Below are 485380 nucleotides of genomic sequence, written 5' to 3' on the forward strand. Positions count from 1 at the left end.
TTACCATGAGTTTTCAAAACATCCCACAATTGTACGTTACGTTTACTCAATCCATTATTCTGTTACGTTTGCTTCAGTAAACTGAGTAAACGTAACAATAAGTGACGACGAACTTTTTGTCTAACTCACATGTTCTCAAAAAAGAGAGACAAAACATAAAGCGCCATTTTGTCAATTTAGACATTTAATTTTACGTTACTGACACTATAGTTCTGATACAATCCGCTAGGGACGCTGATTGGAATTTGTATGGGTAAATACGTAAACAAATACCAAAACAGTCATATTTGTCAAAACGTAAAAACTCATGGTAAGGGTACAGTTCGGCACAACCGGGAATTCTGTGTAGCGTAGATCGATTTTCTAAATAATTGGCAATAAATTCGAACTCACACATAGTGCGTTCTGTACTACTTAGTTACTTACGTTTTTTTTAGCTTTTGTTTTAGCTATCTCGTTCTTTTTAGTATTTGTTATAGTAGCTAAGGAAGTATATATATTTTCAAAAAGATAATTATGTCATATTAAGTAGTCTTTAAGTAAAGACAGGGTTCAAAACATAAATCGAAAACCTGTGAACATGGTTCCGTTTTTATTCCTTGTATATGGAACCTGTAATTAAAACGAAGATAAAATCGCGGACATACAAATATACCTACATTCGTACATACATGGCGATCGAACATAGAACCTCATTTTTTAAAGAAAACATAAGTACCTAACTTCTAAATGGATGTAATGTAATGTAATGGATGGATGGATGTAAAAGCTACGATTTGTTTTAATGTATGCTTATACAAAGATATGAAGCTTTTATAATTAAGTTCTATAATAATTTACTTCTATTGAACAACAACGCAACTAAAATCGACCTCAAGTAGGAATCTAGAACTATGTTGTTAGCGAAAGTGACTTAATCACACAGATTTAATACTAGCTAGTTTGTAACTTATCCAAAAACGTGGTATTAAATCTAGCGAGCTGTTATTAGTGTTGCAAATCATCGTTAAGTCGCATAATTTAGTTGGCCATGAAAGATATCTAAAGGCTTCATAATTATAAACGCCTTTTGCCAGTTATTCACAAGGCCGACAAAAAGCTATATACATAATAATAACAAACATTTTTTTAATACTTAAACTAAGTGTCAAGGCAGATCTGCCTGTTGTTAAGTGTTAACATGACTAAGTGTTAAGAAGGCTACCTGATGGAATGTAGTTTTCTTTCTGTAATATTGCAATACATCTGTTGGTAATTGGACCTTCTGTCGCCCATGGACATCTGTAATCTCGAAACAAGATTAGATTCCCAACTGAAGTTTGCAACCAATGCATTGCTATCCTTGAAGACTATTGAAAGCCTCGGATAAGTATGTCTACCTTACCACACCCTTCAAACCGGAATACAGAAGCGCTTAACACTGCCGATTTTTGGCAGAGATGGGTGTGGACGTTGTGCTTTCTGAGTTAAAACACAGAGTGCTCTAACTTCGATTTCATACTTCCACCTAGCGGTAAAGCACACGGGCAACCAGCTGGAAAGTAATGATCGGCTATGGACATTTACAATCCCAGATTGGTCGCCAATGGACCTTCGGCTTTAGATGAAAGCTCTTTTGCAGCTTTTTGAAGAGTCTCATGTCATAGCGCTCCGAAAATACCTCAGGAGGAATTAACTTCCTCACAATGAACACGTTATCGGCAAAAACAAGCATGCAAACGGAAACACTTATAATTAAAAATCATAAAAACAAGCCAGTATATAGCACTATTATCATACCTCATACCTTTCGTATAAGGGCTATTTTATGGCTTATCGACGTTTTAATTTAATGTTTTTATATGGAATAAACACAAGCCTTTAAAATAAATGCTACTACAGCATTAAAGATTTCCTAAACGATCATAATTATTCAATTAATTTATTCAATGGCACATCTATACAAATAAATTAGTGTCTATTTTTAATGTCATAATAACGGCTTTTTTAGAAGAAAGTAGGAGTGTAATCTAAATTGGTCCTGTAGTAATAATATTTTACGATTTGAGCATTTGGTCATCCACGTTCACTTAAAAAAAATACTTAATTCGTGGTTGAAAAATCTACAAAGAGGAAATATTGTTTTATGTACATATATTTGAGCAGCTACCTGCAGCAGTGTCTGTGGCAGCAGTGTCTGTGGTGTGTCTAGTGTTTGTAATAGAGATGCGCCGAATAGTGGTTTCACCGAATAACCGAATACCGAATAATATTCGGTTTAACCTTTACCGAACCGAATATTCGGCCGAATTATTCGGTTTACTTATTTATCTATTAAAACTACTAAACGTATTATTTAAACGTACCATTTCTTTATTGTGAATTTGCCAGTTATGTGTGTTCATTAACACTTTAAATGTTGATTTGAGATTTAAAAATAAATACTTATTTAAGGTTTAAAATAAATGTTGACTATTCAGTAATAAATATGTAGACTTCAGGTTTCAAAATAAACGTTGATTTGAAGTTTAATTGCTTTATTTTATTAGCTATATTCAACACATTCTTCATAGGAGTTGAGTTTGACTAATAATATAACATAAATCTTACATAAGAAGTTTTGTGTTGTAGTCCTGTACCATGTCAGGTACACAAGAAAATAAAAATACTCAAACCGAATAATTCGGCCGAATACAAATAGCAAAAAAGATGCCGAATACGCCGAATACCGAATACCAAACGAATATTCGGCGCATCTCTAGTTTGTAATATAAACAGCTCCTAATGTCTATTTCCCACAAATCGCCCGATCGGAACATGTTGCAATAATTGCGATCTGTCTAGTCGTGCATAGTTGCATGCACCTTTATTCTAATTGATCGCTAAAAATACATTGCAAAATATGATATTGCTATTCAACTTTCAACACACGTATCCGACCTTCAGACCACGTGTATTACAACTATCGCTGCTAGAAAAAAAGTTAAATCCCAATGTGTAACGCCGACCGACAAAAATTGTGTCTTGCCTTAAACGCATTGCGACACAAATTGGAGCAAAACGTTTTGATATTATCCCACGGATACAGGCACATTGGATATAATTATTGATTTATATTGCATTGTAGTTTTGTAAGTTTATATATATTTCAGTGTGGTGGTAAATGTGATTGCTTTTAATGCGCACCAGCTCCACACCGCGGTTTTTCTTCCATTAGAACTAAAATGCGTCCGTTGCCGGAATTTGGTGGACTTACTGCCGTGCGTCTAGATAATTACTGCTAGCATCGTAGGAACTATATCTATACAAATGCAAAACCTAAATAAATAACCGTCAGACCACATTAAATTTAAAACAGGTTTCAACTTTTCACGGACAGATATTCAGACCGAAAGACATGTTTTACAATATGTAAGGAAATGAGTATTATCATATCGTCAATGTTAAAGTAACACTTGCGATTCATTTCAATTGATTGTTTTAACGCGGAAGTCGTAACTGTTCTTATATGTCAAGAGATGCGCTTAACATAAAACATTATGTTCCATACGAGCAATACACCAAACAATCAATTAAGTATCATAAATCGAGCAATCAAGGTTCAAGGTATCAAAAACCTGATTATAGAATGACTGTTTCTTTTAAAACCGTATAAACTTGGTGGATTATAAAAATAGTGTGTAAGCTTTTAATTGTTTGACTTACATTTTAAGGAAAGTAGAGTACCTTTTTAGCAATCGACATTCTCAAAACGTCGTTGCAACATTAAGTGGTGCGTACTATTACTTAAGTGAAATAATTAATTTAAATAAAATTAATTATATTCATGTATAAATAGTTAGTAAAACTGGTGAATGAAATAAAAGTAACTGGCCATAATGTTATCATAAACCTAATATAAAATGATGGATTACACATATGTTGTAGTCAAAACTCTTAACCAGTCAAAAGTAGTTTTGCCTAAAAATCATTGATTAATAGTTTGCCGAATTCGCAGTTAAAATTTGTTTTAAGCGCCCGGAGAGTGTGTGTGTTCAATTTAAGTGCAATAAAATTATTTTAATAGGTATTATCACATTGCACTACCTAACTGGTCTTTAGAGTTTATCTGATATAACCAGTCAAAACTACTTTTAACCAATAACAGTTATTTCAATGAAAAGTACTTATGACTGATTAGGCGCTTTAACTGTAACACGCATAATTTTTGAATTTATATTCTTGGACACCATATGAGCGAAGACCATGGTATTGACACACCTAAGTGTTTTACTTGGAAAAGCTTTTGAGCTATCTGCCTGACTGAGCATTCTGTCCGCTCGATAGTAAGTGTTCACCGCCATCCAATGCAGTTGAAATTGGCATCCTCTGTCATGTCAGCCAGAAATCCATTGCCACCTTCCCTTCTTCTTCTAATTTGTTTCCCGTTCTTATAATATTAAGTTTAAACGTCTCGTGAAAGTGCGTTTGCATCACCACACCCTTTAAACCATAACACCATAGCATTTAATCCAGTAGACAGAGTCCACACAAGTGGGTGCATAGAGTAAATAAATAAATGTATTGATTCATATGCTGAAATATAGAGTAGGCATTAGCGTCGCGCCTAGGACGATAGAACTGATAAGAGTTAAGCAACGTTTAACGCGATCAGCAGTTGGATGGGTGAGTGCGAGTGGCTAATAAGTTGTACTTATCGAGCCAACTGTAAATAAATAGGGCTGCAACCTCGCTTATAAATAAGTGTAGCGTAGGTGCCATATGACTCAAACTATGAAGAATTCCACTATAGGTACCTAGATTTCTGGAATAAAATCTGATAGACACACATCTAGTAAGAACCTGCAGTGCGACCCTGACCTACTTTTACCACTTTTTTTCATAATCTTCGCAAACTCGTTAACGATATTTATATGCAAATAACGAGTAATAAAGGCTAATTTGTTATAATGAAATCTGGATCTATAAAAATAATACAGTTTCTGTTACATACCGTACGAGCAGTATGAGTAACTAAACTGCACTATTGTTCGGGCAGCGTGGTGTGGAATCTAAGACTTTGTTATCCACTTATTACAACTGTAATGTATATACTGAAGGTGGTAGAACCCTTTGTGGTTCCGGTGTGACTCCGGCGGCACCACCGCCACACCTATTTCTACCTAATAACAGCAGTGTTAGGAACTGCTGTGTTCCAGTTTGAAGGGTGTGGTAAGGGAGACAGACTTTTCCGAGGCGTTCCAGCTTAGTCCTCAGGGGTAGCGGCGCATCTGTGGCCGACCTCAGGTAGGAATATCTTATCCTATCTGGGGTTGATTACAGGTGGACTGCATGCTCGTCTGCTACTATTATATTATAAAAAATATGTATATATATATACAACTCGTTACAAGTTCATTTACTTGTTAATTAAATAACATGGAAACGAAAGTGCTCAAACCCTTTGGGGTTCAACTTTGGAGGCACCACCATTATATTTCCGCTTAATAAAAGACAGAATCTTCTAGACGTGTAGGAAGAAGTAATCCTCTGGAGTTGCAACGCACCTGTAGCTGACTTCAGGTAGGAATTTAATTTCAGTGGCCACTGACCATCAATTGGACTGTATGCTCGTTTGTTACTTCTATTTTTCTAGCTGACCCGGCAAACGTTGTGTTGCCATATAAATAAAAAATGCTTAGGGTAAATGGTGAACAACCCTTATAACTTAAGGGTATGAAAAATAGATAATAGCCGATTCTCAGACTTACTGAATATGCATATAAAATTTGGTTTAAATCTGTAAAGCCGTTTCGAAGGAGTACTTGTGACACGAGAATTTCATATATAAGATAAAAAAAAAACTTTTATAAGTTGGTTGGCAATAGGTAGTAAGTTTTTAAGGTCTTTCTGATTACCATTATGGGTTACATACTCATTAACTAGGTACTTCTTTCCATCACAAAATAATTCACCAATTAGTTCGAAAACTGCAAAACACCTTCGTTTAGAGTTCCAAAAACGATTTTATTCAACATCTCAAGATATAACCTTCGTTGTAATTATAAAAAAGTGATTTTAAATTAAAATCAGTTCAAAATCATAATGGCCTATATTATTGACATTGATTATGGGTGTCTCTACATATATCAACGCGAGATCGGCTAGAAATACTCAGAAAATAGCGAAATACATTGCTTTACACAATATTGTAATGACGTCATTCGTATCTCTGCGAAGCGACCCGATGCGAATGACGTCATCTTCACCCGTAGTTAACATTCATGTCGTAACAAACACAATACACATATAAACTGTTACGATAAAGATTTTAATCCAAAATAGCGGGTTTGGATCTTAATATTTTCATACGATAACTTGAAGGTGGTAGAACCCTTTGTGGTTCGACTCCGGCGGCACCACCGCCACACCTATTTCTACCTAATAACAGCAGTGTTAAGCGCTGCTGTGTTCCGGTTTGAAGGGTGTGGTAAGGGAGACAGACTTTTCCGAGGCGTTCCAGCGTAGTCCTCAGGGGTAGCGGCGCATCTGTAGCCGACCTCAGGTAGGAATATCTAATCCTATCTGGGGTTGATTACAGATGTCCATGGGCGGCAGTAGCCACTTACCATCAGGTGGACTGCATGCTCGTCTGCTACTCTTAGATTATAAAAAAAAAACTTATATCTTTCCCGCTCTCATAATATAGAGTTCAAAGAAGCGGAACAATAAAGTCATAACTTTACAACTTTTATTGTAAACTTATATATGTATATGCACATATGATTTCCTTTAAAATAAACGTAGCTAACGAGCATGTAGTCCATCTGATAGTAACCCACAACCACCAAGTAATAAGTACCGTGATCAAGCTCAAATGAAATTGGACTCCTACCTAAAATCGTTCGCAAATACGTTGCTATATCTGAAGCCTAAGTTAGTATTCTTCATATAAATATATCGTCTTACCCCAAAACACATCAGCGTACTCACCAATTAACTGTCATCAGGCCGAAATTGATGTGGCATGGGCTTTTCCATTATCGAACCGCGAAGGCTCTACCACACATAAAAACATAAATCTTTCTGTCCGTTTCCACCCGATTTCATTTCGATGTATATAGATCCTCAATCGGTCAGCCAGTCCGTCCTTGACCGAATACGAGGAAAGAATGCGGTCACTCCAAATTAACCTACATTCAAACTCGTTGTTTTACCGTGAAGTTTACAGGTTTAGAGGTTTTCATTAAATCAATAAGTGTATCCAAATTAAGGGCCGTTTACATGTTAAGAAGTTGAACTTCAATATAAAGGGCCATGGCCCTGTACCTATTTCTGAAATATTAAATGTAATTTATATTAGTATTATTCTCTAGAATTTCTTAATCCTGACGTAACCTACATAAAAAATATAACTTGTGATGGGAAGTCGCACTCTCAATAGAGACGTCCGAAGTTCAATCCTCCAGAACCTCTGAATTTGGAATCCATGTGTGTATAACCAATTACCCGTTTTATCAATTATTTCGTTATTAAATATTCTAACTTGCCTTAGAGAAAATCATGGTGAGACTACATACCAGAGAGTTCGTAAAGAAGTTCTTAAGGTGTGTGAAGCCTTGGCCAGCACCGTGGATTGTGTCCCAAACTCTTCTCGATCTGAGAGGAAGCTCGTGCGCAGCAGTGGAACAGAATTAAGCTATCGAGAATTTCATTGAATAATATAATGGAACCCATAATATAATCATTTTTTAAAGAGTTCATATCAGTAATTACCATAGCACCTTACTGTATTATCGTTGCATGCATTCAAATTGAACTAAAATATAACACATATATACAAAAATCAACATAATACAATACTTAAATACACTAAAACTCTTCTGCTAATACGTGGTTCAAAATGGTGTATAAATTCTCAACATTGGCTTTTTATCAAAAAGACTACGAACATCTACCGCAAATGCAATTAAATGATGTAGTTCCCTCTCTCAGTATCGAGCGACCGCGGATATATCGCTGGTCTGGCACATAACTAACAGGCGTTCGGGCTAGAAAATGTATACCTAATCTGGTTAAATGGAGCCCGCGTGGCGGAGTAAGCACCTAGAGGGTTCCGGGTTTGATTCCTGAGTAGCTACACATGTAAATGATGAATGAGGTGTTCCAGCTTAGTCCTCAGGTGTAGAGCGGTGCATTTTGAGCGTTTTGGCGCGTGAGCGACCTCAAGTTGAAATCTAATCTTATCTGAGGTTTGTATATAGATTTCCATAGGCGGTAGTAGCCACTTACCATAAAGTGGACTGCATGCTCGTCTGCCACTCTTATTTATTAAAAAAATATTTCTATTCTGTGTCAGAAAGACAACACTGATTGTCTTGTCTGTTTGTGTTGTTTTTAAGGCACCCACGTAATTTAAACGAAAGAAGTTGAACTGAAACTCTTTATGTTGTACTCCTAAGAACCGATCTGTTCACAACTGGGGATTGGTTGGAACCTACTGCACCTTGCTGACTAAGTACGAATACGTGAAGTATGGTACGGATTAGTGGCCAAACCCCTGTGTAAGGCGCAATAGATATCAAGCGAAACATGGCCGCCAAGTGTATTACGCAATAGAAATAACAAACAACACTTCACTGCACCTTTCGAAGTACAACTGCAGCTACCCGACAGCGTATAAGTAACGGAATTCAAAGATAACATCAATATTAGTTTAGTTTTTTTTAGGTTTAAACCTTTTGGAACGAGACCTTAAATATAAATAAAAAGAAATAAATACACGACACAAAAACTGCTAAACAAGGGCTGAATTTATATTTCAATCCTAATTGCTAATTGAAGTTTACTAGTCTATAAAAGCACTTAAAATACTTATAACACGTTATACACAGCTACAAACCAGACTCCAGCGTTTCCCTGGCATAATAATGCATAAATAGGTTAATTAATAATTAATTCGCTACACTTAATACTAAGCTTACGTGTTCATAGCCAAAATATCGTACATCCGCTACGGAAATAGAGCGGCACGTGAGGCGCTGCACGTCGAAGCTACGGCGGATTTCCCGCAACCGACGTACCTGTAAAGCACGTTTAAATCAATTTCCTTTACATATACATAAATAATCTTGTTCATAAGCAAACAGCAGTGACGGTGCTTGCAGTCCACTTGATGGTAAACAAGTTAATGAAATAGCTTGTAAAAAAGGACCAACTCAATATGGTACAGGGGTCAACCTAACCTCACCTAAAGAAGATTATAGATGCGTTGCTACTTCAAAGGCTTAAGATGTAAATCAACCGACAATATCAATATCATATTTCCAAGCAAGAGCTGCTTCACGCTAGAAATAGGTTATACTACCTTTCAAACTACGCTCCTTGAAAGAACAAAGCAGACAGTTAATGTCATCATTAAATGTAATCAAATCTATCCTAATAGTATAGAACAAGACCTTTATTTACTTGCATACTATTTCAGGTAACATGAAACCGACATCCTTTCACATCTTTATTAATGAGAAAATATTGTTTTCCTAAACTTAAAACTATGTAGGTACATATTTATAGTCAAAATATCACACATTCTTTACGGAAACAAAGCGTTTCGTAAGGCCTATCGAAGCTACGGCGGATTTCCCTTAACCTACAACGTTACGTATAACTTGTAAACCAGGGTTGAAATAATTTATATAATTTAAACATGATAAATAAGCGTTTCTTTAATTGTTGTACCTTCTTTAAATATACTTATAATTGTATTCAGAATTAAAAGACACAGGTTCGATTTTGCTATATATAAAAAATTTATGTACTTAAGAAAATCAGGCAAAAATTATAATCAACTTAGAACATAGGAGTTATGCTAAACACAAATTCTTTATTTTTATATACTTAGAAATGTTGGAAATCTTCTTGACTCCCTGGCACTCAGCGTATTGTAAATACAAGCTATAAGCAAGGATCGTTCTGTTCGGAAATGAAGCAGCTCTAACCGCTACTCTCCTCGCAATTTGCGTATAATATCGTTCAATACATCGAGTGGAAGTATCTGCGGATTTCCGTAGCTCAGCCGGATATAATATACCCCAAACCTATAAGTGTTATACCAACATACGTATGAAGCTGCAAAACAATTTGAAGATTACATTTTTAGGTAACAATGTTTAATCGGTTTAAGGTACGAATGTTTAGAAATCCATATACTACGTGTACGGTCGAGTATTCTGTCCTCTTCAGACTTGAGTTTTTTCTATATTTTGGACATATTGGCATGGGACCATCCACCAAGAAGTTAGGCAGTACTTAAACAATTATTATTATTATTGCGGTTAATCTTGTAATGTGTACCTTGTAACTTTAGTCTCTTACTTCACATAGATTCTGCAAGAGGCAATTAAGAAGATGAGAAAGACCCTATTGGGTCTTATTGAAAACTTATCCGTCTCTTATCTAAGATAAATTATGAACAAAGAATACTATAAAACCAACTTTTTAAAGAAGATCTGTGTATAGAAGCTGGATAGAACGGGTTTTCCAAAGATTGATGGATGGACTTGCTTATTTTATAAATAGCTATCTCTATTTTCTTAATCTAAGTTAATTCATCAGCTATCACTATGACCTTATACTTACAACCGATACTCAGTTACGAGTTTTGTAAAACCAGTTCATATTTGCATTTAATAAACAAAATTACGTTATAATTAATGTCGTAAGCTTTACAGATATGTCATATTTAGAAATGCACAAAATCCAAAGTACACAAACCTTGACCTAGATTTAAGTATCTGCAGAATAAAGGTTACGAGTCTGATCGGGTGTTACTACTGGATGCATGCCTTGCAAACACGAACAATATCGCTCTTAATACTGAAGCGGCTGCGGATTTCCGAAACTGCCGGATATGACGTGCGCTTCACTACGCTTCACTGCGCTATATTATTTTATAAGCTTACGAATATCCTTTTGCAGTACATTGGTGGTTGAATAAGAGATTGAATAAAGTCCTACTTAATAACTCTTACGATGTACTAAGTCTAGGTTCGAATTTAAATTCATTTGATTTTCCAAAGCAAGCCTACATATAATTTTTATTGAGCATTATTACTTATTATTACCAGATTTAATTGTAATAGTTAATATGGAACGGAAAGTACACATCAGAATTCCACGTAATGTCTTGGGCAACGTCATCTTAATCCTAAAAGGAAACTTGTAGGACTAGTTAGAAGTCCTGAAGATATTATATTTTATAAAGGCAAAATAAGTATAAAATTTATAACCAAAGAAAAAACCAGAAAAAAATTCCAAAACATACAAATCTATATGCGGAGTTAATCTGAACTTGGAAGGTCACAACTTATGTTCGTCTAATTTAATTAATATGTTTCACTTAAGTTAACATAGCAAAGATTTAGCTTCCCGAAAGTTTGGTCCCAAAACTTCCTACCAAAACATTTGATACTAAGCACTTACTGGCCACTGAGATGTGTAACTTGTATTTATATAGGCTTCTTTACTACACGCATATACAAATTGGTTTACATGCAAAAATATATTAATATGTAAAAAGGTCTGTAAACAAGCTTAGAAATAAAATAGCTTTCCAGCTTATATGATTTATTTTGAAAAATATCTAATAATACAATTGCTTGCATACTATTAAATTTTCGTTGTTTCCCTGCTCACTTTATCTTACTGTCTACTAATTGGGGTAGACTTTAACAACAGACTATAATCAAAACCGAAGAATATTTTTGGTCCTTAGTTTCATGATAATGTAAATTTTTACTCAATATTTAATTGTCTTTTTAGAGTCTTTTATAAAAGTATTAAAACTTATTGGGTAAAAAATTAGTTGCTTCTAAAACTTCTTAGCAATAACGAGTTAATTTCACTGCTGTTCACCTTACAAATATCCTCAGAATAACTAACACTGTCGAAAGAAAATTTTCTTCACTTGATAATTAGATTTCACACTTCTGCCTAATAGTAGCATTGTAAAGCTAATATGCTCAGGTTTGTACGGTATTATAAAGCGTAGGGTACACATGAGGCGTTGTAACTTTATCCTGAGACATTTATAATCAACATCAGATAGAATTCCCGTCCTATTTGGGGTCTCACAAATGACCGTGGGCAGCAGTGACCACCACACACTGGGATGCATACTCGTTAATTACATTGAATGCTTAAGTACATAATCCACTTAACATTCTAACGAAAAGCATTTCGCCACTGATTGTTGCTGAAGGTTAAACAGTATTAAGACCTTTTACTAATTATGTGAACCTACAGTTATTCAGCTAAGTCCCCTCTATCAAGGACTAGCGATTTGCAGACGTGATAAAAAGTATTAAAAGATTATTGTCTCACTATCAACGATGAACGAGAAGCGATGAAAATTATATACTTTTACGGAAATGGAACTTAAAAAAATGTAGCATACAGACAGTATTGATCTTCAGTCGTCTCTTCATAATTACACACACCATTTTATATATATATATATATAAGTAGATGACGTGCATATAGTCCACTTGATGGTAAGTGGCTACTGCCGCTAATGGATATCGATAATCAACCCCAGATTTGATTAAACAGTACGGGTAGGAGACCCGAGGCCGGCCACAGATGCCCTGAGGACTAAGAAGAAACGCCTCGGGAAAATACACATGCCTTACCACACCCTTCAAACCAAAACATAGCAACTCTGCTGTTATGAGGCAGAAATAGGTATGGCGGTGGTTCCACCGGAGCTGAACCAGAAAGGGTTCTGCCACCTTCACATTTCTTCACCTTCACCTTCAATATTATAACCATACTCATGTATGTATTTACTGTATTAAAACATGAGAATATAAGCACGAAATCCTTATCGTCATTGTAAGTTTCAGTAATTTTCTATTCCAGCGATCTGGTAACGAGCGATTATCGATATTTAAAACATATGCTTTGAGTATAGTTTCCCATTCTCGACTTTTTAGGTCGGTAAATTCTGAAGCCCCCGCCCTGACACTCTCAGGGAGAAGGAGATTCAGTTTTCCCAATAAATATATTAAGTATTCCCTAATTTTCCTGATAATATAGTGTTGAATAACGGCTTGTTTAATGTGTATGTTTATATTTGAGTCTAGTCTATTGCAATATTTATGTAAACTTTTGGCTATTATTCCAGTGGTTCCTATTATTATTGGTATGACGGTGGTGGGTATTTTCCAAAGTCTAGTTATTTCATTTTTAAGTGGGTGATATTAACTTAATTTTACTATTTCTTTGGCTCCGATGTTATAATCTGATGGAATTGAGACATCTATTAAATAAGCATGATTTTCTACTTTATTAATGTAAGTGTAAATGTCTGGTCTATTGTGTGAAATTGTTTTGTCAGTTTGTACCGGCATCTCCCACATCAGCTTAGCTGTTTCATTTTCTATTACTTGGAGTTGTGTTAGTGTTTCTTTCCACCACAACGGATTGACGTTAAACTTATGTTTTTTAGCTATTGCCCAGTTATACAATACTATATTATACTATACTATTTTCTCTCGTATATTGCTGCTGCTCGCTTCTTGTTATAAGTGAAACACACGCCGAAAACAAGCCCGTTAGGCCTGAAACCTTGAACGCACTGCCTTTCTTTGTAAGTTGGGGTCTCAAAGCCTGTATTAGTAAGATAACATTATTCTAGCCTATTCTGATTAGATCTAGGTAAAATGCGAGCCTATCTAGTCGGCAAAACTAACATGAATTAAAACGATACCATCTACAATATTAAATGTATTTAAAAACATTAAATTAATATTTGAAGATCACTTATACCCAAACGTCAGAGGTCACTTATACCCAAATACTCGTAGTTCCTGCTTTGATATAATTTTGATTTGTTCGTATTGGTACCTGGCTATATATTATGTACCTGTTATATATGCGCCTAGGTTTCCCTTTCTAATTGACCTACCTTGGCACTAGCTTAGTAAATATATAATATCGCTATATAAGGCAAACAATTAAAATTATTCCTATATTCGTCACATCCTTATGTGGTGCATACTTTGGACACACAAATAAGAAGTATATAAATACTCTGACCCAAATCTGAAATCTAATTCCATCACTCTGATATGTGCTTGAAGGTGGTGGAACCCTTTGTGGTTCGACTCCGGCGACACCACCGCCATACCTATTTCTACCTAATAATAGCAGTGTTAGGCGCTGCTGTGTTCCGTTTTGATGGGTGTGGTAAGGGAGACAGACTTTTCCGAGGCGTTCTAGCTTAGTCCTCAGGGGTAGCGGGGCATCTGTGGCCGACCTCAGGTAGGAATATCTAATCCTATCTGGGGTAGATTACAGATGTCTATGGGCGGCGGTAGACACTTACCATCAGGTGGACTGCATGCTCGTCTGCTACTCCTATATTATAAAAAAATTGTGCTTGATCGGGGATCGAACGTGGAACCATACGTATATCAGCCCAATACTTATTAAGAACGCTGCGAATCGTCAAGATGTTTACCTATGTTACGCATGTTAAAACATTTAGCTTATGTTGGGTGCAGAAAGGTTATAGAGAAAATGTTTTTCTATGCAAAACAATGCAATTATGTAATTATAATACTTTAACATGCTTTGTTCATCGCACACGTAAGTACAGTGAAAATCTTGACAGAGCTCATTGATTATGCGTGAACTCATTACCATACTCATCGAGACTACTGAGTATCGGGTACTTGTAATGAGATCTAGGCAATGTAGGGGTGCGATGAGATGTTATAGGCAACCTAGCAATACCCCGCGACTTCGTATGTGTTGAAAATTTTGCTGAACCTTTTGTATTACGAATGTGACGACACTTTTTTTTGCATAAAGTGATATAAAGCGCCTACCGTCTGCTTTAAAGAGGTGTTGAAAGGTTATAATGACAATACATTTTATATTTAAAGTTGTACAATGAAGATAGTAGAGCCTCTTGTATTTCTGACTAATAAGAGCGCTGCTGCCGCTGAGGTATACCTATTTAAAGGGTGTGGAAAGAATGACACAGGCAGCAACGGGCCTGTGGGCTTCCTCAAGTTGGGCACTAATCTTATCTGGGATTGATTACTGATGTTCACGGGCAACTACCAATAGGTGTGTACTAAGTAAGTAAATTATTAATGAATAATACTCGTAATTAAAGTCGTCAACATTAAAAGCTTTATTTCAAGCATAGATTAGTAAAGATTACTCACTCCTAACAAGAAAATGTGCCCAGTTTTGAGAATTGAGATAGTTGCGTAAAAAAGTTTTGCCACGTCTCCGTGCTCAAATGTCCCTAACATATTTGAAATTATTATTATAAATTATTTGTTTATTATGTAAATTACGCAGTATTAGTTATTTATTTGTAAATTTTCTCTAAAAATGTTTTTACTTGTCAAGAATTCAAAAAAAGAACTTACTATAATAAGCCATTTCCAGCTTCATTCAATTTCAAGGCACCGAAGTATCTTTAATTATCTATGATTTCAAGCATCTAATATTCTAAGCTTACTTAAATACGAGTACTCAATTACTTCTAGGTACGAGATATTTGTTACCACACCTCCTAAAACATAATTTCGAATATAACTCAAGTGCGCCCATCGTCAATTAACAAGGTTTCATTTTAAATTAACCTTTAGGTTAACTCGATCCATCAAATTCCCTGAAAATCACATTAATGGCAATTTCGTCAGCGATTCGACAAGCTTGTTACAATCGCTTATGAGCTGTGATTTCATTCCAATTACTGTTTTGATAAATGGCGTGCATCTTCGTCGCCCCTTTTTTCGAAGATGTTGAAAGTTGGTACGGAATTATACGCCGAAATACGAATAAGATTCTTTGATTGAGTCCGACGTTAAGTCCAAATACATAATATATGTTATCGTACAGTTTTTTCGACGTGTACCTATATTAGATACCTACTCATCATCGTCATCATCAACCCATTATTGTCTCACTGCTGCCCGTGCCCAGCAGTGCGTATTGGTAGACTTTTGAGATATTTTTTTAAATCTCTCAGGTATGCAAGTTTCCTCACAATGTTTTCCTTCACCGTTTCAGCAAGATAATTAATTTCTAATACGCACATAATTTCGAAAAATCAGAGGTGCATTTGAACCTCAAACCCCTCGATCGAGAGGTCGAATTTCTTAACCACTAATCTTTTTTTTATAATATAAGAGTAGCAGACGAGCATGCAGTCTACCTGATGGTAAGTGGCTACTGCCGCCCATGGACATCTGTAATCAGCCCCAGATAGGATTAGATATTCCTACCTGAGGTCGGCAAGAGATGCGCCGCTACTCCTGAGGCCTAAGCTGGACCGCCTCGGAACAATCTGTCTCCCTTACCACACCCTTCTAACCGGAACACAGCAGCGCCTAACACTGCTGTTATGAGGTAGAAATAGGTGTGGCGGTGGTGCCGCCGGAGTCGAATCACAAAGGCTTCTACCACCTTCTGATGCTATCACTGCTCTTTCTTTTTATTAAGTACGCCCGCTATTATATTTCAAGAAAGAATAGTTATCGGCGTTGTAGTATATAATACAAATATATATAATATATGATTATGATGCTTCGAGTGATTCTATTACTGCCATATCATCACACTAGTTTCCCTGGATAGTAGATGCTTAAGAAAAACGCTTTCTACACTTTCTACACTCACAGCCCCACACTAGGATTCCCTGTATCGTGGGTGCTATGGACACACACAGAGACAAATACACAAACACCCAGACCCAGAAACATAAATCTAAATTTATCATTTAGAAATCTGTCTGGCCGGGGATCGAACCCGGGTCCCTCTGCGCGTCAGACCGGCATGGTGACCGCTCCGCCACGCGGGTCGTCAACACTATACACTCATACATGGATCAGCACACAAACAAATATCCAAATTCGACATTTAGACCTCTGCCTTTTGGTGAACCTTTCCGCCTTGCGGGCTATCAAATCCATACAAATAATCTTTAGATACTTGTATTTTAGCGAAGCAATGGAGGAAAAGCAGGAAAGCAGTAAATGTATTGTTAAGCCAGCTAATGTTTTTCACCATACATAAATTTAAAGTTGTGGCAGTAATGTTCATAATTTTAATATTTTCACGGTACTAATTCTCTTTACGACTGTTCCTGGTTATGTTAAGCGGTATCTTGGTTCCATACGGTGAAAATCTTAGGGTATTAAATAATGAACATAACACTTATATTAAAGATTCTAATCCTCCGACGCTCAAGAAAACAATAAAACTCAGAAACGCTCACAATACGAATACGTTCACAGAATACAGAATACTCTCAAAAAGATTCATACCAGTGGTCGTCAACCCATTAATGTTCACGCTTCTCCTCTCAGAGTGGGAGGGGTTCAGGCCATAGTCCACCGCAACGGCCAAGTGCGACAGGTTTGACTCACCCTTAAAATCTTTTTAAGAAATCTCAGACATACAGGTCCTCACGATGCTTTCGTTCATACATTTTTTGCACCAGGAATTTAAAATACGACGCTTAAAGATAAATAGTATACCTAATAGGTATCATTAAAACATAAATGAGCAATACATTATAAGATTAATGATGCTGTGTTATATTATAACATGGAAAATTATCACTTTTCATTTAGGTATAAGTATATTTATTTATACACGAAAATCATGATCGTAGTTCATTAACCCTGTTGTTTTTGTGTTATGGATTTCTTCATCATTTAACATATCAACACACAATCCTTACAATATGTCACGCCACGAGTTCTTCAGTAAAACATCAAATTGATCATAATTATAATTATCTGTTACATAAAGAGATGGCACAATAAACGGAGAATTTAATGCAAACCCATCCTGGTATTATATAATATAATGAGTTACACTTCTGCTTGTTAAGTAAAAAAGGGATTGAATCCGTGATTTATGGCACAAATGCAATAAATCACTTACGTGTGCTAAGTGTTATGATGTTATTAAGTCATATATTTCCATGTAGTGAAACCGTACACTATTTTTTCACTTTTAGCCGACTGTGAAAGGATATGTTTCCCAAGCGTCTGTGTAGGTATGTCTTATTCTTTGATACGCCTTGCAGCCCAAAGACTTTAGGATTTTAACGTACAAGGCGTCGAAGGATTGATTCGACGTTAGTTAGAACGTTACCATGAACAATCACAAAATCTAAAATACTTATAAACAGACGCAGAAATGAAATTTAAATTAAATAATTAGACGTTTGACGGAACGTGGATCGAATCCGAAACCCGCTGTGTGTGAAACCAATAAACGAACCACGCCACCAGGCAGATCGTCACACAAACACAATAAAGCTTAGCTGAAACAAAAGATTGACAAAATTCATGAACCCCAAAAGGAAATTTCGTTTAAAATAACCATTTAATCCCAACTACGTTTCTTACTATTTTTTCTTAAATTCCTACTTATAAGACTGATTACTATTAAGCATGAATTATAATTATTTGTTGAACAGCTAACATGCTGTTTTGAAAGCCCTTCGTAACTGTACTTTCAGTTTATTTTTTGACGTATGCAACGAAGATTCTTTTTTGCTACTGGCCCAGCTGATGTCTGCCCTTTCCAGTAAGTGGCACAAGACCTTAACTTAATTACATTTTAGGGTCTTGATTGATATTGGACGTATGAACTAATAAGTGGTTTACATCGATTTACATAATAAACATGGATATAAACATAGTGGTTTTAGTAATAAAACATAAGTAGCTAGAATAGCTGTAAACCATTCTTTAGTCTCTCAAATTCGTCTCGTTAACTTCTTCATAATTGTTAAATTTTGATCTTTAGTAAGGAAAAATTGAGCAGATTAATTATTTGTAACGGACGTACGTAAAATAAACTGGGTGAATATGTATTTTAGGGTCAAGTCATTCAGAAGTTTGTCTATCGATTATAACAACGGTGTATCTGCTGCGTACCTAATTTGACGGGTATGTGTATATTAACTACTTCGAGTTATCTTGTTAATCTGGGTTTTCCCATGTAAAAAGGACTACACAGCCTTGTCCATTTTAATTTCCACAAAATATAAATATTTCTGTCCTTCATTTAACCTTTAAACGTATAAAATGCATAAATAAATGCATTACAACGCTAATATTCTATTATTACAAGTTAAACAGGAAACCAAGCAGCTCTAATCATACAAAGTCTGAGATTCATCTGATATTTTTGTATGCAAATGTAAAGTAGCGTGGAAGATTCATCTCAATAAACATCTCACGTTTTTCAAGAGATTACGTCTGAGGAATTTAAGACTTATTATTATATCATCATAGCCATTATTTTATTTTTGTCCTTGAAATAATAATAATTTAAAGGCGGTGAAACCCTCTGTAGTTCGACTCCGGCGACACCACCGCTACACGTATTTCTGCCTAATAACAGCAGTGTTAAGCGCTGCTGTTCTGGTTTTGAAGGGTGTAGTAGGTAATCCCAGAAAGTTCTATCAAAATTGGTGCATCTGTTTATCCAGTCATAAAAAAATAATAAAAATGACTTTGTTATCCTGCCGATAGGCTTAACAATTATTATAAAAATTCTACAAACACTAAAATTCTGATTTTATTGCAACTATTTTATATTAGGCCTAATCCTTCTTATTATGAGAGGAGACCCGTGCCCAGCAGTGGGACAGTAATGGGTTGTTGATGATTTTATATTTAATCCTACAAGGCACCAGTCATTAGTTAATTATTTTTGAAGTAATTAATTAATTTAGTTACAAATCGATTTTAGTCGATTTTATAGTAATTAGTGTCTTAATTAAATCACTATTTAATTACATATTCATAATCTTTTCCTTTTGAATAAGTGCGCTAATACTTAACCGACTAACAATATATCCATAATTACCTGCATTTAATAATTAAATATCGATTTAAAGGTCAATTAGTCATGTCGCATACACGTGACAGGATAGAGAAATACAAATTGTTTCACAGCCATTAACTTATACAAACAGTAATTAAAAGTATGTACAATAAAGTACATACTAACTCATTACCATTGGCCGCAGGCATACAAACGCCAACTCTTCTTTTCTATAACAACATAATGTTCTTACTTGAAGCATTAACAGATACAATTTTTTTTATATTATCATGTGAACATACTGCCCACTCAATGTTAAGTCATCATTGCCGCCTTTAGATAAAACTTCGTATAAAACAGCAGATCTACCAAAATTTTGACTTAGTTCAAAAGCCTTAAAAAGATAAAATGGCAGTTTTGCCGGTATCGGCTAGTTTTAGTCTCCCTGGCTGAGAATGGAATTTATTTTTCCGTGGGAGAATCATATTATAGGTACCTACTATATAGTTACATATATCATTTTTGTGATTTAATACGAGTATATCTTAGGTATATAGGTACTCGTATAAAATTCTCGTGTCACAATGTTAGTTACCGTACTCCTCCGAAACGGCTTTACCGATTTTCATCAAATTTTATATGCATGTTCACTACTACCTATTTTTTATGCCCCAAAGCGATAAAGGTTGTTCACCCTTAATTTTTTTTTTATTTATATGGCAACACAACGTTTGCCGAGTCAGCTAGTACCTATATAGAAATTCACTTTGATGCATTCCGATGTCTTATCCTAACGACCTTTTGATTCCCTTTTAATTAGAACACGACTTTATTTTTTAAAGATAACTCAGAACAATTAATAATTCTTTGTAACTGACTTCAAATAGTTGAATGATACGCGTCAACCTGTATAGTTCTTAACATGAATATTTGTAAATCCTAAAGATTAAATATACTTTGTTTTATAAAAAAATACTTTTGAAATCCTAAAATAATTGAAATATAAAAAAACGTATTCTGTAATTTTGTAAATCGTAATAAAATGTGCGCGTGTATTCTTATCTAAAGAAATAGAACGTTTTTCGTCGTTGGGATTTGAATATAATTTAGAAATATCAACAAATGGTCCACTGTAACATAATACATTATATCCCTATAAATGTTACATAATATTAATGTATCAACTTAATGCGAATTAGTGTATGAGACCGATTCAAATATCGTGTCAGATTACCCTGACCTGTCATTTGAACCGTACACGTTCAATATTTAAGTATAGAGTAATTATGACACTCGGCTAAACTCGTATTCACGGAGAAGGCTTACAGGTGACAAATACTGTAAGTCCTTAACCAATCCGAAAAAATAAATAGTTACATGTGACCTCTGATTGGTCGAAATCACTTTCACTGGGCATGATACCCTCAGTGCATTTCATTAAGTATTTATTACCAGTCCGTCCTTAACGTACGTCGTATAGCGATACTGAACTGCAGAAAATGTCCGCGGTGTACAAGATAAAAAATAAACGTTAAATGTGTTAAAATTTAAAAAATGATGTGCAAATTAAGACGTGTCGATACGAAGTGGTACGCAGGTAAAATAGTATGAATTTCACAACACCATTGTCCGAAGACGTGCAAGGCAGTGGCATAGGGTTATTGTTCAAGTGCAAGTGAGTTTGCTTCACTGCGGGTCTAGTGAGTTTATACCGGTGGTGCGCGCAGTCGGCATCATTGCGAGTGACAACATGGCGACGCGCGCTTGCGTGCTCCTCTTACTCATCGGCGCCTGCGCAGCCCGCGATTGCATCGAACTCACCCTCTCCGACAAGAGCATCCTAAGTGAGGGTATCTTCAACGGGACCGTTTTGAAAATCGCCGCGAACAATGACAGTTATGTTGAAAGTGAGAAAGTTAGTATACTGGACTTGTGGGATCGCTTCCCCAGGATCGTGGTGCCGACCAACGGGACCAGTGAGCAGTGCCGCCGGGAGACCAGGCTCTTCCTGGACGGCCTGGACCGCCTCGAATTGTGGGCACTGAAAAGTAAATATTTTTCTTTTTTCATAGCATAACATTATAAAATCAGGTCACTCTCATGTCATAATGTTCCTATCCATTTTCTAGTAACAAGCGACTAATTCAAAAAATATATATATTCCAAAAACAATAAAGGAAAAATAAATATTATATTTAAACTAAAACCGGGATATTGCTAAAATTGAGAATTTAATTAATACACAATACTACAAGCAATTAAGAACATATTTATTTTTAACAAACGTGAAAATTTGAAACGAATGGTATTTTTTTTAAATGTAGATAAAAGTAAGCCTAAAGTGTATCTGATAAAACGTTGATAAACAATACTTACAAAAACTATTACTTATAACATATTTTTTAAATCACCAAGTAATTAATTAGAAAACAATTAAATAATTTTCTACTTATCTTATCAACCACTGCATTTTCAAGGGCTTAATTACGTCTACAAGTTAAATAATAACAATGATCTAATTGTAATCTCGCGAGATTCATATAGATACCGCACAAAACGCCGGCCGGTTAGACAAGAAAATAAGCCCGCGCAGCTTATTATAGATACACTGTGAGTTCTGATATTATCTGTGCAGAAATTATATAATATTATTTTAGTTATTGAAAAATACTAGGTATTAATAAGATTTTTTGTCGTAAATAAATAATTTACATAAGTTAAGTCGTAAATTAAAATTTAAAACATTTTAAAAATAGCTACATGGTACTTAAAAAATAATAGTAAAAACGTAACTTTTTTGTAGATAATAAAATATTTAATAATTATAAAATTTATGATGATTCAAAAATAGTTTTAGATAATGACTTAAATTATTGGATTATTCATTAGTTATTAATGTTAATTAACTTCCCTCGAATGCGGCTGTGACTTCTACATTATCCTGCCCTACCACCATGGTGCTTATAAGTAAGTCATACTTGGTCATCCAAAGGTACTATGCGAAATATACTTGGTCTATCGTCACTTGTTGTAAGGTGGATTATAGATGACCATAAAGTATAATAATTACCTTATCTTATTATTAATTAGGTGATGAGTATATTCATTACTTAATTGCACAACATAAAATACATAAATATAAATCGTTCAAAAGTTATCATAAATCTTAAAAGCCGTTATTAATATGACCTTAAGATATATATTTGGAAAGGTTTGTTAACATCTGATATTTCGGGTATTTGATAAACTGCATCAGATTGGGATTACAAAACTGCAACTGTTTACGTTTATGCAAATAAATGTTAGCAAATACATTAAAACTGGCTATTAACTCGCGAGGACAATAGAAAAATATTTTTAGTTATTAAAACAGCATAGATTAGTAAAGATACTTCGCCGCCTTGAAATTGAATGAAGCCACAAACAGCTTATTATAGTACAGGGGTTCCCAAAGTGTGCGCCGCGGCGCCCTGGTGCGCCGTAGAAAGTAAAGAGGGGCGCCGTGAGTTGATCCTCTTAATTATTGTACACCACAAATCAATATTTGAATATAAAATAAAATCAATGTGAATCAAAACGCCAATGCGTTTTAATTCACATTGATTTGACTGATTAATTATCGTATTTAATTTTTGTTTTTTCTCAAGTATTTCTTGTTGTTTTCCGTTTAAACGTAACCGTTGTAACGTAACTACTATTATTGTGGGTACCTATTTCTTTCGACTGTCTTCTTCTAATAGTTAGCTAGAACAGGGCGCCGTGAAAAAATATCGAACTTGTAACTGCGCCGCGGGTTACAAAAGATTGGGAACCCCTGTTATAGTAAGTTCTTTTTTTGAATTCTTGACAAATAAAAACATTTTTAGAGAAAATTTACGAATAAATAATTAATACTGCGTAATTTACACAATAAATAAATAATTTATAATAATAATTTCAAATATTTTAGGGACATTTTAGCACGGAGACGAGGCAAAACTTTGTTACGCAACTACTTCAATTCTCAAAACTGGGTACATTTTCTTGTTAGGAGTGAGTAATCTTTACTAATCTATGTAAAACAGTTGCATTATTTTTTTGAAACTACGCCTTAAATGATATCAACTAAAATCCAGTGGGTTGTAAATGTCAACCATTTTTGGGATTACCAGTTATATATGCATCTTAATGACCATGATGCATTTTTCTTTCCACGTATTTAATAATAAGAAATATGTCATAACAACTAACGACTCATCTAGGATACACAAAATGCTTTGTATAATTCGGCATGATTTACATTTGCATTAAGTATGTGTCCGTTTCGTGTATTTTAATTAGTTAAGTTACTATAGATAAAAGGGGATAGAACCTGTCGTGGTTCGACTCCGGCTGCACCATCGCACTACCTATTTGCCTAATAACAATAACGTTTAAGCACTTTCTGGTTTAAAGGGTGTGATAATGTGGGTTTCCAATTTAATTCTCAGAAGTAGCACTAGCAATGGCTGATATCAGGTAGAACTTCAATCTTATCTGGGGTTGATTGCATAAGGCCATGTGGGTTACCATACCATTTTTTTATAATATAGGAGTAGCAGACGAGCATGCAGTCCACCTGATGGTAAGTGGCTACTGCCGCCCATGGACATCTGTAATTATCCCCAGATAGGATTACCTAAGGTCGGCCACAGATGCGCCGCTACCCCTGAGGACTAAGCTGGAACACCTCGGAAAAGTCTGTCTCCCTTACCACACTCTTAAAACCGGAACACAGCAGCGCCTAATACTGCTGTTATTAGGTAGAAATAGGTGTGGCGGTGGTGCCGCCGGGGTCGAACCACATACGGTTCTACCACCTTTTCTACCGCTTTATTAAAAATCATATACTGTGCCGCCCCATCCTCGTGCGGGTTGATTAACCGAAGGATCAACCTGCTTTTGTTTTGTACATAGCAACACCAAAGGCATAACAAAACTGTCGAGTAAGTCAAATATAATGCCTTCGCTACATTTCCTTATTAGTGACAATAACCTCTGTAATGCGCTGATGTTGTAATTCTCAGAATACGTATACACTTATAATAATATTTAAAACAGTGTCAATAAAAGGAACATTGACTGAGAGACAATCCACATCTTAAACCCGTAGGTAAAATAACAAAATTTCTCAAACGAGTTTTAGGTGACCATTTAGTAAGTTTCCGAAAATTAGTACCCTGGAAACTTAACTAGAAAATTAAATAGAATTAACATAATAAAACTTATGAAATTGATATTTATATAGACTTTAGTGTATTAATTGCAATACAGTTTTTAAGTAAAGCGAACGAGCCTACAGTCTATTGATCCGCACATGTCTATCTGCAATCTACCTCATATAGCACCCAATTTCATATAAAATTAATTTTTACTTTAATAAATCAGCTAACCACAAAGTGTATATACTAATTTCATTAATATAACGTATATCTAGAAAATAATTAAATATTTTTCAGCTAAAACAATAAAATAAGTTTAAAAATACAATATAATTCGAAACATCTTCATTAAACTAGACACTTAATTGTTGCCTACAATTTCATAAAGTCAAAGAGGTCGTAATAAGTATTCACATTTGAAGATGACAATAATTAAGGTCGTTGACTTTATTTAACTGCTGACTGTTTCGCGTGTCGCATTACGCATGAACGCACAAAGTTTAACTGTTGATAAGGTTGCTTTGTTATTACGTATAAAAGCATTAGCATACAAGCTTCACTCGCAGCTCCATCTGTAATTCTTGCCTTAGGTAACATTTTATTAATTATTGTGACTAGTAATGGACAGTGGTGCCAGGGCTAAGGAAAAGGTCGGCAAATAATAAGACATTGCATATATTTGCCACCCCTAAAAGTGCCGCCCGGGCAAAAGTATTCCTCTAAGAAATATAAAATAAGCTAATTAATATATAATTTATGAAATTTTGCCGCCCCCAAAATACTGTGTAGGTTATCTTATCTCTTGCCCTCTGGTTTTTTACAATGGTCTCTCTACACAACTAGCGCAACAGTTAATCAAAATAATCTTAAGATATGTTGTTAAACTCTTGTTAATTATTATGTCACAAATACTGAGACATACCTACTGACTTTTTCTTTAATAGAAGGCCTGCATATCGTCAAGTTAATTTATTAATCCCAATGCGTCACAAAGCTCCGAAAATAGGATTTTGCATTTATAATGTTAGTAAATGTTTAGAGGTGAGCATGATAAGACATAAACCCGACAACGGTTGAAAGAAGTAACATTCTCGAACAACCACGCCTGTGCGAGGCACGTGGAAGCACAGGCCAGCCCCTAACTAAATGACAAGACAGTAAAAAAATTCAGAATCGACCGATTCCAAATCGTTGCAATACGCACACTTTAATACTTGTTCATAGTAATTATAGGCCCAACAAAACTATCACCTAATAAAAACTGTAGTTTGTTGGGCTCTTAAAGACTTAGGACCACTTAAAATCTAATGGGAGCTCCATTAGAGGAGGCCTAGTCTAGCATTGCACCTCCAAAGACTAAATAATAAATGGAAAAGTTATTATGTTTAAAGAAAACATATTGTATTTGCGTTTGGCTTATAAATAGAGGATAACGGAAGAACCTTTCTTATATCAATTATAATTAATAATTATCGAGACTGAGGTCAACTAAAATTACGCAAAAAGTTCAAATTTATCATTAACTTTACCATTTAATATGACGTGTAATTTCATTTGTGTTATTTTTTTAACTTCCTCTTTAGTATGCTAAATAGAAAACTTGGCTGTCCGTTCATACAGTTTTTACCCGACTGTCCTCCCGATTATCCTCCGATAATGCTTTTCGAGCGTAATATTATATATGTACGTATGTATGTTTGTATGTACTCATGTTATATTCTTTGGCACGCCCTACATAAAAATCGGATCGACGGATTTTTATATAGAAGGTGTTGTCGGACTCGTCTTAATTGTGGGAGTGGAATAGGCTATTTTTTTAAACAGTTATTTTCTTTTATATGATATTATTGATGTTTCGTTTAAAATTTGTTATCATAGTAAATCTGTTAGTATGGAATGATGGACAGAAACTCATTACTGTCCTACTCTTGACTCTTTAGGATCACTTAATATATTGTTGTATGCACATACAAAATTGGTTGTTTTTTTTTTTGGGTTATGTTGTGTGTGGTTTGGGTTGGGTTGGGCTGGTTGGTCGTGTTTTTTTTTTTTTGGATAGAAGAGTAGGGCCTCTTGAATCTATGGAATCACTTTATATATTGTTGTATGTCGATTCACATACAAAATTTCTTGTTTTTTTTGTTTTTTATTGAGTTATCCGTTTATACAATGGATGTGGAGACATAGTGCAACCATGAATCTATTAATCACTTTCATTTAAAAAAAACGTTAGTGTGTATTATTACTATTTTCGTAAGAACATTAAATAAAGTATTTTTGAAGTTAGATGACACTTTATTTACAAAATAACTGCATTAGCATAACATTATCATTGACGCATCCGTCATTTGAATTTCCAAATCACTGCCAGTTTCAGTTGTCAGTTTTACTTGCACGTTACCAAAATATAAATTCGTTTTTTAAATTAATACTTATTGGTTTTGCTACCTTTTATTATATTTTTTTAGTTACCCATAGATAATAGATCGAAAATAAAATTGATTACCTAATATACTCCTATTGACCTTAAATCTTTTATCATCCATTATAAGGCATATATTTTCGAATTTTGCCTTTACTGATTATTATTTCTGATAATAATAAAACATATCGTATATACACAGATTAGAACCTATGTAACTAGGCCTAAGGACATATTATTTGGCGTATGTGCCAAATGATCAATGTCATATTGCGCGATGAGGCCTTCTTTAAAAACATCTTAAACACAATCACTGAAAAATCTGTTGACTTACGTACATATTTCTAACTAACACGGATATACGTATTAAGAACCTTAGACTAGTCAGCCCTAGTTTTTCCATTTTGTCCACTATAAATTTTATTTTGAAATAAGCAACCCTTTCTACTGTAGTTTTAATTAAACTAATGTTTGTTTGTACTAATGTGTACTTTTTTTTTAATAAATAAAGTACAATATTTTTATTCTTAAATAAAACTAGAATTTTACGATCTAAGCACTGTAGTTACCAAAAGAGTAGAATATTCCACCGAATGTCACCTATTATCAAAACGTACGATAATCATGCACAGCGAAGTCCCAGTCCATCTCAAAGTGTATTGTGATTCAACGCACAGCGCTGAGCGCTGGATTCCAGTCACGCCAATGTCAACCCCGTACGCGGGCGCATTCGCATTCCCCACTCACTGTCATTTCGCCAGACTTTTGACATAACAAGGTTCAATGGAAGCAAATGACATTAAATCTCGCCGTGAACTAGTACCGAATTTGGCCGTAACCTTTTCATTAAATGTCCAATTGAACGGATATGCCATGAGAAATGTAAAGATCATTTCTTATCTACTTAGTATCTTAAAACCAAAGACGGAAGTTTCCAATCTGATATATGTTTTATTGAACGAAATAAGCGAAAAAAATTGCGGAAACATCCATTTAACGCAGTCGGATAAAATCTTTTTATTCTTTTTCATAGCTATCATTAGCTCTCACGATATGAAAAAAATATCTAACAACTTTAAACCATTTCATTAATAGACCGTTAAGTACATGTAACGAAAATCCCTTTCCCTTAAGACATTTTAGTAAATTAATTTTATGACAGCGCTAAAAATATTATTCATTTTCCGTAAGCTAACTTTTATGTTCTCCATTTGTTCCGTACATAAATCACACCACGGAACTTCGCCGTCGTCTGTAGTTCGTAAACAAGATTGACCTGTAATCTGCTGAAAGCGCTTTTGTTACGTCATTCGGTATTGTACTGCGAGACAATAAAGCAACTTTGGATTAAATTGGTCCAAACTTAGTCATAAACCCAGTTTGTTAGCCACATTGCAAATATTTGTGATGTTTGTTCCAGTGTTCGATGCAACGGCGAAACCACCAGCAGGTATACTCAGCGGTAACGCGAATCAGTACGGTGACTTCGACGAATGTTTGGGAATCGATGGCGCAGTCAGAGGAAAGTACTGCTTGGCATCGCTCCAAATAAATCTTGGCGATGTTGGACACGAACATTTGGACTACTTGATACACAGCGGACACTACATTAGAAGCAATGTCACTGATGTAAGTAGAATCTTAGAATTTATTTTGCAATCCCAGATCTACAATCAGTTTCGTGTGACTTTGAAATACATTTTATTTGCATCAAAGAGTGTTAATGTGCAGTTTTATGTGTTTACCAAGGTTTACTATTACTTCATATTACAAACTTATATTTTCTATCTAAAATCTATCCTTGGTCTAATGAAAATATTAATGAAGACAGTCATTATAAACCGCTCACAATCACATCACAGATATAAGTAACCAAAAAGTTTTTATTTATTTTTTCTTAAGTTGAACTTAGTCTTTAGAGTCTCTAATTAGTAACTTCTACCTTCTATTACTTTTGTAGCACTGCCTTGTTCTATTTAAAAGCATATGAGGGGACGTATTAACATAAGGAATCACAAAGCTAGGCGGAGCAGTCACTGCCACTTACATAATACTTGTATAAACATATATAGTAGAGTATTCCTTATCATAAAGTAATCTGGTTATAAGTATGAGAAAGATTTCCCATTTTTCCTCCTTCCTACAAATATCATTATTGTTTGTTCGTGATTCTTTACGAATTACTTTTTGTTTTCTTCCCAAAATACTTGTTCTTGAACCTTATTCGGGATATAACGTAATTCAATATATTATATTTACTGTTAGGCGAAGATATCTTACAAGTATAACATATGTCTGTAATCAATTTCACTTGGAATAAGGCTTTCTACTCGTAAATTAATATTCGGAGAAAGGAATGGGGTTTACACAAACGTTGGCTAAAAAATCTTCGAATCTTATTTGCCAAATAAAACTGTGCGTTATTAAATACCTCCAGCTCCATATATTCCATTTTGTTTATGTTCCATTTTCTTAACATTCACATTGTATGGACAAGGACTCAATTTTTTCTTTATTACAGATCTTTATTAAAGACGTCGATGGCTATTAGCCACATAAATTTGTGGTCATATCATATATAATCTACACCTATGGCATATGCTTTTCCATTACATTTATTCCATATAACTAAAGAATCTAAAGATGTCCATATAGAAGAAAACAACTTGTCCAAAGCCTTTTTTTCGTGGGGAAACCCTTCATGGGTTCCTCTCAGCTGCGGGGGCAGTCGAGAGGATATGCCGGACTCTTACCGGCTAAAACCCCACGGTGTTCCTCAGAACGCGCTTTGTCGGGACCACGGGTACGCTAATAGCACTCATCCGTACTAACTGTCCAAAGCCTTTTTTTTTTGGTCACGAGGGGAAATCCTTTAAAAGGTACCCGATGCTGTGGGAGCGACACAGGGTTATGTGGGACTCTTACCACACTAAAACCCCACGGTGGCCGTTCTCGGCGCTACGTAGAGGACTCCGAGATCTCCAAAGGAACGCAACCGGAGTCCTCTTAGCGCGTTGCCCCGTCGGGCTCCACCCAGGTGAGCTTAACGCTCGCCGCACCGTCTGGTGCGTACGACGGCATGCGACCACACATACCGCCGTCCTTCCCGGGGCCGTTGGCCGGGCGGTTCGAGCTCCCACTCTTGCCACCCACGACCCCAGAAGCCCCCTTTTAGTCACCTCTTACGACAGGCAGGGGATACCGTAGCCCTATTGTTGTCCCGGAACTACAGGGATAAACTTGTCCAAAGCCTAGTGATCTCTTCATGTTAAAATCCGTGCAATTTTCATGGAATACTGTCTATCTAAATAACTTTAGCTAATGATGTATGAGTAAGGCCCAATATTCTCGATATGACCATGACACTAAATAATAAAATAAAAAAGTATTAATTTCATCTAGTTCACTTCGAAAGATCATTTCGGAATGCATTCTGTGTCGACACGGTGATGCAAGCGTGTATCATGCATTAACGCAGGTCAGGAATCCGGCCATGACCTATGTTTAAGATTTCTGCACTTAATACCTCGGCTACATTACCGTTACGGGGTGTGTAAGTCAGCTGTTGAATAATGTTCATGTAAAAGGCTTCGGAGACACCACCGCCCCTTCTGTTTCTGCCTAAAGTGTTTCTGTGTGCTGGATTCCAGTTGAATTTTTCATTTTGCCCTCAAAAGCGATTCCTTAATTGAAAATGCAATTGTGTACGTCATATAGCTTTGTTTTGGGTGTGACAGTCACATATGTCCTATGCATGTAATAAGGATTCCATTTTTTGTTATTTTTTCGTACCGAACCTTAAAACTTATGCAATCTTATTGATTACAAATCACGTTGTAAACTCAATACAACAGGTTTTAACGACACTTCCAAAAACGTAGACTTGTCTTTTGTGGCTTTGTGAGTACTTACTACATTTCACTACATGACACTGACCTAAACCCGAAACAGACCAAAACTTTAGCAATATTAGCGTCAGATACGTAAACGGTTCCGGGTTTGATCCCCGGCTAGGCGAACATCTAAATAAAGTTTTTTTCTGGATAGCTTGGACACAAATACTATGCTCCCTTGAGAACTAAGTTGGAAAGGCTCATATCTTCCTTACCACACCTTTCAAAGCGAAATACCCTATTATGATGTGTTTTTAATACATTTCATTATATATTTGTGTTTTTTTCCTGAGGTACCTTTATATTATTCTAATTTATATCATCTACATACATAGGTAATACATATGCATATTGTACTGTTATATTTTACGGAAGAATTTATTAAGTCTGTCATTATAGATGATAGTTTTAATTCCTTATATGTACGTTATGTTTTGCATATAATTATGTGATTATATGCTACATTACAATGATTTATAGTATCACTATGATAATAAAAAGATCCATTATTGATGCAAACAGCAACACATATAACAGATATGTAACATGCATACATAATCCTTATAAGAATCTCTGACATATATTGAATATGGTGAGCGAATTTGACTTAACTAATTGACATGATTTTTTGTGAGTTCAGCTTTGGTTTAACAGCAGACCCGTGGTTTAACCAAAGATGCAAATGTTACAATTAAGCAATGAGACTCCGGCGGCACCACTGCCACACCTATTTCTGCCTCATAACAGCCGTGTTAAACGCTGCTATGTTCTGGTTTGAAGGGTGTGGTATGGAGAAATATTTTTCCGAGGCGTTCCAGCTTAGTCCTCAGGAGTAGCGGCGCATCTGTGGCCGACCTCAGGTAGGAATATCAAATCCTATCTGGGGTTGATTACAGATGTCCATGAGTCCTATATTATAAAAAAAATAGATTTTTTAAGTGACGAAAGAATGTTATTAATGATTCGTTAACTATTATCTACTGTTATATCTCTTATATCATAAATAAAGTTCCTATGTCGTTGTTACAATCAAAGGTTTTCAAATTCAGGTAGGTAAAAAAAATTGGAATGATAAGTTTTAATTCATACTTATGGCACAGTAGAAATATGCTTATGGTCTCATACATTAAATAAGGAAAAAATATATTTACAAATAACACTGTTATGTCAAAATTAATTATGAAGTGATGTTGTTAATTTCACTTTTAATGCCAGTTGCAATTTTGGATTTTTATTACAAAAATTACAATTTACGTGAATGCCCATATTAACACGCTCTAAATAATATTAAGAACAAAGTAGGGATGTTACGGGTATGAAATTTTGCACCTGGATACAGGTATATTAAAAGTATTATATCGATTTCAGATTCATTTGTATATGTGTTTTAGTTATCCGCCCCTTTTTATGTTATACGAAATTTATATTAGATTAATTTACGATTCAATATTCGATAGATATTTATTTCGAATTCGCATGCAATCCACCTGTTGGTAAGAGGCTACTGCCGCCCATAAGCATCTGTAATCAACCCCAGATAAGATTGGATTCCTACCTGAGGTCGGCCACAGATGTGAGGCCACCCCCTGAGGACCAAGCTGGAATGCCCCGGAAAAGTATGTCTCCCTTACCAAACCCTTCAAATCAGAACACAGCAGCGCTTGCCACTGCAGCTGCTGTTATTAGGCAGAAATAGTGTGACAATGGTGCCGATGGTGATGATAACAACCGTACAATAAAACTTCCGATTCCAAATAAGTAAGTGTGAACAGTTCCCAAGTCGACCTTGCGACCTCCGCACACAGCAGACAAACGAGTATTGCATCTGGTTGGCCCAGATTATCAGGTTTTAGTATCACAATCGTTTCCAAGCTTTTACTTACGATTTCGTTTATTTGAGATTCGATAAAAATTGTAGAAAAAAAACATAAACATATCTAATTTTAATTTATGTTAATAGTGTTTAATAATTGATTATGATTAATCGGTTTGTATTACATATTTACACACCAACAACCAACAACCAGGTGGGCAGACGACATAATACAGGTGGTTGGTAAGCAGTGGATGAATACAGCAAAGATAAGAATAAGTGGAAATCACTAGAGGAGGCCTTTACCTCCGGATAGCGGGGGGTTCTTACTTAGATTAGTCACAAAAGTTAAATTAAATGCATTATATTTTTTTATATAAAAGTTATGAATAGTTTATATACATTTCCTTGTAAGTAGGTTTAGTAAGAAATAAAAGGTTTTTTTATTTTTATTTATTATTTATTATTACATATTTAAAATTGATACACGGACGGTATTAATGTAGCGTTATCTGATAACTACATATATATTGTTATTTTACTGTGTACGTACTTAAGCATATCGGTCACGTGAACGCGAATTATTATACTTATTATAGTTATCTCCACTTCAAAAATCTTTCGTCTTTATGGAAAAACAAAATAATTTCCATCATAGTTATAATAGCAGTTTCGATGTATTGTTGAAGACGTTGGGTGCAAGTGTGTCAAGTAAACATACATTTTTTGAAAGGCCAAAAGGTCGAATATCGTAAAAATGCCAGTTCACGACTTTTAAACGGAGGTTAATCGTTAAAACCTTACAAATTTAACTACAAATGATTGTGTTAAGCCACCTCGTTACACTAACAATCGTAAATGATCGGTTTATAAAAGTGTTCATTACCTAAAGGATGTGACAGCATGAGAAATTAGTCCGTGATACAATGAAACTAAACAGTCCATGGAAATATTACAATTGTTGATCTTTGGCCATAGATAACTATAGATATCTCACCGCCTTGTAATTGAAGGAAGCCATTAAATGGCTTAAACGCCATATTGAAAAAGGGGTACAAATGATTTTCAGACATACCAATCAAACTATTCGAGGTCGCCGTAGTAAACAACGACCTAAAATTTTCTTACTGTAAGAGAATAAATGATCCCAGCAATAATCCGTTGATGGTGGATTAACATATTATACAAGTGTTACCTATGTGCTTAATATCATGTAATAGGCCCGCCTTTAAGAAAAGATAATAACTTTTCATTGTCTCGTGAATTCACACGCTAAGGCTTAACGCACTTCATAGTACGACGGAAATAAATACAAATGTAACACATTATTATATGCAGCAATTTTTACTATATTGTAAACGAAATCTAAGAACCGTTATTATGTGATAACGTTTTTTTGATTTACGCAAACGCAAAAATTAAATTACATTGTACATATTTTAGGTAGGTAGGTACTCATAATAATTAAAATGTACGTATCATAAACCGCTCATTCATTTAAATATTTCCGTCAGATTATATAATACTGATGAAATTTCATAAAAACAAACTAAAAAATAAACATTAAATGTCAAAAGAATAAACGCGAAATACTTACAATGCAGCAAGAAAATTAAATATGCCAGTTTTTTAAATGCCACTAACATTAAGAGAAAGGATGACTGGTGCATAGCTTATAATTTATTTATTTTTTATGTGTAGAACACTGTTCTTTTGATTTTTAATTCTGATAATCTTCATAAAAATAAATCTAATTTTAAATATTTGTATGTAAAAAAAAATTAAAAACTTATTAACAAACTAAGAATTAAAGTCAATGTCAATGCATTAAATTATTCATGAACGTATGTAACATCGGATATATTAAATAGCAAATGTTATTTTGAAACTAAATGCGTAATTGCCTAAAATAAAACATTTATCAGTCATTATAAATAGTTGAATAAATTAGCACAACAATATTTTGCACATACGTAAAATTAATTAAGACATACAGAATAACAATTACTCAAAAAATTAACACTTTGAAATAATTAAGCATAATAAATGTAAAGTATATTCAAGTTAGAAATATTTAGTGTAAATGAAGCATAATTCTATTTTAACAGAACGTTATTTTACAACTACACAGTTTACATTTTTTTCTCAAGTTTATTGACAATAAAAGATGCCGGTCGTATCTGAACCAATTCCTTTACCCTAAATATTGCCACTCACATTAGATAAAGATTGGTGCGATTGTTTTTATAAATGTTTATTTAATGTATATGTTTGTTTTGAAGGTGGTAGAACCCTTTGTGGTTCGACTCCGGCGGCACCACCGCCACACCTATTTCTACCTAATAACAGCTGTGTTAGGCGCTGCTTTGTTCCGGTTTGAAGGGTGTGGTAAGGGAGACAGACTTTTCCGAGGCGTTCCAGCTTAGTCCTCAGGGGTAGCGGCGCATCTGTTGCCAACCTCGGGTAGGAATATCTAATCCTATCTGAGGTTGATTACAGATGTCCATGGGCGGCAGTAGCCACTTACCATCAGGTGGACTGCATGCTCATCTGCTACTCTTATATTATAAATAAATAAATAAATTTGTAATCATATATTGGATTCATATCTAAGGTTGGCAACAGTTTACCCTTGAGAACTATGTTGGAACGCCTAGAATACCTATGCCTTCCTTACCTTCAAACCAGAATACAAAAGCACTTAACGCTGTTGTTGTAGGCGGACAGAGATCGGAAAGGGTGCTGAAGTAGTCGAACCACAGAAGATTCTACCATCCTGTAATTATTGAATGATTTATTGAATAATGTCTTTGTATCATAGCAACGTCGGTTTATGGCCACGGGTACTAAAAATTGACGTGTCGAAGCCTTCTTTGGATGTCTGAATTTGTTCTAATGTACTATTAATTCAATTGATAGTCCCAACGTGCGTTATAAATGTCATGTCATATTAGGTTTTCGATGACGTCAAGTGTCTTGAATGAATATTGGTGACGGAACTATAAGTTTCAAGGTAACTTATCTTGCATCCGTTATCAATAATCGATCTTTCCATTTTTTTTTTTTTACCAGTAGCCAGAAATAGTCAAATTTCTATGTTTGGTAGACAAAACATTAATAAGTACATTGATTATTAAGAGCTATTAAATAACCTATGGCGAATAAAAAAGAACTTTCTGAAATCAATCAATTTTATACTTTTCCAAGTTCTTGTCAAAAATTCCTATTAGTAATCATATCTGAAAATGTAATTGTATGTTAGGAAAATATACAAATTTTTCCGCAATATGCATTTACTGACTGTTCAAAAGTTTATTCAACTCAATTATCATGCTGTTACAAAAATGCATGTTAGTGCAATGATCGGATTACAATAATATACTCATGATTTTTATTACGTAATTTATTTGACCAATTGGCCTTTTATATTGTTAACTGTTGAATCACATCGAAAATAATTTATCTGCAAATTATATGCATTTAGCCGCAGCCTGACTCGCATATAAATAAAATGAATAAATAGATAGTAACGATTGTATAGTACATTGGTTGCCATAACAATCTAACACATAGGGTTCCGGGATTAAATTTTGATTCTGGGTCTTGGTGTTTGTGTACTCGTGTTAACATGTGAACATCTATAGGCCACACAATACTGAGACAGATATAGAAAGCTTGCTTTAAAAATATTCCTGAAGTTCGCAAAGGCGAATTAAGTCTGACTTATTGTTGTTTACGAGAGGAAACTTTCAAAAAGTACCCTGCACCGTGGGAGCGACACACAGGGTTATCCTCTAATCGTGTTCCCTCGCTGGGATCTGCCAAGGTAGCAAAATCTCGCTACACCGTCTGGTGTGTACGACGGTATGACGTCACAAACACCGCCGCCCTTCCCGGGGTTGCTACAGGCGGTTCGAATCCCTCTCTTGCGACCGCAACCCTAGAAGTCCCCTATTCTGGTCCCTTATCTACACCTACTACAATATAAAGTCTACCTACATGCTCATGACCAGCGTGACGGACGCTTCTCATTTTGAAAGGAAAACAGTATCTCGCAATGATAGAATGATGTATATCAAAAATCATATACCCTGTACACATATAGAAAAAGAAATAAATAGCTTCAACCACTTTATCTTTATTTATGAATACTTGTAACATGATCACTTACAACTAATGCATTCTAACAGAAACCAAATAAACTTGTTAGGGTATTTAATTTCAATACAATGAATGAGTCACTAACCAAATAGTATTTTATATAATAATGCACTTCTGTCAAGGTTTACAAGTTTATTTTACATATTCCTATATTAATAAGCCATTTTATATTCGATAAAATAACAAGAGGAAAATAAGAATAACAATAGGAATTCATATCCTGCTATCCAAATTATACAATAACTTGTAACTATTTTCTCAGCAGCCTTGTTATAGAATTGTTATAGTCACAGTTATATTGTTATAGTCACAGAATTGTTATAGAATGGTTAGCAGTTTGCAAAACTTGGACATACACACAAACTCATAAGTATCAAAAATATGGTTTTTGAGATTTCATTTCGTTCAAGCACAATTTCGTTCAATTTTTCCTATATTGTGTACTATGTACTTAAATCTTATATCTATGCCTTATCATGTAAAATAGTTTAATTATATTAAATCGACAACAATTAAAGTAAACAATTTTAAAGATTACTTTGGATTACGTGCAACTTATGTGACGTATCGCTTACCATTACATATTTGATATATTTTGTATCATCCGCCAGTGTGACACGATTCTTCTCTAAGGTCCCAATCCTGTTGCAAGAACCAATTAATCTTTCCCCGACACTTAAAAGTACTTGTGCAAAGTTGGAGAACAAAACAAGAGTATGTATGCAACAACCATCCTCTTTCAAATGGTTTTCAAAAAAATCCGCTCACATCGCTGACAGAATCAAAATAGGGGTAGATGACCTCACCGCGCGTCCAGCTAAACCAATTCTAACAAACATGCAATCTTAGACCTACGTGAGCTGCTTCTAAATATTCGAGGTAAATTGGACTGTGTGAGCGACATTCGGTGTTAAGAAGACAACTAATTACAAAATAAAGCTAAACAGTGAACTTAATTAAACTACTTACTTTAAGCAATGTTACACAAATGCTCAGTTGAAATAATTCACATAAATACTCTTTTGAAAAAAAAAACAGAAGTATTATAAAAAACAATTAAGCCCCGTTTCAAGAACATAGAATAAACTTTCTACACTCACGGTAGGATTACGTGTGCTTAATCATTCATATGTCTATCTGGCCTGGGTTCGAACCCGGAACCCTTTGCGCGTCAGACCGGTATGATGATCGCCGCCACAAGGGTCGTCATAGGGAATTAAGTAGCGCAATGTCAAACGCAAACGAATGCTACATCAATAAGTTTGACACCTATCTATGTGTTTGTCTGTGACGTCATAACTCCATATTGGCTGATTTAAATGCTACTTTTCATTTGAAACAGATTTAATTGCAGTGAAAATTATTAGTGATAACAATTTATGTGTTAAGCCGCTTGAAAATGTAATGATCAGCTTAATTTCACGATGGTGCAGCGATTTCAATTATATAATGCGAATTATAGTCGTCACAATTTAATAGGCCCATTTTGAAACCAATTATTACGACAAATCGATTACAACCACACATCGTATATTATAAATTACTTAATATTTTGTAAACAGAATATTTATTCTGTATTTTTCTAAATCATCTAAATATTCAATAAAAAGGAGAAAAGAAAATAAATTCTAGTGTGATTTACAAATTTAATCCTTTTTAGAAGATTAAATAAAGCAACGGTCGTAAACTGTATTTTTTTTTTTCGTTTTATCATTCACTAAGAAACAAAGTTTTGATTATTTTATTGTTGTTATAATGAAAAAGGGATAAATAATTAGTTATTGCTAATTATAAGTTTCGATTATTAAAAGTTACTCGATTATGGTTTCTTCCGAATGCTTTGAAGCTGCAAGCTCTAATCGTCACGTGGTCGTAATTTTCCTACTAAAAAGTTAGTTTAAGACATTAATGACATTGGGATAGCATGTGTCAAAACGGGCCTATTAAATTGTGACGACTATAGTGTTTTTTTTATCAATATTTTATCTTTATGTTAAACTAATTATATTAAACACAACCAGCTACGAATGTTACGAAGCAAAGTGGCAAATGAGTTTACATGCTTTGTCCATACTTTTTATATTCTGCGACGTTAGGCCAATTGTCTAGGGTCTCGCTCCGAATTTCTTGGGATGAATGGTCTACAAAATGAATCCAATTTTCCTTTGTAGCAGCAGCGAAAGGTCAAGCTTAGGTAGAATGGTCGAAGAGAAACGTGATCGATGTGTATAAAAACAACGATTTAATTTTCGTTCATGGTTGCTTACAAAACGGACAAAAGAGCTCTTATCTCATTCAGATGAGAATTTTATATATTTGATTATATTATTTTTATATTGGTATGAATTTTATTATACATAAGTTTCAGTGGAGTGGATGCTCGCTGGCTTACACATAAAGCGAGCAATTCAGTCCTCAACGCATATGTAACTGACTTCAGGTAGAACCCATGTCTCATATGAAGATGTCCATGTGCCGTAGTAACCACTTACCATCATATAGACTGCAAGCTCGATTGCTAATTCAATATAAGAAAAATCTAAATACTTTTAGAATTTTAATAACCCTACAGAACTGCCTATTTAAATAAACATAGAAAAACATGTAGTAAATACACAAATACATAGCAATGAAATACGACGGAAACGTCTCATCATTTTCCACGAAAGAACAAAGCAGCACAATGATTAATAACAAGATTAAATAATAAAACGGCATCGTATCATCTAGATCTCGCTCACGCAAAACTCAAGGCTGCTTCCCTATTTAATATTCCGTGAGGAATACTCCGTCAACTTATTTGGTCTCTGAGCTGATTTTGAATCACAATTGTTATTGTGCAATACAATAGCCCTTGACCAAGACGGGCACAATTTACTCGAGCCACAAAGAATTGGTATCGCCGGACATTCGATGACAAGACAATGCTAGCGACTCCTATTCCAGCTTTGTTTCGAAAAAGGATCGGGTAGGGTTGACGAACTTTAGGGACAATCAGGCCAAATTTCTTATTAAAACGAAAATAATAATAACGCTTATTCATAAGCCTATGTAAAACGATCAGAGATATAAATAACCTGTGTATTCTACATATTTTCATTAAATATGACGCAAGTTAATTTATGGTGATTCTTTGGCCGCACCCCTGTATGGGACAATCATTGTGTTGCTCGCTTTTCTTTGAAAATTGTTTAAACACCAAATAAAATGAAAATAACGTAATATTTTGATTATCTTGATAGTCAATTTTGATTCAAAGGAGCGTCCCTGGGACAGTTGACAGCCCTGCGACGTTATCTTTGAAAACAAACACGTGCCTATGTAGATTTCTGGAAGGTTCAATCGCCCGCAACACCTCTGTCGTGATTTTCAAGAATACCCGCTATAATTTAGGTCGACATGTTTTCTTTCAATACAATGCTGAATAGAGTTCGCTGAATTACTGAATTGTAAGGGTCTCTCGAGTACTGCGAGTACGATATCTATATTATTTCTAATAATAGTAATGAAACAATAACTGGCAGTAATGTAATCATTTGCAAGAATATTAAAAATACATCAACACATATAAACGAAAATACATTTTTGCATGAAATTATTTTAATAACACAGGTGCATTCCGCGTCAAACTGCTAGTCCGCTCTGAAGTTGATGCGAGCAGGTGTAGTCATACAATTTGCTGTGGCGACGCGATTCATTTCTTTATTCGGAGCGGACTAGCAGTTTGGCGCGAACTATACGTACTACATAAAAGCGGATCATGGTGGACGGTGGTGAATCAATAATAAAACAGAACACCTATTTTTACAGGTTTTACAGTTAACTTAAAAGTACTTACGACAAAATGAAATATACCTACATCTTATACCATTACCAGTATTTATTAATCAAATCAACCTTTCTAAATAAACCAAAAACGTACTATGAATTTTAAACTTTTTAAAACCAGAACACGTACCGCTTAACACTGCTATTATAAAATAAGGCAGAATAAGGTGTGATGGTGGTGTCTCCAAAATCAAACGAAAAACGAATCTGCCACCTTCAAAAAAATTATATTTCAATTTTATTATATAAAAGCTACTGAACAAATAATATGCAATTTCTACACTTCTAAAGGAAGCCTGGAAAATCATTCTAGATTTTAATTAATGTAGGACAAAAGAGCGAAGTAATTACGTACGGGTACTGGGTACTAGCAACGCTATTATTGCGGGAACTATGGATATTCACTTTTATAACCTGGAAAGAAAAAGGTAGAACAACATTAACCTAGGTAGTTAATGAAGCTGGTGCAAGAGTGCTGTGCCTCGGAACTTCATATTACTTCGTTAAGTTTGAAGCTTAACCTAAACTTCCTTTGTACTGATTCTTAAGCCGAGGTTCAGGATATAAAAAGTTTTAATTATAATTTTCGTACATACCTATAGTCATAGTTTATAAAGGCTTGTAGCACCATCTATTGTGACTATTGCGGCAACGTGCGTTAGATTGATACCTGGAAAAAATAATCTGCAGTATTCTTTCAGAATTTAAGTAACGAGCGAGCATGTAGTCTGTTTATAATCCGAATGTTCATTGATGCGCCTTACGTCTTTTCCTTGTCCTTCAAAGTAACAAAACGTAATACATGTTTTTTGTACCTAAATCTAAAATAGATATGGCGGTAGTGTCGCCACACTTTACACTATTAATATTTCTGGTTTAACCGCTTTATGTGCGAGTTAATCTAAAACAGATGCAAAGATTTTGAATGAACACAAAAAGAAACAGAAGAAGTGGCCTACATTACGTTTTATTCCCAAAACTCGTAACTGCTTACGTACTTTATGAGGCATATACCCTTATTCTCATGAATACAAACGCATCTGTGATTGACTCCAAGAGTTCTACTTAAAGTTTCAGATTTTCATGCGCGACAGTACCCACTTATCAACAGGTGGACTGTTTGATGATTTCAACTTCAATCATATTAAAAACCCGAGACTTGCATAAGATATTAGAACCAATCCAAGGTATTTGTTCCAGATGGGCCACCGCGTCCCCAGGTACTCCAGCTTGCTCTGGGGTGTCTGCATACCAAGCTCTTGCAGCAGCTTCGATCTGGAAGAGGAGCTCTCGCAGAAGTTATCAGGCCTGGGCATTTCTGTACGGGTACAAAATACTATGTGTACTGTGAAGAACTTTAAACGACCCTACTCGTTTGGAAAGACTCTGTCGATGTAAGTATTAAAATTAACATTTTGAGACTGATATTATCGCATTGTGTTATGTAACGACGATAATGGGGTGTTTTGATATATTTATTGCCGTTATTTCAACCTAATTACTTGGACCATAAAAATAATGTGCAGGCCAGCTGTGGCTTAAGAGTCACTGCTACCATATAGAAAAGGGATTCTACGTGAAGCCAATCACAGACGACTTATTTTTCCCATAATTTAATCAAAGGCATAAGATTGGTAACAAAATTCTCGGAATTAGTGGGAAAATATCTCTTTTCTTTCTCGTATAAAAACACGACTTTTCCTTTTAAAATAAATTTAAGAACTCGCTGTATTTTTTGTAGGCTACTTTAATACTTTTTACAATATAAATCCATATAATATTTAAATCTATGGAGAAATAGAGTAGCTAGACTTTAGTAATAGAATATTAATTCAAAGAGAACTTTTCGTAAATTGGGCCTCTATTTAATTTTTTCGTAAAGTTTTTAATGACTACTTTTCTACAAAGATCTTGTAGCCTAAAGGTAGTCATATCTTATTCGTAAGCATCTTAATTCCAAGCTAATTAAATGTAAACAAGTTGGAATAAGTTATAAAATTCTTAACCAAGCAAGTAGGTGAATAGTTTAATGTCTCGAGTTACATTTTACGATTTTATAAACGACTGAATTTAGTAACCTCACGTTGAACGGGTTTGGCATGAAATGGAAATGATAAATTGTAACAGATGATTTTACACTTACAAAATCTCAGTTACGATATAAATGTATTACCTTATTGTGGTCACTTACAAGATCTCAGTTACAATAAATATTTTTAAATTAATATCGGATTAAATCAATCTCAACGGCACAAAGACCAGAATTTACTAAAGTAGTTGACAGATTCATCCAAATCGCATAAATCTAACTAGGGTTCTATCCTTACCAAACTCGTGCATCCAGAACACAGTAGCATCACCACTACTGTACTAAACTTGAATACTAGATCTAAAATGTATTTTACATTTGATGCTTTTTGTATTCATAGCCCTACTCTAGGATTATGGGTGTTATGAACCCACAAGCCAAAACCTGCTCGGGAATCGAACCCGAAAAGCTTTGTGTATCATACTACCAGTATGACACACAAAGTGTTCCGCGTGAGTTTTATACGTGATGTTGGTATCTCATCACTCGCAATGATTTGTATCACGTTTGTTAATATAAGTTACGCTAATGACGATAGGTCCACCAATACTAAAACACGTGCAAAAAGAGTATAATTATCATTTTAAAAACACATTTTATTTCCAGAACGTTTTTCCTAGCGATCATTCTGTTATTGAGTTTGGGAACGATAATGGACGACGGGAAGGAAGGCGCTACGAACTTCGAGAAACTTCTGAATGCTTTCTCGTTAAAACGCAACGTGAGGAAGATCATTGACTTGACCGACTCTCCCTCGAACGTCAAAGGAGTGGATGCCATTAGGGGTGTGAATGCCTTTGCGTTGTTACTCGCTCATAAATCAATGGCGATGGCGCACAGCCCGTACATAAACAAGACGAGTTTTTCAGCGGTTTGTATTTATTTTGTCATTAATTTTTAAAGGTGATAAATCGGTCCTAGTTTGATTCCGATGGCTCTGGTACGCTTATTTATACCTTATAACATAAGTATCAAGCGTGTTAAGCGACTGCATGATTGTTTGATGCTTCAATTAATATGATTAGAAGATATGTTTATATGTTTAGAAGATGTCATTTTGGAATAATTTTGTTTAGAAGATTAGAATTCAGTTAGTTCTAGTTAAGAGTTATAGTTACTATAGTTATAGAAAGTACTCAGATTTTCAATCAAAATTATTTCGTAAACACATTTGTAGTAATTATGTAATGATATATTTTTATTTCTTTCCCTCTTTCAGTGAAGTATATGCCATTATCTTGATTTTAATCTTTATTAACTCGGGTTATACACAAACTTACTTTTTCTCAGTGCTTTCGTACTTTGTTATATATTAGTATAAAAACAATTAATTAATTATGAGTAAGGTATCAGCAAGAACGCCGCATCATTATTGGAAGCGAACTAAGCTCCTGCTATTATAAACTTGTTAATTAATTTAACGCGAAAACATTTTTATTCCCTTAACCCAATTAAAAGGTTTACTTCGCTCAAAGCGTTGGAAGTTTAACAATTAACTATTGATTTATGAAGGAACTTCGTAGTTATGTTATTTATGTCCATAAAATCTAGTTTGGAGCGGCAACTTTAATATAACATGGCCAATTTGAAAAGTTCGAGGGCTTACAACAATGTAGTACATCGAGGCATTGTCTTGAGTTTGTTGGTTTTAAATGATTTATTGAACTGTAATGAAACAATGTTAACTATTTTAATTACCTCTAAAGCACACGATGTTAAAGATTAGTTAACCCTTTTTAGGACAGATTTACCGAGAAACTATATAATGTAAAGATAACTTTAATTTATTTTGATAAACTTAATGCTATCTATTTATATGTCTGCGATTCGAACTTAGTATTCTAGCGAGAACTGATTAAGCTATAATCACTTTAAAGATTATATTGACATTTATGATCTCTATTTTTAATTGAAGTAGCAGTCGAGTCCACGTGATGAAAGTGGTCACTGCCACCCATGAACATTTATATCATCATCAACCCATTACTGTCCCACTGCTGGGCACGGGTCTCCTCTCAGAATGAGAAGGATTAGGCCATAGTCCACCGCGCTGGCCATGTGCATATTGGTAGACTTCACATACCTTTAAGATTTTTTTATATATCTCTCAGGTATGCAGGTTTTCTCACGATGTTTTCCTTCACCGTTGAAGCAAGTGATGATTAATTTCTTATACGCACATAAATTTGAAAATCAGAGGTGCGTGCCTGGGATTTGAACCTCAGACCCCTCGATCGAGAGGCCGCGTTTCTTAACCACTAGGCTATCACTGCTTTTTGAACATTTATAATCAATCCTAAATATGATTGAACCCCTATCGGCTACATGTACATTCCTCTGAGTAAACTCGAATGCCTCGATTTGCATTACATTTATACAAACTGATCACATACACAACTACAATAGGCAACAGTACCGAAGCCGTTTATGCCCATCTTAAGATTATGGAAGATCTTAATCTTAACAACTATATGTACCTACCAATATGTATGTATTAATTTCAACACTAATTAATTTCGTCATATCTTCAGGTCTTCGGCATGCCGTGGGCGGTAGTTGGACGCTCAGCAATAGTATATACCGACAGTTTCCTGTACCTCAGCGGGTTTTTGAACGCGAACAACCTACTCCAGGAGCTAGAACGAAAAGGCACCATCGATCTAAAAAATAAACTCATTGCGAGATGGTTCAGGTTGGTCAAAATATTTATTATAAAGAATAATTGTATTATAGGGTAGAATACGGTTTATCGACGTAAAGCATATTGACTCAAAACACAAGGCTCCGTTTGGTCCTAGTTGTAAAATTATAGATAGGAGCTACCGTTGCATAACTTCCCTAATTATATAACAAACAATAAGTTAGTCTGCAAACACACGCTCCTAATAAAAGACAGTCTTTGGTACTACATCAGTTAAAGAGGTCTTGTATTTTAGCAGACTAGCATGCAGTCCACCTGATGGTAAGTAATCGACCTCAGATAGGATTAGAAATTCCTACCTGAGGTCGGCTACAGCTGCGCCGGTACCCCTGAGGACTAAACTGTAACGCCTCGGAAAAGTTTGTCTCCCTTACCACACCCTTCAAAACGGAACACAGCTGCGCCTAACACTGCTGTTATTAGGTAGAAATAGGTGTGGCGGTGGTGCCGCCGGAGTTGAACCACAAAAGGTTCTACCACCTTCAGAATAATTTGTATAAAGCAACGCCCATGATTTGTTTTATCTTCCATAGCGCGTCCATCTAAATTGCCACTGCCTTAATTAGTAACTGATATAACCTTTTACTTTTTGCTCGATTTTGCTGATATTAGGAAAAGGATGTCCATGCTCCATAGTAACTTTTTCTACATTTATAAATAGTGTTGCAATAAAGATTTCCCTAAATTAATAATCATCTTAATCTAATTCGTTTCTCCATTAATAATTCATTGAACAGATCTTCATTGAGATCGATTTATTTCCGTTATCATAATGAGTCTTAACGCGTTTATTGATTGATTTAATGGGAATTTAACGAGAAATGAATCATTGATGTTACATAGAAAACCCCCTTTACTAATAGCGTTTATGTTAATGCATTCAAATCGAATTCAAAAAACGTAGTACGCATAAACATACATCTTACGGTTAAACTGAATTTTATTTTTTTTATTTTTTTATTTAATTTTGTAACACCTTAAACTAAGGGTAACAAGGGAGGACTTAATGCCTAATGGCATTCTCTGCCAGTCAACCCTGGGCGATGGCGACATTATGTGGTAGGCATTTACACAAAAGTAAAATAAAATGTAATATATTATATATACACATACATATACATATATATATACATACTAGTAACAATAATAAATATATAAAAAACATATAAACAATAATCCTGATATATAAAATATATACAAAATAAGAACAAATTAAAAATATGCTAAGTATAAAAGATCGAAAGACTCAAATGCTAGAAGGTGGTCGTAAGTAATGTTCACGAACCAATCTTTTGAAAGTGCTCCTGCTTGGAGCTTGCCTGATGTTTTCGGGTAGGGCATTCCATAGCAGTATTGCCTGTACTGTGAAAGAATAACGGAAAAAGCCACTGTTATGTGAAGGAATACTGACTTTCAAAATTCTGGAGGAACGTAGTCCACTATCGTGAGACGAGGTGTGGAACTGAAACTTTCCCTTTAGATACAAAGGAGAAGCTGGATCGTATAAAATAGAATACAGAGCCAGGAGAATTCTAGAGTTACGCCTTTGACGAATGGTAAGCCATTTCAGCTGACGTCTATAATTGGATATATGATCATATTTGCGAAGATTAAAAATAAAACGGATACAATTATTAAGAAGGCGCTCTAGCTTGAATTTATAGGAAATACGGACTTTAATTTCAAGTCAAGCTACATAAAAAGCAATTAAGTAGTACTATTATAAACACAAAAAACCCGACTACTTAAAAATGAAACTGAACAGGGAACGAAAAGGAATGTAACGACACCTGATATTTAAATATCTTTTAAGTTTTTTTTTAAATTGTAGGGCATGTCTTACAATGAGAAATTGGAAAGAAAGGGTGTACATTCTAAACTAAATCATGACCTATTTCTAGACTGTTCCCGCTATTCCTGAGCCTCATGCTGTTCTGCACCTACATTCTACCAGACATCAACAATGGACCGCAATGGAACTTAGTTGTGGAGGAGCACAGCAGAGTCTGCGAGAAGAACATGTGGAAGAGCTTCCTTTTTATCCACAACTACTTCGGATTTGAGGAAATGGTAAGACAAAATACCTTTTTTTTATAATATAAGAGTAGCAGACGAGCATGCAGTCCACCTGATGGTAAGTGGCTACTGCCGCCCATGGACATCTGTAATCAACCCCAGATAGGATTAGATATTCCTACCTGAGGTAGGTTACAGAAGCGCCGCTACCCCTGAGGACTAAGCTGGAACGCCTCGGAAAAGTCTGTCTCCCTTACCACACCCTTCAAACCGGAACACAGCAGCGCCTAACACTGCTCTTATTAGGTAGAAATAGGTATGGCGGTGGTGCCGCCGGAGTCGATTCACAAAGGGTTCTACCACCTTCGAAAGCCTATACATTTTTTTAAATTATTTTTACCTGTCTGTATTTACAGGCATGCATAGATTTCAGTTATCGTAGTTGAGCCATATTTGTCTATAATACCATCGCAATCTTCCTTTAGCGCTCTTATGACTCAAGAATGAAATTGAAATCATGGGAAGCAGAGTTATCTTATTAGAGCGAACATATTTATGTATTCTAGTCACTGAATAACTCAACTAACCTATAGAAAACCTTTATATTCAAGGGATGCTTAAATCTGGCGGACTAGGTGATGGCTAAGTCTGGTCAGTTATTCAACTAAAAGCCGAACGATTGATTTTAGACTTGCCTTGACTTTGAATTATATCGAATCCTCATACTTCATGTAGTTGGTTACAACTGCCCATGAATGGTACTGACGCTTTCTAAGTTTCAAATAGAAAATCTTGTGACGTTATTGTTATTGATTTTCCAATTTTTTTAAGCAAACCAGCAGTTGAAGTATATCGGATCGTTAGTAAAATTATGAATGTTTTCGTACATTAAATAAATCCAATTAGGAAATTATATTATCTTATAACGATTCAACATTAATAGGAATGTACTTTGTATCACGTACGTCGTACAATGGTATTAAATCATAAGTGGGTGATACAATATTATATAAGCCCCTTGGGAACCAGAACGCAGACTGCGACTATTGTTTAGTATCGTACGTATCATATAGTACGAGTATATCAATCAATAGTACAAGATTAGTTTCATTTATTGTTTTTACAGATAGCTGTAAAAACAATAAATGAAATATGTAAAATATAGATTTTACATAATTACGGAAGTAAGCACCTATTCGGTTTTTTTTTAATTATTGTATTTAATTGGTGTGTGTAACTTGTTTACAATTGAATAATTAAACTAAAAGTACCTGATTATTATTCCAATACAATTAGTCATATTTTCTATACAAGATTTGTATTTCATATCTACTTGTCAAAGCCCTTTAAAAGAGTTGAAACCCCACAAATAAATTAGATAATGGTAGCCTCTATAACGTTCCATTCCATCACAGCTCATCTGAAACAAAAAAAGATGTGACAACGAAGCCACTGCAGTCGATTAATCTGAGCCATTGTTCTAAAATGCCTTAATAAACTTTAATAGAATATTTATGATATTCTATATCTTAATTGAGTTAAATAACTCAATAATATTGGGCGAGTAAAGTCTCGAAAACTTTAACGCCGAAAATACAAGGTTTCTACTATAAAATACGAAATATAACCTTCATAGCGCCTACGCCCATTTTATGAACTCAAGAACAATTGTAGAAATAATATTTTACATAAACACTACGAGAAGTCAGGGGTCAACAAAGGCGGGCTTCGAACCCAGGCTATTATGAAGGCATTTCACTGGATCGAACGGACCCTAGCTCTTGACCCGTAATATTTCATTTCAATATTATTTTAGGACCGGAGATTATTTATTATTTACGAATACTAGCTCTGCCCTGGCCTGGTGGGTGATGTTTTTTACGATTTCTCAACGCTCCTTGGAATAATTAGTATGGTAAATATTTCTGTAATTAAAGCGTAAACAGTTGTCAAAAACATGAATTACGAATAAAAGTTGTATCTACATCAATCCAATTATTAAATTTAAGATATTATTTATACTTATAAATAGTAAAGTTATACCAGAAGACTGATACGAACGGAGTTATCTGATGATCGTTAACTCATACTGAACTTACTATATTCTTACTTGTAGAAAAGCAATTTTTTTTGGCATATTATGTCAACATAGGCACAATATTATTCTGTGACTTATGTTTCGGAACAGACTTCAAGTGCTTCATCTTTTCGAACGGAAGCGTAGTAGGTAAGAAAACGATTAGTAAAAGAAAATAAAGTTATATATTTCTTAAATGGAAATAGATTTGAAAAACAATTTTCAACGTACAGACAAAACTCTTATAATACATATTAGTTTTATTTAAATCCAGATACCGTTCTCTAGAAAGTAATAGAGGGAAAAGGCAGCTATTGATGAGCGACTAACCTTTGTAAATTGCTAGACAGATACCGAGCAGCGAATTTATTGCTGCTTTATTGAAGTTTTTATTGCAAACTTGCTATTTCTGCGCACAGAAAAACTTAATTGAATTGATCGACTCCATTATTCAAGTACGGAACTAAAGTACATAGAAAATTACCGACTACCTGGGAAGAATCTAACAAGAAATATACGTTGAGCAAACCGACAGTAATTTTGTTAAAAGTTAATAATAAATTCTTTAGTTTCTTGTGTTTACAACTAAGATCCTCTTTTTTATATCCACTCCGGAGGGTGATGTTTATTGAGTGTATGTATGTAGATATGAATTTATATCTTATATATAAAATTTTCGTGTCACATGTTAGTTACCGTACTCCTCCGAAACTGTTTTATCGATTTTCACCAAATTTTATATTCAGATTCAGTAGGTCTGCGAATTGGCTACGATAAGGGTTGTTCACCCTTAACATTTTTTTATTTATAGGGCAACACAACGTTTGCCGGGTCAGCTATGTATATATGTAGGTCTAATTCTTTGGTACATCCTACAGCCCAGATGGCTCGACAGATTTTACAAGTAACATATTAATAAGTAACATATGAGTAATCATGTGATTCGTCTATATCGTGGTAGTGACATAGTTCCATTTTCTAGTTTTTATTCTAGTTATTTTGTTTGATATCTATGGTTCTTCTTTAATGTGATCAATAGCATAGTTCTTCAAATCTATAATGCTTATTGTTATATTTGGACCACTAACCGAATAATACGTTTCTCCTCAGTGCCTCACACACACGCATCAAATTGGCATGGATATGCAGCTCTACGTAGCGACACTGCCCTTGATGATAATTCTATGGAAGTTCCGAAGTCTTGGCTGGACTCTGCTAGCCTCTATAGCCGTCGGTTCCACCTTGTTGCGATACTTGGCCATCCATTGGTACGACATCAGCATGTTCGTGTATTATGGAATCTCGTAAGTATTTTACCTTTCAGCTTATATTTTAGGCAAAGGAATGTATGGTTATTGATTTAAAAGTGATAGTGGTAGAACCCCTTGTGGTTCAACTCTGGCAGCACCAGCGCCACACCTATTTCTGCCCATCAAAAGCAGTGTTAAGCGCTGCTGTGGTCTGGTTTGAAGGGTGTGGTAAGGAAGACATACTTTTCCGGGACGTTTCAGCTTAGACCTCAGGGGTAGCGGCGCATCTGTGGCCGACCTCTGATAGGAATATTTAATCCTATCTGGGGTTGATTACAGATGTCCATGGACGGCCGTAGCCACTTACCATCTGTCTGGTACTGCTACGCTATATTTGAAAAAAGGGATAAGAATTTACGTGACTAGAATTCAGAAGCGGTCATACCTATTATTTTCTCGGTAACACATCTTATTGCTCTAAGAGTACAAATAAGTAACTGAAGAATAACTTGAGCTTGTTTATGTACTGTGGAGTGTGGAATGGATCCCCTAGTGTTTACTCGTCACTACATATCACGTGTTCAAATATTTTACTATGTCCCAAGCGTCATATAAGAGCTCTAAGAATGTGTAAGGAAGCTCTAAAAACATAGTTACAACTGTTTTGAGTATTTGACGAACGATGCATGTATTATATGCATGCATTATGCATGAGGGCTTGAATGGTGCAGCGGTCAATATATCCGTCTGATGCATAAGGGGTTCGAATTCCAGTCCTGAATGCGACGTCCTGGCAGACATCATTGTGAATTTAGATCTGTTCTAAGTCTAGGTGTTTGATGATAGTAATATTCAGGGTTACATACATTGATTTACTTCTACATTATTTCCATGCGAGAACAATTGGAAAGAACGACTTCGATCTTGTCGTTTTTAAGTGATTCCCTAACGTCTACATAATAATAAATACAAAAATAAATTATTGAAAAATGATGTCGCTTTTAATAAAGCAAGGGCACATCACTATGGGGAGTGATCACATAACAAATTGTTTTACTTACACATTGTCCCTGTAGAGAAGGGGTTGAAAGTTCAAAACTGGCTCTCTATGTGTAATTTATAGATAACCCGTTACCACGAATTTCCGAAAACTTCGTTATACAACACACAAACGAAATTGTGAAAGACTAAAGCAGAGAGCGGAGCGACCTCCGGTTATACGAACCAGAATAATTAAACAAGGAGCTCGCCGAAGCATAATTAGGTCAAACAACAATTTTATTATGCTATCGACACAATTCTAGATATTTTTATAATGAGACATCTCATTAACATACTGATAATCGGGTTAGGGGAATGAATCGTTTATACTGATTCGTTCTTTAGTTTCGTTTCGATTGGTATCATCATGTACAAAAGTCCTCCAAAATAGTATTAAGGCGACTGCCATTTTTAAGCGAAATATAATTTGGCATCGTGCTATCATTTACGTATGAGGCGACCATCTTAGACCTCAAGCATAAATTAGTAAAGATTACCCACTCCTAACAAGAAAATGTAACCAGTTTTGACAATGAAATTGTCACTGTCGTCTATTTTAATGTATGAAGAATATTAAAAAATGTCGTTTTTAGATCATTCATGAATGAAACGATATTCTCCGCACTTTTTCTTCGATTTCGTGTTTTTTGCACCACTCAACTGCGCATGTCGGCATTATTGCCCGTAAATTACACCATGACAGCCATTAAATGGCTGACAGAATTGTCAGCCGTTTAAGCCAATGGCTTCCTTCAATTGCAAGGCGGGGAGATATCTATACCTCAAGTGGCAACACTGTGATTGACTTCAACAAGAACCCCAGTTCTATATGGAGTCCATGTCCATGGGGAGAAGTGGCCACTTACGATTAAGAGGAGTGCATGCTCGTTTGCTACGTCAATTTTATTATAACTAAATGAACCCATTATTCTCTAATAAGGTAACATAAGTATGTACCACACCATATAATCACAAATAAGATTGAATTTCTACTTAAGATTGAGATTTAGGACAAAGTTAAATGCCTCGCATTTATCTCTCTTACCACACACTTCGAACCAGAACACAACAACAATAAAGTCTGTTTAAAATAAGATAGATGTAGCTTTCACAACAATATATTCAAGGCTTAATTTATTTTTTGTTTAATTTACCACGTGTTACTTTCAGAGTTCAAAAACTGCTCGATGCGGCGCGGTATTCCTACATACTGCCTACACATCGAGCCACGATATATCTCATCGGCGTCGCTATGGCTTACTTCATGAGAACGAGGAAATCATACGTCAAACTTAACGACGTAAGTACCTCCTAGTGCAGTGTAATAATCCTAAGTGAGTTTTAGTAAGACATTTTGCATAGGAGTTCCTTAAATAACTTAGATGAGAAGTAATAAAGTATAAAAAATCTCCACTAAATGAGTTGAATGGGTATCATCGTCTATCCATCACTATCCCACTGCTGGGCACGGGTCTCCTCTCAGAGTGTAGATTTAGACAATACTCACTAACCTTTGAGAACATTTTTTATGAATTCTCAGGCGTGTGCTAATGATAATATTAAATGAGTATTAGAGCGTTTAATTACTAAAATATTACCTCATTAAAGTTACTGACTGTAGTAATCTGTAAATACTGTAATCTTATTTACATTTTGCCTATCATTAACACTGTTGCTTCAACTCCACGTACATTATTACTATTCCATAACGTATACATCGTATTATCAGACAATTATTATCTATCTATATTTTAATATGTTAACGCATAATTTTGATGATTTTCTAAACTAACTAATATTAATATTAATAAACATTGATCAAACTTGTACCACACCAGGGAATCATTTATGGTCGATATACTTACTATTGAATGCTACATATAGACACTACCACTTCGGGACAAAGCTTCTACGAAACCGTTTTTACCCAAGCGAAACCTCCTTAAACCAAATCCTTTATACCACGAACTATTCTGAAATTATACACTATAATCAAATGATGAATGCCTTCTGTACATCACATACATATCACAATGCCATCGTCATATTATTAAATCATCATCACCATCTCGTTCCCAAAAGGCATACGTGTTGGTGCAAGGTGCAATACGCTCTTCCCTCCTCAGAACCAAGTGCGTCTGCTCTGGGCGACTTGCTGCGGACTGGCGGCCTTCACGATCGTGAGCCCTTACGAGATGGGCCTGGAGGGCTACCGGTACGACCCCTACCCCGCGGCCCTGTTCGCCGCCTTCGCGCCAGTTCTCTGGGGGCTGTTTATGTGCCTCACGCACTGGGCTATCTGCAATGATTATGCAGGTGAGTGTACTAGAGTCCCTTTACTTATTATGATATCACTAGCTAGAAACTATGAATTATTTATTTGCTAAAAAAAAATGGGGCAAGTTTAAAAAACAATGAAAAACTCTGTATGAATAAATTTTACGTACCGAATTTTTGTTTTGACAATAATTTTGAAAATTAAATGTAACCAAATAACCTGCTATACCTGTCTGTAGGAAAAATTACCATTTTTTTATTTTCCTCAATGACTAAAAAGTAGATACCTAAATGACCATAACATATATATAACCTAAAAATATTTGTGATGTATCGTGTCAGCATAAATATATGTAAGTTTTACAATGTTTATTTTCGCACGTCATCTAAAAATGTTAAGATTGAAAAATAATTTATTTACAACATTACCCAAAATTCTTGCTTAACTTAAGCACTTCGTTAAAATAACACCTGGAAGATTCTCGAGCGTAAAACCTAAAGATAATAAAAACTACTTAACGACCGGGAACTTCTAAACGTGGGTACGGCAACACTAAAGTCATAATGTATTCAGACATAGTTTAGATGTTTATAGCTCTCCTCCATTATCGTTTATTTTACGATTCGGCAGCCAGAAGGTGCCGCTTCAATTACGGTTGGTTTTAATATAAAAAACAATATTATATATTTTGATATTTTTATCGTGAACATTCTACGTAACGGTACTTTTGAAATAAACCACTCATTAAAGATGACGTCAGTGCTACAATTATTTCAGCAGAAATCTAAGAATTGGGTTAATGTAAAACAATAACTTTCAGGAATTCAGGAATTTGATAGCACCGTGAAAATCTATAAGTTATGACGTCATGATGAACTTTGGATTGCTCTTTGTACAATTCATTAATGTTACCCTAATGAGAAATATACCGCAAGTAACATAAGTATTAAAAAAGGTGTGTGTGTGTGTGTACTATGCGCATGTTAGAAGCTTTACTTCTAAGTATAGTTAGCGTAAAACTGCTATGCTAACTATACCTATTCATTACCCAGTAGAAAGTATGTATAGTTTCTATAAAAAGTAATAAGTATGCCTAACGCTAGTTTTATATTCCTTGCAGGTATCGGCACACTGTTCGTGGAGTGGAAGGTGATCAAACTGTTCAACAAGGTGGCGTACGCGTTCTACCTCACGCAGTTCCCCATATTCTTCTACAACGTGGGTGTGCAGCGCCATGCTGAGTACTACACGCCATTATTGCTTGTAAGTAAAAATTGTAAAGTAAAATTAAAATATGGTGGTGGTTCGATTCTTTCCCTTTGTGGTTCGACTCCGGCGGCACCTCCACCACACCTATTTCTGCCTCATAACAGTAGCGCTGCTGAGTTCTGGTTTGAAGGGTGTGGTTGAAAGGACACATACTTTTCCGAGGCGTTTCAGCTTAGTCCTCAGGGGTAGCGGCGTATCTATCAGGTAGGAATACCTCCTCTACCTCAGGTAGGAATATCTAATACCTTTTGAGGTTGATTACAGATATCCATGGACGGCAGTAGCCACTTTATCATCAGGTGGACGGCATGCTCGTCTGCTACTCTTATATTATAAAAAAAAGCCTAGAAGAACGTTGGAGTTGTCTATAGAATTCTCAGACATAGCAACGCGTCTGACTAAGCCGCCATACTTGTATCCTATAAACTTAAATCCATTTTATTCCATAACAGCTGTTATTTAGTCTAAACACATTAAACGATTCTTAATATAATAACCCTTAAATATCGTAATGTAGAAATTATAATACATAGTACATTTATATTGTAAATGTCACTGATGCTAATTATTCTTGAAAAATGTATTTCCAGGTGTACATCCCGGAGATGCTGGCCATCCTTGTGATATCGACACTGGCGACACTCGCCATCGAAATGCCATTCAACCAGGTCTACAGGATATACTTCGGTAAGATACCTACTTCGAAAATAGTTTGTATTCAATACTATGGCATTCTACTAATATTTGTACATAAGGTACTTCGAATCGTAATAAAAATCATGTTTTTATAAGTAGGTACGCAACTAATTTCAATAAAAGTCGAAAACGATCTAAAACAAATCAAAGTCATTTCTAGTAACTTCTAATTCTTTCTATAATATTATATGTGGAAAAGCGAGAAAAGCCATTTTAATTATATTCATTATGAAAACAAGTTATGCACATACAATGAATGAAGTTTAAAGTTAAGAGTTTGCTTACTCACGAGGCCCGAGCAAACGAAAAGTTGTAGATAATTTCCACACAAGCTAGATTGAAGCTTGTAAAGGAACAAGAAAGTACAGAGTTAAGCTGTTTACAATATAACAAAACGTTATTAAACTTAGTAGCAGTGAGCTAAAAGACGAGAATTTTAAACCTATTTAACTAAATAATAAAATCGAATACGAAACCGTCGTGAGACATGTTGATGTTTTAAGACAAGTAATTCTTGTACAAATTAAACATAAATATGTAATGAATATCTTTAGCATATACTTGATAGTTAAAATTGTAATATACTTGATACTTAAAATATAGTTAGTGGAAATACAAAGTTAAAATAATAAGAGAGATAATGATGTGCATAGAAAAACAGAAAATAATATTACAGCATATAAAATAAATCAGGAGTTAAACTTTATAAAAATATAGCTTTTAAACTTTCAATGGCAAGAGTAATAATACTTTTTAAAAAAGAATAGAAGTAGAATTTCGAATATCTGATAAAATATCTAAATTCTATTTAACGAAAAAAATATCCCTAAGTAAAAACCTCAAAAAGAAAATTTATATCCATTAATTACCCCATATTCTTAAGGATAATGAGAGCAAACAAACAAGTTGTAGATAATTATCAAGACATACACTTTGCCTGCAGCCTCAACTTGTTAAGACGGAAACTCTGAAGACTGGCTGTTTACAAGAATCTATTAAAACTTGCACTCCACTGCATCGCCGCTAGCTAAAAGACTTAACTACTTTAGAATCAAACAGATTTTTTAAAACGATAATTAAATCAGCGTTCGCGTTATTTTTATCTATTATTGCACATTTTTCAGTGTATTACGTAAATGTAGCAAAAATTTAATAAAGGGCGCAAATATATGGTTGTACGACTAAAATTACCTTGGTCATCTTTCGCCTTGTATAAATTGATTGTAATCATAAATGGCGCCATTTCTCTACTCTTCCCGCTCGAACTCTACAGTGTATAATCGAGAAACGAAAAAAAAAACAAAATAAAGGTACAATTTTTTTGTACTTAATTGCTAGTATTTACTTATCACCATTATTAAAATATACAACCTTCAATATTATAGAAGTAGGTTAAGGCAAGGCACTTTACTGATTGACACAATGCTAATAATTACCTTCTTAAGTATCTTAATACTTTTGAATATAAACTTAAAAAACCGGTATTAGTTTTACTTTTACTGGGCGATATTGCAATTTCGTTATCCGCTCAAATATGCTCGTTAAAACATTATATTTGTGACTTGCATCAACAGTGTTTAGCAATACTGTGTTCTGGTTTGAAAAATGTGGTAAGGGTAGCAACGTACCTATCTGTGGCTGACTTGATATAGGAAAAGTCCTATCCCATGTGGGGTTGATTTAAGCCCGTGGACGGCAGTTACCACCAGGTGACTGCATGCCCGTTAACTATTTCTTTAATATAACGATTGCTCCGACTTCTTTGTATTTTTTATTCAACTTTTCATATCGTCAACCTCAAACGATAAGTACGTCTAGGTCCACGAGTACACGTCCACGAATACACGAGTATATCACTTTTACAAATCAACAAACCATAATAATATGTAAACTATAAACTTCAGCCTCTTAGTAGCAGTATTCAAGAGTACCTACCATTCTAATTAACTTAGACCAGCTGGTCTCCTTCTGTTTTATTTCAATTTGTATTTTTTACTAATTGAAATATAACAGTCACTATAAATTCATTCGCACGGTCATTTTCTGATGTGTGTATCACCTGTAGCACATTAGAACACATATTTACTTGTATTTGGAAAACTTTGCTCATTTATTTATTTTTTTTTTTTATTTCCAGGAAAATCACAGACGAAACTAAAGAACCAGTAGGAGATAGAGCGAAACCAAATGTGTATTATAGTTAGTTTAGACAAACATCACGTAGATTTTAGATATAATCTTTGACTATTTTTGTACCATACCATAGGATAAGAAGTATTACTAAGTTATTAAATAAATGTTTTGTATTGATATTGAAATAAAATGGATTTACATATATTTGATAGTCTTTTAAAAGTTTATTGTATCCCCTTAAATATATTGAGTTATCGAGTAATTGAATTAAACAAAATATATTTTGATTTGATTCGTGTGACGTCATATGCAGTTTATTTCGTGGCATGTTAAACTGTTTCATTTTTATTGCATTAAAAATAATGCATTTCTCGGAAATTTAAGAATATAATATTGTACTTTTCAATCTCATCTTAATATTTATTAGTTCGTGACTCGTGTTTACTATGAGTCATATGTGTTTGCTCTGCAGTTTCACCAGCCTTTTTCCCTCTATCGTTTGTTGTCCTGTGGCCTGCGTAGTGTTTATTTATCATATATTTTGATTTTAGTATATTACCGTCCATAAGTAATGCTGGATAATAATTTGTTTTACTTTACTACAACATATTAGAATGTCTATAAATCAAAAATTTGTAGGTACTCTACACAGAATCTCATTCAGCTTGTAAGGATTTTTGGTTAATTAATCAAATATAACATCACTATTAATTATCAATCCAATTATGAAAAACAAATATCATCACATGGCCATGAACCCATTGCTAGCGTCTTATTGTTATAAGAAGACACGACTCTCCTCTCATATTTTCCATTACCTACCCTTAAAGCAACTGAAAATGAATTTAAATAAATAAAAATATTATACATACTCGAATAAAGAGTTAACGTTATTCCTACACACGAATCAACAACAAGCCGATATTGCTCCAATCGTTGGCTGCAACAAACTAGATCACCTGGCATACACCGTAGCTGACGCAATGGACTAGCATTGATCGCGGCATTCTTTCTTAATTAGCCCAACGGTATCAACAACATCACGTGGGTTTAGTAATGGTTGGGGATCATCAGGTATCTGAACATCAGAAACGATGTCAGATGCGTAGCTATCCCCAATGACATATAAATGATATATCGATTGTAAATTAGTCAGACTTAAATTCAAATAGGAAGTGTTGTCAAACAATTGTCAGAAATGTGATGGTTAATAACAGAGAAACTCTCAGTTGTATAGGTATGTGTTTACACGTATAACTTTTGTGTTTTTTATGCTAATAAATAAACAGTTAATATATACTGGGTGATGGTAATATCAATAAATATTTTCGACACTCAAAGCCAGGGCCGGATTTAGAGGTCTAGAGGCCTTGGGGCAACAAAGAAGTAGAGGCCCCTGGCTCCAAATTATTTTCCGAATAAAATGAACAATTTTTTCAGTTGAGTTTTTCAATAAATATTTTATGGTGAAACGCAAGTAGATTCTTCTAGTATTCATGTTTGTATAAAGTACTGTAAGATAATTTATTTACAATTATAGTTACTATATATATGAAATTGTATGTAATAAAATAAACTATAAACTAAAAAAGGACTTATTTACAAAATATACAAGAAAACTATAAATAAAATAAGCCATCTAAAATTGCCGTGTGAGGCATGGTTCCCTAAACGCTGGCGGCGTTTCCTTGCTGCACGGCAAGACTCAATCTTTGTGCAAAATAGCCGCCAGCTTTTTGGTCACCGGAAGCAGTGACAAGTTTGGTCGACATATCTGACATGAATTTTTTCATGTCAGATGACCATGGACCCATTGTCTCTATAGCAAGCGCCGCAAATAAGTAATTGTCTAATAAATTACTATATTTACGACGCTTGATAGCCTGGGCATGGTCGGCTGCGGCCCCCGCTTTCACTGAAGTATAAGCTAGGTGAGAGGGGGCTAAAGTATCAACGCATGTTGCGTCCCATATCAAGGGTCGTCCGAGACTCCATGGAACTAGAGTGATTCCATCAGGTCTCTTGCCATCGTCTCTAAAAAGACCTGGGGGTTCTAGAGTCGCTGGTATAGAGACGGTAGCAAGAGCCCGACGAATCAAACTGTTCAGAGTCCCGTGACGATATAGCCTGCCGGCACTCCTGATACAGGACAAGCCATGTCGACCCAACGTGTCCACCTCCTGCCCACACGGACAAAAATGAGACTCGCAAATCTTGGCACCGAGCCGGAGACCTATAGAAATGCGCAACGTTATAGGATCCAGCACGGTGCCAATATTGTTGGAAGGGAGCGCGTGTAGCCAATGTCCTGATTCACTTTGGGCAACAGCTAATAAACGGGCCCTATCAGAGTTGTCAGAACATCGTTCCAGAAGACAGGCAAAAACAGATTTAAGAGCTGGTGTGTCCCAAACGGATTGCTTGGTTTTATCTGACATAGATATATCCTCAGCCGGAAAGCAACCACTCCAGGCCTCCTCAGCCTCTGGCATGTACGTCACCCGAACATCATTCAAATTAGAGTTTAATATATCGGAGATGAGGGCGATCGTACTATGACAAGAAGCCAAGAAAGTCGGAAGCGCCAAACTTTCCGTGGTGCGGACACCTATGCCACCAAACCTAACCGGAAGAGTTGCCTGCATCCAGGATCGATCATCAAATTTTAAATTTAGAATTTTGGATAAGCAATTTTGTAAAAGCGTATCTAATACATGAGTGACAGATGGGAATTTCCAAAAAGGACAACAACGTAGTAAATACAAGAATTTTAGTGCGAATAAGCAAAGGCGCAAAATGTACATAGCCATATGTGGTTTTAAATCAAAGAGTCGCTCCGAAATATTTTCAAAATTATGTAATTTAGAATTTACAATGGGTAAAAATGCAACATCAAATATTGGAGCACCTAGAAGTGTCAAATTTTCTTTTTCTAATATAGATATGTTCGGTGATATTGAATTGAGATAAGAATTGAATATATATATATATTGAATATATTGAATTAAGTACTGTAGATAAAGGTTAAACAGCTAAATAAATATCAAAGGAAAAGATATTTTTATTACTAGTGTTTACTAGTCGGAATTAAAAAAAAATCCGACGTCTCTATTGTGGGGGCCCCTTTTGTGGAGGCCCCGGGGCTGCCGCCCCGGTTGCCCTCCCTTAAATCCGGCCCTGCTCAAAGCGACGGTAGATAAGCAACAATGCTTTCTCAGAGTAGAGTAGATTCACTGTAGATAGGTAGGATGTAACCAGATACAGTGAAAATTTTTCGAATCTGCTCCAACGGAAACAGAACGGAGACAAGAGGGTTCTTATCTGACAAGTCATGCGTTTATTTTTAATATTTTTTCAACGTATTCACCCATAGATATCATAGCGAAAAAAATTAGGTGTAATGCTTAAATTGAATTTCAATTTTATTAGCTTTCGCGATTAATTAAAATTATAAATTAATTAAAATTAGAATTAAAGTAGAAGTTAAAGAAATTAAACTAGAAGTTTATGAAATTATATACAGGGTGAATTTTTCAAATAGGCCTTCAGGGCCAAATCCAAAACTATAAGGGTTAGCGAAAAATGCTGAAAGGAGTTACGAGGCCGATTTTGATAAAAACTAAAGCTGCATCATTAGTTTTTTAAAATATCTTTTTTCTTAGCCGGGAACCGAACGAGTTCATTTTGAAAAAAAATACAACCTCTATATTATTTCACCATCTGATAGTGTCGCTTATAAGGATCAAATTCTGGGAAGTAATGTTATGTAACAAATTAAAGGAAAAGGAAAATTTTGAAGAAAATACATATTTTTCCATACATTGCCATACTAATCCTTAAGGATTATACATAACAAATGATTTATGTATAATTCTTTAGAAACATACATAAGTCATACCATTGAAGTTTTTGTCGGTTAATCAACTAATTATTCGATGTTATAACCGTGACATACGGCTTAGTATGAGAAAGTAATACTTTGGCAAATAAAATACCGCCGTTTTTAGGATTTATTTTTTAATAAAAATAGATAAGTGATCAAATAATATTTTTTTATTGTTTAAACAGTAAATATGATTTTCTATATCTCTTTGTTCAGTTATCACTCGGATTTGACTCGAAAAAGACATTCTCGCAAATTGTCAATTTTACATCTGTATTAAACGAAACTCCGCCCATAGCAAGTTAAATCTATTATAATGGTCCTAAAAGTAACCTTACCTAAGTCGGACATAAAAATATGAATTCTTGAAGAACAAAACGTCCATTTCGAATGATTTGAACCATTGAGCCAAAAAAATTGTTAATACGCGAAATGTTTAAATTGATGAATGGCGGGAACTTAACTGCCAAATTAATATGAAAAAAAAATGTATTTTCTTAAAATTGAGGCTTTTCCTTTAGTTTGTCATTTATCATTACTTCTCAGATTTTGATCCTTATAAACAACACTATCAGATAGTGAAATAATATAGAGGGTGTATTTTTTTTTCAAAATGAACTCGTTCGATTCCTGGCTAGGAAAACAGTTATCTTAAAAAAGTAATGATGCAGTTTTAGTTTTTATAAAAATCGGCCTCGTAACTCCTTTCAGCATTTTTCGCTAATCCTTATAGTTTCGGGTTTGGCCCTGAAGGCCCGTTTGAAAAATTCACCCTGTATACCCTTCCCATTCCTCAGTACTTATAATATCACTGAAAGGAGTTTGTTTAGGCAACACAACACGGTGTTAAGATATTTACATTCTTATAAGTTACATAAACTGGTAAACATTTTGGAGTTGGGGAAATCTTTTAAGAAAACACAAGTTCGTAAAATAATTCTGTCATTTCCATAAATATATTTTCTTAAAATAGTATCTCACGAGATCACAATATTCTATGATTTATTTACAAACATTTGTATTTACTTATCCACAAAAACATAGGCCTTTTTTTTTTTTTGTTGACGAGGGGGAAACCTTCAAAAGGTACCCGATGCCGTGGGAGCGACACAGGGTTATGTGGGGCTCTTACCGCACTAAAACCCCCCCGGTGGCCGTCCTCAGCGCTGCGTAGAGGACTCCGGGATCTCCAAGGGAACGCAACCGGAGTCCTCTTAGCGCACTGCCCCGTCGGGCTCCGCCCAGGTGAGCTTATCGCTCACCGCACCGTCTGGTGCGTACGACGGTATGCGACCACACATACCGCCGTCCTTCCCGGGGCCGTTGGCTGGGCGGTTCGAGTTCCCACTCTTGCCACCCACGATCCCAGAAGTCCCATTTTAGTCGCCTCTAACGACAGGCAGGGGATACCGTAGCCCTGATTACAGAAACATAGGCCTAGAACTCACTTAAAAATATATTATAATAATTATTATGAGCACTCACTAGTTTATAGTAATCGTGAATTATTTAAATATATCTTCTGTTTGATAAAACAATCATTGTGTAAAGGTATTCCTTCCTTACTTCCTTATTAATTGTCTTGTAGCAAAATTTCTTTAACCATTACCGAGGACAGGTAATCATTTACCTACATTAAAAACAATATTACCATAACATTGCATTATTGGTGTTTTATATTATGCAAGATCAATTGTAATCTGACTCTCTGGGACTTCTTTATTGTGATACTTTTTTCTTTTCTTGGTTCTTATTCTTGTGTAGTGTTATTTTTCATTTATTTGTCTTGTACTAGTCTAGTATCTCCTACATGAAAAACAAGTCACTAAGTATCAGCGTACACTAGCACATCATGCTAGCAATCTGTATCTTCTTATACTTTTCGTTCTTTAATGAAATAACGGATGGCGTTGTACATATTTAAATTATAGTTCTTTTGGGGTGTTTGGTGATGAGGGCATTTTTTTACAAATCCCTACTAAAATCGACACCACAAAGTTATATAGTAAAATATGATACGATACTATACAATACAATTTTTCTTAGTCGATTCCTCATTACTGAGGGTCGTGACGATCAAGAACTGCCTTGTTCAATACAATACGTATTAATAATTTCGTAGCACTTATTTTATAATATTGTAGTTTCACTTCTTGTACGCACACAAATCGTCTTTTCTATTTTTAATTGCGTACTTAAAAGTAAAGCTTCATACAAGCGTATAGTACACACACACAGACACACTTTTTTATTAGGTTATTTTTATTACTAATGTCAGCTCTCAGCCGTGACGTCACAGGTGGTATCAGGTCGGCACTGGCACGCCACCCGTCCCCGCGCGTCCCGAGCCAGCCAGGCTCCTGGCGCGCAGGGGCCCTGAGTGTGCAGGATGTGGCAGGTCGCGTTGAACGGAGCTGCCCCCTTGCGAGAAGAACATGCTTCCACCTGGAATTTCATGGAAACTAAGTTTAAATAATGTTTTGATACAATCAAATTTTGAATAATGAATACATCGTGAAGTACACGTACGTAATGACTGTTACAAGGAACTGCATGAGAGAGTAGACGTCTCATCTATCTGACAAGTAAAGAATTACGGACATAGTTATTGCCAGAGAGATATTTAGTATCTACATAACATCTGAATTCTTCTTATTCCATAAAGATATCAATTCTTAACATGCGTAATCTATGACCAACTATAGGATTGTCAAAATATAAATGGCTACGGCTACATCCTCCTATCTAAAGGACATTCCTCATATTTTGAACATATTCAGCAAGATCAATCGGATGATAAAACACGGCGATATCTTCTCACCTCTCTTCTAGCACAAACGCCGTTCCCACAAGCACAGACACCGTTATGACTCAACCCGTCTAAAGCAGGACGAGCCTCGAAGTCGAAAGCAACCACTTCTCCAGCAGGACACGGCTCCGCGGTACCTGGTCGATAGCAACGACGGCGCTCTGGGACGTATAGCCTGCCACGAGCGCATGGGACCTGAGGATGAAATCATATTCAAGATTAAACATGGGTTGAGTACAAGATATACGAATTTACGATTTACGAGTAACTTAGTACCAAATTATTACACGATGTCACTTATGTGAAACCGAATTTTCGGCCGGAAAACTCGGTTTAGTCATGAGTGTAATGATGCGAAAACACGTTCTCATTATAAAGGAAACGAAATAGATAGTCTACCTAATGGTAAATAGCTACTGTCGCTCATGGACACCTGTAACCCCAGATACCATTAACATCTTACCTGCGGGACCACAAATTCATTGCTGCCCCAAATGTCTTAACTAGAACACCTACAATAAGTGTATGTCTCTTACCAAAACAGAATTTAGCGTTTTCATGTAGTGGTAAAGCCTCTGGATTTGAACCACAAAGGGTTCAACCACCTGATCTATGATCTGGTGGAGCCTGTTTTTTAGAGCTGGACACTAAAATGGTAAACTAAAATAGTTTAAGATAATGCCTTTCACGACAACAACCCACCTTAGTACACCTGCCACCTCTGGCGATCATTTCATCATGAGCACACGGTCCTCGTGTGTACAGCCGGTAGCAGGCTCCATCAGCGGCCCGCGCGTGGAAGGCCTTGCAGCGGCACTCGGAGCGAGAGCCACGGGAAGACACCTCCGATATCGAGAACAGGTGCCCCTTCGGACACGGACCGATTGAATCTGGGAAGTTGAGGAGTTTTGAGGAAGTGCTGGGAATATGAAGATTTGGCGAAAAGTTATTGTAAGTCGTTACGTTTTTGTTGTGTGGAGAAAATATTTGTTAATACTCTTCAAAATACCTGTACAAAGTAATAATTAGGGCATTTTAGTATCATACTATGTCCTCCAGAGAAGACACGATATGCGCAACTTTCGCACCACGCTTACAAATGCCATTTTATTATTAGCCATTGTTTAATAAGTGTTTAACATGTTTTTTGGTACGATTTATTAATTCTGAGTTTAATCCCCGACCAGATAGATATTTAAATGATGATTTTTAATTTATTTGTGTTTTTATATGTGCGGAAAAAATCTATTATGTGGATACGAGAATGAAAAGCGTTATTTTTAGTATACACTAACTTTTCAGTCTAATAACTTTATCTAAATTATGGATTCGTGATAGTTTTAAGTATGATGTATTTTATATTTTCAACAAAATATCTGCTTGAATCACATTCAAACTTTAACTAACTAACGGTAGTAGGGAAATTTTACCAAGATACCTAATTCATAGCAACCATCCGTTGCATTATGATAGTGTGGTAGATGTGCCTCACAGCCGCACTTGGCGCCGGGCAGGAACAGCTGTCCGCGCTCGCACGGCCCGCGCGAGTAGTGCGCATAGCAGCTGCCATCCGCTGCCCAGTGGTGGGGACTGCCTGGGGTACACTGGAAACAAGGGAAGCGGTACATTAACATAGATAAAATAATCAAATTGGACATTTTTTGCTGATACCAACAATAATTTGTCTAAACAATAGAGGAAGCACACGCTGTAATTTTCAATTGCAAATTTTTGAAGCAATAATTTCAGTGTCATTAGTCAATATTAGCATTCTTTCCACTTGCTCGACAACTAACGTTAACTCAGAATTAATGTAGATACCGGTTTTTCATTCTCCCTTCATTATTGCAGATTTAAACAGGTGCAGACTGTATAATTAATGGTTAACCAAATGATGGGATCTTAAACAACCTTAAGGCTACCCTTTCTTACTAAGTTATAACAATCGTGACCTCTGAAGTTAATAAAAATTAAAAATTAAAATATTCCTAAATATTGTAATTTTTTAAAATTAGCACAAAAACACCTACATACATAGTACATATACCTAGGTCAAAAAAGGACATCCTATTAGTCAATTTATTACACGGACAAAACTTTAATTTTAGCTTTAGATAATCTGCATACTCACACTACAGTTGGCCAATCCATCAGCACCAACATCGAGCAAGGCGCCGGTATAGCAAGGTCCCTGCGTGTGTCGGTAGTAGCAGCGGCCGTCCGGCGGCCAGTACAGCAGGGTCTCGTCTGCGCATTGCTGTGGCCGCACGCACATGCCCTGGCGCTCGCTGGAGAAAACGTTACTCATTAAAGCGTTATAATAGGGCCTGATCGAAGTAACGGTAGCCAAAAAAGGCGTTTCAGTCAAGGTTCGGTTTCGGTAATCGGCCGAACATTTCACCAAAACCTAAACATACGTTCGTCCATTATCAGGTTGCGTGTGGCTGTAGCTACTCGGGCGTTCGACTAAGACGCGGCAAGAATTTACTTCACCTTAAGTCAAATATTTTTTGTTTTATAATGTGGTACTTTATTGAATAAATATAAATATAAATTCATAGAAGTAACTAGTGTAAATGTGTATGTAATTTAAATGTAATTGTGTAATTTTCTTAAATCTAAAAACTTTCAGTTTCGATTTCGATTCCAGCCGAAACTAGAACCGAAACCGAAGGATCGTTTTCAGTTTCGATTTCAACGTTCGTACACTTATTAATAATGGCCTTATTTCTGCCAAACAGTTAGTCATTAGCTCATTACCATTAGAGTCTTGCATTAGATAATGACCTTATTCCAATGAAGACCATATTGTGCAAGATAATAGGAAAATTCGAGCGGAATTTACATGGAATTGATCACGTTGAAGTGTGGTGCAAGTTACATTAGTCACCATGAATCGTGAGTTCGTGACTGACACGATGATTGATGACACGAAAAAAAAATAAGCATCGCTTATAATTTCAAAAAGAGGAATTAACTTTTGAAATTTTCATGGAATCTATGTTCGTTATCAATCTATGCACAAGACTGTATTGATATCTAATATTTTCTTGATTTATAAAAGTTAGCTACAACTAATATCGATTAACTTTATCAGTTAATTAGTACCTACGTTTAAACTAAGTAAGCCTTGTATTAGCTTTAACTCACCAGTATTATTAATAAGTAATTGTATTGGTTTGTTCATTTCTTGCCGTAACGAAGCAAGGGACGTGAATATTGCACGGACATACGTTATACGTCACTCTTGATGCTTACCTACCCTCGCTTGTTGAAGGACTCCTCGACGGGCGCGAAGTACTCGCCAGCTCTGCAGGGACCCTTCTCGAACAGCTTGTGGCAGTTGGTGGTGTGGGGCAGCTGGGCGGTGCCGGGCGGACACTTGCACTCCGCTACCGTCCTGCCGCCCCAACGTCCTGGACTCAGCTCTTGTGTTTCTGGACACGGATGGCCTTTCTGAAACGTGTTAAACGTAAGATTAGTCGTAGCTAGATTCAGAAGGTGGTAGAACCCTTTATGGTTCGACCCTGGCGGCACCACCACCACACCTATTTCTGCCTCATAACAGCAGTGTTAAGTGCTGCTGTGTTCTGGTTGTAAGGGAGAAATACTTTTCCGAGGCGTTCCAGCCTAATCCTCAGAGGTAGCGGCGCAACTGTGGCTGACCTTAGGTAAGAATATCTAATCCTATCTGGGGTTGATTACAGCTGTTCATGGGCGGCAGTAGCCACTTACCATCAAGTGGCCTGCATGCTCGTCTGCTTTTGTACGCTATAAAAATGTAACCCTTAAATATGTACTGAGTCTAAAATAATAATGCATAAGAATAAAATGATTTGTTTGTCCACCAGTAAGATTTCTATGCGTGCGTGTCACTGGTTAAAATTTGCTTTGCTCACTTGCGTAGGCGCATAAAACCAAACGATTTGATATCTGTACCATTGAGTTTAAATACGATACATAAGTCAAATACTTTGATTGATCCCTTATAAATATATAAAAAATAACGAGGTTCAACACACATTAGGTATGTTAATTTTCATAGTTCTTCAAAATCTCATCAAAGGACAGCTAATCCATCAATTGCGTCATACCATTGTTATTATCCAATTAGTGTTATCCTGTAGTAATATTCTATTCCATCAGATAATTAAGACCTTTTGTTTTATCATATGCAAATTTGTCAATCGTTTCAATTGTTAGCGTGGGAACTTAATTTGTCAATAACCTGCTGTAATTAGTAGATGAATTTTTAGCCAATTAAATTTAGCTTCATTAAATTGTGCTACAGTGCTGCATTACATTTGTTGTAGAAATACTTTATGTAAGTTACATAAGTTTTGACGGGCCATATGTACACAAAACTTTCTTTCTAGGACTCTTATCTTTTCCCTAATGCACCAAAGAAATACAACATTAAAAAATAAAAATTTCCAAAAGAAACGTAGAAATAAGTTATCTTATACAGTTCTGACGAACTCTTCTTTTACTATTATATTTTACGTTACGTCACTTTTAATTACCGTTCTTACATTGTAATCGAAAATTCAAAGATTTTACCTAAATAAAAACATTTTTACGTAACAATTGTATAACCGTGGCATCACAGGCTATAATTCCAAAGGGAGATGTCGAAACACGGGCAATGGCCGCGAAGCCTACTAATATTTCTGTAATACGTGTTAAACCGTTTGTATAATATTCCGGAAATCACGTGCGGGGCATAGTTAAAGACGTGTATGGCGTCCAAAATATCATAAACGACAAAGTTACGCCATTTCGGCCCTCAAAACCTGGTAAGAAGAATTAAAATGGCTTACACGAAATCGTCAGCTGATTTAATCAACCTTGCCTTGTTCATGATGAATATCCTAATATCCTTGTAAACGTGCCTCAAATGAGGATTCGGTGCCATCATTCGGCATTTCATTCTTTGGACTGGAACGTCACTGGAATTTTTTATTGGATTTATTTTATTCGTTATATCATAAAATGTGTTTACAGCAAAATTTATTTTGGGCCACATTATACAGAATTTCAATACTTGCAGTATAGTATAGTATAACTTACGTAACATCTCCAATATTTTGCACTAGGTTTATTATAGTAGGTGCACTATGGTAAGGCTTGGTACGTAATTATTAAAATATCGATGGCCCCCTGGAACGAATTTGAACCTCCCATAGCAGAGGTCCAGGTTTCACCTTTGATCCATTCGAAAAGCTTTGCGCGTGGCAGAAAATAATTAACTTGCATTAACATTATAGGAACCAGGAAATCTTAACATAAGCACTATCGATAATATCGAAATAATATTCCCCAATATTCGTAAAGTTCAGGCCGCATTTGGCTATTAGCGGGATTAACTACTAAACTATCTGAATGTGAACCCGTCCTCGGGAGTGGAACAGTAGATATGAAATGTTAGTCTGTACTAAGTAATTTACACAAAAACAACTTAAGGCACTTTAAGTCCTAAGTACTCCTAAGACACTTCTTCGACCAAAAAATGAAAGAAGACCAAACTAATAAAAGTGTGTTAAAAAGACAAGGCAAACAGAGCGAGGAGCGATTAAAGGTCATGTCATTGTGGTGCTAAGATGTCCTAGCAAGATTATTCTTGCAATAATATTTCCTTATATGCAATTACATATACGCAATCATGTTTTCCATTATTTGTACATCATATTATTGTGTATACTTGTATGTAACGATTTTATAATTGTTTATATCGATTGTAAATTACGTAATGTGGCTTTTGAACATGGCAATCGAAGAATAATGTGCTAACTAAACAAAGTCTCTTGGAAGATTTATCTTTGATTTATACGAAAATATAGGAAATAAAATATCTTATTACCGCTTTAAAAACACTTAACAGTCTAAAAACCTACATGTTTGAACGAAGTCATAATCGATTTTATCGCACAAACACGAATATTATGATCAGATCAATATAATGTCCGTTATCTATAAATGACGAACAATTCTTTTAATGTAATATTTGTCTCTATACCTACTAAGTATTATTTAATAGTATTTAGAAGAATCAAACGTATCATGATTGAGTAAGTCTCGTCTATTGCAGGTGCTTCGCTTATATAACCGACCTCTGATCCTGGCATAACACACGGAATAAGAAACTTTACCATAAACTGCATTTAAATTAGTCGAAGAGATCTTTAAATAAATACAACTATATAATTACATTACAATAAATATAACTATATAATAAATACAACTATACTTTAAAGGAAGTACAAAATGTTATTTGAATAATGTCTACCACAAATGTTATCGGATATTATTTAAATTATCTCTCTGATTTATATGCGCGATTAAACAAATTACGGCATAAATGTTAGCATGACTGTATTCCTAATTAAATGTTAAATCCAAAAAATGTGCGTAACTTACAGCTGTACATTCGCTAGATACCGGTGCAATAATTAATTAAAACTCATTACGGACTAATGAGTACTAAATTATTTAGTTGCAGATAACTAGGACGTTATGAAAAATTAAATCAACTAAGATATTTCCGGAATAAAATTCCACCCAATGATCTCAATTATTAAAAAAAAAGATTTTTTATTTGTAATAACGTTATATATATTTTTGATTGATAGAAAGCAACAGTATGGTAAGACATGCCTTAAAGTATGCGACGTCTGTAACACAGAATCCAATAGTGTAAAAAAATAATCGAGTTAAATAATGCAAATCTAAACGAGGTAGCAGTTCCCGTAAATCCGTCCACACCGCACACATAAGTTTCTGTTTCAAGTTTGAACAGTGTTATAAGGTAGAGCTCTTTAAACTTAGTCCTCAGGATCATTAGGTATGATAGCTGCGTAGGTAATTGATTAGATGTCAATTGTCAATCAAATCTTGATCCTGATCCAATGAACTACATGTCATATAGCTACTTCTGTTCCAAAAATGTCAATTCGTGCATTTCAGGAACCTATTACGACATGTAGGTAATCGAACTCTGTGTTCCAAATCAACCTACTTATAATAAAAAATATGACTTACACAAGTAACACATCGTGTCAAGGATCTTTTCGACACATCGAAATAACCAATCAATCAAAACCGGTATCTGAAAGTAATACACGAAAATTACTTTCGGATACCGGTTGGTCCGGTCCGTTGGACCAAGCTTTTGGAGACCGTGACCGTTCATATCAGTGAACTCTAAGAGATTCTAATCGACTCTAATAGATTAGGATGCATGACTTTTTTCAATATCATGGACGGTTTTTGAGTTTTTTAGATTCCGTGATATGTGAGATATTTTCGTCAAGATTTGGTATTAGTAGAGATTAATTAGGTTAGATGAGAGTTATACGATGATCATGAGATTGGTCCCAGAAACGTGGCTTTGCTGAATTTCCCGTTGTCTGCCATGATGAGTACTTATTAAGTTTTAATCTTCGAGTGATATTTCGAAGAAGTGATTCTTCGAAATATCACTTCATTATTAGACTTCGAAAAGGGGTTTGAGTGGGATAATAGTCCAACCTTTAAACGTCGATGCAAAAACTATGACAACTACTAAAATTCCCTCAGGCATACAATCGATAACCCACTTTGAAATGGATTCTAGATTCGAAGCGGACTAACATTTTATTAACTTTATATTTCGGTTTTGGGCGTAGACATAGGTAGGTAAATCAAGTAAGTACATAATGTAGGTAGCTATGTCTCCGCATGGAACCCAAAGAGACACTATTTACTTCCAAGGAACAGAATACAAGGAACACTCAAACAATCAAACGTTACTTTATAACAAATACCGGTTAGTCCGCAGTTTGGAGCGTGCTTTTAAAGACCGTGACCGACAGTTGGGAGACACGCCTACTGACCTACTACCGCATCTCACAATGTTTCATAAGTCTAGGTATCTTTTAAACTTATAGATATGTTTGCAACATCAGTGATGCAGCAATAGCGTGCTATGACAGTCATGATAATATTACACAAGTACACTTATCTTCCTTAAAAATAATGGACGTCCAAGGATCTTTTATGAAACTTAAATAGAAAATAAACATAATGTTTAGTGATTATTGGTTAGGGACTCTGCAATCAGCACCAAATAGACTTCAAGGCTTAACTGACGTTGAATACAGACATTGCTCCGCAGGACAACGTTAATGCCTCGTTTAGTGTATCTGACGTACCACTGCCTTCGGACCAAAACCATAGATTTTTTTCCCTAGTAGAGTACAACAGAGCTTACGTTTTAATGCAGAAATAAGTCTGATAGTAGACTGTCGCAATTAGATCACATTTAAAAACTGATACACCTGGCTAATATTCCAACTAACGTAATGTAATTCAGATAAATGAACTTTTTTACAAATTACTGACAAACTCAATAATTTGAAGATATAAATAAGAATAAGTGTTAATACAATCATACAATAGAGAAGTAAAAAACCCTTGTAAAGTGCCATTGTGAATGTAAATAAAGTATAATCGAATCAGTCGATTGTTCTTATTGAGCAATCGTTGCGAGTTGGATGGGTGCCCGACTAACGGTACGTTGAATTCTAACCAAAGAATTAGCCGTTACGATTGCTTGTGGCATTACACGTAATAGCGATCCAGTTAGGAGATTAAGACGTGTTGTTTGTTTCTAGTTTGAAATTATCTTAAGTGTGTAATTTAAGTACGAAGTGTCATTACTAAGCACGAGTTCCATTTTAGAGAATGAAAATTTTAACCCATTCTTGAGAAAGGGAAGGACACAAACATTTCGGATTTAGTCGATTGTACTCAATCGGTAAACCAATATCGTATCGGTAGTTAACTTGCTTTTTTAAGCTTACTAGCATAGATTAGTACTTACTAGCTATAAATAATAGGATAAATTGTTTTCTATCAAATCAATCATTGTTTGACATTATCATATTTCCTGAATATGTTATGTGTAAATTTAAATATAGTTACTTAAGTTGGAAAACTTTTAATATTATATCTCCTCGTAACGCATTGAAATATTTTTTGATCAATATTTACCTTATGCCTATAAGGAAATTACAGTTTTATAAAAAACTCACCTTATAAATAGTGTAGCATTTTCCATCAGCTGGCCAGTACAACATAAGCCACCCTCGAGGGTGCGCGGCGCAGGGGTTCCGCCTTACATCCGCCCAGGGGGGCGGCAGCACCGCCGCATGGCTGCCGCAAAGCAACGCTGCCAACCACAACCACGCAGCCATTTTCAAAACTTACTTATATCGCACTTTTCATTAACCACATCTTTGTCAAATTTCTTTTATAAATAATCCACTCAATTCATTACACTCCACAGTTTCATAATTCGTATACGTGTTTGATTCAATTCACTTATTCTTCCGGTGTGTGTTCCGTCATTTTCGTTACGGTTTAAATTTTGCTGGTCTATAACAACAACGAATAAATATTTCGTCTTACATGATCACTGTACAACAACGTAATTTGTAATTTAATTCAAAAAGTGCATAAACCGTTTTAATGTTCCTAATTATGTTCGTTCTGCAAACAGTTACACTACAATAAAAAACATCATAAACAGCAAGTATAAGTGTTACGCTGTAATATTTTAATTTGCTTGTTACATTAGCTTTATTTCCCTTATGTTACGCTCGCGGTCGCATTGTCCGGGTAAGTGCGGCAAATTACCGTGATCTAGTGTAACGGTGTCTGCTTACCGTTTGATGTCCCTTTTTTTTTTTTTTTTTTTTTTTTCTTTTCGAGGGGGAAACCTTCAAAAGGTACCCGGTGCCGTGGGAGCGACACGGGGTTATGTGGGACTTTTACCGCACTAAAACCCCCCCGGTGGCCGTCCTCGGCGCTGCGTAGAGGACTCAGGGATCTCCAAAGGAACGCGACCGGAGTCCTCTCAGCGCACTGCCCCGTCGGGCTCCGCCCAGGTGACATTGTGTCACCACACCGACCGTTTGATGTCCCGCCCACCGACCAGGTGTCGAAATAGACTACAATTATTAACCCAGTTACTTCTTGCTTGGATTACGTGCAAACCGCTACGCTTGGCCCGTGTTATAGGTTACAGCGACAAGTGCATTTCTTTTAATAGTGTTCGTTGAAGCGTTAAATTGATTGTTGTATATTGGTCTGTATTTGTCTCTAGCAAGACGGCCGTAAGACAATAACAAGGTTTTCTGGACATTTATATAGTTTGGTTCAAATATTTCCAATGTCTATAGTAAATAGATATAGAATACATAGATTAGGTAAATTATAAAAATCCGAAATTAATTCTCGATAACATTTTAATCAACTCATTATAGTACTTATTTGTAAACAAACGCGAGGACGATCTTTTTGGTCTTAATTAAATCGCTATCTCTTGTACTATTGTAACTGTAAAAGGAAATAAGTAGATTTACCGTAACTTAACAAGAAATATTAAGTCGCTATCGAAAAATGAATCTTTTTTTAACATTACTTGCATTTTTTTATACATCAACTAACGTAATTGTGACAACAAATTCAAAAGTAACCATAAATTGTATAATTAACATTGCCGCCAGCAAATGTTTCTTTTTTTAATTAAATTATTATTATGCAGTTTACTAATTTCCCAAAATCATTATAGGAACACTAGCAATGTACATACATGAAAATGTTATTAAAAATTAAATGACTGTTTAGCTAATGTCAACACAATTACGTTAAGTGACTGAAAAGAAAAAAATCCCCCGAAAATAGTCGTATCTGTAATTAGTGTTAAAAACCACTTTGAGTATAAAATACAACTTTATTCATTGAAAAGACACTTTCCGTGTTGTCATTCAGGTTGTATTAATATAAAGGCTCAGGTACGTGAGCCTTTATATTAATACTAACTGTAACAAAATGATTACGTCAGACCGTGGGACAGATCGCACGCATCGCGCCGTTGTCAGGAAAAATGTGGCAAATTGATCTAGTCTTGCCACACGCACGATCAATCACAATAACTATGTACATCGACAACCGCTAAAGAACGTACACGCTTTTTTGTGAGAATTAGGTACGTATAATTTATTCGCAATAATGGCGGTGCAAGAACTTGTGATAACTATTTAATCTAATTAAAATTAAAGAAACAAATGCAGTCCATCTCATACCTTCATCAGATCTATGATCAACCTTAACTGGAATTGAAGCCCTACATAAGGTCGCTCAAAGATACATTGTTAGTTATTCCCTTCAAAATTAAATTATGAAGGGAATAACTAACAATGTATCTCTCTATAAGTTATCTATTTCTCTCTTACCACATCTTTAAACTAGAACTATAACTATAGGTAACTATAAATAGATGTAGTGATTTTAAAACGGAGTAGGTACCTACTTTGTATAAATTGAACCCAGCTCTACGCATAATACTTAACATTTTTGTTATCGTCGTTAATAAGAAGCTTGGATATTAACGATATCACATTTTTATAACGTTACATTAAAGTAATAAGTGACTCATTTGATACTACAGTTTAAAAACAGATGCGGGTAGGTGAAGTGGGGACGACACCTTGGCGGCGCTCGAATTAACAGAGAGCGACATTCTGGTCGGAGACTTCAGCAAGAGCAGTCGAATAACGGAGATACTTGTGTAGTTATAATACTTCTAATCACTAGTGTGAACTTACTTACGTATAATTGTTATATCGTTACTCTGTACCGTTTATGTGACTATATTATTACATGACTTCAAGACCTTCAAGACGAGTTTGATTTCATCAGAAGTGTACAAGAACCAGCTCACAATCATGGACGGCGATTCGTAAGTACGAACATACTTGACACAGGAATAAAAACCGTGAGTTAAAACATTATTTTGTCATATGTGAATTTATCTTGGTAAAATAAGTAAAAATGGGGGTAGATAAATGTCGTTGATGTAAGGGCAAACTCATTTGAATTAAGAAAATGGATAGATTGAGACTAGTAATTCAATGAAATGTTAATACCCTCTGAAAATGATATACTTAAATTTTGTGAACAAACTTTACTCTTAGCAAATTACTTGTTAACATTGTAAACTGAGGTGTTTACTTCAAAATAAGTGCATTTTCTGTGAAGAAGTGTCTAAAAGTAATTTTGCAAGGCAGTTCTTGTGGTAAATCTGTCCATTTGGTTAAAGTCTGTGGTGTAAAAAGTAAATCCTAATTGTTCTAAAGTTACACCTACTTTGAAATATATAGAAATACACGTACTTATGAAAATATTTTAAGGATCTTTAATCTTAAATGTCAGGCTTTATAGATGTGGGAACCTAATGGTTGTTAATATAGGCTAATGTACGCCAGAAATTGCATACAGGTTAGATTTGAATTTATTTTTGATAACTTTTAATGTTTCAAACTGGGTTTACGTATATGCGTTTGTTATTATTGTATGGAGGGGACTATGCGGTAGCAACAAACGCAGTTACAGAGTACAGTATACCTACTTGATATAAGTGACACGTTTATTAAGTTGCAAAATTTTGATTATTCATAATTGTACAGAAATGTATAATATCTACGTGGTACATATTTAACTGACTGCAAATAAGTATCACGACCACGGTATTCAGTGGCTGAGTGTACCCACGAGGGAAATGGTAAATGAGTTTAAGGTTTATTGTTTTTTTTTTTTTGATATTAATTGACTATATTTAAAAATTCACATCTACATTGTTCACACTTTCATTTTATAAATCAATGAAAGTTTCCTTTTGATTTCATATACTTGATACGTAATTGTTATGAAAGAAGCATACGTACGTTGCCAAATTTAGCATTCCATCAATTCTAGGCGAACTCACGCAGTACTGTGTACTACTGTGTTTTGACTCCCATAAAGTATAAATGCACATTAGTTAATGATCTATGAGAAAACTGAGAAACTTATGCGCAGCGGTCTTTGGAATATTATATATAAAAAAAACAACCTCCCATTTCACTTATACATAATATTAAATGTCTGTTTTAAATTTAGTATGCAACGTTTCGTTTTGTATTAATATTTCTTTACATCTCGTAATTTTAAACCTTTATTGAATTTGAATTTGACACATTACACGTCCTTTTGGTTTGAAAATTGGGCACTATCAAATACTGGTAAATGAAGTTTGTACCTTAAACGTTGAGGCGCTTAGACTATCGATATTATCAATTATGTGAGCCACTTACGAAATGATAAACGGGATCCACTTTGTATGGGATTGAGAATAAATTATTTTAAGTAAAATAATAATAATAATAATAAATTGATGCTTTTATAACTTGAGCTTAGTTCTATTTACAAGTTACAGCAATTAAGTTATTATACGTACATATTTAAAATGAGTCTTGCCTGCGACTTTGTTCATGTGGATTCAGAATATAGTTTGAATTGCATTTTTAAAACGAGTCTTGCCTGCGACTTTGTTCATGTGGATTCAAAATATAATTTGAATTATACAATGCCCTCTGTCAAGATCACGGAGTACATTGGTAATTTGAAATTCTCCATTACCTGGTCATGTAATGTTTTAAAAAAAAAAATGTATATTTTTGACATCAACTTCGTAGTTTTGGTTTTAATGCATTTTCAAACATACAAACCGACAGACAAAAATTTTTCTTTTTCAAATATATTCGATGTAAACACGTGAAGATTTCATTCTTATTATATGTATATCATAGCCGAATGAATAATAATGTTGTTTAATAATGTAATCAAATAAAACCATAGGTACATTTCGATGGGATTTTCTTATACAATAATTTACTTTTCATATAAATTTCATACGGTTCACAACTGCGTCATGTCTAGGTTTTCTCTATAGAAACATCGAGCGTCTCCTTGAGAGTGTTGGTTGTAAATGATACATATTATATTAATATAATCTATACAGATATTACGCACTAATATATTTTTATTACAAACTATATAAAAGTCAGGTGAAGCCGAGGCGTTTGAAATATATATAATGAATATGAATTGTTCGGTAATAAGGTGTATCATAAGATAGTTTGACTAACTGTTTGTTTGGCTGGCTGGTATAAAATCATGATCAACTTTAATAGACCTTTTTCAGGTCATAGAAATTTTAGGTTGTGATTGATAAGGAGCCACATGTTATGTAAAACAGTTATAGTTTTAAATCTGACGATCGTGATGAGACAAAATTAGAATTGGACAAGATTATTAAAATCATGTCATGTCAAAGTATTTCAAAATTTTTAAAGAAATCTGACCGTTCAAAGTAGGTAAAAATCGAATTCAAATATTCCGTTACATACATACAGGTCAAGTTAATAAAAGCGTGGCAAAAATAAAAGCGTGTTTAAAAAAAATCTTTTATCAGTTGTAGACACAAATAAATATAGTTAAATAATGGCCGGTTTCTGAAGTCATTTTTCTTGGTAGGTAGTTTACGAGTATGTATTCAATCTATCGGAAACTATCCGTTTGATAACTACCTACGAAAAAAAAAATCCGCTTCCGAGGAACTCAATGTAAGACAAAGTCTGTTTAAACTCCGTTTAGATTAACGGACCATTTTAATGTGTTTATTCTTTCCATAACATTATTTGATTTTTTAAAAAAACGACGTTTTGCGTAAAGTCTGGCAAATCTTCCTTAGTATAATGCATAACTTTTACAGTAAAATAGCCCAAACTATAACTTCCTTATGGGAATCTTGATTTAAAACTTTTGGTGAAAAAAAAAAAGTTAAGCTTATTACACAATTGACAAGTATGTCGCTGACGTGAACGCATGGGTCCTTCGCTTTATTAATTAAATTTTGAAATTCATGCAATAGTATGTATTATTATAACTGAATATAAATTCAATTTAATGTAATGAAATTTCTTTCGGACTTTCAAAAGTGGGTTATGTGGCCCTACTTTGAAAGAAATAATGTGAATTTGTGATAAATAACGTAAAAAATTGGGTTCATACAACTTATTACGTGTTGTACTTATTGTGTGAAATTCATGCTTTGTTTACCATTATTTAGTCTTTAACTTTGATATCATTCATTTCAAATATTCACGATATATTATTATTTTGATACTGCTTCATCAGTTGATAAAAGACGTACGTTGGAAAGGCAACTATTTGTATAAAATAACATTGTAATAATTAAAAGAAGTACTAAGTAGTAATAAAATAATGTTATAATAGTATTTTGAGTCGCACAGATTCATTTAGTGGCCAACTATAGATCTATCTATCTATCAGTATAACAGTTATTGAACAGGTTGTTGAGCATTCCGAAATGGACTAATAAGATAAACGTCGTTATTCTGATGCGTAACTTTATCGAATCAATAGTTGTTGGAGATTTAACTATTGGACTAAAAATCCAGACATAAGTAAAGTGGGCAGCTAGATGTTGTCATTACTGTAGGTGTAGGAAACTTTGTGGTTTGATTTTTATTTATCTGGAGTTAAGATGGATTAGTGCAGATGCCTCGAGCAGTGTGATGTTCGCGGGTGTCTCTTGGTGATGCATATGGTTGGGTTGACCCAAGGCATTGAGTACCTTGAAGATATTAAGTGAATATTGCATTTTTAGAGTAAATTTGAGTTGAGCACTGGCCGAATGTTATCGTAAGCAAGGTATAAAAACTGCGGTGATACATGACTAGAGTGATCCTATATGAACATCACCTAGTTATAACCGTGTTTTTTATTATTTAACAATGGTCTAATGCATTCGCTTCAATACCTGTCGCGCATATGACATTTATGTAAAGAGTCCTTATGAACTATGCCTGCAACAGAAATCCGTGGTGAACACTGTTGGGGCAGATTTATAACCTAGGTAATACACAACTAGTGTGATTCTATATGAACATCACCTAGTTTAAGCCTTGGTTCGGATCAACAGTTCGGGCCTTTTACATGCGAGTCGGTATTGCAAGAAAATGCGTATAGTTAAAGCCATGTTTTTGATAAACAGTTCGGGCCTCTTACGTGCGAGTCGGTATTACAAGAAAATGTGTAACTCTTCTGGACTTAGGCATTAAACAACTGGTTTTCTTTTGCAGCTCTTGCATCAGACCATACACGATCGAGGACGAACGTGTGAGCAGGACGGCCGAATGTTATCGTCGTTAATAAGAAGCTTGGATATTAACGATATCACATTTTTATAACGTTACATTAAAGTAATAAGTGACTCATTTGATACTACAGTTTAAAAACAGATGCGGGTAGGTGAAGTGGGGACGACACCTTGGCGGCGCTCGAATTAACAGAGAGCGACATTCTGGTCGGAGACTTCAGCAAGAGCAGTCGAATAACGGAGATACTTGTGTAGTTATAATACTTCTAATCACTAGTGTGAACTTACTTACGTATAATTGTTATATCGTTACTCTGTACCGTTTATGTGACTATATTATTACATGACTTCAAGACCTTCAAGACGAGTTTGATTTCATTTTGATACTTTATCTAACAACACTTATCTAACATCAAATAAATTGGTCAATTTATGTGACAAATAACGGCATTTATTCGAGATATAGGAAACATATCTGATCAATAAAAAACGTAAAATGGACCCTTTCCACTTTTAACGCTGCCCCAACTTGTAAGGTTATCGGAATTAATGAAATTCATTTTATACAATTTATATGTTCGCAGAAATATAGATAAAATATTGTTGCTTTGATATTTCTTAGGCAATAAGGAAACCAAATAGGTAAAAACCACTTTTATTACGCAATAAATTTTAGGAGATTAATGTGGGAGTAATATATACATGTGTAGTTTTTAGAGTAGTATACTACGTAAACTGCTTAATATCATGAATTATTTATAAATGTTTTACAGTATTTAGGTATATATATATCATCTTTATACAATAGTCAAGGTTATTTTACATTTTCGTATGGGAAATATTAAGAAATAGATAGAACATATTATGTTAGTAATCCAAAATATGGTAATTGACGGAGTAAAGTGGTTTTTACATCAAATTATCCGGGATACGCAAGCTTTAGTGGCGGGTTCCGGAAACGATAAGTTACCAAAATATTTTTCTATCAGATAACATCGATACCTTTTCTCACGAACGCTATTTACTATGTAGAAAACTCCTGTTTAAATACTAATCTACATTACATCCATTATTGTGTATGATAATTCATGAGTACAATGGATGTACTTGGTTTCATCATACAAAATTACATGCAACTACCATGTAATAAAACCTAAGGCAAATTATGAAACAGTTAAATACCACGACTTGTAAAGATGAGTTTTTTATTTCATCGTCTCAGTGGAATCCGTTACATTTTTAAGTGGCTGAAGTTAAATAATAGCTGGCCAGTTATAAAAGACTGTTGGATAATCCTTTTGTAGTCTTTTCTGATGGTAATGACTTTAAAGTAATTATTTTTGTCTTACTTCTTAATATTCAGAGCACGTTTGAAATACGAAAGTATTGTTCCGTGGTTTTATCACGATTTGGCAATTAGGTATTTGGTATTTATCATCATTAAATGTACTAAAACTGTTTTCAAATTATTTTTACCCATGTGTATCTGTTCTATATACACTTATCTTGGATGTTTACCTATATTTGATATGTAAAAATACACTTATATTTTTATGAATGTTCACACAAAAAGCATAAATCGTAATTTTGTGCCTATTATTCTTTTTCTATAATTGCATTTCTATTAAGTATCGAATTAAGAAAGATCGTAAAGAAAATTACAAAATAAGCTCTATTTTCAGTAGCAGTCATGCGGTAAATGAACTTGACTTACAAGGAACGTTGATTAGTCATTGCGTAACTAGAATTATAATTAGGTAACTCATTAACTGGCACAAGACATAAATAAATAATAGCCAACAAGGAAATGATTTAAAAAATATTGTTTATATTAATTAAATAAGTATAATTTGAAAAATAAAAAAAAATATTTAATTTTATCATCATAAATATCTATAGCACTAATAACTTTTGAAACAAAACGATTTAATTATTGTTACATAAATATTTTTCGAAAATTAAAAAAAAATAATACGAGACTACTACTACGAGACTATATAGGTAGGTATGTAAAAATTAAGTAAGAAAATCCTTCGAACTCGTAAAAAAGATTAAAGAAAACCTAAAAATATTATTGAGACGTTGAGATTTACGAAAACGAGTTTGAATGAAATACTTTATTTAAGAAATATTTAACACAAGTGTAAACTAGGTAATTTATTCTGATTTACCGTATATTCATTTTGTGTATGGTGGATATTTTCATATTTTCACAATTTATCTTCACAATTTTAAAAATTTAGATACACAAAATATTTCGTATATTTTTGAAATACTGTGATAATTTCGATATGAATTGTTTTACGCTGACGTTAAGATTTTTTTAAATATATATGGACAACAATTTACGGTTTATGCAATTTTTAAATTCCACGTATGTGAACCACGTGCGTCCGGCCGACCGGCGCGAGCCTCACGTCAGGCACCGAATCTCGCCCGCGACTGAATTCTATGCCTTCGGAGCTTTTGACTAGACGGGTAAGTCTTAGCGTATTACGTACGCTGATAGCAATTGCAGTAGATACCAACCGCATTTGAAAAACAATGATCACTTGAAGATAAGTGACGAATTCACCGAGTATTTTTTCTGTTTTATCATACAGACATACTGAGCAAAAGTTAATATTTTTGGTTTAATTTATTGTTCTGTATGTACCTTTACCAGGAGTTTTTACGTTTCGACAAATATGACTGTTTTGGTATTTGTTTACGTATGGGCCAATACGATTTTCTAGTTCTGACACAATCCGCTAGGGGCGCTGATTGGAATTTGTATGGGCAAAAAAACAAATACCAAAACAGTCATATTTGTCGAAACGTAAAAACTCCTGGTAAGGGTACTGAACTTGGCGTATGGTTGTTAACTGATGAACTATGGCCTAAAAGATTCTGAGAAGATGAAAAATAAATTGAATGAACTCGAAGCTTTTAAAACGAATACGTAATAAACCCATGTGTGCTCTTAATAAAACAAACAAGCAGAGCTAGGTCGAGGTAACCTTGTTGATTTTGGTTATTAACATACGCGATAACGTTTTTTTTATTTTTACCATCTTTAAATCTCAGACCATGTGTTTGCTTGTTTAATATATGTTTAAACAAGTTTACTGGTAGGTAGTTGGAATACAAGTTTTAACAAGTAATTAATTTAAAAAATCAAAAACCCGACTGCACCAAAAAGGCTGAAGTAGAATTTCCAAAAGCAGTGAAATAGGCATTTCATTATTTTTATCCTAGGTGTAAAAAAATAGATAGTGGCCGATTCTCAGACCTACTGAATATGTATATAAAATTTGGTGAAAATCGGTGAAGCCGTTTCGGAGGAGTACGGTAACTAACACGAGAATTTTATATATAAGATATATTATATAATGTATGTGTAATCTTCTATTAATTTCCTTTATTTTGACACCCTACTCGATAGGTTTGGTTAACTTTTTTAAAACGTGTTACTATTTCGCGAAAAAATTCACCATTTAAGGTCTATAAAATATATAAATTCAGTAAATCAAAGTTTCATTCAAGGTAATTCAAGGTCATTATTTTACCTCGTTAGAAGTAGCATTTCATTATTTTTATCCAACAAGCCTGATACAAAATGTCATAGTGTTTGCTTCAAAATTGACGATTGTTCAAATTAACTTTTAACCCTTATTTTACCCTCTACGGGGTTGATTTTTCGGAGGGGGATAAATAAGTGCGTCCTTGTCCTATCCAGAAAGACAAATACACAATTTTATAGTAGTTGCTTCAAAATTAAAGGATTTCAAAAAAACTGTTTTCCCCTATTTTACCCTCTTAAGGGTAGAATTTCCAAAAGGCCTTTCTTAGTACTTATTCAAGCTATATAGAGAACCTGTGTGCAAAATTTCAGAACTGTAAGGTCCTTAGTTTAGGCTGTACGTTGATTTCTGAAAAATGAAAAAGTCATTTAGTTAGTCAGTCAGTCAGTCACCTTACTGTTTTATATATATACAAATATGTTTTTATAATCTCCGTTTAATTTCCTTCCATTTGATACCCTAATCGATAGGTTCGGTTAACTTTTTTTTTAAATGTGTTACTATTTCGCGCCAAAAATCCACCATTTTGATTTTTTTTTACTAACACCTATCTAAGGACACTCGGGTCATGGAGACAAATATAATGACACTTTAACTGTTGAAATTCATCCAGCCGTTTGTTAGATCGGATCAAATAAAGAAAGACAAACATACAAGATACGCGCGAAAAACATAACCCTTCCTTGGCAGTCGGGTAATAAATAAAAGAAAAATGAAAAAATTGAGACTTTTATTTATATACCTATCAGTCAGTTATTTTTATGTAAGAAGTTATAATAAATATAATTAACGTTATACGAAAGTTAAATAATAATTATGTTTGACGTAAACGTAATATTATTTTACATGTTCTTATTAGTGATCGAAGTTTACATAGCACAAAGTTTTACAAAGCTGTAATCAATGCTTTAGTAAACCTACACAGAGTTGTAAATTCAAAGTAAATCTGTTTGGCGGGGCACACCCCTAACAAACACAGGCATTAGGGGATGCTGGGGGGGAACTACAAGGCAACTTCCGACATCAGCCTCACGATCAACTGTTACATAAAGTTCTACCTCAAATGGGTTGTGTCGTTAAAACTCGCGCACTTTGTGTAGTCTTTTATACAAAAGAAAACAGTACGGTACTAACTTAATTTTAAAGTGTTAAAACACACATTTTAATACCAGAGAAAAATAGTGGGAAATGTACATAAAAGTTTTCGAAAATGATAAATCACAAAATGTAATGTAGGTACCTTGTACCCATTGTACATTTAACTGTACATAACTCAAATTGTCAATGTCATTTAAACTGATATGTACAAAAATAGCTAACTTCACTACGAGTACATGATATGTCATTGTTCAGTTACTTTGGACACTGTAGTGTTCATCTTCTTTTTAAACTTTACGACGTTCATCTAATTATGATGTTTGTTGTGTTTAGCTAGTTATGAACGCTTGGGGATATAGGTATTTTTTAAAAACTTAACATATTCATCTACTATTGGAGGTAACTGTACCTACCTACAATATGATGCAGAATACCTAAAGGTGGAAAATAAAAATAAAAACAGTCTGGATCATGATAATTATTTTGTATTGTTTGTTATGAGGTTTTTGTGTGAAAAACAATTGTGAGTTGATAGAAACTCTCCTAGTTTGATTGTGGCAGCAACACCGGCAATGGGGATATCTATTTTCAAAGAATCAATGTTTACGTAATATTCAGTATTATATTAGTTAGAAGAATGTTTTTGGTTATTCTTGTATGAAAAATGACCTACTCTAAAGTATCAGTTGCCACTTAAGATCGGACTTATATAACCTTAACCAACTTTTTCGACTTCAACAGAGCTGACCCTTTTCTTGTTTTTTCATATAATATAGGAGCAGCAGACGAGCATGCAGTCCACCTGATGGTAAGTGGCTACTGCCGCCGATGGACATCCGTAATCAACCCCAGATAGGATTAGATATTCCTACCTGAGGTCGGCCACAGACACGCCGCTACCCCTGAGGACCAAGCTGTCTCCAAAAGTCTGTCTCCCTTACCACACCCTTCAAACCGGAACACAGCAGCGCTTAACCCTGCTGTTATTAGGTAGAAATAGATGTTGGTGGTGCCGCCGCAGTCGAACCACAAAGGGTTTTACCACCTTTGAAATGTTTAAATAATAATTATTATTTTATTAATGAATCTCTCTTACCATAGACATAATCATAAATTATTCGACAATGTTGTATCGTCCTGCTTACGAACAGCAGTAGAGTCCGCTCGCAAATAACGGAGCTGCTACAATTTGACTTGCGATAAGGCTCAATATGTCAGGATAATTTAGTGCCGACAATTAAAATACCCTTACTGGACGTCTATCACTAGGTAGGAAGGTACGATAAGTCAGTACCGCTAGTCCGGACTATCGAACGCTCCGATGCGTCTATCAGTATCGGTCGAATCTATCTTGATCATGGAGTACGAATAAAAATAGAGTATATGTTTACACGCAAATGGCTTTAAAAATTATCTCAATCTTAGTTATTTACACAAAAGTGGAGATTAGTGAATGTTAAATCATTAAATTATATGCTTCTAAGATATTTTCTCGATAAAAGGTCATGGATAGGTGCTAAACGATTTTAATGAGATCTACACTTCAGTAGTTCCATAACTGTGCAAAATATTTTAAAGTTATTAAATGTAAAATAAATAAGAATCCTATGTAAAAATAAACATTTTGTATAGTGGTGCCTGCGAATCGACCTGCGCTAAGCAACTCGCTTTAAAAATATTTCTTTAGCTATTAGCCACCACTTACTCGTACTAACTGACAATATTACTCAGTTATTTACATTTCTCAAGATGTTACATTACATACACGTTTCCACCTTTCTAGACACAAATTTTATATACATACCTATCTTTCTCTTTTATTAACATACCTGGCATACTAAAATCAAAACGTTAAAACCACTATTATTACCACCATTATTAGGTACTGAAAAGATGGCAGAGCCTTTTCGGGGTTCGATCCCGAAAGCACCATATTTTACGCCTTATATCAGCACTGTTAACAGCAGCAGCCTTACCATGGCCAACTATGGCGACTTACCTGCACAGTAAGCTGTTTGTGTACTGGAAGGAGGCTGGCTACTTCCATAAATAATAAAAAACAAGTGATTTTTTTAATCTAGTGTTTGCCAATACGACAGCTTAGCGCTCTACAACTTTCCTGGGTGGCTGAGACCACCGTTAACGAGGTCTAAAAAACCTTAGCGTCTTACCTGCCACTCGTCAGTTACACGGTGATGCAAGCGATCACCGGGCTCGAATGCGTACCGTTAAACTAGGTTGATCGACCCTGCCCGCCCGCACAAAAACTGCCGTATCGACTGGTGTATCGATGGCACCTACTATTTGTTTTCGATAAACTGGTTCAACTAGTTTTTCTTTTTGTTGCGTCATTTCATAGATCTATGGGCTCATTGATGGGATACAAACAAGTTTTAAACGAAGTAAAAAATGCCCAAATGTAGAGTCGCATATCTATAAGTATTTACGCATACAGATGCCTTTAAAAATAAACTATAAAAATTAAATTAATTATAATCAGTTATAAAGTGATCTACGACAACTAGTTGCGAGTTACTATAATCGCAAATAGGTTCGATTCGATCGCAAATAGGTCGAGATTCCGTAGTATTGAATTAATTTCTGCATTCCCGACCACTAAACTGATTTTATGATACGGGCACTCGCAGGGAGAGCTTCGCTTCTGTTCATCGATATTACATAATTAAATTAAAACATAGTATTGCGAAATCCGTTAATTCGAGTTCAAAATCTAATCACCCTAACAAAACTACTGTTTATTTATACATATTAATTTGATTAAAAATTAATTGTTTACTTACAAACCTATGTTTTTATAATATAGGAGTAGCAGACGAGCACCTACGACGAGCCCACCTGATGGTAACAGTGATGACGATGCCGACTGCCACCCATAGACATCTGTAATCAACCCCAAATAAGATTAAATATTACTAACTGAAGTCGGTCACAGATGCGCCGCTAGCCCTGAGAACTAAGCTAGAACACCTCGGAAAAGTATGTCTTCCCTCAAACCAAAACACAGCAGTTTGAGGCAGAAATAGGTGTGGCAGTGGCGCCGCCGGAGACGAACCACCAAGTGTTCTACCACCTTCACTATTGTATGGCGTCAGATTTACTTATATATATCTCCTTACTAACTTATAGATACCTCCGTTCTTTTTCAACTTTTATACACGGCTAATAAATTATTATAAATTATAAATTCTACCAATTTAGCCTTAGCACACGTGGTAAACTATTGCCAAACTATTTTCTTGTCGATGGTCATAATAAGTTTGACAATGATGATTAGGAAAAACATAATCTTATTTAAATACTTTGACTTATTGTAATTCTATCATCATCAACCCATTACTGTCCCACTGCTGCGCAGGGGTCTCCTCTCATAATGAGAAGGATTAGACCACCGCGCTGCCCAAGTGCGTCTTGGTAGACTTCACATACTTTCGAGTTTTTTTTTTTATAAATCTTTCTTTCCTTCCTTCTTTTCGTTTCGTTTTGTTTTCCGTCACCGTTTAGCAAGTGATAATTAATTTCTAATATGCACATAACTTTAAAAAATCAGAAGTGCGTGCCTAGGATTTGAACCTCGAACCCCTCGATAGAGAGGCCGAGTTTCTTAACCACTAGGCTATCACTGCCTTCGCAGTTGCAATTCTATGTTGACTATATCAAAATAGTATATTATATTAAATAATACCCCTTTCCTCCCACTTTAACACACGCCCCACCACAAAGGTTTGTTAAAGTTCCAACCAACAGATCTTAATTAGCATCTAATAGTAACAACAGAGATACAAATATTCGTGCCCACCGAAGCATGGAAAGTAAATAGTAGACTGAACTTCAGACTCTACGTAACTCAATAAAAACATAACCAAAAACTAAAACCTTGGTACGTCGATGCAAATTTGTATAAAAAATACTTAATTATTTTACTGAACTGCGCAAAATCACAATTAGTTTTATCTTTTGGATTTTAATTCTGTTCTCATACGATAAAATCTTTATTTCTTATATATGTATAAACATCATAATCTTTATATATATATATATATATATATATATATATATATATATATATATATATATATATATATATATATATATTTCTTATGTGCGTGTGTATGTCACTGAACTCCTCCTAAACGACTGGACTGATTTTGATGAAATTTGTTGTGTGTGTTCACGGGGACTTGAGAATGGTTTAGATTCGCCATTTAGTCCGAAGTAAAAGGTTTTTTTAATCCGTAAGAATCGGAAACTATGCATTTGATCAAGTGATGATCTTTAGCAAAGTTGTTGTCCAAGAGCCCACGAGGGTTTGGGAGTTGGTAAGACCAATTTTCGACAGATGGTCACACACCCACCCATGATGACACCACTGTCATTCCAATGCAGGTACAAATTTTCCGTTTTATGTATGTCATATTACTTCTTTAAAATGCGGGCGAAGCCGCGGGCACCACTAGTATCTATGTATATAGTGTCCTAATATAATTACCTACGCAATTAAGAAATAACTTTAACCTAAAAAAATATTAATAATAATAAGCAAGTTAAACTAAAAGCTTTTCAAAAAGGTAGGTATTCTTAGAAATAAAAGTTTTATTAACTTACTTCGTTCATATGCTTGTTCGATTTAAAAATTATAACAACTCTGTTACAGGCATTTAATTATATACTTAATACTTACATTATAATTTTATTTAAAAGTTGATTAAAGAAAGTACTAAAGTGCTGCTCTAATGTTAAACTATTCCAACTCTCAAGAAAGATAGCAATATACTTAAGTAACTTAATAATAGAGATACGACAGTATTTAAATATCATTCCTTTTTTATTTTCGATACTCCACGGGCCTAAACTTACATAATAATTATGACTGTGTTCATATTTATTTCATTGCATCAAACTTTAAGCAAAAATGCAAATTATAATTACTGTATTCCGGCCTCAATAAATATTGTCGTTATAATATGTACTTACCTATGTTATCATTTTAATACATCCTGTCAAAGAGACAAAGGTATCACACTGATCGTAAAGTCCTTTGTCTTTTTATTGTTTAGTACAACATTTTTTTAAATATATTTTGGACGTACCTATTTGCTTACTATGCTACGCCTATGCTTTCTGTCCGCCTGTCCGTTTGTCCATTTGTGACATGGCTCTATCTCAAAAACCGTATAAATAGACAGATGATTTTTATAGAGTATGTATAACGGTAGCCGCCATAACAACAAATACTAAAAATAAAAAAGCTTGAAAATAAATGGAGGTCACCGTACTAGTAACCGCTATTTTATTTTATTATTAGCTTGACCTGTATGTATATATGTAATGGAATCTTTGAACTCGATTTTTACCCACTTTGAATGGTTCGATTAATTCAAAATTTTGAGCACTTGTTAAGAACCGATGACAATACATGATTTTAATAATTTTGTCACATTCTCCTCATCAGGATTGTCAGAATTAACAATTTTCTGTGCGATTTTAGCTGGGTATTAAACTATAATTATTAAGCATAGTAATAGGAAGACAGTTTTTTCCCTCTGTGTGGGAGTTCGAACCGCACTTGGCCAATTTTTATTAACATAATAAAAAGACAGTGACCTACATACATAAATTCATAACATAGGTACTATTTAAAATTACTATACGGTTTTGTGGCCAGTTTTTTTATATATAAGCATATTTTATACCATACCTGTGTATGTAATGATTATGTATCAAAATACATAATATATGTACCATATCTGCTATGAATAAATAATTATTTTTAATTAATTAGTTATTAAAAGTAAATTCATTTTAAGCTTATTGATAAAAAATTGTCTCTTAATCAACAAACAATAGAGCTCATTTTTATAGTAGTCGGTTATCTAATAGCTTTTAAAATAGTAAAATTGCCAATGTGTTATACGAATTTAAAATCGGCCTCGTAATTCCTTTCGGCATGTTTCGCTAAACCTTATAGTTTCGGATTTGGCCCGGAAGGCCCATTTGAAAAAATCACCTTGTATATCTCTCGTTATTTTATATCTACACCAATATGCAGACTTTCTTATAAAAGCACAAGATCCGCATCCGCGTCCGCGAATTTGCAAAAATCTGCATCGCAACATCCGTAATACACATAGTAAACATATTTTCTTACGAAATTAAGCAAACATCTATTACAAATTATGACAAGTTATGTTAACATTTTTGCTAATACTAAAGGATAATAAATGTTACAAAATACGATAAGTAACGTTTACAAACAACAAACGTGCAGACAGATAAATAGATAAACAAATAATGTTGAAGCAGAATTTGGGACAACGAGAAGAGATAGTAAAACTGTTACGTACCTTCATAATACTAAACTTGTTAATGTTAAGAAACTCGGAATCCAAAACTTATTGATTGTATAATTTCATTTTTAAACTTCTTTTTGCTTTTTACATGTTACTAAACAATTATCATTGTTGCGCTTACGGCTCAGAAGGTAAGTAAGAAGATTATTTTATTTCATATTAATTCCATAATAAGTAGTCGGTAGGTAGGTATATGTACCCTAGAGTATCTTCTCTTGGACGACATAGAAGGCAATTAAATAACTAATCTCAGGAGATCAGAAACAACGTCTTCCTACATAGTTACTCATCTGCTACGATCATTGAAAGCTTAGCCATGCGCAATGACTCCGCATAAACCCGATGCGAAGTAATGGACTTCTTGATATATATGATACAAGAATTTAATTAGCAACAATAGAAATGCAATTTTAATTCTATGTTTAAGATTTTTTTCACGTAATATTTCACGTTATACCATACCAAAATAATATTTTCGGAACCGTTATCACGACGATGAAACAAAATATGTGTTTAGCGATAATTCCTATAAGTACAAAAAGTCTGTTATTTTGCCTTAGGAACGTCTGTGCATTGTTAGTAATTCAGTTGTTATCTAAGTTTGTTAGTTTGCTAGATCTAAACGATAATAATTACGTAACTATCAACTAAACTGTTGATTCTTTCAGATTGTAAATCTAGATACACTGGACGCTATTTTATTTCTAGCATTGTAAAACCGAGACTAAATACACAAGAAATGTAACCTTTCACATTGTTAAGTTGGTTACATGAGCTTTTGCGTTATAGGACTTTAAATCCGATTAACGACTCGAAAGCTCGCGAATTCAAACTTCGTCGGCGCAATAAATAAGATAAATGTTCAATCGTTTATAACTTTCGCGCATCATTCAGGGATTTCGCGCGTCTCCACAACTGTTGTGACATTGTATGTAAACAAATTTATAAATAATCGTTTTAAATCATCTAAATACTTTGTCCTTCCATTTTCTCTAAAAACATGAGTAGAATTAACAAACTTGTCTCTTTCAAATTCCAGGTAAAAAGTGAGCAACCAGATCCAGTGCCTTCTTAAGAACTAGCGACCTGCACCTACGAATGTCGATATCTGCTGAATAAAAGAACATGATTTAACGTTTATTTGCCACTTAATCGAAAAACAATAATAGACGACCGTTTCAGATAATCGCCACTTTGTAGAGTCAGTTCTTACCCGGAAGCCTAATCTAGAGTGTTGTCGTTATAGTAGGTAAGTATAATTTTCAAGTCTACCACAATCCAGTAAAATCTCAAAAGATAACGGTTTTAAAATGTTTAAGAATAGTCCAAAACGGATGGAGCCTCAAACTCCCGTTATTTAGATAGACTTAAAAGCGAACCTAAAACCGTGCAGGACACTGCATACTGATAGAAATGTAAATCTTATATAAGAGTTATTCAGACCAAAGTTGAATACAGAATTCGTCGCACTTACGTATTCCTGCGTGTTAGGGACGCATATTGTCCTAAGGCCGGATGCGAGCTAGGAGATATCAAAGCAAGCATTAGCATACAATACTATTCGTCGAATGAAGGTGTAGTAAGTCCTCATTTCGTAAACGGTCGATTGTGGGGCTCGGCTAAGTATTATCGTTATTGAGCCCAAGAACAAGGATATTTTATATAGGTATTGTAATAATGACGCGTTTTAAATTCAGAACACGATATAGACCAAGGAGGTGGTAGAGTGAGGTAAGGCTAGGGCTACCTAACCGACTAGGTATTATTTATCTATTTTTGTCAATTCCCTAGAGGAGGATAACTTTGACGACCCGCGTGGCGGAGCGACCACCATACCGGTCTGACGCGCAAAGGGTCCCGGGTTCGATCCCCGCCAGACAGATATCTAAATGATGAATTTAGATTTCTGTTTCTGTGTCTGGGTGTTTGTGTATTTGTCTATGTGTGTGTCCATGGCACCCACGACACAGGGAATCCTATTGTGGGGCTGTGAGTGTGTGTGTGTGCTGTGAGTAACTTCATTATGTACATTTCCTATATAGGTTACTATACAACTGTTCTGTTTGCAACAGAAAATAAATTACCCAAAAGAGGAGAGAAGGATAGATGTGTTCATAGATAAAAAGAGAAGATTTTTACCTGAATCATTTCAGAAAAACCCTATTACTGCCCAACAATATTTACTGAAATCAGACAGAGCTAAGAGTTCAGATCTATATAGGTTACTATACTCTTTGGTTCAGATCCTACACCTGCCATTTTTAGTTTTGTTTTCCCGCCAAAATTGAAATCGGTTAGCCAACCATTTTTTGTCTATGGTACCATATGTGGCAAGCTCTATCCAAAAACACTTATTCTATGAAATACTACAAACAAACACTAATTTATAATTAAGTAAATTATTATTCCAATTTTTTGTGATATTTTATTTAATAATCATTAAAGTATAAGAATTCTTTATTTATTTTTATGTTGTAAAAGATTACGTCATCGTGTGACAAGATTGATGATATGATTTGACGGTCAGGCTCTTGACACGAAACGTCAGAAAGTTGATGTCATAGAATTGTTTTGATTTGGCAACTTTAAATCGCTTTAGCTCATACTTCAATAAAATAAATAATTTGTTAGTGAAATATATCGTATCTGAAGCCAGACATAATAAGTTTGTTTTTAAATAATGTTTCAAAATAAACTGAAGAATGCGTCCGAAGGAATTGCGGTGAGAATATGAATTTGTCGTTATTCGCCAACTTTTGAATGCATGAAAAACTTATTTATACGTCAAATGAAAGTAATAACGTTAGCTTTCAGTCATTCCTTTACTTACTTTCATCGATACAAGCATGAGTATTCGGTCGTATCGATGAAATTTGTCTAGTAATATTGTTTGTCTAAATTAGGTTACACAGTTAACTCCCATTGTTGTGACTAATAGCAGCTTATTAGAATTCAATAACATGTCTGAATTAAAAGTAAGTTTACCCTTGACTAACATGACTTATCTGTTTTACTGTTTGTATTGTTTTGATATTTAATTGGAAAAGAAAATTATTTTTTTTACTTATTGATGTCTAGTTCTTAGCTATATTGCCTTCCATGTAACTTCAATATAAATGAAAGAATCATTAACATAATTTTCAAAATTATATTTTCCGTTTATTATGTGGCCCCTTATTAATCAATAACTGTTTATAGCCTATGGGCATTACAGCACTAAATGAAACAGTGGATACAAATCAGCCAGAATCCAGGTATGAGTGCCCGGTGTGCCTCAACTGGCTGCGAGACCCTGTCATCACCACCTGCGGTCATAAGTTCTGTAAGAGCTGCATCACTTCATGGTTACAGTACGTAATATAAATCACAAGCATTCACACAAACTATTTATACACATTGCAATTATATGTGTCCTGGACAAACCTTTATTTTTTTATTACTATTTTTTTATTTTAAATGGCCCATATACTTAGTCTTTCAGACATTTGAATTCTTCAAACCCTATACACATAATATTTCAATATTAGACTAATCTAAGTTGTATAACGTTCAGATTAGTTCAGAACATTACTCTGATACATAATTTTCCGAATCTGAATCCACCCACAACGACTATAAAAAATGCTAATGTATCATAATGTATTTAATAATTATTTATTAATTTATGTAGTAGTAGTTATGTAAGTCTATCGCTTTTCTTTTATAGAAATAGTGGTCATTGTCCCATAGACAATATAAACCTGAGTATGAAAGTAGACATATTTCCGGACAACTACACTAAAAGAGAGATTCAAGAACACAGAATGTCTTGTCCATTTGCAGCTAAAGGTATATTACTTGTTATTTTATTACACACACTAACTTTAACTGTAGTTATAAGAAATATTTTTACAAAAATAAATGCAACTGAACTGAAATAATCATTTTCATTATTTTGTTTTTCTGTACATACTAATCTAGAAAATTACTAAATCAGTTGTGTCTATCAATCAGTCTAAACTGTTGATCAGATTTACATTCAATAATAGACTACACTGGACCCATGGTAACATGGCCCCTGTCTAATCCATCACCCTCTGTAATCCGACATGGTCTATTATTTATTACATATGTATTGAACATTTTTTGACAATATTTTTTGTAAGTCCTATAGCATATAGCATTAATAACGTTAATTTCATAATGAAACGTAAGCTCTCTATTGTTTTGTTTAATTGACTTAATTTGGCATAAATAATGAAGTATGATTTGTACTTAAGAGTACATAACATATGTATACAGGGTGAATCTCCATAAAGTGCACATATTGAAACAGGTAAAATTAAACCGCATTTTGTCGACAAAAAAAATATAAAAAAAATAAAAAAAAATTTTTTTTTGGGTTTTACGACCTTTTGAATTTTTTTTTGGGAATTTTGCACCTGAAGTAAATAAATCGCTATAACTTTTAAACTAAGAGGATTATCAGGTTCAAAAAAAAATAACAATGATTGCCAATGATAGGCCGTACTGATCCATGAAAAAAAAAAACAAAAAAAATCATCTTCCCAGGAAAAAAATGACAGATTAGTGCATAAAAGCACTTTTTTTAAGTAAAATTTTCAGTTATCATCAATTTCCTCAAAATAATGTAGGCATTTTATTTTTTTTATTATTGTTTAATGCAATTCTACGTCGTATTAGCTTTCAAACACTAAAAAAACCACGCCTCTAACTCAAGTATAAAGTTTGCTAGGAACGTTTCAAAAAAGATACTCATGACGCGACGCACGTGCGCCCTAATAAAACTGGTATAGTCCGACCCATAATTAGATGTCCAAAATATAAACAAAGAAAACTATCAAAAATATGTTTCAATGGTAAATTCGTGGTAGTTTCTTATTTTTGACGATATTAAAGTGATAAAACAGTAATAAAATAAATCTTTAATCATTAAAAAAAAACACTAGTTTGTATTAAAAATGTTATTTATTACCAACACCCTTAAAAACTGCCTGTGTTTAAGCGCTCGTAGGAAACTTTATACTTAAGTTAGAGGCATGCTTTTTTTAGTGTTTGAAAGCTAATACGACGTAGAATTACATTAAATAATAAAAATAAAATAAAAAGCCTAGATTATTTTGAGGAAATTCACGATTACTGAAATTTAACCTAAAAAATTTGCTTTTTTCACACTAATCTGAACATTTTTTTCTGGGAAGATAAACTTTTTTGTTTTTTTTTCATGGATCAGTATGGCCTATAATTGGCATTCATTGTAATTTTTGTTTGAACATGATAACTCTTTTAGTTCAAAAGTTATAGCGATTTATTTACTTTGGTGCACAATTCCAAAAAAAACACTTCAAAAGGTCGTAAAACCCAAAAAAAAAAATTTTTTATTATTATTTTTTATTTTTTTTGTCGACAAAATGCGGTTTAATTTTACCTGTTTCAATATGTGCACTTTATGGAGATTCACCCTGTATAAAATATAGATTTATATACATACGTTATGGATCTGTATTTTGTCGGATTACAAGTTAGAGTACCTTCATAAAAAAAATTGGACTATAGGGGGTCTTAGGCAGTACTCTATAGTCCAACAAATTTGATAGACCGACACTGCCCTGCAAAATGATTGTCGGATTATCGTGGATCCACTGTATTATTCTTGTCCTCATAATTATATACATATGTCCAATTAGACTTCCATTGTAGATCTGGTCTCATCACATGTCCATGTTCATGGTTATGAGTATAAGGAACACTGTATATTTTCAGGTTGTACAATAAAAGTAACTCCACTAGACCTGGATGCTCACATAGCAGATTGTACGTTCAACCAGCCAGAGGCCTCCACACAGTCTGACATCAGGGTACCATGCTCGTTTCAAGCTGTGGGCTGCAAGGAGACCTTTGAGAGCCAAGAGGACATGAACAACCATTTGCATGCTGATATACAGAGCCATATGAGCGTAAGTTTAATGCTATAATATATAAGATTTGTTCATGAAATTAGGATACCAAACGAGCATACATTTTGCCTGATGATAAGTTGTTCCTAATGGCTATAGACATCTGTCAATCAACCCTAAATAGGTTTGAATTTGGAGCAATTGGTGTTACATACTCCTAGGGACTAAGTTGCAACCCATAATGTGTTTTGGGTTACCACATTTTTCAAAAGAGAATGCAACAACACTTAAACACTTCCATGAAGGTGGTAGAACCCTTTGTGGTTCGACTCCAGCAGCACCACCGCCACACCTATTTCTGACTAATAACAGTAGTGTTAAGAGTTAAGGGAGACATACTTTTCCGAGGCGTTTCAGCTTAGTCCTCAGGGGTAGCGGCGTATCTGTGGCCGACCTCAGATAGAAATATCTAATCCCATCTGGGGTTGATTACAGATGTCCATGGGCGGCAGTAGCCACTTACCATCAGGTGGACTGCATGCTCGTCTGCTACTCCTATATTATAAAAAAAAAAACTTCCGTTATTAAAACTGCTCCATAACAGAAGTGTTCAGTGTAACAGTTACAGTAAACATTTGTTAACATGAGTTACAGTAAACATTTCGAAGTCACAGTCCAATTATCTACTACCTTGATTCTAGTATTGAATTTCACTTCAAAAGCAAAAATTTTTGAGCAAAAGGACCTTTCTAGACAGTTACTCTTAACATATTCCAAACACACATTTCAGTATCTTATGAATGCTTACTCAGAAATAAAGATCGACAATGACCTATCCAACACCAGCATTGATGCGAAGGAACAAGAAGCCATGAATTTGTGGGAGGCACCCGATAAGAATGGTGCCAAGAGTTCTGCTCCACTTAATAATACTAGTGCACTAATAAGGTGAGTAAAATACACTGTATGTTACAATATTACAAAAATGATTTCAATTGTTTATAATAAAAATTGATTTAAAAAACTGTATAAAACTAAGAAATATCTAGCAGCACAGCTATGATAAGATAGAGAATTTTACAACAAAGCAGATAAATTTAATAACATGTTACTACTAAGTCCTGCTAGGTACTATATATATATATTGATATCTTATTTCCCCTTTTTAACGATCTAAAATCCCTCAAAATATTTATTTATTTATTAAATGGATTACCCACATAAGGAACAGTGTTTACAATGAATAAATTTTAAATAAACTCCAAAATAAGCTCCTAATAAGCTGTTGGAGGTCCACTCCTGAAGTCACCGAACGCTCCCCCCAGAGTAAAACATACTCGGAATCCATAAGACAAAAAATACTAGAAAAAAGACGACTGCGTAGAGTATGGCATTCTAGTAGACACTCAAGTGACAAAAAGAAACTAAATAAATCCATCCAAGAACTCAAGACGCTTATTAAGGAAGCAAACAATATTGCTGTAGATTGTAGCTATCTGGAAGGACTAACACCAGCAAAACACACCAATTACTCACTATGGAAAGCCTGTAAAAACCTTGGTCGGCCACTACAACAAACACCACCTTTACGGTCACCAAACGGTCAGTGGATTAGAACTGCCCAAGAAAAAGCAGAGGCATTTGCTAAGCACCTCAGCCCTCATCACCTCAGATGCGGATGAAACAGACATCGACTTCACTCTCAGCCAAGGTCTCCAACTGGACATACCTCTGAAATTAGTGACACCCAGTGAAATATATAGAAACCTCAAGTCACTTAAGAGCAATAAAGCCCCGGGATACGATATGATCGACAAAAAGGTCCTTAACGAATCACCGCGTAAAGTTATGGTGTACTTAACGATGTTATTCAATGCAGTAATGAGAGTTGGATACTTTCCAGACCTATGGAAAGTATCAAATGTTATAATGCTGCAAAAACCTGGAAAACCCATTCATGAGATCACATCGTACAGACCTATCAGCCTCTTGCCGATAATGTCAAAGCTTCTGGAGAAGTCACTACTTCACAGAATATCACACGTCATTGAAGAGAAGACAATCATCCCGGAACACCAGTTTGGCTTTAGGAAAGAACACGCGACTGTAGAACAGGTACACAGAGTCTGCAGAGTGATTAGAAAATCAATGGAAAAAAAAGAATATTGCTCGTCAGTCTTCCTGGATATACAACAAGCCTACGACAGAGTTTGGCATAAGGGTTTGCTATATAAAATAAAAGCAACATTACCACACACATTCTATAATGTCCTCAAATCGTACTTGTCTGATAGATTGTTTCAAGTCAGGGAAAGTGACTGCACCTCATGTTTTCATGAAACATCTGCAGGCGTCCCACAGGGCTCTGTGCTGGGACCGATCTTATACACGTTGTATACGTACGACCTACCCCAAAACGATGATGTTACCATAGCAACCTTCGCTGACGACACAGCTCTACTTTCATCGAACAACTGTCCGATTAAAGCTTCTAAGGTCCTACAGAACAGCCTAAACGAAATTGAAAAATGGCTAGCCAAATGGAGGATTGCAACTAGTGTATCTAAGTCAGTGCACGTAACATTCACACTCCGAAAGGGCGATTGCTCACCAGTCAGCCTAAATGGCGTCCAACTACCACACCAAAAAACTGTAAAGTACCTCGGCATGCACTTGGATCGTAGACTCACTTGGAAAAAACACGTCCAAACAAAAAGGGACGAAATTAATCTAAAATACAAGGGTCTCTACTGGCTACTTGGACGAAACTCAAAACTATCCACTGACAACAAGCTGCTCATATACAAAACAATACTGAAACCCATTTGGACTTATGGTATACAGCTGTGGGGCACGGCAAGTACCTCTAATGTCATGATCATCCAACGAGTACAAAATTACATCTTAAAACAAATATCAAATGCACCTTGGTTTATTAGAACAACAGAGGTCCATGAAATCCTGAACATACCCATGGTAAAAACAGAAATAGAAATTCATGGAGAAAAATATAAAAAACGCCTACATAGGCCCCCAACCGACTGGCGGGGCAGCTGGCAACTGCAGTCACTGAACGTCGCCTAAAAAGGCGGCGGGATATGTTCGATGACGCGTGACTAATAGTCCGAAAATAAAGAAAGGGTCGGCTCCGCTGGGAGCAGTTCCCTACAAGCCTTATAAGTCTCACAACACATCTGTTTATAGTCGCAGACAGACTGATCGCAGATGCTAACACTATTACTTACTATTACTATTGGGTAATCACATCATGCATTATTAGGTACATGTTACACAGTTTTAAAATATTACATTCAATACAAAAAAATATATGTCTTAATTTATTTAAAAAACTGTATTTTATTCATATACTATTAAAACATTATTTTAGTCACATACCTGAATGTTATTCACAGAGCCTTATACGAACGAGTGGTAGTTTTGGAACAACGAAACCGCGAACAAGACATAGTGATAGCCAACATATCGAAGCAGCTGTCGGCCTTCGCGGTGGCCAAGATGAAGCAAAATAACGACATGCTACTACGCTACTGCATGGGCAATTATATCTGGAAGATTGACAACTTTAATGCAAGACTGAATGCCATGCTCAAGGACCACTGCAAAATGTTGTACAGCCCTGGATTTTACACATCACCAAATGGATATAGGTAGGATAAAATATTCTCACTAAATAGTTTTACAGATAAGGACTGTTGGATTTAAAAATAAGTCTAATGTTTCAAGCTGTGCATGTAAATTGAACACACTAATTTCCATATGAAAAATGTGGTGATGACTTAATATTTTTCGTAATACGTTTCAGATTCTGTGTCCGCCTGAACATTTCGCCGCAGAACCCGCTTTGTTTCGCGTTGCACGTGCACTTAATGAAGACCGACTACGACGAATGCCTGGAGTGGCCCTTCAACGGTCGCATCTCCTTCGCGATGATCAACCAGCTGAATCAGGAGCTGACCCAACGAGACACTATGATGTCTAACTCAAATTTAGTGGCATTCAGGAAGCCCACAGCAGAGATATGCCTCAGAGGATTTGGGTACACCGAGTATGCTGTGGTGAGTGATGTGGTCAGGAATGGGTTCATCAAGGAAGATACTTTGGTCATCAAAGTCGCTATCCGATGTGTATGACATGAGGAGTGATTTTTTGTTCTGGTTATTCTTTTTTATTTTATTTCCAGTTACTTATCCTCTCGATTTACTTTTTACCTTTACATTTAAAATGCTCAAATGTATTTTACAATGCAATATTCTGTACAACAGTACCTCAGTTAAAAGATCTGTTATTTATTTTTAAATCTCGTTATGATCAAAATCATGGCCGTTAGCCGTTTAGTTTTGTATAAAGTATTAATCTATTATTGAGAGAACATCTTTAAATTTAAATATAAGCATATTGTTTCTTGTTACCATTTAAAGGTACCATTAAAAAGTTGAAAACTTTACGTACAGAAAATTCTATGGCTTAAGCTTAATATTTTGTAGTGTTAAAATGATTTGAACAAAGATCTACTGTTTAAAAAACAGTGTATAAAATTGCGTCCAATATTCTTCCATTAGATAATAATACTATTTATTATGAAATTATATTTGTTTCACATGAAATTAGAGTTAGTCACTTTAGTCACAGTTAGTTACTTGTAGTCCATTTATTATATAATACTGATATACAGGGTGAATTTTTAAAACGGGCCTTCAGGGCCAAATCCGAAACTATAAGGATTAACGAAAAATGCTGAAAGGAGTTACGAGGCCGATTTTGATAAAAACTAAAACTGCATCATTACTTTTTTAAAATAACTTTTTACCTAGCCGGGAATCGAACGAGTTCATTTTGAAAAAAAATGCACCCTCTATATTATTCCACTATCTGATAGTGTTGCTTATAAGGATCAAAATCTGGAAATTAATGATAAATGACAAACTAAAGGAAAAGCCTCAATTTTAAGAAAATACATATTTTTCCATATTAATTTGGCAGTTAAGTTCCCGCCATTCATGAATTTTAACATTTCGTGTATTGACATTTTTTTTTTGGCTCAATGTTTCTAATCATTCGAAATGGACGTTTTGTTTCCCAATAATTTATATTTTTATGTCCGACTTAGCTATGGGCGGAGTTTCGTTTAATACAGTTGTAAAGTTGACAATTTGCGAGAATTACTTTTAGAGTCGAATCCGAGTGATTACTAAAAAAAGAGATATAGAAAATCATATTTAACGTTGAAACGAAGTTGTAAACAACAAACAATAAGAATTTACTATTTAATCAGTTATCTATTTTCATTAAAAATAAATCCTAAAAACGGCGGTAACTTATTTGCCAAACTATTACTTTCTCATACTAAGCCATATGCCATAGTTATAACATCGAATAATTAGTTGTTTAACCAACAAATTCTTCAATGCTATGACTTATGTATGTTTCTAAAGAATTATACATAAATCATTTGTTATGTATAATCCTTAAGGATTAGTATGCCAATGTATGGAAAAATACGTATTTTCTTCAAAATTTTCCTTTTCCTTTAATTTGTCACATAACATTACTTCCCAGAATTTTATCCTTATAAGCGACACTATCAGACAGCGAAATAATATAGAGGTGTATTTTTTTTCAAAATGAACTCGTTCGATTCCCGGCCAAGGAAAAAAAATATTTTAAAAAACTAATGATGCAGTTTTAGTTTTTATCAAAATCGGCCTCGTAACTCCTTTCAGCATTTGTCGCTAATCCTTATAGTTTCGGATTTGGCCCTGAAGGCCCGTTTTAAAAATTCACCCTGTATACTCCTCGCCAAAATTCCTAGTACGCTCTGAAGTTATTGCGAGCAGGTGTAGTCATACAATTAGCTATGGCGACGCGATTCATTTCTATATTCAGAGCGGACTAGCAGTTTTACGCGGACTATACTTAAATAAATCTGTAAAATGTATAATAATAAGTAGGTTATATCATCGTCACTCTTCTGAGCATTATTGTGTACTTAAGTGTTTGATATTATTGGATAATATGTTATACTTTTTTAATGTAATTTTAATAATTGTTATTTCAAATTAAATCTATACATAAGAACATTCCAATTAAGTAGGATGAAACTATACAGGTGCCTTAATATTTGTATAAGTTGTATTATTATGACGTTATCTTTTTATTTAATAATAAAGTAGTAAGGAATTATACCCTTTGTATTATTACAATAAGACCAAATGATAAATAAAAGCCCAATTAAAGAATCCACATTATATTGGTATGCAAGTCTTACAAACGATGTAAACTTAACTTAGTAAAATATAGGAATATAGCTTACAGTTAGAACTATTTATAGCTAAGCCACATTCGACACTCGATTCCATATCACATCCAACCATCACAATTTTCCTCCTTACAATGTCCTAATTGAAATTTTGTCTTACAAACATTTAGATCAATATTAAAAGTAAAGTGTGGTAAGTAGTTTTTCTTTTATCTTTGTATTTATTATCTTTAGCTATTTTGGCGTCGGGCAAACATATAAATGTTTAATTACAAAATAATACTTTTATTACCATGGTATGTTTATAACAAAAGTTTTGGTACAATTTAATTGATACTCATAATAAAGAGCATCAATCATTGCAAATTTTACGAATATTGAATTTGTGTTATTAACACTTTGAAATATGACGTACTTATTTAAAAGTTTACATTGCCAACAAGACTGAAATGTGAGTAATATTTTTTACATAATGTTAAAACTAAAAGTTAATTTTCTAATGTCCAAATATATTTCTAATTTGTATTACTAGGTACCTGAATATTCTATTATGGCATGTTACCCTGATTAAAATTACCGTGCTATGGTAACTATTTTAATATATAATGTTTTTTTAATTTGATTTAAATTCATTCTACTATGAGAATTAATTTAGCAAGTATTTAATAATGCCGATATAAAGTAAACAAACACAATATTTTCGAAACTGATTACTGACTTACCTATTGTATGCAGATGCATATTAATTTGAAAAATAACAATACGAATCTTCAACGCCTTTTGATTATTACCCACTAACATTATGCAATTCTCGGAAAATTATTATCAGTTAACACTTCTTATTACGTAGATTCAAATTATCCTCCGACCAATATAAAAACTCTAAAATCTTGAATCAAATGGTTTCAGTCGGTTCTCTTACAATTTGAATGTCAGTCTATTCGAAATTTGCCATCACCATTTAACCCTACCGTCTACGCAAATCCTAGATCATAATTTCTGGTTTATTCTCAACTATTTTTGTTTATTGTTTTGATAACTAAGTACGAGCTTTATTTACGAGCATATCACAACTACACTAAGGTAGGTATTTATTTGCTTATTTTACAAACGATTAATATATAAAAATTATCATCTTTTATACCAATATAAAATAACCAAGTAAATGTACTTAATTTTAAGTCTAATAGCCAGAATTCATGTAGATAAAATAAAAGATTAATTTATACTTCCATACGCCCTCATAGTTTATACCTACTTTATAAATAGCAGAACATTGACGACATCAACTTAATTTAAACATAGTTTGAGTTCTATTCACGCGGCTACAACAGACCACATAGCCACTTACATGTTATTTCTATTATCGTATGTAGTTATAAGTTAAAATACATTCAGCCGGCTCTGGTCGACAATTTGCTTCAGACGACAAATCATCATGTGCGGTTCAGGCTCTAAAATATGTAACGATGTAACAATGCATGTGAAATAATCACAAATAAGCATGGGAACTGTTATGTAATGATTTTCTATTTTGGCTATGCGATCTGTGGCAAGTTTCTCTTAAAAATAATATTCGTGGCACAAACGCTCCTTAAAATATAACTTATTGTAAATAATATAAGAAAAGTATGAATTTATAAGTGTTTTGATAAATAGGCAGACGTAAAAAATATGGAATACTATTATTGTCGAATGTAGGTTTTTCATATTACTGAAGATATTTTTTCAGGAATTATCAAAACGAGATCATTTATACACATTTAAGTTCTAGGTTCTAGATATATGTCAATACATTCATAACTTATACTATCAAGCCACAATTGCACATATTATTGATATTCTTAAAAGTGAATGACATCATGTTGCTATTTATAGTATTATATGATTATTGTTCTATGTGGTAATTAGATTTACGGTAAAATTTTAACGATGGTTTGTTTCTTTAGGCCGCATTCCACTCGATAATGGCCTCACTATCCTATCTTAATCAGTTTTTGACATTTAAAATATCCTGGACGATCGCGTTATTCGAGCAAATAAAGAATTTGAATTTGAGAGACGAGTGGAATGCAACCAGGAGAACCAAGAAGAGAAACATCGATACGAAATAGAACAAAAAATAAAACAAAATTAGGTCGCCAAGTTTATCGAAATCAATATAATTAAGTAGGTACGTACATCTTGTAACACTTAAAGGCAAATAAATTACAATAAAGCGATATCAAATTATATAACTACAATTGAGCTAAGGAAGACAACGCAAGCAAACCCCAAAGGGATACTAACTTATTATTTGATAATACAATAAGTTTAATGACAAAATTCAAATATATTTGGCGATAAAATTATCAACATTGCACACTATCGTCGTGTCCAATATTAGTCTATCAAGAAACGATTTATTTTACATTTAAGTGCTGAAAGATAAACAAAAAAAGGTCATTTTTTTATTTTATACACTTGAGCCAATTGCTCTTACATATGCCAGCATTACATAACAAAATAAATACATAGAGCAATTTTCGACTTCTTAAATAACTTATGATTTCGAATGATTTCAAAGTGGAATGTTTGAAAGGATTAGCCAATTCAGGAAAATTTATGACATAAATCGTTCGCTTTTAACCTATTATACGTTTTCTACTTTCTACTATATATCACAGTTACGATAAATAAAATGCATGAATTCCCTATTACAAAGTAATGTTCCCCAAAAAAGATGCACATGGACCTATTAAAATGACAAATAATGTGAAGTAAAGCGGATATAATTATATTTCAATATTGTTAAAAATTATATTACAAAGAAATCGTGAATCAAAATTATAATATAGAGTTTTTCGCATTTATGATAGAATATAATGTAATAATATTTTTATACCATATTTTATATCGTATCAGATATATTTTTTATGTGGTATGTCAGTAATTGAGTCAATAAATCAGTATCATTTAAACGCGTTAAAACAATCAAAAAATCTATAAAGAAAAGTTTCCACGATTTAACGAGGTATTACATAGAAAGACTCTTAGATAAGGAATTTAATATTAAAAAGTTAAATTTTAAAATTTTAACTTTACTCGCTTGGTTAAATTTTTATTTAGCAGTCCACGATAAATGATATTGAAAAACAAAAAAAAACCTCTCGATTTCTACAAATATGTGCGATAATTAAAGAATTTACTATTCCTATTCCTTATTAATTATAGATGTGCTGAAATCTATTTTTATTATTAAACATATGCCATAATCTATATGCAATCTTAAGCTATTATGCGGTTTGTATACTTGTAGGTAAGTGACATTTATTATAGAAAATCGTCTGATTTTTGAAAATGCTTGAATAATAAAAATGCTGCATTATAATGTTCGCAGCCCTGAAGGTTTACTCTGTACCCACGAAATCCGACCAGGAATTTCATACTCTACTATGCTTACGTTTCGTACGATACGAACCGTACGAAAAGTTTATTTGACACATACAAAAGTATTTGACAAATACGAAATATTGATTTTTACAGTTTCATCAGATCGGATTCTAAACTTCTATAACGCAAGTACAGAATAGACCTTCTGAGTTGATAATATAGATATTTATAACGATGGATCTCACGATTGGATTATCACTCAAAAAAACATAAATAAATTTAATTTACATCCACACTCATCCATTGGCGTCGAAATATTTATTTTAACCATATTGTAAGTACCTATACTTAATGCCTTACACTTATCCGGTTATAACTAATTAAAAGCATATTGGCGCGTGTTTCAGCGATCCTAAGAAACATCGATACGAATTGTCATAAGTATAAAAATAGTTCTTATCACATACATCTAAGATCTATAGTCACTATTCCTACGCTCCAATATATAAGCGAACGTATAACACAATATTATTTATGATAACAAGTTACATTCTAATGGTTATAGTAACAGAATGTCACATACATAGAGGATACAACCAAACAGGTTCGTATTAGCTGGTAATCATTATTAGTAACACCTAATTTAAGTAACACAATTATTCTGTAAAAATAGCGTATTGTCGTTACCAGAAATTGTCATAATTATCATAATGATAGAAAGTAGAAAATCAAGGACAGATGTGTCTATAAGTTCCCTCCCAAAATTACCAACTTTGGTTGGTAATACGTTCGCTTACAATAAATTTAAGCTTTGTAGCCAGCTTACTCGTTACGCCCACATTATTTCTCAATAAAGTCGTTTACATTTTACAATCATATCCACACCTTTAAGCTATTTAATTTGCATAAACCGCTGGGATGCGTTCAGTGCCTATATTCTTGTTGCAGGCTTTAATGCCATTTTAAACCTTTCCAGCCCATGATTTAGTCTCGATCGACCAAGACTTTAATGCACGGAACGCAGTTCATCAAACGGGGCATACAATCCACTAGACATTTCCTCGTTGTTAAAAGTTAAGATCAAATCATGGTATTGGAACATGAGGAAATATAAAACTAATAATTTAAAGGCGTGGATTTTTACTTCTGTCGATCTCTTTGCTCCACATTTCCGATCGTGTTCCGCAGAACTAAAGAGCGATATTGTTAACGCGCTGACTACGTAAACGCCGAAAATTGCGGCCTCGTAAATATTAAAATAATTCAGCTTTTTATATAATATAGGAGTAGCAGACGAGCATGCAGGCCACCTGATGGTAAATAGTACTGTCCATGGGCGGACATCTGTAATCAACCCCAGGTAGGATTAGATATTCCTTCCTAAGATCGGCCACAGATGCGCCGCTACCCCTGAGGACTTAGCTGGACCGCCTCGGAAAAGTATGTCTGCAAAGTATGTCTTCGTTTGCTCGGGGGGCGGTTATAAGCTTAACACCCTCTCCGTGTCTTCTCAGCCTGAACGAAGCTCGGTCGATTGTCGCCAGCTCACACCGAGCTGCTGGAGTCGCCGGGGAAGTGCATGAGGTTGTCGCCGCTGCAGCTGGGCGTGGGCGAGGACGGCGCGTCCAGCGACGCGCGCGACGCCGAGCTGAAGCTGCTCGAGCTCAGCTCCTCCGGCTCCGCCTCGAACCGACCGCTCGTTATGGCTACAAACAACCGTACATTTTAATACTCCTCATACCTAGTAGAATCTTGATGCATGGGATATAGAAAAGATTCTTTTCTTTCAAGTATATTTTGTAGGTGTTATATGTGTATATGTGATTATACATACTTGACATACAAACATACTTTTAATGATACCTTCCTTGATGGATTCAACTTGTCTTTTTCGTGTTGTGGACAAAAAACAGACTATTTAGCATTGAGTCCGCCTTTTGTCCCACAACTTTGTTTTGGTGCATGAAGTACAAATAAATAAGATTTAAAGTACATAATAATATGAATAACTTCATTAGATGTGTACAATTTACATAAGTGTACCAACACGTTTCCTTTAGCGCGTGAAGACTGTGAATAATGTCTTGTGGGACCTAACCGGGGATTTAACCGAAATCCTCGCATGGCAGATTGGTATTGTTACTAGTGCCGTGCGACTATGAAATGCAATATGTTGTATATTGACCCATTTATGTTATAATAACAATCATAAAAGTTGTCGTCGCTGCCCACAGGCATAAACCATGTAGATTTCATAAAATACTAAAATAAAATTGCGGTAAACGCTGGGTATCCCACTTGCTATTTGGGATCAGCAAGAAAATACTTGAATTAAATGAAAAAATATAAAATACACACAGAAAATATAAATAAAAACACGTTATTGGTTTTTGAATTCTCATTTTTATTGTTACTATGTGAATTTAAACACTCCATTATATTAACAAAACGGTACAGATGTACAAGGCAGCCAAAATCTACATTTTTAAACACACCAAAATAATGCCTAAATCGCGATTAGATAAACGCCTAAATTTTATCTTACTTATTTAGTATACAGACTTCATCTCTAAAAATTTTAAATTCCTAATATGGAGCGAAAACAGCATTACGAGTACATTTAAATTTCCATTTATTGCGAAAATCTGAATTATTTTGTGCATTTTATTCTCAAATTTTTTAACAATATTCCTAAGTTTAGCTGCCAACAGCTTACACATAAAAAGTCGAAAAGATCAATGTATTATATTTTAATATTGAATTGCAACTAATATTCATTATTGAATTACTCAATGTGCACTGAGAAACTGAAACTCTTTAGCGCTAATGTTTCTGAATATTTAGAACCATTTAGTATTGAAACATGAAATACAAACCGACGGTCCCTACGTATAAAGCGACATGTCGAAAACGCAGGTTTACAGGAGAGCGTAATTAAGGTTCAAACCACTCTAGAAATAATTTTCTATACAATTCTAAGAATATTTTTTTTATAATGTTGCTATAGCTTTCGAAAGTTTGTACTAGTATTTTTAAATATTGTTTTTTTTTTTATATTTACTAGAAAAACTGACAGATGACTGTTTCTACGTGAAAACGCAAATAAAAGCATGCCAGACAAGTCTGAGATACAACTTTATACGTAGGAAACATGAAAACGGTATTGATATCTTATAATAAATGATAACGGTATATAAAAAAAAATTGCAATTTTTGACATGTCGCTTTATACGTAGGGACTGTCGAAACATGTAATAGGTGTTGAGCGTTGATTAACAAATACGATCTTAAATATAAGGAACATAAACATCGTAATTTAAATTTCAAAAAAATATATTCATATATAGAAATATGATCATTAATAACATATGATGCAATTATAACAATTGAAATGTATTTTTATTTAATCAACGCTACAATTTAAATATTGATTACTATATTAAAAAAATACAACAGTATACCAACGGTAATCCAGCCCATGTCTTATTCGGCGACCCCTGTAATCCGGCCAGCCAAATAATCATCAATGCATGATTTAAGAGAGTACAACTGGTTAGGACTGCGTTATATTTAGATTATTCTGATTACAAGGTGCTGGGAGCATTGGAAGTTCAATTATATTCCAATAAATTCGTCGATTCGTCAACGCCGCCAGACAATTGCCAGATTACCTCGGGTCTACTGTATCAGCATTGACTTAGCGAGAAATGGACGTTGGGTGTTATATTATAAATTCACGAAAGTCTAAGAAAAATATAGATCATAATATGAGGTTGCGCAAGCAACTTGATTTGATATCTGCTATAGAAGTTATTGCATATTGTATACTGAATATTTTACACGGAACGTCATTATTAATATTTCGTAGGTTGTTCCATTGACAATGTCATTGTAATACTTTTAATTCGGACGTTTTTGAACACAAACCCGAAGTCCATTAATTCGTAGGTCAATGAATTATTATTAATCACATATTTGCTTGAAATAAATTGATAACGCCGTAGCGTCTGCGCGCCCTTTACGACTTTTAGAAATACGAGTTACATTTTCGTTAGTACCCCCAAAACATAATAATATGACGTTTTAAACATAATAATATGCTTCAGTTCGGTACACAATTGTGACGTCACATGTAACCACATAATGACGCCTCGTTCGTTATGTATTCTACACGGTCTAGAAGAACCAGTGAGAAATATTTCAAATTTTACTAACTATTCTACAATTATTGCCTTATCTACATGTCGGTTTTAATAATCTATATTACATTATGAATTATTATAATATCACCGGCGACATTAATGAGTATAAGCTGTACATTTTTCGTCTCATACTTTATTGTTATCAAACAATGTTATTGATTTTTGATACAACCCAAAGTAATAATAATACATAAAATTCTCATCGGTGATTAAAACTACACATTTAAAAGCAACAATCTCATTTATTACACTTAGCATCGATATTAAAATCCATAAACGACGTAGCCAAATAGACTACTAATGCATACTACTTTTTGACATATCAGTTAAATAGATCTTATATCAGGCCATTGCAATAAAATTTGACTCATTACATGATGTTTATGTGAACCAAAGTCAATTTAAAGTACAATATGATTAGAAGCAATCAATGTGCAGTCCTGTTGTTATACTTTATATAAATTAATTACCTATTGGCAGTCTATTCCATTACTTCGTTTATATTTAAAACATAAAAATTGAACTAAAACAGAATTGACAAATCATGTATGATGCCCCGTGCGATCCACATCATCATTCAATGTTCTGTGACTATACCTAATATCAATATTTCATATATTATGCATAGATAAAAAAATATTATGTCCTGTAATACAAATAAAAATGCTACGACCCACCTTGAGGCAAAGGGCAAAAATACAACACCATTAGCAAATAAACTAAATCAATATTTCTCTAACCAATTTTATATTTTAGTAACCATTCAGTGCAGTATGCGCGTGAGTTCTTGCCTATTATAAATAACCGATGTAATAGAAATAAGATTTTATTAATAATAATAATAATTATTATTAGTTTAACAGATAAATTATAAAGTTATATTAGAAAAAAAACATCAAAACACTTAATATCAATAGAAGTTAAATAAACATTTAAAAAATTTCAGGTCCACAGTAGCAAAAATCAGGTCACTATCTTCATCGTTCCCCATTTTATTAGTCAATAATTAATAAATGGCCTAAAGGGACTCACAAACGGGCTAGATTTATGACAATTTGAGTTAAAAGCACCAAGCAATAATTTCAATAATAATCGATGATAATGAAGTCGTAATTCCATGCAGCAGGTAGCTACAACGCGTATTGTTTAAATTGTAATGTTTAACACAATAATATGCAAGTGAGTATTACTGAGCTAAAGCTCTGAGAAAGATTTTCAATAACATTCAAATTTTATAGGCCTCCTACAAACCTTATATCGATTTAATATTAGTAACATGATTTATTCGAAAATCGTCTAAACTAACAACAGCGAATCAAAAGAGCTGTGTTGTGATGTGGATCAAGATCTCGCGCGCATAGAGCAGATATTTTTCTATAAGCACCCGACGACTAAAGGCAGACAAAAAATTCGACTCCTGCGTTTTTACACTGTGTTTACGCGTTACGTTCTTACGAATGCGTACACGTAAGTACCAATGATCTCCTCACGTTTAATCATCATGTTATTACTGTATTCTTTATTCTGCCAATTCTATGTCCACTTAGATGATAATTAGCACAAAAGCATGCTATGACGAAACCGCCATATTCACAAGACAGCACGTGTTTTATGCACCCATAAATTGCCGATAAGTATAGTAATAAAATTTCCACCAAAAGATTCTTGACAAAAAATAATACAAAAATAAATATTTGTCATGATCCAACACATTAAAACTAAATATACAGAATAAAATAGAAAACACATTAATAAATAATACTTTTTAAAAAATAAATTATATTTGTACATATAGACAGCAGTTGATCATTAATGGTATTATATACCGGTGACTTAGTCGAAGGTGTAATTTGGGTCATCGCGAAATAGCACATAATACTGACGTATTGCTGAATATTCACAAAATATCATTAAATAATACAAAAATATAAGAACTTCTTAAAATCAAACCGAATGTACAAGTTTTTATGTACGTGTATATAATAATTTAAATAAATATCGTTATGTACAAGACATCATCATGGCGTGTCGCTATTGCAGTAGTATGAACAGACAGCCACAATTTGTAAATAAATAATTTACTTTTGGTTACTATTATTCGTTTAGAACGTGTCTATATCACAATTGTCACTTGCAAAGTAACTTGAATCATGCATAAATTCAAGTTTAGATTTTAGAGAGGAATACGATTAATACATAGGTTAGATTATTCTTAGTGGATACTGAAAGTTTACGAGATTCCGAAGCTTAACAACTTAAAAAGCGAAACGTGAATCAATGGTAAAGCGGAGGTAATGAATATTGTACTGGCCTCGATGTTGCGGTAGCGCGGATACTGACGACGGGCACACAGTGTCGTTTAGGTACGCTTACTACTAAATTGTCTAAATAAATTACAAAAAATAAGTACTAAAAGTTTAATAAAATACAATAAAACTGGATTCCCTATAAGGACGTTCGATTCGCTAATATGCATAATTCTATACACACAACATAATACGAACTTTGCTTTCGACCTCACAAGAAATCCGTTTAAAACATTTTTTGTCATTTTCCTACATTTTTTATATTTTTATTTTCATTTTATCGATATGACGATGTTATAATATAGCTAAACCTTGAAAATATTTATATAGCTACCTAAAAGAAGAAGCCTTGCGAACCACATTATAAGTTAAAAAAAGCTATGAGTAATTATTTTTTTTATATTTTATCTGTGCATCATTTTTATTTGCGAGTTGCAAACAATAGCTGCAAATGTTACATTAAAATAACTTTATTCGATTTACCGAAAAACGTAGCCTGTATGTATTCAAAGAACTCAAAATATCTGAACGCATTATTACTTCTTTTTCTTGCGTGATTTCTTTGACTTCGATGCTTGCTTAGAAGGTAAAGCAGTATTAGTGGCACCAATATTTTTCTTGTCCTCCTTGTCGCTATCTGCGGACAGAACCGGCGATGCAGCATCGTCATCCGAAGATTTTTCCATTATTTCAGTTTCCTTATTTTCATCATCAAGTTTCACATCCTGACTTGTAATTTTGTCAGTTTCGACGACACTAAATCCTTTTTCTCGCTTCGAGGGCACTTTTTCAATATCAATCAAGTTGAATGTACTGGATTCGATAACCTTACTTGTGGTTTCTTTGATGGACGAAAGTATATCATCGATATTAATTTTACATATTGGACTGGTCACTTTAGGATCGTTCATGTCTAGAAGACTATCTCTCATGACCTCAAGTTTAAAGTCGTCCAGCCCGAAGTCAAGCGGTTCGAGCGGCGGCAAATCATGAAGCACCGAATGATGTTCGTCAACAAAGTTCAATTCCGAAGGCGCATCACATTCCGCTACCATAATGTCAGTTCGCTTGCATAATTCCATCAACTTTTCTTGCAAAGAAACTTTACACGATTTCGGTTGTTCTTCTGAACAAGCTGCTACGGTAGGTTCGTCTTTATCGATAACTTCAATCGTTTTCTCGACATCTTCGACTTTTTTCACATTCTTAGAAGCTGCAATAGAACTCCACGACTTAACGGGTTTATCAGCAACAACTTCCTTTTCTGGATTCTTTTTTTCGGGCTGCGGTGACTTTCTATGAGGTTTAGTAGCTCTAGTTATTTGAATTTCTGGAAAATCATCATCGGTCGTGTTTATAACATACACTTCCTTTTTCTCAATATCACTTACCTTTTCACACTTTCGGGAGTCACTATTTGGGGAAGGTGATTTGCTCTTATGCTTAGGCGATTCCTTTACTCCGAGAGATGAGCTGGGAGTACAACCCGATGACTGACTGTACTCACTTCTTGATTTATTTTTACCTGAATCCAAGTCAGTTGATTTATTCGTTTTAATTTCACGACGATTGTCGGAATTTACAGTAAAATTTTGTTCGGATAATGTGGCACAGTCATCGGCACCGCCTGCGCTGTCCCTTTTCTTAACTGTTTTCAATTTTACTGTCGAAGTATCTTGTTCTCTTTGGCATACGGTATCTGTAGACTTGACATCACAATCACCTTCTGTTTCAGGAGTATGACTTTTAGATGAACGTGACCTTTTGGTTTTTGAGGAGTACGAAATAGTAGGCTCAATATCTTCAAAAGGAGTAGAAATGGACACCAAATCACCACTAGGGGGCTGTTGTTTTTCCTCGATATTATGTATTTCTACAAAGCTGTCATCGTCAGCTTTAGCTTGCAGTTCGTCTTGTGATTTTTTAGATTTACGACTCTTCTTAGTTTTAAGCTTAGAATCATCAATTTTATCACTAGAAGTTAGAGACAGTTTTTCATTTTGTGGAGTCGCCGATTTTGGGTCAGGGTCGTTTAAGAGCAAGTCCCAGGCTTGTTCCTCAGTTTTAATTTCACTTTCACATTTATTAGAAGCCTTCGTATCAGGGTGCTGGTTACTGGATGACAACTGCTGTGAACGCACGATCGTTTCAGCCTTTTTATTTTTTGTTTCGTTCCCTTGATCCTTTGCCGTCTGCAACTTAGTTTCCTCCGATGCAACTTTGGGCAGATCATCATCTCCAAGTTTTATTCCACTAGTCGAGAAACTTCCATCCTTAACGCTAACGTCACCGGCGGCCCTATCGCTAGCCGACTTCACGGTGGGAGATTTCTTAACCCTAGGTCGACTCGCCGGCTGAATATCATCCGACGGCCGATCACATTTTGGCAGTGTGGCGGGTTCACTATCGCACGCCGCCCCGGCCCGCGCCGAGGCCCAGTCGCACCTCTCTCGCTCGCGTTCATCCCTCTCACACACGAGATCCTCACTTATACTAATATTTTTCTTAACATCTACGTCGATCTTATCTAAATTAACGGGCGCGACTCCGAGCCCGCACTCGAGCCCGAGCGGGGGCGGCGGGCCGAGCGGGGAGTCGTCGTCGAAGGATATCGGCAGCACCGGGCCGGCGTCGTCGTCGTCGTCGTCGAGCGGCCAGTCGGCGGCGGCGAGCGCGGCGGCCATGACGGCGGGGATGACGACGTCGGTGGTGAGCGGGCGCGCGCGGGCGGGCGGCTGCGCGGGCGCGGCGGGCGCGGCGGGCGGCGCGCGCTCGGCGGGGATGGTGGTGGTGCGCGGCAGCGGGCGCACCACGAGCGCGGCGTGCGGCGGCGGCGCGGGCGCGCGCACCACGGGCCGGAAGGTGGCCTCGTCGGCGTTGGAGCGCGTGTGGCGGTCGGGGTCGCGCGGCGCGGGCGCGGCGCGGCCGGCGGGCGGCGCCACCACGGTGCCCAGCGGGTCCACGGCGCGCTCCACCGTGCGCCGCGCGGGCCCGTCCCGCTCGCGCGGCCACCCTACGCGAAACCGAAGGCAACCACGTTAGTTTCGTTAGCTCCGGAGATGATCGGAAGGAAGCACGCGAGAAAGGAGGGCCGAGAGGTTCCGGGCGCCATGGATGCCTTTGGCTTCGGTACGGGGCCGTTTGCGAGTTCGCGGGTACCTTGTTTGGCGTTCGTGCATCGAGGCACGCGGCCGGCCCTTCGCCGTCGATGTCGGCAGTGCGGTCTTGCCACCCCCTTCGCTCGCGAGCTTCATTCTTGTGCACTTCGCGCGTTCGCAGTGAACGTTCGCAACCGACTTCACTCAAATCGCACATTCTTGCACTCAACTTAAGAAAAATCGCGAGACGATATAAAAAATAGGGTTATAAAGCAAAAATATTCCTTTTAAACTTAACTCAACCTTTTAAATTACACACTTAGACTTAGTTGTCGTCTTCATCATTAAAATAAATTCCGCAAACATTCGCAATATTTTGAAGACCCCACAATTAAAAGATTGTCATGGAAACTCTCTCAATTAAAAATGTTAAAGGTTCTTATGAAAATAAAATTTTATATTTGTTTATTGTGTTTAAGAATTAAGAATTACTTAAAGTATAAAAGTGTATAATTTAAGTAGACAAGTCAAAAGAAGTGTATCTATTATCATTTTTAGGTAATTATTACAATCAAAATTACCATTCAAAATAATAAACATTTATTATTGAGTGCATTCAAAGCTCATTCTGTTCTCCAATTGAGTGAAATGAGGACCTTATGTCTTCTTCGCATCCGTTTTGTTTTTTTTCATCAACGGATTTATTATCAATTTTTAGCAGGATTCTTGTTACAGATGACTAGAGCTAGTAACCGCTTAAAGTCAGGTGGGTTTCATGCCCATTTGCTAAGTAAGCAATTCCTTACGGAGAAATGGATATTATAGAAAAAATGTGTGTATGTGTGTATGTGTGTCCGTGTGTCAACATGTGTGTGTGCGCTCGCGTGGAATTGTATATTATAGAAAAAATAGGATGTATGTATGTGCGTGTCAATATGTGTGTGTGCGCTCGCGTGTACTGGAGATTATAGAAAGGAATGTGTGTATGTATGTGCGTGTCAACACCCATGTGTGCGCTCGTGTACTGACCGTGGTCCTCCTTCATGGCCTCGGCGAGGTCCTCGCGCAGCTGCACGTCGCACACGGACGCCGCGCGCCCGCCCTCCGCCAGCAGCGACTTGCGCCGGAAACTGTCCGACGGGGAGTGCTCCAGGGAACCTGGAATGCAAACGGAAGGATTTGTTTAGAACAATATAACTTATAATGGTTATATGTCTAAGATTTCATGAAAACATTTGGTATTTGTGTGTTATCATAATTACTGTGTTGAAATGTCGAAGAGTATAGATTTTTATAATATTTTCACAGCGATTCCTTTTTTTTTAAATTTTCATATTTGGTCACTACTTTGGTCAACGTCCATGGGCGATAGTGATTACCACTTAATACAAACCTGCATAGTTATTTTTTAACTCCAAATAAATAAAAAATACTCACTGGCAGAACCGGAATCAATAAGTACGGGCACTATGGGCCGCACGCCCGGCATGTTGACAGGCGTGGAGCGAGCTGCCCCAGTCGCTTCCACTTCTACGGTTTCTGCTTCCGACAGCGACGAGTTAGACCTGAAAGTTATAATACCAACCCAAAATTTATAAATTGTACACAAACAATGTTATATGGATATTATATAGTGTAATATTAGGGGCCTAAAAGAGTGTATGATCAATTGAATTTGAAATAATCACCGCAACATATTAATATTACATTATATTACCTATCATAAATCAGTAACTAACCCTGAGTAGGGGCGCCCTATCTGAATCTGAGGTCGCTTAAATTTGTTATTCTTGATGATAAAGTTACAATGCCCACTTACTTCTACAAATATTAGTAGTGACCAAATATGAAAATTTTAAATTATATTTAAAAACTAAACAAAAATTAGATGCTATCTAATTTCAAATTTTGCTATGATACATGAGACGATTTTACCACATAACATAACATAACATATAAACATTGTAAAGTTTTACATTTCAACTGTTCCATGTGTCTCTCCGAATTCAAAGACCTTGACTTTTTTTTTAATTCATGTGGACATATGGATGAATACGTCTTCTACTTTGCTACCGACGACAACAAGCTCTTACCCGGTGCAGTTGTAAGTTTTGAAGACAAACTGCGGCCCCATCCAGAGGCGGCGGTGCGGCCCGGCGTGCGTCACGATCTCCACCTGCGACAGCCAGCGCTCCTCCTCGCTCATGCACATGTCCGCGCACCGCTGGAATACATACGGAACAAAATTTACAAACACAATGTAAAAACTAAGATTTTTGTCGTGAACAATTAATTAAATGTTACAACAATCAAAATTACTTGCGTCCATATTTGATAGGCAACCATAATAGTTTATTTTTGAGTTTTGACTTAAATTTTCTTTGACTTATAGAACACCAAATCACCGTCACGCGAAATATTGATCCTAACACATTTAAAAAACTATTGCTTTGCTGAGACTTCCCACAAGTCATCCGGATCCAGATATTGCCACTAGTATTTCTGAACTTTGATATGGAAGTTTTTTCAGTATCTTATTTATATACAAGCTCTAACCGCATAACCCCAGGCTCTTCAGGCATGATCACCTTTTTTTTTGTGTACCCTATGCCGGGGGAGCGACACGGGTTATGTGAGATTCTTACAGCACTAAAACCCCCCCGGTGGCCGTCCTCGGCGCTGCGTAGAGGACTCCGGGATCTCCAAAGGAACGCAACCGGAGTCCTCTCAGCGCGTTGCCCCGTCGGGTTCAGCCCAGGTGAGCATTTTGACGCTCGCCACTCCATCTGGTGTGCACGATGGTATGCCACCACACATACCGCCGTCCTACCCGGGGTCGCTGACCGAGCGATTCGAGCTCCCACTCTTGCCGCCCGCAACCCCGGAAGCCCCCTTTGAGTCGCCTCTTACGACCGGCAGGGGATACCGTAGCCCTATTCTAGTCCCGGGACTACAGGGACATCAGGCATGATCACCTACCCTAGTAGGAAATTTCCCTTCAAAACTAAGTCTTCCTTTAGAATATTTTTTTTGTAAGCAACGTACCCGGCAACTAAGCGGCTGTAGCAGCGGGTTTGAAGGCGGTAGCGGCGCCAGCAGGTCCGCGGCGGCGGGCGGGCGCTGCAGCGGCCACTGCGCCACCGCCTCCACTTCCAACTCGATCGGCGAGTCGTCGCAGATCTTCTCCTTTGGCACATCTGAAAATTAAGTCATGTATAGTTTAGTGACGTCACTTTGGACCATGATTAATGAAGCAAGTATAATCCGGGTAAAACTGCTAGTCCGCTCTGAATACAGAAATGAATCACGTCACCATAGCAAATTGTATGACTACACCAGCTCGCAACAACTTCAAAGGGATTAGCAGTTTGGCGCGAACTATACTATTATAATTTTAAATCATACTTAAGATATATTGTATATTTACAAGGCTAAATATTTACAAAAGGCAATAATAGTAAAAACCCCGTAAATTGGATTGAAATTGGACCTTTCAGGCAGGGGTCTATGTTTTGAATCTCAGGCATGTATGTACCTTTAAAAAAAATGAACATTTTATTTTAACTGAGAAACTGGTTTAAGTCGATCACTAATATTAACGCTTTTTCTACACTCACAGCCCCACACTAAGATTCCTTGTATCGTGGGTGCTATGGACACACAAACACAAATACACAAACACCCAGACCTAGAAACGAAGACCTAAATTCATCATTTAGACATCTGTCTGACCGGGGATCGCACCCGGGACCCTGTGCGCGTCTGACAGTATGGTGATCGGGGGTCGCGAGCCGTCTTTGATTCTCAAATTAATTATCACTTGTTTTCACAGTAACAATAAAATGCTATGTAAACAGACAAGTAACATGATATATTATTATTCGTATTTTTCACTAAAACAAACACAAAATATCTCACTCCTAGCCGGTCGCGGGTGCAGCACGAGGTGCAGCAGCTCGCCGCCGGCCGCCATGAGGTACAGCGCGACCGCCGCGCGCGCGCCCGCCGCGCCCGCGCCGAAGCACGCGCGCGCCAGCAGCGGCGCCGCGTTGCTGTCCTCCGATAGCGACGACAGGCGCTGGCGACCTGGAAAATAGAGAAACACATGTCGTTAGTTTTCTATTCACATAAGATAATGATATCTTGTTAAATAGTAAACGCCAAATTCCAAATAAATATAGTCGTAGGTATATCGAATGATTTTCATAATTTGTTCATTAAAAACGTTTATAAAATTGTAATAGCCCCTCACCCTCTCACATCCGAAAATCGAACTCTGAACCATACATACCCACTTCAACTATTAACTATTAATATCATACCATTAAAATGAACGTACATGACATATATTCTTCAAATTAATTTATTTTTGTTATTAATAATATATTTTAAATAACGAAAATTTGTATTCAGATTTACAAACAAAAACGGACGGACAAATTATATAACCAGATGTAAACTAACAAGAACTGAAATTAGTACATAACATAAACATAATGTGCAAGTGTGTTACCGGAGCTGGTGCGCGTGATGGTGTGCGTGGGCAGGTTGTGCGTGGGCCGCAGCTGCGCCAGCGGCGCCGCCGTGCACGGCAGCGGGAACGGCGGCAGGCGCGGGTTCGGGAACCACCCCTCCACTACCTGCAATGTTAATATGCCTTTGTTTTATTGAATTTGTAACCTGAAGTTACTCTCATAAATTATTCGAATTGGCACTACTTTGAAAACGTAACACAAATGCGTTGAATGCTCCAACTCGCGAGATAGCGTTTGAAAATTTTATATCGATGTATGTTTATAATACACACATATTTGTAGAGGCATTAAATTAAATAACTTTTGTAATTTTGCATATTATGATTTTTTTATATTCTATTCACTAATGTTTAATTTTTTATTTTAAATTGTAGATTTTAAAAAAAAGCTATACATATATTTCCGAAAAAAATATCCCTGTACACTATTTCAGTACAGTTATACAGTATTACATAAATAATAACACTATTTTTATCATACCACAACAACGTTGTGACAACAATGTTGTAACAAATAATGACTTGAATTTAAAAATACATATTTAAAAAAATAACAGATCATTTCGTAATACGTACTGCAATTTATTTATTTATTTATTTATTTATTTATTTATTAATAGAATCGCCAACATACTGTACACTTATACATTAAATATAAAACAAACTCAAGTAGGTATAAATCTAAGTGCCAGGACAATTATAGGCGACGACAACATGCAAATTAACAAATGTCAATTATATAAAAGCTATGAATAAAAAATACAAATATTATTAAATTACATAACAAACATAATATTGTGAAGAAAAATAATAATAAAAGATGTTATTGAATAAATTGTCATTTCAAAAATAATCAAGAATTTTAAAAATATTGCAATTAGATTGAATTGAATTAATTAATAATAAAAAAATGCATGGTGTAATAATTTATAAAACAAAATCTCAATAGTAATCACTTAACAATACATACCGGCGAGTGCGCGTGCGCGTGCGTGTGTCCGTGCGCGTGCGCGTGTATGGGCAGGCCGGCGGAGCGGTGGAAGCGCGACAGGCGGTTGACGACGCGCGGCTGCGTGTGCGTGCGCACGCCGCACGCGCCGCCGTACGGGCTCAGCGCGAACACGTGCGTCGTGCCGCGCAGCGTCGACACCGCCGCCCAGCGCGAGTCGCCCGACACCGCTATGTCCTGCACACATGTTGCTATTTACAACATACAATTATTTTACGTGTTTTCGGGCATTTTTATGCTGAATATGCAAATCCACCTGAGGCCCGTGCCAGACATAGCACAAACATTTGAATACATATTCGAACATATGTTTGAACACAGTTAAGCACAGGCATTGGAGTATTTGTTCAAAGCTTGCTTCAAATATTTGCACTTTGACATTTGGTGTCAGAAACCACTATAATTTAATATCATCAAACTTACCTGCACTTTAGCCGTAGTGTCACCCCTGTGCAGAATATAAAGATGGTGCACAGACGCAAGGTTCGGGCCACAGGGGTGGGGGTTGATCCTGAATACGTGGAAATCGTGCCCCCGCCTGTCCGCCGTGATCAGCAACATGCCGCTGGGATCGAACTTAAGCGCGATGATGGCTTCAGAGTGCGCGATAAAATGAGCCACCACAGGGTCGCATGGCTCTTCGCAATCCTGCCCGTCTTCCTCGTCAATACCTTGCTGTAATAATATAAACCACATACAAAATGTCCGTCATTTTAAATTATAATACCAGTTTTTTCTTTCAAAGTGCAACATAATAATGTACCTTAATATAAAATGTACATGTACATATGTATGATTTAAAGTGGACATACTAAAAACTTTGTTAATTTTATTAATTGTGATTAACATTTTTATGCATTTTAGCTTGTACACAAGATAATATAAAATTAAATGAAATAACCGATTACGACCATCGAAAAGATGTTAGGCCATTAATAGCGCACTCGTATTGAATTTCAACGATCCTGTGTCACTAATAGCCGGTGGACACCAGTGACATAATAAACACTATAATTGCTAGTACGATATCTTTTTTTATAATATAAGTGTAAGTGGCTTCTCCTCGGAACTCCTCGGAAAAGTATGTTTTTACTTACCACACTCTTCAAACCAGAACACAGCAGCGCTTCAGACTGCTGTTGTAAGACAGAAATAGGTGTGGCGTTGGTGCCGCCGGAGTCGAACCACAAAGAGTTCTACCAACTTCGCACCAGCATTACATAGTGACCACCAATTACCTCAATATCGAGCACGGTGACGAGCCCCGCGTGCTGCTGGTCGGCGTGCGGCGGCGACGGCGACTGCGAGGCGGCGCGGCCCGCGAGGCTGTGCGCCACGCTCTCGCCCAGCCCGCGCAGCCCCTTGCTCAGCGACTTGGCCGCGTGCAACACGCTCGCCGTGTAGCTGCTCACGCCTTCGCCTGTACCAAACGTACATTGGTTGGATACACGCGAACAATTCCAACGCGCTCACGAATACAGACGAATAATCTTCTAAATATTTACCGAATACACCCAAGAACATATGGTATTCGTATCTAATCGTTTTTCATATTATACATTCACATTCGAATTTGCTCGTACTCGTCTAACAACCTATATTGAACAGTACAACTTTTGTGTTAAAGGACACAACAGCAACAGAACATTTTTTGAAAAGTGTTAAGTAATTCTAAATTTGAATATTGGATAATAAGAACTGTTATAACAATTTCTTTTATATCACACCCAAAAACCTAAGTGAAGTTAATAACAGCCGCTATCCAAGTTTAATAACTTAGACTACTAGACATTATATCTGTGGCAAAAAATCTACAACAATATTATGTCTAACGACCTTGTGGTTAAATTGTAAAAATATTTAATCTTCACATTCATTCTTAATATATGAACTTATTATGGAGGATAATGCAATAAAATATTGCACAACAATTACAATCTAATGTAACCTTCTTTTCCATACTAAGTTCAGCCTTGGGAAGCCTAATATTTTATTATTATTCCTCTATACGTGACAAATCTATTCCACAATTATTATCATGTATGTAGTATTGATGTGTATATATTATGTAGTAAAATTTTGAAGCTGGCATGATTATGCGCATAATTTTAGATAATTCAACTTTAACACACGCACCACCTTAAAATACATTTTGATACTATCTTTAAAGTATATCCTGTAAGACCAACTACATATATTATACTACATATGTAAAGATTCATGTCCTAGGGTGAGACGTTTTTTTACGCAAAAGCGTTTCTGCAGGGAAAAGTTTGCTTATCTCGAATTGCAAATGGTAAAATTCTTTGCCATTCGATTGTGTAGGCATCAAAACTATGTCTGCCTTATGACAACAGTATTAAGTGCTGTATTTTATTGTCTGAACGATATAATACTCAGTAGACATGCTCAGTACGAGACGGTAATCTTTAAAAGTGTATTATCAACCTCAAGTACTCAATACAACAATCCTATTTACATTTTATAACTGATAGCCATGGACAATTTAGTGCATCAAAATCATTAAATAAAAAATAAAGATCCGGTTGAATGCATCTGAACCCGTAGCTGACTCTAAAATAAACATTCCATTATAGCAAAAACACCCACCATCGCAGGTGAACCAGATGTGGTCTCATAAAAACGCACCATTGTTTTGAATAAAAGAATTTAATGAATAGCACTTACGACACGTTCATAGGCGAAGCACGAAGGTGATTCAATTAGCGCATACGATACACTGCATTGTTTGAAACCGGCGCAAAACAATACAACGCAATGAATTTGCGTCGTGCGTAAGGTCAATAGTGCAGTCATCGACTCTATCAAAAGATAAACTTTTCTATATAATAGATGTGGCAAAGAAGCATAAAGGAACTACCCGATGATATGTTAGTACTGCTACCCTTTGACATCTTTAAGAGATTCAACCCAAATGGCGTTGACGTCCTACCTGATGAGCACAGATTCTTTGCCACCTCTGAGAACTAAGTTAGAAGCCTTGTTTCTTCTTTACCATTTTAAAGGTGTATACCTTGAACACAGTAGGGTTTAACATTGCCGATATAAGACTGAAATAGGCGTGGCGATAATGATTTCGGTATCAAACCAGTGATTGATAGATTCTTAAATACAGAGATATAATTGATAAATCCATAGCGGGTAGTACCCACTATTACGAAGATTAAAGTATATCCAATTCGTAACATAATAACAAAACAGATTTATCACTAAGTTGCAAATTAAAAAGTTAATTTGAGATACATACCAGATTCCCAGAAATAAATGCATTATATCCGTGTTGTGAAGTACTCTTTTTTGCGTGTACAAGTGAAATAAGAATACTGCGTGTTATTGTATTTAAATACAGGCATACTCGCGCGACTCCGCTTCGATATTGTTATTTACTTTTATGGGGGAATCTTAAATATTTTATTTTACCTATCTTATTTTCCAAGTTCATTGTTATTTAATAGATTCCATGATTAGCTTTACACAGAGTTTAAGAGTTACTATATCGTGCATTTTAGAACATGATTATAAAAGTGGCAGTTATTTTGAATTAACGCCCAACTCAATTTCATTTTGTGTAGTTATAATAAAGGAGCATAAAACGGACGTTTATTAGGGATTTACAAACAGACGCTTCAATTTTATTCTTATAGATTGAATACAAACCAGTTTTCCCAGGCGGAGGCGCTGGCGACGCAACGAACTTGAACTTGTTGGAGCAAAACGAGAACGAACCAGTTGCAGCGAACACCAGTAACACCAGTATTGGCCTACTTTACATGTTTCATTGTTTGTTTTATTTAATTGTTTACTCAGAGTCGCTTTATTTTACACGAAATAGCTATGTATGGTTACGATTTTTATTTTTGTAAGTAGGTATATGGTAATATATGTATCGATTATTTTTTGTCATTTTCATTTTTATTATTTGCATTTATAAACCACGATAAAAATGGGATGACCCTACAATATGAAAATTTAGGCGTGTTGCAAAATGCAGTAACCTTTTTAAATTTTGCGCCAAAATATACCCCTTAAGCTGACTCATTATATTTAGATTATGAGTTATAGACACATAGATAACGGGTAAGCCACATGCTTTAAAGTATTGAATAAATATTTGAAGAGGTCACTAATTAGAAATAAAAGAATGCACTTAGCATAAGTACCTACAATGAATTCATGAACGGATATGCAAGCAAAAAATATCTTTACCTTGTAAGTATTAAGTAAACACCTTTGCTATTAATAAAGCGATAATATAAGTTGAAGCAGGCGTCGCTTATCAGTAAGTGATTTATACTTCTTCGTTTCTTAAGAAAATAAAGATGTTTTCTACTACTTATAGACCTAACCTACGATTTTCTACATCGTGGATTTGATGGACACCCACAAAGTCACCACCCAAAAAAAACTAAATTCATAATTTGAACGCCTGACTCATTCTGCGTGTTAGAATAGCAATGTTACCATTGCAATACGTAGATCATAAAAATAAAAAGTTTGGAAAATCCAAAAGTGCACGACTCATAATGCTCATTTAATTATGAAATATAAAAAATAAATAAAACTTAAGTCGTTCAAAATTAATTGCCGAAAAAACAGCTGTAGTAGGAAGAAGGTACTGCACAAGCGCCCCTGGTGGAATAAATGTACATAATATCTATAGATATACAGTCTTGTAGTTTTCGTTTTTTATTAATTGCAATTAAACGACACTGAATTAATTAATCATTCGCATTCAGTGACCTACAATCGTCGATTAGAATTTAAAAAAAAAAAATTAACTCAAATGATGGATTTTTTCACAAGTTACAGTGTTTTCAGGTTTCACACATGACGGACAGGAAATATGCTTCGCATCATGAGTCGTGCAATATTACCTTCACATCCCCCACTGCTGCGCTTCGATGGATTCAACTTCTTATCGGCATACGCCAGCCATCGGTCCCCTAGAGCGATGGGGTTGATCGGGGCGCTGCCGCCCAGCGGGCACGGGCACGGGTAGCACGTGGTCACCGCCAGCCGGTCCTCCAGGGTGCCGGCGTCGAACACGGCGAAACGCTCGGAGAAGGAAACCACCACTGAACGCTTGTTCGCCAAAACGTCCAATATTGGGTTCTTGAATTTAATGCTCTTAACCTATAGCAAAATATTTAATTAATTAATGTGAACGAATATACAATTTTAAGTTTTTTATGTTATATAAAACATGTTTCTCGGTCCATCTGTATTTTTGTGTGATTATGTTATGTTCTCGTTTTTTTATCTAGTTAGGTTTAAGTATACCTTTCATTGTGTCCTTTGTAAACTAAAATTACCGTTGACTATTTTAGTTCAAGTTGGAAGACAAATCGCGCTTCGGCTGTGGTAATTCATAGTAGCATTTAGTGTAACAACTAGATAAAATTTACCCTGTCTTAGAAGTACTAGCAATAAGTAATCCACGCAAGCGAGCACAGTTATCTACATATAATTTACAAATAGAATAACAATGTTTTTTTTTTCACATTACACAGTCATACATTGTACCTAATATGTAAATTCGGGTTGCCAATGAATATTAATTATATTATGAAATAGTACTTCTTTACTATATGTAATGCTATTAGTAACATAGTAACATACTCTGATATAATATTGTTTTTATATTGATAATTGATAATTTATTATCTCTATCAAATAAAATGTAATACATAAAAAATACTTTTTTAAGTTATTAAGATTTAATTCAATAAATTAAATAAAACCTATTATTTGGTCAGAAGGGTTTTCTTGATAATCCACTGAGATTATCCACCAATCAACAATACCAAGGTTGGTATTCTGGATCGAAGCTTATGCTGGACAATCTAACTTATATGTCGAAGGTAAGCCTGGGCTGTTATACAGTTGATTACAGATGTTCCTGGATGGAACTGGCCAATTACTGTCAAAAAAAAAGTATTTTGTAAAACAACTTACCTGCTCTCCACCTCTGATGGATATGAAACTGAGCGAGCAGAAAGCCGGCCCAGGGCTTGCGGAGTCACACAAGGCTATTAGGGGCCTTTTCGACGCGAAGCAGTCGCCGTGCTGCGGAGTTGGCAGTATACGGAGCACCCTGACTGTGCCTTGCCGCCAGGAGAGCACCTCCTGAGCTTCACCGTTGGGCGGGATCAGCCACACTTGCACTCCCGACCCATACCCCAGGATGAGCAGGAGGGGAGATACATCGTTCTCGCCGTCTCCCTCGGGCGTCGGCTCGTTTATGTCAGCTGTTTCGAACCTGCGCAAAGAAACCATATTCAGTCAATTTAAATGACTTGTAATTTATAAACAATGACGATAATAATGATAACTGTTTTTATACCAATATTTCGACCTCTTTGCATGGGTCGCACCAATTATTATCAATTGTTGCAGGTACATTTTTAATAACCACAATGCAGTAAATAAAGCAAAGGAAGGCTTGTGTACTCAACTTTACTTTTGTGTAATCTACTGTACCTTTACATATCTACTATAACTTTACGTATGTTACCGTACATATAATATCCACATACCTCGCCCACTGGATGACGTCCTTGGGGTCGACGGCGGAGGAGGAGGAGAGTGTGACGTCGTTAATGAAGCCAGAGACCGCGTCGATGATGCTGCGGTCGCTGGGCGGCTGCGACGGCACCGTGAGCGGCCCGCCGGAGCGCGCGTGTCGCGGAGACTCCGCTGACATACTGGCTGATTAGCGCCTGACATAACACACACTTTATCATTATGATGAGTGATTATGGTCTACACTGTTGGGTTTAGTAGTATAAAGTTCCCAACACAAGAGCAAAGAAATATAGATAAATATAAAATAGATACATACTTATAACACCTAATTAATGTTAATTTAATGTTAGGGTAATAATTTTTACTTCTCTTAAATGTTCAATTTGATATTGCATAATAATAATTGCACTAAATCATAAAAACAGTAATAATCACATTTTTTGTAGGTATATATTTTTTTCTGATTCTATCATTGGCTGTAAATATTTCTTCCAATAATTATGAGGATTGTAAATTACATTCACAATTTAATATAATACATTAATATATGCTTACAATGATCACTTATATGTTAGGACAATATTTTCACGAAGTCTTAATACATGCTTTGAATCCTCCTCTTTTGAATATTACTATTTATGATATTATTCACACCATTACCTAGATAAGTTAATGGACTAAATGTATGTTTGTATTACTGTTTATACATACATCTATCTTATTATCAAATCATATTACAATTGATTTAACAAGCAACCCATCCTGTCTAAGTAAGCTAATAAAACACCTGTTTCTTTGTATCACCACAAAGCTTAAAAATACTACAGGATAACACACTGTGAAAATACTATAGTAGTAAGTAGTAGTAGTAATACCGAAAAAACTGAATGTTTGACTAGAAATCAGAACACATAAGAATCCAGAATATAAATTTACTTTTATCATAAAGTACAATGTTACTTTTTAATAATTGCAGTACATGAAACAATATTTTTAAAAATAACTCATTTATGCAATATGTGTTCAATTATTATGTTGCGAAGGTGAAATAATCAAAGACATGTATTACATAGTAACACACAATATTAATATCAGGAATTTGGCAAAGATCAAGCACATACATTTTAAAACAATATGCCACCTTGGAAATGGCTTAGGTAAATTATTTCATGAAATAGAAATTATGGTCTCCACAAAGTGTTTATAAAAATGAAAAATGTCCCAAATATGAATGTGGTGAAATATGCATCAGGTACTCCCAATTTTATGGAGTGCCCTGAAGTAGAATATGGCAGAAAGGATATTGTAATCAAATTTGTACCAAATGACTCATTTAATCAAGCTTCAGTTTGTTTTACTATGCTATTTAAGAAAATCACTTTTTTCTAAAGTACTAAAATATATTTTTTCTTACAATATACTCATCGAAATATCTGGGCATATTTTATAAATCCACATCTTTTCATTCAACTTGCTAAAAATATGTACGGATATAAAAAATATATTACACTTAATAACATAATAACAAGAAAATAGTGTCGTTTTTTAACAAAGACATTTGTAAAATAAGTACTAAAACACAATAAAAAAAAATAAAAACAAGAAAGAAAGTTTTTAATTGCTACTTATAAGTTATAACTGACAAACTTAATCAGGATGTCATATTTCTTTAATTAGTTATTTATTAAATGTTTTTTTAAACATAAACAACTGTTATCAGAAAGTGATAAGTTCAGTTTTATCAACATGTTTACATTTCTATAATAGACAAAACATGAAACACATAATAAAACTTCTGTTTATGATCAGCTGAAATTTACAGAAAACCTTGAAGCTTGAAGAGAATATTCATTTACAGAATATAGTGAAATAATCAATTATTAAATATGCATACTCAATTATCCTCATACACAGCCTCTCTTGAATCATATGCATATATGCTGTTTCAAAGTATAAATTAAATATTGTTATCATTGCCAACCCATGATTTTCCCACTGGTGGGCAAGGGTCTTAAGGGGTAAAATAAGTAGGGATCCATAACTTACACTGCAAATCTGTATTAGTTATTGTTTGAAAAACAAAAATACCTGTAGAACATTTTATGTGGCTTTTGAAGTTTCTAAATATATTGATAGATTAAAACATATTGATAATCTGAATAACAAGGATTTTCTACTCTACTACTTATATTTTTGTTTTATCTTACAACAGATGTTTACAATTGAAATCGAAAAGATCAATAAGCATTGTTCTTTATTATATAATTCCAAAACAAAACACTCTCTATTGTTATTGATTACATAATTTCGAAAAATAAACAAAAGCCACTCACATCTAATCAATATTCAGTTTTGATTCGATCGCGGAATTAACAAGGCGTCATTGCAACCAAATGGCAGTGCATTAATAATACGTAGGTGTAGTTGTGGTGTGAGTGACTATTATTATATTTGTTAGCGCTCAGCCTAAGGGACCGAGGACAAAGGAAATCGATGCAAAGAACTGAAACCTTTCCACGAAACTATCGACCCAGCATCGTACATCACAAGTACACAATTTAAATAGAAAATCAATAGACTCACCTGACGTACAAAAATAATTCTCATTTTAATTCCATTTTTAAAATATTACAAGTAATTGCGTCGTTTTACTGGCAGTCGAAAACAATGACGTCACAACAATAACTAAAAAACACAACAGCACTCACTCGAACACTTGACCTGATTAAATTACTTTAACGCGCATAAATAAATTAATCGAGAATAAAATTATAATTAAAAATATAAAACAACAACATACAACAGATGTTTTGAATGACAATGGTCTGACACTCACTTGGTCTTATAAAGTGTATGTGTGAGGTGAGACAGAAAACGAAATATATAAACGTTACGAACACAAAAGAAGTTTTGTATATGTGGTAGTAAACCTGTATATAAAAATTACACACTGATTTCAACAGACAAACATCAGCTGTCTAGTGGCAACTATTACCAGGTGTAAAAATTAATTTTTTAGTTAACTACAATTTTCATTTAAAATTTAATTATCAAGCAAAAAGATTCAAATAAAAATAAAAACTACGAAAATGTGTACGTAAGATTGCAATATTAAATTTTATCAGTAATAAAAAGTAAATTGTTAAAGTGTGTTTTATAATCTGTGTTCTTCATTACAAACACAAATATTTTACATATTCAATAAGCGTAACACTATTTACAATAAAAATGCGTAATAAATTTAAAACAAAATTTTATGTATTTTTGGCCGTGTTTTCTCTTTGTAATGCTAAGTCTAAAAGTTCCGACATAAAAAACCCAAAATACAATGTACTCGCGATATTTGTAGACGATCTGCGACATCTAGCGAACGAAAGTGTTTATTTGCCAAATATTCAAAAATTGGCGGAAAAAGGGATTAATTTCGAAAATGCATTCGCGCAGGTAATAGGTACTTTTATAGATATCATGGTTATGTGAAATAGTTAGGAATACCTTTTAATTATGACGGTATTTTATTTGTGTTTGCAGCAAGCCTTATGCGCTCCGAGCCGTAACTCGCTTTTGACTAGCCGTAGACCCGACACTTTACGTTTATACGATTTCTATAGTTACTGGCGCAAAAAAGTTGGTAACTTCACGACTCTGCCGCAATTGTTTAAAGAACATGGCTACAATACTTATTCTGTGGGTAAAGTGTTTCACCCGGGGGCAAGCTCAAATAATAACGACGATTACCCGTACAGCTGGTCAGAACCTCCTTACCATGCCTCTACTGAAAAGTATAAAGACGCGGCTGTATGTAAAGACGTAAAGTCCAGGAAACTAAAAAAAAATCTCATCTGCCCCGTGGTGGTGGATGATCAACCTGAAAAAACATTGCCCGACTTAGAAATTTTAAATGAAGGTATTAGAATATTAAAAGAGAGGTCTCATGATAACAAACCGTTTTTCCTTGCCGTCGGATTTCATAAACCGCACATTCCTTTAAAATTTCCCATAAGATATCTTGGTAAGTATTTTATTGGTAGCAAATTAATAATATTCTTAATTTTGCAATCATTAAATTTCTACAGATGCATAAGTCTAGCATCCAAAACAGCAGCTTGTTAGGCAAGTAAATTAATTTTAGGTATGTAACTATGTAGTGTAATAATAAATTCAATAACATTCCAGACAAAGTACCTATTACAACGGTACAACCGCCGGCATACCCACAAAAACCGAAGAACATGCCACTGGTAGCTTGGCATCCATGGATGGATGTTCGTAAGAGACATGACATACAAAGACTCCACGTCCTCTTCCCAATGGGAATCATGCCTCGAAACTGGACGCTCAAGATAAGGCAGAGCTACTATGCCGCTGCCTTATACATTGATGACCTTATAGGTACATTGCTTACACACGTCGATAGGAGGAAAACTATCGTCGTGCTAACTAGTGACCACGGTTTGTTTCTTTTCTAATATATTTCGAAATATTAATATTGATGCAAATTAATTTGTAAATCTGAAAATTTGTTTAATTTTTATATTATTAACTTTATATAAATAATTAGGCACGTTTAATAGCTATTGTAATGTTTATATAACTTAATATAACAGCATTTAGTTCTTTGTGCAAACAAGTAGGGATATGGGTCCATAAAATGACAATAAAATTGCAAACATGTATGTTTTATTTATTGATATATATATATGGCAAAATATGTGACATGTGCTGTATCATTTACAGGGTGGTCGCTCGGTGAAAATGGATTGTGGGCAAAATACAGCAACTTCGATGTAGCACTACGAGTTCCTCTGATATTTGATATACCGGGAATGGTGCCAAAATCTATCTACACACCTGTAGAGTTAGTCGACATATTTCCCACGTTAGTTGAGCTAACTGGTTTGAAGCGGAATGTACGGAAATGTAAACGCCACGACAAATCTAAGTTATGTTTTGAAGGGAAAAGTTTGGTGTCGCTAATGCGGAAGAGGTTTTACAGTAATACGGATCAACCTTACGCTTATAGCCAATATCCTCGACCCGGAGTCGATCCTTGGGTGAACAGTGACAAACCAATGCTCAAGGACATCAAAATTATGGGTTACAGTATAAGAACAAGTAGATACAGGTACACAGAATGGATATCGTTTAATAGTACAAAATATAAAAGGAACTGGAACAAAATATATGGAATAGAATTGTATGATCATATGTATGATCCATATGAATCCAATAATGTTTTTTGGGACTTATATTACAAACATATTAAAACTAAACTATCAAATTTGCTAAGATCACATGTAGAACATGTTGTATAGATATATTCTTAAATTTATTAAGCTGAAGATGTATAACGCATAATATACAAAAAGTCACCTTAAAGAAAGAACAGTGACTACCTAGGTAGAATACTACCTAAATGTTACAATGAATTAGGAAGGTACATAGGTACTAAATATTCCGATTTATTTCTTAGCAGTGGTTTAATTGCCTGGAGAACTTGATACAAAAATAGGGTTGACAAGACAAACTTGTATCAGAAAATCTCTTCTAAGACATTTTTATCGCATAGAGATACATAATCATTTACTATGTTATTTAAACAATACCATAATTAATTAACACCAATCTTATCATTTACCACACTTAACAAGTAATTAATTTAAAAATCAAAAACCCGACTGCACCAAAAAGGCTGAAGTAGAATTTCCAAAAGCAGTGAACTAGGCATTTCATTATTTTTATCGAGAAAGCCAAATACAAAGTTTCATAGTAGGTGTCTGCTTCAAAAACAAAAAATGTTCAAACAATATTATCCTATTTTATTTTATCCTCGTAGTGTTCATTTACGCTATATAAAGAACCTATGTGTAAAATTCCAGCACGCTTAATTTCAGCGGTTTCCCTTTGCGTTGATCTATGGCACATCAACTCTCTCATTTAGTCAGACAGTCATCTCGATGTGTATATACGAGTATATATGTACTAGCTGACCCGGCAAACGTTGTGTTGCCATATAAATAAAAAAATGTTAAGGATGAACAACCCTTATCACTTAGGTGTAAAAAAATAGATAGTGGCCGATTCTCAGACCTACTGAATATAAAATTTGGTGAAAATCGGTGAAGCCGTTTCGGAGGAGTACGGTAACTAACATGAGAATTTTATATATAAGATATATTATATAATGTATGTGTAATCTCCTCTTAATTTCCTTTATTTTGACACCCTACTCGATAGGTTTGGTTAAATTTTTTAAAACGTGTTACTATATCGCGAAAAAATTCACCATTTACGGTCTATAAAATATATAACTTCAGTAAATCAAAGTTTCGGTCATTATTTTACCTTGTTAGAGGTAGCATTTCATTATTTTTATCCAACAAGCCTGATACAAAATGTCATAGTGTTTGCTTCAAAATTTACGATAGTTCAAATGAACTTTTAACCCTTATTTTACCCTCTACGGGGTTGATTTTTCGGAGGGGGATAAATAAGTGCGTCCTTGTTCCTATCCAGACATCCAAATACAAAATTTTATAGTAGTTGCTTCAAAATTAAAGGATTTCAAAAAAACTGGTTTCCCCTATTTTACCCTCTTAAGGGTAGAATTTCCAAAAGGCCTTTCTTAGTACTTATTCAAGCTATATAGAGAACCTGTGTGCAAAATTTCAGAACTGTAAAGTCCTTGGTTTAGGCTGTACGTTGATTTCTGAAAAATGAAAAAGTCATTTAGTTAGACAGTCAGTCAGTCACCTTACTGTTTTATATATATACAAATATGTTTTTATAATCTCCGTTTAATTTCCTTTCATTTGATACCCTACTCGATAGGTTCGGTTAACTTTTTTTTTTAAATGTGCTACTATTTCGCGCCAAAAATCCGCCATTTTGATTTTTTTTTACTAACACCTATCTAAGGACACTTGGGTCATTGAGACAAATATAATGACACTTTAACTGTTGAAATTCATCCAGCCGTTTGTTAGATCGGATCAAATAAAGAAAGACAAACATACAAGATACGCGCGAAAAACATAACCCTTCCTTGGCAGTCGGGTAATAAGGAAATTGACAAAACTCGTGTTATCTATGTGTTTCACATGCCACAAAACAATAATACTCCTAGTTTAGTGCTTGGTGATACTGTCACTATCTATCACATTTTAACAATTCTATAAATAATAATAAATATACAATACAGTCATTTAAAACTAAATTCATTATTTACTTATCTTTGGTTCTTAAAAATAATATACAATATTACTATATATAGGAAAAACTGGAAATATTTAAATACTATATATTATTACATACTTAAAAATAACTTATATTTTTATAACACATAAAATATAAGTACAATCATTTGTACATTATTAAAAATACATTATGTTGTTTTTGTATTCAATATTACAAATAATATAATTATGATTTTAACTAAAGATACTGTCATCATAATAATATTAAATAATCATATTTATTACATGTAGTACTTCTACTAGAATTATCTTTACTTATTAATTTATTAAAAATATACATTGCAGTGTAGTGTCTATGACATGACTATTATCCATTTTTTGTATAAATTAAATTTGAGCTCTACTAAATGCCCTAATCAGTAAGTTTTTATAATTTGCCGGCATAACAAATGTTTTTTCCAGACCGCCTACATCCCTCTTTACGCCTGGTCGCCCATAGTGCAACACCGCTCAATTAATGAAGTGATAAATTACGAATCATAACTTTTACTTAATACAAGATCTTTAGGCCTATTAAATGCATTACAGAAAACTCCCAAGATTGCTGATAAGTATTATTTAACACTTCGTGTTGCAGAAGGAAATAGAATTTGTGAACCTGTTATACTCTTCTAAGCAAAGGCAAATCTAACGTAACGTTAATGTTGATTGTTAAATACGTACTGGCCACTTTTTGACAACAAATATGCATAGCAATCAATCAAATTCTCGTCCAAAAACGCATTACAACATCATACTAAACTTTTCCTCTCCTCCGGGATGGGCTTCCGAGCATTCTGTTCCATTTCTAGCTGCTTAAATCTAGCATACAGTGCACTACTCGAGAGCACTATGATATTGGAGGACCACCACAGCATATTTTTTGTCTCATTGTACCACTGAGTCGCAATGACAGTCTGGGCGCAGGCCTTGGCAGTGCCCGATATGTTGTGTGTTAGTGGTGATGTTACCTGGAAAATAATATAAATAGTATGTTATTTCTTGTAGATCAAACTATCTTTCATTTCCACTGACACACTTTTGAATAGAACCAATTATAATATCAATCCTGATACTAATTCTATTTTAAATTTACCTAGATGTGACAATCTGAAGCAATAGCAAACCTACAACTCTCCCTAATCATAACACAAATACTTAATATTAATTGAAGTTTAAATCAATCACAATACCTGTATCTGCAAAGAGGTAAAATATCCAATTGCGAATCCACATATTCCTCCTATTATCATCTGTGCCCAGAATTGTTTACTGTCAAAATTGTTGTAATTTAATAATACACTAACTTCGCCATTCATTACAATTAATGGCAAGAACAATATAATTGAATAAGCATTGTTGTAGTATGACAGTAACCAGACTTCCTGGTTCACGTATGGTAGGACTTTTTTGGTGTAAATGGAGTAAAGTGATAACATCAGAGATCCTATTACTCCATATATTGTTCCCGTTAGCGAAAATGAACCTGAAATATGTAAAACAATATAAACATAAACAGTGTACAAAAAGTTCTAATGGTGCCGTAATATATAATGATGGTTAAATTTTCCAACTCAAAATGTTAGTACTTAACACAGTGTGGGACTAGACCCAGAAAAAAGATTAGAGGTCTATTTTGTTTCCAAGACTATTTGGTTCAAAATTTAGAAGGTAAATATTTAAGGATATTTTGGATCCAAAATTTCATAAGTATACCTTCTTGCATGAACACCACAAAAGAATAAGTTATTTAATAAAATGCAATTACCTAACAACTGTTCCTGGTCTACTCCCAGGTAAAATCCGAAAACTATGCAGGCGCAACACATGATGCATCTAAATGAAGTAGATTGCCTCAGAAGTATCCAACTGAATATGACATTAAACACAGTTGTCAATGACCTGCCTATGTAGTAAAATGGCACTCCAACATACTTCAGGCATAAGTTGTTTGTTGCTATCATCAGTGTGAACATGATTGATAGTGGAATAACCTGTAAATTAAACATAATTAAAGGTGAAAATAAAAAGCATCATAGTCTTATAATTGTCTATCACATAATTATGTTCTTTGCACACTTATTCCTGTCTTGACAATAAGTATCCAATTTTTTTTAATATATAGATTAATATGATAACTAGTAAAATAGGTAAAGGAATACATTTTCCTCATAATGAAGAAAGAATACATTAAATACTCATAAAAATACTAGATATTACTTTATTTAAAACTATAAGTTTTATGATAGTTAAAAAATAGGTATTTTAGATATCCCATTACTTGTTTTAAAATATCAATTTTATCAAAGTATATATATATAAATATATATATATATATATATATATATATATATATACATCCCACAAACATTCCTGCGTCCTTCTATTGCCAACTTATCATTTAATGTTGCGTCCATCGCGTTTCTGCTTCCGTATACGGACGCAGTTTTGCAATCGCCGTGAGTTTTTGGTAACGTACTGTGCTGACATCTATGCTACTAAATTTAAATTTTTGTTCGGACGCACTTTTGTTCTAAGAGTGAAATTTTAATTCGCAACTCAGCCGCACCTCGTTGGAGGCGCTGGATGCGCCTGCGTATATCTTCGCCCCTCTGTACCTCACCCCTTAAACGTATATTTTGAACCATCTGAACGACTGTTCCGCGTCCTAAGGATTTTATGGATAAACTGGTTCTAACCGGTTATTCTCACCTGTGCTCCTTAACGGTGCCTCTTTGCTAGGAATCTATGTCTCGATGGAAAGTATAATCTTCATAACAGAAATAAATTATCAATTAATTTCGTAGGTATTTAGGCACTTCTGCGAAACGTGTATTTGTTTCGCATTTCATAAAAAACAATATTATAATTACTAATTAATAGCAACCTAAACAAACAAAAAAATAAGATGAAGTTCGTTCGCGCAATTTTAGATGTTTGTAGTTTTTTTTATTGTTTTTTTCACAAGTGCAGTAAATATAAACAAAAGAGCCTTTATGAGCTAGAATAAATAATAAATTATATTAAATTTATTCGCAAGTATATTCAGGCACCTAAAGCATTAAAGTCGGTCATGTCCACTTGAAATACCACAAGACCAACCGAACATCAAGATTTTCAGTATATTATGAAATGTCCTTTTATTAAGTACTACGCAACATTAAAATCTTGGTTAGCATGTTTTTTCAATGGTTGCTTTATAATAGGTTCTACGGCGCTGCGTTTGCGCGATAGCATATGATGCTTATATGAGTTTGTGTCTTCATCAGTAGCAGTACTATATTCTGTCTTCCCATGATTCTGATTACTGAAATCTTTGGTTTTACAGTTTTTGTTCTTTCGGTTAAAATTTGAATGGAAATATTTTCTAATCTTGAAACACTTTTCGCAGTAATTATAATTAGGGATGCTGTTATGTCTTCCCCAAAGAGCGCACTTTATAAAATAGTGAAAAATAATTTCTGAGTCACTACTTTCTGAATTCGTCATGTCTGAATCCACCAAGCTGAACTTTCCTGGTGACATCGAATTCTTACCAGTCAAGAGCTCTGACTCGCTATAACTGTCGTTACTCAAAGATGTTTCAGTATCGCTGCATACTCCAGAGACTATCGACAAAAGAGCTACGACCCCGGGATCGCTCTGATCTAGCACTCATCCTTCAATTATCAATAGGGAATATGCACATTTTTAACCGACTTCAAAAAGGAGGTGGTTATCAATTCGGCCGGTATCTTTTTTTTTATGTATGTACACAAATTACTCCGCCGTTAGTGGACCGATTTTAATAATTCTTTTTTTATTGTATAGAGACGAGCTGGAAGTTGGTCCCATTTAAATATGGTTAGGATCCATCGATGGATTCTAGAGAAAATGAGGGGAACTCTTCCACCCATGTAAATATAACAGCCATAACTTCACCGTTTATGAACCTATTTTAATGCCTTTAATTTCCTGTGTGGACAATTGCTAAAGTTGGTCCCATTTAATTATGATGAGGATCAGAGTGGGTTCTGGAGACAAACTATGTAACTCCTTAACGGATGGGTATAATTGAGTTTTGTTTGAAGATATTTGGTGTAGGTTCTAATGAAATTGCAAAGCCAGTTCATCATTGACTATTTAATTAGGTTAGGTTGGAATATACAGTGAAACCTGGTTAAGTGAGACATCAAGGGACCTGCAATGTCGTTTCACTTATAGAGGTATTCCACTTACCCAGTGTCTCAGATATACAGGTATAAATAAATATCTGTCTCATTTACAGAGGGTTCCATTAATAGAGGTGAGAATACAGGTTATTTCAGTTATACTGATTTCTGTAATAAATTTTGAAATTGTTGATGATGCCTTGATCCATTGGCTGCAATTTACTTGTCGTATTCGGAGGCAGATACACGAGTTTAATTTGGCTAAGCTCGGGCATATTATTGTGAGCAGTACAATTGTCCACAAACATTAAAATAAACATCTGTATGATAGTAAAGCGAAACTAAAACTGAAGGTAATTGAAGCTCAAAATTTGTACTTACGTACTTGGAATTACGTGTGGAATTTGTGGGTAGAATAAGAATGAGTAAACAAACAATGTTATCTCAGTTACAGAGGTTTATGCATATAAAATTTACTCGCTGTCTCAGTTATAGAGGTAACTATGATGATAAATCGAAAGAACAAATCCCAGATATAGAGGTTTACCTCGTCCCACTAACAGAGGTAATTCAGTGCCAAAGTGTTGGGACCTCAGCATGAGTTCCAGTTATGGAGGTTTCTCACTTATCCAGGTCCCACTTAACCAAGTTTCACTGTATAAGACAATATAAAACTAAGCGAGCAGGGCGCGGCAGCGCCCTGCGAGCGGGCGGTTCCGATCAATGTAAACTCAGAGGTTACTTTCATGATCACGTTAATACAATTTTATATTGTATTAATATAAATGTTAGAATATAATCACTAAAAAGGGTGAAAAAAAATCTTAACAAAAAAATACAACCGACTTCTATGTCACTAAAAAGTAAAAAATAAATGAAATAAATGTTGGTTTTGTTCATATTTCTGAAGTCGGCGCTCATATTAGACACGCTGTTTACATCATTATCCAACGAAATATATTGAGAGAAAAGATAATTGAAATAATTCAATTATCTTTTACTTTGTAGTGACATAGAAGTCGGTTTTATTTTTTTGTTATTTTTTTTATTTTATTATTTTAAACTTATCACTTCGCCTTAATGTAGTAAAAAATATAAACAATGTTATTAGTGTTTCAAATATATTTTTTTAAATTATTTAATGTATCGGTACAATTTGACAGGTTTGAACGCCGCAATTTTTCCCGCTCTTTGAATGACGTCACGGAACGTGTTTTTTGTTGCTAGCTATATGCACATAATATTATTATTTAAAGTTTTCAGGCTACATCGCTATTTACATCACGAGAAAGGCTAAATAACCACTTTATAGATGTTTCCTAGAGTAATTGTACATAAACACTACTATAAACAAATTACATTGTGTTTTTTTTTTCTGTGTCAAAATATGTGAAAATACGAAAAAGATGGTGTAAGATAGGAAACAGATAAAGTATCTCTAAAATCGCATTAACATTTGCATTTACTGTATTATATTACATTTATAACAAACAATAATTTTAGGTAAATAATTTTAAAATATTGCATTCATCATCTACTTTGTTTGGTACTTATTGACATCTATATGATACACTATCATTTGAAACACACAAAATGCATTAAAATCTATTAGAATATTATAAAGATTAAGATAGGCGAATGTTAACAACATTTAAGTTATGATCAGTTAAATATTTCTGAATTGACCTAAGCATAAAAACTCGTTTATCCATTTTTGCATGTTTTTGGTAAATAGTCCGATTGTGCTTTGACAAAACTAGTTTCAATCATTATTCTTGATTATTTCTTATATAGAAAAATCGCACTAGGTAATAGTAAACACTGCAGGAATCTTAATAAAAACATTTTTTATCTCAAACAGTATGAATATCGACGCCGCCGTGCGTGACGTCATGTTTCGATTCGACCAATGGCAATGCGTTTTGCAAATTTGAATTTCGCTCGCATAATTTACGATTTTTGATTAAAGTTTTAATCAATTTTATACGAAATAAATAAAAAAAAATTGTTGAGATGTCACTTCAGGACCATAAAGTACCGAGGAAAAAAAATAACAAGAAAATCTAAATCACATGCATATTCCCTATTATAAATTAAAACAAAAAACTGAAGATGGAAAGTAAATGTTTAGACATTCCTAATAACAAAGAGGTCGTCTGTTTTTAAGGGATGCCTTTAATGAATAAAGACAATATACAAGTTTTCAAACATCCGTTCCCTAAAAATTTTACCGGAGTTTATTTCGTACGTACTTAGGTAGTTCTTCAAGGACACTTTGGCTGTATACCTACATTTTCGAAGCATTGACCTCTAATGGAGGCAACATTGGCGGCGGAGTATTTGGATGTAATATGGAGGGCGAAATGAAAAATGTGTATAATGTCATTTTTGTCAGTTATGTCTAAGTAATTGTGAGTAATGTCATCTATGTAATGTATTAAAGAATATACACAGCAACTATAAGCAAAAAAGAGAAAATAAATAGATGACGCAGAAATGCTGGTCTTTGGAAGGACGCAGAAATGATACCGGGATTTAAATATATATATATATATATATATATATATATATATATATATGATAATGTATAATATAATTACATTGATACACTGGAAATATGTGATTATAGAGTTCTGTTTCAATACCATTCATTATCAGAGCAAGTATTTTTGTATACAAGAACATTATGTTCTTTAAACACTTCAGGTACATATAAAATTTAAATTAGTATTTTATTCAACATATTCAACAACAACAAGGTTCCAGAGCACAAATCACATTGATATTTGGCCTTTACCTTAACAATAGCTTCACTATTCCATGGTGTTCCTTTTGGGAAGTTGAATACACCAGGTATTCCTCCAGTCCGGCTCATTGTGAAGCATATTGTAAAGGACACAATACATTGGAACCAGGTGATGAACAGGGGTGCTTCCAATGACTGGCCGCTGAATAGAGCTTTATTCACAAATACTGTAGTAATGGACACAATCCTGAAAAAATATGTTCATTGATAAAAATAAGCATATAAATACTGATATACAAAGGAAATGCTAAAATGGAGGAAAAATCTAAGTAGGCTTATAGACCAACAAGCTGGACTGTAGCTATTAGTGGAACTTAACAATAAAGCAGACATGCTACGTGATGGAAAGCAGTCATGTTGTCATCGATGGACATTCACAACACAAGAGGGACTTTTTTGCAAACTGGCAATGCATGTATAAACCCTTCTTATTATAAGAGAAATATCAGCAGTCGGAAAAAGCAAAACTATTTTTAAGATATTTTGTTAATCTCATGTTACTACACAAATGGATACATCCATGGATACTATATTTTTAAGTTATAAAGTATAAATTGAAATATATTAATTATTTCTCCATTTTACTGTTTTATAGAAAATCAAGTGAACGGAAGATAAAATCAAACATTACTTTAATTTGATGTTATCAGATAAGTACATTAATAAAGTATGTAATGTTCGATAGTAAAAGAAGTAGAATTTCGTATTGATTTTAACTATTTTAAAAGTTAAAATCAATAGTTAGCATATCATAAAAAACGATGTTAAGTGTTTCTTGTCTCATTATGCAGTTTAAGTTAACTTACCAATAAGCCGCTACTACAGTAAATATTTTGATGTATCGTGAACACAAATCATTTTGGTCCTTCATTTTGTATTTTGTCATATGGATAATTTGTATAAATATTTTTTACAAGCCTACATGAAATATATCTTTTACTATAAACTGCATGCCGATTGCTGAAATTAGCGATGCGCGATTGTTACTAAAAACAATCGAATTATTCGATTGTTATTGTGTTCGATTGTATTCGAATAACTATCGAAATTCTTCGATTGTATTCGAATAACTATCGAACAATCGAAATTGTTCGATTGTTGGTCGATTGTTCGATTGTTCGTCGATTGTTCGATTGTTCGATTGTTCGTCGATTGTTCGATAGTTCGATTGTTCGTCGATTGTTCGATTGTTCGATAGTTCGATTGTTGGTCGATTGTTCGATTGTTCGTCGATTGTTCGATTGTTGGTCGATTGTTTAGTACACGCAAAACTAGTAACAGCGCAGTCAAGCGATACGCGATTGTTACGTAAAAATGGAACTATCGAAGCTATTTGGTTGTTGGTCAACTATTTAGTATACACAAAGCTACTAGCAGCGAGGAGCCCCTAATTTCTGTGTTTAAGAAATCTGAGTCAGTCTTATATATTTGGTGGGGGAAGCGCACGTGCGTCGTGCACCCTTCCGCTGCTTCGTTGCATTCCGTTATTTAATGGTGCGTCCACACCTTGCTTCTCGCACTGCTCACTGCGCCTCGTGGCCACACACTCTCACGCCCTACTCGCGTTGTTAACATTATTTTTCTTCAAATATATAGTATTTCACCGAGTAATTTTAATGTAACTATGAGTACATAATTTTTTGTGATAACTTTTATCTATAATATACGCTAAAAAGACATATTTTATATTTTCTGATAATCTTTTTCTATAATATGCGCCATGGAGACGTATATTATATTTTTCAGATGACCTTTTTGAAAACGTTGTCATGAAACGAACATAGGGGATGACTACGACATGTGGATTATCGATGATACTCCATAGTATTTGATACAAAATGATTTATGGTATAATTATTTCTCAACAATATATAGTACAATTGACTAAAATGTAATACAATACTTTACATTTTCCAACCAGTGGCAAGTGACGATAACTTTGCAACACGACGCACCTGCACATTGTCCCGAGCACACGCATGTGGCCGCGCGGTATAATTTGTATTCGGTCGTCGATTGTTATTCCAAGGTCGATTTTTATTCGTACGTCGATTGTTATTTCAAGGTCGATTTTTATTCGAACGTCGATTGTTATTCGTACGTCGATTGTTATTCGTACGTCGATTTTTATTCGAACGTCGATTGTTATTCGTACGTCGATTGTTATTCGTACGTCGATTGTTATTCGTACGTCGATTGTTATTCGAACGTCGATTGTTATTCGAACGTCGATTGTTATTCGATTGTTTTTTTGTTACTACGAATAAATCGACAATCGATTGTTGATTCCGTCGATTGTCGATTTATTCGATTGTTTTTTTTAGAACAATCGCCCATCGCTAGCTGAAATCGAATGAATATTATAAAATGCCACCTCTACTTTTATTTTGTTTGACTTTGACAAACAAAATTGAGACTGACAACTGGCAATTGACAAAACAAGATAAATCTACATAGTAACGATATGAGAACGGAACCAGACATGGTGTTCTATATTCATTTAGATTAAAACATTCGTTACATGTGCCATAATATTGAATATAGTCTCTGAATGATACAGTATACAACCGAGCTCATAAAGTATACAATATCCATAGAGCAACACAGGCCACCGGCGGACCGGAGTTGCTCTTTGACAATATCACAAAAATAAGAGTTTCGCAGTTAAATAGTTATAATAATTAAATAAACATAATATTTACTCAGAATAAAATTAAATCAAAGATAAACTTTACGAATAGCAAAATGATGAATAGGCTGAAAGCTGATAAGCTATCTGCTGACTACATACTTGCGCAAATACTATTGCATAAAAATATAGCTCCAAGTCTGGTTCCGATATTACATCTATCTGTCAATACAAGTTTTATTTTGACTGGCAGCATTATCTTCCGACCGCGCCGGAATAAAACGCTGACGTCAGTGACTTGATTATTTTACACACAAGATTACCGATAGACGATCGTAGAAGGTTTGTATAATTTGTAATAAAACAAAATCCCTCTATTTAGAATCATTGTAGTGATAGCCTGGTGTTGAGTCGTAATTAAAATGGCTTCTGCGCCAGATACCACAGCCCCGGAGCAAGAGGGTTCGGGCTTCGCGTCGAGTATTTTGAATGAGATCATATATAGTCCCGTGAACTTGCTTTTAACTGTGATCATAGCGGTGTTGGTGTACAAAATATACAAGAGCAAGTTTGCTAAAGTGCATATGGAAACGCCTACGCCAGATCTTCCGAAAATTCGAAAGGATATGACCGTGGCTGAACTTCGGCAGTATGACGGAACACAGCCGGACGGACGTGTTCTGGTGGCGGTAAACGGGTGGATCTTTGATGTGACGCGGGGTCGCCGCTTCTACGGGCCCGGTGAGTGCATGTTTTTATAAATAGAACGTATTTATGTGACTCGACGCACGATAATATTGTTGATATGCAGGACACATTGGTCGTCTGCACGCGCCGCATTGCGACTCTTAATTATTTATTTTTAGTAGGAGACAAACATGTCTTAAATTACAGTAACATTTTATTTACACTTGTTAATGTTATACAATATACAAATGTAAATATCTTCCAGATTTTACAATTGAAATTATACTTTTAAACGATCAAACATTAATTACCCTAAAATTATCATCAAGTTCACCACCAAAGCTTTTATCTCGTAAAACAAATGTAAAATATAATTGCAAACACTTATATATAATAGAGGTGTAATTGACTGTTCCCAGGTGGTCCATATGCAGCATTTGGAGGCAAAGATGCATCGAGAGGACTGGCCACATTCTCCGTGACATCATCCGACAAGGAGTATGATGACCTCAGTGACCTAAACTCAATGGAGATGGATTCAGTAAAAGAATGGGAAGCACAATTCAGAGGTAAGTGAAATGAAATATATCCATAATAACAACTTAATATTTTATTTAAATTAAAGTCTTTCAAAAACTTAAATAGTTATTAAATAAAATTAATAATCCTCGCAAAACTCGCAGCTTATAGTTTTCAAGGATATCTATTTCATTTCAAATTATAATGATTATTCATTAAGAAATGCTGTGAAATCTAATTTTTTTTTTTACTTAAAACACAATTTTAGTAAGATAAAAGTGTTTTATGATTTATCATACACTTTGTAGAATATATATGTGCAACTCTTTATATATATCATGTTAATAGCCAATTTGGTTATATAATTTTATGTGCTATCTATAGTATAGTCATTAATATGTCTTTTATCACTATTATATGAAAATATTATTGGATATTTTAAATGTTATTAGCTTACATGAGACTGGATAGCTTTCACTGATTTATGAAACATGGTCTTGAACTGTAAAAACCTTTAAAAAGTAATGATAAAGTTTATTAGTAACTAGTAGCTGACGTGGCAAACTTTGTACCGCCTCAGAATCTATTTATGAAATATATTTCATATTTACTCACCTTTTAAACCTTCCCTAGACTTCCACGAATTATTCTAAACTAAAATTAGCCAAATCGGTCCACCTGTTCTCGAGTTTTAGCGTGACTAACGAGCAGCAATTGATTTATATTTATATATATGTATATAGGTAGTAATTTTGTGAAACCCTTTAATGGATCATATATTATTAACACTACAAATGCACTCCTTTATTTTACGTATGTTTAAATATATAAGGAAAATCAATATAAGTACATAACTATTACAGTAATTAGACATAAGTTGCCTATGTCATTAATATATACTTCTCATGAATAATGTAACTAACAAATAACAATGGATTGGTATTGTGTTTCATGAAACACAAACTTGTTCTCAAAATGTTGATATCATGACCTTGCTAATTAGTCTCTGTTACTGAATCATTATTTGCCTTCTTCTGAAAATGTATTATTTTTATTCTAAACACATATCAAGAAACGATAGTTAAATACATACTTAGGTTGTCAAATAACATGGCTTTTGAATTACGAAGTACAGTTAAACAAGTAAATATTAACAGAGTAATGTTTTCTCAAAAGTCAAACTACAGATAAGTGCAACATAAAAATATTTATGTTATCAGAAAGATGTTTAAAATAGTAATGCATATCTCAACACTGAACACACCCATCAAGATTATAACTTATTTATGTGCATACTGCAGATATTAAGACTGATATAATTTTTGCACTAAATACGACTTTTATTAGCATATTATCTTATAAATAAAATTCTCATGTCACAATGTTAGTTACTGTACTCCTCTGAAATGGTTTTACCAATTTTCACGAAATTTTATATGCATATTCAGTAGGTCTGAGAATCGGCTACTATCTGAAATGAAATGAAATGAAATATATTTATTTTGTATAGGCCAACGGCGGCACTTACAAATTGTCAGTTACAATATTTTCTTAAAATACTACCGGATCGGAACGCGACCTCTACTGAGAAGATCCGGTAAGAAACTCAGTGGGTTTGTCTTTTTTTTATTTTAAAAATAATTATTCTTTTTCATTTTTTTTAAATGCCATTATTTTTTACATATAATTAATAAAGCATTAGCTCCAGTATCTTGCTTTACATTTATCTAAAAAAAAGAAGTTTGTTTACTCTAAAAAAAAGAAGTATCTATTTTTCATACCCCTAAGTGATAAGAGTTTTTCACCCTTAACATTTTTTAAATTTATATGGCAACACAACATTTGCTGGGTCAGCTAGTATTTATATATTAAGTATACTTTTGTGACAATTGGATAAGTAGTAAAGGTGTGAAAGTGTAGCAAACATATAAACAAACAAACTCACATTTGCATTTACACAAATTTGTATTAGAGACTCACATTTGTATTAGAGAGGATAAGTTAGAAAAGCTATTTTGCTTATAATATTGCTTGAATTAAAACTATTTATTCATAATTATACTTCATCATCATCATAATTAACCCATCACTTACTGGGCTTGGGGGCCCAAGCATTATATTAGAATGAATGTGATTTAGGTCATACTGCACCATGTTGACAAGTCAGAATTGGTAAACTTTACAAGCCTTTCAGATTTTTTTAAAAAGCTCGTTAGGTTATGTATATACATTATGTAGGTTTTCTACATTAAAGCAAGTTATAATTGATTTCTAATATGCACACAACTTTGGCCAATCTATGCGTGTATGAGCTATGAATTCAAAATTTAGATTCAATATTGTTTAGGTTTTGGAAAATCAGAGTGTCGCTCCATATTGCGAAGCCATTTCTTAACTAGCAAGATCGTTAGTAATATTTAGGGTCCAATTAAGGTCAAGTCGATTATCGTTGAGGTGGCGAGAATGCGTCACCGGCGTCGCACCTGCGTTGCCATCGGATTCGGCAATCACCCACTGATTCTCAAACTATTTATATCAATGCATTGTTACTTATTAATTATTATTTGTGGACATAAAACACGCGTGGAAAATAAAGAAAGAAAAATAGAAAATAACGTAAGGAAAATATAAAAAGAAAGATAAAATTAACGATTATCATAACTACATACTCGTTAAAAATATCTTTTAAACAAGCTCTACCTTGTAATGCCATCAAACTATTTGCATGATCATAATATTTATTTAACTTTCAAATGTCGGCCGAAGGACACGTGATCTAATCACGCTGAAAATATGAAAACATGACGCCATTCAAACGAATGCAATTCGTCTAAATTAAAAATACTCTTCCCACTTGTTAAGATTTGATCGTCTAAATTAGCTAATCAATCATAAAAATTATCTGTTCGCCTTCTAGAATTTTGGGCATATTTCTTTTGACGGAATGTTTATCTGTGGCTCATTTTTAACACGCTTTTATTAGCTTGGGTTGTATGTATGTATGTGCGTAACAGAGTAACGGAATCTGTGAACCCGATTTCTATCTACTTTGAACGTTCAGTTTAATTTAAAATTTTGAAGAATTATCAAAAAACCGATGATAATACACGATTTTAATAATTTTGTACCATTGTCCTTATCAACATCCTCAGGATTAACGATTTTCGAGGCCAGATTGTTTAAGCGACTTAGAGAAAGTTCATCGCAAGTTACTAGATTGCAAATAATTATATTGCTTTTTATTAGTTTCAGTAACTGTTATAGCGTGATTTTTAGTTTAGAAAATAATAATGTTATTTCCATAGGGAAAAAAAATATTCTTGCCGTTCAACAAGGAAACACTGCCAGTGTTTTGGGAACCATGCCTCACGCGGCAATTTTAGATGGTTTATTTTATTTATGATTTTATCTTTTTTACTCTTGATTGTATATATTGTTAATTAGAAATAATTTGTATATATTTTAGCTTTAATAATTTATTGTTGTTCAGTTATAAATTTATTATCCGAATAATCGTATCTGTGATTCTACAAGAGGGCATTATAGATATGTTTCAGAACATTTGAGTTATAGAACTAAAATGTTCTGAAACATATCTATAACGCCCTCTTGTAGAATGATTTTTAGGATTTCGTACTCAAAGGGTAAACCGAAACCCTCCGCTGTCTGTACATGTGTCACTGGGCTTTTTCTCTTAAACCGTAATAGATAGACACTTGATTTTTTTACAAACGATGCATAACGGTGGTTGCTATAACAGCAAATACTAAAAATTAATAAAATAAATATAGTTCAAAAAAACACGCTTTTATGATAAAATCAACTAAAAAGTAGAAAATTATACTGTGTATTATTTACTGTTCCTTAATTGAATCTTAGATTGAAAATTATTTTCTACTTCTTAGTTGATTTTATCATAAAAGCGTGTTTTTTTAGTTTTTCCACTGCAGGGCCACGGGTCTCTCCTTTCAATTGAGATCTTTATGCTCAGTTTCGTATTACGAGTATGTTATACTAAAGTCTTTTGGTTAAAAGTGTCGAAAAAGCATCAAAATAGTATAGTAGAAAAAATAAGATGCTTACTATTTTATGTAATATTTAAATTACCTGAAAATAAGAAAAATAATTAAAGCGAATAGCTAAATTAATTTCCAAAGTTTTTATTTTTAAGTTGTCATTTTGACCAGTTAGAGATAATACGTTTTTCGCATTGAACATTCGTACTATGAGAGTTGTTTTATCTGAATCGAATGTAGATTCTACAGTTCAATGCCGATTAATGGAATGAAACTTTATTTTGGTTGCTTCTCAATGCAAAACTCGACGTCATAGCCGTTAAAATAATACTTATTTTGGACATTGGACATTAAGTGTGGAATTAAGAGATTTTTTACAACACCAAAATCAGGGACAGACCGTTTAATCCAAATGTATTTCTATAATATTTCCAACTGTAGTTAGTAGTATATTAAAGGTTCTTATTCCATATTTTCCTCTGATATTTAATATAAGGCAACATGAATATCAGCTTACTGACTCATAAAACAGTAAGGTAATTAGGTGTTATGTAATTGACACCAGCGTCTGAACGTGTTAATTAATTAACGGCATTGTTATGGTTAATAATAGTTTATACATAGTGGTATAGTTTGATACCTAATATTAATGACGCATAGTTTAATCCGGAAGGTCTAGAAACATAAAAAATACAAAGCAATTTCTTTTGCTAGGTGAGCATTAAGACAGGTTTTTTGGAAATTCATCTGAAATGGTAGTAAATGAATTTTGAATCCAGATGTATTAAAAATAGAAGCATGAAATGAGTGTACTAATCTTAGTAGTTACCTATATTTAACGATAAATTAATTATATATGCGAGGCAAAACGGTTATACGCATTTAATATGTTTAATAAATACACACATTGCCACGTTCTTAGTAGACCTACCTACCTACCTACCTATAACTGGTAAATATGTCGTCTCGTATTCATTATTTTGTACCTGCATAAGTTGTACATGGTTGTACGAAATTCATATGTAAATCACCACATGGACATAAAAGGGTACAGCGAATATTTAAATAATTATTTATTTATAATATAAGATATATCTACTGAGTGTTTAGTTTTGTATGCGACGAGTTGAATTCTAAAAAAAATGTCCACAGCTCCCACACTTCCAAAATTCGTAAACGATTAGGTGACTAACTGGTTAATTTAGTAACAATACAAAAAATGATGCCATTTTAAATGCACGTATAAAAACGGACCCCAAGTTTATAACTATTAACTATACTTTTATGTTTATTTTTGTGTACGTATTTAATGATATAATAACTTATAATATCAGTTTTATTTTAAAATATCTCTTTTATTAGTAGAACCAACTAAAGCCATGTTTTGACATAAACTCATATTTGTTACCTGGACCCTCCTATAATTAATATATATTGGACCAAATCTGTGTACACAGACACATTTTTCACAGGGTAGTATTTAAACGAGTGACTGGAAATAAAAGTTTTGAGTGACAAAAATAATGAATTGTGGTTATAGTATTACTAATTGTAGTCGCACAAGTTATTAAAACAGAATGTCATTATCAGTCGCTAAGTTTTTTTTTATTCGACCGTTTTATAATTTCCCTTTTTCACATATAAAAATAAGTTTGGTATAATTGTAAGTCAGCTAACTTTTTAACGCAACTGCTGTCATATTCTTCCAGAGAAGTACGACCTGGTGGGCAAACTGTTGAAACCTGGCGAGGAGCCAACGAACTACTCGGATGAGGAGTTGGAAGAAACCGACAACTCTACCAGCTGCCCGGAAGACAAGAAGGACCAGTAAGACAGCCGATACCACTACACAAGATACGCTAACCTCCGTCCTGCTTTGAGCGGTAGTACCTCAGAGTAACTATGAAGTATAGAGCGAGACTGCTTGGGTATAAACAGTAGGCACGGGTCAGAACACTATAACACTGTGTGAAATAGAGCGGGCACAATTCTAATTCAAGAGCGAGCTATTTAATATCTTTGTTTTTAAAGTAAATATCATAATTCGCGGAGTATTGTTAAGGGCTATTAACAGATCTGCCTATGTATGTACCAGGTTGACATAAAGGCACTCTATGCTAATTATTACTCTGTGGTTATAATTAAATAATGTAAAGCTAAAAATCCGTTAAGTCGAAAAATGTTTTATTCTTAAAATGGGCAAGTCGCGAAATATCTAAACGGACCCTTAGTTCTCGTGCAATATAATAATATGAAATAATTGCTTATTTGTTAAACTTATTTCTTGAATCAGCATTGAACTCAGAAGTCCGCGGATTGAGACATTGAACGAAATGGGTCTATTTCAGATCTAGTATCTACTTCGCGAATTTGGTATTTCTGATTATAAGCCTAACTGCTTAAAAATAAGCAACAAATTTAAAATTTATTGCTTTTAAATTTCTAGCCTCCGGACCTGAAATTTTGCCCAAAAATTAAGACAAAATATCTAATGACACCTCATACTTGAAAATCCTTGAATTTATCTACGCTACAAGCGTTCTAGCAAATGTATGTAAATGTATAATTATAGACATACCTGAAAAACCTAGTACCTAAATTTTACAGCAGTTGGGTAATTAAATGAGTTTTTTATAAATATCTCTAACCGAAATCTAAAGTCTTTTAGCTTAACGCCTTCATCATATTGGAAAAATGTTACTATTTTCCTACCTATATTAACTAAAAACTAGTCATATTTTTGTTTTAATACTTAATTTTCGATAATAAAAAAAATATCTAACTGGTAGATAAAAGCCTTGCAGGAAAATGATTCACCGTGGAACTTCGATTTTTGGTTTTTGGAGCTAAAACTTTATTTCTACACTATAAGCTAACGAGCATCCAGGTAATTTATAAATAGAATAATTACTAAAGAGTATTAATATGCTGTTTATAAATAACATGAACCTAGTCGTAGCATTTTTGCTAAAAGCAATGTCCAGACTATCTTATGAATTTGTTAGTCTCTCATATCTGAGAAAAATATTAGTATATTTTCCTAAAAGTTTACCACTGATAAACTTCATAACTTTTTGTGCCTCGCATGTACTGAAGAAGCGAGGTAATAGTAATGACGATGATGATGTAAAATACGATATGTATATTTCGTACTGCAGACAATTTATGAGAATATAAAATAAAAAGGTACGATTTGAATTGCAAACACCTTGGATTTACCTCAGGGAAGACAAGCAACCAAATAACATATTTTTTTTACTCTCATATTTTTCGTTTAATATACCGCAAAATACAGGACAATAAGGTTTTAAAAACGGATCTTGTGTAGGAGGTGGTTGCTAAGGTGTCATGTTTGGCTAACACTTACCAATACAAAATAAAATTGTGATATAACTTTTAACACTCGAAAATTTGATATGTACTGTAAGAAATTATGACGATAATCAAATTATGTATATACGAGTATAATGAATATATATACATTTCGACAACCAAATTATTTATAAATATCATATTTCACTGTGTCTGTTTCCTTTTCTTCTAAGGGTTTTGTAAATTCGACAAGTAAAATTATGAAAATGAATTCTGTACTTCATTTTTGGGGTATCTTCGGACATCTAGACAGAGTTGTTGATCAAAGATGTAAATTGTAGAATTTGTATTTGTATCGTTTAATCAAGGACATTGACCTAACGGGCTTAGCTCAATGCTATGTTGTACGGTAAATGTCAAAACATAACAACATCTTGAACCTTTACGAAAAGGAAATGAACACGGTGTTCAAAGTAAAACATATAATCAGTCACTAAATGGTTGGACATGAGGCCTCAGTGACGCGTCACGAGCCCTCTGAGCGAGTTGTCGACGAAACTTGTATGTTGTACGGAACCTATCGTTTTCATCCATCTCTTGCTTATTGCAGATATTTTGATATATGTAATTATATAATATGTATTTACAGTTTTACGAATTGAAAGACTGAGTGATGGCATGTTAAGTTGTAAACATCGGGGGTCTAACTGTATTTTTACTGCACATTCCTAATCTACATCACAAATCAGATTGTGTAGACTACAAACAATCGTTACTCATCGTAATTTGCATTTATCGGTCTACGCATTTGTCTATTGTATGTGTCCAGCTTGAGGCCCGATATTCACTAAATTGAGCGAAAATAGAATATATGTATATAGTTGAGCTTCTCAAAGCCACTTGCGTTAAATTTTTGTACACGTTATCTCGATGAAGAATGCAATTCAAAATGGAAGCTTGGTTTGGTTCTTACTTAAGAAAATAAAAAAATGCTTATATTTTTATTGCTTTCTCTATTGAAGTAATAACAGGTGTTTTTTTTAATTACAATCTTAATCTTTTTTAATTACATACTTAATTTCTATTAACTTCACCATCTTGGTAGTAACGCCATTTACCGGTTCCAAAGGCGTTGGTATCCGTTAAGGGTTGAGTGTAATTTGGAATATTGGCTCCTTTAGGCTGCTCGGTTTAGAGGATATGGCCTATAATTATTGTTAAAGAATGTTCGAAGGCTTTTGTGACTGATGTAACTTCATCTGAATCAACTTCATTCATCTACTATGTGGTACTTAAATTCTAATCTGGTGTTCATGTTAATAGTATCTATGTGTTGCAAAGTGAAAAAATACAAAAATATTAATGTAAGTTAATGTGCATAATACATTGTTTAATATTTTTAACTAATAATATAGTATGGATCTATCTAAATGGAGCCCGTGGTTTACGGTGTGTGAATTTAATGTAGGTGTTGTTCAGTGTCATCGTAGCGATATTTGAGGTGATTTGGTATGTAATGGGTATAAAATCACAATTATTTGCCTTAAGTATCTCTATTTTATATGATTATTTTAAATTTGATTATAAATTATTTTGTTCTTTTGTTGTGATGTCTACTCATGTTTTTTTTATTAAATTTGGTTAGTGTTAAGTTGTGTCGCGTAGATTTTAATAATGCGGCACTTTGGTGAATAGTTATTGTTATTCCTATATATACGATAAGCTTTGCGTTAAGTTCATCAGGAAGTTTTTAACGTTCTTATTATATTAATTGATCATAGCTACTTAAAATCAAGTGGGAAATGAACCTTGATAATAACAATATTATATATTATTGCGTGTCGTTGTCTCCTGTACGTTGAAGGCTTGCCATACAGATCTATATAGAACATAATAAATCTATGTATATTGTAATAAATTTCTTAAATTTTGGTGTCAATTGATGGAATATAATCAGTTTCCAACATGAATTACTTCTGGATATGTACGGCAAGCAGGATATTCGTGGTTTATAAAGAAATAGACGTGCCTAATATAAAATTGTGCCACAGTTTTACTAACAAATTGTCCTGGTTGCGACGTGACAGAGAAATAATATAAAATATAGCACTGCAAGATGTTAACTAATGGAGTATATCTATCTTAAATGTTTATTTTAACATTGTCACATGAATTTAATTATAGTGTTTTACATATTATTTTGTTTTATTTTTATTACATTTATTCTATCCACTACGATTTACTGGCTTCATGAAAATAACTTTTATATCACGGCGTGCGTAAATGGACGTTTTACGCACGCTTCGCGTGCGCATTTTATTATGTTAATATTTTATTTTGGATGTATTTATAAATGTTTTTGCCATTGTGTATATACTAAGCAAAAGCATCACTATAAGACTATCTGTTGGGCTTTATCGAGTTTTATTGTTTGTTTTGACTGTGTATTTTCGCTACACACCATAGTAGGAGATATTTAAATTAGGAATCATTATCAAAATTAGCCATAATACTACTCCAGTAGAATCTCGACTAAGCGACCTATTTGTTGTCGTATTTGTGGCATTCGAATTATCGAAAATTTGGATAATTGTGTTTATGAAGAAAAGCTATTTAAACCGATTTAGGAAGGTAATGTTTTTCGACTAAATGTTTGTTACGTATGTATTTTTCATTCTTTGGCAAACTGAAACGACTTCACTAATTTTGACATATGATGTGTCGTTGGGTTCGTCTAAATTGTGAAGATAACATATATTTATAGCAACCGCTATATTTTTAGCAACCGGGTTTTTGTTTTTTATAGTAACTTTGTAGTTGCGATTTGGCGACTTTCCGGAATTTAAATGCACATGTCACACAAAATTTGGCTGATTTGCAAAGGTTATTACAAAGTTACTTGTTCACATTTGTCAATCCGAATAATCGCGAATATTTATAACTGAGGTCCGGATAATCGATTTTCTACTGTATCACTAGTATTAGTCATGTATTAGTACATTATGTGATTGCTTATCATATGTTTCTTTAATACGTTTAGGTGGAGTTCCCATTATAAGTCATTGGTCTAGACGCCTATATGTAGCCTAAATGGCTTGACAGATTTCGATTTTGTGGTGTTAGATTTGTCTTTATCACAAGAGCAGAATAATTACTAAATTTTCTAAATCAAGACTTCTTTGCATCAAATTTCAATGGTTTTGGTTGTGTCACATTTTTATTGTTTTTTTAGTTCATAATTTTTAGTTTCAAAATAATTATCATATTTTTTCATATGACCTCACAAGTATAAGCGGGTTTATGTCACACGAGCGATAAAATAGTATACGATACTTGTGACATAAGTAGCCTATTATGTGCACGGCCTTTAGCACCCTCGCTGCGCTCGGGCGCTAACTTCACGCCGTGCAATAATTGGCCACGCGTATCGTAATGTACTATTAATATTATGATGTAATATTCATGTTTAAACGAATACCTATCAAATCTATACAAAATTAGATTCTTCCGCTCTCCTGTCACTGACCTTACACCTTACACTCAGTAAATACAAGTAGTCACAGTAAGAAAACAATAATTCTTTGAAATTGTATTACACGATGTTCCTAATACGCCGCTTCCTTGATACTTTATTCTCATTGCTTTTGTGATTTGCGAATTTTTAATGCCAAATTATGGCAAATTAGAAGTGGTGTATATTGTCATAGGTTCGAACTATGCTCAGGTCCTAAGTCTTCTATTCTAAATTTTCTACCTAACTTCAAATCTGTTTGATAAAATAAATGGGAGCTTTTTTCATTTACACTAAAGGATATCGGCAGAGATAGTTGTCGACAGCGTCGTCTCTGCCTATAAACGTGCTTGTACTCTGCTTGACGGTGCGTATTATTATCTTATATATAAAATTCTTGTCACAATGTTAGTTACCGTACTCCTCAGAAACGGCGTTACCGATTTTTCACCAAATTTTATATGCATATTCAGTAGGTCTGAGAATCGGCTACTATGTATTTTTTAGACCCCTAAGTGATAAGGGTTGTTCACTCTTTACATTTTTTTATTTATATGGCAACACAACGTTTGCCGGGTCAGCTAGTTGCTAATATAAACGCTAAGGCTTTTTGTCCACTGCACCGTCACCGAGCCGATACCGAGAACGAGATTATTTCGGGCCGATTTTAATAATGTCGATCGAACGGCGATAGTTTGTCCACTGCGGCGGTTTATTTTGTTCCAGCTGTCACTCGTGTGACAGCAGTGTATGGAACAGTTCCAATGTGTTTTACATTGGCAGCATAGATATATTATCCTACTGACGTAGGGTAGATTGGCAATATGAAACGTCAAGCGAGACTAAAAACTGATTATTTATGTGTGTGTGAAATGCCAAAGTGTGCATCGCTAGTGTTACTGCTAATAATGTATCGATATCGATTAAATAAAGATATCAATAAAACAAATTTGTTTATTAGTTTGTTCAGTCAGTGACTTAAAGAGGATACAATCGCTAAATATTAATTATACTGGTGAAGACCGCCAATAAATAAAATAAATAAAAACATCAATGTGCGCATATATGTAGCTATGAAACAAATTACAGTAGTTACTTGCTACCTGTATAATAAATTGATGCAGTTTATGGAGTTTTCATACCTTTTGGCAGGTGTAAGGGGGTTAAAAAACTATGAACGTTACTCATAATATTTTTGAACTTTTTGTTCAATCATAATAAAATATAGCCTATAGCACTTCTGAATAGTGTAACTTTCTGACTGTGAAAGAATTTTCATGATCGGTTCAGTATTTCCGAAAATTAGCCCTAACAAACAAAAAAAATTACAAACTTAGGTAAGGTCGTATAAGATTTTATATAAGTTGCACGCAACCTATTTAAACTATATACTTAGAAATATTATTGAATTAGAAATATCGATAATTTTTTATCGATATTGTCAATACGCAACACCAAAAATTTAATAAAAAATAGCAACTATTCACGTATTTATTAATTTTTTTATTTGTATTTCTGTGCATTTCTAGTGTTTATGTGATAAAATTCGAAGATTTTTCCTATCTCTTGGTATATAAATGTTATCGTCGTTAATAAGAAGCTTGGATATTAACGATATCACATTTTTATAACGTTACATTAAAGTAATAAGTGACGCATTTGATACTACAGTTTAAAAACAGATGCGGGTAGGTGAAGTGGGGACGACACCTTAAAGGCGCTCGAATTAACAGAGAGCGACATTCTGGTCGGAGACTTCAGCAAGAACAGTCGAATAACAGAGATACTTGTGTAGTTATAATACTTCTAATCACTAGTGTGAACTTACTTACGTATAGTTATTATATCGTTACTCTGTACCTTTTATGTGACTATAAGATTACACGCCTTCAAGACCTTCAAGATGACTATTATTTAATATAACACTTTCGTAATAAGTGTAAAATATTGAATTTAAACAGCTAAACAATTAATGTAGTACTTACATGTGAAATGAGTATTTTTGTGGGTTTTCTTTCTTGGATGTGTTACATCCAGGTACAGCACACGTAACTATGGCCAAACATTCTTACTAAGCACTGTTTTAACTATTTTTAATTAGAAATCTTTAAAAATAAGCGAGTTTATTTTTACGGTAATAAACGTCAGGCTGATACCCTATACGTGAATGGTCTCGCCTGTCTATCTCGCTCTAACACACACATATACTATGCTCTGACTCTTTCGGATTGCCAATCTATTAGTATAATATATCTATGATTGGCAGCATATCGGCCCGTCAAAAGCTCGGTGCCGATCTAACACGGAATATCAGTGGCCGGGATGACGGTGCTCGGGTGACGACGTTCGGTGGACAAGCTGCTATAGTAAATGTATGTACTCTACTTCGGCGCCGTCATTAATTATCGGTATCGGCTCAGTATCGGTGGTCGGTGGATAAACAGCGTAATAACATAAGTTAATACCATCAAAGTTAGTTGATGTTCAGTTCCTCGAGGATATATTTCTTTATAGGGCACTATTAAATAAAGTGAGGTACAAGAAACAAACAACGGATTATAATGATCACATAATTATATTATAAAATGATTTAATTACAATAAACAGAATAAGTATCATAATGTACCTACACTACGAACAACTTACATTACGCAGAAGCGGACAGGATGTACTCTTCTCATATTTACAATTTGTACATTGAGCGCTCGATTCGTTCATCGTAATACTTAATTTACGTCCTTCACGTCGCTAACGATATCATCGACAATAAATAGTGCGGGGGAAGGGGACACGAGCGGCAGGGGACGGAGCGCGCGCCGCCCTTACTTTATATAATACACGACGACGCGCCGCGCCTCGGCTATGTACACTACAACTGCTCCACGAACTTCGTGAGCTGGTCCTGCGGCGTCATTTGCGACAGCTGGTCCTCGGGCGGCGGCAGCGGCGCGGGCGGGGCGGGCGACTGCCGCAGCAGCAGCAGCTCCGAGGGCGTGGGCGGGCGCGGCGACGGCGTGGCGGGCGGCGAGCGCTGCAGCACGCCGCCGCCCTGGAAGTAGCGCGCGCCCAGCCGCGGCCCGCCGCCCGCGCCCGGGTACGGCGCGCGCAGGCCCATCATGCCGCCGCCCACCGCGCCCACGCCCACGCCCGCCGCCGGGCCCGCCTGCTTGAACCAGCCGCCGGCCTGCGCCGCGTGCGCCATGCCGCCCACGCCGCCGCCCGCGCCCACGCCGCCCAGGCCGACGCCCGACACGCCGCCGGGCCCCACTCCTGATACACCTCCCACCTGGAATTAACGATGCGAATAAGTTTTCACATTGAAAAATATCAAGCTATTATAAAATATCAAAGTACTCGCGGCATCTTTGCCCAACTATCGAGAGATGGCTTCACAAATATCCTAAATCGCGTTATATAAGTTTTTAAATGATATTTACACAAGCTCCCAGTTTAATCTGTCAGTGACATGGTTACTGACCAGGTAAGTCAAGCAAAGGCATAGCCTTGCGGTCCCCATTTGCCAAATGCTATTTAAATACGCAATTACATATTTTTTCGTATTATCACCTGTTGTGGTTATACTGCTATATCACGACGAGAATTAGAAATCCTGCTAACTACCTGGCCTAAGTCACAATAGGTCAAAACATTGAAATTTATGAACTTATATACCCACTATTTGTGAATTTGACTGAAATTGGTAACTGACATTCCCGTCATTCTCAAATCAGAGTTCGAACGAGACTACTGAGAAATTATCTTAACCGCTTCTAGTACGAAATCGGCTATACGTTATGTAATTATAAATCAGCCAACATGCGCGACAGACCTGTGACTGTTGGGGCAGCATCTGGTGCATCTGCTGCAACCGCTGCTGCTGCTGCGGCTGCATCATGTGCTGCAGTTGCTGCGGCTGCTGCGGCACGCCGCCGCCGAGCCCGACGCCGCCCACGCCCACGTTGCCCACGTTGCCCACGCCGCCGACCCCGACGTTGCCCACGCCCACGTTCCCCACGGGGCCGACGCCGCCAGCCGCTTGTTGTTGGTTCTGGGCGTTCTGTATACAAATGTTGATGGCTGTCACAAGGTGGTCCATAGTACAACAGTAAATTATCAAGCGTGTACCTAATATGAGCGGAAAAATAAAGGAAGTTTGCTCTTAAGATGTTTGAATTAGGGATCATATTATATTGATAACATCACTGTAATAACCACTATAAAGAAGAATGTAAGTATTATGACTATCAGCCATTAGTTCAGTCTCATCAAAATCATAAGCCAAGTATATTGAAACACAAATATCAAAGCAGTGATAGCCTAGTGGTTAAGAAACGCGGCCTCTCGATCGAGAGGTCCGAGGTTCAAATCCCAGGCACGCACCTCTGATTTTCAAATTTATGTGCGTATTAGAAATTAATTATCACTTGCTTAAACGGTGAAGGAAAACATCGTGAGGAAACCTGCATACCTGAGAGATTTATAAAAAATCTTAAAGGTATGTGAAGTCTACCAATACGCACTTGGCCAGCGCGGTGGACTATGGCCTAATCCTTCTCATTCTGAGAGGAGACCCGTGCCCAGCAGTGGGACAGTAATGGGTTGATGATGATGAATTAACATTTATTCTTAATTTACGCACCTGTGCTCTCTGTTTTATAAATGCTGCCATGAGTGGGGGATTCGATTTGAGTATCTGTAGTATTTCCTGTTGTTGGTTGTGGCTGGTGGGTGACCGTAGCGTCGCCATCAGCTGCTGCAGCGCTTTCTGGTGCATCGGGGGCTGCGCTTGCTGCTGTGGAGGCGCTGGCGGTCGTTGCTGCAAGCGACACAAGCGATTTATTATCATGTTAATCTCTTCTTAATATTAAAACTTGCAACATTTAGGTGCAAGTTGTAATAGTATTTATAATATAGAAAGTAGATGAAACAATCGAGCATACAATTAGCTTAGTGTTAAGATAGCCATGGCTACCTAAGGATATCTGTAATCATTTGCTGGTACAGATGGAAATAATGAAATGAAATGAAATATATTTATTTTGTATAGGTCAGCGACGGCACTTACAAATTGTCAGGTACAATATTTTTCTTAAGCTACTACCGGATCGGAACGCGACCTCTAGTGAGAAGATCCGGTAAGAAACTCAGCGGGTTTGTCCTTTATTCTCTTTTTTTAATGCCATCGTTTTTACATATTATAATTAATAAAGCATTAGCTCCAGTATCTTGCTTTACATTTATCTAAAAAACAAGTTTGTTCAGCAAGATATGCTGCTACACTTTGACATTTTCTTAATTAATTAATAATTTTGTTATTGATCAGTCCCAAGCTGTTTTATCATCAATAAAATCAGCAATTTTATAATAAGCTTTACGAGTAAGTTTGATTTTGATTATGGATTTAAATTTATTAATTGACAAATTTCTGATTTCGGAGGGAAGTTTATTATTAAAACGTATACATTGACCCATAAAAGAATTACTTATTTTGTGGAGACGAGTAATAGGTAGAGTAGAACCCGTGGTGTGGTTTGGTACGGCATATGCTTAGGGATGTTATATAAGATATCGATGCTTTGATGATGTCAATTTTTAAATTATCGATAATTTTATCGCTATTCAAACCTTGCTGATATGATAATATTCAAATTATAATACTAAAGAAAAATACATGGACTAGGTCGGCGGAAAAAATGATCGTCGGATTTGATGAATTTTTTTTTTTGGTAGATTGATATTATTTTAACCTGTCACCAACTATTAATCCCTAGGTGTGGTGTGTTGTTGTCCCTGTAGTTCCGGGATAGGGCTACGATATTCCCGGCCTCTCGTAAGAGGCGACTAAAAGGAGCTTCCGGGGTTGCGGGCGGTAAGAGTGGGAGCTCAAACCGTCTAGCAAGCGACCCCGGGCAGGACAGCGGTTTGTGTGGTCGTATATCGCTGTAAGCACCAGCGGAAGTGAGAGGAGGGTAAATTGCTCCCCCTAAGGCAGAGCCCGATAGAAGGGCATCGCGTTAGGAGGACTCTAATTGTGTTCCATTGGGGATCCCAGAGTCCTCTTAGTAAAGCTGAGGACGGCCAACGGGTGTGTTTTAGTGCGATAAAAATACCATGTGTATCGCTCCCAGTAAAAATTCCATGTAACCCTGAGTCACTCTCAGTGAAAATTCCATGTAACCCTATGTCGCTTCCAGTGAAAATTTCATGTAACCTTGGGTCTATCTCAGTCGCTCCCACGGCACCCGGTACCTTGTGAAGTTTTCCCTCTCGTCAACAAAAAAAAGATGTATTGTGTCGGTAACGCACCTGCACGTGCGCGGGCGCGTGTTGCTGGTGCGGCGCGGGGTGGTGCGCCAGGCGCGGGTGGTGCGGCGGGTGGTGCAGCGGCGGCGGCGTGCGGTACCGCGCGCCCCACTCGCCGCGCGCCACGCCCACGCCCACGCCCACGCCCACCGCGCCCACGCCGCCCGGCGGGCCCATCGCCGCCTGCTTGCCGTACGACGGCGCCTGTTGCCGCGCCGCCTCCTCTTGTACCTGTTACCGACAATCAAAATTGTTACTTATTCAACTGTTTACGACGCTGTATTCTTTTTTTTATAATTATACCTAAATGCTGAGGCAGACGGGCTACCTGATGCAAAACTAGTCACCGTCGCCTATGGACATTTGCAACACCAGAGGAATCGCCAATGCATCGCCGGCTTTGGAGGAGAGCTCTTTTTACACCTTTTTTGAAGAGCCCCAGCAATCATCATCAATCTGAGTAGGCGTATAAGGGTATAACCATCGATTATCCATTGTCATCGATTAACCATGTATTTAAACGATAATGTATAGCACATTATCGTTCGACACATCAAGCTGAAGGTTTCTACATAGATGGACAACTGAATGAAAATAGAATAGGTTTAAATTTGAAAAAATATTAGTTTACTCAAATTTACATTTTTACCTTCACACTATAAAATTGTACGAATTAATGGAGGATGCGTTACCTGCTGGAGTGCCTTCTGCACGTTGTGCGGCAGCGCGTGCGAGGCGGGCTTGGCGGGCGGCGGCGACGCCAGCGCGGGCGCGGGCGGCGGCGACGGCGCGCCCGGCCCGCCGCGCGTGTTCATGGCCGCCATGCGCCGCCGCAGCAGCTGCTGCTGCTGCAGCCGCAGCTGCACCTGCTGCTGCTTCAGCTTCTGCTTGATCTTGCTGCAGAACGGCACCGAACACTTGATCTCCTGGCAGTGCTTCGCGTGGTAGCAGCACAGCGCGATCAGCTGCTTGCAGATCGGGCAGTCGCCCTTCGTCTTGCGCTTGCAGGTCTTCGTGTGGCCGACCACCCGCTTCATCTTCTGGCACGAGGGCAGCCGGCAGTTGGCGTCGCGGCACTGGCACGCGTGCACCAGCGACTGGATGCAGCGCTGGATGGACAGCTTGCGCGCCTCCTGCGGGTTGGCCTGCTTGGTGTCGCCCGGCGACGAGCCCACGTCGAGGTCGAGGCCGAGCTTCTCCATCTTGTGGGGGTGGCCCTGCTTCTCGTGGCAGGGCACGCAGAGGTCGAAGTCGTCGCAGACGGTGCAGTGGTAGCGCGTCTCGACGTGCGACTTGCAGTGGTTGCACGTGTACACGAACTTGTCCTGGCCCTGGTTGTGCAGCTCGTACAGCATGCACAGCGTGGAGAAGCGCGCGCGCCGCGTGGACGAGAACTCGTAGTGGCGGTCGCGCGCCATCGTCAGGAACGCGTCGCGCCCGTCCATCAGGTCGCAGTTCATGAGCGGGTCCGGGTCTTGAATGGGCTGCAAGCACACGAATACACGCCCAGTTATTTAAATGCTATAATTTCAAATATTTCATTTTTTTACCTCATGACTCGATTTGTTTAAAAAGAAAAAAATATAGAGTTTTTAAACATTCAAAAACTACATCCAAATAGTTTTATACAATATTAAGTGTTAACACCTTGGAGGAACCAAATGGAATGACTTGATTAATCAAGTCATTCCATTCCATTTGGTTTTCCTCCAAGGTGAGGATTTATGGATAAATAAATTCCAAACAATAAGTATGAAATAATCCTATTACGTTAATTAAAAATAATTTAAAGATGTTATTCATCTTGAAACATAATTTAACTGTGATTTCTTTTTTAAATGCAGGGTGCATTTAAGATAAAAAAAAACAGTAGATGAGAGCTAGTTATTTTTACTCACCGCTAAGCTAGCGGCAGACTGTGCGGAATGTAGCCTTATGACGAAGAACACCTCCTTGTGCTTCTCCATTGTGGCGAATATCTTAGCGCTGAGATCGCTGCCCTGTTGCTGGTCGCTCTGTTTCTTGCTGTTCTTCCTTTGGGCGGCCTTTGACTTGTTTGATTTCTTCGCCTTCTTTTGGCCTTTCTTCTTACCATCGGGGCCTTGTTCGTTCTCTTCGGAGGACTGGAATATCTAAAAGCATGTTAGAAGCCACGTAGATAGAGCTTTCATTTTGATGATGTTGCAATATAATATGAGAATATTTTCATTTTTTTTAATTGTTTTGAAAGTGACTTATACTGTTGTTGTTGTTTTACTAATTGATTCTAATATAACATACTATGTTAAATGTGTGCCAAAGATATATTTTTGAAGTATAACAGTATTTTTGTTATTTAACAAAAATACTGTTATACTTCAAACAGTTAAGTACAGCTGTTTCTTACAAGAATTTATGAGAAAATTATACGGCAAGTTTTTGTTGCTACACATATAAAACGCGATTGAATTTTTATGAGACAGATATTTTATCATGCAAACCACTAGATTATACAAATGTAGCAGGATAACTGTCTTTCATATAGTAACATTTTTTACACATGTTATTATTACAATGTAATTTATGTATTGTGTATAGAATATAATTCAACAAATTTATTTCTCCCAAATTCAGTTTATACTGTATTTGTTGCTTTTGCTTATGATATTATCAAAATTACAACTTTTCTTTTGCATAACAACCCTTTATTATAAGTAATCAATGAGTCCAAAATGCAAACACTAAGTGAGTCATATAAATTTTAACTTGAACATAATTATGCGAAGGTATACTGACCACTGCCTCGGCTGCTTCGGCCTGCTTCCGCTTCTCCTCCTCCTCCTGGTCCAACTCCTTGATGGATTCCTCCAAGACGTTGGGCCAGAAGTCGCCCTCGAAGTAGGGCAGCTCCGCCGCAGACGAGATATTATCCTCCATTGCTTGCTTTAATATATCTTTATAATCTAATATTATCCTCTCTATAATACCCTTATCTAACATTTTCTTATACCATTCCTGTAACCTCTTAGGTTTTGGTATCTTTTGTTCGGGCGGATGGCAGTGGAAAATGTAGTCGTCGCCCTCGGAGGGCGGGCAAGCCCAGATGTGGGCCATTGTATAGCCCAACTGTTTAGCGTAGTCCAAGTAACCTAATAAAATCTCGTGATAGACGGCAGTCCTGTACTGCCTGGGTTGGAAGAAATGTACAGAATCTAGATATGCTATGTACACGCGCCTAGTGTTAGGTGAGGGACTGTCGCTGCCGTATTCCTAAAACAAACAATTACATTTTGTATATATAAAACGATATATGAGCTAACTACATCTGTACAAACCAGATAAAAATTAAACATTAAAATTTATAAAGCACACAAATAATTATTTATTACACAGGACATGGGCCATTGTGAATATTATTCCTCTATTCTTTAAATGTTAACCTACTCTATTATATTATTTTATTTTCTAAATAAACAAAACCTTTAGTATCCACACTTAACCCTACTATTTTATAGCAATTCAAACATATCACATAAAATAAAAAATAAATAAAAAAAACAGCTATCAGTGTAGCAGTCTAGATACAATACTCACCTGTACATGCATTCCAAAGATACAAATATCAGTCCCGTCAACTTCTTCAAATGCAAACAACGCTTTAGCCCGATACGGGAATTCGGCAGACAATTCACCCGAGTCCACGAACCTCGATCTCATTCCAGGTTTCACTTCCACCATCTAAAAACAATACTTGGTTTATATTATCAGAAATCGAATATATTATATTGTATTGAATACATGAACTGTAGAGTTTATACTAGATGGCGCCACTTTATAAGGAAATAGATTGCAACTTTTATCTTGAAAATAAGTTTGCTTATAAGCCAAAAGCTGTAGTGACTTATCACCATCACTTGACCATCAGTTGACAATAATGGGGATACCTAGCAGCAACAAATAAAATAGCCTATTTTACCTTTTCAGATGACGCGACAACCCTGATATGCACTTCACCAGCGCCAGCCTCTTTTTTCTTAAGGAAATTATTTACTCTTGTCTCAATATAAATGCCAAGCTTAGAAGTGGGCAGCTTCTTAGCACAAAACTTGTTCTCTTTTCGCTTGGCCCCCTTCTTCTTCAAGCAATTATCACAGCAAAAGCCCTGGGGCCATATTTGGTCGTGGTGCAACACGCATATTTGATGTTGTTTCCTGCCACAGTCCATGCACACCACAAATGGTTCCTGTTCCAAGTGATCATTTTTCATCTCTTTGAATTGATCTTTTTTGATCGCTCTGAAAATGATTTGGAATATTAAAGACATTGCATGATTATCATCAGATTATTTATTACTTGCAAAATAGAAATTCAAAATATTACGGCATATGTTTTTATAATGTATGTTAAATTGACTACATTAAAATTTTCTTATATATTATCATAATTTCAATACTTAGAGAACGAATATAAAACTGATTAAAATATAAAACAACGGGAATACATATACTCACGTCTGTGGCTGCAGCGGATCATCTCCGAGCGTGACGGTGTCGCCCTGGATGTCATTGAAGCATTTCTGGCAGAAGGTGTATCTATCGGAGACAACCCCAAGCGCTTTTAGACTTTATTCAATCAGCCGCGTAGCGATGGTAGTGATGTGAAGCGTGACAGGAACGTTTTGTGTGCAGGCAAGGACGTGCGTGGAGAGGGCGAAAAATCATTAGTAAGCCACCCGTACATAAAAGGGTATTAGTTGTTAAGTATTAGATATACCACACGCCAGTAAAGAACAGACTTGAATTGAAATTGTGGTCTTATTACACAATATTGCGATTATATGCATTTTTACGGTTTATACTTTATTTGACATATAGAGGTTGGCCAAGTTCGATGTAAGGTTTGTTACTTCTATGCCTATTATGCGTTACACAATACAATGTCACATATGCAAGAAACAAGTAAAAGACACCACCTGAACAGTTTATAAAAAAATCTTGTATTTTAAAGTAACTGCACATTCACGTAGTTATTTTGGGCTGTAAAAATCAAAACAACAAAACTTTTTAAAGTTGTAAAATTTTGTATACGAAATATTGACAATAACTGCTAAAGCTAAGATATTGGCATACCAAAAATTAGTTACATAACTATATTTAATTAAATAATTAAGTTATTTATTATCAATTACTCTACATCAAATTTGGCCGAAGATAGTATGATATGCATGCTATTTCTGTTATTAGAAAGTTTTATTTTAGAGTTGAGATGAAATTTCAAAGCCACAACCATATCCATGTCTATTATTTATTAACATGTGTTATATTAACAATTTTGTCATATAATTGTTATTATAGAATTTGGCCAAAACATAAGGGAATCAATTTTAGCTTAACAGTAAGCTACAGTACAGGTATGTTAAAGCAATTAACATAGAATATAGAGATATAACTCCAAGTATTATAACTAGACACCCTTTTAAAAATGTAATTTTACTGAATTATTATTCGATTCTAAGATGTGTGGGTTCTAGCCATTACGTTATGAAGGATGGCTACAAAAGCGATAGAAAAGCTTTTTACAAAGGAATTATAGATGGAATGAAGTTTACCTAATAATGGTAACTAAACATTCTTTCTCATCAAGTAATTCCTTCCTCATAATATGTAAAAATATATAATTAAATCAAGAGCAATAAACATCTAGGGTAGGTTAGTTTTTGTAATTCAATAATATAAAAAAATGTCTGGAACAATTAATTATTTCTTGATCAACATAAAATATTGATGAAATTACGCTTTACAACATCATAATTATAAATCATTTTCTATAAGATTTATAATGACGCTATCTTCTACTAAATATTCTTATATAATTTTGTATTGAAAAATAATCTAAATTATTTCTTTAATATAATATCTAAGATCCTTAAATTTTTAGTTGTAAAAAAACACATTATATAATTAATTATAAATTGATTACCTTATGTTTTGAATCAGAAAATTACTTAAGTCAAAAATAACTTTACAAAATCAATAACGTCTATGTATGACGTAGAAAAATCTTTAATACAAAACATCTTATATTGTATATAAAAATTGTTAATAGTATAGTAACATACCTGTTCTTGTAACTGAAGTATTTGGCGTCACGTGGTATGGTGCAGAGCTGCTTGCCGTAGCAGCACAGCACTTGCGGGTTGAACGTGTATTTGCGCCCGCAGCAATAGCCCAATGTTTGCATTACTGGGTCTATGTCCAACTCGAATACTTCCGAAAGCTAAAATATATACAGAATCATTTTTAACGCCATTTATATAACTTAGGAGAAAAATAAAATGTGTATATTTTTTATTTATTAGTTTGTTACCTTAGTACAGTATCTGTAGACGCGCGAGTTCTTGCGATTGTAAAGCCACGCGTTCTCGAACATGAGCCACACATCGTCCACGTACTCCCAGGGGTCCTTGTACATGCCGTCGTCCAGTTTCTTTTTGATAGTGGACAGATCGATCGGCCTCGACACGATGTCGAAGTAGTCCGGGATGCCGAGCGCCTGCGCGTCCACCGGCTGGCGGAAGGGCAGCGACTCCGGGTCCAGGCGGAACAGGTTCTCCAGCGTCGGCATCAGCGCCTGGCGCAGGTCCTCCGGCTTGAACACGAACGTCCGCCGGGGGCCCCGGTCCGACCCGTCCGCGCTCGCCTCGCCCGGCTCCTCCTTCATCTCCTGCTTGATCTCCTGGTTCATCTCCTGCTTCGGCTCCTGCTTGACGTCCGGCTTCTCCTGCTTGATCTCCTTCTTGATGACGAAGTCGAACCGCTCCATCGACTCCTTCTGGTCGGGCTCGTCGCGCATGCCCTTCCCGCCGCAGTCGCTCTCGTCGGGCTCGTCCATGCCGCGCGGCTCCTCCGGCTCGCGCTTTACGCGCACGTCGTCGGGCGGGCTGTCGTCGGCGGAGGCGGCGGCGTTGAGCGCGGCCAGCTGCGCGGACACGGAGGCGGGGCGCGAGGCGGGCCGCGTGTCGGGCGCGGGGCTGGGGTGCGCCAGCGGCGTGGCCGGCGTGCCCGCGCCCGCCGGCGACGCGCCCGCCTCGCCGCGGAACGCCGAGTGGTTCATGAAGGGGCTCGCCACGGGCCCGCCCAGCGGCCGCGACTTCGCGTCCGGCTGGTGGTTGGGCGACGTGAGCGGCGCGGGTCCGTTGCTCTGGATGGACGGGTACTGCGGCACGGGGGAGGTCATCGGTTGCCCGAAAGGGGACATGCCCGGGTTGCCCACGCTGCCCACCCCGACGCTGCCGCCGTTTGGCGTTTGCGGCATCTGTATCGGACACGATGTTTTAAATAAATCGTTGCTCTCGGAAATCTAGCCCTTAATTATCGTGAACGAACATTTTATAGACACCTTAACAACGTCTTTACGTCATATACAGGGTGAATCTTTCAAACGGGCCTTCAGGGCCATATCTGAAACTATGAGGTTTAGCGAAAAATGCTGAAAGGAGTTACGAGGCCGATTTTGATAAAAACTAAAATTGCATCATTACTTTTTTAAAATAACTTTTACCCTAGCCGGGTATCGAACGAGTTCATTACTTCCCAGAATTTGATCCTTATAAGCGACACTATCAGATAGTGGAATAATATAGAGGGCGTTTTTTTTTTTCAAAATGAACTCGTTCGATTCCCGGATAAGGAAAAATATATTTAAAAACTAATGATGCAGTTTTAGTTTTTATCAAAATCGGCCTCGTAACTCCTTTCAGCATTTGTCGCTAATCTATAGTTTCGGATTTGGCCCTGAAGGCCCGTTTGAAAAATTCACCCTGTATAATATAGTGAAACAATTAAATATTATTGAATATAACGTCACTTACAATAACAAGAATACGTTATGTCATAATTTAAAATGAAAACATCCGCAAATGAGATCAATTCTTACCTGATTTGGACTAGGTCCAGGCGGGCCGACCAGGTTGGATTGGTAAGTCATGCGACTGCCGGGCATGGAGAGTGGCATGCCACCGGGAGAGGGGATGCGCATGGCGGGCAGGCCGGGCTGCGCGGGGAGGTTGGGCCTGCCCACGCCCACGTTGCTCACGCCGACGGCGCCCACTCCCACCGCGCCGCCGACGCCCACGCCGGGCGCGCTGGGCCGAACGCCGCCCATCACGCCCCCACCCGACATCACTCCCACGGACTGTTGCTGCAATTGATTCTGCTGCTGCTGTTGCTGTTGTTGTTGCGCTTGCAGCTGCTGTTCCTTCCTTTTTTGTCGTTTTTCTTCCAGTTCCTTCTGTATCTTATAAATCTTTTCAGCCAATAAATGGTAGTACTCCGATCGAGTGCTCGCCATTTCGTACATGTCTCCCTCGACTTTTCTCGCGTAAGCTACTAAGTTATGCATTCTTTTATCTAACATCGCTGAGGGGTCTGGAGTTGGGAAGATAGCTTGCACCCTGTTTGACAATACGATAACGTAAGCATGAGCACGAGTGTAGGTTAATTATAGCAAATATTTCAACAAAAAATATAATAAGCAACTTACAGTTTATGAACAAGGTGGTTTCTGAGATCGGCTGTTATAGACTGGTGCCACTCCTTCGTACCAGAGGCAGGATTAGCGGTGACAGCACCACCGGCCAATTGAAGGGTCCCCGTACCCATCTAAAATCATATGTTATCGTTAAAACCTATATAATTGCATAGACAAATTATTTAAAAATGCGCACTAAGTCAACTTAAAAAAACTAATAGTTTTTAAGTGCTTATATACGAACCAATTGTTGCTGCTGCTGCTGTTGGAGATCAGATTGCGTTTGCTGCGCGAAGAGTTGCATGGGCGTGGACTGCTGCGACTGGACCACATCCGAGAGGCCGGGCGGGCGCGGCGCGGGCATGCGCAGCGGCGCGCGCGCCATGCCGCCGCCGACCATGTTCGCGACCGACGTCGGGCACGCGATGCCCAGCGCCTCGTACGCGCGCTTCATGTCCGCGCCCGTGCCCACGCCCACGCCCACCCCGACCCCGACGCCCGCGCCGGCTATCGACACGCCACCGCCGACACCGACGCCGACCCCCGCGCCCGCACCCGCGTTCGTCGGCGCCACATTCGGTGCTACTCCTAATAAACAAATTATAATTACACTTTTATTTACGTTTATACGGACTTTGTTTTTATATCAATTTTATTAATTTTAGAGGCTTCAAACTACATTGTTCCAAAAACTAATCTATATTTTTTGGAAAAACCTCATCTATGTATCGTTCATTATTATAAAATATCACAGTTTCATATTAAAAATATTTTAAGTATTTTCTAGTATCTTACCAGATAGAGCATTAACGGGCGCAAGACCGCTGGGCGCGGACGCGGTGGGTACGCTAACGCCCACGCCCACGCCCACGCCCGCACCGCCCACGCCCGTCGTCGCGTGTGGCCCTGCAGCTACAATCACACAAAACAATATAAGTTCATACATGTGTATAATATATCAAATATTATACAAACTTTCGTAAATCGCATTGTTATAGAATATAAAACTTGCGATGCATCAGTTGCACCGACATTTCGTGGATAAGAATTTTTTTTTGTTCTTAAGTTTTATAAACTTGAAATACAATGAACATTTAGCGCAAAATTAACTAAACCCTTATTGAACTTATATTTTAGGAAATGTAATACTATTTTACACTCTTTTTTTGAATAATAGTGTTTATTTATTAATTACGGCACTTACCATTCATAGTAGTACTTCTAGTCCGATCTGCCTGCTTCAGTGGCAAACAGACTGGGCAGTCATTCTTGTTACAGTGTTTCCAATGGTTTATAATTTGTCTTGATGACGAGCAATGCGGAACAACGCAATTTTTACCCGCCTGCCAAAAAAAAAAAGAACATGATTTTATTTCTCGAAACATAACCTAATCATTCTGATAAAACTATGGTAGATTTTTTAAAGTACACTCCGAAGCAAGGAAACACACTTAAACTTTTCCCACTAAAGGTCTCTTATCTAACTATGATTACGCTCAACATCATCATATTTTATTATTCGATCTGCTCAAGAATTTGTCTGTAAGAGTATGTAATAAATATTCTCGCACTCCAAAGTTGCCTACCTGACATGACATCATATGATTGAGGACTCCTTTCATAGTTTTACAGTGTGGTAATGTACATTGCCATAGCTCGCCATTCGATTGTGACTCTCTTCTTTGACATTTATGTGCATGTAGCAATAAAACGAGTTGCTGCTGTATTAGTTTCCTCTTCTCTGGATCCGCGATGGAACCAGAATTGGGTTGTTGGGGATTCGGTTGTGCTGAGGCGGACTGTGTCGCGGCTTGAGGTTGTGACTGTTTAATGGATACACATTTGTATATTAATAATTATATAATATAGATATATTTGTTATTAAAGTTTTACTTATTAACATTTATTAGATAAGTAAAATAAAATAAATAAGATGATTAATGCAGAATCGATTTTATACTTGGTACAGACAACCAACATCTTGCGACCGCTGATTTGGCGTAATTAGTAAAGAAATGATAAGGATAGTAATTCATTTATTCGAAATTGAAATATATTATATTACAAATGCAAATCAGTTTCGTTTCAATTCATTATATTATAAATATTAAATTTTGAATATCACACATTTGCAAAACTGCTAGCAATAACGCTGCACCATAAGTAGGCACAGCAATCGTTGTACAAGTATAGTCCGCGCCAAACTGCTGGTTCGCTCTGAGGTTGTTGCGTGGTAGTGGTGGTAATAGTGGTAATAGTGGGGCGTGTAGGTACCTGTCCGCCGGCGGGCGCGCCGGGCGTCTGCGGCGAGGGCGCGGGCGGCACGGCCTGCGCGGCGCCGCCGCCGGCCTCCGCGGGCGGCCCGAAGCGCGCGCCGGGCGGGCGTTGCGCGGGCGGCACGCCGGGGCCCTGCGGCGACTGCCCGTACGCGGGGTGGAAGGGCGCCAGCGGATGCCCGCCGCCGCCCGGCGCCTGCATGCGCGCGTGGTGCTGCAGCGCGCTGCGCATCACCGGCGCCTGCATGCCCACGCCCACCCGCCCGCTCAGGGGACCGTTCTGCATCGCCTGCGAGAACCGCTACGCTTACCGATGTTACAATTACGTCCAACAAAGTTTAATGCAACATAAAGACACTCGCCGACCACAGAGGAATAGGCGTGCCTACGAGTATGTAAATAATCTACTCGGGTGATTTTTAGTGCGATTCAAGGGATTATATATTTGTATTCATGCGTGGCTTTTACATACTAGTAGTTTTCGGCAAATTACTCGGCGGATTGTTCACGAGTATATAAATGTTGCAATCAAAGTGAAAAGTTCTTGCACATAGAGCACATTTTATTTGTAGGATATATTATGAATTCACATTACTAACATGATATTGTAAAAATAATGTTGTATGTAATGTAAGTCCTTATTGTGCTTTTTTAATTCAACTCTTGTATAGCCGATCATAGGTTTTAATTAATAAACTCCAAAAATATAAATGTTTCTCAAAGTATTGACAGATATGAAAACTTAATATGATTATATTAATAAATTAACAATATAAAAATATATAATATAAATCGGCCATAATTCGGCATAATAAAGATCGCATTAAAATTTACATCAAATCTATACGTATAATCTATATCTGGAAAACGACTTAATTTTCATTTAATATGTGGAGAATTTGGGGGCGATAAATCGACGTAGCTAGGCTTCATTTCTTAAAAAAAATCTCTTTAAAAAAAGACCTAGTATGTTCATTTCGGTACTAAACATTTACACTTTCAATCTAAATCACAGCTTGTAGTTATTATGGCAAATTTTCTCACTAACTCTATTTGCGTTCAGTTGCATATCATGCATGATTTGAATAATTATATAATCATAATAATCACCAAAAAATTATGGTACACATATTTATAATTAGTCAGACATTATTATTTCATACATTATTATTATTATCCTTAGTTTTTTTATGCATTTCGGCTTGCTTCCTCTGCTTTGACAAGCAACCTCCAACCTCTAACAATTTTTTTTTACATTTCAACATACCCATGAAAATTTACAGTTTACGATTAGAAATGCCATGGCTTTTGTCAATAACATGGATAACTAGTAAATAATATAAAAAAAATATATAATACAAAGCATGTATTACTCACAGCACAACCTTTTTTTTTTTGAAGGTGGAGCTTATAATACAACTCTTTATAATTTGAACTGGTTGCAACTGCACTAAAAATTAGTTTGACAACCAACAAATTAATAAAAAAATGTTATAGGTGTAAACCGAAATGATTGACAATTATTATAAATTATTTCTAGTATGAATGAGACCTATTGAAATCTCCTGAATTGAAAGAAATATGGAATTTTCTTACCTGTGCGTGCAAATGGTGAGGTGGTCCAGCATGGTGGTTGTTGCCCATGAGTGGAGGCAGCTGCTTGTTGACGTTGCTGATGATACCGCTACCGAGCATCCCAGCACCCGCCATATTGCTGTTTGTTACTATCATGTTTCCCCCGACATTCCCCACATTCATACCACCTGGCAAAAGAGAGGTCAGTTAATTCATATACAAAATATTTCTATATTATTTCAATAAATATAATGTAAAATTTAAAGTAATGAGAGGACTAAGGAAGGTTTTTTCTAAAAATATGCATAGTTTTTAGGAATCTCAGATATTTTTGAGATAGAATCTCGCAACATATTCATAAAGAATAAGTATACATAGTTATTTCCAAAAAATCTGTGTTTCATAAAGAAGTTGTTTATAATTGCTTCATTTATTTTCAACGAAACTGTAATAGAACGAAACAACGAAATTGTAATAGCTTCGCTTAGGAGATAATATCTACCATTTTGATATGAATGCACACTTCAATTACTTTATTTTTATATAAGCTTTATTTTACATATATTTTAATATAAACTCTTTTGTTGAAATCTAGTGCGCTTGCAAATTATTTGTAAAGAGATATTCTTCATTTTAGAATAAACCTAATTGAGATGAAAAATTACAGAATTTAAGTATTAGTGATCATGGATTAGTAGTATACATACCTTGAATAGAACTCATTGGCATTGTTGAATGTAACTGATTTGGATGGCTTGTATTTGGCATTGGTTGTGGATGCATGCCACCCATCAGGTCCTTAGAAACAGACACATTAGGAGGTGACTGCAAATTTGGACTCTTACTTCCTAAACTTCCCAACACTAATGGATTGTTGTGGCCTAAGCTTTTGCCCTGTGAAAAGACCAGCAAACGACATTTACACTATTAGTATTGATCATTCAGGTATAATTCGATATATTATAACATAAGAATAACAGGAAAATAATTGTAATATCAAAAATTAGACAAAATATGTTGCTGATTTATATACTTTTTGCTACAACATCTATAGAGAAACTTGATATTTATGATTAAAATGAAAAAAAAAAAAACATTTCATTTAAAATATTAGTTTTACATTGAATTTTTTAACAAATGATTCAATAATGTTATGAATATAAATAAAGTTTTTGGATACAATGAACTATTTAGTAATGGAAAAAAATAACTGAAAATGTTAAATATAATTTACTATTAAATCTTAGCAAAATATAAATGAATAATTCATAAAATTGCTTGCAAAAAAAAACATTTCATTTAAAATATTAGTTTTACATTGAATTTTTTAACAAATGATTCAATAATGTTATGAACATAAATAAAGATTTTGGATACAATGAACTATTTAGTAATGGAAAAAAATAACTGAAAATGTTAAATATAATTTACTATTAAATCTTAGCAAAATATGAATGAATAATTCATAAAATTGCTTGCAACATAAGATAAATCAAAAGCAACCATTAGATCCAGATACTCACTTGTTGTATAAGATGATTATTTATTTGTCTCTGCATAGCAGCCGTCGGGTCATCCCCATTGAGCTGTTGTTGGGTCATTTGCCCCCCAGGACCTGGCCCCTGTGCAGGGGGCTTAGGACCTGCAACCCCAGGTTGCTCCCCCCACATCAGCTCATCAGGGAGGTCCTTTTCAAGATCGAACATGTCAAGGTTCGAAAACCCATCTGCTGAAACAAATTGTTTGTTAAGATATACGGATTATTATTGATTATAAAAAAAAAAATGAATCTTAAAGCTGCAGCCGTTTTGTCTATTCATTCAATCAAAATTAAATTATTTAACTAATTACAGTCATCTAACCAGATGTAAGATGAATGCTCATTTGATGAATCAAATTTATTACAGTAATAAGTTTCTTCAAATATGCACGACATATTTTGTTAAAAATTGTTATTTAAATAAATTAAAAAAAATATATTGATTTTATATTAAAAAAATATATTGATGTTATACTGGTCAAAATTAAACATAAATCACTTTATAATTTCAGTTCTCAAATTTTAAGCAATACTTGTAATTGAATGTGAAACAGTCAAAAGGGCTTAATTCAAATAGGATATTTTATTAAAATTTTCATTTATACATTTATTAAAATTTTCATTTTCATTTACATATATTACATTCAAAAACATTTGGAACGCCTACATAATATTTAGTATAAATTGTATTTTTAAACAGTGTAAAATGATAATAGCATCATGACATGATAAGAATATAATAAAATATTTGAAAAGCAGTTTTTATTGATCTTAAATTAAATAATAAGTAAATAGTATTAGTCAATAATCAGTGAATTAAAATAAAAACATCAAAGAAATATATTTTGCGTAATAGCCAAATGTTTTGTAAATTTTTCAAGGTTGCACACAAAATTTGTTTTTACATTAGAATGATACTACTTAAAACATCACATGTAATAGCATCATATACTTTCAAGGACATTTATATTTACAAACAGATATGTCAAAGAAAAAATGAACAAAAGCATGTATTTATTGTGTTTATGTGAAACACAAGGAGGAAATGTAATGTTGTGTAATATTTTAAAGAAACTAATAAGAATATAAAAAAATATCCAAGGATATTGCATAAAAAAAAAAGTTTATGAATTGTTACTGTACAACAAACTACAACTGATACATATAGTTTTAAATATTTTTTGCAAAATATTAATATTTTTCTTTTGAAAAATAATATAATTTTTGAGAAATTTGTATAGTCAAATTTAAAATAGGTATAAAATATTTAGATTACTTGGATGGAATAGATTTCAATATTTTTCGAGACGGTTAAAAATATTTTAACTTTTGAATAAAACTATGTACTTAAAGAAGAAATATTACAATTCCAATAATAACTATACATTTTTATTGCCTTAATCATATATTTGATTTACATTTAAGTTATATACTAAAGTGCAAGGTGTTTTAAGCATTCAATTTGCAAAAAAATATGGGTATAAGTTTAACCAAGCAATAGTTTGGAAGATTATAAATGTAGGTCACCCATGAAAGAATGTTTTTATCATGTTTTCTGAATAAAAAATACTTTCTTTTTAAAGGAATATGTATTAACAATTTTTAAACTTGCTTTGAGCTTCATATTAATCAAAAAAAGAAATTATAAACATTTGAACATGTTCAACCTAAGTTTCCTGTGAAAAACATGACCTCTCTATTGGAAAGTAAACCCAAAATATATGATTATTTCATGAAAATATAAAATATTTAATGAGAGTTCTATGATTGTATTATAATGTAGTAGATTTTAGTGATATTTTGATATGTTATGCCCTGCATTAATTTATAAATATCCTATAAGTTTTACATGACAAAATTTTGCCACTAAATAACAGAGAAACTATAGTGACTATAACTTGTACAATAGTAAAATTCATACTCTGGCTAATTTCCTGATTTCTTTAGCGTAAGAAACAATAATACGACGCAAAACTTGCAAGGCGCTAACAAGAGCGACGGCAAAATGTCAAAAATCACAGCATTATTGTAATGACAGACGTGCGTGCAAACCTTTGAAAACTTGTAAAAAGTGAAAAAGTACTCACCTGCCGTGTCCGATGGACCCTGGAAAGGGTCCCGGATCATTTTAGCCCGCTTGTTAGGCGGCTCATCCACATGATGATCGGCCATGGCTCTGTTTACTAAACGTAAGCCGTCGTGAATATTTCGGCCCGCCGATTCAAATAACACATTTATGTCTTATATCTTTATAAAATAACATTTTAGAGCGATTTGTCATCCATCACAACGTAATTCACCCACATCCCGATCGTTCGATGTGCTCCGCACCGTTGAAGGCACATATTATAATTTCTCACTCAAGTATTCGCCATTACAAAGCTCCGAATCGAAGAACTACACAGAGCCTCTCACCATCTTCCGTCGGAACTAGCACAATAAATGAAAACAATATCACCAGATTTTAGCTACTTTACGGAACTTATTTTAACGATCGAGCTACACGATTTCACTTAACACTTTAAAATACACGGAATGGTACAGTTTATGATAAAATGATGTAAGAAAAAACAGAAAATTTACACGACAAATTCCGAAATACTTCTCAGTCTCTCCAGCGCAAAATGGCGGCTGTCGATGAAAACTTTTTCTACGCTTGTCAGAAAATGTCGGCCTATAAAGAGACGACGAGCTCCGATTGGCCCGCGCATACCATGTGACCGCCGGAAGTGCCGACTTGACGCAGGATCGGTCCAATAATTCTGACGTCAACGCGTTCAAATCCGAATGAATCCGAAAATATCCGAAGACTTTATGAAGTAAATTGTAATCATTTATTTCACTGTTTATATGATTTATTTGTTAAAAAAAATTATACATTTATAATAAATATAATCCTAACTAATAAAAGGAGTGTTTCATTCTTTAAAAATTAAATAAATAAAATTTTAAATTAATAAATTTAAACTCTCGCGCTAAATCGGGAGTGGTCGACATCATCAATAAGAGGTATCTGTAGCTTATGGTTGTAGAGCGCCATAGACAAATTGTAGAAAAACTCAATATTATTGTATATTTTTTATGTCGATATAATTAATTGAAATGAAATTCTTGAAAATTACATAGGATATAATATTTTTCTCCAATATTTTTTACGATGCGCAATTCTATCAGTAATATGCATCTGTTATACAAAAATATAGAATATAGAAAAAAATCAGAAGGCGCATATATTTTATATTGGACATAACATAATAATAGTCGCAGACTTAAAAATAGTTGTTATTGCAAGACGTGCTCCCTATTCTACTGCAATATATAAAAATAAATATTGAAAAATTCTTAACAAAGAAAGGTTTGTAAAAAAATCTGGTATGGTATGGGCGCGGCTGCGAGCGAGTGGGTCCAAATCATGTACATTCAGTATGTACTTAAAATTTAAATAAGCGATCAGACATTATAGTGGTCTTTTTTTAAATTATGCATGTCTTTTTATTAATCAATCCCATAGCTGATTTACGTACATCGTGTACAAAGACTGGGTGTAAAAAGTCACGACATGTCTATTTTTTGACATGTGGATCGTTATAAAATTATTATACAAAAAATATAATTATGCTTAAGGACTGAACTAGACAGTTATAATCTTTAGTTATACTCGTTTTATTACTTTATCCAAGTCTTTGAAGATATTATATATAATGGCTGGTTAATGTGATTAATTCTTTTATGTCGAATATTTATCACTTTGACCAAATTTAGTACATATTGGCAAGTATAATATTTGAATTTATCACTATGGCTGTAACATACTTATATACATTAAAAAGTGGTAACATAGGTTGCTATACTCTTTGATGGTAACCCTTTAAATGTCAACACTCAACCTTAACCGGTGTTGCCAACTCTATTATTTAAACAGTAGAGAGAGTTTTTCTAAGCTCTCCCTGTTTTCAGTGTTTTCTTTTGTACTCCCCTTTTACCTTTCATAGTGTAATCTAGAATGCACCATACACATATCGTTTGTCATATTAATGCTTATATTATATATATTATGTGTACTGCTTTTTATTTCGGTAGGACTGGCAACACTGACCTCACATAATTAACCATAGATATATTAGTATAATATATCTATGTAATTAACATAATTTATATTTGAACTTTTGAAGAAAATATAAGAATGCTCATTGATGGGATAATGTTTGTATATTAAAGTAGGGTAGCATATTATTTTATTTTAGTATTTGGGGAATAGTAATTATATCTTATTGTGAGCCTTCATTATATTATTTAAACAATTTTGATCATAATTATTTAAACAATTTTGATCATAATTTGATTACATTTTGTAAATTTTATAAGTTTTGGAAATTTAATAAGTTTAACAAATAACATTAAGAAGATACATGAGAGCTGCTTGGAATGTACAAAATGCGACTTTTTCGTTATCGTTATATATCATAGATACTTCTTTCGGAAAATATCCTGAATTCTTCTACATTATTTTTAGTATACAATTTTGTAGCAATAACTTTCGTAGTTGAAATAATGGATAACCTAGCATATTTTTCTTTTACCAGAAGTTGGGGTTCAAATTCTAGGCATACGTGATCCATTCAAGTTGTGGTTCATGTGTGAAATATGTAGGTATCTAGGTATTGATTAGAAATATAACGTATAAACTACATACATATTTCTTTATATAATATCTTATGTTTCTAGAAGCTCTCTACACTATTTTAGTAAATTATTTAGGTAAATAAATTAGTAAATTAAATGAATTAAACAATTAATTGATTTCAATAGTAACTAAAACAATGTGTTAAATTATTTACATATTTATTATAGTTACATTTCATGTAATGGTTTTATGCCTAAGATTTCTAATCCACATTTTAGAACTAATCTTGCAGAATTAAAGACCAAAATTCGCTGTGAGGCTAAATCTAAATCTACATTTTTTACTTTTAGCTCCTTAAACATTCTATTTACGTGTCTGGAAAGGCGAAAAAGATAATTAACTAATATGCAGGCTTCATTTTCTTCATAGGCTCTTTTTAGTGCATCATCAAAAACAGCTAATTCTGAAACCACAACATTGACTATGTCCTCCTTCAAATATTCAGGATGACAGTCTGAAGGAACCTTTACACCACAGTTTTTCTCTAAGTTCCAAAGCCTGCAATGCAAATATTGCAGTTTGATACCACTGTCTCCTTCACTTTGGAGTGCTCTATCCCAATCAAATTCATAATCTTTTAGCCTTTTTTGTTTCAAGTCATTAATCAGTACGGCTGTTGTTCCTAAAATGTCACAAGTTTCTTCATTCATTGCTGAAGTCCTTGTGTCTGAAATAATATTTATTTATATTTGAATATGAGGTTAAAATTGTTTATATCTCAAATATAAAGTATAAAAAAAAGTATGATAAATAGAGACATACACAGATATTGTACAATTTGAATATTAACAAATTTCCAATATTCGAAAATTATATTTAAGATCAATTAAGGTTGCAAGAAACTCCTGCTACTGCAATGTTACTTACTCTTGGACTGTTTTTGTTTATGATACATCTTATGCTTAGCTTCATCAAGTATATCACTTAAAAATATGACATTCCCACGTCTTGTGCTCATGCCTTTGATTCTTCCAAATTTAATATGTTCACAGCCTTTCACACACTCCTCATCTATCCTCTTGACTATATCAAAGAGTGCCATGAAGTGGTCAGTTTGGGCATTGTCCACTACAAAAAGCATTTTATCATATTTGTATCTCTCATACTTATCTAGCAAAGCTGCTATATCTCTCGCCATATAAAGAGTGGAATTGTCACTTCTTAAGAGAGAAATTTTTCTATCCTTTACTTTTGTGTATTTTTTTCCTGTTTCATCAGTTAGCATAATGTTTTTAGTTTCGAGCAGCTTTATTACATGCTGGATTGCTTTACCATTGTAATCTGATTCCCAGTGATAGTCATCAAATGTAATTCCTAGCCTCTTGTATGTATTCTCCAGTTCCTGTACAGTAAACTCTCTTATTTTCTTCCAATTGTCTAAGCTAGCCTTTCCTTGTTCGATATCGGCAAAGTGTTTCCTTGCTGCAATCTGTACATTCTCATCGGTGGCTGACAACTTGGTACTTTCTACGTAAATGTTGTATAATACATTAATTGGATTTTTTTCAAGAGCATTTACATCAATTTTGTTTGACTCCAAGCCATATTGGAGAATTCCAAACTGTGTACCCCAATCTCCTAAATAATTGATTTTAGTAACTTTATTTTGGAAGTGTTTATGAATATTAGCAATAAAATTCCCTATGATGGTGGATCTTAAGTGGCCAACATGAAAAGGCTTCGCAACATTTGGTGAACTGAAGTCAATTACAATCTTTTTGGGATCTATGTTTACCTTTGTTTCCTTTTTCATAAGAACATTTTTAATAAATGCATTTCTATCACTATTGAAGTGTAATGTAGAATCGTCATCTTGCAATCTGTTCGAAATTTCTTTTACGTTATGAATATATCTACATGATGTTATCACATTTTTATTAAGACTATAAGATGTACAGGCATCTTTTATAATACTGTGATTTCTTAACATTGCTTCGAGCAGCACCTGTAAACATTTATACCAATTAGACCAACATTCTAAGATGCTTCAGCTTTTGAGAAACACCAGTCTCTTTTGAAATGTAATATTATAACACAATTAGTACCGCTGCTTTTGGTATCAAAGGTAGTATAATTTATATATCACCATTTGTTTACTTATTAAATAAATGTATAATAGATTAATAAATAGGTGTAGTTAACAATTTTATTACTTTTATTACAAAAAAAAAATATTAATAACCAGTTGACAGTTCACGACAGTTGACATTGACAGTTTCACATTGACAATTGAAATTCAATACTTTACTAAAGCCTACTCCACATTCTCCCGAAAATCTCGCGAGTACGCGAGAAAAGCACGAGAAACGAGAATGTGGAGAGGTTTCTCGTGTTCTTCACGCATTCTCGTTGTGTTCTCCGATTTTTGTAGCCCGCTCCACATTCTAGCTCCCCATAATTTTATTTTTATAATAAAATATAATTATTGAAATATAAAAATCATATTCAATATTCTACGAATGTCAATTCTAGTTCATATTGATGTTCAATGAAAACCACGCACAACTACTCTAATCGGCGCGCTACTAAGGAACATGGGAATGTAGACTCGTTACAAGTTCTCGCGTCCTTGTCTCGCTCCAAAAACCGACAAAAATCGGAGAACAAGACGACAATGCGAGAAGAACACGAGAATCGTCTCCACATCCTCGTTTCTCGTGATTTTCTCGCGTTCTCTTCTCGCGAGATCTCGCGAGAATGTGGAGCGGGTTTTAAAGTTGTCAACAGTCTGTAAGCATGTTTGACGTTTTTGACTATGTACAATTTAAAAAATAAATATGTCATTCTACCGGTTGCTAAGCAACGGGACCAAAGAGTAAAATAATTGAACGGGACTTTATATTGAAATGCAACTGTTTATATATTGAGAAAAAGATATGAGGTTAACTTTTACAGAACAAAAATGCTGTTCCAAGAATAGATTTATGTGAATTATAAACGAATACAGAAAAATGTCTACACCAAAGGTACGATTTAAACGTATTTCGAAGTTCAAGTGTTTTAATAAAGGGGTTTATAGCATATAGCAAGCTTTGTCGAAGCTTTTGAGTTACAATAAAAGGCTTTTGATCCGATTATATATTATCTGAGTACTACCGATATCACTATTAAAGTGACATATAATCGGAAAAACGTATTATTATTTTATTCAATTTTAATGTACTTTAATTTTTGAATTGAATGTATTGAATTGTATAATTTTATTATAAATACATAAAATCTCATTTTAAATAAAAAAAAAACCAAAATAATTTTGAATAACTTATACCATGTTCCCATTTTGTTTGCTATTACTGCCATTTTGATTAAAGGTAATTTGTGTGTTTTAGCTATTATATACAATAGATCAGCCTCATGGTTTGGGAGAGCTGTATTTCCAGTGGCAGAAAGGTGAGTCTCACTCGCTTCTGGCCACAACTGGTACCGATGCAACAGTGGCTATACATGACCGGTCTGGACAGCTCATGGAAAGGATGAAACTGCAAGGGTAAGTAATATAAATCACAATAACAACAGTATATAATATATGTTGTTTACTTAACACAATGTGTTGGAGGTCTGGACTAAATTGCCCATACTCCTTTTAGTTCAATAACTTAAGTGGTACTTCCACTTAAAAATTTGGTTAAAATATCATTAATGGTCAAAATAGTAAGTTTTTTAATAAAAGGCTTGTATATATATATATAATATAACATAACAAATCTATACTAATATTATAAAGAGGAAAACTTTGTTTGTTTGTTTGTTTGTTTGATTGTAATGAATAGGCTTAAAAACTACTGGACCGATTTTAAAAATTCTTTCACTATTCGAAAGCTACATTATCCACGAGTAACATAGGCTATATTTTATATGAAATATATTTGTAAATAGATTTTGAGGCGGTACAACAAAGTTTGCTGGGTCAGCTAGTATGTTATATAAGAAGTTTTGTTAAAGTATTTTGTGTAATATATTTTCAGACTTTGTGCAGGCATGGAATGGGACAATGATGGAGATTACTTAGCCGTTATAACTCCTAACAGCAACAATGTGTTGTTATGGGAATGCCATGCTAATAAGAAACTAAATATTGAAACTGGGTTGAGGGAACCACCTTCATGTCTATCCTGGGCTTATGGTGAACCACTTTTAGCTGTGGGGACTTCAAAGGGCAACCTAGCTTTGTATAATCATCATACTACTAAGTAAGTTGGATTCCATTTTGTTACATAGATAGGTCAAATGTAGATAATTTTATTCTAGCTGATAAAAAAAATCTTTTAACTAAGTCCCAAATAAATAGGTGCCTCTGAAATTAGTTTTAAATGTGTGATAGCTTTACTTAGATGAATTCTTCAATTCTACAATCTATAACAATGCATTCCTATCCTCAGGGACAGCAATCCATTGTTAATTCTTTGATTGTACTCCACAAGTCTTGGAGATGGTCCCATAAAAACCATGGGCACACTTTTTTAAATTCAGACATAGTTTGCATGTGACTTTGTAATTTTTATTAAATACAAGATCTATGTATAATTTCAGGAGGATACCTATTTTAGGCAAACACACAAAGAAGATAACCTGTGCTGCCTGGAATAGGGATAGCATATTGGTGTTGGCCTCAGAAGATAAAAGTTTATCAATCAACAATTCCGATGGAGATACACTAAGAATGATTACTCTCAGAGATACTCCAAATGATTTGCAGTTTTCCGAGATGAAAACAGATCAGAGAGTTGCTGGGGAGAATACAGTAAGTACTTACTCATGGCATTAATAGTATTCTATATAACTTTTAATTACTGTGTTAAAGTATGTACCAGTATCAAATCTACTGTAATACAACACCATTCCAAATATTTTATAGATTAAATTGAAAGCTAACTACATATATCCAGATTGGAAATAATATAAAAAGAAATAAATAACAGAATATAATTTATTCCTATTATTAGCTTCATAAGTTTATTGGCTGTGGCCAATCTTTATGTCTACAATTAAAATGCACATTTTATCGTCATATTATTGAAACTTTAATTTTTCTTTTTCAGATAAGCTTAATAGTTGGCAAAAGAACCTTATATTTGTACAATCTTCTCAATCCAGAAAATCCAATAGAGCTGGCATTTCAGCAACGGTATGGGTCAATAGTGACTTACAAATGGTATGGAGATGGCTACATCTTGATAGGTTTCAGTGCTGGGTATGTCATAGCTATATCAACCCATATAAAGGAGGTTGGTGAGGAACTGTTCCAAGTGAAGAATCATAAGGATAATCTGACTGATGTGGCTGTACTCAATGGGCAAGCTGTTACTTGTGGTGATGGACAGTAAGTAACACCCTAAATATTTTATCATATTATTATTAAATACTTGTAGTAATTCAGAAGATTTAATTCACAAAACCTTATCAAAGCTACATAATTATTTTCGTTTCAAGATTTTGTACTGTATAATGTTGAATATATGGTTTTGTGAAGGAAATTATTTAGAATTTGGCTCTTTGTATCATATCTAAAAAAGGGTGTGGTGTTGATGTAACATATTTGTTGTTGTTTGTTTTGTTGAAATTGTATTGAACATGTATTTTTTATACGAGTGCACATTTTGAGTTTTTTTTTAAGAAGACTATTTTTTCCTATTCTTTACTAGCTGTGCCTCGCGGTTTCAGCCGCGTTAAAAAGAAATAACATGGGTGAGACCGCGGGACACAGTTAGTTCTAAAATATAAGTAGCCTAGGTTACTCCTTATTACATCAGCTACCTGCCAATAAAAGTCCCGACAAAATCGGTTCAGCCATTTCAGAGATTAGCCAGAACAAACAGACAGACAGACAAAGAAATTAAAAAATGTGATTTTGGTGTATGTACCGTATGTATATTCATATACATGTAGTAAAAAGGGGTTATTTCAATTTTGAAAACAGACACTCCTGATGATTTCTGATGACTACTGATGTTTTCACGCAAACAATGTAGGGATAGACATGAAATTACCCTCTATAATTTTAAATTGTATTTAATTTATTAACGTGAGCAAAGTGCAGGTTGAAGTTGATATCGTTGTGGAACAACGGCGAGGTGTGCGGCACGGCGTCGCCTGCGGGCGGCGCGGCGCGCGCGGTGTGGAGCGCGGACGGGCGGCTGCTGGCGGCGGCGGGCCGCGCGGCGCTCAGCGTGCTGGTGGCGCGCCTGCCGCCGCTGCGCGCCGCGCACGGCACGCGCGCCGCCGCGCTCACCTCGCTCGCCGAGGTCACTGTCTACCAGTGCATCGCGATCGCGGATGACCCGGATGCGCCCGCTAAATGTCAGTGTCAGTGTCCTTACTTTAAGTTCATAATTAACGTCTCTACGTATTTTAGCGTGATTTTTAGTTTCTAAAATATGTATGTATAATTATTTGATACTTGACTAAAATGAACAGAAATGTAAAATTTATTAACTAAGTAATATTTATGTATTGAGAGTCTAATATTACTAATTCTACTTAACGACGTGAATTAATGACTTTTGATTGATTAACATATTTTAACATAAGTCATAACTTCAATAAAATATAGTATGCAATAACTTATTACGACAATTAATGACGATTAATTTTCTGTGCAGCGGAGCCAGTGGCGCTGGCGACGTACGCGCTTCCCACGGAGCCGTCGGCGATAGCGCTGGGCGCGGCGCACGTGTGCTGCGTGCGCGGCGCGCTGGCGTGGTTCCAGCCGCTGGCGGGCGGCCCGCCGCGACGCCGCCAGTACCCCGCCAACGTCGACGCGCTCCGCGTGGCGGGAGACTACGCCGCCGTGCTCTTCCAGGGGAAGGCTATGCTGCATTCGGTATGTAACACAGACTTCTCTCTGGTTATCCCTAGCGGAGGCTGAAGTATAATGCTTCCACTAATTGTGCTAAGTCCCAACGTGGCATCCTTTGCAGGGGTAGAGACCCTGATGCGTAAGTAGTTAATTTGGCTATGCTGTAATGGAAGGTAGCAAATGGAACGCTAAACTATTTGTCTTATATGTTTCATTTCAGATTGAACCTCCTGATCCTTCTCAGCCAGAGAGAGAAGCTATGATGTTTCCGGAACCACACATGCAAGAGGCTAAAATTGTTGATATTCATCTAACCAGTGACTTCTTCATATTCGTAACCGATGTAAGTATTTTAAATATCTATATACAACAATCAATTGCTGATCGTTAGTCTCGCTGAAATTCGAGAACGGCTGGACCGATTTGGCTAATTTTAGTTTAGAATATTTTTTGAAAGTCCAGGGAAGGTTTAAAAGGTGAGTAAATATGAAATATATAGCAGTGATAGCCTAGTGGTTAAGAAACGCAGCCTCTCGATCGAGGGGTCCGAGGTTCAAATCCCAGGCACGCACCTCTGATTTTCAAATTTATGTGCGTATTAGAAATTAATTATCACTTGCTTAAACGGTGAAGGAAAACATCGTGAGGAAACCTGCATACCTGAGAGATTTATAAAAAATCTTAAAGGTATGTGAAGTCTACCAATACGCACTTGGCCAGCGCGGTGGACTATGGCCTAATCCTTCTCATTCTGAGAGGAGACCCGTGCCCAGCAGTGGGACAATAATGGGTTGATGATGATGAAATATGAAATATATTTCATAAATATATTCTGAGGCGGTACAAAGTTTGCCGAGTCAGCTAGTAAAAAAATAAAAGTAAGGCATTGTAAGAGTCCATAGATAATAAAAAATAGCACATTTAATTTTCTTAATTGACATTTTTAATCACAAATGTAAAGTCCATTACCAGGTAGATCAATGATGTTTTCATAACATTGATTTACCTGGTTTATTTTTATTTTTCTTTCTATATTAATTTTTTATTTTTTCTTGAACGTATATACTGTATTATGTATGTATAGTATCGTATAGTTTTACCTATATGGGCTAAGACAAATATGTTTGACGTCCTCATGCGTCAGACCGGTAGTGTAAGTTAGCGTGGTATACAGATGGGTCACATCGAGTACTTCGGCGTGGAGGAGTGGCGCAGCGTGTCGCGCGCGCGGCATTCGTGCGGGCTGCGCGCGCTGCACGCGGACATCGGCGGCGCGCGCGCGCTGCTCGCCGACACGCGCCGCCGCGCGCTCGTGCACGCCGCCGCCGCCGCGCACCTCGCGGACGTCGCCGAGCGCGAGTGAGTAGCTGGCCATGTGGCCGGGCCATTTTGAGCACTTGGACGTTAGCTGCTGTTTGCTGGTCGGGAGTGTGTGCACGCCACATGCGTACCTTTTAAGCCCGCTCCGCATTCTCGCGAGAAACGCCGTGCATTCTACCGTGCAAGCATGTCACGACACGACACACACGCGCATTCGGATCTCAGAGTTAGATAAGTTGGGTCGATACAATTCTGCTACAGCCACCGATACCAGTGAAAATGAGTGTGTGATAGGGATTTAATTCGTTAACATATTCTTCTTTATGTCACTAACAATATAACAGGTCATTTTAGAATATGTATTATATGTTTTTATCGAAATCATTTAATGTCAGTTTTAATTCTTAACACGCGTGACATAAACATTTTTTTAAACTATTACAGCAAATTACACATTGTACAAACCTATACCCTTAGTATGAGTTTTTAAGGTTTAACAAAAATCACTGTTTTTGTATTTCTTTACGTCTTTCCCATACATTTTCTATCTGTTTTGATAAAGGCCGCTAGGGGCGCTGATTGGAAATGTATGGGCAAATATGTAAACAAATACGAAAACAGTAATTTTTGTAAAAAATGTAAAAACTCATACTAAGGGTACTGTTTCCACACGGACAGTTTCGACGGCGTAGTGTGGGACATCTGCCTGTCGGACCGCAACGTGTTCGCGGCGTACACGGCGGAGCGCGCGGACACGTACTACTACGCGGCGAACACGATCCACGGCTCGCACGTGGACTTCGTGGCCTCCACCAACCTGTTGCCCGGACACATACCGCTCATACTCTTCTCCGGGGACGCGTACTGCTACGCACCGGGAGGAAAGTGAGTCATGTCTCAGAGTTAAACTGGTTTTTTTTTTATATTTTTTTACTTATGTTGTTGTTGTTGTTGTTGATTTTTAATACACACCATTTTTGTAGGCATACTAATATGAGGTATTTCAATTTAGTCTCCAGAAGTAGCAACATAATAATTATATATTAATATAATAATTTGATGAACTTTAATTATAACATTTAAGTTTTTTTGAAGTAGGTTTTAGATGCATACTATAATACATGCTACTTGGTTTGTTACATAAAACTATAGTAAATATTACCAGATTAAGAAGAAGCCAGAAGGGAATAATTGTGTGGTACAACGACATTTTCAATTTTTCTAAAAGTAAATATGCCTTAGTGTACTTGTAGATACCATTATGTATTTGTATTAGCTATCTAATAGGTAATACTAAATATTTCCAGCATAGTAAAAGTCCCCCTCGAGTCGCACAACACGAGTGGCTTGGCCGACGCGGACACGGAGAAGCGGCTCGCGAACCAACGTAAGCATATCGAGAAGTTGCTGCTTTTGAGGAGGTTCGGCGAGGCGTGGCTGTTCTGCGACGCTGTGGACGAGGAGGACATGTGGCGGAAGATGGGCGAGGCGGCTATCGCTGATCTCAATGTGGAGTTTGGTGAGTCAAGACCTGCCCTTAGAATTTAAATGAACTTTAACTCCTATTCAGTGGTAATGTGATACAGTTTTTTGTGTGCTGCTGAAGTACGAAAGTGTTCATGAAGTTTAGCGACTAACAGTTATTGATCTTGTTATAAAGTGCAGTGAGAAAAAAATCTAACCAACAAGTTTTTATGTTTGAATGTTAAATAAATATATTTTACAGCGATACGAGTTTACACGCGACTGAGTGATGTGGCTATGGTGTGGGCTTTAGAAGACGCTTCTCATATTGAAGAGCTACCAGTTCTATGGTAAGTTCTAGCATAATTGTAATGTTTGAAGGTTATAATTTTATAGTTCCAAAATATTAAACATGCTATTGTATATTAGAGTGATCTTATACGGAACAATATATGGCGGTGTTGTTTTCATGCATAATGGAGGATTTTGCTACTTTAAATTGATTACAAAATGTATTTGATAATTTTGTGGTAATTTTTTGAGTAATTTTATCTTATAGGCATAAATTAGTAAATATTACTCACTCCGAACAAGAAAATGTTTTGAGAATTGAAATAGTTGCGTAAAAAGTTTTGCCACGTCTCCGTGCTAAAATGACTGTAAAATATTTGAAATACTTATTATTTAATATGTAAATTACGCAGTATTAGTTATTTATTCGTAAATTTTCTTTAATGTGTTTGATTTGTCAAAAATTCAAAAAAATAACTGACCATCAAAATATCTCTACTTATCAAAGTTTATAGGTAATGATATTTTTTTTCGGTATTGTACTACTACTTTCATTTTATAGTTCTTTTAGTTAGCAAGGCGAACATTACTTTTGGTCCATAAAACTGTGTCACAATTCCAGCGGCATGTTGAGCGCGTGCGTGGGCTTGGGCTCGGCGGCGGCGCGCTGGCTGGAGGGCGGGCGCGCGCCGCTGGCCGCGCTGCGCCTGCACGCGGCGCGCGGGCTGTGGGCGCGCGCCGCCGCGCTCGCCGCCGCCGCCTGCCCCGACCGCGCGCCCGCCGTCACCCTCGACTGGGCCACGCATCTCGAGCTCACGTCAGTCCCCACTACTATATTGTGTTCTTAACGGTATGCTAAGTTAGTGCGTGGGCGCGAGCGTTGCATCCGTGCAGTGGCTTTAGGGCAGTCCACGCTGGCCGCCAACATTGCTAACCGGGCGACGTATTTGAAGCTTATATGGAGTATTCATAAATATTTTGTGTTCTTGCCTCCGTTATTAGTAATCTATACAATTTTATCTGCAAAAGAACTATAATGTAATGGGCGTAAGTGACATGTTACGCGGGTACCTAGAAGTAGATCGATATATAGAAAAACAGTCAAATTATTACGACAGCAAAAAAAAAAAAACAAATGAAAGTATAAATGTGAAATAAATAAATAATAAATAGTCGTTTAATAAGAAGAATTTTATCGTTAATACGTCGTTTCACTAGAGTGTACGTAAAATGTATGCTTATCAGTGACCACGATCGAACTAACTGTAAAACTAGATGACCGCTCATCTAGTACTTTATGATCCTACGTCATGATAGACATAAAGGTTAAATATTCGTTAAGAGAGTGAATAAAATGACGTGCCCTATCAATTTCACTGTAATGTTTCCTTTACTATAACAACTAAGCAGAATAGTTTACTGTTTCTTTTATACGCTTTTTAAACTATTCATTTTCACTTTATAGCAACAAAAACTAATTATTTCAGAGCCGATTACCACGAAGCGCTTGCCAACTACGAGAAGAGTATTGTAACTGAAAACACAGACGACATCAAAGTGAAAGAGCACAACGCGAAGTGCGAAGCGGGTATTGCTCGTATGGCCATCCGCTGTGGCGACGTCGTGCGCGGCGTCACCACCGCCATGAAACACGCGCACGATAAGACCTTGCTGAAAGACTGTGCGCATCTGCTCGAAGAAGAGAAACAATACAGTCACGCTGCAGCGTTGTACGACCACGCTGGAAACACCGAAAAGGCAGCTTCATTATACATCAAACTCAAGTCGTGGCTCAAAGTCGAAGCTTTAATCTCAAAAATAAACTCTCCGAGCATTCATCTACAGTACGCCAAAGCAAAGGAAGCTGAAGGGAGGTATACAGACGCTTTGAAGTCATACTTGAAGGCACAGGATTTCGAATCTGCTATTCGACTTAACCTGGAAAAGCTGGACGATATAGATGAAGCAGTGAATTTGGTGCAGGAGTCGAAATCTGTGCAGGGAGCAAAGATGGTAGCGAACTACTTCCAAAACAGTGATGATCCAACATCAGCGATAAAGTTCCTAGTAATGTCTTTATGTTATGACGAGGCATTCCAACTTGCGAGGAAGAATGGAAAACTGCAGCTTTACGGGGAGATATTGATTCAGACCTCGCAGGCAAGGCCAGAGGATTTCAGAAGCTTAGCGCTCCATTTCGAAGGAGAGAAGAATCATTTGCTCGCTGGTAAATTCTACTTCCACGCAGGGGAGTACAGTAAGGCGATGTCGCATCTTCTGAAGACTGGCGGGGAGGAGGGAGAGGGGGAGGATGAAGCCATCAGCATTGCTATAGATGCGGCTGCTGCTAGTGATGACGAAAGACTAACTAGAAGGTAAGACACGACATAATATATTACGACACAGTTCGATAAAAATTGTCATTCAATATGGTGGCATTTCTATTTACTTCTACTTTATTCCTTAAATGTGTACTTTATTCCTTAAAGACAAGAGAAATTACTCCATTTTGGAATTATTAATATGTACTTTAAGAAAAGATTTATTCAAGAGAACTAAATATAAAAATAAAGTGATCAAGTGTTTTGTTACATATAAATTTGAATAGTTTGGCACTATCTGTGGCGTAGGTTGATAGAGTTTCTGCTGGGCGAAGCTGACGGTACGCCGCGGGACCCGCGTCACCTGTTTCGTCTGTACATGGCCAAGAAGCAATTCAATGAAGCTGCCAAGACTGCGGTAAGTATACATTTGAGTGCCACGAATATAATGATTAATTATAATTCGTTTTTGTTTCGTACTTTATGTACTTGTTTTGAATTATTTCGATTTTTTTTGCTTTTGTAATTTTTTTATATAATTTTTATCTTATACAAAACGTCGTTAACAAGATTTACTTTGTTTTTGCAAATTACAACTGGATCGCCATTGTAGCACTTTTTTCAGTACTCAATCTTTGAACGTCTTTGACCGCACTGATGTCGTGACGGCAAAAAGTATGTAGGAATGTTGAAGTTGTTTATAGCGTGACGTAAAGCTGTATCTGTAGTGGTGGTTGCGTATTGTACACAGGTGATAATAGCGGGCGCGGAGTGCGCGGGTGGGCGATACCGCGAGGCGCGCGACGTGGTGCGCGCGCTGTGCGCCGCGCTGCGCGCGCGCCGCCGCCCGCCGCCGCGGGACCTGCGCCGCGCGCTCACGCTGCTGCACTCCTACATACTGGTGGGTCACATGACAACATGACAACAACCACCACCATCACTGCTGTCCGCCATTAGAATCTCTACTGTAACCATCCCCACCACTTAACATCTTCACCACCTTTAACACCATTACAAGCAACATCCACATTACCACCATTTATTTTAAATATAATAATTATATTCCATACATCTGTTCATCACAGGTGCGCACGCATGTGCGACGCGGGCGGCACGACTTGGCAGCGCGGTTGCTTCTACGGACAGCTGAAGACGTTTCGTTCTTCCCCACACAACAACGTAACTTTTTCCTTAAATAGGTATTTATTACATTGAAAGACTGAGCAGATGGGTAGTACCGTCATCTAGCGAAGTTGTTCATCTACTACAGGAAAATTCCTTCCTACAAAAATTTTATTAAATGTCATTTGCATGTTAGAACTAGAGTTTTAGTTATGGCTGATTGGATATCTTTGAATACGCGTAAAAATAAAATATTTATTTTCAGATCAAGTTTCGATTTTGACGTCGACCGTTATCGAGTGCGGTCGCGCGGGCCTCAAGCATGAGGCGTATCACTGGGCTCGAGAGCTCATGCAGCCGCAATATCGCGAACAGGTATTGAGGATTACAGTTAAAATACATAAATGTACAATCAAAATATTTCCAAGTTAAATAAATTATTAAAAACTGCAATATTAAAAGCTACAATAAAGATATTAAAAATCGTGTGAATCGTGAATACCCATAACATTGTATATTGTATTAAAATAGTTCTATCTCTCGGTTATCAGATAGACCCAAAGTACGTGAAGAAGATCGAGTCTGTGGTCCGTCACGCCCCGCGCGGCGCCCCGGCGGGCGAGCACGGCGCGGCGTGCCCGGCGTGCGGCGCCGCGCTGCCCGCCGCCGCGCTGCACTGCGCGCGCTGCCAGGCCGACCTGCCGCTGTGCCTCGCCACCGTGAGTACCGCCCGCTGCCCGCCGCCGCGCTGCACTGCGCGCGCTGCCAGGCCGACCTGCCGCTGTGCCTCGCCACCGTGAGTACCGCCCGCTGCCCGCCGCCGCGCTGCACTGCGCGCGCTGCCAGGCCGACCTGCCGCTGTGCCTCGCCACCGTGAGTACCGCCCGCTGCCCGCCGCCGCGCTGCACTGCGCGCGCTGCCAGGCCGACCTGCCGCTGTGCCTCGCCACCGTGAGTACCGCCCGCTGCCCGCCGCCGCGCTGCACTGCGCGCGCTGCCAGGCCGACCTGCCGCTGTGCCTCGCCACCGTGAGTACCGCCCGCTGCCCGCCGCCGCGCTGCACTGCGCGCGCTGCCAGGCCGACCTGCCGCTGTGCCTCGCCACCGTGAGTACCGCCCGCTGCCCGCCGCCGCGCTGCACTGCGCGCGCTGCCAGGCCGACCTGCCGCTGTGCCTCGCCACCGTGAGTACCGCCCGCCGTCTCGCAGCTAGGCGAGCACGGAGCAGTACCGCACGCCTGCTTAGTATAGTCCGCGCTAAACTTGCAAGTCCGCTCTGAACTTAATGCGCGCAGGTGTTAGTCGGAGAACCAATGGGGTCGAACATAACACAAGCATATATATACTCTGTAGCAATGTAAGGGCACACTAACGCAGTTATGTATCCGTGGGCGAGAGCGGGCAGCGGACGGATGCCGGGGGTGTCCCGCGCTGTCTTCGACCCTCTCATATCTATAATTTGCTATTGCGACGCGACTCGTTTCTATATTCGGAGCGGACTAGCACTTTGGCGCGGACTCTACCTTGGTTAATAGCTAGGCTCATGGTAACTATGATGATGACCCACTGTCAGTGCCGCATACACCAACTTCGTAGCGATGATCTTGATGTCGATAATGACAACCCGCTGTAAATGCTGCTTACACCAGCCTCGTAGCTAGCTCATGATCAGCGTGGCTGAGCAATCACTATGCCCGCCAGCACGCAGTGGCTTCCAGGTTCAATCACCAACCACATAGATTTTTTTATGATGAATTTAGATTTCTGTTTTCTATGTGGGTGTTTGTGTATTCGTTAACTCGTTGTAATACGTGAGTCAGTAATATTCGCTACCCATTAAGTTATGCCTTGGTCGCTCGTCTGGCCTATCTCCACCTTACTTGTTAGATGGTTTGGTTGCTAATTATAGATATATTATGTTTTTAATTTTGTATTTGTTACTTTTGGTTTGGTGCAAAATAAAGAGTTATTGTATTGTTGTATTGTTGCGTATAAGAACGCAACTTTATAAATAGCTGCTGATGGGCTAAAGTTTAGTCACTAAACTATTATTTAATTTCACAGGGTCTGCATATCGTGAAAGATGATCTAACGGCGTGCCCGGAATGCGACTTTCCAGCAATATATTCGGAATTCGTAGAGTAAGTTATCCCTTTTACTTTATTGATGTAATTATATTGTAAACCTAAATTACACTAATACTGATAAAGATGTTGTGATTACAAGTACATATTTATTAAAATAACCTTCGATAACAAGAAAATATTTTTTTAGAATGCTACAAGAAGAGCCGAAATGTCCGATGTGCGGCGAACACGTGGATTACCGTCGGCTCATCAAAATTGACGACGTTTCCTTGTATTTGGATTTTAATCCGTCGGAATAACGCGTACGGTTGTAACGTCCACTTTGTTGTGATTTTTATCCGTCCATAGAGATTATAAAGATAAGTATGTACTTAAGCCTTTTATCTCGTGTTTGTTAATATGTGGCTAGAGCATGTAATGAGGCTGATAAGAAGTTGGTCAGCTACTCGTGGTTTATTATTTATTGCAAGGTCAATGATTGGTATACTATGCTGAAAGTCTATCGTAGAATCTGGCATTTTAAAATTTACCCGGCCCTTACATAATTTGATTCCAATGATAGATATATTTTTCAAAGTGTTCTTAAATCTCTTTTTAATTACTTTATTCCGAAATATAAATGTTTTTTAAGTTATTATAATGAGCCTTTTTTAGGGTTTAACGCATAGGAGGAAACACTTGAACCCTTACACATGTTTCTTCAGTATAAATTCAGTAATTATTTATTTAGGCTCATTTAATTTATTATGAATTTAGACATACTCTCATTTGTCCGATTCTACGAATGACAGACTACAAATATGATTAATTATTGATATAACGCACACGTGTAGTGAAATTATTTACAATAAAATTAAATTGTACATGTCAAATGATTAACACGTGCCTTGATAACATTTTCTGAACGTCCGTAATATTATAAGTACTTTAAATAATCCTTTAAAATGTAAGATAACAAAAAATACAGTATACAGAACTTTTGATTTTTATATTTGAAATATCCAATTATCTTTATAGAAAATTATTTATTGCTTTGTTTTTTTTTGCTTTTTCGCATATGTGATTGCTATAAATAGAAAGAAATATTTAAGAGTACTATAACATTTATAACTCATTTAATATATTAAAAAGAACTGTGAAATAAAAATCAGAAATAGTGATGAAACATTTAATTTTTCATTTGAAAGTATACCAAGTTGTAGTTACACGTTCGATACTGAGATTCAAATGAAATGAAAACACAATTGTATTATACAAAATGAAGCGGGTCCAGACTCAATGCATATCATTTAACACTTTAAATTTGTGTGTAACCAACTTTTTTATTGATTGATCAAATAAAATATATTTTTAAAATCCTGTGTAAAAAATAACAAATATATTTTTCGAATACTACAAAAAATGTATTGAACCTTTATTTGAAATATTTAATCAAATTTATTGTTGTAAAAATGCAAATAAATGTGCTTGTGATAACTGGTAACACAAATTTGAAGGTTACATGATATGCAGTTGGGCAACCCCGCAGCCTGTAGCCACTCAGTCGTTACTCTATGATCATCAAATATTGCCCTAATATAATTACCACTACCTATCTACGCCTTAAGTAGACAATACATTTATACAACTTAAATTAATGACAAGAAGATTATAACTCAATAATACGTCGATGATAATAACGATAATAGAAATTATTTGATTGTGCTAATAATACAATGAAGGCTCTATTCAACCCACTAAATTGTCGACTCGACTCGTGCTATTAATAATTTGCTAGAATTTAGCTAAGAAACTCGGTGTACAAGACAAGGCGCAGAACAACTTTGTAATAAATAATCCGAGAGATATTGGCTATGTCTTTCTATAGTATTTAATAAAATGCCACAAACAGCTCTATATAATTCTGTTTCAAAATACGTTATTTATTTTTAAATTTCCTCCTTGTATTGTACATCCAGCAGATACAGATGTAATTAATTCCCCATTCAAGGAGCCTACGCTACCGAGTCGATACACAAAATAACTTAGCCAAGCCCGCTTAACGTAAAAATACTTAGAAATTATATCTGTAGTGCTTTTTATTATTTGACTGAACAGGACAGATACAAAAGGCATAAAACTTTTACTTTGATGATTCCTGTCTGGTGTATATTGTATGAAACACGTTTGTTAAAAAGGCCTTAGGTGAAAATTTTATGATGAGAAAAATATAGGCATAGAAACTACTGCTTGACTTTAATTTGTAATTGGTATTGTAATAAGACTTATGTCTTTGAATAAACTAAACTGGCTCGCTTTAAGATACATTGTCTGAAATCTCTTTTGTATCTGTGCCGTCCAAATAATTTAATTTTATAATTTAGTGGTTATACTGTATACATTAAGTCAGTTTCATTAGCTCGCTCCTCTATGGCCGATAGGCAGTGTTCGTCCTAATCTAGGAAAGCTCTGCTTCGCTGCGTGACAAATTTAATAATTAGCTAAAGAGGCCCTGATTTTCAATTCCTATTCTGTATAGGAAAACCGCAAAATATATATTAATACTTACACCTTGCAGTTTCAAGCATAATGATATTATATAAAATAAAATCTTTGACAAGTTTTACTAAATTGAGTTCATTCAGTCATTCACTCGTTCATACGTCCTATCTATACAGAGTGGGTAATAGCAATTCCGGTCTCAAGTTGGTACAAAAACATTTACTATACAGCGTTAAGGCCGAATATTACGCAGCGTAAGCATTCGTACAATTGAAAACGACTTTAATGGAATACTATACAAAAGTGTTATTTATATACTGGTATTAAATATTGGGTGTCGCCACATAAAGTACATAATGTAAATCAATGTTTTCAATAATAATAATACACTTTGTGATATAATCTCACTACAACTGTAGCAATCGATGTTAATATGTTACAGCTAAGAGCCGCACTGAGTCTCGAGCAGTAGCCGATGTACCAATTTAATTAAGGCTAACATTAGGCAAATCTATATCTCACTTTCTAACACGGTACGTTGCTTAACATTTGACTTCGAGTTCAGCGCTCGCTTCAGTTGGCGTTATATTTTATTATGCATAAACCTAACTTTAACTATTCAAATGTAGAGAGAGTAAAGTAAATTCAAGTTATTTTTGAGATAAAATGTGGGATATAGGTTAAATATTTTACAGAAACAGCTCTAAAACGTAACATATATTATAATAAAGTTAAAATCAAGTCGAGTTGAAGTGCAGTCGATTCAGTAACACGAAGTTGCGGCGCACAAGCGTGTCAATCTCGTAAAAGGATTACGCGATACAGCTTTGTACGAGCCCCGCTAAGATGCAAGCATCATTAAAATTTATCCTGACATGTTGTCTTTCACTAAGTTACCCAAATACCATACTGTGCATGCTATACGCGACATGGGCGTACAAATCGTGAACAATATGTATTTTTGGACATCGAAATTACAACGATATTAGCTGAAAACTTGTGCCCCAATAGTCGTGAAGCAGGTTGCAGTGAGTTCATATCACGCGCGATTAAGTTTTCTTGTATAAAATTACATAATAATGGAACGGATGAAATATAAAAGCATATGTTAACAGTTTTCTAAGAACACATTCAAACGGCCTCGGCCATTCAAAAGAAATAATCGTGTCACTGTCAAAAGAGTGGACTATTTAACCATATAATATTATTATGGACGAATGAAATAAATTAAATAATATATTCGATTCGTTAAACGTATAATCGTTATTTAATATAAACTATGTTCATAAATAATGTGTTAATTTTATAAATATTATTTTTGCATCTGCTGGCCGGATATATTTTTGTATAGACGCGTTTAGCCCACTCTTTTAACATAAAATAGATCTCGTAAGATATTTACATGTAGATAAATAGATATAACATATTTTAAAATCAAGACATGATGGCACTTGGTTGCGTCGTAAAAGTTTAGAAATTATACAAAATAGACTTTTAGAATTAAATAAAATCGCGGTACGAGAGACGCGATGCGCTTTGACACGTCGGAGAACGTCAGAGATCGTCTCCGAAACCGTTCATTTAATACTAGGTAATAAGGGAATGTATAAAAATTAGTTTCAACTATATCAAAGTTAACTCCTCAACAATAAATACTATAAATCTTTGGTTTCATTTAGTCGTTCGATTACAAAAAGTTACCGCTCACCGGGCAACGCCTGCGACCGCACACTCGAGTCGATTACGGGCGGAGCGCGGGCCTCGCGGTCGCGGCGAGCGGATGCAAAGTTCATAAGATCGCCGAGAGGTCGGGTGCAGGCGTACAATCGAAGGAATTGCCAAAAGGGGGGGACGTCGGGCGTCCCGAAGACGTTCGGGGAGGGTCGCGGAGGGCTACTGCAGGTGCGCCAGCTTGGGCAGTGCGGCCACGACGCGGGCGGGCGCGGGCGCGGCGGCGGGCGCGGGCTCGCGGTCGCTGAACTGCGGCGGCGGCGCCAGCACGGGCGGCGCGGCGTCGCGCGCGGGCGCGGCCGGCTCCTCGGGCGGCGGCGGCAGCGCGGCCAGCAGCGCGGCGGCGCGGCGGCGGCCCGGCGCCTTGTCCACGTCGACGCCGAGGCGCTCGGCGGCGGAGCGGCCGCGCGCGGCGCCGCGCAGCAGCGCGGCCGTGGCGCGCTTGCGCGTCAGCGAGTTGTGCCGCTGCATGGGCGGCGGCGGCGCCAGGCTCTCGCTGGAGCTGTGCACGGGCTCGGTGCTGATGACGTCGTTGCTCGACTTGACGGTGACGCTCGCGCAGAAGGACACCTTGTCGCGGCGCGGCGGCGGGCGCGCCTCCTGGTCGGACGACACGCCGGACGACGAGTTGTCGCCGTCGTCGCGCTCGCCGCCGCCGCCGAGCTCGTCGCCGCACGACTTGGACGACTTCAGCCGCGTGCGGATCTTTTGGATTTCGTCAACCGAGAACGAATGTTGCATCGAACTCGATCCGGAGCTGCTGCCGCTAAAATAAAAAATAACGTATATAATTCGAAACGTTGAAAGTAAATAAGATCCCAACATTAAAATGTAACGTAACATAAACATCTATTTAACGACTAATTAATGATAATGATAGTTCTAAAACTATTTCGGTAAACATTTATCTATCGAAAATAAAATAATAACTATATAAAAATAATTAAACAACACAATGTAAAGCAACATAAAGATGGAAAAAATATGAAAATAAAAATAAATGAACTGAAATAAAATGAAATTAATACTTTTTGGCTATGTATTCGTGTTACAGTCAATTACACATGTGAAATTGATCACAAACTCCAAATTATTTACACATACCACATTTTTAAGTCTTATTTTTAATCTTACAGAGCTCTCATACATTTCTAAAGCCCGCTCCACATTCTCGTGAGAATCCCGCGAGAACGCGAGGAAAGCACAAGAAACGAGAATGTGGAGCCTACACGAAACGGGGTTTTCTCGCGTTCTCGCGAGATTCCCACGAGAATGTGAAGCGGACTTAATAATTTCTAAATGAATAACTAAATTAGTCAGATTTGATGTATGATAAGGAACACATATTTCACAATTTAATCTTCCCTTGACAAACATGAAGCACCCCAACAACACAGTAGTTGAAATGAATAATACCTTCGAAAATAATGTTTAACTAGTTTTATTCGAATTCTCTCTCGTTTTCATATATAGTTGCATATATTGGTATCCTGAAACTGAATTTGTACAATGAAAAAATAAAGCCAATAAATTATTTTTAATTTCAATAGAACATTTGGTTTAGTGAAATCCTATAACAAATCTTATCTAGAGTATTAAAGTGCTTTAATTAAACTTGTTTTCTCTACTATGTGTTACATTATAATTTAATTAGATAATTAATTTATATTCTAGATTTGCATTTACTCTAAAAAAGGATGTACGGTTAGAGTTTATGTTTTCGTAACTTTATTTGGGAACATATTAATTCCCCAATAAAATAATGTGATAGATAATAACCGAAACTTAATTGCTTTGTTCTAAGATACTTTATTATATAGTTTTAAGAGTCTTTATTAATACGATTTAGATCGATTTTATAGTGTTGCCAAGAACAGTTCTGTTGCTGAGTAACGTCATATTTTGACATCTAGGAAAAGTGTTCTTCAGTAATTTACTCCGTTTTTAATCGATAAAAAATGAAGAGGTTTCTTAATTCGACCGGATGTTAATATAATTAAGTATAAGGTGCATTACCTGGCGTTGCTATTGGCGCTGGTCTCCGCGGGTGGCTCCTTACGTTTGTCGTCCTCGTCCGACTCCGACATGCTGTAGTCTGGCTCCGGAATCGGCGGCGCTGGCGTCGAGTTCTGAAAACGTATAGTCGTTGGTTTATATGTTAGCTTTTTATGTTTGGATTGACGTTTGGATGTATGTGTGATAAACAAAATGTACACATGACTCATGGAGGTGTGAGTCTATGGCTGTAGATACGTATGAGTGTACGAGTTTACTTAGACCGGTACATCGGTCCACCGGAGTATTTATACTGGTATACCATCGTAAAATGTAATATTATTTTTACGGTGCCCGCGGGTTTTAATGGTACATGTATAGGTGTACTTTACGAATATTTTGGCGAAAAAATTTGGTAATAAATGTTTAGTGCGGTCTGGAATAAAAATTATATTAAAGCTCTGATTTGTGGGCGCAAAATATAAAAGGTCCTTCAAAGCGATTAGCTACGTGCCTGTCGCAGGAAGGGCTTGTGCAGGTTGAAGGGCTGCGCGTACTGGTGCGCCGCGTCGTCCGCGCGCGCGCCCGCCGCGCCGCCCCACGCGCGCAGCCCTGTCGCGCTGCGGGCCTGCCGTCACACAGTATTCAAAATTAATACTTTTTCACTTTTTCTATTCCTAGTATTTATATTTTTATTGAATATGCTAAAGAAATTAAGGGTAACACGCAAGGTAGCGGGGTCACCGACGCTCCACTGTTTCTGCTCAATAATTACAGCGTTAAGCTGCTGCCGAGGTTCAGTTCGAAGGGTCTGGCAAGGGAAACGTACTTTTTCCAGGTATTATAACAATTCTCAGGGGTAGCTCCGCAGCTCTGGCCAACCTCAGTAGTCATCGGTCCACGGGCAGCACAGTAGCCACTTGTTTCAGGTGGACTGCAGTTGTTATTTTTATATTATAAACTTGTTACTTTGGATGACTCACACAGGAGCTTAACATAATAATAATATAGTTTCGCAACACGAACGTTTCCGTTGGCGTGGTTGGCGTGCGGCGCGGCGGCGGCGCGGAAGGCGACGTGCGCGAGCGCGCGCGGCGAGGCGTACAGCTTGGCGGGCGCGGCGGGCCGGAACGACGACGCGGGCGCCCCCGGCGGCGGCGGCGGCGCGCCCGCCGGCGGCGACGACCGCGTCACCGCTGCAACACAAGGCACATTTACACGATGCTGAAGAGTGATCGAAGCTAATTTTGACAAAAAAGAAAATTGCACTAAATTGAATTATAATTGAAATATATATTTATCTATATATTTTCTGCTTTAAAATTGAAAAAAATACCATTTGTATGGGTTGAGACTTGACCCAATACAATATTTGGATGATGATAGAAATAACTGATTTATTACGAACTTCTATTGCTAAGATGATAGTGAATGATAGAGGAGCATGCAACCGATGTAAATGGAGTTTATCAACGACCTAACTTAACTTAACTTAACGGTCGTGGCCGTACACCATTGTTTTTCATGTATTTCTGCATTTATTTATTTATTTACTTATTAAATCATATTCAATAACACACTACTTATAGTAAATGTGTTAGTATTCATATATTATTCATTACTTTTACCATTCAATATCATCATTTAAAAGTAGATTTTCTAAGCTTACATAAGCCTGGACTTACCAATGACAACACTATAAATACGGATTTTAAATTTTAAATAATTAACTATAAAAATAATATTAAACAAACCATGAACATCTTCAGTGGAGCGCGTTCGCAGCGGTCGCGTTGTCCGCTCGGCTGCCAAGTCGGGGGTGGAGTGAAAGTCGCGTCGCAGCGAGCTGGTCGCGCCCGGTACGCCCCAACCCTAGGGTTTAATCGTGTTATTGTTATTAATACGTGAAAAAAATATGACATTGTCGTTGTCAATGTAATTACTGTACCGTTGCTGGAGACGGATCTCCTCTTAGAATGAGAAGAATTAGCCCGTTGTCCACCCCGCTGACTAAAAACGTGTTGGTAGACTCCACATACCTGTAAGTGTTCCTTTCTGCTGTATACCGGTTAGAATGTGCAGTGTTCCATAGGCGACAGTACCTACTTACGAGCAGATGCACGCATGCAAGTTTACTGCTTCAATATTATACAAATTGAAAGAAACAAAATATCGTCACAATGACAGAGAGAACCACAGGTATAAAATTTTCGATAGGTAACCTTTCCTCCCTTTTTACCGACATGAAACATCCAAAAGTGCACCTTATTCCTGCAGCGCTTCATCTCGGCGACGGAGGCGTAGACCCGCTGCGCGCGCGGCGGCGAGTAGGGCGGGGACAGCGCGCCGCCCTGGAACGCCGAGCGCGTCATCATGCCGCCCGCGCCGCCCCTGGGGATATGGTTGGGAGTTCTATTTGGATGACAATTTTGTTATCGTTACTATTGTATTTAAATTAAAAAGTTGTTTTTGCGACACTATTACCTATTTATCTCTAAATGGAGCTCGGTCTCCAGGAGATCACTCTTGAGAAAGTTTTATATTGAGTAAATTTGAGTACGGCCATACTAATTAAATGTAAAATTGTAAGAAAAATGGATTAATTAGAAATTAAGTAAAATAAGTAATAATATGATTAATTCTTACACAATTAGGTATATTTATTGGGTTTATGCCAAGGCCATAGCGTTTTATATATTTCGATTGATCAACGGCCAATTACTCTACAAGTACAGATTAAGTTGCGAGGATAATAAAAATTATAATGTTATTAATAATAAGTATATTAAATATTGGATAGATTGGTTACGAATAATAGTCGATGTAAGTTTATATGTCGGTATACTGACTGCGCGTCCGCGTCGGTGTCGGGCGGCGCGCCGGCCTGCCGCTGGAACAGCTCCTCGAGCTCGGCGGCGGTGATGCGGCCGGACGCGGGGCGCGCGCGGATGGACGCCGTGCGCGCCGCGCGCTCCGCCCGCTCGCCGCGCTCCAGCCGCGCCGCCACCGGCGTGCCGTCTGCAATGAACACGTGCTGTGCTACACTCGCGAAAATAATACAAGTTTTTACCCAACATCAAAAAAGAGGTTCTGTATTCGACCGCTATACAGGGTGAATTTTTCAAACGGGCCTTCAGGGCCAAATCCCAAACTATAAGGATTAGCGAAAAATGCTGAAAGAAGTAACGAGGCCGATTTTGATAAAAACTAAAACTGCATCATGTGGTCACAGTCAAATTTTACATTTAAGAGTATGTTAAATCTCCAACACAATACTTACTTTATGCAGATTTATTTTAATACCTTGAACTCAAAAATCTAGGCTTTATGCGTAAAAGTAATAACAACATAACTATAAAATAAATATAACTAACTTTATAATTAAAATATATAAAATAACAACAGAATAAATAAACTTAGTAATACATTTTTTTTGTTTTTTTTTTTACCACAGCTCGCAACATAAACTAAAAATATTTTCTAAGAAAAGTTTGCAAAGGTTGCAAAATATATGATGTTACAAATATTTGTAATGGAATATTACTTACTGTTACTACCATGTAACTGTACAGACTCTGCAGATGATGATTTGCCTGCTACACTTAAAGGTTCACAACTTTCTTCTTTTTCACCTCCATTCTCTGGAAATTTTTATTAATTAAATTATTTTAAGAACCTATTATAATGTTGATATTTTATTATAAGTATTAATGATGAGTTTAGGAACTAGTGATTACCATTTTTAATAGGTAAAACAAAACATTAAATAAAATTAATTAATTAAATAAAGTTTTAAAATGTATAATGTTTACTACTGGAAATAATTAAATGACAATTTATATAAGTAAATAATATACGAAGTAAGAAGGAGATTTTTGTAGTATCATTTGAAGTAGAACGAGGTAGATATTATAGTATCTAAGGCCCGTGCCAGACATAAACCAATATTTAAACGAAGACTTTGCTCACACATTTGAAGACTTATTTGTTTACATTTTGTAACTTGTCACTCATGTCTTGGTCTCGTAACTGGACTTTGCGCATGTGTAGCAGGCTCCGCACATATTTGAAGTTTGAACGCTTTGATGTGCGCTCGAAAAACCGACACCAAATGGCAGTGCAAATATTCGAATGAAGCTTTGAACAAATACTCAAATACCCGTGCTTCACTGTGTTCAAATATGTGTTCAAATGTTTGCGCTATGTCTGGCAGGGGCCTAAGATATGTTTTTGCTTGTAAAATCTGTCCTTTAAAATTCAAATTGAAATGGTAGGGGTGATAAAAATAGTAGTAATATGACTATCAGGAATCAGTAGTGTGTGTCTCACCGAGGCCGGCGACCATGGACTTGGCGCGCGCGCGGCCCACGCTCAGCGTCGTGCGCGGGTCGCGCCGCGGCGGCGCCGGCGCCGGGCTGCGGCCTGCACGACAAATCATCATCATCAACACGAATCATCATCTTCACAATCATCATCCATGTATAAATACGGTTGAGACAAAACTTTTGAGGAACATTTCTCTCTCTATTTGTCAACTGATTTTATTTTCTTTTCTTTTGTTTTGTTTGATGCCGAGCTTGAAGAGATTCAGTGTTATCAATAAAAAAAACCAGTTACAATCCTAAAGCTCTTCTGAAGGCAGATTTTGAAATCACCAGGTTATCAATGATTTATGACTTATTCGAGAATTCTTATCGAGAACTAATTGTAACACTAAAGAAAAACGTACCTCCAGCCGCTTTCCTAGGCAAAGTCGCAGCGTACGGTCTTCCCGAATTCGACAATTGGTTTTGGGACTTACTGGTCGGCACTGTACACGTGTTGTTCTCGTTGTTTGCTGAAATTGTATTGAAAATTTCTGTTAAAATTCAATCCTTCTAATAAAATGCACTATCAAGGTTGGATTCTTTTTTAAGATTAAATTTAAAAAGCTTGCAGTCTATTTGGTAAGTGGACACTAAGATTGCAGTTCTATCAGGGGTCCACCGCAAATACCTTGCTGCTGCCCTTACCATATTCTACCATCAAAACCAGTACGCAGTAATGCTTAATTCCCTTAACAGACATTCTTACGTAGACTTAAAGTATCCTTTTCCCCATGCATGTTAAGCTTCTGATACAACCCTTCGTTACCGTACCATTATTGTTGAGCGACACGACGGTCATGGACACGAGCGCGCCCGAGCTGCGGATGAGCTCCACCACGTGCTCGTGCGACGCCGCCGACACGTCCTCGCCGTTTATCTGCAATTTAAAAATAAATATTTTAGTAGATAATAAGATTAGGTTACGAAACGACGCTTGAAAAAACATCGAAATACTTTTTATAGTATGTAAAAATTATTGAAATTCATACTGATGATCGTTAATTATTAGCATTTAGTAATTTTGGGGAGCTTGCATTGACATAATTTGAGACAGTTACTTTTATCAATTGGACATCGAGGGCATAAGTGATTTTTAGGGCCTCCGTTATAACGAGCGGAGTGCGATGGGTTTTCGCACGCGGCGGGATTTCGCTCGCATACTGTTTCTTAAAATCCGTTGAGCGCCGCCAATACATACCGCGTGTTACAGTTTACGGAACACGTACGGAGCGGACATCAGGTTGACCTAAGACAACACTCGCCAAATTTAGCGGACGCCCTTAGGGTCAATACGTTGTGCTTATTATTCGCCCAACGCGCAATTAGTCCTACTAAGCGATTCTAACCGCGATGAGGAAGTCCCCCTTGCGCAGGCCGGCGCGGTCGGCCACGCCGCCCTTGTCCACGTCGTCGAGGTACTGCAGCGCGGGGCAGCGCTCGGACGGCCGCAGCTCCATGAGCGGCGAGGCGGCCTTGGCGCCGCGCAGCACGAAGCCGAAGCCGCGCCGCGCGCGGTGCAGCACCACCGTGCGCGCCTCCATGCACCCGTACCTGACACGCATACGTACACATATTATTATATAAAAAATACACGCTATAATATTATATTATATAAATAGACCCTGCACACTATCACGTGGGATACGAAGGACAGATTGACAGATTCAGGCATCAATTAAATACAAGTACATCTTTTATTTTTGTTATCTATTTCACTCATAAAACACTCACTCATAAAACATTTTAGTATTAATATATGTACGTACAATAAATACAGCTTGCAATTATGATTTGTTTAAAGATTTTTAATTCTTATCATATATCTATACAAAATTGTCACACATTTTAATGCATTTTTTTCACCTCAACAAAATTTCACTTAAATACTAGCTGACCCGGCAAACGTGTAGCCATATAAATAAAAAAAAATTAAGGGTGAACAACCCTTATCACTTAGTGAAAGATAGTAGCCGATTCTCAGACCCACTGAATATGCATACAAAATTTGGTGAAAATCGGTAAAGCCGTTTCGGAGGAGTATGGTAACTAACATTGTGAAACGAAAAATTTATATATTATACGTATATTTTTAATTTTGCAAAACACATTCATTTTTATTTCATACAAAATGATGGTGTGTTTCTAATGGACAATTTGGACTTGAACAAAATTTACAAAATTTCACCTGTTTACAAAAAATCTTTTTAGAATGCTCGCCACACATATTGATTCAAATTTGACCACACTGTTGCTCAAAAATTGGCTAATCAACTCCTTTGACACACACATTAGGACAATGCGACCGACTGAAATCGACACTGAACTTATTATGACTAAAACGGTGGTCCCCTACTACTGTTTCCTTTGTTTACCGTTGTTATTCATTGTTTAATTGACGTTCAATTGATAAACAAACAAATATTCGAACAAAGTTGTTTTGACATCCAACAGCCATTATATTATGTTACCTTATTCACAAATAAACTGATTTGATTTGATTTGAAAGTAGCATTGTATTTAGGTGTTGTGGATACAAAGTACTAAAGGGTAATTTAAAATATTGTCTAGTTGTTTTAATGGTCCTGCTAATGTTATTAAAGATGACCATTTTTTTTAATTCATACCGGAAGCATCGCCATTACACAAATTTCTTTCTTGTAACTTCATAGTTGAAGACTATTAAAAATAAAAATATTTGAAAAAATGTGAACAAAATGTATGACAACATGCACGCTTGACGAATTTTCTTTTCTGTCTAAACAATTCCCATCAAAAGGGTAACAAATGTGCCTAGGTAGGTACTAACGTTTTCTTTATCCTGGGGGCAGTGGCGCTGTACGTCTTGCTGAGCGCCATCTCGCGTCGCCCGGTTACCCGTGAATGATGCATTGGTCCCGACGAAAGCACCTGGAATAAATGTTGCATACATATGACAATGAATATTTTATAACATAGCTTTTGATGAATCATAGGCTGATATTATCATAAATAGTATTCAAAACCTTATGACATATTTAAAGCATGGTAGCTAGTATAACATCAGGGAGGATTTATCATTAGGTTGAGTAGGCTGAAGCTTAGGGCGGCAGATCTTAGGGGCGGCAAAATGTATATAGCTATTGGCTACCCTACATCGTATACATCGTATTATTATAATACTAGTCGTAGTATAACAATATTTGTGGTGATTTACTTAAACATAGATTATTAAAAAAATACAGCGAAAGTGGAGGAAAATTTAATTGTAATATTTAGGTTTTAGGGCTTAATTTTGAATTGTGACTTTCAGCTTGATTTACTTTTGACAGGGCCACATTTGACGTCTATACTTTTAGATTCGTTATCAACATAATATAGCGCGCATTACTTGATTTGTAAGTAATATATGTATATCATATTATTAAGTTATATTATATTATATATTAAGAATTACGGTATACGTTCTAAATATATCGTGACGATATGTGCTATTCGTTATAATTTATAGCACGCTATTCGTTATAAATAACGCGCTATCCGTTATAACGCTATATGTGCGCACCTGGTGCACGTGATGCGCGGACTGTCGCAGGCGCACCTCCTGCACGCAGTGCGCGGGGAACAGCCCCGCCGCGCCCGAGCCGCGCACCGTGCCCTCCAGCAGCCCGTCGTCCGTCGCGCTCGTCACTGGAATGTTATGGGTGGCTGTTAGGTATTAGTTCTAAGGTTGTTTTTTTTAATTACTTCCTGCAAAATGGATTGGCGGCTTATTCTTACTGATGTTTTTACAGCATCTACGAGAGGTTTAACAAGGTTTACCTAACGACTATTATTTATGATAATAAGAAGCGCCAATAACTTGATGTGCCAATCTTTTAGTAGGTACCACATTATTTTATAATTAATAGTAGATCCGTCAAAAAAGTTCATTTCGTTTGTATTTAAGAACTCTCTGGATGCATTTGATTGAATAGGGCTTAAATAATAAATTATTCCGATTTTTTTAATTACCTACTTAATACTATGTAGGTACTGATGTTCCACTAAAATCCTTTGTTAATAACTTGATTGATGCATTTTGTTATAGTGCTTACTGATTTCGGTGTTTTGACAATGACTGAATGGTTTTTAAATTACACTAAGCAATGGCTATGTATATTATAGTGTCGTTCGATGTATCGAGTATGTTGATGTATTAGTAATTCCACATACAATGTATTTTGGTTAGTTGGCGTCGCATTAAGTTGCATCGCAAAGTACCTACTTAATATTAAATTTGTATTTAAATAAAGTAACGATATCCATGAACCTCTATCTTGATTGATAATATAATAATATCATTCCTATAAAGTAAGAGTATTGATGATAATACAATTTCGATTTTTTCGTTTTTGTTGCGATTCTTTTGTTTTCTCGATTTGCGTAGGTGATTATGTATTTATTAGGCATAGTATTTTAATAGGTGTCATATTATTTCCATGAGATTTCCTACCGAATTTTTGTTTAAGTTTTGCTAAGATCATTATAACTATAGCGAATTACATGAAAAGGAATGCAATTTTTAGTTATCATTATAAATTTGTATTAGAAACTTAATAATATCCATAGGGTATTATAAAATTAACTTAGTAACCTGAAAAAAAAGCATACTATTATTATAAAAAGCGATTACAAACATCAGTTGGTTACAAGTTTACCTTCGACGATGTCCCCCTGCGCGAGGCGCACGTGCCCGGGCGCGGCGGGCTCGTAGGGCGCGAGGCACACGGCGGTGGCGGCGGGCTGCAGCGAGCACGTGGTGGTGTCCGACGTGCTCGTGCCCACGCCGCTCGAGTCCGAGATGATGTCGCTGGCGTCGCCCGCGCTCTTATCTGTCGACACGCCGCGCGCGAGGTCAGCGAGCGAGCGGGGCACCGCTCGTGCCGCACCACTTGTCAACGCTTGTGCTTTTTAGCCAAATCGTCAGCGATTTTTTTCGGTAACTTTTTTTCGCTCATTTGAATGTCCAGGCGTTTTTGAACGTAACAGTGTCTTATAATAAGTTATTTACTGTTTTATTAAATTAGAAATATCTTTAAACTTGCTTTGAAAATTATATTCCATTTAAATTATGAATTATATTCAAAATATAATCTAAGCAATAATTATTCAGAAATATCAAATAATACAAATTTATGAAATACCTATTTTCCTTGAAAACATTAAAAATATCATTTATTAATAGATACAATAATAATAACAGTACGATATCGAAATAGACAGACAACGTTAACAATTCATCAAGAAGGTATCAAATAAACTAGAAAGGAGGAAAGGGGGGACCCTAAAACACACACGCCTCGAAAAGAATGAAGCGAAGAAGCGGATCGTGAAAACATCTAGATTAACAAACGGTACATAGAACATGCAACGATGGTCGGTGATGATGTGCATGGTGATGGTTGTCCGCCGCGGTCCGGGGTTTACCTGTGAGGATGCTGGCGTCGTCCTCGTGGCTCGGGTGGCTGGCGTCGCTGATGCTGGACGAGGCGGAGGAGAAGGGGCGCTCGAGGCTGCAGGGCGAGGCGCCGGGCCGCCGCAGCAGCGCGTCCAGCTCGGCGGGGATGCGCGTGGACGACGCCAGCGACGAGCGGTCGCCCGCCGCCCACCACCCCCCCCACGCCGCCGAGCGCCGCTTCGGGTTGTAGCGGGGCGGCCCGCGGAACGGCACTGCAAGCGTTTCGTTACCAACCGAACAAACTAACACTTAAAAAAACGTGCGAAAGACGATCTCTCTCGTCAAAGGAATCAAATCAAACTGGGTCACATATTTTGTTAACTTTAAGGAACTCAACCAAATAATAATCGTGCTTCAACACAAACGAACAAATAAATCTACAAACAATACGGTATAAATTAAATAATAATATTAATAAATAATAAAAAAATATAATACAATAATCAAATATGTCTCATATATAGATTAATAATATCTACCGATTAGTGTTATTGGGCGTGTGAATCGTGTACGTGTTATATGTTATACGGTAATTATGTATGTTCTTCAATATACAACCATCACCATTATGAGAAGCAATGGAATAGAAACAGCTCGATATATAGTAGGTACATAGATAGAAGTGGTGGCATGCATACACGCCTAAGTAGAATAACACTATACTAAAGCCTCATATACTATGTAGTAAAGCTTTATAATAATGCATACATCAATATGTTGTATATGATAAAGCAGAGCGTTAAATTGCTAAAAAATAATTATATTGGTAAAATATACATATAAATATTATATAATATTAAAAAAAGCCTAACGAGACTTATAAGAGCATACTAAAAGCTTAAATAAAATCTTTTGCATGTTTACTAAAAATATTTGTTCAATTAATGCGGGTTATTTTAAATGAATTAAAGTCATTTAAATGAAATGTATGGAATCCGTACTGCAAACATTATAGCTTTTAATAAAATCTTTGTTAAAAAAGATAATGTTCATGTATAAACAAATATTTTAATTATTTCAAACTAGTCTTGAATTGAAAATGACAGCAAGCTGGATAATAAAAAATCTTTAAATAACTTATATCCACGCGACGTAGCGGTCGGAAATATATTGCGAAATAAAAATGGATTTAAGAAATAATTATTAATGCATATATACTACTAATCACTATTTGTGTAGAAATTTCACTATATTTCGTATGCAACAGTGACTAATATAAAAATAAATGAAACCATTTCATTGCAACTATTCAAGTGACTGATTTATTCAAGTATTCGAGAACGTCAGTAACAGCAGCGATCTATAAGGATCCGTCTATACCTAAAATAGTTATAAAGCTGCAGCCAAAACCATGCATAATAAAACACGAAGAGCGTTAGACTCACCGACTTCTTCAGACTTGTAATTTTTTATCACCTCCGCTAGTTCCAAATTTCCGGCTATCACTGCTACCTGAATCATAAGAATAAGTTATGAATACGACATTGAAATATATAATTCGTTTCTGATAAAATATTTAACGTGTGATGTTATGTTTGCTCAAGTGTTCTGTATCAAGGCATATTAATGAAATGATTCATTTCATCATACGTATTTTGTAAACTTAATGTGTGCTTTGTGCATGTGATGTCTTTTACAGTGCTAATATTTTTAGTAGATGAATACATGTTATGTGACTTTATAAGGGAAGTTGAAGTAGTGAATATAGGGATGCTATTTAAGCACATTATAGAATACAAGGGAACTATAAACAATTCATACAAGTGATAAGCGGCATGTACAAATCTTAATAAAGGTAACATTTGCCAAACAATGTAAGTCAATATCGTGTACTAAAAAAATCTACCTAGATTAGTATGTAGTACCTAGTAAGATTATTATCACCTGCAATTTTGCAAAGCATATTTGTATTAAAAGTAATATTTCGTTAGTATTATCGTATGTCATAGGACCATGTGACTAAAATAATAATTAGATTTTTTTATTTAATGTAAGTAGTATAATAAATATGAATGAATTACCTGATACGGGGTCTGGTTAGCGAAGTTTAAGGATTCCTTGTCGCAGCCCCTGAAGAGCAGCTGCCTGGCGCACGAGTCCTGCGCGTTGACGGCGCACACGTGGAGCGGCGTGTTGCCAGACGCATTGCGACCGTTCATGTCGGCTCCGTAAAACAATAGGTGGTCTAGGTGTTGAACGAGACCATTTCGACAAGCCTGGAACAGGTAATAGTAAGAGTTGAGACATAATAAGATATGATTATAGACTTATAGTTATTAAAGAGATTTATAATATAAAGTCATTCAAGTGGAGAAGTGTATGATCCTAGAAATATGTCTCCTTTTTAAGAAATTTAAGAACAACTAACTTTTACATCAATTAGCAATCACATTTTTGCAGCAATCTATAAAAATTGATTAAGATCAATTGTTAAAATGAACAACACCATACCTGATGTACTTCTAGCCATCCCTGTAAATCGGTAGCTCCAATAGTTGCATGATCGTGCAGCAGCGTTTCACACAACAGTGGGTCAGTTTTATTCGTAACGGACAGGTACAGAGGCGTTAAGCCTTTCCCATCTTTGTAATTAGGCGAGGCGCCAAGTTCTAGCAGAGTCTTGACGGCTTCTAAAGAGTTCTTTTCGACAGCTCTGTGCATTGCGGTGCTGCCATCTTTCGTTCGGTAGTCTAGTAGAGCGCCGCCGTTTACTAACGCTATCAGGACCTTTCCCGGGGATTTTAGGCCAGCTGCGACTGTTAAGGGTGTTTCTGAAATAAAATTAAGTTACTGGGTAAAGCATAGGTAGAATAGTCTCATAAAAGTCTTCCGTATTTTTTCAATCTATCTTGTTCCATATTACAATATGATAAACACCGTATGAAAATTATGAATGCATATGAAAAGGAAATTAGTCTCAGTCGTTTTCAAGGCTCCAACGACATTTATCGCAGATTATGTACGGACGAATTGATACGGTTTTCACACAATAGCGCTGACACAATGGGGTTGTAAGCGCCGTTCATATTATACCATACTACACGTATTCACCATGAATTTGAAACAGTATTATCAAAACATACGGCCTATATTAGCTCAAGTTTCTCTGTTCGAAGAACAGGTAGATATTTGCACTATTCGTTGAACAATGGAAGATAAACAATCAGTATATACATAATAATGGGGTTTAGTGTCATGGCTACTGTAGCTTAAAAGCGATCCTGTTACACTTTCAATAAGTGAATGGACAAGAGTCATGGATTTTAATTAATGCTATGTACGATCATAATATTCAAAGATTAAATGTTACAGTTAAGTTCAAGGGTGGTAGGTTAGTAATGGCTAACTTTTACTGTATAATACTTCAACCCGCGTCTTTAATAAGAACCTGAGGTCATCACCATGCCCCATTGCTGTCTCACTGTTGGGAATATATTTCCTCTTGCATCAATAAAATTTAGGTACATAAACCTCCCTGGCCATGTGCTGATTGGTATACTTTACATTCATTTTACTTTTTATTTTTACCCCATACAACCAACCGATATAGAATATACCGATACTAACACCGCTTTTTACCATCAATTATTTTTATTTAATTACGAGTATCTTAATGCTATTAAATTGACATACCGCCAGTTTCATGACAATGGAAGTTGGGGTCGAGTCCTTTCGCGCAGGCCTTAGTGATCTTGTCAATCTGCGCGTGCGCAACGTTCTCCATGAAGCGACGCAGGTTGGCGCGCGAGTGCAGCGTCTTCAGCGTCTTCTCGTCCAGTTTCAGCATCTTGTACACCCGCCGTTTGTACTTCAACTGCAATTATAGTCACACAAATTATAATTTAGAGATAAAAATCTTCTGAAATTGTTTGAAATGTTAATTCGTTCTGGGTAGCTGTGACTTATATTTTTTTACAATTAATTGATTTTTCACTTATTAGTCTGTATTATTTATGCTGCGCTTAGTACAGCGCCAGAACTAACCGTTATTATTTTCTTTATTAAATACACAGTACCTTATTGTTTCGAACTGTTTTATGTCGTAACAAATTAAATTTAATATCTTCACATCACCTTTACTTTGACTCAAGCTTTATTTTTATTAGCCTACTTATACTGCAAGTATAAAAAGTAGATGCCTACTTCATTAAAGAAACACCTAAAGATGTAAAACTAGGGCAAAAGTTGATGTGGCGTACCTATTTAAGAATATATTTAAATATATACCAAACTTACGGGTTAAATTAAACCTGTTAAAAGTTAGGCCTCATTTAAATGTAGAATTCCTAAAACTTTGTTAAATGACTTTACCAAACTAGAATTGAAATGAAACGAACGTAGAGCCGCGGCTGAGATATTAGGGGATTGTGATTTAATCTTAATGTTTTACTTTGAGATACGAGTAAGTAATAATACCTTATAGTGAACTCAATTAAAAGTTAAATTACACAATGTTTAAATTGTTTTTGTGAAAGGACTCTCGTGATTTCAGCGTTATTTTTAATCTTTTAAAATATTCTACCCAAAAACAGCACTGAAACAACTTATCGTCTTTGAATTAAAAATTTCTCAGACTGGTTTTAAGTCATGTTATTCGTGTCTTTAAGTGAAACACATATTTTACAAACATGCTACACATAATGCACCTATACAATGAGCACCAAAAAGGGTTCTAACATCTTTAAGTAAGTGTACGATGTGGCACGCCTGTGGTCTGTAACATTGTAAATGACCGACCTCAAGATAGCCGACCGGTCCGTTGAAGGGGTAGTCGCCGAGGCGCCGCTCCTCGTCCAGAAACTTGCCGGCCTTGCCGTTGACTGGCGGGCAGAACAACCCATAGTTGAAACTCTCTTTCAGCTCCTGAAAATAATATTTAGATATTTGTAACACACTGGATAATTACTCAATCTATATATATAAAAGAGATTTCCACGTATATAGTCACTCATCACGATATCTCTGGAACCATTAGAGCTAAAGACTTGAAATTTGGTAGGAATATTCTTTTCACCGAGTAGAGGTCAGCTAAGAACGGATTTTACGAAATTCCACCGTTAAGGGGGTTAAATCGGGGTTGGAAGTTAATATGAAAGTCCGTCAGTTTTAAAGCAAACTAGATGAAAATTGGTATTTAGCTTTCTGATTTCAAGTAATAAAAATCTAATCTAAGGGTTTTTCCAAAATCAACCCTAAAGGTGGTTAAATAGGGGTTGACAGGTTATTTTAAATTTTGCCATTTTGGAAGCCAGCACTATGAAAGTTAGCCATTGCTTTGCTGGTTAGATATAAAATAACTTTAGTTCTACCGTTTTTGGAAAATCAACCCCTATGTGGGTTAAATAAGGGTTGTAAGTTTGTATAGAATTCCCCCAGTTTTGATGTAAACGCTATCAAAATCGGTATTTAGGTTTTCGATTAAAAATAATTAAATACCTATTTCACCATTTTTGGAAAATCAACCCTTAAGTTGGTAAAATAAGGGTTAACAGCTTATTTTAAAATTTGCCAATTTGAAAGCCAGCACTATGTAAGTTAGCCATTGGCTCACTGGTTAGCTACAGTGGAACTATAATTCTACCGTTTAGAAAATGAACCCTTATTTGGGTTAAATAAGGGTTGTAAGTTTGTATGAGAGTCCCCCAGTTTTGATGTAAACTGTATAAAAATCGGTATCTGGGTTTCGATAGAAAATAATTAATCATCTATTTCATTGTTTTTGGAAAATCATCCCTTAAGTTCGTTAAATGGGGGTTGGAATTTTATTTCAAACTCCGTTAATTCGGAAGCAAGGACTATAAAAACTTGCATTTGGCTTTCCTGTTAGAAATAATAGAACTTTTTAACACCATTTATGGAAAATCTACCCTCAAGAGGGTAAAATAGGGGTTGTAAGTTTGTATGAAAGTCCTCCAGTTTTAATGTAAACTGTATAAAAATCGGTATTTGGGTTTTCGATAGAAAATAATTAAACACCTATACCATTATTTTTGGAAAATCATCCCTTAAGGTCGTTAAATGGGGGTTGGAATTTCATTTCAAACTCCGTTAATTCGGGAGCGACCACTATGAAAAATTATCATTACAATCAATGAAGCATCTGAGTCACGGTTTTTTTTAGATTTTTAGATTAACCCTTAAGACTGCTATAGAAGGGTGTATGCATTATGCCTTTCTGTTTACACATCTGTTTCAGCATTTTAGCAACTCAACAATCAACCACCATTAGGGTACTATTTTTTTTTTATACTAAAGAAGTAGAAGACGAGCATGCAGTCCACCTGATGGTAAGTGGCTACTGCCGCCCATGGACATCTGTAATCAACCCCAGATAGGATTAGATATTCCTACCTGAGGTCAGCCACAGATGCGCCGCTACCCCTGAGGACTAAGTTGGAACGCCTCGGAAAAGTCTGTCTCCCTTACCACACCCTTAAAAACGGAACACAGCAGCGCCTAACACTGCTGTTATTAGGTAGAAATAGGTGTGGCGGTTGTGCCGCCGGAGTCGAACCACAAAGGGTTCTACCACCTTTAGAAACCTATAAGTAAAGGAAGATTCTTTAAAAACCGTTGTTGAAGTTACCTCCTTTGGCGTGTCTGGAAAAAGAACAGAGTGCAGAGAGGTTTAGTGTAGGGTGAAATTCCACGGGCCATCGTAACATAAATTTTTAACATGGGAATGTATTACGCGTGTTGAAGTGCACATCGACGGTTTTTTAGGGTTCCGTACATAAAGGATAAAAACGGAACTCTATTACTAAGACTTCACTGTCTGTCCGTCTGTCCGTGTGTCACAGGGCTCTATCTCTGGAACCATAAAAAAGTTGAAAACAAAAAGGGGTCCCCATACAACAAACTGCTATTCGATATTTTTCCAACTAATTTTTAAACCGGTAGAAGTAGACAGTTGAAACTTTCACAAAATGTGTAAATAAAAATTTTAGTTGTACGGAATGCTCAAGGTGCGGGTTGGACTTGCACTTGGTAAATTATTAGTAACGCGCAGACCCGCGGGCCACAAGGAAAAGTCGCGGGCCATACACCACCCGTGGGTGTCGGCTTGCCGACCGCAGGTGTTGAATTAGCTTTCAGAAATTTGATGATAAAGTATTTATTGATACATATGTACATAGGAATGTTTTTGAAATTCTACTAAGGAGGTAAAAGAAGTGTTATATGTATATATACGGGAATCTTTTAAGTTCGAAGTTAGAAACGTAAAATTTCAGATAACGTCTATTCAGACAAATACACGACAACGTGGACGGGTGCAAATTTCATATATGATAATGCGTAATTTTGGTATACTGATTAGGTCCATCGCAACTACTTTGGACACACTGCGTGCCAACATTTTGTCCTGCCGTGGGGTATGGTTGTGGTTATGCGTGGATTAGTGATGGTTATGTGATAGACACATAGACCTTGGATTAAAATTTTTGTGGAAAGCTGTATTATTTATTATTTTAATTCATATAAATCGATAAGACCCTAAGTAGTTAACGGTGTGTTGATTTCGTAAAATCCGTTCATGATAAATAATTAGGCAGCTAGATAACACAATTTAATATTTCTTTTACTTGGCATGTATTTTATGCCACGCGAAGCGGGCGGGTAACGGCTAGTTAGATATAACTGACTAATGGTTCACGAGAAAGTTGATGTATGCAACACTACTACTTTATTCCCGTGGATATCGTAAAAGATGACTGTTATGTCTCGGGATTTGACCAAAGTGGCTGAAACTCAAAAAAAAAATCTACTTGTAATTCAGGCGTTTGCGACACGTCGGTCACTCGTGGGTACCGAAATAGGACTGATTGGAGTCGACCTGACGGGTTGCAATGTCACATTATTATAGAAATGGTGGATAGTACACCACAGTGATTAAGAGATTTAATCTTCAGAATTGAAGGTCTAACTAACGTCACCAATAAATAACGTCAGCTAAGAGCGATAACTGTCCAGAAGTGGACTTGTAAAGGTTTGGAGTTCACACAATATGTTCCCCATACAAGTACATAATGATATTAGTAGTTATTCCGACGTTATTAGTATTCTACTATAAGAGTATGATTTATCGTGCGGCAAGCAATATAAATCGCCTGTTATCTCATACTGTTATTCTATTAACTAGCAATTTCTATTACATTACAATGGGCAATTAATAAGAGATGCTTTATGGCCAATTATGAGTACAGCGGCGATATTTTAAACGGTGAGCGTATTAATGTAATTTAAAGCTTATAAATCTTTGTAGGTAATCAGAAGCAATTAACGCTCGGAATTGTTAACTATACAGAATCTGTGTTGTATAAATAGCTTGTTGCTAATAATGGTTACCGTTTTGGTGCTATTTATGAGGTCGGAGAAGAATTCTGTATAAGAAATACATCTGTATAAGAATAACATTGCCTACTTAATAATCATATGATAATAGCATTTACAATAAAATGATTATTCAATTTCCTGAGTATTATGGTTTATAATATTGTATAGTCCATGTACCTATGTATTTTCGACAACACAACTTGCATGAAAAAGCGAATTTGAAAGGTAATTTATTGAAATAATTAATTATAAATATTTCCTTATTCTATAAGTTGCCAGTGCAGGCAAATAGTCAAATAGAGACAAAAATAAGTAAAATTATAGCGCAATGCAATATATTACTGTCAGCTTCTTAATTACAGCTTTAATGCCTAACGGAATCCCAAGTATTCTGCGCAGGGGTATTAATGCCCTCATATTTCAATGGTAAAATAAGAGTCTATCTCAGTTGAGGCTCTACATGACTTTACTATAAATAGACAATTTGATTTATCTTTCCGTCGCTTTGAATACCATTTCTCTCTCGACTTAAGTATATTTAGTATTGTTGTATGTATTTTGAAAAGAAGAAATACAGAAGATTTAATGCGTATGTGCTCATCTTAAAAACTTGTATCTACCAAAATATATGTACAAAATAAGATTTAAAAGTTATGAAAAAAAATATACGAAAGGTTTATTGAAATGTAGACTATGGCCTAAATAAAAATAATAAAGTATGTTATTCTGAGAGGAGAGCCATGCCTAGCGCTGGGTACAAAAAATGATAATATTGTAAGAATATCTAGGCTTAACGAACAGTTCATAGACCAAGGATATGACATTAATGTCAGAACTTGCAATATACCATCACGGATGAACATTGCTCTGATACTAGCTCTATACTAGTACTGATAGTAATCAAATTTATAGTGTTATAAATATATGTTTAGACGACCTATCAGTCTATTAATAGAAGACATGGGATAGAATATGTAGTTTTAACGAAGCAAAACTAGTTTGCCATAGCTTACGATCGATGGCGGCAATATACGTCGGAACGATTGTGACAGCGACCGCGGGTCAACATCACTGTGATGCAAGCTTTATGTATTAAATCTAGCTCCATATTAATCTATCCGGAAAATATATAAATAGAAAGTGTCTAGGATAGGTACAATAACAAAATCATGTAAGTTTAACGAAGGAAAATACGTTTGTTACGGCTTACGATCGATTGCGGCAAGAGACGATCGAACTAATTAAAGTCACTATGATGCTATTCTTATGTATAAAATAATAAATTAAGGTTTATTTGAAATAAATTAATTTCATATTATTTTTTAATTACTCTATAAATTGCACTCCAATACACTAGACACAATATGTACAACGGTTTTACCACGTAAACCATTTTGTCGTGGCTTACTATCGATGGCGGCAAGATACGTTCGAACTGATTAACATCACTATGATGCTATTCAATGTATGAAATATCTCTAAGATTGCTTTGTTCTAAATTAATTTCATTTATAAATATAACTCTATTATGCTAGCTACATTATAGGTTTTCCATGCAAAACAGATTTGCCACGGCTTACGATAACACATCACAGGTCAACGTCACTATGGTGCAAGCCCTATATAGTAAATTTAGTTTTATACTGAACTACCTGTCAATCTATTAATAGAACGTGGATTCGTTAGATAGAATATGTAGGTTTAACGAAGCAAAACCGATTAAGCGCCACTCGATGACTAATGGTGTTAGGGTAAGTGCAAAGGGACTGATTGCAGAATGTTGCGATTGGATCGTATACTTGCGAATAACCTATGGTACTTGCAAAAACGTCTTATACTTTTGCTTAAATCTCTTTGTTCAATCGATGTATGTCCATCAAATTGGATATCTTACGTTTTTGTTTCGTAACTAGAAGCGTTATTAAAGTACCACCTTATCTCTATACCGTTACTTGCTTTTACTAAATCATTAAAATAAAATAAACGCAGGTAATGTAGGTTTCAAGAAATCTCCGCTAACGCAGATGCTTAATATTCCTTTAAACCTAGATTTATGTATAATGTTTTATTATTGCTATTTTATCTGCAGATGTAAAATAACAGTAATAAAATCATCATTAGGTACAATTGAAATGTATTACACAAATGTGTGTATAGTCCGATTACTTTTGCAGCTATTTGAGGTCCTTGAGAGGCTGGTGGATCTCGACCTTGCTGATATAAACTTAGACTAATCTTGGGTAAAGACATTCACGAATCTTGTAGTGATAAAAAGTTATGATACAAGTTACTTTTATAGATCTCCACATAATCTACAGAAGTCAGCTTGGCATTAGAGAAAACTTGTGACAACGTCTGTCAATGACGATAAGGGTATAAGGTTCATTCTTCATTTTCTTACACAATTATAGAGTTACAAAAACTATACACCAACTAAGGTAAATACGGCCAGCAAGTACCTAGGTCGTTTTAACTACTTAATTGCTATCACAGAAATGTTTTTAATTGCAAACTATTATGTATACTATACTAACATTAACGCTTGATGGAGTTTCACAGAAAAGCAAAGCAACGGGAAAATTATATACCGTTAAAGGATTTATTAACTTTATTTTAACGATCACTTTTATATTGATGCATGTTATAAAATAAAAACATAAATTGTCGTATAATATTTCCGGGGAATGTGCGAACAACGGTAGCTTTGAGCGCACGAGTGGCTACTGTTTCCTTTATAATGAATCGGACAAGGCAGATTAACAACTATGATATAGTGGTGAGCCAGCTAACAGCTAAGTTATAGCGGAAGCGAGTGTATGATAAAAGGGGTTGCGAGAGAAATTCTGTGCTCAACACAACGTGTCGAAGTGAAAGATATCTTAACGAATGGAGAAGCAAAGTCGTAATCCATTGTGCTACTGACAGTAATGTTACCTACAAGTATTATGTATGTTGAAAATAAAGTACATTAAGATAATATTAGGCGTTTTTGTCCTATTATTAGGTTATTTAGATCTTTGAGAGAAAGATTTTTTTTGGGACCAATTTTAGTATTTTCGGTTAATGATGTGTGTAGGTGGACACATGTTTATGTGAAAAGATCGTGAAGTTACTAAAAATATATCAACTTATTATTGTTTCATATCTCAGTTTGATTTCAACTTGAGTTTGCGGTTTAGGACATAACCTAACATGCTGGCCAAATACGTATTAGTAAAATTCCTTGTTGATACAGTTATCAAGAAATTTCAATATAATATCGCCTTCTTTTAATCGTGATCCAAATTATCATTTAATTTAAAGAAGTACATAGCTTTGAAATATGCGCCTCTTTACCTGATCTTATATAGGTATATGTCCACTTATGTGAGTATCTTGAATTTAAATCCCGTAGCCTAAGCGTGAGAGGTTCTAGTTAATACCACTAAGTGTATCGTAATCTTTATTCGCTGAAATGTGGTTTTCATACCGGGGAAATTGTTCTCAACGAGTAGAGAGAGCAAGCAATTTGTCTACGTTTTTGCCTTAATTCTCTTTATGGGTAGGGCGGACCACACGCCTTGTATGGGGGTAAGGTTTTATCTACACTGCATTGTGAGCAAGATCATGGCTACAGATATAAGACATAAAATGCTTTTAGTTACAAAAACATTTAAACGTGATCGTTGTTGGTCGATGCCCTGTACCCACCCAGTTCGTTACTTGGGCATGCGTGAGACGGTGAGACATAATATTCCGTTAGTCAAGCAAAAATAGCATAAACATAAATTGTATTAAGCAAGGAAATGTCCTAGCAAAAGGAGCATATGTTACACGCCGAAGTTAATCTTGACGATGAAGCGTGAAGCAGATCCGATTTAGATGATCAAGGACAATTATTCCACGAGTTGCAAAGCTTCCAATTGATTAATGAATTGAAAATAGGAATGGACTGAATATGTGAAAATAATTAAGATATTTTGATGCAGCAGAACTCTATGATATTTTCTTTTGAAGAAAATAAAATGAAAAAATAGAACTAATGTGGAACACAGACGCTAGTTGCTTGGCATTTGCTAAGTGTGGTTTTCTAGTGAGATTTTTCTATGATTTTATTTCGGGTCGATGTCAGGTAACTGGATTATTTTTAACTAAATATATTTTAACTTAAAGATAAAGCAGAAAGCGTCTTCATCAACTTTTATGAAAAGCTATATTTTAGGAGGAAGTTCATGCCATATTTTGCTCGTTCGTGATAAACAAGAACGTGTAAAGATAATTTTCCTGTAAATCTTGTTTCAAGCACTACTTAAAACTTGAACTCATAAAACAGTTGAATAAATTCGAACCACATCCACCAGGGAATATTAAAATGTAAAAATGTTATCGCTTCCTTTTCCCATATTGGCGTTCAGGCGCATTCGTGTGTGAAACGGTAATATCGCCCGAAGATATTCAATTTTCACTCGTCGCCAAATACGAGAGATATTGAGGGTACTACGACTTCTAGGTATATTTCCAATACATAAGTAGAAGTTGTAGAAGCCCAGAGTCAATTAATTACATAATAATTAATGATTGTAGTTACGCGGATTTGCCTAAGTATCATTGTGAATTGCTACGATATTTCCTGCGTATGTAGGTTTCTAACACTTTCACTGACAACGAAAAACAAATCCCATTAACTGACAGATTAAAACATTTCATATCTTAACACTTATAAGACACAATCCCTTGAACAATGTCGCTAAGCTTTTGCTTGGGCGGGTTTTCAATCGCACACACCCTAACCGTATTAGTAGGCCTTCGGTTCCTGTTCAGAGATAACAATTAAGCCAGCTTTGCATACAATGGTGTTGTCGACAGTTGACGATCCCGTGTTACTGGGTCACCGGCTGGTTTGATTTCTCGTACTGTTTCCCGCAGCGCGATCAAAGCGTGCGATTGACAATGCCTTTCTGCCTTTTTTTAGGTGTCACAAAGGTTGATGTTGACATTGTGTTGTAGGCTTGCCACTTTATGCATTTTTTTGTTTTATTTTCGCCAGATAAAATAGGTCGGTATACTCGTAGTTCGTGGTTGATAATTAGTCAGATTTTTGAATAAGTTTTATCTGACTCTTATAAATGTCAACGGATGCTATGAAAACGGGAAATAATAACAGATGTTAATAAATGTTAACTTTATATTAGTTACTTAAATCGTTGAGAGTGTATGTGGGATAGCTATGAAATCTGTTCATGTCAGCCTACACGCTCGTAATTAAAAGTTCAATTTAAATATAAATGTCAACTTAAGTGTTTTCAGAATTAGAAATAGCGAAATACAAACGATATGGAAGCCTTTTGTAACGAGCATGAAAAAATATTTTTATCAGTTATTTCTTCAGAGTCAGCCTCATGTTAGTAGGTCACAGAAATAGTTTCTCGTTCTATTTCGCCATGAGTATACAGGGTAGGTTGTTGAAGGTAGGTCGTGATTGAAAGTGTACGAGATTATGTGCTAACGATAGGTAGCGCTTTCGATACGAGTATCTTTTCATTGCAGATTCTGTTCGCTATATATCATTACATCCAACTTTTCTATTCATCAATCTTTTATTATTTTTTCTTTCTTTTCTCTCTTAATCTGTATAGGCAGAGTTTAGCTATTTATATATCATGTCTATGAAAGTTAGGGACGAATTTCGTTTTATGTATTTACTTAATATATTAAAATATATTAAGATAATTTAATAGCTTGTGAAATTTTATTGATCCAGCCGGGCGATGTTTACAATCTATTTACAATATATTGCGTGGGTAGGCGTAATTGTATTTTCAATAACCTAAGTTTTATGTTATATATTTCGTTATGATATTTTTGTTCAAACCGGTAATCCTGTTTCCAAAATTAGCCCATACGCGTTGAGAGGACATTAATTAAATCGTGTTATTACGAGTATTAATTTACTATAATGTTTTACGTTAACTGGTTTGAAAGTGCCGTTATTTTAAAATTTTATTTATTTATATGGATATACTATTTCTGTTCAAATACAAAGTAAACAGTATCAACAGTTGGATAATCTACTCCGATTGATATCGAGTGGATGGGCTTTCCGTGTAAGCCAATGCCGGACAATAGAATGTGTGCCGCGGATGTAAAGAATGAAATAAAGAGAGGTTGAGCCACGTCGAGCTGGAAGCAATCAATTTATAGCGGTCCGAGTGGCGCAGTAATTGATGTGCGGCGCGAACCGACTTGACGGAGAGCGGTGCACGCGCGTTTGAATTGTTCGTCACGCGAGCCGCTCGCGCGAGTACTGGCTTGCTTTATGGTTAACTGAGGTGATACTTAACGCGGCTGGTGTGGATTGCGTTGTGCGAAATTATATGATAACGCTAACATGTAACAACCGTAGGTATGGTTTATAACAACCGCTGTTACATGTTCCTATTATCACGACCTTTTGAAATATAGAAACTTCTCGTTTTTTCATAAAAATCGTGCCAACAATAACAACTGTACCTAAGTCTTGTAGTTATGGACATAGGTCTGTGTCCAGAAGACGAAAAAAATGATTACCAATCGACAACTTTACCAAGGTATAAAATATTTCACATAAAATGTTCACATATTATGTGTTTATTATAATTTAATAAATAATCAAATAACAATGATAGAAGAACTTTATAGTTAGTTATATAGCATTCAAACAAGTGGAAATTCTCATTTTATATTTGAAATGATTTTTGGATGTCAATAACGTTTTGTCATTTGAAGGTGGACCTGGAGGTCCACCTTACAGTACAAACATAAACATGGATTAACCTGGAGGTTAATCCATGTTTATGTTTGTACTAATAATATCTCCTTTTGGAAGTATTCGTCTTATACTTAACTATATAGCTAGATCTTACGTTTAATTGTGCATGATTCTAATGAGGCCGCAGAATATTATTAGCGTCATTAGAAGCAACATTGTACATATAATAATTATTGTAAATTGCTATCATATTCCACCTTCAATACGGTACATTGGTATGCGTTGGCTGCATAAGGAAGTTACTGCCAATTAATAAAATATTAGTATCGTTTTTAATTTCTGAGGGACTTAATTTACTTTAAAACTGCAGTACTACTTTTAAAATAATGCTGACTATAAGTTTTATGTCACGGTACCTCCAGGCACATGCTTTTGATTTATTGAGATCATTTGTGTGGAACTATAGATGTTAAAAAGAAAACAATGAAACGGATGAAAGAAGAATTAAAGTCAACAGTGGGGCAGCAATATTGAAATGAAGATCACTTACGTACATATCTGGCGTTCTAACTTAATTCTTCGTGGTACGTAAATACAAATGTGGTATGTTATTTAAATCATACATAAAAATCCTGTCGGGATTAAGATATAACGGGTAGTAAGTGACAGTTAAGTAGGTGTTCAAGTACTTGCTAGTCAAGTAATGCGAAGGCAGCATCAACCGCAAGTGGATCACCGGTCAAGTGACAGATGTGTTTTGTCACATCGCCGCCGGTCCAGCGTGCGTTGCACAAGCTCCCGATTAGAGATTGTTACAAAATTAAATAATCACCCCGCACCATAGATTAGTAAAGATTACTCACTCCTAACAAGAAAATGTACCCAGTTTTGAGAATTGAAATAGTTGCGTAAAAAAGTTTTGCCATGTCCACGTGCTAAAATGTCCCTAAAATATTTGAAATAATTATTTATTTATTACGTAAATTACGTAATTATTACGTAAATTAGTTATTTATTCGTAAATTTTCTCTAAAAATGTTTTTATTTGTCAAGAATTCAAAAAAAGAACTTACTAAAATAAGCCATTTGTGGCTTCATTCAATTTCAAGGCAGCGAAGTATCTTTACTAATCTATGCCCCGCACTGAGAAACATCTTTCATTGCGTTAAATGGTTAATTCCGTTCTCTCTACTTAAAAGTAGCTTATTGCATTAGCGTGAAAATTCATAATCATAACTGTTGGTAATCGTAGTATACGCAATTGGATTGTAAAATGTACTACATTAAAATAATTACCACTTCCCTTAATGGTGTAAGAAAACTTTGCGAGGACATCTACAAGTGTGAGAGTTCTCTAATATTGCCAAACTCATGTAAAGTCTACTTGTCTTAGTACTTACCCAGGGTGGTGGACTAAGGCCTAAAATCTTTGCATTTTGAGACCAGTGCTAAGCACAGGACATTGATAACATTATTAATCCAGAATGATTCAGCGTCAAAGAATGCTTTAAGAAGTCCAAGTACGCGGTTGGTCCCTACATTGATGTGTGTGTAGAGAAAGTTGTAATGAACATGAATCGATGTGGTACATTGGTACATGTATTGAAAAATGTAGGTACGCGTGACTTGAACAACAGATCCAGTACAATCGTTAAGTGCGAATTGGCCCGTAAATTAAAGGTCCAGTTACGGCGTTTTTAGAACCGTACCGTTAAATATTAAATGCGGCTCGTAAATTCGACTCAACCAATAAAATTGGTTTTGATTGCTAAGAGATATAATTAAGGCGCTAATTTCCGTTATTAATTCTCTATGAGTTATTTTGTGAAATAGAAATTGAGAATGTCTTCATCTGATGTTTAGTGGTATTTAGCGACAGTGTCCTTGTGCAGTCATAGACATTACTTTATTGAACACGAATAGAACACGATTTGTTCTTCATGTTGACAATGGATACGTTATTACTCCTGGACTAAGTTAAATAAATAAGTCTGCCGAATTGTACCTGTTAAACACCCCTATAACGAAAAAATTATGTGGATCCCGTCGACAAAAGAGATCCATCAAAGAGGTACATCTTTTGTCCTTTGGATAAAGCAAATAAATTGAAACAAGAAATTGCATCTGATGAAAATAAATTTGCATCACTAGTCAAAGGACTTTAGATGAATAAAATTAACTTACATTTGAACAAAACGTTTATCATGAATCCAGTTTCAAATAGTTATGGAATGTTTTCTACCTTTGACGAAATTTTATTGCATGTAGTAGCTCCGAAGAATTTTTTACAGCGTGCTTTGTGTTAACTTTACCGTGCATGCACCGAAGTTGTTCATATGAACATAATTTTGAAATATTTGTCTTTGATTGTAAAATATGTGGTATTTTCACAGTCAATAACCTTGTTCGTACGAAACTATATGACAAATATATAGTGAACGGTGATTCCCGAGAAACGTGAGACGATGACTTCATAAAAATGTTTAATGTCTCCCATAAAGCTAAAGAAGGTGATAATTAAGAGCGATGTATTACATAATAATAATTGACTCGACCCTTCAAACGTGGTATAATGTAATTGCATCGGGAAATTAATAAAGCTGCCCCTATATAAGCATAGATGGAGCAAAGAGGAATACCTAAGAATATGAGTAGATTACGTTTGTACATAGGCATGTAATTTTATATAAAAAACAGTATGTTATAACGATCACCAACATACATTAAGGTCACCGCACACGAAACGGTCCTTTATCCGGCACCGTGACAGTAATAGGCAATTGGCTCAGTTTTCGTATAATAACGATAGTTATCGTGATACCCGGCCATACCTGGACGCCGGCCATTTCTCTCGGACCGCAAATAATAACAATAACGGGCCCCGCTCTGCCCTCGATATCGGCTCGCTTATTAGTTAGTGATAAAATTTAATAAAGCAGCATGATCTGTTTGTTTAAGTACAAGTAGTTCTTTGAGGTTTGTTTGAATACCGGCAGTACTTTTAAGGCGGTGAAATTTTTGGACGATTGCCTGCAGCGACGTAATCACCATCAGCCCATTATTGTCCCATAGCTGGACATTTGTTTCGGTCAGGTCACAGTCATCCACGCTGTCGAAGTGTGGATTGGTGGACTACGTTATTTTTACCGTTAAAGCATTTGATATAGTTAATTTCTAATGCAATATAAAGCTAATGCTAATATAAAGATTACATCAGAAACGCGTGCCAGGGAATTGAACCTCGGACCCTAATGTAAGGCGGCGGAATTATATCGCTTCAAGGATCTCATTGCCATATAGTTAATATAATAGTTACTTGTATTAGTCTTGTATCTCGTCCAGTTATATTACCAGACGCGGTTTTATTTGTATTACAAGTTCCGTAAGATGTATCAAAGTAATTCATAGTTGAGTGCAAGTTACAAGATAATCCGAAGCTCCGTATCTAAGTGTGGGTACTAACTGTAGTGTAACACAGTCCGTGCGACGGTCACAGGCGGCAGAGTGCACATCCTTATTTACAGAGCCGCCGAGAGACATCAGACTAATATATCGATGTAGTACCCGTTTTGGTGCAAGTTACAAGCGATTGGGTCAGGATCTTATATCCTGTTAAATATGTCAACATAATTTGAAATGTATAGCTATGAAGCACTATGAAGAACCATTTTATCAACTAAAAGAACTGCTGATTTTAAAAAAGTTTGTAGCCTTCCAGATTTTTAATCGAAAACACTCTCGATCAGGTCCTTTTAAACAAAAAAATACAAAGCTATACAAAAACGACATACATAAGCTATGATGTCACAAACATACACTAAGTAATTTACATTTATACACAGTTGATTTCGTTATGTGTTTAAAAAGCGTAATGATGGAAAGCTATTTTTAACAATAACTGAGAATTTAATTTTTTAGTCATGCCTAAAGTTCTTCGTCATCTAAACACTTCGTGATCCTCGGTCTATTAACTTGTACCATGCCCCAAGCGTGCTGGTGCCTGGTGGACTTGCTAATTAACTCTCCGTCCGCCCGTCGCAGCCGGAAACTTTTAACTGGCTACATATTATTGCACGAGCCATAACGTACACTATTTCCGGAAAGTGGATGCACGACGGACTCCCATTAAACGATCGGGATGCAAATTGGATGAAAAGTGGATTCAACTACTTTTACAAATGGTCTGTCGGATGAAATGACAGGTTTTATTTCCTTTAAGATTTATCTGTGAACTGTACTCTTAGTGTGAGTTTTTACGTTTTTACAAATATGACTGTTTTGTATTTGTTTACGTATTTGCCCATACATTTGAAAATCAGTTCTGATAGAGACCGCTGGGGGCGCTGATTGGAAAAAAACTCATACTAAGGGTACTGTTATCGTAAGAAATGGAATGAAATGAAAAAGTCATTAGAGAAATAATGAAATATTTTATGTTTATGTTAAAATAGATTATAACAATTCTAGTTAATAAGGATCATATGTGTTGTCCATATCAGTGAAGGTTTAAAATAGATTACGGTTAGATTAGGTTTAAAGAAATTTATTCTCATAAAAGACAAATGATTGCATGCATGAGAACACACAGTTCTTATGAATAGCAATCTGAAAAATACGCTATCGCAATACCGAAATAACTTAAATTAAATGAAGAAAGATATTGAGGAAATATTAGAAACGAGAAATATTTCCAATCAGATACAAATAATATACGAGAACTCTCCAGAACCTTCGCTACTATAGTTACCGACAGCACATTGAGTAGGTACCTACACATCGACAAATACATATTTATACACACATACACGCATCTCGCGCCAAATGCGGGTCACTCGCATACAGGCCACGGTACTGCTTGAAAGCAAGAGTATTACGAACGGCTAGGTCATTATAATGTATGGACCGGTCGTCATTACTGCTGGTATTTGGGATTTAATTACTATCGATTTCCATGTCTTTAGGTTTAGCGCTGTGAAGAAAGATGTCCGTTTCGACATGGCAAATGCCTCTAAATGATTTTGACGCTGCATGTTAAATTGATGCCCGATAAACCAGAATACAGGAGAATAGGTGTTTTTCTTAAGTTTAGTTGTTTGGAGAATGATAGTTTTCAGATTTTGGAATAAAATCAGAATCTCTGCAAATCGTTTCACATTAACAACTCATTTAATATTCATATCTGCCATCACAGAGAACAAAAGAAGAAAGATGCCTCAACAGTCCAAATAAGGCATTTTTAGGTGGAGGAAAGTTTTTTATCTTTTTGTAATTTTCTTTTTTCAGTAATCTACCTATAGGTAATGTTTATCAGGATTCTAATTTACTTTACTAGCAACTAATACAATATGTAAATTTAACAAAAAGTTCCTGAGCTAATTACCTAACACTATAGTCAATTATGGTGTTACTTTTTACTTTACTGTTATTTTGATTGTGTTACTCTCTTGAGAATTCTTTGAAACCATCGTCTGCCATTTCTTTATCAATTTACTCGTATATATTTCTATCTGTTCTATGACATTTTATTTTAATTAGAATAAAAGCTGGTAAATTTAATGAAATCGTCATAAGATGCTAGCGTCGCTCTTGGCGAACGGTTTGGGTTCTTTTATTTAATTACACCCGTTTTTACGTCTCGTTAGAGGTCCAAAAGCGGACTGAGGACCGATTTAGAATATGCGGGTTGCGTTTTGATTCGGTGAAATTCTGCTTTTCTGCTACCAAAATAATGGCCCTTTTCCCAAAGTCAGCGATGCCAATATCTTTTGAAGTCGAATCTTTGTTTTGTTTATCAGTATTGTATTTTATTTATGTAATTCTTGTTGGGTTCATTAACAAAAATATATTTCATAGCTTCCTTAGTGTTCATATCTATTACTTATAAATTGATGAAAATACCTATGTTTGTTATTAAGATCAAGACTAAGATCATGTATTTATACCTTAAGTCATCAGATAAATTAATTACAATACCCGATTTATCATCGCCCAATGAAATCGGATCTTCCACGTACTCACGTAGGAAGTCCCTTGCGCAATCTTCGGAGGCTGCCTAAGCGTGTGTGGTCGATATAATAAGCTTGCGTAAATTCCCTTCTCAGCAGAATCACCCGTGATTGATGTGTCTGTGGAATCGGACGTGCCGACTAAATGACTCGTTGGCACTATCGAATTGTCCCGGGAATTGAGTAACTGTGCTTGTGAAACTACTGGTTTTTCATTAGCTACTTTTCGACGTGGTTCGTGTAATGTCTACCACTTTTCGATTGGCTTGCCGATTGTTATTTATTGACATTCGGTTTCCTGCTCGGATTTTCTACATCTATTGAAACTTGTAAAGGTTGTTAGGTTACATAGTGTTAGCGATATTCTTTGTACGATAAGTTTTATTTTAGCTATTGAGAAGGTTTTTGCTTTCGATGAAAGCTTATATGTGGTAAGAACGTAACTACTGCAGTAGTGATTTATTAAACCGCTCTTGTGAATAACCGCCTCACACAATAAGGCATAGTTGATAAATGATCAGTATTGATATAGGGAACATAGTTGTAAAATATTTAAATCCTTTCACGTCAATAATTACACGTACGAGTATAAATGTTATGTAAAGTTATTGTATTTAGTTGGAATATAACGTCCGTAACTTTTTTTATGCATGTCACTGTACTAAAATGTTGTTTGCAAATTAAAATGTACGTGCAAATATAATAAAACATTAATGAACTTTCCGTAATTAGGGACAACAAAAGCGTTCTTCGCAAGTAATGTATACAAATATGCTTTTTGGAGTACAAACTCACTCCCAGGACTATCCAAAGTTCGCGACTGAGTTAGCGCGAGTTTGGAACTTTTGGAACATAATGGTTCGGGAACTCGACGGTAGAGTTAGCAGCTTCGCTTTATGATATATTTATTCACTCAGTGTTTCACACATATTTATGACAAAAATTAAATTGTTATATTTTGTGTTTTATACTAGAATTTTTTGTAGTTTGAGGCATTATCGTCAGAAGTATTTCTGACTAATTCAGAGTTAAAATTCACAGCTATGCGCTACTATGTTTGATTTAAATAGTGAGTTAGGGAGACCTACATATCTGAGGCATTCCAACTTAGTCCTGAAGAGTAGTAATGGACAAAGTCCCCTGGAGGTAATCCCCCTTGAATCAAATTCGAAATCAAAAATATTGTATTCAAAGTAGATATTATATAGAAGTATTTTTAATCGTTTAACTACCACCACATCGTAAGGTATTTCGTTATGTCGTAGCTGCGAAGGAAACTCCATAACACAAATTTTTTAAAAGAATAAATGCTATCTACAATGATAAACTTAACCTCATGGAACATGTGAAGCTGGAGCTACTTCCGACCACATACATTTGTTATTATTTATTAATATTAGGTGTAAGTTGAAATTTCTTATGCAAGTGTCTAAGGGAGAGACTAATCACAACCTTTAAAGTAGAACACAGCAGTGCTTTTGCAATACAGTGTTACTTTTTTTTATTAAACCGTTGGTTATTGACGGTTGCAACAAGAATTTAACCTTGAAATACCCATTGATATTTTGAACGTTTTTCTATTGGTTTGTTTGTACAGATTAATATTGATTGGCGAAATTATGATCCAATTTTTAAGAAAAGGTAGGACCGGTTGTGACACATTACTTTTTCCCATAAATGATTAAGATTTACGGGAAAGAATTTAATTGAATTGAAGTAACAGAAGAGTATGTTGTTCGTTTGGTGGTAAAGGGTCACTGATGCCCATGTACATCTGTGACCAACTTTATATAGAACAATAATTTTATATAACGCTGATCACAGATGTATTGTCTGAGGACTAGACGTCGCCTCGTAAGTCAGGCGTCATCTACAACCTTCCACCGAAACACAAGAACTGCTTGACGTTAGGAATAGCTGTCACTGTGACGGTGTACCACCGTTAAACAACAGTCGTTCTACCGTCCTCAGTCTACTAGGAATTCTATAACATAAACAACCTTTTTAGGCACGCGTAGCCACAGTTCAGGCTTAGTATTGTGCCGTTATTGGTACAATACTAACTCAACTAAAAAGAGAGTAGGTAACTTGACCTCAATTTAGAAAGTGTCGTGCTATATTTGCTCCGTTTCACAATTTCCATTATGTTTTTTTTGGTTGCCTTCAGATACATTTGTTCCACTTGTGATATTTGTACAAATGAATAGAATTAACTGTCTGTTTATGATTTCTAAATAATTGCCAATTTTAAGCTCTTTGTAAGTTTATATTTTGAGATACTGAAAATATTAACTCGTTCTAAGAATGAAATATTTAAGGTCATTACACAAAAAAATACAATTTTATCGTAATAGAATTCTCTCTACCCTTAGTATCAGTTTTTACAAAAATGACTGTTTTTGTATTTGTTTACGTATTTCCCATACATTTCCACTCAGTTCTGATACAATCTGCTAGAGGCGCTGATTGGAAATGTATGGGCAAATACGGAAACAAATAGAAAAACAGTTATTTTTGTAAAAACTTACTAAGGGTACTGTGTGTATGAACCAATGGATTACGATTTTATTGACAAACACTTGATTAAAAAAAAGTAAAAATGAATGATTGAGGTCAAATGTAAATGTTTATTACAATGTTGTATAAGTAATATTATTAATATTGGATCTTCAAGGTTCAATATAATTTTATGAAAGTAAATTTTTGCTTATGAACAATAAAAAATAGTAAATGTAAAGGTAATAATGTAAATTAAACTTATGCTTAGGCAACTTTCTGCTTGACTATATCGGCAAGAATAGGCCACTTCTACGAATAAGAACATTTTTCAAATTACTTGCAACTTCCAATTCAGGTTTTTGATTTTTATCAGAAAAATCATAGCTGAAATTTAATCCAAATTCTATTCAGAATAAGACGAGAACTTGTAGTCAGTGCTCGGGAAATACCAAACGAATACCTATAAAATTACCTCAAAACGAGTAGACTATGGTAAAATAAGAGCAAGCGGTAAAAAACACCCACAGGCGCATCCCCGGGACGGTAATGACGCTTGGCGTGGTGCTGGTAATGACCGGTAATCTGGCCCCGAGGTCCTGATGTTCGGTGAAATGGAGAACATGTCGGCTTCTCTGAATTGTTTCCCTTTATTTCCGATACTGTTGCTATTGGAGTAGTGTCGGGTTGGTTAGTTGCTTAAGTTAAAATAGCAAGGATTTAAACCAATTTAGTTCTATTTCTATACTAATAATCACTCACTAGGATTGCCCTATGTCATGGGTACCAGGGCGACACGAAGAAATGCGGATGAGATTAGTCAATTTCATAAAATCGTTAAATAATTTAGTATAATAAATTGGTTACAGTCATCGATATGCAAGTATTATGTGCCACTATAGTGCTTTTTAAAAAAGACGTAAGACTGATCGATGTGAGCAAGACTTTACCCAGGGTCCAACTTCAGACTCAGGTAGAAAGTTGCACCTATCATGGTAGACAATACCTGTGTTATAAAATTAAGATCATATGAGTAAGCATCAGGAATGTCAAGTTATGCAACTGCACGCACTATGATAGCAGTTACTGTGAGTCACTGATACTTCGATCTTTGTTCGCATGTTACGTGCGTGTCATGATATAGTTATACTGCTTAGTTATTGCGGTTGCGTTTGTAGCTGTAGCGCTGACATCTTAGTGGCGTAGGTGTTGTGCCTTAGTTAGCAAGCCTTAGCAGCTATGATCCTTCTTACCGGATCTTCTCAGCTGAGGTTGTTCTGATCCTGTAGTTGTATGAGAAAAACAGGTATAAAATAAATATATTTCATTTCATTTTGTATTACTAAAAATATACATATAGTATGTATAAGTTGAAGTTCTTAGCGAGACAAACGAAGGATGGATGGCTACTTATTCCGGTATGGACCTAAGGGCATCACGCAAGGAAAACATTCGTGCGTTTCTGAAGCTTCGCTTACGTTACATGCGTAGTGCGATCGCCCAAGAGAATTTTAATATGGGAATTTAGGTCTACCCTAAATCGGTTATTTTACAGAAAATATAACAGAAAAGTTAAGGCTCGGCGCATACACAAGACCAAAACACAATTTTAGAATTTTAATTTTAACGTCCACTTCATTAATTTATTCTTAACAGTTTTAATAAAAAGTATGTAACAGTACACAGTATAAATTAACACGTTTTTACAAATAAATGCCTAAAAGCGACTTGAGGCCAAACTTTAGTGTATTTACGACAAATCTGAATCTAGGGCGAGTGACTAAATTGTTGTTATTTAAATCCTGAAATGAAACTCAAAGCCGAGACCTCGTTAAATCTTTCTATACAAATCTAGGACTTCTGTATTTTAAAATCCTCAGATCGCTTCTGATGAAAACCTGCAAAATAATATCGGTTTTACCTACTAAATAAACAAAGGTAGATAAAATAGGTAATAAAACTTATAAAACTAATAAAACCAAATAAAACTTTATAGAAACTTTATTCACGTCCACGTACAATAATACAAAGATATTCTTATCTTAATGCTTAATTTTTATGGCTATTTTGGAGGCAATTTAGGTTTGGAAGAAAATATTTCCGTAGCATAACAAATCTCTCCCTGAAATATTATACACCCTTGTGGGATTGTTCAGTAAAATTCATTTACTGAACAATCCCACAAGTATCCCACAAGTTTTCTATCGTACGTACTATCGTAAATAGATTTGAATAAACTCAATCAATAACTAAAGTTCTTATTGTGTTTTCCTAGTTAATTAAGTGCCACCCAGAGGTACATTATCTAGCTTTCACGTTCATTTCCGATTAAAATGCCACCCCGACGCGCTTATTGTGAATGGCGTTTGACAAACGAGCGCGTATTATACGAACAAACGGACAAATACGAATGTTGGTCATAACAAGTTGTCTGAACGAATGCTTAATTCACAAGCGATAGCGGGTAATTCGAGCTTATTGTGAATGGCGTTGGAAAAACGAGCGCGTATTATACGAACAAACGGACAAATACGAATGTTGGTCATAACAAGTTGTCTGAACGACTGCTTAATTGACAAGCGGCGGCGGATAACTTGAGCTTATTGTGAATGGTGTTTGACAAGCGAGCGCGTATTATACGAACGGATGGACGGACGAATGTTGGTCATAACAAATTGTCTGGACGAATGCTTAATTGACAAGCGGCAGCGGTTAATTGCGGTTTCGAGTGAGGTTCATAAAGTATTTACAAAAGAAATAATAATACAGGGATGTGTGTCATGATAAATTGTTGGGATGAAAGCTTTATTGACAATCGGCGTCGTGTGTACAGCTTAATTAGATTCCAAAATATTATTTTTTGATTTCTTTGGATGCTATGCGAACCAATGTTGTATTAATTTAATTTTATTGAAGCCATACGCGTACTTTCGCTATCTTTATTTAACTTTTCAGACGGCATTTTTCTGCCGACGACTTTACAGGGAAAATACATAAAGATTTTCTAATAAAAGGTCACCGCGAGGCAAAATAATTATTTGAAAAAATGTGGCGGATTTGTAGACGCTTAGCGGAGACTTATTACGTCAGTCTGAAATGTTATAACTCGGAAACTTGGATTACAATGTCCTGAAGTTAAAAAAATACTAAAGTAACAAATGGGGTTTTGGGGAATGCGATAATTGTCCTAGTTTTTTAAATCAAAGTTGTTTTAATAAATAATGTATTTAAAATGACTTTTGTATATGATTGTCGTTCACATATAATATATAGTGAGAGACAAATAGGTAGATGCCGCTATTTAAAATGATAATATTGATATACTACAAGTTATGCTATTACGGATTAATAGACAAGTATGTAATGATTTTTTGAAAATTGTACCATCACCCAAGTATCAGTTGAACGTTTGCATCTATTTATTGCACCATAGAGAATGTAAGATTGATAGGACTCATGACTCTAAGAGAATAGATGCAATTGCAAAATATTTTTTTGATTTTATTAATGTGTAAAAAATGGACACAGACTAAGTATCATGTAAGGTTTATTTCAGAGAAGCACCAAGTGTATGCAGAAAATATGTTAGATTACATTATTAAAGAAAATATGTTATACTTTAGTTGTTTGATGTTTTCACACAAACGTTGCGAACTAAACGAAACTTTACGAAGATGAAATACGACGCAAAAACTAGAATAAATTGCAAAAATATATCGTTTAAGCTGTCAGCGTCTACAGATTTATCGAGGACGGCCGTAAAGAATGTACAGAGACGTAACTTAAAAATGCGTTTAGTCTTGACGCAAAAGTCCTTATAGGGCGAACTTGTTTAAAGATGATCATTGAAAATCACGTCGGGGGCCTATTACAGTGCTACTCTATTTGGTCATTGCAACTGAGCCGAGAATAGGGATGTTAGATATTTGTATATGATCCGATTTCTAGGATCGTTAATGAATCGTAAAATCGAATGAAAAATACAAAAAGCGAAGTTGGTGAGTGTCAACCATACTATAATTTATTTAAAAACCTACTAGTTCATTGTTTAAAGTATAATGAGATAGTCAGTTATAATTTTGTATTACTTTCGCTGGCTAATTTAATACGTCTTAGTTTTAGTAAGATAAACACCGTTTAGGTTTATAAGATGTTAATAGTTCAGTGGAAATTTGATCGTGGAAATTGAATGCTTTGATTTTGATTTGATTTGAAATTGTTAAGATTCAATTTGAAATCTCGCTTGTTTCTCTTCGCGATCGAAAAAAAAATAGTTCGAATCGGCACATCACTATTCGAGAATAATCGCTATCTTAATGCTGCCTTGTACGGTCCTAGATTTACGACGGTACCCGAAGTATAAATTAATAGACTAATTTCCTTCATCCATTTTAAATTAAGCACACTAAACTCCCCAATCCGTTATCCACTTCGCTAAATTTATTCCAGATAGTGTCTCTGAATATCTTAAGGTTGGGGCTCGTCGCGTGCAAAACGGGGATTATGTAAAGATACGTGAGACTGAAGTTGAAATATTTGCGTGATTTTATGTGACAAAGTAGGGAATTGTTACTGATAAGTAACTAGGAGATATCCTAGCCCTAAATTTCACATATTAGTTAATGGTTTTGTAGATAACACGTGTTATGCCCTACGCACGTATCTTAATAGATCATTAATTGTAAGAAATATCAAACCTATTATTTGAACCTATCTCTACATTGTAAAGTGGTGAAGATAGGTGGTAAGCAAAGGTTGTTGAGAAAAAATCTTTGCCATAAAATGTAATTTTACAATTTAATAACTTAAGCTAATGGAGCATGCGGAGCTGAAGATATTTCAGACTACATTTTTATCGTTTCAGTAATCACGGTCCTTAAACAAAAATTAAACGAGCTTCTTTAAATATTTTTAAAAATAAAAGCATATTTTTTTATAAAAACGTTTTTACGTGAAACTTAAAGCACTTAAAGATAAGCCTGCTCAGACATAAGTAAAAAATAAAAACACCTCCGACTCCGAAAAGTATTCTAAATTAGAGTAGTATATCAATGTAAGTCAGTCATTTAAAATGTCTGTCGTTTCTAGTCGAAGATGAATCTGAAGCTGAAACTACATTTTTGGAAGAAACTAAAATCATATCACATTTGATTCACTCAACTTTCATTTCAGACATCATACATATTATGTCACATTCTTACAACTTGTTGCAATCCCAAAATCGATAACAGCAGTTTAACTTCGCTTATACTTACCCAAAAACGAATGTAACTGTCAACACAAAACAACATAATAATTATTCCTTTACGCAACGTACTCGTGATTTATTTTGTTTGTGGCTCGCAGGTGCGCGTGGGCGAAATGGCTCCTGCTTACCGTTAAATGAAGTGCTTGCTCATTTATATCTTGTTAAAAGTACTGCTTTTACTATTAAACATTCGAGAAAACGACAAACGGATTATTGTTTTTGACATATAGCTAAAGACTTAGTACCTTTGGTACCAAAATACATTTGGAATGTTAGCGTTGTTTTAGAATTTTCATATTATTGGAAGTTTTTCAATGTTAAACAGTTACTTTAACACCACAGTCCAAATAAGACGGAGTTGTTTTAAGGCTATAAATATTCAATATTAGATGCATAATGGTAGAACCAGTATGGTCCGGATTGGTATCATCACCAAATTTATTTCTAGCGTGGAGAAGTTCTTGTGTTTCGGTGGAAGGATATGGATGCTGGTTCGAGTACATAAGGTACGACCATCTTTGTTTTCAGGAGCGCATTCGTAGTCAGCGTCAGGTAGAACCCCTGTTCAATATAGAGTTGTCTACGGATATGACTCAACCTTATAATAAATCTTAAGTAGGGAATATCAAACTAATTAGTCATATTGGTGATACTTCAATAGTGAAACATTATTTAGCCTCCTTATGTATCACAACTTCGTTAATTGTAATCATTCGGTTGTCGATATACGTTCGTTAATTATCATATCGTAGGCACATACAAAGAAAAGTGTTTCTTAGCCCGTTAAAAAGTAGTAAAACAGGACCGATTAGTTACAATCTTACATAAGGATGAAGGTGCAGGGTTACTTATCTACAACATCCATCATAATAAGCTGTTTATACCGACTTAATTATGAAGGAACGATTCTTATATTTCTTGATGATAATAAACTGGTCCATCGAGCTTAAACTCTATCCCATTACCGAGTTTGACGATAGATGAAGATAGTTTTTTCAAAGTGTAATGTAAATAAGTAAATAAATAAATTGTACCTATTCACGTTTAGATAGCGACCAACTTTCGCCAGGGATGGAGGACATCATAATTTATAGACCAAAAGACTTCTATTTCGTATTGATTCAATCCTTGATATGTCCCATTGCTATGCACAAATATCTCCTCACACTGGGACTAGGGGCTGTTATGGAAGCATACATCACCATGCTTCTTCAATGTGGGTTAGTGGGGAAGGTAGGGACTAGGGGTTATTGGCAAACTTCAGCGTAGTCCTACGAAATGTTCTCAAGCCTTCGTCAAGGTTTTACGGCTTTTATCTAATAATAGCAATCAGGATGAAGTTGTATTCTAAAGCGCGGAATTGATGTAGATGTGGATGATGATGTTGAAATAAATAAATCTTCGTTATACAAAAGATGCTTGATTAATATTTTAATGTTTCCAAGAGTAATAAAAGCTTTTAACATAATGACGATGGCACCTAGAAATACCAGCGAATGTTAGTAAGGAACTCGCAAGAATGCAAAAAATTGAGCACGTGTGTTTATAGTATGCTCACATCTTTTGAAGCATCTTCCTGTTCTTTTGTGGCGGGATCCGGTCGCAATGATATCTCACACTCAAGGACAAGGCCCTTTGTTGCAAGTTGCGTCAGCACACGGCTCAACTTTTTATTTGCATTTTTACTGAATTCTGATCTCGTATAAACAAATTGTTTCGTGTGATGGAAATTCGTATTGTTTTTCTGTTCTTTTTTCTACATTTTCTAGCTTAAAGACAACGTAATACACATTCATTTTGGCGCATTTGTAATTAAATGGTAAGTAATGAAAATTAAGTATTGCGTAACTAAATGTATTAAGAGTCTTGATTTTTGATGAAAAATAAATCAATTGTCAACAATTAAAAAAAATAAAAATGTTTCTATACTCCGACTCAATTTCGTCCTGAAAGGTAACCGTATCAGTCTGCAAAATTACAGTTATAAGGATCACCTTATAACTACTATCAGATACTGGTGATTATAATGTTATGAAACTTAAGACTCGACACCATTAAAACAATATCTGATCAAATTTTTGAACTTAACGCAAATACGAAACAGCTGCGAATAAACGTTGAATTTTAGATAGAAAGTGTAGGTACTAAACAGGGTACTTAGCGATAGAAGCAAGCGTATTATCATTTGTTTGCGATGCGCCAGCGTTGAACACGATTTCTTCCTTTTGTCTTTTGTCAGACGCCATTTCCTGGTCGCAATCTCTTCGAATATTTGCACTCTGTTTGCTTTATTTTGGTTCGCCATCTATTTTTGATTCGGCTTCTATATTTGAACTTGCTGGAATGATACTTCAAATAGATGTGTATGAGCCATCAGACAGATTTATGCGATTTCTGAAATCTTCGTAAAGCTATTTGTGGGTATAAAATAAACTGTTTATTTTTATTGTTGGTGATCTAATTTTCATTTGTTTCATTCGTGATTTTACTTTTTAGGTATATAAAGTTTTCACTTATATTGTCGGGAAGTATATCTTAACTACTGAGCGGGCCTTTCATCCCATACATAGCAAAGAACGCAGGGGCGTATTCGCTTTTATAAATGTAAATGTTTGTTCAGAAAAAACCAGACGCTATAAATGTAAGTACACAGAAAGAAGATGAGATCGAGTTGGCGCAAACAGCGCCGCAGCAGGGGTCCCGATGTGTGCGAGATTAGCGTGATTTGTGCGCGGTGTTGGCGGCAAAAACTGGAACTACGGTACTGGTAGCTTAGATTCCTAGGAATGAATATGAATCTAAAGAATCGTGGAAATATAAATAGATCGATGACTTCAGACTTGTTGATGTTATAAGTGCTAGGATAATCGTTATCTTCAAGTATGTGGACGATATTAAAAATGTTGAAATTCGTTTCTCGACCTTTAAGGCTTAAATGTTGTAAGCTTGCGACTTTATTTTTGGTAATAATGTTCGTTAACAATGTCGGAGTTGAATTTCGTAACACTGACGTGGTTAACAAATTCGTAGAAAATATCATTTCAATTACTAAAGTCTAATAAAGAATATTTAATAAAGAATATTTTGATAACTAATAAAGAATATTTTGATAACGTGAAGTAGGTACTAATATTTTAAGTGTTTTATTACGAGTATGCAGTCGAAATACAGGAAACGATTTCTCATACACATAAGTGTAAGACGATAACGTCATCAAGTGTTTTGATACACTTGAGTCATATAATCTGTTAGTTTAGGGTTGCAAAATTAACGTAAGTAGTGACTATTCTTGAGTTAAGCAAACACGTGCTTCATGTTTTTGACACGATTAAACCTAGGAACCGTCCATACTGTATTGCTTGTGAATGGTAAATCTTGTTTAACCCTAAATTGTATAAGCAAGCCTTGTTTAGGCCAAAATCCGCCTGTGGATAGATTTATCGATGTCGAAAGCGGATGTTAGTGCGTATTTTGCGCGGAATTGCAAGTGACGTAGCCCTTCGCTATGCGAAATGCAAAATTTCTAGTTTGGTAGAAAATCAATACACAAGATATATAATTTTGAAAACGAATAAAATTTTACATAAATTTTTATTTTTTGTGTAGCTTAAATTATTTTTTTTATTAATAAAAATATTTTTTGACATCAAAAACTTAGTTAAAGTTAAAGGTTATTTTGAGCTTTTTTTTATCGCGCTAGAGGCGTTACCTTCTTACATTGCCGACAATATAACAATCTATTAATATCTTCTGTTTAAAAAAGCGCGTTATTTTGTGCTTTACACTTGAATATAGTGGTGCGTTATCGTAAAAACTACCGACATAAATGTCCTACAAAAACAACGGTCACATAAAAAGGGCACAGCTAATCTGTGGACACAGCGTAACCCTTTGTTACGAGTATAGGCAATTATTTCATTAAGTTCATCAGCAGTATGTTTTTATGGTAGAACCAAACGACCAATAACATTAACCGTTTAAAACTTGTTACAAGCGTTTTGTCTAAGTTTTACGACAAACTAAATGTACCTATACGCATAATGTGAACTTATGTTCAAGATAAATTAAATTAAAGGGCTGCTAAAACAAATTAGTATTAAAATGAACATCGTTTTGTGTAATAGATAATTTACCCACACTAATACTCGTATTATAAAGAGGAAAACTTTGTTTGTTTGTTTGTTTGTTTGGTTGTAATGAATTGGCTCAAAAACTACTGGACCGATTTTAAAAATTCTTTCACCATTCGAAAGCTACATTATCCACGAGTAACATAGGCTATATTTTATATGAAATATATTTGATAAATAGATTTTGAGGCGGTACAAAGTTTGCCGGGTCAGCTAGTGTTAGATAAGTAAGTAGGTACTTGGTCACTAGGTACTTGGTCACTTGGTGGTTAAGTGGCCATATAACTTTATTCAGCAGTAAAGCATGGTAAATTCTGAAACCAATCTGAATTTTCGGCAAAGACTATGGTATAGAGAATATGGTAGTTTTCAAACCTCTTCAGAGGAACTACGATCGATACGGGATAATCAATATGGTAGTATAGATAGGTCGATCGGCATGGGTGTAGAGTGGTGAAGTTAAAAGGTAACAGGTTGCAATGTAAGATCCGGATGTAGCATTTAAATCTTCCTATGTACGAAATTAAGAAAATACGACGAGTTGCTTTAACTCAATTTATATCATTAACCTTATATGTTTGTTTCCACGACCAGCGATAATTCCAAGCTTACAGGGTCAAAGCCATAATCACGTAGCAAATCCAATATCCGAGGACTTACCGCTATTGTTCCGAAAGTAATAAAGCATCTTCGTGCTATTTTCCGAGTTTCTCTGCAATCAACACACTCCCTCAAACCGTTTATCTAAGTTATTTAATAACAACATTATATTTAATACTCTACATATTTGTTATATACAAATTTATACAACAGTCGATGTGTCTATCGGTAATTAAAACATATACAAGACGATTAGAAAACCTCTTTCCTTTGCGAAGTTAGTTAAAATTGCGATTTTCCGATCGCTTTTATGAATATTACTAGCATTTACTCGCGGCATCGCACATTTTAATCTATCCCTCGGAAACGGTACTTTTGTTTGAGATGAAAGGTACTCTATGTCGTTTTCTGGAGCCCTGACAACGAGTGGGAAAAATATCATAATGTTCTGTTGAGTAGTTAAGACGTGTAACAAATAACAAATAAACAAACAAACTCACATTCGTATTTATATTCGTTTGTAAATACAAATTAGAGACAAAACCACTCTTTTTATATTCTACACTTCGCAATTAAAAACGTTATTGCAATAGAGTATCACATTCATAACGATAAGGAAAAACATACAAGATGTATGAAGCACTAAATTATACTATACAACCCATTCGATTTGATCAGTATGTAAACGGTGGTGTAAATCTAGCTTCACGCCGATAAGAAATGAAAGTGATGGAATATAGCAGCAAGAAAGCCTTCACAAAACACGCCTTTGGCCACGATCCAAGTGTTACTATATCAAATAGGGAACACAACAGTGGAATACGAAATCTTCGTTCGAACTAGTGCGATTTAGACGCGGAAAGCGTTTTTGCACTTTATAATATACAATTGTACACAAAAAGTGTTATTAAATGTTTTGGTGTGAACTATTTTCATTTTAAGAAATGAACAAATGCTCTTTGAGTACAAAATAAAGACATTTTCTTACTGCCGTAACACGGTTGTTTTTTTGGACGAAATCTGTCTTTATCTATAGGTAATATTAAACATTCAAATTGTTAAGTAATTTCTTTAAAACAATGTCCTTTTCCATATTTTTTTGTGAAAAAAAAGTGTCATCGTCACGTAGATAATAAAACTCATCTTAGGACCAATATAATTATGAAAAGGCGAATAGCGTTTAGCGTTAGTTTGGACGAATATAAGCCGATTAATTGGATTCGATCGAGAAAAATACTGACCAAATATGCTTAGCTTTTTATGGGTATAATTTATTTAGGACTGTGAACTATGGACTTGTTTACGTTAACGAGTATTTATCGTATTAACCTTTTTTCGGGGAAAATTTATAGCAAAGAATGTAAACAACTTTATCTCCTTATAAGTAAATATTAAAACTTCTGCATTTATGTCACATGGCCGATTAGTTTTTACACTAATGTAATTAAAGAAAATTATGTTTTTTACACATCTTCTTAAACGTTCATAAATTTCAAGTGAGTAAAGTTATTGGCAAAGTTATATTGGATATATTTTTATGTGTTTTCCAATGCTTTTTCTAAACACCAATTGTCTTTTTTGGTATTTAAATAGAATAAAATGTATTTTTATGTAAAACTACGGAGGCAACAAATACAAATTATTATTTTTAAATTAATCTTATTGTTTAAATTACATTATAATTGAACTTCAACGAGGTAAGCTTGGTCTTTTTAATTTTTATATTAATATCATGTATAATGTATTAACGTGTACTTAAATATTTAACAAATATTGTCATAGTGTGGTATTCAATCCCCAAGTAAGTAAGCAACCTGAACCTATTAAGTGTAGACACTTCATACAAGTTGCTCATCATTAACATCAAATATGGTCTATTTGCAATGAGGTTAGCAAATATATCATTTGATGAATGGAATTATTATTTTACCTGTTGCCATTACTTCTGCAATGTCGCCCGTTGCGTCTGTTTTAAAGCAACTATTTACTACTCAGAACAGAATACGCACATAAATCGGCAAGTAACGAACGATCGCTTCTATGGAGACACTCGTATGCTCTGTAACTGGTAATGGTGCTGTCAGCAATCGATTTATGTATTTATTGTAGTCATGTAATAAATACACCGCAGATATCTTTATTCGACTCAGCGTTGTAAATCAAATGTAATTGGTTTTCTCTGATTTCATTTGCTCTATCTGTTATGCTGTGACGTCATTTGTTTTCTTGACGTCTACGAACACTTGCATTTTGTTTGGTGTTATGATGGATTGGACAGTTTATCGACATAGAATAATGAAAAGTGCTTTAGCTTTATTTATTGTGTTACTTTTCTTAGGTTTATTTAGAGGTGGGTTAAATAGCAATAACTTTAATGGAGAATGGTGTAAATATAATAATGATTAATTATATCAAACGAAATTATATTCTCTGAAATGAAGCAAGTTTTTTGAAGACAATTGTTTTCGATATGGGATAAGTTTCGAAGTGAAATATTTTTTGAAGCGGAAAGAAACAAGAAACATAATTCATTCATATCTTCAAGCAAGAGTCCTTTTATTTAACCCAAACAATATATCTTGTTACATTATCATACGAGACGACATCCCCATTTCCTCATTTTTGAAAAATGGAGCACGAAGACACATTCAGTCCACATTTCGAGTCCGAATTCAAGACCAAAAGACAGTGTGCCGTATCCGAGCACAAAAAAACATTTTCAATTACGGACGAAGTGGAGAGCGAACAAAAGTATTCTATCCAGACACATTGTGCTGAAAGTGAAATATTAAACCGGCCACGTCCCCACCTGACCCGCTTACACGTATGGCTTCGTTATATGGGTTTGTTTGAAAGTACTGTTCCTCTGCATTGTTCAAATTGAAGTAGCACGCGAGCGTGCGTGAAGGTGGTAGAACCCTTTGTGGAACTCTGGTGGTTGCATCTATTTTGTCCAATAACAGCGGTGTTGAGCGTAGCCACTGTATTCTGGTTTGTTTTGGAAGTATACTTCTTTTAGTTCTATTCAGTCTTCGAGGGTAGCAACGGATGTGAGGCCGATCTCAAGTAGGTCTTATCTGGGGTTGATAGAACCACTTTCAGATCTCCAAGGATTTCCCAGTGAGACATTTAAAAACAGATACGGTCTACCTATTATCATTTGCGTGAAATATTGAGCTCCATCTTTACGTACCTACAAAATTTATTTACCTTTGAATTTATTTAATACATTGAAAGTGTATCTGTAGTCTGTACATTTTTAATGTATTGAAAATATTATTAAATACGTATCAACATTTTCAGTAATTCCGTTCAAAACAAAGGAATTCTCATTAAACGTATATGTTGTTTCTTCCGGTAAAATCGATTTCCACGCGTGCCAAATCGTGATGTTTCGCTTGGGAAAGTACTCACAGGTGAACTATAGAATAAAAACATTAAATACGAGCTTATTCTGGCTATTTCGTTTGCGTGGTGGCGAAAATGTGATAATGTAGTAGGTGCAACTGATTAAGCATTACTTATTTTAATGAAAATTAAACTTTTCCTAGAAAATTTACTGATTACTCTTTGTAAATAATCAAAACCCCTGCTTGCATACAAATTTATTTACAATGGAAGTTCTTCCTCATCATAACTCCGGCTCTTACTATCGTAGCTAAATAAAATCTACTAGTTTTAAATTTTAATATTATCTATAAGCTTTTAAATTAAATACGTTTCGTTGAAATCACTACATTAATTTTCGTCTGCTCGAAAAAATAAAGTAACACGTTTATAATAGTGGGTATAGAAGATAGATAAAAACAAGACATTAAATTCAAACAAGTGATGATTGGAGATGCGTGGCGGGTCGTGAGAAGACTTTCACGTTAAATGATTAGTACGGGGCGGATGTGGTGTCAGCATTCAGCACTGTTCATATGAGAACGTTTACGTGTCAATATGAGTAAAGGTTTGTGCGAACTACCGCAGTTTCGAGCGGGAGCGGAAGTCATTTAGAATATTACCACAAAGTTGACTAGCCTCTAAAGTTTTGTAGATAAAATTATTGTTTAATATAAGATCCATATCCAATACTTATGATGTAACTTTAGTAAAAATACACTCCCGATATTCACAACTAGAATCACATAGAAAGATGAGAACACAAATACACATGCTAGATGTTATGTAAATAAATTAAAATTACAATTTTCATACAACTAAATTCATCGTTACGGTGTGCGTGTGGCTTAGAAAAATCTCTTACCATCCAACATATTATATATATTTGTATACGCGTTCGTTTGAACGCAACCTTAATTGTAGAGCTAAGGGTCATGTAGCAGAAAGTAATAATATAAAATTGCAAACGATCGCATAAATATGGGAACCTACAAGTTGAAATGAGTTATTTAAACACCTTGGAGCTCAGTTTAAAAACCTACCAAGACACGACTTACTTCACTAAGTTCTCGGTGACAAGTAGTTCATTAGATATGCGAGACTGTACTCGTTGTTGGGGACTCTAGCCAAGCCAAACTAAAAGCCAAGGGAATACTTACTCTACTACTCTTCTTAAGTGTAGTTTCATAGACATAAAGGGTGACACTGAATGTTAAAACTTGAATGTTATTTAACTGATTAAGGGCTTCGAGCATAGACGTTTTTCTAATAAGATTGGAGTAGGAAACTAGCTTGTAGTTCATCTGCTACTAAAGTACTGCCGCTCATGTATATCTGCGACTAAATTGTTATAAATTATAAGTTTTTGAGATTTATAGAGCTCTCTGAAACTTCCATCAAAATTTAATAATCGCCAAACCTAGGTTTTCTCAACTTTGCAGACCGCGTGCAGGTTAACAAACTATATGTATGCGCGACTTCAAAATTTGCGTTAACACGACTCAGTTAAAAAGTCATGAAACTAAACTACATCAAATTAGACTCCCACTAGATAAACAGGTCCCGTCCCGTGCCCCTCCGGAAGGACGCAATGAGTTTGTCCCCGCGGTCCCGTCTGCTCCCGCGGGACGTGCCATTGCCTACTTGTTACGGTGATAAGTAATTCGCGCGATGTCACGTCGATTTATATGGAGTCCCGGCCTTAGTGGAACTCACTGGGGAATCGTGGTTTGAATTATTGCAAGCCATATGTTATTGTATATGTTTAGGGACCCCAGTGAACATAATTGCTACACGTGTCTTATCGACGGGATTAAATGTTTAAATTACATATATTTCATCCCAGAGGTGTCTTGATGAATTTTAATTATTTATTTATTGCTATTTTTATTATATTAGCTATGTTAAATGTTACAATGATTTCTATTGATTGATATCATATTGTTATCATTTATAATTACTGAGAATTAATACAGCTTTGTTAAATAGAAAGAGATGGGAATGGATTAACTCGTATTTTATTATATACGTAAGTAATCTCTTAAATTAAACAATGACTGAAATATATTAATAAAGAGACTTTATTGAAATTATTGACTTCAACCGTGCATGTAACAATATCCAGATTTATAACACAAGTCAGTATTTTGAAATATTTTATTATTGTAAGAACACAGTCCGCCATGCGCAGTTATTTGAATATAATTCATTGATTGGAAATAAATACAGGAGCAATATTTCCATTTTATCAAGCACTTCAAATTTACATCGGTCGCGGTACTAAATCGTGATTTCACGACAATTTACCATACATTCCGGACAGGATTTACGGTTAGAAGAAACTTTATACTTATGTAAGACCATAAAATACTGTATTGTATTGTTTGTAAATTAAAATTACTTAAGCATATTATTGTCTTCTATAGGTACTACGAACGATTTCACTACGAACATGATCCATAGAGCATGCAAATGTATAAGTTAATTAATAATATGCTGCGTGGTTGACTTAGCGGTATATAACGATTGTATTTTTACTAAATATGAAGTTGAATTGTATCACATTATCTTACATAATGTTTCAACAGCAAAATAATTACTTTTAAATGCTATGTATGTTAAAATGTAATAAGATGTAGTATTTGGTGTACCTGTGGTAATTTCATTACATGAAGTAAGATCGAAGACGGTAAACTTATAATAGTACTCACATTACATCAAATTACTTAAGTGATGCAGTAGATATTATCTGTACATACCTGTAACAAAAAACAAAAACAATTAAATTTCCGATCGTAACTTAACAAAAGAAAGTCTTAGGATATGTTAAAAATAAATAAATAAAGAAAAATAAAGAAAGAACAGAAGAGAGACGACATTGACGTATCAGAACCTACATATCCATCTACAGACCTCAGCGAATGTATAGCATAAGTATCTAGAATAAATTGCACCCATACTGCAGATTTTACCAAACTGTGTAATCAGAACTTTGGCTCCAATTTGCATAACCACACACAAATCATTTAACAATGCTGTACAGTTGAGGCACTTATTACCCCACTGACCGTTGCGCAGTCGATAATTATGCGCTGTCGTTACGAATCACCCGCCGACCGGACAAATGTTTGACGAAATCCGCACGTCCGCCGCACTTGTACCCACGCTCTGAATTTGACGAGTTGGGGGAAATGTTTGGACAAACATTCTTGTGTGACTTGAAAGCTCTTGATGTGAAATGTAACTGGTGCTAAGTAGTACGTCATTAACTATGGATTTAGATTCACCTACTGATTGAAATACTTTTAGGTGGGATAAATTTTACCATATTTTAAGTGTTACCGAAAATAGACAAATATTGGGCGAATTATATTGTAAACAAGATAAAATGTGCATAATTTAATAAAAAAATAAAATGTTTAACAGAGGAAAATATTTATTATGAGGTATGAATATATCTCACTTTTCGGAAACGGCTCTGGATTTTCCTCATAAATTGTAATGTAATTTGATGTATATTCATTTATTCTAGTGTTCTTTCTTCATAGCAAAACACGTGTTTTACCTATCGCGACTACACCAATGGGTAAAATACATGCGTATTTTAATCAAACATTTTAGCACTAGCGAAGAAAATGTTGGTCAAACATTTGCACGTGCACTGCGAAGTACGCCAAGTCCATTGCATAATGGTCAAGTAATAGGTGATTCGGAGCCTGCAACTCTTGGGCAACGGACCTGTTTAATCATAAGCGCATAAGTAATGCTGGTCACATCAGATTAATAGGGTTGTGATGGATAAGAAAATAGATATCGAAAGATAATAAGACCTGAAGGAAAACGTAAAATAAATAACTGATATTACCGCGTTTTTCGTGTGAACTTTTTATTTTTCTGTAAATAATATCAAAGCATCAAATATGAGTATATTTCAGTCATGTTTCTCGGAATAATTGTCATACACATGTCAAACACCATATTGTTGTTCGGATTGTCTCGCTTTTCAAGGAATTTTCAGAATAAATATTTTAAGTAAGTCATTCGAATCGAATTCACGGGTCAATACCGTTTAACCAATGTCTGTTTCTACTTTTTTTAATAAAATATAATTTCTGATTTATTGAAAACAATTTGTACCACATCAAAATATTGTAATTAAATATCAATTTGTATTCCACCACAATCTTTAACATCTCAGGATATTATGAAAACATGTTTTCAATAAAACTCTGCTTAAATATAGTTACTTTAAATGAAGATTTTGTTCCACAGCCTTTCCCTGTAATTACTATCAAAGTTGTTTAATATCGTAATTCTGAGTAAAGGCTTTATTACGCGTTATTCCATTTACTGCGAAAAACCGTTACCTTCGATTAAGACCAGACCGAGCTTAAAGATGAGAGAAAATTATTAACTTTATTGGAGAATATAAAAGGGTCAATTTAGATTAATGGCTGATGTGGCGCAATTGAAGTTGGCACTATATTCATGGCATTTTGATCATGATTAAATTGATTTGTTTGGTCCACATTATGTATTAAGGCCTTTTCGGGCAGGGCTTTTTAACACCTATAACATTGACAAATGAGTGATGATTGTTAAATAAATATTCGTATAATGTTGAATTGTAGCGGGCATTTCCGGCCGACCCTACGTAGGACTCTAATGCTATCTGGGGTTGATTGTAAATGACCATGGATAGTAGTGGCGATTCTTCAAGGAGATCGCACGTTTATTATTGTAGTTTATATTATAATCAACAGAAAAGTACTAAGTAAGGGCTAAGTATTTTCTATTCAAATCAATGGTAACATTTAATAATAGGGCCACACATTCTTCAACAACAGATTATCGAAATATCAACGCATATTGGACCCGACAAGTCTTGCTCTTACTAAAACAGTTAAAGCTACGTAGAAACCGTCCAGTTTGTTCAGGGCCTTAGATTCCGATCGACATGCAATATGATGAATTGGCACGGCAATGTGTTGGGTAGTAATTGTGGTATCGATGGTGTCGCATGCCCAGATGATAATAAATTACCGTATTGTAACAGATCAATCTGATTGGATGTAAATCGATACAGGGCCAAGTTATATAGTGGCTACTGTTCTGTGTTATATATATTGCATTGTTTTGAATGTGGAAAGTGATTTAAGTTGTGATATTCCATTTGTATTCATTACAGTCTTGTAGTGAGTTATGTAATTTTGGATATTGTGCGCCTATCTCCCCCCGTTTTACATATTGTGCGTACAGTGACTAACTTACATTAATATTGAACAAACTGAAAAAAAAAAAAAAAAAACTAAAAGTTTTTTTTTTATGTTAAAATATAAAGGAAACCGAACTTCAGTGCAATGTTTAATTTATCTCAATTACCTATTTTATACGTTTCTCATTAAGACATTATACAGATGGTGCTTCAGGTATATACGAAAGGTGCCATTTTTATTGCAATCTTTAATGAAACAATTTATAAAGGCATGTAAGGAGGAAACGCCATGCTCATTGTGCCCATTCCCGCATACCAGGTAGTTAGCGGTAGTTAGTCCTGCAGTTAGTTATGCTAATTGATACACAGTTAGAAATTTCAATTATTTTACAACTTTAATTGAATTTGAAGCTTGAAAAGTATGGTTTAACGCCTTTTAGTAAACTTGACCGATTATTAACTAGATTATTCTTCTTGATGATATTCTTCTTGATGATGATGATCTTCGCCAAAACAATAACATTCAAATTCAGATTACATAAAATTATACTCTTTTCTAGTTCAGATAATTCGAAATACGCATTACGGACAAGTTAAAGTACAAAGCACTACATAACCGCATGCGCTATAACCGCATGCGCTAATGGCCAGCACCGCATTGTGAGCGAAAGCAAAAGGCCAACAATGGAAACGCGCCGCTTAATCGCTCCCATCTATTTCCACTTCATTTCGTTTTCGTCTGGAAAGTTCAAGTTCGATTAATAAGTGCTAACGGTTCTGTGATTGATAGAAAATTAATTTCGTATCCTCTGTTAGTGTTCATATCCTGTCGGGGATGAAGTTGTACAAGTATGGGTAGGTAATAGGATTTTTTGTAGGAAACCAACAACGATAATCAAAACTATTCCTCCCTTAAAAGGGAGGGATACCTACTAAAAACACGAAAACTATCCTTAATTTGAATTTGTTTTTGATAGTTTTTGATTTGATTTGACCCCAGGCTTTTTACTCTGAATTGAATAAAAAAAATCTACTTTTTAATTTCGATTAGCAATAAAAGCGTGTTTTTTATTTTTTTTTATAAACTATAATTTATTTTTCATTTTTTAGTCTGTGACAATCTCATAAATTGGGGACTTAATTAATCTAATAATGATAATGGTAAAATGACTATAATTAAATGATAACTATGTTATCCAACCGGTTACATAGGAATCACCCTCACATACTGAATATTAATAATCGATGCATGTGATGCTCTGTGTATGAATATTGTAAAAGGAATATAGCAGTAGTAGTATAAACTATGTATAATATATGTATAATACTATACCGCATGCATGTGCTTATAATAAAACACGGTCTTTTATCGTATTTTCGTATCTACCTTTCCTTTACATATAATGCTTGGCAAATATTTTTTGATAAAGACATATACAATTTTCAAGATTAAATCGTAAGAACAGAGATAGTCAATGATATTTTTTAGTTTCATATTACACATAAGTAAGCTAAGACGGTGTCTGTATGTTTAGACATATTTTGAGATTGAACTACTGAGAATCTTTTTTCAAATTTGCATAAGTGTCATTAGTAACGTGATGAAACTGAATACAAAATACATTTGTATTACGTTTCTGTGTCGTGGCAAACGACTACTAGTATTCAGCGTAGATCGTTAACCACCTCCTAACCATCTGAACATTACCTCCGAGAAACCTCCCCACATCTAGATCCAGGTTAGGCCGAGCTGGGTTAATCTCGCGACCTATTACGCTAGTTGTATCATCGGTACCACTTTCACCTCGGCAAGTAGGTTTCAGTTGCCGTGTTGCGTGTTTGCCCACCTATCTACGATCTTTCTATAGTATAATATTTATTTATATTATCTGTGCATTAACCGTAAAATAGAAAGATGTTATTTTATAATATAAAAGTAGAACCCTCTATAGTTCGACTTGGGCGGCACCACCCGTCACACCTATTTCTGCCTAATAACAGCAGTGTTAAGCGCTGCTGTGTTTTGGTTTGAAAGGTGTGATAAGGGAGATATACTTTTCCGCTTTAGTCCTAAGGGGTAGCGGCGTATTTGTGACCGACCTCAGGTAAAAATCTAATTATATCACACATCCATTTTTTATTTTGTCACACACGTCTATGGGCGACAGTAGTCACTAGTCACTTACCATCAGGTGGACCATGCAGTCCACTCGGCTACTACATAAAATATTACATACAAAACAATGTACAAAAGATAGAGTAAAATAAAAGTAAGTAGCCGTACTTATTTTTTTACTGAACGGTAGTGTGGAGAGACCCTTAAATTTCTGCATTACTTGCATTACTTAGAAGCTCTTGTAGCGTGATTGATGATCATCTGCGTTTACCGCTTCATCGCATACTTAAAGAAGATTAGTTTTAATTAATTACTTCAGCCTTCCATTAAGTGGACGTAACAGTTATCCGCTGCGACTTCTTTATTTTCTTCCATAAGTAAGTTTCTAGCCCTAGAATTTCTGTTTTAATAAATAAGAAAATAATTATTAGTATGTGCACAGTTTTTGTCACGACAAATGGCAGAACTTTTTTGGTTTGTGGTAGCTATTCCGTCGTAATTGTTTATCATTTAGTAGCAGAGTTTTAACAATAGATAAGTTCTAATATTTAAAAGTACGATAAGGCCAACTTAATCCTTATTGGCAGCAATGTACGATCGATAAGGTAGAGCTACAATCCTGTTTGATCCATAATCCACCCCGGATTGCATATGTCCACTTACTGAGTGACCACTCACCTTCAAGTGCACTGTATGCTTGTTTGCTACAATTTTATATACTGGGTATATGGGGACAGACAAAATTTTGTAGAATCATGAAATACTTGAAAATTTTACATATGACATTCGGTTCTTTTGGCAACGTTATGGTAACGCACTTGAACTTTTTTCGAATTAAAATATGCAGTTATATACTAATTGTTTGTATGCGTGTTTTAAATATCATAATTAAAATAATGCATACTGATGTCCTTACTTCAAATACAAATGTATGTTTCTTAATACAACTTGTATCGTGTAATTGAGTAGTTTCTCAGGGAACATAAATAAAGCTTAAAATATTCGTGAAGCTTATACTACGAGTAAGTCCAGAATAAAGTACTTGTCGATAGAACAATCCGAATGGTATTTGTGGTTAAGTAGCAATTTCCAGTTAGATTATTGTTTAAATAATGGCTTCTAAAGTCATTTGCAACAGGGTACAGCACCTTTACTACCCTAAAGTTGTTTTACTAGTCTTTACCTGTATCTTTATGGTTATCATGACTTAAAGGGAGGTATCTAAAGCTGCATGTAATGGCTATGCCTTTTTTGTTTTACCCTACTAGCAGATGTGATATTTTAAGCATCGCCGATTTGCGTTTTCGCAACTCGGCGATTGCTGCATTGAGCGTCTAAGAGGAGCTTTTTTTTGTTATTGGAGGGAAAACTTCAAAAGGTACCCGGTGCCGTGGGAGCATAGACACAGAATTATGTGGAATTCTTACCGCACTAAAACCCCCTCGGTGGCCGTCCTCGGCGCTGCGTAAAGGACTCCGGGATCTCCAAAGGAACACAACCGGAGTCCTCTTAGCGCGTTGACCGGGCGGTCCGAGCTCCCACTCTTGCCACCCGCAACCCCGGAAGCCCCCTTTTAGTCGCCTCTTACGACAGGCAGGGTATACCGTAGCCCTATGCTGGTCCCGGAACTACAGGAACAGTCTAAAAGGAGCTGTGGCCGGCGCTTAAATGTGATCGCTGGATTTAGCTTCCGAGTAGCAACTAAATCGTCGATTGTTGATTCTAAAAGAGCTAGTTGGAGCCCTATGAGAAAAAAAGGTATTTGGCAGACGTGAAAGAAAAACGCAAATCTAAAAATCGTCTATGACTGGTGCTGACAGCAAGCTTAGCAAGGGGACATTAGAAGAAAAGCGGACGTGGAAGAAAAATGTGAATTCGAAGCCTTAAACGTTCTATAGATTACATCTTTTATATTCCACCAACCCTAGTGACCAGTGTCCAACATACCAAATATTTCGTTACAAGTCCCGTCGACAACAAGAGTTAATCTAGAGTTACTGGCCATGAATAATCTCCTCAAGCATTTCGCGCTTGCTCCGTCCTGCTATTAGTCCGTTGAGTTATTAGCTAATAATAGCGCCATAACAGTTAAATATTGCATAGCTAAGCACCCTGTTTATACCTCGTAACATTGAGTTAACACTATGCCATTATATTATTATTTAATTAGATTTTGCTCGCGATTTTCTCCGGTAAGATTTTAAGAATATTAAGCTTCTTTAAGAGAAATATTATCTACGTATTATTCAAATGATATATTATAAAATCTGCGAAAATCTTATCCAATCTTATTCTAAGATATCAATCAAACCTGATTTTAGGCTTTTAAAGTTTTCAAGTATGATTGTTTGCTGTGAGTGGTTCGCTAAGAAACATACTAACAGATAAATATTCTGAAATATATTCTAGTGTTTCAAAATCTGAATCTAAAATCGGTATCAGTTAGATTTCCAAAATTATTTTTAATGTATGCCGTTTATCTCATGAAATATCTACCTATTTGAGTTTTAATGTTAAAGGTGAAGATCAGATAAATACTAATTAGTAAGACAAGATTCTTAAATGATTCCCAAAAACAAAAATACAGCGGACAGACATACGAGTATGTTAAACGTTCGACTTTGTCAATAGCAATGATTTCTGGTGAACCGGCACTGATCATGTAACATCTGCAAAAATCCCAAAAAATAAAGAACAAGAAATATAAAATCCCACTTAGCTTGTTAATAAGGTTAAGCTAACATAAAGTTAAGCAAACTCAATTGTACTAAGTTTATTCGTTAGTATTTTGTAAAACTGCTTTAGTTTAGAATATTTGGAATTTCTCAGAAGTTCAGTTGGAAATTAAGCTTAGAGTACACGCAAGGTAAATTACGAAAGAGCCAATTCCCTCGGGCTTATTTAGTTTATTTCGGTGCCTTTGTGTTTTAGGCACGCTATCACGGTGCCTATTTAGAATACCTGGAACTTAACTACCATCAATCATCCGTGACTACAAAAAACTGGTTATACTCCGAAATACTCCTAATATAAAGGTATATCTAATACCAAATGAATGCTGAATCGCATTCTTATAGTTCTAACACAAGATTAGCTGTCAATTTGAGAAATGGATAAATTCCTATATTATGCGTTAGTATTTTAACGTTATATTTCTAAGCATTAAAATATTTTGGCTGTTACCAGTTTTATGTATTATAATTGGGCACGGGGGCATTACACGGGGATGCCTGGACCATTCTTAGCTTATTCCTTTATAGCTAGCATAGAATAGTGGTATGAAATATAATAGTTTATAATATGATGCCTTCAAATGTTTTTTTTCAACTTTTTATTGAATCATAATAGCGTTTTTGCAGATTCTAGCCCCTCATTAAAATTGCACCATTAAGGCACTATCATGAGTGCCATGGACAATGAAACATAAGTAAACATCTTAATTATCATTTATGCTGTCTGAGAATAGAATTAAAAACCCTTCGTGTAAATACTGGAAGGAATTGTAGGTACCCATAACAATAAAAGAAGACACACATACAAACATACGAGTATGTTAAAAAAACCTTACCCTCCGTAGACGGGTTAAAATATAGTATATTCCAGATAATCGTTATCTACTTCGATGCACCGTCTAATGCCTTTATGGCCAGCAAAAATATCTCAAGGAAAATGGCTCGAGAGATACGATTCCATTCCATGGGGTGTCTTGAGCGAGTTATGAAACATTCAATTTTCTGCGCGGCTGGCGTCTCATCGAGATGGGTTTATGACGATTGTCCTCGCATTTTTCAACTGTGCAGCCCAATTTGGCTTATTGTTGTTTGGCGTCTTATTTATTCGTTAAATCTGAGATTAAAGCTCATTTTGCTAATGTAGAGATCGTATAGCCAAAGCTTAGGTAGTCCTATAGGCGATAAATTATAATAATTTGAGTATATTTTGACAATGCTACATATTTTCAATATATTTTAAGCGTCTCGTAATTCCTACTGAATCTACAATAGTATAGTTAGCGAGACAATAAAAGATTTAGAATAATTACAAGATAGATAATTTTCAGGGCAAATTTTAAAACATATCACCCAAAGAGGAAAAGTAAGAATCATATTTAGATAAAATCTAAATATAGTTGCAACGTGGCTGCAACAAAGGCATAACGCATCTTTGTTACATAATTACATGTAAGATGTGTTGATATTACACCTCTGAACTTAGTCGCTTATAGCAATATCGTGAAAAGAGACCGACATTTTTATTAGATCGTACGTGGAAGATAAACATTGAAAGTGCGTCTCGTGTACATTACAGTTACGTATAACTCACATGGATATGAAAGTAAGCTATTTATTGAAATTAAGTTTATTTACCTAACATAATTGATCCACGTTGATCTTGAAGGAAAAGTGTGGAGTATGAACCAAACTGAATGTGTAATGTATTTTGTAATTTCATACTAAAAGTATATTGGGAAGCCTTCGCAGAACGCTTCGCCATTTGATTGCTACGGCATCATCGTCACACTTTTATTTTTCGCTTTATTAGAGTGTAAGCTGTAGAGTTAAGAGTGTGTGGTGTGTATTTCAACTTATCAACCTTAATAAGTCTTTAAGTACATAGGTTTATCCATTAATTCTAACAGCAATGCTTCTATAGTCAACTCCAGACATATTCATGTCGGGCAGTTATAGGTCCCATGGCAATATCAAGCCCGCCATGACAACGTTTTAATATAAGGCGGGTATATGCCTATTTTCTCCCTTTTTCATAAAAAAAAATCATCTCACTGATCCTTGTTACACCATCACAAATTTAAATTTGTGGGGTCCTCATTCCCCTAACACGTGTTACGTATGGATGACCCTTAACGAGCAGGAATATAAAGACTACTTATAATATTATGCGTTTTAATGCGAATTTATCCTCCCTTAGCGTGCTGAGGCTATAAATTAAAGGAAGAGCCCATAAAAGTGCGTCCGGGGACCTGAGTTTAGCTAAACTGTGTTGGCACTCGGCTATATACTCATTAGGAGGTGCAAAAACTTATCACTTTAGCTTCTTAAAGTTATAAGGATACCCTTAATAGGATAGCACTTCGACCAGATGTCGGTTATACATAGACAATTATGTATATTTTATTCCTATTTATATGTGTTGTTAGGTTATAAGCATTTTCCTAAGATTTTTATATCTTTCATATACATAATATGTACCACAAAAGTATATTTTTATAAAAACTTTATATGGAAATCCATAACACTTCCATTGTCAACTTTAACGGTTTGTGACGCAAATATATAACTACCTATTTGTATTATACCTACTATATTTTTGTAATTTTCATGTTTTTTACACTGAATGGAAGAAAAAAAGGCTTAATGTGTTTAAAATTAAATCAAGCCTTTAACAAGTTGAATTTGGTTTGGATCACGAACATGTGTTTTTTTAATGAATTTCTTTTAGTTCGGAGCTCAGATACGTACAAGATGTCGAGAAAACTTCTATAGCGTGATTCAGAAATGTGTATTACCATCTATTGACGAGTTGACGGCAGTCGCCACATCTTGATTTAATTCCTCAATGCGTTTTACACGTTATCCTATACGAAACTAACATACCGTACCAGTAATGTAAAGCACGCCCAATTATAATCACAACCCGGAAGTTATTTCACGACGATCCAAATAAATCATTGGAATTGGGACTTGAAGCGAGATTTAATCGCCGATCAAATAATTGGACTACATAGTTTTATCTGCAATACAACATCGCGAACGCTTTTCTCATTACCATATAACCAAAAACTCTTGAACTATTAATCGTATTTGTATTGCTCGCTGATAAGGTTCATATTTGCCTGGTTATTGGTTTGATAATAGTAAAGTCGATCTCCATTGATCAGTTAGTTGTCAAGGTTGCCGAGTGGACGCCTCGAGCTTAGAACGGCGACGAATTAGACACCACCTACTTTATTATACCCTGGTATAATTGGTGTAATTGCATTTGAACTTGTTATTCATTTAATGATCGTTTGTCTTATTGGTAATGATTGTTTTTCTTTTTGATTGGATTAAACTTAGTCCTTCATTAGGGAAGGAGCTATGGAATTTGAAGATTTAATTTACTTATTTTCACTTGATTATGAACTTTTAAGTTAAAGTTGATGTTATAATAAGCGTACGTGAAGTCGTGTTTAACTAAGTGACGACTACGGTCTATGGATATCTGTAATCAACTGTACTTACAGTTGGAGTTCTACGTGAGGTTGGCCACGAATACGTTGCTACCCTTGTAGACTAAGTTGGATCGTCCCGTATACTCTTCACACTACACTCTCTACAGTCTTCAAAAACCAGTCAAATTAGTACAATGCACGAGATTTTTATATCATAATCTGAAGTCCATATTTCTGGTTACATACACATTTTAGAGTACAAAATTAGTCTTAAGTAAACGACGGAAATCTTTAGCATATTTCTCATTTTCGTCTTTTAAACAAACAAAAGAACACTAATCACGTTTTTCTGACAAGATCGTAAGTCAAATTGAATAAGAAATGACTAACCGGCATGAAGTCATCCTGTCATATGATTCCCATTGTTATCGTAATTTAAAATTCGTATAGTAACGTAAATAACTTAACGCCACCCAAAAATGCCGGTTAAGGTCTACACCCACTAACTTTTAAGGTTTCAATGGTAAACATCTTTTTTGTTTGATAAGTGGCAGCATTACCATGAGTCATCATGAAATACCTACATATAATATGTTTTAACTTAATTCCCAAGGTTAGCAACTCATTTATTGTATAATCGGTTTTAGAATAGACTTACCTGATGATAAATAATCGCTACCGGTTAGGGAAATTTGTAATCAATCTCAAATAGGATTGAATTTCTACTTTACATCGTTTACAGATGTGATGCTACTTATGAAAACTAAGTTGGAACACCTCATATTAACATATGGCTTTACCAGCCCCTTCAGACCAAAAGACAACAATACTTGACACCATTGTCATTCTAATAAAGGTAGAAATATGTAGCGGTGAAGCCGTTAGTCAAACCAGAGAGAGTTCTTTCACATCTCCCTTAATTTCTTTAGATGTGTACAATGTACATATTTAAGGATTACGTGGAGCTTGTAATGACAACTGCAGTGCAGATAGACCCTCACAAATAACATGACGTAACACCGCCTTTATGTAAATGCGAAATTAATTTCTGACAAGGTCGTAATAATTTTTAATGTAGTAATTTAACTTACTTGTTTTTAACGGCTCGTTTATTATTACTTACACCCGCATAATATTTGTAGTAATTGATATGAACTTCATCTAGTGTGTTTATTATCCAGGTAGTAAGACAAGTACAAACAAGACAAGTAGGTAGTAACGCAAAGTTATTAAAGTAAATTACTTATTGAATTCAAACTTGAATCATTTTGAATTATGCTGACCACTAACACGGATTTAAAGATGCAAAATTTTAAAATTACGCATGAACGCTTCAAGTTTAATAAGCTTATTTATTCCGAGATTTCGTTCATAGGTAGGTACATCTTTGAATTACTTTAATACTAATACTAATACTAATTAATTAGAGTAAGGCAATGTTTGGAATGTGTGAAAATGAAATGTTAGAAGGAACACAATATACTATAATATGTAGCTGTATTGTATGTAGATTGTTACATATTAATTTCACTAATATAGGAAGTTGTCGGCCCTTTTGTTCTAGTGCCAGCTAGCTGTGAATGTCGAGAGGCAATTTGAATACTTGATTTAGTACCATACTAATTAATTAAACAGCCTAGGCGAGCGTTTCTGTAGGGACCGCTAAAAAGAGTAACTACTCGTAATTTAATTTTAAAAATATAATTGTGAATTATATGTTATAAATGCTTTGTAAGAATAATATTGTGTTTAGATCCTTAGTAAAGATTAATAATAATAAGTAAAGATTGGATCTAGCTTAATATACTTCATAATGTATTCTAATATTAGGTATATATACTCGTACGTTTGTTTATTCCGATTGTTCGTTGGAACGCGTTAGTCCATGGAAGAGAGATTTGATTAAGATCCTAATGTAGGTATTAGATAAAACTCTTCTCAAATATTTAAGGTCATTTTAAACCTACCATTTATACCTTTATACCTTCTTAAATTTTATACTTTTTCATTCATTTTATCATTTGGTTATTTTATACCTATTTAAACGCAGATGTTCGATGTAGCTTTTTACGTTATCAAATTTTAAATCTAATTTAAATTAATCTTAATCTTACGTAATTTTGCGTGACTGCTAATATAAAGTTGGTTGTTAAAACAAATTTACTTTAACCCTTTAATTTAAACATTATAGCGCCTACATTTAAAACTATTATAACTAGGTACAATACTGATATGACATGTTGTTGTATGAATGACAAATGTTTAAAAAAATGCCCTATCACGTCAGTCTTACGTAGTAGGCACTACTCGAGGGTTTGCCGCTTACCCGTATGGATTCATTGCATCAAAGATATTTTGATTTAAAATAAAATCAGTACTTGCAGTTTATATATTTTCAATACAATAAATTATGCAAACACAAATACAAGATGTCAAATGAGATCCGTTTCTAATAGCGGCATATAAATAGCAGTTCCAGCTATTTAATAGTTAACATCTTGTAGGTCTTAATATGCTTACGTAATTAACGTAACCACAGTTAAACAGGCAGTAATGTGTTAATCGAGCGATCTCAAACGCAACAGATAAAACGAGCCGCGGTAATATCGCCACTTACATAAACTGCTACGAAATAGGGTCCCTTTGTTAGGCTCTTTACGCATCGTTGGCGAGTTAAGTGCGACTATTAAAACATTTTTGGAGTTAACTAAAGACTATTGGCTACTATCGCCTGTACTAACTAGTAGTTTTGTAAGCAATTATTATCTTACACTATAACGATGATGATGATGATCTCTATTGATAAGCCGCTTAAGGCATTACCGTTTGGGCGTCCAATTTGTTTTTTGAGCGTCCGACATATACTTATTTTATTGAATGATCTGATGCATAAGCTACTAAAGATCCGACATTATTATGGCATCTTTGCAAGCATTAAGTATGTGACATATTTTTGTATTATCTACTTACCTATCTTCTGGTAGCACATCAGTTAAACAGATCTTATGTATCTAGAATAGCCGTGAAATCAACTCTATAAAATAATTCTGTTTCTGTGATGTATTTAATGGTAATTGCAATGTTACGATAGACATACTTAATAATTGCATTACTAAATATTTACATTAACATCATATTTATTTAAAATTAACTTAATAAACCTACAATTTAATGTTATTTTTATACTTATTCCATAAAATGGTATTTGTGAACTTTTTTATACACCTATTAAATATGGAAACTCCAATTCAAGTAATAAAAAACAAAAGCTCTAAAATTATAATGATGCGTAAAAATGTTAAAATCAATAAACAGACCAATTAAGTAAAAACTTTCACTCGCGGGAGTAATTAGTTACGGAATTATTCAGGTTCAAAAGTGGAATAAACACTATCGAACATAACAAATTCAAATACTATTTTACTAGTAGTTCCACTAATGGCTTTAATAGAAAATAGTTCGCAAAGCTAATAAGGTTAGCTGGTTCGTAGTTTGTACAAATGCCAAATGGCGGCCAACTGCGGGTTTTGCTACAAATTTCGACTATTTAAATTCAAATGTCTCTTGCTGACCGGATTATATTATTTTATGTGTCTTTTTGAAAAGGTTGGCGTATGTAAGTGTTATTACAGATTAACCTATAGGATAATGGAGACACCAATATCTATATTAAATTGTTAAAACAAAGGTTACAATTAGACGCCATTTACGATTTATTTGCGCAATAAACCAAATATCTAAAATGCGGTTGTACGGCAGTTTTAAGTTACTATAGCAGGTCTTCGTCATAATCATGAAAAGTTCAACCTTGTGAAGTCCAAACTCCCGTCCTCATTCGTCACATTTCAGGTTTCTCCGATAATGTTATATTTTGTAAAGATTGTAAAAATGTTTATTCTAAAACCCCGCGTTTATCTTTTAAGGTCATATCGAGCTATTCGTACTTTTTACGAGAGGATCCCCAATAACTTTGTTAACGCCACATAACCGGATTTGGCATAAACTTATCTACTCTATCTGTTCAAAATAAGCTAAGTATACGACACGAAATAAGCTAAGTATTTTCCAAACCATACCTAAATAGTTACTGTATTAAAATTTCGTATTGTGGCCAAACTCATTCACCGTAAGAAAACATTTCTATTGGAGTAAATTCTACATAACAGATGCTAACTTGAAGTCTCCTATCTCCGCACTTAAAATGGTTATTAGACGTTAAGTTGTAGCCTACGTATGAATGGTCCATTATCAAGCTCCGAAGACAAGCCGTGAGAGCCAGGAATTGAGTGCACGTATGCGTTTATACGCAATGTGGGTCAATAGATTTTATTTTCTTACCGTATACTGTGGAATATAACGGTTCGAATCTGTGTAGTTCTGAACGGGAGTTGTAGTGGAGCCAGTAAAGGTGGGTACAGACTGCTGTAACGTAACAAGCAATGTAACATGAAAGGAGCATTTCATGAGTGTGGACCTAGCGCGCGCACGAACTGATCATAAACCCAATCGCATCTGTTTCCGGCATGCTCGGGGCGAACATAGCCGAATCTGTCGCGAATACCGAAGACAGTACCATTCCGTAGTACAGACACACACAACCCGTCCACACTGGCTCTTCGCGCACCATACGCGGTCCTTTGTGTTCGGCGAAAAAACCGACAAATGGCGGATCGTGGCGCGCACGAGTTGAAATGCTCTGTTCGCGCGCGTAGTGTGCACTGTTCGTGCGCAAGTGGCGTCTAGACTATGGGAATTCTGTTACATTGCATGTTATGTTATATCAGTCTGTACCTACCTTTATACGCCTATCACCCGCTAGAAGCGATGTACTTTCTTTAATTTCTCGTCGTAATACGAAACGTGATCAGGTTGCATGCTGAATGTACTTAATGTTTTTTTATTACTATGAATTAAAACTTGGATTATAATCTTAGACTGATAAAGGTATTCAATTTGGAGCAAATATTATTCATTAATAGGTAATAGGCTGTTATAACGGCGGTGTTGAACTCTGCTGTTCTAGTTTGAAGACTGTGGTAGGGGAGAGAAATTGTATAAGGACTTTTTGAGGATGAAGGATGAAGGATTTTTTGAGGACTACAGAATGCTGTAGTCCTCAAAAAATTTGACGAAACATTTGTAGTCAAAGTGATGTGTAAGATTTCAATTTTATTTAGGGTTAGTTACAAATGTTCATGGGAAGTAATGAGCACTAACCAAGAAATGTATTCACGTGAGTTACCACGCCGTAACCCTGCACCCGGCATGACGACAGCTGCATTCCGCTGAATCGCGTAATCGAACGATGCATAGTGGTGTTTCACATAAAATCAGTCTTGTAACAGAATTCCTAAAGTAAATACATATTTTGTTCTTATAATAATTGTTGTAATAAATAAAGTACTTTTTAAAAACATAATTCGCGTTCGCCCGAATTTAACTGGCGCAGTCGGTAGGATCGCGGTACTTTCGGGAGAATCGAACTTTTCTACCGGAAGAAGACGGTTCTAATCGTCGTAAAATCGCGATCCTCATATCAAGAACCTCAAGGGCGACTACCGCGGGAGTCCTGGAGAATTGGGAAACCCGTATCTGTGCAAGACCCCGACCGGAGATGCAGTGGACGCATTGGTGAGTGCTCAGTAACCTCCAAGTTCCTTGCTCTATTTCCTGTCGTATTTTTTTTTATATATAAATATTTACATATATAATATAATTGTGTGAATATTATTAACATATTTTGATAAATACATAAATTAATTACTTAACATTACTTAACTATTGTTACGTGAAATATATTAAAAGCCGTAAAAATGTCTCTAAAAGATTGTGATGCTATTTTCAAGGTTATGTCCGATTTAATGCCTAAGTATGATGGTAATCCTAAAACATTGAATTATTATTTACGAGAAGTAGATAACCTGTTAAGCTTAGTAGATGACCAGTCTAGAGTACATCCCGCTTTATTGTGTCTTATTAAAAATAGGCTTAGTGGAAAAGCGGTAGACGCAATTGCATACGAGGACTCACTTAACTCGTGGGAAGCCATTAAAAGCGCGCTAATAAGACGCTTGGGCGAGCCCAGGAATGAAATTCAAGTCATGCAAGAGTTAACTCGCATGCGTCGCTTTAAATCTGAGGACGCCGAATCTTTTGGAAAGCGGCTTAGGGAAGTGCTTGATATATTATATTCAATTGGCAAGCACTCCGATAAAAGTTATTACGAAAATATGGTCATTGAACAATATGTAAATCAATTAGAGTTTAATGTTTCAATAGGGGTTCGAATAGCGAAACCAAGTTCATTAGAATCTGCGATAGTGGCGGCTCGACAAGAGGAAGCTCGCCTATCGTTTAACCGTGGTATAAATTATAATTATAACAATATGCCATACACGCCACAAGCAAAACTCAGGGAACCAAATTTTTCGCAATTTTCTAATCAGAATCAATTTAGACAAATAAATAATACACCACAGAGATTCCAGTTTAGTAACCCCCAGGTACCATATAATAATAATCAATTTATGAACAATCAACCATCTTACAATAATAATAATCGTAACCCATTGCAACGTCTCATAACCCCAAATTTTGTGCCTAAACCAAATAATATGTCTCCTGAACAAAGGCAACAGTTGGTTAATTCGCTTCTACCATGGAAGAATCGATCAGGTAACTTTAATAATAAGCCTAACATGCCTCAGAAGCCTAACAAGCAAACGCACAGTGTCTCTGACGTAACTATGAGATCTGTAGGTAAGCCAAGGCCAAATTTTGTTTCCGAAGAACTTTTCTATAGTCCCGACGACCAGTGCGCCGTGGAGTGCAACCAGCCGGACTATGTGGACTATACGTCGTATGAGGAACAACAGGCTTATTACGACATGCCTGCCCCCACTGATGTTGAACAGGAGGTAAGTCACGAACAAAATTTTACCCAGGACGAGTACGCCAACGAACCCAGGTAATAAAATTAAATAATCACGATAAAGATCATTTACCTTACATTGAGCTTCCGGAATTTAATGGCAAATTTTTAATTGATACTGGTGCTTCAAGGTCAATGATATCCCCGGACGTTATTTTCGGTACTATTTTTGAATACGGTATTGAATACGAACCATTCGAAGTCAGAACAGCCCACGCTACTACTAAACACGAGCACGTTGTCTATTTACCCTTACCACCAGCCTTTAATTCGGATATTTTTCATAAATTTTTACTTTTCGACTTTGACCCTAAATATAAAGGTTTAATAGGCTTAGATCTTCTTAAAACCTTGGGTAGTAACATTGATTTAAAAAACAAGGTGCTTCACACATCATCAGCCGACATTCCTATTTACTTTGATTTTCCTGCAAAGAAAATTAGGATTGAACCAAGATGTAGTAAAATAATAACAGTTAAAACTAATTTCACAGACGGCCAATATATGCACGATGATTTTATTTGGTCGATTGGCTTAAAATCACCAGCAGCAATGGTTACAGTGAAAAATGGTTTGTTCAAAACTTCAATTATTAATTATAATGAACAAAAAAGGGTCATAAATAATGACGTCCCTATTAAATTACAGCCTTATTCTAATAACACATTTATCTCTAAATCTAAAAACTATAAATTAAATAACATAAAAATAAAAACTAACATAGATAAAATACTTGTGGAAAACCTAAATAAAATAAAAACTACGCATATGAACGAAGAAGAGAAACGCGAAATTAATAAATTATGCTATCAGTATAGAGAGCTATTCTACTCAGAAGATATCCCTCTTACTTTTACTCATGCAGTTAAACACGAACTCAGACTGACGGACGAGAACCCAATTTACGTTAAAAACTATAGGCAACCACCCCAACAACGAGCTGAAATTGCTAATCAGGTTAATAAATTATTAAAACAGGGTATTATTAGAGAGAGTATATCACCATGGTCATGCCCCGTTCATATTGTTCCAAAAAAACCGGACGCATCCGGAAATGTAAAATGGAGACTTGTCATTGACTACAGGCGACTAAACGATAAAATTATTGAGGACAAGTATCCTTTGCCTAACATAAATGATATCCTCGACCGTTTAGGACGCGCTCAATATTTCACTACGTTAGATCTGGCTAGTGGTTACCACCAAGTAGAGATGCATCCTAAAGACGTAGAGAAAACAGCTTTTACTACAGAGCGAGGTCACTATGAGTTTCTGAGAATGCCCTTCGGACTGAAAAACGCCCCAAGTACATTCCAGAGATTAATGGACCATATATTGCGAGGTATAAGTAATGTCTTTACGTATCTCGATGACGTTATAATAGCGTCCACATCCCTTCAGGAACACATAGGCAAAATTAAAGAAGTTTTTGATCGTTTTAAAACTCATAACCTAAAAATTCAACTAGACAAGTCTGAATTTCTTCAAAAACAGGTTAATTTTTTAGGGCATGAATTAACCGATTCGGGTGTTAAACCAAACAAGGAAAAGATACAAGCAGTTCTTAATTTCCCGCTACCCCAAACTCAAAAAGACATTAAAGCATTTTTGGGACTAGTCGGTTATTATAGGAAATTCATTAAAAATTTTGCAGCTTTAACTAAACCTATGACAGTCTGTTTAAAAAAAAATCAAAAAGTCGTTCATTCACCAGAATTTTTAAAAGCTTTTAATAAATGTAAAGAAATTTTGACTACTGATCCAATTTTAAAATATCCCGATTTTAATGAACCGTTTATCTTAACAACGGACGCTTCTGATTTTGCACTAGGCGCCGTGTTATCGCAAGGTAAAGTAGGATACGATAAACCGGTAGCGTACGCGTCAAGGACCCTTTCAGATACTGAAACGCGGTACTCAACCATAGAGAAGGAGCTTTTGGCCATAGTCTGGTCCGTAAAATACTTTAGACCTTATTTATACGGACGTAAGTTTACGATCTATACTGACCACAGACCCCTTACTTGGTTAATGTCCATAAAAGACCCTAACTCAAAGTTAACCCGCTGGCGTCTCAAATTAGCAGAGTATGATTTTAACGTCGTATATAAAAAGGGACTACAAAATACTAACGCAGATGCATTATCGCGAGCTAAATTATTTCACAATAGTTCGGAATCCTTAGCAGTAAATATAGACTATAATGAAGAAAATATAATTGAGAGAATTTTTGAAGAGGTTAGAAATGAAAGTCAGAATGAAAATGTAGTAGAAAATGAACAGTTAGGCGATGATAGTAATAACGTTAACATTACGGAGAGTGCACCGTTATCCCAGTTACAGCCTGAGCATGATAGTATGAGCGTAGTAACAGTCGAGCATCCGCCAATAGAGACTAACGAGACTAACGAGACTAACGAGAACGAAGTAGAAGGTGATAGTCAAGGTATACCTATCTTGGCAGACGCAATAGATAGACAGTTGAAGCAGTTCCATATAAGATCGACACCCGGTTCTGTTTATAGAGTAGATAATAGGTCGACAAGTACACGATATACTATTAAAGACGTCTTTATCCCAGTCAATAATACCGAACAAGAAGTAATTAAATTTTTAAAGGAACATACGATTGCAGATAGAGTATTTCATTGTTTTTTTTATAACGATGAATTATATCCTATTTTTTCAAAAGTGTATTCTACAGTTTTTAATAATAGAGGCCCCAAGCTATTTAAATGTGTTTCGCGTGTAACGTTAGTAGAGAATAAAACCGAGCAACAAGATTTAATTAAAAAATACCACGAAGGCAAGACGACGCATCGTGGCATACAAGAAACTTATAAGCAACTACATAAAAATTACCATTGGCCTAGCATGCTGTTAACTATTCAAAAATATGTAAATCAATGTGATACTTGTCTAAAAGCTAAATACGAACGTAATCCGTTAAGACCCCCTTTAGCACTAACGGAAACCCCTACGAAACCTATGGAACATCTATTTATGGACCTTTATTCCACAGGAGGAGCCACATTCCTTACTATTATTGACAATTTTTCAAAGCATGCGCAAGCGTTTCCATTAAGCGTAGCTAACAGCGTTAATATAGCAGAAGCACTACTACAATACTTTTCAGTAGTTGGACTACCCCTTAAAATCACCACTGACTCTGACACTAAATTTGAGAATGATGTTATAAAAGAAATATGTGCTCTACATGGAATTTATATACATTTTACTACCCCATATAACCCAAATTCTAACTCACCAATTGAACGCTTTCACTCTACCATAGCAGAAATAATTCGTATACAAAGGATGACCAATAAGGACGATCCTATACAGAGCATTATGAGGTATTCAATTTTAGCCTATAATAATACTGTTCATTCTGCCACCGAGTACACCCCACATGAATTGTTATTTGGACATACAGCTTCTCGGAACCCGTTAGAATTATATTATAGTAAAGAATTTTATCAGGACTATGTTATTAAGCACCGCATGAACGCTGAGGCAGTCCAAGAATGTGTTGCAGCCCATATGTCGAAAAACAAGGAGCAGGTAATTGCAAGGCGTAACCAGAATGCACAAGAGCTAGCCTTTAAGGTAGGTGAAACAGTGTACAAGCAGGTAGCTAAAACAGCACGTAATGATAAAACCAAACCAGTTTTTAAAGGTCCGTATAAGATTATTCATTTGCACCCCAACAATGTGGCGGAGATCATCGGTAATCACCCTAACTCGAAATCTATAAGGGTACACTTCAAATTGTTACGTAGACCCAACCTTGTTTCAGGACGATCGTCGCCGGTGGCGTCATGCTCTACGCATGCTTCACAGCAGCAAATGTAGTCATAGATCCCGTAGATAGCACAAATGGTATACTTTTGTTGAGAGAAGGAAAAGCTCTCAAACAAATAGATTCCTTTAGTCTTGCTTGTGTTTACAACATTACTGATTTACGTGTCACTACTAGTAAATTAATGGCATTATTTTCTAGCATAAAATTGGCAGAATCTCATGCATCTACTAATGAATTACACAAAACTTATAAAGATCAAATAGATCAAACGTTAAATCTTATAGATAAAAAGTTTTCGTTTATCACGCCTCACGCGAGAGCAAAACGTGGTCTGATTAACGGCTTAGGATCCATCGTTAAGACTATCACTGGCAATTTGGATAATGATGATGCTATTAAGTACGAAACTGAGATATCTAACCTTAAAAATCAGATACATAAGACTCAAAATTTACAGAAAAAATCGTTAGTTTTAGCAGAAACAGCAGTTAACGAGTTTAATAATCAGATTCATAAAATTAATGAAAATCAAAATAATTTAGTTAAGATTATTCAAAATACGAGTACTATAAGTAACGCACTTATAAGTCATATTAATTTTCTAGATATATACGTTCAAATAGATTTTAGTTTGCAATTAATATTAGATAAGTTAATGGTACTAGAAGATGCGATGTCATTTTCGCAATTAGGAGTAGTTCATCCTAGTATAATAGGACCCCATAACTTAGTTTTAGAGATTTTAAAGTTAGAAAAGTTATTTTCATTTAAGCCTGTAGTTGAAATAAGTGTTAGTAATATTCACGTTATAGAAAGAGCAATTAATGTAAAAGCATATAGTACACAATATTCTCTCACCTTTATATTAGAAATCCCTTCCATAGATAATAATGTGTATGATTTTATCCACCTATTTTCCATCCCTAATAAAAATAACCTAGCTATTGTCCCTATATCCAAATACCTTATACTTGGAAGTGAAGAGTACACCTATATGCGAGAAGAATGCCGTCCCATAACAGAAGATATTCATCTATGCAAATCGTTGGAGATGAGATCGACAATATCAACTGAAGATTGCATCCCATTACTTATACAACATAAAAACGCAAACTGCACCTATGCGAAAATCAACTTGAAAGCTGCCAAAATACAGAAGATCGGAGACAACAGTTGGATTATCGTCAGCAATGAAGGAGTTATATTGAAAATTCAATGCGGGTCCAGGACAGAATATAGAAGAATACAAGGAGTCAATATAATAAAGATAACTAGCGATTGTCAAGTTCGTCTCAACAACATAACTCTACAAAGTCACTTAAATACTATATATTTGCATGAAGTCATACCTGTACCTAACGAGCAATCAATACCGCAAGAAAATATTCGATATGAAGTAAAACTAGAAGATTCCTCTCTGGACAACTTGCATCATCTCATTAACGAAGCACAAAGTCTAAGAAATGAAGATGACAGCTGGCCTATAATAACGGCAACTCCAAGTTGGACTTCTATAATATTCTACGTGATCGTAACTTCCATTTTGGTCTGGAGAGCTTATAAATGGTTCCAAGGAAGAAAAGCTAAGACGACGATAAGTAGCGAGGACGCTACTGGAAGCTGCAAGATGCGCTTCCGTCTTAAGGAGGGAGGAGTTACCACGCCGTAACCCTGCACCCGGCATGACGACAGCTGCATTCCGCTGAATCGCGTAATCGAACGATGCATAGTGGTGTTTCACATAAAATCAGTCTTGTAACAGAATTCCTAAAGTAAATACATATTTTGTTCTTATAATAATTGTTGTAATAAATAAAGTACTTTTTAAAAACATAATTCGCGTTCGCCCGAATTTAACTCGTGCGATTCAGTTTTATAAAAAACTGTATAGATTCATAATATTATTAAAATAGTCATTTTACAATGTTAGTCATTGTAAAATGACTACATTCAATTGTACTACATAATAATAATACCACAGTACTGTGATAATACGGTCCAGGTTTTAAAGTAACGTGGGCGAAAAAGTAATAAACTTACGCTTAGTAAATCAACTTGCTCTGTATAAACGGTTAATAGGTATTAAAATTCGTTCTAAACGCCTACCATAAGCTTTGGAGAGCGGAAGTATGATTAATTGGTATTCAAGATTAATTAGAACATCGAAGCCAGTTTCACTGACTTGGCAGTTTCGCTACGGTCAAATCAAGTTAAGATGAAATAAAATTCTGTAGATAAAATATTTCGACATAATAATGACGAATTGAATATAATAATATTCACAGGTAAATTCCTAAAATCTATATTGGAAATGGATTATAACACACACTACTAATACACAATAACATACTGTTCACACATATTTTTTATATGCACCCATTCACATACTTATGTTTTTAATTGAAACTAGTGAAGCTTAAAATGTGTAAAAACATTTGAAGGAGAACAATAATATAAACACATAATCTTCTACATGTAATATTCTTAAATTAACAATATCTAAAACAGAACAATATAAGCGCACAATGATATCATGTAACCGGCGCCCTGCTAGTGCGGTAATGGAACCGCACTAACATCGTCAGATCTAACTTGGAAGAGAAATAACGAAGTGACAGTTCCGCATTAGTTATTCCATTCCAACACAAAAGGGATCTCCGAGATAAAGCGAGTTTGCCGAACCAGGTGGCGATCTGAATCACGACTTGTGTAACGCTCGCACGTGCTAGTTCTGTTGTGTTGTGTTGTGTGTTGCGAGAACATTGAATTCGCATTCGTGGGTATGTCGCAGGTGGTTTGGATAACTCGGCATATTACGAATTTCTTAGTAGTTGCTGTTTAGTTTTAGTAGGTGCGTTGCAGAATCTATCGTATTATGAAGTTCCTGTTGCTGTATTGGTTTAAAAATATATTTTTGAGTTAATAGTTTAATACGGGCGGCGTGGAGCTTTATCTTAGTTTTTTTGGGTAAAAGCAAATTGTATCCGCTGTAAATTATTCTACTTGCGCTGTCAAAATCGCGGATTTCCGGCCTTATTATTAAAATTAAGCAAGTTAGTTATTGTAATAAAATAATTTGAAATTAAGGAGTGTTCTTTATCATTTTTGCAAGTACAAACAGTGATTATATCGCTAATACTTATTTTTTAAGTGGTTCAATGTGATACACTTGAATATATTCTAAAAATAATAACAACATCAGAAAAACTATATAAAAAATTAAAAATAAGTAAGAGTGAACAAATGCATTATGACAATCAATTATTTACAGGATACTGCTGTTTCTCAAGTCCCATCAGATTATGACGGATATTTCATTAGACAACGACATTTACGTTTAAATTGTTGTAGGTACAGTTGATGCAACTAATAGCGTCGCGAAATTCGATTAATTTCAAGCCATAGTTGCTTAATGGAGTACAAACGACGCGACTCGGTACAATTAACATACAATCTGGTATCGGGCGCGCCGATCTGTGTGTAAGCTTCTTATATTAAATCAATAAAGAAACATGTACACATACTGTTTTTAAAACATTGTAAACTTAGTTTTAAGATGGTGATAAAAACAGTTATTGAATGGTCGCTTGTATGTCTATTTGTACGCACTTGTCGTAGAAACCATTAAATAGAATTTGGTGAGAAATAGCAATATAAGAAGATAATTTTATAGAGTGGAACATAATCTACTTTTGCCATAAATTTTTTTAGTTATTGTATGCGAAAAAAAAAACAAAAAGCGTGAGAGTCACGCAAGAGTTCGTATATGAATGGAGATTTAAATCACTCGCGTGTTAAATAACGAGTTACGTTGCTTCGGATGTGTGTCATTTCACAATACGTGGTAGTCGTGCGAAGGGACATAAGCATTTATACATACATTGTTTACAATCTAAGTAAAGTTTGTATGGAACCTGGATAAAACGAAAGTGATGCTGCCAAAATGTAACTTCAAATAAAGTTCATAATATTATACTAATGTAATCCGTCTTGTTACACTTTTCGGGTTATTTAGATTTTATGACAATTCCCTTATAAGCATAAAAGGAATAAGAAGCCACGTTATGCACATATATTTATTCATATAATTGAATATGGTGTCACTAATAAGATGAATAATTACAAAGTAATTGAGTTCGTCGCCTAAGTGACCCAATTATCAGAACGCTCGATAATTTTCCGCATGACCGAAATATTAACCTTTCTTATCAGTAACTACATGTTATCAAAATTCAATAAATTGTAAAGGGCTTAATGAACGAAGCCGGTTGTTTTAGAATGCATGGGATGGAAATTGAATTTCAAAACGTGTGCGGGAGTTATATGTAGGTACCTATGTTCGTATGTATGTATGCATACTCGTACCTGGAAGGGAATTAAATCTTGTAAGGCGTGTAACGAAGGTTAGAGGGCACGTTAAAAATATAAAGGGTCTGCGATGGAAATGATTGCTTTTGTAAATTTATGCCCGGGACATGTTTACTCTTTGATTTTTACAGATAAGGGGGTTCGTTGACTTTTGAGGTAATTGGATTGGGGTTGTTTGAGAGATTATCTGGTATATTGTAGTATAGCATGTTAATGCTCAAAAAATTTACGTTGAAAAAGATTTCATAGACAGAAATACTTACTTTTTATTTGATATTCATCACTTATATTTTAGGGTTCCGTACCCAAAGGGTAAAAACAGAACCCTATGACTAAGACTTCGCTGTCTGTCCGTCTGTCACAGGGCTCTATTTCCTGAATTGTAATATTTTTACACTTGATATTTTTTACAGAGTATGTATAAAGGTGGCAGCTATAACAACAAATACTAAAAATAAAAAAAAGTTGAAAATAAATGGCGCTCGCCATACAAGAAACCGTCTTTTCGCGACGTTTTTAGCTTTATTTATTGAACCGTAATAGGTGGACAGTTCAAATTTTTACAATGTATAATAAAAATACTAATACTTAATAAATAATATAAAAATGTTGGTAGTACGGAACCTCCGCGTGCGAGTTCGTTTTGCACTTGGCCAATTATATTCTTAAAATAACAAAACGACTTACTCATATATCTCATAAACGTATGCTCTCTGACACATACACAAAAGGCCAATAAGACCTTATACAGAATATTTACTTACAATCCAATGACACGTCCAAGTAAATCGTTAAAATCGAGGTAGTAAAGTTGACACAGAGGTTAATAGTATATTTCGTCCATTAAATAACTGCACAATGGTAAACAATTAAACAGACTCATGTCCTAAAAGTTAATGGCAGTTTAACAATGGGCAACAATTAAACGGAGTCTATTTTGGTTATCGGTTCCAATCAGTGGCAGATCGCTTCCGGCCACGACGCTCGCCGTCTCATCACGACAATGACCGCCACGTCTTTGCTTCAAGCAGTTGGCGTATCGTATCTTCAGAAACGTATCTTTTGCATACTGCTTCCTGTAGTCATATTTGATTTGAGAATTATTAGAATGTTATTTTGTTATTTATTGTGATATCGTTCAACGCCATTTACTATCAAAAAAAATTTTTTTTGATGTGAAACATCTATAGCCGCACGTAAAACCGATTTCTGGCGTGGCGACGCATGCCGTGGCGCCGCCACGCTATACGATGGTATATATATACAGTCTATATGCAGTAGTGTGTACGATGTGGCGACGCGTCGCCATGCGACGCCATTTATTGCCATTTTATTTTATCATTATGACATATTTAGTTCCTATCACAATATGTTATTTTCTGCATATTACTTTTAAAAAATAATGTCGATGTTTCACATCTGCCAGGCGTCCCGTGACGGCTCACATTTTTTTTTGAAAATAGTGGAGTTGGCTGATTTGCGAAGCTATCAAACCATTTAGGTGCAAGGCTTGCTAAAGATTGAAACATACCTATGTACATACATACGTTTATTATCTAAATATAAGCATCTACACATATCACCTATCAAACACATTATGTTTCTGAATCGGGTAAAAGATATTTAGTCATAGCTGTTATTAAAATTATTTAAAAAGTGGTAGAATCCTTCAATATTCTACTAGAGCGGCTGCCCTTACGTATTTTTGCTTTTTGGTAGCTATGTCGAGCTGCTATGTTCTGTTTTAAAGGGTTGTCCTAAGGATAACACACGTTGAGACTTAATTCTGTTTTGGATTGATTTAAGATGTCCATACAGGACGCGATCATTAACCATCAGGTTAATTGCATATTCATTTGCTACTTTCACACAACAGATTTCTAAACCCTTTTAAGAGAAGAAATACAAACAACAAAATTAGTAAGAGATATGTTCTAATAAAGATACTGGCTACTAATAAAGATGTAGAGCTCAACTAATGCGCAACTACTACGCAGCAAATGAGCTGTTACCGGTGTTTTTACAACAAAACGAAGACGCATGCTTCCGTTTATTAATTAGAGGTAATTACACGGAGAGTACTAGAACATTATAGCAACATTGTACTTAGGGTCTTACACACTGGTTTACACACTAATAATGGGAACTAGTGTTAATTAGCGAGCTGGGTTGCGGAGCGGCGTTTATACCTTTTTGTGGTCTAGTGGGTACAGGTTCGATCCCGGCTGGATACATATTGAAATGATTTACACGCTGGTTTGCTTAATGTTATGGCGATTATTGCTATTTAATGACCCCCGTCTCTGAGCAATCAATATACCGATATGATACGCAATGTGTTCGGGTTCGATTCCCGGCCGGACAAACATCTAAAGTGATCATTTACATTTGTGTTGTAAGTTTGGGTGTTGGTGTATTCGTTGTTTGCATGGCACCTACGGAGGGGAATGTCAGTGTTGGACTGCGAGTGTAGAAAGCATAATTTTTTAACAATTCATAATTTACTTACGGTTATGAAAAGAATTCGGTTATATAATATTTTATAGACAAAGACGTATAGTTAGGTATAATCTAATAATCTAGGCAATTGACAGACACAATAGCCTTAAAACAAAAGAACTCGATTTCGATTTTCCAAAGACATAGTCTTTAGCAAATTTAAATATCCTAAATCTGTTCTCGACGGTAATTATCTTCAGTTAAACAACCAAAGATTAACTGTTCCAATAATTCAGAGATTCATTTCAGTTTATTACTAAGGGCGTTTGTCCACCGCTGCCGTCACCGGACCGTCTCCGAGAACGAGATTATTTCGGGCCGTCTTTAAGATGACATGATGGACGTGCGGTGGACACGCGGCTATAGTAAATGTACCGCTACTTCGGCGCCGTCATCTCGTTCTCGGTGACGGTACGGTGACGGCAGCGGTGGACAAACGCTCTAACGGTGGAGCCGTTTCGAACGGCAATGCTATTTGAGAATGACGTAGCGGTTTTAATTCAGCCTTTTGTGAAGCTCACGTTATATTATAAGGTCTTTGTGTAAGGTTCTTTAGTCAAGGTTATTTCTATTACGCGTATGACGTTACATAAGTTTTGTAATAAGGATTATCAAGTGCAGTACGCGAATCGTATAATTTCCCTCTATTAATAAATTTAATAATCAACCTATCATATTTTTATTTACTTAACTCGAAATTTGATCATTTCGATCTCTGGTAGGTAAAATTGGAGAGATTGATTAATAATAACGGTCGTAAGTTGATTTGATTCTTGAATTAGTGCATAATTTATCAAACATAATAGTTACCGATATTGATCTATTAAAATCGATTGGATTGTATATTCATACAGACAAATATTTCTTTTTCTGCAAACAAACAAAACAATAATTTTTATCTTCCATGCCAAAATTGATTTATCACGACCAGACATACAATTTTTATCCATTCCCTGAATTTGTAGGTCGCATGGTCGTGCATCTAGCTCTAGACATACTTACTCGTATGTATAATATAATACGTGTAACAAATAACATAGGTTTTATCTAAAGATTTGTTGTATATCACATATGATACAATTGACCCGCGTGACGGCTCCGTAACCACACTGGTCTGAAACAAACACAGGGATCTGGGTTTGATTCCCCTTCAGACAGAAATCTTAATGAATTGATTTCTGTTTTGGGTCACGGTGTTGGTGTATTCGTCTTTGTGTGTGTCTATAGCACTCACGATAAAATAATCTAGTGTAGAACTATATTTCTAGAAAGTATTATTATTATAGCGTTTTTATATATCAAACTTTGTAAATAGCTAACATTGAGCAACATGGAAAATCCTTGAATAAAATCACAACAACGCACTTCTAATATAATACGAAATAATGACAAATTCATATCATTATAACGTCATAAGAAGTATAAGATTAATATTGAGTATAATTGCAAAAGTTTATAATAACAGTGTATTTCAAGGCCCGCTAAATAATGCTCATACGTGTACGTTTAATTCATCCGAGAATAATAATGGTCCAATTTAAATAATCACACGTTGTACTATTAATATTAATCATAGCCAACCTTCAGGTTATATTGTATGCTAGTCACTGGCTACAGTTATACAGAAGCGATGGTAAGTTTTTGGAAGAGTTTGTATGATGTGCGAAATATTTTATCTTTATTAGGGTGCCGTGCTCAAAGAGTAATAACGTAATCCTATTATTAAGACTGTTGTCTGTCTGTCAGTCACAGGGCTCTATCTCTTGAACCGTAATAGATAGACAGTTCAAATTCATAGTGGTGCCATTCAATACTAAATACAAAAAAAGAATATATGGTACGGAAACCTCGCACTTGCCAATTATTGTTGGTTTTTTAAGTATGTTATAGTAGCAAAAAATAGTGATAGTCCAGAAAGAGTGTATTAGCTTAATGGTATAAATTTCTGCTTCATACTCGGTTTAACTGGGTTCCAAATTTATTTTGAAGGTGGTAGAACCCTTTGTGGTTCGACTCCGGCGGCACCACCGCCACACCTATTTCAACCTAATAACAGCAGTGTTAGGCGCTGCTGTGTTCCGGTTTGAAGGGTGTGGTAAGGGAGACAGACTTTTCCGAGGCGTTCCAGCTTAGTCCTCAGGGGTAGCGGCGCATCTGTGACCGACCTCAGGTAGGAATATCTAATCCTATCTGGGGTTGATTACAGATGTCCATGGGCGGCAGTAGCCACTTACCATCAGGTGGACTGCATGCTCGTCTGCTACTCTTATATTATAAAAAAAAAAAAAAAAAAAAAACCTTTTGGTTACGGAATCCTAAAATTAATCGAAGAACGAGCAACAGGCATCTAATAATAACAGTCTATTAAAACTAATGATGTGATTTTCGTGTCACTAATTAAGTGGAGCAATTATATATTCAAATCATAAATCAGACCAACCTTGACATTTTTGAAAATCAAAAATACCTATAACTAGGTAATTATGAAAATGTGGTCTTATATCCTACATCACAATCTCTTAATTATCGTGTTTAATGATGTTAGTTACTATTACGTGTTTCAACCGCGAAGTCAATAAATCTTTTAGCTTGCTTCAATATAATGTACATTTTGATAGCTTTATATTACTTTTATTTATCATTTTATTAATGTTTCTGTTGATTTTGATACTAAAAAGTAGACAATCAAACCCTTTTTTCGTGATAACGCCTTAAAACTAGTTATGTAGGGATATACCTACTCGTAGGTAGGTTATGCAGGATATAGGTAGCCGGTCGAACTCCCTTTGTCACAAAATATTAATTAAATAATGCAGTCCACTTGATGGCACATGATTAATATGGTCCATGACCATCTGTGGCGAACTCGATATAGCACAGAGGTTCTACGTGAGGTCAATTACAGATGCGTAGTCCTAGGGACTAAGATGGTCGATTATAGTTGATCACTTAAAGTGACATTATGATGCTTATCATAACTTTTAACGGTAAAAGAATTAAGTTGTGTGACATGGTTTTTTTACTAGTTATGTTTTGATGGCATATTATATTAAAAATGTAAATAAATCGAGATAGTGGCAATATTGCGAAGATGATATAACGTTATGGGGGCTATAAGGAAATCCGCCGGCGATATATACGTACAATAAAAGCGCTGAGCGGGTCACGAGTTACTCCTTACCTGACCTTTGATTTACGACCAAATTACCATTCGCAGGATTTACAAGGGTTTATTAATTGTTTACATGTATTTTGTTAATGTTTTATTAGTATGATGTTGAAGCTAACAGTACTCTTAGTATGAGGTTTACGTTTTTTACAAAAATAACTGTTTTTGAATTGTTTGTCATTTCCAATCAACGCCCCTAGCGGACTGTATCACAGCTGATTGGAAATGTATGGGAAATACGTAAACGAATACAAAACAGTCATTTTTGTCAAAATGATAAAACTCATACTAAGGCCACAGAAATATGTATATTTAAGTCGTTAACAAATCTAAAGATTTTAATCTTTTACCCCCAAACAGTAGGGTTGTAATACCTCAGGTACCCCGATGTATTAGAATTAATTTGCACATGTTTTAACGGTAAAGGCAAACATCGTCAAGAAATATATACGATTGGGGTTCTATAAAAAGGAGTTCTGCAAGGTGTTTGATCATCTATGGCTTGTCATACACAGTGAGGAGGAGACATGTGCCTAGCAGTAGAACAATTATGAGTTGATGATATGATGATGATGATGTTTAATCTTTACTATTAAGTATACAGCATGTAACCAATATGGCATAAAGACCATTGTCTTCCACAGGTCGAATAAACGATCTCATTTAACGATTGATTTATTAAACACAGCGTGTTTTCACAGCTTTCCCACGATTTCGAGCGAAGTTTCAAACACTTGACGGGTTAATAAACACCTCATAATGGACGGAAGCTATCATCGATCGGCATATAATAAGCAGCCATTGTTGCGATACCACAATTGTTGTTACACTATTGTAACAGAGACTAATTGACGTTATCGTAACGATCTGTTGCTGATAGGAATTGGACTTTCAGTTGACGAAGGTCAAATGTACGATAGGAACGTACGATAGAATGGGATCGTTGTACCAGGGCAACATAAGTTCGTGGAGTCACGCAAGGGCTGTGTAACAGGTAATTTAACGAATATAACAGGTTTGGACTGTTTCGTGTAAACTGTTCTGTTACTAATTGAACATCTAATGAAGGTTAATTGTACAAATCAAAATTTAGTGTGATAAGAGAATAGAACTTATAATAGTGTCATAATAAAGTTATAACGGTACCAGGGTATCGTTAGATCTAAGTAACTTGTTTTTACTTATATAATTAGAATTGTATAATGTGTAAAAGCTTTTAATCAAAATCACCGTTGAATAATAGTAAAATAAACTGAAGTGAAATACTGTTTCTATTCAAGGAGGTGAAAGGTTGATGAATTATTGTACTTACGTAGTCACGTGATCAAACAAAGCATGTTACCATAACATACGTACCTGCAAACCAAACATCATTAATTATTACATTGTCTTCATTTTTAAATATAACACTCAATACATTCAAATATTAGTAATATTATAGAATTCAATCGTGTTTTAATTAATAAAACAAAATAAAGCCTAAATTACAAAAGGTGGAACCTTTCGTAGTTAAAATCGGTTCCCCTTTGGTAGCCGAATTCAGGTATGACGGCAATACTATTATAAGAAGTTGCGGTACCTACCACCAGCACCAGTACTAGTACGGTTCGATCAGAAAGGTACCACCGCTACACCGTTTTTAGCATGAAACAGTTCTGAAGAAGTGTGTGAATGCCGCCTCAGGAGTGGAAATGCATCCTTGATGAAGCCGTGTTCTATACGAAATTGAAGTTGTCCACAAGCGGTAGTGAGCACTTACCGTCCAGTAGATTGCATGATCTTTCGATGTTATAAATAATGGGGTTAATCACATTAACTAGGCACGATAGTGACCACACTATCAATTGAACTACATACTTATTTGCCGCAATTGTATAAAAAACATAATCCTGCTATAAATAGGTATGTAAGTAAAAATAGAAGAGACACATAAACACAGTACATGCATATTGATTACAATTTTATATAAATAGAATATCTGTGCTATAAGACACCCACGCTTTGGTGAAGTAATTTATGATCTAAAGATGTCTTCGTGATGTAAAACACTTATGACGCAAGTTCAAAGAAAGTGCCTTCGGAGAAAATTAAGCCTTGTAGATAAAAGCGTAACCGTATTTGGAAACATGACGTCAGTCGCCTATTGTGTGCTTAGAATAATAATTTTGCGACCCCTTAAGCCCGTCAAGTATGGAAAGAAGACCGTAAAATACTTAAAAATAGAGTCGGATCATGAATATACGAGGTATGTGTAAATATGTTACTACACTTATTTCTTCCTTATAACAGAAGTATTAAGCGTTGTTAGTAGTAGAATCTATTAAGTTCATAACATGTAGGATAGGTGCATCTAACATTATTACGAGTATATAAGCATAACTTTCGGTAAAAGTATCATTGTATTAAGGGTTGACTACGAATGTCTATGGGCTATAGTGACCGCTTACATATAATCAACAAAACATGTAGTTTTACTAATTTTCTAACTCAATATCATATAAAAACGCTGCAAATTTAAGTTGGGAACAAGGTAGGAAATTCTTGCTCATTTCTAACTTAGGAAATTAAAAAAGCTTCTCACCTAGTGCTGGCGATAATATATCTTGTGATTGTTTATTGTTTTGTAGCTGATGGTGGAACAAACCCTTACGTGGGCGCACAAGGTCACCGATTGACCTTATAATATGACAAGCAACTTTTGGTTTGTTTTCCTTAAATGTCATCTTGTTGAGTTCCTACTTACATGTTGTTGTATGTATAATGTATATCAGGTCATTTTTCATTGCAACCGTATATGGCTAACTAAATTAAATTATCGAATTAGGAACTTGTCTAGAGAAGGTTCATTTATTACGAATTTCAATAGTTTAGTTATTAAATCATGAATGAATTACGAATGAATGTATCTGTAGAAGTTTAGGAATATTTTTTATAGTAATCATCAATTTTAATAGTCGCGTTATAACTCGGGACTTCTACGCATAATTTAGTGTTGCCTATTCACCAAATCAAATGCCTTTCTTGAATAAAGTTTTTATTCATTATTTTAAACATCCTGAGTTTTCGTAGTTATTGATTCTAAGAGGTTTTTGAAGATGATAGAACAGTTATGGTTTTGGAAGAATGTGATAAGGCACGTTTACTTTTAAGAAGCATTTCAATTTAGTCCTCAGCAGCAGCATTGTACTTATCCGCGATAGAATTTGGGGACGAATTCTGATTTTTTTCTAATAGCAGTGGCCACTTTATACTATTGAGAGTGATGTGTATGATCATTTGCTAATCTATTACATACAAAAAATAAGATGACATTCTAATTGTCCAGGATATTTTTTTACAACTTCTTTAGTAATAAATAATATCGCAGTCTATTCAACTAAATCAAAACATGTTATTATTAAAAGAAATAAAACCGCTATTACCGAAAGTAAAACCTCATATTTCAAGCACAAAAACTTGTAAAGTACACCTATTCACAGTTACAATAAAGTGTCGCCTTGAATTTGTTACGTACGTGCACAACTGTCGCAAAATGACAAATAAGAAACGTGCTTGAAAAAGTTTGGTACGAAAATTATACCGTGCCTATCGTAATCTAGGCGTTTAGTCCTATCCACCTTATTTATAATACGAGTAGCAGACGAGCATGTAGTCCACTTAATGTAATCTACTGCCGCTCAAAGAAATCTGTAATCAATCCCAGATAGGATTAGATTCCTACCTGAAATCGGCCACAGATGCGCCGCTACCTCTAATCACTAATTTGCAATGCCAAAACATAGCAGCGCTTAACGTAGTGATGCTGCAGGAGTCGAACCACAAAGGGTTCTACCGCCTTCTGGTACCTACCACCTTGCAGCTATCTTACTAGCTATCACCTCTTGGCAGTTCACTACTACAGGCATGCTCTAACTGCGACCGGATCTGACATTTATCGTTTCTGATATTTATCCCCTGTTATTTCCATTATCCAAGGATATTTCTAGGAAATGTCCCCGAGTGGCGACGACGTTTAATAATAATAATAATAATGTAATTGTTTATTTAAAGTAACAAAGACTTATTTATTTAATCACAATTAATTTTTTTGGTACATTACAATTTTATATGTAGGAAACTGCAATGGGAAATAAATCTACAGTCTACTCTATTGCTTATCATCTTCAGGATGCTGTTGGTGCTATCCCGGACACGGTACATCAGGGAGCTGTATCTTTTTCTCATTATGGTGTAAAAACAGTTTACATGAGCTTCTGCAAACATCCCTGATGCACTACAGTACCTTGGTAGTCCCATCAGCATCCTGAAACCATTATTATATTGAACTCTAAGAGCATTGTAGGTTTTTTGGGTGTAATTGGTCCAAAGGCTGCTGGTATAAAAAGACGTGGAAGCGTTAAATAATGTAATTTTAACTTTAGGCGTGCAGCGAGCAAACCTTCGAACTAACATGTTGACCCTCACTGACAATGCTCTTCTTTCCCTTTCAATGTCTTGATCGTCTTTAAGGTCAGTGGTAACTATATGCCCTAAATATTTGAATTGGTTAACTAGTTTTAAAGGTGTCCCATTTAATTTAATTACAGGTACATTATTCGGATATTTACCGCTGGCCCCAAAAACCATGATTTCACTTTTTTTAGCATTATACATTAATCCATGAACTTTTGCATAATTCTCACAAATATTTAAAAGTTTTCTCAAACCACATATTGATGCACTCAGTAATACCATGTCGTCAGCATAACTTATATTGTTTACTGGGACACCATCAATATGACAACCAACATGACTCTTGCTGAGCTCAACAATAAGCGCATTTACGTACAGATTGAAAAGTGTAGGTGAGGTCAGGCCACCCTGTCTCACCCCACATTCCAATCTATACGTATCTGAGAAATATCCTGCCCACCGAATGGAGTTGATTTGATTACAATACCAAAATTTTAAAATATAATAATTTCACAAGGAACATTCATTTCTTGCAGTTTTTTCCATAATATATCATAACAAACCAAATCGAAAGCTTTTGTTAAATCTAAAAAACAAGCATATATTGGCGTATTACGTTTAGTATAATAATTAACAGTATGTTTTAAAGACAAAATAGCTGTTTCAGTTGACAATTGAGGTCTAAAACCAAATTGATTATCATGTATACAGATGTTTTTGTTTATTTCTGTATGTAGTAAACTATCTAACACTTTTCCAATAATTGTCCCTAATGATATAGGTCTATAATTATTTTTATCTGTCAAATCTCCAGTTTTATTTTTTGCTATAGGTACTACAATTGTTCTTCTTATTGTTTAGGTCAAATCAGATTGTCTTTTGACAAGGTCGAGTGATCTGAAGATTAGAGGTTCTGGATCGGTTGGAATGGTGCCAATTGGGGAAGGCCTGTGGACCTCATACTTAAGGTTGTTAGATATATATTTATTACTACCCGATTTGATAAAGCCAATGATTCATCAATCGACCATACACAGAATTCCAGAATCAATTAACGGTTACACATTGAAAGCTCTCATTTATATATCAGTTTAGGTCTTTATTAGTGTATTTTCGTAAAATTCTAACATGAAAGTTAATGAGACATGGCAAATAGCAGTTTTAATATTTTAGAGATTTTAGGGAAAATAATATAAAAGTAATCTTCAGCGGTAAAGGTTTAAAAACAAAGCAGAAAGTTGTAAAGTGCCAATTTGTCAAGTTGAAAAGAGCACCTTTAGCATACTAGAAAACTAGTATCAGTTATATTTTTAAAGCAACGGGCCTTTCTAAGGAAGAATTAATGGGAAGTTGGGGAGAGTGGAATCCGCTGGGTAACCTTGCGGCGGCGGTTTGTGTGTTCCCGCGGGAAATTTGCCCGTCTAGCCATGCCTGGAGGACGTTGAGATGTATGTCTTTGTAAATTGCTTGGGTTTGAAGGATACTTGAATAATACACATTACTCCTTTTCACGTCAAAGGTACTTAAGTAGTTTGAAGGAATAACAGTTGATGAAAATGTTTGCAATTTAGGTCCTTCAATCTTAATGAGATTTTTCGATTTTGCTTTGAATATATGATTTAAATTTTACAATTTCACTTATCAGATATAACTAAGTAGTTAGTGGGGCCTGTTACATGTTAAACCATTTATAATTATCCGATGAGATATTTCTTATACATAAAAACACGTGTTTATTTCTTTTAATCCATACGATAGAGCTATTTAGTTATTCACGTCACATCTTTAATAACAGACTAGCGTAGGTTAATCTCAGTGTCAGTAATGACCTCGACTCGTAATAAAATTTTACTTCGTTGTATAAAGCATTAAAGCTATGTTACGCTTTGAAAAACAAATTAAATTTACCGTCGTTCAATAAACCAACAGATTTTGGCGTTCAACTGAAATTTACCGGCAATGCAGATTTTATGGACCCCATTACTTTGTAGGCTGTATAAATTCATAACGTTTGCTTAACAAATTGGCGAAAACATTTCCGCGCGTCAGCAGTTGTAAGGAGAACGGGAAAAGAAGAAAAAGGAGTTAATGGTTGCAGAAAATATTCCATTTCCATTTTTAAATTTAAAACTTGAAGAGACGATAGAATGGATCGAGCGAGCAACAAGTGAAATAAGGAATGAAACATTTCTGCTTCAAAACAATGAGCTTTAGGAGTGAAGTGTCCTGACAATAAGCAACAATTTTTCTTTTAAACTAGCGCTCTGGAGGATATAGAAAGAAAATAAATGGAATGTTACAGCATTAGGTTTTGAATAATAACTTAACAATATATACGTGGATGTTGTGAATAGTAAAAATATATAACGATGGACTATCCGTTATCAAATTATTGTTTCAGTTCAAATTGATAATGTTAATATTGATAACTGACTAAATAATATGTACAATTAAATCCAAGAAAATTAGAATGACATATAATATTTATTATTTTGGATCAACAACATTAATACAACCACAGTGATGTCATTTTACTTGTGTAGTATGTTTATATTAAATCTAACAAATCAAAAAGAGATAATAATTTATTTATTTAAGTAATTATTATTATGAAATCTAAAGTTTACCGACATTTTTCACTTCACAAACAAGGCTTTATATTAAACGGTGGAAGTTTTTTGGCATTCAGGTTTAATATTGCCGTAAAGAATAAGTCTTTAATCCCTCCAATGCTTCCCGTGGCTATACAGAGCGATGCATAAAGTTTGTTGAAAACTCCGACGTCTAGTAATTCTTATTTAAGAGCTGAGTTTTGAGAACTAGGTCGCGGATTTGTAAGTTTCCTTGTAGCCTGTAAATAATGGGGATTCAGGATCGCTGAAGGAAAACGCTATAATGTGCATTCTCTTAAGTAAAGTTATTTGATTTTTGTTATTAATCTTTTGTTCTTAGATTATTTTATACTATAAATCCTTTACTTTAATTGTAACAATCCGATTCGTAGAAGGGAAATTTCGAGCCGAATATTTTTTGAAATTATTAATAGTTTCTGTGAAAATTAGGACACAATAAAATGTTTTGTTTTGACATGTACGAAAGATTTTCAGATAGCCCTAAAACAAGAGACCAGAGGCGTAAATACTATAAGGATACCAATTAATTCGTTTGTTTACTCTCATTAGCGCTAAACAAAGATTTTATTATAAATCATTTTCATTATTACGGTTTTGTTTGGTCATATGAACACTATAATAAAGGTTACAAGGAAAATAAAATCCTCCTAAGCCACTGTTGGTGCGTCGCCCGGCTAATATTTGCCAAACGTAGCAACTTATCTAATGGCAATGAAAGTTCTAGCCAATAAACCGGACTAAGGCTTATATCAAGTGTAAATATTTGGCTGTTTGCTCTACGAGATCACCTTCAGGGTGTGTGGGGATCTATAGCTTTAGATATTAGAGATGTGGACAAAGAATGAAATAGTATCATATATTTGTTATATCTTAGTTCCACACGTGTAGTGTAAATATTGTGTGATCTGACTCTAAGGGTTTCACAAAAAAAAATACTTATATGATAATATCTTATTTTATTCCCATCAGTAGCAACGCTTCTATGATTAATTCGGATATAATTCTTGTTCTAATTTAGTGGCAGGACCATCCAGGTACTATTTGTATCTACTTGTTTTGTTAGTTATTGTCTTAAATAATTTAGGTGAAGCCCGAAATTCATATTTTTATTAATAGTTGGGGAGATTTAACTTATGTATGAAGGGCAGTCGTTATTAAAATTCCAAGGCAATATCGTATACCTTCATTTAAACGTAAATGAGACAAAATCTGCAGATAGTTGATAGGTATAAAGATAAGAATAAATATTTTTCTAGTTTGTCATCAAAAATCATAACAGGGTTGTTTTGTTGGACAAAAACTTTCTTTTTTCAGTGAAAGATGTACTAGCCTTTGTATAGGTATACCTTTGTGTTTTTCGCGGAGAAATAACGAACGGTATTTCCTACCTTTTTCAGGTCTTTTGTGTTTGAATGTAGGATGAGATGCGGGATGATACGCGTGTTTTTCTTCTCGGAAAATGTATGACGAAAAGGGTGCGTCTCAAGAAAGTATTATTGAAAGGACTTTCTTAGAAACAGCTACAAATACATAGATGTACCTTTCTATTATGGGCTTATGGTACAAGGAGAAAGCTTTGAGTATTTTTCAGCCAAGATAGTTCGTGGTAAAACCAATTAGAAATATTCTTGTCACTACCATAATTTAGACAATTCCTAGACTCTTTTGATACATGCCATCTCAATCTCATCTCATACGTTTAGAATTACCCTCCACAAATTACATAATCTCCATAGAAATAAAAAAAGGATATAGGTACATATTACAAAAACAATCAATAATTATAAAGTTAACAGTGAAACACAACATGGCTTACAAAAGGGTTACATAAATAACAAGAAATAAAGGAAAATAAAGGAAATTTTCTCCGAAAGCTTCCATTTATGGACGTTGGAGACCTAATTAGGTCGGTATCGTGTTTGGGTATCAAATAACTATGTGTAACGCGACGCAATAAGTGGCTAAGCCAATTTGGAGTAATTACAATGTTTGGAGGAAGGACATGTAAGGACTTTGGGTAATAAATTATTTACTTAGCATTGGGTAAGGCACCTAAAGGCAATAATTAATGCTAAGTGGAGTTAGTAAATATGTCGTATCTTTGTTAAACATGTCTATAGTTACTAAGACGGTACTAAGTACCTATTGAAGATGGTAGAACCCTCTGTGGAACCACCACCACACCTAGTTTTGCCTAATAACTTTATAAGCAGTCTTAAACGCTGCTGTGTTCTGGTTTGAAGGGTGTGGTAAGCGAGACATACTTATCCGAGGCATTCCAGCTTAGTCCTCAAGGGTAGCGGCGCATTTGTGTGCGACCTCGGATAGTACTCTAAACTTATCTGGGAGTTGATTACAGATGTCCATGGGCGGCAGTAGCCACTTACCATCAAGGGGATTGCATGCTCGTCTGCTACTCTTATATTATAAAAAAAATAATTACTACTTTTTAAATCTTGTTATAGTATCTACCAATAGTCCTCGAGTAAAAGTAAACATATGAATGGATAGACGAACGGACGAAAATATAAGGTTACCGTTATTTTTCACTTAGCGATGAAAGCTCACAAATATATAACAAGGTTTATTATAAATGTTTCCTACTATATATAGCAGTATTTAATTTGATGAAATGGTCGCTTATTATTAGATCATAATTTTTAATTTTAATGAACCGTAAACACACGACTACACTATAACTATTACTATTATTATTACTAGTATTAAATAATTTAAATGTTGAATATTGTGAAAATTTAAGTGGCAATGAAACCATTTTGGTTGTTATATGATAATATTATAATCTAAAACTAAATTCATGACAAGATTAGTACCTATGAGTACCTACAAGATCTATGATCTAGAGTAGAAATCTAATTTTGTCATGTAGATATCTTTTGGGCAGGGAATTAAACTCGCACCCCTTTACATGTAAGATACCGCCTCCAAAGCAAAACATCTTTCGAATTGATAGCAGATTAACTACATTTAAAAATGATTCTATACTTCACATATCTAAACCAACAACAGTCGTTGTAAACCCTTTGGTTTACCTAAGCAATAGTATAAAAGCGTAGTAAAAACGGCCATTTTTTAATTTAAACCCTGTGACCAATATTTTTTGCAACAAAACAACACTTACGAAATAATAAAACTTCAGAATTATCGACATAATTAATAATGGCAAAACACTATCCGCATTCTTTACAACCTCGCACGTACCTACTTATATACATGTAATGTATCGCGTTTCAAAATTTGTATTACAAAAATCGTTAAGTGTTTCGAAACGAAAGCTTAATACTCGTATATGAAGACAAAGTCGAGATAATATCTCAATCGCAACAGGCTAGAATAAAAGCTTATATAAAATAGGTATTTCAACACTGAACCAGCAGTGACATAACATGATCGCCTTGAGGCGTATTCGTGTGTGAAATATGTACTTGCTGATATACTTTTGAGAATTGGCACAATGGTCAACAAGTTTTGCCTGAAGCTCCCGAGTTTTACATTTAACTGGGTAAAAACTTTATGAGGTGACGAGCAGTTGTGTGTGAGGATTTGAAATTACATGTATTATGCACCTATATAATATTTTTTAAGGGGATTGGAGTCACTAATGTTTAGTTTTATGTTGAAACACGAATTTTCTTGTCTACATATTAGTGTAATGAAAGCAATCGAGGTTGTGATATTTTGTGGTGGATTGTGTGGTTTTTCAACGAATTGTATTGTGATTTACTATTATATTGAAATTGATAGCGTATACTTGTATAAGATATACATTTCACTTATTTAACCTGAGATATTGGTAAAGGAATTAAATCTTAATTTTATAAGTATTAATCTTAGCTTAAAATAGATTCAAGTTAACCTCAAATAACTGTAGTAAAACCTCAAATCAAAAGTTACCCAAGATCCCGCGATAATAAAAGAAATGTGAACAAAAAGAGCGGGTGCTTTTATCAAAAGTGCAGACACTTCAATAGAATTTTAAAGTTAGAAAATCAAACAAAAACTACATTCCTAGAGGTTCAATATCTTCGGCCTGTGATAACGGAACGCGACAGCGAGCTCCAAAGTTTGATCAAACAACGGACGAACTTTGAGAATCGGTTGCCATTCTACTTTGAACTTTAGAGTCTTGCAGTAGGACTGTAATTGGCGTGAGACTTATGGTAAAAGATAGTCGCACTTCTAACGGGAAAACATACAATTTTGTGACTTATAACGTTGGTATAAACTTTATAATGGGATGTGGTGCCAATGTTTGCCGTGTGCACAAATATTGGTTTTTGCCGGAGGTGTGTACGGACATTTCTTTACTGTACTTCAAATCGCATTAGAGCTCGTTAGTAAGAATCACGTGTATAACTGTTGGCAAACGGAAAGCCATTGTGTGCTTATTCAACTATGACTTTGGATTTATTTGAACTTTTCGTGTGAATTCGTGCAGAGGTTTTGTTTGGTTTATTTTATTTTTATTAATATCAAATACTTAATATGTTTCAAGTAGTGTTATATTCTTCGTATACTACAAATTTGATGAAGAGAATAATAAGTTACTTCTATTATTATCTGATTATTATGATGCAATTAAGTGTGTTTGGGTATATTTGAATGATTCTTGTCAATTCAAACATACAGAATTAAAAGATGAAGCGTTTAATACATTAAGTTGCGGAGGTTACTACAGGTTTAATTTGGCTTTTAAAATTTATGATTGACTGGTGATCACACAATTCAATCTTTCCTCTAAAGGGTCGGATATCTGTATTACTAAGATTATTGTCGAAACAAAAAAAGTACTTTTTCATTTAAAGCTTAAATTGTTTTGTTCAAATAACAAACATATTTGAAATACCGTTTCACGCTCTGACAGCACCTCAAAGATAACAGCTTACGGATATTGCAGATCGACTAGAATTCCCCATCACTATTGTGTATAAGAATAGATTCTCTACGTAGGTAATTGCTTATTACTGTTTACATATGCGTACTTTATCTAACGGATATGTGTACACGTTTCAATACTTAATCTTTTTAATATTGAAGCCGCAATTAATATGAAACTCTATATAACTGACGTCATAAATGTTAATTACTTCATTGTTACTCGCTGTAGGTGGTAATTGTAATTTGCAGTCATTGACTTAGTGACAAATGTGCGTAGGGGTCATTAATACTAAATTCATGAAATTCATAAAAAAATAGTTGAGGGAAACATCGTTATCAATTCATTGTAATCCTATTGCATGTACCTCCTCTTAGAGTGAGAGCGGTCTAGGTGACATTACACTACGCTGACCAAGCGCGAAATGGAAGAATATACACAAATTTGAGACTTTTTTGAGAGGTTTCAGACCACCAAACCATAAGTGCTAAATAAAAACGGTGGTGCTGGTGCAGTGACAGCCTAGTGGTCGAAACTTGGAGTCTCCTTCCTAGGAGATGCCAAGTTTCAACCACCTACCGCCTGGTAGGGGCACAGGATTCGAATTCCAGGCACGCATTTCGAAGCAAATGCACTTGGCCAGCGCAGTGGAATACGGCCTAAATACCCATATTTTATTTTTATTTATAAAATTTTCGTCTTAAGTGGAAATCAAAATTTGCTAATCCTGGGCTTTAAATTCTCGTCTGTCTATTTCAAACGTCTTGCATGCAAAGTGTCACAAGGATCAAGACTTGATAAATTAATTATCGTGTGTCAAACTCATTGCGACTTTCATAAGCTGTTAAGCAACATACACACATATTAACATGTCAATTTACAGCTCAGCTACTTGATTTTAATCTCAGGGATTACGTTCATGCACTTTACTACGGCACGTCACTGGAGCTTTAATAATAGTGAATGAGATAAAACATTTATAGCTGAGTTATTCAATGTCAACTTAATCGTTTTCAGTTTAATTAAAAAACGGTTAAGTGGCTGAAACGGTTGTATGAAAAACTGTTTTCTTTTGTAGATAACACAAGCACTGTTTGTTATCGATATTGATATGGCTAGCTTTAGTTGTAAACAATCGGCAAATGCATTCGTGTCGTCTCTTCGGCGACTATTGATAGACGAACTTTTGATAGATACAAATTAGACATAAGATCGTTGAATAATTTAGCTTCGTCCGTCGATGTATTTGTTTTGCTAAACGTTGGCGACATCTAACGTATCGATACGTTATAATGACAACAGTTTATAATGGCATGGTACCTATATCAGTTATTACACAAACTAGTTTTCTATTTCGCTGCATCTATCTTTTATCTCTTCCTTAATTGAAACGTCAGATTACTATGCGTGTGTGCGTAATTGAAATTTGCTTCCGATAAACGCCTCGGGAGCTTTGTTATGCATTTTAATGCGAGGTGTACGCAAATAGTACTTCTGGTATCATGGAGGATGTAATGAAAGATTCATGAGAAGGCCCCAGAGATTAGTTGCTCTAATCGAAAACGATAGCAGTTTAAGCAATATTGAGTGCAGTCACTTCTTGAACAATTGTTATGCTTCTAGCGTCGTCGTTAGGGTTAAGTATATACGTTGAAAGTACCTAAGTCTTAATAAAGGACTATAATATATCCCTTATGCCTACATATTACGTAATGTAAAACAGAACGTTCCTATGTCAGTCTGTTTATTTGCGTGTTAGTAATTTTAAAGGGGCGTTGGTGCGTTTCACATAATACTTTCGTGGACACCCAGCATCTTTCGTGGACACCACAGATCACTGAAGTCAGCAAGAAGCTCTTTGCTGCAGTGGGCTCTCTTCGTAGATTGAAAAATGTGTTACCAATTCCCACTAAAATTACGCTTGCGCAGTCACTACTTTTACCTATACTTGACTATGCCGATGTGTGCTATCCTGACATTACTGAGGAGCAACTAAATAAGCTTGAGCGTCTTCAAAATTTATGCATACGGTTCATATTTGGGTTACGTAAATATGATCATGTTTCAGAATATCGTGCTAAGCTCAAGTGGCTCCCAATTCGCCTTCGCCGTAATGCTCACATTTTATCTCTTCTATATTGTGTCCTATTTAATCCGACTTCTCCTCCATACCTCAAGCAGCGATTTCAGTTTCTCCATCTGTCCCATGACCGATCCCTTCGCTCCACCGAAAACCATGCTCTCCTTACTCCATTCCACTCAACATCCTACTACAAGAAATCCTTCACAGTTTCAGCTATCCGTCTATGGAACTCTCTTCCTGTATCTATTCGCAATGCTCAATCCCTATGCTCCTTCAAAAATCTAGTAAAATGTCACTATCGTCAGCTCTAACTCTATCTCTGTTTCGTTTCTCTCCCATATGCTCTTGCTATGTGTAATTTTATTTCTTTGTTTGTTTTATCTGTCACGACTCTGTTAAATCTAGCTCCTTTCTTTTAAATACGTATGTCTTTCATTTATTTGTTCCGAAATTTGTATTTTATTCCTTACAACTGTTATTTGCACCCTACCTCTTATTCTATTTCTTGTTACTTTAACTCCGCACCCTGTAGGTTGCCTGGAAGAGATCGCTGTTTAGCGATAAGGTCGCCTATTGTATTTTTAAAATTATAATTTTTCCTTGTGTATATTTCTTTTATGGGTACAATAAAGCATATTATTATTATTATTATTATTACTTTTTTAATCGTACTAATATGGAAATATGTTTTTGATTGCGAAAAATAACCAGTAAATTACAAATTCGGTAGAACATGGTATTGGTGGCAAATCAAACCGGTTTATGGGAACCAAATAGGCAGAAGATAAAGGAGGGTGTCTACACAAGTGGAGCCACGAACACAACTAGTATGTGCAAATTACAGTCCATATATTGTATTCACACATAAATCTATTAACGACCGTACTATCAACCTTTCTACATAATGTAGTAACAGCATTGAACTACATTGCTGATTCAAGTGTAAATCGGATTAAATAGCAAAACATGCCATTTTCAATTTGTCGACCTCTCTTTGATGCACAACAAATTTAATTAAATGTAATGCTTCGGTATGGGTTCTGTATTTGAAAAGAAATATGGTATAACGTATTTCATTTTAAGTAGAATTTGATGAAATGAGTTTTGGCCTTTCTTAGTGTTGGCGGGGGGTTTAGGACAGCAAATCAAAGCCTCAGAATCACTCGTTCTTCCAAAATATATATTCATTACCATCATACATAAGTAACATCAGTTACATATAAATTACTTCACAAGCAGGTCACGACTCAACTAACTAGAAACTTCTATATAAAAATATGGTCCCCTTTCCCTCCATTTATTTCGCGCCCAAGCTTCCATTTTCATATTTAATTTTATGCCAGAGTGTCATAGATGCGGCCAGCAATGAAACCCGAATGCAAGGTTTTTAATCAATTTTTAAAATCAATGTTTTGTTTTATTTAAAAACTATTGAAATGTAATCTAGTAGTTTGGGTATATCCGAGATTTCTTTATTTTTCTTTGTAACGGATCAATTCTACTAATTCCAATTTTATAGATATAAGAAATCAACAATCAATAAAATCTAATACTTTTCACAAATTAGACAGGCTTTTTGTGATCAAGATTACCAAAAAACGATGAAGATGACTAAAACTAAGGATGCTGTCTTAGAAAGACCTTCTACTATTAAATATGATAACCACTATAAAGAGCCTATGTTAAGATTCATTACATAAAATTTACGAGTTACATTTTAACTGCTTATGACGGCGGTATTGTATTTCACAGTATGTTTACTGTGGACATTGAGCTCAAGCCTATCAAAACATATAAGATGTCTAAGAATTTTTATAACCCGTTGTTAAGTAGCCGTAAGCCATTATCAGTACGAAAATTAACTAAAATCTTTATTACTATATTGTATAACATATTGTCATTGTTTCGAAGTTTATTGTTAAATGCGATTAATCATGAAGAGCGATAAAATAGATTGATTATATAAAGGAATAGTAAACAAGCATTTAACTTGCCTAATCGAGTGGCTGTGGTGGCGCTTCAACTACATCTATGTGTCTAGACGCGCTTAAAGATACTAGTAACTTACCCTACTTACCTAGTTAGATATATTACATTAAATCAATTCATATTTTGAAACAATATTTAAGTAATCCAATGTAGGATCTAATTAAGGAAGAATGGATACTTGATGTTAACTGCTCACCTATGATGAACGCGTGATCGTCACATTTGTAGCTCAAAAGGTGTTCAATTACCAGCTTATCATCTTATCATAGGATCACTGCTTCCGAGCCTTTAACCGAAACTTCAATAGACCCAGCACCTAATTCCTTACTGAAACAAAGGATCACTGCGTTCAATTCCTTAAACCAAAATTTCAAATGGCCCAGAACCTAATTCCTTACTAAACCAACGAATCAAAATCAATATCAAGTGACTGTCATTATATTCACTAACAGGGCATTTCGTATCACCTGTTTCATTCAACACCATTCAAAAGTACGCAGTATTTCTACTAAGAAAACGTGTAGATCGAGGCGATGTTTACTTTAATGATCGCATCATTACCGCTCGTCATTAGTCATGAACAGGCTACCTACACTTAGGTCATCTGTACCTAGCGAGCCTCTGGCGGTTATTAAGATTCACTGGTACATAAGTAATTTGCCTGGAAGAAGTTATTATAAAACGAAGTATTTAATGACTTAGTTATTTATGCAAGACTGACTTCAAGAGTGATGTTAGAGATTTAACGCCAGAAGCATTATTTATCCATTTGTTGTTTACGAATGGCTTCAGCAAAAACATCCAGTGACATTGAAACTTTAATTATTTATAATGCTAAATAAGGAAAATCCAATATAACAAATGTAGGAACAGATAAAAATACGAAACATAAAATATATACTTATACGAAGAAGCACATAGACAACTAAGGGAGGCATGACACGACAGACCGTATGAGATGGAATTTGTCATAGCTATTTTGGGAATTAGTTCTAATTGCATTTAAGTCTGACATTTGTATGTACCTATATGTTGGTTTTAGTCTTCTAAAAATAATACAATATAATCAAATATTATATTCGTTTAAATAATAATCGATAATTAATAAAATGCATTTTAGAAGCTTTTATTTATTAGTCAATATTAACAGCATTAAGACGTGGACTTAGATGTTCTTAGAATCGCGTGACAAAGCTTCAAATGTAAATTTTTCGCCATTCATTTACATCGCAATCGTTAAAAATACATAAAATTTGACCTTTCACGTAATAAAATTGAGAGAATAATAAAAATGCTTCCACGAAGATTAGTCATTTATTTCTAAGGAGATTTTACAAAGCTGATTTTAATGCATAATAAATTATAACTATGTAAATTATATACCAATAAATAAGAAGCGTGTGTTAGTAATATAAAAATAATTCTGTTTTTGTTCTTGTAACTTTTAATGCCGCAACACTAAATACCTACGTACTATTTTTTTGATGTTTGTTTTTCTAGTAAGATAAAACTGCTGTTGATAAGACTTCAACGTACAGATAAAGGGTCGTTTATGGTAGTATCATAAGTTGTTTATTTTCAAAAATATACATTTTTTCCCCGAGGCATTCCCGAGAAGCTAGGGCATAGGGCTTTTTAAAGCCGGCATTGAACTTGCGACTACTCTGAAGTAGAAAATTTCCATAGGACAGTGACCTCTTTCCTACAGATAGTCGGTCTTCCTTCACTACATCTACTAAGTTTAGTTGTAAAAAATATCGAAATAATATAACAAAGCCACGGGCAGAATCTATCTACCAAGAATAAAAGACCCGATGACATGAATTATATTATCGAATGCAAAAGCCAGGTGGTACGTTGCAACAGCGATGAGGTCACTAGTGGAACTGGTCGTGAAGAGCATTGGTGTCAAAAGTGTAGGTGCGGGAGTGAGCGTGGTCAAGATCACCGCGAATTGCAAAGTGAAGGCGGATTTACTGTTTATGTAAGAAGGAGCCGATACAAGCCGTCTAGCTAATGTTAGGGGACGTATCCATCTTACGTGGCGTGTTTTTTAAATTTCTACCCCCACCCTTGGGGGTTTAAAAATACCACGCTTGGTCACAGAAACGGGGGTGGTTTTAGATTTTAACTTTAAATCCCCTCCCCATGAGGGCTAAAAAAATGTAAAAACCACGAATGGTCACTGCGGGGATCGGTGACCATCTTCCCCTTCACGTAGTAATTTAGAAGTATGGTTAAAATACTTTACTAGCAATAGAAAGTGAAAATATCTATTTAAGCTCGCTCAGGACCTTAATTTACTAAAGTATTAAGAAGTATTATTCTTTAGTTTCCCATTAACTACTTGACGAAAACCTAAGACCATTCCTGTGAGCAAGCGAGGTATATTTAAAGACCCCCTCCCCCCAAAAGGGTCACGTAGTATGGGTACGTTCCCTTAAGTGGTTAATGCGATTTGGATATTTGCAATCGACGTTAAATAGGACAGAAGTCCCAGCTGGCCGTGGATTACTATCTACTATCTAGCGATATCGTACCAATAACCGATATTATTCATACAAGCAATAGCGGGTTGCGTTATAAGTTAAGTGGTATTGATTTTATCCATCTTATCTATAGCACCAAGATCTAGAACTTAGGTCGATAATAACGATACAATGAATATCTAATTTCGTAAACTTTACAGATAGACTTTCTATTTGCCCAAGTCATTTAACATCAGCCCAATGGACGTCGGTATCAGTGATCACATAATCAGCATTCGTATCCCTAAGAATTGAATTAGAACGCCTTATAAAAGGTAAAGGTCTAACCACACCCTTTAAACCAGAACAGCAATTGGGAGCAACACCTACACCCAAGAAAGGGCTTAGTTGTTGTTTAAATCAACTTGGGTAAAACTTAACTTATTCAATATGGCTTAGGTTTACATTACGACAATGATATAACGAATAAAGTATATTAAATAATTTAAATTAGGTTAAGTATAATGTATGGTGTCCACTGACTGATCCGTTGTCGTTAAGAACTGCTACATATTTATTAGTGATGTTCCTTCAGTTTTTTGGAAAAGAGCTTCCACTGAAATAACTTCAAACGTTAATAGAATTCAAAGCACAAGCATCCTACGTAATAAGATTAGTTAGTAGTAAGAACAACTAATTGCCCCATCGAAACAAATGGGACTATTTAAGGATAGGATTCACAAAAATTTCCTGTACAAAATTAATTTCGGCAGGAGGCAGTATGAACGGAAATTCTTATTTCAATCTTTACTTTCCGAATTTTATGAAAATCTTTGATTCTGACAAGAGTGCTTTATGAACTTCAGTTTCCTTAATGTATTTGGTTCAAGGGTGTCATCTATTCAAGTTGTTTTTGACAGTGGCCAAAAATAGGATAGGATGGGGTTCGTTAGTATGCCTATCGATTACATAAAATACCATACAAATAGTACCTACAATCTTTGTGGAAGTTTTTAGAAGCTTATTAAAAAAATCTACTATTCAACAATATACTTTGTACTTTTTAGGGTTCCGTACCCAAAGGGTAAAAACGGAACCCTATTACTAAGACTTCGCTGTCTGTTCGTCTGTCCGGCGGTCACAGGGTTATATCTCCGGAACCGTAATAGATAGACACGTGAAATTTTTACAGAGGATGCATAACGGTGGCAGCTATAACAACAAATACTAAAAATAAAATAAAACTGAATATTAAAGGGGGTCTCCATGCAACAAACCGGTATTTTTCGATCTAACTCTTAAACCGTACTAAGAAGACGGTTGAATTTTTTACAATTCGTTTAATATTATAACTGGTATTATAATAAACACAAATAAGAACCATAAAACATATTTTATTATAGTTATTTTAATTTTATTGTACGTTATTTACGTATTATTCATCATCACCCCAACGCCATCTATTGTTGCATCATATAAATAAGTATTGTTGAAAATAATAAAATGAATAAAAATAAGTCAAAAATAATGATTGGTGGTACGGAAGCCTACATGTGTGAGTTTGACTCGTACTTGGCGAATTATTTGATATTTTGTATTTATTTCTTCCTACAGTTTTGTTCGCAAATAACAGCAATGCTAAATTAAAACATAAATTAGCTTACGACTATTAATTAGTTTACGTCATTTTTGCGACAATGACTAATCTTGATCAACGTATTCACATTTTAATAGGTCCACCCGCATACGACAAGTCACCACGAAACCTTCAAATGATAATCGGACATATTCTAAGAGTAACTTATTATTCCAAATATGTGATCTAATACGTATGATTAAGCAAGCTTATTAGGTTCTAGGTCCTTATATGACAATACCACTTAAGTTACTCTTCCTACGCCTGTCTGCGTAACTTTATCTATCTGCTAATTAAAGGGAAGCATTAAGACAATATACATAAATAGATAAAATTGAAGGTTATATGAACTAAACTGACATTTTAAATCGCATTTTAATGAAGCTTTCATTAAAAACTGTTCTATAAAAAAGTAACCACTTTTGTCATTCATTTCTAAGAGAAGAAAGTGGTAAAAATGTTATACAAACTCTATTTAGTCCCGACCGCTTGATTACTTTACAAGAGAAAAAAATACAAAACACCTCTGACCCAGTTTTACTCTAGAAAGATCCTTCTGAAATGTCATAAAAACACAGTAGTAAGATATTCTTGATCATCAAACGTCTTCAATTAAGGACAATAAAAACCTCACAAATTTTATCTAAGTTAATGTAATTTGATGTGCGAAATTTTCCCATGATTCGTCAAAGATACGACTCAAGTCGTGGTAATGAAATCGAAAACTTTTGTCAGCATGTTTTCGTAGTTTTTTCTATTGCTATCACAGTCGAATCAAAAAGGTTCGCTTACTACTTATTGTAACAAAAAAAACCTAACTGTTTGAAAATAAAACATGAAAGAGAATAAATATAGCCTATGCCACTGCCAAAATTCACATGAATCTAGCTACATCTCAAGAATGAAACATACATACATAGCTCACAAAAGTTAAGCCCCCCACAGTCTGGTAAATAAACATTACTCTTCGCAATCGGGTAGTAAAAATAAATTGTTTTAAATATATCATGTTCAAAAACTTACGAGACAAACAAATCTTTGCCTTGCAAGCGCTCTCCTTGCGCCTTTTGTGCCGAAGAGAAAATTTATTCCATATCCCTCTCTTGCTGTTTGCTTTGCGTATTCGGCGCGAATTCAACCCAAATCTGATTGGAATAGTCGGCTTCCTAACTAAGTTTCTCGTTCCTGTCCAAGAAGCTCAATTTAATAATCCACCATGAAAATTTCTAGAATCGAGTCACGATCGCGAAGTTTGCCGAACGAATCAATCGGCGCAAATAAAACGAGGGTCATGATTACGGTCCCTTGAGACGTTAAGCGAAATATTTATTTAGCTTACATCATTCGACATTTCCATATAAAGGCGACCTGGACTCGTTTGACGCAAATTTATTTTTATGAAAAGCAGTGGGAAGATAAGTGATAAAATACATTTATGGGCTACAAATACTGTTACATTCACATGTTTCACACATTTCGCACGTGACGTTTTACAATTCGGATTTTACTTAATTCTACAATTTACCCAAGTTCTTCGGATCGACAACTGATATACGAGTATAATCTAAAACACTTCCACTAAATTAATCTGTTTATGCAAAATCCGCAGTGTCACCGTAAATTATCTGTAATCTAAATTTGAATAAGCGGTACCCAAAATTACTGCCAGCAATGGGTTTTGTGCTCAAATTCAATTAATCAAAGTTCAGGCACATCATCAATCTGGCCGGTAGTTGCTCCAATATCCATAACTCGATCGGACTCGGCTGCCTTTTGTAATGACAATCCCGATTTCAATTGCTTTAAGTACACCACATCACAATGGCGCATTCAATTGGAAGGTAAAATTACTTTTGGGTCGACAACAAAATACTTTTAAAGTACCTACTACGAAAAAAATATTATTAGCTTTATTGAATACTAAAATATTTGCATGTGCCCTTCGCTCCGTCTACTTAATTATGTATACTACTCATTTCTTTAACACTAGAATTTATCGATATTCATTGTCATAACAAGTTCTAACAGTATTACGAAAAATATTAATTTCTTCAGTCAACGTTGATTACAGATAGCTTACCACCTGGCTTAATAATGGTATAGCTTACACCTCTGTATCGAACACAATATCTACGAGTGTATTAATGACGTCCAATTATATTATCTGTCTGAAAGCAAGTCCAATCATGTTGTCGGCCTTGTAGATTGGCATTTTGTGAGAGAGAGCAGACAAATTCTTTATGTTTATAGACTTTTACCTATACAGATATGTAAATATCTTGCCGTAAATATGATATTTAAATGTACAGTAGGTATCAGGAAACTGTTTTAACCACAGAACTGTAGTTGTTTAAGTTTTAACCATCTAAGTTGTAGAATAAATAGAACAAATCTATTCATTTTACTTCTTGTTTTAAAACATTATTATTAAGTTAGTGTTTGAATTTCGAATAAATAAACGTTTGAAATATTTTAATTGTAATACATGAAATTAGCGAAGATATGATTTCGATCAAACGAATAAAAAAACAATGAAATAACAAAAAGAGAACAACAACAAAAAATCAGGGAGGTCAAGAATTGAGTTTATTGAGGATACAAAAACCTGAAAGTCCTTGAGGATGTTTTCATTATTTTTTAGCTCCTACATAAATTGTGAAAACATAAAATGTACGAAAATAAATATAAAAGTAAACATTATTATTTTGATACGACAAAGAAATTGTGTTTGTTATTTATCTTTTTTGGGTAAATGTCAAAGCCAAAGGACAACAAAGGGTAAAAAACCTAATGAAATGGTTCAAGTAAAAGCCAATTAAAATGTTACCAAAATACTTTGAATGCAAACGTCGAAAAGAGTGCATTCTACGTGTACTCGTATGTTGAGTGCATACTGCATAGCCTATATCGGTAAGTAGGACAGCTGCAGGCGTTGAGGCATTGTCACGTGAGTAATAGGCACAATTTTGCATCTTATGCAGATGTTGGTAGAGAACGGTTCTTGTAACATTTCAGTATTTGGCTTGAAATCTTACAAATCTCGCATGGTCATCTGTCTCTATATATATTTTTTGTACCTAGTACTTTTTAAAAAATAATTCGATAGAACAAAACTAAATAAACACTATTAGAGTTTCTAGTCTGTTTAATTTAAATGCAGATAATTGACTCGATTTGATATTTGACGGAAATGCATGAACTTAATATGAAAACTTAATATGAAATTTTACGTTATTTGTTGAAATATTATTTCACCAAATTCCAATGATGACGGATTAAATTCGAACAAAACAAGGTTCAAAGAGAATTAATTAAAATTAAGCTCTGGATTATGCTCGTTATAATAATCCCTTGAAATACAGGCACGTTTTTGTACATAATTTTAATTATGTATTTATGTTGCTGTACAAAAATATATATTAATAACATCTGTATCAGTAACAATAAGTGTATAGTTATTAGATTTCAAATAATTATTTGTAATGAAAGAGATTTTCATCTCAGGTTTACTATTAGAATAAAAAGCTTTAAGGATCTACAATGCTGTTTCTTGAAATATATCAATTGAACTGAATACTTGAATCTTGAAGAGAGTGTTAGGGATATTTTTCGTTATGAAAATTTTAAGAAGTTTTCCTTCATTACCACTGTAACTATTTTAACCTTTCAAACAAGTGATACAATATGGATAGATTATAATATCCAGAATCAATACATGTAAGTAGCTTTACAGCAGTTTGATAAAAGTGGATAGCATTAAAGATTCACCACAATGTCGATATCGGTAGTCTCTGCCAATCTCAGTAATGTTGTTGAGTGTGCCACATAATTATATTTCGATGCAATTGCAAGATTGCAAAGTGTTTCTGTAGTACGAGTAACATCTGATGAGTCCTCAATGTTCTTTACGAATATATAATCAACTTTAAATGATACTAAATCCTGCCTATGCTAGCTTTGAGGTATAAGATTGCTTTATGTGTTACCTGACGCCAACTTACCACATCGTCCTGATTAGAATACAGCGTCGGAAAAGGTACGGAAAGATTTCATCGGATACAATATATGATTATTATCGCATCGGATTACTATCGCAAGAATTATCTAAGCCTACAAATTTGCATGATACCAATATAAATATACCTACTTATATAACTTCGGACAGCTAAATAATACAGTCTATTCCACTGATACATATAATTATAGCTAATACTTACTTCGTTTCTCGAGAAAACTTCAGATACTTCAATCCATAAAAAGCGTTCAATATCAAAAGCTTCAGCGCAGTTTCTTAGATAAAGAAACTTCAAGACAAGAGGCTTGCATGAAGTACACATATATTACACAACATTGCATATATCAAGATCAATGCAGATGGAACGTACACAGATATCGGACATTGAAGGTATAGAATAACATAGCATTGGAAAGGGACATCTATACATATAGATAATGGAAGACATATATTCAGCCAACTTGTCGTCGCGTTGGCTGTAAAATTACATCATGCAGTGATTAGTATTATCATGCTACGTATAATACACATTTTGGGTGTTTTCCATCCGTTCTGAATCACAAGTTGATTCATGCATTACATCAAGTATACAGGCATTCGTTGTCACGTACCCTGTACCAAGTGGCCACCTGGAGTCGATGACACCATCGGAACCGAAAACAATATACATACATAATATATTAGTTATCAAATCAAAAATAAACATATAAAACACACATTGTTAAGTAAATATCAATAATATAATCAATAATGGCACAAAAAATATTCCAGGGATTGGACATTAGATTTTGCATAGCACAATGTTGTTATTTTAAATAAAAGCCACATTAAATAAATATAACTTGTTAATAAAAAATTATACACGATACCATAATTTTATAACTATAATGATACAAATAAATACTTATTGTTACATTTTTAGTTAATCTTAGCATACTTAATATCATAATATCATAATTACGCAACAAAATAGTTTAAAACTGTAAAACTTATTTTTTAAAGTGAACGTCTCAGTCGCGTATTGAATTGTAATTTCGTTAAATGGCCCCAGTCCTTCCTAAAGGCACGAAGACATAACTCATCCAGAATTGACCCCGGAGAGCATCATGGATTCCGAACGAGGGTATGCAATTTAAAACGAATAGAGGCTTTATTAATTTTCCGCTATTACGTTCTACCAATCACGCTTCTGCCGACGTTCTTGTGGCTTCAGAAATATCGATAGCATTTTTTGCTTTATCAAGCCGATTTTATTGATGCATTCTTTAAAGATCAATGATTACATCGATATACAGTTCACTGATTGAAGTATAGATAAATATTGCGTTGATTCCTTTTGATAAGCGCCTCAAAATATTACTCAAAGATCCTTCAGCAATATAATCGATATCACCTGGCTATTCATTGTGAGATAACGTAGATCTTATTAAAATTAATATCGTCGGAGAAATCGAAGATTACAATATAATTTTGTGACCTTGCAGAAAGTACCTTTTTAATTCTGGAATTATGAAATCCAGAAACCCATATATTGTCTATAGTGCAAAAGTAGTAATGGAATATACAATACCCCTAAGTTAGTAACTGCAACTTATGAATTTTTATCACCCTATTCAAATGGGATGGAGGTTTTGTCTGTGGTTGATGATAGATTGCTACATGTGCCTTACAGAAATAGGCACATGTAGCAATTGTTAAGCTATACTGGAACCACAGTCGTACTACGAGAGTCCTACTACGATTTTAATCTATGAAACTAGACTAATTGACGGTGGCCAACGCTTCAGGAAGGTGTTTTAAGCTTTTGTTGTCAAGTATATCGCTGTATCGCTCTCATCGCGAGCTAGCGTGCGCCGTCAGTATGTTAATGGGCGTTCGATTGAGTATCGTTCGATACGTCGAGCGTGACCAGGGTCTGTGCGTTTAAGAAATTACTTCCACGTAACGGTATGTGGAACTGGTTTGTATTGTCGAGTGTGTCGGAACGCCAGCGGACGATTTTTCCGAGATCTAGCGAGATACGCTCGCAAATAATAGCTTCGGACTTACGTAAGACTGACTGGTTTGTGGGAGTTCTACAGGGGTCATATTTAGGTCCTGTTTATTACATTCGCGTATTGCGTTATTGCGTACATTTTTTCTTCTTATATATGGAATATCTTGATTTTACATCGATTTAATTCGATCATTCGATCGTTTGTGGCACAAAATGCTCACGAATAGTAGCCTTGAACTTACGCAAAACTGGTTAGTTTATTGGAGTTTTACAGGGTTTATGTTTAGGACTTGTTTATTACGTTTGTATTATCTCTTTTAAGAAACTTTTTGCTTTTATTATTTGTAACTGCGCCTATAGATGTTTTCTTTTATTTTTAACGCTTGTAAATGGCAACACATGATTCATAAAAATACTTGTTTTAATGTTATTTCCCCGTCGCATGTTACTAGTAAGCAGTACTTTATAGGTAAATGCGGAATAAGTTCAAATCGAACGCCTTTAAAGGAACATTGTATCGCAAACTAGAAATAGATTAGCGGATAAAAAGCTTACTTTACAAACAGAGCGCGTCTCAATACACGTTTGTCGATGTAAAGAGGCACGTCTTATTCATACAGGGCTCCCTATTGGCATAATACATGATTACGGGTAGTATATTTGCAAGGCAAAAATCATAATATGCATGAGCATTGCAAAATAGACATATTTATCGCTGTGGACCGGATAGGTGATGTTTTAATGTAGCGTTTATTACGATTTACGACTGTCGTCGGACTTGTCTCGCCCACTGCAGCGCGTGGGTACACTACTACCGCGAAAGTATGGGGTTATTGTGCGGACAAGTATCGGCTGTGTAAGGACGTATTGTGCTCTTGTTACTTCGTTTTCGAATGTTTAAACTGGACCTTAGTCTAAAGGCAACTCACGAGCACCTAATTTGCTTTTTCTTTTCTCTTTAATATCATTTTTTTTACTTGTTATGAAATTTACTTTTTATTTACGAAACTATAAAATCGGAAAACTGTGTAGCGTATCAGTTGGCATACAGCCTGCAATGGCAAACGACATCCATCTGAAATATGTACCTAAACGATAAATTTAAATTTATATTCTGGCTTTCTGTGTTTGTTTGTCTATCCATGTCCTTGTGTCCATGGCATATTACAGGGACTATCATTAAAATCTAACGTAGGTATTACCATAGTAACCACTAAGGAGAAGAAGCAACGCAAGAAACTCCACAGTGTAGAAAGCGATAACTTTCAATACGTTGAACACACCTTCATACTTCACTTTAAATTATTCTACATTAACAAGTCATATGTATAATATTCAGAGCGTGTGAACGAGTCTCAAGACGCATTAGCGTATCGATATAGTTAAAGCGAAACTGGAAAATCGAATCAATATTCCGAACTAATACTCGCCTGTCACTTAGTATTTCCCGTTCAGCCCCCTCATTAGATCATCCATTCACCTGACAGGACATCTCCGGACATGAGAGTATAAATGTATAATTTACCTTCGATGGCGTAAACATTAGATTTATGTTTTTCGCTACGGACGGACGGATGTTGCGTTTCCAATATCTATACATCTAGAATGATGGACGTGTTGGTATTTTGAAATAATTCCTTCCTATTCATATATATTATGCGTAAATCAAATCATAATTATAAATGAAGCACTTCCTTTAGGCGTAATTAGTCCAATTCTCGGTTAAACGGTTAAAATAACTATGGCGCAAACATTTCCTACAGATGCTTTTCAATCTTACTTCAGTTAATATTAAATTGGCGGTGTTTTAAAAAAATGTGTCTAATTTTCCAAATACAATTCCAATTTCATAACCAATGTTGACAAGAATCACTGATAACTTAACATTACCACAATACATGTGAGCTACTTTCAATCTTTAAATAGAAGGCAGTTCGAAGGCAACACGTAAAATATCAAAGTAGCAAAAAACGGTTTTTATGATATTTTCAACGATCATACTACACAATCATTTTGATACGATATACAAATATATATCAGTATCAATTTCTAAAGTCTATTCTATTTACTCAACATGTACTGTTACTTCTCGTAAATAACCTGTAATCGGGAAGTGGTCTGGGCCGACAGTTATAGATCCTCAGACAGTTCAGGCGACCCTCTCATCCCGATCACCTTAAATATTGACGATACTATAAAATCAATTATTCTGGTGCGTTCATTGATTATTGAGGAACCTTTTATGGTTCGGCGTCGGCAATTGCCACACCTATTTCTGCCTTATAGCAGTTTCACTGTTGTGTTCTGATGGATGGTGTAAGTTAGGTCTATTTATATAGTACGATTAAGATCTTTTATAACCATATGTCTATGTCAGCAAATCTCAAAAAATAGTCAATGCATTAATTTGAAGTTTTTAAACAATATTGCACGAATATCTTTTAGGAGTGTTTTATATAGTTGTCCGGTGCGAAAAAACATAGCTTCGTATAGCTAGACTTTGTACACGCTAATCTCCGACACCGCTCCACCACAATTTTGTGAGTACCTAGTTACCTACTAATACTAAAACTCATACCAACAGTTATTTTTCAGCATTAAAGATATAATATAATTTTGCACCCGATAGATGGCGTTGCTACCCAAATCTAAGTAAATGTGGTATGACAAGTTTCCCGGGTCAAATAGTAAGTTATAAAATCAGCCAATTCCCACCTGTGCCATACGAAGCTATCAAAAATTGTTAATTGCTATCAAACATGTTTACAACTGTCTGGAATGTATTACGTAACGATAAGCACTATCTTGAGTATAAATAACTAATAACGGTCATAAATTATCCAAGTGACTTATATGGATTTTGGTGGTATTAATTTTTTATTGCAATTTACAATTTGTTATGTAGAAATATATAAGAAATACATGACATGAGATTATAATTTTTGCTGATCATTAGTGCCTACAATATGTTTTTTTTATGTAATATTAAAGTATCTACCAAACGAGTATATCTGGGATACTGCTCTAGATAAAAGTAGAGTTTCTTCTGAGTTTGGCCACAAATGCGTTGCATCTCAGAGGACTAAGTTGGAATGTCTCGGATAAGAATGTTTCTCTTACAACTCCCTTCAAATCAGAACACAATGCTATTATAAGGCAAATGGGTGAGGCGGTAGTTCTTCCGCGTTCGAGCCACAAAGGGCTCTTCTATTTTTTAACGCTTTAAACAGATACATTATGACATATTTTTGGATTTTAATTAGAAAGATTGTATTTGTAATAGACTCTTCAGGATGAGATCGTTTGCTTGATACACACAATCTTAAAACAAATATATTCGTAAAACCGAGAATCAAACCCAGAACCCTCTATATAACTCATATAGTAGCAATATCTCGCACGTCGTAAATAATAAATTATTTATATATTTAAATTTCTCCAAACTTTGGCATTGACTTGTAACTATAAAAATAAAAAGCAGGTAATTTACACAATCAAAGGCTAAACATTTCTACCAGACTAGCCAGTCTATCAAAACATTCTAAACAAGATTTAGAAGGCTACATGACCTACTATGTCTAGACGATACAACCTACATGTTGCCCTAATTATTAATTCTATTACGGATTGTTCTATTCTGCCACAACGTAAATGAGGAAATTGTGCTGCTAAAAGTTAAAACTAAGTATCTTATAAGGAGATTAAGCCTGTTAAAACCAAATATGCACGCCGAAATGGTAAAATAAGAGGATTCATGTATCTTAAGACACATTTTAACAGAGTTCTGTACCTTATTTTGGCAAATAAGGATGTTTGATTCGGTCGATTTTCTCTTTTTAGACTTTTTCTTCTATTTCGTAAAATTAAACAAATGAACAGAAAAAAATGATATTCTTTTTGAAGATTTATGTGACGCAGATCACTCATACCGATCTATCCACGGGTAGACAAAAAACTGAATAACATGTAAACTTCTGTTTTGTTGGCTATTTATTGGGTACTTGTACCTACTATCTCGGGAACTCGAATATCAAGGCTGTGAGTTTTTAAAGCGTTATTTAAACATTTAAGTTTCAAATCAAAAACATCACAAAAATGTGCAATTCCAGAATATAGTAATGGGTATGATCTTGTAAAAACTAAATTAAATTGTATCAACGTGACGTCACGTTTATTCAGTGCTTGTATGCCCTGCTGTCACGTCAATATATCCTATAAAATTGCCACCCTTCCCCTCATTTTATTGATATTTTATAGATCACCTCTGGCATATTTCGACGGGATAAAAATAATTATAGAGGTAATCAAGGTTTCTATTTTTGATTAACTCCTACGTTTATCTCTAAAAGTAGAACTAAGTAAAAAATATTTTTCAATATTACAAAAGTACAATAACCTATAAACAATACTATTGTTTTTATGTTTAGGTAGACCACTTTGTGGTTTGACTCTGGTGAAGCCTAGTGGCACCATCGTCTTTACTATTTCTGTCTCATAATAGTAGCGTCCAGCATTTAATTCTAATGTATAATTATTGTGTCGTGTGTGTGTGTTGTAGAGAGAGCACTAATCACACGCTTTAAACCAAAATTACAAATACAACATTCCAAATACTCAAAAGTGGCAAAGTATCTGTGTCCGATTTAAGATCGTATTTCAATGCTATTTAATCTTGATTGCCAATGTCCATGAGCGGCAGTGACCACTTTCCATCAAATGAACTTCATGCTCGTTTGCTATTTCTAACTTCATAAAAAGACCAAATCATACATAAGGGCGTCCGGACGAATTTGTCACTTGTTATTTGCAATACGTTATCGAATCGGCTGGAATATAAATTTGATTCTCCCCCGAATTCGGCGCAGAGAAAAATGTTATTTCAAACGTAATCTATTTTATGTTAAAATAAATGTAATGTCAAATCGTAGTCATAATTTATTTCCACAGTACGGTATGGTAAGCGTTTAAATTATTTGCTTGTAAAAATGGAATTTTATTAAATGTATTTTCGTATTAACCCGTGATGATAAAATAATGGTTTTCAGTAATGCTCACAAACCGGTGACCTGTATTTTTAAACTTTAATTAGAAAAATAGATTTTTACGATATTTATAAAGGGGCTTGATATTAATCCTGACATCAATATGTGCGTATCATTTAATGAAATACGAAAATGTGTGGTTTCAAGTAGCTCTATCCCAACTTGCCCCATTTACACAAACATTTATTTATGTATTTTGTACTCCTTAATGTAAGGGTAACAAAGGGTAACTTTAATTCCTAATGGCATTCTCTGCCAGTCGATCCTGGGTGATGGCGATAACATGTGGTAGGCATAAACAAAAAATATAAACTGTAAGAAAAAAACATACAATATCTACATATAATAATAAAAATAAATTTAAATAATATATACATATATAATAAAAATATAATATATAAAAATAAATATATACAACATCGTGAGTTAAGGAAAGTTGAAAGACTCAAGTATTGAATTATCAAAGTTGTAAATGATATGTTTCATTGCGAATTATAACTGTATGAACAAGATGTGTTATGGAGTTCTCATTGCTGCTTTTTCTTCATAAACATCGTTCGAAGCGGTGTTAGGTTATTAACAAAAAAAATCTATATGGACACTGTGTTGCTACCCCACAAGATTAAATTGAAACGTTTAATATACATTGTGATAATACACATCGTATGTGTTGTAATCAATATAAATAATCTATGTTCTGTATATATATATATACAGAATATTATCAGTTTTGAGACTTTATAAGGCACATAACGAAAGAGTATAAATTAAAATGATATGTGCATACATGAGTGGTCCAACTGGTTACGAACGTAAATACTGTAAGTGATTTTATCATGTTATATCTCCTACAATTAGCCTGACTTATGACAAGAACGCTAACTGTTCATAATTTATCTGATCACTAGTTACTTAAGGAATGAAAAAGAACGAAAGTAACAATTTGCATTTTATTGTAGGCATTAAACAAATATGTAGACGATATAACTGAATAGTACTGTGAGAATCACTATGTCTGGCACAGATCTGTGTCTATAGCTAAGGCTGTAAGTACTATAAGTAGGTAATTTAATTATTTATCATACTAATACATGACAATAGCAATAAATAACGTTACATTTCAAGATTATTTTTCCTACCACTACCCTTCCAGGAAAAACGAAGCATTTAATATTCGGTAACTTTTCTTATACCTTTTAATTTAGCCAAAAATATTCAACTCATTGTCATAATAATTATGTTTACGTATATAAAATTAATGGGACATGTTTAATGTAAGTGACGTGAACGTTTGCTAGTAAGGCGTGACATGTTCAAACGTATTTGCATATCACCTTGACGTAAGTTCGCCAGTATTATCATAATCTCGGCGACGCTTCGTTAAACACATAACCCACTTGCTCACTATTCATATTAAGACAATTAGCACCAAAAACTGAAAGGACACGCGCTTATGCTATTTTTCTACACTAATATTATAAAGAGGAAAACTTTGTTTGTTTGTTTGGTTGTAATGAATAGGATCAAAAACTACTGGACTGATTTTAAAAATTCTTTCACCATTCGAAAGCTACATTGTCTACGAGTAACATAGGCTATATTTTATATAAAATATATTTGATAAATAGATTTTGAGGCGGTACAAAGTTTGCCGGGTCAGCTAGTAAAAATATATAGAAGTAACAAGCAAGCAGTCTATTTGATGGTAAGTGGCTACTGCCGCGTTTTGACATCTGTAATCAACTCAAGATAAAATAAGAGTCCTACCTTAGGTCGGCTACAGATGCTACTCCTGAGGATTAAGTTCGAACGTCGCCGACAAGTATGTCTCCCTTCCTATACGGTTCAAACCAGAATACAACAGTGCTTAACATTTCTGTTATTAGGCAGAAATCAATGTGGCGGTGGTGCTCCCGGAGTCAAACCACAAAGGGTGGTAGGACCACCTCCTTCGCGTTTCGCTACTTTGCTATCATTCCTCCCGGTAACCAGTGTGAGTTATCATTAATATTCTTAAGTCACACATTTTAAATACCTAATAATGAATTCCAGTACCACTTCTGTGGGTGAAGTGCCCACATACTTCCTATATATCTGACTTCAACTTTATAGTTATAAGGTTTTATTTACTATATTTTACAAGGAAATATCGATAAGTAAGTAATATTTCGGCGCCATGAATGCGTTTGTTCTTCGAATTTTAAAGTTATCACTTGATTATTAAGCCATTTTATTACGCATAGTCTATTCCCGCGGTTGGTGTAATCAAGTAGGCATTATGTCGGACATAGTTTTACGAAGCTGTCATAGCTTATGTTAGTAATGAAATAATTCAAAATAATGATTGCTGGGTATTGCTAATCAATTGTAGACTGGAAGTTTCTAAATTCTAAATAGAACTGTATACTTGAGGTAGGCTACATAATCTTTTCCTGAAAGCTTAAGTTAGACCTTAAAATCGTGTTTAAATTGTTGTTATATGTTGAAGGACTTTTCTTCCCTTGACTGAAAGAAAAATCTGGCGTTAAGTATTTTTTTCTACAATAATTCTAATTTGGATTCAACGTTTACGAAAATATAGAGAGTAGACACAATTCCATAAATTTTAAAGATTTACGCAGTAAAAGAAGCATTTGAAGAAGTTATCTCTAATAATTTCTGTTAAAAAAATGACGTGTGACAGGCTATTCCCGGGGGCATACTAATTGTGATCCAAAAATATGTGCATGTGGACATAAAAATAAAAATATTTCATAAGTTCTAAAGCGATAAGAGAATACTGAATGATTGTCGTATTATTATTATCACGTGTAATCCTTCCTAATAATTGTATAATCCCTTAATTTGTCATTCGATTAATATGGTAAAGAATTTTCTTTGTCAGATATCGGATTATAGATTAGTTATTATAAATAGGCACTTCCGGCGACCTTATTACGCATATCTAATAAATCCATCATAAGCATACTTAACACCAGATATAGTTAATGACGCGTATGACAGACATTTTCATGCGAATTGAGTGATTTCGCAAAATACTTGCTTAATTACCTTCGATTACCGTCAATTCGATAAACACCATTGCATTTATTTGAAAGAGTGTTTTATATATGTTTATGTTTTTATATATTCAGGTACTTTTTGTCCCGAATTTTCAGAATCACAGCAATGCGTGGCTAGATTCATCAGGTGTAAAGTAATATACCTATGTACCTAGTCAATAATAATAATCAAAAAATTAATTGCCCTTTCAAACAGGATTTGACAGTCTGACGGAAGGCGACGCCGCAGTCGAATTTATATACTTTCTAGCCTTTACCACTTATTATGTGTATTTTTACTGCATGCTTTCATATTTGTATGTACCTACTTAGTACAGGTAATAGCGTATTGCTATAAGTTGACGAAAATGCACTGACTATACTTACAATAGGCACTTATCACTATGATACAGATCTAAAAAACACACTGGAAAAAAAGTATTTCCACGCTTAAAATAGTAGGTATTTATCAATACGATACATATAACATACGTAAAATAGTATTTCCTCACTCAAAATCAGCGCAAATATAAAGAGCCGGTAAAAGTCGTAATCGGTACCGGCTACCTGACTAGCTTATTTATTAAGGTTCTCTGAATTATTCAGCATCGCTATTGAATGAGGGAACGATTCATAACATAAAATCAATCCTCGTTTGTGAATGTGATTGAAATTGGGTTAGCTTCATTTGGTTATATTCCGAATAGACGTCTCATTAGGGATGGCGATTCTTTCCGAAAAACATCGATTCCTGAATCGATTCGAATTGAAGTGCAAAAAATCGATTCACAAAAATATTCAGGCCCAAAGAATCGATCCTCCAAAAATCGATCTTTGATCTTTTCAGCTAAATAGGGCGAAGATGGCGAAAAAAATGTCATCAGGACCAAAATAACACTGAAATACGTATCTGTCAGCAAAAAATGTCTGTAACATTTAACCAACTTCGTAAAGATCGACTTTATAGGATTCGATTTTATAGGATAAAAGATCGATTCACTGAATTGATACATTACTGGATTACTCAATCGATCGATTACAATGATCGATTTTTTGGCTTAAAAGATCGATTCTTCGATTAATCGATCTCAGATCGCCATCCCTACGTCTAATAATCACCTGAATTGTATTGCGACGGTATGTAAATAGCTGGCGGCTTGTGAATTAGTAATCAAATAGAGTTATTACTGTGTTCATTTGATGTACGAAATATTTTCATTACTATTGCTCTTGTAAATATTGATATATTTTGACATAATACCGCCCAAAATGGGACGAGTGGTAATCAATTTACACCCGCGATTACAAATAGAGAGATATTGAATAACTGGTTTTTACTCTTTTAATACAAAGATATAAACTTGAAAATTTCGAACTTTTTTTTTTTTTTTTTTTTTTTTTTTATAATATAGGAGTAGCAGACGAGCATACAGTCCACCTGATGGTAAGTGGCTACTGCCGCCCATGGACATTTGTAATCAACCCCAGATAGGATTAGATATTCCTACCTGAGGTCGGCCACAGATGCGCCGCTACCCCTGAGGACTAAGCTGGAACGCCTCGGAAAAGTCTGTCTCCCTTACCACACCCTTCAAACCGGAACACAGCAGCACCTAACACTGCAGTTATTAGGTAGAAATAGGTGTGGCGGTGGTGCCGCCGGAGTCGAACCACAATGGGTTCTACCACCTTGACCTACTAGAAATTGTCAAATTTTGATCTTTGGTATGCAAGAAATGGATAGATAAATTGTCAACAGCGGTCGTAATTATTATCAATAGAGGTCTAGTTAAGTGATGTATGTCAGTAAGATATTGCTAAGCGAAAAAAATATATGTTCTAAACAAAAATAAATGACGCCTAAGGCAAGGCAACCAGACTTGTCTCCCAAGCGAAACTAGAAATTATTTTCTACGTAACAACTACGTTCTATGTACAACAAACCCACCTTAGGCAAGGCAGCGAGGCATTGCTGCTTGACGTCCCACACGAGCTGGTCGCGCGGGAACTGCAAGCTCTTCTGCACGTTCAGCTCCGGCACGTGCACGCGCACCAGCAGCCAGCCCTCGCCCTCCGAGCACTCGCCCTCCATTACGCTACGCCATCTGTTGACAAATTTACAAACGTTGACGTTTTAACGTGTTTTATCTCATATTATCGTGTCACAATGTTAGATACCGTACTCCTCCAAAACGACTTTACCGATTTTTACCAAATTTTGTATGCATTTTCAGTAGGTCTAAGAATCGGCTTGTCATGATTTCCGAATTTCATAATTATTTTTAAACTATTTTATAATAAAACTTTATAGGCATAGAGTATCCGATCTGATAATTGTGACATGTCGAATTAAGAAAAGAAAAATGGTTGTCACTGACAGTGTTTAAAAATGGTAGGTAGTTGGGACGGGAGACAAATACATTATGGTGACTAGAATAAATATAAATAATATATTGTGTTAAAATGTGGAATAAAGCAAACCAGGAAATGTTAATTAAAGACAGAAGTAATGTCGGAATTAAGATGGTGTTAGATAAATGTATTAGTGGAATCTGATGTGATCATTGAATAAATATGTAATACTACAAACGAGACGTTACTTTTACAGGCTACTATCTATTTTTCATACCCCTAAGTGATAAGGGTTATTCACCCTTAACATTTTTTTATCTATATGGCAACACAACGTTCGCCGGGTCAGCTAGTTTATTTATATATTTATTGTAACACAAACATAAGGTTATAGTAAAACAGGGCAAACTTAATGCCTGATGGCATTCTCTACCAGTCAATCTTTGGGGAATGGTGAACATTTGCGGCAGGTGTTGAATACATAATCATTATAATACACTAAGCATAAATAAATAATATATATTATACAGACAAACAAACATAAATATGTTTAAAATATACATATAATATATAATTATACATATAAGTGATAAGATGAAAAAAATAAGCTTTATTTATCAGATGAGGTGCTCAGATGCTCTCGGACAAGTTTTTTGAAAAAGGCTTTCCTGATGGTTTTAATACGTCATGTTTTGAGAAAAGTTTGTATTTAGGGTTTTCATTATGCGTTTTATTTCCATTTAGTATTTCGCTACCGAGGCTGTAGGTAAGAAAGCCCGTTCATAATTTTTTTTATTTAATTTTATACTACTTTCGTAAATAAGTAATTTTAAAATAATATCGCGATGATTGTCGATTGAAATTAGGTTAGTACTTGTTTTATAATACCATAGAAATTTGCAGTATGCTATTATAATAACGAAATGAATTTCGTTATTGTTGCAGATATATTAAACGTAGTTATATTTATTTTGAAAATAAATTACAATTACATTTTTCACAAAAATCTAGATAAAAGTCTAATTTAAGATCATTCGTAGCTATGTCCAACTACTTATAGCACGTGAGTTTTAAAAGGAAATTAAAAAGAGGCGTGTTTTAATTAAGGTTTTACTCTCCTAAGGATTTAAGTGTCAGTCTCGGGATTTATGCCTTTCGACTGCTTTGGAATTATCTAGCGACGGTAATGAACGAAAACGGGTTGAAAAGGGTTCTGTACAGTTTTATGGCACATTAAAAGCACCTACTTACTAATATAGGTAGGTATAGTTCGTTGCCTCAGCTTAAGAGGTACTAAATTGAAAGATTATACGATATTTATTACAAAACAAAAACGTTAGTTTCCTTACGGTATAAATTTGTGGGATACTTTAATCAAAATTCATGTTCAAACGATAAAAAACATCGTAAAACTGTAAAACTCATAGCTTTATTGCCTCGCGTTTCACGTATAGTAAAACGCGGGAAAAATGGCCGCGTAAATTTTGTTTCTATCTGTGCGCTTGTAGATAATATGATATTTATTCTGTGCTCGTAAGGGTAGCGCGAATGCATCGGCGGCGGCGCGTCCGGTTGTAGTTCTGTGAAGTTGGCATTACGAATTCAATAGACAGTGGCGCCAACTTATCGCGCCTTCTAGAAACAATCGCGGGGACTCGTAAATTAAACATGGCGTTCGGAATTCACCTTGTTAAGGATAAAAGCTCAGATATAAGACGTGATATTTTAAGCCCCGGTGCGAGTGAAACAGATATAGGCCAGACATTTGTTAGAAAAAGACAGCAGAGGAAAATTTCACTTCCATAACTTCGTTATTGGGGAATTTACGTCTCGGATTTAAAAAGGGAAGTTATAGGTACGAACCTGAATACTAAATGTCGGGATGGAATTTATTAAGTGACAGACGAAAATATTAAAAATAGCTATATTCAAATGCAGATATATAACTGTATTCAAATGCAGATAAACAATAGTTATTTTTAAATAAATCGTTACTATAACAAAAAAAAAAGTAATTAGTAAGACTTATTTTTACTACTAACTATTCTGACAAATTCCGATTATGTGAGAGCCATACATTTAGAACGCCTTATCGGCATATTAAATTTTTGGTGCTTTCTTTTGACTATGTACCTATATATTGTAACCAAAAAATTACTAAATAAAGATTATGAATTATGAATTATATAGTTTTGTTCACCTTAACATTACACTTTAAGTTGTAGTAAGATTTCAAGCACCGTAAAGTTTATCTAAATGACACAGTAAACGTGTATGTAGGAAGCTTCAAAAGATAACTTATCTACATTATCATGAAAGGATATCGAAATGCGATAATCGTATGGTGTTTTTATCGGTCATGTTTAAAAAGCGTCTGTGTGTATGTGAGTATGTCCTACAAGTGTTAAAATGAAAATAACTTTGTATCAGCTTATATTTGATATCGGCTTAAGTGTGATGAATACAATAATGTTAGAGAGTGAGCGATATATAGTCTAATTCCGTTAAATGCGTTAATTAAAATCGTGAATTAAGTTTAACATGTTTTTATTTAAATTGTCTTACCATCGTATATGTAAGTGTCAACGTCGCCTATGCACATGATATTTGCAATCAATTCGAATTAAGCTACGAGTACTACTTAAGGGGAAGTAATGTTATTACCCCGTATTGAACTCAGAGCAAAGGATTAGCGCATTGTTAAGTTAACATCCCCATGATAGGATTGATAAAGTTCTAATTATTTATGAACAATGCCACACAATTCGTGCCTCATAACTGTTAATGGTTCTAAGTAGTTCTAGGTAAGGCGTTTAACCACTGGGTCAATCTCGGATGCTGACCTCTATACTTGTTGTCAGCAGCAGAGGAACAAGGGCGTTATTTAAGATCAATTGTGCTGCATGATAATATAACAAAAAGAAGATCTCAAATAAGCCTTCAAATACTTTAAACCAAAACAAGTGATACTGTCATATCGCTATGGAGTAGTCGCTATGGACCACCTTTGACGATCGACTTTGATATACAAACACAAATATATTTAATTAGATACAAGCGCATTGAAGTGTGATGTGTTTTCCAACGTGACTGGTGTCTCGGAACGACAGGTGGATTAAGTTTCATAACTTCAAAGTCACGAAGTCACCCTATATGACTTTTAATATTAAGATCTAAGAGGTTAGAATTGCTTGCATTCGGTGTCGCGGTGAAAGAAGCTAACTCTCCATTGGATAGAAAGACAAACATTAATATCGGGTTATTGGATACCTTATTGTTTCAGGTTTCTAGTGGAAGTTTAAAAGAAAGTTTTCATTTTTATCATTTGATGGCAGTAAACAAAACTTTATTTTTAGTATATTTTTTGCATGGAGTATACTACTATTTGTTTAAGCCTGATGTATTTAAAATGTATTAGGTTAGGCATTGAAGTGATCTGCATTTGATTATAAGCTGACTGCATGAAAATTGCAGTTTGAATGCAGTTCAAAACCAATTGAGTGCGCAGTCTGTAACTGCACTTATGCTGCAGTTCAAATTCACTTAATAATAATATCGACCGTGACTTGTTTGGTGTAAATGACAATGAATTAGAAATATTCTCTTTAGTGTCTCACTTATGTATAAACACATTATCATGCTATACCTTAAAATCTATTATATAGAGTTGAAGACAAACATTTAGGTCATTTCTTAGATAACGGAAAGTACTACTGAATAATTGCCAAACTAATAAGTGTATCATAAAGCAATTAGGGTCACGATATCGCTTATTGTTTAGAGGTTTGTCACAGATAGATATCAGGAATACTACTGTTATCTAGTTTTGTTAATGTTATTTATCTAAATTCAATTTTGATTACATATAAAATTAAAACACCTGATATATTGATGAAGTAACAATTTGATTCCGTTAATAATAAATACCTTTACATAAAGATAAAGAAGAAATATTATTTGCTGGTTCTTTTATTTTTAGAGTAAAGAAATTGAATTACTTGATAAGTAAAAGATCCAATTTAGTTAAGCTGTCTTGAGGAAAACATTCCAATTTGTTTTTGTACATTATCGTAACTGCCTATTAAGATATTAATACAAAGTCCATAGAACTGCAATTCCACCAAATATCGATACATCTGATATTTGTTAACGTAACGTGTGTAACGATCTGTTAAACGTAAGTACGTTCTTGCCACGAACGTGCAATATGTGCAATATGACATGGGGCTCCTTTAAAAAAGGTGCAAAATGAGCTCTTTCAAAGCCGGCGATGCATTGGCGACTCCTCTGGTGTTGCAAATGTTCATAGGCGACGTTGACTACGTTCCATCAGGTAGCACGTCTGCTTTATCGTCAGGCTCAAATATATAAAAAAGTATATCTAGTTTACACGTAAACAAAACCCTTAGGACCCTAATAGAGCAGCTCTAATTTGTTGCTATAAGGAAGAAATAAAGAAATATGTTTTTTATAACATAGAAGTAGTAGACCAGCATGCAGCTTACCTGATGGTTAGTGGCTACTGTTGCCTGTAGATAATATTAGATTCTACACTATTCTTGAGGACAAAGCTGGAACGCCTCAGAAAAGCATCAAACCGGAATAAAGTAGGGCTCAACGCTGCTGTTATAAACCAGAAATAGATATGGCCCTGGTGCCGCCGGTGTGGAACCATAAGGGGCTCTACCACCTTCCACAATTTTGTGAAAGTATCACCGACGCTGAACATCAAAGACTTCTACTAGCTTGAAGTTTAGTTACAAATTCATTCACAGTGCTCTAAAGTAAATTCTAGAACGTTGAACGTCCCAAATGACCGATTATATTGATTAATTGTGATGGATTTATGCGAATTCGTGCTACGGGCATAACAGTGTAAAGTTACGAAGTACTCTCAAGTTTATATCGGTTTTAATGCGCTAATCTTTAGTCTTGGATAGCGATGCCAAGGTTGAATAGATAAATCGATTTTCACTTAGGTACACGTTACGTAGTATCTACTATGTATCTTGGTTCTTTTATATGGAGTAAAAGGAGCGAACCGGCATGTAAAATTTCCGATAATAGTTTGCCGCTACAGCCAATGAATTGTATTTGAAATGATATAGGATAAATGTCTGTCCTGAGATTCGCTATACTCTGTGAACTAAATTAGAGATTTTTGAGTAAATTTATCTTTTACAGACTTCAAACTAGAACATAGCAGCGCATAACATAGATGTTATTAGGCTAAAGTATATTGCCCTAAAGTGAAACCGCGTAGGGTTCTACTTAAGGTACTTACTTACGGTAGTTTACATTGAACAGTCATACAGATTAAAGTAAAAGATAACAAAATTTCGTCTCCGAATAATACTAACTATACCACCCACAAATACGGATCACACAACACAATATCACGAAGGCATTATGAGTCGCCGATCGCGTTTCGACTCCACCTGTATTTGTTTACGCCTACAAGTGTCACGAAAACACTGTGTTAAGCAACTATTTTAGTTAGAAAACGACTATGGCACACCTATCACTTGCAAATAAATGGTTACTTTCTTTAGATTACAAAATAATTTTAAGTTTTCCACCCACCCGCAGTTTAGCGGCATGGAAGAGTTAATTATCATATGAGAACTTTATCTAATAAATACTGGTTAAATAGGGTAGTATACTTATAACAACCTTATAAGCAGACGGAGTCTCCAATAGTAACAATGGATAAAATCAGTCAACTTGTACGTAAGTGATCAATGCGATCTATGGACTTCTGTGATCGACCTTAAATGAGTAAAGTTCTACCTGAGTAAGTTGGAATCCTTTAGTGCTCCTCCCTTACCAGTTTCGAAACATTAAACGTTATTTTATAGAAGTCACAATATAAGTCATTTGGTTATAAGTCATTAAAAAAACAACCGGAATACATAAACTCATCCAATAAACACCGTTTCAACACTTACCTAATTGGACTATTTTTATCAGCGCGCGTGTAGTCACCTCGTTCCAAATGAGGTTTAAACTTATTTGCTCATTATCTTGACGAGTTTCATAATTCCATGTTGCTGAAGTGCATTTAGTCAAAACGATACGACCACGACATTGAACCTTGAGAACTATGATCGTTTCGTAAACGTTGGTAGTGAATGCACGTATAGGATAATCACGCAATAAAATTCTTACGGAAGTAGAAAATTATATTAGTATTAACTAATCCAAAGTAAGTAATTGATGAGAAGTAGGAACCCAATATCAGCATTTTAGTAGTTAATAATTATAAGTATATAATTGGTGAAATTTAAGATTTATTTATTTTATTTGCACTTTTCCTGTTCAAGATACGAATGAATGGGCATCTTCTAGGAAAGTGTGATTCACCCTTTTACGCACCTATTTCACCATCAAGTGAAATTGTAGTTAAACGCAATATTGGTAGGCATATAAAATTGTATCAACATATCAATGTGCAAAAGGCGAATATAATGTCCAACGGTATTTACTTTCATTTCTAACTATGCCACCGCTAGTCAAACTTAGATGAAATCGGAAAACAACTAACAATAGATACACGACACTTGTATGCTAATTTTAAACCTGTTTATATCCATGTGAAAAATAATAAACGTAATTAGTCGTGAAGCCGTCGTCATCGTGAGGACTGAAGGTTCTCGCAATTAACCTGTTTCCAGTCATCTGAGCTCGTCCTTGCGAACGAAAAAGTAAGCAAGCCTCCTACTGCCGCATATTTTAATATTAATCATAATTGTACACCGGATGCAATGATTAAATCTTATACAAAAAATAATCATTACAATACAAATAAATTAATGCAGCGATGTTGTTGAACAACGTCCTCGATGTTTATAAAATGGTTTAATTTGTTCGTGTACGTTAGGCTTACGTGGCAATGACAAACAATAAGAGTAAAAGATCGGTTTAAGACGCGAACGACACCGTTTACTGGAATAATGTTTCATTTAACAATGAGAATGATTTAGGCAATAGTCAAGAGCGGATTAGTAGGCTATTGTCTTGTAGTGGTACCGCGCTCTTTGCGCATATTCTTTGATAATTAACTTCACTGAGAGAAATGATACAGAATTGAAACATATCAATTTCCTTTCAGTTTAGTTTCACTTAAATGTTTGCTTTCCTTGATATAGTAAATGACAATTCATTTCCACTAAAGACATTATTAGTTACCTTAGAGACAACTGGGGTAAATTGATAGAATCCCAAAACATATATCCCTAACAAAATATATCTATTTAGAAATCCGTCAATAATCGTAGCTGCATCTATCACTTTTTACTTTTAACGAAAGCTATACACCTCAACTACAAGTTCCAGCGGTTTGGTTATCGTCTGGCTAGCGTTGCTCGTCGCTTGGTAAATATTTGAATCGCTGTTCAAACGATCTAAGTGCAGCGCTAAGTGTGCGTTGCATAACGTTTGTGGATTATGGAATCAGATGGTGGTGTGCTGAGATCTTCTTAATGGATATCAGAACGCAGAGATCCCTCTATGCTAGCATTTTAGGTTTTCTGCCTACAACGATCGGGGAAGTGTGATTAAGGTTTAATGGATAAATGTAGGCAGAAGATGAAAAAGCTTGGTTCTAGTCCATTTTAGGTCAAAATCCCCTGGAATTAGAAGATATCTGAAGCACATTTTATACCGTTAATGTCGATTAGAGCTATGTTGGAAAAGTCTGATTGACATCGGCAGAAGACGAAATGCTTAAACGCAACTCTTTTATGTCCCAATAACGGTTTTACGGGTTTGGGATGACATGACAGTTTTGAATTCGTTTACTTAAACAGTGATCTTCAGTTGATTTTTCACTCTGATGGGCGTTATCCTCAGCTGAAATAGGAATTTAGAGACCTGTTTATAAGTTTCACCGTTCCTATGTGTGTGCTTATGTGTTCAAAGTGCCACAACACGAATGGAGCTTTGAATCTATAAATCGTTCTTTTGTGTTTAATTCATACTGTCTATTCGGTTACCGAGCCCACGATTACAATGCGGCCTCCTTCACTAAGTACCCGTAATATGTTATGTAACGTTGGCTCCGTTGCCAATAAACCCGACGTCCGGATGAATGCATTGGGGTACTGGTGTTGAATTATTGATTAAGTAAGTTTCTGTAACAAAAACAAACGAAGGATCTTATTGATCACTTCTTGTTCCTTCGGCACGTCTCGTTTTTCCTTAATTTAGAGAATTACTTATATTTTTGATATAACGTTGAATAATACCCAAGTTTATCCAGAATCTGATTTAAAAGAAGCTTAAAAGAAATCGGATATAGAAAATTACGTTTCTAAGTATATTTTTCGTTGAAATTGTCTTCAATTTCAATTAGAAAAGAACTACCTGAAATTCTTTGTTAAAGCAGATAATTTATAAGTTCACAAGTAATTTTGTCTTGTCAGCGGGTTAGCGTGGGTTCGCTCCGCCCAGTGGCGCAACTTAAGTTTCAATGTTCTTCCTAAACACGCTATATAATACAGTTATAAAATTATTATCAAATAAAAATCCCGACTCCTTAAGAATGACATCACTTTCACAATTAAGGCGAATCATCAAGCCGTTTGGGTTTCAGGGCGTGCCTCATAATGAGATATACAAACACCCGAAAAATATCCCCCTCCTTTATCGGGTACAAACTTATTAGATTTGCCACCTCCCAAAAATTTCCACCCATGTTTCTTCACCCATTTCCGACCCATCCACTCGAAAGTATTGTAATAAGACTCCATAAATAAAACAAGACAATATGCCATTATCATAAAAACGACAGCTGAACGATATAAATATTAATACAATTATGATAATATCAAATTTCGAAAACAGCAAAAACGCACATGGAAACTTAAAACTTGACCGTGAACAAGTGACCTCAAGATTCGCATCGAGTTTTAAATATTCACGAGATCGAAATGGCAAATGTGCATAATATAACACTTTTGCGTGATTCACACAAGCTTGATGTTACTAACGATCACCACAAATTAGCTTTTACTTTTTATGACAGTGTTAATAGACTGAACAAATTAAACAGGAGGTCAAATGTCTGCATTTCACGAATTTACTACAAGTCTACGAGTATTAGTTATGGAAATATTTGTTTTGTATGAAATAGAAAGTACTGGTGACGACTTTATCTTTATTTAATGATATTAAATTACGATATATTCAAATAGATATCGATGATGTTTGAAGAGAGCGTTCATTTTATTTACGCATTTTCTACTGTGCGTTCAGCAGTAGTGTTGTACTCGTGCATTCTAAGTATTACTACATTTGAGTACTCCATGTAACTCCAGTCCGTATACGTCATAACCATAAGTATGTGACTGTGCTGAATACGGGTTACACCAATACCTGCTAAACATTCATTGAACTTATTTCGTTTAGCTAAGTCCATCGTCGACCAGCTTCAGTGAAGTACATAGCGTCATTCATAGCATTTATCAATAAGCAGTCATCGTTTATGAACGCATCACCTATAAGACGGATGACGACAATTCGTCAACGGTTTGCAATTCTACTATAAAGTGTATTTAGTTACACGTGTATAATTCCTATACCTGTGAGCTATATTCACTTCACTGAAAGGGAAGGTTAGGCACACGATAGCAAAAACACGTAACTTGATACACGTATAGTGTTACAAGCAGAGTCAGCTGCCGGTACGCAGTTCTAATCGCTCGGAAAGGCAGTCAACTGCAAACTTATAAAGGAGTCTGATATTTTGAACTGCTCTGTTCGCCCAAATTAAACTTGAAACCATTTTTCATTTTAAAGATTTTCTCCCAATGGATTTACGGTGCAGAAATGCTGATTTGACACTTTATGGAACTACTCAATGGATTTACTGTAATAAAATCTACAATTTTGTGGATACAGTTATTGAGTACAGGGAATCAAATATTTCCTAAACAAATAGTTTATGCCGTTGGATTTCCTATAGCTACTGACTATCTACAAACTTGCTCCAAGCTAAATGGGGTAGAGGAATTTTTTATAGTGAATTCGAGTTTATCACTATGAATATTTTAATAGAGCGTGAACCTAAAACATAAACCTGTAATCAGATCACTGCATCTAGACCAATTCCATTACTTCCAGAAGAATTGATTTGTGTAACACATTACATATTAATGTCACAGCCTTGTTCTACATGTCGTGTTACAGTTCTTAGACGCTGGAGTTCTCACGATTGACAGGTACTTAAGTACACCTTAGCCTTTCTTTCCATTAATCGAAATTATCGTGCATGACCTGATTTGTACTAAGACTGGTATTTATAGAATCCATCGCATTTATTTTTTTAAATTTGGACACGGGACTTTTAAATTTGTAGGAAGGTGGTTTTAGTAACTGCTATTCAATGATAACATCTTGATGTATCTCGTAAATCAAGTATGATCTACCAAAGCGGCTGGTATGCAAGTTTTTGCTGCAGGTCTTAATCCTCTAGGACAGCAACTGTCAACTTTAGGTAGTAGGTACTCTTGTTCTAGTTGGATTTAGACTTGGATACGCATAACAATCAGCAGTGGTTATTTACCATGAAGTGTCACGTAAAAATATTTTTGAAGCGATTGACAAACAAAAAAGCAAGGAAACAAAAATACCGTGGATGAAAGCGCATCAAAGTTAATTAAGACCACCATTCCACTGTTACGTCATTATCACGAGCCCGCTAACCTCGCCGTGGACATAATAATTATGAAATTTGAGAATTTAAGGCTTTATAGCAGTTGGTTATAAAAGCAACTAATAGTGCGTAGGTAGAGCGAAACGTTAAAACCAATAGAGTGGTTTAGTAAAGATTTTTATGGTAATTAACACTGCATTTATAACTAAGCGTGAAAAACCTAACACTCATAATGGTTTCTATGAATACATAGAAACACATTCACATATCCGAATTTACTTATATACAGAAAAATATCACAATTTAGGTTTTTGCTTTGTCGATTCTAAAGACATAAGTGATTAAAATTAAGAATTAAGAGAAGATTAACGTAAGTAAGTGATTTAGACAGATATAGATGAGGCGTATGATAAAAGAGCCACTCTGTATCCATTCAACAGCCCCTACAAGTTTCCTACTGCGTATAGATGATATCTAGAAGGTAGGGATTTTATTTTGGTAACCGCAGTAATGGCTAGCTCAGCAAAAATACTGATACCAATCTCTTGAATTTAATCCCTTAATCGCCTCCTACGTTCACTAATCTTGCATCCAGGAAAAGAAAATCTTTTTATAATCCAATATTTAATAAAAGGTGATGACTACTTTATAAAATAGAGGAGCTACTAGATAGATACTAGGTATTCATGTACCTCGTGTGTCTACGGATATTTGCTTCAGAACTTCAGTGTCACAAAAACGCTCTTTGCAATGACATTTTTTTCCTTTTTACTCGATTGTGGAGAGTTGTGTTTTTCAAGCGTGTGCATGAATGTATGTCTTATTCTTTGACTTCTCTACAACCCAAAAGACTTGATGAATTTCAACATATGACGTTTCATAGGTTCAGTACCCTTAGTATGAGTTTTTACGTTTTTACAAAAGTGACTGTTTTTGTATTTGTTTACGTATTTGCTAATACACTTCCAATCAGCGCCCCTAGTGGACTGTATCAGAACTGATTGGAAATTTATGGGAAATACGTAAACAACAACAGTCATTTTTGGAAAAACGCAAAAACTAAGGGTACAGGAAGTAACATAGGTTATATTTTTAAACAGTCTGGTTTTTTGTTTTTATAGTAACCCTCTATTCAAAAGAAACATTTCTGGAATTGCCCAGAAGAAAGCTCGTACCACGTCTTACGGTAAACAAACATGATAGCCGTACTATTGACCGCCTCTAGTCCCGTTCAATCCAATTCATGGTCGAGTTGTCATGGTCTTATTACGCAATTTTACTACTAACTTCTACAGAATTTCACATTAAAATGATGGCTACGTTTACAACCCACGTGGCGGTCACTGTACTGGCCTGTTACAAGTGTAAATGAATGTGGAATGCGTTAATTATTACAAATTGGTTTAACTATAGTTTAACTTTTTTTACTACTACCGCTAAAAATAGCTCAATAGCTTGGTATTAAAACATCATAAAAAATACGAATTGTGAGTAATTTTACAAGCATTTTTCCAATGCAATAATCTGTAATGTATTCTCTAAAGTGCATACATTCGTAAACTGGTACATACACATTATTCTACATTAAATTTTAAGTATTTTTGTCTGTTGGTATTTGTTAGATTAAACAACAAAAACGTGAGAAAAGGTACGCTTAGTCTATTTGATAAATTGTTCTTGCAACAATGCTCCGTAATGCAGCAATTGTAATTATTGGGCGCTAACGCAAACGTTATGTCGGAGGTTAAAAGATATTACTCAAAATAACTGATGTTTTTGTAGACTGAAACCTATTAGTCTTAAAAGTGACTGAAGAGCCCCGTGCAGCGGTCACTTAGTGAGTCTGTCATGTACTGAGTTCAGAGGTAAATCAAATAAGCAGACTTAAATCCTGAATTTTCTTTCTGTTCTCTGTCAGGCTACTTGCATGCTTGCTTTTATGTATGAGGTAGAGAAGGAACCAAAATAGCGTCCTACAGTGGCGACCAAAGTTATTTAGATATATGTGCAGTATTATACTTCTTATAGTTCTAATCTAATTAGATTCCAAAAAATTACGAAACATTTCGGTATATTTTTTACTACCCACACATTAATTTATCTCATAAATAGCAACAAGTACGAGATTAGAACAGCAAAATAATCCAAGATAACGAATAGCTATGAAAATCTTCAGTTAAATAGCAACAAAAAATATATCTTTGAAGGTACCGAGCGTTAAAATTGTTACGTCAACATTGTGTACAGCTGGAGTGTCGTACACTCGCACAGAACGTTGTTTGTAAAAATATAAAATAATTTTGAGCTTTAGCATATTTAATAACAAGAAAATATACATTTAAAGATACCGCGCGTTAAAATTATTACAATATGCAGTAATGTTATTTTAGAAAAAAACTTTGAAATTTAATACGCGTTAAAATTCTTAAATCTAAATATTCATTTATGAATCACTAGCATCTAATCGCCTATAACGTTGTTTGTTACATTGTAATAGAGACAATTTGTGAATTACCAATACCCAGAAGTAAAATAAAGCATTAAATGTACCGTGCGTTAAAATCGTTACGTCAACTTATACGACCGGAGTGACGTACACTCGCACGGAACGTCGTTATAATTTACATCCATTTTTAGCACTCCAATAACTAGTAATTATTGCAAATTGAGTATTACGTGTCGCGGAAGCGGTCTAATTTGTAGCTCTTTCAGAATTGCATGACTGCCGCTATTGAACCAATCTAGTTTGTCTACGAAAACAATTCATTTAATCACGCGTTAATTATCTGGTTTTTAAGACAACAAATTACACGATTACGTGTGAAAGACGATTAAAAAACTAAATTCTCTTGTATAATATACTTGTATTTAGTGTGTTTCACACAAGACAAATTATCGACGTGTTAATATAAAGAACAATCAAGAACGTCTCTCCGTGAACGTTAATGTCGAGTATTATTACGAATCATTCATAATAACATAAGGTACTTTCTCTGATGTACGAATTAGTCAAAAGCCTACCTATTATCGTAGAATGAGAATTAAAAAATTAAGAAGACTTGTGAAGTGTAAAATTACAAATGTATTACGCGTATGAAGTCATAAATCCAAGCTAGTTAACTAATAAATAACAACTTTTTGTTAACAGCCTTGAAATAATTGTATCAATAAATCAATCAAAGGCAACCGATCGAAACGGAACGGACATTAAAAGGTATATTATAACAGTTTATTTAACAAATAATCTCTGACGGCGGTAGTTGCTCAAAAGCGTGCATAAGGCCGGCGGTACCTAATTTAGTGCTGGAAACGGAAGCCAACAGGATAGCGGATTTGCGGCGAGGCCTTTGTAGCGGTGGAGACAAAAGCGGAATTTACAAGCTATTAGATAGCCTAAATTTACTAGTCTTGTAACCACAAGAACCACGTACCTAAAAGCTTAGATTTTCGTTACTAAATTTTAGTTTGGACTCTAAAGTGACTTTTAGTTTACTCGAAGTAAAAATAAAATGAAAAATATATTAAAATGCGTTTAACTTATTTTTTAAAGATTATGTAGTTTAGGTAAAACGAATTTATGAAACATACCATTAGATAAAATTGTAATAAACATCAAGAAATTATTTCGTACTTCGATTTGTAGAGCGAAAATTACCTTTGTTATTAAAAAATGAAATTAAGTGCTTTCTTTTAAACTTCTATACTTGACTGTACTCCTAGAGACAAAAAGGCCGGTCCGTTGCCCTGAGAATTCGTACATAGATTGGATCGTGAGGCGTCAATCTCGGGTGAACGCCCTCCGATACCTATCGGCTAACTTATATTTGTCAAGGTGGCCATCTAAGCAATTACTTTTAACCAGGTAGAAATAGAACAAAACAAAATTAATAAATTGTTATGTTTGTAAACATTTATTTGCAAGTATAAAATGTTTGACCATAATCCACAATCTAGATAATAAAAAAGTTTCTCTGGCATATCAAAAACTTTCGCTAATTTATTCACAAATTTACTTGCATTTTCTAAAGTCATATGTGCAAAATTTTAATATTATAACCGATTTTTATTTTAATATGATCGTCTGTAATATCGAGATACTTGCGAGGATTTTGATAAATTTTATTTGAATATAGAAGACGATAGTAAAGGGATAGGGACGAAGAGATAGTAAAACATTCCAGAAAAGTTCCTACTACCGTTACTTTTAACCGATACGAATCTAAGATTATTGCAACGCCTGCAAGCGGATCTTCATACGACAACTAAACTTGTAATGAACACATTACATCAAAATAGTCTTGTAGTAGCACATAGTAAACACAGCTTATATCAATCAGTTTACTTCTAAAACAAAAAAGCTCCGTGAGAATACATTACGTTATTGGAGCAGAAACAAATCCGGTCAATAGAAGCCCTGATACAAATAGGTAACAAATCTCATTGTTAGATGAGAAAATATGCTAGAACCTCTGTATTGCTCACTCAGGATGAATGGCCACAATTCCACTCAGACACTGGTTACAATACGGACCCTATTAAGTCTAAATAAAGCCCATTTCTCAAGTCAATTACGAGTACTGCAAACGACATCTCTGCTTTAGAGCCAATCTATTCAAGCCGATTGTTGTAGAAGATTGAATTATAAAATTAGAGTAATAAATTGCTCGAGATTTACTGTCGTCCAAAACTAAGGAATGACAAATTATTAAATGGAGCCGTTATCTCTGAGCACTCGGTAAGTGCAAACTGTTAATACATCTGTTTGATTTTCTCACATTTATATTAAGAAAAGAAAGAAAGAACTCGTAGCTTGTGAGTTAAAAAGTGTTAAAGGCGTATGAAGTTCACCAATTCGCACTTGGCCGGGTTGGTGGACTATGACTTACTGCTGTGGGATAGTAATGGGTTGACGATAATGCCTAACCATTTCTATTATCCTTTAAATCATAATGTTTTTTTTGCATTTTGTCGTTCTATAGCTACATATATGATTTAAATATGTGCTTTGTTTCGCGCACTTATACGACATGAAACTACACCAAGCAATATATACCTTATCCCAATTAACATTTAAAACCCGCATATCTTCATGGTTCACTAGCCCAGCCCTGCGGCAAACTGGGCCATACCGTCAGCGGCTTCACAACACGACAGGTTAATTTCACGTAGACCTTGTTATGAGCTGTCCAGTCATTGGGGCTCAAGTGATCTGCTGTGTGCTCTGTGGACTCGGTTTATTGAACATGATGTGTTAAGTTAAGAAACATCCAACGATAACTTCTTTGTCGACCCTCGTGGCAGAGCGGTCACCATACGGTCTGACGTGCAGAAGGTTCCGCGTTCGATCCCCAATCAGACAGATATCTAAGTGATGAAATAGGGACCAGAATAGGGCTACGGTATCCCCTGACTGTCGTAAGAGGCGACTAATTGGGGGCTCCGGGGTTGCGGGCGGCGAGAGTGGGAGATCGAACCGTCTAGGAAGCGACCTCTGGAGGGACGGCGGTATGTGTGGTCGCATAGCGTCGTAAACACCAGACGGTGTGGCGAGCCCTGAAGCTCATCTGAGCGGAGCCTGAAGGGGCACGCTGAGGACGGCCAACGGGGGGGTTTTAGTGCGGTAAGAATCCCACATTACCCTGTGTCGCTCTCACGGTACCAGGTACCTATGAAGGTTTCCCCCTCGTGAACAAAAAAAAAAGGTCCGGGTAGTTATTTGTGTATCTTTCTTTGAATCCATGGCACCCATAACCCAAGGAATCCTAGTCAGGGGCCGGGTGTAAGCATAAGCAAGCGTGAAAGAACTTTAAGAACTATTCCATGCCTTGAGCTGAACATTACAAACACACATTACAAAATGGTGGATACCATATACCTTTAAGTAGGTACTTTACATTGCTATCGTAAATAACTGCTCACACTGATTTTTTATTATGTAATAATAAACGTTGCTGGATACCGACCAGGTCTGAAATTATGTTGTAATTGTAACTAATAACTTTGCAATCAATCATTTCATTTATTTAGCAATCGGTCGGCATTGTTATCTACGTAACATTGGTTAAACATTTTTGATAGACATATTCACGAATAGCCTATAGGTAATAGCAAAGAATTGAAAATGGTACTTTTTCGCGACCGCATGTGGAGGTGAAGAGGGCTCCGTGATTTTTCACTCTTATGGTAATTTTGTTATGTGATAGAAATAATTTATAGAAATAATTTGATAGAAGTAATTTTTAAAGTAAGCAAAAAAATACATTAACCATGATACTGAAGCAAAGTTAAAAACCAAATTGAAAAAGTGTATAATTTAAGTAATTTCTAATTTAAAGTAACAGACGATGAGTGTGGTGTATTGGCAATTTATATATGTTAGATTGGTTAGTTATACGGTATAACTCTGAAATATTTTCTATATTAAATTATGGGAACCAAGTCGCGGATAACAACTCGCATTATTAGGTTTATTAGATCGTTAAAAATATATTTGGTAAAGAAAAATAAAGAGCCTATTTCAAAATCGTTGAACCTACCTACGCGTGTATTGCCAAATGAAGCAGCAATAATTAGAATGTGGGTAATAAATAGGCAGTTTTCCGTTCGCTTCCAATTCACAGGCCCTAATACGGCAGGTTGTCATTTGTGTAGTTATAAACGTTATAATAAATGATCCCAAACATTATGCGTATGCTAATGTCGTATGCTTTCGTAAGTAACCCAATCCCACAGTATCTATTATGATAGGTATTGAGGTAATAACGTTGTGAAGTTTAGATATAAAGGAAATGGACTTTATTGATGTAGAATACAATATCTGGTAGGTATTATAACTAAAGCGGCTAGATAGAGTTGGATATTCCTACAAAATTTTTCATTCTTCTAATATCTTCTGTTCTTTATACGTTTATTGGCCTTTTACTATCTTTTACTAACAAAACATATCGATATCATAAAATGATATGATAAAATGATGACATTCGTTTATAAAAAAAAATTGAGAGCTTTTCTTGAATTTTTTAATCTGAGAAAAAAGTATGTATGAAATTAAAGTACTAAACCACTTGATACAGTCCTAACGATATTCCGTCCGTATTCAAACACAGATAGCATTAGAAATCTTATCTGACTTCGGTTCCCAACGTGTTGCTACTGACGACTAAGTTAAAACAAATCGTGTCTATTTTTTAGCCTTTAACTGTGTCAAAATACTTTAAATGTCACATGACTAGTTACAATACCCTGGGTAAGTGCCTTTAATTTTCAATACATTTCACTTAACAGATTAATTCTGTCAGTTAGTACGTAGTAGAACAACTACATTCACTGTACTGTGATATTATCGTGGGCGGACCGGCGCTGCATATGTTAAGTAGGAAGTAAGGTCCTAAACCGAGTTAATTATTACCGAGGTTCACTTTGTGAGGTGAAGGGAGCGTTTGTTCTAAGCTGAGCTGTTGTTGTTGACGGCATGGCCCAAGGCTGCTGTCAAGAAGGGTTGAGATACAAGTTTACTAGAAACTGGGACTCACTGAACTAAATTTCTAGTGCAACTGGGATTTATAATAATCGGTTTGGTTAGTATCGTATTACATGAAGGTCCCGTAGTAAAATATATAAATAGCAGTAAAATATATAAATAAATGATCATTTTTATCACCAATAAAATAAGTTGCAGAAGTATTTATTACTCACTTATATTAAGTAAAGCTGCTCTAAAGCGAGCGAAAAATCTTAAAACCGAAATCATGATTATATTTCGAAAACTAGTATTTTTTTACAACTATTATTATTTCAGCCAATAGTGAAAGAGTAAAATGCCTGTGACGACGACAGACGACAAAACGATATTAAAAGGGTTCAGTTTATTATCGTTTGGCTATGGAATCCTAAAAACGTAGTAACTAATATTGACCCCTTCACCTGCATTCATTTCTTGCCCCTTCACTGGGTTAAGGCCGCAGTCCATCACGCTACCAAGTACAGGTTGACTCCAATTACCTTTGCGTACGCACATTCCGTAGATTTTTCTATGTAAGAATTCTTGAAGAAGTAATCTTTGATACCACAAATATCAAACTTATTTCTCGCTTATAGTAACTGCATAACGCTACAGTTCTAAAACGAAGGGCTTGGCAACTCAGATTAATTTCCACTCTTAATTCTCAGAACAGAAATGCATTTATGACCAAGGAACCTCTATTAATAAACACTTACTGAAATATCAAAAAGCATGATTGATCAATGAAATTTTGAATTTAATGAACGTATTCGAGGCTCAAACTTAGTCCTATCGGAACGGTAGCATTCGTAATATCAACGATATATGCACCACTGAATATCCAGAAAATGTAATATTTAAAAAAAAACATTTAAATTCAAAATAAAAGCTTCAAATGACCGTAAAGTTGCTACAATTCAGAAGAAAACAAACTGTAACATCATTATCTTCATCTATCCGTCAGTCGTAATCCCATGAACAATAGTTAGTCGAACGCGTAATTTCTACGATACTTATCGCTAGACCAATGCCTTCTGAGATAGCCATTTGATAGAGACAGAGGTGATCATTCTTTGTACAGCAACCTAGTTTCAAACCAGGACTTATTACGAAACACGCTTTGAGATAGCGGTGTCGCTGTAATGGCCTTATTATGTAGACTGGTCTAATTTGTAACAAGTTTATAAAGGGATGCGAGAAAGGTAATGTGAACTATTTTAGTTTTGATTCACCAAAGAGTTATGACACTTATGAGAGAATATTCTGAGATGAGACATCATGTCGTGTTTGGGATAATGGTAATCTTATATATAAAATTCTCGTGTCACAATGTTAGTTACCGTACTCGTCCAAAACCGCTTTACCGATTTTTGACCAAATTTTATATGCATATTCAGTAAGTCTGAGAATCAGCTACTATCTATTTTTCATACCCCTAAGTGATAAGGGTTGTTCACCCTTAAAATTTACATAATAACATGCAGTCCATCGGATGGTAAAGTCACTGTTCATGGGCATCTATAACCAACTCTATGCAGAAAAGGGAATCTACCTGAAGCCAATCACAAATACGTTGCCATACCTGAGGACTTCATCTGTACGTCAAACGTAGTGACGTTTTATAAAGTTTATTGAAATAATAAAATTATTTTTCTTAGCAGATGTTTCATTTTCGGCCATCTTATGTACATTATATCTAAAAAACACGAATAATTTGTATAATTAAAGAAAAATACACATATATTTTGATAATCTAAAGTATTCCTGTTTAAAAATATTTAAAATAAGCATTCCTCATTGAAATATTAAATATGGCGGAATACTGTCAATGTCAAGTTATCAAAACTGTCGATGTCGGTCATAGGTTCCCTATGTGTACCCCACACATAGATTACTTTACAACCTGGCTTTTGTTTTGGGTATCCCGTCATTATTTCTGAATTTAATTAATTATTTATAATTATTATAACAAAACCACCTTTTAAATAGTATCTGGTTTTATAGATGTAAGTGACATATCAAATTAAAAAAAAAGGAGAAGTTGTCAATTTGATATGTGTAAAAGTGGATATATACATATTAAATAATAGTGGAATCCAATGTAAACGTTGAATAAATATGTACTGATGAGAAGATTCCATTTCAATCCTGAATATGTTTCTGCTCAGTGCTGCTTACGATTTTGGACTGATTCTACCTTACTTGTTTACCCAGCTTATGTTTTATGGACTCTTGTGATTTTCGTGCGATCGCTATGGATTGTGTTGACAAGGATTTAATATCATCAGGTAAAATATACATCAGTTAGTTGTATTAGTAGTTGAAATAATCGTTAATAATTTTAAACTAAAGGAGCTAATCTTTTTACATTTCTCTTTTTTAGATAATTACAATAGCAAGACAAGGACATTCTTGGGATGACAAAATAATCAGTTATTATTGCAACTGCCTTTTATTTATTTATTTTATTTATTTATTATTGCAACTGCATCGCCGGGCAACGAACCGTACTCGTAGGTAGCTGCGCTCACATTATGGCCATTGTTTGATGTTGGGCTGAGCTCGTCACAGGATATTACAGAACCTACTACATGATTGGATGAAAATATTGAGAAGGGAAGATATTGAAAATGAATAAAAAATGTATCTAAATGGAGAATAAATAAAATATTACCTAAATGTGTTCTTAAAGTTGTTTTATTTACACACTTAAATGTTTTAACTAAAATAAATTGGTATAGAAGAGATTGGTATATATTTTGTTATGTTTGTTTTAAGTCAAGATTTATGAAAGTATCAAATATAGGTATTGTTTCTCAATACATACAATACAATATTTATATATCTATATACTCCCATTCGCGTAAATATATATTAAAAAGTATATGTATATAGTTAGTTAAAATAGAATGACAGATGACATTATTACGGTAATCACTACCGCCATGATGTTTTTCCACTGTTGTGTTGCAAGTTTAAGCGTAAATTATTGTTTTTTAACAATGAAACAAACATGATTTGAAGAAAATGAACCCCTACGAATTGTTCTTTGCATGTTTTCTTAGTTTTTAGTATAGTGTACAAAAGGTGGCCGGGAGCCCATACATTTTGAAACATCTCCTTTAAAATTAAAATTCAAGAGTAATTTGCATATTTTAATAAAATTATCTTTAAGTTAATCACGCAAAAATGGAAATCGACTCTTTGCTTAAAGAATTTTAATATTGTAGATATATTAGGCTAATATATTTAATTGGACAAAATCAGTAATAAACGCGGTGCTCAATCATATATTTTCGGTAGTTATTTTGTCTACACTAATATTATAAAGAGGAAAACTTTGTTTGTTTGTTTGGTTGTAATAATTAGACTCTAGGATTTTAAAAATTATTTCATCATTATATGAAATATATTTGATAAATAGATTTTGAGGCGGTAGAATGTTTGCCGGGTCAGCTAGTGTAAAATAAAACGAATTACAGACCGATATACCATAAACTTTCAAAAAATCTGAGCCTAAATGGGATCGTAACTCCGAATCCTCAACATGAGAGGCTAAATTTCAAACGACTAAACTATGACAAAAAATAACTCTGATCTGATATTTGCATCACGCACCGACGAATGGTGATGACCGAAGCTGCCCTTCGGTAGTTTTTTCTTTCTACCTGCGTGACTCAAGTGTACCGGTTCTTACAAGGTTAGCAAACAGTTTTTGTCAAATTACTAACATAAGTACAAATCGGTCGGCACCTATTGAATACTTGTTCCATTTTTAACGATGCGTGGATGCCAACTAGATTAAATCCGGAATAATTTTACAATTCATTAATTTTAAATACGCTGTCTTTATATATTAAATCACGTCTATGTTTTTTACCCGACTGCCAAGGAAGGGTTATGTTTTTCGCGCGTATCTTGTATGTTTGTCTTTCTTTATTTGATCTGATCTAACAAACGGCTGGATGAATTTCAACAGTTAAGGTGTCATTATATTTGTCTCAATGACCCGAGTGTCCTTAGATAGGTGTTAGAAAAAGAAAAACAAAATGGCGGATTTTTGGCGCGAAATAGTAACACATTTAAAAAAAAAAGTTAACCGAACCTATCGAGTAGGGTATCAAATGAAAGGAAATTAAACGGAGATTATAAAAACATATTTGTATATATATGAAACAGCAAGGTGACTGACTGACTGACTAACTAAATTACTTTTTAATTTTTCAGAAATCAACGTACAGCCTAAACCAAGGACCTTACAGTCCTGTAATTTTGCACATAGGTTCTCTATATAGCGTTAATAAGTACTAAGAAAGGCCTTTTGGAAATTCTACCCTTAAGAGGGTAAAATAGGGGAAAACAGTTTTTTTGAAATCCTTTAATTTTGAAGCAACTGCTATAAAATTTTGTATTTGGCTTTCTGAATAGGAACAAGTACGCACTAATTTATCCCCCTCCGAAAAATCAACCCCGTAGAGGGTAAAATAAGGGTTAAAAGTTCATTTGAACAATCTTAAACTTTGAAGAAAACACTATGAAATTTTGTATCAGGCTTGTTGGATAAAAATAATTAAATTCATCCTCTAACGAGGTAAAATAATGACCGAAACTTTGATTTACTGAAGTTATATAATTTATAGACCGTAAATGGTGGATTTTTTCGCGAAATAGTAACACGTTTTAAAAAAGTTAACCAAACCTATCGAGTAGGGTGTCAAAATAAAGGAAATTAAGAGGAGATTACACATACATCAAATAATATATCTTATATATAAAATTCTCGTGTTAGTTACCGTACTCCTCCGAAACGGCTTCACCGATTTTCATCAAATTTTATATACATATTCAGTAGGTCTGAGAATCGGCCACTATCAATTTTTTTTACACCTAAGTGATAAGGGTTGTTCATCCTTAACATTTTTTTATTTATATGGCAACACAACGTTTGCCGGGTCAGCTAGTACATATAAACTCGTATATACACATCGAGATGACTGTCTGACTAAATGAGAGAGTTGCTGTGCCAGAAATCAACGCAAAGGGAAACCGCTGAACTTAAGCGTGCTGGAATTTTACACATAGGTTCTTTATATAGCGTAAATGAACACTACGAGGATAAATATAATAGGATAATATTGTTTGAACATCTTTTGTTTTTGAAGCAGACACCTACTATGAAACTTTGTATTTGGCTTTCTGGATAAAAATAATGAAATGCCTATTTCACTGCTTTTGAAAATTCTACTTCGGCCTTTTTGGTGCAGTCGGGTTTTTGATTTTTTAAATTAATTACTTGTGTTTACTGTGTTATGGTGGTATGCGTGATAGTTATATTAGTCATAAAATCGGTCTCTTGTATAAGGTTCTGGGTTCAATCTCCGGTTCTGTTTAGGTTAGTCAAACGCCCGTTTTTAAGAAGCATAAGTGCATTAAGTGCGTTACCAAATTCGAGGAACCAAGCGATATTGTATTAAAAACTAATCCAAAAAACAACATTTTATAGTTTCTGCATAATAGAAATTGTCAAATTTCGATCTATGATCAAAATTTGGATAGGTGCTTGTCTTGTTGTGTTTAATTCATACGAAATACTAATAAAGAGTTTTCTACGTTCTTTTATAAATAAAGCGTTTGTAAAAAATGAGCATTAGGAGTGACTTAAGGTGCTATTCTCTCTATGTCCCACTGCTGGGCACGGATGTATTACAATATCGGAGCGCATGTCTGGCTGGAGCATACACTACTACGAATTCCACATTAAAATTGTATTGCCATTTATGCCATGGAATTAACCAAACTGATGTGCCATGCCTGAGGGCCTCACAAAGTTTTTTCTCATGTTTTAATTGACAAGTTTTTTGAGCGATATTTTGATTGCCAAATAGGAGGTACGAACATTAGTTTTTGCATTGTGTTCTTATGAACTCAATGTAGTTTTTGCCTACTACCTGGAACTGTAGACTATAATGGACTGATCATATCTCGGAATATTGACGTAAAGACAAGGTTTCCTATAAATCGAGGTTGTTGACCTCAGAATTTACTTCTCTTATGTGTGTGTCATGTGTGAGGAAAACACTTTGTCCTTCTTAAGTCTCAGAAAGATTCGTCATTATCAAACAACGATAATTAATGTAAATCTTGAATTTAAATTTGAACAAAATTGCATTATTTGTTGTAACCATGGCTAACAAAATAAGCTATTTGTGTCTTTAAATATGTCAATACGAATGCTTTTTCTTATTATGCCCTCGAACAAAAACTAAATAGTGGACTAGTTTTTGGTTTTCCTACAACTATAGGTATATTACTTATTGTATATAAGTTATCGATAAATATTAAATAACATTTTTATGACTTTTACTTATCTTGGCATTATAGCTCCTACAATGGATAAAATAGATTAATAAATTTTATCAAGTAATATTCTATGTTACGTACCTAATTTTCTTAACATTTGTTATCTATTAAAAGAAGGGAACGAGTGTGTGAAATTCTATTTGAAACCAATCACAGATACGTTGTTACTCCTGACAAATAGAACGAATCAAAAGCGACAGATAACAAGAATCTTAAAGTAGTACGTGTAAACACTAATTAACTACACATTACGCATATTCAGATACCTACGTATTGATAGTAAACATGATTACCCTCGATACTACGATAATCGTACGATAAGTTTGTAGTAAGAAGTAACAGTAAGTGGTTTCATATCAGTTGTTCGTCTCGGTTCCAGTTAGCGGCAGTAGGCCACTTTCTAGTTATAAGCTCGGTATTATTTGATACGGTATCGATACTGAATCGGTTATAGACGCGAATCGGTTCAAGCATCTATTTGTATCTGATTGGAAATGTAGCTGGAATAGCATCTGTTGCTAACAAAAGAAAGATAGAATAGGAATCCCGATTGAGGTCAACGAAAGAAATGCCACTTCAGAGAACTATATTGGAACTCTTCAGGTGGTATAACCCTTTGTGGCTCGATTACGGCGGCACCACCGGCACACCTATTTCTGCCTAATAACAGAAGTGTTAGGCGCTGCTGTGTTTCGTTTTGAAGGGTGTGGTAAGGAGACATACTTTTCCGAAGCGTTCCAGCTTAGTCGTCAGGGATAGCGGCGCATCTGTGGCCGAGCTCAGGTAGGAATATCTAATCCTATCTGGGGTTCATTACAGATGTCCATGGGCGGCAGTAGCCACTTACCACCAGGTGGACTGCATGCTCGTCTGCTTCTCCAATATTATAAAAATAAAAACGATTCATAACAATAAAAGGTAGTCTGCCTTATATCACTTAAAATAACAATTTAACAAGACAGACATAAGTAAAGATCATATTACAAAAATATGTACCTATGAATTGTAGATAATAAAAATAAAATTGTAATTTCAAACCTATTATTAGAGTACACTGCAGCCCTATGAACATTATCTATTAAAGACATTTTAGGTGCCACTGCTGGGCAAGAGCCTCACCTCAAAAATTAACCCTAAATAGTAGACAATAACACAGGCGTGCCACAGTAATATTTGAAACACCTTATCATTCATAAAAACATCGTACTGGATATGGCAGACATGCTACCGCAATGGAACTATACGGAGACCACCACCAGTTGCACTAAAGAAGCAAATCAGAAGACTACTTTCTTATGTTCGTTTAAGAAGTAAAATAGGTAGGTAATTGTCACATATTAATAGGTCGCTATTGAAACTAATTTCCAGTATTCTCATACAAACAAGTTGCGCAATTCTAAATTTATTCATTCGCTTATTATACAAGTGGCTTTATTTATATCTTAGTACCTGGCACTAAGTAAAGTACATGTTTTGAAATTCACGAATACAAATTCCTACTTAGAAAGTGGTGGAATTCTTCATGGTTTGATTGCAACGGCACTACTTTGACGTCAACTTCTGCGTTATAACATTGGTACAACTACAAACTCCCATGTTTTGTTCGCACAGTGTTAAAATTCCTTATTCTTTAGCGGTTTTATGATAAAAAAAATACTTTCAACACTCACAACCACACAAAAGGATTCCCCGAGTCGTGAGGACTGATGCTACGGAATACGGTGAACGAGAATTACTTGAAAATATGCCTGGCCGGCAATTAAACCTGGAGCTCTCTGCGTCTCAGAACAGTATGGTTATCGATCAGCTACACAGAGCGTCAAAACGCTAAGAGAATGAGAGATGTACAAAATTATTTATAACCAGCAATTATGTTTATACACACACCATATACAACACCTCTAAACTTTAAAAAATAACAAATCTCTATATGATTTTAATATTTACAAATACCTGAAGTTTTACTTACATTCTTGCAAGTAAATGTTCTTGAATATTCAATGTTATGCTACTAATATACTGCTTAACTGAATTATCCATAAAAACACTACAATCTAAGTGAAAAGTGTTTAATCAATAAGCCAATTGGCCCGGAAAATACATGCAAACACGCATACATGTCACCCCTTCATTTCTACTGTCGTGTACACTATATTTACACTACTTAAGGTCTAAAATACAGTCAACCGTTACACGAGGTGTAAGAACTGCTCATAAACATTGCTTAATACATGTCACGTGGGCTTATTGTCATGTTTTAAAGACTAAAATGGTTTGAACGAAGTGCAGCGCAAGAAATGCAATGCGAAGAATCTAGGAACGTTCCGATATATCAAACTGTAATTAAAAACCGTTGCCATTCCTATATTATTCCATATCGATACTCTAGATATAAGTCAATCGTTTAACAAAACGGACAAACAGAAAAAACGTACGCATCGATACCAAACGCAAAACTAAAACCGTTCTCAATCTGATATTTGCTACGTCTTTCTTCAACTTTTAACACGGGCTGTATAAAGAAACATTGTTTGGTCGTGCATTAAAACTGCGTTCGCCGACCGTTTACTATATCAACTGAACAGCGTTAGCTTTGCTTCTGATATCGATAAAAAACCGTTTCACATATCGATATATGAACCAATATCGGTTAACCGTTTTCAAACAGCACTATCGACCGTATAAGACACATTGCGTGTAGCCGGCGACACACTGCGAGCCGATCCGTTTGTCACGCTAATGCGATGCTAATGAACACTGGCTTCGCGTTACATGTTCACTGAGGCCGATATTGATTAAGGTGTGTGTACACTCTCGTTGAGAGACAGTTTAAAAACTCCTCTTTTTATAACCCGATGTACTTATCTATCTGTTTGCGTTTTTTTCTTTACTATATTATATAATTATATATTATACGAGGGTGCGTTTTTAAGTTCGCGGAATGAGGGACAAGGAGGGAAAATAAAATGTCAAAATTATTTTTCTTTTTCTACATATTCTCCTGCAAGACGAATACATTTTTAAGATCTTTGTATTAACTTATTTAAACCCTCATAAAAAATGTTTCGTCCTTGTCGGAAAAATTGCGTCCTTAACTTCTTCGTCTGTAGAAAATTTATTTCCACGAAGCTCTTTTTTCATTTTTGGAAAGAGATAATAATCGCTGGGAGCCAGGTCTGGCCTATAGGGTGGGTGATTTAAAATATCAAAGCTCACCTTATGCAGGGCAGCCAGTGCAATACGGCTTTTGTGTACGGGCGCATTGTCGTGCAACAGCAGGACACCTCTGGTTGATTTTCCCCGCCTTTTTTCTTTGATGGCTTCTTTTAACCGCTCCAGGATAGTTGCGTAATATTCTCCGGTTATAGAGACACCTTTATCTTTATAATCTATTAACAAAATTCCTTCTGAATCCCAAAAGACTGTCGCCATGAATTTTCCGGCCGATTGTGACACCTTAAACCTTTTAGGAGGTGCTGTACCCTTTTTATGCCACTGCATGAAGTCTTGTTTAGACTCAGGTTCATAATGGTGAACCCAAGTTTCATCTCAAGTAACAATTCGATTCAATACAATATCTTTATCTTCTCCACAGAGGTCCAAAAACGCACGGGAACATTCAACGCGCTGTTGTTTTTGAGGCGGCGTGAGCATTCTCGGCACCCACCGCGCGCTGACCTTAGTCATGCCAAGATGGTCATGCAGAAATTTAAAAATGCTTGTATCCGATACTCCAACCATTTCTGCAAGCTGTTCCTTCTTTAGCCGAGCATCTTCCAGTACTAATTTTTCGACTTTCGCCATCGTTTCCGGAGTGGTCACCTCAACAGACCGTCTGGGTCGTGGGTCGTCTTCAAGTGAATCCCTGCCTAGCTTAAAAAGGTTGTTCCACTTGTAAACCAACGTTTTTCCAGGGCAAGAGTCCCCGTAAACCGATGACATCTTTTCCATTATGATTTGCACAGACTTTCCTTGCTTGGTAAGGAACTTTATAACGGCGCGATGCTCGATTTTCTCCATACTTTAATTTTTTTTCCGGATTGAGTTGTTTAATTGTCGATAGTTTTAAAACTAATGATGCAATTGTGATAAAACTTTATATTTATACTATTTATGAGTCACTTAACACGTACCGCCCTTAACAAGCCCGCTATCATCCCTCCAACCCCGCCATTCCGCGGACTTAAAAACGCGCCCTCGTATATATTATATAAATTGTTTTCTTTTATTATATTTTTTTCAATTCAATGTTGACATCCATGGTCCACACTGAACTTTTTGTAACGCATAACATCTCTCTTTTGAATGCAGTGAATCCAAATGTATTATAATAACACTTCTTACGCTTAAACTTCTAAAGTTATTGGATAGGGCGTCCAGGATTTTAAAATTGCAGAGTAAAAGGGATCCTTGCAAAACATGCCAAATATATTATGTAAGACATGGAGTATATTTTTCACTTTCAATCCGTGAATAAAACGTAGAACTAAAAATCCAAGCAGTGTGGTGACAAGAACTAAAAGCAACACTTGTTTGACACCTCCGCAACACAAAGTAACGATCGTAAAGTGTAAGCTTTATGTCTCCTAGTTCAGTAGCTGTAACGAGAGTGTAGCACAGTCAGAATGGGTAGAAGTGGAGCACTGCCGTATACAGCATTGTGATATTAAAACATGTTCGTTTGACAGTAGTTGAGGGGTCGTTAATCTTAAATTGACACGGAACCCAGATCGGAGGCTTGTTCGCGGACTAATTAGACGGCGGGCTTTCGGTTCAAGTGTCGGTCTAAATTACGTTGTGCATGTTGGTATGAAGTACTTTAGCGCAGCTTGCTTAGGTAGTAACAGATGTCTAAATGGGAAATTTATATGTACATCGATTGAACTCTCTTTAAAATTCGAGGTACGACAATACGAGATCGTTCCAAATCGTAGGGTTTCACTAGTAAAGAATGATATGGCAGTTTTAATGAACGGTAAGTGATTATGAGATAAGTTGTTTCTTCCTTAGTATATATGATATGATACATGATGTATATAAAGTTTTTTTCTCTGGAAGGATATTTAAAATGAGTGACAAGTGTTAAATTTAACATTCAAAGACTATAATATACACTGTAATATACAATATGTCATACAAATAGAATTGTTTCACTGTTGTCATTTTAGTGTTATTCTGTGATCAGTTTTGTATTTATCTTTAGCTTAACACTTTACAAGGTAATCCCAGCGCGGCTTGTAAGTTGTAACTATCGTCAAACAATATATAATAGGGAAACAATAACTAAAGCAATTTAATTTCTCGCAAACAACACGATGCTGTCTCCGATGTGTCACTAAGATTGATTTCAATTAAGAAGAATTGGAAAGTTACACGAACCGGCATTGAATGGTAGGTACTGTTATACTAACAATAAGAATAGCGTTTATTTAAATTTATCGCCGATAAATTGGTCCAATTGAAAAAGAGTAAAAAAAGTTAAAAAAACCTAACATATACTCACCGTGAAATGAAAACTTTTAGACGTACTGCTTTACAATACCACTTTAACCTATATCTAAAGCCTGTTAACTAAATGGTATAAAGGACGTTTAATAGATCTTACGATTTTCTAAATTGTAATACTTTATTATTTTCTCCATTTCTAGCGTAAAGCAATTCCTGCGTTTCGTTGAAAGGGCGTATATTGGCTTCACGTAGATGTCATAGCACCCCTGTTTTATGGATTTGGTTAAAGATGTCTACGGGTGGTAGTCACCGTTTTCCAGGTGGAGTGCCTGCTCGTCTGTTACTCCTATATTATAAAAAGAAATTGGGGGACGACCGGAACATTCACCATGCACTTTTAATTCCCCCGAGTTTTTAGTTAGTATTTTTACCGTACTATTTTAAGTTTTAATACGAGATTATTGTTAATTGCTTCTGTCAAATGTCACAGTGTATTGACAAACACTCAAACATTGAAATAACGCTACTTTATCTATGTTTAATCGCTTTGTAAACACTCGAGTTAGCTTAACTGGTTCATTTTATTGATTTGGCCTGGACAGTGAACGTGCCGAATAAAATATGTGTAATGATAGTAGGTAATCGACTTTTGTGATTTTTTAAAGATATTTACCGGAAGAAGAAAATGGTAGTCCATAATTAAAATAGGTCATTTTACAAAAAAAAATCTCATGGATTCACTGAAGTCGGTGAGAGTTTGTAAATAGACAATTTCTTAAGCCATTATGCATGCATGCATTTATGCCCTTTACAATTTTTTTTGTGCAAGTAGCAAACGAATCTACTCGTAACACTCACATAGTGTTTATTAACTCATTGTGTTTAAATGAAAATGTTAATTTTAATTAATAATAAAAATAAGCGGTAAAGTGGTTTGAAATTTGGACTTTGGAGTCTCAGACCTTGGGAGTCCAACGTTCAAAGAATCGAATTCGAATCGCTAGTACGCCTCTCATTCCTCGATAGTATATGCATATTACAAATTAATTATTATCACTTGTTTGCTTTATTGTGAACAAATAAATCGTGAATAAACTTACACGTGTATGAAGTCTTTGAATCCGCACTTGGACTAGTGGACTACTTGTGACAAAACAAATCAATAAAATCAGTAAGACAACCGGTTAATGACGAAAAAACATCCATTTATACATTTATAATAGAAATAGTAGAGGTCAAAACTAGCAACTACTGTGAAAGTAACACTCCACTAAAATACAATAAATTAATTGGAACAACAAGGTCTTCAATTATTCAATTAACATAAATTATGCAATTGAATAAATATGTATATCAATGTAAAATAAAATTTACATTGAATTTACAATTTACATACTAAGGCCTTTATTATTCAGATCGTTAATTATTCCTGAATCTGGACCTAGAACAAAGTTAGATATTATTTATCAAGGCGAACACTACGTGGGACGTCAACAAGGGCCCGACATGGCATTATTAATGAATCAGGCTCATCCCTTGCTAAAACTGAATATCTAGTTCCTTAGGTTAAACATAGACCAATTAATTGAACAGACTTCTAATAGGTTATTGCTACCGATACGAAGTAGCGGAGCATAAACGTGTTTCAATTACAAATAAGAATAGATAAATTTAAGCCATCTTGACATATTTTTTTGCTAGAAAGTTTTATCTGATTTTCTTTTGAATGACCTATAAAACAGTATTAAACTAGGTAAATAAAAGACTGTACCACTTCTCGCGTTCTATATATTGCGTAAGTGAAAACCAACACACAAGTCGCCACTTTCAGTACATTAATTAGATAAATAATTAATGTTTTCCATTAGGAATCTATTTTGTTACTAGCCAATGACTCCTAGGTTATTAGTACCGTAAGAGGTGACTAAAGGGGACCTACGCTTTCGGTATCACTTAACTAGCAATAAATCCACAACAACACCGCTAAGGAGAAATTGACTACGATACTTACGCCGTACGGATTATATGACTATAATATTAATCCCAGACAATTGTAAAAATGAAGACGTGAAGTCAAATATAATGTTTTTTCTTATTAATCTGACCTTAAACTGGCACCCAAATTTACACAAAGCTACTTCAGAAGTTCTCAAAGTTGAACGTAAGAACCGTCAATCATGCTCGTAAAAATCAGATTTGCCGAACGCGGTAAAGGTTACCCGCCGGTAAAGGTCACGGGGCAAGTTACGTGCGAGACATGCTAATATCGCATTAGATTTGGTAAAAGATGTAACAGGTTGTTTCTTTAATCTTTTGAAGGTATGGGTGAATTTTCTATATAAGTTTAGGTTTAAAGAATTCATTTCATTATAAAAACTTAGGTACAGTAGAACAATACTTAAACTATTGTAATAAATATAAGTAAGATTCGTCGTTCAGTACATCCAACTTAAGTTAGCTAATATACATTTTCATCACAACGTTTTCCATCCCTCACATCCGCCCATCACCCCACAAAATACTCTGTTGTAATTTCCCCATAAAATATAAATATTCTATCTACTTCCTTCAGATATGTTGCGTACACTATATGCGTATAGTGTATGTAATGTCTGAGGAAGAATTTCTTACCTAGGAAAGGAAGTTTTACTCGTATTAGTGTAAAGAAAATTGGTTGATATGACTTTTACTTGGTCTTTTTGACGCGAATTTGCAAGATTTAGAAAGAATACCCTGACTTATTTTCGAAGAACAATGTTATAGTGGACGGTGACTACTGTCCACCATATGTTCCTTAGCGCTAAATTTAAAATAAAAAAATTATAGGATGATAAATATAATAGACACATCACCAAAGTAAACCATGTAATACTATAAAAATAATTTACTTACAGACTTTAGCCATTTCTGGGATTAACGCCTTATTTGTCTTCTACGTCATTTAGAAGGTCAGAGGGTACGATGGCAGTCTGTACAAACACTACGAAGCTACTTTATGTATATACATACCTATACAGTATACGGCTATCGTACATAAATTGATAAGATTTAGGCCGGATAATTCATGCACATTCGGGCGTAATCCCTGATAACGAGTAATTCCATGATTATGTCCTTATCAACCTCAAATTCCTACTAGAGAAGCAATTTTTCAATTTTATTACCGTAGATTATTACCATCAATTGTATACTTTACTACTTATGGGTATGCAAATATGTTTTATTTGTTTTTACATTCAATGTTTTATGCATATCACGTGTTTTAATAACGTATGTTATCATGATCATGCTCATTTATTGCTTTAAATGTGATAATGAAATATTACAAAATAATCAAGGTATTTACAATCATATTTGCTGAATTGAGCATGTAATCTCATTCATGTATCCATCCACGTATCCATATTTGTCAACAAGTACTTTCGTATCTTTTTATTTCCTCTCTGAAATAAATGTAAATTTATTTATTTCTTTACTTCTAGTTTTTGTTCCTTATTTTATGTTATTCATAATAATGCAACTTAGATAATAGGGACTAGGTAATAACTAGTCGAATAGACTAGTTATTACCTAGTCTGTTACGTTGCATTATTACGAGTAGGTAGTGGTTACATTTCAAAGGACTTTGCGGTTCAATTGTTTCAAGCGGGCATGCAGGCCATTTAATGGCAGTGACCACTTTAACCCACACTGACATGTTATTTATAATATTAGAGTTGCAGACGAGCATGCACAATACAGCACCGTTTATCCCTGCTGTTATTTGGCAGAAATCGGTGTGGCGGTGGTGCCACCAGTGTCGAGCCACTGAGACCTCTACCACTTTTATTTGTCTCAAAAAATTGCATTTTAACATACGCACAACATGCTGTTCCTACAAGGCAGCAATTGGTACGTAGTGCTTCCACAATCCAATTTTCATATATCCTCCGAATCCTATAATAAAAAGAAATTGTGCAAAATAGTAAGCCTCATTTATTTACCGATAACTGTTTCTTCCCAAGAAGCACATTAAAGGAAAATGGAATAGACCACGTTAATACAAACTTTAGTAAAACGTGAATGAAGTTTAGGTTAGATTCCCAAACGGAACTAGTTGACTCGAATGTTTTTATTTAAAGGGTCGACGAAGGCCGAGCCGGGTCGTGTAAAGGTAAATATTTGATCATACGATACGTTGAAGTGACACTGCGATACAAGGCAGAAGGACGAATAAAAACAATATGGCTGATTCATATTTTAAAATAATTACATTCGTATGGTTCATTCATTCTTTCGAAGTTGGTACACCTCTATGGGGTTCGACTCCGGCGGCAGAACCCCCACATCTATTTCAGCTTGATAACGGCTGTGTTGACGCTGCTATATTCTGGTTTGAAGAGTGTGTTATGGGAGACTTTCTTTTCCGAGTGTCCCAACTTAGTCCTTAGGGTAACGACGCTTCTTAGGCCCACTTTGGGGTAGGAATCGTATCTTATATGGGATTGATTACAGTTGTCCATGTGCGGCAGCAGCCATCAGGTGGATTTCTTGCATTTGCTACTTTTATAATATAAAAATACTTAGTTCCATTCATGAAAATCAGTATCTAAAACAAGCATTCTCATGCACAACTATTTAAAATATAAATATAGATACAAAGAATATATACTGCGTGAACAAGCATGCGTCGACTTTTTAAATTTAAATTAGTCAATATGACTTATAGCTTCTTGTCGTCATATCTCATGTCGAAAATTTGTACCTACTCACCAACATATTGATTGAAGTCTTGAAGGTATGACATAACGCCAGTTCATTAATCATATCAACATCATTAGTTAATTAATCATCCGATGCAAATGGTATTGGCAAAACCGATGGATTTATCGTATGCAATGTATTGCGAAGTGCGTCTAATGAAACGGGTCCGCTCCATTTGAGTGTAATTCAATTAGGCATCCATCAGCTTATCATAACAAAATTGATTAGCTTAACTGCGTGATGTGGATTTTAATGCACCGCTGTTTGGACTTAAAACACCTCGTTAATACTTTTTTTTAACCTGACGATTATTAGACGTGCTACCTGATGGAAAGTAGACATCGCCGCCTATGGACATTTGCAACACCAGAGGAGTGGACAATACAACGTAGTGCGATGGAGGAATGGTGACGTTGGCAACAGGGAACAGTAAACTGTAGGATTATTAAAGTTAGTCTGCGTATGAGAAGTGCAAGCCTCTCTGATCACATGTTTAAGCCTAGGCCAGAGTAGCCAGGTACAAAGCAGAGAAAGACGGAAGAAATACAGAAATGTAGGAAGAAAAATAATTTATCAAGTCGAATTATAGGCACAAATATTTAACAGTTGTGGTTTATAAATAACCTCGTCTCACTCTGTGGAAACTAGCATACAAGTTTTGATTTTGCTTTAATTATTAAACTTATGAAAATAAGAGCATCGGTCGTGCAGGAAGCAGCCAAAATTAAATCTTTATTGACTGGCTTAAAATTATTAGTACCTGATAAACGTCTTCTATAAAGTTTGACAAGGGTTTGACCTAATAAAAGAGACTTTAAGAGGTCATTTAACATCTAATGTTACAGCGAGTCAAGTGACAAAACCATGGCTTGTTTTATTTTCCATTAATTACAGACTGAGTATCCGGATATCTAGAGATTAAGCCGGTCGTAAATAAGATCGTGTTAAGTTAGGACAAATTCCACGGAACTTCTGACAAAGGTAGAATAACAACATAGAGCTTGGTTCCTAAAAATTCAGGCTTCTAGCTTCATATACAACGAAGTTACAGGGGGTCAAAAATGGCCCGAATTGCTTTGCTATGGTTTTTTTGGCTCCACTTGAGGGAGGCACTACCGTGCCTCCAGATATCTTGCTATGTTATTATTTTAACTCAGAGTCTGACATAATAATAATTACGCTCACTAAACACATTACCTCACACTAGTATGCCCTGTGCTGTGAGTGCAACACACAATGATGAGTACAGAAACAAGACCCAAAACAAAAATCCAAATTCATCGTTAAATTGGTTGCCTGTCCGGAGACTGAACCCGAAGTCTACAAGTCAGACTTATATTGAGACAGCTCCTCCACAAGGATCGAATTTAAATAAAAAACATCATGTACTCAATCAAGCGTTGCAAGATGTACGCTTCTACGAATGACAGCATACACAAAAACTGTAGGTATGCTAGAACTATTTGTATGTACCTATTGAGTTGTCAATAAATAAATATACTCATTTATTTATTTACCGATACAATCGATCTATTATTTTATACGTTTAATCTTAAATCGCGTAGTTTTTATAACGCAAGACCTCGACAGATTGATAAAAACACAATAACTACGAATAAGGCGTTAGAAAAAATATTTTTCCTTATGTTGGCTATAAGTATATTTATACGTAGATAATTTATACATGACCATGTCCATGTCCTTGCTCATTGCAAGGACATGGACTGCTTATTATTCACCTGAATTGCATAGATAATATACATCTAATGTGTGACAGAGTTTTGTTATTGTTGACGTTTTAATGACTAAAATATAGCCATGAAAAACGTACATCATACATGTTGCAATATCAAATTTAATACTTTTTTCGAATTACTGTTAGCTACACAGACCTAGTGGTTAGCTACCTACGTTTTAAATTTAGGCTGACATATCGGGTACTACCGCATGATAGTTGCGTAGTCTACCATGTTGTCGCTTACTGTCTGTTCGGGTGTACTTTTAACCGATTTCCCATAGGAAGAGAGGTTATCTATTGTTATTTAAGCGACCGACTAGTGGCAAATGTTTTATTTTATTCGAAAAATATATTGTCTACACATCTGTATAGATGCATAATCTACGAAATGATAATGATGAGCACCGTTTGACAGTCGTATTAATCACTTTTACATCGCTAAATTTACCAGTTACTCAAACGGTAGCCAATGCGCGGTCAACCTTAGGGTTGAGAGCTTAGGAGAGAATAAGCCACGGCTAAGAGACACTCCATCCACAAAAGTGGGGTTGAGTGGGTGTAGCAAGGTCTATAATCACCGTTTTGTGCAATGCCCTCCCGTTGCATCATACAATACATTGCCGGGCTTCAGGCGTTTTTAAAAAAATCCTTAAAGTAGTTAATTTTGTATTATGAGGACGAATGGTCAAGTCAAAGTCAAACGAGTTGAAAGATTGAGTAAATGATTATTTAAAACAAAATTTATTTATAGAGAGAATCCACGGATTTGATGTGTTGCGTACTCTTGAAGTGCATAGTGGAATATTTCATGTTAAGTGTGTGTCACCTCAGTTGAATCGACAAAGTTGTTTTGTAACAAATAGTGATAGTGGGTGGTACTTGCCTAGAGCGGATCTAGATTCTAGTTACTGACATAGATCTATCTACTATCAAATCTAGTAGAACTACAGTACAACCTTATTCCGATTAGAATGATTTTAAGATCTAAGAACGATGTTTTCCTTAAACAGAAAAGCCAATCATAGTTAATTTATAATATGTATGCAAATATCTAACCTTCTGCATGATCGATTTTTATTATTATTATTATTTACCGTATATCATTTCTTCCTAGAAAAAGCCAACCATAGAATATAGAAGACCATTTTCTTGTTCGACGTCGAATATTTTTCCTTATAACAGCAGTATTGAGTACAATGTTCTGGTCTGAGGGGTGCAAAAGGGAAGACATATTTATCCGATGCCTTCTAACTTAGCCCTCAGGAGCGTAATGCGTGTGAGCGACTTCTCGTAAAAATAAGTAAAAATAGTACATGCATATGGTACATGGTACATACATAATTCGAAATAGTTGGCCAAGTGCGAATCGAACTCGCATCCGGAGGGATCCGTATTTGTTATGATTATCATTGTGACAGGTTTCATAGACAAAGCTGAAAAACGAAGACAAATAACGGTTTCTTGTATGGCGGTCCCTATTTATTATGAAGACTTTTTTATTATTACTATTTAATTTTGTAGAGGCCATTTTTACATGCTGTGTAACAATTTCAAGTTTCTATCTATTACGGTTCAAGAATAAGAACCCTGTGACAGATAGACGGACAGACAGCGGCTTAGTAATAGGGTTCCGTTTTTAACCTTTGGGTACGGAACCCTAAAAAATACATAGCAATAGCAATAGGTTCTATTCGTATGTAATCCCATTAGGTCATGTGTACACTTGTAATTGTTTGTTAATAAAAGTAGATAAATTGTGAAACGTGAAAATTTTGTGATAGTGATAAGAATGTCGATTCTACAGTCACGTAATGGTGACACTGTGCCAAGTATTTGTATATGATATTGAAGTATCCATTTCGAAATGACTGCCTTTTTCTAGGCAAATAATATTGTTTGCGCCATACCATATTTTATGTGCTCATGTTGGTAACGGTTAGTGGGTAGGTTTGGGAAGGTACTTAATGGTATAATGGCGTTAGGTATTTCTTTTATATTTATGCGGTAATGTGTTATTTTTTTTAATTTAATATCAATAAGTTAACAGATTTTACATTGATATAGATGAATTTGAAAAGTTATCATTCTTCACATGTTTATCTAAGGTGAAACAAATAGGTACTTCCGTATCGAAAAAATAAAGGATTCCTTTGAGAAGATTTTATGGCCATAAAAATTTAGAGCCAATCTTTTTTAATTTTTCCACTGTTACTCTCTGTTAATAAAGTTTCTGAAAAAACTGTACAATAAAATATTATATTTCATTAGTAAGGTCGCAAAATGCGAGTAGAGTTGTAAGGCAAAACTAGTATTTTACAAAGTCGCGTCCTAATTAGGATAGTTGTACCTGCCGGTACAGAAATAAGAATGTTAAATAAAATCAAGGGCCAAAGGCGGTACTTTCATATTTATTACGTAGGTATGTAATTTATGTTATTTTAATACGCTAATCGGAGTTTTGTTATTCTACAAATTCCTAGGGTTTAGTCAAAGTAGTACCTAGATTAGTAATATATTTTTCGAAATAAAAATTTTGAAGCCAAAAAACATTTCATTTAAAATAAATACACGTTTCTGCAGCTATCAGTCATACAGGGAAATAAAAACTTAATAGCTTATATAGGTTTTTTTCCCTATGAAGGAAGTTTATTAATCAAACTGCGAAGCCTTAACGTATGGTCAAAAAAAGAATGATCTCTGATCTTTCGACTTACCACAAAAACCTCGGCCGAGAAAAATCCAAATGGGGCTCACAGAAAATAAAATAACTAGTTTCACACACACATGCCCGTTTTTACACAAAACAAATCCACTTATATAACACACAACAATCTGAGGTTTTTAATAATCACGCTGTATCCAATTAACGTGTTTTACGCGGGAATTTATTACGTCACGCACACAACCGACACCGAGCGCTTATCACCCGCGACTGGGGGACCGAGTACTGAACGACGAACGAGACCGAGTGAGAAATAAGTCAACGAGTTGAATCGAATGGCGTTGACCAAATGACACGAACGAATGACCGAGCTAGTGATGCCCGCAAGAGGCTTACCGGCTTACAGATAGTTTGAACGTTTATCTTACTTTGCAAATAACTATTGGCAGATTTTAAGGAATCTTACGATTGATAATTGTTAAGTTAGTATCTACGACATTAACTCTCATTAAGATAAAGATATCTTAAACATAATCGAAAACAAATGATAAGACAAGTGAAGAAAAAGGTATAATAAATTAAACAATACTCAAATTACTCCATAATCGAAACAAAATAAAATTAAATGTTCACGACTATTAATGAGAATTAATGCAATTAAAATATTAATAACCCAATTCGCGATTTCAATTCGTATTTGAAAGTGATGATTTAAGTATTTTGCGCGTAAATAATTAGATATACTGGTAATCACGTGGAACTTAATTAAATTAGGATTACCTTAATTTGGTAGCTCGTTAGTTAATTTTAATTGAATCTTTAAACCAAAACACTTTATTAAAACGGCTGAATTAAAACTTAAATGTTATACTTACTCGTAAGTACAAAGTAGGTAAATGTATTGTTAAATATGTTTTAATAATTTATATAACTTGAATCTTATTTACATTTTTGGTAAAACTGTTACGAAGGTTCAATGAGTCTTTGTTATAAAGCGAGTCACCCACTTTCTTTACGATACCCAGCTACCCCACACACTGTTTGTAGAAATGATTAACGATACCACGCGAAAGGCAAACATTTGCTACTGAAGGCGAGACCTACAAATTGTTTAAAAGTTAATGTGTTCTTCGATCTAACAAAATAGGGTTTAATGTTGCATGTATTACAGATCTGTTCTCAATTCAAAGGTGTTCGTTTCCTTTATCCACTCATGCATGTTTATTTTTTATTCTGTGCGTTACTTTTTAGGGTTCCGTATCCATAGGTTAAAACTTAAAACGGTACCCTAGTACTAAGCGTCTGCTGTGTGTCCGTCGGTCACAGGGCTCTATCTCGGAAACTGTAGTAGAAGACATTTAAAATTATAAAGTATGTATAATGATTGCCGATAGAAACAACTACCACAAATAAAAAATCTTGGAAATAAATGGGTGTCGCCATATTAGAAAACACTATTTTGCTGCGTTATTTTGCGTCGCTTTATCTATCGAACCGTTACAGGCAAAAATTTTTACAATGAACTTACTTCAAATACTAAAAATAAAGAATAAATTAAAATTTGGTGGTACGGAACCCTCCATGTACAAGATCGACTCAGACTTGGGCAATTATTTAAAATTAAAACAGCCTGTTCGTGCGTGTAACTTGCGTGCTTCGCTTTTTTCATATGCGTTTAATGGTTCTTATATCGCAGAACATAAGACTGCTAAAATGAAAACTGATGACATACACGGATGTCTATGATTATAAAAAAATCATGGACTAAATAAACTAGAAAGCACTTTAGCAGCTTTGCATAAACATAGAAACATATATATTATGGTTAGTATCAGTATTCATGCTTAATTTATTTTAAATGCAAATTCGTCTTCGCATAATTTTGTAATTGATCCCAACACTCAATTGCAAAAGAAAAAGAAAAAATGTAATAGGTATTGAAATATTATTGTTATTGAAATAAACTAGCTTTATAACAATAATAAGGTCAATAGATAGGTCTTCTTTCTTAGTAACAATCATCTAATCTTGAACTTGAACTTGCGCTTCAGTGAAGTACTAGAAACAATAAGATCATTGCAAATCAATTTAAAAATAACCTGCATTTTCATTACATATACTCGTAATTAGAATATTTACACATTAAAATTTTTAAAGGCGTGTGAAATTTATTTATTCTCGCTTGACCTATATAGAACTTAAAATATTGTACTTAAACACTTTATTTAAAAGGTCGTCCACAAATGCGCCGCTACCCCTGAGGACTAAGCTGGAACGCCTCGGAATAGTATGTCTCCCTTACCAGACCCTTCAAACCAGAACACAGCAGCGCCCAACACTACACTACACACTAGCAAAAATACGTGTTGCGGTGGTGCCGCCGGAGTCAAAACATAAAGAGCTCTACCATCCTTAAAATAAATAAAATCAAACAGAAACTGTATTGCTCTAGTCACAAATTACCTCTATTATGCAAAAAACATATCGGATACTGTGAACTACTTAACCTAAATGAACATGGGCATTAGTATTTGACCTGCGGACTCGATACCGTGGAGTCATAGACCCTACGTTTAACCTAGAAGGTGTAACGGGTGTAACTCTAATGATACTAACAGAACACTATGCTTTATGTGAATAGATTACCGGCAATATGTGTAAAATTCACTACAGTAAAGTTATCCATAATGATATTGCATTACCATATACATATTGTTTACAATATTTCAACTTTACGGTTTCGCAATATGACGTCAAATCTTTAAAAATAAAAAATGAACAGTCTATTGTTTGAAATACCTGTCATTTTGCGCTTTTTGCTTATTTACACGAAAACAAAACATATGTGTACATAAATAAAGCTCTTACTATCTTTTATCCATATATTTATGAACAGTGAACTTGTTAATAACGAGTTTGATTAGACCCGTTTTCACTGAAATAAGTCATATTAAGACCATTGTCCTTAAAAAGTGATAACTTCAAGCAAGACAGAAAGTGTACAACGTATAATATGTATTCATATTGTAAAATTAAATGCAATATCACAAAGTAATTATTATTACTCGACACTCACTCGACAAAAAAGTAGAAGAATGATTTGCCAATAATAAATTACAAGAAATGATTAATTGTGTTTAGTTAACAATCGGATAGCTCACATATTTTTTTACGATTAACCAATCATCATAGAGAAGTATTTGTTAATCTGTGTTATTTTTTATCTGTGGCACCGGCAGTAAGCAATAAATGCTCGTTAGCTTTTGTCTTAGCGTGCATATTCGTAATTAGAACGCGAATTGGTTCACGAATCAATTTTTAAATGATGTAATCGGAACAGAGCGGTTGCGATTTACTTTCATAAGGCCTTGAGCAATTAAACTAATAGAAATTACTTGAATTATATTGTATGGTAAGCAAGATAAAGTAGGGGTACCTAAATAATTGTGGTTATAACTTTCTTTGTGGATATTAGGTAAGTTTGGATAATCATAAGTGGATCCCTGATGTTGGCTAGTTATCCAGATAAATCATGTGGCTGTACCAGTCCTTTTAAAGATAGATATTATTATCATGCTGGCCAAATGCGGGTTTATTAGGCACACATTTTTGAGAATTTTAAGGAGAAGTTTCGTCACGATGTTTTATTTAATTGTTAAAATGAATGAGGCAATTAATTTCTAACACTGATTTAACTTCAAATAAAAATATTTTTAGAGTACAGTCTAGAAGCTTAATAATATTGCATTGCATTAAAAAGACACACATATTTGTTATAACTTTTTTCTTGCTTAATAAGCCGATATACTCATTTGTTATGAAGCCTACGACATTTAGGTTCCTGTTTAGGGCGCCTAGTACAAGCATGTCCTTCTAGGTCATTAGGGCGTAACGGTAGCGGCCATGAATATTCATTGGTAAAACGTGTTGTATCACACTACATCCAGGAACTGAGCAAGATAGCAGCGTTAACAGTTTTTGCTAGAGACTAGTCATAGGTACGTTTATAGTGTCGCCGATTACATATGGAAGGGCATAAGCGGGTTTTTAATGATATAAGACATGTTCGAGATTCAACTGGGACATTCATTTAACGAAAATCTCACAGCTACTCGTAGTGTAATCTTTTTTTCATAATTGGAGAGACCTGTAAAAGGGGGATGAAGGTTGAAGAATGTTTTTTATACCCACATTGGTCCTGCGACAAGGTCAAGGGTAATTGATGTGTATCAAATCCACCAATAGGATTGCTTCATTGCTTTGCTTAGCTATTTTTTTTGTGACAGGATACTAGCTACGGATTCGATCTACGGATGAGCGCTAAGAGTCGCTACGGATGTAGCAATATCATTTTCATAGCACATCGTTATACGCTTAGTTTAGCTTAGCTTCGAACTATGAAGTTCGCAGTTATGTTTTGCCCTCTAACCGACGTTTAGCTACCTCGCACGTCTCTGGTAGAAAGGCACCCTTAGAACTACCAATAAATACAGATAAAACCGGGACAATATGAGATTGGATTAGATCGACATTCATCGGTGGCATCATCATCATCAACCCATTATTGTCCCACTGCTGAGCACGAGTCTCCTCTCAAAATGAGAAGGTTTAGGCCATAGCCCACCGCGCTGGCCAAGTGCGTGTTGGTAGACTTCACATACTTTTGAGTTTTTTTTATATATATATCTCAGGTATGCAGGTTTCCTCACTATGTTTTCCTTTACCGTTTGGCAAGTGATAAATAATTTCTAATACGCACATAACTTTGAAAAATCAGAGGTGCGTGCCTGGGATTTAAACCTCGGACCCCTCGATCGAGAGGCCGGGTTTTTTAACCACTAGGCTATCACTGCCTATCATCGGTGACAGTAACCACTTAAATGTGGCAAAATCGATTTGTTTGCTTATGACAATCAACTCTTCGCCAGTCATGGTTATTGAAGTAACAGAGTCTAGATTTCTGTATTTAAAACTATTTGAAATATGATATCAATAAAGCTTTTATAAGAAAGAATGCTAAAAGAAAAAGAAAAGTAAATAAGAAAACCTTTAAAAATGCAATCTTCAAACAAGAACTTAATAAAAGTTCTTTGGTTAGAACCGCAAACATTCTAGACATTCCAGCTGCATTTCTCACCTCCTTGCTGAATTTAATTTGTGAAAACGGTATGTTCTACTCAAAGATAATATCCATAAAATGATAATCGGGTTTATGTATATAAAAAAAATAAACTTCAGTTCGCGATTACATTTTTTGTCATGTTACACACATCGATATAAATTTAATGAGTAGATATTATTGTTTACATAAACCTTCCTTTATCAATTCACATGCGAGAAAGAGTGTACCTAATGTTCTCTTGTGGTATGGTGGTATAAGAATTACATAAAATAAATTATGCCTCCCGTGTTCAATTTATTTGCAAAAATTTGCATAAGTATTTTTTGTTTGTATAAGTATAGGATAAACAATAAATATACAGGTAAAAAGAGAGGCCATAGAAGATATTTCTAAAAAAGGATTACATTAACTGTTTTTGTGTGAATTTCAAAATACGCACAAGTTCACGTCACGATATACTTTGTGTACACGCTTTTTGTGAACTGCTAACAGGCTTCCCGATTACTTCAACACAAAAATATTTAGCTATTTTAACATCACATTTATATATCAAAGCGGTTTTGAGCTTTTATCTCGACTTGTGACTAACAATTTATAATCGCGTCGCCTGGGGCACACTGTTCGCTTTGGACTGTAACAATATGCCTTAACCAGATATCAAAAACTGTTTGTGGATTAACGTACGATTTATTTCTAACCTAAATAGGTCTGAGTTGGGGTTAGTTCCCACCGCGTGACCTTTGGAAAATAGGCACCGCCGGGGAAGACCTGGCATTTCACCCACGTTTCAATTTGGTTACTAGTTACTAGTTAAGTTAACTACACTATATTTCAATTATACAATTATAATCTTACCTACATGTAAGCATACACTAATATACGTAAGGTAATTAATTTTTGAGGTTTGTTTGATTGTTTGAACTGAATTTCGAATATGGAATGAAACAGAAATTTGAACATACTCGTAAGTTGAAAAAAGTGATTACTATCTAAATTACGTCGAAGCCAAAAAAATGGGAAAGAATATTTTGTCCTTTGAGTTCGAGCATGCGTCAAAAAATCCAATCAAAACATCAAAGCTATTTTTAACTTCATAATCCTATTTTTCATTATATAGGGAGGGAATCATCAATTATTAATTTAAGCATTTTTACACACTTAACATACACAACACAACAAACCAATGCCTCAGAAAAATAACTTGTGATAAATTATAATTTTATTACCGATTTTCGGTTACAGTCTCTTATATTTATAACATGGTATGCAGCAATTAAACTCATTATTTCCCCATTGTAATGAAATAAATAATAATGAAAATATGTACCTAAATTTTTAACTATGTATTTCAGTGCACCATAAACAAAATGCTTTACTTTTTTATAAGCTATGTAGCAAAACGTCCAAGTACCTAAAAGTCTATTGGGTAAAAAGTGTAATTAGCAAACTAATATAATTAATTATTTAATCAAACGTACACTCTAAGAAAAGTACACACGCTTAACCAGAACATATATTTATTATCACTACATTTCCACCTGCCCGGAAATTAAACTGATATCCTCTGATCACTTCACACGGTACATCAGTAATCATTATGTCGTATGAAACTCACCGTGAAACTTTATTAGCGCGTATAAAACAGATCCCACCGCTGTTCCCCACATCTATCGCTCGGGCTGTTATCGGAGCGCTCATTAATCGTTCGCGGGATATACATCGCGCTCCTCACGCCAACATCGCGCCGCTGGTAACTGTACTGCGCTGTCTACTTTGACTGCCACAGATTAAGCTGGCCATAACACTGAACTTATCCAGTTTACCTACATTTATAACATGGAGCGGTTGTCCGGGCGTTTGATACTTCTAGTGCTATCTATCTGCTGTTATCCAGGCGCTTGTTTATTGTTCTTGTAACTGACATTGCGCTGCTAGTACCTATAGCGTGCTGACAGATACTTTGACTATACCACAGATTATGTATTTATGAATTTTAGTATCAAAATACTGTTTTAATCATTATGCCGTACGAAACTCACCGTGAAACTTTATTAGCGCGTATAAAACAGATCCCACCGCTGTTCCCCACATCTATCGCTCGGGCTGTTATCGGAGCGCTCATTAATCGTTCGCGGGATATACATCGCGCTCCTCACGCCAACATCGCGCCGCTGGTAACTGTACTGCGCTGTCCACTTTGACTGCCACAGATTAAGCTGGCCATAACACTGAACTTATCCAGTTTACCTACATTTATAACATGGAGCGGTTTGATACTTTTAGAGCTATCGATCTGATGCTATCCGGGCGCTTGTTTATTGTGCTTGTAGCCGACATCGCACTGCTGGTACTACCTGTAGCGTGCTGACAGATACTTTGCTTATATTACAGGATATGTATTTATGAATTTTAGTACTAAAATGTTGTTTTAATTTATTTAGTGTTTTCTGAACTTCAATTTATATGCGTCCCTTCAACAATTACCTGTTTGCCATAGGTAAAACTGAATTCATGTCCGACATAATCCTTTAGTCCCATTTTACGGTATAAAAGAAATATTATTTGACTATCGAATAATTTACAATATTTTATGAATAAATATAGTGTCTCATAACACTCGTTTGAACTGGACCAACATATTATTACTTGCTCTGAAGTGCAGCGGGATGAAAAAAGCTGAATAATGTTTCGTAACTGTACTCGTACTGCTGTACTTTTTAAGCTTTCGACCAAATTTTATAGGGCATACCATTCATGAACCATTTAAATTAAAACTCTATTTGCCTTTTACAGGCTTAACAGTGAGATTTTTATTATATAGAAGTAACAAACGAGCATGCAGTTACCTGATGGTATGTGGCTACTGCCGCCCATGGAAAAATTAAATACCAAAGTTCAGCCATATATGCGGTGCTATTCGTGAAGACCCCACCCCCTTCGATAGCCATGCTACACACTGCTTTTATTATGCAGAAAGAGGTGTGGCGGTGGTGCCTTCTGAGTCGAACCACAAAGGTTATACCACCTTCAAAATACTGCAATATTTAATTAATTTCAATGTAATTAAGCTAAATCAATTGTAATAAAGTTTGTAGTGGACAAAGTTTGTATTAGCTTCGTAATTATTAAACCTCAATCATTACTTTGACAATGAACTTGGCGCTGCCCTTGCGATGTCTCGCAGAGTCCGTCGGCCGTAGGCATTAACCTCACAATCGTGTCTGGCCCATTAGTCTATGTAGTCCAACTATCCCGTTAAGTCCGATCTCCGAACCGCAATGGTACGATTGGTAGATTATCGAATAGACTTCGTGCAAGGTCGGTGACTAAGAGTAGGAATAAGATAGAGCATGCCTACGTAATTAGTAATAGTAAAATTAAGCGAAAATTCGGCTGTCCACTCCGGAGATCTGAGTTCAAATTTCAGAGAAGTATTTAAGCACAGCTTTTCCGGTCGTTATTTTCATATATATATTTTTTTTTGACGGTGTTTTTTTTGACATTGTGTTCAAACTTCAAACCTACTTATATGCTTCAGAGTTCTTATCGTCTTGGAAACATTATCCTTAAAATAAAATCTAAATTGTTATAATTGTGTCAGGTATTGAAGTGTGATAATGACACGTTGTTGGATATATTAGTTGAATAATTTGAAATGTAAATTCCGGTACCTTAAGAGACATAGAACTAAGATTATTAACAATAGGTGTCAATATTACTTAATCAGCCTCTAGTGATGAGCTATTTGACATATAGGTCCAACTCTCATCATTCGGACTATAACGCTTATTCAAGCTCTTAAATATATACGAGTGTACCTTGTTAATGAGCGTTTCTATGGTTTTCTTATTCTGTGGTCAAAATGCAACGTACTTTTGTTTCATTCAGATCAAATGATACGGTATGATTACTCAGGCACTGACGGCGCATGGTCAAAAGAAAAACCAACAAGTTTTTGAGTTCATCAACATGATCAGTTACGTAAACGAACCGGAGCTCTGAGCTTTTGTTGTTTTTATTCAGTTTGAGTTTGTTTACTATGGGCGTTTCTTTAATCTGGAATATAATATTATACTTTGAACTTTTTTTTTTAAAGTTAATGTTTGTATTGAGTTTTACTCCTTATAATTATAACTTAACGTTGCACCAATTTGGATTCAAGACTCGTTGTGGAGTTATCGGAAAAGAGCTGTGTGCAACAGTAGGGCTTGAGGCAAGCTGTAGCTATATGACACATATAGAACAATGGACTGGCATACCTCCAGCATATTCTGCATTACCACTCATGCACCATACAGTGGGTCGGATGGATGTCTGAAACCATTCAACGTCAGGTGTCAGACACATTTGGTACATAATTACAAAAATAGAACAAAATGTTGTATTAGAGTAAACATTCTTTAGAGAAAGGTTCTTCAAAACTACGAGTGACAAAGCTCGTTTGTGCGGAGACTGAGGGCGGGCGTTCCCCACGGTTCAAATACCCCGCAATTTATCGGCTTGTCTTTGACAAGTGACGATGTGACGTGAAAACGCCTTCAAGTTCGGCACGGTGCCACTCATTTACACATAAATATACTTGGGAAACGATTTCTAAATTCCAGGTCTACTTATGTTCCTTTTTGTATATAAAAAAACAGAATTACAAAGAGATCTTAAGTCAATATTTGTATTAGGAAGCCGGGCCCACTGATCTGACTGAAACCTCCTGTAAATTGCCAACAGAATCCCATGGTTCATCAACGCATTCTTATGAGATAAAGTCTGTTATATACTATTGAACAATGACCTGAATATAGCTATTTATATAACAACGAAATTTATATTAACGTTAAAGTAGTGAATTCCGAAAAAAAATTGGTTTAAAAATGTTTATATACTTACTTATGTGTAGACGAAAATACGAAATATGTATTAGTAGGTAGATTATATGTTGTAAGTGAATATACTTCTTCATACGCATAATGTTATGTTTGCACACGATTATTTTACACTCTGTAACAAATAATTGGTACAACCTAAACACGCGAAAGTCTATAGGTATGTCTACTTTATTATGCAAAGTTTCTATAGTAAGACTAGCTGACCCGGCAAACGTTATGTTGCCATATAAATAAAAAAAAATTAAGGGGGAACAACCCTTATTACTTAGGGGTATGAAAAATAGATAGTAGCCGATTTATCAGACCTACTGAAAATGCATATAAAATTTGGTAAAAATCGGTAAAGCCGTTTCGGAGGAGTAGGTACGGTAACTAACACTGTGAGGCAAGAATTTTATGTATAAGATTAATCAATATTAAGTGAAGTACCACCAAGCGACACGGACAAACGCGAATTCGTTAAGACAGCCTGAAATGAATTACGAGAGAAAAACACTTCAGGCCCCTTTTCATCCAAGTGTAAGCGCTTTTGAAATATCTGGTGCTCAAGACAAGTTAACCTTGATTATCCTAACTTTATATTATACCGGCGTAAAATAAAAACGGCGTAAGTAAACCTATATCGGTCAACTAAAATTCGAAGTGCTAAGTTCCGCGGCTTATGTAAGTTTCAACTGATCTTGAAAGTTAAGCGACGTTAGACGCGGTCGGAATTTGAATGGGTGACCGCTAGTGGTTAAAGTTTCACTCATGCTTTAACATTGGTTTATAATCTATACCCTCTCCATCAATCCGGGTTGGTGCAGCATGGGGAAATACACTCCAGGTTCTGCCAGTTTTGAGGAGAGGCTCATATCTAAGCGTGACAATAAAAACTTTGCAGATAAAATCTTCCATAATGTCCTTTCATACTAAAGTTGTTACTTTGTTTAAGCGTTCCAGACGATCTTAGATCTTAGTTAGGGAGTATTCAGCAGTAAGATAAAATATAGTTGCAGCCTATACCTTTTTATAACATGCAAAAGTAGCCTATAACTAATGAGCTTCTTTCTAAACTCAAGAGTTTAAGTATGTGACTGGCTCAGGGGGTCAAAGATTAAATGTTTGGTCGGGCATTGGAGATTATTCCGCTTGCCAACTGGTAATGCTGTAAAGGTCTCTAGTTAACTGCCCATGTCCATTGGATAAATAAATACTACTTTTTCGAAATACACATCTATCTTATTAGGAAAGCAGTTACTTTAAGACAACATAAGATTTAGGTTTGATTGAGATTATTAAGATTTATGGTTGATATTGTACTTATGTAAACGGATGGATGCTTGTTACTCTTTCAGTAGAAAACGAATAACCCGATTTGGGTGAAATTTCACGCAAAGATAGTTTATTACCTGGATTAACACATATATTTTTTACAATGATAAATTAGACGTAGGCGGAGGCGCGGGCAAAATTTGAATTCAAGTAAACGTTTTCCTGATTTCCAAATCACACGATAAATCCACTAAATAAGCAAACTTAGACTTTTCAATTATTTTTTATCTTTAGAAATTATTTATCAAATAGGGATTTTTACCACAGAAATTCGAAATAGCATATCTCCGCAGGGAATGGAACTTCGTTATAATCTCGTTGCAAATGATAGACGCCATCGAATAAACACTCCCTAATTGGAGTATTGATTGACAGGAGTAGCTGTTGACCCCGCTCGTGAAATATTTTCCCTCATTTTCATCGCCAGTGTAACGGAATTACACAGGTAATAGAATTACCGACATATGCAGGGTACATTTTCCTGCTATTTTCCCAATCAATTATTGCGAGTCATATCGATTTACAGTACCTACTTATAATCCGAATGATTAATTTAATTATAAAATTATTTAATTATTACAAGATAAATTAATTAATGTAAATATTTTGATAGGTACACTGAATTACAATTAAAGAATATTATAAAAGGATATATTTTAAAAATTAAGTCGTATATATTTTTCAACGCTGTCGTTATTTCAAATAAATTTTGACCCGTCTGGGTAACGTTTTTTGAGTGTATGTATTTTTATCTGATTCTTAGGCACATCCTGCCACCAAACGACGGAATTTAATAACTCAGGTATCGTTAGAATCGCCTAAATTGTGCTAGGCTACATTACTTACCTTTTTAGTTAACTATTCTTATGCAGTCTTGCAGTATTTCTTATGCAGTTAAATATTCTTATGTAGTAATTATGATAAAGCAAGGACTTCTTGCTTTATCATAATTACTAGTTAGAGATAGTAAGCCGCCATCTCTGATTCTAATTTTCATAATTCGAATACGTACTTACAAATGAAAAGCTATACTTCAATAGTGATCAACGTATTCCACATAATCTACCTCGCCTAAAGATAGATTGATCCAGTCCTTTTCTGCCAATACAAATATTTAGTTATTTCGACCCGACTTCACTATTTATGTTATACCAAATACGTCAGCTGAAAATCCTTACAAGAACATCCGATACGTCGAACTAACATGTAGTGTTACAGATTTTATCTCTGAAATGAATAACAGGATCTTCGCTACAAGGCTCCACTGAAGGCCGAAGTTATTTATGGTACATAAAGTTAGAACCATAGATCTGTTATGTAGAACTTTGCGTCGGCCCCGAGGGATACTTTCACGTGTTCATTTCGTTGTTAGTTCACCAGCGATTAATTACATTTGTATTCTTAGAATGAGTTCGCTATTTTTAACCTTACTGCGGAAGGGAATGTTTTTCGAAAGTGTGTGTTTATCGAAGGTTTATTTTTTGGCATGCCCTACATCCCATTTTAACATAATGATGTATTTTTCGATTCGTCTAAAGTAGACTTTTCTAAATTTTTAATCTTCTGTGGTAGAAACCATAAGCTATATTTTTCTAAGCAGTCTGGATTTTTTTAATAATTTCCACTTTACAATATAAAGTAGGTAAAGAACATGCAATCGCCTGGTGGTTGGCTATTGCCGCGCATGGACATCTGTCAACTCCTGATAAGTTTGAGGTCATACCTGACATCGGCCACAGAGTTAATTTATTAGACGTCCCAGTGGCAGCGACTTAGCAGTTGTTCAGTAACCTAGGCGACAAGTAGTAGTAGAGGATTAATACCTTTAAATATTGTCGCCCGAGCTATAGTTGCCAATGTGCAGTCTGCCTTAGGATCTCGTTGCGTGCGAACTTCATAGAGACGATGACTTAGCGTGATCAAGTACATTATTAACTGGATATTGATACCCAGGATGACCTCATCCACGACCTCCTGTTACATATGAATGAGCCTTAAGGACTTGTGATAAAATATGTTGTTCAAGAAGTTGATTTCGCATACAATGAAGGTCAGTACATATTGACCTGCGGACTTCGTCTGCGGGTAAAAACTTTGGAATTAAAATACTCGTAGCTACAAAGTGGACGAAATGAGAAAAAAGTGATTTTATTGTCATCTCACGGACCTAATACGGACAAAGCAGTGTTGTATAAAAAGTATGCTGCAAACTGAATTAAGTAATTAATCTTCAGGGTGGCAAGGGCGAAGCAATGCATCTGTGGCCGATCTCAAATAGAACTGTAATCTGATCGACAGTTGATTATAGATTTGGGCAGCAGTTGCCACTAAAGATCAGGTGGATTGCATGTTATTTGCTTCTATACTATAAAAAGGAGAAAACAAATCGAATAAAAATGGATAATTACTCGAAATCTTAAAAAACTGTATAAATCACGAGACAATCCAAAATCATCGAAACCCTGATCAAAAATAATTAAGAAACGAAACGTAAAATATATTGAATATCGAGAATCGAGTTAATATCGCATCCGGTACTCTCCATCAGTGCCAACAACATTATTAAACAAAGCTACAAGTAAGCCACATAATCCAAAAGCAGTATTAAGTCCGAGGATCGCGTGCGAACTCGATGTAACAGAATCGATGAGTTGGCGTGATCGAGTATAGTATTATGAGGCGATGTAATGCCATTACGTCGGGCTTGGACTTTGTGGGTCAGCAGAGACCAAAAAAGGTAGATAAAGCCAACGCAAAACTGAGTTGTACTACTCACACTTTTGCAAGGTAAAATATTAGTACACGTAAATTAGATTTTGTGAATTTTTCGTATTTTTTACTTTATAGAAGTAATTAACAAACTAGCATGCAATGCTGTTCACCTTTGGTAAGTAGCTACTGTCGCGTAAGGAAGTCTGTAATCAACCCCAGATAAGATTGGATTCCTATCGCAGTTTGACCACGAATACGTTCCTACAACTAAGGGCTAAGTTTGAATGCTTCGGATAAGTAATGTCCCTTACAGGACTCGTCAAAGTGGGGCGCAGGTGCACTTAACACTCGTCATGAGCCAGTAATAGGTATGTATTTGTTGCCGATATATTTGCATTGTCTTCACAAAACCACACAAGGATTCTGTTTTGTATTTAATGCAATCGGCTGAATTAGATAACGACTTTAAATTTGACGCAAATCTCTTTTTAGGAAGCTCTATCTATGTTTTTTGGTCTAAGGTCAGCGGTAATGACATGAATTAATACAATAACCCGCGGACTTGTACAGTTTATCCGCACGTATATAAAATTTAGAGAATGTGTGTTTTGTTATCTATTTTGTTATTATTTCTTCATGAGATAAGTGCTTGCTAATCATGTTTTCATATACTTCTATATGGGTTTTACCATAATTCATGTTCTGTAATCTGAAGTGGTTGAAGCCACTATAGTCTGATTCATAATTAGGTGTCCAAAATGTAAACAAAGGTGTTGACCTATCAAGACAATATCTTTGAAATGGTAGTTTCTTATTTTTGTCGATATTAAAGTAATACAACAATAATAAAATAATAATCTAAATAAATTAAAATTAATTAAAATTTTCTAATATTTATATCACCTCAATTTCATTCCATACAGTAATAATAATAAAAAACATAGTTTATAGTAGAAAATTAAAATGTGATAATGGTAACACAATCGGAATCCAAAACATTTCTCGTGCCGTCGTTTTTAAGGTTTTTAGCTGATATTATTCATTTTCGTGATTGTGATCGAACTCAAATGTTTTCTCGTTTACATAACGCGTTTTTTTTAAATTGTGTATATTTGTTAAAGTTTCGTTTTTTTGGGTTTGTTGAAGTTTTTGTTTCTTGTTAATTTTGACAGTGACATTTCTTTGTTTACATTTTGGACACCTAATTATGAATCAGACTATAGTTAATATTGAATACTTATTTCTGTATGTACATTGTATTCTCATTTTTATTCATATTTTTGTATATGATAATCATCCATCTTATCAAGGGTGCAGATGGAGCAACATTCATGTTGATGTTGATTTTATATAAGTACTGGGTACCTATAATAAAAATTATCTAATTCAACTCAACAAAATCCTACCATAAGAAAAATATATACATGAATAAATACGGCTATTATGACAAGGTCTTAAATTATTGTGACTGTAATTATGGAAATAATGAATAATTGCAATCATTTGTTAATTATAAATATTATCATTAAAAATTGAAATGATATAATTACATAAATATACATTTAAAACTTAACGACATAATGATGTCACAAATTCAAGCGTGTGGATAGAATATTTGACTTGGTTTACGAGCGCGTGTAGCAAAGCTTTTGTTCGAATCAAACATTCGTAGAATTTTGGAGTTTGTGGCTAAAACCTAACGTGTGGACGCGTCATAACATTAAATTGTTCCATTAACGTCCGGTATTAATAACCAATCTATCCAAAATGAACTTACCAAAGATCGAAGGACAACCTATTTGTATGAGTTATTCATCATCATAATAATCACCCCATTACTGTCCCATTGCTGGTTAGGTGCGTTTTGGTAGACTTTACATACCTTTGCAAACTTTTTTTTTAAGATTTCTCAGGTATGCAGGTTTCCTCACGATGTTTTCCTTCGCCATTTTAAGCAAGTGATAATTAATTTCTAATGCGTAGATAACTTTGAAAAATCAGACGCCTGGGATTTGAACCTCGGACCCTTCGATCAAAAGGCCGTGTTTCTTAACCACTAGGCTATCATTGCTGTATAGTTATTGTAAAATTTTAAATCTTTGGTAGGCAAAACATTACATTATGAATAACAACAACGGGGGTAAATGCAAAAGTACTGATCAATACAATAATACGTGCTAATTAGTTATGCGCACAATTTACAATAGGAATGACATGTGGCAATGCAGTGACGAGGGGAACTGCCCATTTTGCATACATTATTGACAACACTTGATTAATTATTACGAGTAGGGAATTAACTTGGTGCTTCAGTAGCACTACCATGAGTTGGCATAGAAACGCCACTATAGAAATTGTAAATAGAAAACTATTGTCATTTTGCTAGTGAATAACATAACTACTATCGTTACGGTATTTCTTGACAACGTCTGTCAAATTAATGACTCATGGGACCGAATTTGTATGGCAATAGATCATAATGACATTCGCTAGCGATTTGATTTCGATAGGTTTTTTACGTATCGAGTTACGCCACTACGGATTTTAGTTCTACGAGTACCACCACCAGAGGCGCTGTACAATTTTTCATACATTTATTTTACGCAGTCGCTAGCGAGTAATACTTTTGTAAACTCATGGTAGTGCTACAGAGATAATTACTACAATAGCATAGTACGGCTGCGTATCTATTTTGATAACGTTAACAATAACTAATTTGACTAATTGTTATTTATAGATTTTGGTATAATGATTAATTAATTGACGTAGTAGATGGGGTATATGCAGTTAGGAGATTGGCAAGTTATATCACGTACAATATACTTTTCATAGTATGCGAAAAAAATATGCATGTCTATACAGGAACGGGAATATATTTATATATATAATCATTATTAGTTGACAAAGTAATAGTAAAGTGTCTACTATTTAAAAACAAAAAATCTCTAAAGAGCTAAGTAAACAATAATAATACTTAAAAATATATAACGATTATGGAAACCTTTTTTAAAGCTGTACATATATGTATTATAATATACCTACTACAACAAAAATATTACGCTTTGTTTAAAATAAATTTTCAGTTTTTAAAAATAGATTTACTCGTTAAACAATACAAATTACTATTGGTCACTTTCCGGTGCCCCTATAAACGCACCCTCAGAGAGGTCCGACGTTACGAGATAAGCAATTTAATTATGCCTCCGGGAACAAGTCCAAATTAATACAAGTCACAACACAATTTCATGATAAACTAATCTTATATCTTATCTGGCCCTCCAGGATTTCATGACAAAGGGTTGTGGGACATTTGTATTTAATAAAGACCAAACGAAATTGGTTTTTCCGACTAAATCAAAAGCGAACCTTTCGTTTCTATCGTTTATTATATACATTATTATATATATAGTTTCGGCTGATTTCTGGCCGAAACCGATATTTCAGCCGAAAAATTTTGGCCGAAGCTTGACCGAAACAAACTCGAAACATTGAATGTTTAATATTCAATTAATAATACGCATTAAATAAAGAAATATTGGAATTTCTATGTCTATAACTCATGACTGTGTGTACTTTTTAGACATTATTTTATCACCTGCTTTAGCATTGTGAGGAAACCACCAAGCCTGAAAGTTTTTTAAAAATAAGTTGTCAAAGATGTGAGAAGCCTACCAATACGCACTAGACCAGCGTGGTGGTCCATGACATAAACCCCCAAGATGAAACCCATGCTCAGTCTGAAACAGTTATGAATTTATGAAATATTTACCTTTTTACTGTAGCTTTACTTTAATAGAACTTTACTATGAATTTGCACGTAAACATAAAAATTACTTATATTCCCCTATTTCTGTATTTTAGATGGCCACAATTTTCTAGAATAGATGGTATACACAACACACAGAAGACGGAAGAAAGAACAGATACCTCTAATTTAATACAAACATATGGTTACAAGTATGAAATTAAATTATCCACAGCTGCTGTTTAGGCCTTACATCAAGTACGGTAGCATAGCACTAATACTAGCTTCATATGCTACATATGCACAGTGCATGCATGTTGGACATGCACCCGGTTCTAGCCAATTCCGGAAATAACCGGTTATTCGGACTTCTCGGTTCGTCATTAAACACCGGGTCCTAAGATTAAATAACCCGGTTGTTTATTCATACGCTTGTTAATGACGTAATAACTGGGCACTGGATCAATCTGTTTGATAGTTTTTCATCAATAACTCTTTCAGCCAAAAGGTTTGATGTAATTAATTAAAACGGAATCCAGAAATAGATGAACTTCGTAGGGACTTTGTCTTAAAGTCTATTGTCACAAGATAGACTAAATTTGTATTTGTGGAAGTCAATACTTAGTGAAATACTAAGGGCTTTGAAGTTGAGTAAATTGTGTCCTGTGTTTTGATTTTCAGCTACGGGGATGCCTTATTTAGATCGAATCCGAAATATTCGAATTAAAAGTTTTTTTATTTGATATTAGAGTAGCGAACGAGCATGCAGTCCATCTAATAGTAAGTGGCTACTGCCGCATGGACTTCTGTAATTAATCCCAGATAAGATCGAAATCCTATCGGAAGTCAGCCACGGATGCATTTTTACATTTGTTACCCTAGAGAACTAATATGGAATGCTTTGGTTAAGTAGGTCTCACTTACCACGGACCACAGCGGTGCTAAACATTGCTATTCTTAAGCTCCTTTCTTTCTTATGTAGTATTTCTATGAAAAACCAACGTTTTGCTGCTGTAAACCCTGAATACTTAACCCTACATTATCCATAGTCGGACACGCACTCGGCTTTTTATGTACCATCACTCAATTATCCGTAACGATTACCTTCCGATGATATTACAAATATTACCGCATACCGTACGATACGGCAAACAGTTATACAATGTAACTAGATATGGCCTGTTGCAAGCAGCGCCACCTACGCCCAGCGAGGGATGTGAACAAATAATCGATTATTTTTCAGTAATAATCGATAATGAAAATAAAAAAAATAATATTTGTGAAAAACAATCGATTTAATGAAAAATGAAAAAAATATTTTTAGCAACATTTGTTTTTGCGAGTACTGTTTTTTTCGCCAAGAATATTCATGACCTTTTTTAGTCAGCCTACGATAATCGCTTTCTTATAGCTATTTCTTACTTAAGGAAAATCGATTATTAAGGAATTGATTATTCATCAAATAATCGATTTTTTCACTCCATCCCATCCCTACACCCAGCGAGGCTCACGCAACAACGCTTCCAATAACACGTTGCTTACATGACATTAACACGCGACCCGTAAACTGCGATATATAACCCGGGGTTTAATTGACAACTTGTTTATACAAGTACAACTGAAATCTATGAGATTTTGAAATTAAAGGCCGCTTACTAGGCAAAAATTCCATTCTGGGGTTTTTTTGAGTTTCATATAATTATTAAAGGTACTGTTGAAGCGATTTTAATGCAGCTTCCGCGCAAATAAAACTTTGGAGCGGAACTTTCAGCGAATAAATAAAGTCACATAAGTATATCGTGTCTGGATGTACACAAAAACAAGAGGGTAAATGCCTAGAGCTGGAATTCATCGTTTAGATGTCTACTTGTTTAGGCAACGAGCTCGAAACCACGGGAAACGCTCTGCTTAGCGAGCCCATCACACATTTTGTTTCGGAAAAAATCAAAGTCCCTGTGTAAGAATTTTAAAAGAATGCGTTGCATGTGACCGAATATTATGCTGGTCCTATTTATTTTTCAAAGGTATGGTAAAAGCCACCACACTGAACTTAATATACTTTAAATACTGACACGACAAAAATTGAAATTCTAGGGAGAATTCTTGAGAATAAAAATGGTATTTGTTGTTAAAGATAGTATATGTTCATATGTGCAAATTTACGGTAATCCTAGTGCCTACTACATGTTTCGTAGTGCACAAGCTTGTATCCTCATACATACATTAGAAGCCTGGAATACAATCCCAGCCTGTAGTCAATTCACTGCACACTTCAATAAATTCCAAAGCAAACAATAAGCGAATAAATACTTAATACTCATAACGCATCCAGTGCGAATAAACTTACATCTCGAGCCGCGACGCTCACGGAAGCGGCAACCTGTAACAATATTGCATGAATTAAACGTCTGTCTGTTGCATACTCATGCTAAATTAATAATGCTGACCGCTGCATCAGAACATGCGGTTACGAGCACAATCTATGCACTCGCTGAATTATTTTGAAGTGTATTATTGTGTTTAGGATGGTTTTGGTGCGTTTAGTTCTTTAGTTATAGATCAGTGCTTGAATTGTTGTGTAACTTGACGGTGCGCGGTTTAAAAGAAGGGTACGTTACTCTTATTTTTCGAAGTTGATTATTGCTTCCTAAAACCTACGTGTGTCTGAGGTCTGTTCTTCGAGAAATGTAGATTAGGGAAAGTAGATTCTTTCGAAAACGTAAAATAAATAAGTATAAATAAATAAGTATAATTCTTTCGAAAATTTTCTAAGCAAATAGGGTTTTGAATTGTCTATTTTATTTTTAGGTCTGAGTATTAGTGTCATTTTTTACATCCATTGCACCCGCAACGTGATAAAATTACGGAAAAGTGTTATTTTCTATTTAATTAGATACATAGGTGCCAGAATCTCACGATAGTTGCTTGTATTGTGTGTAAACTATCTACAGGGGATTAATAATTAAATTCATGACAGGTTACCTGTTAATATTGCATGAATTAAACATTGTAGCATCGTGCGGCCGTGGTTGCACCAATAATATTAGATTTATATGCAGAGCTCTCTTGAGAACGTTCTGTAAGTAACGCACTTCCTAATCTTACATCAATTACGTGTAACAGAGGCTATTGTTTATGTCTATTTTAGTTGCAAGTCCAGGGCCGAATTTGAAGATGTCGAGGCCCTGGGGCAACAAAGGAGCGGAGGCCCCTAACTGTTTGCCGACTAAAAGGAACAATTATTTTGGGTCCTTTAAAAATACCACTAAATAAAGTTCAACAAAGAATGTAGTAATTAGTTAAATGCAAGTAAGTTGTCACCAAAATGCAAGGAAATTCTGTTTTAAAAATACGCAAAAGTTTCTGACCCGTCGAAATTTGGATTTTCTCTATTGTGAGGGACTCTCTTTTCAGGAAGCCCCGTGACCGGAGTACCGACTGCCCTCCCCCAAATCCGGCCCTGCCCAGGCCCTTGAGTGGATCATGTATAGAATTACTAATAGATAGATGTGGCTTTTAATATTACATGAATTAACACGACGCGATGCAGTAAAATGATTAATTCTCACCGCTACATGACAAGGCTAGCAAACATGCGATTGGCGATGTATAATTAATGATGATATTATTATCTAAACGTTAACTTAAACCGATTTAATAAAACTATAAGTTGGAGCAGATAGGACATCTCGTAAATTAATGGGAAAATATCTATACCGTTATCGTAACAGACAATTTGTACAAACCTGACTCAATCTGCCAATAAACAACCAAATAATTAAGAGTAATTTGAAGTGTACTTTAAAGCAATAAAACTTTGATAAAATAATGCATAATTTATTTTACAGAAGTAATATGAAGGAATATACATATTTTTAAAATATCTCATTTTATTATCATCCAGTACCTACAGACTTATCTGAAGCTATAGATCATTTTGTTTTCTAACGGTTTCAACTGCTTGTTTCATACTATCGCGTGACGTTAGGAACGCAGATCCTTAAACATACTTCCATTATGTTTATCTAACCTGTCTAAAGGAACAACTACGCGAAGGGTAGTTACAATTGTTGTTTGGAATTTGTAAGGAATAGCATCGTAGCCGGCAGGCAAGTTTGTACAACGGACGAGTTCCACTCAAAATTACCAATATTTAAGTACCATCCATACTCAAAACTCGTATTCAAGTGCTTTATACTGGTAATGTAAGCTTGATGCTAGACTAGAATAAGAACTCTGAAGATATTGAACAAAGCGACAAGTGTACCAATCATTTTTGTTCTTAATTTCTCAAAAAATAAAACTGCAATTTGAACATGAAGATTTGAACAAACCTACTCCTATACCTGCTCTAAATAACTGTAATAATAATAAAAATAATGTTATAATTAACAAAATTTAATTTAAGAAACCAGTTTTAAGGTTTATCTTATCTATACTTATTCTTCCATAAATCGTGCGACTCGTATTAATTTGTGCAGTTCCCAAAAATTAGGTTTGCCTGTACTGACAGTTTATGTTATCTTTACTCTTTGATCCGTATACTCTGTTATTTAGAAACTGTGTACCACATTCCCCGCACCTTGTCCACTAAATCAAACGCCCGTTCCTCCATCGTACTTAGCTACGTTAGCCGAACCGCAATAACTGGCGTGAACGACTGCCAGATTGCTTTGTAATGGGAAACAAACGAATGAGATTACTTACTTACTTACTACCCTACAGTTGTTTCCGTTTAACTTTTTGTGGAAAATTCTGATGATTATACATAACACGTTATGTTGGACTGTCGCTAAAGCCTAGTAGATCAGTTCTAAATTTGAACATTGCTGTATTCTAGTCCGGGAAATATAATTTGGACCGTCTCATGTCTTATTTTTATCATTTAGATTAGAACACAGAAGCGCGTGCAATTATACTATAAAACAGAAATTGATATCACTGTGGTGATGATTGCAACTAACTCTTCTTTTATTCCTCCTAGTCTTAACTCCCGATTCCTAACTCTTCTTGTATTCTCTTTTACACTAGACAACTGAATCTTTGTTTATATGGCACACCTTACAATAGCATGAAAAATTAAAGTTTCACGTTTCATTATTATATTTTGAAGACATTTGACACAAACAATCAGATCATTCAAATGTTTATCTGGCCGGTGATCGAGCCCGGAGTACTTTACGCGTCAGACGGGTATGGTGACTGGTCCGCCACGCGGGTAGTCAAATAATTTATAGAAGAAACTTATACATCATCCAACTTGTCTCATAAGAACAGTTCAGTTGAATCACAGTCGGATATTGTAACGAGACCGGATGGTCAACAGTCTGCTTATGTCCAAAGGGGTCACGGTACGGTGTTCGTTTTTGTTCGCGTCGCCTTTTGCGGCGAAAATAACTTAGTTAACCGTGAACTGGTGTATTTAATTAAGTTTTTATGCAGACTACTAGTGAATGTAATGAGCTGTTGGGAAATTTACTTAATGGGAGGATGTTTTCGTTGCGTTGCTTAATAAGGCTCTATATAAGCTATTTCAGCATTATAATATCAGTGTTTAGTTTCGTTATGTTTTTTGATTTGAGAATTGTGGTAAAGTGTTTGAGGGTGGTAGAACAATTTATATCAGGTAGGCGTTCAGTCTTATCTAGGGTTGAATACTGTGTCTGTGTCGACCATTATGTCGAATGCATTCACACTTGCTACTTATAATGTCGTAAAAAATTATAATCTTTAAATGGTCAGATAATTTATGAATAGTTTTTTATGTGTTTCTTATTTTGGATTTGTGTAACGTTAAACTTAACATTGTTAAAATAAAAATGCAAGGGAAAGCATCAATTATATGATACTAATTAAATTCAAATTGGAGTTACGGTGAAACAGAACGCTTCAGTTGTCAGCAGTCGATCACCTCGATCGCTTACGAGTCGATAACGGGCTGTAATTATACACGTAGGGTTGTCATTGCGAACCGCTCGGTCGCGACTAGTGGTGCGATATCGTAGCAATTGCTGATTAACCTGTACCGTAACTTGAGTTATTAGACACGCATCCTTATAGTAGACAAATGAAAATTAAAATGGCGTTTTCTACACACGTAGGCTCGCATTAAGTTCATCTGTGCTGTCACACACATCCCCACGTACCGTGGGTGTCATCTCACTAACAAAGCAGACCCAGGGCGAATCTAAATTATGAATTCATCGTAATTAGAATAATTAAAAATATAACAAAAAAATAATTATTAATAACATTAATTTTATGCATTATCTTATAACATAATTATTGTAAATAATTAATTTAATTAATAATTTATTTCGTTTCGTTTAATTTACTTATTTCGTAATAAGTAATTTAGGTTTAAATTTTTCACATAATTATGCCTAATTGAACCCTTTGTGTCAATCCGATATGGTGACCACTTCACCATGAAAGTTATAGTCTTATATGTTTGAAGTGTAGGAAAGAAATAGATTAATTGCGGGAAAAGAAACATAATGAAGAAAATAATATGCCTGAATCTTCTTCACAAAATTCTTCAAGTTGTTTGAAGTCTATCCGCACTTTGCTAGCGGAATGGACTACGCCCTGAGTCATTCCGAGTCTGATAAATAGAACAAGATCTAGTTATATAAGAAATATGTTAATGCCTACTGTAATAAAATTTACATGAAGTTCAAATAAATACAAACATTTCCTGTATTCGCTGTGACATAAATAACATAACCTCTTAAGAAAGTAATGGCGGCTTAGCTAAGGCCTAACTGTCTCCTGGCCCCTTGACCGACACTCAGATGTTATCCTATGCAGCACAAGTTATAAGATGCAGCGTCTTTATCCAAACTAAATTAAAAAATGATCATAATGGGCTATTTTTTTTAACTTACGGGGTTTTTTTTTATATCTTATGTTGAATGTTACTGATTGTTTATAATGAGGAATACATTAAGTAAAATTTACATAAAATTAGAGCGGTATTTAATCCATTGCATCAAATTTGGTAACGCATTCAAAAAAGTTATTACAAGATTTTTATATATTCAGGTAATATAAATTTATATCATATTTTTCATTGTTACGTCAGAATCTCAAGATATTTTATTACTCTTTCGTGACCGTAGTCATGGAGCGGTCATGATATTTGACATGTAGAGTTACGGATCTACCCCACCCAGACATTTGTTGGTCTAATTATGCTATCTTGCGGGTTTGTATGGCATTCGCAGTAAATCCTTGTTTGGACACAGCAAACGTAATTTTTATTTTCTCGCTTTTCAACTATGGATTGAGCCAACGTCATTACACTGCAGCTTTTTATAGGCATTCATTCCGCGATTCAGTTAGCCAAGCATTGATTGACGCGGGGTCGGTCACTGGCACACACCCGTCTGAATGAGATACGTCAATTGCTCATTTGATTAAAATCGTATCGTCTTCACAAATTATAGTATGCGGCTATTCGTATTGGAAGCGTTATTTTTATTTTATCGCTTTTCGCTTATAGATTGAGGCAACGTCATTACACTGCAGCTTTTTATAGGCGTTCAGTCCGCGATTCAGTTAGCCAAGCATTGATTGACGCGGGGTCGGTCACTGGCACACAGCGTCTGAATGGGTTACGTCAATTGCTCATTTGATTAAAATCGTATTATCTTTAGTTCCTTTACACTCAAGAGAACATAGAGTTACATAAGATTTGAGTTGGGAGTAGTTGTACATTCTCCTTTATATCCTCTTTCCAAAAAGTCTCCAAAGGATGTCCAACGGACATTAATTTTGACGTTCACAAAGTATGTATGTACGATTCTAAACTGAGTTCAAATAATAACATTGTAGGATATATCCATGATTCCATGGTAACCCAGGTTCCAATTCAAGGCACGTTCACTAAAATCAGATTTTGATGTCACGTTATGCATGCATAATAATTACCTTACACTTACTAGGTTTATAGCCTACCACACCTTGAATATTAAGAATATACACAAGAATATAACATAAAAAAATGTCATTGTCATTGCCAACCCATTACTGTCCCACTGATGGGGCCACCTCTCTAAGTAAAAGGGGTTATACTTATAAGCCATTGTCCATCGTGATCTGCTAAGATAAGTGCGATTTGGGCACTTCACACACCGTTAAGCTCTTTTAGAACTTCTAGGCGTGAAGATTTCCTCTATGTTTTCCTCACTTACATAACTTTGAAAATCAGAGGTGCGTGTCTGAAATCAGAATCATAAATCCCACGATTAAAAGACCGAATATCTAAATCCTTAACTATCCTAAGGTTGTTTGGTATGATTCTTATTACTCGTCATTCTCGTCAATAATATGTTTTAATGTCAAAATACTTTGAATGTGGTAGTGTTTTAATTATTTTATTACGTAACGATGTAACTTCGAAATATTTTTCTCATAAAGTCTGTCATTGTAATACGATAAACTCGTTTGACTAATTTATCGTTATGTTACTTTGTAAACTTAGTTGTTCTTTATCATTTTGTTAACAAATATATAAAGGCCCGGCTCACTCACAGTCCGCTAAGGTTAATGCTATCTGCCATCGCATTGCGACGTCATCATGCGCACGATTCGTCCCGAGATATCTGTTGGCTATTCTAAATATTCCTGTTACTCGTAGTTCTTTGGCTATACTGCTGAAAAACTTCACCGTTGTAAACGTTGTCATGTTGTATTTTTGCCATTAGCTTTTAGTTGATAGATGTGCATGTGGTTCGGTTGTGGCGGCTCTACTATGTACCTACCAAAATTTTTGACGTATATACGTTCTGTAAATGTGTAGGCACTCCAACACATTTACAGAACGTATCCTACAAACGTAGAACATATTATTTTCACCGTCACAACAGACGTTAGTCACTTACAATTTTACATGAAGTCATGTAAGATCCGAATAGTAAGCGCTAAAAATGACTTATATTTACGCGAATAATTTCTAAACCAGATAAATTATTTTGGCTAACGTATTTAATTATATGTTAAAATTTCTTCGACATACACAAATTCAATATCTATAAAATTATTGCAATTAAGAAGACGAACTTGTATGTCTAGTACCAATGCGACAATTCATACCCACAAGCGCCTTGAAGGCGTAAAGCGAAAACAAGCGTTTAATCCTTAAAGGAAATATTACCGCTCCAAAATTCCACAAAACACCCCAGGTACATACCCTAGATATAAGCCTACATACCTACAGGTTACTTAGTATCGCGCTCCGCGAAGGACCTTTGACAAAGTAATGACGCCGCGCAGACAAAGGTTCCACATTCCCCTCCCTCCCTACTTGTCTCCCACGAGGGTGTCTCCGCCTTTAGAGAAAAGGGTATTGTTAGCACAATTCTTAGATATTCATTTTTAGTGTCTATAGCCTAATAGTGCTCACGTTTTCAAATTGAGCGAGGGTTAAATAAAAGTGTACCCATCGTTTCGTTTGACAAAGGCTATCACAAATATTTGCGCTTCAGTTTTTAGGTACATTTTATATTCAAGTTATTTGTTCTGAATATTTATCACGGTAGCACATTCAGAATATATTTGGTATTTTCAATATTTTTCGTAGTAGGACAGGCCAATCGATAGATTTGTGAAGCTATGTATTACGTGTAATTATTATGTGTAATTATTACGTGTAATAATAATTATTATGTGTAATGTAGTGTGTGTGTGTGTGTGTATTTATTATTACGTGTAATTATTATGTTGTGTTATTATTACGTGTAATTATGCATGTACATTATATTGCATGACTTTTCTACTCATATAAGTAGTTTTTGCAAAGTTTACATATGTAAAAAACTTATGAAAAATACTCAACATGAACTATGGACATTTCCAACATCAAAGCGGCTATTGTCTCGTTGTTCTTAAAGAAGAACACATGTAACATTATGATGATTGAATAAGGAATCTTGGTTGGATATATTTGGATTACAAGATAAAGTTCACACATTCAATGGAATAAATTATCGGTAGGTGCTGTCTCATGAAAATGAAGTAATCAAGCTTAATCACGTTTATTTCTTTTAGGGTCTAAGACTAACTGCACTTAAATCCAGAAACAAATTCACAATTTTCATTTTTATCTAGACAACTTTAAAACCCTGGCCACCCTACCAGCCAATGAGAGTGCTATACAGATCGCACGTTTTGATTCCCCTCAACAAGACGGGCTGGTTACCCTGCGTGAATGCTCTGCGAGGCAATCAGGGTTATAGAGATGAAAGTGATATTTTGTTCCGTCCAACCGTTTGAGGTGTTTTTATTTTGATTGGTATTTTTTTTATTTTAGTTATTCTTGGAAAAATATTTTGCTTTACACTTTTGAAAGATTTTGCTGACATTTCTTGTTTGCGGTGAAGTTAGTATGTGATTGCCTGGTTTCCATTTTAGTCCATAGGTTTGATCGCAACTTGTATTCTATTAAGGCCTGTATTTCAAAATATGTAGGTCTTAACTAATTCAAATCATAAACCATACATAGTCATGAGGTTTATACGGAATGTCTCCTACACAGCTGCTAAACAAAGGTATCATAAATTTAACATTTTTTAAATGTCGTCATCTTTTAAATAACTGTATACATTCCAATTGTCTCTGACCTTATAAAGAACTGAAGTAACTGAACAGAAAGGTAAGAAAAAGAAAATTAGCTAAAATACTCTTATCTCTAATGCAAAATTTCGCAAAATCGCCAGCCCTATCTAAATCCAGTGTATGACGAAAAGCTTATCTCCCCCGACGCCTAAGTAAACTATTTTTAGAGGGCTCGGAGTGCCATCGCCACGAGGGTACGTGTCAGTACGTCTTTCAGGAATAATTATTATTTCCCCCGTGTGTATGTCGTTTTTTGGCCAGGAATATCGCTGAATCACGCCGCGTAACTTGAGATAAGTGTCGGTTACTTTAGGAGACTGGTATTGTGTCTGAGTGGATACTTCAAACGTACCTAATGTATGGATAAGAGGGGTGACACTTTGGAATTTTGGCCTGAAAATTAAAATAAAACCTATCCTAATATTCGGGAAGAAAATCAGTGCCAATCAATGTTAATACGTCATCATCAATGATTTTGGTTCCCAAGCTTAACATGTATCGCCTTATATAAACAGAAACTCTGGTCAAGAGGCAAACTGGTCCTAAATCAGATTTTTATAATATTACTTGTAAGCAGTAGCTTACAAGCATTCAATTCATATAATTATGAGTGGCTACTGCTGCCCATGTGTAATAACCAACTCATAAAATAGTGGTTCCACCTGAAACCTGATTACAGATGCTTTACTTGAAGACAAAAATTTCGCTAAATATGTAAGACAGGCGACATCTACACCCTTCCTTATAATATTGCAACAATATTACTAGTTTCTACACAATCTTAAAGTTAGTAAGTAAAATCTTTCAACATTGTAAACAAACCCTCATATCTCATACAATATAAACTCAACGTCATACAAAGTATATAATTGTCACGTGTCACTTTTTCCCGGCACGCTGATCCCGTCACACGTGATCATCCCGCAATGACAACACGAAGACATTCCGTACTTGTCATACCCGACTGGTCGTTACTAGGGATGGCGATTCTTTCCGCAAAAGATCGATTTGAATCGAAGTGTAATAAATCGATTAAAAAAAAATCAACGCCGAAAAAATCGATTTTCTAAAAATCGATCTTCGATCTGAAAAGATGGAAATCTAAAACAAAGGTTATCAGGACCAAACAAGCAATGAAATACGTATACGTCAACAAAAAATATCCATCACATATTTAACAAACTCCGAAAAGATCGACTCGATTTTCTAGGATGAAAGACCGATTCACTGAATATAACAATGATTAAAATAATCGATTTTTCGCCATCCCTAGCTGTTACTACAGTTTTTGCTTCGTAACACAAAAACCTGCCCTGATTAAGACCCGTTACCTCGTCCGAAAAGGACAGATCATTAATTAACAGTAATTCGAAACGATATCTTGGAAACACGTAATTAGTACTGCAGTTAGTTATTTTAAAGGTGGGTACTGACCAACGTTACGAGGTGTAATGTAACATTCGCATCGAGCGTGTACGCATCGAGCACGTCTAAAATCGGCGTAACATGCTCGTCAAAACTCTGTGCTCCATATTCGCCGCCAGTTCACTCAAGATGGCCGACAGCGAGGCCGCGTTGGTATCTTTGATTCTACTTAATTATTGTTTTATCCAAATTAAGAAGAAGAAAAAACGTTACTGGACATTAAACTTATTTAAAAACAGAGGCGTATGTGGTGGTTTGTCATTGATAGCAATTTTAAAAAACCAAATGATTACTGGACAGTATAAAAACTTTGTACGTATGTCTCCGATCGAGTTTGAAGAACTCGTGAATTTAATTGGACCAAGTGTACATAAAAAGGATACAAATTATAGAAAAGCAATCAGTGTCACCGAACGATTAGCACTAACGCTTCGTTTTTATGCAACAGGAGATTCCTATACTAGTATGCAATATCTTTTCAAGATATCAAAGCAACGAATAGGATTTATAGTAAAAGAGGTCAGCGAAGCCCTTATTGGAGCATTAAAAGAATATGTAAAGGTATGTAGTGTTTTAATTAATTCAGAAAAGCAGTCATTACATATCAAATTATTTAATCAATTAAATCACCAAATTCTGATAAAAATCGTTCACTCATAGCTGGTGACCCATAGTCACTTTGATGGGACGTATTTGATGCAGGTGTTTCAGGGCTTTGCTGTGGCATCGGTTGGCTTTGCTGTGGCATCGGTGAGGCTCTTGAAATTGTTCGTGTAGAGTATCCTTGTGAATAATAATTGTTCGTATTCATGCCAACATAGTCATATTCTCCGCGATCAGCACTAAACAATATATTAGATATATAATGTTGTACATGCATTTTTGTTGTTTTTGAATACGATCTTAGTTTATTTGCCAAAAAAATACCATAGGCTTCACATTCGTCAATTTTGTGCGAAGTTGATTCCGTTTGCTCGGTTTTCTTTTTTAAAATGTTGTAAGTAGATGCCATTATTTCCTCTGGGCTTGGGACAACTGCTTTCTTCCTTTTTTTGGCAGGCGGAGGGCAATCATTGTCGCTTTCATTGGCAGGCGGAGGGCAATCACCAAGCGGTTGTTCTGAAGCACCTTCACCTTCACGTAGCTGAAAATAAATATAAATCATTATTTCAGATGCCAGAAACACCAGAGCAATGGCTGGTTGTAGCAAATGACTATGATACTTTGTGGAATTTTCCACATTGCTTAGGCGCAATCGACGGTAAACATATTTTACTGCAGTCACCGATCAACAGTGGAAGTGAATTTTATAATTACAAGGGTTTCTTTAGCATCGTATTACTGGCAGTTGTTGACGCGAAATATAACTTTTTGTATGTAAACATTGGATGTCAAGGAAGAATATCTGATGGAGGGGTTTTCAATAACTGTGAATTAAACGAAAAACTAAAAATTAATGCATTAAACATCCCTCAACCCACTGCGTTGCCAGCAAGAACAGAAGAAATTCCATTTTACTTTGTTGCCGATGAAGCTTTTGCTCTTTCCGGAAATATGATGAAAGTATATGCAGGATATCATGAACGTGGTTCTAAAGAAAGAATATATAACTACCGACTTTGCAGAGCTCGTAGAGTGGTGGAAAATGTGTTCGGCATATTGTCTGCAGTGTTTAGAGTTTTGCGGAAACCTATGTTGTTAGAACCGAAAACCGCGACATCTGTCGTAACAGCAATAACATGCCTTCACAATTTTTTAAGAAAAGGTAATAATGCTCAGGTATATACCCCTGCAGGTAGCTTTGACGAAGAATCGAACGGCCAAGTCAGATTAGGAAACTGGAGAGAAGGTAACAATGATATGACTAGTATGTTACCCTTGCAAATAAGACCGCGAAGGGCTACAAGATCTGCTCACAATGTTCGTGATGAAGTTGCTGAATACTGCATTCAGCAAGGGTCTGTAAGCTGGCAAAATAATTATGCTTAAAATGGACTTACAGTATCTGTTGTAGCACGAGGTCTATTTCTATCAAGTAGAAATATCATGGCTTTGTATGCAAACCAACTACTATGGTACACTTTATCTGTACCTGAAATTAAAGTTGCAATTAACAAACGTCGACCCAAAGTAGTATATTTCGTGAATATCGTTATCTATGCTAGCAAAATAATTGTATTTATTTTTTATAATAAGTAATTGTATCTGTCACTTGTGGGCCTATGTACTTAAAAACTTAATAAATAATTACGTACCTTGTCCTGTACTAGTTGATTGTTTAATTTTTTGTTTCTCCCTCCTCAATGATGCCAGTAAACTGGTCATTTTTTTTTTACATGTTTCTCTTTCACTGTCGAGTAACAAAGCCAATCTATTCCAAGCGTCTTCTTTCTTGAGTTTTTTATAATGCTCTGGATGAGCTACATTCCACAACACTTCCTCATCTCTGTATTTTTCTATAAAAAACAAAGTTTTTTCTTTGTCCCACTCCATTTTTTAAAATATAGATGAACGACGTTTGATGATTCGCGACGCGCGTGCGCTCGTGACTACTTGCAAGAGCGTACTGACTGAACCGCGTAACACACAAAGGGTTCGCCAAAAAACCGACAGCCGGGTGGAGCACTCGCAGCGAGCAACGAGCGGCTCGTTGCTCGCTGCGAGCGCCTTGTTTCTACGTACTGACTGCACAAATGCTCGCTGTGTAACACGTTACATTACACCTCGTAACGTTGGTCAGTACCCACCTTAAGAATGTTAAATCAAAGTTGCGGATCGCGGGACCGGTATGGTGACGCCATATTTGTATGGGTGAGTATGGATGACTCAAAAAAAAACAATGAGACTAAAGTAGAAATTGTTAATTTATTTATATACGTATTTCTTGTATATTGAATATAGAAATCTTATATTACTTATATTGTATGTAAGATTTGATTTCAGTATGTATTTTCAGTTTCAGCGTAGCCCGTAGCAGGGTCATTCTAACAGTACATGTAAGCACTGGGACACAAGACGTTCCAACTTAGTCGTCTATTAGTTATATATGATCTTCATTATCAATTTTGATTATTTGTGGTCTTGTATAGAACATTACACAAAATATAAGTATTATTCTTTGTGTAATGTTATGTTATGTTGACCTAATTTAGGTAACATAACCGGATTACAAAGTAACGTACTTGACATCAATTACTTCTTTGCCGAGGCAATAAAATAATAAAAATATGTTTGACCGAAACTGTACCTCCATTTACCGTTTATGGGAAACCTGTTTTGCGAACTCTATTCTGTTAGTATTCTTATGTAATCGAATTAGGCCATGTATGTAGATCATCTTACATTAAGTGGCTACTGCCTCTGATCTCTAGAAACAATTTTATATAGAACAGGAGTTCAGAAAAATCAAACACTACTTTTGAGGAGTGTACGTGTACTTACATATACTTATTGACGATACCATTGATACCACGACCAAATGAACCATTCCTTTTTCCAAACCGAACGAATCTTTCATTTTAAAATCCCAAACTATGTTACCAAAGTAGGCTATGTATTTTAACTTTTGCACGACTCATGATGCGAAACATCAGAGAGTGCTTTACGATCGAAAATTTTTTTTCGCTTCATTTTGGCGGCTATTTTTATTATTATAGCCTTGATAGTTCACGGAATCAAGATATTTTGCATACTATTGTCGAGATAATTTAATGGATATTAATTCCATACTTTTTAAAAATTGATTTACTGCAATAGAATTGGAAAAAAACACCAAAATAGGTCAAAAAATTTTCCTGTCCGTCATGTGTGAAACCTGAAAACACTGTAACTTGTGGAAAAATCCATCATTTGAGTTAATTTTTTTTTTTAAATTCTAATCGACGATTGTAGGTCAAATTAAATCAAATCAAATCAAATTCGTTTATTAGGTCACTGAATGCGAATGATTAATTAATTCAGTGTCGTTTAATTGCAATTAATAAAAAACGAAAACTACAAGACTGTATATATCTATAGATATTATGTACATTTATTCCACCAGGGGCGCTTGTGCAGTACCTTATTCCTACTACAGCTGTTTTTTCGGCAATTAATTTTGAACGACTTAAGTTTTTTTTTTTTATATTTAATAATTAAATGAGCATTATGAGTCGTGCACTTTTGGATTTTCCAAACTTTAGGCTATCTTATTTTGGGAAAGATAGTAGATTTTGTGATTAACAGCCGCGGCGTCAGTGCTTTTTTTTATTTGTGTTTCACAATAGAGGTCAAGAGCTACTGTATTCTGATTTCTTTAATTAATATATTTGGAAAGAGTTGTAGAGTTCTTCATATTTTCACGGACAGTAGACGACTTGTTTTTCGGTTTATCTATTGAACCGTAATAATAGACAGTCATATAGCGGCTAGCTGCTATACAAATGCCTAAAATAAAAAGAATAAAAACTGTGGTACGTAACGCCCTGTTTACAACTCGTACTTAACCAAATTGTTAGCCAATAAGTTTTTATACAAAATGAACAATACATAATCTACAATTAGCACAAGCTCATTATGTTAAATACTCCGATTCCATGAGAGACCGATCGTCCGACTTCACTGCTACGTTTGATAGCTTCCTACCATTACTTTCAGTTTTATTACGATCTGCTCGCACTTTCGCCTTCATCCATTATTCAGTGTCCTCAGGTGAGATACGGCTTTATCTAAGAATACATAACACTCTAGTGTCCTCTAGGAATTTATAATGTAATAGAAGCGATAAGAAACCCAGAGATGATATTAAATTTCCATAAATATCTAAAGGCATCTGTGATCAGCCTGATATCTATTTACTTTAGTTTTAACAAAAACACCTAATAGAGCCCTATTTGTCGTAGGCCACTGATAAATTGCTATTCCTAAGGACTGGTGTACCGTTCTGTACCTTATCACATTAGAATACAACAGCGCTATGTCAGTGCTGAAGTAAGTGTGGGACTGATGAAGTAGAACAACAACTTGAAGAAATATCTAATTGACACAATGGAAAATTTTGAACGAACTTTGTCTTTAAAAATCAATTAATAAAATCCTAATCGTTATTTAATTAAATTCTAATTGCTCTAACGGTTTATTAAATGAATGAATATAAATTTAAAATGAACTCAGTTTAAAAAATAAACCTTTAATAACTATGTATCGTTGTTAATGGATATTTCATAAAGGCTAAAGCGATTATTCAAATAGAATTTTAATTGCCTCATTTTAATATTTTTTATATGTTAGATACATACGTGAATACATCAACACGATCGTTGTTGAACGGGACACAACAAGGTGCACTGACCCACTGCTGGGCAAGGGTCTCTTCTCAGATCGAGATCAGTGAGAATAGTTTAAAACACTGCCCTAGGACCAAATTGGTAGACTTCACACGTGAACATTTGTGTAAAACTCTTATAAAATGCAGCTTGTTTTCACGATGTTTTTCAGTAGTTTAAAAGTGAAAAATTAATTTCTAATACGTACATAACAAAAAAAAAAACAGATTGAAATATCTTTGATTAGAACCTCGGACTCCTTGTTTAATACAACTAGTTTCGAAATAGGCTATTACGGTTTTTTCTGCTGCATAACCTAGTTTAATTAAAGTAAACATTGAGACGAATACGAAATAACAATTTTTGAAAATGCTTCCTTAAATACGCATCGCAAGCTTGTCACTAATAATTATTTGTTAATGAACAAAGAGTACTTAAACAAGAATAAGATAGAGTCAACATCAATTTATCAGAAGCAGGACTTTTACACAAAACCGGTCTAGATGTTATCGTGAAATAATTTTAGTGTTGTTTCGTCACAACAAACCAGAACAGCTTAACTGTTGTTCGACTACCGGTCTATACGAGAAATTGCCCGTAAGAATGTCAAGTACACGTTAACTATCGCCGGATAAATATCTTTTATGAAATACTAAGCCATTGGTATGCGACTGTACATTCGTTAAAATATGAATTATCAAATCGATTAGTTTTTTTTTCGTGACTCGTCGACGGACGAACAGTCAGAAGCTTTTTCACAAGCGGTTGTCCTCTTAGAATGAGAAGAATTAGGTCATAAACTACCACGCTGGTCTACAAATTGGTAGACTACACACACCTTTGAGATATTTTTTCAATATTTCTCCGGTATGCAGATTTCCTCACAATGTTTTCCTTCACCTTTAAAACAATAATGATAATTAATTTTAATATGAACATAACTTTAAAAAATCTGATATTTGAACTGCTAGCCAGTTTGGCCAGGGATTTGAACCTCAGACCCCTTGACTGAGACACCGTTACACAACCACTAGCCTATCACTCGGCTAAGCAGAAAGGAATGTGTTACCGTCGGTACCAGATCACAAAATGTTCTATCAGTAATATATACTGTACAAAGACGACTTGTTTATCGTTTGTTTTAATAAGATTTTTCTAGGAAATTGGAAAAAGAGATTCCATGCAAATATTTGCAGTTTTTGTTCGACATCAGCAATATAGGTCATGGTAGCTCTACTCATATTGCACTTTGATTGGTTCCGATTGCACGGTGATTGGTTCAGAACTTCTGACAAGTACGGTGGAGGTACAAAGAAATCATAGGCGAAGCTTTACATAACACATATTTGACTTATGTTATACCATAAACGTCTTGCATTACGATACTTGAACCGCAATTAACCCAAAAATAGCATGTAATCTTGAGTTAACATTCTAAACCGTACTAATTCTAAGTAAGATAACATTTTATTTTTACTTTTTATATTTTTGTGGCATACATCTCCATTATTTAAAAAATATATAAACACTATTATATATTTGAATTTCATCTCAATTAAAATAGAAATGCATGATTAAATCATATCCAGTATAACTCAACTCCATGAAAGTCGTAATTCAAACTGGCGAATATTTCTGTTAATAGAAAATCCGTCATTTTCAATTCCAGCCTTTTTGAACGAAATTATAAATAATGAAATCACGTAAGCATTCATACCATACAGACCAACACCATACGGGTATGATAATAATATAATCCGTTCAGAATCAATAGCCATGATGAATGCGTGCTAGTGAACAGACAGACAGGCTATAAATTACCTTCGGCGTTAATTTATGTGAGATATCGATAATATCTACGTTAAGGGTGAACTGATTTAATGGTTATAGTGCATTCATTCCTGCAGTTGGGTCCCAGTGCTGAGCAAAGCAACCGTTAGTTAGCTGAGCGTTAGCCGAGTGTGGTGGAACCCTTTGTAGTTCGAGTTCAGAGGCTTTGGTAGTTTCTACCACGCTGTAAGAATAATAAAGTACGCGTATTATCGCGAAAAAACCTTCACACAGTTTTTTTTTGGACAACGTTTTTATTTAACAACTTTTTGTACACAATAAAATCATACAATACAGAAGTCATAGAAATAAGGTACAAAGGATTAAGGTACTCTTTCTATAATCTTTCTTAGTTCATACAATTTCCACGTAATGTACTGTGTATTTGAAGGTGGTAGAACCCTTTATGGTTCGACTCCGGCGGCACCACCGCCACACCTTTTTGTACCTAATAACAGCAATGTTAGGCACTGATGTGTTCCGTTTTGAAGGGTGTGGTAAGGGAGACAGACTTTTCCGAGGCGTTCCGGCTTAGTCCTCAGGGATAGCAGCGCGTCTGTGACCAACCTCTAGGAATATCTAATCCTATCTGGGGTCGATTACAGATGTCCATGGGAGGCAGTAGCCACTTACCATCAGGTGGACTGCATGCTCGTCTGCTTCTTCTATGTTATAAAAAAAATGTGTAATAAAGGATATGTACCTACAACATATACAATAAAACGAGTGCACAGAACGGTCTGTATCTAGTGGTGCCTCTGGAGTCGAACCACAAAGCATTTTACCACATTCAGCTCAGAAAGCTACAACTATTCCACTGTAGCTATATTATATTAGATAAATTATTATTTAAGTGCACCCTGGAATAGCGTTATTCACTATTTGCCACTTAGGTACATTACGTAGCATAATCTATTAAGATATAACGTTGACATAACAAAACCATATAATTTGCACCGGCGGCTCGTGTCTAACCCGATTCGCCGTACAAAATAAACATTATCGTGTTTTCCTCACTTTCTACTAGTTTATTGTTAGCTTATGTAAGCCATTGTTTCCTTTAACTATCCGCTGTTTGGTTTATATTATAAACTGCTTTGTAAAACTATCAAAATCGCAGGTGATTTAGGTAGGTAGGTTTCTTACTATGAATAATATGAATATGACTAATAACCTATATTTGAACTTAATGATACGTACTTCGGCTTCCTACTATGAAAGTCCAGGGTACAAATCCCAGGCAAGCACTAATGATTTTCCAATGTCAAGAGTTAAGTTGAAATGTTCAATTGACGAAAGTAAACGTGATATAATTCATCACTGTAAGAAACTGTAACTATAAGAACTAATTAGTTTATGACATATAAGTAAGGGTATTCAGTTCTTAATGAAATAAAATTTCATATAAATATGTTTTTATGAGAGCCTTATTTAATACTCTGTCAAATAATTCAACCAGAGAAAAAAACACATTACAGTATTCTCGACATTTCGAAGTTTCAAGAGAATTCTGTAGAAAATTTCCAAGAAAAGAACTGGTCTGGGTTATCTTACTGAACTGATCCTGTAGGAGTAAGTTACGATCAGAATTTTCCATTATTTTGTAAAATTCTAACTTAAAAATTATATGCCAGTGTACAAAGGTGAAGGAACCCTGAATGGCGCCCAAGTTTATCTTTTCACGAAGTTTTTTCAGCGATTCAAGAGAACTTTCCGCAAGTACAATGCGTGACACCCTTCAAGAGACAAGAACCTTTGTTTGAATTAAAAAGGGTGGCTAAGGCTTCACTATTTACTTAGTGAAGAGAACTTAAGAATGTTTTGCAGTTCAGTGCTAGTTGAATTATTCTTAGTTTTGAAATATAAAGAACTTAGAATAGTTTATCTACTATCTTCACTAAATAAAGTAGTCCGCGCCAAACTGCTAGTCCGCTCTGAAGTTGTTGTGAGCTGGTGTAGTCATACAATTTGCTATAGTGACGCGATTGATTTCTATATTCAAAGCGGACTAGCTTAGCTTAGCTAAGCTAAGCTAGCTAGACTTTTACGCGGACTATACCTAATACGAGTGTTCACGTCCGGTTCGACCCGCGTTTAGAGTTTTGTTGTCCAATAACTTTTAATAAAAACTATAAATATAAATTCCCATAATAGACTTAAAACTCCGTCGAAAGACGGATTTTAATTCTGCGACAAAAAATGTATACCTACTCGTTTGCTATTTCATTTTATTAAACGAAATTTCCATTCCATACGTTGATAAAAATAGATCCTGAATCCAACATTGCTTCTGATTTTATTTTACGAAAAACATTAATTAACTTGTACAGCGCACGTAAATTATTTTCGTTTCATTGCACTGAGCCGACTGAAATAGATGTTTAAAACATAACGAATGAATATTATGATAATATTATTAAATACGATATGTTAGTTTAAACATCACGCATGAATGTTTGATAGTTTAAATTTAGAACTGTAATTTAACTGTTGATGACACATGACTGCGCTTTGTAAAGCTCTATACGCACCATCCGTATGACATCGTAACCGGAATAAAGATTTTTCATAATAATATTGTTCCAGTAATTGTTATAGGCAACATAGACCAATAAAACAAGTAAGTGACAAATCCATCTTTCTTATATATTTTTGTCGTAAATAATAAATTAACACGTAAGAAAAAATATTGTTAAATATTAATATGTCAATCAGAAGATCGAAGTTCGATTCTCATCGAGACTCATCGGCATGCAGTTCACCTGATGGTAAATGGCTATTGCCACCCATGGACATCTGTAATCAAGCCCTGATAAGATTAGATTCCTACCTGACATTGGTCATAGATGCGCCGCTAAGACCTGAGGACTAAGATGCACTGCCTCAAATAAATATGTCTCCCTTCGAACACAGCAGCGCTTAACACCGCTATTTTTTATAATATAGGAGAAGCAGACGAGCATGCAGTCCACCTTATGATAAGTGGCTACTGCCGCCCATGGACTTACCACACCCTTCAAACCAGAACACAGCAACGTTAGCACTGCTGTTATGAGGTTGAAAAAGGAGTCGAACCACGAAGGGTTCTACCGCCTTCAAACTATTACTTTTAGTAAGCACCACTATTTTATTAGGCAGACTGAAATCGAACCTTTAGTTGTATGTTTTGAGTAGGTGTCGTTTGGATACTTATGTTTGTATGCGCGATACCCACACCATACACATTCCTAGAATAGAATTAGAACAATAAAACTTTATTAAACTTATAAAATGTAGTTGCAAGTTAATAAAAGCGTGTAGATGCAGAAGTGGGTTGTGTGTAAGCAGCTTAAACAACAAACAGTTAATTGGAAAACTATACTGTGAAAATAATAGTTTTGCTGTACCGGCGAACAAAGTTACATTTTGAAACTGTTGAATAGTTTTGCACAGTTTTAGATGAAAATGCTTTGCAGGATCATACAAATACCTACTATGCAATATGCATGCATGTAATATGCAATTCAACATTTACTGTCATATAGCATGAATTTACACGTAATGCAGAGATTTTTAAAAGTATTTACAAAGTCAATATAGAACCCATGGTGAATTGTATTTTTTAGTTAGACCTATTTTGCCTTTTAACATCAATGGCACCCACTACTAAGCCCTAGTTTAAAGGGCGAGATAAAGCAGGGACGGCTAAATGACGTTTTTACTTATTCCTCGAACCTAGCAACGCATAAGGGACCGATTGAGACAGACGCTGCTTCGAGGACTCCGGGATCTCCAAAGGAACGCAACAGGAGCCCTTTAAGCATCTTGCCTTGTCGGACTCTACCATATTGAGTATATTTGAGTATAAAACTCGCACAAACCATCTGGTGTGTACGACGGTATGCGGCCACACATACCGCCGCTTATTTCCGGGCGGTTAGAGCTCCCACTCTTGCCGCCCGCAACCCCAGAAACCCCCTTTTAGTTGCCTCTTACGAGAGGTAAGGGATACCGTAGTCAGGAAGAAATTCACCTACAACAATCTTTACTCTACATCACTTAATATCAGAGGAGTTGCATGTCATTCCACTTCAATTTTCTTAAAACACGCATAATGACTCAGTAGCGCATCAACAACGGTAAAATTACACTACAATAAAGCACCACGTGTTTCCTTACACCGTGGCACCGTGTAACGACGGCTCATCATTCGCGCCCTTACATAATTCAATTGGTTTCCGCACTCGAATTGCCAGTGTTGTAATAAGCAACCTTACCGCGATGGTACAGACTCCATGCATCAGGTATTTGTGGGACAATCCTGACTGAAAAAAATCATCTTCGTATTTTTCGTAAATTAAAATACTGAGTTTATAAATACTTACAATAGACAGGTTTTCATATTCTATTAAACACCTAAGGATACGGATCTTAACAAATAAAACCGCTTTTTGAACTGGAATCTTTATATGACAAAGCTAAGAAAGGATTTTCGGGAACTCATCAATTGCGAAACTAGAAGGCAAAGAATAAGAGGGCAAAAAAGGAGACGTAAACTACTGCTACGATAATACTATTACTACGATCGACTATTAACTTAATGTTTTATCTTATTGATATGTTTTATACAATAAAATGGAAGTAACGAAGGTGCTTACAGTCCATCTGATGCTATGCGATCATTGCCACACATAGATATTTGTGTCTGATTTTATATCACATAGGTTCTTCCTGACGCCGATCACAAATGAATCGCCACATCTAAGGCTAAGATGATTATATCATATAAAAACATTCTAAATAGTGCCCTTATAATTCTATCCTGGAATATCCTAGATGATACAAGCGCATAGCCACCCTAGCGCGCATCATAAGCGAGAGCAAATTGTACCGCCAATTTGTGTTACCTTCCGCCTTCGCCACTCGTATAGAGTGATACATGTCGACACGAGTGAGTTATATGGACACAGAGATGGAGCTGAACAATGATCGTTGTTTAGACGAAATGAATGTTGTTTCGCTGTTTCTTCTCCATTGAGTACTTGAAACGGTGTGTCGAGCTTTGGTTTGATCAATATAATACCTGGTTTTATACTCTAATGGGTAAGTTTCATACTACATTTTTTTTTAGTATTTTTTTGCGTATGCCTGTTGAAATGGCTTTGGCTAGCTAAACCTTTCATCCCATCCATCTCATATTTTAAGGACGTAAAACTATTAGTAGTTCGACTCCGGTGGCACCAACGCCACACCTGTTTCTGCCTAAGAACAGCAGTTTTAAACGCTAGTTTATCCTATTTTTGTGATAACATACTACTTAATCCTCAAGAGCAGCAAGGCATGTATGGCCAACCTCAGGTAGAAATTTAACCTTATTTGGAGAGCTCAGAACCCACTTAACATCAGGTGGACTATATTCTCTTTTGTAACTTAATTATTTCGCGACTATTTTACAATTTACAAAAATTAGAAAACGAACAAAGTTTTATCGGGACCATTAGGATCATTCAATTTAAAACCTTAGGGATCAAAGTTAGCCAGCCCGAGGTCTTGTCCCAAGGGTTAAACGTCATAACATCTTGCATGTAGGTCATATTAATAAATTAAATCAGTCAAGCATGTATTACGAAAGTGGATAAGGTCTGTGAGTCTCAAAGGAGCAATATCATGGTAATGCGCGTTATTGCAAGAGGTCTGCTCGAGTTATTCAGTTCTTTTATAAGGAGTATAAAGGTATTGAATATGTATATCCAATTGAGTATAATAAAGTGACTGTGGCGATCATTTTCTGAGAATTCCTAACTAATATTATGAATGTGAATGTCAGTTTGTTTGTTTATTTGTTTAGCGCTCTCACGCCTTAACTGAAAACCCGATTACATGAAATGAAATGATGACACGTTGTCTGGGGTCCAGAAAAGAATATAGGATACTTTTCCTCCTGAAAAAAAGTACTGTTTCCAGGGGATGGAAAAAACCACTAATGACATAGCTTTAGGATAATGTTATCAATTTTTTGTATTGTCATTGACCTCTGACCACTAGCAAAGCCGCGGGTAAGAGTTAGTTAATAATATAGTAAGAAAAGGAGCTACTACCTGATGCGGTGACTACCACCCGTTAATATTTGGATTAGACTGGAAAAATAAGACAAACTTCAAAATATAGATCAAAGAAGCATTGTTGCTCCTAAACTATATTTAAGGGCTTTGATCCCTTTGTGATTCGCTATTTCAATAACTATTTTTGAATTTTCCTTTGGTTACCCAGACAAACACACATGGTGTTTCAACTTAGTCCACCGATCTCAGGTACAATTTAGATCTTATTAAAAGTAAATTACAGATGGTTAAGAACAGCAGTGACCTCTTACTATAATTTTGACTGCATCGATCGTTTACCACCAAAATAAAAACCAATATTGACAATAAGTTAACTAATCCTTCCTTACAAAAAAAACAATAATAAAATTTACTTAATGATTTTCCTACGCTTCTATTAGTTGGACCTGTATCTCCACAACTAAAGCCGAGCAAGGCTGTGTAACTAAATAAATAAACACAAGTAAACCACTTAACTCCTCTTTGGTCGCAATAATCGTTCCTCAAGCTATTGGCTATCTCAATGGAGATTTTATATCAATTTTATGGGTCCCCGTTTGTCAACCGCTAGTTATGTGACAGATTCCTGTCAGCCCACTGGCGCCAGTCCCCTGCTCGACCTGTTCAATATATCTACCCCGTACCTGATAATCTATGACTCATCCTGTCTCAGGAATACGAATGCGTATTGTATAAGTGTCCAGTGACTAAATAATAATCATTATTTATTATGTACGTGTGCGTGGAATAGGATAATGACTATTGAAAATAAATATTTTTGAAAATCACCAAGTTATTCCGCTTCTTGGTATTTTTTTTTAAAAAAATACTATCTTTTGGAAGTTTTACTTTATTTTCTACTTCTTCTTTACTAAGGCTTCGTGACCCCTTTATTGGGGCTTAGTGAACCCCTGGAGGGTTGCGGCCCACACTTTGAAAAAACACCGATGGTACATAAGCATCTGATTTACTTTTTTAATATTATATTCGTGATTAATTTTGTTACGTACAAGTAATCTATCTAAGTATCTTAATCAATAAACATCCTCGAACTACGCTTACACAACATATATGAACATACGAGAACAAATTAATAGCATGAACGAATGTAGAGATCTTTATTCGTTTAATTTATTCGCGCGCTTACTTTTATTTGCGCAATTATTCCCAACATAATCCAATTAATCGAACAAAATTCGATTTGCGAACCTATTAATCGGGTATTCGATTGAAAAAACTCGTTTCGCTGGATCGAAGGCTATTCTAGTGTACGCAGTTACCCTTATTACATCGTTACTTACTTAATGTTCTGAATAATAGGGTTTAGAATGGAATACTATGATTGTAAATGCTACAATATTTGGTTTTGGAGAGTTATTCGCATTGAGAAAGACATACCGGACCTTGTAAGGCGCCGCAAAGGGCCTACTGTTGCGATAAGGATCTGCATGGCACTGTTGAGGTTGTAGAATCGTTGTGTTAAGGGCGGGTACTCAAGATTGTACAATAAGCTAATATACAAGTTCCTCTGACAATGGTATAGCATTATGTATGAAATTCTGTATTTAGAAATGGATTGCCTAGCCAAGTTTATGTAAATAGATGTGAACCGATAAAAAAACAGGATTTTGATTATTTTGTCCAAATCTCCTCATCAGGATCGTCAGGATTAACGAAAATTAAAATTTACCTTGTGCAATCTTAGCGTGTTTTTTAAGTCATTAAACTATAATATTATTAAATATTAAGTTATGTAGCAAGTACTCCGCTTGTGTACACATACCCCTGTATGATTGGTCTGTGAGTACCTGCAACTATTACACAGTTAATGGCATCCTTAGGCCTTAAGTGGAAGTTCTAGATAGTTTCTGGTATTCTTTAATTGAGGCTCTTACGTCGCTCGTATGCGGCTAGAGAGGGTCCTTAAGCAAACTGTTACTATAACTGTTTAAGAAAATATTGATTGAAGAATTTATTATTGTTAAGTAAAGAAAAGAAAGAAAAATAAGTGCTTACATATTATGTTACTATCAGTATACAATTACATTTCACGTATAAGAAAAATTGAATTATGTGTTCAACATTATTTTTCAAGCATAATTTAGATTAAATATACTCGTAGATTAGGTACTTACCATACACAGCTTTCGCCTTTCCTTTGGTAGAACCTGAAACAGAAACAAACAAATTTAATTTAGTTATATTTTAGATATCTCCCAACTCATTTTGTCCTACCTACTCCAGATTTCAAATTAGTCAAGTAAAAGTTTGTTTTAAGTATATTGTTTGTTATTCTTATATTTATACGAATTTAATCATATTTTTTATTTTTCACTGTGCGGTTTCTGTCACTTTCAACATCGGTAAAAATCGTGCTTCGAAGGATTACGAAGACATACGGTAACTTCGATTCAAATCTTACCGAAAAGACAATGGAATTTCGCTTATAATATTATAGGTACATCATAGGCCATGCACGAATAAAAATTGTGATATTCCTCGACCCTGAAGCCTGTGTAGGTAACTGTTTTAAGTACAGTAGCACTACCATGAGTTTACAAAAGTATTACTCGCTAGCGACTGCGTAAAATAAATGTATGAAAAATTGTACAGCGCCTCTGGTGGTTACTCGTAGAACTAAAATCCGTAGTGGCGTAACTCGATACGTAAAAAACCTATCGAAATCAAATCGCTAGCGAATGTCATTATGATCTATTGCCATACAAATTCTTTCCCATGAGTCATTAATTTGACAGACGTTGTCAAGAAATACCGTAACGATAGTAGTTATGTTATTCACTAGCAAAATGACAATAGTTTTCTATTTACAATTTCTATAGTGGCGTTTCTATGCCAACTCATGGTAGTGCTACAGAATAAAGACCTAAATAAACACCTGACATATTCCAGGTATTTATAGTGAAACACAATTGGTGGTTCTAGTTGTCCCGGCGGGATACGCGGGTTCGCTAACAGTTCCCACGGGCGCTCTCGGTTGCTATTTGATAGGTTAATTTGCTACTGGTACAGTTGAAAGGTATTATTCAACAAGAACTAATTCTTTTTGCGGTTTATTTGTGGACCAACGCAACTTTAATACGCAAAAGTCCCTACTGGCATAAGGAGAGGGTTAACATTGGAAGGTTAACATTAAGATGTTTCATTATGTCAAGATTTTTATTCACTCTTAGACTAAGTAACTTATTAATGTAAAATGTTAAAGTAGGTACTACTAAATAATATATAACTCCATTTTCCATCACGTTTGCGATTATTTGTCCGAAAATCCTGTTTGACATACTTTTATTGTGTTTTAACTAAACAATGGCATCAATTATTTTCGATTTGTAACGGTAGACTAAGTAGACTTAATGGAAAACGGTTGTTTATATCCTGGTCTAAATATAAATAAAATATCAAAATTAATAATAATCACCGTCTACACTATCTTCTCTCACACTACATTAACACTCTACACACTTCTCTCAGATAGATTGATTATTTTTAATATGCGCTATGACATTTTACAGAGAACTCTCTGACATATGTCTCCTTATAGTGTTGACCTTCCGCGTATAAGTATAGTAATACAAGCTACACTAAATATAGGTTTAGAGAGGACGGCCACGACGGGGGGGTTTTAGTGCGGTAAAAGTCCCACATAATCCCGTGTCGCTCCCACGGCACCTTTGGAACACGGGTACCTTTTGAAGGTTTCCCCCTCGAGAAAAAAAAGGTTTAGAAAACTTTAAGGGTGGGTTGCATCATGTAACTTTAACATTTACAGAAGCCTAACCAGCCGTCAAATCCATGGTTAAAAAAATAATCGTTGCATCATTTTAGTTGATGTTGAAATTACGTCATAACTAATACCTAACTTTAACCACTCGATTTTGATCGAGTTAAAGTTAAAGTTACTGTGTTTGTCAACTTCCCTCTGTATCAATTTCGACTAAAAATTGTGGTGGCATCGACACAAATGAGGTTAATGACAAATCAATTGGTTCAACACAGAATTCTTACATTCCATCGCTACCGTCAAAGTTACTGTTATATTCAACTTTAACTCAAACTTTGACCGGGCTTTCAATGCCACCCACCCTAAGTTTTGTAACAATACAGTCAGATACATTGGTTTTATCAATTTGTATTGAAAATATAATTGACCAAATTCAAAATCTAACGTAATAATTTAAACGAATTGTCTCGATTAAATTCTTAACATACTGTTTTACGTGACATTTAACAACAGTGAAATAAATTCCGAGCCGGAGTAGATAAAGTACAAAACCTAGCGAAATCTATTGCAATCTGTTATCAGAGCTAACATTACAGGGTCGCAACTGAACGGGGGCCTGCTGGAATATGCAACTGTGTCAAAACAAATGCTTTGTGGTCATTATTAGGCAATCTTTAATGGCATTTGTGTATTTATTGACGGCGCTAACCGGGGCGTTAAGTACAGCCCAAGGTGCAAAATTTAGCGGAATCGATAAATTTAAAACCGAATTCTTGTCTTAATGAGAATGTTTAATTTAACTTAAGTTTTTTAGATAAAATCTTACATCATGATTGATTTCTGGAAAATAGTTCGAATTCGGAAGACTTTTTGTAGTTTAAACAAAACATTCTGTAAATAAGGCAACATAGTGGGGTAGGACAACATAGTAATAACTTTGTGAAAAATAAATTTTATTTATGGACTTCATCTATTGAAATATATGGATGTAAAATTTATTTTTATTCTAGAACAAACGTTATTAGTTAAAACGCACATCACATAAACAGAATAACCGTTCTTTGAAATAAATAATTTCAATTAAAAGTGGATAATTAGAATTTATTCAAAAAAGGTTATACATAATACAACACTAGTATCCCGTGTCAACTGACAATTTCTTGTCTTGGAAGGTTTAAATTTTATCATATCTTTTACTTTAACTTTTGAGATGTGGGTTATGGGCTTAAGACAGAAAGTTCGGCATGCCACAAGGCTATTACCTACTGTTTTGGTCGTGTTGTAGATGTAAATTGCGTGTCATACAACAATTGCTGTTCACAGTAACAAAAACTATAGTCCATCTGGACTATAGTTTTTTTTTTTTTTTTTATAATATAAGAGTAGCAGACGAGCATGCAGTCCACCTGATGGTAAGTGGCTACTGCCGCCCATGGACATTTGTAATCAACCCCAGATAGGATTAGATATTCCTACCTGAGGTCGGCCACAGATGCGCCGCTACCCCTGAGGACTAAGCTGGAACGCCTCGGAAAAGTCTGTCTCCCTTACCACACCCTTCAAACCGGAACACAGCAGCGCTTAACACTGCTGTTATTAGGTAGAAATAGGTGTGGCGGTGGTGCCGCCGGAGTCGAACCACAAAGGGTTCTACCACCTTCAATAGTATAGCTGTTGTTACCTACTTGGTGGTATTTAATCTATATTTAGTCATAATTATATTTTCAAATTTACTACTTGAAATATATATTATTTTGATGTAGTAAGGTCCTCCTTATTATTGCTCTACAGCTAGGTCTGGGTCCCTTTTTGGATACAAAATTATATAATAGGAGAGCATAATTTAAAGAATTTATCATTTAAAGATTTTATAGCGAACCCTTTAAGAAGTAGTTTTATGATGTTTTTTCCTCTTTAAAATATTTTTTTATGCAAAAGCGACTAACATGTAGCTCATCTGAACTTAAGAGATCGGTACCTTCCATAGTTATCCGTAATCAAGTCCCTCGTGGTTCTCGGTAATTATATAGACCAGAAATCCCACCTAATATTTATTTATTAAAAAGTAGGTATGCTCCTAAACACCTTTATGTCTCGAATGCTATATCATCGAGCAGTTTTTTATTATTTTAAAAGACGATACGTATATCCATGGACATATAGATATACAGAATTTATCTCTACCTATTTTTATATAGACTACTTATTTTTACGATGAACGTCATAAAAAGTAAGCTTATACTTTAATACATTATATCTCGACTTGACCCAGCCTAATAGTCGGTCAGTCATTCTCATTTGTGGTGACTGCGGTCAGAATATGAACGCGCTTCGAGAGATCTAAAATATCTTTATAACATCTCATTGTGTCCGATATAGGGTTGTCAACGATCTCATATATATTTTTTAATATGTTTTAACATTAATATGATATTCATATTTCACAACTTCAAATATTTATAATTATTCGATTTTTATCTACCACTGCCGACCACAGATATTTGTAATCAACCCAAGATGGAATTTGAATCGTAATTAAGGACGCTGCTACCTCTAAAAACTTGTTGTTTGTGACGTCATGTCACTTACAACACCTTTGAAACCAAAACATCAGCTCTTAATACCACAATTGAAAGGCAGAATAGATGTGGTAGTAACGTTGTCATGGCTGTACCATATAGCATGAGCATAAAGCATGATTCCCAATATCAATGGCGTAGTCGAGATCGAAAAAGGTTGAATAGTCTCCGAATTTTTCCCACCTTATGCTAAGGGGCGTTGAATTCTACCTTCAAACAAGCGAAGGGCCAATCATTACTGTAACCTTATACCTATTAACACAGCAATATTACATGACGTGTCCCAACGTCATGTCATGTAATATTGCTGCGGTAAACATGCGTGAAATTCAATGCATGGATAATTGGTTAGTCCGAGCCATATATTATTTATGCTTATTTTCGATGATGTAATGATAGTGACCTTTAGTAAAAAAAATCATTATACTTTTAACCGCCTGTCAAGTCTCCATATGGACTTTAACAATAACTTATTGTACATAAAAGAAATATGATAGACATTACTAGAAAGGTTATAAACGTTAATAGTTAAGAATGGTTAACATTTTCAACTTTATTCGTAACCCATTGCAATGTTTATGCGATGTTGCCTTGATTTGTATCAAGGGTACACTTTCTTTGATTGGACGACCCGCGTGGCTGAGCAACCACATCAGTGGGACGCGCAGAGGGTCCCGGATTAGATCCCCGGCCAGGTAGATATCTAAATGATGAATTTAGATTTATGTTTTTTGATCTGTGTGTTTGTGTATTTGTTTTGTGTGTAGAAAGTTGTCTTTTTTATCCCCAAATTCAACTCCCACACTCATTTTGAATAGGTCCATAAAAGGTTTCCTTTGAATAGTAAGTAGTAGTCATGAGTACATGCAGATAAAAGTGTGCATTTAATAAATAATTAAGTAAATTTTTCTAAATGCTGTATATTTTCCTCATGATTACTTAGTATTACATAAAGGTCTGAAATTGGTTATTTGTATAATGAGACACACATTTACATAATTATTTTTATTATATCTATTAATTTTACTATATACAATTTTTATATCAAAGCTAATATTAAATTAGATTACACGCAATATTATTACCAACCGTATCTAAAACTAGCGAGCATTACTTCTACTTCGTATGGAAGACAGTCAGATAAACAATTCAATTCCATTTATTTATATAAATAACGACCGTGCTTGCCTCTGAAGAACAATGCAACTGTATGCAAAAGAAACGCCCACAAAGCCTACATCTGCATCGTTTATCGATCGCACATCTCTCCCTATCTCATACCTCCATCATAAATTGATATAACTTTTCGCTAAAAGATTGCAATCATGTTATTAATAAATAAACTTTCAAGCCCGCCTTTTAACCAACAACTCTTATTCATTTTAGTTCCTTTGCACAATAAAGAGCCAGTTATAATATGTTCTGTCCGCGATATCATGCATAATGCGGTCCCATAATAATACATCGCCGCTTCTTGTACTGCAATTTAGAGAAAAAATACTTCAAAGTAATTTGTGTCAACCGTGCTGAAATATAAAGGCAATTACGGAAAAAATCTAGGCCCATCGCGGCTCGCTTCGTAGTTCGTACTGGCTTGGTAGTATCGGCAAAATGATGCTCGAGCTCGCCAATTTGAGTGCGGTGGGAAATAGACGTTGTATTGCAGTCTTAAGGTGCATATGCGGTGTTTTGTGGGTAAATGCAAGGTTGTCACGTGGTCGCATAGCGCACGAGACATGTCCCAAGACATTACACGATCGCGCGAAAAGGAAAAAAACAGAAATGGCTCAGGCACGGTCCTTTACAAGCTACATGTCGACGCGGACGCATAACGCATCGATTGACGCACGTCCCGTACTAAACTGCGCTCTACTTGGCGTACATAGAGTTGGTATTCGACAGTTGAGTGGATGAGTTATTGCAAGGTATTGCATAAAATAATTTTATTACTATGCACGGTTATTATCCTAGGTTGGAGCTATTTTCGGACGTGATGGGGAACAACAATGACCTCTAATGGCGTCGGCTTGGGGCCATTATCTCGCGATATAACGATATTTTTAGCGGCGAAATAAAACAGCGTTCGTAGGACGCTCCGATGTCTGGATTGTTGTCATCAATCATTGCGAAAGAGGCTTTTATTCGTCAGAATGGTAATAGCAAGGCATATGCTTACTTAAATCATGTGGTATCGGACTTGACAGGTAGTTTCTTACCTTGGTTCTAAAAAATTCATTTAAAAAAAATTGGAGGTTCAAACGAGAGTCGAGCAACCGGTCCATCTGATGGTTTGTAGTGACTACCGCCTATGGTTATCTGTAACTAATTCCACATAGAACAAAGGGTCTACCTGGAGCCAACCACAGATACATTGCCACTCCTGAGGACTAAGATAGATGCCTCATAGGTAAGTCAATCAGTTAGTTAATATGTATGTGTTATACAATTGCAGTTATAGTTCAAGATCAGATAAATGTATTCTATATATACATACGTTGTTACTATGTACAATTACAGCCAAGATAAATGCATAATATAATGCAATAGTACTCACAGTGCACCGATGACCTCACGAAGCCGTACGAAGCAAGGAAACCTCGTGGATTCAATTGTATTACAGCTAATGACGCCAATCACACACGGATACGTGAGCCGTGCAAAACGAATTTAATTACAACAGAAATAATGTAATTCGCAACAGGAATAAATATATACCTATTTGAGTATTTGTAAAGCAATAATTTGCATTTTTGTTTAAGAATTTGTTCGTTCATCAAATGTTATTCACTGCTAAAGATGAATGTTTTCAAAAATTGACTAATTACTTATTAATACAAGTGATTAAAGCCTTGAGCCACTATTTTCGGCACTAAAAGTGTGAATTTTTACTAGAAATCTCGAGTTTATTGATTTCTTTTCAATATTTTCCTACACTTTTGGTCAGTGGAATTATTTGTTTTATTATTTCTACTAATCTCTACTTTGAAAAATCCGAAGTTAGTACCGAAATTAGTTAGTAGGATTCGAAATCGCTGTCCCTGTAGTCCCGGGACTAGAATAGGGCTACGGTATCCCCTGCCTGTCGTAAGAGGCGACTAAAAAGGGGGCTTCAGGGGTTTCGGGCGGCAAGATTGGGAGGTCGAGCCGTCCAGCAAGCAACTCCGGGAAGGACGGCAGTATGTGTGGTCGCATACTGTCATAAAGACCAGACGGTGTGGTGAGTCCTGAAGCTCACGACGTGTTCAGAGGATTCCGGTTGTGTTCCGTAGGAGACCCCGGAGTCCTCTTGGCAACGCTGAGCACGGCCATCAGGGGGGTTTTAGTGCGGTAAGAATCCCACATAACTCGTTGTCGCTCCCACGACACTGAGTACCTTTTGAAGGTTTCCCCTAGTAAACAAAACAAAAAAAAGGATTCGAAACCGCCTCACCAGTCTGAAAAACTTAAATTCATTTAAGAGTAAATACACTTGTGTACCACAAATGCATTAATTGTATGTTTAGGTTCACGTACTGCTGTAATTGCAAATAACTAAGCGTTATTTTCAAATTTATTTTCAGAATGCATCCTAACTTTCATTCCGGACATCACTCCGAGAGAACCTTTTACGGGCTTCACACAATAGCTGAGGCCTTATTCTACTATGATATTTGTTTTATTTTTATTTTTATAGACTCTACAGGGAAAAGATGAGTGAACTTTTATTACGAAAGTACAATCATAAAAAATAGTCAATGATGAACTGGCTTTGTAATTTCATTAGAACGTACACCAAATATCTTCAAACACAACTTAATTATTCCCATCAGTTGAGGAGTTACATATTTGACTCCGAGCCACATTATCAGACCCTTAATAATAGTCAATGATAAACTGGTTTTGCAATTTCATTAGAACCTACACCAAATATCATCAAACAAAACTCAATTATACCCATCGGTTGAGGAGTTACATATTTTGTCTCCAGAACTCACTCTGATCCTCATTATATTTAAATGAGACCAACTTGTAACAATTGAACACACACGAAATTAAAGGCATTAAAATAGGTTCATAAACGGCGAAGTTATGACTGTTTTATTTACATGGGTGGAGGAGTTCCCCCCATTTTCTCCAGAACCCATCAACGGATCCTAACCATATTTAAATGGGACCAACATCCAGCTCGTCCCTATAGAATAAATTGAAATCGGTCCACTAACGGCGAAGTAATTCGTGTACATACATAGAAAAAAAAAAAAAAAAGATACCGGCCCAATTGATAACCACCTCCTTTTTGAAGTCGGTTAATCAAATTTCAAATTTTTACGTAACACTTTAGCAACACACATAAATATAGGTATTAACTTATATTCTGCGATTTTTTCAATATTTCTTCGAGATTTTAATAAGGGATTATCGTATAATTTTGTTGTTTACCAAGTCTCTTAACTATTAAGTTAAGATTAAAACTACTTCGCAACAATCCGCTACAAATATGTATGATGGTATATATTTTAAACCATGCAGTATGTACCACCCTCCCTCCCTCAAAGGATGCATGCAGATGCAAAAATTAAAAATATACACCACCATACATACCACCACCAACACGTGTTTCGCTCCAAAACGGAGCATCATCAGGGTAAGTTGACTCTACGACGGTCGACCGTCATCCGCATCCTTTGAGGGAGGGAGGGTGGTACATACTGCATGGTTTAAAATATATACCATCATACATATTTGTAGCGGATTGTTGCGAAGTAAAGAAAGAAAGAAAGAAAGAAAGAAAGAAAATACTTTATTCAAGCATATTGCAACACACAGTACAATTGCAAATAGACAAAATAATTAAAAAAAAGCACGGTTATAAAACTAGTTACTAAAAATAAGACAATATGTATAAGTATATAAATAAGAAAGAATCCTTATAAAAATGTAAGAGTAAAAAAAAATAACAATAATAAAAATACAATACATAACTAAACTTCTATGTGCTGCAACAAACGTGAAAGGGGACAAACTCAGCGAATGCCATGAGCAGGTAGACTGCGTCTTGGCTCTGATTTTCAGTTAGCCCCGTGGCGTAATGTTGATCGGACGGCTGTCCGCGTGCTTGCTAATGGTGCCGTATTAACACGATTTACTGTGTATTTCCGACACGTGAGACACTCAGGTATCGCGGTAAGTACCTCCATTTTATTATTAACGGTAAATTTTAAATTTGTGTGTAACGAAAAATTATACAAGGCGTCATGGAACACTACCTATCATTATTTCCAGGAAACAAATCGAGCCAGATGTACTCGTACCTTAATAAGTACCTTAATACGTACCTTAATAAGTAGTTTTAATCTTAACTTAATAGCATGGATTTCCGCAAAGTAACGCCTGATACAATTAACTATCTCTTAACTAATCATGTTCTGGGAGTAAGTGTGTTAATATATTTACCAACTGTAGAATATTTTGGTCTGTTTCGATTCAATTTTCTTTAAGTAAAGTAATGCTAAGGTCATTTTTAGCAAATCAACAAATGCAGTATAGAATATATATATAGAAAAAACTATGTCTACACCATTTACCACACATCACAGCATGGTTAGTAGAATGGGGCCTCCATGCGCCGTATAATTGCATTTCCTTGCAGCGCGACGCGATGCATTAGATATGCACGGCATAAATGATTCCCTTTGTGCTTTCCACGGTATATTTAGCTTGCTTTTAGGACAATTTGGCTATTGTTCACCTATTTTTGACGAAATAGCGTCAGTTGAGATTTTGATATGCATCTCCAAAATGGTAGAATAACTAGACTAATATTGAAGCATCTATTGGTGTACGTTCATTACGTGTTAAAATAAGATGTCAGCATCTTCTGTGCTGTTCTTTTATGCTATAGTTTTTAATATGGTATCATATCGTTTATAATAAGTTTTACGTACCTAGGGTTACCATAGAATCGTTGGGTTTGGAAACAACGTTAGTGTTAATAGTTGTATACAAATCTTCGTACTTAGATTTGGTAAACCTTATCGCACTTTATCAATCATATATTAAGGGTCCCAGACGAAATAAAAGATGACATCTACCTATATTATCCAAATTAAGACAGTCCGGGCGAATCTAGAAGAATTTAAAACTGATTAGAAGTAACTTATTTGTTATAAGTGTCAACACTGGTCACTTATAAATTATATTATTGGTACTGGTATGGTATTGGTATTTTGGACATAAATTGTAGTGGCCAATGACTGTTCTTCGAACTCCTTGTTCATTCATTACCTGGTCCATTTAAAACAACTTACTGATTATGTATAGTTATTCAAGCCAATTACTCGACTACAATCGCATTTATATACAAATTGCAAGAATCGTAACGATCTTAATTAACTCGTCAAAATGGTTAACCTTTAAGGCAAAGATAACCAACAAAAAACTTGTAAAACCTAACAATCCGTCATTAAATGGACTAATGATACAGTACAGATAAAGCTCCGTTCACACATGCAGACACATACTTGGCAGACTCGAAAAAGTACATCATTTACCCGTGGTATAGCCCTGGTATAGTCGGTCGACTTCGGAGATATCACCGCCTCACTTTTGCCTAATATCAATATAGCTGATCAGCATGTAGTCCAACTGATGGAAAGTGGCCAATATCAACAATTGACTCTTGTGATCAACCTCAGAAAGGATTGGAGCCCTTCTTTAGGTCGGCCAGATCCGTCGATCTCTAAGGACTGAATTGGATTACCGTATCTAAATTCTCTTTCTTACCTCACGGCGCTAGCGGCTCTGGAATCGAACCACGAAATGTAATACAATCTTCAAAATTATAATAACGTGGCGTCTCCTACATACTGTCTGTCTGTCAATGTGAATAGAGCTTAACCCGTCAATACTCTACATCTGAGCAACAAAGCCTACAATCAGTTGAAAAAGTTGAATGGCTTGTAACGAGGATTATCGACGAGCAAAAAGACTCCACGTACTGACACTTGGGAGGGGCTCAATACATCTATCAACTAGCATTTGTGAAGGCATACATGCCCATTTCCCAATGCTCATGGCTTTATACTTGCGCGCTTGTAACTCGAAAACCAGAGATCCTATTTATGTGATTACCTTTTTAGTATAAAAAACTTGTATATACTGTAACTCATTAGCTAGCAGGTATATTATTAGCTGCAAAAATTTTTTTGCGTACACCACGCAACGCTGGTAGTCTGACAAGAGGAATTATGGGCAAAGGTACTCGTACCTAGAATTGCATTATTCCAGTAGAATAAACATTTCTTGTATTTAACACGACACGTTACAACTATAATTTCCTTACGCAATTCTATCATTTACTTACGCTCTAAGATTCCTCTTATTTCTTTGACTTTTTAAACGCAGCCGATCAAGTGATGATTAATATGAAGAATCCCTTAACTTTATGTTTATTTTATTTAATCTGCCAAGAGTAATTGTTTGTTTCTTGTTGCGGGAGAAAAGTGACACTGCTTAAGTTGATAAATTCTGAGAAGAGACCCTCAATTGTAGGTTTCATATCACCTACAATGTATTCAACAATATCAATAGTTTTTTTACATATGGACATTGGACGTATACATCTAGATACAGATCACAAATATACAGAAGCAGATTTCTGTCTATACAGAATCGAATGTCATTCTACCCAACTGTGGAGAGTAATGTTTTTCCAACGTATATATGTGTAACTGTATGTGTGTCTTATTCACTGGTACGTGGATGGTTTTTAACATAGTATGAAATGTCGTTAGTTTCGTCTAAACTGTGGGAGTGATAGAGTATAGTAAAACTATAAAGTAAAGTAAAGCTGTCGATTTTTTTGTTTTTATAATAATTCTCTAGCTTATGAAATAGAGGTAGCCACGTGAACTTTAAAGGATAATATGCAAGCACCTAATAATCAAACATACATTGACGCAAGCACGCACACAAACATGCAAACACGCACGCGCGCAATCACACACGCACGCACACTCACACACGCACACAAAAATAGATATGGCAGTGTACCTTAGTAGTATATTTTCTCATATCCATGCATTCGTCCAGCAAATATGTGGTCCATACAGTTACAAAGGAGTCTTAATCACCGCGCATTCCACGTCATTCCCTGGAGCGCAGTATCAGACGGATGCGGGCGCGTACAACACGCTATACTGACCCTTACTGTCTACAGTATACAGCCAATTTTAGATCAAAATCCGGTAACACGTAACACGGTTAGCGGGCATAGATGCAATTGTGAGTGGACAGCAGATATGCAAGGTACGATAAATGTGAGCTTTCCAAAGGTTTATTTATTATTGGATGATTTATTTTATAATTAAAATGACAAACAAGTTGCGGGTTGTTTTGTTTCATGTGGAGAAGGGATTGACGAGGGATCTGATGATATGCACGTTCTTTAAGTGTTTTATAGATATAGGTATTTTATACATACTTTTATAGCTCAGGCCTCGTTTTTGTCCGCTTCTGTATTTGAGGATACAACTGATAACTCATAGCTTCTTTTTATTTAAAGATTCAATGTGTTTCCTCCTATTCTTACTTTAGCATTTAAATAATATGATGTAAACTTCTGACAGCGATAATGTGTTTATTTATATTATACTAGCTGACCCGGCAAACGTTATGATGCCATATAAATAAAAAAATGTTAAGGGTGAACATCCATTATCACTTAGGGGTCTGAAAAATAGATAGTAGCCGATTTTCAGACCTACTGAATATGCATATAAAATTTGGTGAAAATCGGTAAAGCCGTTTCGGAGAAGTAACATTGTGACACGAGAATTTTATAAATAAGATATTTGTTAAAATAGCAAGAGGTTATTTAAGTACGTAAGCCGCGTTAACGCAGAGGATCGGGATTTGAGGTCTGTTCAATCAGCCATCTAAATCTTAAAATCAGGTTTCAGTTTTGGATCTCGACATATTTATTCATTTATGAAATTATGTAAATGAAAATAATTTTCGGAATACAGTGTATTTTTTATGGCTTTATCGTAAACTCTTAGTTAAGTTAACTATTAACAACTTTAATACGAAACTATTATGTAAACAAAATTATTAAATGTCCTAAATCGCAACATCACAATTTTCTTAGTCATATCAAAACTAATTCGAACCATATACCTAGTAGACTCTGCTAACTCTACGGTAGAGTACGTAACTAGCGGATGCTTCTCGTAATTACTGGCGCCACACCGCAGCTATAAAATTTGCTCGGTACTGGCGTGATGCGATGCACTCTACCGTGATATATAGCGCCGTAGGAACTTAGTTCATCGTCTCTACCTCATAAAACTTTAACACTGTCATACAATGTACAGGAGAAACCGCTATCTCTACGATCATATTTTTTTTTACTTTCCTCATATGACGTAAAGACATTACATAGACGGAACATTACGAAAGATTTTTTTTAATATGCGTCTCCTAAGGGGTACATCACAATTCAATACTAAATATTCTAAACCCACAAGTTTAGAAGAATGCAAATATATACAGATATTCCACATATAATTTTTGTAACCACTTAGAAATTATTTCCAAAAACTCGTCTCCTAAGAGGCATAATAGGGGTCAAAGTTTATTACCAATAAATTATTATAATACTACCATGGAAGGATGTATTATATTAATATTTTTAGTTGAGCATATTTTTTCATATAACGAAAATGATCGTTAGAAAATTGATTTCCCAAGCATACTAAAAAGGAGATAGAAAAAGACACCAATAAATACATATAAGACAATATATTAAAGGTTAATGCCCTACATATATTATACCAACACTCAGTGTCAATAACCTTCGACCAGATCCCAGTTTTCCCTGGCACTCCTGAAAAATTAAGTCAAGGAGCCCGCCCTAGTGAAGAGGTATCTCTCGTGAAGGCTCTTGAATCACTTTTCAAACTCGCAATATCATTTTGCAAACTAAAATATGTTAGAAACGATGTGTACCGTGTTAATTTAATCACATGTAATTTTAAATGCAGCTTTAATAGATTTTTAGTTTTGGCCATATGGAGTTTAATGGAAACTTAATTTTGTAATTTTGTTACATCTTCTAAGTAAATATTTAAACCTTAATTAAATGTAACGTAATTAAACCTTAATTACCTAAGTTAGTAACTTAACAGGTATTTCTAATTAAAGCCACATACGAATTACTACCACGAAGAACTAAAGTCAAAAGCTTTTTGTCTCTTACACCCATGAAACCAGAAAACTGTAGACCTTATTATAATGTTACTATTACAAGTGTGACGGTGATACTGCCATAATAAGCTAGTTAGATCATCGTAGCTTTACACGTTAATAAAAAATAAGGTAAGTATACAGTAAATAGACATGTTAATCTAAATTGATAATGAACCGATAAATTTTAGATGACCACACGGACACCGACGAGTTCCGACGAATGCCGACGAGTGGCCACGAGCTACCGACCACATCCGCACCGGATTTCCACGGAAACCGATCGGATCGCTTTGAGGGCGCATTCAATTAACCGATAAGCGGATTAAGTTTGTTTGAACATGAGCATCATTATGTTTAACTGATGTATTATTTGAAAAATAAATTAGACAGCACATTACATTGTAATATTTTTTTAAATTTCTAATTTTGGTAACAACCATCGGCGAAGCGACTATAGTAAGGGATAATACAAAGGATCCAATAAGTAAAGCAATGATTTCTTCATGCGCGTACACATTGGATGGCCATTAGCAAATTTTAGTTGTAACTTGAAGCAAATCCTTAGGACTACAATCCATTCCTTTAATCCATCCATTTAATATCCTAGTACTGGACTTTTAATGTCTTAATCTTAAAACGCTATAATCCTAAATATGCTAAACGAAATAACCAACTTATTGTCTACATAGCTAACGCTTCAGACAAATAAATTGTTTATGTTTGCTCATAAGAAATAAAATATTTACTGCTAGCACCATAACAAAGTATTGATATTACTCAAACGAATATTACTTATATCTTGCTTGGCTACGAAACCTAATACTCAGTATTGGATATAAAATATCAGATACACAGAAGGTTAGCAAGAAACCTATTTCAGCAATTTTCATGAGTACAGTAAATTAGTAATACCTTGGAAAGAAATGTAAATACGATATTCAACTTTACTACTGTTTTTTTTTTATGTAAATGGATTCCATAGCGTTTTTATCACCGTTACTAAATACTTAATAATTCATACAATAAGTCAGGTGACAAAAAGAAGGTTTTTTACCTTTTTTAATAAGTTTAGAACCTTTTTTAATTTCCGGTTAGGTTCATATAAACTGAAACATTTCTACTAAGTTAGAGTAGTGAAGTGATACACTACACTTCACTACTTAGTTCGCATTAACAACGCTTCTCCAATCTTAGGTAGACCTCCTTTCCTGTTTTCCAGAGACCATATACCATCAGGTATGCATGCACAAATACTTTTTGTATTTTAATTACATAAACGAAGTTGCTAAACATTTCAATTTTATTCATATACCTATTCTTACATTGTTGAATCTTTTACATTTCGTCATAAAAACCTATAAGCAACATTAGACGTTTGCATAAAACCGTCATAAAACTAATCCGAATTACAAATCAGTATTACCAGTCGAGCATACTAAGTATTACTTTTAATACGCCGAACGCTTTTACAAAGCAATCACGTTTACCAGCGATGCACTTTCCGTTTTTATTGTTATCTTCGCATCATAACAATAGACCTAAATGCCGGGTATGCCCAACAATGGGCATAGGTTCCCGTGGGACAGGCGTGATCCCGCCGCAATGGGAAATAGAAATTTGCAGACAATAAACATATTTGAACGGATTGTATCGAAGAAAATTGATTGCGATCTAACAGTGGAGTGAGCTGTATAATGCAATGTTTGTGTAATGTGTATCATACAATGAAACGATCATCATCATCATCAATCATCAACAACCCATTACTGTCCCACTGCTGTCCCACCGCGCTGGCCAAGTGCGTATTGGTAAACTTCACATACCTTTGAGATATTTTTTTTATAAATCTCTCAGGTATGCAGGTTTACTCACGATATTTTTCTTCACCGTTTTGAAGGTGGTAGAACCCTTTGTGGTTCGACTCCGGCGGCACCACCGCCACACCTATTTCTACCTAATAACAGCAGTGTTAGGCGCTGCTGTGTTCCGGTTTGAATCGGTGGGAATCGGGGTAATAGTGAATAACTTAATTACTTCTGGAAATGAAGTTTTCATATATACTCTCCTAATGATGGATATTCTACAGAACTCTTAACTATACCTATAGGTTTTCTCACGATATTTTCCACATATAACTTTGTTACAACTCGGCCTCTCAGTCGCGGAATTTCAGGTTCGAATCTCATACACGTACTTTTGAGTTTTCAAAATTGTTTCGTATTACAAATTTATCATCACTTATTATGACGGTGAATGAAAATATCGTGAAGAAACCAACGTACCCGAGGGTTCTATAAAAGAAAAAAGTTTCAGTAAGGCGTGCGAAGTCTACCATTTCTCGCACTTTGAGAGGAGACTAAACCCAGCGGTGAGGCACTGGTAATGGATATAGGTATGTAACTTAAAAATCAGTATGTACCCATGTACATACTTTGATACGTTTTCCTCAACACCAGTGCACAAATACTAGTTACACTCCATTGTATCTTCAAACGTGCTGTTCGCTCGGGACATGGAAAGGAAAAGAACAATTGCTCAAATAGACCGACATACGGTCAACATAACAAGTACTTAGTGTACGGTGCACTGTAAAATTTTCGCTTCAAAGTTATATCGAAACATTATATTAGTTTCGTCGATGACACATTAGTGGCCCACTACTGGGCGCACGACTCTTCTTAGAGTGCGACTTTAGGTCATATTCCACTGCGCTGGCCAAGTATGAATTGATAACTTCACCTACCTTTAATTCTTTTTATTCTAGAACTTTATGCTGTGCAGGATTGTTTGCGATATTTTCCTTTACCGTTTTAGCAAGTGGCATTATTTCTAATTTGCATATAATTTTGAAGACCTACAATGAGCATAGTTTAAAACCGCCCTACCGGAGTGCTGCCACTTTCCACATTTAGTCGAGTTCAGAAAGACTAAAGGCTAAACAAAATGTAAATTGAAAAATAATAATAATATGTTTTATGTGCACACCATACATTCCATTTACAGGGTAGGTGAACTTTGCACAAGTGGCTGGCGAGATACAGCGGGACACGCGTCCGAGCCTAATTGTGTTTGGGCTCTAACGCCACAACCAAGTGTTAACTTAGGACTGATTCGCACTGTTTTAATACCTAAATTACATAACTTCTCCATCCATCAAAATGTTATATGTACTCGTAACACCCCTATGTTATATGTAGTGTTATATGTAAGGGTGATATATCAAAAACTTTTGTAAGGATGGACCAACCAGAATTGAAAGTGCCGTTGATTCGATGAATCGACTTTTATATTTAAGACCATAATATTTCCTTCCTATTTCAGAGTAATGGTATATGTACTACACATGCCTGTATGCTATATTATGTTGTATTCAATTTTGACGGTTATGACTTATGACTCTATAAATTTTTGAAGTTATAAATGGGACCTAAAATAAATATAATATTCATACTAAATACCATAATATGAATGTCCTACCCATTGCATTATTGTGTTGTGACCATTCGGTATCCATAGCTACCTACTTACTGACGCACCCCATAGATATGCTATATTGATTTTTTTTTATTAAAAATGTATGCTAATGTTTTGCAAGGGTGTAAGTCTGTTGTGGTATTGGCGCACTCATTTTTTAAATCACCATAAAATTTAGAAATGTTTAATACAACTATACAAATGGATGGAAAGACTGACTTCGTTAAATACACAAAAATAACTTTTTAACTAGGTTTTTGTCTTAAACATTTTCTATTTTTATAATTCTCACAAGTACAAACACTTATCATTGTTATTTATAATAATGTAAGCTGTATTTTAAAAACAAACGCTCTGCTACCGCAATTTAAAACCGTGCTGTAAAGAGTCATAAAATGTTTTCGTAAAATTTACATTTCGGAAATACAGTACAATTTTCTGGTAAAGTACGTAAACGTTTACATCGCTTAAGGCGGAGAGCGCTCCACTCGGGCATGACGTCCGGTTTGTACAAATATTTGTAATGAAATTTTGTACAAATATTTGTGGATATTTTTGAAGACTGCGGCAGTAAACGCTTTTTCAAACCCCGTGTAGTTATGAGCACGGACAGGTACAACAATGTTTTTTAACTTCAAAAATGAGGTTAGACACATTTATCCTATCCTTAACCATTCAGTTTGGTTATATAAATAACATTGTATATTATATTTTACATTCCATTTTCATTTTATTTCATACGACTCTAGTGATTATAGGGGTTTTAATTTTTATTGCACGAAATATTTTAAAAATATTTTGACTGTGGGCTTGTTTGCCATCATAATCACTTAAATAAAATAAAAAGATTTAACAAGAGAGAGAAAGAGACATGGTGAGGCATAACGTTATCTACTTACGAGGCCATTTCTACAATTCTACTTCCAATACAACTTGTAATTTTAAAGAACAATAAACCTAATATGCCTACAAACATGATATATCTAACTAATGTACCTCATTACTAAATATCCCAACAATGACACAAAAGAAAAATATTTACCGCTATGTAGCTGATTATAGACAGTCTGTCACTAAAGGTGACATGGAAGACAATACAATCAACTTGGATGACCTGTTGTTTACGTATTGACGACCATTATCACTTGTCAGAAACATCAGGTGTCCGGTGTCAGCATTGTTCATGTAAAAACACTCGCCTTACAGTTCATGGAATGATACCTGAGTAGCTCGACGCGAAATATGTTGCGTAAACAGCTACTTGTCTTTGATAATAACATATACCTGACCATACGATCTTATTAAGGTAGGGGAATGGAGTCCGAAAGCAGTGGTTCTTATCGAGGTCGCGGAAACGTCGGCTAGTCTCTGAACTGTTTTTATAAGCTAGTGGAAAGGGAGAGGCACCATAAACTCTTCCTAATACGCCCACTGGAAAAATACGCATGTGATATAAATCGAAGCAATGATAAACTAATGGTTATGAGTTTTGGTCTCCCTTCCTGAAATTTCAGGTTTCAAATCCTTAACAAGATTTTCTTTGCGTAAGGGGAGACGTGCCTGGAGCATTCCATCATGGTACATTCATGATCAATCATTAAAACGAATAAATGAACTATAAAAACTTGTTAAAATTGAATCACTTAATGTTATACTTGTTACAAATTGAGATTGAAAATAAAATGGTAAGATCACTTCAATCGTACACATAATGTAAAAATTCTCTCACAAACGTTATCCTTATTAAAAGCAACACGTAAAGCTGAGAAAAACTTCGAGCAAGTGCAGCAATGTCCATGTTTCGACATACGAAGGCGTGACCAAAAGTGTTGTTTATTATTCTTTTGTAAGAAGCTCTCGCCTGCACATTATGTGCACAGTCTTGCGGCGACGTGCGGGAGCATAACCAACTTTAGTATGAACTTTACTTTGAACCTGAATTCTTGGCGACTAACTTTTCAAGTAGGGAATATCTTAGCGACAACTAAGAGTTGGTAGACCTCTGCTGCGTTCCAACGCGGTATCATAGCTATACTTGCTTAGAGTTTTATCGCCACCGTATTCAGAGTAACACAAATTACACCGTAGTAAGACAAATAGTTGACTATGGCGTTCCGACTTAATCCTTCTTTTTACCACGGTTAATTTCTAATATAGAAGTAGCCAACAGGCATGCAGTCCATCTGATGGTAAGTGGCTGGACGCAACCACGTGCGTCCGAGGACATCGAGAACCATAACCCCAGAGAAGGTACCTGAAGTCGGCCAAAGGTACGTTGCGACCACTAAGGAATAAGTAGACATGCCTCAGATAAGTATAAGTATAAGTATAAGTATAACTTAATATAAGCCGATGCCCATAAAAACATTTATCTTAGGACTTTCGACCACCAACGTAAACGGATGCTAACAAATTCTATCACCACTCCGTAGTATCGTTATCATGCGCGGCGTGTCGCGGGCCAATCAACGCCTCGCCCGCGCATATTAACAAGTGCATTGCTCTTACGTTCTACAGATTCTTACCTATCCTATCCTATAGTGACTATACCCATACCCATATACCCATGTGTTTAAGATATACTATATCTGTAGCAAAATTTTACCCAGCGGCTTTCCTCGCACCAAAGTCTGAATCAATTAAAGGAATCAAAATTCACGTGTCATGAAAACCAACATTTTTTTATCAATACGTAAACTCTTGCTTTACCGGAGGTAAATCAAATTCTACCCCTAAAGAGTTAGGTAAAGCAAGAGTTTACGTATTGAAAAATCTTGGTTTTCATGACACGTAAAATATTTACTCTACGTAAATATTTTTTTTCAGCCAATAACGTAAATCTAAAATTTCATGTGCCTAACTTCATCTGATGGTAAGTGGCTACTGCCGCCCATGGATATCTGCAAATAACTCCAGATAAGATGGCATTCCTATCTGAGGTCGTCCACAGATGCCCGCTACCTCTAAGGACTAAACCAGAATACAGCCGCGCTACACTTCTGTATTTAGGCAGAAATAGATGTGGCGATGGTGCCACTGGAGTCGAACCACAGCCACTCATAAAAAGTCTAGCTTATACTGTAAGAAATAGTTTGGTAATCTCACAACCGACGATTTTCCAACTATACATGGAAAACTGTACCAACGCCGCATAGCTTACTTTCATCACATCAGTCTCTAGAAATGCACATAAGTAATTTAGACCACTTTTTACACCCTATTGAAACTGGTTACAATATTCAAAGTAGGTGTTTTTATGTGATTTTCTAAGTGCGTATAAACTTGCAAATGTGGTTGTTTTATTCATCACTGAAAGTGTGATAATTCTATTATTTTCTAGTGTAATGGAAGAACTACAGAATAAGTAGTTCACCTTGTGCTAAGTGACTACTGCTTATACACAACTATATTTAACGCTAAATAAAACAAACGCCTTATTCGCAGATGATTTTCCTGATGTCTAAATTAAAGACTTATCATTAATAATAATATTAGTCAGATTTTATTTCTTTTTGATTTTTACCATTGGATAGCTGTCGATAAAACTTTTCGGAGGTCGGAAGGAGGGGTCCAAAAACATAATATGTCACGGTGGGTTACTAAACTAGCGATGGTGGTGGTTGAGTATGCCATGGCATTCATTGACATCATGGCATTCCAAAGCATTTAACAGTATTAAACTCGCATGCGTAATGCAAGGCCTAAAAGGAGCAGGGGTCATCTACAGCGAAATTAAACCCTAGGCGTTTCCGATCAAAAGAGGAGTAAGGCAAAGTGACCCACTTTAACCAAAACAATTCTCAGCAATGTTGGAACAAATTTTTTGTGGAAAGATCTATATGCCCAGCAGTGGGAAAGGAAAATAATTACACCTATTTAGGGAATATATTTTATAAAAAATATACTAATCATAACATTTAATAAAGAAAACATTTCATTACCTCGGAAGAGCTAAAGAAAAGTAATGAACATTTTTTACGAAATAAAGGTTTGAATAAGGCCAATTTATTCAGTACAGCGGTTAGTGAGCGGTGTATAGCTGCAGGCGGCTAATTAGGTATAGCGTGTAGTCCTGATGAGCTTTTAATGGATTCTTCGGCTATTTATAATCTGAGACTGCCTAGAATTTTTAATGCCGCAAAGTATTTTCCATTGATTTAATAAGAAATAGGCATCAGGTCTAGAATTAAATCGCGAGAAACGCGGCAAAAGATTAATTAGCAACGCAACTGTTGCAACCTAGGAGTCTTGATTAAATTATTGTTAATTTTTAATAATTAACCTCTCGAATTTCTACCTACCAAAGATTAAAATTTAATATTTGTTGTGGGCAAAAATTGACAAATTCGATCTAGAGTTGACAAAACATTGGAAAAAATTGATTTATTAATAAAAGTAATGTGTCATTAACATTGAGACAATCTTTATGTTAAACATTAACCTTAACATAATTATTTCTCATAGATTCAATTTACAACAATTTACAGTATTTCTCTTGTATTCCATTTTTAAATTATCGTGCAACTTTAGCACAATTGTATCACTCGTGTGCAACTTCCCTTAAAAACGACAACTTGACAATCATTGTAGCACTTTTCCATGTTTGTAACATATTTAATTTAGACGACTTATAACTTAAACTTTAACGATCATTACGAATCTGATGTTGCGCCTACCAATGTTTCAAATTTGAAATTTCTTGCCTAACTTCTAGACATTGTCAAAATTCGATCCTTGATAGCCAAAAACTGGCTAGACTGATTATTAATAACGGTCGGTCCAATAGTTTGGTTAATGATCGTAAGGCTCTCATGTTTTTCTTGTTTTCATACTAATAGCGATCTTTAGAAGATCCATTAATAACTATTAGTACCTATTCTTGATTCTAAGTTAAGGCCCTCGATAAGGTTACAAGAATTTAATTATGGAGCGTCCGTAATTTAATCTCTAGAAATTGAGTTTCGCAAAATGTAGTAAAACATATCCAAAATTTCATAAGATAATAAATTGATAGGCAATGACACCACCACCACTCCTATTTCTGCCTTATAAAAACAGTGATAACTATCGCTGTTACCTTTTTTGAAGGAAAAGAACACATTGGACGAAGCGTTCCAAGTTAGTCTTCAAGGGTAACGAAGCAGTAACGACATCTACGTGATACCTTAGATACGAATCCAATCCAATCCCCAGATCAGTTCCAGCTGAGCACAGATATGCTTAACGACAGTGGCCAAAACATCGCAATCTAAAAAAAATACAAAAAAGTGTACCTGATCAAATCCGAAACCCCCTGTACATCACACCAATATATCGACCCCTATGCCACGCAGATTGCCATTACTATTAATCTTAATATCCCGTACCTATCGTTATAAACCTCTACTTAGGCACTTTACAAGCGGAGCAATAAAAGGCATTCGCACGAGAAGAAAAAGCGTTTCATTTGAAAATTCATTAATCACTTAATATAATGGACGTATCTACAGGGTATTACAATTACCGCTTCAGCCCGCGCTGACCCGCCGCCCTGGGGCGGTTTTCGTACGGATTAATTTCAGCTAGGGTTGTCACCTTAAACTCGACCTTTATAGTTATTATAAAATTAATTTTGAGTGTAATTTACATTTTTCATTGAAGCAAGTAATAAGTTTCTGAACTACGTAAAATAAAGTGATTATCTTATGTACAAAAATTAGCTTTAAAATATAAGGATGGAGTCGTGAAGTTATATTTTCACAATGGTCCAGAGACAAAATAATCTTAAAAATAATGTAGAATAGTTCTTATTTTTAACTAAACTAAGTATTTTTATGAGAAATAATATACCTAAAATTTATATTACGATCCAGTCATACCTATAAAGTGTCTTATGTGAGAGATCTAGATTTTAAGCTAAGGCGCCTACTCTGTTTTTTCGGAATAATGTGCGTAATAAATTCTCAGGTTGCTAAAAGGAATAAGATAATAATAAGTCCACGCATGAAAATCTGCATCATATTCTTAATATTTTAGTAGTAAGTGACATTTCACTTAGTTTGGTGTACAATAAAAAGTTTTGTATTGTATTGTTTCATAAGTACTATTCAATACGATAGACTAAGTGCTCTTAGCAAAATGGATTATTTTTGTCCAAAACAATTTTAAATGTTCATTTTACAACTAGAACCAGATATAATAAGCCACGAATGTCAATTTAACTACAGGGGCGGGTTCAAAGTGACAGCCCTAATGACTTCTCCACACGGCAATGCAACAATGTTGCGCTGTTGGCAGTTTCTGAACGTACGCATTTCAATCAATGGGTGCGATTATAGTGAAGCTGGTTTGTAACACCGAAGCCAGTGGAAGTGTGTAATTGTTATAATACACGCTCTTAAACATAATTATTTAAATTGTAGTCTTTGTGTAAGTTTTTTATCCCTATTTAATTTATCTAGTAAATAATATTTTACCACTGTATAACAGACAAAGCACAGCTCAAACCGGTGTCTTTAGGGTTCCGTAGGAATTTTAGAATTGAAACACCCTATTAGCGTATAGTCAATCCATAGTTAGTCATCATTGTATAAATATATATACAAAAGGTTCTCCTCTACTGGAAGCCAATTTCAGATGCGGAGCCACATTTAACGTGGTCACGTGATATATAAGTCAGCCGACATAAATACCCTCCTATCGAAAAGCAAGAACTGTTTTCTCTGGTTACTTACTAAAAAAAGTTTTGACGATGGTACCCTTCTACATATTGGTTCTGATACCGTTCAAAATTAAAAGCACGTCAATAACTTTTACTTAAAAAATACAATGTTTAATTAAACTTTGTGGCTTTACGTATCTATATAAACGGATTTATAATTAGGATTTTTGTTTTTTAAATTCGAGCGTGGATTCGAAATTAACTTAATGGGTTATGGGTCGTTCCAACAAGTTTTATTGTGATTCCAATACCATGTTCCACCACGTTTTTCAATTTGGCAATGTGTTTTTAGCGAAATGTTTTTGCGAATTAAGTATTGAAATATTAATAATAAATAATAATTGGCCAAGTGCGAGTCGAACTCGCACGGAGGGTTTAGTATCACCAAATTTTAATTATTTTTCTATTATTACAATTTGTTATTATAGCAGCTATAGAAGTCAATACATTGTGAAAATTTGAAATGTTACAGTTCAATAGATAAAGCTAGAAATATGGATCTAAGCTAGAAATGTGGAAAAATAGCGGTCCCTTGTATGGCGACCACCATAACAGTGGCATATTCAGTAAAAAAATTAAGTCTATCTATAATGCTTCAAGAGGTAGAGTCCTGTGACAGACGTACAGACGAAGACGGACAGCGGAGGCCTAATAATAGTGTTCCATTTTTTCCACTTTCGGTATATAACCGTAAAATCAGCCAACATTCCGTGCAAACAATAACGAAGTTACGGATTTGTCGGAAGCTCCCAGGTTTACCGTGAAATGTGACTGCCAGAACTAATAAAACAACTGTCAAATTGAATATTCGGATGCGCCTTAATCCGTACAGAGGGATTTTAGCTTTGAAATAACTAAAATACATATCGATTATTCTTCGTCAAGCCAGTCGAAACAAATATACTACACCTATTCTGTAGGACTACCATGAGTTTACAAAAGTATTACTCGCTAGCGACTGCGTAAAATAAATGTATGAAAAATTGTACAGCGCCTCTGGTGGTTACTCGTAGAACTAAAATCCGTAGTGACGTAACTCGATACGTAAAAAACCTATCGAAATCAAATCGCTAGCGAATGTCATTATGATCTATTGCCATACAAATTCGGTCCCATGAGTCATTAATTTGACAGACGTTGTCAAGAAATACCGTAACGATAGTAGTTATGTTATTCACTAGCAAAATGACAATAGTTTTCTATTTACCATTTCTATAGTGGCGTTTCTATGCCAACTCATCTGCTTGTGGTTTCTATTTCTACCGAGTAACAGTACTGTTAGCGCTGCTGTCTACTGGTTTGAAGGGTATGGTTAAAGAGACATAATTTTCGGAGGTCTCGGATTTCGGAGGACTTAGTCCTCAGGGGTAGCGGCGCAACTATGACCGATCTCAGGTAGGAAACTAATATTATCTAGATTACCTACATCTAGTTATTACAGGTATCCATGGTGTTTATGTATTCGTCTTTGTGTGTGTAAATAGCAACTAAAACCACACAGAAAAAAACCCTCGTGTGGCGTTATTTAATATGTTTGTAGGTCTGTGATAGTAACTCTATCTAGCATTTTATTTTTCTTTTAGCGTAAATGATTAGATCTTTCAGTCCTTTTTTGCTTAAGTAGAACGTCAGCACTTAAAAGATTTGTATTTTTAACAGGCTTTTTATTTTACTCGTGTACTAAAACGAATAGCACTTAGCGAGATGAATTCAACATGCCTAAACACAACGTTTTTTTTATTTTATATGGTTTAACCTAACGATAAGGCAGACATACTTTTTTTTTTTTTTTTTGGTTACGAGGGGGAAACCTTCAAAAGGTACCCTATGCCGTGGGAGCGGCACGGGGTTATGTGGGATTCTTACCGCATTAAAACCCCCCCGGTGGCCGTCCTCGGCGCTGCGTAGAGAACTCCGGGATCTCCAAAGGAACGCAACCGGAGTCCTCTTAGCGCGTTGCCCCATCGGGCTCTGCTCAGGTGAGCTTGACGCTCGCCACACCGTCTGGTGGGCACGACGGTATGCGACCACACATACCGCCGTCCTTCCCGGGGTCACTAGCCGGGCAGTTCGAGCTCCCACTCTTGCCGCCCGCAACCCCGGAAGCCCCTTTTAGTCGCCTCTTACGACAGGCAGGGGATACCGTAGCCCTATTCTGGTCCCGGAACTACAGGGACAAAGGCAGACATACTACCTGATGGAAAGTAGTCAACGCCGCCTATGGACATTTGCAACACCAGTGGAGTCGCCAATGCATCGCTGGCTTTGTATGAGTACTCTTTTTGCACCTTTTTTGAAGAGCCCCATGTCCATAGCGCTCCGGGAATACCTCAGGAGGTAGTCCATTTCACTTTTTATAAACTAAAAAGGGAAGTTATGTAGCCTATGTCATACGCGTAATTTAGACGAATCCAACGACACCTCAAAAGTTAAAATCCGTCAAGTCATTTGGGCTGTAACGCGTACCTAAGAATGAGACACACATACTTACGGTTGAAAACATTACCCTCCGTTATTAAAAATAAGCTGCTAAATTCGACTCATAAACAAAGTAAACATAGTTTAAAAAATAATAAGTAAAAAGTAAAAAGTTTGAAAAAATACTGGCGCCAAATATATCCAAACTAAACCATAAATTTTGGTGAATATGTAGATTATTATATTATTATACGAACATTAAACATTGTGATCCTTGATCGATCAGCGCCCGGCAATTTCACGAACGATTTATAATATAACAATAAGTCCCGAAGGGCTTTCAATCAGGATAAATCTATCCCGTACCTGCATGCTGCGTTAGGGTTTAAGGTTATCATTAATTTTCGTTTGCTTTAAGTCTTGTACAAAAATAAATGGGGCTCATCTGCACATATACAAAGAGTATTTATAGCTCAAAAAAAATGTATTCGATCGATATTAGGTGTTCCCCCACATGAGCCGTGTAAACCATTATTTCAAAAACTTAAAATACTAACATTGACTAGTATGTACATTTTGGAAGTATGCATGTTTGTAAGAAAACATACAAATCTGTTTAAAACAGCAGATCAAGTTTATGCACGCAGCACTAGAAATACTCAAAGACTAGTTTTGGATAGACCACAACGTACTTCATTGCTTCAACGAAATGCATATGGCATGTGTGTTAAAATATTTAATAAAATACCTGACTATGTCAAAAAACTGCCAATAAATAAATTTAGAATAAAACTGAAACAATTTCTCTTGACAGCAGTTTATTATGACATAAAAGAATTTTTGAATGATGATGTTGACATTTAAATTAATTGTAATTAATGTATTCCCTTGTATAATGTATAATAATTTAATCTAAATAATTAAAATTTCAAACCATTTAATTTAATGTGGGTTGTATAGTTAATTTAATTTGATTTAATTTAATTTTATATAATGTAATTTCATTTCATTTAATTCAATTTGCATGCTTGAAAAGGCTGAATAAGAAACTATTAATATTGTATGTAACAACTTTTCTCACTGTTCAAAGCAAATAAATTATCTTTATCTTTTATCTTTATCTTTAATAAGGCTATCTACACTTACTCTCTCTCAGACGCACAAAGATTATATAAGATATAATACTATATGTATGCAATTTGATAACGTATAAGATTCTGTCTAAGATGACTTATATCAATTTAATTTCACAATCTATAAATTTTATTTTTTTGTAATACTTAATCCAAAATTTTATTGAGAGGCGCAAAACTATACCTACTTAACCACTCTAAAACGTCAAAAATAAATACTAATTTAATTTTATCTATCAGTTAATATTATAAGTATTTTAAATTTATTCTTTCTTTTATTAAATACCGAATTACCGAACACATTTTTTCCCGAAATGTCATTACGCGTACGCTAATCGGTTATTATTATCAGTATTATTTCATGGTTGCTTTATTAAACCTAAAGACCGAATACCCAGCACAATATTTCCCAAATTTCATCACAACCTCCCGTAAGCGTCATTATTTATTTAGCCCCCGGCCTGAACTCAAGCGACTCCAGAGTCTATTTATAACACTTGCCGGTAATTTCGCTGAATCTGTAAAGATTAAAAAGGCACCAAAACACGGATTAGGTGAAAATGGGGGAAGCTCGAATTTATCGCGAGTGTCTGGGAAAAACTGGAACGAAGGGACTTTTAAGGGATATTTAAGAGTAATGTACGGAACTCTTTCACGAAGGAAAAACTTATTTGTCATTATTTTTGTTGTATCATTTATCAAGGGTATGCTTAAAAATATTAGTCTCTTTGTGGTTTAATAGCAGTACCACCATGACCATAGGTACCTTTTTCTACCTTATACCAACAAAATTCGCCGCTATTACGTTTTTGCTTAAAGTATGCTAAGATACAGTCGCTAGAGGCTTTTCAAATACGTCTTCAAGAGTAAAAAATCTGTCCTGTTTCACTCCAGGTACGACTTCAGTCAAATTTAATTTTGATTATTAGAAATATCCAACATACAAGTTGTTTTGCTATGTTAATTAAAAAACCTGCTCTGGATTTCAGAATTGCATAATAGGTAGAAATGTACAACGCGGATGCGAATTCGCAACGCAGAAAATTGCGATGCGAATTGCTGCGATGCGATATCGTGCGGCGTAGCGTCTCTCAGGGTGACCAACAACAACAACCACTGTGCGATGCGAATCAATTCGCAAGTTCTTGCGATGCATCGAGGGAGCTCGCAGATTTTCGCGATGCGACGTCGCATCGCAGTTTTGTGTACGAACCCTTAGGGGTATGAAAAATAGTAGCCGATTCTCAGACCTACTGAATATGCATATAAAATTTAGTGAAAATCGGTAAAGGCATTTCGAAGGAGTACGGTAACTAACATTGTGATATACGAATTTTATTTATGTGTGCAGTTAAAGCCCATTGATACACCGATTTTATTTTATTTCTACATAACCAGGGTATTACGGACGACAACGGCCTAAGAATTTAAATGTAAATGTTGATTAATGTAACTTGTGTATGTAATTAAGACTATGTAAATAAGACATTTTATTGCAATAGATATAAGTCCTACGTAATAAGAATAGATATGTAAGAGTAGGATAGCAATAGAGTGTAAGCATAGAATTGTAAGAGTAAGACAGGCTATGTTAGAAAGGGACGGCAATAGGACGCGGTTGCTGACTGAGCCTGCGCCTGTTGCGGTACCCAAAATAAGTACTTAAGCTCGCCTTTTTGTATGGAAAAATGTGTACGCCTCGGAATAAAAACAAGAAGAAAAGAACTGAAGATTCAAGTTGGAGTTTTATTTGAAAACCCATAATCTACATTGGTCCTTCGAGAAGCCGGATTTAAAGAAGACTCAAGATGAATACGCCGATCGCAATGAACACAAGGGGTCGTGTTCGCTCCGAATCGGGGTACAGCGAGTCAGAAGCAGCCCCGGGCGCTAAGGGTGCGCCAGGGCCATCGCTACACCGAATTTATGAAGATTCTCCGCAGTCGCCGTCGACGGTCGCAGGAAATTCCCAAGAAAAAAGGATGGAGCACTCTCCGCCAGAAGGGGCGAGAGAGACAGCACCAGCGACGTCAACGCGGACGTCCGTCATGGGGCCACCTGCACGACCAGCTAGCACGCCACCAAGGCGTGAAACTTCATCGCCGGTGCGGAGACCTACATCGCCGGTGCGGAGACCTACGTCGCCGGCACACACCGCTCGCAGTAACACTTCAAAGCGAAGCATCGACGCACGTATGAAGATGGCACAATACGAAGCGGAGAAAGAACTCGCGGCTATAGAAGAGAAGCGGCTACTTATGAAAGAAAAGCTAATCAAATCGAGATTAGCCGCCGAAATGACTGCAATCGAAGCCGAATCTGAATATGCGGCGAGCTCATGCAACGAAAGGGTACAAGACTGGGTGGATAGAAGCATGGAACAACCAACGGCGACGAAATACAGGGAAGAACCGGAAGAGGTTCGCCCTCCCGTTAGTAAGCAACGGGGGGAGAACGCGAAATTCCAAGGCATTCAACGGCTAGCCGACACCTTAGAAAAACTAGTCGCCTCAAGACCGTTGCCTCGCCAAACAGCGGAACTACCTATATTCACGGGAGCCGTCGCCGAGTGGCTACCGTATAAGGCCGCCATGGAAGATTCTACAAGACTCTTTAAGTTCTCTCCAACGGAAAATCTCCTTCGACTGCGAAACAGCCTGCGAGGGGAAGCGAGAGAAACCGTGCTGTCACAGCTATTCACCGCATCTAACCCAGATATCATCATGCGCACATTAGAGATGAAATATGGAAGACCGGAATTCATAATAGATCGGGCCATGGAAGAGCTCAAAAAGATCCCGAAATTAGGGAGCGCGAGCACCGATCTGTATGAGTTTGCGGTGAAGATTCAAAATATTGTCTATACGATAAAAAGTATAGATAGAAGAGGCTACCTACGAAACCCGCTACTCGTTCGAGACATAATGGACAAACTGAGTCCTCATCTCATAAGCAAATGGGCGGAGTACGCAGCCAATAACGAAGCACGCATCATGGAAGATAATGAAATGATAGTACTCTCCGAGTTTTTAATGGCCGAAGCGGACCTTATGATAAGGTACACCCACACAACGAAGCGAAGCGTTCCGGTACCCGTCAGAAGAGAAGTAGCACCAAAGCGGGTTGCTACCAAGGGCGTATACACTGCGGGGGAAAGTCAACCGGAAGAAAGAAAATGCTTCATGTGTCCAACTGGGGGACACTACACTACTGAGTGCGATAAACTCAAAGCACTCGACGTCAACGAGCGATGGAAGTGGGCAAAGGACAACAAGATGTGCTTCAAATGCATGAAAAGGAAGCACAGCAGGTTCACATGCAAAGCCAAGGCCTGCGGAGTCCACGGATGTACCTACCAACATCACGCGCTACTACATAAAGAAAAAGTAACGGAGTCTACGACTACAGTGAGCACTCCGGACGACGGCAGGGAAGACGAAGCAGCCGCGCTAGTAATGAGCGTCACGACAAGGAGGTCGCCTATTACATCAGTACTGCTCAAAACCTGCGAGGTGAAACTCAGCGGTCCACGGGGGGAGGTAAATACGTACGCCCTCCTAGACGAAGGGTCTACTGTGACGCTAATAGACGAAGAATTAGCGAAGCAACTCACTAACGGCGGACCGAATCGACCTCTGAACATAAGGGGTATTAACGATCAGAGAAGGATCGACAGCGAAGCGGTCAAGGTTCGTGTCAAAGGGGTACACGAACAAGAAGCCTACTTAGTGACAGCCCGCACAGTAAAAGGACTACAGCTACATCACCAACGCGTACCGCACAACTTAGAACGGTACAAGCACCTGCGAGTTGTACAAGATAGCATCAGTAAGGGAGAAGCTCGACCTCGCATATTGATAGGTGCCGACAACTGGCATCTAATAATATCGCGACAGCTGCGCGCCGGCAAGAGAAATGAACCCGCCGCGTCGAGAACGAAGTTGGGATGGGTACTGCACGGGTCGGTACCCAGGAAATCGATTTATCAAGACCAGGCGGCCGTACTTCACATCTGCGCGAGCGACGTCCAACTACAGAAGCTCGTCGAGTCACATTTCGACGTGGACTCGCTTGGCGTATCGACTAAAGAAAAAATTAATAAGCATGAGAAGAGAGCCAACGACATTTTCGAAGCGACCGCCACAAGAAAGGACGGCCACTTCGAAGTGGGTCTGCCCTGGAAGATAGATAACCCCACGTTCCCAGATAGCTACGAGTCTGCCCTTAAGAGACTACACACGCTCGAGAAGAGGATGACTAAGGAGCCGGCGTTTAAAAAGGAATACGCGGCTCAGATCGCTAACCTTATACAAAAGGGTTACGCAGTGCAATGCGACGGCAGCGAAAGGGATAGCAACGTAAAATGGTTCCTGCCGCACTTCGCCGTCACCAATCACAACAAGCCGGGAAAAGTTAGAATGGTCTTCGACGCGGCGGCTAAGGTGAAGGGAGTCTGTCTCAATGACTTCCTACTAGAAGGACCCGACCTACTAGCTTCACTCACAAGAATATTGTTCGGGTTCAGAGAAAAGAGAATCGCCGTCACAGCGGACATCGAAGAAATGTTCCTTAGGGTTAAAATCAGACCCGAGGACCAACCGGCACAGATGTTTTTATGGAGGGACAAGCCTACGGACCCTCCGAGAAGATTTAAAATGGTCTCCATGATATTCGGAGCCAGCAGTTCGCCATACCTCGCTCACAGCGTAAGAAACCGCAACGCCGTCGACTATGAAAGTAAATACCCAGAGGCGGCCACGGCGGTCAAGGAGCGACACTACATGGACGATTACCTAGACAGTTTCCCATCTGAAGAGGAGGCTATTAAAATGGTGAACGAAGTTACCTACATCCATCAACAAGCGGACTTCAACTTAAGAAGATGGAACTCAAATAGCAAGAGAGTTTTAGCTAGCATACCCGAAGATAAGAAGTCTGAAAGCGCGAATGTAAAGTTATCAGCACACCAGAAGGAAAAGACATTGGGGCTGCGCTGGGACCCGAGCTCCGACACCCTCACCTTCAACACTGACATCAAGAGGGTTCCCGATGAGGTCAGACTGCGGTTGAGAGCACCGACTAAACGCGAAACCCTAAGCGCGGTTATGTCGGTGTACGACCCACTGGGGCTTATCAGTCAATATACGATCGTCGGCAAGATGATATTACAACGCTTGTGGCTCAAGAAGGTTGATTGGGACCAGGAATTGCCATCTGAAGACGCTAACCTATTCGACGAGTGGATAAGGCGACTCCCAGATGTCTCAGCACTAGCAATACCGCGGTGCTATAGCTACAACGTAACGCCGGAAACTCACATCGAGTTACACGTGTTTGTCGACGCAAGCGAGCAAGCCTATGCTACGGTGGCCTACTGGAGGATCGCACACGGCGATCACATAGAAACAATACAAGTAATGGCCAAGGCGAAGGTGGCTCCACTGAAGTTACTAACCATTCCGAGACTGGAGCTCCAAGCTGCGTTAATCGGGGCACGAATGGCTAACACTATAGTCAGGGAGCACAGCTGTTGGAAACCCAAACGAGTCATATACTGGAGTGACTCCCGCACCGTCCTTCAGTGGATAAGAAACGAGACGAAAAAATACACGCCGTTCGTCTCACATCGCCTAGCTGAGATCGCCGAGCTCACACATACAGAGGATTGGCGATGGGTGCCTACAACACTCAACGTAGCCGACGATGCGACCAGGCTTCAAACCGACGGGATCGACAGCCGGGACCGGTGGTTCACGGGACCGCAATTCCTACGAGCCACAGAAGAGCACTGGCCTACGGAGAACGGGGAAGGTGAAGAGACCGGGGAGACGTGTTACACCGTCTCAGAAGAGGACTCGGACCGCAACGACTCATTACCCGACATTAGAAGGTTCTCCAGTTACCTGAAGCTTATAAGGGCGACGGCACTTACTCAGCTATTCGTCGAGAAGCTTCGATCTAGAGACAAGACTCTACACTTAGAAGTGTCACACTTAGAAGCGGCCGAACGACGGTGGTTTCAACGCGCGCAGCGGGACTCCTTCAGCGAAGACTTAGCGCGGTTAAGTCACAACCAGCCGCTACAACGACACAGCAAATTTAAAAGGCTCGACGCAGTATTGAACGACGGGCTAATAACCGCAAGAGGCCGTATAGGTGCGCTCTATTCTACAACGCACTCTAATGAGCCGGTAATACTCGACGGGCAGCATCCCTTTACTCACCTGCTTGTCGAGCATTATCATCGCCGGGCGGGACACGCGAATAACGAACGAGTCGTCAACGAGCTCCGTCAACGATTCATCATACTGCGCTTGAGGCCTACAGTCAAGAAAGTAGCACGAGCGTGTCAATACTGTCGCGTGTACAAGGCGACTCCGACGACACCACCGAAAGGAGACCTACCTAAAGTGAGGTTGGACTCGGGGCACCGCGCCTTCACCTATTGTGGCGTGGACTATTTCGGGCCCCTAACGGTGACTATCGGACGAAGACACGAAAAGAGGTGGTGTGCACTATTTACCTGTCTCACCACAAGGGCCATTCATTTAGAGATCGTCCAGTCGCTCTCTACGGACTCAGCTGTTATGGCGCTGCGAAGGATGGCCGCCAGAAGGGGTTGGCCGCGCGTCATATACTCCGACAACGCCACTAACTTTAGAGGGGCCGACGTCGAACTGAGAAATACATACGGAGCATGGATCGCAGCACTACGGGACTACGGTCTGCAGTACAACACCGACTGGCGTTTCATACCGCCGGGGGCGCCACACATGGGAGGAGCCTGGGAGCGCTTAGTGCGTTCAGTAAAAACCGCACTAAGCACCACGCTCAAAGAAAAGTCGCCAAAAGAAGAGGTACTGCAGACGTTAATCACCGAGGCCGAGTACAGCGTGAACGCGCGACCGCTCACGCACGTCTCCGTGGACCCCGAGGACGAGGAAGCACTAACGCCGAATCACTTCCTCATCGGCTCATCGACGGGGCTACCGCGGACGGGGCCATGCACCGAGGCGGACCGCAGCACGTGGAGAAGGGCGCAGGCACTGGCGGACCAGTTCTAGCAGCGATGGCTGCGAGAGTACCTGCCTACGCTCATTCCGCGGGGGCCGTCCAACGCACAGGCGTCACAACTGCGGGAAGGCGATCTCGTAATTGTGGTCGACTACGCCTTACCCCGCAATACCTGGCCGAGAGGAGTCGTCGAGCGAGTTCACCCGGGACCTGATGGCATCGTCCGGTCTGCAGACGTCCGCACAAAGGGAGGTGTGTTCCAGAGGCCAGCGACGAAGCTTGCCGTCCTTCAGATGGAGGAGGCTTCGAAGAATCTACGCCGGGGGGAGAATATTACGGACGACAACGGCCTAAGAATTTAAATGTAAATGTTGATTAATGTAACTTGTGTATGTAATTAAGACTATGTAAATAAGACATTTTATTGCAATAGATATAAGTCCTACGTAATAAGAATAGATATGTAAGAGTAGGATAGCAATAGAGTGTAAGCATAGAATTGTAAGAGTAAGACAGGCTATGTTAGAAAGGGACGGCAATAGGACGCGGTTGCTGACTGAGCCTGCGCCTGTTGCGGTACCCAAAATAAGTACTTAAGCTCGCCTTTTTGTATGGAAAAACACTCTGCGTTTGAACGCCAGACCGAGCAGCCCCGCCTGCTCGCGCTCTAGTGTTTCCTAACCCAGAATTTTCTCTGGCCTTTCGGCCGGTTCTCGCCTACTCGATATTATCGATAGCGGTCCGTGCTTTGTTTATTGCCAATTTATTGGGAATAAACAAAACTCACGTCCCGACGCGTTTGAGTTGGTGGATACCTAACGGTGCCAACGAAACCAGCTAGCGTTGACCCGGTGCGCTTCTCAGACCTCTCGGCCTGAGAGAAACCGGCAGACCCGATCCCACTGCACTTGGGCTATCCCAAGGGTGACGGTAGCAGTTACTTTCCCTTAGGGGTAATTGCATTTCCCTCCCCCTCCCCGTTAGCTCCCTGCCTCGGCAGGGAGGCATCCCAGGTTACCATGGCCTACATGGTAACAGATAGGTTTTTCGAGGCTCTGTCCTCCCTCTTGAGCAAGGAGCTCAATCGCCCATTTGACTCAGTCAAACTCCGCTCCCTTTGCGAGCCCTTAAAATCCGTAACGGATCCCCTGTCCGTTACTGATTCACCCGCATCCCCTGATGCCACCCCGAGACACGAGATGGACTTCGATGCCATCTCGCTCAAACGCCCCGCCTCCTCCGACGAATCGTCGGAGCACACCCTCATCACCGCCCCCTCCTCCGACGACGACCAGGGTTTCACCCCTGTCAAGTCGAGGAAGACCAAGAAACGACCGGTGAAACGCGTCGCTAAGGCGACAAGTGAAACCTCTTCCGAGGCCTCTTTCGAAGCCACCCCAGCCCCAGCGGCCCCCGCTCTGGCCCCCGTGCCAAAAGCCTCCACTCTGGCCCCCGTGCCAAAAACCTCCACCGAGCCCCAGAGCTCAACCCCCGCGGCTAAGCCCGCCAAGCCAGCCACGCGCTGCGAACCGGCACTTGCCAAGTGCAAACCGCCCCCACACATTTTCTTCAGAGATAAGTCGAAATGGTCCGACTTCTCTAAAACCCTAGTGGAAAAACAGATCCACTACACCAAGGCACGTAACCTTCGCGACTCTATTCGCGTTTCATGCCCCACCACCGAGGACTTCAGGAGCCTCATTAGGCTCCTAACTCACCTTCAACTCCCGTACCACACGTACGCTTTAGAAGAGGACCGCAAAATCAAAGCGGTCCTTAGAGGTCTCCCCTACGAGCTTCCCACAGACGAAATCCTAACGGATCTAGTCAACCAAGGGTTCCCCGTGGAAGGTGTACACAAGTTGTACAACCGCAACGGGGTCAAATACCCTCTAGCCCTGGCCATTCTAGCCAAGACCCCGTCCTCCAAGGACATTTTCAAGGAGAAGGAGCTCACAATCTGTGGCCTTTCTGAGATCATGGTAGAACCACCTAACAAGCGTGGCTACCCTGCCCAGTGCCACCGCTGCCAGCTTTACGGCCATGCAGCGGCGAACTGCACTGCCCCCCCAAGGTGCGTCAAGTGCCTAGAACCCCACGCCACACGTGAGTGCAAGAGAACTCGTGAAGACGAGTCCCCTCCTGCCTGCGTGCTATGCACCACTTCGGGGCACCCGGCTAACTACCGTGGCTGCCCTAAAGCCCCCCGTCCCGCTCAAAAGAAGGTTGCTAAAAAGCAGCCCTCGAAAGCAGGCCCACCTCCGGTCAATTCGACCAATTTCCCGCGGCTAGGGGCCTCCAAAACCCCAACCGCTCCCATGAGTTGGAGGAAAGTCGCACCCGCGACCGCCCCACCAACCCCGGCCCCTAAGGCCACTCCCACTCCCCGTCCCACCCAAGACGCATCGGTAAGGGAACATATCATGTTCCTTAAGGACTGCGTTAAGGGGGTGAACCTCGACGAGATCATACTCGTCTCGCAAAAGATGCGTAACGCCAGCCAGGCGGAACGCATCGCAATCTACTCTGAACACCTAGCGTTGTTCAAGTCCATTCAATGAGTAACGTTCATACTCAACCCCCTCATCCCGGTCGTCAAAAACCTAAAGGCGTCTCGCTTATCTCCTTCAATGCACGAGGTCTTAAGCCTTGCATTCCCGAACTCAAGGAGTTCGTCCGCAACAGGGATATCGACCTGTTGCTTGTTCAGGAAACTTTCCTCAAGCCCTCCCTTAAAGGCGTAAGTCTCCCCTCTTACGCGCTTGTACGTAATGACAGAGCCGACGACCGTCGTGGCGGAGGCACTGCCATCTACTACAAGAGATCCTTCCATTGCACCCCTCTGGAAACACCCAAGCTCACCAATATGGAAGCCACCATATGCAAATTAGGCATGACAGGACACCCGTCCCTGATCATAGCCTCAATTTACCTCCCCGCCAATAAAGCCCCTCTCCAAAGCGACTTGGAGGCCCTCCTCTCGCTCGGAGACTCTGTCGTACTATTTGGAGATTTCAACTGCAAACATACCGTTTGGAACAGTCGGCTGACTAACACCAACGGTAAGAAACTCTTAACCATTTCCCGCGCACTGGACTTTGATATCTTCTCTCCAACAGCGCCAACCCACTACCCCGATCGGGAAGACCAAGAACCCGACGTGCTGGATTTCGCCCTCCTTAAAGGCGTCGCGCTCAATACAAGAGCGATCGAAACACTGGACGATCTGGGCTCAGACCATCGTCCAGTCTCTCTACAGTTAGGTCCCTATGATCCAACTCCCCATACCTCCTCGAAAACCTTCACTAATTGGGAAGGGTACGAGAAATCTCTCACCTCGGCCATAGAGGCCCCCGATTCACCGTATACTATTCCCCCAGACTACCTTGTTAGCTCGGAGAAAATAGACAGTACGGTGAACTCATTCACCCAGCTAGTTCAGACTTCGCTTCATGACAACGCGAAGGTGGTAGAGGTCCCGAACCGCAAACTACCTCGCGAGGTCAGGAAGCTAATCCAAACTAAAAACGCAGCCCTCAGATGGGCCGCCAAGTATCCCACCCCTGTCCTTAGGAGGCGCGCTAACGCCCTCCAAAGGAAAGTCAGATCCCGGCTAGCCGAACTGAGGGACTCCAACTGGAACTCTCTCATGGAGGATATCCAACCTTCTCACAAGGCATTCTACAAAATCGCTAGACGATTTCGTACCGAAGCCTTCTCAAGCACTCCCCCTCTCACGCGTCCCGACGGCAGCATAGCCTTCGAAGACGCTGAAAAGGCCGAGTGCTTCGCAGATAGCATCGCTGCGCAGTGCTCCCCCAGCACTCAACCGTGCGACCCTATCCACATTCACAAGGTGGAGGAGGAGGTCCTTAAAAAGACCTCTCTCCCTGTCACCTCTGCTCCCATTAAAATCACTACAGACGAGGTCCGGACCGTCATCCGCGGTTTGAAACCTCGTAAAGCCCCAGGTCCGGATGGTATCTCCAACCTGGCGCTCAAACACTTCCCCGAGCAGGCACTGACCCTTCTGGTCATTATCTTCAATGCCTGCCTCGATCTCAGCTTCTTTCCAACAGCCTGGAAGACAGCAACAGTTATCGGTATTCCCAAGCCTGGGAAACCGAAACATATTCCCTCCAACCACCGCCCCATTAGCCTCCTCAATGCAATGGGCAAGGTTTTCGAACGGGTGATCCTCGTTCACATAAGAGGGCACCTCTTCCCAATTGATGCTCCCCCACTCATCATTCCTCACCAATTTGGCTTTCGCCTCCAGCACTCGTGCCCCCAACAAGTCCACCGCATTGTCGAGTACATCACAAGCGGGTTTTATCCAAGACGTAACAAGACACTAGCAGTCTTCTTCGACGTCGCCAAGGCTTTTGACAAAGTCTGGCATGGAGGACTGGTATACAAGCTATACCATTCTGGTCTCCCTGATCGCCTAGTCCGCATCGTGGCTTCCTACCTTCAGGACAGAACCTTCCGCTACAGGCACGAAGGTATCCTCTCTCCCCCACGCCCCGTAACAGCCGGAGTCCCTCAAGGCTCAGTGCTCGCTCCTACATTATTCATATCGTACTCCAACGATATTCCTATCCCCAAAAATGGGGTGCAGCTCTCACTCTTCGCCGATGACACCGCCCTTTACATCCAAGGGCAAAAGGAGTCATCTGTCCTCGCCAAACTCCAACGCTCGGTCAACGAGTTAGGAGATTGGTTTAGGAAATGGCGCATCGAAGTCAATGCGGAGAAAAGCTCCGCAATGCGCTTCGACCACAAACGCAGGCGCTTAAACAACCTGCCCTCCGTCAAATTACTTGGGGCCCCCATTCCATGGAGGCCCACAGTAAAATACCTAGGAGTTACCCTTGACCCGGGCCTCACCTTTAGACCCCACGTCTCTAAGGTCACCCATACCGCCCGCTCTTACATGAGCCGCCTCAACGCCATGATTGGCAGACACAGCAAGCTGTCAGCCAGGAATAAGCGAACGCTGTATAAGGTTTGCATTCGACCGGTGTTAACATACGCCTCTCCAGTCTTCGCTCACGCGAATCCCACCATCCTAGACAAACTCCAGGTCATACAAAATCTCTTTTGTCGTCGGGCACTTAATGCCCCCTGGTATGTCAGAAACGCTGACCTCCACCGCGACCTGGAGCTCGCTCCAATACAACAAGTCCTCAGACAATTCTCTGAAGCGTTCTTCGACCGCTCAGAAAACCATTCCAACCCCTTAATCAAGGGTGCAGCGGACTATGCTGCCCCTCTTCCTACCCGTTACAATTGCCGTCGGCCAAGAAATATCTTGACCGACGCTCCTAACAAACTCTCCACCGATGTGGAGAATCTTCTGGCCGCCCACAGGGGCGTACAACTCTCCATAGAGAATCGTCTTCCCGACGATTCTAATCTTATTCATGATACGTTGACACCTTCAGTGTCATCTATCCAGCGGTAGCTCTCTAGGGAGCGCCGCTAGCGCCTCTCGCTCCGCAAACGAGAGGTCGCTATCCGATGTCGGCTGTACGGTCCCCTTGGACGAATGCCTTAAAGGAGTTTTTAGTGGGATGGTCCTCCCTTCAGGAGGACCTTTCAGTCAGCCCCACACGACGCAGGCACCGGCCGTCGCGGCCTGTAAGTGCTTGGACGCATTTTTTGCTCCTCCCTCTCCGTAGAGGGTCAGCCCTTTTTCCACCTACATCTGGGCGCCAAAAAAAAAAAAAAAAAAAAAAATATGGAAAAATGTGTACGCCTCGGAATAAAAACAAGAAGAAAAGAACTGAAGATTCAAGTTGGAGTTTTATTTGAAAACCCATAATCTACACAGGGATTGAACCCCCAACCCGTTACAAGCACACCGGAACTCTTTTTTAATTAAACTGGAATATCATAAAAGCAGTAATCATTTTAAGAAAAGTAATTGTAACATTGAACACCACTTTTTTCTCAAAAAACAACAGGTAATATATTGTACATACAATGTTTCGTAATGACAAATAAAATGAATTAAAATACATATTCACATAGACATAATTATAGAATATCGTTGCATATTCACCCAAAAGTCGGTAAAACTTTTTGAAATTAGGTATCATAACAAAACTGTAAACTATATCCGAACCTGTAATAACCTTTCTTAATCTTAATGATGATATGAGTTATACGTTTAACTAAAACCGCGATAAGACGATAGGGTTCTTAGAAATTTCTTAAGCCATTTACAACTTAACGATACGACTTCGAAACGACATTTGTGACGTTATGCTATTTTTTATACATTCACAATAAGTATCATCATTTTCAAACTATGGCATTAGTAATTTTAGGCGATATATTTTTTTATAATGTAAACATTAATTTGTGAACAAAATATTGTTAAGTTCGTCATTATTATATAGTTTTCAGCAATATGCATTTCTATTAATATTCTATTTACTTGTTAACTTATTCATAACCAAAAACCAAAGATGAATAAAAATTACATTTGCTTAAGTTTTAACATACATAACCCTCAAAATAACCAAAAATCCCAAAGCCGTAAGATTTATTCAAATCACGCACACGGCGTCATTTCCCGAAAATCATTTTGGCGTGTTTTATTATTCATAAAATCATTTTAAAAATCCCCGTAACCGTCCCGTTAGCATAAATACGGATCCCTAATGATACATTCGGCGTCGTAATGACAGGGATGCATGCATGGCGTTCTTGTTGCTCTTATCCGGAATAATGATGTGGAAATGATTTCATTATGTGGTTACGTTACGGTGTTCTTGGGAAGGAAATAATTAAAATGTGTTACTTAAAGACAAGGGAGATAAAACCTCTTAATGGTCAGTCTGTGTGCTATTTTATTTTTTATTATAATTTAGCGCATTAGGTATTTAACCCTTTTAATGTCACTGCTGGGCCCTTTTGTGGCCTTCAAACATACATTAGCACGAAATGATAGCGCGATTCGCTTTATCCATGTTAAATAAATCGCTTTTTAAAACTTATTTTAACATATATATGATATTTGCTCGCGGGTTCTTACCATTGACTGCAACGCGCTAGATCTTAGTATAAGATTCAAAAACGCCAATCTTCAATATCAACACCGAAAATTTTCTCCAAAACTAGAAAATCCCATATCGCATGTGTTACGTATAGCCGGCGCAGCATCAAAACACGCAGTGCGCATGCGCGCCGCCCGTCTGTTCGTTCACCTCTGTGAAGTCTGCTGACAAGGTCGAAGTGACTCCTGACGGCTATGCTCTCCTGGTAGCGCTTCTGTTATACTTGAGAATTGTCACACATGTGTGGGGAAACTAGAAAATTTTAACACATGGTGGCACTATCTACAAAATAATCTGTAGACTAAAGATAGTATACTTTTGAAGCCGATAGGTGGCGCTGTTGCCGAAACTAAATCAGTTTTTTTTGTCTGTAGTAGGATGTATGCTCGGTTCCACTAATATTTTTACGTCATTCTTAGATCTACTGATAACTATAACATCTATGAAATGTTGACAGAATTTACTTTAGGTTAAAAAAATCTGAAAATAATTAAATTGATTGAAAAAATAAAACATCCATACAATTTTTACCAAATTACCTGAAAGCGGTCTAAAAATATGTCATTTGCAAAATTACACAAATGTGCATTTTCTTTTACTCTACTTACATGTGGGTAGGTATTATGTTATAATGTGTTCATCAGCCATATGCAGCTATGATCATCGGTTGCATCACGATACTCACGGTGAAGTAGTCTCCCAGCCCAGGCTATATTATTCCTAGTAACATCTCCACGGAACAAGAAAAACTATTCTAATATTTGGTTAAATAATAAGATTCGGTTTTAAATTTCAAAACTAAGCTACAAAAATAATATTGTTTTACATACAAATGTGAGCTTTTTTAAGCTTCTACTTAAATATTGTGTTTCGTTAAGAGTTAAGCTTCCATGTTGTGGATTTCTGTAATATTAGAACTTGCGTGTGACTTTGTCCGTTGATTAAATTACCTGATTCCAATAATAGATTATTTTTCCGTAAATAAGAAAACAGGCGTTATTTTGTAAAATAATATCCTAACATTTAGAAGTATGTTAATTTTTTTTACATTTTATTTAATATATTTTTTTTTGTTATTTATTACATTGTATAGTATGTATTATTTTTTCTTAGCTTGACTCATTATCATACGAATCAAAATATTGCCGAATTTTAGTTCCAAATGTAAAATTATTCGAAACATGTTCCAACAACATTTCCAAAAATTCTATGTCCATTTCAACAATAACTATAAGTAATACATTTCTAAATATACAGTAATTTTCTACCCACAAATCAACAAGAACCAGAAAAGGCTCGTTTATCACCCGAACTAATCACCCGATTATCCTAAATAATGAATATGACTTGCAAAATCTGGACAGAGTAATGTTCGCGATAATTTACACGATAACTGTACTATATAATAAACTGTTGGTAATTTCTCGCGGACAGACTATTTTATATCGGGTATAATTTATATGGAGACGGGGAAATTGGGGAAACACCCACATTGCATAAGTTATATCGACGTGATATCCACTGAAGGGTCGGTTTATAGTGACGTCAATTTGTGCAGTTATTAATGAATCGGTTCACCTAATGCTAAGTGCAGTCCTCTCGCATTTTTCAGGAAACTCAAACATAACAAATTTTCTACTGAAAGCTACTGAAGCTATTGCGGTATTTTATAAGTTAACGATATATCGTTTTATTAATTATAATTACATCGAAACTATTTACAATTCCCATCGCGAATTAGTCATTTTACTTGTCTGTTTCGCAGAAGATCTGAGTTCGATCCCTGGCCAGACAAAAAAGTAACGAACTTAGATTACGAAGTTACGAATTTAGATTTCCATGTCAGGTCTGTATCCTGCCTACTAATCTCGGTGTATCACAATAAGGGTTTCCTAGTACGGCCATTATTGTAGCAAGCAATATAATTATTTATACACAAAAAAGTCATAGAAAGTCCCTATCGAATCAAATCTTTTGTTTTTTTTATAAGCGTTCATTTGAAGACAATATTGTGGCGTTGCTGCACCTTCGATATTTCGCGTATCTGAACCAAACCTCCGAATCTCCATAAACGGACCCAGTAGAGACATGAGTAAGTGCACGTTTTCATCCGATTTAAACAGTAAAATCATTGAAGTCCGCCAGTAATGGAGGTCACGCGATACCGCGGTCAACGGGCACCGGCGAAATGTTTGTTGGAAATTGTTACCTTAGCGATGCTGGGTCATGTAGCACCCCGTCACGTAGAATTAACATGTACTCAAATTTTGTTTGTAGCAGACGTAAAGAGGCTTTGTGTTTATCGCATATGATTTTTATATATAGAATGAAATTGGAGAATGGCGAATATTTGAGTTATAACAATAGACGAATAAGCGAACAGTTCATTTATATAAATTAAGATCCTCTGAACAGCAGTTCGCCAATTTCCTAACCTTTAGTCGAATCTAAAAAAACTAATCACTATGAGTTTTTTATTACAGTTTTTTTGTCGATCGAAAGTCATGTAAGCTGTATTAAAATAGGTACCAAATAAACTGCGAAAATATACCTTCAGATAAGTAATTACATCATAAATACTACTTTTAAAAGATATCTATACGTGTGTACGTATTAATCTTGGAAACAGCTTTTCCGATTTTGAAAGTAATCCTTGCGTTAGGATGAAAGACAAAGATATAAAAGATATGGAACAATACCATGGATACCACAAGTATTTTAGTAGGGATAGGTTTCATAAGGACACATATATCATGCCACAGCAATAGAAACGAAGTTGGTTGGTAGTTAAACTACTCAATTGACAGGCGATGGTATGGGATAACTGTCTACAGTCTGGGTTTAACCGCACTACGTTTGTCTGCGGTTTCAAAATACACTTCCTATGTCTCCTCGGAGTCAGAAAGCATTTAGGGTATAAGCATTTATCTATAAAACTTTAGATGTAAGCTTGTAGTAAACTTATAAGTATACTACATCATAAAGCATATACCATAGAGAGATATACTAACATATTTTATATTTATAAACATACATTTTAAAGGACATGAAATCATGTCACACTAATTTCGACAAGGGTCTATAGATACGTTTGTCGAAATTTGAAATTCTAAGTTGTAGATGTGATGTGTGCTTATTATAAGCATTATGTAAGTCAACATAAAATTAAAATTTACGCAATATTCTATTCATTTTCATCTTTTATGTGGTTCAAGGCCTATTTTTAGGTCAACGATCTCAATTAAAAAACTTGGCAAAGTAACGTTGAAGCAAGAAAAGTGGTCGATAACTCATTGAAACGTAAGCAGAACTTCATAAAGATCGGCTTAACATTCAGAACTCATCGACGACCCAAATAATGAATCGAACTTCATATAAAAATAAGTCTATCTCTGCAATCTGCGTCCGTTATTAAGTATTGAAATTATAATAAAAAAACTTTAATTAAAACGTTCTACTTGCCACCAGCTCCTTCATCAAAGCCTTATCACAAAGTGTTCATGTAATGGACTCTTCAAAGGACAAATTAACCCAAGCTCGACAGATTTGCTAGTAGCTATTGCAGAGTTCCACTATCCACCTTGTGGCTCCAGATCGTCTCCATGGCACTAATACTAATACGACAATTTTTGTCGTATAGCAATAATTCGCGTTTAGGATTAAGGGGGTATTGGGGCGGAGATACCAAGAAACATGATTAAAGTCGCCAATTCTCAAAAATAGTCACCCAGGCTCAGAAATGGAATCTAGGTGGGATCCAGAGCTACGCTTTTTTATTACTTATTTTTTAATTATATAAAATGTACAATATACTATAAAATACGTATCACATGGTTCAACTGTTCTCAGCTACGAATTTCTGCATAATGTATTGTAATTTTTCTACCTACTCGCAGTTAGTCAGCATTGTGAACTAAAATATAAACTTCAAATTCTGTGGAAATACCCATTCAGTAGCATAATTCTGTCGATGATAGATACTAGTAGTGTAAAATTTAATTTACTATTCACATTTACTGGCAGCATTGCTTTTCTGTCCCATCCCTGGTCATGAGTGTCACCCCACAACGGTCAAAGCATACTCAACCATAAAGCTCCAATACGAATGCAGTTTCATTGATCACATCCCTATTTTTAAGATTAAGTGAGTGAAAACATCAAAGCGGCGTATAAAATAAAAACACCTTTCAAACTAAGCCGCTATCAAAAGCTACTGTATCTGAGCACTGCTTGTTAACTTAACAATATCCTCTTTAGGCACGGGCTTCCGTGATCAAGAAGCGAGCGTGCCATTCTATGCCACCGGACATTGCATCGTAGGCAAATTGAGAGCCTTGTTAGTTTAGGCTCGCTATTTACATACAGGAGCACTCACCCTTTCCACGAAAAACACCCTCACACTGCAAACAATCCCATAACAGACACCGTTGCACTCGCGTTATTTACTATATACGATGAACTGAAAGAGACGGTAACTGAAAAACATCGGAATTAGCGTGTGGATTACTTCTAAAAGCGGGTATTCGGCGACGGTGCGACCGGTCGCGACTCGGTTTCGCTACTGGCCGGTATCGAGCGAGCGACTCCCCCGCGCCTCTGTAAACCAATTTATAATACATACGGAGACGCAGCATCCCCGGGCGGACGGGGCGGCGGAAACTCGACCTTGCAACCAACCCCCACAGTCAACTTTCCGTCGCACCCCAATTGCCGCAGAGGCAAAAACGTCGCTAGTTTTTGCAAAAACGCGAAGGGTGCGAATTGTGTGCGTTTTCGTCGATTTCCGACGTCCATAATTGAAAATGAACGAGCAATATAAAGAGGAATAGCACTTTGATTGAATATTTCGTGATGTACTCGTTAAGTAAATTTGGTTAAATAGTCAGCGGCGTTCATAAACGAAGTAAATAAATAGACTCCTAATGCAAACATTGTAATATGAAATCATTTAGTATATCTAAGTTACATTATCTCTGTTATTCTTTCCTTTTTTTCTTGTTTTCAAAAGCAGTCAAATTTAATATATGTATAGGTTTTTAAGCTTAATCGGTGTCCCTATCCCTATCGCCAAAAAATACGGAAAATCTATATGAGTTTCATAAAAAAACCTTTTTTAATTTTAAATTTGAGATTACTCTAATTATTTGTAACCAATAAATCGCAAAAACATATAGACAACTAGCGCTTGTCTGTTTGTTTGTGCGATTTCTATATACCATTTGTATACATGATTACGAATCTATTTTACTACTTCGTCCTTGCCTTTGGAGGTTGTGCCTAAATGCTGGGGGTTTGGCACGCTACAAATGGCGCTGTTACAAATAAAGTTTTTTGGCTACGGCTTCCGCACAAACTTCTTTTCGTATAAGTAATGATTTTATAATAATCCCATAACTTAAATCTATACATGCTCTATTGGCAATAGAAATAATAATGTATATATTCCAAGGATTACCCGGAGCGCTACGACAAGGGGCTCTTCAAAAAAGATGCAAAAAGAGCTATTCTCATGCAATTAAAAAGAATGTAGTATATAAAAATTGGTATTAAATGACGTTTTCTAAACATAAAGCCTCACAGTGATTTCTCATCGTGGATATCACACATAAAACAAGTACACAAACGTCCAAATACAGGACTGAAATAAAACTCATCATTTACATAGCACCCAAGTCTGGGTTCTAACCTGGATCATCTTCATATCAGACACGTATAGTGAACCACCATGATGGTAGAATTTGAAGTAAAAGCAAATTTGTAATGTAAAAAAAATTAAAATCCTTAGTTACCCTGGGTCTCGAACTCCGAACCCAAAGCGTGGGAACTTAACCCCTAAGCGTTACTAAGTCTAAACGCGACAAACATGGAAAACGACAGTCAATAACACGGCAACGTTATCGTATTTTACGACATTTCATCCGTTGCCGCGTAAGGGCGTGAGCAGACTCGCGACTTTTAGCGTCCGGGATCGAGAATTTGCTGATTTTCGGAAATTACTTGCAGATGCAACGATCAAAACTTAAACCACACTATTGAGCGTTGGTCAGTTATTTTATACGAGTATCACACGACCGTAGAGTCCATCTGATAGTAAGTGGCTACTGCCGCCCGTGTCCATCTATAATCAACCCCAGTGAAGATTAAATTAGTAGCTGAGGTCGGCTACAGATAACGTTACCCTTGGTACGAGCTGGAACTCCTCGTAAGTATGTATCCCTTACTACACCCTTCAAACCAGAACACAGCAACGCTTAATACTGCTGTTATAAACAGAAATAGGTATGTCAGATTCGAACCACAGAGAGTTCTATCTTTAAGTTGCTTATGGACTTTTGATGAAGCAGTTTAACACGAAAAATACAATGCAGCATTAACGCAGTCTCTAAAACACGAGTTTTTGATACCAATAAGCGCACCTAGTCGCTAAAACGCGATGTAGCATCAATGCAATCGCAAAAACGCAAATCACCGATACTAAGCAGCTAGTCTGCTGCGGCGGTAAGAAATCCATCAAGTCTAGGCGTCTGCGAATTTATAGGCCCATAAATCGGCGAAGGGTTTATGGCAGTTGTTGCATGGTTTCACCTTGAACTCACCTACATGTATCCTGCCACTATCCCTTATCTCACACTTTTCTTAGCACCTGTGTATGTAATGCTATGTATCACAATTTTTGTCAAATTCATGCCTTCAAATTTCGTAGCTGTTTTGATTCGGCTATGACATTGATGTTGTTTTCTTATTAAATTGAAGTAGCTTATGAGCATGCAGTCCACCTGATAGTCATCGCCGTCCATGGACATCTGTATCTACGTCTTTTATAGAATTGGAAGTCTCCTGAAGCTGATCACAACTGCTTTACCACGGCTAAGGACTACGATCCCATAATTAGTTGTTGATTCGAAAATGTGTTAAATCTAGTCTCGTACGTTTCTTTAATTTTCGTACTACTTCTTGAATATATTTTATTGATATATTCTTATCCGAAACAGCTTATTTAGGGCGGAAAAGTTCAGATTGGTAAACGTGACACCCCTAATCAAATGTATTAGATTTCATTGATTTTCCTTTATCATTAAAGCATGCTACAAATAATTATAAAATTTATTCAAATGCACATATTTTAGTACCTACCTACCTACCTACTAAGGCTTGTACCCCATAATCGACACCAATTCCATAAAACATCGCATGTGTGGGGCTTATACAGATAGCCTTCCGCGAAGGGCTATCTGATCCGAACTTATTCTCGGCTCGTCGCGAACACCTTCTGTTATTCAAATTGTATTCAGCACGAAGTTGTCAATGTGAGAAATCATATAGCCTTGTATAGAGCGAATCGTGGAGATTAAAAAAGGTTTTACACCCATACCTTTACACGTATTCTTATGCCGTAGGTGGGATGCACAAACACATGACAGAGCATTCATACACCATACTATATCACAATTATCGCCTTTTTTGTTGACGAGGAGGAAACCTTCAAAAGGTTCCCGACGCCGTGGGAAAAACGCTTTTACTATGGGGGCTTTTACCACACTACAACCTGAACCTCTCTGATGGCCGTCCTCGGCGCTGCATAGAGGATTCAGGGATGTCCAAAGAAACGTGGAGTCCTGTGAGTACGTTGCTCATTTTCCCGGGGTCGCCAGCCAGTCGGTTCGAACTGCCAATCTTGCCGCCCCCAACTCTGGTAACCCTTTTAGTCGCTTCTTAAGACAGGCAAATTGCTACCGTAGCCCTATTCTGATACCGGACAATAAAATCGTCTACTTATAAAACATGATCTAATTATAACTACTAGATTGACGGCTTCATGTTCGCAAAATACGCTCACCTGAAATTTTGGTCACAAGCGGTCACTAATCCAACCCCGACCGCGTCCAAAGTTACCAAATTTTTTAGATTAGTTCGGGTTCTATGCAAGCCGCGGGATATGCATGCTTCATAAATAATAAAACAATAAACATTATCAAAACATAACTTAGCCAAAACAAAAAACAAAAATATTCAGATCGGCAAAAATGATAAATTGCTACACGGCATCACATCACTATGCAAATAGTCTGTCACGGGCACTAGCCGATCTCGGTTCGCGCGGGGCAATTACGAATGCACTATAGCTAGCATAACAGCAGCGCATAGCAGCTATGCTATGGAAACAACATAATAGCCGCTATTTTGTCACGTGCGGTGACATCTACAAGTAATTGTTTTTCTAAAAGCTTTGTATTAAAAATTGGTCATTTACATCATTTTTTGACCACGTATTAATTATAATTATTTAAAGGACTCCTAATTAATAATCCATAGGTAGGGTACATCTCTAGTGGAAAAGCACAAGTCAAATTTAGATTTAGAATTGTATTACAAATGGGTTGTCTAAAAAAATTCAATCCAGAATATTTATTTATTTATAACTTTATATACATTGCTTATACAAACATAAAGAAATTATCTAATTCGTTTATCAAGCTTGTCAATATGATTTTTACAATTAAAAAAATCTTAAACATTTCACTGGTCTGGTATATGGACAAATTACATGCCAATCGAAAGTATGAAGCCTATAGAATATCCAAATGTTAGGTTAACTATTCTTTTCCTGTCACAACCCTTGGGGTATAGACAGGTAAACAAGTCGGCCTACCCAAGGGCTGTGACAAAAAAAATAGTCAACCTTACGGTTGCATATTATATAGGCTTTATACTTTCGATCAGAAAGTATTTTTTCTATTAAGGATGCCAGTGAAATGTTTAAGAAAAACACCATATTCTGGTCTGAAATTTTTCAGTTAACCCATTTGCAGTATACTTTTTGACATATTTAATTTGATATAAAAAACGTCTCATCCATTAACCAGCTCCGTCAAGGTCGTCTCATATCTGGAACTTCTACTAATTTAGCTGTTTCAAACACAAACTATTTATAAGTAAAAATAGTTCGCTGCTCAATAACATGATAAATGATCGCCGTCACATCACTATGCAAATAGTCTGTCACTAGCACAAACGCCTCACATCCCTATCTGCCTTTAAAGCGCGAAAGCCAATTACGGAACGTACGCTATGCATTGTGCTTATCATAGAATATGGCCTTACTGAGCCTTTAAAAAGGATATTTTGAAACCTGCTAAATCTTTGTGAATGACACTTTCATATTTTAGATAGTGATACGGTTTTATAATAAAAAATGTAATAAATAAAAAATGTAATAAATGTAATAAAATATAATAAAAAATAAATTGTGTGAATAGTGTCGACAATTGTACCGGATTAAGTGATAAACTTCCTTCACACTGACACCCATGATCATGTAACCAAATCAGTATAGAACAAGGATTCTACCTAAAGCCGATCACAGTTGATTCCTAAGGACTATGATGGTTGCTTTATGTGTAATACAGCTGGCATAAACACGCTAGTAATAGTTGCGATGGTGGTGCTAACTCTTTACGCCTTTTTGAAGAGCTCCATGTCATAGCACTCCGGAAATACCTCAACAACTCATTTTATCTTGCACGTTCGTGGTAAGAAAATATTTATATATTATGATTTGATGCCTATATCTTCCTATATGATGTAGATAGAACTCCGTTATTAGGATTACGATTACGACCCAGGCCTTCACAATTAGTTGAATTCTAGTAATTCTGGTAATTCATAAATCAATAGTCTCTTTACAAGTTTAGTGTAGACCCCGAGTGTACACGGATCAGTGACAGTTTAATCGATATCTGCAGTAATGGAGCCAGATAACATTCAAACGACCACGTATTTATCTTTCGTGTTCGGAGATAGGTCAAGTAACGGACTGCAGACATGTGGAATGTTCTAACAACTATATTCGACATGTGGATTTAGCATCGCCTTAGTAAACATATGGCTCTAGCAGTAAATTCACGAAAAAATATCTAAATAAATCTTTAGAATAATAAAATTTAGTAATCAGATGTAGCAACGCAACTGTAGCTTATTTTAGATAAGATTCTAATCTTTTTGAAGGTTTTTTTTCCTATAATTACTAACTGACCCAGCAAATGTTGTGTTGCCATATAAATAAAAAAATGTTAAAGGTGAACAACCCTTATTACTTAGGGGTATGATAAATAGATAGTAGACGATTTTCAGACCTATTGAATATGCATATAATATTTGGTGAAAATCGGTAAAGCCGTTTCGGAGGAGTACAGTAACTAACGTTGTGACACGAGAATAATATATATAAGATTTAGGCTATTAAGGCTACCAGAATGATAGTCATATAATAGATCATTAAACATCGATCGTTCATTGTTACCACACCAATTACTCCATGTTATCAATCGATGTTAGAATGGATCAGATGATGTCAATCGTCTCTGCCACAGTCCTCCTCTGCCTCTGAGTTGATTTTATAAGACTTCGACGAAGTTTCAATCATTGGTAGAACGTCGATCGTCGTTTTATCGATCGGTATCCATTGAATAATCAAAGCTACCACACCAATCGATCGACGACGATCGATGAATGTGTGAGCACCCTTACTTACGTACATGACCAGCAGGGACCAAGCAAGTACCATCAGGCATGTTTCTCTCCTACTTTAATTTTTTCAAAAGCATCGCTTAAAGCTTTAAGCCCAGCATTTACATATTAAATTTAGCACACAGGATAAAATCAATTAATTCTATCATGATCTGTTGCGTTATATTTCAGCGAACGTGCTTACTTACCTACTCCCAGTTATCTTTTAACACGTTCACTGCAGTGGAAATATTATAGCTTTTATCTCGTGCAACAGGTCGATAGATGTCATCTACCAAAATAGGCCTGCCGCATCAAATATATTTTTAAATTATTTGCGGGTAGTAATTAAAATTACGTAAATATGTTTATACCTATCTATATTTTTAACTATATTTATACCGCCATACCATTAAAAAAGCTAATCCTGTAAAAACCTCATGAAATAACAACACTGCAGTCACAAATTAAGTCAGTGGAACTAGGTGAGAGCTAATTAAACATTATTAACCTGCATACTGTGATTCTATTGCACAAAGACAGTGGAACTAGGCCGCTTGTTAGCGAACCCGGACCAGATCCGAAGGGAGCGCAGTTATTTTACAAAAGGATTGATTTTTTACACCTTTTTCTAGACGTTACAGTGTAGGTTCAAGTTTTGGATTCAGTAAATGCGTTTTATTTTATTTCGTTACTGCAACTTTTTTTGAATGGTTTTCTCCCCACAGCTAGGGTGGGCTATTCTACATCCCTTTTAGGTTTCTACAATAAGGAGGCCTAGAGCGTTCCTCAACACTACTTTCATGTAATTGGAGTGGTGGTGGAATGTAATTGGTGTATGGGTAAGCCGGGCCATATCCATTTCTAACAACGGCTCTCATTTCTAACGAATGAACGAACGAAACGGCTATTTCTAACATACTCAGAGTCCTAAGCTAGGATTCCCTGTGATGTGGATGCCATGGACATACACAGATGAATAGATACACACTTGTCACCATAGAGACCAAGGCATGTAAGGAGCAGATTATCATATTGTCGAGATATCCGACACAATCATATCCTAACGTAACGTAAAAATAATAGTCAGTAGTAATTGTATGTCGTAAAATAATTATGCTATTACATGAATAATGAAAAAAGTTCGCTTCAAATCCATTACATGATCCACTCTCAACATAAAATAATCACAAGCAGTTGAAATGTCATTAGTAACATCCATAACTTATTCATGAAAATCATCGTTGTGTTAATTACAGGAGGTCTACTCTGAAATCACGATATCCGTATTTTCGACCGAAGATTCGGATGGTTTCTAGAAATCTACGAAATTTCGGATCCAACTGCCCATTCGAAACATGGATTAAACAAAAACGGAATAAGAGAGTTACAAGTTTTCGGACTAAAAAAAGATTTCCCTATTTTTTAATTGGACTGTTATTTCAAATAACTTTCAAAGATAATTAAAATTTCCTCCCAATTTCAAAATATTCCAGATCAATTGTTAAATGGCTCTTTCAAATATATTTTAGCATTAGCAAGGTTTTAGAAAATTTGACAGCTAAATCCTTCTTAATAATTTTAAACGTATGTTTCAAAATCCATCCGAAATTAAAATATATTTCCTCAGATACTTACGATAGATTTACTTTCGGATGGACCCGAAATTTCGTTGACATTACAGAATAGAACCCAGACTTGTGCTAAATTTGTAACGACATCCACTTCTTACGAAACGTTGTGCACGTAGCAATTTAGTTTTAGAGGATAAAGAGGTTTCAGTACTTTTCAGTAATTATAGCGCAGGCTTTCCATCTAAATCCGGTAGTTAAAGTTGGGCAAACCGCACTGGGTTAACAACGTCGTTTGGGGTTGAATGTTTCTTAATTACTTTAAAATAAAACGTTTATTTTGTTTTGCATACTTTCATATTAATTATTCAAATAATTTATTTTATTACGACACCTCACAATTGAAATATTTTTAAGTGTTAGATGGCGCTGATAACGTGGTTTTATAACCGTACTAACAGTAAAGCAAATAACCGAGCCGCAACACCGATCATTTCCAGTATAAAGTAATTATTTAACCATTACTTCTGTTAGCCTGTTAAAAGGAAGTTTTCATGTAAAAGCTTAAAAAAAATTGATAAGAATAAAGATAAAACATTTCCAAAATAGAAACATTTGTAATTTAAACAAAAATGTTAAACAATGCGACACTGAAAAATATGAAGGCAGAAAAATAATAGTAAAATCTTGCAAATCAAATGTTAATCTCTAATGTATTTTGATAGAAACCAACAGTGTGAATAATCGACCTACCTCAGGCAGTTCAAGTAATGAGATGGTAAAAGAAATAAAAATGTTTTGTAAAAGACATTCTGCTTACAACAAAGATTAACAAAAGGAATACAAGATGTAAAGGAATTATGTCTTCCTAGGAACATTTAATATTCAAGATCATCTCTTCGTATTTTGTTATATTGGATTGTAAAGTCGTAATTCTATTTTGTAACAAATGTAAGGCTGCTGTTAGACTGCTTGGTTATATTTGGAAGATTACAGACATAGATATAGTGTTTCAGACGCATAACGTAGCAAATAAAATTATTCTACCCTACCATAATTATATCTACCGTAACACAGTCACGCAGACAAGGGTCTACCTACCTATAAAAAAAAGAAAAAAGTAATTTTGTCTGCTATGACCCGCGTCTGATACGTTCAGTGTCTGTTGATATAAACTTCACCTAAAAAGACTTGGATTCTTTATTTTATTTGGGTCACATGTAATATACATTCACATTTTAATCTAGTATGCGATAAAATTGTCTGGAGATTAATGGGCCATGGAAGCAGTGGGTCAGGCTGGGGTTAGCGGCGACCTATCACGCTGCACTGCGATTAGCCATGTCTCGCCTTTTTATCCGCTGCATCTGTTTTCTCACGACATGGGAATCCGGGGCATGAGCCATGTATAGCTAAACACATGTAGAGTGGTTTATAGGAAAAGTGGGTGTTCTTTTGAATTTACAAACTGAAAATGTGTAGTTCGACTCCGGAAGCACCAACTGAACGTATTTTGCCTAACAACAGTGCTGCTGTGTAGGTAATGATTTAAAAGTCTGGCAATGGAGAGAGGCGTATACTAATCCGTATCTTGAATCCTGAATGAGTAACCTGAATCCGATCCTCTGGGATTAACCGCAGTTGATTACAGATGTCCATGAGCTGCAGTAGCCACTAGTAGCCACTTCTACTAAATGGACTACCAGTTCGTTTAATACCGCCTATATTATTTAAAAAATATACTTTTAATTTCAGGAAGGAAAGCAAAGGAAAGGATTCAAAGGAAGGGAAACAGTTGAACTGAGCTGAAGAACTTAGTAAATGTGGACGAAAGTTTTCTAAAAAAAAAATATCTAAAGTGTGTAAAATAACCAATCAGCACTTATTGAGCATTGTGGACAAGTGCTGATGAATACAGCTTAAACCCTTTCTATTTTAATAACAAACAATCTTATAGCATAAATAGAACAACAATACTAGAACTGTAGAAGGTTCGAAATTATACGTAAATATGAAATCGAGTTTTTCATGTCGCTTGGGGATTTTCTCGTAACAAGTTTTCTGAAAATATTCAAATAACGGGTTTCTTCTGACATTGCAGAGCAGGCGAATGTCGTGACCTTCAGATATAAGATAATAAGATGCTTGAATATTATATACATAGGTATCGTCTACCTTTGTTATAGAGATACGTATATGAATTTCATATGCATAACTTTGAAAGTGTATGAGTTAAGATGTTAAACTTAAGAAATATTTGTTTATTTCGAAAGGCAATTAAACCACTTTATTATAATATAAATACAAGACGGCTTCAAAATAATTAAGTGAAAAGAGAAAAACAAGTCCTACAATTATTAAATAAATATATTAAAATAGAAATTTAACGTTATAAGAGGCTGCAGGCAAACTTCTTTGTTAGCTTTTTTCTGTAATTGTTATATGTCAAGTCCATTACCACACTCTTTAAGCCAGAACTGCTTTTATAAGGCAGAAATGAGTTAAGTAGAATTTCGAACGGAAAACAAATCACGATAGAATTTTGGTATACTTACAATAGAACTTTAAAAAACACCTTTTATCTAACCCACAATTTAAAAGTCAAAATTACCTTCCTTCACACAAGTTCCGAACCTAATAAATCCTGGAGCCACTAGATGTAGATATCTAAGCGTATACCTACCTCTGATTCGTGAAAACACAGGATCTCCCAAGATTTACGACGCTTGAATATTGGATTCAATTTATTCAATTCTGCGGTCACCACGCCTGGACGGTATTGTCTCGAAGGATACGACTACATTTTATCGCTCTTTTATGCTTAAGCTTATTTTCGTTAAAAATACTGTCTGTAAATGTATTTTTACGTTGAATCTGGTGCAAGATATTCTTTAACAAATTCACCTTATTGTATTTGCAAATAGTACTGAACGATGTACTAGTATAGACCAATGAACGTAAAAAGGTTTTGTTATTAACCAATTAAGTAATCCTGTGTCTAGAAATTAAAACAAAATAATAAAACTTTAATGACAAAGGAAAAAGGGATGAAATGGCGAGGAAACCTCAAGAGGTCTTTAAAAATGGTTTTGAAACTAGTGTAAAGTATATGTATCAGCGTTTGGCCACCATGGTAGAATGCGGCACAAACTGTTCTCATTTTGAGAGAAGACTAATACCCAGGCGCCACATTAATGAAGCTTAATTCTGATTGGCAATAGCCAAATCACCCATTCAATTATTGACATCCAGATCTCCACCCTGTCGCAGTCCCTTCCGATCCTGTTCAATCCTGTTCACGCGATCGGGAAATGGGGATAATTTCCCCAATACACTTCCAGCGCTTCGTTGATAACTCTTACGGAAATTGTGTACGGAAGAGTTATGATTCATTTTACAATTGTACAATTTTTACAATTGTATGAATGTTACAATTGTAATTTTACAATTTACAATTTCACCTTTTTCAGGACATTGAAGTAGTTTACGAACATACAATGCTGCCAGCGTCTTGGGAACCTTGCCCAAAGACAGTGATGGCGACAATTTTTTATGGTAGTTTTTTTGTTTTTATATTTCTGTTTTTCATTTTTGTATATATGTAAATTTTGTAAATAAGTTATTTTATATTTATAGTTTCTGTAAATTTAATTATAATTGTAAATATTTTTCAGTTAATATACTCTACATTATCACATACAATTCAGTTTGCCACCACGGGCATTTTTAAAATGTGATTAATAACTTGGATAAGATCAGCACCAATACGTTTCTCCCATAGGAACTCTAGTATTTCAATAATGCTACACCCTTCAAACTATAACACCGCTTAAAACTGCTGTTATAGAAAAGAGAAGTGTGACGATAGTGCCTTCAGAGTTGAACCAAAGTAACAACTTCATTTAAGTAAACGTCGGAGGGGCGGTACTAAATAATTTCCGCCTTTTTGCACTTGATGACAGTTTCCGTGGGCGTAATAGAAGGCAGATGGCTTAATGGAACTGTCTGGTTCATACTGGTTTTATAATCGACTACAAAGGACTAACTAGGGACGCGGATCGCTGATCTGCGACATACCTGCTTCGACCGTACATTTTGACTAGTCTACGCAAATCAGCAGAGTTCGGTATAATTTAATATGTTTTTTGATTTGCTAAGTCCATCTTTTTTAGTCTTAGCTGTCTCAAATGTATTTAAATCACTACATAATGTTATTTTTGATTCAATATATAAATTCACTCAAGCACAAGAAGCTTAACAACAAATTTTAAAAAATATTAGATTCGATAAAAATACATTAAGTGTTAGCTTAACGCAGATTGAAGTTTCATTATATTGCATTTCATAAAAAAACATTATTACAAATATGTCACTTACGTCTGTATAGGTCCTTAGCCTCACTGTGAACGTTATTCGGGAAATCATTTCGATTTCCTCTCTCATCCGTGCACCTCGCAGGAAAACGGATAGGAAACGTCTGAAAAGTTAACAGATGTGTTATATTAGATTGAATGGCTTTAATAGAATACTTTATCACTTCAACGGTGAAAGAAAACATTGTAGAGAAATATGTTTGATTTCTGTAAAAATCTCAAAGGTGTAAGAAATCTATCGGTATTTAGCCAAAGACTACAGCCCTTTCTCATCTTGGAAAATACTTTTAATCAGCACTGTCACAATGGGACTATAAAAATCGATAATAAATACAAAATAGTACGAAACATGGATCGAGACTTTTTTAATATCTATATATTTCTACATAATATCTAATAATAATATAATGAAGGTGGTAGAACCCTTTGTGGTTCGACTCCGGCGGCACCACCGCCACACCTATTTCTGCCTAATAACAGCAGTGTTAAACACTGCTGTGTTCCGTTTTGAAAGGTGTGGTAAGGGAGACAGACTTTTCCGAGGCGTTCCAGCTTAGTCCTCAGTGGTAGCGGCGAATATGTCGCCGACGTCAGGTAGGAATATCTGATTCTAATCCTATCTAGGGTTGATTACAGATGTCCATGGGCGGCAGTAGCCACTTACCATCAGGTGGACTGCATGCTCGTCCGCTACTCCTATATTATTAAAAAAAATGTACATCTATTATAATTATCAGATATAGGACTACGACTACAACATATATACACCTACGTCTACGCCTACGTCTACGTTTACGCCTACACCTAGATCTACGTCTACGCCTACGCCTACATCTACGTCTACGCCTACGCCTAGATGTACGTCTACGCTTATACCAACGTTCTCGTCTACAAGTTTACGTCTACAACTTTTGTATATAGCCTTCATATTGCTTAACATATTGATCCATCCATTGTTATCATGTATTTGTGGACCAACATTTTTCAAATTAATACATTTTGCGTACCAATATGTATTGTATATATTGTATACGTTTCAGTTCTATTTAAATCAATGATGACAGAACTGCATCGAACAACAGAGGTCAGCAGGACAATAGTTGAGATAAGTTAATTGTTAACCGGTTAACAACCGTGTGTCTGATAACGGAACTAGGTTTCCGGGTTATCTTAGCTGAGTTAGAATTCTAGACACTCACTTAATTGTCCAACTATTGTACCTAGTTACCTACCATGTAGGTACAACACCTATTAATGATATTGGATTTACATGCGATTTTTATACACAATTTAGCTGACCCGGCAAACGTTGCGTTGCCATATCAGACCTACTGAATATGCATGTAAAATTTGGTGAAAATCGGTAAAGCCGTTTCGGAGGAGTACGGTAACTAACATTGTGACAAGAGAATTTTATATATAGGATTTTAGTTTACCTTCATTCACACAAAAAATACTTTATACGTCATTAGTAAAATTTGTTTTTGTGTATGTTTATGTGTCACTTACGACATTGGAATCGTAGTGTGAAGTAAATGAGATGTGTATATTTGTTTATTATTAAACTCGTAGAATTAAATGCAAGTAGGCACTGGAATTTTAATTGACCATGAAAAAAGAGAAAAGTCTGCGTACCTGCTACTCTGGACCACCAATATGATTCAAAATTCAAATCACTAGACTGACACTGCCTCACAGTCAGTAAATGCCATTAAATCACCAGCAGGTAAAACGCATTAAATTGCCGAGTATTTAAATCTCGACGTGCCGACGCAACAAGTAACAAACTTAATTATTCAGTTTGACGTTTATCCAACGGTCCGTTTCCGTAACCACATTCGAGCCAAAAGCCCAAACCTCAGGCCTAAATAAAGCCGGTCTAAGTGACATGTGTCAAAATAAACCAAAATGGCGGCGGCTAGCGAAAGTGGCGCGCTCTATTCAATGCTAATGAACGAATTAACCACAATTGAGAGTGGGAGGACGTGTCTATGGTTTTCACATTTCGTTACGGTGGAGGCTTAGATTGATCTATTATGTCCTTAATTAGTACCTTAGTGAAAATTTCATACGCTGAGGATGAGATCAGCTTGCAGAAATGTTACTCCACACCTAATTCTAATTTATAATAGTAGTGCAGGATATTTTTGATATTTAAGGATTATAAAATAATGTTATACCGAAATAAGTACACTATAGGTTAGGTAAAGAGTTTTTAAGTTAGAACCTTCCCTAGTTTTTTTTGTAGTGGCACCATAGATTAGTAAAGATACTTCGCCGCCTTGAAATTGAATGAAGCCACAAACAACTTATTATAGTAAGTTCTTTTTTTGAATTCTTGACAAATATAAACATTTTTAGACAAAATTTACGAATAAATAACAAATACTGCTTAATTTACATAATAAATAAATAATTATTTCAAATATTTTAGGGACAATTTTTCACGGAGATGTGGCAAATCTTTTTTACGCAACTATTTCAATTCTCAAAACTGGGTACATTTTCTTGTTAGGAATGAGTAAACTTTACTAATCTATGAGTGGCACCACCATCACTCCTATTTTTGCCGTATAATTAATAATGATTGTCTATGAATCGATACTACTTTGGAGATTTACATCGGTTTGTTGGAACTTCCCCCATTAATCTGCAATGGAGCATGCTGCTTGCTGTGTTTGAAGTTTTACGAAAAAATCTGTACCCAGCAGTGGGGCATAAAAATTGCAACCATCCGTTAATAATCAAGATCTAACTAAGTTCGTCATAACCACACTTAGAATTACAGTACTAATGAATTCTCATGCTGAAATATATAACACCTTGTACAGAGAGACAGAGCGGTCGACAAACAGAGAAAACTGAGTTGCATAGCGATGTTATCAGATTTTTTCTTTCATGCAAATAAACCAGGTTCAAAGCACCGATTGAACATTATTACATAATTATTTATTCTTGAGCGTCCATCCTTATCTTTGTCGTAAATATAAGAATCTTAGTGTGACTATTTTGTTCATATCTTAAGTAGAATTAAATGAAGAAAATAATTAAATTAAACGAAAAAAGGGGAGTGCTGTACAAACTTGAACATAACATGAACATTTTATCTTACAAAATAAAACAAGTTTAGAAAACTTCCGACTTTTTTAAATGATACCATGATTCGCATGTAAACTCAATTAAATAATAAAGCAGCCTCCTTTTCTTTATTGCCTCTGTACGTAGCTACTCTGTATCAAAACTAACGAACGTGTTTCATAACTCCTACCTAACATAACATAGACTGAAGTATAAGGGGATTATACACTGACACCTGCGCTTCCGTGCGCTGTATGCCCTGTATATAACAAAGGCAATATTAAAAAGTTATTAAGGATTATACGAATGCGTACTCGCGTCACTACTGGCTTTAACAATTGATATAAAATATGATTGTCTTCTTATATATTTAAATTAATATTTAAATTATTATATATTTTCAATTAAGGAACAATAAATAGTAAATGGAAAAAGTGTGGGTCGCTTTTCGAAAACTGACAAATGGATCATCCCAAGCTATTTTCACAATTATATTATTTACTGTTCCTTAATTGATTCCTAGATTGAAAATTATTTACTACTTTTCATTTGATTTTATCATAAAAGCGTGTTTCTTTGTTTTTTATATACATGTTTATTTATATACATGGAGTTTGGAGATATTTTTCAGACTTTAGGTCTAGAAATCAACAGCATAAGAATTCATCTCGGCAAATTTCAAATGTTTGCTTAAAATGCTAAGTACATACTTAATGACACACTTTTCGAAAATTACTTTTATAATACAGTTTTGTAACTCAAAGATTAGGTTAGTCCGTGTTAGATATTATCCCTAAGGTATATATTTTGATAGGTCTCGCAAAGGATATTAGGTTGTTTGTTGTTTAGAAAGTCAATCTAAGTTTGTTGTCCTTCAAGAATTCCTACCTATTTCTTGGTAATTAAAATTAGTATTATAGGGCTATTTATCTTCGTGCCAGGATAATTACAAAAACACCAACAAAAGATCGAAAATCGAACCTAGAACTTTTAGTGTAATACTTGTAGCTAATGCGCCAATAACTAATTTAAATAAAACATATTCTGATTGAAGTCTACGACAAAATTTCGTCGACTACGACGAATTACGACGAAACGGATGAAATGGCTTTACACTATACCACCCCTCGTGTTCCGCGTTCGATTCCTGACTGAGAAAATAAGGAAAGAAGAACATTTACATATATTAACCTGGTAGTGTTTGTAACACATATTATACGCAAAAATGCAAACAGTATATCGCTTGATTTGTATTAAAAATATAACTTAAGTAAACAATATAATTACTCCTTATAATACAATCGACTACAACTAAATCACATTGTTTGGGACCAGGAAAATATGAAAATAACTAACAAACAAAGCGTCCTCTTGGCAACCTGACTCTACGGAAGACAGGAAAATGCCTCCTAATTATAATTTCCTTTCAAAAAAGGACGATGAACTCCTAACAAGATAAGTTTGCGTCCGCCCTGCCAACCCTTTGGCCAACGTTTAATCTATTTTTGGCCTAATATTTTGATGTATAGGGAGTAGGGACATCTGTTGCCAACCTTTGTTGTTTGATATCTATGTGTTCAGTTGTGATAAAACTTTTAGTAATCTGTCAACAGCGCCTCCGTCATACTTATGTCTGACTTATAGCGACAGTTTTAAGAACTGTTGTATTGTATATTGGTGTGTAAGGAAGAGATTCCAACTCTTAGAGGCATTCTAACTTAAACATTTGGTACATAAATGACTGCCCTCGGGTAGACCTCAGAGATTCATATGTCCAATAAGAATCTATCACTTTTAACCGAAAGGGAGACGCTTACTATATTCACTGGCCCACATAGTATTCCCTCTGTCGTGAATACCATAGGGATATACATGGACGAGTATACAAACGCTCAGACCCAGAACAGATATCTAAATTCAACATTAAATATCTGTCTGGCTGAAAATCGAACCCGGAACCCTCTGAGCAATAAACTTGTAGGATGACTGTTCAACCACGCAGGTCGTCAGTTAATACTAAAAACGTTCACAATTTTTATACCTACTGTTAAATTTGTCCACAGCTTTAATTGCACAAAAAACAAAATACCCCTTACATTACGCAGAAAAGAAATAAAGTTAAATTCGTTAACGCGCCGTGTAATTCAGCCGAGCTGTGACCGTTTACAGTTGGTAAATACAAATTTATTCGTATTATGAGGGCTGAGCTTCTGGAACAAAAGAAACAAGTGCGCTGTTGGAACTTGGCCTATTTGTTTTTGCTGGGTTTACTAACTTGTGAAGTGTTTTTACATATAGATGTACCTCGTATAACGGTACAACAACAATGGTAAATTCACGGTACTATATAAACTGTATTTCACGGTACAGGTGGTAAAGATTTTATGAATTTGGTTACATACTTTTCCGCGTTTCAGCTTAGTCCTCAAGGGTAGCGGCGCATCTGTGGCCGACCTCATGTAGGAATATATAATCCTACTGTGGTTGACTATAGATGTTTATAGGCGGGAGTAGCCACTTACCATGACGTGGTCTGCATGCTCGTCTGCTACTCCTATGTTATTAAAAAGTTGTCAAAAAGAATGCAGTCCAATGTTATGTTGTCCCTGTAGTTCCGGGACCGGAATAGGGCTACGGTATCCTCTGCCTGTCGTAAGAGGCGACTAAAAGGGGGCTTTCGGGGTTGCGGACGGCAAAAGTGGGAGCTCAAACCCCCCGGCCAGCGACCCTGGGAAGGACGGCGGTATGTGTGGTCGCATACCGTCGTGCACACCAGACGGCGTGGCGAGCGTCAAGCTCACTTGGGCGGAGCCCGACGGTGCACCGCGCTAAGAGAACTCCGGTTGCGTTCCGTTGGAGATCCCGGAGTCCTCTACGCAGTGCCGAAGACGGCCACCGGGTTTTAGTGCGGTAAGAGTCCAACATAACCCTGCGTCGTTCCCACGGCACCGGATACCTTTTGAAAGTTTCCCCCTCGTTAATAAAAAAAAAAAGAAAAGTCCAATGTTAAGTGACAACTGCCGCCAATGGATATATATATTAAAGTTGCTACTGAAAACTAAATTGGAATGCCCCATATCTTAACCTAACCACACTTTTAAAACAAGCACACAACTGTTAACATACCTTTTACAAGATAGAATGCATGGTGGTTGTGCCTCCGAAACGGAATCAAAATATAATTGAATATATATTGGAAATTGAATATTCACGGATTTTTCCACCGTGTAATAGTAACTCAAATATTTTTATTATAGTAATAAAATAAAATTTGACTTTGTTTTTGGACAACCTTCACTATATGTACACAATAGAGCCACTTAACCCATAGTTATTGTACAATAGTCCCTATTAACTTTATTGGGCGGACATATTTCCAGGGAAGCAGATAAAATATAGAAATAAAGACAATAAAGTCGCTATTGCCTATTATTTACTGCTCGCTTGTATGATTTTCCAGTTTTTACGTAAAATTCCTAGATTTTTACAGATGAATTAACCGGAGTCTGTCCAGTCGAATTGTTTAATCAACCATTGATAAAGTAAGATCTCTACCTGAGGTAGATAACAAATGTGTTGCTATGGACTAAGTCGAAAAGCCTCTGATAATTATGTTTCCCTTACCGCACCGTTCAAATCAGAACACAGCAGCACTAAGCATTGCTATTAATAGGGACCAGAGTCGAACCATAGATGGTTCTCACACCTACAAAACCTTCCTCGTAAAAATAAATTACGTATTCCGAAAAATCCTAAAGAATATATAACATAACTACCTTGCACAACTCACCCTGTTTCTGAAAATGCCAACGAGGGATGAATTTCACTTCCGGGGGTGTTTACGACGTGACGTCAAAGGTGGGAGCGATTATTTTTCTCAACAATGACAGTAATCGCGTCATCTCACAACTATGGTCCCCTCGCTACAATATATTACACTATAAACGTTATAGATCGCTGCCTAATAGTTGAACAGGGTGGAAGACAGATAAAAGTTACGTCCAACAACATTTACGGGTGATTATATATTAGGGACACGAAAAACTAGTTAAATGTAGAGTATTGTAGAGGAAAGATAAAATTGTTTTATTAAATTGTTACTATGTGATTGTGAAAGAAATTATGCGGTACTTATTTTTTTCTATCTTTTTGAGTTTAAGATATACAAGTTTTAAGAGTTTTTTTTTTTTATCGTTTTTTTTATCGTACAATAGGCTTACGTTTGACTGGTTGATCAAAAAAAAAAAAAAAGTATACTTGTAAGAGTAGGTGATGAGTACAAATACTAACGTACACAGTGAATTGTGACGACTACAGCATCTTTAGATGGACCCCTTATTTCGCATGAATCCACATTGAATAATGAACTCCTTAAGGTAAATGATATAATTAAATCTAATAAAGTATGTAATGTGAAATAAATTGTATTTATTTTGTACAGGTCTATGGAGTTTTACAAACTGTCAGCTACTGTGTACTAGATCGAGACGAAACACGTTCTCAACTACGATTCAGAAGCATCAGTTTCCTTATCATTATGAAATATTATTTTTAGATCTTTTTTTTCTACTCCCATCATTCTTTAAGCTTCAGAAAACGGACAACTGCACCCAAACATTTCCCCACATCACAATGATCATTCCCATAACAGAACGCCATAAACATCTTGAGACCGTCGAAGTGACGCCGTGAGTTGCTAGGCAACGCGGCCAATCGATAGTCCATTCATGGGGTGCCGGCTACGACTGTTTACTGTTGGAGATTAAGCCGAGTATGGGGTAAGCATGGGAAGATTATACCTTTTCAAACGGATACAATATTTGAGAAGAAATTCCTAATAAAACTCATACAACATTATGTTATATAGCTTAAATCTGACAACATTCCATTTAGCTTAAATCCGTAGGTCTAGAAGTATTTTCCAAAATAAATTCTTTCCAATAAGGTAGGGAAGTGAAAAAATAGATACAAGTGAATAAAATAAAAATTAGGAAATCCCTAATTTTATTCCTTCAACGCGAAAAACGTCGGCATTGGCGTATTATTTAAACTTAAAATCTCAAAACATTATGTTTACTAAATTAACCGACTTCAAAAATGGAGATGTCTCAATTCGACCGTATATATGTTCTTACACTAAAAAAAATTAGCATCCTAAAATAGATACTAGATATTCTGTCGAAATATTTTGAATTCAGTGATGATTTGAAAGAACTTAGCGTTTAAAGGATTGCCATGCAAGCAACATTAACTACAACAACAAACCTTAGCTGCTATAATATGATAAAAAAGTATACATAAAACGTACCGACGTTACATCGATTGCATGCTTCATCATAGATGCAGGTCTTATCAAAAATCGTTTCTCAGCGGCGCTCGGTCCGCATCACTCGAGCCCGCGGCGACTCACGACGGGAATTGATCACCCCTGCCTCAGATGCACGGTACTATCGGTTCTCGATCCGAAACTGCATCTGTGAATTAAGGCAAATAATTCAAATTAATTTAGGCGTTGATTTTATTTACAATCAACATCACACATTAATTTTAAATTTAATTTGAAAATAATTTTAAAATTATTCATTTAATACCTTATAAAAGGTACATTATAAGGTATTAAATGAATAATTAATAATGTTATAATGTATATCGCAGTAAGAATTAAAAATTATGTAGCTAGTTAAACAAGAAATACGCTTAAGAAACATTCATAAAAAACTAAAATTTCTAATTAAAGTAAAACATCATAGTTTTATGAGGACTGTTAAAACGTTTCGGAAAAGTACGTCTCCCTAACCACTCTACTAGGCTATCACGTATTTTTCACTCCGAATAAAGTCGATCGATTCTAGAAGCAAATAGTAATGACAATAAAGCATGCAAAGTATATCATGAATCATGATTGAAGCCTCGCCTGCACCCCCTAAAAGGGTTATGATAAGGGGAGAGCTTAGACGCCTCTTATTTGTGCTAACCATTACGTCACTTTAAAAGGGGTTGGAATTAAATCAGTTGTTTTATATGCGGCGAAATTTATTGGCTTTGTTTGCTTTCATAACATAAAAGCTGAATTACGCGTTGTTTTTATTTTGTATTTACATCAAAAGTTTGTATTTGATTCGTTAATATATGACATTCAATTCACCTAACGCAAGTTTTATGCCTGTTATAATAAAGCTTTATCTTCCCAACATTCAATACACTTATACATTGCCCTACACTCACAATTATATATTGCCCTACAAAATTAATTGGGGCTTTTAAACACAAAAGACTTGAATATTACGGCGTTTTGATATAAGAGATTACAGCCTCAATGCTCTTCACAACGTGAACACATTTAAGATATAAACAAGGTTTCGTAGCCAAAAGTTGCTCTAAATATCAATAATTCTATTACTATCCTTAATATTCGTAAAAGCATATTTGACATTTTCGGTACAAAGTTCATGAGAAATTTTATTAAGTTTAATATTAATCAGTGCATATTTCAAACTTTAGTTCCATATAATTCAAAGGTTTAATATCGCTACATTATTAATATTAAGCCTTTGTCATTTCAAAACTATAATTTATTTGCGAGTGACTCGCAATTATGAAATAATGAATTCTACTTTAATTTACCTCTTACATCGCATATTTTGAGCTTTGAATGATATTGAAGTTGTAGACAAGCATGTAGTTCATCTGATGGTATCTTCAGTGGTGAATGTTGCCCATAGATATCTGTAATAAACCCCAGGATTGGGGACATGGTGACCAGTCTGTCATCGGCCATATACTTGGTGGAACCTACCTGTGAGAACTAAGTCAGAATTTCTCGTTAAGAACAAAGTTATAATGCCTCATGTCCATTTTACGATATCTTGTAACAATTTTGTTGCTATTTAGCAGTCATTAACATTGACGAGAAATCACAAACACTAAACCAAAGTGCGGAAAAAAAACTGAACGGGCCATTTTTTTTTTTTTGTTCACATTCATTAAACTTAACTTTACTTTAAAGCTTTACGCTCGAATAATAGTAAAGCAGGAACATAATTATATTTACGGTGGTAGTAGAAAAGGGACATTGTCTCTATAAATGTGATCGCAATATTTAACCCACGCAATAACAATTAGGCCTGAATTTGCCGGCGAAATTGGACTTATCTATCCAATTGCATTATCCAGTTGCATTCTAGAGCTACTATTGTGACATTATAATCCAGCCATAACCCTCATAATTACGGGCAAATCTTAACTAGTTCTAAAGGCGGCTATTCGCAAATCAATAGATAATTTTACGCACGACGCGTCGATTAATGATCGCCTGTGCCGCCGTCACTTTGATGATGTTGTTTGACTATAACTCTCTCGTGTAATGTAAAATTACATAACGATTTTGGAGTCCGTTGTTTGTTCATTATGGGAATATATAATGAAGACTTTGGATACATTAGTTAAAATACAAAATAGAATGTGTGTTATGGGTGGCTGTACTTAGGCATAATACATCCTACAATTTAAAACTGAATCATAAAGTTCAGGATTCATGTTAGTTATTTTTATATGAAGCGCGTTTGAAAAAAACTTGATTGCAAGAATTTTACTTCATTTTAAACATAATTCTCCCTCTACTTCATTACGGCATATTGCAATGTCGTCAAAGTTTGATTATGCCGTTAAGTACACTTCAATAATAGGGTTCCTTCTTAACGTTTTAAGCTTTATAAGTACTTACAGTTAATTAGCTGTCAAACGTTGGGGGCGCAGCTGTAAAAACCAAGTCGATAGCTGAAAATTAATTTATGGAGTGTGAAATATAAAATAGAGTAAATATCAAACAGTTGTGACGTGACGTGAAGGGTGTGGTATGGAAGACATACTTACCCGAGGCGTTCCAACTTAGTCGTCCGAGGTGGTAGAACACTTTGTGGTTCGACTCCGGCGGCACCACCGCCGCCACACCTATTTCTGCCTCTGTTTGAAGGGTGTGATAAGGGAGACATAGGTATCTCTATGGTAACTTTTTCGATGCGTTCCAGCTTAGTCGGGGGGTCCAGGGGTAGCGGCGCATCTGTGGCGGATCTTAGGTAGAAATATTTATCCCATCTGGGGTTGATTACCGATGTCCACGGGGACCAGTAGCCATTTACCATAAGGTGGACAGCGTGCACGTCTGCTAGTAGTAGCACATTATAAAAAAAAAGTAGCAACGCACCTGTGGCCGACCTCATGTAAGATTCTACTCCATTATCTGGGGTTGATTACAAATGTCCATGTCCACTTACCATCATATTGACTGCATGCTCGTTTATTATTTCTATACTAAAATACTACTACTACTAATACTACTACTACTAATACTAAAATGCTTAATTCCTAATATGCAAACATTCCTAATATGCTTTTAATAATAATTTATTTTATTCACAAGCACAGTTCAAATTGAGCAATACCAAAACTCCCAGTGGTATGAACAAAATGCGTCTAGCCGCGATATAACAATTAATTGAACTCAGCTGCTCACGTGTTTCCCCTTACTTCTCTTCGCTAAAAGGTGCTCACTCAGCATTGAGAGCATAGGGATATGCTGTAACGTACCTAATAAACTATTGTATTTTTATTCAGCTGTGCTGTCTTATTATGTATCTTGAGTTTTCTATGTACCTTTATCCCACTATTTTGTAATTAATTAAAGCAATTTGTTATTGTTATGTGTGTACATAGCAATTACAAATTGCTTAATTAGAAATAACTTTATTACGTTATGACAGTTATTTCTTTCTTTCTTTCTTAATTCGTATTTTTTTAATGTGATTAATTCTTTATAAGTGGTGATTTTTGTAAAGAATCCACAAAACTTGTTATTTTCTTTCTATAAATCATAGTGAGAAAATCTGAGAAAATATGAAAAGATCGTAAAATGTTTATCAAAAACAAAACCATTCTATTTTATGTCTGCTCTAAGCGTAAAATATTAACGAGTTAAGAAGTTTAACTGTAAGTTTATTCTAAGAACAACTGTTGTTTTAGTTGGTATAAGTCACCGTAATAGAGTTTTTGGATTTTAATGTAATATTATTTGTATAAACGGAGAGTAATGTATAATGGATTTTTTTAACTTTATTACTTAGATAAGTTTACTTAGATAAGTGAAAACTGATTACAAAAAATATTATAATACGTTGAATACCTGTAACGTTGGGTAGCATTTTTATAGATCGTTGAATTTTCCTCCTCGTTGCACGGTTGGTGAAACTGAAAATATATGAATATTCCATTAATAATTCAAGGTCAAGTCAAGGTTTCAAAGGTTTCCGATGAAAGAAAAGAAAGAAGCAATGACCATCAATCTTCGATGCCTTCAACTTTGGTACGAGGTGACATTGAGTTTCCAAGTTAAGAAGTTGTTGCAAAGATCGAGCTATCCATCCAGCTGCGATAATAAAAAAACAATCACATTTACTATAAAAACTACAGAATTGCTATAAAAAAATAACCCGAGTATCTACTTAAAATTATTACCTGTCACTCCCACAATTTAGAAGAATCCAAAGATATGATAAAATTCGTCAAGTCGTCTGAGCTACAGGGTAGCCAATGAGTGCTACATACTTAATTAAAAATGCTCAAAAACCATTACCCTCTGCGGTAAGGTAACAAAAGTAGCACTTGTGGTTCGGATTCAATACAGAAAGAAAATGTTTTTTTTTTAATTAACTGTCAATATACAAAAATAAGCACTTGAAAGTTAGTCTACAATTACATGAGATCAGGAAGGCAAATATCTAATAATACTTTTTTGGTTTCGTTTGGTTGACGACCCGCATGGCGGGTCGGCCACCACATTGGTTCGATCTCCGGTCAGGCAGGTATCTAAACGATGAATGCAGATTTCTGTTTTTTGGTCTGGTTGTATGTATATCGATCTATGTATGTATTCATGGATACGATACAGGAAATCCTAGTGTAAGTGTGGAAAGCGTCTTTCCGTTCCGGGTCTAGGAGTTCGTGGTTTATGACTGTTATAGTAGATATGACTACATATGTAGAAATTTAATTATACCAGAAGCTTAATGAAATTCTTGTTCCGAATCAGTTACAATTTTCGGCATAACACGATAATCCGGCTGGCAGACAGTACGCGAACTAATTTCGTAGAAACAGGACCCTCGGGGTAGGTTCCGCCTCAATAGCTACCCCTACCTACCCTTGCCACCCTCACGGAATGTACTGTGTGGTTCCTCTAGAGCCAGTAATTATTGACTTGAAGGACCTCTCACCTCACTTCAAATGCCTCACAAAGCCTCAAGTTGACAACCACATAAAACTTTGGAAAACTCAGAAAAAGTAAAGTGACAGCCAATTATAACTGGTTTGACAGAGTACGATTCTTGTCACAAAAGTGCATGAAAACCTAAAACAAAAGAGGTTCATTTTAAAATATATTTCACAAAGGGTCCTGGAAGTCATGGTTAAGGTTGAGGTTATGTCATAATTCTTGCGAATATGACGATCAAATTAAGAATATTTAGTGCAATATAATAAAATTCACTGTTTTTTACTACTAATCATTGCTTTTTACATGGAGCGTCACATATTGCATATGTAAAGGTTATTTTAAGTGTACAAAGTGAAATACGTACCTACCTATAACGATAACAATTAATGAGTAGGTATACAAAGATTTCATAATGCCAGGCCACACTACACTATAAAACAAAAAATGCATTTGAACTTTACTTTTTAATACAGTTACTAACTCACTAAATATAGTAGGTAGATACTTAACAAATAAGTTGAGGAATAGACACATACTGTACTATTGTAGCATGAAATACTAAGTGGAAATGGGGTATGAGTGGTTTGACTCAAAATTATACTAAGTACACCCATAACATAAAAGACCTGTTACTATTCTATTAAATATATAGCATCTTGGCTTCGAATAGCAGTTAACAAGAGCGTGATAACATATGCGTGGTTACCATTTTTCACGCACAATTTTAGCCTCTGATATTCTATTTCTAGAAACAGATTCTACGCTGTTACAATGTAGCCAAGTCGCCTTGTAGCTTTCTGAATGTCCATCTCGTATCGTAACCAGATTAAGAAGAGCTGCCTTAACTTCGTTTGTAAGTTAAGAGAAGTTTCTTTTAAAGCAGTCGATCTGTATTTATGAAGCTGTTGGATACACGCCCATCCCATTAGTAGCGAGAGGCGTGTGTAAGGGCAGATGGGCGATAAGCAAGAAATCTTTACTTTTGAATTCGAAACAGGAGAATACTTTAACTTTTTCACGGCTTGTTAACGCAATAAAATTAATAAAAATAAATTAATCGGTCGGTTAGTATTTACTGATGTCTCGTGCAGTTGTACCACATAAACTATAAAAAATATATGTAATGTCTGTCTGCCTAGCTATTCTTACTAAGTAGTTATATAAGGTCATGCTAAAGTGATTTTAATAAGATTTTAACTGAAATGTCGACGATTTTTAGGGAGAATCCTTTAAGGACAAACTACTTACCTCGAAAATATATTTGTCAAAGAGGTTTTAACATTAAATTTGCACTTTGCGTTTGTAGGCAAAAATAATGAATTAATTAAATATGAGGAATACGGTACCACAAATAAAGAGCTAGTAAACACAAGCTAGTTAACTAACGACATCGTAAGATTGGTTAGGAACAAATAATGACTTCTTTATAAATACAAATTGTTCATTCCACAAAACATTATTAAACATTGTAACAAAGACTAAACTTTATTAAATATCCAATAACATTGCACACGATTATTATGAATTGCAGTTCTTACAATGAAAACAATATCGGTTTTTGCGAATTTCGACTCAACGCTATTAAAATACGGGTCAGATTTATTGTAATTGGAAAGTAGTGTCGAATATCAGGTGTCCTGATGTCACAATCGGAATATCGCAGTAAGTGTAATTCTATACTGGGTCACGTACAGGAAGCTTTGTAATAACACCTCTTGTTACACGGAAATTTACGTAGTTACCGACCATTTACAAAAATATGTATTATATAGTCACATACATAGAATAATAACATCGTACTATCAAAAAGAAAGAAAAACATAGTAATTAATATTCATTAGTAATTAATAAGCAAATCATATGCATTGAAAGGTAGAATTGTTTTTGGTTCACCTGCGGGAGTATCACTACTCTGCTGTGGACAGTGGACAACATGGAAGCCCTCGAAAAGTAAATCTGCATTCTCACGCTCTTCAAAGCAGAACATATTAGCATTGTATTTCTATGAAGCTTCGTAGATAATTATTTTTAAAGACTGAGATTGTCTACGAACGATTTTAAATAGGATATCTGCACTAATATTATAAAGAGGAAAACTTTGTTTGTTTGTTGGTTTGGTTGTAATGAATAGGCTCAAAAACTACTGGACCGATTTTAAGAACTCGTTCACCATTCGAAAGCTATATTATCTTCAAGTAACATAGGATATATTTTATATGAAATATATTTGATAATTAGATTTTGAGGCGGTAAAAAGTTTGCCGGGTCAGCTGGTCTGTTATGTGTGTACTAATATGAAATTAAATATCCATGGGTAATCCATGGGTAGTCGTGATCATTTCAAATTCTCATTTCTTATTTCTATTACATCTAAAATGTTACAAAATCAGTTTAAACAAAACAAATAAGACATGAAAACTTTTGCAAATTTCTGTAAGCGGATAATTCTTCTTTAATTTTGTTTTTGAAATGATTTCTTCTATTGTAGACTTCCGGGTCGAGACTTCCACTACGTCACATCACACGTTGTACCACTAAGACCACGTGACTGTGAGGTAATGGCCATTTCAACCCTGGATCTCTTCGCTCTTCTTTAACATTCTTGATTCTTCTTTTTTCTTTTGGATGTCGATAATGTTATATAATTTGCATTATTTCTAAAAACCGCAAATTTATAATACTGCAGCTTACCGTACCATAAAATTAATGAAAAAATAAGTATTACCAAATAAAAAAATGGAAAAAAATTAAGTGCACGCAATTAAATAAAATAAAATTCATGTCGAAAAAGAAAAAGACAATAGCTATGAAACATACCTAATACCGAATACAAATACGTATTTTTTTGCGTATCTTATGGTGACTTACTCGTATCAATTTTTTTGGCCAAATTTTAAAACAAAAGTACGTAATCAAATTTCTATCTAAAACCATGGAATTAATGTATATAAAAGCCGTAACATCGCTTAAAAATAAATCCTGAAAAGGTGTAATCAGTCGTAAAATACGTACAGTTGGATAAAACGACCTCTCAGCTGAATCTTTTCGAAAACATTTTGGCTCGCGACCAAGGGCCCACTCGAGACCACATCCATACTACCGCATTGTCCCCTATGCATTGTATAATATATGTATATAGATAACTATTTTATCTATATAGATAGTGTCCTATAACGTACCTTATAGTCTATGATTTCATAATTAATTAATTTCGTTTTATTAGCTCACCTTATTTACAAACTAGAAAACAGAATAAATGTCTATCCGATCATAAAATATTAAATTGCAATGTATTAATTTGATAATTAAAAGTACCAGTATTAAATTCGAAGGTATACTTAAAATTACTAAAACTAGCCTAAGGATGCAGCGTATCTGTAGCGGTAGGCGGCATCAAGTTTCATTACTTTATTGTTTCCTTCCCCCTTTTATTAAAATGAAAATAAAAATAAATTATTCCAATAGGAAGTAGGAATATTTTTACATACTTACAAATATAAAATAAAAATCAGAAAAATCATAAATATTGCCAAAATTGGTACATGTATTGCTACATCTCCTTTAAATTAAAAAAATACATAAAATAAGGTACATAAAACACCTACAAATAGGTGGTCTATTTAAAACTAAATTTCGATAGGTATGCATAGATATACCTAGTTAAAACATAGATTTTCAGTAAAACAGTAAAATGTTAAAGACAATAAATAGAGGCATATTAATAAAAGTAACTCACCGTTTCGGAAGGCGGGCGGCGCAAGAGTGTTTGCAGCGGCGTGCAGCGCGCTACCGGCGTCCTGCTGACCCAGCAATATGCAGTCCAGGGCTTCTTAATTACTTTTACTAATGATACTTAGATTTAAATTTGATTTATTTTAAAAGATCTGACGATCTGCGAAGTCTATACATAAGTTTCAGGTTTCTTACCGTAATTTAACTTTAAAGTTGGTAGTGGTCCTAGTAGTTCGAAGTGGCAGCAGCACACCTCTGCCATCCAATTTAGATTTCATAGGTAGCCACGTATTTGTGAACGAACTCAGATAACACACTTGGAAACTGGCTTAACATAGCCTCCGCCCAATCTGATAGGTACCTATAATTGAGTTTACCACACCAAACCAAACCAGACTCAGCCTCTTATTAACCTCGGATAGGTTACACTATTGAACTACTTTACAGTGTACTTTATCGTAACACGACAGTAGACTACTACTACTACACCCACCAAAAAAATTACATTTAAAATTGTGTTAAATTTTCCAAACCCAGAATGCCACTTACAGACTTTACATAAAAATATCACGAAATATACCGTAAAACGGCTATCTCAGTGTAAATCCTCTCGTTTCATAAAACGCTGAACGGAGGGGCGGTTGAGAATAATTCTCGAGGCTGCGAACGCAAAGTTACACATAAGCGTGAGCTTTGTACGTATTCCCGCACTGCGACATGGAGATCAATTTTTACTTTATTACACGAGCCTTTAGAAAAAGCTTAAAAAACTTTTTTCATAAAGATATTTCTGTTGATTTCATACTATAATATACGAATACATAGGGTACATAGTTCCGTCGGTAAACTAGGCAAATGGTAAAAAGACGAATTTATAGGTTTTATTTTTGTTCTGGGTTTTGAATTTTTTGGTCATTAGTTTGTCATTTAATGATGGTAGAACCCTTGGAGCTTCGACTGCGGAGGCATGACGCAACACCATATCTACCTAATAGAAGTAGTATACACTGATGTAGTCTGGTTTAAAAGACATGGTTAGTCAAATGCACTTGCACTAAGCATTCCAACTTAGTCCTCAGCGATCTGTTGTCAGTTACTCGCAGTTTTTGCACTAGATAATCTAAAAAAGATATTTTTTTAAGGATATAGGTTTTCTATCATAATTATGATGATTCTTTTTAGTCCTGATAGCAACACACCTTTTAACTGCAAGTAGATTCGAGTTATATTTATTATTAAGTACAAATGTCGAACGCAAAGGACATAAGTATATTTTTGTACCATTTTTATCTTATTCGAAGTATTGAGTAAATTTCATCAACACCTTAAATTACAGAAGCAATCAGTCGTTCTAAGCACCGTCTTTCCTTTAGAATCGCTTTTCAATGAGGCTCCGAGAAAGGTTTGAAGAAGCGAAGAGGCCGGAATAATGTTGTTTGAAAAGTTCGAGTGAGTGGAGGCGGCGTATTTCCCAGTTTTCATTTGAACGAAGTTAATGTGTGTTTATTTTTACTTTTCTCTTGTAAGTATCTGACTCGATATTATTATAAAAATACCTTCGTAATACTTATTACATTATTTGTTTGATGAAATAAAGACTTTGCCTTTTATTGAAATTAATCTTTTATTTAATTAAACTGTTAGCCTGATTTACCTTTTTAACGCTCCTAAAATCCTTATATAACGTATGTAAATGAGCACTGAGAAAATATTTTTTAAGAAATAATTAATCAAAGTAAGCAATGAAATGTGGCTTAATAACATTTTATAGAGTCAATAAAAATTACATATTTTAAAATGCTATTTCTGTGGCAAACGGAACTAATAACTAATTTCGATTTTTTGGTCGCATTTTATTGTGATACATATTTACAAACCTGTTTGTAATCAATATTGTTGTTATAAAATTGTGTATCCTATTTATAACAGTGTAAATCGCTGCTGTATTCTGGTTTATACATTATGGTAAACCAGAAAGAATTACAGGTAGGTATCCGGACAAAGTCCTGAAAGGCAACGCATCTGGTGCGCATCTTATCTACGTACCTACATCGTATAATCCTATTTGAAATTCATCTATTCATTACAGAGGTCCACCGGCAGCAGTACCGCTTAACCACATGTTCCTTTATGATTCAATGATTCAATTGAAAAAGTGTGTAAAGAACGGAGTTAATATAAAAACTTTATAGAGAACGGGGAAGTTCAGAAATTTACCTATCTGGGTCTTGGCCAGGCCACTGTAGAGTATACGTTATACGTTGCTTAAATCAATATACCACCTAAATAACTGACTAATGAATATAGGGGGCCATAGTTGAACACACCTGACGGCATCGGGTTGCCTGTGAAACGTTTATCACTAACGTTCCCGGCGCAAAATCAAAACCTAAGGTATAGGGTACGGTGACAATGTTTAGAATTCTATGAAACTTTCCTATACTATATTGTGCCTATTTCCTTTTTGTAACTCTTCGTTCTGCTCGTATCTGTAGTATAAATATATGTATAAAGAAAGATTTTGATAGTGTAATAAATTTTAATTAGTAGTTATATATATAGTGTATTTTAATTATTTTATACTTATTAATTATTACCAATTACTTTATACTTGTATTTACTTATTTGACATGATAAATTTCGTGAAAATTAGATGTGAGGAAATTAGCTTAATC

General features: G+C 35.6%; 12 protein-coding genes and 1 long non-coding RNA gene across 36 annotated transcripts; 6 read left to right on the top strand and 7 right to left on the bottom strand.

Moving 5' to 3' along the window:
* Positions 1–21278: 21278 nt before the first annotated feature.
* Positions 21279–58881, top strand: drd (drop dead). Its single transcript, XM_073086114.1, has 12 exons — positions 21279–21878; positions 28853–29061; positions 42328–42521; positions 43823–44087; positions 45748–45908; positions 47819–47987; positions 51121–51314; positions 53472–53601; positions 54428–54617; positions 55700–55842; positions 56439–56535; positions 58682–58881. Exons 1-12 carry the CDS (start codon positions 21581–21583, stop codon positions 58711–58713), a joined length of 2082 nt encoding a protein of 693 aa, XP_072942215.1. The 5' UTR covers positions 21279–21580; the 3' UTR covers positions 58714–58881.
* Positions 58882–64091: 5210 nt separating this feature from the next.
* Positions 64092–83885, bottom strand: LOC140751973 (uncharacterized). Of its 11 annotated transcripts, none has more exons than XM_073086125.1 (9): positions 83586–83757; positions 75320–75583; positions 74441–74783; positions 68632–68825; positions 67501–67657; positions 66808–66973; positions 66072–66259; positions 65382–65564; positions 64092–65005 (listed from the first exon to the last, which is right to left on the bottom strand). In XM_073086125.1, exons 3-9 carry the CDS (start codon positions 74600–74602, stop codon positions 64835–64837), a joined length of 1221 nt encoding a protein of 406 aa, XP_072942226.1. In that variant the 5' UTR covers positions 74603–74783; positions 75320–75583; positions 83586–83757; the 3' UTR covers positions 64092–64834. The 11 variants fall into 11 exon arrangements, with proteins under 11 accessions (XP_072942226.1, XP_072942221.1, XP_072942216.1 ...); XM_073086120.1 differs by having other exon boundaries at positions 74441–74823; XM_073086115.1 differs by lacking the exons at positions 75320–75583; positions 83586–83757 and adding an exon at positions 83764–83885 and having other exon boundaries at positions 74441–74823.
* An 11094-nt stretch (positions 83886–94979) lies between these two features.
* Positions 94980–102827, top strand: LOC140751532 (TNF receptor-associated factor 6). Of its 2 annotated transcripts, none has more exons than XM_073085427.1 (7): positions 94980–95165; positions 95642–95793; positions 96150–96271; positions 98207–98400; positions 99131–99288; positions 101754–102008; positions 102164–102827. In XM_073085427.1, the coding sequence occupies exons 1-7, from the start codon at positions 95124–95126 to the stop codon at positions 102489–102491; spliced, it is 1251 nt and encodes a 416-aa protein (XP_072941528.1). In that variant the 5' UTR covers positions 94980–95123; the 3' UTR covers positions 102492–102827. The 2 variants fall into 2 exon arrangements, with proteins under 2 accessions (XP_072941528.1, XP_072941529.1); XM_073085428.1 differs by lacking the exon at positions 94980–95165 and adding an exon at positions 95253–95418.
* A 7542-nt stretch (positions 102828–110369) lies between these two features.
* Positions 110370–132624, bottom strand: LOC140751530 (uncharacterized). The gene is made up of 14 exons (XM_073085425.1): positions 132268–132624; positions 129696–129878; positions 129115–129418; positions 128034–128292; positions 124377–124558; positions 123562–123813; positions 123100–123315; positions 122109–122235; positions 121514–121681; positions 120641–120792; positions 119689–119819; positions 119033–119160; positions 118625–118753; positions 110370–117510 (listed from the first exon to the last, which is right to left on the bottom strand). Exons 2-14 carry the CDS (start codon positions 129860–129862, stop codon positions 115034–115036), a joined length of 4692 nt encoding a protein of 1563 aa, XP_072941526.1. The 5' UTR covers positions 129863–129878; positions 132268–132624; the 3' UTR covers positions 110370–115033.
* Positions 132625–132843: 219 nt separating this feature from the next.
* Ids (iduronate 2-sulfatase) lies at positions 132844–135332 on the top strand. The gene is made up of 4 exons (XM_073085426.1): positions 132844–133128; positions 133216–133696; positions 133861–134136; positions 134422–135332. Exons 1-4 carry the CDS (start codon positions 132913–132915, stop codon positions 134997–134999), a joined length of 1551 nt encoding a protein of 516 aa, XP_072941527.1. The 5' UTR covers positions 132844–132912; the 3' UTR covers positions 135000–135332.
* A 1906-nt stretch (positions 135333–137238) lies between these two features.
* On the bottom strand, positions 137239–146310 carry nac (GDP-fucose transporter nac). The gene is made up of 6 exons (XM_073085591.1): positions 146219–146310; positions 144683–144835; positions 143868–144063; positions 138688–138913; positions 138113–138405; positions 137239–137890 (listed from the first exon to the last, which is right to left on the bottom strand). The coding sequence occupies exons 2-6, from the start codon at positions 144760–144762 to the stop codon at positions 137672–137674; spliced, it is 1014 nt and encodes a 337-aa protein (XP_072941692.1). The 5' UTR covers positions 144763–144835; positions 146219–146310; the 3' UTR covers positions 137239–137671.
* A 439-nt stretch (positions 146311–146749) lies between these two features.
* On the top strand, positions 146750–154003 carry Pgrmc2 (progesterone receptor membrane component 2). Of its 3 annotated transcripts, none has more exons than XM_073086095.1 (4): positions 146750–146847; positions 146944–147246; positions 147612–147761; positions 153437–154003. In XM_073086095.1, exons 2-4 carry the CDS (start codon positions 147090–147092, stop codon positions 153556–153558), a joined length of 429 nt encoding a protein of 142 aa, XP_072942196.1. In that variant the 5' UTR covers positions 146750–146847; positions 146944–147089; the 3' UTR covers positions 153559–154003. The 3 variants fall into 3 exon arrangements, with proteins under 3 accessions (XP_072942196.1, XP_072942197.1, XP_072942195.1); XM_073086096.1 differs by having other exon boundaries at positions 146753–146847; positions 147109–147246; XM_073086094.1 differs by having other exon boundaries at positions 146760–147246.
* A 7103-nt stretch (positions 154004–161106) lies between these two features.
* nej (CREB binding protein nejire) lies at positions 161107–181436 on the bottom strand. 2 transcript variants are annotated; one of them, XM_073086062.1, is made up of 23 exons: positions 180840–181436; positions 178736–178941; positions 177920–178106; positions 177234–177400; positions 175636–175938; positions 174948–175184; positions 174566–174704; positions 174157–174273; positions 173606–173949; positions 173374–173492; positions 172768–173284; positions 171199–172146; positions 170951–171108; positions 169344–169454; positions 168809–169127; positions 168427–168570; positions 167629–168102; positions 166752–166985; positions 165546–166337; positions 164857–165084; positions 163190–163366; positions 162380–162607; positions 161107–161836 (listed from the first exon to the last, which is right to left on the bottom strand). In XM_073086062.1, exons 1-23 carry the CDS (start codon positions 180922–180924, stop codon positions 161420–161422), a joined length of 6651 nt encoding a protein of 2216 aa, XP_072942163.1. In that variant the 5' UTR covers positions 180925–181436; the 3' UTR covers positions 161107–161419. The 2 variants fall into 2 exon arrangements, with proteins under 2 accessions (XP_072942163.1, XP_072942164.1); XM_073086063.1 differs by having other exon boundaries at positions 175636–175926; positions 180840–181435.
* A 2141-nt stretch (positions 181437–183577) lies between these two features.
* Positions 183578–185657, bottom strand: ArgRS-m (arginyl-tRNA synthetase, mitochondrial). Of its 3 annotated transcripts, none has more exons than XM_073085637.1 (3): positions 185619–185657; positions 184304–185381; positions 183578–184103 (listed from the first exon to the last, which is right to left on the bottom strand). In XM_073085637.1, the coding sequence occupies exons 1-3, from the start codon at positions 185643–185645 to the stop codon at positions 183604–183606; spliced, it is 1605 nt and encodes a 534-aa protein (XP_072941738.1). In that variant the 5' UTR covers positions 185646–185657; the 3' UTR covers positions 183578–183603. The 3 variants fall into 3 exon arrangements, with proteins under 3 accessions (XP_072941738.1, XP_072941740.1, XP_072941739.1); XM_073085639.1 differs by having other exon boundaries at positions 185590–185650; XM_073085638.1 differs by having other exon boundaries at positions 185482–185622.
* Positions 185658–186244: 587 nt separating this feature from the next.
* Oseg6 (intraflagellar transport protein Oseg6) lies at positions 186245–199810 on the top strand. Its single transcript, XM_073085650.1, has 21 exons — positions 186245–186402; positions 186766–186923; positions 187402–187626; positions 187967–188177; positions 188476–188756; positions 189474–189733; positions 190036–190256; positions 190453–190575; positions 191407–191591; positions 192231–192437; positions 192860–193071; positions 193279–193366; positions 193930–194124; positions 194795–195682; positions 195938–196046; positions 196380–196529; positions 196714–196807; positions 197016–197125; positions 197302–197469; positions 198812–198888; positions 199022–199810. Exons 1-21 carry the CDS (start codon positions 186388–186390, stop codon positions 199131–199133), a joined length of 4089 nt encoding a protein of 1362 aa, XP_072941751.1. The 5' UTR covers positions 186245–186387; the 3' UTR covers positions 199134–199810.
* Positions 199811–199988: 178 nt separating this feature from the next.
* LOC140751664 (SH3 and multiple ankyrin repeat domains protein 3) lies at positions 199989–474167 on the bottom strand. Of its 8 annotated transcripts, XM_073085643.1 has the most exons (25): positions 474015–474167; positions 465633–465732; positions 406963–406995; positions 381920–381952; positions 322287–322443; positions 310871–310888; positions 219622–219747; positions 218518–218698; positions 217336–217655; positions 216906–217100; positions 216270–216336; positions 214854–215096; positions 214085–214258; positions 212950–213074; positions 212215–212315; positions 210755–210959; positions 210180–210285; positions 209771–209878; positions 209371–209463; positions 208590–208682; positions 207891–208059; positions 207306–207453; positions 206796–206913; positions 206068–206237; positions 205278–205669 (listed from the first exon to the last, which is right to left on the bottom strand). In XM_073085643.1, the coding sequence occupies exons 5-25, from the start codon at positions 322428–322430 to the stop codon at positions 205544–205546; spliced, it is 3030 nt and encodes a 1009-aa protein (XP_072941744.1). In that variant the 5' UTR covers positions 322431–322443; positions 381920–381952; positions 406963–406995; positions 465633–465732; positions 474015–474167; the 3' UTR covers positions 205278–205543. The 8 variants fall into 8 exon arrangements, with proteins under 8 accessions (XP_072941750.1, XP_072941744.1, XP_072941745.1 ...); XM_073085649.1 differs by lacking the exons at positions 381920–381952; positions 406963–406995; positions 465633–465732; positions 474015–474167 and adding exons at positions 199989–203812; positions 205063–205175; positions 361849–362125 and having other exon boundaries at positions 205556–205669; positions 207306–207432; XM_073085644.1 differs by lacking the exons at positions 465633–465732; positions 474015–474167 and adding an exon at positions 453554–453756 and having other exon boundaries at positions 406968–406995.
* LOC140751735 (uncharacterized) lies at positions 391845–394362 on the top strand. The gene is made up of 2 exons (XM_073085773.1): positions 391845–392175; positions 392788–394362. The coding sequence occupies exons 1-2, from the start codon at positions 391900–391902 to the stop codon at positions 393601–393603; spliced, it is 1092 nt and encodes a 363-aa protein (XP_072941874.1). The 5' UTR covers positions 391845–391899; the 3' UTR covers positions 393604–394362.
* On the bottom strand, positions 392171–393703 carry LOC140751736 (uncharacterized). The gene is made up of 2 exons (XR_012103379.1): positions 393615–393703; positions 392171–392758 (listed from the first exon to the last, which is right to left on the bottom strand). It is a non-coding gene; the product is annotated as an uncharacterized LOC140751736 (long non-coding RNA).
* Positions 474168–485380: the final 11213 nt, after the last annotated feature.

This window comes from Epargyreus clarus, unplaced genomic scaffold (assembly GCF_041222505.1).
Source record: "Epargyreus clarus isolate Ecla_fem2 unplaced genomic scaffold, WU_Ecla_fem_2.2 ptg000023l, whole genome shotgun sequence".
In the NCBI taxonomy this organism is placed as follows: domain Eukaryota; kingdom Metazoa; phylum Arthropoda; class Insecta; order Lepidoptera; family Hesperiidae; genus Epargyreus; species Epargyreus clarus.

What these genes read in the sequence shown, in the direction of transcription:
- drd (XM_073086114.1), top strand. Translation starts at nt 21,581, where the DNA reads ATGGCGACGCGCGCTTGCGTGCTCCTCTTACTCATCGGCGCCTGCGCA. An exon ending in TTTGGAAAGACTCTGTCGAT is followed by an intron (nt 42,522 to 43,822) that starts GTAAGTATTAAA and finishes TTTTATTTCCAG; the next exon opens with AACGTTTTTCCTAGCGATCA. An exon ending in ACTACACGCCATTATTGCTT is followed by an intron (nt 55,843 to 56,438) that starts GTAAGTAAAAAT and finishes ATGTATTTCCAG; the next exon opens with GTGTACATCCCGGAGATGCT.
- LOC140751973 (XM_073086115.1), bottom strand. Translation starts at nt 74,602, where the DNA reads ATGGCTGCGTGGTTGTGGTTGGCAGCGTTGCTTTGCGGCAGCCATGCG. An exon ending in GGATGGTTGCTATGAATTAG is followed by an intron (nt 66,260 to 66,807) that starts GTATCTTGGTAA and finishes TCAACTTCCCAG; the next exon opens with ATTCAATCGGTCCGTGTCCG. An exon ending in GCGTTTGTGCTAGAAGAGAG is followed by an intron (nt 65,006 to 65,381) that starts GTGAGAAGATAT and finishes ATGAAATTCCAG; the next exon opens with GTGGAAGCATGTTCTTCTCG.
- LOC140751532 (XM_073085427.1), top strand. Translation starts at nt 95,124, where the DNA reads ATGTTTCAAAATAAACTGAAGAATGCGTCCGAAGGAATTGCG. An exon ending in ATGCGTCCGAAGGAATTGCG is followed by an intron (nt 95,166 to 95,641) that starts GTGAGAATATGA and finishes AACTGTTTATAG; the next exon opens with CCTATGGGCATTACAGCACT. An exon ending in TGCATCACTTCATGGTTACA is followed by an intron (nt 95,794 to 96,149) that starts GTACGTAATATA and finishes TTTCTTTTATAG; the next exon opens with AAATAGTGGTCATTGTCCCA.
- LOC140751530 (XM_073085425.1), bottom strand. Translation starts at nt 129,862, where the DNA reads ATGTCAGCGGAGTCTCCGCGACACGCGCGCTCCGGCGGGCCGCTCACG. An exon ending in TACAGCCGCTTAGTTGCCGG is followed by an intron (nt 119,820 to 120,640) that starts GTACGTTGCTTA and finishes TATGTATTCCAG; the next exon opens with CGGTGCGCGGACATGTGCAT. An exon ending in AAAACTTACAACTGCACCGG is followed by an intron (nt 119,161 to 119,688) that starts GTAAGAGCTTGT and finishes TATAACTTTCAG; the next exon opens with GTCTAACTCGTCGCTGTCGG.
- Ids (XM_073085426.1), top strand. Translation starts at nt 132,913, where the DNA reads ATGCGTAATAAATTTAAAACAAAATTTTATGTATTTTTGGCCGTGTTT. An exon ending in TCGAAAATGCATTCGCGCAG is followed by an intron (nt 133,129 to 133,215) that starts GTAATAGGTACT and finishes TTGTGTTTGCAG; the next exon opens with CAAGCCTTATGCGCTCCGAG. An exon ending in ATTTCCCATAAGATATCTTG is followed by an intron (nt 133,697 to 133,860) that starts GTAAGTATTTTA and finishes ATAACATTCCAG; the next exon opens with ACAAAGTACCTATTACAACG.
- nac (XM_073085591.1), bottom strand. Translation starts at nt 144,762, where the DNA reads ATGACAAAATACAAAATGAAGGACCAAAATGATTTGTGTTCACGATAC. An exon ending in ATAGTGAAGCTATTGTTAAG is followed by an intron (nt 138,914 to 143,867) that starts GTAAAGGCCAAA and finishes TTTAATTTACAG; the next exon opens with GTTATTCCACTATCAATCAT. An exon ending in AGACCAGGAACAGTTGTTAG is followed by an intron (nt 138,406 to 138,687) that starts GTAATTGCATTT and finishes TACATATTTCAG; the next exon opens with GTTCATTTTCGCTAACGGGA.
- Pgrmc2 (XM_073086094.1), top strand. Translation starts at nt 146,928, where the DNA reads ATGGCTTCTGCGCCAGATACCACAGCCCCGGAGCAAGAGGGTTCGGGC. An exon ending in TCGCCGCTTCTACGGGCCCG is followed by an intron (nt 147,247 to 147,611) that starts GTGAGTGCATGT and finishes GACTGTTCCCAG; the next exon opens with GTGGTCCATATGCAGCATTT. An exon ending in ATGGGAAGCACAATTCAGAG is followed by an intron (nt 147,762 to 153,436) that starts GTAAGTGAAATG and finishes ATATTCTTCCAG; the next exon opens with AGAAGTACGACCTGGTGGGC.
- nej (XM_073086062.1), bottom strand. Translation starts at nt 180,924, where the DNA reads ATGGCCGATCATCATGTGGATGAGCCGCCTAACAAGCGGGCTAAAATG. An exon ending in TCTTTGGAATGCATGTACAG is followed by an intron (nt 168,103 to 168,426) that starts GTGAGTATTGTA and finishes TGTTTGTTTTAG; the next exon opens with GAATACGGCAGCGACAGTCC. An exon ending in AGTCTGCCGCTAGCTTAGCG is followed by an intron (nt 166,338 to 166,751) that starts GTGAGTAAAAAT and finishes GTGTGCTTGCAG; the next exon opens with CCCATTCAAGACCCGGACCC.
- ArgRS-m (XM_073085637.1), bottom strand. Translation starts at nt 185,645, where the DNA reads ATGTCAACTGTCGTGAACTGTCAACTG. An exon ending in CTGTCGTGAACTGTCAACTG is followed by an intron (nt 185,382 to 185,618) that starts GTTATTAATATT and finishes AAATGTTTACAG; the next exon opens with GTGCTGCTCGAAGCAATGTT. An exon ending in TAAACAAAAACAGTCCAAGA is followed by an intron (nt 184,104 to 184,303) that starts GTAAGTAACATT and finishes ATATTATTTCAG; the next exon opens with ACACAAGGACTTCAGCAATG.
- Oseg6 (XM_073085650.1), top strand. An exon ending in GAGTTGCTGGGGAGAATACA is followed by an intron (nt 188,178 to 188,475) that starts GTAAGTACTTAC and finishes TTTCTTTTTCAG; the next exon opens with ATAAGCTTAATAGTTGGCAA. An exon ending in TCTTCATATTCGTAACCGAT is followed by an intron (nt 190,576 to 191,406) that starts GTAAGTATTTTA and finishes CGTGGTATACAG; the next exon opens with ATGGGTCACATCGAGTACTT.
- LOC140751664 (XM_073085649.1), bottom strand. Translation starts at nt 322,430, where the DNA reads ATGGAGGGCGAGTGCTCGGAGGGCGAGGGCTGGCTGCTGGTGCGCGTG. An exon ending in CCATTGTCATGAAACTGGCG is followed by an intron (nt 217,656 to 218,517) that starts GTATGTCAATTT and finishes ATTTTATTTCAG; the next exon opens with AAACACCCTTAACAGTCGCA. An exon ending in GACACCGACGCGGACGCGCA is followed by an intron (nt 207,433 to 207,890) that starts GTCAGTATACCG and finishes CCATATCCCCAG; the next exon opens with GGGCGGCGCGGGCGGCATGA.
- LOC140751735 (XM_073085773.1), top strand. Translation starts at nt 391,900, where the DNA reads ATGATTACTGGACAGTATAAAAACTTTGTACGTATGTCTCCGATCGAG. An exon ending in CATTAAAAGAATATGTAAAG is followed by an intron (nt 392,176 to 392,787) that starts GTATGTAGTGTT and finishes TCATTATTTCAG; the next exon opens with ATGCCAGAAACACCAGAGCA.